This window comes from Zonotrichia leucophrys, chromosome 2 (genome assembly GCF_028769735.1).
Source record: "Zonotrichia leucophrys gambelii isolate GWCS_2022_RI chromosome 2, RI_Zleu_2.0, whole genome shotgun sequence".
Classification (NCBI taxonomy): Eukaryota; Metazoa; Chordata; class Aves; order Passeriformes; family Passerellidae; genus Zonotrichia; species Zonotrichia leucophrys.
In genome coordinates this window covers 79,164,100-79,740,815 of record NC_088171.1, presented here as the reverse complement: position 1 = coordinate 79,740,815, position 576,716 = coordinate 79,164,100, and the positions used below count along the sequence as shown (strand labels likewise).

The window sequence follows — 576,716 nt, the reverse complement described above, 5'->3', positions numbered from 1 at the left end:
AATTTGATAGATCAAATGTTGACATGAATCTGCAGAAATGATGATCTAACCAAAGCCTTTTTAGCAAGTCATGAATTTTCTGCTGGAAATCTAATCTTGGAGGGAAAAAATCTGCATTTTTTTCCCTCTTTCAGGATGTGAGCTGAAAGCATAATGAAGCAAAAATATAAAGAATTGTAGTTACTGATTTCAGCTGTCATTTTTCACCACTTGAAGCTCTGCATTAAGTGAAAAAATATGAAGTAGCCTCTTACAAAACAGAGGAACTGCTATTATTTATCATTATTCATTTGAAATAATTTTAATAGAAATAGTTATAGTCAAGTTCTAGTATGGTAATGTTGTAGCCAGCCTTTTGAATTATGTTGGAGACAAATTTTACCTGTTAGATGCATCTAGGATACCTAGTCATCTTCTGAAACTTAGCTACACCACATTTCCAACTCTTCCCAGGCTTATATAAGCGAAGAACTTTGCATAAATATATTCCAGGAACTGAGGGAATTCTGAGGAGAACATTTACCTCGTTATCCACATCTATCCAAACTTATCATCTTGACTCGAAAAGATCCACATGGTATTCAAGCAGTGACTGTCATGAAATTACACTTTAATGAAACTAATATTAAATTATTTCATTGCAAGCAAGGAAATATGTTTATTTAAACTAACCCTCTGTTGTTGTTTAACCTAGGAGAGCAACTAAGTCCCACAGATTTGCTCATTCACTCCCCAAGCCCAGCATACACTGATTATGTATTCATAAGATTGTCCATGTAATGTCCATGCCTTGTAATATTATAATAACAAGATTCGCAGTTAGTGAAGACTGCCTATCTTTGAGCTGTTATCATGATAGTCTCAAATTACTGTGAAATAATACACAGTGGCAAGGAGAGAAGAGGCTGGGCCGACCATGATTTGTGAATGATGCCTCCTATTCTGAAAATCACTGCTTCAGTTCTTCATTCTTTTCCTTCTTGCAGGGCTGCAAACGAGCATAACAAGGCAGGTTTTTACAAACAGCTCCTTAAAACAGTTGTTGCTAAGGCCAGATTAACAGGGAGAAAAAGTAAGGTAGCATGACTCTTTAGAGACCACCCACTTTCTCTGAAACATACCCTGGAGCTTACTCTAGATCACAGTTCTGCCTGCACTCTCAGGACACATCCATTTGAAATGTTCATACTTTACTGTGGTAGGCCACTGGTCTCAATCATCTTGACAATCAGATACACATAGCTGTAGTGCAAAAACAGGTGAAGACCGTTCCTCACCTACAATAATCTGTTTCTCAAATTTTGATACTTCATGTTCCTTCTTTTTCCGCAACGGTTTTCATTGCCACAAGGAGTTAAATACATATTTTCCAACTTTTCTCAAATCTAAAATTTTGTGTGTTTACAGTTCCTCTCAAGATTTTATACATAAAATGTGTGTTTTGTACAAACTTTTAATGCAATTATAAACTACACATAGATTCTTCTAGTCCCTAATCTCCTCAGTAATGTTAGATTCTGCAAGAAGCTGCATGCAGCTCTTTTGAATCCAGATATAATGCATATCATAGCAGGAACAAGTACCTTTGTTGAGAGAGACTAAATTCTGATGTGTCTTGGGCAGTCCTCCTCTCTTTAACTATTGTCATATGGAAATGCAATACTGTTCAGTCTTTAGGAAACGTTGACATATTTATGTCTTCTTCATCTAACATTAGTTTTATTCCACAAACTTTTATTTCCCTTTCATGAATATTTCATGAATGTTTAATGAAAGGGAAATAATGGAGAAAACTCTGTCAGGTACAGCAAGGCTATACTTGATAGCTGTTCCTTATTGACAATATTGACTGCAAGTAAGTCAGACTTATTTGCCCAGTCAAAAGCTGAATTTTGAAAACCATATGAGCTACAGTATCCTGCAATTGAACTGAGCAAAATGTAATTGGCATGGATCATTTAGCAACAGAGAGTTACAGCACTTCCATTTGCAGAAAGGAAAAGGACTTTGATTCTCAACACAGCAAGGCACCAAAAAAGCTTTACTTACTTAGGGGTCAGGAGGCACAGAAGAACTTGATAGTTCAAATGATATTTTTTTATCCCTACTTCCACTAGCCAATTCATCTAGAAGATGCTTTTCTTCCCCATCTTCAACAGTGGAAAGAAAACACATTGCTCTCAGAACAAAACCTGCATCCAGAAAGCTTGAATATATAAGAGAGATCAGGAGAAGAGGGTTAGTAATTAACATGAGTATGCTGATCGTTCATGGCATGAGAATCTACTAGTAAACACAAAATGACAGAAGCTATTGGCACAAGTCATTTTTTACCAGTTTAAATGAGAAAATCTGGAATCTCCACTGTCTTGTATCGCTGACAGTGCAAGAAAATGGACTAATTACCTTTCCTTAGAAAGAAAATAATAATTGCAAAAGCTTGTGGAGCTCATTAAATGCTAGTTGATCCCCAGGCAGCCTTGACTAGTTTACAAAACTTTTGAATTCCTTGAATGTGCCTACAGTAAGGAAGAAAAAGCAAACATACTGCATAGATAAAGTAAAATATATTTTTCCTCTCAGTGATTGTTGGGGGTGGAGGAGAGGGGTTTTTGGTTTGTTTGTTGTTTTGGTTTATTTTTCCTATGCCTGCATTTGTGAGGGCAGATAATGTTTAACACCACTGCTAATGACCAGTGCAAATGAAAAGTGCTATCTGTTAATGATATTGTAACAGGCTGTTACAGCTGCGGTATTAGTGAGTTCTCCTTACTTTTGAAGGCATTTGATAGCTCCCTTGTGTGTTACCATCACTCTGAATCTTTGGAGACATTTGTGCCTCAGACCATATATCCAGATTTTTTAAGGCACTTTCTGGGCCTTAGAGGTTTCCTCTCCCCTTTGAGGCTTCTGGTGTGTTAAAGACAAATGGAAGTTTGGGAAAAGGGTCGCAGTCAGAGTCTGAGCCCAAGCCCACAGCCTCATTTGAATTTGATCACAGACCTGGTCCCTGACCAGGTCTGACTTTGGGTCTTTCAAGGCTCTGGAGTTCCTCCCCTTGTCAGCTAGTCCACTTTGGGTATGCTAGAGGTACCACTACACAGACAGCAAGGTCACACAGAAGAGAGTTAGGAACAGAGTTCAATAACACAGGACAGACTACAGTGGTCATGAACAGAGCTCACGCTAACATATATGGCAACCAGCAAGCAAGTTAAAATGGGACTGTGCACTTTCGTCTTCCTTATTTCCATGTTCCCATGCTTGTTCCTCCTGCAACCCACCTTGATCTCTCCCATTCCCTGCCTTTTTTCCCACCCCTAACATCATAGAATAACATTGCCCCTATAAGTTCCCACTATAAATTTCATATAATCCCACAAGCCTTCTCAAATATCTCAGGTATAAACTTCCCTCACTTATTCACAAAACATTAATTTACAAGACTTTGAGTTGCTTCCTTGGTTGTGTTCCCTCAATCCCTCATCTGAGATATGCTCCTTGATCTCCCTTATCTCCTGTGTCTGTGTATCTAGGTGGGGTTTATTAGTCCTTCTGTTTGTGGTCTTTTTTGTTATTTTGACTATCTATTAATCATATATGTCCATAAACCAGATATTCTTACATTCCAAATATCTACATATTCCTTGTATTCTGCATATCCATAAGTTTCTTAGTGTCACCTGAAAAATGTGCTTAACAACACCAAGGAGGCTTTGGTAACGTCTCTCACTCTAGTGACATCTCAGGTTTGACACATTATCTTTAAATACCTATTCTAGGTTTGTTGTCAGATGCCATGAAGTTTTCCCAGGCCTTTGTGAACTCAAAGTCTGTGATTTGATATGGCACACTGACTTACAATGCAATAGCATTCTTTTTTGCAGCTATCTTCTGCACTAGAACAGTTTTGTACAAGGATGTGAAACAAGACATGGAGGTAATACAGAGCAATAAGGTTTGCCTTAAGCAAGTGGAAGTAACTAGTATACATGCCAAAACAGAGGGAAGTAGGAATATCAAGATGTCATAAGGTTGAATGCTACAGAAAGCCACAAATTAGGTTTAATTAAAACAGGCTCAGAACAATGCAGTGTGTTACAGGGCTGTACTGTTATCACTGCCATCAGAGGCTCTCTGCAGGCCTGTAACCAGTCTTGTGTTTTACTGTCTCTGCACCACTTAGTGTAGAGATTGTTGCCTTAGAATTTCACTGATCAGAAATAACCTGACTCAGAACACTCTATCTTTCATATAAGAAATGTGACTAACCCAATCTTGGGTCCAGTCTGCAAACAGGTAAAGGAGAGCTTTTAGCAACTAAACATGAAATCTATGATCCTAATCCCATACCCAGAAATCTCTGATTGCCGTAGTATAACCTTACCCATCTTCTATTTCCTCAGCTGAGCCCACTAACCAAAATGACTGTGTACTCCTTTGCTGTCTACAGTTTCTCAGCTATTGGTTTCAGTCTCATGCTACTCAGTGCAGTATTTCAACCTCAGAAGGAGAAAAGTTGCTTCAGCATTTTAATGTCTTTCATTCCCAATGCATTCCTAGCTCAACAAAAATACCCCGTGACCGTCAGTATTTCAGTCCTGAGAATCCTGCAGCACTCCAAAAGGTTATTGTTACAGATCATACCTTGCTGCATTACACATCAGACAGCAAGGCAGCTTGCATCTAAACAAAGTCAGAAGCCACAAATATCCATCAACACCAAACGCAATATTGGCACCCAAACAGAGGACTCATTTTCAGGTAACACTGAGTCCAAATTTTGTCTGAACATTAGCTAAAGGGGATTTAGAATCTGGATTTGTCAATGCCTTTTTGAGAGGATAGTGCTGGATAAAGTGTTGAAAAGATGGGCTAATCTGAAGGTGCCTTTAACCCTCTGTGGTCCAGCTACAATTATGGATGTATATATAATGTATTTCACAAAGGGCAGTGTATAAATTGAGTGCTGGCTATCTCCAGGTTATGCCAATTTATTCCTAATCAGATGCATGTTTTGCTATGTCCATTTCAAGGGCACACTCATCAGCATGCATGATTAACTTAATGATTCCGTGGAGCACTGTAGTCCATCAGATTAATTGGAAGCACATTCATATTCTAGAGTGCATTCCCTCACTATAGAAATATTATTCAGAACATTTAAGAAAAAAGGACACTGCTGTATCCATCAAACACCTTGATTCAAAAACTCAAAGAGGATCAAACACCACACACTTTGACCTTGAATATCAGGGGATGGAAGAGATTTATTATATCATAAAAATTCTGTCATGGAACTGTAAAACACTGAAAAAAGCTATGCTATCAAAAAAATCCTTTGTTTTGGAAATCACCACAACATGATCACAAACTGGGAATACTTATGCTAAAAAGTATATTGACAGCTATCAGAAGGGAGTATCAGCTATCAGCAGGAGTGGGTTGCTAAGTAAAGAGAGGTGACCTGGCATCAGAGTGTGACAGCAAGCCTAAAAGGAGAGTACCCTCACTGGCATAGGAACAGGAAAATGGTATTGGTACCACATGGTACCCACAAAAGCTGAGCAGAGTGAACCTGAGGATGGTGATGAAGCTGAGCTGAAGGCCAGTGATCTCCAGAGAAGCCCATGGTGATGAGGCAAGTCTAAGGCCTGCCAGGAAACCAAGGCGCAGCAGGACCAAGGCCAGACAAAGGCACAGCTGAAGCATTGCTCAGACAGATCCAGTGGGGAGAGCCTGAGTGTAAAAGCATCACACAAGTGAAAGGGGCACAGAGCTTTGGAAACCTCTTGCTCAGACTTGTAGCTAACTCAAGGCCAGATGGCACATCAATTTTTTTTCTGTAGATCTGGCAGTCACTGTCCTGACAGGTACAGTCAAGAGTGACATAGTGCTGTTATTTTCCCAGTTGTCTCACTTTCAAGCTAAACAGACTATGAAAATAGTCTACAAACTATAGTACATTACCCATTTAAAATATTTTTTTCTTTTATAAACTGCTTTTGCTATAAGGCAGAAGTGACAACAATCACTCTGGTCTTTCTTAAAAAATCCTAGGCTATCTGCTGAGAAACAGGTGCTGTAGATTCGGCAGGACACTATTTCCTAGTCATTCCAGTGACTGTTCACCTAAGAAAAACAAGAAACATAACAACTCTGAGGGCTTCAGTTGATTCAAATGTTCTATTCAACACTTCAAGACACTAGAAAGCAAGACCAGCAGCTATGGTTTCTCAATTGCTCCGCAGACCACTGCTACTAGTAGTCGATATTAGCATGTAATTAACATGAAACCAAATAATTTTTATTACAGTAGAAATCTCTCCCTTAAGCTCATACATACCACAAGATAGCAAGATGATGACAAAACACTTTGATTCTTTTGTTATGCCACTTGAATCAATATTGTCCCTTGAGTAGGGTTTCTGCCAAACTAAGCTCCTCACAAGCAGTTGTTTCCACTGCCTTTTTATTACCTACACAGTATAAACTGTCCAGAGCGGTCCACTCATAATCTATTCACTCATACTGCTTGCAGCTCTTTGACCTTTTCATATCCACTACTCAGGCTGTTATGCTTAAAAAATTTGACATCATTGTACTGCAGCCTTAGATTTCCCCCAGCATTCATCTGGCAGTTAGTGATTTTCATTAATTCAGAGTTACACAGCTGAAACCAACTATCAAGGATTTGATTTAATTCAAACTTTAGAGTCTGAATAGACTCTATTTTTTTTTCCCTGGGTTTAAATTTGCACTACAGTAGAAACCCCAATGCCATGTAAGCTTTATAAGCACTACCAAAGATGAAATTAAATAGGATGTAAATATTGTCTCTAAATGTATCTAGAAATGAAGCTACTCCATCAAACAACAAACAAAGAAGCAAAACCAGCCAAGAAATTATTTAATATAGAACATTTCATACTGCTAACCCTCAGAGCACTCGGGTACCAGAAAAAACTTGCAGGGGTAGAGGTAACACAAAAATACTCCATAGCTTTTGAGAAGAGCATAAAATGATTTATTTAAACAAACATATTAAACCTGATGACTGCATAATAAATACTGGACTTAACTGACAGGTGAAACTTTTGAGTCTTGTCTGACTAAAATATCACATAACACTCTTCCCAATTTCTGACAATTATGCTGGAGGATTGAGTCATAAGAAAATTCCAGGCAAGAAGTGAGGGGGCTTGTCCTCTAAATATTTCATCTAAGTGGATAATGTTGACCCTTCCTCTTGCATGCATTACAATACTTCTAATAGCCTCATTTTAAAATTTCTATAGTTTTAAAGAAATGGCTGAAAGTTGTAACTCAATGCGAAAGCAACTGTGATTTACCCTTGACTCTAATACTATCAAAACACACATCACCACAGCACTTTTGGCTTTAAAGTATGACAGCAGCTCTGAAAAAAAGAAAATTTCAGGCCAGTTTCCTAACCCAGGCTGTATGTAATAAACTTCCTCCAAATCACCAGTTGCTCAAAGGAGATAACAAATGTGTATGTTCCAGTCTATTTCCATAAATATATACATTCTTGCAAAACGTATATGAACTTTTCCACTTAGATGTATCTCCATTCTTCCACTGAACTTTCTGTTTCTTCTGGCAAGAATAGATGATGAAGTTCACAAATGATGCTCCTAGACAATGCAGTATTTTCCCCCATAGCTGTGCAGATTGCATGGTATTTTATTAAATCTTCAAAATATTTAGTATCTGCGTGCATCTGTTAACAGTTTTAAACACTATCAATTTTTCAAAATATTTACACTACAAATATTGGAAATTGAAGAAGCAGAAGAGAAAAAAGTAAGGACAGTTTGACATTTCCCACAAAAGCTAGAAAAATTTGTAATAACATAAAGCTAAAACGAAATTAAAAGTTATTATTAAGGTATTGGACCACAACTTCAAAATTTTCATTTTTGATCCTATTTCTCACCAACTGAGATGATAGAAACCAAAACCATGGAGACATTATGAAGGGACAACAAATCAATCAAAGCCTACATATTTAAAAACAAAAGAATTTTAAAATCAGAACCTAAGTAGAGTTGGAGCAAAACCTAAGACTCTGGAATTTTAATTAGGGATTGGAAGGTGGAGAGGGTCCTTGGTCACATTCCAGACATTCGTGTCAAGCTCTTCTGAAGCAGCACTACACCTGCTAGACAAGTTCACCACCACTTAGCTGGCACGGGGCTTAGGGGAGCAATAGACTCTTGGAACTTCATTATGTTGTCCACGGTGAAATGCTGACATCAGACAGCCATATGCTGCCATAAAAAGCTTGAGAGCCAACAAGTGCTGAACAAAGCTTTGGGGACACGAAGTTATATTGCAGCACGCCTGTCCCAGGATTCTGAGACATCGTGCACCTGCAATATTGGAAAACAGTACAGGATGGAATAATTACATCATTGAGCAAAGCAGGCAATGCCAGACGGCCATAAAGGAGCATTTCCTCTCCTTCCCCATACCTCTTCTTCTCTCTCTCCCCTTGGGAAAATTTACCATTATCTTTTGCATAAAACTCCAACTGTTCTATGCAATATACAGCCACAAAACAAGTTCCTTCTCTCATCAGAATATATGGGCTTCAGATGGTATCTAAAGAGAAGATGAAAATTCCGTTTCTAACTGAAGTATCTGCATTTACTGGAGCAGAACCAGCCACAGGGCAAAGTTTGCAACCAATCCACAAGAAAGCCACATTTATAGAGAGCCCAGCTGGTCTCTATTAGCGGCATTGCCTCTATCTAGCCCTACTTTAATCACAGGGGTTCACAAAAGTTGCTATTAAAAACAAATTGTTAACATTTGACACAAATTATGATGCTTATTGTTTCAGACCATTTCCCAGAAGACATCAGACAAAGCCACATTTCTAATTTTCCTTTTAAATTGCAATGTCATATCAGTCAACACAGCAAGCAATTAAGTCTAATATTTGATCAAAGAAAACACAGACTTGCTACCTTTACCTTGGTTATTGAAAGAAAATTTAAAGTAAACATTTAAGTAAACAAACACACGTCTAAATTATTTTAAGAAAAAGGAGCAAGAGACAAAGTCTGTGATTTGTGGTTCATTAGAAGCTGATATTTGAGGGGCATTTTTATGGCTTCTATTTTCTTTGGAGTAGCACATAGCATTTTTGCTTGAGTAATTATTGTTTGCAAGAAGTAAACTAGATATCTGGCAAAATAGGGAAACAGGAATAAATGCTGAAATTTTTCAACAAAACAAAAATCTAGCATTTTATGTGAAGATTTTGCAAGTCTTTTTGTATCTTAGAAAGAAAAGAAAATATGTTTATGTCTCTCTATTGAGGTTCTAGAAAGTTCTTTTTCTGAGCTGGCTATCCAAGAAGCATTGGCTAAAACCGGCATGTGTTCACATATATAATCTGTGCAGACATCGAGGTCTGGACAACTGCCTATAGTTTTTCTTGTTATGATGCTCCTAGAATCATCATGTTTAGGAATAGGACTGTGAAAGTCCAAGGATCCAGTTCCATACCTAAACTCCTTAAACACTGATTACTTCCTAGATGTATAAGGATCTTTGCCTTTTAATTTAGAGTTTAACACATGGCAAAACTTATACAAATATAGAAGATATTCACTGCTCTGAGAGCAGAGACAGCAAAGCTGATGCAGATCATAGAATTATTTAGGTTGGAAGGAACTTCTAATATCATCAAGTCCAACCACAAACCTAATATTGCCAAGTATAACACTCAAGTAGGACTCTCATTTATCTACACATCTTTTACAACACACCCAGGGACGGTGATTCAAGCACTTCCCTGGACAGTCCCTTCCAAATACGTTATAAAAGGACCATTTGTAGAGCAGCAAACAGAATAATAGGTGCTCTAATGTCAGCAGTATAATACATGGCAATTTATGTCTATGAAAATGGCAGAGGAGTTCATCACAATCTCTAAGCCTGTACATCCTGTTTCCACGTCATCAACTTCCCCTCTATGATAGGCTTCAATGTGGGATCATCAGATAATTACATTCCCTCTCTATGCTATCATTGAATCTATTATTCTTTTCTGGCAATAAGTAGGAATAGGTTTCTTTTTAGTCTCCAAATATGGTTTATTAAAATTCTCAATTTTCCACAGTATTATTCTGGAGTTTCATGTGTTGGGGGTTTTTTTCTGCCAGGATATTAGCCTCATCAGTTTGAATTCCTAAAAGTGAGGTGGACAAGATACAGTACCACTGCTAAAAGGATATCTTTAAATTTTAAAACTCAAGTTAGCTAGAGAAGAAAATGAAAAAAAAAATGCTGCTACTCTTCTGCTTAGTATTCTGATTAACTTCAGGAGATGTAAATTCTTACATTTGATTGTTGAGGAAAGGTCTTCATGTATTAACCCAGATAACTCAGGTGATTGATCCACATTAAATTAACAACTTATGAGTACAGCAATAGCAAAACATGGAGAAAAAAAAAAACCAACAGAATTTGTGGATTAATCAAAGGAAATTTATGCTGAAAGTTACTGTCATCAAAAAAGGTCAGCAGAAAGGCTCTACGTGGAGGTGTTGTCTCACAGGACAATTAAACCAAACTAGCAGGCAGCTGCTGTGTAAAGTGGTAGTCCTGTCCCCTCACCGTCCCACACTCCCACCAGGAGATCACTCCATTTTCCTCATACTTGCATAGGTATGAAGTTGATTGTATGGCAAGAAAATCCTGGGATCTAAATTATGAAAAACTGATCTTAAGAGAAAAAAACAACAAAAAAACCTCAAGCAAAATGAAAAATAAAATCTGAAAGACAATCTCTTTACAAATAATGGTTGCATTCTACATATAGCCTTTGTAACTTCTGGAAGGATTGTTCCAGGTTGTCACATGATTTTTCAATGGGCTCAGGAATACAGACAGATCCTAGCTGACTGGAAGCAAATGCCCCAGTTTTCAAGAGAAGCAAGAAAGCTGACCCTGGAAAATACAAGCCTGTGTCAGTCTCACTTCAGTGCTTGGTAAGACTGGGGTGAAGATTATTCTGGGAATCATTGAAAAACATCTGAAGGTAAACACAATAATTGGTCACAATGCAAAGTTTGCCAACAATGCAAATTTGGGCAGAGCTGTTGACTCCCTTGCAGGCAGTGAAGCCCTGCAGAGAGACCTCCATAAATTAGAGAGATAGGTAATCACCAACCATATGAAGTTTAGAAAAGCGCCAGATTCTGTACCTGGAATGGGGCAACCCTGGGTATATGGACAACAGAACAAGAAGCTGGAGAGCAGCACCGCAGAGGGACCTGGGCAATCCTGGTCAATGTCAGGTTGAACATGAGCCAGCAGTGCCCTGGCAGTCAGGAGGGCCAGCCCTGTCCTGGGGTGCATCAGGCACAGCATCACAGCCAGGCAAGGGAGGGGATTGTCCTGCTCTGCTCTGCACTGGGGCAGCCTCAGGTCGACTGCTGCAGGCAGTTTTGGGTGCTGCAATATAAAAATTACATTAAGCTCTTAGAAAGCAGCCGAAGGAAGGCAGCAAAGATGATGAAGGACCTTGAGGGGAAGCAGCATGAGGAGTGCCTGAGGGCACATGGTCTGTTCAGCCTAGAGAACAGGAGGCTGAAGGGAGACATCATTACATTTGCAACTTCCTCTTGAGGTGGCATAAGGAGGGGCAGGCACTGGTGTCTTCTCTGTGGTGACACGACCTAAGCGAGCAGCATGAAGCTGTGTTATGGCAAATTTAAGATGAGCACTAAGAAAAAACAGTCTTCTCCCAGAGGATGGTTGGGCACTAGAACAGGCTCACCAGGGAAGTGGTCACAGCACCAAGCCTGACGGAGTTCAAGAAGAATTTGTACAATGCTCTTAGGGACCTGGTGTGACTCTTGGGGATGACCTGTGCAGGGCCACAAGTTGATTTCAAAAATCCTTATGAGTCTCTTCCAATCCAAGATATTCTATGACTCTAAAAGAGATTTTCAGCCTGGTGACAGAAGCTGAAGCATTGCTTCAGCAGAGCGATGACACGCATTGCTCTGACTGATGCTGATGTTCAAGATCCAGGACAAAATGCTATTAATTTATTAAAAAAAACCCAAGAATAAATATTTTTATTGTTTTCAGGAAAGATCTGGCACAAAGGTTTTCAGAAATCAAGTTTTATGCCATAAGCTGCTTTTATTAGATGGTGGATGAGTTCACTGAAAAGATTTGGAATTACAATGAGAAACATTTTAACTCATAACCTTTTCTTGACATTCTGTTTGCTCTTAATCACCTATACTTCATTTAATATCAGCACTATGCTTTCTTAAATATCATCCTGCATATTCTGTGGGGGAAGGGGGAAAGAGAATGTACATTCTGAAGTGAACTCAAACAGACACACTGGCATTTGCACAGAATGTCAGATGTTGGGAGAAATCAAACACTACATTTCTTCTCTAGCTGTCAGTCTGGTATTGGTACTGTTTCTGCTGCAAAGATTTTTCTAGGAAGCCTACAATTCAAAAGGAAGGGAAAGGGTGAAACCATCTTAAAATATGCAAAGACTGTGATAATCAGATATTGGTTAGTCTAAATGGTCTTGCCTCTGATTTTACCATGGCATTAAAAGTCACAGGGTGACATTGGCTGTCACAAGCATGATTCTGCTGGTGCAGAGTGCTGGGTAACTGAGAAATCGGCTGTTGCTTAGCCCACATCCCTGCACAATAGCTGCTGATGGAGATTCTCTTGCAGGAGATGTTTATCTTCGTGTTTGTTGTACCTGAGCATTAGTCAGATTGTCAAAACAATTGGCTATATCTAAGCTGCAGTAATAGAAGAGGGTTCTGTTCCGCCACTGAGACAGAATAGTAAATGAGCAAAAGAAGAGAAACATGGAACTGGCTCGCAAGATTACCACAGCACACATAGCCTGTCAGACACGGGATGATTTGCCTTATTAGGTATTCATTAAAGTATGTGGGGGGACTTGGTGGAAGGAAACAGTTGGACAGACAATCTGCACACACCATCTGAAAAAAATGCCACCTAAATCCTCAGTAGAATAGAGAATTTGGAATAAAATATTGTTGTTTATACATAATTTCTTGTATTGGTGATCCCAAGGCCTGACAGTCCACATCCATTTATACATCTACAGAATGAAAGGTGATGTAGTACTTTTGTATGCTATAAAGATTTGCTACAAATTAAATCAGTGGATGATAATGGAGCAGTCAAAAGAATATTGCTATTTTATCTCTTTTAGTATTTAATTGCAGGAGTATATACAGAAAATGCCTCATATTTGAAGCTGCCAATTAAATTGCTCTAAACTCAAGTAGTTAAAGGATTTATTTTATTCTTCTTTCAATAATTTGGTGGTTAAAAAATTGCTCTCTAGTAGCGCTTTTAAGGCAGTATTTATGGATATATTAGTTCAAGTTAGTATAATATCTTAACTGCTACTGACACAGATGACCAGAGGCAAGGAAGCAAACTTCTTTCTATTCATCCAATATTGAAATTTGAATATTCAATATTGATATTTAACTACCTTTCACAAGGAACAACCGTTCTTCCCTGAGGCCTCCAGCAGCTTTGCCTCAGTTCTATACCAGACATCCCTGCTCTAGTTCTCAATTCCTCAAGGAATTACAGCTTAAATGAGCTGAAAAGCTTAAAAGAAAACTTCAGATATGTATCACCATTTCTCTTGCAGACCCCTACAGCTATTATTCCGTATGGTTGCTTGTTCCATAATCAGACATGCATGCACTAAAATTACTGTTAAAACAGTTTTCAGTGCCTCAGCAAATTTTTGGTATAAAGTTTGCTGTTCAATTCCATAAATAGCTAGTTGACCAGATACAAAGGACTTGCATTTCCTGTGCAATAGCCTAAAGGATTCATTCTAATAAACAAACACTCACACACACCCCAAAATCTTTATCTATCTACACAAACCTAATATTCAGTAATTTAACTATAAGACTTGGAAGAGTTGCAGAAAGTGATATTCTGCTATAAGAATGTTTAATTGTATCTTGAAAACAATTAAGATGCCATCTGTCTCCTACAGAAATGGCTTCTTTATTGTTTCCTCTATTTTTCCCAACATCTAAGATGGTGGAGAAAGGGAGCAGAGGCTGGAATGGCTTTTTTGATTAATTTTATACCAGCATGTCTTAGGGCATGCCCTGATCTATTGAGTTCCTTCCTTTTATGATTTCAGCTTTGCTCTTGCAAATCATTCCCACACTTTCCACCAGTAGAACAGTAACCTTTAGCTTTTTTAGAGTAATGCTGTAGAGAATCAAAGTACAGGCAGCAGTCAAACACTGCGCTGACATTTAGGAAGCCGATGATGCCACTGGGGAGCAAAGTTCCTCACAGCAAGAGTAATGCTGCTGAAGTATCTCTGGAAAGCTACCTTCCAGCCACTTTAAACTAAATGGATAATCCTGCCCAAGGGCATGGTTGCCTGGGCTGTGGTTACAGCAAATCTGTGTTAAGCTATTACCACCCTGGATATCTCTCCACAGCACTGGGGGTGGCTGCTCCATCATATCTCGTTCACCATTCACTTGACAGAGGGCTCTGCTGTAGTTTGGTTTTACTTCCTATCGGTTTATTTCAGAGAAATGAAGCTGAGAACTGGTAGACAAAGGTTAAAGATAGGAAAATCAAAAATATTGAAAGGATATTGTCTCCAGTGTAGTGCAGAGAAAAACAGGAGGACGTGGGAAAGAACAGAAATTACTTTAACTATGTCAGTCTTAGAATAATCCATGTAAGCAAAGAACTAAATCTCATCTGTGAAATTGTACTTAATATTCCTCACACTTCAGGGATACTACTGTGCAGTACACGATCCCTTATATTTTCCTAAAATAAATTAATTTTAAATTTCGGTGTTTTCACGATATATGGAGATATAAACATTATAATCTTATTGACTATGGTTCATGTCTGAGCTATTAAAGAACTACAGCTATATTACCGAAAAAATTTCCTGTGAAAATACACCTTTCTTCTGCCAATGGAAGGAACATTCCAGTCTCCACATCACAAGCTGTATCTTTATGTGTCAATGGCTTTTACAACAGTAAAAAACGAAGTCCTTAGTGAGAATACCAAGATTAAACATTTAGTTACCTCTTGCCACTAGAAATTTTAAAATAGTATGGCACAAGACAGAAGGAAACAAAAAAAAACCCCAAGGCTCTACTCATGTCGAAATATCTGCAAAGGGCATCTACCCAGTCCTCTGATATTAACTTGCCACCTTTGGTATTCCATCACTTTGGAATATTAGGACACTTTGCCTAGTTTTCTTATTCACTCTAAGGAGATAGACAAAGGTTTACATGTTCAAACTGCCTTGGGAACCACTAGAATAAAATTTGATTTAAGATTACCAGTCTACCATTTAGTCCTCAGAAATTAAAGAGCTCTTGTCAAAATCTGTTCATTCAAAAGCTTGGTAGTTATGAAGCAGTCTTGCAATATTTATATTACTGCAAGGCTGTTAGTCAAGTAGAAAAAAAAGAGTTAAAAACAGGTCTGGGAGAATAATAAATCATTGCTTGTCAGTAGAGGAACAAAAATTGAGAATGACTATGCATTGAAGAAATACCTTTTCATTACATTCAAGTTTCTGCATGTATGTACATGTGAAGGAAACCCAGGATGATTTGCAACTGCTTTTACAAATCAGTTGTAGATTCTTTTCTTCTCTTTTCTTCTCTTTTCTCTTCTCTTCTCTTTTGCAACTTTGGTAGAAGGTGACAAAAGAGCAAACAGTGTATAAGGAGATTCATCTAACAAGCAGATGTATGTGAATTGACTTCAAAGATAGAAGTTAACAGAAACTTCTCCCTGGCAAAACCTTTTTTGACATCAAATATACCAAATTAAGTTATTTCCAGTCAGATACATGCACAAAGCTTTTGAGTTCTGCAGATTACTAGAATTGTTAGAAACTAGGTACCTTTCTGAGAAAAAAAGTCTTTTCAGGTGAGCCTTCCTGGATACACAGAATATGATTATCCACATGCACTATACTTTTCTGGTGTTTCTATGAAATTCTTGGGAAATTAAAATCTCAAATGGGACAAGTATCTTTTTACTATTGGTACATTAGACAGTCCTTTCGTACCATTTGCAGGCTTACCTTAAAACTTTCACTCACAAAAACAGTCTTCTACCTACTCATGCAAAATCACCTTCCTAAAAGTCACAAAAGCCACCAACTGCGTCCAACTAAAAAACCAGAAAATCTTCACCTAACCTCTAAAAAACACTCTTTTGTAAAAATTATAGTGTTAGTTTAAGAGATAAATAATCCTATTAGAATACATATTAAAAGTTACCTTTTAGCATCATAAAAGGAGCATCCACAGACACAAACATTGAGTTTTCTAGAGTCAGCAAATGCCTCTTGCTCTAACTTCATGTAGGCTTTTTCATGTTAGTGCATGGAAATAGCGCAGCTCTTCCTCTGCAAAGTTCTTCAAAAACTGTCTACATCATCATCATCACAATGATCATCATCTAGTTCTCCTAATTGCCATCCACAGCCTCATCAATGCTTCACTGAGTAAGTGCACACTTATCCCTCCAAATTAAGAGGATCAGAGTATTGTCTCTAGCTTTTTTGCCTGCCATCTTGCCTTGACTCTTTCCTGTCTTGTGAAAGAAGGCTCACACATCGCAAGTGGATGAATCATTCATGATGTTGAAGTTTCTATTCACTGTTTCCCATCTAGAGTCACCAAAGCCAAAGCAATACATATGCATGGCCTATATAGGGCATGGTTTTTCAAGGACAATGAGTTCCTAAACCTCTTCATGAAAGAGATTCAAGATTCAATAGTAAGTCCAATTATATCATATTAAAAACATACACAAAGAAAAGGAAAATGAAAATCACTAAACTCGTTCCAAGATATTCTGATCATTTTTGTAAAAAGTAAGGAAAGGAGTATGCCTGCATAAGATATGACAGCTATGTTGTGAAACATGAAAAGTGGCATTCAGCCTTCCCTACATGTTGATAGATTATAAAGCAGCATTTCACATCAAAATGGTTAATTTCAGTGACCTTTCCACATTTAGAAAGAAAGATGAAAAAGCCTACATGAATTACACTTGTGGGCAACTGACAAAGCCAAGGTTTTCATTTTATGAAACTTCAGTAGCTTTCTTAACATGCAATCCCCTCAGTAAGGACATGAAATTCAGGACATTTGCTGCCATTTCAGGAATCAAATGACAGCAGCTGTAGAGAGAATATCTGTTTCTGTACTTTATTAAGGTCCAAATCTAAAGCTGACACAGTGCAGTAAGCTCTTGACAGGAGATGAAATTGCAAGGCTGTACCAGCCAAGGAGCCATGTCTGTTTGCTTCATTTTTCCAGGGATGACTGCTGTCATGAGTTGATCATTTTGTTCTCCTATCAAACTGAGTGGCAGTGGAATGCCTGGTTTCACTTGTGGAAGATTTTCACACTGGGAACACCAGCAAGCCAAGGCAAGAAAATATTAGCTGATGCAAAGATTACAAAGAAGTTTGGAGAAAAAAAAATGGTTTTTATCACAGTTATACTTTTAATAGCTACCTCATATCAGGCAGAAAGAAAATTCCAGGTTTTTGCTGTATTGTACTATGTAACAAGACAAGTTTGTTACTTAAACACAACATTGGAAAAAAACTTAATAAAACCCAAAGTGATGATGTGTCCCACTCCTTCACTTAGAAATAAACACATTTGTGCATCTCAGTCCTGAAATGATCATAGCAATTACCAAGAGAAGTGTAAATACGCTGTTGATAGCCGAACTATCAACAAAGCAAGGAAAAAACTAAGACTGAAAAACAGTTTGTCAGAAACACAGGTACTCACACACACATACAGATGTAAATATGCACAGTGTAAACTTTGCTCTGACTACTGTAAAAGCTTCTGTATCATTAATGGATGACACAGAGTACAACAAGTACTATGAATGAGAGATGTGGCACCAGTAGTAAATTAACAGGTCATACACTCTACATTAGAAAGAGCTTTTCCCATACAAATTTCAGCAATAATTGTAACTGAACTCAACAAGTCCATAGATTCCCCTAGTTCAGGCTCAGCTGCTATGACTAAGCTCCCCAGGAAAGACAATCATGTCTGTAAAAGCAAGGTGCAACCAATATGTAGTAGAAATTCAGAAGTCATCCAGGAAAGAAAAAGAGATATCTCCTACTGCTCAAAAGAAAAGTATCAATAGTAAGAGAACAAAAAGAAGTACATAACTGTTTCTCTTTCCCTGACATAAAATGATGACTTTTATGAACATATCCTTAGTGAACTTCTATGTGAAACTTTTTTCTAAACTTTTGTTTGAAACTGCAATCAAAAAATCTTTCTCCACTCTGATATACAATTCTTTAGAAAATCTGGCAGGAACAATGCCAAAGTTAATTTGCATGTCATGGTTCCCATAGTACAAATATCTCCCCTGTTTTTTTTTTAATTTGCCATTGCCAGCAAAGCAAGCATTAGCATCAGTGCAAAAGCCTGTTTTAAAATAATAGCTAGCCCGCCCTTCCTTCCTTCCTTCCTTCCTTCCTTCCTTCCTTCCTTCCTTCCTTCCTTCCTTCCTTCCTTCCTTCCTTCCTTCCTTCCTCCCTCCCTCCCTCCCTCCCTCCCTCCCTTTTATTTTTACTCAGAAAGGAAGATTTTAGTCATTTAAATCTGACCTCTGCTGCTCCCCTCTCAAGTTAACATGGACCAGCTGCCATCTGCCTGCTTATTGTGATAAAGCCAAAGATGTTTTTAAAAATGCAGAATACTGTAACTGTGGAAATATATGGAAAAAGTAGAACAACACTTGACATTTACTTTCTCTCCATGGGTCCATTCTACTGATCAGACAAGTAATTATTCCAACGAAATTACTGGAAATGAGCATAAAGCTGTTTTACTAGCCATTCAAACCCCCTGTGACTGCTAACATGTTTAATTAGGTCATTTCAACCACAGATGAAAAATCCAGTCATTTTGTTGAGATTGTATATAGCTCAAAAGTGCTTGTATCCTGCATGTTCTGTGTGTTATGTCACTGGAAGGAATGTAACCAGCATCACCATTAGGCTTCTGAAGTGAGGCATTTTCAGAAACACTTCAACATGAGGAGGAATAAAAAAGGTCAAAATGGTTAATAAACATGATTAAAAAAAAAAAAAAAGGAAGGAGGTAGATGAAATGTTCAAAGATATAATGTGCAGATTATTTATGTAAAACTTTATTAAAGCTATAATCACTGACTAAACTCAGTTTTAAAATATTCCAATAATTCTATCATGTGTGCTGAGTGTACCAGTTGCTCTGGGATGTCCATTCATGTTATGTGATCTGCAATTAATGGGTTCTACAGATGTTTTAGATTTCCTAGCTATTTTTTTGCACATCATTCCCCCCCTATACCGTCACCCATGCAACTGGAACTTTGCAGTTCCACAATAGTTCTCTGCCTAACTACACATACAAATACTAAATATGTGACTTTTCTCCTACCATTCAAGGCATTTAATAGTCACTCCCACAGCACTCCTCTGCATTTTCCAACGTCATAGCTTTCCTTTTTTTGTGGACAGTAGTAGCAGTTTCACATTTGAGAGCTGCAGATAACAAAAGAGGAGAGGTGCTGTATTGTTAAAATAACAGAAAAAAGGTTCTAACTTTGAGATAACCCATCTTTTATCATAACTTGTCTTTAATGGGGTTATATATTGTTTTTAGATAAGTACATAGTCTGAACAAGATATAATATATGAGCATATGTGGGAAGCACTCAAATTCCCTCACTAAGCAAGCATATTCCAAACCACACAAAGCTGCTATGGAAGAAAATCAAGGTACTACAGTACATTTTTCTGAAGAGACTGATTTCAGCAACATGCAAGAAACCCTTACAGTAACAGTAGTTCTGGGGTTAGGGTGGGAATGGAAGCCTAGGAAACATCTTCACCATTCAGGAAGGTCTGTTTATGATGCAAGAAATTGCAGCCATACCTTAAACCCAGTCCCAAACCCATGAAGGATATCTGTAGTTTTGGGTACATCAATATAAGAAGGATATCAAAATATTAGTGTGTGTCCAGGGCAGCAGAGACAAGGTGGTCTCAAGGACAAGACTTATGAGAAGTGTCTGAGGTCTCTTGGCTTGCTCAGCCTAGAGAAAAGAAGGCTGACAGTGTCCTCATACAGTGACACTGTACTCACTTTCCTCTGTAGGTCTGTGTGAACGCTAGCTAATGCCCAGTTGGACAGGAGAGAAGTACAGGGAGAGTTTAGAGTACCATCAAAGTGCTTTCAAAAGTTGGATCAGGGCTCTGAGGGATTTGAGGGTCTATGACATTCTATGACAATGTTGCTAAAATTTGGAAATGCATATTGCAGCCAAGCAGCTTCATCTTGCATACCACTGCCAGTGAAAAAAATCTTCATCTACCCAAAACAGCTGCATAACAATATCATTCCTTACAGGATATCAACTTGCAGCTTGAAAAAGCTTCTGAAATGTGGTTAGGAGCAGAAGTCAGAGACAGACTGAGCTGGGTATATGCTCCAGGAGTCGTCCTGAGGCATATATTAACATGTAGAAAATCAATGCTTAAATACTTGGGCAAATATGTAGGAAAACATCCTCTGTTTCTAAATGTATGGGGTTTTTACAGTCACTTTAAAATATGTGTATGTTTCATTTCATCTAATCCTTTCAATTGTATTCAAAAATACGAATAACGAATACTTTTTCCAAAACTTCCGAATGTTGATTGAGGAATACATTAGAAACTGGCATTAAATATTAAGTATGGAGTATAGATTTGTCAATTAAACAATTTTTAACAGTAATCTTGATCTTTAGTCTTAAGTTTTATGAGAAGTAAATCAACTTCCTAAGTGTAGTGTTGTAGAGTGAAAATTTTAGGTCTCTAAAATCTGTTTTGAACAAAACAGCTCATTTATAATGGCGTAAGGCTCTGTTGCCACATAGTAAAGTTTATGTTAGTGGAAAAAAGAGACAAGAGCAGATGGATGAATTTCTATGTCTTGTGTATTAGGCATGAGTTATGTATGAGACAGCTGAAGTAAACATTTTGATGGATTTTCCTTTTGTACTATTACAGTGTCTTGTCACTTTTGCTATCAATATAAGTCCACTATAAAAAAAGTGAAGGCAGCCTCACAGATGTTTTTGCATCTCTACAACTTGTGACAACCCCCTGCTTTCAGGCTGAGTTGAAGAGACATTATTTAACATTAATGCATCTTTATTGCACTACATTTATAAAGTAAACCAAGTGGTGCTTAATAAAACAAAGTAGCTGAAGCTGAGGACTGGGAACCCACATATATGCATTAAGGGGACACACTCTAGACTAACTCTAGTCTGGTCTGCAGTCCAAATTGGACTGCATCTTCTGTTTCAGCCCCATGAGAAAGAAATGCTGCTCCCCAGTAAAGCACAGAAACTACTCCAAGGCACAGAAAGTGGGGCCAATCAAAAGATTTGTTTCAACTGCACACTTGTGAACTCATCTGAAATGATAAAGTAAACACGATCTACCTTTGAAATTCTTCATTTAATGTCAATGTCCTGCTAAGATATTTTTCTCTATGATGTGGACATCAAGCCCGTTTTCCATTTAAATGTTAACATTTCCTGTCCTGTCCTAAATTAGCTTCAAGTTGTCGTTTAGATGGGATTCATTTTACCTGCTTTTAGTGAGTGAGATTAATTTCCTAATATCAGTCATCCAGACTCCACTGACTGCTAGAGAGAAACATACCTCAAGATGGAGATTAATTTTAGGATGGAATGGATCACTCCCAAAGTGCTGCTTTCTCCACAGGATAGAGTGGGAGCCTCAGCCTGAAAATTTCTAATTTATAAGGGTAGGTCATGATGAAAACATTTTCCTAATAAGTCATCAGAGCCAGTTGTGAAATCTTTCCTTATTATAATAGTTTAACATTAACTTGCAAGGTAATTTTTGTTATTTTCTTAAATTAATTTGAATTATTTATTAATTAGAGTCATTAATTCATAGAATAGCACAAGTTGGAAGGAAGGCATACAGAATCATTGGTACAACTCCCCGCTCCTTGCAGGACCACCTAACAATAAGCAATATGATCAAAAACATCAGCCAGACACTCACTGAATTCTGGCAACTTCAGTGCCATGACCACTTCCCTGGCAAGCCTGTTCAGTGACCAACCACCCTTTCAGTGAAGAAATTTTTCTTAATCTCCAGTTTGAACTTTCCCTGACACAACTTGGTTTCATTTCTTTGTGTCCTAATGCTTGTCACCAGAGAGCAGAGATCAGCTCTTCCCCCTCCACTGCTCCCTTTGAGAAAGTCACAGAACACAGAATTAGGATTAAATGAGAACATAGGACCAACGGTTCAAGCACAAGAGCTGTCACACAAGTTTATCAAGCAGCAAGCTGTTCAAACACGACCAGACCTATTTAGCCCTTGCCCCTTTTTCTTCCATGCCTGTTTATCCCAAAACACCTGGATCCCTCATCTTCCAACCCTTTGCTCTTTCCTCTAAGCCTCCCATAATAGACTACACACACCAAAATCCCCTTCCATAAAATCCCCAAATTTATGAATGACCCATAGAAAATTAGTTTTTTCCTTTATGTCCCCTAGCAAATTCTATTTGTCCCTAAGCTGTCAGGTTATATGGTTCTCTAAGGAGAGCATTTCTGTCCTTAGGTAGTCCTGGGGGATTTCATACGTCTTGCTCTCTTTGGCTGGATGAAGGAGGAGCCAACTGAGCATTTTTTATTCCCTCTAGTAATGGATATAATTTCTGTGCCTTTGATACTTCCCACGTGTTGGTGTCTAATTTGCTTAGCAAATGGTCAAATAATTGTAAATATCCTACTGCCTCTAAACTGCACAGCTTTTTCCACACAATCACCAACTTTAAACACAATTATGTAAACCTTGCAACTGGTGGTCCCGCTTGCTGCAGACTGAGATGCAGCTCTTCATTCTTCATCTGCTGTTGTTACAGTGGGTGCAAATTACTCAAAAGCTTTTTTTTCCTTTTCTAGGCTCCTTAATTCTGATGATCAGATATTAAGCAGCAAAAATCCCCACACCAATCCATATGACTCCGCTAGCATAGGCTCCTCACCTCTGGCATACCTGACACACCACAGCACTTGAAGTTTGGGAGGAGCTTGCGAAGGCTGCCAGTGCTGGCTGCAGCATTTCAGAATCAGAACATTAAGTCCCATCAAACTTCAAGAGGTCTTCTGAGTACGACCTTTCTGGTTTGACTGACCATGACTATTTATTTAAGATTAGAAATAAAATTTGTTCAACAGAAGTTAATCTTGGCCTTTTTATTTTTAGTATTTTGAAGGTTTTTTATAAAACGAGATCATACAAGTGAAATACCAACAACCAATTCACTGTCCTACCCAGCATCTTCCTCTTACACTCTGTCTTTAATTTCTAATTTACTTTATCGATTGAGATAATTATTTCATTTCTGAGGAGTCTGACTCATTGACAGAACATATATCACCAAATCTACACAACTTTATGGTTTATGATCAGCTGAGGGACTTTATTTAACTTATTCCAAGGTTGAAAAGACGTTGTGAGAAGGTCTTTTACATTTATTTTCATTAACACCTCCTGGAATAAATTACTACTATATCTATTTAGTGCATACAGGGATTCTGGCTTGAAAATAGTTTTTCAAAATGAAACTGCAGAAGCAAATTAACTACTTATTTTATTTCATGGTGGATTTTTAAAAATTATTGCTATAAAAATGAGATTAAGTGCTATAAATTAGGGTTTCAGTATTTAACATCTCAACAAAAAAATAACCATGGTTAGAATTAAATATAAAACTTATGATTCATTCAAGTAAAATCCCGTGTAATCACTTAATACAGCATTGTACAGACCTTCAGAAAAAAATTTTAAAATACAATAGCATCTTAATAATTTTAAATTCATAAAATTTCCCAGTGTTGCGGGGGGTAGGGGAGGGAGAGAAAGCAAAAGAAAAAACTAAAGCTCTGAAAGACACTAATGTCAGGGTCTAGTTTTGTATTGAGATCTGTGTTTTAAATACAGGTAGCTCAAAACTTTTTTTCCAAACAAACCAGCCACCACCTGTTGTTCACAGTTATTTTGCCTATAAAATACCAACAGTTTAAATGGCCATTCTGCATGGGAATAGTACTTGAGTTGACATATACAGCTACACTTCTCAAAAACCATTTTTTGAATTTGCATGTAATAAGGAATTAAAAATTAATCTTTGTACTTACTCTTTTCAAATGTTTTTTTTAGGTGGTTCTTTTTCTTGTACATCTGTAGCAGTTTTCCTCACCAAAAATAAAATGTGTGTATATAATAAAGAGAGAGACCTTGCTTTCCAGTATAGATTTCACTAATGCTGTTGAAGACACTTGAAAATTTGTAGGAAATTTTTTATTCCCTAAAATAAAAAATAGAAACAGTACCCCAGTTTAAAAATGAACATTCAAAATAATATTCTATACAACATTTAAGTAATCAGCCAATTGAACGTTTTTATCATACTTGTTTCAATGTTTTATCTACTACAATGTTTTAGATATGAAAAGGAAAAAACTTCTGAGATGTGATTTGGGAAAATGCCAATCAGACTATTCTGACTGCAGTGACATGTACTCAGATTCTCATGGTATTCAATCTTTTACCAAGGTAACTTGCCTCTCTCTCAAAAACAATGTAAAAATTACTGATAATTTTAAAATGTGCATGCAACCAGACTGTTTAGCACAGGGTTATGCTTCAAACACCAAGCAGACATACATAGTTTAATCTAGGGTCTGCCAATTATTTTATGATAATGACAATGAAAATGCCCCAAGAGTTCGAAACCTCCACCAGGAAATTGGTGATACAGCAGGAAGTTGCAAAAATGCTCACATAGGACAGTTCAGATACAATATTTGACCAGCTTTCAAGATGCCCAGGAATGGGAGAAGCAGAGAAGGCAGCTCTATGTTGGAAGACAGGCTACAGTCAAGAGGGCATTTTGGAACAAGCTGTCTCTGCTGCCATTATTGCACAGAACTCTTAAACTGCAGTCATGGATTTGCACATGTGAAGATTCCAATGCAGCAAGGTACATTTAAGCTTTTACAGCCAGCTAACAGCTGGTGCAGCTGAGAGGTGTGAGTCATTTCTCAGCTCTACAAACACAGGCTATAACATGGAAAAAATTCACCCAGCTTAGCTTCTGCAAAGAGCTCCCAGATAAGCTGGGTAGTAGAACAAAAACTGAGTAAATGACATATGTGTGGGCTTCCAGCAGGCCAGTTTAAAATAAAGTGGATGATACCACCTGAGGATGGTCAGGCCAAGAAGCTAAGTACAAGCTGCTTCTGTAAATCCTCTGAAAAACCATTATAACTTCCCCAGAAGCATAATTTCAAAGTGCTGTTGTTCCTGCAACCAGCCATGGGCAAGAGGTCATTTTACACACCATGTTGCCACTTTGGTGAATGAACCAGCCTTAAGGCAAGTCCTCCTACACAAAACATTAAAAATTCATGAAAGTATTAAATATGGGATCAGACCAGCAGTAACAGAATCCAGAAAAGCTTTAATTCATTCATTCATTTATTCCTTCATTCATTTCAGTCTACCTAGTTCCCCAGGAACTGTCCTATGTGTGGTTGTATAATACACATTGTTTTGAGATTTTTCTAATTTCCCTATAAATATCTTTGGCTTTGATTTTTAAATTCTGTTCTGCTTCTTTCAACATCACAGCTAAATTTGAAGGGATTAATAAATAAAAGGAACATATAACATTTTCAGCTTTGATTTTAGTTTTTCCTATAAATATCCAGTGGGAAAGAAATCACTTAGTAAATCTCTCTTTGTTTTCATGTTAGTATATTATTATTTGCAATTTTACTCAGAAATCACTAATAATAGGTCACACCTATTATGTCTTATTATTTGAGCCACAGTTTCATTCAAATATTTCCCCCTTCTCATGCTCCCACACAATCAGCAGCCCATCACAACTTGCACTTTTTTTTAATCCTGCGCAAACTGTGCAGCTAAAATTCACAGTAGTAACCTACATCTAATTACTAATTTTTCATGGCTAGGATTTGACTAAAACAAACACAAATCCTAAACTCAGTGAGCTCTGTAATACATATCTCAAAAGAGCTATTACTTTGTGAGAATATCTGTGAGAATAGGCCTAACACTGGAGCCATGGGTACCATATACTTCTAGGGCAGTGAACAGCCTCATGTCAGGCTGAGAAACACAGGAATAACAATTATGTAACTATACTAATTACAGTCATTCAAACTGCACTGCCAACACTTTCAAAAGTAATGGACAAAATAGCTGCTGCAAAACATCTTCCCTCTAGTTAGTGCACCTTCCTTTTTACAAACTTTCTTGTAGACTGATTCCTTAACATTATTTCAGTTGGTATTTGGATGGCATTTCACATTTTTGGCAGATACAAGACTTAAGTTCATTTATTAGAACATGTTTCTGACTTGAATTTTATCCAATAATACTGTTATTCATCTAAGATTCTTGGATGTAACAGTCATCTATAATTCATTAAGTCCTCGCTACTTCACTGTCTGTAACTGCTGCAGCAGTAAAACGTACACATTGAGTATAGCACACATAACCCAAAACTAAAATGGAAGAAAAATTCAAGACACATAAAAAAGAAAATTTTCTTAGAAAGAGAAAGGAAGAATGTATTCTGCACTGCTATTTATTAAAGATCTGCCAAATCTATAGCAAACTAACAATTATTTTTTTTGTAGGTGGGACTGGGACAGTTAAACATAGGCAAAAGACTAAAATACTTCCCCTGCTTCCTAGGTTCCTAGCAGTTATACTTTTGCTGAGTGATGGGCTCAAAACCATTTTTATGTGCAAAATAAGGAATGTCAAGAATGATCACCAATTATAATGCAGGGTGAACTTACATCAAAACAAGGGGGAACTGGAGGGTCACCTTTGTTTTGGATATTTGACTGTTACAATGAGTCACCACTTTCTATAAACTGCCTTTCCTGAGATAATGAGTAGAGAGCAGTGTCCTCCTAGTGTGACCAATCTGATGTGTGCAGGGCAAAGTGTGTATATGGCTCAGCCCAGCATAAAATATACAACTGAACATCTAACAAAACAGTCTTTGAAAACAACAAAGTTTGTGCAGACTTCAACCTATATACTTCTTACCTGTGACTGGAGATATCCAGCATCAGGTCACAGAGATTGAGAATAGTAGTCACATTCTTATCATCATTAAATTATTTATTGTTATTGCTATATTATGGTGTGCATTGAAAGCACAAGAGATCTTCACTGCACCAAGGGCAGGACTGTGAATCTCATCATTTTCCCAGGAGATGAATTCTGTGCTGTTTTCCAATTTTCTAGTAATAGCTCTCATATTAGAGAAGATGCAAAATAAAATCACAAAGGTGTTTTATTCTCTAAAACATAAAATAAAAAAAAGTAATTCCCTTAAGTTGGGGGGCAAAATACAGAGGACAGACTTTGAACCTGGTTAACATAAGAGATTTGATAACAGGATGCCTTGGCAAAAGCAAACAGAACTTTGAAAATTAGACCTAGATTGCAAGAAGATTAAATCAAACTGGTTTACTGGAAAAAGAAATTCCCATTAAACTCTGCAAGCAAGATATGTTGTTATATGCATAAGTTTGTGTATGTGATTTTAACCTAATCATTGTAGTACACATTACTAGTCCCCTTGAAATAGTATATAAGCATTTGTATCCCACAATAAAATCGGATTCTGATCACTGAGTCAGTCTCTCCATCTCTCTCCATCACCGAAACCTTAATTTAAAAAACTGGACATGTAATTGTCAAGAAAGAACGCACATCATTAGCCACTTTGGGATTCGTTTCTAAAGTTTTTTTCTGTGTTTCATTTAGCAGATGAGAGGGATTCTGTGTTTTTTAGATCTGAAGTCTCATTCATCAGAAAGCATACATCCCTCTGGAATTACTTCCCAAACTGTAACATCTAACTTAAAGAATCTTCCCTGGAAATTTACGTAATGTGTGTATATCCTTCCACATTTCCTGTAAACCAGAGCCCCCTTGATCAATGTGAGCAGGGTATTGACTCATGAGTCCCCTGCTAGGGTAACACCACCTGACAAAATACTGGTGACATAAAGAAACATTTTTGAAGTGCTGACTGCCTCAGTAACTGGTCTCTATTATGAGTTAGCTTGTCAGGGCACTTATGGGGCAGATATATTCCTTCTGGATAATCTGGTGAGAAAAGGAGACATTAATCACCTCTGAGTTTATGAGTCTCAATACATACATTTTTCATGTCAGAAAACTGTAGAAATACTTACACAAACACATCAGTGCAATGAAACTCAGCTAACTGCTGGTTTCATTGAGACCAGATATAATGGGAAGCAAGTGATTTATGGGGTGACTGAGTGATGGACTGAGAGCTGCTCAGGACTCCCCAACTCATTAAGGAGACATTTCTTTGGGAAACTGAGCAGGCTGAAGAGAAAGCTGCCTAGAAGTCAGGACTGGATCACTGTGTGTTTAGGTTCAAAGAGAAGCAGAGAGCATTGGCAGGACCCTCCTGCTCCCCTGACAGCACAAGGGAGCAAGCAGCATGGCATGAAAAGTGACAAACAAGCAGACTGGCCAGTATCTCCCGAGAGCTGAGAAAAAAATCAATAAGTTCCCATCAAAACATTTCCTCAGAATCAGAAAGTGTTTTTCTTATGGAAGGTTTTCAGTGGTTCTTCCTGCAGGGCCAGGTCATTAAATTTGTCATATGTTCCCTCACTGTTTTCACAAAAAAAAAAAAAAAAAAAAAAAAATACAAAAAGCCTTTATTGTAGTTATTCCCTTTTCTCCTTCTGTTTTTACCATCCCTTCCTGGATCTTGAAATTGAGCACCACTCTGTATAAAATGATTCATAAATATTAATCGGAGGAAATACATGGGGAACAAGAGCACAGTTAATGACTGCTTAGAGAGGGATCTATTTTATGGGAAATTAAATTATTTCCTTACATTATTATTATAAGTTGTTAAAATTAAAATTAATTTTCATAAGTATTGTAGCAATAATAAAACAACGTCAAAATGTGTTGTCTTTGCAGTTTTTTAATACAGCATGAAAACTTATACCAGGAAAAATGGTCTCTTCAACACCAAGGTGTGGTTTTGTGCTATGAGAACCAAAATTTTGACATACATACTCATGAAAATGCAATGCTTTCCAACAGTCAGGAAAATGCCAAGAGTATATTTGGCAGGGACTACCACACATTTCCATTAAAAACCCATTAAGTAGTGGACTCATACCCCTTTCTATGCAGTCAATCAGAAGAAAAGGTTTACCAATATTCTGGAAAAGAAAAACAGTATCAAAAAGCCTATAGAACAAAGCAGAGGAAGAAAGACAATATTCTATTTTCATTTACTTTATTAATAGTGCTATTTTATAAATCTTCAGTAGCAAAGGAAAAGAGCTAAACCACAAGAAATTGTTTACTCATTAAACACTATTGTCACTCAAATTCTGATCCATCAAGCCAGGTCATAGCTACATTTAGCAAGTACTCACTCTCCTCATCCTTCGAAAAATGCTTCAGTCCTTTAAGAGGAGTCATCTTTTTTTGTTACTGTACGTAGAGGATTATGCTCATTTTGCCACACACAAAATCCTGTTTGCATTGGGAAATCAGTTTGCAGAGAATACAAGTTATGATGCACAGTGAGAGAAGAAAGAGAATGGCACATCAGACAGAGTCATCCTGAACGAGGTCTGTTTCTACAGTTTGTCTCAGTAGTGAATGAAGATCAGCTTAGGAAACTTCTTTTTATACATGGCATGATATTAATTTCTAGACCAGAAAGTAAGAAGTATTTCTGGTAGAAATATCCACCCAAGATTTACACTGTCATTGTTTGCTAACAGAAAATACCATAAGACAGGGAAGGGTGAAGAAGATGTGATATTAGGCTACATGGCAGAAAGTAAAAAAAAAACCAAAAAACAAACAAACAAACAAACAAAAAAAACAGCAGAGGCAAAGAGAAAGAAAGAAATGCATGGATGAGTTTAAAGAAAAAAATAACAGAAGGACAACTGGCAGCTTGTTATGCTACTGTAAACAGACAACTCTCAAGCATTCAAGCTGAAAATCCAGTTGCTCTGCAACAGCACATGCTATCTGTGCTTATAGTTTGCATTTCCACTGAGATCAGACTCCATTTTTTCTTTCCTAAACTACATTTTCAAATCTTAAATATGATTCCAATGTCTTACATTGTTTTCCAAAGAGAAGAGAGGGTACTAACAGAAACGTTCACACTTACATAGCTGGTTTTTGTTTGTTAGTTTTCCAAATTTAATAACTAAAAATTATCTTCCAACAATTTCAGCATTACAAAGTCATCATCCTTTTTCATCTGTTAAAATTTGATACATGGTTAGAGTAAAATTGCAGTCAGTTCAAATCAGGTTATCTCAACTCAAATCAGTTAATTCAAGTTCACAGGCTGCTAATCTGACCTGAGAATAGGATGATGGAATTGGGATGACTTTGAGATAGGACATTTTTTAATGGTTTCTTCTGACTACAGAAGTTCTATATATTTGAAAATATAACAGCTTGGACCTAGCATGCAAGGACTATATGCATATATTTTGCATACAGTACTTCTTATTATTCATAGAAGAAATTGGAATTATGCAGACAAAAATTAGGAATAATTAGTCCTCAATGTAAATGTGCCTGTGTCAGCAGCTACAAAGCTGCTGTTCATATTACCTTACCTTCCATGACTTTTATGACCCCAAACATATTTAGGATTTTTAGTATTTAGCTTAATTCAAACTGACTTCCAAAACTATCCACTCCAGGTCTATGTCAAAATCCTACTGTTCCCAGACAATGCTGATGTTGACCTTTAAAACATACATTGGAAGCGAAAAACTCTGAGATGGAAGCGTAATTTTTCCATCTTATTCCTACAGACATAATAGAAAAAAATTCACTACCAACATCATTTTATGATGGCAGTTCCAGTTCTGCCACTTCTGGAATATTTAATACCTACTCACCTAATTAATCCAGCAGGTTAAGGGAATAAATAAACACATGGGGGACAAAAGCCTATTTGCACCAGATATCTTTCTGTGTAAAAGCTAACCTACACAAAAGGTAAGAACACAAACTTCATTCAGCATTCTGAACATAAAAACCACTAATTTAATTTTCTTAGGATTTTGAAATTTGAGAAAAATACAGTTCTATCTTATAGAAGCGATAATGATTTTAATGTAGGTTGGTTTTTTTCCTGTATTGAATGTGTGAAGCATTGAAACTATCGGGTTACTTAGGCCATCTTAATCTAGAAGAATTTCAGGAAGGGACCTCTTGGTTCCAATTTCATTCTGCCAAGTCTACTAGAGCTGAATTCTTTGTCCATAATGTGAACAGTAGGATTGTTATCTAAGCTGGACATATTCTCCTTATTATTGACAATATGCCAGAAGATATAGAATTGAATGGGGAAAAAAAATAAATAAAACAAAACAAAATAAAACTTTACTGAAGAAATCACCTCAAGCAGAAATGCTCCTGTAATAATTTTAGGTTTAGCTTTAGAATCACTCTGAACCAGTAAAATTTTTGAGCTCTCTCTCCATGCATCTTTGAATTGCACCACTACAAAAACTTTCTATTTCAGTATCTCCATAGTTACTTTTCACTCAAATGCAGCAATGCAAGACAGAAAAAAAATTACTAAAAAATGCACATTTACTGTGATCACAATTCATTGATACTGCAACAAGGCAATGCCATACTCTATTTTCCTTTTTTCAGTCCATGACCTTGCAATGCAGTTTTCATAAAGAATGAAGAGTCTTTGCATTACAAAGGGCATTTTCACTATCAACATTTACCTGTCTGACTCAACAGTAAAACATCATTCAACATCCCACTGAAATCAGTTTTATAATACCCATATATAAATGTAGCTTTTCCACAGAATATTCTGCAGTGCTAAGAACAACTAATAACTTCTCATACTTTTAAAGAAGTTTAAAACCTTTGTAATCAGAGAGCAGATAGAACCATTCTTTTGCATCTTATTTACTTAAAGCAATATTTTGATATAAAGCCCTACATGAAAGCCCCTTTATTCATATGATCAAATCAAAACCAAGATATTCAGGACTGACTCTTCTAATAATGGCAAACACTGCAACATCTGCTATTGAAGCAGCAGAAAATAACAGACCAGAAGTTGGAGTTCTCAGAAACATGACCAGTTTCTCAATAATTTTACACTTATTGCCAATTGCAGTTCTGAAGGAAAAGATTGGTGTGATAGTTAATGGTTTTAGCCTTTAAGTGGTGATTTAACATTGGGGCACACTTGTCCTGCTGAAAGCCTGCAGAAGCTTATCTGGCATTAATTTGAAAGGCAAATGGTCTTGCAGTTACTGAATGGTAAAGAAAATCCACAAAGGCAGTGCTACACTATAGCTGAGGGACAGAACACAATATTAGAAACACATTGTTTCTAATGTTCCATTAAAGTTTATGGCAAATTTTGTTCATTGTCCTTTGCACTCTCATTTTCTCTGGAAAAAACATTTTCCTTTCCAAAGTTCATACCCAGGAATTAAGAATTAATAAGACTCAAAATCCTGTTGAGTTTCAGGTTGGGGAAACTTTGAATTAATGGGGGAACATCTCACTCTGGTAACAAACTCAGACTGCATCCAGTAAAACATGATTTGAGAAGACTAATTAGTTAACTAATCTAAAATAAATAAGACTTGTTTGCCAAATAATAGAAGCCATAGGAAGTTCTGTCTCAAGAGGCCTCAATGGCATAGACCAGTGTACAGTCATTTTCTTACTGCAAGGAGGTAGTCTACTCTAAAATATTGACTATTTACTTAAAAAAAAAACCCAAACAACAAAAATATCACTCTAGCCTCAGTCAAAGACACTAAAGAAAAAGCCTGAGGAGATTCATTATTGAGTACGGTAGTCACTGGCATCTATGTTTCCAGCAGCAGGGTGCATATAAGGGATATATTTCATTTTAGTAGAGGAGGTGCTGAGACAAACCAACAGCTGGTCTGTGCAATTCCTCTCCAAATAAAAGTGTGTATTTTGGTTAGGAACTAGGTGCACTCAAGTCCTGTGAACTTGAAATCTTCCATTTTGCTTTTTTTTTTACTAACTCAGTATTCCCAAAGGCATTTCCCCATCTTTTTTCTTTCAAGCTCTCATCACTCTTCTCCTGTGTAGAATACATGAAGCAGTTCAAGAAAACTTCCACGATGATTGAAAACAGAATGGCAAATACATGCCTACAAATTGAAGAAAGCTATGACAGACTTTAAGCTGCTAACGTATCATGTTTTTTACAGAATGGGACTTGAAATAAATGTTCCATTTAGTAAGGAGCTTCACTTATCTCAAATAACTGTATCATGATCACTTTGAAAGTGAGAAAGGGGATGGAGGAAAAGCAACACAATTGATTTGGGAAGATCACTTTCAATAAAGACCAGCAAATTTATTGGTGAACTATACTTTTTGGTTTTGAGAGTGTTGTAGGGAGACACTATTGAGAAGTGAAAATGAAATTCTGAAAATGAGTCTTTTAAAGATGGATAAATATAAAATTGGACTTTGGGTTTTTTACTTCAAACAAGCCAGATATTCAGGGAGTTAGTCAAGTTGAAATTCAGAAAATTAAGTCTCTTATCTGGACACACAGACTGCAACTCAGGGCACAAAAGTAGGGAGTGACGTGGACTCCACTACTCAGCAGTCAAAGTACTGAATATTGCTCAGTATCAACCATTAGGTGCATGAAGATTTTCTTTCCCACTATTACTTAGATAAAAAAATATAAATGTCCTGTCCCTTCATCAGCACAAGCCACAAGAGCAGGTTTATAATTTTGATATCAACAAACCTATTTTTTTCTTCTCTAAAGTCACCTTGTTAATTCCCTTAAAATATGAGCTAAAATATGCAATGTTTCATTCATCTGTGACTCACTGCAGGATTCTTCATAGCCAGCACAGAGCCAGTCTAATGGCACAGATCTGACTCTGTTTGTCAGCAGCTTCTGCACGGCATCCCAGCTGCTGCTCTCAGCTCCTGGGTGAGCCTCTTCACCCATTCAATAGTCACATAACATAAAGCTTTAAATATGTATTAAGATATTTCTCACACTACAGAACTCCTCCACAAACTGTGTCAGTTTCTCAAATGTCTTAAAGACATCAGTCCAACATTATAGTAAGATGCACTTATTTAATAGTCCTCCAGGATCAGTGACTTGAGCACATTGCAAACTCAGAAGCCACTGTACCAAAGAATTCTTTGAGCTAATTATTTATATGTTCTGTCAGTTAAAAAAAATATAGGAAAGAATCAGCTTTATTATGCTCTAGCCATTAATCTCATAATAATGCTTCATCTACGTATGGGGTTTTTTTTTCAAATACATCCGTTTACTGGCTACTGGGTTCCAAATTCAAATGAACAAATGGCAGATCCAGATCACATGGTAAGTTTTTAATTCATTCATTTCCAGATGCAGGTCTACTGATTCACTCACACAAGATCTTCCTCTGTGCTAACAGAGCAGCATTACAGTTATGCCAGCTCATGCAATACACACTGCCCACCTCAACAAGTTCGTGAAGAATAACTAATTTTGGCTTTTTACTTCTTTTCCCACCAAATACAAGGAAACATAAAACATGACAAACACCATATACGACTCCACTTCATCCAGACTCTGAACTGCTGTATTTTGCTTTGAATCTCATTTTATAATACTTTATTGTAACATTTTGGACTTACTTTACCAACAATTTCACCTATTTTGTCATTGATTAATTAGATCTTCTCGGTGTCCTTGGAATTTTATACAAGAGACTAAAATAACTTGAACTCCATTTGGCATCCAGGCTGTTAAAACCCTTCAGTTTTCACTCTTTTAATATATATGACATCATTTTTTATATTAATTTTACAAGCATGGAATACATGCCACATTTTTGCAATGCCTATAGCAATTACCTTCAGTTCAGTAATTGTTTCTCTTACTGAGCTACATGAACATTATTCAAACTGAAGTGTTCCAAATCCTAGGTCTTGTCATTAATTCACATGATGACTATTTTCCTTCCCCCAGCACCTGTTGGTTTTAAACCCTACGTAAGTTTTGATTCACATTTAAAGAGAATTAATGTTAATGTGGGACTTTTAAAAATTATATTCTTTTCCTTAAGCTATTTACTTAATTTATGTTGTTATTGATGGTACATTCTGTTGAGAAATAATTCAGAGACAAAAAATCTGATGGATCTTCTATGCTGTCTGGATTTTGCTGGTCATTTTGAGCCTCTGCACATCAAAATCTTCCAGATAGCTTCCTACAAGCTGCCTTTGTAGATAAAATGCCCATGTTTGGATTTTTTTTTTAAATTATCAAACGTAGGAAATAAAAATTAGTGATAATAGGCCTTCACAGAAGATGAAAAAGCAAATGTTTCTGTATTTCATAGCCCAGGAGGAAATAATGTGAAAATGATTGCTGCTGCTGTGAAGAAAATTAGCTAGAAATAGTCTGCATGCAGACCATGTACCAGCACAGGACAGGTGCTTTTGCTGTATTGAATGTGGAGAACTGTATTGATTCACAAGTGGTGCAGAAGAAAGCCAGTGGGTCAGAGAAGCTGCCTCCACAGAGAACAAGCACAAATTTAGTACTATGCCACTATCCATATGCATTTTAGAGATAAGATTTTGAAAATTAATTCATTGACTAATTAAAACAAAAAAAAATGTGTCTGATACTTTTGTCTGGAAATTGGACTTTCTCACTCTCTGAAATCTAACTTTGTGATCCTGAATGAAAAAACAGGATATTAGGATGAGTACATTAAAGAAATGTTAAATGCTAGTCAGAGTACATGAATTTAGGAATGGCACCAAGATGTGATTATTATAAAAAAACTTCTGAATTCTCTCACATAAATGACAGTTCCCTAGATCTAAATAGTCCCCATTAATGTGGCAAGATTCAATAACCCCCATCCTGCTTCTGTGCCACTAAGTAGTCAGGAAAAACATACAATGTTTGCAGGAGAAAAAACACAGTTTCTGCTGCAAGAGCTTTTTGTTGAGAATTACTTCTTTAGATATGCAGGCCATACCTAACTGTACTCTACTGGAGGCTGATTTATAAGTGCAGCACAGACAAGTAGCCAGAAGGATCAAAATATATATTAAATACTTCCTAGATTTGTCACATATCTTCTAAAATCATACATACTTGGAAGCAGAATGTACAACCTATTTTTGTAAATATTATTTAAGAAATCAATGATAACATTTAGTAGACATATATTACTATTTCTCTATCATAGTCTGGTCCCAAGTGCCACAACATGAAATTTAGACAGCTTTGGAAAGGAAGCTATTGTAAACATACACAGACTGAGAATGTAGTTTCCCTGGCAACCAAAAGATCTGAGAACTCATTCTTTCAGGTTGCAATTCTGATTATGAGCTTCCACATCTGCTTGCATAGAAATGAGACACCTGGGATTACATTTCTAGAGTGATGAGTGAGAAATTAGAAAACAATAGACATTACATAGCTAATTTTGTGCAGTGATGAAAATTAGTCTTCTGTTGTTCATTGTCATGGACCACCCAGAATATCTGAGGACACCAATATTCATACCCTGACTGAGCATCCAGCCTTTTCCCAGCTTGCCGTGACAGGAGCAACACCTGTAAGGAAATCAGTGCAGATGCTCTCTTGCTTTGTGCTAACATGGGTTAATGGACTATTTTGTTAAAGAGATTATAAGCAATCCTTTCTGTTAAAGCAATATATAAGCCAGAGAAAAGAGGAAATATTGCACATTAGATGGTGATCAGGAAAGAGCAGACACTTCTGTAGGCTATTTCCAAGAAAAACAGGTGCAAAAAAAATTCATTTCCTGTAAAATTTTGTTTTACTCTCGATATGAACAAAGCTACAACTCAGCCAGCTTAGATGGAGGGAATTACTGCAGCAGGATGATTTTATTCTCTAATGTCTTCTCTGCAAATACTCAGTTTTTACTATGTGCAAATGACTTCTTATGGATGCTGTCACACCAGCAGGGTTATTTTGTTCAGCCAACATCTACAGGGAAACTACCTCAGCTAGGCGGTGACTAGTGTGTCTGAAAAGTGAATTTTCAGGACTTATATTCAACATAATTGACTCACTCAGACAATCCCCCGTTAGATCAGCTGAAGTTATTGGATCTGTTATCATAATATCATAATTATTGGATTTGATATCATAATTCTCATAATAACTTTTAAAAACAAAATTATTTTTGAAGGGGTTGTGGGTTGGTTGGTTGCTTCTAAGATAATTTCATTTTCTTTCATGAGGCAAAATGAGTGGAAAAATTATTTCAGTATTACTCCTTTCTCTACTAAATGTGTTCTGTTTCTCTCTGAACACCTTTTTGTTGTAGATTTCTAATGTTGAGAAATGTGCAGTAAGTTTTTGAATATATAACCAGGATTATCCAAAGAAACTTTCTTGTGAACAGTAGTATTCCTAGAAACCATCAAGGTTTGCTTTTTCATTTCTTTGGCCTCTTTTAGTCCAATTTATAGCATTTTACTGAGTTTTTGAAAAATTAGGCTAAAAATATTTATGATACCACATGTGAAATTTCAGCAGCAAGTTTTCTAACATACAGAACCTTCAATGCACCCTACCAAAATAAAAAGATGACCACCCAAAAATCCACATAGATTTATAGCATGATTTAACATTACGTTGAATTTTACTCAATAGCATACCCTACAAGGTTTTACCTACTTTAATGCTCAGACTGACTGAAAATTTCAGACTTTTCAGAGTAAGAAATGCATTCAAACTTTAACCATCAGTAAATCACCACTTACCACTCTGCTTGATGGTACACATTGAAATTGAATGCTGAGCTTCTTTCCATGCAGCAAGTGGAGTCTTGTGCACAAAGCCCAAAGTTAATCTACCTGAAGGGTCTTATCAAATAGTTTTTCTTTCTGTGGCTATAAATACAAATTAAGGACTTACAATGAGTAATTCAACTTTCCATTATACAGACTACACATCAGTGGTAATAGAACCAAATAAAAAAGTAATTTTTTTTTTACAACAGAATAAATATTCTGAAAATTTGAGTGTTTCACATTATGCACCAAACTTTGCCGTGCATTCTCAAGATTTGAACCTCCAGAATTTGTTTCATAGAGCAGTGTAACTCATATCAATGTGGGAGGAAAATCCAAAATTTCTAGGCAAGCCTGACCCAAAAACATTGCAGCCTCTCACACTGAGCCCTCTTATCTGCATGCCACTTACATAACACTTCATAAGCTATGAAAACACAAATTCAATCGACAGTAAAAATTTAACACCTCTGGTTTTTATTTCCCATCTTTTAAAAATCCAGTTCTTAACTATACTGCCAAACGTGTAGGCAAACTTGAAAGGAGAAAAAAATAGATTCTTAATAGGAATCCCCTTAAGGAACAGGATGACTGTTATGTTGTCTTAACACATTAAGCAATTTAAAAGGAAGAAAATAGTTCACAGTCCTCATTTCAGCTGGGAAAAAAGTAATTTTCTTCCTAGCAACTGGTACAGTGCTGTGTTTCGGATGTAGTATGATCATGATGTTGATAACAAACTGATGTTTCAGCTGGTGCTGAGCAGTGCTTAGCCTAAGGACTTTTCTGTTTCCCATTCTCTGCCAACCAGAAGGTTCAAAAGAAGATGAGAGGGAGCACGGCCAGGACAACTGACCTGAACTGGCCAAAGGGATGTTCCACACCACAGTACATAAACTGGGAAGGCTCAATCACTGCTCAGGGAAAGGCTGGGTATTGCTCAGTAGGTGCTGAGCAGTGATTTTGTGCATCAGGCATCTCTCTGGAGTTTTATTACTCTCTATTTTTGTTATATCTTTTTTCATTACATTACTGTTGTTGTTGTGGTTACTGCTGCTGTTATTGTTATTATTAGATATAATTTTTATATATATAATATATTGGTGGCAGTAATTGTGACCATGCAACTGCACAGCACATGTTTGCTAGCCAGGTTTAAATCACAAAAAGTTCAATCAGCTCGGGCTGAGTATATTAATAACTCAAATATTATGTATAAATTTAGTACTTCTAAAAAGAGGCACTCTTGTAAGAGCAAAAAGATTTTTAAAGATTGCTCTTCAATGAGCAAACCTTTGAAAGTTTCAAATAAAACCAGGGACATCTAACACTGAATATACTAATGCATATGTTTTTTATTATATTTATATATTATTAGATATTTATACTATATAAAATTATGCTGTTACATTTATTTCTATATTAATGTAATGTAATGTAATATTTTATCATATATATAAATATATCAATGTATACATTGCAAAGAACTGCTCAGAGCTTAATTTGATTCTATTAAAGCTGAGAGAAAATGGGTTTTTTATCAGCAGGAAAAAGCAAGAGGAGTACCAGTAAGGGAACATGTAAGATTCTTGGCACATTAGACAGATGGGCACACATATTGCCTGGGGAACATTGAAGTCTAAACTGAAGTTTGGGAAAACTGCAAGGTACTATAAAATGAATGAGTGTTAGGATGGCAAGAAATACCCTCCAGGTGCTCCCTTGCCAGCACTGGGGAAATCATCCCACCCCCTCCAACCTTGGAAGTCATACACGAGTGTGGTTGGAAAAAAAACAGATGTATTATCCAGCTTCAGAATGCATCTATCAGATATAGGACTTTCAAGCTATAGTACTTTTCATCTCAGCTCTCAAATAATTTCATTGCCTCACCCCCATCCCTTCCCAAATAAAAAACACACCTATTCCTCCTTTTTCCAGTGGCACAAGTTTGGTTGATTTTCTAGCATGATCTGCTATTTAATATATGAATTGAATGTGCTGGATATAAATAATACCCTATGAATTTCTGTCCTGGACATTAATTCTGCTTAGATAATTGCTCCGCACCGCCCACTTTTTGTTGTCTACAGTATCCTGACATTTTCATGTCACCATCTTGTTAGTGATGCCCAGGTGAAGGTGGGTCATCTGCACAAACATGAGTCTGCCTTTTTATTCTGCAGCAACCTGAAACTCCTCATGTTGTTACCTTGTTAGTTGTGCCACAGGTCAGGGTGAGCCATCTGCATGCAAAGCCTAATCCATAACTCAAACAAATTCCTGGATTTTAGAAGCAAGTAAAGTCAAGCTTTGTATGTGTCCCCTGAAAATTGGGACTTTCGGGTTAGCAATGGATGAATTATTAGTGACAAATGCATACTTTTTAATGACTTTTCTGATAATTAGTAGCCTTATGCAGGCAATATCAAAAGATTCAACACCTCAGTGTAGTCATTCCTGCAATTGTTTGTTTTTCCAGCAGATTTGTCTTTTGGTCCTACAAAAAGCTGCTATCCACTTTCCTGCTTAAATACAACTGCCTTTAGTTATACCAAGTGCAAAGATCCATCTAATGCAAAGATCTGTTCACATCATGCTGAGTATGGAACATACCAAATAAGCAATGCTTTTTTGCAGCCTTTGCACTTAAATTTAGAGGTAGTTTCTAATGTTTTGGTTAATGAAATCTGCTTGCTTTAGAATTTCTTCAACACATTTCATTGAACTGCTAATAATATTTTTTACTACAAGCTAAGAAAGTCTTCTTATTATTTAAAGAGAGATTTTAACTACGGTTTTAGTTTTCATAGCTGCTTTTTAATCACAATTTTAATCATCTATCCTCACTCTCTACCTACATGTGGACACAAACCTCAACCTGAAGTTAGAATTAACACATTGAAAAAATTTGGTAACAAACAACCAAAATAAAACCAAAATGGACATGACAGGAGGTATCAGTCAACTGCTGTTTTCATTGGGCAAGAAGAGGAAGAATTATCTGCATACATATAACATACCTGTCAAATCCTATGCAAGCTGTCATAACAGCTCCTACTGTTGCAGAAACTGAATAGGTGAATTTCTTCTTTTGAAGTGTATCTTTAGTTCTTTCAATATATATTTTCCTTAAGTTTCAAGGTCTGAGACATTGGATAACACGAAGTCCTCAACTTTGGCAAATCAGTCTAATTTTTCATATTCAGGAAGACTGAAGGTGAAGCAAGTGAAGTCCGCCAAAGAGATGTCAAAGAACTTTGGTGTTACAGACATTTAATTAAATCATGAAGTTCTTAAATTCTCAAAGGGACAGTATCGGATGTCTTAATCACCAAAAATACCAAATCTAGAATATTCATATTACTGTATAAAATTTTTCAAAACATACATGCATAGAAGGGGGAAAATAATCTGCTTACTTATTCATGTCAGAAAAGTGCAGCTCAGGCTGCCAAGTGACTCTTCTAATGGGCTTTTTTTGTAGTTGGATATTTTTGCACATTTTTATTAGACGCCTTCCCCTCTACCTTCACTTGCCATCATAGTCCAATTTTCTCTGATCAGGTTCTTTTAGATACTTAGATATTTTTACATACACCCCTAGGATTAGGTTGGTCACACATCATGCACATATTTTTGCTACCTATGTGTACCTTGAGAGACATTTTTAATTTTGCTAATGTGATAACATGAATTATAAAAACATTTGCTTTGTTTTAGTGTACTGTAACATTGTTTATCTGATGTTAGAAGGTTGTAGATTGCTAGCAGCAGGGAAACTGCCTTTTATCTTTGCTCTAGCTGCTGTGCTCTGAATTGGGTTTAAATTTCTGTAAAAGGAGAAGATGGTAACTTGCTTGAGATGGCTGAGTGCAGGTAATTGCAAGGTGCTTTGAGAGAACAGATTGAGGAAGCAGGGAGAGAAGAAAGGACAGATGGTGTTATCCCAAGTAAGGAAGGTTACAGAGCACTAGCAGAGGTTTAAATACTTTACATAGACTTGCTTGTTCAGTTGCTGTAACTTTCCCTCCATAGTATTTTAGTGTACAAGAACCTAAACATTTCGTTCCAGTTTACATAAAAATGATTCCAAAGATGCTAGAGTGACTGAGTAGGCAACTCTTTCTTCATTTTTCCAATATAATGGTGTAAGATCTACAAGTTAACAGCATGCCAAGTCCTTGAGAAAGTGCTAGATTAATTCAGGAAATTTCTATCAAAGTTGATGAGTAGCTAAAAGGAAGCCTACAACATCATTCTGGGCACTCAGACAATCACCCATGGTGTCTCTAGAGTTTTGTCCTGTGCCTATCTTTCAAAGTTTTTATCTTTGAGCTCCACATGGAAAGCTTCTCAAGGCTTTTCATTTTGGAAGATCCATCATGCTGGATGGAGTTTTGCTTTATAGCATCATAAAAAGGCATGGAGGCATGACTGGCAACTACCAACTTCTATAAATTGTTGGGGTCTTCTAGTCCAAAATAGCATTCCTTACGGTTCAGTGAAGACCCGTAACTAGGGCAAGCATTTCTGAGCTAGTAAACCTCATCACATCATTCACAAAAATACAGCCTCTGACATTGCATTCAACTTTGCATTTCATACTTTGTATGAAATCTAATATTCGTATTGTTTTGCACATATTCTTATTCTGCCACCACAGAGGAGAGTCATGTTAATTTACCTGCTCTGTTGATCGCAATTTCCCAAACCTTATAAAAACAAACCAGCTTTGAGTACACATTTTAAATGCTGAATATAATTAATAGAATATTTCAAAAGAACCTACATACTCCATCCTTTAAAGCCTGAAATGTCATCTTTTTTTAAGCACACAGATGTTAAATTTAAAAATTGTTCCAATATGACTAGATTTTACTGTCTGGCCAAATTGTTGCTGTCAAGGTTATTAATCAAGGTAGAAAGAACTGCACTGTACAATTACACAAGGGTCAGTAGAGGTGAATTCTTTTTCTCTGTCATTATTTTTGCTTCAAATACTGCAAATGACAACACACAGTGCGTATCACTGTCTAATTAAGTGATTTTAGGGTCTCAGTAGCATCCCATCTCTAGGGAAGGGAATTAGATGACCAACTGATTTATTTTGTGGTTCATCACTGTGCACACTGATTTCAGTGCATCCTTATGAAAAAAAAAATGCAAAATCCAAAGATAATGAAACAGTGTGTTTTTTCATTGAAATAAACAGAAGACATTTTTCATGGAACAGTGGGCTGTAACTGCCATGTGATGTGAGAGGGAAGGGACTACAAGCTTCAATCCGGCTGCACACAACCTTGAAAAAAAGGCAGGAACTATATTAGAAAGCCAAGAGTATGCCTTTCTCTTAGCATTTTAATAAACCTCCATCTGCACCATAGCTTCCACAGTCGCAGAGATCATTTCAAAGGGACAAGAACACCACCCACACTGGCAGAAGCAAAACATAACACAACATCTGGAATCTTAAATCCCTCTCAGGTACCTAGTTTGAGGCAGACCAATGGTCATCCTCCCCAAAGAGAGAGGCAATAAAACTAGAAGGAAAAATTAAAATATGCATTGAAACAAAAACAGGGGGAAAAAATGAAAAAAAAAAACAAACCAGCTTTATTTTGCTGCTTTTGCAATAAAAACTGTGAATTCCTGCATGCTAATGCTCTAAAACATGCTTCAGTAATGAAAAATAACTTAAAAGAACCAACACGAAGATAATGAGAAACCAAAAGCAAGAAGTTAATGGAGTGATTCAAAGAACCTTGTTGTATCTAAACTTCTTTGAAGTTTACTTAAGAAAATGGTATCTGGTCCCCTATTGATACCCAAGTGATCTTCTCAAAATTAAAAGTCACAAAAAAACATCTTTTCCTTCTTTTCCTTTGTGAAACACTAAACCTGCCCATTTACTGATTCTAATATAAACACACATATTTCAGTTTTCATCTCCTAGACTAGATAAAAGCAGTATAAAGAACTTTAAGAAATTAAGCACAGACCATTTTCCAAACTAAGGGATCTATTTGCATAGATACCCATATGTCTATATCAGTTGGCAAAATTTTTTGTTGTAAAGATATTAATGCCTGCATTTCATTCATAGTACACCAAAATGTTTTACTTATTAACCTCTATTTCACTCAGAATTATTTCAATGATAACATGGTACAAAAGTCTAGTACAGAAATAAAATCATGTCTTCCATAAATATTTTATAAATAGGCATATTACATATATACATCTACCCCAGAGCTAAATAATTTACCATGTTAACAAACCTCTGTAGGAAGAAAGGGCTTTCATTTAGCAAAAAGATGAGTGGGACCATAAAATCTGATACTTTAATTCATGACAAATAAACAAGACCTTCTCTCCCATGTCACTTCTATGAGTATTTGCTGATTAATTCCTTCCAGCAAAAGAATTTCAAAGAGTTTTTTGTACTAATTTGATTTTTTAGTGTCACTGATATAGCAAGCAAACCCAAAATCTGAATACTCAACTGAATTGGAGGAATGAGTAAATGAATACATGAGTACTCTACACAACAAAGCTGTTCAAACATTTATTCATTTGTCTTATTCATAGTCTCTCTGTCTTAAACTATGAACCGAAGTTTTTGTCAGCCCAGATAATGACGTAGCTTTACCTCTGTATGAATGCCAGTAATTTTTATTTAAATTTAATTTTTCCTGACAGGATCTTCATCACATTAAGAGCTATTTTATGGTTCTATAAATATTTTATGTGTTTTACAGCAATATTTCCTAGTGGCTGATTTCCTACGTGCTCTCCACTTTTTCACAAAGCTTTTAAGTACATAGTATGTGTAGGTAACTTACAGTTTATTTGTTTCCTCTCGTTGGTAGCTAGTTTAGTGGCAGTATTACACTAAATGACAGAGTAGGACATATTGATGTCAAATTATTAGACTGGAAACAAGCCTGAAGATGCCTAGAGAGGATCTGCAGCACTAAATCTGGATAATTGCTCTTTTGAGAAGAGTTGTTTGACAGCCCTTTGACAGAATGGTTTCTGAAAACAGCTCTAAGTTATTAAGCAGAACAAACACTAGCCAACCCTCCATGGGATAGGGCTCTTTGTTTGCTGCTTTCCTCTGCTCTGCAGACATGGCAAAAGAAGCTACATGTCATGCATGGTATGCAGAAAAGATCTACTTGATACAAATTTTGTATATCTGCACAAGTCAGGAGTTTATCTTGGCACAAGCACTGTTAACTTTTACACATAATAAAAATTTGTAGGAAAGAGACAGAATGGACTCTGACCAGTTTTACACATACTAACAAATATCAGTTTTACAGAAAGCTAGATTTAAATTCAAAAGGCTCAGAGATCAGAATTAAGCAGAACTCTCCCTATAGCAAGTACATCCTTAACTTTCCTGATGGATCTGGATTTATTTTAATTTTGCTTCAGTTCTCTAGAAAATAGGTTGGAACTAAAGAAAAGGTCTACTGATTTTGAATATATTTTTGAGGGGTTTTTTGGGCTTTTTAGAGTTTAAACTTTTTTTTTTTTTTTTTAAAAAAAGGTAGTGAAAGGTTGATTCACATAAAAGCTTAATAGCACACGGTCAATAAAACACGCACATGATTCACACTGGTTTCTCCCACTGCCAAAACCCACTGAAATCTTCATTTTCTCCCTCTAAGGAAACTCTTCATCTCATTTTACCTATTGATATAATTCAATTTCCTATGAGTGTCTAATCAATAAGTAACTGGATTTCCAAATCTCCTGCTTCCCTACATGGTCCCCTAGCCATGAAACTAGATCATACTCATTTTTACTGCTCAGATATAAGCACTTTATTACATGAGGCAGAAATCTAATGACACAGGTTGAGAGAATTCCATTGCACAACCAATGGATCCAAAGTCCTAGCAGCACTATGATTTTTTTCATATCACATGACACTGTGGTCAGTGTGGTTGTTGATGTCCAGTCACGTCATCTCTTGCAATAGTGATGAATGACCATATAACACAGTACAGCCACAGTTGTCATGGAACATGCTTAATAGGACATGTTCTAAGACACATTTCAAACACACATGGCTGTCTCCAGTCATTAAGGCCTACCAAGCAGCCTGCCTCAATGGTAATTAAAGAACTTGAAGGAATAAAACACTTGCTTTCTCTGCTTTAAATATGTACATAAATATGCAAAATTCCTAGCTAAAGTCAATCAGAACACAGGAGTAATATACTAAATTCAAAAATTCTCTTTGTAGGTTTCATTTCCTCCTATGTTGAAGGAAGCTCAACCCATAATTTTCTGAAGGTTTCAACAGATTTAAGTCAATCATGAAAAAAAAGCAAAATAAACCACAGTATTCATGAAACACTATTCCTTTTGCAAATCTGTATTTTCATCTCTTTTTCTCATATGATTAACCACCTTGGATACTGCATAACTGAATGGAATTAACATCATGAAGAACCATAATGAAAAAAAAAATCAAGGCAAGTTATTCTGAAGAAAAAAGTATTTGCATTACTGAAATTTTGAAGAAATATATTATCCCTATTCCCTACCTCTCACCACCTCCACCTCTAAACAGAAAAAAAACCAAAAACATGACTTGAAAAAAAAGAATATTTTATTTCCACCAAAGTAGCTAATTCTAGTTATTTCTGTTTAGTGACAAGAATGGATTTAAAGTGGAAATAATGGTTCTGAAGAAAACTAGATTTTTCCTTTCTGGAAATGACTGTTAAATGGAGCTATTTGGCCATCACTATTTAATGTATTTTTTTCTGCATTCTGCCCATACCCATTCTGAAATGAGGTTAAGATATGAGTGAATTATCTCTGTGAATGCAAAAATAAGGTTTCCGAAGCTGAGAATGATGTCATAGGAATCATTAGCTGAATTGTAGAAGCTACCAGGGCTTGAAGAAAACCGAAAATTACAATAAAGTATGAAATTCATGGGAAAATCATAACGCATTTCATAACTGTGTTTTACAGCAGAAAGTAATTAGAAATCGCTGTTGGACAGCAAGCATACAATAGTTGCAATGTGCATCTCATATTACTTTCCACATGCAAAAAGATACCTAAAGGCCTTCCAAAGATCTCTTCTATATCCTCCAGTGGCTGGACACACAAAAGCAGTGATTACAGCTCAGAAAGGCTTCTAAAATGCAATCTGAAACCTGCTTATGATTGATTGTCATTAATATTACATTGAGTGCTTGCCATACATTTTAATATGGTATTGATGGAAGTAGCCTGAAATGATCAATACCATAGCTCGCTCGTAGTCATAGGTGTTATGATTGATACAAATAGTAAAGCAGTTGTCTTTTTCAGCAAATAGTCTTTCCAAGCAATCTAGGAACAAAGAGTACTTACTTTCACATGCTCTGCATAAAAGAGTAAGAAAGTGAATATCAAGTTCAAAAGGTGTCACTCCATTATTCTGCTGACAGACCACAAGGAGATTCATTGGAAAACTTTGATAGAGAGAAAATAGCATAGAGGCAATGAAATATAGCAGAAATATAGTTTATTTGAACAAGCAGAGGCCTCATTCTACTCTGAAGAACTGTCCTAAGAAACTATTGAAGTCCAGCTATACTCTTATCTCAGTAAACTCTATTGTTGGGAAGCCGGGCAAACTGAACGCTGTACATTGAGCAGCAGCAGTACAGGTCAATATGAGAATTTTTACATTGCCCTGGGATCTAACATCATCACCCAGCTCTCCACCTTTTTTCCCTCATGCATTGAAACTTCCCTAAAACAGTCTGCAGGATATTTTGTTTTCTCTTTTTTTCTCCTTTTTTTCCATTGGACATGTAGGGTAAAATCATCTCTATTTAGATGGAATGATTTTGTATTTTATCTCAGATTTTAGTATTTCATTCTCTGCATCAAACTTTCAGTTAAAAATAAACATATACTACCTTTTAAATGTTTACTTTTTACTTTTTTTCATGATATGTTGAGGAGCTTCTGCCAAAATTATGGCGTGTTTCAGATTTAATGTGACCTAAAACTGACAGGGTAGAAGGAGAGAAAAAAGGTAAAAAGGGAAGGAATTTCACTGATTTCAGCTGAGGAACTATGTTCTACTAATAACAACCCTGGTTTTGAACAAGTCTTAAAAAATATAAGTGATGTAGCAGACCTCAAATCATAACTACAACCAACGTTTCCAGACTTCTTCATTTGTTGAATCAACAGCACATTAACAGAGACAGCTTTGCCCAGCAATACTGTGGGCAGAATCATCACTATCATAAAATTTTAAAATATTTTTTGTCATTGGTTGTATCAGTAGTAATGGAAATAATATTCCCATAATCATAAACATATCATTTCAAAGGCACCTTTAGTCCATTCTACTGTTCAGTTAATCCATCAGCAATTCAAGTCAACTGGTGCTTTGTCTATCAAAGTCTTGAAAAGTTCTAGAATAAAGATACTACTACCTGTTCCACTGCAGCACTAGTCTACTGTGTAAATGTTTTCTCCTGATGCCCAACATGAGCCTCCCAAGGTGCAGCCTGAGAGTGGTGTCTCTTGATTATTGTTTGCCTCTGAAGAGGAGAGTTGATGTCCACCACCTTTGTCACACTTTCAAGCAGCTGCAGGCCACGTTTGTAGACTCCTCTTCAGTACAATAAACAAGCCCACTTTCCTCAATATCTCCTCGTGGGATATTTGTGCCCCAAATTGCAGTAGCAGTCCTCCAATGGACCCTCTCCAGCTACTCAACACTGTGCTCCAAGCAGGGAGCCACATCTGGACATAGCAGTCCCTGTGTGCCTTCATCAGTGTCAAGCAGAGAGTAACTTCCTTCAAAAGCACTAGCCAAGCTCACCCTAAGGAGCTGGAGTGCATGGTTTGCCTTTTTTAGGATGAGAATACCCCGCTGACTCATATTCAGCTGGACACCTACAAGAGCGTCCAGTTAATTTCCAACATTTTCAGCCTCTAATGTCATCAGCCTCTAATGCATGGATTATTCTACTGCAGGTACAGACTTTTGCCTTTGTTTTGTGCTGAAATTAATATGTTTCTGTTTTTCCAAGCCTCAAGTTTCCCAAGTTCTGTCTTGATTGAAGTTTTGGAGTTTATGTCAGTCATTTCACCCCATTTGCTGTCATCAACAGATCTGATAAAAGGGCAGTCTGCGTCATGGCACAGGCCAGTGATACAGATATTCAATTACCTGGGCCTCAGTATTGACCTCCAGAGCACTCTGCTTCTCACCAGGAACCAAATAGATGTTCAACCAATGATGGTCACATTTTATATGTAAAGATCCAGCCAATGCTCAGTCCACTTAATTATCCTTATTTCCACTACGTACTTCATGATCTTCCAAGTGAAAATACTGCGGCAGATGGCATAAGAAATTTAACTGAAATTAAGGTATATTGCATGCACCACTCTTTCAGCTTCCTCATTTCAATGCAGAAAGTAATTACGTCAAGCATGATTTAGCCTTCATAAGTCCATGTTGGCTATTCTTTACTATCTGTTTGCCCAGACATCCAAAATTTAGACAGATATTAAGAGGATGCAAAATTACTTCATGCAGAAACTTACTAAAACTTGGACAAATTTGCCACTCATTGCCAAAGAATGGACAAATCCAGACAGGTTCTGAACATTGAGAAGAGATAATTAAACCATGAAATGTGTAATGGACTTGTGGGATGTGACTATTAATACCAGATTGTTAAAATGTATATCACCTGAGAGAATACTTTAATGCTAATTAAGTTTTATAGCATGCCATAATTCTAATGACTCATAGCTCAGTTACAAGAAAGAAGAGCATTTGCTAACACAGGCACTTACTCATGCTAACTCCATCACTCATCTTGGAACCAGAACCATTTACTGCTAGCATTAATTATAAGCTCAAGTGATTCTTTTCAACAAAACTCTCTTTTAAAACCAAGTTTCACGCATACAGCTATATGAAAGGATATTTTTTTAAAACTAATTAGCTCTCAGTCTCAGTTCAAGTTGCGTCATATGATTGCATTCATATTCTTCTCCATGAAAGTCTATTTTCATCTTAAACTAGGTGGTCTACCTGGTAAGGCTACCATTTATCCTACAGCAGCGAAGATAATGAGCAACAATTAGAAGGCAGGTGTTCAATACAGCTTTACTAAGCTTCCTGACTATGAAGACAAACTTGCTTGCTTACGCAGCTCCATAGACCATTCCAGAAATTTTTCTCTGATTTCACAGTGAAGCATTTCACCTGATTTGACCTGAAGCATCTTCATTTTTTGCAGTACTCCATAAGTGAGACTCCATATGACACATAAGAATAGTAGCTAAATTATTGGTAAAATAACTCATAACTGCAGTTATGAGGGAGATTGCCTTGTTCTATGGTATAATCCTGGCTGAAGAGGAGTTAATGTCCTGTTAAGTGATAGAATTGGGCAAAATTTGGGGTGATCACTTTTGAATAAGAATGACAGCTTTCAAAACCAGAACTTGAAGCAAAGTGAAAAAGAATAGGAACAAAGGACTGTAGTGCAGGAAAATCACATTGATATAAAACTGGTGCCTGCCTTTTCTACAAGAAAACAAAACTAATGAAATAAAATATCTATTTTTCTCATTACAGAATAAAGAGAATCACCACACTGAGGAGATGTGGAAGAGAACAATCATGCATCAAATCTTTAGCACAGTTAGAATCCCCAGATCTTCAGGGATAAGCAATATGAGTTCAAGTGACTATAAGGCAAGGCTAATCAGGTCAAAACACACCTAACAGTAGAAACACAGCAGAACAGCAGCACACTGACAGAAGGAGATTTTGTAACGTTATTCAGTAACGTTATGAAGGTTCCTTGGTTTTGCTGATATTTTTCATGAATAATTTTAAGAATTACAGATTTTTTTTCTTGGTTAGCAAAGGAGAGAAGTCATGAGAAAATTTTTGACAAAAGAAATTCCTAGCACTAAAAGAAAACTTTGCAAAATAGATGCTGGGAGTTCGGGGAAGCAGGAAAATAGTGTCATTCAGAAGAATTTGTACATTTTACCTCTTAAAACGTATTGAAATATATCACTGCATAACCTTTAGCTTCCAGATTTACACTCATTTAAGAAGAAAGTTCTACTTGTCAAAATGGGATAGTTTGGGGTGGAGGTTTTTTTAAGAAATCAAGAATTCATTTTTCTAATCACCATATCTAAGTATTTAAACATATAGTTTCACTGAGCTAATCTTTGGCATTCCAGTCATAGTGATGCTACAAGACATTCCTGTGGACAAAACAGCAGAGAAAGAAAATAAAGACGTGTAGGAGGAACAGAGGGATGAAGAATGAGAAATAAACCTCAAGTACGATGTGATAAAAAAGTTTTGAGGAAAAAAATTGGAAAAGATTTGGAAAAGACCTTTCAAATATTTGTGTTCTTTCTAAAGACAAGGAAGTAAATAAAAGTCTAAGTGAAAGAGTAGATGGGGAACAGGAAAATTTCATTGTTTGTTGGTAAAAAGTCTCCAGTAAAGAGCTGTATGCTGCAGTTCCTTCTGAAGAGAAACACATGAAAATATGTACATTCCATCATCTAACTAAAGTAGTGATCAGTCAATAATAAAACACCTTTTATCAATTACTAGTCTGACAAGAGTTAGACATTTAAATTTACATTTGTTACCTTTAGCAGTAGCTTCAAATTACACTGGAAAATCAGAAAGATAACAGATAAATTACCATTAAAAATTAAATTGTCATGATAACAATGTTTACAAAGGTCTTGTGCATTCATTTGGAAAAAATACTTTCCAGTCTCAGGTTAAGGATTTTCTAGACTTTAAATTTCATGACAAGAATGAATGACATAAGAATCTGGGTGGTTTTATCCTCTATTCTTATACTGGGCCATCATGAAGAAACATTACTGCTTAAGCTACCAAAATCCACAGGCCTACTTCTCTTTAGAGACTGCAGTCATCAGGTAAACCAGCACAAGACATTTCTATTATTCAATGATTAGAACTTCTTTTTGTTGTACATGTAGGTTCTTTGTTCTCATTTCTACTTTTCTTCATTTCTACAAGACATTTTTTTCCTAGAAGTTAAAAAACCCCAATTCTTAAAGCTCATATAACAGGAACTTTTGAAAAGTGGTTTAGGTTTTTTTAACACTGAACTGTCTAATTTTTAAGCATAACCCTTTCATAAATGACACTTTAAAGACGGTTTTCCCTTATACAACAAACATGTTTGAAACCTACACAGAACACTATACTTTTCCTTCAATGAAAAAAATCTACATATGAAGAATATGAATGCCTCAGTTCTTGCATAATCTTCCATACTGCTTACTATTAGTAAGTCTCCAGCTGAAGCACCATGTTCAGCTCTGTTCATTGTACCAAAAAGACAGCATGTAAGAAAAAATTCAGAATTTTTAAACTATCAGAAAAAGCCAAAAATTATGTAATATCTTCTTTATTAAATAAGACAAAGGACAGTCAAGATTAGAAGTTAGTTCTTCGGATTTTGCTTAAAATATATATATGCATATATACTCACACACACTAACAACTCTAAAGCATATGAAACACTGAAAAATGTTCAAATGTTTCTGCGTATCAGATAGTAATGTCTCCAACTGCTACAGCTTTTTACATAGTAGATAAATTCTTCCATGAGTATTGAGGTAGCTGATGTATCTTTAACATCCTACTGGATAGGAGTTTTTAGTATTCCATATTTTGTTTTGTTAGCTGCGTGAAAGAACAAGAATCTTTCAATTGATCTCTCAGTTCCCCTCAGCAATTATTTTGTGACGTCAAAACCATCTAAATAGAAAAATAAATAATTTTTAAAAACTAATTTAAAACCCCACACAATCATTTTATTTGGATATTTAAAAAGTTCAGTTCTCCTAAGGTGACCAATTTAAAGTGTTAGGACACAGTAGAAAGATTGTCATCAAAATCATCAAATGATCCCTCATTTTTGACAAAACAACTAACATTCTAAGCACTCCTATTTCAGTCCCCTGTAATTCCAGGTGAGCAGATCAAAGAATCACCATCACAAACTAATCAAACACCACCATAGGATTTAATATTACACCTATAGTTCAATTCATTTATCTTATTAAAAATCTATAAGCTTTCACACTTGGTAATGTGCACCATAAGAGCTCAAACTTTATTTTTATATTTTTCAGTTCCATTCCTTCAGTACTTCATAAAATCTACTTCCTTTTCTATGAAATTCTAATTTATTAATTTAGTCTCTTTTTCTTCCAAGAGAGTAAATTGTTCCCAAAATCATAAACAAATTTTAATTTCAGTCTCATCACAACCAGTTATCTCCATTGGAATGAATTCAGTGATCATTTTAAGGCCAAAGCTGGAAAACATGATTTTCAAGTGGCAATTTGGAAGTTTCAAAGCCACCTGTGAGACTCTTTGATTTTATAATATTCATGTCTGAATGGTGAAAGACAACTCTAAAATTTAATTGTACATAGATGACTATATTTTTATGCAATGGATGAATTTCATACATGCCACATGGTTTTTCTGTGTTCTGTATTTAAAAAAAAATAATAAAAGGAAGCATTATTAGGTAGATGCATCTCATTTAAAGAGCTTCACAATATCATTATGGTCAGTTGAGGTAACTCCAGTTATTGTGCTGATAACAGTGAATAAACCCTTTTGAGGGAGCTGCAAGGAACACAGCATTTGGGAAGGTGACTAATAGACAAAATTAAATCTGAAGAATTTGTTTTCAAATATATTTACTAAATTCTACATACACTGCAAAAAAAACATTAAATAATTAGAAAACAATTTTGGCAGCCCAAGTTCATAGTAAGAAAAAATTGGTTACAGCTTAAGATTAATTCCAAAATGGCATATAAATAGCTTCTTGATTGCAAGGCCATTTGACTGGTGGAGCAGATGATTCCATTTATTCTCATTCTAAACTTCTGATCCAGTCTGCAGTCATCTTAATAGGACAATACACTCCTATACATTTTTTAATACTAGATTATTTCAAGTGACCCATCACCATTTTGAATGAAATAATACTCAAAGTAATTCTAACTTGTATATATTATTATAAAACCTTTCCAAATAAAAAGTCTTATGGTTCATCACAGAAAATGCAGGAATTGATAATTGTTTGCTTTTCTATATTTCTATCAGACACATAACAATCACGAAACCCAGTATATTGAATATATTAAAAGAGTGACTCTTCATCCTCTGTGTTTGTTATTTTTCACACTAAATGAAGGAGATTGATTGCATTCACTTCCTGTCCACTTTGTTCTGATAGAAGCAAACAATTTTGAGGCAGAAAAGCTGACTTTCACAACAAGTATTTCAGCTAGGATGAAACATTTCTATTTTCATACAACATGAAACATTTACTTGCCATTCTTTTTTAATTTTAAATCTATGACTGGATAATTAGCTTGATTAGAATATTTTATTTCATGTCTTTCAGAGTAATTTCCTTGTTAAAGTTTAGATAAGTCTTAGTCTGAAGAGACCAATATTATCTCTTACTTTGCTATTCACCCATTTACAATTTTAGTGATTTTACTTTACTTTAAAGAAGCCATAAACTGGAAAACAAAGTAAATAAAGCAACTGTCTTGCAATCTCTACATTGCACCAAAATAGCTACAAAACTTGATTTCAAAGCATCTCTGTCTCCATCCCTTCCTTTATCAGGAGAGTATCATTCACTTATTTCCATTAAATCTATTAATTCGTGCTTCTACTACAAGGTATTTACTACTCTGTATAGTGGTGTTTACATCATTCCATTGATTTCCATTAGCTTCAAGAAAGTAGAATTGTGCTGACCTTTATATGTTCAATATTTTTATTTTTAAAATGAAACCTACCGTTTCAGTGAAGGCTTCCTACTTCCACCAAAAAAAAATAAAGGAGTGAAGAAAGAAACTGAAGGAAGTTACACCAGCAGAAACAACAGATTCATAATAAACTGAAGGGGGTATTTCACAGCCTTATTCAATGTAAGAGGTGCTGGCCTGGCCTGCTTACTGAGGGAGGAGAAGTTTCTGTTATTTATCCTGGCTTCAGCAAGGCATGCAGAACTGTCTCTTATAAAGTGCTCACTGAAAAAACTATGAATATTAATTGCATTAGCGAATGGTGAGATGGTTGGAGACTGGCTGGACTGCCAGGCCCAGAAGGTGATGACCATTGGCACAAATTCCAGCTGGAGACCAGTCACTAGCTCTGTGCCTCAGGAGTCCTTAACGGGGCCAGCACGGTTTCACCTCCTCATTGGTGACCCACGAGAAGAGAAGGGAAGAAAGCGCACCAGCAGCACCTTTGCCGATGACACAGGACTGGCAGAAGTTGGCAGCATATCCAATGGTCTTGTAACCATTTAGGGGACGTCAACAGGTTAGAGAAAAGAACCCCTTGAAGTTCAACAGAGGGAAATGATGCCCCACTCCTGGATGCTTCCAGTGCAACTGCAGCCTTGGCACCTGCACGTGGTACAATGGCAAATGAGCTGCTTGACAGCTGCTACTTCTTTCTCAAAGACCTTGGAAAACAGCTTTCCAAGGAGTAACTTGCCACTCAAGACATGGCATCCCTAGGGACTCACTACAACATGGAATAGACTAAGTTTACAATAGAATATTCTCAAAATCAATCTGATTTATTGTGAAATAAGTGATTGCCTGTCATCTCAGAATATGTGTCATAGACTTATGTAATAAGATTTTCTAATTCATAGCACTGCATTGTGAGTGCTTAATTTTTAAGTGGTGCATTACATTTCCTCATGGTAGATTAGACTTCCAAGACATTTTGATCTTGGAATAAAGCTTACTCATTTTTATTCATATGCCTTTGTTAATTGAACACACACACCTTCCCAGATACTTCTATTTAAAATCTGCATAGAGTGTAGTCCACTTCAAACACCTACAATAAATTTGTGTTATTTTAATTTTTGCTTTCCTCCCTCAGCAGATAGTAAAATTCAAATAACCAAAAATATTTTTCAAAATTTATCTAAATGCTATACAGTTTTCCCCTAATATATAAAATAAATATGTTTCACATATTTGTGGTGTTAAGAAAAGCATCTGTAATACTTTAAAGGGTAAGCATCAACTCTTATTTGCTGTCTAATTTTAAATTCAATATAAATGTGTAGTCAAATATTTACACATAATTGAAGAGGAATTGCTTCAATGTAGTAGTAAAAACCATTCACGAAGATACTATATCTTCCTAAAGAAGATTAGAAACATGCATACAGAAATATTTTGAAATACTAACAATGTTTAATTATATTCATGTTGCAGTGCAGCTGAGTCTTTTATCACCTCTCACTTGGATGGCCTCTCACTTGAGGGCATCATACTTATTTTATTAGCATAAAAAAAGTCCACAGAAAAGCTGTTATGGAAACTCAAACCTTCAAATGGATGACTAGTAAGTCATATTCAGTATATTTTATTTTGGTGTTCAAATTCACTATTATTTGAGTCTGACACAAGCAATATGGTTTATTATTACTACTTTATGTAAGACACAAAGAGTTACATTTATTTATTGTCTTATATGTACTAATATGTTCATATCCACATATGCACAAAGAAGATTAAGCAACAAATTTTCCCAGGTTTTCTAGAAAACCAATTGGACTGTACCATCATATTTTGGGAAAATATATATTTAAGTACCCTAGTGCCAAGGGTACATTTTATCACCCTCAGATTGTTTCAAAACCATGCAAAATAATAATGTAACAACTTTTTGCAGAGGAAAATCATAAATTGAAATATGTAATTACAAAAAATATTGTCTAGAATTGAATGAGGCTCAAAAGAAGTAATCCTTTTTCTGGCACTTTAGTATGCAAATTTGGAATTGAAATCAATTGCAATTTTTTAGACTTGGCATTTTGGAAAATTCTGATGAGGAATTTTTTTTTTTCACCACTTTCATTTAAAAGGTTGGATTCAACCTTTTAAAAGAAAATGCCTAGGTACATTTTTACTGTTGTCCACACCAAAAACTAAACAAAACAAAAAGTACCCCTACAGTGCCTTCCTGGACTTTATATTGTGCAGCAAGAAATGCAGCAATCAAGTTTAATGTAAGTAGAATTACTGAAGTCGCAAATATAATGTGCAAAATCTCATAACTTTTGATGGGTATCATAAAGCCTTGTACATACTCACCTTCTGTCTCACTACATATGCTTAGAAATAGTTAAGTCTATCATGGTGTCCTAACTGTAAAAGAGTGACATAAATATAATCCACTATTGCAGTAGTCCCAAATAAGTCAATTTATAACTGCCATTACTTCCAGTAATTGTCCTGGCCTTGATTATTTTATGAGTCCATAAAGCACGTCAACTCTAGCTCTAAATGAAAATAAAAATTTTAGGTACTATAAATCAGCTTTTGTTGTCTGGAATGAGGGGAAGGGATCCCAGAAAAGCAAACTTTTGAGAAAAGTCTCTTCAAGAGGAATATAGATCAGATTAGACAGCAGGCTGCTTCACTTCCTCTCTAATAACATAACCCACCTGCTAAACAGACCTGGTTTTTCTCCCAGTCATTAATACTCCAGAATAAAATCTCAGGAGTAGATGTCAAGATCTTGGGACTCTTTCCAAGGTAGATGAAGAAGACACAGAGGAAAACTATGGTTCTCTTCAAGGCAGAAATCAGGATAACAGTTCTATATTGATTGGTACCAGTTATTGAGGTAGATATTTACCATATAGCATTAAAAATAAACTCTCAAGTAAGCAAAAACAGACAGAAATAATCTAGTAGTGAGTGGTGATACTTTCCTTGAAAGTCATTCCAAGCTGGTTCTCCAGTTAAAGAATGCTAAACATTCCAGAGACAGTGCATATGTACAAGTTACATGGAAAAACAAAATTTAAAAAAAAAAATCATTTCTAGAAATCTAATAGTCTTTAAGTGCTACTGTCCTTAATTGATTTCAAGATCAAAGAGATGAGTTCGTGAATGGAAAGACACAACTGTAAAACTAAACATGCATTTGAGTCAATCACCTAGGCCCATGACAAAAAAAAATTTTGTAAGTGCTAGCTCCAGAATAGAGATCATCACGACTCATTGAAAGGTACTTCTTGGGAAAGTGAAGGTTCTGTCTTGTGAAGACAGCATAGCAGTACAAGATTTTAAGTGCTAGCAGATCTACAAGATCAAAAAAACCGGAGACAAATCCAACAGTGTCAGATTCAACAGTGAAAATTTGCAATCTATAGAAAATGTGAAAAACCTTTTCTCAAAAGAAAGTCAAGGAAAGACTGCATAGTCAATCACACCACAGATTCATAAATTTTAATTCGTTTTGAACATCAAATTCTCGCAGGTAGTATAGGTTTTGAGAATGAGATCTCATGGCCTGAATAAAGAAAAAAGAATTTGCATTACCTACTCTCAATTTTCAAAAAGATGCTTTTCTGCTAGGAGAAAAAAGTGCTTTAGATTTTCTGAAAAGATACAGGTTCAATAAGAACATAACATTAATATTCAAATTCAGAACCAGGCAATGATAAACTGGTGATTTTTTTTTTTTAAGTATTGGAATACTAATAGAGTATTAACCAGGAGTAAGCAATAGTATTTCATTTACAGTCTTATTTCTATCATCATTTTACTGAGCAGGGAACATGTCATCCAATCCAAGGAAAATTTACATATGTCCCCTGAAAGGAGAATTTTCCTGGTCAGGAAGAGCTTTATCAAGTCTTCACCAGCTCCAAGCAAAGAGAAAGTGCTGAATGTTTGAAATAATTGGTAGAAGCAAATAAAGCAAACAGCTACAGTCAGGTACAAGTACTAAACAGTGAAAAACGTATGTGAACTCAGCCAAAAATAGTGCTACGATTCTTATGTGGTGAATTTTTGCAAGTCTTTCTACTTCTTTTTTTTTTTTTACTAAGTTTTTGGTTAAATTATACCTTAAGAAAAACATGTCTGCAAATACACCAATTCACATAATAATATGTTAAAACCAAAGTAAATATAAATGTTTGAAAAAAGTAAGAAATTTTAACACAGTCACTTAGCAGGCCATCAAAATCAATTGATAAATGCAAAGAGGCAAAAAGCATGTACCACATAATAAAATAATTTCTTGTTTCAAATATATTTCCAATATGGCTCTGACATATCATGTATATCCTGACCAATACTCTCCCAACTAAGTTAAGATTTTATTGTCATAGTGCCAACCAAGGTACAAAGTTGCTTGTCTTCTTTTCTCCCCAAAATTGAATGGTGTAGTGGAACATGAAGTCCAAGGACATTTAATGCATTTAAAGCCTTGATTTCTATTAGACGTTCTATAAATGTCTAATAGAAGTTCAATTTAAAACATGATGTGTAGGACACAAGAGGAGGAAGCAAGAATCAAATCAAATCTGTTGAAGGCTTTTATTCTTTTGGAAATGTAGGATAAATTTTAAAACGACAGAAATTAAATAGTCAAGAAATGTCAGATGTATACAATGAGAAAGCAAATCTTTTTCTAGTGTACATTATTCATAGCAGAGAGTCCCCTTCAAATATCTGTTTTCAGTTATTAAAAAAAAAGGAAACATGTAAGTTAAATGTGAATTGGTATACAAATTTCAAGTATACAGTAAGGACAATTTAGGCTATTACCCATGCTGAAAACCCTGTACCTCATTGGAAGAGATGGCAAGGTGGAGAAAAGCAGCATGGAATATATTCTGCTAGGAATGCTGTCTGACCTGTTGTGTTGTGAGGAAAGGGCTTCATTTAGCCTACAGAGAGCAGCCTTAAATGTTACCATATATTATTTACTTTATGGCAACTGTGATCAAATTCCAGAAAAAATACACCTTTCTGATTGCCATCATATTAGCTAAGGATTGTGAAGTGCAAAAATATTTAAGAAATGAAAATCTGTCCCATTCTTTATTACGCTAGACTATACACTGCTACTTTCCCTCCCTTCACTCACATTTAAACATCCCACCCCCAAAACATGTGGCATTTTAATTTAAAGTTTGCACAGCATCTGTTTTGCTATTCAAGCAAAGAGCAGGATCCACTCCCATTCGCTCCCACTGAGTCTATAATTTCAATATCTTTTCTAGGCCAGAAAATTCACAAAATCTCTGGCAATAGGACCATAATTGTTGACCTATGTGAATTTTTGTTCTGCACTTGTTACAGCATATCTAATTTACTTTCAGAAGAATGATTGCGCATTTAGTTTTGACACAAAATTACTCAATAGTAAAGTTTTTGAGGCATCTTATATTCCATTTCCTTTCTTATGAAGATGCCAAAATAATGTGTATAATTAGTTAGCTGGAAAGCAAAGTTAAATTTATGGAAAGTGAACCGCTAATGTGATTTTGTAGTGTAAATATCATACACTGTTTAGTTGCACTCACAGAGTTAATCAACACAGTCAAGCTCCCTGTTTCTTAATATAGCAGCTTTTTACAATGTCTACAAGAGTGAGTAGCAATCAAGGCTTTGTTTTTTTGTGTATTTATTTATTTAGTTAGTTATACCTTCCTCCTACCATTCTCCACGACAGAGGAAAAACTTTTTTAAAAAAAGACATTATTTCACACTGGGTTATTTCAGTAGAATAAATAATGTTATTTCTTTTCACTCTATATAACTTGTAGGAGTGGTAGAAATCTACCCAAAAACATTAATGCCTTTACTATTCTCTGTGAACTGATAAAGACCTAGTTTCTTAAAATAAAAAAATAATGATTTGACAGATCTTCAAAATTTAGAAGACAACAGTTACGTTCATTGTCAAAACATTTTTACTGATAGGCCTAAAAACTATGATAGTCCAAAGCAGTAAAAACAAGATAAGACTAACTCCCTGAAAAATGCACTTAATTGCACACAGTTTAAGAAAAAACACTACTGTGTCTTTTTTATGCAAATGGTATTTATGTAGGCTTTTATTTTATTATTTTCATTTTTAAACAGAACAAAATACTCTGGAGACACAGAAAATTATTTTTCCTTGCTTACTCTTATGTTTTAATTCAAGAAAAATACACCAGTGCCATTAAACTAATTTCAATTAGATTACTCAAGCTTTTGACATGGGAACTGAGTGGCATTCTGACTTTTGTATTCTTTTACTAAGAATTTACCTCCCCATTTTTCAATATTCGTCACCTTAAACATGAAATATACTCCAAATGTTACTTGCAGGCAAATATTCTTCTCAAAAACTAGAAGCACGTTTTAGAAATTTGAGGTTTGGTTTTGTTTTTACTTTCATAGCTGAAAAAAATGAAGTGCATTCTGGCCTATTGAACTTACATCATGTATTATATTTACACAGTTAATAATTTTTACAATCCCTTTTCATTTCTTGAAAATGTCAAATTCTAGTAAGAACAGTGATGTCATTCCAGACTAGATATAAAGAAGTCGTCATTTATTTTGATGGTGGTGAGGTACTGGAAAATGTAGCCTAGAGAACTGATGTATGTCCTATCCCTGAAAAGATTTAAGGTCATGTTGGATGAGGCTCTGAACAACCTGATCCAGTTGAAGATGTCCATGCTCCTTTCAGCCGGGTTGGACTAGAGGAGCTTTGTGGGTACTTTCCAAAGTAAAATAATCTATGATTCTACGCTTTCTTCTGAGAAATGCTTATATAAAGATCTCATGTACATGTAGACTTCTTGCTCATTCAAAACTTATTCTGTAGTCATAAAAACAAATGAATCAATATTCTCAATATATAGCTGCATGATTTTTGACTTGAGGATGAACAGTGCAGGTCATGTCTATCCTATACCTGTTTATCAATTTACTATACATTATTGTTTGTTGAAATATGCTTCTACTTTCTCTGGGAATATAATACAAAAGTTTTTTTACATTACATTACAGTACATTAACACATTACTACTGCAACAGTATAAATATCAGTCCAGATCATTTGGAAGCAATTTAATTTTGTGCACATTTACAACAGGTGAAATTTATGACACAGGTGTACATTTGTGTCTCATCTCTTGGAGAACATGTTTAACAGGTATGTATTTACCCTTACAGTTTTTTATTGAACCTGGCTGATTTCAGAATATCCTCACTTGACACATGCTACATCACTCCTTGGAACACAGGTGAAATTTAAATTTTAAAAAATCCATTGTAGATAAATCTGTCATATGGGAAAAAGGAAATTTCACTCCAAGATTTCCCCAGATAGGGTGAGAGAGTGAACTGGAATAATCCATTGCTTTCCAATCCTGCCTGAATTCACTTACTCCATAGTACCAGGCAGAAAACTTCCCATCCTTATCTAGTGCAAAAGAAAACTAACAGAACTCTCAAGAATCATGAGATTCAGTGGCATGCTTCCAAGGCCAAGCCTCATGTGCCTCTTTTTGCTGTTTCATTTAATTTTTCAGGCAGTCATGGTACTGTCTAGTTGGAATTTTTACCTTTTCAGACATTTCTCCATTTCAGAAACTTCTTTCTTTTGCTGCTTTCTCTTATTTTCATACATCCTTTGTCTTCTCAACATTTTCTTTCCTCATTCTTCCTTCTCTGGAGCACCAAGCCCTGTCCCTGAGCACTGCAACAAGCTCTTGTACATCAGACTGAGCTCAGCTGGAGGACCCTGTTCTGCACCTAGGTAAATTATGTAGTAGACAACACCATGAAAGGACTACTCACATCTTGCTCTGAAAACCTTGAAAGACTCTTCACATTAAGGAAAATGAAATCCAGCACTGGCCCAAACACCATAGCGAGATTTCTTCAGACTTGTTCAGGCCTTTTCTCATTCCTTAGCTTCCCTATTCTTCTTGAGTAGCTATCCAACCATCACCACCAGAGAAAGACCTGTGTCTGCAGCTATCTAGGGAAAGGGGTCATCTTCTTAATCTTTGTCCTAGACAAGTCTCTGGACCCCTCCTACAAGATTTTACAGTAAAACCCTTTCTGCTGCAGCACATAGCTGGAGATTAATGTGTGGATGCTGCAGAGCACATGCCGGCACTCAACAGACCTTGAGCAAGCCCCTCTACACATACATTTTTGCACTTTCTTTCCTGGGTCTGCCCCTGAAGGCAGATCATTGCCACAGATAAAGTGAGGGACAAGCACTACTGGGAAATCTTCCTCTTTTCCAACTGTAAGCCCTCATCCAGATTTCCTTGAAGAAGTTGTTTTTCACAGTAAGTATTGTAAATATTTTAAGAGTGTTTCTAAGTCAGCACCCAATGCATTCCAGGGGTTCACATGCCACCTCCTGCTGATGGCAGAATGGAACCCTGTAGTATCACTTCTCTGGCCCAAGCACTGAGGGTGACCTTATCTTGTAAGACAGGTAGAAAGAAAACAGCTTTTGCCCACATTGTGCTGCATCTCGTGAGTTCCCTTTTAAACCACTGATATATGGACAGCTTGCAGACAGCACTGTGAACTAACACCAACCCACTGTAACACTCAGTGGGATATAAGCAGTTAGGCAGTAATTGTTCCCTGCTCAGTGATTCACCTCATAATCAAAAAGAAATGTACACAGTAGGTATATCCAAGAACATTATAGTTGCCACCAATGTAGTGAACAGCCTTGAAAAGCATCTGCATTTAAGTCCTGAAAGAGTTATTAATTTGTCAGCAGGCAGCACATGTGACAGAGTGAGATATGTCTGTGCTGAGTTACAACTTCTATTTGCATTCTGCTGAATACCAGCCTGACCTTGTCTAAAGAATCTGCTCTACTGCATTGCGGTCACTGCGCCTGGAAATTCATTGAAGGAGCATTGCTAGGAGGCTTCTGGGACTGTCAGCTTCACGACTGGCCCACCTCCAAGAAACATTCTTTTTTTTATGATCAGGAGAAGTCATAGGGGAAAAAGAGAAATTACAATTAGCTGTGCTGCTGTTTCTTAGACTCAGCTTGAAATATCAAGAGGACATCATATCTAAAAACACAGCTCCTCTGCAACAGAGACAACCATTGCAACAAGTGAAAAAATACATGAAGGAATGAGGATAGGGGAACCAGCTCAAAGCCCCAATCAGCAGGGAGTCATGCTAAAGGACGATCTCCCACAAGATTTTAATAGTTTTCAAGTGTACACATGAACATTCAAGTTCCGACAGAACTCTCAATGAATAGGAGACTTATTTCTAAGATTTAAATTACATCAAGTTTTTCACACATTCCCAAAATAGATTGCACCAGACATTCAAGCTACCAACAACCTGAGTAAAACAGCCTTATAGAATGCAAAGCAGATTAGTTCAAGGTTGGTTTCAACATCCAGAGGCAGATATCAGCCCCAAAAAGTGCAAAATTTGGGTGTGTGCTAGAGGGTCCCAAAGCTATCAACAGTGACTGCACATTACTGAAATGGTGAAAAAAAGCTGACAGGCTGCATAAATAGAAATATGAAAGGTGGAAAATATGTATGACATCAAGAGCCTGAAGCATCCAGCTATGCACTCTCTGATGTATCAAGGGAGGAGAAGGAAAAACTGAGGGGATATGATAGGGTTGACAACCTGAGCTTTTGCAACAGTGGATTGGATGGAATTGTAGGGCTGGCTCTCTCAATAGGTGGGGCTGAGCTATGAAACTTAAATGAGTAGTGGTGGAAATGCAGGTCTGGGAGGCCTTGTCACAGAATATCAGGAACTCAGAGGCATAAACATGCATGTCTTAGAAACTGCATTTCAGCTTATCACACAATCTCTGAGATTCTAAAATGTTTTTCACCAGCTTTAATCTTCATGTCTAACATCATTTCACTCTAATCAACATTGTCTTTCATAATTCCCCAGTTACTATACTCTGTGATGTCTGATTGCAGGCTCACTTAGGTCAGTAGTTCTGCATCTCACTAATACACCTTTGTTATTTCGGCCTATGGGAAATCTATTTAGTTCTCCATTATAGCACTGAATCTGGAACCAAACAAAATACACATCTGGCTGACTGCTCAACCTCTTCATTGAGCAGATAATGTTCATACACAACAAGGTTTTTGACCTAGGCAAATTTATCTTGCATGCAGAATAAGGTTCATGGAAACTATCCATAACCAAAACAAAATAATCACTTTATAAAATCATAAGGGCTTTGTTTTTCACTTCATATGCAGAACAGAGTAAAGACAAAAGGAAAGTCATATTAATATCTATGTTAATTGGTCAAGCTATAATTGACAAATAAGAACTTCATGAGCTGTAGAAATCTCTGATATATTTCCTCAACCAAGATTCTGAGAAGTTCTAAAGAATGGCTGAATTATTGTGATGAGAAATATCACACAAATATACATCTCTTTTTTTGTCATAATACATACTGTTCTAATGATTCACACATTACATTGTACAATACCAGTGTAGATACCCAGTCCAAAAAAAAGTAAGAGTAGATGTCAGGGTGAGTCTATTTCACATTGATGCTAGAATTGATCTGCTTCATCTAATACATTATTTTAGCGTATAATCAGATGAGAGCACGTGAAAAACTTCAGTGTTTTGAAAAAGTATTGTTACTACCTTGCCATGGTTTGAGAGCTTATAGCAGCAATGTAAAGCAAAATTTGTCTTCTTTTAAAAGCACTGGTTACACAGAGAAATTGCTATATTTTAGTTCAAGGACTTAAGACATTTTATTCTCCACTGCACTAGTTACCATTTGTACAAGCAGAGAGCTGCAGAGATGTTAATCAGAACTTTAAGGATTAATATAATTCTACTTCTGCATGCTGCTGGCATTTCGGTGGGTGTCTTCTCTTTTGAATAACAAGATTGCTTTTGCCACATTTCAAAGAACTGCAAATTCCTATACCTAAATCACCCCAGTTTTTCACGTAATAACTTGGAGAAAGAATTTGTTAGAAAGTACACTTTACATCCTGAGCCTAAGAGACTGGATTCTGAGGCTTTATCTGTCTCTGCTTTCTACATTTACAGGCATAAATAGGCACCTGTGTTAATTCTTTTTCCACCTTGTCTTAAAATTGCCATAAGAAAGTATTTTTGGGCACTGCACTCTGAAGTCTTTTCAACTCTGTTAATTTAGTGAGTCCCAGAATCAGGAGCAGAGTTAGCTCCAGTACCTGGCATCATTTTTGTTCTCCATTTGTCCCAGAAGGTCAATGAATTCTGATTTGATAATATTCTTTTCTGTTTGTATTATCAATTAACTCACATATCAATACAGTCTGTTCAAGTACTTTTGAAGTATGAAAGTTAACTTCCCAGCTTCTGTGGAAGCCAAATACAACCTTCCCACATCTTTTGCTTCCAGTTTTGGAAAAAAAGATCCAAAAAAAAAGCACAAGATTCTGTCAGTGTCATTTGAAAGAATTTCATTTCTCCTTGCATGTGTGTGATTTCAGGTATGTTAAATAATTTGCTTTTACACCATCATGCTTTACCTGCATGTGCTAAGTTTCAGTGCTTATAAAAAAAAAAAAAATTCAAAGGGAACAAGTTGTCCCAAAAAATGTGGGAGGGTGGAGAGAAAAATACAAGTGTTTCATGAAGCATCTGAAATACTTGTGACATTTGATGTTTCTGCCATATCACAGCTGTTCCTATATAGGGTAATGTACAATTTTTCTGGAGGAGGATTGTCAAGGCTGACTGAATTAACCTAGAAGCATTGTTCCCTTAGGTTATAAATTTCTGTAAATCTAAAGCATGAAGCTGTTTGAAAGAAAGAGGAAAATCCCAGAACTGTAAGCTGTGTTGGTATCCAGGGAGTCTGCTCTTTGATACTATCCTTGAACAAATCAGACTGACAGAAATAGAATGGAGACAGAATTGTCTGAAGAACTGGACGCAGAGAAACCTAATGAAGTTCAACAGGAGAGTGCAGGGTCCTGTACCTGGGGAGGAACGACCCCAAGTACCAGCCCAGGCTGATGCCTGACCCATGGGAGAGCAGCTCTGTGGAGAAGGATCTGGGGATCCTGGGGGATGACAAGCTGTCTGTGAGCTGGCCGTGCCCTTGTGGCCAATGATATCTTGGGAAGAGCGTGGCCAGCACATGGAGGGAGGTGATCCTGACGCTCTTCTCAGCCCTGGTGAAGCCACATTGGGCTGGGTCCGGTTCTGGGCTCCTAGGGCAGCACAAGAAAGTCAAGGAGCAACTGGAGAAGGGGCAGTCCAGCAGAACCCACAAAGATGAGTTGGGGTCTGGAGCATTTCTCATGTGAGGAAAGATGCAGTGAGCTGGGCCAGTTTAGTGTGAAGAAGACTGAGAGAATATCCCATTAATACATATGAATACCCCAAAAGCTGGTGCCAAGAGAATGTTTCCAGACTCTTTTTGGTGATGCCCAGGTACATGATAAGGAATAACGGCCGTAAATTAAAATACAAGAAGTTCCATCTCAACATGAGGAAGAACTTCTTTACATTAAGGGTGGCAAAACACTGGAAAAGGCTGCCCAAGGAGGTCATGGAGTCTTCCTCTCTGGATACATTTAAAATCCCCCTGCACACACTCCTGTGTTACCTGCCCTAGGTGGCCTTGCCTTCACAGGGGGGTTGGGAAAGATGATCCCCAGAAATCCCTTCCAACCATAGCAATTCTCTGATTCTGTGAAATACAGGCTAGAACTACAGAGATTCATTAGAGTCTTGACAGTTAAATCATACACTTTGCATTAATAATGTCCAGGTATCAATGCACATTAACACTACTCTTATGATTCACAGTCTTAAATGGAGACCAAACCAAGGCAAAAATGAAAGGGGACTCTCCAAAAATCAGAGAAGCACTTAAAAAAAAAAACTCTATCCAAAATAACTTTATAATCACCTAAGCTAAGAGGATGCTGAAGCAAGAATAGTCCTTTTCTGATACCTTCCCAGTTTTTCTGTAACTTCATGATACATTCAGGAGCAGCCCTGGAGAATATGACATCCCTGGAGTAATTTTGCCCTTTTCAAGCTAAATACGGATGGATCTATTCCATTTCTCTTAATGCACATAGAGATTTTTAACCTGATTATTAGAAGGTTTACTGAGTAAGTTGCATGAGAAGTAACCTCTGGGGGACTACAGTAACCTAATAAAGTTTTTAGCTGGTCATTTGGTTGTGGTTTGGGGGAGTGAAGGGGGCTGTGAAAAAATGCTGCTCTACAAAATGTTTATGTCTATCAGAGACTAAAGGAAATCTGCTGTTCTGATAAGACATATAACCTCTGGCAAATCTTATAACCTGCTCCTTTCTCATTTATTCCCCACTACACAGTGTTACTCTTTGCCACCTATCTTTTCTGATCAAGAGAACAAGGCAAAATGACAAATCACAAGTTCACACTCACCTCCTCTCCTCATATCACCATAGAATTTTCCAGTTTGTGTATCAGAACAGCTGAATAGACCTCTCTGTGGAGAATTCCATATTGAATTGTTTGTTGAGGTTTATTTTCATGTTTCTTCTTCTTTATGTATCAGCTGGTAGCACCTATTTAGAGAAGTTTTAGTATTGCAAAAATTAGCATATTGCGGTTCACCATAATGCTACTTTTAAGCATGCCAGAAGTGAAGCTGGCATTAAATAACTAAAGCCAGGTTTTACATGCAGATGTAAAAACCTGAAAATTGGTATTTGGCTAAGGATTTTAATAAGGATTGTCCTTCAGAGACAGTAAATTTTGTCTTTGATCAGCTCCCTGGGCATAAACTCTCATTCCAAATGTGTTCATTACACTTCAAAAAATGGATTAGCTTAATTCACAAAGAAAGGATATGACTAAAAAGGATCCTGCAACAAGGTAGACAGACAACAAAATGAATCAAAAACTGAAGAGGGAGAAAAAGGGACCAGAATTGACTGGGATCCAAAAGCAAGTTAAAAATAGATCAGAGAGGTTTTCCTGCAGAAATGGCAAGAGACAGGTGGAAAAAAAATAAATGTAAAGTGAATAAGAAACATTATCACTTCAGCAAAGAGGATAACCTCTGTGATTTCCTAGAAAAGTGACTTGATTTAGACAAAGGATTCACCCATGTGACATGAGTGTGATAATGACAGAACTTGTTTTGTAACAAAAGCCCTATTTCCTCAGCTGTGGGAATAGTGCAGTCATCCTGACAGAGAGGTACATGTGAGGAATAAACAAACGTTTTATAGTAAGCAGTGCAGTCAGTATTTGGCTGTTCTGAATTTTGCTATCAAGCCTTTAATCAAGTTTTCCAAGGTGACTGGCAGCTGATCTGGGTGCTTGTTAAAGAGCATAGTCTGCAGAAGGGCATTTGGGGAGTAGTTTCAGTGTGAAGTGTCACAGAACACCAAACACTTTCCCAAATCAGACTCCAGACCCTTCTGCTGAGTATTCCAAGAAACTGCAATAATTTTAATTTAGTGTTCTAATAAATCAGGAAGGGTAAAAACTAGAGATCACCTCACAAAATGAGGTGCTTCAAATATGTTTGTTAATATTTATGAAGCAATTGTGACTATTAGAGTTAGTGCCAAATAAAAGCCAATCAAAATTTCAGTCTTTAAAGCAAAATTTGTAAATATTACACTGTAAAAAAACATTAAAATAGGCAGGAAAATCCTCTATACAAATTATCCAATACACTGTAACTGTCTACAAAGTCAAGCAGGAGAAACTAACAGCAAATATTCAATGATTTTTTTCAGCACATTTAGGCTTCAGGAGTGTATTCCAGATACACAGATCATCAATTAAAAGAGATTTCTAATCTCACTCTGATCTACACAAACTTGTTCAGAAAGTTCATTCAGTTACATCATTCTGCAAGAAAAAAAATTATTTTTCATTTCTCCTGTCCTCTTGACTAATATAATTTCTTATTCTTTGCTTTTCTTCGCTAGAAATTTAATTTAACTCCCTTTCTATTTTCAACAGTCACAAATGCATATTTAGAGTACAATTATCCCAAAAGCTCACGTGTTGTGGCACTTAAAAAACAAACAAAAAAAACCCCAACAAGAGCAAAAACTCCACACCCAAAACCATAATTATTTGTCATTTAAAAGTCTGAAACAGCTACAAAACACAAAGAGTAAAAGCCAGTTGTCATTCTTGTTCCACAAACATAAATGATCAAGAGTTTGTAGCTGTAGGACTACCCATTATAGTCACTCAGATAATTTTTTCAACCTAGTAATGATCATTACAATATCATTTCTCAGAGGCAACAAGAATTAAGGCACACCATCAGCAGAGTTCACTTCTGCTGACTTTACATGGCCATTTGTAATTAGAGAATAATGCCATAACTCCTAGGCATCACTCAGCCACCACATTTCTGCTCCACTGTAAGACTCTTAGCCTCTAGAGTATTTAGCAACCTTAGGACAAAGAGTGCAAAAGGCAGCAACTGAATGAAAAGTATGTGTGTTATTAACAAAGGATGCTGACTCTTTTGTCCAATGTTAATTTTTAGAGTTCTGCATACAATTGTACAGTGAAGTACAATTAATGGTACAGTTCAGTCATACATTGGTTACGTCCATAACAATTTTTTTCACCAAGAACTATACACAAAAATTCACTCTAAACCAGTAACTTCTATCCCTGACCTGGCTGGGATAGAGTTAATTTTCTTCCCAGTAGCCAGTACAGTGCTGTGATTTAAATTTGATATGAAAATAGTGTTGATAACACACCGATGTTTCAGTTGTTGCTGAGCAGTGCTCACCCTAAGTCAAGGATTTTCAGGTTTTCATGCTCTGCCAGTCAGCAGGTGCACCAGATGCCAGGAGGGAACATGGCCAGGACAGCTGACCAAAAGTGGTCAAAGGGAGATTCCACACTATAGATCATTCCCAGTATATAAACTGGGATGTTGGCCAAGAGGGATTCATCACTTCTTACGGACATGCTGGGCATCAATCAGTGGGTGGTGAGCAATGGTTTTGTGCATCATTCATCTTTTTTGGGGTTTTAGTACCTCCTCTTTTTGTTATCTCCTTTTTCATTGCAATTACATCACTGCTGTTGCTGTTGTTAGTAGTAGTATTTATTTTATAGCAATTATTAAACTGTTTTTATCTCAACCCAGGGGTGTTATCTGGTTCTGATTTGATTCTGCTACACATAAAACTCTCCAGGGGGCAGGGGAGTGAGCCAATATCCGTATGGTACCTAGTTGCTGGCTAAGGGTAAATCATGACACTCTAGCTGTTTATCAGAACCTTAGAGGAAGATAATTTCTTTATCTTTCTCATTTAAGAGGAGAACCACTTTCTTCATCAGCTAGTGATTAGATTGCTTAAACTTTTGACAGATGCTGCACAAACACTAAAAATTGGTTTAGCACATTTCTAAATTCATGAAATGAAAATGCAAGTTTAATATTTAACATTTGAAGCAGAAATCTGATCAGGGCAGAGATAAGTAAATGCCCATGGAAAAGTTTACAAGTTTTGTGAAAGCATAATCCATGTATTAAACTTCCCTTTTCAAAAGAAATAAACATCTCAGGAAAGCATAGTATATACTTGCGTGATAAACTTTGATTTTTAAAAATGTCACATCTAAAAATTGTGTTTAAATCACGTAGAAGCTGTTACAAACAGCTTCCTACAGCTTCCTTATCGTAACTTGAACATGCCAATTGCTGGGATCCTATTACCCATGATACATGAAGGATCCACAAAACAGTTCAAAAAGAGACATAAAAATATCCATAAATTGTTAGGACTGCCAAATCAATACTGGGTTGCCTACATATCATCTAGTCTAGCCTGATGCTCACTGGTGGCCACCATGGACACACACCCACACCCAACGTGTATGCCCTTTTCTGTCCCTTCTACTGCACAGACCCATGGGCTCTGCAACCCATGAAGAACTCACATCAGCACATGTTCCTTTTCACATGGGAAAAAGGTGTCAGAGAAGGAGCAGAAGAGAAACCTCTACGCACTGAATGTGACCCCAGCACTGCCTCACTGAAGAGGCAGATTGTGACCTGTGGCAGAAACAAGGGACTTTTGTCATTTAAAATTCTCTACTAATATTTTGGATTAAATTTATGGAACTTGCCATCTATAGGTTATTCAATTTTTGTCATAAAACCCTGAGTCAGCAATACAGGAACAAAGCCCGGCTTCCAGGCCTTGGAGGCCAAATGGGCATCACTGAAGTACCCACATCATTGAAAAGGAAGTTTCTAAAATAAATTCTTAGTTAAAAATAGTTTATTAAATTGATAATTTCCCTTTTCTAATTATAAACTGACTATTCATTAACTCTTTGATGTGACACAGAAACAAAGAATTGAATAAGCAAATTAAAACACTGGGTTACACAAAAACATCCCTTTGTTCTTCACTGCAGCAGGTATTTACCCAGAGGGTTTGTTCCAGCAAAGCCATAACAAATAGTTGCAAACACATGCATCTTAAGTAAAGAAGATTATGGGTTTTGTACATTGCATTATACAGACATATTTACAGATTAGAACCATTTTTAATTTTTCTGAATTTATAGAATCAGTATTTTTAAGCCTGTAGAAAATATTTTTTCACATACACTAGGACTGGACTGTGCATTTGTTGAACTTTGAAATACTGAAACTTACAAGATAGTAATCTATTATTTTTTCATATAATTCTATTCAAGAGTAACGCCAAAGTTAGACTCATTATTCAAAAAAGCCTCCTCTTGTATTCAAGCAATCATAAAATGTTGTTATTAAGTATTTGTGGAGAACCATAAAGCTCTTGGTTCAGGGAGTCTTGCCTTCTTTTTGAGCAGGCAAATTAGTTTCTTTTTTCCTTTATCTGCTATGTCTGTATATTGAAGAGAATTTTAATAAAATCCTGTTGCTCTGTTGGAAGTTAAAAGAGCTCTGTGTGGATGTACACAACACCTGGACATCTTGCAACTGAATGCCTAGAATGTGATCTTATGCAATGTAAAAGTAAAACAACATTTCTACACTGTAAAACCAAGTGAGACAATTAGCAGATTGTAAAGATTTTCCATACTTTTTATCTCAGGAGACCCAGTCTCTAATGATCACTAATAAGCCCCTTTCAATGCCAATGCTTGTAAAAATTCTTCTTCATAATTTATTTTTTTACAAAACAATTACTTTTTTACAAAACAATTCCCCACACACACCCCACAGTTTGAAATGTAATTGAAGACAACATCCCTAGCAATCTCATTTACAAAGTGCTTAAAGAATCATCTGAGATCAAATAATGTTATGAATAGAATTGAGGCAGCAGCAATTCAGCTTTCTTCCATGCTGGAGAAAGCCATTTCACAGCCAGAAAAATAAGTTTCCCATATACCTTCTGTTTCAAAGTGAGGTTAGTATATGAGGGGGAAAATTTTTTTTTAAAAAGGAAAAGAGAATGACTTCTTCAAAGAATGGTTCCAACAAAGAATGACCACAAATTTTAAAAATGATCCTGAAGTTTTAAAATCAAACCAGTTTCAATAGCTGTAATGTCTTTAATCTTTTTCTATGAAATGACATTAACTTACAATTCTGGATGCTCAAGAAAAAGATAACAAATTCACCTGGAATGCACTTCCGCACCCATAACAGAGGCATCATCCATAGATGTATCAATTATAAGAAGATATTACTATAAGCATGTCACAATTTCTCATAATTTTTAATTTCAAACTACTGTTAGCCATTGCAATTCATTTTATCAATCCATCTTTTAACTTTTTTCAAAATACATCACACATCAGATGCAAAGCTATCGCCATACAATTATTTGAAACACAAATATTTGAAAAAAAAAAAGAAAAGGCATATGAGCTGTTACATTTATGACATAGGGAAGCAACAATATTTTTTTTTACTTCATCAGTAACATAGCAATAAACAAAACTGACCAGAGACACAAATGTAGGACCAGCACTAAACACATTTTTGCATGGAAATGTGAATGTGTTTCCTTCAGTCTTTTTAACAGAACCTGCATCTTGAGGTTGTCATAGCACTGTGGAAAACACCTCCAACTCTGACACAGTATTTGATCATTGGGTAAAGAATGAAGGTATTCAGGAAGTAAATCTTTCAAAGGTACCTGGTATCTCCCTGGCTCACAGACATGTCCAGAAAAAACTTCTAAGTGATGCGTTATTGGTGGACACAGAATTGCAAAGCAGTCTTAAGGTTAACATGTATTTTCTTTGCTGGGCACCCCTGACAAGGGAAGGAATGATGCATCTGACTCCATCTTCTCAGAAGGCCAATTTATTACTTTATTATATTATATTAAAGAATACTATAGTATACCTTACTGTACTAAAGAATACAGAAAAAGATACTTATTGAATGCTAAAAAGATAATAATGAAAACTCATGACTCTTTCCAGAGACCCAGCAAAGCTTGGCCCCAATTGGCCGATGAGTCAAAACAACTCACAGCAGAATCCAATCAGGAAATCACCTGTGGGTAAACAATCTCCAAACACATTCCAGACAAGCACAACACAGGAGAAGCAAATGAGGTAAGAATTGTTTCCCTTTCCTCTGAGGCCTCCCAGCTTCCTAGGAGAAAACTCCCGGGTGAAGGAATTTTTTTCAGAGAATGTGAACGCCACAAACATGATAATTCTTAGAAAAGGACAGTAATTTCTCCTCTAGGAAGCCTCAGGCTACTCTTTCAGCCCCCTAAATCCTGCACTTTTAGAATGAAATCAGCTGTGGAAAGCTATCCGTGTCATATTTCCTAAGAATATTGGCTTCATCATGAGAGGGATTCGCACCTGAATGTTCTTTGTCTAAAATTTTATTTGTTTGCAACTATAATTATGGAGAGAAAAATTGAAAGGTCAAAACGGCTATAGCTAGGGAAGTTATTTCCAGTCAGCTCCTCATAACAGACTGGGTAACTTTTCCTAACAAGCATGCCGTTAGGTTTATCTCATTGATTTAATAATTTATAAGTAGGTACTTGGTCATTTACTGTGTCACAGGTGAAGAAAAAATGTGCTGCAGACAGTGAAACTAAAGCCAGTAGCAATATCCACCATCTTCAGTATGACAGAAATGCCCTAACCATGTGTTTGCTCTTTGATCTCTGATGTATAATCAGTGATCTCCTCTTTGGTGATAAAGACTGATTAATCTGTGGAAAGTCTCCCTCCCACACCCACAAAAATTGAAGTCTACATCTCAGGTAAAATAAAGCATTTAAGGAAGCATTTGGGAATATTTTAGAGATGCCAGTTGGTGAGTTTGAGCTATATAGTTAATATTTTTACATAGATTACAGATGAAATATAATGCAGAAACTCATGTTTTGGTCACAACTGAAATATGGTATTACAAAGAGAGGTGTCAGCCTTCAGTTGCTTGCAGTTTTGGCAAAGTTGCACATCCTGAAGAACTTTAAAAACACTCACTCCAAAATTTGTCTGTATCAGATAAATTTTAGGTTACCTGGCCCTCTCTGCAGTGCATTGCTGAAGCCGAAATAACAAATACAAATCTTCCATAGGAAACAGAAAGTGCTAAACCTCTGTGAAAAGTTCAGCGGAATTGAATACAGAAGGAATATCCATGAATCTGAAGGTGATGGGATGAGGGAAAATGGGATTGCCATTGTGACTTAAACCAACTCTAAATTACTGGGACAAAAAATTAGGTAAGAGGGGAGACATAACTTACCAGGGCCTCCTGAGTCACAGCCTCCTCTTCAATCTCAGCTCTTTGCTTGTGCCAACAACCTTTAGTGAAACCTAACAGTTGTCCCACTCTGTGGGAACTTTAATAGTGCTTACATCTATTAAAACATTTCTGAAGATATTTTAGCTGTGAATGAGGGAAAAAAAAGAGTGAGAAGAAAAAACACTTCTTGGTTCTTCTGATTCTTTACCCAGTATAGTATACTGTGTGATGATATCATCAGACTCGAAAATTTGAGTGGCTCTTAGACAAAGATCCTGTATATTTGTCAAAAATATGTTCTGCCATTCTATATCATGAGACAGTGATAGATGAAAACTCACTGTGATTTTTTTAATTACACTGTCCTTTCTACAAATCTTTGCAAAGTTCAAACAAAAAGACCTTTTATTCTTTTTTAAATTTACACTTTAGAATCATGCAATTATAACTCCATGATTCAAGCTGGCAAGACTAATAAAAATTTCAAGGAGTTATTACCATACCACTACCTTCACCCTGACTGTTTAGTTTTTCTCTTTTCTCTGTTTTGTTCTTCTTCCAGCATTTTAATCTCAGAAGCTGCATTTTGCTGTTACCACGGAAAATAAAACTTTTCAGCACCTTATTTACTTACCCACTCCTTTTATTAGTTTAAGTCTAACTAACTGTGCCCTTAACCTCACATATCTTTAAGAGTAGAATCTACTTTGAGAATGTGGCTATTTTAGTTCATTTTGTTGACCACCTCCTTTGCATCAACGGAAGGTGAAGATGAGAATTTGTTGTTAGAGTTCAAATTTTTGAAGTTGACTCACTGAAGATAAAGCTAGCATAAATCATTGCCTAAGTGATAGAGTCTGTATAGATCTTTTTCAGCTGTATAAGCTTAAGGACTGACTGAGAATCAACACTTAAAAGCTGGTAATTATACAGAGTTTTACAACAGTAGCACCTGAAGATGCTCATCATATCACAAAATAGAGTGTACTCTTCCATTCATATACCTAACAGCCTTTCTGCAAAATGTAGCCTTATCCTTCTTTCTTTATGCAACAGTACATTCTGGATTTCAGAAACAACAGAATAGCATTTGGAGTTTGCTTCTGCTTTTAATAACCTGAGAAAGATTCTTCTGTAATTCATTGTCTTGGTTAAATATTGCAATGATTAAAAAATTACTATGAAAAGTATGCCCATGGAGATTAGGATATTCTATTGCAATATTTTTAAGCTAAACTTTGAATTTTCCTTACCAGGTAAAACTGCATTTCTAAAGTGCAGCTGACAAGATTAGCATACTATCTCTACATCTTGTTTATAGCATGAAAGTTGACTACCCACAGAGATAAATAGTACCTTTCATCTCTATCGCTACAAAAACTTGAATGTCTGGTAAAGATATTTTTAAAATTATTTGCTTTCAGAGATTGGCATTTCAATTCTTGAAAATAAAGGTTGGGGATTTGACTAAAAATCAAAGGAATGAATTTCAGTTGTCAAGATTTTTTGAGGTAGGAGCTTGTAATTTGTTTTTCCAAGTTAATAAAAATAAATTATTATTTATAAAGACTTGGCCATGCTGCAAATAGCATATGCTAGAAGATTTACAATGGCTTCGTAATTAATGCATATCCTTATGTTACACAGGGAATATGAGAAACTCCTTCATATGTGTTTACCCTGAAGACCAAAATTTGTTTAATGCACTTCATGGCACAATATGCTATTCTCAATATCTTATACCAGAACCAATGAGAACAGAAATTTCTAAATCTGCATCACTGAGTACTACATACACCTCCCTTCTTCCCAAGATTTCTGGTAAGTGAAAAGCTCTTTGTGAAAGTTCTGTGCCACATCAGTCCAGAGAACACTATGACATAGAACTTTGATGTGTTCTTCAAATTGTATATGTGCAGTCATGTATATGAATTTAAGCATGCAGTGTTTGAGACACACAAACTGGACTACAAAATGCCAAAGCATTACTGAATGTATAATTTTGACTATCAATTGTGAAGATTGATTTGTATGCCTCCCCATTTTTTCTCCTTGGTGCCCATTCTTCATTTTAAATGTGAACAAAAGGTACCAAAGCTTTTTTTTTTCACTGAAGCAAAGATACCTCTCTTTGAACCACTGAGAAAGAAAACAACAAGTGCTATGAGTCAGTCTAAAGTCTACCTCTTTGACACTTGGAAAAAAAATAAAGAGGGCTTAGAAGCAGTTCACACATCTCCAGGGCCTGTTTCAAGCTTTTCTGACTTTAACACCAAGGTCAGCATCGCATTTTTCATTCCACAAATCCTATTCCTAACTTGAATGAACACTGAATGCTTTTGTATGCTGCAGTATTACCATGATTTATCCACCACAGACTTTTTTCTCACTTATCTGGACTCAACCTGGCAACATAATTAAGCACTGTCTTCACAAATCTCCATACATACACAAGGCTTTTTGTCCCTAGGGCTTGTGGTGAGTGTCCATGAAGGCATTGAGGCTGTTGACAGCCAAGGTCTGATGATTTAGTCAGGTTTGAGACTGAGGATGTACAGCAGAGCTCCAGCTGATGCAGTCTTGCCTGCTGCCATTCTGGTTTTGCTGATCAGTTTGGAGTCTGTTCTGCTAGAGATTTCTTTAGCACAGTATCATATGATCAATACATTCTGAATGGCAAAGGCGTGTAGAAATTATACAGTTTCAAATTATGGCATGACCAGGGGTAAAGGTAATTTATATTGTGTTTATTTTTCACAGGGATTAGAGTCTGAAACCTGCAGATTTTGAATTTACCCTAAAGTGGCTAAAGCTAGCTTGCTGTACTGTATGAGATTCAGGAGCAACTTGTTATTTGGGTTAATAGAAAACATGAAGAAAGGAGATAATGTTAAGTTTATACACATAAGAAAAGAAGTTTTGAAAATTAGTAAAATTATCCACCTATAAAAAATTTTGGTTTGATAGTTTTGCTAGAATATTCCTTTTTCATTATTAAGGCAGATTGTGATATGAAAAAAATGTTTAAATTCTTTGTGGGATAAGTATAAATAAGGTCATAATGCTGCTCCTGAAGGGAAATATCAAAGCCACATAAATAGTGATTTGAAACTCCCAAGACTTGAGTCAAAACTGAAATAAATTCAGACTCAATATTGTGTTGAGTCTGTTTTCCAGAAATCAGCTTGTTGCAAGTATGACATAATGCAAATAAATCTACAAGCAAATTAAAAAATCCAAACATTAATTTGAAGGGTGGAGAGCTACTAGTAGATTTATTTTACATTATTATCAAAACATCCACTCTCCCTTTTATAATTCGATTTCTAAAACTAAAAAGACATTGCTGTCATAGTCACAGAATCACAGAATGGGTCAGGTTGGAAGGGACCACAGTGGTCATCTGGTCCAACCTCTCTGCTTAAGCAGGGTCATCCTAGAGGATGCACAGGATTGAGTCCAGGTAGTTCTTCAATATCTCCAGTGAGGGAGACTCCACAACATCTCTGGACAATCTGCTCCAGTGCACAGTCACCTGCACAGTAAAGTTCTTCCTCTTGCTCAGGTGGAACTTCCTGTGAATCACTTTCTGCTCACTGTCTTTTCTTATCTTTCAGCACCACTGAGAAGAGCCCGGCTCCATCCTCTTGATATCATCCCTTGAAATACTTACATGACTCTCACTCATCTTTTTTTGAGTCTGAACAGGCAAAACCTTCCCAGCTTGCCTTCTTAAAAGGGATGCTCCCGTTCCTTGACTGTTTTTGTCATCTTCTGGTGAATATTCAACCTTTACATGGCTAGAAACAGGAACTAGCAGGGGAAAGCAGAGGGACAAATTCTGCCTCAAAACTTCTAAGCCCTGAGAGTGGATGATCAATAATGACCTAACAACACCAGCTGATACTAAATCACTCTTCATTCATTAGAATAATATACTCACTTTTGTGACCATCAAGAAAATACAACATACGTGGATTTTCACTGGGTGTTCATTAGGAGAGAAAAGTGATATTACAAAAAAATGAGTTGCACAATTTCCAGATGTCCTTTTTTTTCTCTGTGTTATTTATACACTATTTTCTTATTTGCCATCCTGGCCAACCTACTAATTTAGTGTCATCAGTGATTTCTTTTAAGTACAAATTCTCTCACTAATGCTAGACACACATCTTTTCATTCCTTGAAGAATTTAATGTCCCACTTCAAATTTATGCTTCCAACCCAACAGCATTGTTTAGTTATGACCAGAAATGCAGTAACTTATTTTACATTAAATGAAGGTCCTGTACAGCCAAGTAGGAAAAAATGGAGGATCAGGTGAAGGAAATAAAGGAAAAACCCTTGGATAGCCAGCAGCTGCTAATTATAAAGAGCAGTAACATATACAGTAATAAATGTGCATACATTGCTTACCCAAGTAACATGGATGCCAGGAAAGAAAAAGTTGCTGGAACCTTCATAGCCAGCAGGATATTGGCCAAGCACCTTTTAAAGTACAAGCCCAGCACATTCATTTATAGCAAGTTTGACACTACACTGTTTGAATAGGCTCTTATGTCATAGATAAATATTCCATGTTTGTAATATGAGGTACCCTATAAAGAGAGACTTATTTCCTCTTTCAGTGAAAAATGGGTAAGTAAAGCCTATTATTCACCACCTAAATGGCCACCAGCCAGTGACTAACAGCTAGCCTATTTGATCATGAAGTTGTAGCTTACTGATATGAAGTCATATTTCATGGCAGCTCTTGACTGAGAAAGAGAAAGAAAATGCAGGGCTCACAGGAGGGCTTTTGACAGTTGCTGCCATGAAATGTTTTCATTTGTCACTATGACAGTGAACAACACTGAAAGAGAGGGCACGAGGACAAAGCTGTCTTCAGCCAACTTTCATTGAGCCTTGACACACAGACACAAACACACTTGGGGTTACTTAAATTTTCCTGATTTTGCTCAATAACCTTATTAACCATATGTATTTTAGGAAAAATTTACAACTGCATGTTACTGATGCTGCAGTCATGAATAAAAACAATTGATGCAGTCCAAATGTCATTAAAAACTGTCTAAATTTAAAGCATTGGGATCTTTAGAGACAACTTTTATTATGACTCCTGGCTTGTTTCCCATGATCAGCAGTTTTCCACAATTTTTCCCTTACCATGATTAACATCATCATTCTTATACATCTCAAAAGCTTCTGCTTTGCTTATTATTTTTTACTAAAAAAGAAGTTAATTTTGCATTTCTACAGAACCATCTTTGCCATTCAAGTTCAACTATGCTTGCTTTCTGACACCTGAAGTGATTTCTAACACAATTTATTGTCCAGATAACATTTAAATCAATGAAATAATCAAGAAAGCAGTAACCTTAACCAGATATAAAAATTCCATGAACTTCAACATGAAAAAAGCAGACCTATTATCTCTTAAACATCATTAGCATCATGCCAAGATGAGCACAATATTTAAAAGTTGTCTTACCTGTTCCTTCCACTACACTTTGCTTTATACAAAACATAAAGCTAATATAACCCTAACATTTCAGTAATATTTTCTACTCAAAAAATCAGTTAAGGTAGCAATACTCAAGTTTTAATTCAGCTAAAAAAATAAAACAATTGATAAGCAATCCTTGTGCTGTAAAATTGCAAAGAATTTCTTTTATTTCCATAAGGACAAAAGCCAGTGTCTGATGTAATTTTTTCAGCCTTATTTCTAAAATATCTTTTATGTTCATCAACCTACTTCTAAAAGCAAGCCCTTGCCTATCTCCATATTTTTTGTTATTCTTTTTAAACACTTTCCACCAACAGGATATGATCCTGTTCTAAAAATGATGATCGTATCTTATAAACATTCATTGCCATATTACTAGTCTTAAAAGCTAGAAACAACCTTATTTGTTTTCCTGAAAACTTTCAAAAATGCAATTTATAAGCCTGTTAACAGAGGCCTAGGAGAGTAAAAGAAGTCCTATACAGAGTCACAAAGAAAATCAATTGAGGTGTTCATAATCTCATGAAAGGGAAAGGAATGACTAATGAGCAGATCTGAAACGTGTAATTAGAGCTTTGTTTACAGAGATTGGGGGAATTTCAGTTCTAAGACCTTAAATTAAAAGGAAATTGTCACTAACCTTTGTAATTGTAAAGCTACATGAACATCTGAGGCAATTAACTATGCCCAAATAAGCCTAGGATTAATATTTGCCCTAATCTACAATATACACTGCAGACATGGAAGACAAAAGATCAAACTGAAAAGCAGACTGCATAAGAGACGCAATTTGGACGAATCGGAGCTTCTTTCAAATAGGATTTTCTTTGGTACAGGCGTATTATTTTGATCTTGTGCATTACAGCAGGTGTTACAAAAACTGGGTAACAGAAGAGCAGGGCTGTGAAGGCTGTCCAAGCTGGTAGCTGGGCTTGGGCACAGCCAGACAGTGACAAACAGAGCTTAAAGACCAGAAGCAAGATGAGCACAACTGACCAGCTCTCTTGGTACAAGTGATACCTGGGTAAAACATTGGTCCAGTCAGAGGACATGGAACATAACAGACAAATTTTAAGTCAGTGCTTGCCTTGCAGATGAGCCACAGAGAAGAATTTTAGATATACTCTGGAAGCAGAATACTCACCAGATTCTTTATCTTCCTGCTAAATGTATTGGGAAAAAAAAGGGGGGGAAAGTAGATGCCAATCAAGTTATTTGATTTTCCTTTTAGAGGTGGAGAGGAGGGAAATTATCTCACTATGTTCCAGCTTTCCCAGGCTGCTGAGTAGGAGTGCAAAACAGTGTTTATTAATAGAGACCTCCAAAATCTGTACCTATCCTTTGTTGCTCCCAGTTAAGTCTTGAAGAAAGGTAATGCAAAGAAATACCCATGATTATAATGTTCCTGACCCTAGAGTTCTTTCTTACATGAAGGACTCCATAAGCAGGAAATTAACATTTACCAGAGGAAAAATACTGTAGAATTTAAAGGTACTGAGTAGAAGTGATCTTAGGGTACAACTTCCACTGTTATCCTGCACATCAGCAGTTCCAGGAGACTTAGTCATAGTCCCAGCATCAAAGCTAGAAAATTGAAAGGTAATGCAATCTCTCATAGGATTGAGTATTTTCCTTAATAAAGAAGATACCTAAAAATGTGTGAGATCTCAAAATGTTCCATTAATAATATGTTGTTTATAGAGTCTCCTAAGCTCACCCAGCAGAATTGAAGTCTCACTCCCTGACCATTCTGCTTTGAAAGAAGTGAAGGAGCTCAATACCCTTTCCAAGAAGTTGATCCACAAAAGGGTCAATATAAAAGGGCCTAAAGCGTGGCATGGCACTTGCCTAAATAACTTTCAGATTGTCATCATTACTCTGCCAATGAAAAATGTGGTCATCACCATCTCTCCATACACTTTCACTTCATGCTCCTATTTCCTCAAATGATTTTACTGTCTGCTTCCTGAGCCTGTCTCTCCCATGCTTTCATCAAAAACTCTTTTGCTCTGCACTCCTCATTTCCTTGGCTCATTCACCGTATTAGAGTAGCTTTCCATTCCAAATGGGTAGAATATGGGGAATAATTTCTCCATTTCAATAAACACTTCAGAGGAAGCCATTTCAGGATAGCAAATTGCTCCCAGGAGCACAGACCACTTCTCCTTCAAATAAAATCTGGTTTAGTAAAGGGGCTGGAATTATCTTTAATAACTTTATTTAGAAGCTGATATAGAGGGGGAAAATGAAAAAAAACCTATGCAATCAAATAAATACATCTCTACCTTGATTTTCATTTATCTTGCCTCCATAAAGAAACTGGGCTTGGTGCCAGAAATGGCTTTTCTTCACATTCAGGAAAATCTCTCTTGATACACAGTCTCAGAGGAATATAATATGGATTCAGTCTTCCTCATCCTAGTTACTCATAACCTGCAGGCATTTTCCTTTCAATAGTGTCAAAAACCCAACAATGCTAATAAAAGGTGTAAATTCTTGGTACAAAGCGATGTGAAGTCTAAAACATGTGTACACAAAACCAGCCCACAACACTATAGCCTAAGTTATCATTCATTACCCTGGGTCTGTGATGAGCCAATATCTGCATGTGATTATGGTGGTGTCCTTAGTTATTGTTATTTGAACAAAAGCATACTTTGAGATGTCTCATTCTCAGATTAAATGCAGGCCAGTCTCAAAAGAGGATTGGGACCTGCCTTACTGAATTCTACATGTTGGGGAAAAAAGTGAAAATTCAAAATCAAAGGGCTTGACCCTGCTAAAGGTACTAAACAACCCTTGAAATCTACTGAACAGATGATGTCCTGATGCAGAAGCTGCACTCCTAGTGAGCAGCTTGAACTTCCTAGTCAAGGGTACATCTGTGCTAGCAAAGGCTTACCCTATACCTCCCAGCGCCAAGGCACTGCAGGGTCTGTGGGTGCCTGGGATCTGGAATGCCAGGGACTCCCCAGGCTGGGTCATGACAGGGTCTGGAAGCCATGATTATAAACCCACTGGGATATCTTAAATGTTGATAATTCATTGATGCCCTTCCAGTTTCTCAGAAAGAGAAACTTGGTCAAAGCTGAATGAAAAAATTTGTAAGGTAGCAAGCAAAGTTTTGCTCCTCAGAGCCACTGAAAATGCTTAAAATGTTCCACCAATAAGCATGATTTCAAAGCAGATTCCAGATCTCCTGTCATGAAAAAGCTGGATATCTGGATCACAGGGCCAGTTCATGCTATCTTGGCACAGAACTCTATACTTGGATACTGCGAATGGCAGCTTCTGTTTGAGGCCAAGCAAGGGTCAAGTTTGTTGCTGTTAACACACCATAAGTCAAACTTCTTGAACTTAATCATTGGAAATTTAAGCAACAGTCATTATCTGTTGTCATCATATTGCAAAAGTCCCATACCTTCTCAGTGATTTCTCATGCGCTGCTCCTCACAGCACTGACTCCTTCACAGCACAACCAATAAACTCCATCTCTCTTCATAGCACAACCCACAAACTCCATCTCTCTCCTCACTCTACTAACCCACTCTTTTGTAGCACTCATCTTCTTATTGGACCCAGCTGTGGCCTGTTAAGGGCAGGCCTGTTCCTAACCTTTGGTGATTGGTACAGCTGCAACTCCTCAGAGGCGAGACTGCCTTCTGCACTATCTTTATTTTCTTACCTTCTATCCCTCCACAAATTATCCATATCTGCTGGCTTCAGTTTATACTCTTGCTTTGTTTGCCATTTTAAACATTTGCCTCATTATTGGTATCATTATCAGTGGTGGTAAAAAAATTCAAGCAAGTCCTTCATCCTCAGAAACTACCTACATTTGGTGTAAGCAATGGTCATTCAGATAACATCAAATTGGAACTTCTTCACTAGATTTAGCTCTCTAACATAATATTTATCCAGTCAACATACTCTTTGTGTTGGATACATTTTCTAAGATGCCCATATCTGCATATGAATAAAAACAACATTTTCACAAAAGAGAGTAAGACTTAGGAGCTAACACAACTGCAAGAAATACTGCAAAGCACAGACATTTTCTCTTACCTATTTATTGCTAGCTACATAATTTTAAAATATTTATTACTCTCTATTTCTTTTCTGTTTAACTCTAATATTTTGGGGTTTATTTTAAAATACATATACTTCATTTTTAGTGTTACATGAGATGTACAAGAGTCAGTGTAATTTTTAAAAAGGTCTAGCTAAACATATACTCTGAGAGAATGAAAGCATTTTGCTTAAGCCTCAGCTAAAGCTACTTTTCTTCTGTAACAGTGTGTAGAAGCCATACAAGAGGATAATCTCCAGAACATTCAAAAGTGTGCCACCCTTAATACTGACAGAAGTACTTTTAGCTTCTACAGTACAGCCAAATGACAGAGGCAGATTTTTTTTAACTTCTGATTGAAAGATAGGCTATTTAAAGCAGCTTGGATGTTCTGGGTGTGTGAACATGCACCTGTGCTATGAGCAGAAATGTTAAATCAGGACCTTAATGCTTATAAAGGGATTTCACCCACTTAGATTAGCTTGTTGAACTAGATATATGTAAGCTCAGAGGTTAATGAATCTTGAAATGGAGCTCCACATGACTCAGCAGACAATACTGTGCCTGTTAAAGCCGTGTAAGCAATTTCTTCAATACATAGCAAGCTTTTCCTTTTTAGTGTGTTTTATTACTGCTGAATGAAAATACTCATTCTTCATTGTTGTTCCTCTTCCCAAACTTAGCTGACTGTGTCTCTTTCCATCCGAAGAAATGGTTCAGCTCTCAGAACCATATGAATCTCCATACTTTTTCTCTAAATCTGCATAGCCTAAATCATCAGAAATTCAGTCCCCTGCCCTTCTCCTGGGATAACAACAGGAGCCAATGGTGACACTCAAGCACATATAAACCACATATATATACATATATAGAATATATAAATGCTCCTTTTTGATGCAGTAAACTTGCAAAATACACTTACTTCTCTTTTTCAGAATCTCTATCATGCAACTATGTCTGTCTTAAAAATAAATATGAACCATTTGGTTTTACCCCATTTGGTTTCTTCGTAATATACTGATGTTGAAAAGAAAAAAGATCAAATCTTCCGTAATAAAAGTAAATTCCAGTCAGTTCTGATGAAATCAAAGCATCAATATGTGAGGAAGAGCATTAGGCTACTGAAGAGTAAAGTCAACTCGCAGGGACTATTTCCTCACACTCTGCCTTGATTTAAAGTGCACAAAATTTTTCAGTCTTTCACTCACCCTTCGCCTGCTTTCTTCTGCATCAGTAAATGTAAGCAATATTAAGCCTTTTTAATTTTTGCTGTGGTTTAAGTAAAGGTTTTCCTGTGATTAGTCTACAAGAAAATTGCATGTTTTCACCCATCTTGTACTAAAAAAGGAATTTGTTGTAACTATTTCCAATTTTTTAATACAACCACTTGCTTAGCCTCTCACATACATGGCACCTAGTCAACAACTGCATTTGATACTCAACCACAGCAATAATCACCAGCTTTTTTAAATCCCTATCTCTCTCCTGTTTTAGTAATTAGTGACGTTCATGATAACTTATGCACTGGTTATAAAAAGTATGTAATGCACATTAGAAAGAGCAATGTAATTATACCAAACCTTCTTGTGGCAAGTGAGGCCATCACTACAAATAAGCATCAGTATCAATGTTCAGTGGCACAAACACCAAGAGGCATTATGTCAGCAGCATCTGATTTTCGTTACTGCATGCACCATTACTCACTTAGCTTGTTGCACTTGCATCGAAGCCTCTAAATTTGCAAACTTGCCTATTCCACTGTGCATTCATTGCCTTTTGCTGTCACTTCAGCCTTGTTTGGTAAGCCCCAGCACTAGATAATTGATTACTCTCTTCACTATCTCTTTGTGCAAAGAGTTATACTAAATCGAAACTGTCACCTTTAAATTATTGTGCAGCCTTCACACTTAGGTATTAGTATGTTAAAGTGCTATCTCCAATCTATACTACAAAGTTTATTGTTTTAATTAAAATGCTCCCCATGCTCTCCAAAGGAGCTGATCCTTGCTTTCCCCTCGCTGGTCTTTTTATGAGTCATAAAATTTTCTAATTATCCCATATGATTTTTGGAATTAATTCACCTAATTTGACTTACTCAGTGCTACAGTGACTTCATGTATGTACAGGTGTACAGATGGTTCTATTTCATCAGTGAAACATTGCCATGGTCTAACCCCAGGCAGCAGCAAAGCCCCAGGCAGCTGCCACTGGCCCACTCCCCCACCGGCAGGATCAGGAAGGGAATTGAAAGGGTAAAAGATAGAAAAGCTAGGAGCTGAGATAAAGATAGATTAATGGGAAAAGCAAACCAAGGAATTAATTCACTAATTCCTATGACCAGACTGGTATTCAGCCATCTCCAGGAAAGCAGAGGTGCATCAAATTTAATGGTGACTTGGGAAAACTAATGCCATCACTCCAAAATGATATCATATATTCATGCATGTCTCCTCCCATGCACCTCCAACCCCTCACCAGCAGGGTAGTATGGAAAGCATAAAAGGCTTTGGGTCTGTGCAAGCCCTACTCAGCAATAACAAAAACTTCTCTATTACCATCACTGTGCTCAGCAGAAATACAAAGCATAGCTTGACATTAGCTACTCCAAAGAAAATTGACTTTACCCCAGCCCAAATCAGTAGAAATTTTATTTAGTGGAATATGCCCTTATTTACTTTTCTAGATGGGACAGCAACAGAATTTGTCACCAGCACGTGCTAACATTACAGTGCCCATGATTTTTCACCTTGCCTTTTGTTTGTTGCTGAGATTTGACTCTTCCTGGAACTTGCTCGCTGAACAGGTTAAGTGAGGAAAATAATATTGTGTCTGAAATCTGAAATACACAAGCATTTTTAAAAATAAAATTTAAAAATTTATTATTCCATTCTTCTTTGTGTTTATTTACAGCACTAGTGTAAATCCTGGAAATTTGTGAAGCCTCAAAAAGGAGGCTGCTGTTACTGTTCAAATCTGAACTCTTTCCACAGCAGTGGAAAGAAACTACTGTCTTTTACAAGTGCTTCAAGATATTTTTTCTCCCTTAAGAGCACTTAACAGTGCTGGGAAAGGGTTCCAGTCCCCAAGAACAATGAAAGTGAATTTTAGCTGAGAGATTCAAAGCTGGAAGAGCCGTCAGTCAGAGCACTGAAAAATTTACAGTAGAAAAGATAATATCTCCAAAAATTAGAGCAAAAGGAATTTTTCCCCTATATGTACTATCCTGCTCAAGCTGAAGTCTTCTTGAGGAATAGGGCTGCTTGTTTCCTTCATGCTGGTTTTTCCTCCCAGCTGACCACTGATACCTTGGCTGTAGCCATAAGCAGTTCCAGACTGTCCTATGTCTTTTCATCACTGAACTTGGTTACCTCCCTTCTTAAGGTATCTGCTATCTTGGCAGGCCTGTATATTTCTAAATTATACCATTGTTTCAGACATAAATGTCTCATTCTACTTTCATTGTTACTATCTCAATTACTTTAAGTGTAATTTTTGTTATTTTTTTATCTGTTGTGTTTCTGTTTTGTAATAAATGTCCAAAAGATATTGCCAAAAGATTACTGTCAAGATGGGAAACCTTGTGAAGTGCTTGTATCATGTATGTGGTCAATGGCGTATGGAGACAGGAATAAGTGCCTATACTGGAGAAGCTTTTAAATCCAGCCTTACTGGAGTATCAATCCAATGCTCAACCTCTTCCTTTCTTTCCCCAAGCCTACAGCTGTGAAACTTTTGACTGGGTGAACTAAACCATCCTGCTTATTATGACTCTATAAGGAATTGCTTTTTTTTGTGCAACATGCAATCATCACAACACACTCCAATTAAACCCTTTCTAGATATTATCAGCATCACAGTTCTGATTAAAACCTTGTGCTTTGAAACACTCTACTGTTTCAGCCAATATTTATTTACTAAATCAGAAAGAGAAGCCCTCAACTGAGATGAATTACTTATTTACAAATAGTCTAAACAATGCACCAGTAGGATCCAAACTTGTTATTACCTAATCAATCTGCAAATACTCAGTGATGAATTAATACAGCAACTTCATGTTTTTCAAGGACAAGTGGAAATGAAAAAGAATCAGCATCAGCCTGAAATTTATCAGTTTAGCGAATTTTGTCAAATTGCTTTCATATTCATCACATTTTAATCTTCTCTACTATTGTTAAAATATATCTTTTTCAAGCACAGTTAAGTTTAGCATTTTTTGATAATGGAAATATTTTCCAAAGAAAAGGATAATAATTAATTCCCTCCACAGAAAACATTGCTTGAACGGATTTATGAAGCATTGTATCTGTGTTAACTAAATGATAGGACATTTTTCTCCAGATAAGTAAGCACTTTGTTTGAATAAAGGAAAAAACTTATATTATGGAAGTAGTACACAAACTATTCTAACTTTGAGCTTGACATTCTGGTGTATTCCCCTTGAGGATAATTTCTTCTGAATGACTACTTCTGCATATTTGAATTTAGTTAAAAAGAAGTCAAAGGTTCTTAAACTTCAGATAATATTTCTTAAAGTCTGCTTTATTTGTTCCTTTCTTCTATGCTCTCAATAGTCACTCACTGCAAGAGGAATTTGGGTAAGAAACAGCCCTAAACACTGAAATCTTTGACTTCAGTCTCTGCAGGTTCTTTGCTTGCATAGTACTCCATCTTGCTTTAAAAACTTCTATGCCTCCCACTTTTCTCTCATGGCACAAAATACTTCTGCTGTGATGAAACAAGGCTGTTACTAACATCCCAATAATTGGGATTAATCTTGCCATTTCTCACTACTTTCCATTCCAGAGCCTCAAATATGTCTGATTTGAAATCTGTCAGACTGCTTATGTTTCCTCTTGACCACTCACAGTGGGCATTTTCTTGGTTCATTCAATGTAGATCATTCTGCTTGATTAGAATCTGGAATGATCCTTCCTGTAGCACATCTCGATATATGCAGCAAAGAACATTTAGAGTTTGTATCCAAATCTTTTCCCCTCTACTTCCATTGCTATAATTAATGTGTCAATGTGTATTAATAGGGTGCCTCCTCTCTACCTTTCTTCCTAGTTTGAAGGAGCTCAAACAATGGAGAAAATTGTATATGTTATATATATATATGTGTGTATATATATATATATATATAAAGACAAATACAAACATCTTCTTTTCCAAATAAGCAGTGGTGTACCACTTAACCTGGTAAAACTGTAGCCACCATGACTTTGCTCTCTAGTCTAAGTATATTGCATGGTGGCTCAGATGTTGGATTATACACCATCCCAATCATGCTTCTACTGCAGAGACATAGGTATGCCATCTTCAGAGTTCCCTTGTCTGCCTGTATTTCATATTAATGCTTTATTAGTTCACATAGGCTTTGGAAGGATAACGACAGTAACCAAGATACTTGTGGTGCAGAAAGAAGCAGCTTTTAATACGTAACATGCTAATTTATAAATTCTGGCACAGACCTAGGGAAGTAACATTTACTTCCTAAAATATTGATTCTTTTCCTGGGGCCAAACTATTTATGCATGCACGTGACATAACATTATCCAAAACTTAGGGATAGCAACAGCTAAGGCTGAAAGAGTGCTATTTCCAGGCTCTTGTCCTCACACATTATGCCACAACCTGATTATGTCATTTTATATTCTTTTGGCACAGGTTCTGTGCATCTGTCAGCAGAGGATTAGGGCTTGGAAGTCAACAGCACACTGTCAAGGAGGCTGACAAAATGGAGTGACAGAGTATTGCATTCTCTTGCTGCTGCGTAGATTGAACACAGAAGATGTACAACACCCTTTTTCCAGACAGCTCATCAGAAGATGGAGGACATGTTCAATGTCTGGTGATCAACAAAGGAATTTCTTGAAGGTGTTAAACATATAGTCCACTGAAGGAGGAATGGAAGCTCTAGAAATTTAAATAGATTGAATAAATAGTGACACAATAAATTTTCTTCACTCTAGTGTTAGATTTGTCTGCAGGCCAGACACAAAGTTTTTAGCTAATATTAAAATGTCATAATCTAAGAAATGTTACCCTCAGTAAGTCACAAACCACCAAAAAGGAGTGTAACTTTTAGCAAAGGCTATAATGTGTAGAGAGATTAAATATTGCAGTTCACCATAAGGTAAATCCCTGTGTACAGATTTTGTCAAAGCAAGCTTAGTTTTAAACTTACAATCATATCCATATTTTGCTTTATACCCATATTTTGCTTTATGCAGTCAGAGGCTACCTGAAAAACAACAAAAATTTACCTCAGATTTACATTGCTTTGCATGACTTCCCATGGCCAGATTCTTTACCTTTTATAATGAAATAAACCAGAAAGAAACCTGGCAAAAGAAATCTCAATCCTGCAACTCATATTTTAAGGTACTTATGAAAACTGTATTGGTAAGAATTATTTTCATTATCAATATTAAAAAAAGAGTCTCTATTATTCTTGAGTTGGCCAGTAAGTTTATATAAATTTTCAATCTATATTTTCAGTGAAAACTTCTCTCTTGGATTTGTTAGATAAAATACATTCAAGTAGAATAGAAGCTGACCTTATTTTTTTTTCCTCACCCTTGTTCATTGCATATATTATCTATAAATATTCATTGCATTGTTTTTCATCAATACAGAAATATCTAAAGAATGAGTGAATTTCTAAACTGTTGAAAACAAACCTCTAGACTGATGAAAAATATAGTTGTTATGGCTTTACAGAATGTAAGAACAGTTCAGGACAACTCCATAATACTTTCACCAGCCCCTTCAGAAAATAAGGAAAAGTAGTCTACTACCTGTCAAAGCTGTTATGATATGTCATGGCAATGTAATTAGCATTTGTGTCTACCAGTGACTCATTAGGGTAACCAGAGGCAATTTCATTTCCATGTCACAAAAGCCGACTGGGATTCCAAGTAACATAGATCCAGACATACTTGATCTCTGTTGATGTTTCAGGAAGTTTCCCAATGTTTCAATTCCTGCTACCATGTTCAAGACAGTGGGACATCTCCCAAGAGAGGAACATATTTGTCTCCAGAGGTTTCAAATGGCTCCACAAATTGTTAACAAAATAAAACAGAAAAGAACATTATTCCCTCTCTGTAAGGATATACAGAAGAGTGATAGCTGAAAGCCTTTGCATGAAACATCAACACTATAAACCTATAGCCCTCTGGCTATTAGTGCAACCATCACGCTTTCTCCATCTTCCAGATGGCTAGAGATGGGAAGAATGCAAGGGAGGGATGTATTTCTTAGCTGCAAAGTAATATTACAGCTAGGATAAGTGGATAGGGAACAAACAGATATTTTCCTTAACATTCATTGCTGAAGTTTTAGAAAGTTAAAAATTGCCATATAATCCCTAGTCCTTGCTAAACAAGTCTACATCACCTACAATGGAACAGAAATGCTAATATTCCTTAAGTACTCTGGATGGGAAAAAAAATATACTAAATATCACCTAGTGTGCTTTAAGAAAGAATTCATGCTTTTTTCACACTATTACATTTCCAAAAAATAGACTTGTCTATGGGGAAAAATCCACCAGCTGTACTATTCAAATATCCTAAAAGAATTGGAGAGGCAGGGAGGAATGCTGAAACACTGATAGTTTCACTATATAATGTTAAGGTGCAGCATTGGAACATTAGTTTTCCCCACACACTTCATTCCTTGTGACATTTTAAGGCATAAGGAATATAATGTACACACAACGTCAATTTTCTTTAAGACTAACTGCATACCTCTCGCCTTCAAATTGCCCAAAGGCTTCATAAAGAAAAGTTTTCAGGAACATCAGACAATGTGCTTCTAACTCTTCAGGCACAGCTGTCTGTTAAGCCTTCCTAATGTAAATAAACAAAAATTTTATGTTACCTGAGACTGTGCAGCTTCAGAAGCAGATTCACATTATGTACCTTTTGCCCTATCTCTTGCTTTCTATTTCAGTGAGACAGGTTAAAAAAGAGAACATCCATAAACTTGCAGCATCAGTTGAAATTAAAACTTCATTTGCTTGCAGCCTTGGCACACAGGTCTCTTTCTAGTCATTAGGAATAGGTGCATCTTAGCTCAGATAAGAGGATGTACTAGTCACAGGTTTACCCAAAAACTGAATTAATTGCACAGCTTCCCTCCTTGCTGTCATTTCTTAGCCATAACCCTACTTCAGCCACAGTTTTCTTGTCAAAATATGCCTTCAACTTGTTTCCATTACAAAGATCTTCACAAGACAATTTATTTGTCTAGTTCTCACCCTGAGCAGAGACCAAAACTATATTATTATTTAAGTATTTTTAGGTTTAAATTTGTACTGGCTTAATTTTCAGCTACTATAATTTTAGCTCTGTAAAACCTAGGTAAGGGCAGACTCAAGTGATATTTATTTTGAGAAACATTTGCTACCAAACATTGTCCCTGCCAACATTTTAGGAGTTCTTCGTGTTTCTTAAGGTCAAAGATGAAGTTGAACTGATAGTATGACTGTACTGAATCTTCCACTCACAGCAGGTCCTTTACTTTTCTGTCTCTCAATTCCAAGGCCAAAATTGCACTGATCCAAATGAATCAACTCATTACCTAATTTTAATCTTTCTTTGTCAAGCAGCTTTTTATCATTCATCAGCTTACCATGAGATATCATCAGTGATGTCTTTAATGATATTCGCAATGAAAGGATACCTCACCAAAAAGACGAAATGTCTGTGAAAGTGAAATTTGGTGCTAATTTTCTTTCCCTTAAAAGCTGCTTCTAATGATGACTCAGTGCCAGGTTCTTTCCCCAATTTCTCCTTCTATTTTCCATTCAAAAGAGGAATTTTAATGAAGACAAGACTTTCTACCAGTGTTCAGGTGATCTCAGAAATTTGTTTGCATTAGGTGAACATGAATTATCCATACTTCACAGAGGAGAAGCAGGAGTAGTATCCCATCAGCAGGCAAGGACACAGTGAGTATGAAATAACATGTAGCTAGTGAAGTCAAGCATTATGATGCCTAATGACATTTTGGGGGAAAATAGAGTAAAAAACCCCATGTTCAGTACAAAATCAGGAACAGTGATACTGCCAGCAAAATGTATTACTAAAGTAAACTCTACCAAAGACAGTATCATGAACCAGGCTCGTGAAGGCTGGCTATCCTAGCCATGAGAGAGACATTGTGCAAAGCAAATAACCTTTATGTCATCAAGGGCAGCATGTGAGTCTCCATTTAATTACCCTCGTTCTGAATAAAGATACATCAATCTGCCATTTTCACTCTTAACAGGACACTGCTGTTTCCAAAAGGTAACATAACAAGTAACAATAGGAGGCTTTTGCTGGCCTAACTGAAGCTTTTGTATTGTCAGTTCAGAATTCCTTTCATGGCTTGTGAATTTCTATTCTTTTCAAGTATTTTCTGAAGCCCACTTCATCAAAGAATGATTGAGCCTAGACAGTGGTTTCAGATTTTCTGACTAATGCTGAGGTGCCTTCATGGTTAGTGTATATATTTCTTTTCCCAGTGTGTCCAATTATTCCTGTTATAATATATGGTGAGGGTCTCACTTCAAAAAGAATTTCAGTTAAGCTGTGTCATCACAGATTTTTCTGACTTTCTAAACAATTATCTGCCATCTCTTGGTTTATGGGAGCTAGGAACACTGTGTGTTAACTGGGTCTGTAAAACTACAGCACATCTTTAAAACTGCTTTTGGCAACACATTTTTTAACATGCATCATAACAAGCTTGTCCATATTATAGTTTATTCCAAGCATAGAACTCATTTGAGAAAAACTATCAAAATATTGAAGCTATGTAGCAAATAATACGTCTCAAAATTCTAAAGGTCACATTGTAGATTTTTAATGAGCTTCTAAGCCTAAAGCAAATGGCATATAACAAACAGTGGATATGGAGTACTCACAGTTTAATAAGGAACCTCAGATGCCCATGGTCTTGGTACTATGTGGCCACTGTATTGCCAGAAGTTCATTATACATTTGGCACAGGATTGCACACTGGCAAGGCTGGCAGTGAGCATTTGTTTCAACTCCTTTGCTGATACTCCTCAGCCCTGTTATTCTAAGTTGGTCATGCACAGTCATTTATATTGTAAAACTTTGGTTCTCTGCAAACAGCTGAGTTTTGGTCCTGCTGTACAATTAAAACAGTCTGGGCTACAAACACTCTTCTCGGACATGCTTTCAAAGCTGTTTCCTTTATGTCTTCTCTTCAGAGAAGGGGATCTCTAGTAACTCAGAAGCAAATCTGTGTATCCAGAAGCCTTCATTAACATGAACGCTGGAAGTGTGAATTTTTTATGCTGGCAGGAAATTCTTGGCATCCGTGAGGTTTCATTGGGCTGAAACTGTGCCGGTGCAGGGGTCGGAATTCAGCCACAATGGCACTTTGTGGTGCAAATCAACTCCTCTCACCTCTGAGCTGCTTCATCCCCATACTACATTCTGTCTTGGTGGCATTAAGAATTTTCTGGAAGCATTTTCTCCATCAACAAGATATTTGAGATGACAAAATGCAGTTTCGTGTTGAAGCACATTCTAAACTACAAGGCTGTGGGATCTGATTGACTAGGAAATTCTGCAGCCTGTGAATAAGAAAAACCAAGAAGCACAATTTCACTGTTTTGTTAGTTTATAAATTACATTCAACATTCCTCAGAAAAATAAAAGGCAACACATGTGGCCAAAATGCAGTAGTCAAATATAACACAGAAAGTGGGACAAGAAGACATAACATGCCAGTTTTCGCTGGCGTTGCATTCTTCATTTCAATTTCTCTCACATCTTTGAAAAACAGCCCATTAACTGTTAAAATTTTCATTACTCAAAACACTTCCCAAAAGCTTGCTGTCAGGCATCTGCATGCCTTTTAGGTGAAAGTGCATCCATCTGAGTGCACCCGTGAGAACACAGACTGAAAGGCAGTTCTTTTCATCAAGTTTAGTGAGCTACAGCAGGAAGCTACTTAACCTGTCTGACTGTATAATATCGATTAAAATAATTAAAGGATCACTGCTCCATTGCACTAGAGACTTTAGATTGATATGCACAAGCGCACACTTAGCAGCAAGGTTCAGGATACCACCATATCAAATATTGTTTAGATTTACTTCCATTCATTTTTTCATTGGCCTTTTTTTGCCAGTATAAAGGTTGCTACCTGATCACAATTAACCATGGCTTGTTTAGCTAATTACTCGTGATTATGCCATTGCTAGGGAAATTTAAATATTATAGGGATTTTTCTGTCTCAGAAATTTCTTTCTAAAACACCTCCTCTAATCAAGCAGCAATTATGTTGCTCCCCACTAAAACCATGAGCATGTTGACCCAGCTAGTCATGTTCTGGCAAACACAAAGAGAAAAAATACATAGCAACAGTGACTATTCCATAGAAACAACAGGAACAAAATGAAATCCACAGAAACATTTCAAATGCCAGCATTTGGTCATTTCACTGCCATGGGTTTTATTACTTCAGCAAAAGATATTCTAGAAGAAAAAGAAAAATAAAAACAAGAAACAGTTCAGTTCTGACTGAAAGAATAAATATATTGTTTGTATAAAAATGTTTAAAACTATTACTTTTTTTAGAAAGCTTAACACTACAGAGCTTAACACTGATAACAGATTGGGAAACTGGCCAGGGATGGGTTTTCTGAAAGAAATAAAGAGGCACAGAGCTCATTACTGGCTCCCAGTTGAGAGTACAGAACAGCAGCAAATACTTCAGGGTAATTAACTGCCTAGAAATTATCTTCAGGGAATTCCACAGTAATGCCAACATATGGGGGAATACACTTATAAATGCTAAGTTTCACTTCCACTCTTCTTCCAATAAATTCATATCAAGATACAGGACTCACGGGAGCAAAGTCATGCCGTGCAAAAGCACCCTACAGTTGCAAAAGGCTACTCTTTTTTCTAGGCTTCTGTGCTGATTTTGTTACCTCATTTCTTCCCCTACCTCATGGGTTAGTTGTCTTTCCAGTTTTCAAGCCTTAAACTTTCATGTTCCCCAATCAGCTTGTATCTCTTCCTTCTTCCTCTATAATTACATGCTTTTAACCATAACCTGGCATTTCCTTATGTTGTCCCCAACCTCTTCCATATGCTAATCTTAGCTTTACTCCCCAATCCCCAAGGAGTCACAAGAAACTATTTATATTGTGGATAAAGAGTCTCCAGTCAGCATAATGGAAAAGTCAAAGGAAACCTGAAGACTAAATTATCTGCAAATGCTAACAATAGCCCTGACAACCCTGCACAACATTTGTAAACCACAACTATATTTCAACAGTAAAAATTTGGCCAAGATATCCCCAATTGCAAAAGTTGTAATCTGCACAAAGTATCAAATAAATTTCACTATCAGCTATGACTTATGTTGCCCTTATAAGTGGAACCAGCTGGAAAGAAACGTGTTTAATTACTATATTGCTTTCTCAGTCAATGTAATTCCAAGATCTTCTATCAAGCTTAACACTTGCTGAGTAGCTTGCAGACACTCAAATAGACACTTTCTCTTAAACATTCCTCTTGTCTTGTGTGGTCCACTGTATTCAATTTCTGTACTCCCTTACAACGTGCTATCATCTTATGCAGTGCTTCTTAAGGAGCCCATACATCTTCTTTTAATAAAATACAAATTTCCTGCTGTTATTTGTAGTATTTAGCGTATAATATTCAGCATTTTATGGCTGAATAAAGCTCCTAGCTTGTGTCCATTCCAGATATAATCATTTTAAGTACTGCACTAGCTGCATTACATTTCTTAATTCTGCTTTTAATTTTCATTAAAAATAGTAAAAGAATAATTCTGTCTTGCAAGTTTTCTATAGTCAAAGTGCCAGTGTCTATAAAATTCCTATCTGTCAGTACAGTAGCATTATATGCCTCTCAAAGATAAGCTGAAGCTAAGCTGTAGTATACTGATTTGAAAACCATGTATTTTTTTATTTATTCAAGTACATATCGCTTGATTAGAGACTACCCAAGATAGAGGCTGGACTTGTTTTCATGTATCCCCAGAAAATACAAGATGCAAGCTTCCATACAGTCTCATTGTAAAAATTATTCTTTTTCAAGCATGAAAACTGAAATTCAAGCATCAAAACAACATCAAAATTAAGTACTTTCATTTTTATAAACACTTCAGCATGTGCCCATAAGAACACATTCAAGAGAGGTTATATCAAGGGGGTTGTCCCTTTTTCTTTTTACACAGCAGTCATAAAACCATTCAGAATTTCTCTGTTTCTGTTATATATTTTTTGTCACTCTCTTGCATTACAAGAGTGTGACAAAAAATATAGTAACAGAGAAATTCTGAATGATTTTATCACTAAAGAGAGGGAAATGACAGAAACATAGAACCCTGACACTTTGGTTTAAAACATTCATTCTCAAAGGAATATTAAGTTTGCCAATGATACTAAGCTCAGAGCAGTTATTGACTTCCTCAAAGGCAGAGAGGCCCCACAGAGAAACCCAAACAAATTAGAGATGGGCAAGCAGCAGATGTATGAAGGGCAGCAAGGGAAAATGCTGGGTTCTGCACCTGAAACAGGGCAACCCTGGGTGTGTGCACAGACTGGGAATGAGATGCTGGAGAGCAGTGCTGTGGAAAGGAACCTGGGGGTTCTGGTCAGTGACAAGTTGAACACAAATCAGCAGTGCCCTGGCAGCCAGGAGAGCCAGCTCTGTCCTGGGGCATCAGGCACAGCATCACAGCCAGGCAAGGGAGGGGATTGTCCTGCTCTGCTCTGAGCTGGGGCAGCCTCACCTCGAGTGCCGGGGGCATTTCTGGGTGCCACAGTATAAAAAAGACTTCAAGCTCTTAGAGAGCAACAGAGATGGTGAAGAGCATTGAGGAGAAGCTGCATAAGGGGCAGCTGAGGTCACTTGAGCAGTTCAGGCTGGAGAAGAGGAGACTGCAGGAAGACCTCAGTCAGGAGGAGAGGAGGGGCAGGCACTGATCCCTTCTCTGCGGTGACCAGTGACAGGACCTGAGGGAATAGCCTGAAGTTGTGTCAGGAGAGATTTAGGCTGGATGTTAGGAAAAGCTTCTTCATCCAGAGGGTGGTTGGGCACTGAAGTGGGCTCCCTAAGGAAATGTTCACAGCTTCAAGCAGGACAGAGCTCAAGAAGTGTTTGGACAATTCTCTTAAGACATGGTGTGGCTCTTGAGATGTTCTGTGGGCCAGGGGTTGGACTTCAACGACCCTTGTAGAACTCTTCCAACTCAGGATACTAAACAAAATGCAAATAACATGCATAATATGCAAAATAACAACCCAAAGGTTTTTTAAAACCAATAGTTTTAAAATAAAACCTTTTAAGCCAGTGTCTTCAGTGCAAACAAGTTTTGATTTTTTTCTCTCCAGAAAGTTCTCCTGTACTCAAATGTATGTATGATTTTTCTGACTTCTTTTGTTTTGTTTTCATTTTTGGCTGAGGAGAGTGTCTATAAAAATTATGTCAATAACTTTTATTATGCCAATGAAGCAATATGCAATGTTAAGACACTTCTGCACTAATGATCTAGTTTATTTTTTACAAAACTTTTCATTCTTTTTTATTCAGGACCCTTACAAAATATTGCAAAAAATAGGAGTCATGAGCCATTGCTCTTAAATTCCCTCAATAAATGGTTTTATTACCAGAGGTATATCTGGAACTCAAATCCCAAGATTTTATTCTACTATTGAATTTTTCCATTATGACTAGCTATAGCACCAAAATCAATTTGAAGAGCTCAGGAAGCCAGAATATGCAGCATTTAAGACATATTTTTGCATACAAAATTACAGGTGAACCAGTTAAAGAAATCAAGGTTATTTAAAACAAGTCAAAACTTTACGACTTGATTGCAGTTTGTTTATCTGCTTTGAGATTTTTCCTTCTTTCTTTCAAAACCTACCTGCTACAAAGTTACACTCATGAAACCATTACAGGGTACCTATGAGAGCACAAAATCTCTGAAAGATGAGGGAAAGCTTGTCACCTAAAAAAAGAAACAAAAACAGAGCACATTTTTTATAGGATGTCCCTCTGCTCATCATATTCCTGAATCTAGACGGACTGCTTCACAGAATGCATGTGGCAATGAACTGAACCTGCCTGTCCCCAGAATATTCCCTAGCTTGGTATGCCCAATCTCAGTGGCAGCTCTTCTCTCGCTTGGGACCTCCTGCACCTTCTCTATAATTAATGACATTAACTCTGACACCACAGAGTTTCTATATGTGGCCAGTCAAATAGACTTCACAGAGCTACCATGATACACCTGCAAGCTGTTAGGTGTTTTTTTTCCATTTGCCAGCAAAACCGATTTCAGACTTCTACAACAAGCCCTAGAACATTTCTTACAATATTAGAAAGTATCTCATATGGTGTTCCATATGAGCATTTGGTGTTTCAAAGCTAGCTCTGGAAAGAGAAAACAATTGCACTGTCAGTGCCATTATTCAGGGCACTTGCATCAATGCTGAATTTAAAATAACCCCTTTGTTATAAAATAACCAGTGTTAGCATGATTTGAAATCTAACTAATACAGCCAAACCCTACTATAGACTGCAAGAAGCATTGTACTACATATACACGGCTTGAAACATTTATGAACAAGACTGTTAGTGATGTCTATCCCTAGCACAACTCATTAAAATCTCATGGAGAATAATTTGAAGGATCCTGATAGTATTTATTGTATTGATTTACATACTGTGCAGGATCCACTCAGAATGTAACAGGCAACAAGAAGCTACTTGATCTTACTCATTAAGTTTAAAGCAGGGAGGGGCCATATACTGATGCCCAATCTGAGAAAAAAAATTAACTTTATCAAAAGCTAGCGTAGCATGAAAATATACCTCTTCTTAGCACAAGCTTCTAAAAAAGCAAGTAAGGATGGTTATGGTGCCTTTCAGGATACTTAAATAAGATTCTTTAAAAACATACAGGTGGAAGATTATTTAATATTGTTATTGTTATTATTATTACTACTATTATTCCTGTATTGTTATGCACATAATTTTATAAGAATTGTGACAGCTTTTTCACATACACTTATTCATTCACAGTTTAAGATACAGAAGATCCCTCTCTTGCTCTGTTGACAGTGATGCTCACAGCATTTTTTACATTCTGAAAAATTACATTCGCTAATTTTTATACTATGTCAGTGGTTTTTAGCACGGATATTATTTTTGTTTAAAGAAATAATAAGCCTTTTTTTCTCAAGTTAAGAAAATAAAAAAATGTTTAAATCATTATAGAAACAAATAGAAAACTCATACTGCTTCTTTACAAATTACCATCGAAATAATTTTGAGGTCTTGGGTTTCTTTTGTCTCTGGACAAATGTTCGAGCTATGGCAAAGACAAAAGACACTTGTTCTCTGTCCTGTGTACCTTAGTTCACTAACAAAAGTCTATGTGATCCATAGCTAAGATCCACAGGGCTCTTCCCCCAACACAGAAGTTAAATGCTGCAGTTTAAAGATAGTGCTTGTTGAGCACTATCTTTAAAGCCGTAAATTAAAGGAAACATATAAAGGTAAGAATAATTATGTTCAGTGTTTTACTTCTTTAGAGGATGCGTCCTCATGAAAATTTTCAGTAGCTAAATATTTCACACATTTAATACTGCATAGCCTTATATTTGGCCTACTCATTTTTATTGAAAGTCTTGCTTGAGCCTCAGAGGTCATGATTTCTTGCCTTGTAGCATCGCTCATTTCTAACTCAACAAATTTCATCAGACACAGAGGATGAACTTTTCAGCCTCCTCAATAAGCCAATACCTATGCTTTCCTGCTTAGAGGCTGAATCAGATCCATAAATAAATACAGAATAAGCATCACTTTCCACAGACAGTTGCCTAAGTCACTTAACAATTGTTTCCACGTGGATACCAAGCATTCATTGTGAAAAATAAAGAAAAAAAGCTATTCAAGGGAGCATCACACACCAAGGATTTTAGAAACTTATATTTCATATCTGTATAAATGTGTATATATTGAATTTTATAAAATAATGCACCCTGTGTGTGGATTCTGTCAGTTACATTTTATTGCATATCATGTAGTAGAAGCTGCTTGTTCCCCAGGAGCAAACTATGGGTAGTGTTAGAGAAGTTCCAGGTAGAGCTAATTTTTGATTATAAAAAGGCTTTTCTGAGCTGTTTGGTTCCCCACTGTTTGAGAGGCAAGGCAAACCTTTGCAAACCACTGTTAAGAGTAAGCCAAAATGTTTAAAAGGCAGTGGGAAAGGAAAACAAGATTCTGAGAAGCTGATCTATCAGCTAGGGTTTGTCAAAAAATAAAATAAACATCCACTGTTGAGCCCAGCATTAGCCAGAATGAAGTGTGCCAGTGGAAGATGACATCTGAATGGCTGGCAAGCATAACTCCCTTGAGTGTGAAAGCAGATGTTATCTTCTGTGTCAGACCTAGCTGAAAGCCAGAGAAAATGCATAAATTTTTATCAATTAGTAGAATAAAGAATAAAAATAATAATTTTAAAAGGCAGAATTTCTGCATGCCTTCAGAATAAACAACAGAACAGGGTAGCACACAGGAAATGGAAGAGAAAGATATTAATGAGAGTCTGCAGACTGCATGTCTGAGCAGATTGGGTATTTTGAAAAGTTCACTGAGCGATCATTTTTCTAGCTTACAGTCTTTCTCTTTTACTGCCTGAAAATGCAGCACGTAGTCACTGTTCCCCAGATACACAATGAGACTTTGTACATATGAAGAGCAGCTTGACAATGAAATAAAAACAGAGCTGATGGCATAGGAAGCACAATAACACTGGTTTTCTAGGTAAGGTTAACGTGAACCAAAACAACCACCTAATATGCTTTAAGATATCTGCTACATGCATGAACTTTTAACTGTTACCTGCAAGTTCCTTTATTAATTCTCAGGGGAAAAAAAGGCTTCTTTTTCTGGACTACTCTGCTGACACCTAGTGAGCCTCGGTGACAACAGCTTCAGAAAAAGAGAGGTGGTATCAGAGCAGCTGTTCTTTTCATTCCACTCGCAGTAAAATGTTTTATATGGCCATGTCTGTGATTCAGCAGAATGCTGAATCATATATCAACTCAGAGAACACTGTAATACTAATGAGAGGAAAATGTAGAAAGATAGTAAGGAGGAGAAAGGGAAAAGAAGCATAAAGAAAATAAGTGATAGGTGAAGTCCTTCCCTAACAGAATTAACACCTTTAACAAGGGTGAATAAAATTAGCCTCTAGTTGTGACTTTCATCTTTTGCATTCTGTGTTTCACATAATTTACTGGGATATCTCAGTGTCTGTAACTTCAAGTTAATGACTACTTTGTTGTTTGGTTTTAATATAAAACATAAACTACAAGCAACTTGTTATTATTGTCTTAAAGTTAATTGCAGTATAATCCTACCATTACAATAGCATAAACATGTCATTTTATCCTTGGATTTGTTTGGGAGAGTAGCAATTTCACATGAGATTCTCAGCATCATTAAAGTGGCTTAATATTGCCTGGGAAACAGGCATCAGTTAGATGAGATGGCATTTTTTGATGTCAAGGAATTCTGCAACTTACAATGAACACAAAAGCAATTTAAAAATAAAAATCTGACTTCCTCTTTTCAAAAGAAATTGAAAAAATGAATGTAAGTCCTGGCCTCTGATAACAAAGATTAATAAGATCACATTTTACTTCCCTGAAAAATGGCTACAAGAGGTCACAGTCATTACTCCTGCATAAAAAATGTGGGAACACATACTACCACCAACTGTCATTATGTTAGTCTCTTGAGACCTGTTGGTCAGGAATTTTTAGGTTTCCCTAAGAGAATTTCCTATCTGTCTTTCTGAAATTGTTTATCTATTTAAGACCTTACAAAATGCACAGGTACTTGGATGCTTACAAACACCTAAACAGAGAGATTTAGGCTTCTCCAATCTTGCAGTGCAACAAATTTAGGGTAACTAGACTTCACTTCAGCAAAATAAAAGCCACTAAAACAAACACTGTGTGGTTCTTTGCATCATAAACACAACCAAGAAACTAAAGATTGCATAAGCTGAAAATGACCACAAAACAAGAGAGAATATAGAATTCTTTTTGTGAAAGAAATTAGTTAGTGCCTGCTTGAGGTTGTTTTTCTTACAATGTGGCTCATGACAGCAACTGGGCTTCTCCTCTCAGACACTGCTCAGGCTCTTCACTGTGGTACCAAAAGTTACTGCAGCTTTCCTTCCTCTTCAACCTGTTTTCTTGGCTTACACCGTTCAGCCAGTCAGAACTTGATCCTGCATTTAAATGGGAAGATCCATCACTTTTTTCTTTCTCCACAGCATAATAATCAAAATTAATATTTCCAGATAGACCAGAGGATATCTCACTTGAGAAGATATCCTGGGAAATGCTCTGGGATTATAATTTTAACTCACATTCTAAGTGCTGAATCTCTTGAGACTAAAAGCTGATTATGTCCAAAATACTTATATGTCTATAATTTTTTATTTTATGCATGTAAGATTGCAAGTTATCAGGGGAAGATAAAATTTTTCAGATGAAACATCAGGCTTTTATATATTTTTGCCTTGCAACTTTATTAGAAGTAGTGTAAGTAAGCATTCAGACACAGACCTTAATCAAAACCTCAGTCTTTAAACAGTTTTCTGATAACAGCAATTAACTGTCTATAAGTGTAACAGACATTTTATTATATAAATACAGGTAAGTGTGATTAACTGAACTTTTCAATATATAGGTCAGAGACTGCCACTTGATATATTTTAATTCTAAGAGAAATTTTAGACTCAAAGTACTACACAACTTAAAAACTTTTAAGTGTTTTTTTCTGCTGCTAAAGTTCAAATAAATTCTGTCATCAAAAAGTAAATTAAAATTTTCACCTTGTAAAAAGAAAATTTTTATTACTAAAAGCATGCTTTTACCCTATACTCATTTATTATTTTTCATAACTTATTTGATTTGGCCTCTGATGCTAAAGATTATTGTTTTTAGTTAATAAAAAAGTGAATAACTTACTAGGTCTTTTACAATTACCTGTAGTAATTGTAATTGATACATCCAAAATTATTACTTCTACAATTATCATTTACAACAATAATTACGGAGTTTAAATAATAATCAAGGAAATAAATATTCCCACTAGGAAAAAAAAAAGTGAGAAGAAAAATCAGACAAATCATTTTAAAAAATCAGACAAGATCATTTTACCCAACAAGTTCAGGAGCACAGCTGCTTTTCTTTCTAAAGCATTCACCACTTAGCCTTAACCTTGTTTAGATGAATGACAGAAACTTCTTTGTTGTCTTTTCAATTGTCTTGATCCCTCCTCAGATCTCTCTTATCTCCACTTAATGCAGGGAACAATTTCTTCTTGAGAAAAAGCAGGAAGGGTATTTATCGTCTGTCTCATTGCCATAGCTTGGCTCGTGAATTCATCAGGTACAAGATACAGTAGCTGCAACAAAGCCCTGAGCTGCTAAAAGTAAAGACATTTGTAGTGTTTTGATGGTTTTTAACTGTCAGAGCCTTTTACAAATACCAAAAAATATAATCCTTGGAACATACCTGATTTCCATATATCCAATGCACTGATACAAGAAAAAAGGAAAGAACCTGATGCGACTTCATTTGCTGACAGCATCCAAATTCCAGACAGGTCCAATTCCTGAACACAAACTGTCAAGTACTGCTGCTTTCAGTAGTCATAGGCAATGTAAAACTAACACACAATCAAGCCGTTAGGACAATTTTGAATGGTAACAGAATTCTCAAAGCTTTGGTACAGTAATCGGAACCACAGTGTACTCCTGAAATTTTCCTATTTAGTGTGAGAAAAACACAATATACATTATACACATCTAACTTCCCACACCTGCATAACATATTGCAAGTCTCAGGATCTGTCTTGTAGTTCAATACCCAGGCTGCATTACAAACAAATTTCATATCAAATTTAATTTTATATCAAAGGAAGTAATTTAAAAAATTACCAGTCTTCATTGCAAGGCAGCCAACCAACAGCACATTAACCAGACTAAAGAGGCAGGCACACCACCTCTTTATAGACACTTTATACATACAAAAACCACACTTTTTTAAAATTCACTTGAATAAATGCTCCTGGTAAAAGCACAAGAGTACAAAACTGGGAATAAGGAAACCAGTTGTCCTATTGTACTTATAATACCTGATCCTATAACATATGCAGTGTTAAGAACCAGACATATGCCAACTCATGTGAAAGAAATCTGCCATAATATCGACAGCAATACAGGGTATACTCCAATTAAAGGTCACTAGTATAATAAAGAGACTGGTGTGTCCCTCCCACAAGGTAAGCCTGAGAAACTAGGTAAGCCTGGAGAAGAGAATGCTCAAGGGGAATCTTATTAAAACATCCAAGTACATGAAGGGATGATGTAAAGAGCACAAAGCCAAGTTCTTTTCAGTGGCACCCAGTGATAGGACAAGAAGCAAAGAGTACAAACTGAAACACAGGTGGTACTGCATGAAGATCAGGAAACACTTATTTTCACTGTGAGGGTGGCTGAGCACTGGCAGAGGTTGTCCAGAGCAGCTGTGGAGTTTCCACCCTTTGAGAAATTAAAAATCCACCTGGACAAAATTCTAGGCAGCCTGCTCTAGGAGACCCTACTTGAGCAGGGGATTGGACAAGATGATGTCCAGAGCTCCCTGCCAACCTCAACAATTCTGTGATACCACAACATCCCTTACAAGTAAGAAACCAACAGAGCATTTTCCTTAAAAATATTTTAATAAGTAGACTATTCAGTGAAATATTGAAGTGATTCTGATCCATCCCAGCTTTCATACATGGTTCTGCCACTTCTCTTTTGCCCCAGGTTTTTCCTTCTTTTCAAAGTCAAGGACTTATTTGACACACTGCAAAAGAATTTCCTATTCATAAAGTAATATTCTGAGATCTCTATAGAAAACTTTGTTCACCAAACACATGGGTTGGATATTTACAGAGCCTGGCTTCCTATCTGACCAATTTAGTAAAATGGAGACCGGAAACTACTGCTCATCCAGTGAATACAGCTAGCTCCAGTAGCATTATTATTGCCTCTTTAAAATGATAAAGCAAGAAGAGGTTCACTGAAATCTGCCTAAAAACAAAGCCTAACTCAGTATTAAATTTCTCACTTAGTATGTTGGGCTCAAGTAGAACTTTTATTGTGCTGACATGACACAGTCTAACACTAATGCAAATGGACGAAATTGTTGTGATCCAAAGATCACCAATCAGCATGTCTCTTCATAAGGATTTAACTACCATTATGTTCTGACATATCTCCTTCCATTGTGAAATGTCTTCTGTTTTGCATAGATCATGTGTTTCTTAATTGGTTTCTCCTTTTATCCAAGTAACAAACTCATTTTTTGTCAAACGTAACTGAACTGAAACAGCTTACTTTGAAAGAATAAAGAATGGCTTTATTTGAGAACTAAGGATTACTATGTAGAAGTTGGAGACCAAAATGCAAAAAGGAAATAATACTACAAGCATTTTTGAGCTTTACTAGACCACAATGCAGTGTCAAGGAAAAGGCAAAGCAACTTATTTCATGTGTAAAATTAAGTAAACATTTTGTCTTGGAAGGCAACATCACTTGAGCTTTGTCTGCAATGATTATTATTTTGTCTCATCTGCAAATATTACAAAAAGTATTTTAAATGTAACAATACAGATTTAGGCAAGGAATAAAATCATAGAATGGCTTGGTTGGAAGGGACCTTTAAAGGTCATTTAGTCCAACCTCTCTGCAGTCTTAAACAAGATGAAGTTGCCCAGAGCCCTATCCAATCTGGCCTTGAATGTTCACAGGGATGATGCATCTACCACCTATCTGAGCAACCTGCTTTAGTGTTTGACCACTTTTGTTATAACAAAATTTCTTCCTTGTATCTAGTCTGTCTACTCTCTCCTAGTTTAAAACCATTATCCCTTGTCTTACCACAAGTCCTACTAATGTTTTTCCCCATCATTCTTACAAGCCCATTTTAAGTACTGAAAGTTAACACAAAGAAATTGATTTGTGAAATGATGGCCTGCAGACGGGACTTTTATTGAGCATATCTAACTTCACAAAGCATTTCTAAGTGTGCACATGCTCTTGTCACAATCTTCTACAGTGCTTATGAGCTTCATAATCAGTTAGCATTTCCTTTCCTAGTATATATTAATCAGATTAGAAAATATACTGAAAGGTAAGATGAACCACTTACAGTGCTTGTCCCAAACTAAGTTACTATTATTTTGCTGGAATTGCAGTTCATGCAGAGAAAGAGAGAAAACAACTTCAGCTTAAAGAGAGGAAAACATAACGTGATATTTAATATAGTAAGTTAAATAGGTCAGTTAAGAAGAGATTCCAGGTTACATTTTTCTGCAAAAATTACACCTTTTAAACTCAAGAAATGGAAGGTTGTGGGGGAGACACATTGCAGGAGAAGCTATATATATTGGCTGCCATTCTTGTGGCAGTTTAACAGGGAAACTGAAAACTTTGTTATTTGCAGGCAACTCATGTAAAAACAGTGTCTTAACAAGTTACTCTGCCTTCTGTTCAATCATGCTAACCTCTTTTCACAGACAGTTCACAGCGTTTCCTAACTCTTCTTTTTCAGTGTGTAGATTTTCTTGTTCTAAGATAACACCTTTGGAGAAAAAAATCATGTTTTTACATCAGCAAACATCTGTTGTTTTTCTTACCAAAATAGGATAGCTCGTACCCTCTGACAACAAAAGCTAAAATAACTTCTTCAGTTCTCCAAGCGATTGCAATGCAAATAATAACTCTATTAAAAAGCTAAAGGCCAGTATCCATTTTAAATAACATCTCTATCTAAATAATATTTTAACTATGCCTTTCTTCCCTCTTTTTTTCTGCCAACTTTTCCAGTGTTGATTCAATAGCTCTTTGTTTTGGATATTTGTTTAAAAGATTGAATGTGCAAGTAAATACCAAGAAATTTCTAATTTTACATGTAGACTTCAAGGGCAAAGTGAGATTGGTAACATATTTGTTTTTTAGATTTAAAAGATCCAATTTTAATTACATTTTCCTACATTAAGATAGAGACTCATAATATATGATCACTTACACTGGATGTTTTAATTTTATTATAAGAACAAAAGCTATGGAGTAGTATAGCCCTTGGAAAAGCTGCATAGTGCAAATTAAATGCCAGAAGCTCCAGTAAATGGGAGTATCTTGGGATCCACAAACAAATGAAGAACACCTGCAATGTTGGTTTTCTAAGTGTTCTTTGTGTTCCAAAAGCCTTTAGATATTTGTATACACCCATAATGTCTGTGTAATGTGAATGTGAAAGCTAAAAATTACAATGTGGTAATATAAATACTAGTCAAGCTTTATTTCAAAATTCATTAGGAAACCACTTAGTACATCCAGCTCTGTGTAATTAAAACAGGATAACTGTCCAAGCAAGGAATGAAGAAAAGAAATCCATATAATAAAGAAACACTGAATTTTCTCCAATACTGATTTAATTATGAAAAGATATTAATGAAGGATATTTCAGAAAAAGACACAGTTTCTTTTAAATCCAATTTTTACACCTATACCACAGCAAAGTACTTCTGATTAAAAAAAATCCTTTTCAGTGATGATAACCACACTTACTGCTAGTTTGAAATTGCATTGCCTACTGTGTTTGAAACTTGAATTTTGTTTTTTCCTTAAAACCTCAAAAGTGCAACAAATCAACAACTGTGAGAAAAGTGACTTAGGAGCTAAGAGGAATGAGTGTAGACATAAAGCTTAAAGAAAAAACCTTTTCTGAAGAGAAGCTCATGTAGTATTACTATATCCTACACAGCATGGTACATATTTGAAAGATTAGGTTGCATATTTTAAATACTCTAAAATTTATTAGGGATTTCAAAGCACTATGATGAAATTCTATCTGTACCTGGTTCAGAATATTATTTTACTAATAATTTCCAAGAGAAAATTGCATAATGTTTGTTTATAAATATTCTCCAAAATAAACGTATTTATCATGCCCAATATGAGAAAATGCATATAGAGAATACCTTCTGTAATCCTGAACTCCTCCAGACCCTTGAATTTATAGTGCTGCATGCTTAATAGCAGCATAATTAAAGTCTGTGAATGGTATTTCTTGACTAATCCAGTCAGTATCCATTCAGAGCTAAAGAGTCCTAGATACCCAATTCTACAATACACAAGGTTTGGCTATTTTATTGATATTCCTTTCCACTGAAAAATTTCATTACCCATTTCTACTATGAAGATGAACAAGAAACAGCTAATTTTCCCCCTGTTTAAGGCATATGTCAGGGCACAGCAAAGGCAGGCTGCTTGGACTGGACAGTGGAGCTGCAAGCCAAGAGCCACAGCAGGGTGGGCAGGGCAAAGCTCTCTCCGACAAGGACACAGTCCCACGGCACCTGAACAAAAAAGAGAGCAACCAGGGCCAGCTAATGTATCAATGACTGCCAGATGGGGCTGTAATAACAGGGCAGATCTGAGGTCAAGCCAGAAAGATGGGTCAGCAAGGCAGGGCTGAAGAGATGATGATAATCAGACGGTGCCACATAGATCAAGGCAAGGTTATAGTAAACAAGGCAGGTGTGATTCAAGCTGCACCAAGTGTTGTCCCAGCCCAAGCAGCAAAACCTCTGGGAGAGCACTGTATGAACTCTGGCCCTTGACATAATACTACACTTCAATTGCTCATTGAACTTCCCCCTGCCTCATTTTTCCATCCCTGATGGTGGCTTTGCAGACACCTAAAGAGATGATGCCAAAACTGCTACTAAAAGAAGGCTAAAACAACAGAAATAACAGTGATGGCCAATATCAATTGTTTCACTGACCTAACAGCCTTTGGAATAACTAGGATCACCAATGTAGGAACTACTCTTTGCCTTGCTATTCTCACAGAAAATCACACTCCGAAAAAATGCGCACAGTCCCCTCACTGAATTACTGTTGAGTTTGATGTATCCACTGTATCTACAGCAATGACAGTACAAAAACCGCCCATTTGAAAAGTGGTATTTGAAGTGCATGTGGCTTGTAAATTCTTAGTATGAATGACTTGCTGTGGTGGTTTGACCAGGAAGAAGTGGGAATTCTGGGAAGCTGTGGTCAAACCAATGAATGTTCTGAGTTTGAGACTGGCACCTGGTGTAGCCAGTGGGGTTTGGACACACCTCCGAGAATACACAGGGGTTAAAAAGGGGGGCTCTGGCCCTGGGAGGTTCTCTTGGGTCAGATCACCCTCCCCTGTCCAGCCGCTGCTGCTGGGCGGGGGAGGGGCAGCCACGTGGTAGGCCCTGGGCCTGGACAGAGATGGGAGGTGAGGAGGCCCTCGAGGATGGAAGGGTGGAAGATCCCAGGGAGTCAGCCCTCGGGCAGCCATCCCCCCCCCCAGGAGGGAGAGAGAGAGCCGGCGACACCGAATGTGATAGCAGCCGGCCCAGGAGGAGAAGTGGGGGAAGAGTGCCTGGCCGGAGCGGCAGCGTGTGGGAGTGCCGCAGCTCCGGGACAGAGACTGAAAGTTTTAACCCCTTTCTTTCATGATTGGGGCCTTGCAAAAATGCTAATCCTCCTCGAAGCTGAATAAGAAGGGAGATAAGAGATGAGATGAGACAAGGACCTGGCCCGAAGAACGTGGAGATGATTGAATGGGGAGAGATGATTTGGAGTGGCCTTTTGGCTGGACTTTTCTTGTGGCCATGGACTCAGTTGTTCCTGTGACACAGAGACTGCACTTAGGGGGAAGCAGTGGCTCAGAACCAGGAGGGTTCATCGTGAGGACCCCCCGGCCCCAGGGGGTTGGAAAAATATGGGGGGGACAGATGTCCCAAAGCAGAGACTGTGCCTTTTTGGAGTGAGACAAGGCATCCTTGAAAGACAACCCTAAAAGCAGCTCTGGCCATGCACGGTGGTGAGAGCACTGGGCATGGAAGGAAGATGTCACAAGCGGCAAAAGGACTTTTTTTCCGGGCGGTGCCGAAGTGACAGGGAAGCACACGAGGTTTCAGTGTGTTTCCAGGGGAAGCCTATGGAACAAGAAGGACTCCTTTCCTCTTCATGAACTGAAGTTTGAGTATACTAAAGTGTGGTGCCAAGGCTGGGCAGTTGGGTGTTTTGGGAGAATGTATCGGATTGGAAAAGTCAGGTAGTGGGGAGGAGGAAAGTGTTTTTTTTGTAAGGTTTTCAATTTTTTTCTTTTCCTTATAGTTTTTCCCTATTTTCCTGTAGTTTAGGTAATAAAGTGTTCTTTATGTTTAAGCTAAAGCCTGTTTTGCTTATTCCTGGTCACATCTCACAGCAGACACCAGGGTGAGGGCATTTTCATGGGGGGTACTGGCTCTGTGCCAGGCTCAAACCATGACACTTGCACAAAGAAGAAATATGTTCATCTTCTGCAGAGAAGAAGGTCTTGGTGAAAGATACAAGTCCAACGCAAGTTAGAACTCCAGAGAGTATCCGGAAATCTCCTGGAAATTGGAACATGGTGCTTCGAGGTTCAATGAAGAATACTTCAACCCTTCTAACCTTATTTATTGTCTTGTCCAAATTAAAAGTATTTCCTGTAAAAGATTTTCACATATTCCATTCATATAATTGTGAGTTATTTAAAAGAAAAAAATACTAATTCTGACAGGGAAGGACTGCTGCAATCAGAATTTGTTTGACAGAATCAATGTTCTACCTAAGCTTTACAAGTGATTTGACTGTGGAAATGAATGTTGAAGTCTCCTGTATTGATTTGACATAAAATTGAAAACAGGTTTTCCATTGTAGCCTTTATGAATGACAGATGCAGCAGGAATAATGATTCTCTCTGCTTCCTCTTCTGAACAAGCAAACTTTGGTAATGGTTAGCGGGCCACTAAGATACAGGACCTCCTGAACTCAGTAACAAAAAAAAATTGGTTTTTTGATGATTAAATAAGTGTGCTTGAAGTGTAAGGCCCATAATGTCCAATTAAATGGACCTGCTAATATTTCTCTTTGAAGATTAATTCCTCCATTAAAGGTTTTCTATGTAAGACACCAATAAAGCTGCAGCACATAAGCAAAAAAAAAAAGGGAAAAATTTAAAAAAAAAGGAAGAAGGAAAAAGAAGGGGAAGGGGAAAGCCCCATCTACTAATAACACTGATGACAAAAGACTCAATTCTGGTATAGTAGCACACAAAAAGTATCCATTCATTTTTTTGTATTGCTTCTGATCCATTATATATTTATAAGTCCTGAGCCAGATGGTAGGAAATTTTGGCAGCTGTCAGATGCTTGTTTTCCTATGCAACACAATGAATTTGTTGTCCAAGTAGTGAAAAAAGCGTGATATTTTTCCAACCTTACCTTCTTTATTTATACAGCAAGCAAACAATCAACTAGGAAATAAATCTTGGAACATAATCTCGAGGAATTTTAACTAATATTAGTGAGCAATAGGGCTTAGTTTCCATAGATACACAAACAAAAAAAAAAAAAAAAAGCTTTGCATTTAGCTTCTTGAAGGTAAGTTCTGATACAAGAATATTTACTACCAAAAAGTAACAATGTTCAAATCAATTAATCTTTATTCAAGGTAAAATTAAGCAGAGAGGAGGAGTGCTTATGCACACATAAGTGATAGGAGCACTACATATTTGTCATGATTTTTCAAAGACACCAAAGTTAACGCCACTCTAAGATGTAGCATTTATAAGCATATTGTATAGGTTTATTGGGAACGATTTTATAAAAACACCATAATAGAGTCTATGATTTAGAAATATTATTTTTAGAAGTGTTTCATTGTGTATCAAACTACACAACAATGTTTGCATTTAAAATCAGAAAAGAACTCCTGGAAACCTTTTTTTTTTTTTAGCATTACTTGACATCACAGAGAAGTGCTACTCCACGCAGTACCCAGTGCTCTGGAGGCTGTCGGGTTTTAAGATCCATAGCAGCAATGTAATTAAGGTCTGTTCGACTGCTCTTTTTGTAGACTGGACATGAATACAGACGTGGATCCTTTGCACCTGAAAAGACAGAAGAGACATAAAGAGCAATTAAACTAAGTTGAAAAAATGGGGCCCTAAGGGATTGACCTTAAGGCAAATGGAAAACTGAATCCAAGTTCAATAGTACTCTGTTTTCTATTTGCTATTGCCAGTTGAAGGACATACATGGTTTGAAATCTTTGGGTTTAACATGAGCACCTAGGAACTGATGAGAACCAATATATGTGAATGGACACTAGAGTAATTAGTGCTCTTATTGGTTCAATCTGCCCACCAAACATTACTTCTTATCAATGTATTATGCCAAAATAAAATTTCCCTACTTTTGACTTGGTAACTTACAAACTTAGTTTGAAACATATTTCATATTTGAGAGTACCAGTCATCAACTACTTCACTGCAGAATTAGAACAGTAGTCAAGTCATTCTCAGTACTTCAGTATTCATTATTTAGTATCTTGGCCGCTGATCATGTCTTTTATAAAACATTAGCTATGCAAAATAGCAGGTTAGCAAGATTTGCTTTTAGGGATGGAATGCTTTTCAACAAAGTTTTCCAATTTTATGTTCTTCAGTGGATTATTCTGTTCTGTTTTATATCCCTATTCAACAGCATGTCCTATTCTATATGCAAAAACTCATTACATTAAGACAAATTACATATTTTCCCAGCACTGTCCTTAAGCCTCATAAGTTTTCTTTTCATTCCTTTACAGCCTCAAAGACAAAACATCTCCCACAACCTCACTCCACCTCTTGTTTGCTTCCATGAGCTCAAAATCAGACTTGTCTGGGAAGAAAAGTTTTTATAAATATACACATTATATATGTGTGTGTACATATGTATTTATATATATATATAAACATATTCTCTATAAACACAATATAAACCTGTATATGTATATATGTATATGCATGTGTGTGTATATAATCCATGAGTATCTTGTATGTTGTATATACACACATACATATATTTTATATATATACAAAAATTACATTCAGTTTTGGTACAAGTGAAAGATTATTTAGATTTTTGTTATGGAGGCTACACAGATCATGTATAAGAAAAATGGCATTTTAGGTCTGGGACACATATTGTCAATATGTACATACCGCTTACCTGTTATAAAGTTCTTAACACCATTAAGACCACATGTAGAGACCTATCTAAATCTTAGGAAAAGTGCCTACTATCAATTATGAAGCTAGCCTGAAACATATTTTCAATGGAAGTCTAGGAAGTTTTCCACCTTGGAAGAGATTTGCTATGTGTACAATGATTAGTAACAGCCTCATGAAATCCCTGCAAGCCCAAAAGATTCCAATGCAGTTAAATAAAATGTTACCTTGAATCCAATGGAAATAACATCCTTTACAATACTGTTACTTACTGTTATTCTCTGCATATATCCTTATAACTGGCATCAGCTCGAAAAGCACCTTGGGCTTAGATTCTGTCAGTCTCATGTTTCTTCTGTCCCAACCAGCTCCTTCTAAATACAGCCCATACACGTAGACACCTTCTGAAGGAGGGCTTGTGATATCATCCTTCATCCATTTAGTGACTTCATTGCACAGCACTACACTGTCAAGAGCCCATCCTTTGTTAGCTCTCGTTATTTCCTGCCCAAACCAGACAAAAGTTAGGTGGTTATATTTTCACATGACCTCAGAACCCTTTTTCCCAGCAGTTATTAGAAATAAATTTTTATAGTCTAACATATCGTCTTCAGTCCAAAAAAAAACCCCACCAATCCTTTACAATATCCATGTTCACAGAAGTCTGACTTTTCTCTAAGGGAATGATGGCATCACACTGCAAGAAAGCTTTCAGTACTTTCGCCACTATATTTGATTTTAATTTCTTTCTATTATATAAAGTATCTAAAAACCATACCAAGTAACACAACCACTGAATGCTAATGGTAGCCAGCTCTTGTGAACACAAAAATTTCACATATTTGATGAGATGGAAAACATTACCTGCATGTGATAAGTGAAACATATTTTCTGGGGTTACCTTCCTTTTTCTGCACCTCTACTCTTCAGTAACTGTATTCTTAATGAGTAAAAACCCACTCAGCCATAAAGCTATGTAAAGAGACTGCAAAAAAACCTGTTAGTTGATGCACTGGACAACACTCAACTCTCAGTTGCCCAGTTCTTTACTATGCCACGCAAATAAGTTGTGGCAAACCCAAGTTTTATCCTGGTCTTCCAATGGCTTCAAAAATCTTTCTTTGAAATAACTGGAATGAATGCTTGCCCTGTACTGCAGTTATATGGATGATGTAAAAGAACTCAAGATTTATAGCTCAGTGATCATTGTGGATCTTTCTCACATCAAATCCCAGAAACTCACTTTGGTATTTACTTGGCCTATTAGGTTGTTACATATCCACAGTTCCTTTTTACAGAACCAGAAATTTCTGTAGTTTCCAACTGTTTTGGGTCCTGCTAGCAAACCTTTTCCATGAGCTTGGATGCAAAAGACAGTCCCAGTTTAGGACTGTTCACACAAAAGAAATATTTTGTTACATAATTCCAAGGCTATATGCCTGAAATTTTAGATCACACTACCCAGACCTCAGAGTAGGAGGGAATATTTTTCCTACATCAAAAATCTTCATTCTCTTCTCCAAAAGTTTGGGCTTTTATTGTCCTATTGTATTTTCACCTGAGTATTCTTTTTTAATTTTTCACATTCTAGATGCTTACTGTCTCCAGTATGTCCCTTTATGCTGATCAACGCAGGCATTTATTGTTTCCTTTTAAAGTAAAAAAGTTGCTGAGCAGCCAACATACATATATTAGCAAACACATCAAATCATACTTCTATGCATTAATAAAGGAAAGTCTTTCCCACTTCCTGGAGAAAGACTTAATCAGCTCCTGAACAGCAGCAGTGAAACGTAAGACTAATTCTGAATAGCTTTCCAGCCCAGTCTCCAGTCAGGTAAGTACTAAACACAGAACAAAAGAGTGGTGGGAAAGGCAAATTCATGGGCTCAATGGCCATTATCAGAGATATTGCAAAGGAAACATGAGACTTAATATTTTTCTAGTCTACCTTAATAATGTTGTGAGGTAGCCTCTACTTATTTGGGCCTTGGTCAATACCGGACACATAATTTAACACATTAGTGGTTGTTATACTAACCAAGTATGTGTGAAGGGAGAGCAGTTCACTCAGGAGATGTTACACAGTCACACATCTTTCCATGTGTATAAACTCATCCTTCATCAGACAATACATTTTATTTTTAAAAGTGTGTGAAAAAATAAGCAGAATAAGACTTCAAACACAATTTACCTGTCTCACTGCAGTTAAAAATCCTTGAGGATTAAAAAACCCTGTCATCCAGAAACAGTTGGGTCGACTTTCAAAAATCCACTTGCAAAACTGGTGGTTTCTTTCTAGAAGCTCAGTAAACCAGAAACCAAGTGTACTGGAAGGCCAAGATGCCTAAAAACAGTAAACATGTTTTAAAATAGCATACTGCTGTCAAGAAAAGCTACATCCTCCCATGGTAATAAACATTATATTATTAGCAAAGCATATGTGAAGATCATCTATCATATCTTAACTTTAACCTGATGTTTAAACTTTGCATCCCACTGAAACCTGAAGGAAATTCTTTCTCTGTTTAAATTCATGTCTACTATTCCATTTACATGTTTAATGCTCTCTGTGGAATTGTCCATTTTATGACATTTTTGCAAGGTTAAACAGCTGTATAAGCTAAAAAGAAAAATTGCATACATGTCTTTATAATTCCAAGGTCAATATATCAAGACAACATGATTTCTGTAAGACTGTTCTGCATTTTTATTCTTCTGTATAAAACCTAAGGAAAGCTGAACTTGGACTATGGGGAGATATAGCTTTGTTGTGAAGCATCTGTTTACATCTAGGTTTTCTACCATGAAAACACTTTGTCACTACAAACAAAACAAGCAAACAAAAAAAAAAATACCCACACTTTTTTCTTTAAAAAAAAAAAAAATTATTTCCATCAGTTGCTGTTAACAGGTCTAATTATCCCTGAAAACAATTTCTCTTCTATGGGGAGAGGCTGAGAGCTGGGATTGTCTAGCTTGGAGAAGAGAAAGCTTAAAGGAGGCTTAAATATAAAAAAAAAATATATAAATTTATATCTCTTATATATAAATTTATATCTTAAATATAAAAAAAATATATATATAAATTAAATATCTCATGTGGAGGAGAGAAGATGGAGCCTGATCCTTTTCAGCAATTGGAGAGAAGGCAACGGGAACAAGACGAAATGTCAGAAATTCTGTTCAACTTAAGGAGTTTTCTATTTGTTTGGCTGGTGGTTGATTCATTGGTTGGTTTTTACTGTGAAGGTGATCAAAGAGTGGAATGGGTTGCACCTCTCTGATTCTGGAGGCTCCTGGGAAACCTGATTTAACTGAGCCTGCTTTAGAAAGTGTGATTAAACTACACTGTCTCCACAGGTCCTTTCCAGCATCTACTATTCTGTAATTATGTGGCAATTGCTCCAAGTCAAAGTGCACTGATTTTGACCAAGATGAACAGGCCACCTCTATTTAACCCAGAAAAGGATGTCCAATAATTATATATGTCCAATGAATAACACCATCTTAGTCATTAATGTGGGTGCTAATTTTAAAAATCCATCATCACATTTTAAATTTCTCTCCTCTCTCTGGGTTTTCATACTGCCAATATGTAAAAATGGCACATAGCTGCATCCTTCACATTCATTTCAATTTTCATAAATGAAAGAAGGTTTGTTTTGAGTATGTTTAATTTAGCACAAAATCTATTCCAGCAGTTGCACAGCTCTGGATAACACTTCTGAAACACAGTTTGAAAAAAATGTTTACTCTAAGTCTGGCAGTTTTATCTAGTCTTCAGAAATAGCTTTTTTATTTCTTTCCAGAACAAGTGATATACACCTACCTTTTTCCAGCTAGCAGGAATCCTTCCATCATACATGCAGTCTAAAGCATCCCTCAGATTTTCACTCATAACTATTGTCCCATCAATGGCAAGTTTTAGATCAGTCAGAGTGCTTCTCACTAAAGAAATAACTCTCTGCATTTGTTCAATCTCCTGTCGCAAAAATATGTGCATAGGTTGAAAAGGTCCCATGTTCTTTAGTTTTTCTTTTACCTGGTGGTAGAAAACCAAAAATCCTTCAATAGAAGTGAAAAAAACAAAATTGGATTTATGTCAATGTTAGGCCCCAGTGTAATCTTTGAGACATAACATAATTTATTTATGAGCTTAAATGGTCAGTTTGGCGCCTCTCTTGAATTGTCTGTGAGAGAGAAACACAGGATTTGTTCCAAGAGAAATCTGTGATGTTAAGATCGGCTATGTTTTCAGTCCAAGTCATGATTTAGTCTTTGAGCTAATGCCACTGAAAGAGCTTGTAGGATGTTTACCTCAGTTCAAAGAATTCAGCTTTAGTTCCAACAAGCAGTTCTGAGGTTCTTATTGAAAAAACCAATCAAGAGTATTTGCCCCAGCTACTTTGCTTCAACACAGCAGCAATGCCTGGGAACTACCACGATACCAGGCAGTCTTGTATTCTAACCAAACTCACTGATACATTTTTAATCAAAAGTGTTAAAATAACAAATAAACAGCTGCATGAACATAACTAGAAATTTTACAGTGTCAACAACCTTAGTTATAAGCTAATGATCCTACCTCCCCCATTGTGCAAATGACAACTTAAGCATTAACAGGTTTAATATTTCTGAAAAAGTTCTTACAAAAGCACTTCAGCACACATGTAATGACTTCATTATAAACATTAATAGCTTGGCCAAACTTCTTTAAAATACAAAATATTGCCTGTATGAATTGATTCAAACATGCTTTTAGAAAAGTTTCTGGGGTTTTGGGCTTGTTGGTTTGGTTTTTTTAAATTCGTAAAAGGCAAGATGGAGCAAATGTTTTTGCCAGAATTTCATTAACTCACTTCAAATGGTACATAATCAGCAGGAAGTTTTTCCAGCATATCATCAGCCAGTCTGGCTACAACTGCCTCTCGAGTTTCACCTCCTCCACCAGAGCTATCTTTAGGCTGAATACTGAGGATGGTGTCCAATACATCTCTGGAAACTTTACTTTGGTAGGTGATATCCGCATTGGGGTGCAAACCAAACACCTCTGGTGTGTCATAAGCAGGAAGGCTCTACATAGTAAAATATAAGAAGAGTACAACTGGAGAATTAGAAGCAAATAATTTAAAAATAAATCCCCCCCAAAAAATCCCCAAAAAAAAAAAAAAACCATAAAACTCAACACATAACAAAACCAAATAAAAAACAGGAAAAAAAACCAACAGGAAGAAAAAAACCTTGATTACTGTTAAGTAACAAGCTAGATTTCTTCAAATAGTCTTATGCCAAATAACTTGCTGCGGTCTACTGGTCATGCCCCAGTCCAAATCACACCAAACAAATTGTGTTTTAACAACGATGTGCTATTTTAATAAAAAAATTTTTACTCTCATATATCTAGACCTTTCATTTCAAAGAGGTTGTACCCAATGTCTGGACTCCATTCTTTGCTCTCTTGAATAACTTTGTGCCTTTAGGTACATCCCACAAGCAAAACACATGAAAAAGAAAATGTATATTACTGTCATGAAGATAACAATAATTAGCTGTCATTAATAGATGTGCAAACTACTAGAAATCAGTTTAAAAATCTGTGAATGAAAGACAAAATACAGGTACTCAGAAAAAAGACAAAAATTATAGGGAATTAGGAACTTATGAGAAACAAGTGATTAGCTTTCATTTACCAACCTGTATGTACTGAAGGTATTGATCCACCATAGTACATTTGGGTATGCCGTATCCTTTGTAGAAGCTGAATTCCTGACTGAATGTGTTTTCACTGAACCAAATCTTTACAAATGTGTTCATGAGTCTTTTGTCAAAGTCATCTGTCACACGACCACCATACTGGATCTCACCTATCATGTAACAAACAGTACTCCAAGAGATCCCCTAAAACCAAGCAGAAAGCACTGACTTCAGCCAATCCCCTTCTTATTTACTTAGATCTGCCTTAGAAAAAACAGCTGATGTACCATGTCTGTCCCACTTGAAAGAAAGTTACTTTCCAACTATTCTTTTTCATTCTTTTCTTGCATTCCCAGAACACCTGCAAGGATTTCTCAAAATAGAATTTACCAACAAATTCAAGAGCATCTTGAAGATAGCAAGAAGCTTACATATATATTTGAATTCTCCTTTCACTTAAAATGCCAAATGCAACTTGCTCTGCCACAGACCTCTCTTTATGACGACTGACTATAAGACAGTGACAAACATAGGAGACATTCTTGTATAATCATTTAAAACAACTTTTGATTTCTTCGTGCTGCAAAGTTAGGTGGGGGGGCAAAGCTTATTTTTACTCAAAATAGATTTAAACAAAAGAGTATTTGAAATATCCCTTTTTAACTAATTGACTTAATTAGAATTGAAAAGAAGGTCTATACTGCTAAGGTTTATATTTCTGAGATGGATGGAAAAGTGTTTTTTTTTTAATGTTGAGGTTAATACAGAAATTAAACATGCACTGGATTACAAGTCTAAGTCTGCTGCTGCAGAGACAGATATACTTGAAATATTGAATATTTGTGGTAAAACAATAAGTTAAAATCAGTCCTGTCATTCAGTTATTAGGAAGCATTTACATACATTCCAATACTAGAAAGATCCATCATCTTAATCCACCTTTCTCACAAAATCATTAATTACCTTCTTGGTATCCATGCGATTCAAGTGGTTTTGAACAAACTGCACTGTAGCATTGAAATCAGCTTGATTAAACTCATAGGGAATATTCCAACCCAGAGAGCCAAACTTGCGTCTTTCCTGAACGGTGGAGTGCAGAAAAGCTACAGCATACAACAGTGGTTTCCATTGCACCATTTTACTGGCATCTAATAAATCCTGGCTGACACCTATTGATTGCAAATGGGCTTTATGAGAATCACTGTAATTGTCTTTTTCAAAATTACTTAAAACCAGGGCTAAAATATCCCTCTAGAGGTATTCACTTGCCTCTCTGCCTTTCCCAAGGGTAAATTATTGTCCCACAAAGTGTTCTGTGCTGGAGACAGTTTAAAGCATGTTATTATATTGTTCAAATTAAAAGAGTAAACTTCAGGGGTAAAAAAACCACAATTTACTAATAGTTGAATTCACATCAAGTTGCTTTCTGCACAGAATCCTTTATGTAGCGTAAACAGCAATTGATAGCCAACCATATCATTTTTCTGCCAAAAGACAGAATATTAAAAATTCAAACACTTTGAACTGACATACTAGAAGCCAACCTGAGAAAAGAAAAGGCATTCCCTGTTTTGTTATCCAATTAATTCTGACAAAAGAATGTCAGCAAATCATCTTCTTAATTTTCAAAACAAAAACTAAGATGTGCCCTGGTATCATTGTGAACAGTTCCTCATATTAGTTTACATTTACTACCAGTTTAACATGACTACACAATAGTATCACAGTCCAAAATTTAATTTTAAATCATTACCCTTCTAGCACTCACCACTGTATGTTCTCTTTAGTCCAGCTCTGAGCCCTTGTGGTGGTTCATTGGTAAACTTAATCGACATTTGAAGAAGGGTGATGGGGAATTGTTTGTGAATGTCAGTTGTCATCCACAGTCTAAAGCTTTCATGAACAGTCTCTGTCTCTATTACAGTGTCCATTAACTCATCCAGAAAGTCAAGCCCAAGGTGGCAGTTTTGCAGAAGTGCCCAACCTCCCTAGTTTCAAACAACAAAATTTTAAATGTTATCAAAGTTGTTCAAAAACTGAAATCACTCCTTGAAGGGAGCTAAGCTGTGGGCTGTTTCTTCTGAAGATGGTGTTATCTTATTTGGTTTTTTCACCTGAACAAGTGGTTTCTACTTGTCTCATCTGGTCTTTTCAAATAGTTTCTACCCTTTCTATTTCAATACATTTAAAACATAACTTGTCATGACTACAGTGCTGATAGAAAATGATAAATTTTGACTTACATAAGGGAGCTCAGGAGTAGCTCCATAGAGCAACCTGCTAAACCTTGTTCCTCACAAGTGTCCCAGACTTGGAAAATAACCAAATAAGCATACATAACTAATCTACTACTATCAATCAATAGATGCCAAACATTCTTATATTAATTACCTTAGTTCTTTTATAGGCATCTCATATACCTCTTCACTAAGAGGGCTTGTGAGACAGTGAGGGAATGTAACTGCATTTCTCTTAACTAAACAAAAGGTGCTCCTTTCCCCTGTTTTTAAATGGGTTTCTTCTCATTTGATTGGTCAATTAGTTCCTTATGTGAAGTTGTCAAACAAGAATCTGAAGCAGAACTAAAACAGGTTATAAAAAGAAGCTCATAGCACAGGAGAGTGAGATCAGTATTTTTACATCAGCAGGCATAGCAGTAGTATCACCTGATGCACAAAGCATGCCAAATTGGAACATCTCAAGTTTCTTAGACAAATAGTTTTGTTCTTTAATTCCTCTTCCTGCAAAATGCCTGTGCTACCAGACTGTCCCTCACAAGTCCAAATTCAGACTACAGTAATATGAAATAACTTGCTATACTACCTTGTTTTTCTCAAGTTTATGTAACTATCAATAGCATATTTGGAATTAATTTTCTTCATTTAACAAAATACATCCATATTACTCAAAATAAAAAATTGAAAATGTAATCTGAAATGCCTACAGAAGAATATTTACTGGTAATATACTCAAAAAAACCCAAAAAAATCCATTCAGCTATGTCCATCAGTCTGCAATCAACTATAAAACTCCATTTTATATGAAAAGCACTCCATTTTCAATGAAAATTATCTGCACAGTATCAAGAAGCTTGTTATAGCAAATCGAAAAAGTGTGAAAATACAGTTCTCTTGCTTAGGACTCTCATACAAATAAATTTAGGGATTTGCATCAGCATTCACTACCCACCAAGTAACATTATCCCATGGCAGGATTTTTATTTCTAAGTGTTTAATATAGAGAGGAAAATGTTCATATTTTTGTTGCTTACATGAGCCATTGTTTGCTGTAGAAGTTTACGAGCGTGGATTCCTTGCCCCTGGCCCATGGAAACACAACACGTTTCTGTCTTCAGTCTTTTTCCCAAAGCAATTATTGAGTCCGTAGGATCAGAGCCCATGGAAAGAAAGCATATGAGGGGAGTACGTGGATCTGACTCTTCCCATGTTTTCTCCAAGTCCAAGATGACTCCCTCTGCATATTTCTCCCCCATAGTGTCAGTGATATATTTTCTTGCCTGTATTAAAAAGGGTAAATTTAACTTGTGACCTAACCATTTTACAATGCTTTCTTCCCAGTGTAAATGCTACCAAAACTTCAACTGAATACCAAAGGCTGCTAAAAATTTATATCAAAAATACAAATATGCAACAAGTTTATTTTTACTTTAGTCAGCACATCATACTGTTTTTGAAGCTGTTATTTCTTACAGCCTTACACAGCCAGTTAATTTTTTTAATAACATTATATTACATATATCTGCATGTATTTTTATATACCATAACTATAATTAGAGTATAATAAAAATAATAACTTCTCTAAAACTTTAGAAAAATTTTAATGATTTAAGGATAGCTCCATAAGATAGTGTAACTCTTAGCATCAAAATCTAGAAAAATAGGAGAAAAGGACCAAAGATGGGCTCCAAAGCACTTAGGCCTTTCTCACCTCCATAGTTAAATAAGGAATGAATTAACAGTAGTAATGATTAAAATAACTATCACTAAGTAGATTATCCAAAGGAACAGGTGAAAACCATCTCTTATCCCTTCTTTATTTATCTTTTAAAATTCTATATTATTATTCTTTTTCACAAAGAAATAGAAAAGGCTCTTTCAAACAGGTTGAGATCATCTTTTTTGTACTTTCCCCCCACACATCTCTTGTCTTGGATAAATCTTCCCCTTAATACCTCTGGGTTACCTCTCAGAGACAAAAGACATTCAGCATTGAACATTTGATAAACTATCAGTTTTCATAAAACCATCAAAAGATGAAAGTATACCTTGCCCCAATAACAGCAGAGAGGAACTAATCTTTTGTGATCTGTTTCAGACACATAGCATACATCATAGAGATATTCTTTATACAGTACTGCTGAACATATTGACTGCAGTACACCAATTACTGATGAGATTTTCCCTGAATCCAATCACAATGTCTAAAGATATGTATCAATAAAATTAATACCACACTTCCAGTTTCAGTAAATCATCATTAATTGCTCTGAATTGCCAATAATTTTATAATTTTTTGGTCTTTTGTACTGGAGAAAAACATAAAAGTTAAAAATAGGCTTCTAGAAGATTCTTTTTCTTTAGAAAGGTCTATTTAATAAACTTCAGTTCTGTAATTTTTAATAGATGTCTTTAAATTGAGAGCTTTGAGCAGACTTTAATAAAGATTTTTCTAAAGTGGTTCTAATTCTTCCATGCAAGAAATATTTTCTTAATTAAATCGTTGTCAATTTTTCCTCAACCAGTCAAGTTCATTAAAATATTTGATTTCAGTCTAACATGGGAACACTTCTAAAATTCTAGTGAGTAAGCAAGGACAGCCAAAAGTATCTTCTGAACTAATAAAGAAGATCTGGATAAACACATTTATCCAACAGAAATCACCACAGTGATATCCACCATAGTGAATAATATTTGCTCAATATATTGGAATAATTTTGTTTTCACTGCCCTTGTAACAAATACATAAATGGTCTGAAAAGAATTTCAGAAAATACAACATAAAGGTCCATTGCAAAAAGGTGTTTAGCATTATATAAGACAGTACTAACCTGCAATCTGAAAACTATTATTCTAATGATATCTGAATAGACCATCTAGGCTATATAAATATACCTGAGCTATGGTCCTGTCAGGACACCAAGACCTGATAAGAAGAAGATGTCTGAAGGAGTCCAGAGATTGACCATAGCCACTAGGCACCAATTCCTCTTCGGGATTCTTACTATCAAACCAGAGTTTCCACTGTTTCTCTTCTCTGGAAATCTGCAATTATACAATCAAAGCAGCAAATATCACTAAACAGACAAGTCATATTTGCACTGCCACTAGGTCGCAAATTTTTATGAGAGTCAGAGACATGAAATCCGCACCCAAGCATTTGTCTAGAGATATTCTTCCACAAGTTTAATAAGGCTATTGAAAATGACAGGATAAAATATCAGATTATAAGTATGCTATTGTAGAACGCAGCACCCTGGAGTATTCATATTCTGAAAACAGGAGCTACTAATCAGTATGTTATAGTCTGATATAACAGCATGGCTATGTCAGAATATGGATAGCTAGGCACAGACACAGCTTTGAGAACAGCAAGTACACAATTGCTCTCCACATGAGAGAGCATGTGGAGCACGTACCTTCTCCCTAACGTTTACTCCATGTAACCGGAGAAATACTGGAAGAATCATCATAAAATATAGTGTAAGAAAGCACAACATGGCTGCAAGATAATGCAATAACTAGAATAAAAATAAAGTTCTAATGTATTAATTGGGTAATGGCAAGTTGAATCCCAATCCAAAAATATTATAATTTTATAAAGTGTGAACACTCTACACTCTTCTTATTTTCCTGGGAGTGGTTGAGTTTTTATATCAACATAGGTTGCTAAGCAGTCAGGGCCATAACTGTGGCATTTGCTGCCACTTTTGTTTCTCTTCCATAAAATAAATCAGTTTTCACCATATGGCTTGATAGCTACAAGACAATTACTCGTTAAATAAGAGATAAACTTTCAAAAGCTCTTACGTACTTGATCAAGAATATCTGAAAACTCTTCAAGCTTACTGAGCTCCACCAAGTTCAACCAAGTCATATCCAGAATCCATTTAGCCGGCTTAGGAGGACAAGCTTTAAGGTCTAGGGAAGCACCACCTGCAAGAAATTGAAATTAGTTATTAGTACTGTTGGAGAGACAAAGGAAAATAAAATAAGAGGGAAAAAACAAATACAATAATCCAGTTTTTAAATCATGATGTTACAGAGGTTTTCTACCTTATAAAATCATGCCATATTTGATTAAGCCAAGTTTGCAATTTGATTAGTTAATATTTTTTTTTAATATTATGTACCTTAAACAGAAGTATTGACCAACTTCTATTTTGAGGCTTTACTGGTTTTTTGTGCAATGTTCCTGTAAATAAAGGCTTTATGGGAAAAAATATTCTGAAGATTCAACATGGAAAAATTCACACATATAATCCATAAATAAATGCTGCCTGTAAACTAAGTGTCTTGAAAAGCTAATACAAAATTGATCCAAACTTTTAAGTGAACTCAGTGCTTGTATGCAGTTAAGACCAAAGCCATGACCTTGTTACATGCAGCTGAGATTACTATGTTTTTTTAAAATGTTAACATCATTTTCTGCTCCTATTTGCTGTAGTTACTCTGTTTAGTACAATGATGGTTTTTCTAAGTTAAACACATACCTGATGATATTTGAGCAGCAGACCACAATATTCCTTTCAAATTCTCATTATTACAAAGATATATTCATCAATATTCAGTGTGCTGCTATAAATTAGAACAGCCATACAATGTTGTCTGTCACCAGATCAGAATGATAAACACGTATTCTTACAATTGAGTGGTTTCTTATGTGCAAAAAGAAAGGAGCATGCTGGCTAGGAGATACATATACATAAATTTTCTATAATAATAATGTGCTCTTATCATTCATAGTTCCCACCTTTAATAAGTGTCAGAAATTCTTCATGCTTCACTCTTTTTCTTTGTATATCAATCTTCAAAGTAAGCAGTAATGTGAAAAGAAATTTGTGCTCCTCATAGAGTCCTCGGGCAGTATATTTGAATACTTCATATGTCATATGTTCAATAATATTGGTAACCCTCTTGCTGGTTATAGGGCTCTTGGTAGACCTGTTAGAAGAAAGGTCTGCAGTTGAAAGTTGATTTTCTTAGGCTTTACAAAAGGGAATACTATGCAAAAGAAAAAGGTCATGGTTCAGTATTTTCAAAACATGAAAAATAATAGATCACAAACAGAATATCAGACAGCAAACTGGCAACAACTTACAGATTGAAGGAAGTGCAACAACAAAAAAATCCATTCTTATCAAGTCTTTTTGCCCAGTTTAAAATCAATGCAGTATAATGTTTTTTAATTATCTAATAAATTTTGAAGGACTGTAAGTACATTAGAAGGGTCTTTGCCTTGCTAACTGACAAAGTTTTACGTGTATTTAAGTTGACAATTCCTGGTCAAGACTGTAAGAAGCAAGAGTTTTCTTTCTGATATTAGTTTACAATAAAACTTTACTGTACTACAGGCACCTCCAGGACTGGGTAAATACAAATTATACTTACTGTTAGATAAATTACCTGGCTAGGGAGCGGTCAAAAAGCGCCAAAAACTGTCGAAGCGATGTCTGATACATGACATTGACCATGCTCATCTCAGTGATAAGGAAGTACAAGATGCTACCTCGAGTTGCAACTGAAGAGTGGGAAAGAAAAATTTGTTCAAAGCAGAAATGCAGAGCAGAACTCTTTAATTCTCCAAAACATGTACACTGATTTTAACACTAACGATAACTGAACATCTTTGAGTTTCTCTATTCTTTTCTGCCAGAAAAATAATAAAATCATTCATTTTATCCTCATGTATACATCAGGGGAAAAAAAAATCTTTTCTGTAATTAATGTAAACTATGTAAAGTCCAATTTTCAAATACAAGCATATTGAGATCATCAGCAGAACACATAAAAATTATGACTGTTTAAAATACTGTTTAAGTATCCAAACAAATTTCTTTTTACAGACTTTTACAAGAGTCTCATAAAATTCAAATGAACTATATTGATTTAACTTACCCAGCACTGATTTAACTTCTTTTCAGTAGTCATTCAGTTTTAAATGCAAAGGTTTTTACAAAATCTGCAATGTTTCTGGTACACTAACTGTACCATCTTACAAATTTCGTAGAATGCAGGCAATTACAGAGAACTACTTTTCCCCCTGTTTTTTCACATTATTACCTGTCAGTTAAAAGACTCATGAAATTTGTTGACTATAATAACCAAAGGATAAATGATGAAATATTCATCAGAACAGATATAGAGAGTACTTAATGTTATATAAGCTCTGTCAACATGTTGAACTCAAACACATACTTACCTAAACACCCTAAGGACTGATATGCTTGTTTATAGAGCAATGGGAAGTCTACAAAGAGAACAATTCACTCAATTTTGTAAATTCCACATGAGGCATAGCATTGACTATTTTCTCCATTATAGCTCAATAGGACATCTCCTGGATACATTTTACTTACAGGAAAACACAGATCTCTCCCACCAATTTTGCTCTTCCTGATCTCATCCCACAATTTCTCTTACTCTAAGTATTGATGTTTTAAATTTATGGTCTAGCTATTTGTCTTCTCTGACTAACTTCACTCACCAGGTCTGTACTCTTCGCGGGCTGAATTGATCTGTACTTCAGTTTCAGCAGAAGTTTGCAGTTTCTGTGTTACTTCTTCAGCAGTCTTCTTAGTGTTACTCAATACAATTAGTAGAGTCTCATCATCTGCCAGAGAACTCTTAGTGCTTGTAAGTCGAAATAAAAGGTTATCTTCTAGGTCTTTAATCCTCCTTTTGTTCAAAGTCACGTCTTCAATAAGATCAGTTCTTTCTTTCTCTAATTCCTATTGGATTTTATGGTAATATTTGGGAAACAGAAGAGCAATAAAAAAAAATTGTCTTAAAAATACTGATCCTACTAAAACAGTGTAGGTCAAGACTAACTGAATTAATTTGAGGAAAGAATTCTAGTGGTATTTCTAACACAAGATATATTGCCAGAATCTAAACCTGCTACATAAGTAGGCATTAACAAATAATTTCTACAAATATTATGGAAGATGTTTGTATAATGTCCTAAAACAACAACAAGTTCACAATTGTTTGTCTTCTGTTTCAGAAAGGAAAAATGCAAACACAATTCCAGACATAGGATTTTATTCCCCTTCATGTAATCTTATCCTCATTTATGCCTTGCTTTACAATTGCCATATTGAAAACTTAGTCTGAATAGCCATGCTTAGTCATGAAATCAAGCATCAGATATTTCAAGAAGTGCCAATACTCCTCCATCAAACAGGGATAATTTCTGCCTCACACTAAAATGCTTCATTGATTAAGAAACTATGAGTTACTTCACTAGAATTATTTATTTTAGACATTTAGTAATATAATCTGGATGGTTTATGTACCTAGATTCTTTTCCAGTGCCCAAATATAGAAGATAGATAACTGTTAATCAAGAGTTTTACGTTAAAAAAACAGCTACTTCAAATCTCCAGAAAAATATTTTTCAGCTGTAACAGTCCTTTCAGTTCATTCTTAAAATAAATCTTTAAAAACAATATAAATTAGTCTCTCAGAGATAAAAATCCTTTACTGCAATATAACTAAATGTTTCAGTACAGTAAAGTAAAAAAAAAAAATAAAATAGACAAGAGAGAGAATGGGTTTAAGAGTTTTTTCTAAGATAAGGTTAGTATGAATCTTACAAATTAACAGTAAGTGAGCCAGTTGGTAGAAATATTTGTCTAGATAAGTATGGATAAATATCTTCCTAGATAAATACTTCACAAAGTTTACAAAGATCTGAATAATTTTAACAATGTCTCTCCAAACTTGGAAGTTCCATGTTCACTCTGTCATTGCCAAGTCCATTTCCATGTTGCTCACTGGCTGCTAATATTCCAGAGAAATAGGGACAACACTAAGAAATACACAACCTCTCATATAGCACTAGAGACATAATGGACCTGAACCCTTATCAAGGCTTCAGGAAAGGTTTTACTTCCCCATTTGAGTAGCCTTCACTTACACAGCTTTGAAAAACATTTACAACTTTTGAAAAATTTTTTTTTTCCACATTCTAAATTTCTGGTCTTCTCAACCTACATTCTCCTCCTACATTCCTAATTCAACCAATTATTTGTTTTAAAGAATGCCCTTTGACCTTAAAAAGGAAATTAAGAAGAATCATCTTATTATTATCAGATTTAGAGTTTTTTCTTGGTATATTGAAACATCATTATCATCATCAGGTAGAAAATATTTAGTGGGACAATTATTTTAGAATAATGCAAATACAACATAACTTATTTAAAAGATTCTGATAAAAACTGATGAAAATATGCAAGAAAACTACAGTTATCTGCATTTCAATCAACTGCTGCTTTGTGGAACTGAAGAAAAACAGGTAACAGTTTCATGAATCATTTTTTCATGCAAGTTTGATGAAGCAGAAACTTTTTCTTAAGGAACAGCATTGAAAGAAAGTTATCATCCAATTAAATGTAATAATTAACATACTGCACCAAATTAAATTTCATGTTTTGCTGAGCTCAGTTAGAAAATTTAAACGTAGTTTAGACTTCAATGCTTCATAAAAACAGAAAGCAATTCTCCTCACAAGAAGAGCCTGAGAAATAAGTTGGAAACAGAGTTACCAAGCTAAAATGAAGTAACCCTAGATGAAAACCTTAATGAAAAAAAAATTGTCTATTAAGCTCTTAAAATGCTTTTTGCAGATCAGAAAGTGTAAACAGTTGAAAGCTTTCTTCATATCTTCAAAAATTTCTAGTCATAGCACTAAGGATGCAGAAAAAATAAGCCAAGTTACCACATACATAAATTCAAGGAACTTGCACCAGAGGCCATTTCAAATCCAGTTTTATGGAGTTCCTTTCACAAGCAGATGACACTTTACCAACTGTACCAAAGAATGCTATTTCTTGTTAATATTCATAAAATATGAAAGCTGCTACATAGCTTATATCATCCTGTCACAAAGTGATTCACAAGTAAAGGAATTTACATCAACTATTCCTTACAAAAGTTGAGCTTTTTTCCAGCAAAAGTCTTGATAAATGAATGCAAAAGTTCAAAAAGCCATAAAGAATTATTGCATATTATAACTCCACTACTAATCTGACTTACCTATGACACTAAATAAACAAGGTTTTTTTGTCAAATTACAGAACAGTCAATTTATCAAAATAATGATATCATTAAAATATCATAAGTTATACTACCTTCAGACATATATCAAATCTTTCAAATCCTATTATTCCAAGAAATATAGTAGAAACAAATTTACACAGATATACCATCTGCCCTTGACCTTATGCTTCACTTGTATCTTGCAATTGGTTTAACATACTGGTGGAAAATAAGAAATCAGTATCAGTATTCCTATTAATAAACAGTTAATTCTGTGAGATATATGTGAAAAATATTCTTTTAATAGGCATAGCAGACAACAGAGAGACATTGCAGAAACTTTAAATACCATGCTGTAAACACTCCCATTTCTTACTGGAGGTCTAAACCTCATTCATTCTAAGACCAGAACCATAAAAGACATGGTAGAATGGGAAGAAGGATAGAAATGTGCATTAAAATCTTGAAGAACTCTGATTTCAAATAAATACTCTCTTCCCTTTCTGGGACAGAAATTCTGCACATACATTGTAACACTGGATATCACCAAGCAATCATACCGCTCAAACCATTTGGCAAACTGTCTCACAGTAAAATGATTCCACCACTCTCCTACCAAAGGCTGCAGAAGGTAGTAAGAATCCAGACACATGTGAGAAACCCCCAAATTCCCAAAGATGCATCATTAGACATCATAGGAAAGTGTTTGGATGGTGTGATGTATTCAAATTGACTCCTCAGGAAACCTTGAACCACAACGTGTATAAACAGAGGCTAAGAACACTGCGACATAGTAAATATATTCTGTTCCCCTGCCTGTCAAGTGGTCCACTTGTCATTTATCTTGAGGAAATATTCTCAGGTGGTTTCAAACAAAACAGTACTGAGTGTAACACTCTGAGAAGCTGGTAGAGAAAGCACACTATGTCCATTTATTAGACATTCCCACTTAGTGACAAAGAGCCCATTGAATAGTAGAATAATTTTAATTTGGAAGGCAACTACAGAAATTACCTAATTCAACCCCTGCTCAGACCTAAACAGCTTGGTTGCTCCGGGCAATGTCCAGGTGAAGCTTGAACCCTTCCAAGAACAGAAATTCCACAAAATCCCTGATTAATCTGCTCCTGGGTTTGACTCCTCTCGGTGTAATTATTTTTTCCCTAATATCTAATCAGAATTCTTCATGTTCCAACCTGAGTGTTACTTCTCCATCTCCTTCTTGATTCCTCTGAGAAAAGTCAAGCTCCTCCCTTTTCTGTGTCCTCCAAGCAAGCATACAGCAACAGCAATGACTGGAGGAATTTGATAAACTGTCTCCTGGAGGAATGTACTGTATTTCAAGGCCCAAGAAGTGAATTTTGGCATAAGGCTTTGTGAATATACACATCACAGCGTGTTTTAGATAGACAGTGATAATTTCATTACAGAGTGGGTTGACAAGCTGTCAATGGTTGAAGAGAAGCTGATGGTGCAATGAAGCTGTCTGACAGAAAACAGACCTTAACAGATTGAGTGTGATTTCTCTCATGAGATCCATGCACTGTTTGGGAATGAAATGCAACTACTCAATGTGAACAAGACAACTGAGTCTATTAACAAGAAAAATCTTACGCTGGCGGGGCAGAGGGAGGTGTTGGATGGATGGGAGAACCTCAACAGATGCCACAATAAGGAAACAAAGATATTTCTGTCATTCCTCTCTTGTGAAGATAAACTGGAACTATTGCCAAAATCTCAGTAAATACACCAATAAATACACAGTCATAGGTGCATAGTGTTTCTTATGACATGAACATTGCCTGACCTTATAGCTACAGGGATTAGCTGGTCCATAGTTAAAAAGGTACCAATTAGCCTTCCTCCAGAACTGCAGGTTGATTGGGACTGGCATCTTGAATCTGGACTTCCTCAACTAATATATCTGCAATGTCAAAAGGTATGTCTGTAGGTAGCCCATTTTCCCTTGGAGCAAGGAAGTAACTAAGTCTGAATTCTTTGCATTAGGTTATGTTGCCATGAGCTCCAGGGTTTGTAGACAGAACATCAGTTTTGATTTCAAGTCCTCTTGCCTTTCACAGGCCATTCTCATGAGGTTATAACTCATTGAGGCAGGAAAAATAAGGTTAATACAGTACAGTTGCAACAATAAAGAGACAGAGAAACTTCCACATGAATGAGTCAATTGCTTCTGTGCCACTTTTTAAACCATTACAAATAGGTTATATTAAGAATAATCACAATAGAGAGAGCCAGAAAGTTACCTAGCAATATGGGAATAGAGAGTAATAAATTAAAGTAAAACATTCTACAGGTAATATAAGAAATACAGATAGGAAAAGATATACAATAAATTTTTTTACCTGCTTCTCTGTGAGAATGACTCTGCCTAAGAGTTGATTTTCAAGACCTTTCATGGTTACAGTAAAGTCAATGATGGAGGTTTGAGCACTAATTTCAGGAGAGTAACATGGATTTGACAGTTTTGTAGTAATGTAAAGTCTGAAGCCACTCATAACATCCACTTCCTTATCACCAACTTTGACCTCAAGAAAAATTTTAAAAACAAGTCTTGAAATATTAAGAGACAATACACACTTTTTCAGACACTACATATAGGAAAAAATGTTACATTTTTCTGCTTAAAGGCATAAAAATCCAGTTTTAAATCATACATCTGATGCAAACAATTTGTTGAGACCAGTCACCTTAAATGGCCCATTCAAAACTTATTTCAACTTCTAAAAATTGTCATAAGCAAAGGAATATGGAACTCTATGGATTAAATATATAAACCATTTGTGAACTTAAAACCTACCTTATTTTTTCTTTCATTAGCATTAATCAAGTTTAAATTAGTTTAATTTTTTACAGTCCTATATTTATTAGGAGTTATTTTGCTAAGGAGAGGTTGGGGGGAGAGGAAGGGAGGAAAGGGGAGTTTCCATATGTTTGCACACTTGTTCTATTTTTACCTTGTTGGCTGAACCTGTTTTGATGATGTTTCTTTCCAAAACATTGTCAAGTGCTGGGTCTAGCTCTTCTCCAACATCTTCTACTAAGAGAGGTCTTCCCAAAGAAAGGCTGTCTTCTAAGTGGTTTCTAAAATACTTGTGATTCAAAGAAGTGATCTGAAAACAGAAATGCAATACCTTATGCCCTTTTACCAATTTTTTTCTTAGTTTGATATTTATAAATTATTTCATTTTCTTTAAAGTACCGGCAAAAGCAATGAAACTGTGAGTAGACTAGTATGAATACAATGATTGTGAGCTCAAGGAAAGGTAAAATCAGCATACCCTGTTGCCAGAGCTCATGGAATGCAAAGTTCTATTTTTCAGCTGCCAAGGTAGAAGCAAAGCAGGCTAAGCGCTTCCAATTTTGATATCCTATGAGTGCAACTACTCAAGAATTTCACAGGAAAAATTCACAGGAACCTTTTAGCACCTTCAATTTATCTTGGATAACATCTCCAAGTCAAACTGCAGCAGGGTCAATTCCAAGATAAGTATTTTTCTGTGGTATTTTTCACCCTTGAAAATTAGAGGTTTATATGGAACAGGACCTTAATAAGCCTTTGCTTTAAATAGTCCCCGTTATAACTGGGATTTTCAACATGTTCAAAGAGCACAGTCATCTTAGACTTGAATAAAGCTGTAAACAAACTAATAACCATTTTTATCATAACTAAGAAACCATTTAAGGTTTCCACACCTAGAGAACAATCAGCATGAAAGTGGTAGTTATATTCACAGAGCCACTCTTTTATCACACCTCAAACTACTTGTATGGATTTCAGGGATTTTTTTTTAAGCTGGTTTATTGGTGTAATCATAATTGCAGGAATTCCTCACATTTTCTTGTTTGAATTGAATTTGTGTATCTTGCCTCAGACTATACTTTGTAGCACTACATCTTCCCTGTATATTTGCAGAGCACTTAGCAGCTGACATCCATACTAAGACAACAAAAATTAACAATAATTTCTGACTAAAAGATGAAAAAATGTCTTGCTGTGATTTTTCATAAGCACTTACATGAAATTGTATTAATCAACTAGTCGGTGGGTTTTTTTCCTAACACTTACATTACTCTGAAAACATGTTTATTACCAGGCATTGCCCATCCAGCCTATTTTCCAAAGTTTATGTTCTATTAAAATTAATTAATTAAACAAATTGAGTCACTGGCACTAAAGAATACACTTCCACCTCTAGTCAAATCTCAAATCCACTAGAATATATCTGAGATATTCTTTATATTCAAACCAGAATTTTTGTATAAATGTAATTTCCTAAGCATTAGGCAAATCAATGAATTGTAATGCTTGTATGCTAAGAGTTTTTAGGGATTATGAAAGCACAAGCATTTCTATTACCTGAAGGTCATTTCTTCCTTCCTTATTTTTAATCCAAATTTTACCCTGTGTTTGTGGATCAATTAATAAAGGATAACGAGATGCTTTAGTGACAATGATTCCATTCTGTATGGATAAGTCGTCGTTTGGCAATCCTTGCAGGTTCCATTCACTGATAGTTGGAGCATCAGTCAGCATTTCTATGAGGTTCAAGTTGTTCCGGAAAGGAATTTTTCGGCTTTTCATTTCTTTTTGCCAGTCATTTAACAGCAGACTGCGGAACTCTTGGTTAAAAGGACCAGAATAGGACAGAAAAGCTGTAGCCAAGAGTACATCACCTAAAAGAGAAAAAGGAGGGAGGAAAAAAAAAAACCACAAAACAAAGCATTAAAACTTTGCCCATTCTATTAATGAACAAGCTGTTTCCTTCACTAGTTGCTACATGTGGTAACTGAAGAACACACTTTGAACCATAAAGAAGGCAAAAAAATCTTTTTTCCAAGGCTCACTGCATGGCATGACAATGGTACATTTCAGTAGAGGCCACATTTACTTTGTTCTTACTATGCAATTGTAAGAATCAAGAGATCAGCATCTGGCAGCTTGTTTAGGTCAACTCAACATACATGTAACACTACTCCAAACACCAGATCCTGTACAAGCAGGACATGGCAGAGAGGACTTAGTAATGAACTTTTAGTTCCATCATTTCCTTGTGCATTCATAAGAGCAGGCTTAAACAACTGGGGGGGGGGGTGTGCTGGGGGGGTGTGGGGTGGAACTCCTTATAAGCACTAATTCAATTAAATTACTGTAAATCAATTACAGTGATGAGTACTGGTAATAAAAAGTGTCAGAGACATCATTATGGAGGTATTAAGTGTGACAACTTTTAATCTTCTGTTCAGTTTCAAAATTTTCCCCCTAAATTTCATGACACCATAGTTTGAGGGAGTTTTGTACCTCTGAAATAAGAAAGCAAAATTTAAACTGGAGAAGATATCATACTTTTATACAGAGCCCTAGTATTTTTGGACACTTTCAAGTTATCTATAAAAACAATTGGATAAATCTGTGGGGATTTAATCTGTGGGGAAGGTATCCTGGATTTTTAATAAGTTAATACACATGTATATATTATAGCAGCAAATAAAACACAACTTAGTCGCTATAATACAACCCATACAACCAGGCTGCTTTTTGCAGCCTTTCAAGGTAAAAAGCAGAGAAGAAAGTTCAGCCCACAGTAAATGATGAGATAAATTTCATTTATTGATCTAACTAATGAACCAATTATTTATTACAAAGTACTTTAGTTTACAAGTGCAAATTTAAAAAATAATAATGACCTTCTAACAAGCAAATTCTTATGAACATTAGTAACTGCAGTTAAAAATATTGATTTCTACATATAAATGTCAGTGCCTGAGTATCAGTCTTCCTCACCTCAATATATATTCTCAGTCATACACCTTTTATTGGCGCTTGCTAACACATTACTCTCTTTGGACTGTTACGTACAAATATCAGTCAAGTTAAAATTGTAGTGTCACTACATTCTCAGCGTCCATTATCTTTTCTTTTTAAATATGAACTTTAGCCTTATATTTATTTTTCATCTAACAGGGCTTTAGCAAGGAAATTAAAACAATTACCTTCGCTTTTGAAACAGGGATCTAAGATACAAAGGAAAAGTTTGACGTTTCAAATGTTTTCAGTTTCACTAAACCTAATTCAAACAACTCGATTCCAAATTTAAAGGTTTGGATAAAAACTTACCAACCAATCTCTTGGTTTGCATGGCAAATTCTTTACTCTGTTCTGTCCACCTCTCTTTTTCACCTGCTAAACCACTTATAAGACTTGAGGCAGTTTGCATTTTATGTCGGCAACGCTCAGCATCTTCCAACAAAGTCTAGAGAAAACCATGCACCAAAAGAAATTGCTTACAGTCATATATCTGATAGGTCAGAAAAAATCTCTACACCTCATTAAACCAGTAGATAAACAACAGGTTAGAAATATATTCTTAAACATCTCTATCACCATGCAGAGGAGGGAAAGTGAAATGGAAAAAACATATCAGGACTAACTATCAACATCTCCTAGAAACATGATTCGATATTTCTTTTTAATATTTCTGTTCTTAACTTTTATTTTGGTGCAGTTGTTGACTAGTATGTAAAATTCTTGATACTTATTCATTCTGAGGAATTCTACTCAAATACAGTATGCACATATAGCATATGTGGAACTTGAAGTTACAGCAGTAGGCACTGAATAAAGAATACAAATAAAATAGTTTTTGATGGGGTGGAAGGGAAGAGGGGAGAGGATCAGAGGCAAAGGAGAGACGTAGAAAGCAAAGAGGCAGTATTCAAATACTATCTATCTTTCAACTGCTGTCCATCAACAAGGAATAATAGTGAAATTGACCGAACACATTAAGTGTTCCTTAAAGCAAGAGTAGAAACTTCTTTTCTGTGAAGAGCAGTGCACCTGTTTTTCTCTCATTGCATTTTCATACTCTGCCTGCACAATATCTAATTCTTCTTGCTTGGCTCCCAGTTCTTCTTGAGCTTTCTGCAGATCCAGCATAGCACTGGTTAGGCGTTTCTCCTGAATTGCTAAGTTAGCCTACAGAAAATAAAAACATAGAAGTGTATTCATACACAGAGAATTTCAAAGTATTTGCTATAATATATTTCAGAAAGCTTTCTGAAATACAGTATACATAATATAACGTACTACATTTCCAAATCAAACAAGTAGAGATTTCATAATGCAGCAAAACCTTTTATTTGAATTTTACAAAAACTAAATTCTTATTTCAGGTAGCTGCACTTTAACAGTTGCCTTAATGTCAATTAGAAAAAAAATATTAAAAATAATTCTGGGAATGCCAGTCATTCTTCATGTCATACAAAAGTTAGCCTGACATGGCTTGCAGAAGAGAATGATGTCTCTAGAAGTGTACTTGATTTGTCCAAGCAATATGCTAGGCTGAAATACAAATCTTGCTCTCTTCTCAGTCATTCCCATTATAATACAAGCTATTCTCTGTTAAACATGCTGGACCATGTTCTTCCTGACTTTCATTCTATCTACTTAGGCCTGGTTTTTTTTCTCTACATAACACTGACGAAGAGTATCTGTACAATCTTCTTATGAACTGAGATCTGGAGCATTAAAAGAATCAAATCTCAAGGCTTTTTTCTACTTAATTCTAAATTAATGTAGAGCAATTGCAGTAGTGTATTTAACTAGATGACAGATGCTTTAATCCATCCAGTAGGGGTCCAGAGGCATAAAATCATACCATCTCTTTCATAATTTTGAGAACTCAAATGTAAAAGTGGAAACATTTGAAATATATTTTATTGTAGAAGTACAGTGTAATAAATTTCAAGAGAAGGAACCACCAGTTAAAATAAGGCAGATGAAGTTTCCCACAAATTAAATTCTCAAGTGAAAACAGGTGAGGATGAGAAGGAGCAGAAGATGTCTTTGACTGACAAACATACATACCTTCAAAGGTAATACTTCTTTGTTGATGGAAAAAAATACCGCCATAGCTTTCGTCCATGAGCAAAGGCCAGCAACATTCCCACATACTCTCTTAGCTGTCTCAATGTTGTAGTCCACCATTTCAAAATAAGGGCTCAAAAGTTCTACCACTTCTTCGTTAATTGTGTCTTTCTGAAATTGCTGAAAAAAAATTTTTGAAAGTGCAAGTTACAAAACACATGCAATAAGTGTAAATGATATTTACATGTATTTCAGAACACATAGAACACCAGAAAGATCACAAGTGTTACTTATAAACAGCTTGTATGAAATTATTTGTCACATGTATCTTTGAGACTTTTACAGTCAGTCCACTGTTATAAATACTTACAAAATGGAAAAAAGTTTGCTTTAATTTATGATCTTTGCTATCTCACACTCACTACTCCTGTTAGACAGCTAATCATTGTTTCAAAATGTCACTGGTCCTGCTAAAAATTTCATATTGCTTAATACAAAATAAGTTTTAACAATCTTCAAAAAGAAAATGAAGAGCTAAACTCTACTTCAAAAACATACATTCTGCAAGACAGTCCTTTCAAAGGTAAAGCCATCTATCTTACCCTTAAATTACCTTGTCTAATTACTGGAATGTATTTAATTTTTAAAGAATTTATTTTTACTCTTTTCTTGAAAAAGCATATTTTTCCTTTTTCCTCCAGAAAAGCTCTCAATTTTCACCCTCAAATTTATTTACAATGTATACTGAAACCCAATCCCAGACAAACTTGAAAAAGACCTGTTCCCTGAAGCACAAATGGGTTTAATTAAGCACAAGCAAAATTAAATGTTGAAGTCCTATAGAAAATTAAAAACCTTTACAAGTAGATGCAATGTGAATACTACATAAACAGCATCCATGCCACTACCAACCACATAAAGCAGGTCAAGCCTCCTACTAGACCAGTGACAAATTAAGTAAACTCAAAATGCAGAAATCAGGAATGATAACACTCAGTGGGGCAGGAATATATACCATTCATTCCGATAATGTTTTGGTTTTTGATGGAGAGGCATAGCGTATGATGTGGATTATCCTACATTTCATGGACTGTCTGATGGGGCAGAGAGTGTGATGCAAAACCCTTGGAGGTCTGTCTATCCTTCAGGACTTTTCATACTTTTCTGTTTCTTGAGATGTGAGCTCCCTTCTAGCATCTAACAGGTATATTTCAGATTCCACTAGTACTGCTCACAGCAAAATGTCTTGAGGCACATCCTGACTATAAAGTCAGCTGAGTAAAGATAAATATTATGCAAGATCAGGATAGATAAATCATAATATTATTATTTTAAGTTATGGAAAGGGATTTGTTTACCAGTTAGTTAGTCTTTCCATTGCCCTAGACAAATTCTGTGAACCATAAAAATCTCACATTTTAAAAAGTCCTGGTTGTGTTCATCCTAATAACCATCTATGCTTTTCCAAACCAGAGCGCAAGGTAAAATGTTGAAAATTAATGAAAAGTTAAATACCAGAAGAAAAGATGTTTGTTATCAGGTTTAATGAAACAGATAAGTAATGGCTATCCAAACCAAATGCTTCAAGCTTTGAGTCATTTGTCACCTAAAACAATTTCATTGCCTTACTTAGGAAAAATTATAGGTGATCTATAACATGAATTTGCAAAGAGGATTAAAGTTTATTTCATTCTGACATATTTATTCTTAAGCCCTTAACATTTCAGTTCTATTGTGTGATTTCCCTCCCCACATTTGCCCTCCTATGAACAGCAGAGAAAACATTGTCCCTTATTTTCTTACATTATAAAAATAAAATAAATGAAAAAGAAAAAGGTTGCACAAGCACCTGTAGGCTCTGTAAGAAGTTCCCTGTTGTCATCAGCTTCAGTGATTCTTGCCACGACGGAACAGTGCAGCATTTTTCCTGATCGATTTTGACGTGGTTGACTCTGCGCTGGAAGAGCAGCAGCACGCAGTCCATGATGCGCATGATCAGGTGAGGCGGCCGGCCCAGCGTGCGCACCGTGGCAATGTCTGCAGGTTTTATTGTCTAGGAATTGAAAACAAAGGGCAAAGCAATTACTGCTACTGTTTAGTTCATGAAACATGGAACATAAGCTCACCAACACTATTAATCAATGGGAGAAAAAAAAATATATACATATATGTTATTCTTATCTCTAAAAAGCATGAAGCTAGAAGAACCCTCTCATGAGATTTTTACTACCATCTCCTAGGAAACCTCAGCACAGCACCTCCACAGCAGCACCTTAAAACTCAAAACTACCATGAACTGTTTTGACAATAAAAAAGAGCAAACCAGAAATATCTTGAAATTTTATTTGTTTTTTAAATGCAAACATATTGACCAGAAACTGTGTTTTGAAAGGAAATACTTTCTGTTGACATCTAGCAAATGAAGGTAAATTAAGGAAACTCTTATATGCATATGTTTGTACCTTCTAATACATCTTACCAGGAATATTCCTGGTGTAGAAGCAGGCCTGCAAGAAAAATATATTATAATAAGGTATGAAAACCTAGACTTTAATGAGTGAGGCTAAATAAGCCTTACTACCCTAACACTGTAACTCATAACTCTACATCATGAATCAGAAAAGACTTATCAGAAGAGTCTGCTGAAGAGGTCTCCTTAGAGAAGAATTGATTTGAGCAACAGCGTTTACTGCGCCCCATAGAAAGCAACAAAACCACTGAACAATGGTGAAAGCGGATGGGCAGATCTGCTCCTACAACACACACAACTCTGAGCAGAAGCTTTGCTTCTTTAGAGGCAGTCTAACTAGTCCAAGTACACAACAGCCCAAACAGTAAGCAACAGATTACTGAGTAATCTGAGTACTCAAACAGAGTACTGTGAGTGTCATGATCTTGCTTCTAGCCTAGCACACACCTCACTGGGAATTCATAAAGGCATATTTTAATTACTTGTGTCTATACTTCAATAAAGGGACTTCAAAGCACTGCAGACCACCCAGGCTGCCTTCCCTCTGCCAGCCCTTTGCTTCCCTTCAATATTTTGCTGCTTGTTGGGTTCAGTGTGCATCAAATAATTCACCAGAGATTTTCCTGATATCTGTGTGAAAACTTTACCCAGTGTTTCTTAGTGACTGTTAGGAAATTCAGCTCAGCCTTATTTTTTGCTAACATACAAATTGTGCCAAAAATTTTTAAATTTAAATTTTATTTATTTACTTGTTTATAGTTATGCATTTAATGTGCTATTTTTATTACAGGGCAAAATGCAACAAAGTTTTTCTGAACTCTGACAATTCTTATTCAAACTATTCTCACTATATGTTTAGAAATGCTTATAAGACGTTGTGTATCTACCTTTCTCTTAATGTAGCATTTATCATACTTAAAATATATTAAAAATTGAGTAAAATAGCTAATCACTTTTTTTTCCCATCTGGATAATGACCTTTCTATTTACCAAATATTTTAATAGGCATTTATGGACTCTGCAAGCAGAATTCTACTATAGGAATCCCTAGCTCAAATTTGCAAATCTGTAATGATTATAAGATTCTGTTTTTATGATAGTTTGCCTTTCCTCTTTAGACATAGGCAAAGCAATTTATTATAGAAAATTCCAGAAATTCAATTTTTTCCAATTGAGAAGTTTTACAATAATGCCAGCATCACTTTTTCTTGAAATCAGGTTTTCATTTATTAGCACCCTACATTTCAAGAAGAGCAGTATTGTTCTGGTTCAGCCACTTTAGTCAAAAGCAGAAAGTAACCTTTAATAAGATACAGGTGCAGACACATGATACAGGTGCCATCTTTATACTGCAGATGCTGACTAATTAACATTGCTTATTTTTTCACCTGTCAGAATGTTTGCCTACTACCAGGTTTGCTGGTTTGTTGTTGCTAGCTCTTTAACCTTTTTCCTGTGGCTATATATCAGTGTCTTATAATACAAACCTTCTCCCATACTTCACTCTTCCCAGCTGCCAGGTCATCAACCCTCATTTAGACTTTTGCACTCTGTCCTTTAAGCATCATGGCAGTCAGAAGCTGTTAAACATCTCTCAATCAAAGTGAAGTCTTACATTCAGAAGATCCATAAAAATTCTTCTACACTAGATTTTAAAGCTAATCATGCCATTCCTTCAAATAAGTCTTTAACCATCACAACTGCTGGCAGCCTCTCAAATGGAAAGGTGTAATTTCCAGCAAATCTACAAAAACCCTTTGAGGTTTGTCTAACCTTCAGGATTTTTCTTCATACTTTTCTGTTTCTTGAGATGTGAGCTCCCTTCTAGCATCTAACAGGTATATTTCAGATTCCACTAGTACTGCTCACAGCAAAATTTCTTGAGGCACATCCTCCTATAAAGTCAGCTGAGCAGACAAAGATAAATATATTCAAATTACAGTTTTAAAGAAAGTTAGAACTTGCCCTTTTTCTGAAAACTGACTATTTTGGAGTGGTACTCATGTGAAAAAAGAAAAACAAAATGGAACCTAAAAAGCCTCAAAATACATGTATTTATTTTCTGTCTAGTGAAGAGTTATGTAATGCGCCTGCAATTTGGTGTTTCAAAGACATCCACCTTCTTAGTGGTAATGTTGTACATGGTCCAAGGACTAACCTGTAAGGCTGCCTCTGCCTCTTCCAGAGCAGGCTTGGCAGCCTCCAACTTCTCTTCAGCAATGGCTTTGTCAACTGTGATACTGTCTACAATAGCTTGAGCTTTGTCTTTCACTTTCTGAACATCACCTTTCACATTCTCAGCAGCTTGTGCTTTTACGGTAACTTCCTTCAATACCTAGAATGTGAGAAAACCCACATGCCCGAAGTTAAAAGAGGGTTTTTTTTTGCAAAATCATATCTGGTCAATTCCAGAAAACTCAAATACCATCATTTTCTCCAACATCCTTTCTGTCCAACATTTACCTTAATTTAATTAATTTTTTAAAAATAGAAGGAATAAAAGGAGAAAAAAAAATCAAACAGCAATACACTTTGAAGGCTGTACATACCATGTCAGCTTTTTCATTTGCAATTTGAAGTTCCTTTTCTTTTACCTCCAGTTCTCTGCTTAGAGCAGCCACTGACTCAGAGGCCTCTTTCAATTTTTCCAGACCAGTATTTACTCTGAAGTTAAAAAGCAAAATAAAAAGCTTCTCATTCACTATGTAATTCACTCTACTTTCCATCAATCAGAATGAACAATTGCAAGAGATATTTTACACCAAAAAAAAAAAAAAAAACTTGGACAAGAACTTTTATTTCTGATATCTTCAGAATCAATAAAGTGAACAATAAAGTACATCAATAAAGTTTTTGGCTTGAAATTTTACCCACTTCTGATCAAACAGTATGCCTTTATCATTGCATAAAATCCTACATGTTGGTTCTGTAAATGTCATTGCCCCTCTTGAGCCAATAATCAAAGAACTAAGTTCTGTACAGCAGAAAGCATTTTCTGATCACCGAAATTCTGAAAATTATAACCAATCAATATTTCTTGTTTGAAGTGGAAACTGAAAACAAACAAAGACCAAGCAAAAGAGAGAAAAGGAAAAATAGTATTGTGATAAGACTTCTCTGATTCAGCATTAAAATTCTCCTTCAACAGTGCTTTTTTTCTATCAAAAACTCTTCACTTGGGACTTTTCAGACAAGTTTAAAAGGCCTCTACACAGACTGCTATTGCAAAGGCTATCCAGTACTTGGACAGCTGAACAAATACAGCAGAACAGACAAAGTGTAACCCCCAACAGATTCAGACAGTGCAACTAAGTTTAAGTGGAAGAAATTGGACTTCATGAACTAACTTGGTAAATCTGAAGGCAGAAAACAGGGCAATACCCTTCTGTTCTACAAGCCTTCACCCTAACACAACTACAGGTTTCAAACTCAATTTGACTTTGAAGACAAATAACGTTTCAATGCCAAATCAACAAGTTTAAGCCTTTCTTTAAGGTTTCCAGCTCTTATTAACAATCTTTCAAAACTGAGAAGGCAGTTTTTCTTAAGGGTGATACCAACTGATACACTAATTGCTAATTTTACATTATAGTTGGGTGCTCCTGACATGAAGATATATCTGCAAATAGATATCACTAGCTTAATAAAGCATCTGAAAATAGGAAAAAGTATATCAAAACCACCTTAATAATGTACAAGTAAAAAGTTCAGGAGTCTAAGTGAGGCTCTGTGTTCACAAAACCACTTAGGATATTCCTTACATGTTCATAACAGGAGGTTACAAGGGTTCAACAAGGAAACAAAAGTTGCCAACTGGCAAATTAAATGCTATTATCAGTACATTATGAAATTACATGTAGATGTCTTCTTTTGCTCTTTGAAAACACGTGGGTATAATTTATATTCACCTCATATTCCTTCTACTTCTATTTGTCAAGTACCACTACACTCCCCGCCCCCCAAATTTATCTTATAGGACAAGAGCATCTATAATATTTGAATAAGTTACACCTTCACATAATTTTAGGAATTAAAAATACCTTTTTTGCTGTGTGAGGAGACGAGCCATGCATGAAATGAAGTATATCAGACTATACCTACCTGGGGAAGAAAACCAAGGAAAACAGAAGTAACCTGAGTTTACCTGTTTGATAATATTTGCACTTCAGCATGCTTTTCTTTGTATGTGGTTTTGTATCCCTGAATAAAGGTCAGGTAGGATTTAGGAGTCACATGTGTAGAACGTCTGTATCTTTGAAAGTAATCAGAACACTTTTCTGCCACTCCATCCTGGAATGAGCCCATACACTGCACAATTTCCCTCTTTGTATCAGCACTGCAGTCCATATCAAATGAGGACAGGAAGTGTTCAGACACTTAGGAAAGAAAGAAAGCCTAAATTTAAGTAAATATTTATAAAAGCATCTTAGCTAATAAACAAGTCACTACAAAACAAGTCAGCATGTAGTATCTTGGCTTTCACCCAGCTTCTGAAAACCCAGTCTTCTTTACTCTTCACCATCAGATTCTGAATATTATTCCACACGTGTCAATAAAAAGTATAGCTAAGGATCTGTCATTATTCATCTCCAAAATGTGCAACTGCTTTTTCACTCTGGACCTAGCTGCTACCTACCAGGGACTGGGTAATCACCACCTTCTACTCTATGCTCTATCACAGACACATTCACAAATAATCTCTTTAGTAGCATCTTTGCGTTCTTTACAAATACTTTTAAGACATCTTCACGGGGAATTTTTCTTTAAACTGTGTTCAAAACCATTCTTCTGTTAGAAATATTTTGACAGCTTAATAAAACAGGCATTTAAGAAGAGAATACCTACATCAAATCTTAGAATCAATTAAGTTTCTTCTGGTAAAATTCAACACAATTAAAACAGCTACATGACCACTGATCAGAAAATTATGTGTCTGCAAAGATAAAACCTACCCATACCTGCCACCAGCGCATCCTTAGGCCATCGGCTGAACCAATCTATAGTGCATCCAGAAATGAGAGCAGGGAACTTCAGGGCCCTATTTCGGAATTTTTCACCTACTGGTGAAAAGCAAAGAACTACGTGAAGGTTCTGACGGACTCTGGCCATGAAATAGTCATACAGAGCTTCACTGGTTGGAGGTTTTCGTGGATACTCCTTTTTGAAGAAGGGAATGAGATCACCAATGATCTCATCTACCTCATCACGTGCAAATAAGTTTGAGACCTTTGGGAAAAGGAAGATTTTTCATGCTTTTTGAGATGATCCAAAATAGAGGATACAGCAAAAGGTTCTTTTAATACACACCACTGTAGGAAGGGACATACATCTCAGACACTGAAATTATTAGCACCCCCCAACTCCTTTCTTTAAACAAGAAGTTTTAATGAAGTGATTCCATCAAATAGACTGAAATCGAACTTGCTGTAAATTTTAAACCCCACCCTCCAATAGCTTTCATTCCTTCTCTTTAACTTCTAATAACTAGTAGCAATTACTCTGAAACATAACCCTAAAATAATAAATAAGTAAATAAAATCAATAAAATCCATCCATTCTGGACATGAATTTACCATACCAAAACTAACTGTACACTAATAGTTAATTTAACAGACAACTTTTAAAAACATCAGTAATGGTTCTCAAGTCCAAATTTTATTTTTGTAAAGCTGTTCTCATATCCCTTGAGATCACTTCGCTCAGTCTAATCTAGGATTTTGTAGATTTTGGAGACTGCATTCATTTTTAATAATACTTTAATGACAAAAAGCACTTGAGTTCTAGTTTTTGGAAGTGTACTCTTTGACTTAAAACAAAATATTCAAATAAACTCTTCAATTATGAACTTTAAAAAGCAGAAAATTGATCTTCTTACCTCTCCTGATGACAACACATTGTTCAAGTATTCCAAGAAGGACTCATCTTTGATCTCATTGTCTGTAAAAAGAAAACAGGTGCCTTTGCCTTGCAGTCCTGCTGTTCTGTATAAGAGTTTCAGATCTTCCATCAAGTTTAAAGTGTTGTATGATCTATAAAAAAAAAAAATGTTAGTTGAACAAATACAGATACTCATCTCTTTTTAAAAAAGTCTTCTCACCAAAAGGGTAAAAAAACCTAAGCAAATTTAAGTCAGAAACAATGTCTTGGAACTTGAGGCATAAAGGTGCTTATTTCAGATAGGTCCTCTGATGAGACCCATACTCAGGGACATTCCCACATGTGACCCTACAATTTCTTCTGGAGCCAACACATCTGCAAAAGATTTAAAATAATTTCACTTTGCTAAAATTACATTTGAGTACCAAAATTGACCTGTCCTACAGACAGTTGGGATAGTATTCATTCTGAGGCATTCACAGGGGGATTTATAATTTTTTTTCATCTTTATTTCAAAAGAAACCACACTGGGTTGAACAATGTGAAGTAAGGGAATGATGTACTTGGAAAAGGTTGTCAAAATACTGACAGATACCCAAGATCTACCAAATTAGAGGGCAGGGATAAAGATTCGTCCTCCTCAGATGACAGTATTTCAAATATTACGAGATTAATTCATAAAAGCCTTTTGGATTGATAACCACCTAAAAATGTTTTCGGTACCATTTAATGTACTGTGTAAAGATGCAAAGATAACTTGAAACCGCCAATACTCTTTCTCTTTCTGTGAAGGAAACAAAATAATTTCCTACTCCAAAGATAGCAAAAATTCACAATTATTTTAGAAAATCACTTAGATCTAGTAAGTTTCAAAGGATAGTCATGTCCTTCTACTCTATGTGATGGTGATCAGAGAATGTGAGCCTGTTTTATTTATAGGAAGACTTAAAACACGAAGTACTTATTTAGTTAAATTTCAGGTAATGCTCACCTTGTTAACGTTATCTGGAATGTGTCATAGCCAGCTATGAAGGATGCCAGTCTCGTCAAGCTCTGCTTTCCTGAGCCACCAACTCCAACTAAGAGAGCATTTCCACGAGGAGTGCGAATCAAGCGGGAAATCTGTGTAATATACCAGTCATTCATTGGTACAATGTGCAAGAGTCACACATGCAAAATTCTATGCTACCACATTACTAAAGTTATATTAGAAATGAAGAACAAATTAAAACTTTAAGGTTTAATTAAAAGAGTCTATATTACTATTAATATATTCTGTGGATATTTGTACTTCGCAGTGTTTAGTGTTGACCTGTCAGATAGTATAGCAACCATTTGATTCCACCACTGTGTAGGTTCAGTTATCAGTAGAATTACGTCTCCCGCAAAGTGCAAGTAAATCTCAGCTGTGATTTCTTAGTGATGTGCTATCACAGCATGTGGGATTATCAAAATTGGGAAGGAAATAATTTCCCCAGTACCATGACCTCTGGATAACTTTGGTAAGACTCATCTCATTGTGACCTGAAGGACAGGCTGTTCCAGGCATGTTAAATTCAGGACAAAGAGTCTTCAGCATTCTCTGCAGCAGGTAATAATACTGCCTTTATAATGAAACTTGTTACAATTCTCATTTACTTGACTGTAAAAATGCACAGTATCAAGTATGAATATTTGATCGCAGTGAAACATCTCCCAATTAGATCAACATTTCTTTCCCACTTCATTATTTATATTTTAAATCAAAAAAGGCAGTAGCTTCCTGCTGCTCCACATTTCCCTTCAATTCAGGACTGTGCAATGTAAACAAACAAAGCCTTTAAAATTCAGAGCAAAAAAAATTTCAGCAGTAACCGTGAACTGCATACAGAACTTGTCTTACAGCCCATAGCCAAAAAACAATGCCATGAAACATGGCAGTCCATCAGTTGCAAGAGAACAGATCCTCACTGTACCCAGAAGAGCCTACATTAATATCCAGAGCAGCACAGAGCCAATTCCCTCTCAAAGACACAATAATACCATCCAGCTGGTTAGCAGCTTGTCTTCTCCATACAAGCAATGATGCACGGGATTGACTTCTGTTCTCTTTATTATCTTGAACAGTTCTTTGATGACTCCAGAATTCCATCGTGTCAGTAAACAACCTGGGAGACTTATTTACTTGCCTTTTCTCTGAGTTACCTCCTTCTAAGCTATTAAAGATAGTCATGCCAATTTCCTCTAATTTTAAACCTATTAATTTTACATATTAAAGGTAACGTATTTATTATTTTCCATTGGTTAATGTTTCACAAGAAAGATAAAATCAAGTATGAAGGCTTACTCTAAGCTTTATTATTTAACCAGAGAAAGAAAATTTAATTTGCACAACATCTTTGCAATACCACTAATCATTTCAATAATGGCTATTAGATCTGTTTCAGGCAGAGGCACACAAGCTGTTAATTGGAAATTTTGCTCTCTATTTAAGATATCCCTCAGCTTTAACTCATTCAAGCCATATTATGTCAGCTATGATTAGGCATTACCTCAACAGTGCCTATCTCGCTTTCTCTTAGAAGCTTTCTCAGGTCTACACAGTTGTTCATGTTTCCAAGAATTTAAAATCATATATACACTTTTTATCCAAGCAAAGCATTTTGCATAAAGCATAAAATTATAATTTTATCCAAGAAAATACTAATAAAATATTTCAGGTATTTACCATCTGGCTACCCAAAATATTTCTGATGACAGTTGGCTGTTCAGTGAAAAAAAAAATGTATTGCATCCTAAACTTATATAGTTTTTTCCTAGAAATAAATAAGAAACTTATTGGTAAGTGTGATGATTATTTACAATTGTCCTAAAGAAATCCAGAGCAAAACATCATTAATTTTGCCCATAAACCTTAGAAAGAAAGAGACTAATTTTGCAAAATAACGAGAATTAATGCAAAAATTTTGAAAACCCCAGATGCAATGTGTTTGTCAACTATAATTAAATTGTTTTGATATTTAATACTGTATTTGGGGGGGATGATGCAATTACATATATAGTTCTTAATAATCTAAAAAATACCGAAAACCTCAGTATTCTACTTAGACAATAGGGGTTCTAGTGTTAAAGGAAAAAAAAAAAAAAAGCTCTCCTTTGTATGAGTCTATTCTGTGTGAACAATCATATCAAGCTGTGCTGTGCTGAAAGTTATGGTCAGCTCCAATCCATATTCAAAAGAACTTTAAAAGTAGTGAGCATACTGTGGATCTACAAAAGAATTTTGGACTACATTAATTCCTACTCTGCTGTGCGTACTCCTTCAGAAGCAACCAATTATGTCTTAACCTGAATTTCATTTGACTCATTCGAAAGACAGGAAGGGCTCCCAGAAGAATAAAGGAGGAAGGTTGAAATAAAATCAGAATAGCTAGCACCATGATCCCACCAAACATAAAAGATAGGTATAATAGTTCCATCTGGTGCATTTTCTAAAAAGTTTTTAATAGGTTTTAATACCTAGTCACAGTGTGACGGATCAAATATTTGATAGCAATAAATTAGCTGCAGCAGTTTCAGAAGTAATTTACCTTGATTCATGCATACCTCTATTCAAAGGAGATGTGGGCAACTGAACAACAACAAATGGCAATCCAGCAAGACTGTACCTTGACTAAATGAACCATGGCATCCTCAAAGAAAACCACGTCCATTCCAGTACCACGAACATTCTCATTGTATGCTTGCAAAAACTTATTTAAACGATCCCGTAGCTGATTAAATGAGGAGATTGGTTCATAGATTTTGGGAATATCTAAATTAGCTTCCTCTGGTTTCTCATCTAGAACAAAAAGCAAGTAATAAAACCTTAGCAGTTTAAATAATTTACAAAGGTTCAATGAGGGGACAAGTAAGTGAAGATAACTAGAAGTTTCACCACCCAGAAACAGGTTTATTATACATAATATTATATATTAGATGTACATATGAGAGTGCTGAGTACACCCTGCCTGCAAGAAATGGTAATTTCAGCAAAGTAATTTTTAAAGACAAAATGAGAAAAAAAAACCTAAATAGCTGTCTTTATCTGAAACTTGAATGATGAAAAATGATACTTGTTTAGGTGCTTGGAAAAAAAGTAGCACCAGAGAATGAAGGTAAATAAATACTGCAGTTTAAAATTGCAAATAATCTTTTCTGTAAAAGACAAACAGTCTAAATTGATTAAATAATTGCTCTAGAAAAAACATACCCTTGAAACTAATAACTGCCACAACAAAAAATATATTCACCATGAATTAGCATACATTTGTTTCCTTAGGTGATATAAAAGGCACAAGTCAATTCTCAAAGAAAGGAGGTAACAGTGCCACTGCCTCATTTTTCCATTCATAACCTTAATCATGCTGAAAGGTGACATGCTTTCATTCATAAGAATTCTTACAGCAAATAAAATTACAGAAAAGTTGAGATCATCAGGGACCTCTGAAGGTCATCTGGTCCAACCCCTTGCCCCAGATGGGCCACCTAGAGCTGGTTCTCCAAGACCATGCTCAGGTGGCTTCTGAATACCTCCAAAGACAGACTCCACAACATCTCTGGACAACCTGCACCAGACTGCCACAGTGGAGAAAAAGAAAAAAAAAAAAAGAAAACAAAAGGGATTACTGATGTTCAAGTTCTTCAATAGATTTTATCCAGTATATCTGTGTCTTTTTTGTATTGGGGACCCCAGACTCAGATACAGCACTCCAGGTGTAGCCTTACTAGTGCTGAAAAAGGAAAAGGAAAACCTCCCTTGGCCTTCTGGCTATATTTCTTCTAATGCAGCTCAGGGTGTCGCTAGTTTTTTTGTTCCTACAAGGGTACACTGCTGGGTCATGTTCAGGCTGGTATCGACCAGCACCTCCAGGTCCATTTCTGCAAAGCTGACTTGCAGGTGGGCGACCACCAGTGTATACTGGTGCATGGGACCTTTGCTCCCCAGGTCCAGGACTTTGCACTTCCCTTTGCAGAACCTTATGGAGTTCCAGTTAAGCTGTCTGGGAGGCAGCACAACCTCTGGCATATCAACTACTCCTCCTCGCTTTGCAGTATCTGGGAGCTGGCTTGACGGGACACTGCCCCATCACCCAGACCACTAATGATAGTGTTGAGGATGGCTGGCCCCTGTGCTGACCCTTGGGATACATCATTAGTTACTGGTCTCTGATTAGACTTGGAGCCACTGAACACCAACCACTTTCTGGGCTTGACCACTCAGCAATTTTTAATCCATCTCACTTCTCATCCAGACCATATTTCATTTAAAAATATCAGACAAATCTCATTGAAACAGTGCCAGCAGACAGACATCAGGGGGCTTTTGGTTGGTCATTTGTATTTCCTCAAAAATAATACTGGTACAGTACATTTTGCTCTTATTTACATACATTTAGCTCAATTACTTTCAGGATTTTGTGATCTATATATGCCACAGGATGTATTTTTCTAGTTATTCTAAATCATTCAGTTTTGCTAAGCCTCTTCTAACTTGCAGAAGAAATATATAGTTCAGAACATTATCTTTAATTGGTATAATTAAAATCAATGAAATAAATCATCCAGTAAAATAAGCATTTCCCTAAAGTTTAGCAAAGCACTAGAAGCCAGTGGGAAGGTAAGGGACAAAAAGGTGGGGAAAAGAACTTCAACCCCCAAGTAAACTCAACTGTATTTAGAATACTGTCTGTAACTTTTTCTTCTTTCAAATTTTTCTCCATTTCCTTTCTATTCACCTTTCTAATGCTCATGCAATTTCAAAGGAAAAAACAACAGAAAAACAATAACAAAATTAAAATCCCAAAATACATATTTTAAAACATATTTTAAGAAAATTACATTTTACCACAGAACCTACTCTATCAAAATACACAAATTATTAATTCTTTTTCAGCTGTCCTTTATATTGCATTTTTTGTTTGCTTGAAGTCACCTTAATTTCAGAACTTTTATCTCTATATTGCTTCTGCATAGGAACACTCCTCCAGATTGAATCTAATTAAATTAATTGACTTCTTATTTTAACCTGTAAAAGAACTGGTTAAACTAAAGGAGTATTCCAGGTGGAAATCGATTTCTTACAAGTTGAATAAGACATTTAAACAAATTAAACCTGATAAGAAACTAATATAAATACATCAAGAACTTAACCTGCAGTGATACTTTTACAGTTTTGAAAAATTTAAAATAATTATATCATCTTAACTCTGTTTCTACAGTTTTATTGTTAATGTCCAAGGACAGTATAATGAAGTACAAAACCTAGGAAAGGGAAAACTTTTCCATTATTTAGAGAGGCAGCCAGCAAAACATATTATTTTTATGTCTTGCTCAGTCTCAAGATTCATAATCAAAAGTACTAACTAACAATCTCAAAACCAACTGATAAAAACACCTTTGAATAGGTAGAGGGTCTCGAGATCACTAGCACCACAAACAATTCCTTGGAGCTAAGATGTAAAAGTTGACCAAGATCTAAGTCATCCTGTACTTCTGTCAGGGACAAACATATTGTTTGCTTTTACAACCCAGAGACAAAAAGATTATCTGGTACCAGTAAACATATTACTGATCTCAGCATAGGGCTCTTTGAAGTCAATGTCAGATCTAATTTTTTATATATTTAAGAGCTTAGAAATCAAGGTCCTGCTTGTACACTTCCACCACAATGGGAAATACTAAATGCCATTATAGGAACAAATAAAAAAAAATGACGCTTGTTATTCTTTTCATTTAAAGCCAAAGAAAGGGGGTTCTCAAGGCCCAGGACTTAGGTCCTGAAATCTATTGAGGGCAAAATATAGCCTTTCTATATGAGAGTCTCCCGCTTTGTATTTAGATGAAGCTCCATACTAAAGGGCAGGTTACAGGACAGGTACAATTAATCTGTCACCAAAAAAGGCAATTTTTGTCCTATCCTTTATTCTCCTTTTGTCACTGCCTTCTGTCTACCTCAATTGTTCAAGGGAAGGTTCAAATAGCATTGGCCATTCATGCCAGTCTCCCATTGCTCCACTCTCCATCATTGCAGTGATACCAACACAGAAAACTGAATCATCTAACGACCTTCCCTAAACCCAAACAAATGTTTTCTGTTCTTTTGCAACAATTGATAAATATTCCCAGGTAATTTAGTGAGGTCAGCGACACCACATTTTTGTTTGAAAGACATAAAGGTATTGCTATAAGTCATACAGGTTTTTAAAGAGGTTTAACTAGCATTCAGGAAAATTTGAATTAATAGTCATTTGTTACATTTAATAGTTACTTCCTAAAGAGTATTGGATTAGCCCAGAGACAGTCTTTTTTAATCAGATTTCTGGGGCATGTTACCTACATTGCAATCCTTTATCTACTACTGCAACCCCACCATTTCAGGTCATTCATAACAAATTTCCTTGATCCTTTTGGAATAAAAAGACTCCTGCTCACTATTTGGCAGTTCGGTCTTTCTGCCACACCAATTTAAATGAAAGCAAGGTTCTCCTATACAGACACTGGATATCAATACAGACTTAGAAATCCTATTAAGATAAAAATTTGCCACAGCTGGTGACATAGATTACCTTCAAAGCCACTGGACGAAACAGACACTTTTGATGCATAAATTTAGCATGAATTTTTACAACATATTTTTCATAGTACCTAATATTATCATATCCCCTTGCCTAATTTTATAATTTCCATGATTATTAAAGTAAATCTTTACCAGTTCTTGCAGGTGCATCCCTTAAGAAGTCAACAAAGAATGCATCTGTTTCATGATTCAGCAAAGCTTTCAGATCTTCAAACTCCTCCTCAATGAGTTTTGCCACAGCTCTATGAAACCAATCAACATCTTCTGAGGTTGTGAAACGATCAGCAATAACACACTTGCACTCATGCTTCCACAATTTTATCAGCACCTACATGCAAAAAGGAAAAAAAGTAAAATAATAGAAAGGTGGCATTTCACAGAATCACAGAAGAAGAGTGGGCCAGTTTGGAAGGGACCACAGTGGGTCATCCTCCCTCCTCAAGCAGGATCATCCTACAGCACATGGCACAGAATTGCATCCAGATGGTTCTTAAATCTCTCCAGTGAAGGAGACTCCACAACTGCTCTGGGCAACCTGTTCCAGGGCTCCATCATCCTCCCATTAAAGAAGTTCTTCCTCATGTTCAGGATGAATTTCCTGTGAATCAGTTTCTGCCTGTTGCCCCATTCCTTGGCACCATCAAGCAGAGCCTCGCTCTGTCCTGACGCTCTCCCTTCAGATATTGGCAGATATTGATGAGGTCTCCCCTCAGTCTTCTCATTTTGAGGCTGAACAGGCCCAGGTCCCTCAGTCTCTCCTCTTAAAAGAGGTGCTTCAGGCCCTTAACTGTATCTGCCAGACACACTCCAGGAGCTCTATGTCTCTCTTGTACTGAGGAACTAATTTGGCTTGCAACAAAATGATACCAACTTTAAAGGTTTGCCTTCATTTCTTAACTTAAAAATAACATTAACATTAGAAAATAAATAGTTCTTCAGAAGAGGTACCTTGATCTTCTTATTCTGCCCAATAGGAATTTAAGATTATATTCAGTTAACTATGGAAGAAGTTTTAATCTAGTGTTCCAAAGTAAGGCGTACGAAGATTTTATTTCCTCAGCCCTAAAACCACATCCATACCAGTTAACATGTTTATGTATTGATAAACCACTTTTCTAACTGGTCATTAAGTAGAAGATGGGTGAAAATATAAGCATCATGGCAATAATTTCATGGCAAACACAGATAGCGGTCCCAGTGCTACAGCCAAAGCAGTTGGAGAATAACAACAAAGAAAAATGTTTAAGTGTTTATATTATCCCTTCTCCACATTCAATATACCTTTAAAGTCCTTCCATTTGGTCACAGGATGAAGAAGGAGAACCTGTCAGGCTGTTAATATCAGCAGCACTCATTTTAATCCTATGCTATTACCATACAATAGTAGAAAAAATTCCAGGTACTCCTTGAAGACCTTTGGTTCAGCCTACAGAACTCTGTACAATTGACGCATCAAGTCTCAGAATTAATATATAAATTTATATAATAGTATTTTGACCAATTGGTTTTTACACTTCAAAAGACATTAATAGTGTATACACATATATATATAATCTAAGTGTTCCATGTTTTTGCTGCAGAAACTAAAATCCATTCTGAAGTTTAAATTTAGATGCAGTAGAATTCAGGAGCTTATTGAACAGGGACACACATTGCAAATGAACCGATTATTTAACAAATTTTACATGTTTTCCATAAGCATTGCTTTTCCAGCACTACATGTTTCACAGCTCTAAATTACTTTTCCTTAAAAAAATTAGAAGAGAAATAATATTTTACTGGAAGAAAGATGGATTATGGAAAAAGAAAACATTACTAATACTTCTTACTATTTCTTCCTTTTAAACCATAAGCCAGAAACAAATTGTTAGATTAGACAGAAATTAGGCAGTAACTGAAAGTCTCAAGACAGTAATGGAGAGGAGAAACTATTCAATTTTTTAATCAATACTTGAGCATTTTCATAGGGTTAAAGTAAGTTCAATGCCTCTCACTTATTTTCTCACTTTTAAATAAACTAACATTTGTTAGTAATAGGAAAAGCAGATAGAAGCAAACTGTTGTGGCAAAAGAAGTGGGGATTGTCATCATTTTGAAACAAAGCTGTCATTTCAGTTGGTACTATAAAAGCTGGACTAAAACACCTTTGCCTCAAAAAATCCACTAAGGTGCATTTTTTTAAAGCAAATTCAAAATCCAAGATAGACTCTCATCCCCTTTCCTACACTAATTATATCCAGGTCACTGATGTGCTGCACTTACCTGTGGCTCATTGATCACTTCCGATGTAGTGTTCAGCATTCCTTGCCAAATCCTCGAGAGGTCTCGAAGGTTGAAGACATAATGAAACTTGGCTGGTGTGGGCAACATCTTTAGCTTGGTAATCTGCCACAGTCTGCGTGTCAATGGAACCAATTTGGCTACTGTTTTCTTCACATTGTGTGAAAATCCCCGCTCACTACAGTAGTGTCCTTCTCCAATTACACCTGTGGAAAGAAAGGTTGCCAAATCAAAGGCATGTTAGCACAACACTAGGAGCAATGATTGTCTGAATCTTCTGTTTCGCTTCTTTTTCCAATCCTAAAAACCTTTTCAAATTTGTTAAAATGGCTTTCCGGTGTATATTTAAATTTTGATTCAGCCATTCTTAACACCATTCTGCCACCGGCTCAATGGCTATTTAACTTTTAATTAACAGCATATTAAAATGTTTTTTCCTCATAAATCAGTTTCCACTGGCCTTGAATAACTAATCTCCTGCTAAAATCAGTATGATCCCATTCTTTGAGAAAGTCTAGCCTTTAGTCACTTATTCTTAGCAGCAGTGGCACCTGAGCAACTGTCCAGCATTGTCACTAAAACAATACCTTCTTGTCATTCTTATTAAATCTGAGAATACCAAGAATTTCAGAGACATGACTGGATCTGAACAATTTACAGATTGATGATGTTGCAGGTGGGAAGTGATTACTGAAGAAAAATGCGCTGGTAAATCAGGGAAAAATTAGGCCTCAATTTTAACAATAATGTGCACAAATAGAATGATATGGGAAAAACAACTACTATTTTAAAAAATGAGATGACTACAAAGCTGATTTCCCTTTACCAAAAATTTTGTCAATGGAAGAATTGGAAGGCAGAGTACAGTTGAACACTGAAAATTGTCTCTTCAGCCTCTGTGGAATATCATTGCGACCTCCCCCAGGGTGGATCATGGCAGCCAAAAACTGAATGTCCACGATGCTGGTAAATTCCCCAGGTTTTTCCAGGTTATACAGTCCTTTCTGTTCCATCAGTTGCCTAACTATCTCATTAGTCACCTGTAAAATAACCAGGTTTTATATAAGACAATATTATACCTACAACTGAATGGAATACAGAATGTAAATGTTGCATTATTTACATGTATTATACATGAATTTAAATGTTTGAAATACCTAACAAAGACTATAATACTCTCCCTTATCTCTCTGTTTATTTGCTTTGGGGTAAAAATGCACAGCAAGGAATAAGAACATTTAGTAAAATCTAAGGATAAAAATCATGGAAGTACAGAGGTATCCTCATTTAGAACTAATCATTCACATGACAATTTACTCTCACTTGAATGCGACATGATTTCCATTGCTGTTGGAAACACTTCTGCCTTTTAAAACAAAATTTCCAGTTTCCTAATTAAGCCCAAACTAATGTATCTTTGCATCTTTTTTCTCAAACAAGCCCAAACTAATGCATCATGCTGCAAATGATACAAAATATTTGTAATAAGTTTCACATGTAACAATCACAAGCATGTTTTTCAAGTTGAAATAAAAGAACTACTGCCTACTACAAAAACATGCAAGACCTTTTTCTTTAGCCATAAAGGGATACCCTACATTTCTGTTTGACAAGCTGAGAAAACCCCACAGAGAATACATCCTATACCTATACTCCTATAGAAATTCTAACATTAATTTCCAAAGCAATGTACTTCAGAACAACTTTGTCAATATAAATAAAGATTACTTCCATTTTGTCTGAAGCAGAGAAGACACTTCTTACCTCTCAGGTTTCACAGTATTTTCATTATTGCCCACAATGTCAATTTGCTATCACAATTTGTGTACCAAAGACTTCCTTTTTTTAATTATAAAATGAGTGTTGTTAAAAAACATTATTAAAATTATACAGGCATGTTCTAAGGAGCACTCAAACTGCTTCTTGCTGTTAGCATATTTATTTTCAATTAATTCCTGACAAATTAATGTAGATGGGTTCTTTTAAAAGACTGTTTAAAATTAAAGTACTACATATCAATTTTACCCTATTCTGAATGACTGAGAAGCCAATTTTACAGTGTAGCATAAAAACAAAGAAAACCTTTTGTCTTCTTTTTTCTTCTTTCACAAACTGACCTGATCTCCCCATTCATTGATTACGGGCATGTTCACATCATCAATGAAGACTGTCATCTTTTTGCCTGCAGGTGGACCATAAGTTGGGCCCATGCGCTTATCCACATAGCTTTCTATTGTACGCTGTTAAAAAGCAATTAGCAGCACAGTCACAAAGAGCACTTCATTCCATACATGATTCAATCACTTAAACATGTTGATGTCCCTGTTACATAGAATTTTACTAAGTGATGTTCAGACAAGGCATTTGCTGGAGGTAATTGCACTAGTTCAACTAGAATGGCTAAAATCTCAAGTTATACAGCACCAGGCTGGTGTCTACAGTAGAAACCATGCCTAACACTTGCATAAATCTGAATAGGTTTCAAACTTTTATTTTATTCATTTATTAGCAAAATTTATGACTTCTAGCAATAAAGATTAAATTGAAGACATAATTCTGGAACACCTTTCCAGCAGGTATCAAGGTACTTCATAAAAGCATACATCAATAATTAAATTCACATATATAAATACACTTGATGAGATAATTATGCCTAATGGTAGACTTGCCTTTACTGTTCTTCTCATCATCTTTCCATTTCTCTGTTCTTCTTAAGTTCCAGTTTTTATTTACTCTATCCTAAGTGAAAGTTCACTTAACCATACATAATTATTCTTCAGTATAAAACTAAATATCTGCATTCTTACACCATGCCTAGCTCCAATTTTGTACAAGTGGCATCAGGTAGACCAAGGTTATAATAAGCTAGAGTAATTTTAAAGCACAGATCACAACAGAATGTTTTGATCTAGATTGTTAACGGAGAATTGGCTTAGTCTTGCACATCTATTTCAGATACCCTGATGATCAGAATCTCACCTATCACCAATTAAATCTTCTTTTCTTTTATAAAAATATGTTACTCTTTGTTTATAGCCCAATAAATAGAGGAAAAAATCCTAAGGAAATTAAGACCAAAATTACATGTTTGTATATTACATAAAATGTTAGTAGTTTCTACTATACTATACAGGCAGATGATAGGTGATTCATTAAGCTTATAGACAGCACTTACAGTCCAGACAGTGCTTTGGCCTGGCATACCAAACTGCATTAAAAATATTCCCCAAATATATTGCCAGGAGATTAAAGACACTTGAAATAATTCAAATTAGATTGGTAGAAATTTGGACAGGCAGTACAGTTCAGGATTTAAGCATTCTAATTGTATGTAGAGCAGCTGCCCTGCATGTGTTACTTTTTTAATGAGTTATTGTAATGACTGAAACTTAAATTGCAGACAGCACACTTTTAATGACAGATTGTTGTGGGTAGCACTTCTTTTACCCATGGTGTTTAGTGAAATCTAACAGCTCTTCCCAGTTAGTGAGAACAGATATATTTGACACAAAAACATAATAAGAAAAAGACAATAATAGGCATGTTATTGTAGAAGTCCAAGAACAGCTTAATAGCTACTGAAAAAGTTTAAAGGAACAATTTTTTTACAGAAGTCTTAAATCATGCTTTAGAACACTTGGACTATTTGAACAGGTGCTTTTTTATTGTTCAGAACCACTTTCAGAAGAATCCTCCTGGCAAATTATCAGAATATTCTCTGAATCCAACTATCTTGTATGAGAAGATTAATCACTACTATACCTGAAAAATTAATGGGGTTGTTGCAGATGAAAAATTCAAGCTCTTAGTTATGTGCCTTTCAGGGTTATATTTTGACATAAAACCTTTGATTATAACAGTCTTTGCAGTTCCTTGCTCACCAATTAGCAGGACAGCCTAGACAAAGACAATATCGAAATAAGATGAAACACAAGAGCTGGGAGTCTTGGCAAAGGCTCAACAGTCCCATTTAGCTTTTAAACAGAAAAGAAACTAGAAAAGTTATGTAAAGTGAACTTTTCACAGGAGACATGTAGAAGTAAAATAGTTAATGTCTCATAGATTTTTGCAGGCCTGACAAGTTAAAAATATTTGCAGTTAATGGTCATGTCATCCAGCACAATCACACTAACAAGGAGAGGAGTTAATTATTTGAAAAAGGGTTTAATCATCTAGAGACTCAGTATCTGTAAAATTTCAATTGCTTATGTGGCACAGTTCTAGTGAAGAATAGCCTAAAGCTACATAAATTCTGTAACTGTCCCATGCTGGCAGAGTTCAATCAGCAGGGTCAGATATGAGCCTCCTGACCTATGTGCTTCTCTCTCTCCCATCAGTACATGAAAATATTGGTTCCATTCTGACTGATCTTGGCTGTAATTACAGTTACTTCCACTGCAGAATGAAGGGGCGAGGGGAAGACAAAGTCTGGAAACAATGACTGTTCAAGAGTTCAAGCATATTTGCATGAAAGTAGTTTCTGGAAACACCCTCTCATATCTAAAAAAAAAGAAAGAAAAAAAACTTCTTCCTTTTCAATGACATACTTCACTGCTAATCCAAAACTTTTGTCATGTGTTCTGTTAGCAGTACTTTGATATGAACTATAGAAAAAGTACCTTGCCCTGTTTTGCTATGGTTTCAATCAAGAAATCCATTCTCACATTGTCAACATTAGGCACAAGAATTGAGTCATACTCTGGGGTGCCACTACTGGGATATACATACTCTTCAACACGTGTATTCCAGTGCATCCATGTACCTAATAAGAAAGAAATTAAGTAAATGTTTTAGAAATACTAGGCATCATCACTTCTTTTTCTTTTCCATTCAGTTCACTGATCTGTCTAGGCTTCCGTCTCACATACAGCAATCCCTCTGTGTATTCAGACTAAAATTTATAGAATCATTTAATCATAGAATCCCTTAAGTTGTATCTAAGAGGCTTACTCCTCCTTCCTACATAAATTTTGACAACGACCAGGATTATATGTTCACTTGAAAATTCATCACCACAAAGTCCATGCAGCTTTTGTATCAATTATATCCACATTCTGACTTTTCACTGGAAGAAGAGAAAAAGCTAAACACAATTCCACCAGTAAAGTATAGCCATAAAATGAAACTTGCTAAGGGACCCAAAAGAAGGCAAGCTATAAAATTCTTCTGAATGAATTCTCTTTAAAAAAAGCACAATTATAAAATAACTTTTAAATTTTACCCCATATCACCCTGCTGAGTTACTAACCATCAGATGCCACATAATAATCAAACACTGTGTCTTCACTGCCTTCTGGGATACAAGGAAGATCAAGCTTTACTGTCGCATGTTTTCGAAGCCAGTATTCCATTTTGCATCTGTCTTCCAGCTCTAGCAGGGCTCCTACACTCCACATGAGAGAGAAGATGTACAGCCTTTCCAAATATTTTGGAGTCAGTTCCCCACCTTGTTCCTGAAGGATTGAGTTAGGTTTTAATTTTCAACAGCCTGAGACTCTACTTGATAATAACTAGTAACATAAGGTTAGAAGTCTTCAGTCATATATAAATTTAGAGATGCCTTCAATGATCAGAATCAATATAAATGATATAAAATGATGACAAATCACCCAAAAATATAAAAAGGAAATCTGACAATGCATGTTCCATGTGCTTAATGTAAACCAGCGCTTAACATCAAATTCAAATGTGAGATGGTGAAAGAGGTCACATCCCAGCTATTACTTTCTAAATAAATATAAAGCATTCCTTACTAACCTGCATCTCCTTTGACATTCCAAGTCATCAAAGAATCCCTCTCTACAAAACTTTGTTACTTGAAATTATCTACAATATGTTAAGTATACATAAAAACATTCACACTACCTACCTTAGGTGGGATAAGGCCCTGCAGCATATTAATGCTCTGCATAATGACAAAGGCTTCCAACATCTCAGTCTTGCAATGCAGAGACTGAACGCTGAAGCGGTACAAGTCTGGGAATGATGAAGAATACAGATGACGTAGAATTTCCGCCTCTTGGAAGGGGCATTTTTTCAAAAATCCCTGTTGCAAAGTATAAATTTAGTTCCTAATGCAAGTCTCATTGAACTCAAGTACAGTAATTCAAAAGGTTCAGGAAGCATGGAATGTTGATTTCTTGGGGGCAGAATGAGAGAAGAGGGAGGCAGAGGGCAGAAGTTAAGTTTCCCTGATCATTGGGCAGGGTTTAATTAACAGAAGGTCACATTTTACCCAAGTATGTCTAATTCCTACTGGATGTTAAAGATGAAGGGAACTGAAAAGAAAAAACTGTGCTCAACAGCACAAAAATTATTTCCAAATATTTTTTAATCACAACAGTTGTGAAAGGTATCTAAAAACTCTGAAAAGAAACCCAACAATATGTACTGAATACAAATTTTATTTATTCTACACATTATTTCTAATGGGGATAGAGGATAACCTGAAAGATCTGACAGGTGTACAAAAAAATTAGGCTATCAGAGGGGAGGTGTGCTGGTGTGTGTAGTGTTCTTATTGTGTATCTCGGTATCTGTAATGATGGATAAACAAAACCTAAGTAAACTACCCATTTCTTAAGATCATAGAAGAGGATTTGTTCTTTGATGCCTTTAATTCAAAGTAGTAACATGATTCTTGGAGTTGCCTATAAGTTTTCTCTCACCTGCAGGGTAAAATATTTTTCATTTGCATCCCATAAATTTATTTCTTACATAAAACACAACCACCAGCAGAAACACTTGCAGATTCTTCCCCAAAACTCAAAACAAAATTTGGAACAAATTGAAATGAAATAAATTTCCTTTAAATGTGGATGGTTTTCTGTTGTGGGAGTAGTTATAGCTGGAACAGGGTTCTCAGTGAGCTCCTGGACTCTCCATCTCAGAATTCAACAGGACAGACTTCACCAACCTCCTCTAGGTTGACTTGACTAATGTACTCAATATTATCTCTAGAGGTCCTTTCCAAACTCAACTATATTGTTCTTCTATTATTCTTTCTACTACTTTCATAATTGAAATTCTACTTTTACTTCGCAAAGTAAATAAACTTCGAGACTGATTACAAATAAGGATATATATGAAAACCTTTCTAGAAACGGGTAGGTGGAAAACAAAGTGATAAAAATGAAAAGGCAGAAGGACTTAAAATAAATATCCAAAATTTGCTGATTGTTCAAAAAATATCAGGGGTTAGTAGAAAAGCTGATAAAACACTTTTGCTTTGGAGAAGTTTCATGAGTAATGGATCATACGTTTGATCTCTTAGCAGCAACTGCTTAAGAAGCACATCACATGAGATTAGCAACATGAACAGCACATTGCATGACAACAGCAACATGAACTTGAGAACTATTTCACTAGACTTGGAAGTTGCATATGTCATAACAATGCATCCAAGCAGGCAGCTATATTTATTTGTTTGCAAATGGTAAGGATTGAAAACAAAAATGTATACAACTTCCTGAGTTGCCCATATTTGTTTGTCTTTAATCATGTTTCAAAGTTCCTCTGAAATATCAACGAATACTACATTTCATTCAGAATCTGAGAATTAGCCTGACTTGTTGGAATAAGAAGTGTATTGCATTACAAAAGAGATTTAAAGGGAAACATATTGAAAAAGCCATCAAGATATTTTATTTATGATGCAACACCAAAGAAATGCTAGTGGATAAAATAACAATAGGCTGTAATTTTATAGCAAATTTTATAATGAGGAAAGAAAGGGAAGTTGGAAAGGTTACTTTACTGTTTTGTTTATGTAATCCAAATTCTAAAAAAAAAAAAGTTTATTTTCTTTAGTCTGTTTCTATCACAAAGATATACTAAAACTATAAGGTTATGGATTAAGGAAAACTAGTTTCATAGAACTCTTCAACACAGCTAAATTTAGCCTGCATCTCACTTTAAAATGAGGAGGTAAATCATGAGTGACAATGCAAAATAAAATTCTTTTCTCTGCAGATGAATCTTTAACACAATTTTAACATCCAAGAAATGGCTGTCTGCAAACTAGGCAACATAAGGAGGCTGAGCTCTGAGAACCTAACACCAGTAGGCTCTATACAGTGTTGTAAGAACAGAAAGGAACAGCACAAGTGGAATCTCAGGGAAGCCACTGTCCTAGATGGATAATTTACACTTACACTTTCCTGAGTATCCATATTAGTTTTAAAAAAATTTGAAAATAAAACTCAGCAGTAACATACATAAGGCACTTGTGTTGACTGCATGTATTTGCACTGGTAAAACTGAAGTTTTACCAGCCAATTTTTTAGGAAACTTGTTAAACCCTTTTTTCATAACAAGACTACAAATATTTTGGACTTGGAAAAGGAACTCATCAAACAAATTAGTGACAATTCCCAAGTGTTGCAGAGACCTGTGACTGAACAGAAAATTCCATGTGATTTAATACCATTTTAAATGGAAAAAGCTTCAGACACGACCAGAAAAATATAGTATCAGCGCTCTGCAGCAACTCTTAGTTCTTCACAAGCAGCAAACCTCCAGGTTTGCAACAAGTCAACAGGACACGTGTGTTTCCAAGACAGGAAGGAATACCTGACAACAATCCCATTCCTTTTCTTCCTAATGGTTAAGGCCAAATAGGATTCTGGCGCCTTTCCTAGAGGGTCTTGATGCTCCTCACCTCTTTTCAGGGCATTATGCCTGACCTGCCATCTCACATCCACAGGTGGAAAAGAAACCTTGCCAGAAATCACAAGTTTACAGCTTTCCTCACCTTGGTAATTTCTGCTTACCAAAACACATCCCCTGGCTTCACTTTTCCTGGAGGAGCTCCATTGCCTCCAGTCCCAAAGAGAGGCACCAGGCACTGCCTGGCACTCAGCATACTGTCTCTTTTGGACTACAGCATACTATCTCTTTTGAGTTCTTTCTGGGCTGAAACCTATAATTTGGTAAGGACACTGGTTCTAGGCAGTGCCACAAGCCATTTTTCCTCTGTTGCCAGACAATTCAGGGACTTACGGACAAGGAATCTGGTTATAAACAGCAAGATATATAAAACTTACAAGCATAAGAACTTTAAGGGTTAAAAAATAACAAATCTGAGAATAATATAGAGTAATCACTACAAAAGGCTGATATCCAAAAGCTAATGTGAGGCCAGCTGTATTTTCATAGGATTAAGCTGTATTTTCATAGGACTAGTTAAGCAACACAAACTAGGTGAGGATTAGTTGCATTTTCTGCTGGTATCCTATTTGATTTAGAAAATGAAATGACTGAATGAGACTGTGAGACATTCATCTTAAGAAATATTTTTAAAAACTTGTTCATGTGATACATACTAGAATAGAGGGCAGTGAAATTTAGTCTGTTAGCTCATAGTAACTTATAAATATTTGTTTTTTTAAGTCTGAAAAACAGGGAAACAAATACACTACAAACTCCTGGATGATGTTCCAATTTTATAAACAGAAAAGATTTCCACATAATTAAAGTCCATATAAAAATGAATTTTAAAGCCCATATAAAGGAATTCAATTTGGGATTATAGTGAAATATACCAGGTATTACTTGGGTTTCAGGGGAAAGTAATTAAGTAATTATCTGTATGATCACAGAAATCAGTATCTTAGCCATGCAGGAGAAAGCTTTCATTTTTGATATTCAGGAGACAACCACGTTTATCAAAGCAAAATAATGCTAACCAAGCATTCTCAACAAGATGGCCTAGACAAGGAAAAATGCAGAGAAAAAAAAAATTTATTTTAATTTCTTTTTTAAAGTGCTAATCTTGAGTAGTGTACTTCACTGAAATTTTTTAAGTTAATATAGGCCTTAAGAGAAGAAAATTAGAAACTAACTTTTTTTTAACTGCTATTGTCTCTATCGTTTTCTTCACAGAAAACTAGAATTAAACACTGAAAGCTTTGCTTAAGTATATTACTATGGAACATTAGGTAGATTCTTGGGAACTCCCATGTTTCATCTTTACCAAGATTCTTGCTACATGAAAAAAAATTGTCTACTCAAATCTCAGAATTTGTCATCCACTATATTGTCACAAGCATTCTGTCAAGACTAGGATTTATTTTTACTGGGTTTTGGAAGATGAAAGATGACATATGGAAGAAAAAAAAAAAAGACTTTATAAATCACTTTGATATATTTCAATATGTTATATGCTGGATTTTGACTTTAAAACACACCTGAAACATGTTCTGTTTTTCTGAATTATTCATTCCATGCCAGAGAGAGAGAAACTACTGCATAGTTCTACAGATACTTTGCTTCTAGTAATGTTAACATACAACCAAGTAACAGCATCGATTTAAAAATTACATGTTTTGATGCTGCATTGACTTTATTTCTGGTTCTAAATCCCAACTGCAATAAATTTAAAGAAATATCAAGAGAATTTCTATTTTCTTGAGGATTTCAAGTTCCCTGAATCAACTTCACTCTTTTCTCCTCCTTGGTCTGAAGCTATACTAAGGGCTACCAGGTAGTTTTAAAAACCAAGTTATCCTTCAATTGTATAAAATAACTCTAATTACAAATTTGTCCCAAAGTAAAATTACCATATTCTTAAAAGTGTAATATGTTAACTATGTTCCTTTAAAAAATTATTAATTCTTGTACAAACTACCAGAAACATTGCTATTTTAAGTACTGACCTAGGAGTTTATACAGAGGAAAAGGGATTTCATAGCAAAAGGCACAAAAAATGATTCTACAGTAATTAGAGTGAAGTGTTGAAGAAGTACCCAGTAAAACTTTCAATGCATATACAGACACTAAGCTGTTCTACCTCAAGGATAGGACTCCAGGTGAGAACTGATGAGCTCATGAACACCATGCCATTTCTTGAAACTGTTGCTGGGGAAGCATTATCAATATTATGAGGCTCAAAGACTATTTTGCAATTTGGTGCCATGGGTATCCGATCACCGTTTGCCAGCGTTAGAGTTCTGTTGTCATCCAGGACAGAATTAAGGTTCTCAATCCAAATAGCATCAACTGGACCATCAAGAACTATCCAGATGTGATCACCTATAATGCAACATAACAGACAAAAGCACCAATGGATGAATGGCTAGCTTCTTTCAAAGACCAGTTTCTTATTTCTGCAAACAAATTTTTAACTAATTCTGAATTCATGCACACAGCAACAATCTCAGCTTTTAATACAATTATCATTTCCATCACTCAATTTCAGTTGGGTACTTCATTTTGTCACCTATTCTTAATAATTATCCATTCTTCAGTATATAAAGTGCCATCAGCATAAGTCATGAGTTTTAATACTCTGAAAGAGTTTTATGGATCCAGTCTTCAAGACAGTAATAAATTAGGTTTATTTCAAGTTACATGAAATGACATAAAGAAGATAACAACTACAGATATATTTAAACACTGCTCATTTGTTTTCAATGAGTTTTATAAATGTACAGAAAATATATGAAAGGAACACTTGAAAAATCACTCTTTCAAATAGCATGCACACTGTCATAAGTAAAAGAGGTCCATTAAGGGAAGATTCTTGCCATTTGTTCTGATCCTAAACTTGATCCAGCTTTCTTTTAAGTTTTTCCACTGCTTTCCATTTTCTAATAGAAAGGTATTTTAAAGCCTGCTTCTGTTTCCTAGGAGGGTCTGAGTCTGTTTTGCTTGCCTCACTTGGGTACAGAGCAACAGATCGTGGCTGGAAAGAGATCCCACCTTGGCTCCTGGCTGCCCACCCCTTAGGGAGGAGGCAGCCCCACTGTGCCTTTCTAGACAGCTCCTTAGCCAGAGATGATCCTTCTGCCTTCAGAGTCAGTGTTTATTTTGAAGGCCTAGATGGCTTGGAGCTTTGCTAGCGTTGAACCAAGGAGATATGAAACAGATTATAAACTTTTTATATGAGGGTTTTTATAGCTACAGTTCAGGCATCTCAAGCATGAGATAGTCTGGAGTCTGACTCATAAAGAGATATTACAGAACTCTTACAGAGTAAATCTGAGGAAGTCATATGAGTGTGCTAATATATATTTCATCTTGAAGGAAAAGATAAAAAAATCAATAGTTAATGCCACCTTACATTCTCAAGGGTGTTACATTTCTAGATTTGAAACAAGCCTACCAAAATTAAATTGAAAAGTATTTTCTATTTTAAAAGTATCTGTATTTCTCAAGACTAAGAATTTTTTATATTAAATAGTGCAACAAGTGTTAGGATTTTCTTTTACTTTTTCTTCTAAGGCATAACGAAAAGATCAATTACTAATTTTCAGACAAAAAAAAGGAAGCAATAATCAAGAAAGAATCTAGTAGCATCAAACCCTCAAGGACACTCATTTAGTTAGAATAAGAGCCTAAGAATATATGTCAGCATAATTTTAGGCAGAAATTGGCTGCCTAAAAAGAATTATCTAGTGCCATTTGAGATGGACTAGGATATGTGAAGGACTAGCTGTTATGACACAACTGGTTCCTTCTAACATGGCAGCTAGAGAACAAGTAGAAATCCTGACAGCATCAAAATTTTTATAGGATACCACTAATGGGGCAACTGACTTTTACCTTCCATCTTCCTTCCCTCTGAGGGCCTAATATACAAAAAAAAGAATTCAGTAAATGCACTGAAGTAGCATTTGTTACACTACACCGTTTGAACACAAAGCATTTAGAATAGAGACTGTAAAAGGGACAGAAGTTCTTCCAGCAATTTTCTAATGCTTCCATGTAAGAAAAAAAAAATCTGTTACTGTGCTTTATAAAGTTCTCCCAAAGATTTTTCTTTTCTGAGGATTTTTTCTTGTTTTATTTTGAATGAAAGCCTTTTTAATTATACCTGTATTAGGTCTGGCTGAGCTGGACTTCCTCTCCCCATATCAGCCCTAAACAGTGCTGTGCTCTGCATTGGTGGCTGGAAAGGTGCTGATAACACACCAGTGTTTGGATACTGCTGAGCAGCGCTGGCACAGCATCAGCTCTGTCTCTCAATATTCCCCACATCAAGGGGCTGGGCTTGAGTAAGATCCTGGGAGGGGACACAATCAGGCCAGCTGACCCAAAATATCCAAAGGGATATTCCATGCCATATGACATCTGCTCAGATATAAAAGCTAAGGAAAGGAAGAGGGGGGGGCATCTGTTGTTTACAGTGTTTGCTTTCTGGAGCAACCTCTCTGTGTGCTGAAGCCCTGCTGCCTGAGAAGTGGCTGAACATCGCTTGCTGATGGGAAGTTGAGAATAATCCTTTTTTTCTCTCTTTCGTTATGCTTATGCAAATTTTTGCTTTTACTTTAGTAAACTGTCTTATCTCAACTATGAGTTGTTTTCTGTTTATTTTCTCTCCCCTGCTCAGCTGGGCAAAGGAGATGTAGTGCAACTTGGTGGACCATCTGGAGTCCAGACAAGGTCAACCCACGACAATACCTTTCTTTGCTTTTAAAGTTTTTCTCCAGAGGGCTGAAAAAATTCCATCTGTCCAATCATTTGTTGCCACATCAAGGCGTCCAAACATTTGTGGAGCAGTTATAGCTTTAGGATTCATTCTCATTTCACGATGAGGCTGTCCACAATCTATGAAGGCAGACCACCAGTTAGTTTTCACATTTCTTTTCAGAGGTAAGAGAACTTTGACAAACTCAAACTCATTACACCCAAGTATATGCTTTAATATGCATTCATAATTATAAGAACATCTATATTTATTTGAAAAACTTCTCTTGCTATACAAAATTCATTAATTGGAGACATCAGAAAAAGTAAAATGAAGTTCTGAAACTTTTGAATATTCAATTCACATTTCATAGCTTCATTGGGAACAGAAAAGCAGCAAGATGAAATTTATTCAAGGTTTAATTTAATATTTTGAAGGCTTACCAAACAATAGTGCTTTAAAACATTTGGTTTGGATGCACATTTTTAAAACCCAATGAATAAATACCAGATGGATGATTGATTATTCTGCCCTTCTGTGCACTTGCCTACATCTTAGAACAGATACAACATACAATATTGGCATATTCTTGTGAATTCTCTTACAGAGACAAATGCTAACTAGCCATACTACAACCACATAACCTTTATTTTTTATCTTGTTAGCAAGAGCTTAAAAACTACAATGCTGGACATCTTTAAAAAACCCAATATTAAAGCATAACCAGGAGCCAGTAGTAAGATGTTGAAAGGAAGAGCTGAAAAAATTACTTATTTTGAAATAACTTCATTATTATCAGATTTCACTAACATGTAAGATAAAAGCCTGCCAGATCATGCATTTTAACGTTTCATGAGGTTGTGTGAGAAGATCAGCTTTGAAAAAAGTACTGAGGTGACTATCTTGGTAGCAGTTCACATCTCAGTGCTAGAAAAAAAAGATAGGAAAACTGTGCAATGCAACTTTGTTCCTTCTGGTTTCTTTTCCCCTAAATGGAACAATCCTTTCCATTGCAACGTAGAGCTTCCAGTGTTTCTTAAACACAGCATATTACTGCATGTATGAGACTTGCTGAACTATTTTTGAACTATTTTTTACAGAAATTATTCACTTCTGAAAAATCATATAAGCAACTTGTGAAATGGGGTAACACAACGTTACCTCAAAAGAGATGTTTTTCTTCCCAAGCTATGACCTTTAATTTTAATAAGATCAAGCAGACATTCTTCAACTAATATATTTGTTTAGAAGTACAGAAGAAAAAAAAAAAAAAAACAAAAAACCAGTCTTCAAGCCTCCAGCCAGGACACAAAATTAACACCCTTGAAGACTTGAAGACTTTTTTCCCCTGTCTAAACCAGGAATTTATGGTTATAAAACCAGTTAATTTATATTGCAAAGTCCCTGTCTTATGCACTGAGTTCAAAACGACATAAATAGCTCTGATTAGCAAAAGGTTCCAGCATTACCTCAGCAAAACCCAGGAGATGCTTTAATCTGAGCTGCCTGCCTAAACTGAATTCCTCTTTCTAATACATCTAGAATAAGAACTTCTCATAAAAGTATGATAACATGGACAAAAGGACATGAAGCATATAGTTTTTTAATGTCAGATATTTTTAAGCTGCTTGAATAATTAGTATCTCAACATACAAACTCATTCTTCCAGTAATATATTCTCATAGAGAAGCAATTGAGACTTTCTGAAAAGAAACAACGGGGCTTAAAGTTCACAGTGTAACAGTTCAGTAACAGTTTACAATATAAGGACTAGCATTACCTGTCATTGCTTTCATTAAGGTGTGGATGCAGGTAGTTTTTCCTGCACCACTAGGTCCTAGTGTCATCAATCCATGCCTTACTCTCTGGGTTTCAAAAAGCTGGATAACTTTCATTTTCCAAGGAGGATGACAAACAAGGCCAGATTCCTCCACCTAAAAGAGAGTGACAGAAAACCAAATTACTATTATTTTAGGGCAAAAATATATTTTGATGCCTTTAGATATAGACAGACAGACAGATAGATAGATATATATTGATATATCATCAACAGATTTATTATACTCTTGTTAAAGGCTTTGTGTGTATTAAAAAAAACTGTTGGAAAAAGGAGATATATTTGGTATTCAAATATGTATTCAGAAAAATAAGGTCAACCAGCCTCTATGTATATTATAATCTATTAGATATACCTATTATATATATATATACACACATTACATTCTTAAGTTGGCCCTACTGAAGTATTACAAACACCTAATGGGAAATTAAATAAAAGCGATCACTTCATGACAATTATACCAGAGCACCACAAATCATGAGAAACATCACCTGTTTGTCAATGGCTGCTTCAAGTTCAGGATAGCCTGCTTTATCAAGCTGGATATCTGGAAACAGATCTTCAATTAAACTCAGAAATAAGGGTTCATCTTCGTCAATCTAATGAAAATCAGGGAAAACAAAAATCCACAAAGACTAAAACCAGTTCCATTTATTTTATCAGCTTTAGAAAGAACAACCCCTAAGTCCTGAAGACCTAAAAAAATGCTTGAGAACCTAAAGAACAATCTATATAATCCTCTAGGTGCTAAACATTAGAAGGACACAGCACAAAGAGATCATGTGATGCTTCCATTTGTCAAAATGAATCACTAACATGCAGACTGAATTTCTTATAGTAGATTTTAGCAATAACATTTAGAAAATTTATTTGGTGTAAAAAAAAGAGTATGTATCACAGCAACAGAAGAGGGGTTTTAGCTATTTAGACAGGTGAAATGGTACTCATTACTATGAATGAAAGATTCTTTCAAAAGAGTGACTAAATACTTAAGCACAAGTTTCTTAAGAAGTTAATGCATAGACATCTACTTACTTCTAACAGTAGCAGGAAAAATAAGTAAAAAAATTGTGAACAATTCAAGGTTAAGCCCGAGTAGAAAGTCAAGCAACAGAAAGCTCACTCCCTCCCCAGTCCCACATAGGTACTAACAGAAATTTATCTCCCTCCCAGCTAAAATGTTCCACTCAGAGAATGAAACCTTTCCAAGCTAGCTTCAGTGTAAAGGTCACATACAATCTTCTAGAGATCACGTAGTTCCAAAGTGCAGTTTAAATTATTTATCAGGTCCTCAGAACTTACCAGTTTAGACAGGTTCATATCTCTCAGAACACGCATGACGATGGTGGATTCAGTATCTGTGGGATTTGCTCTTTTTGCTGCTCCCAGCGTACGCAGCACAGACAATATATTCCGCAAGCCAAAATCATAATGCACCTAGAAGATATATGAAGTTTGGGAAGATTTTCCCCAAGTTAATAGGGATGAAACAGGTTTTATTTACTATTTAAGACATGGATGAATATGTAGGAGAAGTGGTACACGCGTTTCAAATGCCTCCAAACACCCTCCAACTATTTTTTGCCTGTATGACAACGAGCAAATTCACTTTCCAAATCGGCTACCATCTATTAAAATCTAAGATGTGACAGAAAAAAAATTTAATCATAAGTCATTTAATCAAGACAGAGTTCTCAAGGACTATTGAGAAATACTTTATCAGTATTATTTTGAATTCTCTGTGGCCCTTGGAAGCTGACAAATATCTGTACCAGCACATGCAGCACAACCCAAATGCCTCTCAACCCACTCTGTAAGATTAACAAAGGCTATAATTAATCTTTTATTTGCCTCAGCCATCACCATGCACTAAAGCTAAATCTTAATAATAAGTGGCAATCTGCATGAAAACCCCATTCTTGCACCAACAACCTGCGGCAGGAGTTAATCTCCCAGGACAGCAGAAGGCTGCATTACTAAACTGCAAGTGTCTCTTAGCTTACTTAGTGAGCATGAACATTTCCTTATTCTTCACACAAATATTTTGTGATTTCACAGATAGTTTTTCCCTAAAATAATCAGGTTGCATCATATGAGTGTAATCACCTGCTTTGACAGCTGTTCTTCACACAGCTTGTACAGGGTAAAGAATTTCCTTGCCAACACAACATTATCAATGAAACCACAACTGGCCAATTTAACACGAATTATGATCTGACGATCAGGAACCATCATAGCCACTGAACGGAAATTGATCTTCAAGTTTTCAGGAAGTTCTTGCCGCCCAGCATATCCTGGATTCTGAAGAGGAAAAATAGGTGTTGAAGTTGAATGTACCTTGCACAAACAGAAGAATCAGCAAACAATATCCCATCTTGGTAGTAAAAATAATTCATTTGCTTTAAGTCAAATGTCAAAATTAATTGCCATGCAGACTTACCACCATATCTCTACAGAATTTTTGCCTCTTTTATACCCATGAGACATGAAAAATAATTCCACCTAAGCATTTCAAATCTGAGTTTGTCTTATAGGTCTTATTTTTTCTGGCTACTCCTACCTATATCTTTATGGCAATTTTTCTGTAATTGTAGCAAAAAAGCATACTTTGGGAGCCAGAATTTCGCATGTAGAAGCAATCTGAAATTGAGATAACTTGTATTTATGCCTGCAAATAAAATGCCCACATTTTTTAGTTGCATGTGCTTGATGCTATTGAAACAAGACCCTGTAAACTGTTTTTGTAGCAATGCTCAATGTTCCCAAACTATCAGTGAGTTAGTTCTAAGAACTGAATGATGTAAGAGTTAGCAAGCACCAAGTTAGACTTGATTATTGTACAGTCCTCACTGGTGTATTAGAACTTACTGAATACTTACCATTGTAAGAAAGATGCCAAATTCTGGGTTCATTTCTACATTGTCTCCATCAGTAAAAACAAACCTTTTTTTACGTTTCTTCTTACATGTCAACACGATTGCTATTTGCTGGGCAGCTACTGATAGCACTGGTAAATCAATACGATTGAATTCATCAAAGCAACCCCAGGAGCCAGACTGAGCCAGACCTTCAAAGAGAAAAGCAATTAAGCATATAACCATGATGTTTTTAAACCTTTTTTTGGTGCAATTCACAATCCAAAAATTATGTTACTCTATCTTGGGGTGGGGGGCGGGGGAGGGAAGGGACGTAAGTGTTTATTTTTGAGGGTTGGGAAAAGAACAAAGAGAAGAATTTTAATTCCTTTTCAAGTAAGAAATACAAACTCACAAAGTCCTTAAGATTTTATAGCATATTACGTTCTTTGATTTTTTTCTTATATCTTAAATGTTTTCCTGTCCCTCTTTACCCCCTAAAGAAAAATTCCTCCAGTAATTCTATGAAAATGTGACAGGTTGTCAACAGCTTACTGGACATATTAAAATGAACAAAACAGTTGCATCAAGAAGCTGGAGGTCAGTCTATTCCAGATCTGTATTTTTGCTTGGATTTTGTGGGAAAACCAAAACAAAATCATAGATACAGTCACTTGCAGCAATACAATAATCAAGAACTTCCATTTGGTCTCTAATTTGACATCTGCCATGACTAACAGGTATAAACTTCAGATGCTTAAAAAATGTCATCTGCACCTAACTTCAGTGAGCTCTGCCAATTGTTTTTAGGATATCTACAATGACCCATGCATTTCCTTCTACTGATAGAAACTTCAATATTTGAATGAGACAAAACACTGAAATCAAAACTCAGCACATCTGACCAATTCAGCAATCAATTTCATAGCATTTTGTCTTCACAGCAGCAGTTCTCCTTGTGACTTTAAGTCATTTTAAGTGACCTTATCTATCCTTTCATAAATTGTGTCATGTTTTCATAGCATTTCTATTTACTGAAGACAGTGTTCCAACTGTATTTTATACACAAAAAGATATTAATTACTTGCATTTATTAAAAGGCTGAAATCATCTGCCTGTTATGTTTCAACCTTGTTTCATGGAGATGTCCTCTTATCCTTTGAAACTCTCATGTAGTTCCTAAAATATCTCAGAATATAAAGAACTGACTTATAAAGGACTTATGAGGATCAAAAAATAGAACTGCTGACTCCTTAAAGGTGTATCTAAAATTTAAACCATACATAAAAATCATTTTATAATTACTATTTAGACACTAACAGGCTTGAGACCCAAATGACTTCCTTGGAGAGCTTGCTCCAGTGCTTGACAACACTCTCAGTGAATACCTACCTTGAATTTCACCCATTCAGCTTCAAGCCATTCCCCTATCAGACACCAGAGAGATCAGCACCTCCGTCTCCACTCACCCTCATGAGGAAGTTATAAACAGCACAGAGGGTACCCCTCAGTCTCTCAAAGCAAAACAAACATAGTATACTTAGCTGTTCCTCTTAAGTCATGTCCTCTAGCTCTTTCACCATCTTTTTTGCTGTCATTTGGATATATTCCAGTATTTTTATATGTTGTATTGTTGACTCCAGAACTGCAGAGTACTCGAGATGAGGCCACTCCAAAGCTGAGTACAGTGGATCACTTTCTCTGCCCAGTTAGTTATACTGTGCTTTGTGCATCCCAGAAAACAACTAACTGTTTGGCCAACAGCTTACCTTTAGTCCACATCTTACCTTTGAAGATCCTCCCAAGTCCTCGGAAGTCCATCTGGTCTGAACAGTTGAAGACCACTACATATTTTCCAAGGCACCGTCCCATATCTTTCACGGTTTCAGTTTTCCCAGTTCCTGCAGGTCCCACAGGTGCTCCACCCATGTTCATGCCCAATGCTTGAGCCAAAGTGATGTAACATCTAAAAGGCAACAATCAATCAAGGTGCAGCAGAGGGATTTCTGTATAATACTAGAGGAACTTGCGCAAGGTCTGATTTAAAGAAGTAAAGGGAAGTGTTGAAATGATATTCCACTAATTACAATTTAGATCAATAAGGACTCAGTTTCTGGTGCAGGGAATATTAAGGTTCATTTCATCACACATAAAGTGAAAGAGCAGATAATCCTCAATTATTAGTAACCTAAAAGATCACAAGAATGGAAGAAAGCAGATGCAGAGATGCTGCTTAATCTTAGTTTTAATAGCTTGGATACTAAGTTATTTTGTCTTTGAAAATAGCTTTGAAACACATTATACTGTGGAGTACAATAATGAAAGATATCTAACCTTTCCTTTCTTGTCCATCTTTGAAATTTGATCACACAGTGCATCCCATTTTCATAAATGAAACATCTATGCATAATGCAGCAAAACAACAGCTAATAATTATATATCAAGACTAGCTTTAGAAATTTTTTGTATGGAATAGTTAAAAAAAACCCACAACCAACTAAATAATGGCTTGATTTTGCCAATGATAGGTTATAAAGCATTCTTTGTGCTATTTGAGTTAGACAGGTAGATCTCTCTGTTAATAGGATTGGAATTCTTTCAACATCCTTTTTGATCAAAGATCTCCAAACTACTGCAGCTGAATAAAAATTGCTTTTCCTGTCTGTTTTTTCTTAGCTCTTTTCATTAGCTTGTCTGTAAACACCTACTTTTGTCCTGTATCTCGACATATTTTATCTGTTGGATATATCAGATCCTCAGGTATGTTGGCTTCATGTACATAAGAATGAAGGTCACTTACATTATGTGATCTTCAGGACATTTATGGGGACCATTGCAAGTATGTGGGAGAAAATAAGTCGGACATTATTCACATTAAAAGGCACAGAAACAAAAATTATTTAAGCATTCCATACGAAAGTACTGACTTTGACAAGTCTGTGAAGGATAAACTCTGCAGAGATCAATGTGCATCCAACAGGAATGACAAAATTGCTCTTGTAAAAGCTGAGGTTTGGCAGCAAAGAATAAAGGAATAAAATTTTTCACCTGTCTGTAAGAGGTGTTATGACAAGCCTGTCAGTACAGCCCAAGAATTCATTCTGGTATGTGAAGCTCACATCAGTGATCTTAATCACCATTTTATCAGAGTCTTCATTAAAATAAAATCTACATTGTTTCAGCCACTCAAAGTCCGTAGGGCTCTTGATATGCATGCAGCACTAAGAGAGGGAAGACAAGGCTGTGGCATTCATGGTTAACATTTACTTTCACATTTATATTATGTCATCTAAGTAGCAGATTCAAAGGCAGCACTGCAAATATAGTAAAATATAGTGGATAGTGGAGAACATATCTGGATTTTTACCACAAAAATTGTAATGCATTATTGTTCAATCACATACTTAGGCAGAGGAACTTCAGACTTCAGACGAGTGTGTCAAAAGTCTAAATACAAATTAGCAGTCCATAAGCCTCAACTTCAGTTTAACTTTAAAATTGCCATTCCTTTTAGTCCTCTCTACCTCTTTACTTTTACATGAGTCAGAAGTACATAATGTGATTTCATGAACTGCTATGAGAATTGTATGAAACCACTTGCACATTGGGAAAAAAGATATTTCATGGCAGTGTCATGGTGCTGATTCTATCTAAGGAATGCAACAGAACTGAGAATAAGTCACAGTTGCTCTATTGAATATTAAAACAGGATTTAAAAAATCATTTAGTTTGTATCTAAAAACTACACTTTACATAAAATGATTATACTAGAAACAAATGATTCTACAATTAAAAGATAAATGCCTGCCTATTAATAAGGGACCAAAACTAAATAATTCTTTTCTTGGACAGCTTAATTTCAGAATCAGCTCCAGGACTTCCCATAAGTAAAAGGGCATGCTAGCTTTAAGTCTGATCAAACTAAATGCATTGTCCTTATTTTAGCATCCTGTGTCAGCATGAGAAGGTGTAAAGTGAATTTAAAAATTCCTAAGTAATAATTATGTATGCTATTGAAACTAGAACAGAGAGAATACCAGCTTCCACCTTTTTCCTGTACTATAGCTCTTTATTCATTTTATTGACTTGTAGAAATTCATTATGCAGTCCAGAAAAAGGAAAATTGTTTGCAACAAATGTATGAGGAAAAAGAAGTCCCTAACTGATCATGCCACAGAGGCACTATTAACTTTAGTGGACCAACATGAAACATAAAATTCTGCTACTGCTTGGGGAGAGGAAAACCCACTGAATTACTTAAAAGTAATTAAGACTTGGTTGAAGCAGCATCTGCACTTTCATAATATTCCAGGACACATAATCGTTAGAGTAATGAAATTAAATGTTTATCTTATGAGGCAGGAGTGCATAGGTATCATAGTATTTTCTTATCATTTCACATTGTATTATGTGGAAAACTCCTTGTAATTAATTTTTAATTTTTAATTTTTTAATACTTACAAGACCATCAAAAATGTCCCTCTGATGCACATGAACAGTGATTAACGTCTCGTATTTAACTCGCTCAAATGGACTGAGGTCTTTTGTTGTCATATCTATCAACATGTTCAGAAGATCCAGGAAAAACTGGTTTGTCTTACGCATAACTTTTTTATCCTGCTTGGCAAGAGTCAAAGCTTCTTCTGAGTCTCTTGTCCAAATCATTTGGATCCCCAATAACCCAACCTTAAGAAACACAGAAGTATATGCTTCATAATCTTTTCTCTTTCACCTAAAATTTTCATTCACAGACACAGGAAAACTAAAGAAATTTTTCTCTTATTTTATGTATAAAATTACTTTCCATGGATTCATATAGAGGTCATGTTTTTTGTGTCCAGCTGCATTCATAAATGCATAGTTAAGCCTGTACCTCAGTCTTGTAGATACTGCCTACAGTGCCTTGCTTATACAACTGCCCATATAATTTACAGTATATATAAAAATACTATAGGTAACAAATATACTTTATATAAATAATAACTAGCCAGTGAATAATTACTGCTTCAATTTGAAATATTTTTAGAGTAATTCACAAAGTCTTTATTCCATTCCAATGTTCCTGATCACAAGGGAAGCTTCTACTAAAAAATAATTTTCCCTCAACAACACCCTCAGTTTCAAATCTTCAGCAATACATAGCATTGTCCTGAATATATGAACAAACATACAGTTTTATTACTTTTCCTCCAGCAGTCAAGTATTAAGCTTGTAAAAAATAGTGTTAACTTCATTATGTTAATTTATTGCATTCAGCTTCCTTTTTAATCAGGAGCTTTAGGGTAAGTGATCTTTTGGGTTCAGCTCTGTGAAACTGAAACTTAAAAGACTGAGATGATTCAAATAAAATTAAACACTAGTTTTGTATTTAACAACCTTGAATGCAAAGACAAGAAGAAAACCTGATAAATACCTGGGAATAATTCTTCATTCATTTAGCAATGATATTACCTGGGCTGGGTAAGTAGAAAGAAATTCAGTAATCTCGAAACTTGTCTCCTGGATGTCCATAGCTGCCTGGCGAATAACTTGGTGTAGTGATAGCTGGGATTCCTTCAACAGAGAGCTGAGCCAAACTTCCACATTACCTTCAGCCATTACAGGTCTAGTCAGCTCTACAGTCTCACCCTCTCGTGAACTAATTGACAGTATACGATCATATATCTAGTAAAAGAAAAAATATCTTGTGTTTATAGATACATAATTTATCTTTACAATAATTAGTATTTTCCTGCCATCACTCCATTACATTGATTTAAGTAACTAATGGATTATATCAACTTGTTCAATGAAATGTAAAGACTATTAAATCATTATTTTGCTATGAAGAAAGGCTTTAAACAAAACACTGTCATGAACAAGGAGACAAAACCTAATATATTGACAATTTCCGAATCTCACTTAAGTTTCAGAGACAATCCTGTGCCATGTGCTCTAGGATGACCCTGCTTGAGCAGGGAGGCTGGACCAGACTACAAACTGTGGTCCTTTCCAACCTGCCCCATTTTGTGATTCTGTAACAACATTCACTTTCCAGTCACAATAAAGAAAGCCTTCCCCCATTATTGGTGAGTTAACCGCCAAACAATATTTGCTGCCTTAGAAACAAAAATAATGTAAACAGAAAAGTTAAGCAACGTGGAAAATCAAAGGAATTTCAAAAGCATGAGGAGATAATTAGTTTCTAATAAAATGCATATATAATGAGAAAATGTTGCTATCTGTTCTTGTAAAAGGTATAGGAAATGTGTTCTTCAAACACTGTGTGTGAAGGTACAGTAAGGGCAGGTCAGAAACAGGAGAGACAGTACATACTCTCTTTTTCTTACAATGAAAACATGAATAGAAAAATACAAATACAGGCAATGTAAAGATACAAATAAGCTTGTAAAGACTCAAAAGCTTATGTGAGAGGAAGCCACAGAATAAAAGTTCAGTACATGGGTGGATTTTTCTGAAATTTAAGCAATGGTGCAAATTTTTGCTATTCTACGTGATATTTTACCACATCATAAATGAGGAAACAAATCCTTAATTAAGAAAGCCTACTCAGCATCAAATAGTTAGTGAATAAAGTAAAACAGTGGAATGCCTTATGCAATCAAGTAGCTCTCTAATTTAGCAAGTATGAGACAGTGTTAATGAGAAGGAATGTAACAATGAGAAGTGTGCAGTACATACCCTTTCATGGAACCTGACAGTTTTAATGTTGTCAAACACATTCAGCAGATGTGCCTGTATATTGTGAGAGTTGGATGCCTGGCCAAGAATTTCTAAGAGAGCAGGATCTGACACGAAGAAAAATCGTGGAAATAGCAGGCGCTTTTTCTCCAGGTACCTGCATTTTTTAAAAATTGGTAGAGAAGCCGGGAGGGGGTAGATGGTAAATGATTTGGGTTGATTTCTACATCCTTTCCTTTTTAAAAGTGGTATTTCTCACAATTTATTATACAAATTTAGCTGTAGCAATAACAATTTTTATCCATCATACATTCATGCTAAGCATCTGCTTTAAAGCTACTCTCTTATTATCAGAAATCATTTAATGCAAAACTTTTATTAGTTGCTATAATCTAAACACCAGTAAAAAGAAAAGAAACTAAACTGAAATAAAATATTTTACATTAACTCTTTTACTTGCTATTTACATCTCTCAAGCTGAATGTGTCCCAGATCTGTGAAAGGTTTGAATGGGACACACAAATCTAGACTGCCTTCTGGATTGAAACTAGACTGAAATCAGCTTTGGTTCCAACAGAGATAGACAGTGAGTGACACCTTAGCCACAAATGAAATACTTATCCATGAGTTGGTTTCTTTGGAGGTGTTATATTATCCTGCTAACTTGTCCGCTCAGTTCAACTGCATTCACAGTAGAATAAGAACATGATCTTTCAAAGTTCATGGGACAGTACTTGAGCAATTGCTCTTTCCCCAGTTTACACAATGCACAACCATCTGGCCAAGAACATGGTCTCATAGTAATCTTACCCTGTGAGCGATTTCTGACAGATTTCAAGCTGCTCCAGTAAATGTGGCAATAATTGTCCCATTATTTCATCTCCAACACAGCACTGAACAACATTGGGTGTTTCATGAGCTCGGGTCATGATCCTTACCCAGGATTTATCAATGTTAGAGAAACGCTTTGCTTCCTGTTGAAACATGACAGTGAATGTGGAATGGAAAAAATGGAGGAGGGAAGAGAGAAGAGGGAAAAGGCACCTTGTTCCAGAACCAGCACTCAGTAATCTCAACAGCAATCTTCTGACTAGTAATCACATGTCTTCTAGAAATATTTCAGCTTAGACACAATTCTTTCAGCTTACACAATAGAGCTTATTTTATACTTGGCTGTCAAGCCTGCTATGTACTTTCTCTTACATTTCTAGAGAAAAAGACAGAAAACTCATTATACTTGAATTGGAGCTTCAAAGCCGAAGATTTTTTTTCTAAAACTAAAGTTAATTTTTAATTTGAAAAACCATGCAGGAAAGTTTAAGATAAGGATTCCTAAGTACTACTATGCTAGTGGTAGGTACTACTACAGAAGGCTACTACTAGGCACAATGTATTTAAACAATCTAGAAATCAAAAGATCAAACAGATCACATGATTTTTTATTCTTTCTCACACCATGTCTTCCATTGGCACTGCTCACCTAATTTCCTAGCGAGATCAGTTTTGTTAAATACCAAAAGAAATTAAATTTAATGTTACTGCATCAATGACATCACAGTACAGTTTTATTCTTAAAATGTTGATAAGAAAACTGAAAAAAGGCATGTCTAGAAACCTTTGGAAGCTGCCTTGCTATATCACCACCAATAAAAACAGCTTCTAAATAAATCCACAAGTTCTGCACAGTCAGCCAGTTCTCAATTATATCCGTTGTGCTGGAAAGATAGTGCACCCATTTCTGAATCTGTGTCTTGAATGGTGTATTGTATCTACAATTAAAAAAAAAAAAAAAAAACAGAAAAGAGGCATTTCTTTATTTCAAGAAAAAAACCAAGAATCTTGAAAGGCAGCATATAAGTCACAGGATGAGGACTAGTTTTTATGCTTAAAATTTTTCAATTGAAAGTATAAAAACTTAATTCAGCTAGTTGGCAGCTCTAAATCCAATCAGCTCCAACTTGCTGCTGTGTACACAAGGTGCATAGCACAGCTCTGACCCAACAGGAGTAGGGTGGGAGCAAGACTACAATTTCATGCTAAGGTAAAGGGACTACTCAAGATCCTGAAAGCTGTAAACTCAGAGTTCCTGAACTCTTCTAAACTCCTGCTTTTGAGCATCTACCTGATGATCACGTTCTGTGTTCCTTATTTATCAGTGTCTTTTGGCATGTGAAACCAGACCAATTGAAGCTCACTCCAACTGGGATTCTCAGCACCTTTGGCATGTGGCAATGACCTGTCACAGGGGCAGAGTAGCAGTGCCTGTCACACCCATAGTATGCCTGCCATAGCCAGGCAGTGTTCCCTCTTGTGTCTCCACTTTCTTGCATCAATGAAAACTTTTCAGCTGTTCATTCAGGAAATCCAAGCTGCAGCTACATGTTTTCAAAAGAATTTATTGGGAAAGTAAACTAGATACAATAAGAACTAGCCCATGAACAGTTCAAGGAAAAGCAAGCTCTTAGGTTTTATCCAGATGTTTATTTACCTTCATTTCTGTGATAGATTTGTTCACTAAAACAAAGACTTTTACTAATACTTTTATCTCTCCCCCCATTCCCTCCCCCCTTTCCTGTTACCTGTTACTCATGAGAGAACCAAGAATCATCAAGCTGTCCTCCAGGGTAGCAATTGTTTCTGATGTGCTGTCACCTCTTAAAAGGAGCTCCCCACGAGTTTTAAAGGTTGCAAAGTTAAACATCTTGTTATCCCATTCAGCTATCACTTGTTTTAACTTCTGCTCAATGTCTCTCTCCTTCACAGCACAAGTGCAGATATCCTTTTAAATAAACAGGATATCAAAACAAAATATTAATCCCTCAAGTCCCTGGTATATGAATCTAGCTCTTATTTCCTTTAACACTAGGAAACATTAGGCTCATGAGCAACTATTTAGTGGAAAGATCTACAGATATACAAACACCATAGCTAATAATCTGCATACAACATCCCAGTTTAATCAACCCTGAGGGGGGAATAAAATAATAATATAGTGATTATTTTTCATCATTTTAATGCCACAATGCAAGGTACCCTCACAAATGGCATGACTTATAAAAAAAGAAGTTGACACCATGATATATTTGTGTCATAATTTTATACAAAAACCTGAAGTGATTATCCATCTCACATTATTATCTCTGTTCTTTCTACAAAAATGTTTTGATTTCCTTCTTGCTTCTGATACTCCTATACTATACAAGCAAATTGTTGGTTTTATGTTTCCATATTTCTTCCTTCACAATACCTCTATTTCCTCTTTATATCTTAATAGTGGAGCTTCCATTATATTCCTCAGTTTGAATGTTTCACTCTCCACATCAAATCTGTGTTCAGTGAGATCCATAATCTGCTTCCAGTGCCGAGGCATCATTGCTTTACTTGACATGTGCTCAAGCAATGGGCAACATTCACTGAAGTCCTCTATGGTCTTCTTTAGGTCAAGGAAAGGCTGCCATTCCTTTACAGCACGAGGGAGTTTACGGCACCTACTCGGAGATAAAGCAAGCCTTTTCAGAAAGTTTCAAATACTTGGTCTTTAAAGCCACAGTAGTTGGTTTTAACAGGAGAACACATACCTTCCAAATTAAGGTTACCTTTAATTTGGAGTTTCTGCATGTGCTTCTCCATGTGACAAAATCCGTTTCCAGTCTATTTCAATAACTGATAGCTAGATAGGCAGCTACAGCCTCCCGTTAAGGAGTGTAGGTGCATAATTTTAATAACTGCGCAGGTGATCTTCTAAACCAGTTGAAATGTTCTACATCTTGATTTCATCTTTTGGTGAGTCTGATGTATGCACTGCTCTGAGCTCTAGAAAAACCCTGTTCCCCAGGGTTAAATTCTTTAAATTTTTTTATTCCTGGTTTGATGAAAAGTTCAGCTTCCATGTGTATGCACTATAACCCATTTTGTAGAAAAACTATTCAGCGATTCACTAACTTGCCATTGACATCTAGCATAAATCTATCTCTCATGAACAACAATACTACAAAAAAAAGGTGAAACTTTCCTTCATACAAAATAAATAACAATTTCAACATCTATTTCAAGCTTATTAAAAAAGGTAGCCAAGAATCTGTCTAAGGAATAATAATGCTCAGCACTTAGAATATAAATTTTCCTTGATTTTATGACACTGGTAATGGATATATTTTTCAATTTAAATTCACATTTTTCATGCCTCACTAAATAAATACATGCTCATATATGATTATTGGTGCTAACCAATTATAATCATATTCAAGAAGTACTTTAGGCAACTTTAACACAGCAGCAGTTTCTCACCTGTTCTGAAATTCCATAAGTTCACTGTTAATTTTTTCAATGTCTAATTCCAACCAAAGAATATCATAGTAGCCACTGATGGTGTCAATGACACTGTTATATAGATTATAGAGTTTCTGCAGCAGATTCAATTGCTTCTTTATTTCAAGCAGTTGAGGACACTGAGTAACTGGCAAACCAAAAAGATCCTCTCCACCTGCACAAGTAATATATTTCCGAAAGAGATTATCACATTGATTCTAAGAAAGAAAAAGAAAAAAGTTAAATAAAATAACTAAATAATAATAAATTATTAAAAAGTTAATAAAAATTACTAAATATTCAAGATGTGAAATGATTATTAGAGCTGAATTAGAAAATGAAATAAAATAAGAAAATAAAATCTAGGAAATAATAGAAAGATGTAGAGAGATAGTAACAGCTTACACTGTCAACAGCTTTGTCAACAATTTTCTTGAGAAAAGCAACTTTTATTTAGCTTGGAGGCACATCTTTAGAAGCTGACAGGAAAACCATTTACTTCATGTGGCACAGTGACAGAACAATAAATGCTAAGATTGCACTTGAAAGAGGTGAAGCATGACACACAAAGAAATAAAAAGATGGATACAGCAAATTCTACCTCTCCAAGTATTCTGTGCAAATCTTATTGACTGTTGAAGGAAGAATTACTACCATTACAGCAGCAAAGAAAAATATAATTTAATTGTCAATTGCAATATAACTCAGGGAACATAGTAGGAAGTTAAATGAATAGCAGTATGGGAAATGGAGAAGCATTAAAAGTTGTTATTGCACGAATAGATATTAATAACGATACAAAGACAGACTTCAACCACAAAAAAATAAACACAGTAATGAACACAAGAATAGCCTATAGCCAAATACACTAAACCTGTGGGAAGGCTCTCATCAGAATATTGTATCTAGCAATCACTCCTCATTATCTGTACAGCCTTTATGTTGATTCCTAAAAAATTTTAGATTTTAACAGTATTCCTTGCAAATGCATAGAAAAATTCCAACATAGCTTGCACTGAGACAAAACAGACTTTGCCAAATGAGTAACCTTATCTATCAATGAAAGTTCATTCAACTACTGAGATTCCTTTTCAGAGCCTTTATGTGTTAGCTCACTTGCAGTGTTAGGTAATGTCCTAAAATTAACAGCACCTGGAATATAGTAAGCCTGTCATTGGCTTCCTGAGGTGTTAAACCAACCACCATTGGCCCATCCTAAAAGGAAAAAAAAAAAAAGACATCAATTTAGAGGATGAGAATAACCACAACTTATTTCTAATCAGCACTTTCTAAATGCTAACCTCAAACACTTTTGCAGCCTCCAGATCCCTTCCCCAGATTAGATATCAACTGAACCAAGGGATGACAGTTAACCTTCTAAAACAAACACTTTTTAAAAAAAGATTTTTAAAAATCAAATAAGGTAATTAATTGTATTTTTAATGCAGAAATTTTTCATTACACTGCAAAAGCTAGGAAATCATAGCTCATTTTTTGAGTAAAAGTCAACATTACTTAAATGATGACACAAGATTAGTTCACCTTCACTCATTCTAATGAAAAAGAATGTGAGAGCTTAAGTCACTTGTACATATATCAGAAAGAAAGAAGAGTTTTCTGATGCTAACATAGCTAATCATTAATCCTAGTCTTCACATTTGTTCATAATAACTAGATGCTTTTCAAAAACCTAAAATATCTCAATTCTTAATTTTTGGGAACTGATTACCAGCATTACTTACATCAGTCATATACAAAACATTAATCAAACCTGCCCTGAACTGAAACCCAAACACCATCTTAACAAGAATAAACCTACTCAACAGTAGAGGCTCATCCTACTATTTAGTCAAATCCAAAAACCTTTCCATGTTCCCATCGCTCTGAAAAAATTTCTCCAATACAATAAAATAAACACTTGCCTGATCATAATCTGAGTAGAACTGTGCACAGTCTTCAGTAAAAATCTTCACAGCATTAATAAGCTCTCCTCTGAAGTTTGGCTGCAAAGCAATGAGCTCATCCTGCACTTCATTTGCACGGATTAGCAGTTTTTCCCAAGTGTAGCGCAACGTGTCCACCTTCTCTGTCTCTTCCTTGGCAACAAGAAGATCATATTTGCTCAACATAGCATAGGATTCCTGCCAGAAATTTGGATCAAGATACATAAAATATCAACTTCACTTAACTTTGTAAACATATGGAAAACATGTATTGAAAATGCTAAAATTTAAAATTTTTAAGAATGAAGAATGATTGGTTAGAAAAAGAAATTCTGTTCTTCTTGCATAGCCATTATCAAAATTGGGCAAACCAATACCAAACTGGAAGAAACATCTGCATTTTTTTCTCAGAGCATTGATTTCAGCTTGCACCACCAACATATGAACATTCTACATAGTGAAAACCCTTGGTGAATTTTCTCTAAAACACAACTGACATTCCATAAATTAGCACAGGGTAGGGTAGCAATAAACCTGTGGCAGTTTCATTTGAAAATTTTTGTATAAAGTGAAATTATTTCCATTCATGCTTTCCAGTTTGATCAAATTGTAGCCAAATTTCAAAAATGGAAATGTAACTATCTGTCTACAATGCTGTGTGGAAAATATGCCAACTTCCCTTGCAAAACTGAAGCATCACTTCCTGTGCTTCAGAACCCAAGGCTCCTGTCTGCAGAATTGGAAGCTTATGGGCAATCAGGATCATGAACATGTCAGGAATCATGAACATGTCTTAGGAAAAAAAATTCTACTGAAAAATCAAAGGTGCATTTTGCCATATTATAGCATTCTTAAATAAACACTCTGGTCAGAAATGCAGAGAAAGAATTACCATCTGTTTTTAAGGCTGCCATTTGTCAGATGTTTTCAGTAAATGCATTCTATTCTATCACATTAACTTTTTTTTATGAAGTCAGCTGTTTTTGTTTATTTTAACTTATACAACTGATAAAAGCAATCAATCTCGGGTACTCTGCTTATCATTAGCTTTTTACTCTTCTTAAGGCTTAGCTAAAAAAAAAAAAAATTAGGAATCTCATTCCTTTCTATACACAGATTTCTTCCACAAAGTAAGAAAAGATTTCTTGCATTAAATACCTGTATTCTCATCTTCCTCTAACCCACATCATTCAATTTCTACACTATTCACTAAACCACATCTCACCTCAGCAAGTTTACATTTGCCCAAATCCGAATTTCACATAAAAAGGTTTACAGGAACACAAGCAGCTTGTCACTCAATATTCAACACATATTAAATCATACATTTTCAAAGTTCATTGTTAACCCAGAAAGTAACAGCTCTCTTGAAAGAGTACCCATACATGCAACATTTCCACTAGCTACCTCAATGGGGCCAATTTGAGAGTCAATAGAGATCTGTAGTTCTCTGATCTCTTTTAAAGCTGACATGGCTATTCTGATATCATCCAGGTCTGTGATGCTGCGACTTAACTTCTTGCCAGTTTCCTCTATAAAGGTCAAAATTCCTTCCATCTGTGTTCTGTACTTCTTATTGCAACGACACCCCAGCAAAGTCATCCAGGCTTTGGTTTCTGATCTCAGTGCTAGCTTCAGATCAGCTAAAAATATTGAACAATTAATAGATATTAGATATTGCAAATATTTGTTAAGATACACTTTCAGTCTTTTTAATTACATTTTTTCTCTTCAGTGCCAGTTCTGGTTTTTCAATCTAACCCTACACATGAGATGATGAAATCACATGGACATCTTCATGTGGTTTATAAAATTGCTTGCAATTCATTATTGCTTTCCTCCTAATCTTCTCAGAATTTATCATCTTTTCTACTGGAAAGATCATTTAAAAACATTGAACAATTAATATATATTAGATGTCATAGATTTTTTCCAGGATGTACCTACTGGAAAGATGAGGCTGGTCTCCATACTCGTCATCTTGCTCATTTACCATTATACAAACTTTTGTCCTATACATCATTAATGAATTGATTAATACTCTCATCAAAGCCTAAAATCTTTTCAAAAATTAATCTCTAAAAAAAATAACTTTGGGAGGAAATTAGGAATCTAATTACGAAAGCTGAAGAAAAAAAGTTTCATCATAGCACTGGTGAAATTGTTAGATAGCAGGGGATTCAGCTGTCTCACTGCATGCAGCTAAGGAGAAAAGTAACATAAACTTATCATCTTACTCCCATGAAATATGTACCCCTGGGAATCAGTGACACAAGGATGGGCAAACATCTGCCATCTACTATCCACCCCATAAGTGAGCAGATGTATCCAGGTGAGGTAATAAACTCCAGCTGAGCCTCACAGATATTCTTGTGTTAGTGTTTCGTTTGCAGCATTTACAGCCAAAACAGCAAACAGCCCTTCTCTCTCCCTTCCTCCTTCCCATTTTAATCTACTTCACCCATCCAATACTGTCACATCTCTCCTTCCTACTGGAGTCAGAAAGTACACGTCTCTGGAGAAAATCTGAACTCTACCAGTGTACAGGGCAATAGCTCCCACGCAGATGTATTCAGGCTCAGAACTGATTTTCAGGTCCAGGTCTTGGAAATGCAGAATTTCAGATTCAAACTCATAGAGTGATGGGTTTCCCTCCATTAATTTATTAATGGTTTCCTCCTTGTCCCTCTGCCATATATGGTGGTAACAACTAAAATTCTCCAAAGCTGTAAGCACTTCCTGAAAGACATTTAAAAGTTCAAAGGAAGATTCTCAGCATCATGTATATAACATGCATATAATTTCTTAGCAGCTGCTCATTGGAGTACACTACAAACTCCATAGTGGAGCAGGCTGAATCATCTCACTAAACAAATGGTTGCTGATAAATTTGTGCTAAAGCAAGTTCCATTACTGATCACACAGATGTGATGTTGTTCATCACATCAAATTTGTCAGATTAGTTTAAACATTTGCCAATTAAGTGAATCTTCAGTCAATAAAATCATTGGAATCAGTAGGAAGTAAAGTTTAAAACTAGGATACAGTACACTTGTCCTTCCCTGCCATTTCTTAAGCTAGAAACTCAAACCTGAGCTCCAGGGCCCAGCATAACAAGAAAAATTCATTCTGAAATAATGAAGCTATGAGACAATTTTTTTAACATTAATTTTTACACTCAATTCAGGTCTCTTTGATTTGAATATCATTAAATGAGTGTGAAAGAGAATTATTCTTTTGGTTCTCAGGAGTTCATAAAAATGTGAGAAAGTTAAACCATCCCTGCATCTAATTAAACAAGTAAATGAGAGATGAGTGCTACGAAAAATAATCCACACCATGACTTATGATAAATATAGTACATGCAGGCATTTAAAGCCGACTACATGATAAAAGTTTACGGTATTACAAAATACAAAATACCAAAATACCATGATAACTATCCACCATTATCAACTATTCGGCACCAGTCTGGTAGCTATGTTTTAGTAGCACTGAAGTTACAAAGTTAAAGATTTTCACATAGCAAGACTCTTAAAAGATTGGACCAGCCCCAGAAGAAACTGATGCAAAGCTCTCTAAAGAAATACAATTTACTAAAGAGTGCATAGAATAAGAACAAGGCAAAGAAATTATGCATATCCTTTAAAATATATCCTAACCTACACTAGCAAACTCTACACAGCACTTTACAAATGCCAATCTGACAGCTAATTTTCCTCTAAAAACCTTCATACCCTCTTTGTAAAGTGGTCAGAAATCATGCTGGCTTCATTAGCTACACATAACACAACTACACTTAGAGTTTTTTATGATGTTTTAATTTATGCAATATTAAAAACCTCATCTCTTGGAACAGAGCACACTTAATCCATGTTACACTTTTAAAGCATATTTGCAAATTTTCAGCCACATGTTTTCTATCCACCATCCTAAACTTTTTCATTATTACATTTCATTACAGCTTTAAATGCCTACCCTTATTACCCAAGGATAATAAAACTAACACATTAATATCCCTTGAATAGTGATATTAAATTAACATCTCAACTGTCTTACCCCTTTTGTAGAATTGATGGCACTGCTGAGTAAAGACACTAATTTAATAATTTCTTTGTTCTCTGAAACATGCTTGAAGTAGTTCTGGCTTTCTGCAGTATCAGATGAACTGAGTGATGCTGCATCTGATCCACTATCTATAAAAGAAGATTCAAATATAGATGCAGGCTTAGGACAGACATACTGGTTAGGAGAAGTGAATTCCTACAGACAAAACCGAATTACATATTTTTTCAACGAGCATGCATTTTAAAGTTGAGTGTTCTTAAAGGCAACTTGAAATCAAAGAGGCCAACACAAATTCATAAACATCTCAGTTTTAGTAAAATTGTTCCATCTAGGTACCCTGTGAAATTTGGAACAAGTTCCACACCAATCTTTCAAACAGAATCTTTCCTCTTCTCTTTTCCCTCAAGGTTTATGCTCTATGCTTCATCTAAGTGATTCATCTATATATCAGCATTTGCTTACTTTGCTTACTTACAGCACTAAGCATTTGTATTTTCTGAAATACCCCGCAACTGACAATTTGAAATACAAATTAACTCTGAGAAGATGACCATAATCAGTCCACAAAAAAGGAATAAAGGTTTAAAAAGTCCATCACTTAGCAAATATCCACAAGTTTGACTTTATCATCATTTTTTATTTCATCTCTTGCAAGCCAAATTCTTAGTTTTGAAAGACTAATTCAACCTCTTAACCAGTTCTAGTATTACTGTCCTACTTTTTAGGTGCATAAGAGAGAGCTAACATAAAAGGACTCAAATGTATTTTCTAAGTATCTCAGGTACAATGTAGAGCAATTAACTCTCCTTCATTTTAAACCGTTTCAGAGAAGAAAAACCCAATGAAAGATACAATCTTGAATTTCCTTGAACTAATGACTTCATCAACCTAATGTCTGGTCACAGAACAGAATAATGAAAATCCTTTTAGAAATTCTACTTTATTCAATCTTTTACACAATCCTCTTTACACCAATATTGCAATTTACATAGGCATTGTTATTCAATACCAGGTATTGTGAAAGTTCTTCTTAAAGGGTAAGCACAAGTTCTAAGATGCCATTTGAACACGCCAAATTACAACCACACTGGCAAATCATGAAAGATTATTTTGTAGCAAAATGACTGTAATTGAAACCAATATAAATGCTATGACCAAAGCATTAAAACTCTTCAAGAAGCCCAAAAAATCCCCTTACTCAAATCCACAGAAGGACAAGTGACAAACCTGCCTTCTAATGAGAAAGAGATTTCTTCTCCGAGGCAATTTTACATCTATGAGGTTGTTTAAATTCTATCAAGTCTACTGTTTTTGATGTATTTTGTAATTAATATCTTCCAATAGATTCTGTATAAATCACAATTACCTAACATTCAAATTTAGTGATTTCAGAGTTTATCATTACCATGGATGCTCTTCTTTCCAGTCTCTTTCATTCCATCATCAGAATTGCCGTCTCTGTTCCCACACTGCAACAGAATAACTTTTCTCTCTAACACTTTCTCCTGGAAAGAAAATAAAGCTTATTTTTTTATTTGCAGCAGTTTTGCACCACTAGTTCTAAGTAAGGCTGTTAAAGACACCAACCTTGGATATTCTCTCCTTACTCCAATGTTGAACTCCTTTCATTACTTTCACAATACTATCTACAGCTTTATTAAGTGTCTGCTGTACCTCATCCAAAGAGGGTGTCATGATGATATTAGGGATAGATAGGTTAATATTAGTCCTAATTATAGGATAAGTACCTTTTTTCTTCTTAGACATACTGTGATTTTCTAAATAAAAGACAAAAACAGGAGACAAAAACAAAAAGCTGTTCATATTTTTTCCAAGACATCAAACTAGATATTGTTTTGATATAAACCAATAAATATATCCCTTAATGTAGAGTATTGAGTGTAATTTCTGAAGGGAAAAAGAATTCCTGAGTAATTTATAAGATGTACTGCAAAACTGCACAGCAGCATAAGTGAAAAGTAAGTGCAAAGCTATTCTTCTCCATGAAGCTCCTCTTCAACTTGCTCTGTAAAGCTAAATTCTGTTTAGCACACAATTTTGTTATCCGGCTGGTACTCCCAGTAAGCATATTAAATTGGGCACAGAACCTCCTTAGAATCTCATACTATTGTATGCCTTATAAACTATAGAGACCAAAGTCAAGTGCCCTTATTTTCATTTCTTAAAGGCATGCGACAATAAAAAACTTCAAAAGTGTTCCATCACTATGCATGGAAATATCTGAAGGCAATTAGTAAGAGAAAAAAGACCTCTCTATTGTTTTTTATACAGTTTTATGTAAAAAGTAAGGTCAAACAGATCTTGTCAAGTTATCAAGGCCTTAATTTGTCAAGTTAATAATTGATAACTTTTAAGTGATAACTTAGCAAGCTATCAAGGTCTTGTAGAAACTTATCTATCAAGTCTAGTTCCAAATATAATATTGACTTCAGAACAGTACGGTGACTCCTAAGAGAAACAGCACTGTAATGACACTTTCTTACTGTCACAAGAAAAAAAAAAAACCTTTGGAAATACTCAATGTTACCAACTGTAACTTAACAAGACAGCTTAATCAAAATTCCTTTGTTTTCCCCTCTTTTACACTTGCAAGTCTTATTTATACAGTTATGGGGTATTACAGTTATATTTTTCTTTATATAGCCTAAAGAGCAATGCACTGCAATGAGGCCACCTAAGAAGTTGATGGAGGAAGATGCATGAATGCGCTTGCGGATGCTCTCCAGAGTGTGTCGAATGACTTTCAAAAGGGCATCAATGTTACGATCATTGAAGTATGAAAGCAGTTCATTGGCTTCTTCCTCTAACTTTTCTAACTCCATTCTCTTCCTCTTTGCTGTAGGAGACAGGCCCTCACTGGAATTTTGTGAGGAAGTCAAGCTTTTTGATCTTCTTTCCTCTTCTGTTGCTAAAACATCATAAATGCAGTTAGTTAAATGCATGTAAGGGACTTGAAAATACCATGCAACACCTCCACAGGTGTCTGAAATAATTTTAAGAAAGGGCAAAATTACTCATTTTCAATCTGCACCCCAGTGTGACAGGCCTATTTCTATCTGCCTTATTCAGTACAAACTGGTAGAATTATAATCACAATTTAGATATTATTTCTTATTCTCTTTCTCTAGGAAGTCCAGCAATTAATCAAGGCTACTAAGTAGTTCTATGGCATAAACCTTTCAATGTCCAAGTTAGATAAATAATACTGACCTAGTCTGTAGATGACAAATGATTGCTAGATTATTCATTATCCAGGAAAATTCAAAGAAAAGTCTTTAGACATTAGATACTATTCAGTACTTCAGTCACCTAAGTTACAATTTCCCCAACAAAAATTATCAGCATGAAAAACAAACAAACACCAAGGAATACAATACATCATTCTTACCTGTATTTTTGTCCTCTTTTTCACCACTGGGTACAATTGACTTCTCACCTTCTTTACTGACGTGCTCCTCAGTGTCAAGCAACATGTTTATCAGATCATTAGCAGCAGCTTCCACCAGTGAGCTTTTTAAGTGTAAAGTTTGAGAACCTTTTATACAGAGCTCCTGTTATCAAACCAAAACAATATGTACTTATTGTCACAATCCTCATGTCAATTTCACAGTCACAGCAGCCTTTATTAATACAAATGTCAAGGCCTAAGATTTGTGAAAAACCAGATCTATATAGAACATTAATTATAAATTGGTTTGTTCCAAAACACAAGATCAACGATAGATCAACAAGGCATTGTAAATGTCTTTCAATATTGTTTTGCCTTCTTTCTCAAATCACATGACTCATTAGTTGATATCATGAATCAATATTTATAATGCCTAGTTTCACTAAAAGGCTCCCAAAAGCAATAGCTTATTAATTTTCTTAACTTTCCAATGTAGGAGATTTAACACTTCTTTTAATCATTGCCAGTTTACATTATTTGGCTGTGCCATAATGAGTATTAGCCAATCATATTTCCCATTTACAGCTAAAAAGAAGATAAAAGCTACACAAAATGTATTTATTATTAAAACAAACACTAAAATTATCAGCTAGAGAGAGAAGAAATCAAAGAATGAGATTAAATAAAATTGAGAATTTAATTACAGTACTGTGCATGTATTTTCTCCCATACTTATAATAAAATCAATCAAGTATGCTTCAGCTAACTATAATTTTTATCGGCAATGGCCTTTTCATATTTTGTTTATTTGGTCTCTTATATTTCACTCATCTTAAACAAACATGACCACCCTTGTTTAATTAAAAATCAATAATGGGAAATATTCAGACATTTCCAAATTTTAGGATAATCTTTGGGCTTCCTAATGGTTCTGTTGAGTTGAGAGAGAAGGCAGATATTACTTGTAATATCCCAGCAACACTAAACAAAGTACTCTGGGATTTTTCTTCTGGGTAATTATTTTTGCTTCAGCAATTACTTTAGAAACTTAAAAACACCTGTTAGGTGACAAAAGTTATTTCTAGTTATTTTTAATTTCTAAAAATTACAGTAAGCTTACAAACTGTTACTATTTTCATTGTACCCACAACTGGGGTTCTTATACCACTTACTCTGCTAACTCAACTCAATTGACCATTGTAATTTCTGTGTGTGTAATTGCTATGTAGCAGTTCAAGTTTTCAAGTTACCATAGTGTTCAGAGAAGATTTTGTGCTCGCTCTCACATATTTTTACCTTACTGAATATACATTTTAATACCTGCCCAGTCAGGAAGGCAGCAGCAGGAAAAACAACTATGTGTTGTGAGGCTCACAAACTGCTACTAATTATTTAAAGTTTTACTCTGCATTTAACAACAAGGTGAGTTGTTACAAAGGCCAAAGAGTTAAAAACACTAAAATAATCAAAACTTTGATTTGTAATACTTATTACTACAAGAGAAAAGGAATAGGGTTTATGTACTTGATTTACTACAGTCTTTCTCAAACAACCAAATTTTATTTCAGAAGAAAACACATTAGACATTACAAACTAAAACACGATACCTTACTACTGCCTCACAAAATTCTTTTGACATAATAATGACCTTAATCAGCTTTCTAACCAACAATTTATATGTTTATAGTTAATTACCCTCAACATAATAGTATTTTGATGGGGTGAAGGAAGGGTGTTTTCCCAGAACACCCTCACCCAGGTACTCCTGCGTATATTTTCCACATACCATTACCCACTCAGGAGAGTTTGAGATACTCATTTCACAATCCTTTCCATAGTATTTACTCTCCTCAGGCAATTGCTGGAGAATTCCCTTATTTAAACAGGAATAATGACCAAAAAAAAAAAAAAGCTACTATGATAGAGGTAAAATTTTTGAGTGATATGAAGGCATAAAAGAAATATCATATACTATCTGGCTTGACATTAAAAATAGAATAGAACATCTCAGCTCAGATCTATTTGCATTTGGTACTTTTGTTCATTTTTAAGATCCCAAGCAAGTGGGGATTTCCACTGTATCCCATTTCCATTGTATCCCATGTATGCTTCATTAATTCTGCATTCAGAGGTTTTCTATCTCATAAAAAAGAAAAATATCTAAACTCAAAATCATCAATCTCTTCTTCATGAAACTTTTATCTACTAACCTTAGTCTTTTGAAGGAATTCCTCACAGCTCTGTGGTTCATCTTCTGGCAATATACAGAGTGGCACTCTATTCATTTCTCGAAGGACAGCATCAATACGAAATTCAACCAAGTTATTCACTTGATCAAGCAATAACTCCAGCCCAGCTTTTGAAGAAAACAGAACATTCAAGACAAGCTTAAAAGTTTGAATTAATAGCCTTTGCAGAGTCGCTCAGTGTTGCTTTACCTCAACAAACAAGAGTGCCAAACAATCCAGAGTGTTATTTTACCTTGACAAACTATCATATTCAACTGTATATGAATTCTGCATCTTAACCAATTTACTCCACACATCTAAACTTTTATGGCAAGCTTCACCACAAGAACCATAATTAACTTTTTGCATAACAGATACTTACCTAGCATATGCTATCTACATGCTAAAAGATAACTATAATAATGTATAAATATAAGCTATTACACAAATATATATAGCATAGCTTTTTACATAAAATACAGTATATATTATAAATGTATATAAGATTAACTTAAAGTATATATATTTCAAACATGAAGACATTAACATTTAATTGAGTGCCAACAATGTTTCATCTTCTCCTATAGCTTGAACAAGTTGCAACTTAGAGAATCTACTGCAAACAGTAACTTTCAGCAAATAAAATCTCTATGCTTCAAACAAATGTTAGAGGCCAAATAGCTAACAATAGTTAACAGAAAACAATCATTAGAATTTTAAAAGTTTAATAGCAATCTGCTCTCAATGCTGAAGCTGAAATAGCAGCAAGGTGCTTGGTCCAAACTCAAATTACTTTTATTATTCAAAATTAAATTAAGCATAATGTCAGGCTAGCATCCAAATTGCACTTTAATCTGCCATTTCAAATGAAGAAAATTTCCACTATAACTACTTATGCAATTTCAAGAAGCAAAATTTGTTTGCTGTATTAATTAGGCTGAAGAAAAAGGAATTTGCTATCTTCAGAAAAAATCCACATCTCAGTAAAACCTTGTGATAATATTTTGAAAACACTACAAGCTCATCTGTTTTCTAAAGCTGTTGTCCAAGATGCGTGTGCACTAGTTTTAAAGAGATTGATGTTTAAAAAAAAATTAATATGAAATGCTATTGAGCAATGACAGTGCCAACTGAGTCAGGGTTTTATTCCTTGAGAAGTTGTTTTGTACATTACAGAAACAAATAGCAGGACTAGGAAAAGTCTGAAACCTAGGAGCTCTTTTAAAAAGTAGATATCACTCTTTAAATTTTAAATTGAGTAGATATCACTCAAAAATATTTGATGAACATACAAGACAAAAAGAAGGTGGTGTTATAAAATAAATGTTTCATGAAATACAGGACAGGTAAAAATTCTGATATCTTTTATATATAAACCAATTAAGTGCAAATCATGTAGAGAACTGTAATCTCATAATATAACTTGCATATGTATAGGACAAATAACCAGAAGTTAATGGAAGGAGACAAGTAACCTACCTAGCTTAGAAAAAACTGTATTAATGTATTTCTCAATATTCAAGGATGTCCAGCTCAATAACATTAGACCTGGCTGGATAGCATCATCTACAATTACTAATCGAGGAGCCATCAGTTGTTCAAAAGGGTGTTGTATTTTCAGTTTAATTCTTTTGTATTCTGCCAACATCACCTGAAATAAATAATGAAAATATTAGTTAATATACATTGATTTGAACCTCTTCATGTACACACATTTATTACTTAAACTAAGAAAACTTATCTATATGCACATTTCTGAAATTCTTAAGAAGTTATAATTAATTGCTTGGGAAAGGTTTTCATTATTTTTGGCATAAGTTCACAATTTATTGCTCTTTATGTCTCTACATATATTTGTTGCTCTGTGTGAAGCACTACTTCACACAGAAACCAATCTTTGATTGCACTGGTGCTGCGATGGAGTTAATTTCTTTCTCAACGACTCACATGATGACATGGTTTAGATTTGTGACCACAGCTGTGTTATTAACACACTGATATTTTGGGTATTGCTAAACAGTGCTCATACAGCCCTGAGTCCTTTTCTGCTTCTCACACTACTCTGCTGGTGATGGGGGACACACAAGACACTGGGAAAGAATGTGGCCAGGACCCCATTGATTAATGGGATCCCATGTCTATGACATCATGCTTGAAAATGAAAGCTGGGAGAAGAAGGAGGGAGGGGGACACTCAGAGCTATGGTGTTTGTCTTCCTAAGCAGCTGTGATACTGCCTAGTTTTAATAGATTAATTCCTTATTTTCTTCCCTTGTGCATGCACCTCTTGCCTTTCCTATTAAATTGTCTTTATCTCTACTCACATGTTTTATATTTTAACCTTCAGATTCTCTCCCTCATTCCAAGGAGGGGAGTAAGGGAGCAGCTGTGTGACATTTGGTTGCCTACTGGGTTTAAAGCACATAACAGAAAAATCTTGCAAATTTCAGTTGGTAAATGAGCGTTACAGAAGACAAAAAGCCCAAGGAAGACTTTCTAGGTGAACTTTCCAGCAATTCTAATAAGATCAGCCTTACCAAAACTATATTATACTATTTTCTTTCTAATACCTCTTTAACCCACTGATTTGGTTTCACATGTTTGGCAATAACATTACAACTTAAAGTGATACAGTCTTGATTACTTTGGGTTGTTTGTTTTTTTTTTTAAGTAGTCCTTTGAGTACTATAAAATCATTTGACTACTATAAACTTATAAAGCTATAGGTTTCTGGACATCTATTTTTGAATTCCCATCTTGAGTCACTGAGAATCTTGTCTGTTCATAGGCAGATGAAGGACTTAAAAGACAGAGAAATGGAAGTTTCACTTCTTTTTAAACTGTTCCACAGACATCTGTGTAAAACAGCAGTGCTAGAAAAACACAAAAAAGGCTGCTGCTTGCTGCATGCTTTACACTTTTAAAAAGTGAACCACTTGTTCCTCCCTCTCAGGTATTCTCTCAAAACAAATGTTGACCAATGTTGACTTCATTATCGGATAAGAGATAAATTGCTTATCATTTAGAAAGCAAGCAACAGCACAAGGCATTTTGTAAGCTTCCTTTCCTCCCCATTCTCATCTCTGCCCCAGATTCTGCAGAGCTTCCCCAAACCCAAGTATCTGAGAAGTAACTTCACAGAAAACATGAAGCCAAGAACATTTTTAGGTGCCTCAAGACAATCATACAAATAAGAAAATAGATTTGCAGATGTTTTCTTAGTGCATAATTGTCGATCTTCATTCATCCTCTTCCATATGTATAGAAGCCAGGCATCTTAATGTACAGCACACATACATAAAATAACTAATGTAAACCCACGTGCAAATTGTTGGCAATCTTCCTGTACCAGCCTCTCTGCTGCTGAATAACACTTGCAAATGGTGGAATTTCAAGGCACATGCGAGCCATGCAGTCTGTTTCTCTGATTAAAGTTAATATTTGAGGGTCAAAATTCACAAATAATTCTCCTGTTTCTGGAGCTTTTACCAAGAGAGTTGCTTGAAGTCCTCTTTTAGTAAATTCAATCTGCAGGAAATAAAGTCATCATTCAGACAAGCCACTACAACAAAATACTTCGGTTCGCATATAAATATCACTTTTGCAGATTCTAAAATCAGGCACTGCTGATAAAGATTGATACATTATATCCATTGATACATCGATTGATATATTAATCCAAAACCAAAATTTATTAACACAATGTCTGTGGACTCAAATGCTTAATAATCTGCTATTTATCTAAAAGATATTCTTATGTTGAGTCTTGGATGTTATAAGCTGCATTCCACAGTACAAAATCAAATCAGAGCCATGGATTTTCTTGCTTCATCCATCTTAAATCTTAAACCTCATCTCCTTAGAACTTACTGCATATTCTGCAATAAGGCTGCACATAACTTCCCCAATGAATTAAAGTATTCTTGAATAACTTCTTCACATATCATTTGAATCAACCTATCCCCATTTCTCCTTTCACTTGTTTTCCAATAGCTAATAGATATACCAACCATAATGGTACTGATAATTATAACCAACACCAGGGCAAATCTTTTAAAATACTAAAATTAATGCTTATTATAGATTTTTTTTTCATTCTTAAAAGCAAAGTATAATCACACAATTGATTTAACTGCTTTATTTAAATATTAGAAGACCATTTGTTCTCTATATGACTACAAAGGACAGCATTCCTTAGATCACCACACACTGAAAATTTGGCTGACACCAAAAAGCAATCCTGCCTTAGGCAGGCAAATTTTTCCTACATTAAAAAATTTGCTGCTGTTCTTATTTTCCAGTTGTCCTTGGTTGATGTAACTTTACTGTTCTTTATTCACTCCTCAAATTTCATGTATCACATTACATTGAGATGGGGCTTATTTCTATGCCATAGTTTCAGAACCCATTGATATCTTTCAGTGCACTTTTTTCTTTTTTTATGAAACACAGAAAATTTGCATGACCTTTCAATGTCTAAAATATAGTGGAGTATACTGCTTGCTTCAGCAATATTATGTACTATCAAGACATTTTACACAGCATTTTTCAAGAAATAATCTAATCAATTTTTGTGAATGAAGATGTCATGCTTTATCCACTATCATCAGTCTTCCAAGAAAAAAAAAAGCTCAATGGCACTAAAGAGAAGCTGATTTTTTTTCTGTAAAGTTCAACTGCAAATCTTACTGTACTCATTTTTGAGCTTCATACTCATTATTCCCACTCTCAAGTCTTCTTCTGCTGTTTATAATTTTCTTCTCAAGCAGTTTTCATTGTTAAGGTAACAGAAAATGGCAATGGAAATAAGGGGTAGATTGAAGGCAGAAATTTTACACTGCCAAATAATTACAGTAACTTTAACAATTCCAGGTAATTTATTATTTTAATATGTCCACGTAGAACATCATTTGCTATAGAAAAAAAAACCAAAACCAAAACAAACAAAAAAAATTTTAAAAAATAAAAAACCACCTTGGACTAACATGATGTTAACCATCCATTAACAAGTAGAAAAAATAGGGGCAAAAATGTTCAGAAATCTCAGAGAGTGACACTAAACTTAACATTTATATTGTACAGAGGAATAAAAAGTAGCAGGAGCTGGAGTCCTATCTGTGTTGGATTTGTATTCCCCACAGGACACCGGCCCCTCTCGCGTTTTTCTTTTGTTCAGGAGTAGAGCAGGAGCTCCACCTTGTGTTCTGTGGCGCTCACGTCCACACCCGTGTGCACTCTTGCCTGAAAGAAGAGACTACAGAGCAGTAGTCACAATTTTTTTTTGCCGTACCTGGTAGACTAGTGCATGTATGTTAATGTGAATACACTTTTCATGTCTTTTCAATTCATGTGTGTACGTTCCAAACAGGAAATTTTGTTCAAATCCACCTCTCTTTGTTCCCACCTAATGAGTATAAAGTGGGAGCAGGCTCAGGAACTTTATATAGCTGCCAAGTGTGATTTGACTGCTAGAGGAGAAAACAGACAGGTAACAACAGATTAGAACAGATTAGAATCAGAACTCAGATGATTTGGACCTCATAAAGGAAGGCACTACTTCAGGGGAGATGCCTGGGATGTTATGGTTATTTCAGAAAAGATGAAAGGCAAATGTACTTGACTGCTCCATCAAGGCACAGTACATGTCAGAAAATCTGATCACTAGATCATCTAACAAATGATGTAGCCCCACAAGAATCATACATTCTCATCAGTCTTTATAGATGAGACAAGGCAGTGAAAACTATCATCAGTATACTCTGAATGACTCCAGCTCAGTGCTGGAATCAAAGAGAAACTGAGTCCAAGATAGAAACACTAAACAAATGCAGAAGGTTTCCTGAAGCACTACAATTCATTCCATAAAATATGAGGGATATGCACCAGCTCTCTGTGAAGAGCACATGAAAACATATGAACTCCCTATGCTAGCAGAATAAGCATTAAAGATCTTTCCAAGTACAATAACAGTTTTCATTACTGCCTGGAAGCAGGACCAACTATGTGCAGGATAACAGTGCCAATTTAGGATATGATGTTCCTGTGCCATAATGTATAATGAAAAAACAATTGAGGTACTACTGTTCATGTTCCTTGATTCCCAGCCTGCACTCAATTCCAGATTAATCATCAATAATATATATTCCCACTAAGTCTCAATACAGCATATTTTATGCACTCTAATATTGCAGTAATTTCTCCTGGTTTACTATGCCAAATTGACACAAAAAATTCCCACTTACAGTATCAGACAATCAAGTCTGGTGACTCTTTCAACTACATTTCACACCACATGTCAAAGGCAAGCATGAAATGGAAGGATGGGGGAAACCTTATATATTCAGACTGGAGAAAAGGCAGCTGGTACCTCTTGTCCCAGATCAGGTCTAAGACTACGTTTGAGAAGACTGATGTTTATCAGCACCACAGATTTCCACAGTGTACAAAAGCTGGGCCTCAGTTCCAAAAACAACAAATGCATTGACAGGTGTCACACAGCTTTCAAAACCACAGTCTGGAGATTCTTATCCTTTTTTTTCAGCTTTGCAAGGCTGAGGCCAATTTTTCTATAAGATGCTCTATTACAAGGCAACAAAGAAATTGGAGGTGAAAAATATGCCAAAACAATAGTAGAAACTTGCAGAGATTTTAAGGCCTTAAAGTGGCCCCTGCAGAAGCCACCTGATAATATAAAGGTAGTCAGAGGTTCTATGTACAAAATCCAAGAGAGTAAAATGAGTCAAAGGAGATTTAGAATTTAAGGTGAACCATGCTCTATGAAGAATATTCAGGCTACAAAGTGTTCTGCCTGTAGGGCCCCAAACAACTCATTCAACGAGACATGTAAAAAGGGTGTATAGTTGTTCATGTACCCAGAGTTACATACCTGGGAGAAACACTGACCAGGTACACTCAAGAGATCAAAACAGCATAAAAGACCTTATTGGCAACTTTAGAAAATCACAGAATATGTGGCAAAAGGTTTAATACCATATTCAGTCAACATAAAACATTTCTCAAAGCATTAACTTGGCCCATCCAACTTCGTAAACTCTAAGCTTTTTTCAAAGATTTTAAGTTACTCCAAAAATTCCAGGAAGAGGGAATTAGAACAAGAAAGATGAAGACTGAAAATATATAGAACACTACACATATAGCCATCAGTTCCTGGGTTCCAGCAGTGTTCAGATAGAAATTCCAAGAGAAGGTAGAGTCAAGACATCAGATAGCCTCAAATTCAGCTTGAAATACCCTTCGGCCTTCCTAGGCCCTTCCCCTGGGTGGGGCTTCCAGTCATTTGGCCGCTCAGGAGCTGGGTTAGGGGCTCCAGAGGTGGGTGTGGATCAGTGCCTCTGGTGTGCCAGGGATTGCAGCCTGGGATACAGGCTCTAGAGGTAAAGCACACTGCCTCACCATGGCAAGGCCTCACCTGCCCCTTCCCCCACACACACGTATCCCAAAATTGTCAGTAGGAAATGAAATTACTTTGTACTGGTTTTGATTGGGTTAATTTTCTCTGTTGGCATTTAATTTCCTTCATAGCAGCTTATGTGGTGTCATCAGATTTGTTATCAAAACAAAGCTGAGAACACACGGGTGGTTCAGTTGAGCAGTGCTGGCACAGCATCAAGGCCTTCTCTTGTTCTCACTCTGTCCACACAGCGAATAGGTTGGGGGTTGGGAGTGGGGATGAAGGGTGCAAAAGAGGCTGTGAGGGGACAAAACCAGGCAGATGTCATGAAATAACAAAAGGATGTTACAAAATAAGCAAAGGGATATTCCTTGCCATATAACATCATGCTCAGCAGTAGAAATGGGAAGGCAGGTGGTTGAAGGGGTTAGCCACCCTCTGCTCTGGAATTGGTTAGACATTGTTTGACTGGAAAATGGTGAGAAATTGCCTCTGCAGCCCTTTTTTTCCCCGTTCTTTCTCCATTTCTCCTTCACTAACTAAACAACTTACCTTGATCCACAAGTTTTCTTGCTTTTGCTTTCCCTCTCCTCTTCCCTGTCTCACTGGAGGAGCATGGGGGGGAAGTGAATGAGTATTCATGTGGTGCTTAGCTGCCTATTAGGTTTAACCTACAATTGGCTCAAAGCTCACTTGTGCACTGAGTATGCTATTATCTGTTCAGACTGGATGTTTTTTACATGTATATTTACAGAGTGTACACATGGATTATCACTCAAAATTCATTTTATCCAGGGCAGAGGAAACCTCTGTTTCTGCTTTCACTTTTGGCCAACCAGCTGACAAAACTCCTCTCCCCAGACATGATGATCTTGCACCAGTCAGAAGAATGTGGCAGAGACAGAGGGCCACCTAAGCCAACCGCTGGACTTGCATTGTATGGGTTTCTTCTAACTTCTTAGTTAAAATGAAAGATCTTTCAGTTGTTCCTAAAATCAGCTACAGGTACTAGAGGCCCTATTTTTTTTAACAGGAACACTTTCTAGTTAAATAACTTTTCTTATTCCATCCCTCACTTGAGAGTCATCATAAATCAGATTAAGCATACCTCACTACTGCTACTAACCAGGGATAACACCTTTTTTTTTTTTTTTCTTAAAGGAATACCTTAATCAAAATCAGCTGGCTTACCTGCTGAAGCCATTCCCTATGGTAGATGACCTCAAATTTCATAAGAACTTTTGCTACTTTGTTGTAATTGCGGATTATGCTCTTGCCATCTGGTGTTTGTAGAACTGCTGGATGTCTCTGGAAAGTCTCCATGGGCTCCTTGATCCTATGGAACAGGTGACGTGCCCACAAGATCTTGCCAGCTACTGGAGGCAGATTACGAGCCAGTGGAGGGTCCTTCTTGTGCCTAGTGTAGATCTTACAGATGGTTTCTATGTCGTGGCCATAGTTTTGAAATATTTTCTGATACTTTTCATCAATGCCAAGATTTGGGATTTGCAATCTGCTTAGAAAAATAATGAAAAAAACTCCTTCAACACTTCTGAAATACTCCGAATGCATTGTTGGAAAACAGTTGTTCCAGATTCCCTTGCATGCTTTAGAAAAGAACTACTTTGGCAGCAGAGTTTTCAGCTTGAACAAATGCTGTCACAATCTGAATCCAAGCAACAAAGATTTAGACTAGATGATAAAAGTTTCCAAGTAAGCCTACACATTTTCTGTTTTGTCACTGTTTTCAAACACTGGGCTGAAATTATGTGCAGCAAACTGTAACCAATTCACCGCTAGCTGTCTATTCTATTAAACAGATTATAATACAAAAACTGACAGAATAAAGAGTGAGGCTGTTTTGCAACAATGTTAATTTATAAAGACAAATTTCACTGTTTCTTAATAAAAGCATTTTGCACTCTTCTAATTGCATTGTGGTAACAAATTTAATGCCATTGTTCGGGCACAAAGCTAAGGCAAATATGCTAACAGACAAAGTTTTCCTGTACTTAAACTAATTTTGAAAGACGAAATTCAAAGTCCACTTATATTTTGCAGTTTCTGATACAAAAAATATGGCTTTTATCCATTCAAGCTACTAAGACAACTCTTAACAGGGTTGAACAGCTGAGAGTAAAGAGGTTGATTTTGGTTTTGTTTGTATTTAAGAAAATGCCTCCTGCTTTTCTCTCCCTCCCCCCTGCCCTTTCCACCATCCTCAATGTTTTATTTCCATTGCCTGGCAGAGTTTCAGCAATCTAAAGAGGACATATTACCTTTCAAATTTCTGCAATGTACTCAGTGCCCTTTCAGTGTTCAGAATACTTTCAAAGGTGATGTCCATGAACTTCCTTAATTGATCCTGAACAAGAGCAAATAATTCTACATCAGATAAGTCCCTAAAACATACATCAAATATGCCAAGTATTATTTGACAGGGTTTAACACAGGGTTTAGAATATAATTTGTTTATGTGAAACTAATCTCAATAAGTATTATTTTTCCCTTTATTTCTTTCCACAATAATTAAACAAAACACAGCCAACTTGCAAGGCATTTTCTTTCCAAGTTCCCTCTGAGGCTCTGCAACCAGCAAAAGCTTCTGTACCCTCCAATGTTTCACCATGTTGAGAGGCCTCAAAGAATGCTTGCTTACCTCTCTGGCAACCAAAGCAAGACAAGCATTTTTTTTTTTTTCTTCTGCATATACCCTTTCATTTCCCCAGCTTGTGATTTCAGAACTATTGGAAAGTTAATTATCTGACTTATTTGTACTACGCTCCTATTCACTCAATGAAATCACCCATTTTTGTTATTCTTGCTGGCATACAGTAATGAAAAATCCTTTTGTTGGAGGCCCTCAATGACCCATTCCATTAAACTAGTCTGAAAGATAGTAAATGGAAGCTTCAAAGTGGAAACATATTGGAATAACTTTTCAATTTCAGAATACAAACTTTGACATTTGCATATTTTTTGTGGTAACTCAGAGCAGATAATAAGGATTCCTCAATCAATTAAATTATTTTCTATCATTGTATCATAAAACCTACATGAAGATCATTTATGTCTCTGCAAAACTCTTCATAGTCTTGGTCAAAATCAGTCTTCCGCTGATCCAAGAAATCACAATGCTTATTCTTCATGTTGTCAACAATGCTCTAAACAATTTCACAGAAAAAGAAAATTATTACCAAAAAATGTCTCATGAAAAAGACTTACCACACCAAACATTTAGCACAACAGACTGTGCACGTTCACATTTTACCTTTGCTAATAGCTCCCTGTATTACCTGAGCAATATAAGCAAACCCCTTAAAAGAAATATTTGCAGGAATCAAGTTGGTGTAATATCTACTCAAATTTCATTTGTATTATTTATTTCTGCTTTAAGTCAATTATAACTGACAGAAAATTCAGACCTGCTTTCCATCAAATACATTTTTTACTCATTAAACATTCTGTCATGCCGAAGTACATTTCTATAAAAAACTTAAAGTTCAACAGAGAAAAATATTTTCACATAATTATTTTCCATGTCCTTTAAAAATATGATTCCATATATAAATAGATTATTAAAAAAGGACAGTGAGATGCAGCACATCACCAGCCCACAACTTTATATTCCTGGCTTCTGTTACACAGCTGCTGTCTACACACATGTAAGTATATCTTAATCAGCACCTCCCTTGAGGTGTACACACAAATAAAGGATTTCTTATGATAAACTACTGTTCAACATCCTAGTAGTTTTTACCACAGTATAACTATGAAACTCAGCATATTTCCAGCTCAGCTGACTCGCATCATTTTGTGGTAAGTTAACTGAAATTCAGTTTCAGTGCATTGCTGTGCATAAAAATTCCATCTTTTCCTTGAACAACAAGCAAATCCTAGATAGGGACTAAGTGTTAAAGCATAAGAACAGCAAAATACTTAACTCCTGTTGTAAAAAAAATTTTAGACATATAATCAGTCACATACTAACTATAGCTATGGTCCACGTCAAATACTTCAGTACCTCAGTTTTGTCACTTTAAAAAGGAGTGTGATCACTTTCCTGCCCTTTATACAACCTAGGCAGAACCTTCCACATAACATTTTTTACCTAAGCATTCTTTATCCTGACACAATTGACTTGATCTGGGTCTCACAAAAAGTTCTTGTTTAAGGACTTGGGTGCTACAACGGGTAATGAGGTGCATCCTTATAAAATTTGCATCATGGCATGGGCTGATGGTCACAGGCAGCTTTTCAGACACAAATGCCCCAAACAAATTGGATTCCTGTGTTCCAGCCTACCAAAAGACTACCTTCATTGGCATGACCTGAAAATTCTCAGCAACCTGTGCTGCTGAAAAGCCTGGTGGTACAGCTTTGGAAAGCAGCTCTTGGAAACAAAATTTAGAGCTGTCCACACCTGTCCTGCCCACATGGAAGAGTCTTGGACTAAGCTATCCTTACAGCTGTGCCCTGGCCAATTCTCAGAAGACTGTAGAACAGAACAAAGCAGAAAACTGGTTACTGTGAAGGATGTATTCAAGGAATCAAAACCCCAGACTACAGAGGGAGTAAATCAAACCAGGAAGGACCACGGAATGGCCACGTTTTACACTACACTTATTTCACTAAAGCAAACTGATTGACTCCTGAGCATAACAAAAAGGCAAAGAACAGAGTAAAACAAACTAGAATTACATATTTACCTGTACAGCCACTGAATCATATGTGATCTCAAAAACCTGTCTATAAAGTCCACACATTGAAACCTTCTCATTTATTTCAGTATTTACAGGCACCATAATTATGATACTGCACTAATAAAGTTACACAAAAAACTAAGCTAACTCAGGCTCTGTAAGAGCAGGAAAGACTCCATTTGGTAGAAAAGAAAGCTATCTGAGAAAGAAGGAAGGAAAAGAATGCAACTTAGCATATTTATATTCTTAAAAGGTCTCCTTGTTGCTCAAGTCACACTTCTAAAAAAAAAAAAGGAGAAAGAAAACTGCATAGTAATACTATTGAACAAAGGGGCACTCACAGCTAGCCCAAAATTTGTAGAGATGGAAATGTAGAACATCTCACTTTTTCTCGTGATCATAGCACAAAACCATGCTCCCATTACTCCTGTTACAAAGTCACTCCACTTTGTTGCTTTTTTCCAATCAGCTTTGATTTTAGCATACTTCTTTCACATGTCCACTGGCACCTTCTCTTTCATCTTGTCTGCTCATTTCCCCGGTAATCACATATTTATATTGCTATTACCCAGTAATTTTAGCACAATTAAAGAGTTAATTTTTCTCTCAATAAACACTTCCCTATTTTTCATAATTTTCTCATAAAGGTTCAGGTTAGACTGACACAATATACAAAATCTAATGTGTACCTGATATTTTGTGATCATTCCTTCCAGTCCCTCTATCTTAGATTCCTGTAGAACTGAGTAGGTTCTCACAGTATTGAAAACATCTATTATCTTTACCAGACGACGATGAAAGGCTTCAAATTTTCCAAATATATACATCTCACTAAAATCAAATTGTCTTTCAGCTGGATTTTGTTCCAAATTCTCTTTTATCTTGTGGAAGTAATTTTGATACTCCTTAAAACAAGGAATTTTAAAGAATGTCAAGCATATAACAAAAGGCACTATCATTAGCTAGAACAAAATTTACACAGGTGTTATCCTAATCTGATTGCAAGTAGGAGTTTAATCAATAAACAATCATGAAAACTACAAAGAGAGTAACAGAATTTGCCTCTGAAAACTAACCCATCAATGCCATTACAGGATTACACACTTCATCAAATGACCAAACTGCACATGTATGTATTTGTATACATCCTTAGCTAGCATGAAATTCTGTTCCCTCCATTTCATAGTAGGGTTTGATGTGTTTACCTAATCACCAAGATGGCAACCCAGTTTCTAGAGATTGAAAATGTTTACATGTTGAGCAGTTTTACTGAGTAATCAAGGTTCAAAAATCCCTCTCAAGAAAAAATTACGTCCTGAAGTTTTAATGCTGCTCCATAGCAGCATCCACTTTTCATTCTGAATTCGTAACAAGGCACAAACCTTACTCCAAACTTCCTAAATTATTCCCAAAGTCAAAGTACATAGTCAACAGATTTGCTTGAAATGGTTTCTTTCAATAGCGGCTCTCTTTATAATAAAATGTTAATTCTTTTTATCACATTTATATATGAATATCCTCACTTGGAGATATCAATACAAAGGGTCTAGATTTTGCTATGTTATTCCTGATTCAAATTTTATGTTTTAATCTATTGAATTTCTGAAAGTTTCTGGAACTAACAAGACTCAAATGAATACCTAATTTTTCTACATATTTTCATGCAGCAACTGGACAATATAATAGAAAAATATGAGTTTTGTGCTCATCGCTGATGGTAAGATATCATACAAATTTACACTAATTTATGCTAGAATTAGGCAAAATTTGTTGCTTCAGAAGGTGAAGCTCTAGTCCTGCCAGCACATACTGGGAATGAACAAAAAATAATGCAGAAAGCCTATATGAAGCTCCCAATATGTACAGGGGTACCATAAAAGAGAGAAAGGCTCTTGTTTACAGTAACACATGGACAGAAAGCCAAGAAGCAAAAGGCAAAAATTGAAATGGGTGAGGTTCTGACTGGATACAAGGAAAGAATCTTTCATCCCAAGGACAGTCAAACAGTGAAAAAGGATGCCCAAAAAGGCTGTGCAATCTCTCCATCCTTGGAGAACTTCAAGACACGACTGGATAAAGGATTGGGAAACCAAGTTTGATCTCATACTGCCCCTGCTTCGGCTTTGAGCAGAAGGTTGAACTAGATACCTGCTGAGGACCCTTCCAAGCCAAGCTATCCTATAATACTATGCTTTAGGAGAAAAAAAGTAGAAAAAAAAATGAAATTAAAAAATTATTACAGAAGTGTATTAAAAAAAAAAAAGGGCTATCTTTCTAACAAGTCTAGGTCAACTGAACAGCTGGATTTGTCTCAGTTCACTAAATTGCCCTTTTTAAATGTATAGCTTGTCCACATATCTTTGGAATATATTCAGTTCAGTAACTCTCCTTGTTTTAATTTTTATTTCATAACTCTCCACATCAAGTGAAAGGACACTACATAGAGAAACACAGGCGTGAAAATCCAAGTAATTCTCTTATAAGCATAGTTAAGATAGACTAAGCATCAAAATTCTGTTTCCAGAAGATCAACAGACAACAGACCAAATTCCTTGTTAGCTCTAGCATAAGCATTCTAGCTCCAGTGGATATTTTTCAGTTAACTCATTTTTCTTCACTATGACAGTGCTTTCTCACATAAAATTTTCCTATTCCTGCCCTCCTAAATATCACCTTATAGTCTGTTTTCTATATGTTCTTCCCACCTACCTGTTTAAGTCTAATAGCTGCTTGTAGCTTTTCCACAACTCTCTCCTGTGGCTGATCCCAGATGGTGGCTGTGCCGTCGTTTGCTATGTAGGATTTACACGCTGTGATCATCTGATTGGTCACCTAAAAGCAGTTTTAACTTTGTGAAAAAAGCAGCATTCCAAGACAAAGCAGGTCTAGCCATTCTCTCTCTCCCATTCCTCTGAGTTTGCTGACCTAAAGCCTGACAAAGAGCAATACCAAATACAAGCCACATCCATAGACTGTCTTCCTTGCAACACCCAGCCTCCAGAAAGTGACATAAAAATGTTATTGGTTAACTGTGCTCCTCCTAAACCTACACATCTTGTACCAACCTTGAGATAGCATTGAAAGCTATAAAGTCATAAGTTTTTGTCTGGTCTGAAAGCCAAGGTAAAATCAAGAGCCCATGAGAGTATAAATGGTAAAGAATAGGTTGCCCTTTCTATCAATTTTCTTCTTTTTGCAAACATGTGAAGGTTTAAGGGCAATATGAATTTAACATGCTTGGTTCTACAAAAAAATCTCATTGATAACAGGCAAAAATTGTAACAAAAAATTCCTAAACTAAATTGTCCTAAATTTAGGACCAAAAGGTCCTAAATTTGAAGTAGCACATCACTATTTCCAATTCTTTATTTGTTAAAAAAGCGGCATTAAAGTGACTGAAGTGCTGTCTCCAGAATTGCTTGGTTCCTTTGTGTTTTCTCTTGTACTCAAGCAACAACACAGAAAAAAATTTGGGAATATTTCTTTTCCTGCTGAGCACCAACCTTCACAAACAGTGAGGAGATCTTTTCAGAAGTGTTGTAATACTGAGAGATACTCTGAATCATTTTAATTGCATTTATGAGTCCTGGAATAGCATCCAGCATGGACACCTGGAAAGAAACACACAGTTTGAACTCTGCTCAGTACCTCTATTACCTCACATTATCATAACCCATATTTAGTGAATGCTGGAGAATTATGAATTATGGTCTTTTTAATGGTTCTGTCCCTGTCTACCTGGGCCTCTCCTGCAGAGCTCCCTGTCCTACATCATTCCCCAAGTTCTACAGTTTAATTTTGGGGAAAAAATTTCACTGGAGTCTCAGCTGGAAAAATTCAGATCAGCAAGTGAGATTTGGTAGAAGTAAAGCCCTCTGCAAAAGAACTTTTTTCACAAAAATATATGTTTATATGCTCAGTTGCTAAACCTGATGTAAGCTTGCATGTAAAGAATGGGAATGAAAAAAAATAATGCAGAAAGCCTATGTGAAGCTCCCAATATGAACAGGGATATTATAAAAGAGAAACAGGCTCTTCTTTACAGTAACACATGGACACCAAGCTTTTTTCTGTTTTTATGGGCTTCATAACCCAATAACCTTTCAATAGAGAAACTCAAATAGCAGATTGCAAACACTGAAAGAACACACTGTTCTAATATCACCCAGTAAACAGAAACAAACATGGTTGCCCAGAGCACTCTTTGGAAACAATTTGCTTTTGGAAGAAGTTTCAGAGGAGAGAGAGGAAGTCAGGACAGGTCCAAGTTTTGAGTCTTCATGGCTACCAGTCATATTTCTTTGACTAGCAAGACACATACACAGCCAGTTTCAAAACCAGTTTTAATAAAAGCAATTATTTGCCACCTATTTTAGCAGATAATGAGACAGGGAGACTCCTCCAGTCCTGTACTTTAGGGTGGCTGGTTTTGTTTATTGCATGTTATGCTTGCATGATCCTACACATTCTCATTATATAGTATGAGAAGGTGATTTATAATTTTGTCTTAATATTCACATAATCCTATTTATCTTTTCCCAACCCAAGAAGCTGAAAATTGCCCTATAAATGTTAGTCTAATCATTGCTTGACCACCAAAGCAAATACAAAAGATCAAACTTTGTCTTTAGCATAGCATTAGGTTTACTTTTCTTTTTTTTAATTTTAAGGAATTCACTTTCTCCCATAGCACAGAATCCATAGAATATCTATTCATCACAGCTAAAGCTTTGCAGATACTATGGTGTGAAAATACTTTATTTTGTAGCCAGAAATTCCCATTAATCCACTTTTACTGCAACTCCGCAAAATCTCAAACTGGAGTTGCATTTGTAAAATTTTTTGTTTCATTTCCAAACCCATCCTACAGAATATATTCATGTTGCTTGTCTCAGTACATGTATGTTGAGAATTTAAAAGTTCTGCTTACAGGATCACTATTGTATAATGGTTCATAATATTTTTCCAGAGAATACAGATACTTCACATTATCTTTAGCTTCATTTGCTGCGTCTGTGATGCGAATATCCAGTGCTCGCCACTTCTAAGAACAGAAAGTTGAAAAAAAGGAATAAAAGTGCGCATTTCGGAAAAAAATGTTTTGAGATAATTTTGGTTTGTCATTAGCTTCTAAACACATTTGAAAGCACAGATCTTTCACTTCAGAGTTATACTTGTTCACCCAAGATGGGGTCCTTGTCTTGTTTCAGTAGCTTGTCTGTGATCAGACAGTTGGTTTACACCATTCAGCTAAATAGTCAGTGGTAGTGTGCAGTCAAGTTGCTCTAAAATATATGAGTTATGGATGTGTAATTATGGTTATGGATTTGTTCCACATCTCATTTTGATGAGACAACATTTTTTTTTATTTACTTATTTTCTGTTGGTGATGGGACTTTAAATTTGTTATGTCAATGTAAGAAGTTATGATTCCACAAACAATTTTGGCAGGCACTGTGACAACATAAAAATGAGGCTTAAAAAATGGGGATTTTTTTTTTGTCATTAAATATCCATTCATTAATCCAATATTCTGATTTAATAATCAACTTTTAAATATTAAATTATTTATTTCTCTTGAGCCATGTGGATGAAGTACATTATCAGCCTTTAGACTGAGGGGATTCCCAGTCTTTTTCAATAAATTGAACTAGATTTAAACTTTTTCTACTCAGGCTAAGGAATAGAGAAGGAAAACAAAAGCCAGAAATGTTTAAATGTTTTCCCCACCAGCATTGTTACATACATTATCAAAATGAGCTAGGATATAAAGAGCATTTCTAGTATTTATATCAATCATAATTTAAAATAAAAACCTTCAGCAGTTTGGATTTAGCAGCAGTGAGTACTCCAAGCACTGCCTTCACATCTGGGCTCTTCAGCTGCTCCATAAGGTAGTGGAATTTTGACAATTTCTTTTTCCAATAATCAAGCTCTGCTCGTGGTCCAAGGTCATCTGCTTCTTTTCTCAACTGGTCATTTTCTGCAAGAACCTTTTATCATAAAGTAATGTGAGTGATGCTCAAATTTTTTATCTGCAGAGGTAGCATGGATTGATTCTTCTTTTAACAAGTGGTATTAACCTTGCCTGATAAATTACTTAACTTGGCCTCCACCTCATATAAGAAACTTGATTTTGCTTAGTCCTTTCATTTCCAACTTAAAGAAATTCTGTTCCCAGAGCACTGTTACAGACAGTTACATTTTCTGCAAATCACCTGCAAAGTGTGTTTCAAAGTACAAATGTGACCACTGAGAACAGTGCTCACTCAATTACTGTATTCTTTTTGTTTTCATTAAATCCACTGGGAACTACTAACTGTTTTGTGGTTTATTAACAGGTAATTATCAAAGACAGGGGACTAAGCTTCCCAAACTGTGTATCCTATATTAACAAGCAGATGGAAAAAGCTCTTGGTGATATTTCCATTGAGAAGTAAAAGCACAAAAAATATACCAATAGTACTTTAAAATAGAGATTGAACTAATCCAAATTTATAGAAAGGCAGCTGTAACACCAACAGGATTAAATTCATCTGTCAAGATGCAGAGGTTACATTTCACATTTGTCCCATGTATCACCTGTTCAATTTGTTTGGTCCATTCTCTCATGCAGACTTCTATTTTTTCAAGAGCCTCCATGCTGTCAGCAACCATCAAGTAATCTGAAGGTCCTCTTAGAGTTTTAAGGTCATATGTTTCACATTTCTTCAGGCTGACCTAAAATAGAAGTTTTAAAAAAATTAAATGCTGAATGTTCATGACAAATAATCTAGGAACTTTAAAGACTAACTCATTGCCCTCCTTGGGGTATCTCACTTGTTATTCCCTGCTCAGTCTAAATTAAACTGGCTTGAGCTGAAAGTGGAAAATTCTAGAATCCAGAATCTGAAGAATTCACCAACCAGGCAGCTGTGCTCTCATGCCCTTTCCTTCACAAAAGCTGAGTAAAAACCAACAACATTTTGTCATACATTAATCATTCAACATTTAAGAGTGACCACAGCCACTGGGGAGTCAAGAAGTTAATAGCTCTAAAGAACTGACCCCAGAATAAACAAGAACAGAAGCACCTACAGAACTATTAAAACTACAGATTGAAGTATAATGAGTTAGGATGACAATAAACAGAAGTGTTGGGTTTTTCTCCAATTTAACAAAAGCAAATTTTATGAGTAATCTAAAACAGCAGCTAATTCAAAAGGTCCAGAGCCAGAGACATTCTACAGCTAGCTCACTTTCTATTTCCCACACGAACATACTACCTTTTCCAACAGACTTTGCTGAGTTCCTGATAGGACACTAACAAATCCTTCTAGGGCACGAAGGAAGTCCTGCTTAATATTGGGAACTTGCTGAGGTTCAATCCAGCCATGGTCCATAGTCTGTAAGGCTGGAATGAATATTTCTGATACCAACTTCTCAACACTTTTTAATAAGCCATCTCGACCTATATCCATCATATTAAAATTTACTTCCTGTAAAAGAGACACAATACAAGGGGTCTTTCACCAGTAAAAACTTATATACAATTTACATATACACTTTCAAAAGGAAAATAATTTTTGTTTTTCAAATTAATTTGCTAGACTTTTTTGAAATTTAACACCTCAGTATTTAGGTACTGACTAATTTCTCTGTCATTACAGATTGTCTTAAATTTTCTTCCTCAGTATCCTTTTTTCATATCAATGATATACATCAAGTTGCTGCCACAAGATAATATCTTTATTTCCATCCCCCTCCCTTTTTGTCCTGGTTCATTTAACCCATCTGTGTGTCCTTTTACTCATTCCTCCATGTCAAGAGCTGTCAAATTGCCATTTTCTGAGAGCAAATACCCCATCATAAAAACAAATTTTGAACAAGATTATGTACAGAGATGAGCAGTCACTGACTTACTTGATAGATATTCTCAGTTGTGACTGGTTTAGAAACACTAGATCTAATGAAGAAAATGCATACACCAGTTAAAGCAACATCTTTTCCCTCTGTCACAAATACTTTCAGTTTCTTCTTCTTGGTCAAATGAGAGTTCATTCCTATTCCTGGAAAGCCAAAGTACTCTACAGATTCAAACAAATAAACAATTAAGACCCATTGATCATTTATTCAAAGAAAAGTTTTCTACACAAACACTTCAGTCATTATTTGTCCCTCACTGAGTCCCAGTCTCCTGGAGGCATCTCACAGAACTATCCACAGAAAGTATACAGCATTCAGAGTCTTCATGGCACAGTAAGAAATATTTCATCTGGTTTTGCCATTCTTGCATCAAAAGCCTTTCATTTCTATTCATTTATTTGTTTTTTCTATTCCTTCTAAATAATGTTTCAGACTCAAGGTCCTTTTATAGGCTCTATCATGCAGCTGTAGACAATGCTCTCTTGCTTGAAAAAGAAAAATTAGAAATCAGAAAATGCAGTGATGTATTTTACCTTAGAGGAGCTATTATCAACTGTCCTTCCATAAAAATATGTAAACACAAGGGAAAAAAAAATAAATAGGATGCTTCTGAAAACAAGGAGACAGAGGCCACAGCAGATTCTGTGGGGCAAAAGCAAACAAAAACCAATAATAGAGCTACAAGGGAGTTCCTTGTCCTTTCTTCTTCCCCCAACATGAATATACTGCTTCCATGTCCAGGCTGCTGGCAACACTTGTAAAGGGTCACTAAGAAGAAGCACTGTCTTTTGGGGGTAAAATGTTTCTCTCATGTTTTTGGTCACAATACCTCACCCTACCTTGTTACTAGCTTTTCAGCATTACCTTAGAGTAAAATTGCATGCATACACATCTCAGTGAGACACTACTACAATAAGAAGATGAAAAAGTAAGTTGTTGATACCAGCAGTTAAAGGACAACACCTAAAAAGTGATAGATCCCTCTGCACGTTTTTTTTCTTTGAGGCACATGACCATCAGCACCAGGGATCCCTATTTTGGACCAGGTGGCCCCCAGAAGTTCCCTCCCCATCCTTCTGTTCACATCATCTTTCTCTCTCCCTTTTCCACTGCAGCTCTGAAGAAGTCTCATTTTCATATTCCTCAGAACTACAACAAGGACTCTGTCCCAGCAAAAGACCTGACTCTGTAAATGTTATTAATTTGATGTATTGCATGCTAATAAACTTTTGCTATCTTTATACTGCAGTAATGGTCCAGTTTTGCAAGGTTCTTGGTAGTGAAGGTGCCACAGAGGTGCTTCTGTGTGAAGCTGCTGGAAGCTTCCAGCATGTCAGCCAGAGCCAATCCCTGATGGAGATGCTGCTGGCCAAGGCTGGGCCAATTAGAGATGGTGATAATGCCTCTGCCATAACATATTTGAGATGAAAAGCAAAACAAAGTTTGGGGTGCAGTTTTATATCCAGCCAGAGAAAAGGAGGAAGTGAGAACATGGGGAGGTGCCAGTGCTGGAGTGGGTGGATGCCTGGAGGAGGCTGGGATCCAGTGAGAGGCCAGGTAGACAGAGGGACCCTGCTTCCAGGCTGGAGCAGCCTGGCCTTGGAGGACTGCATCCTATGGAAGAGTGATCCATGCTGCAGCAGTTCTGAGAGGACTGTGTGCCCTTGGGAGGACTCACATTGCAGCAGTTTTGGGAGGGCTGCTGCTCATGAGATTGGAACCTCGTTGGAGAAGTTCACTGAGAACTGTCTCCCATGGGAGGGACCCCACAGTCTCACAGGGGAAGGACTCCTCTCCCTGAGATGTGAAAGAAAACCTCAGGTGTTGAACTGTCCAAAACCCCCATGCCATTGTCTCCCTGCACTGCCAGTGGGAAGGAGGGAGGGGTTGAGAGAAAAAAAATGTATTTTAAGGGCTTATTTTACTTCTCATTAGCCTGCTCTGATTTAGTTGGTAATAAATTCACTTTGTACCTTTAAGTCAAGCATATTTTGCCCTTGGAGTGTTTTCTCCCACTCCTTATCTCAATTCATGAAACCTTCAATAAATTCTCTCTCCTCTGTCCAGCTGTAGCAGGGGAAGGTGAGTGAGCAGCTTTGGTGTGTGCCTGGCACCCAGCCAGGGTTAAAGTGCCACAAGTAATTACAGAGGCAAGACCAGCAAAAGTCATCAGAGTTTTCCCACAATCTGTGGAGGTGAAGTAGGTAGTATAACCTGCAGTCTCTTTAGAAAATATGTACTCTTACTGAAAAAGGTGCTAGAGGTTTTTAAAATTCACATGAATAGTGATCTTCAAAACACTGCAAGAAATCAAACTTTTAAATGACACCTTAGGTCTCTGAAGTAGATCTTCCTGAACTCGGAGATACAACTCCTGCTCTGCAGAAACACAGAATTCCTTGTACACTCCCTTCATGGGATCATTTTCTGCCCTAACACAAATGTTGGTTGATTCATCAGGGTCAGAAAACCAGTTTGGGTATGATGTGGCCATAGTAAGTGCCCTTGCCAAGAGAGTGCATGTAATGCCACAAAAAATCACTTAGATTTACCAGTTAGTGGATACCATCACAATTGAGATTTTTGCTTTGACAGCCTGTGAACCACAGCCCTAAACAATCAACACAGATAATTCTTTTACAAACTCTGCTCCACCAACAAAGGGAAAATGTACAGCAGAAGTTTTACTGTCTGACAGTATTACAAGTGACTGCATTTACAGCTGTGGGCAAAGTCAGTTTCCAGCCCACTCACTTAATCCCCACTGTCTTCTCTATCACTACATTTTTTTTCTTAATTTTTTTTCCCTCCTGTGCATGCTGTTCTAGGGACATTTTCTTATTCACCCAATGCATGCCTTGCTGTGAATTCATTTGGGTTTTGCTTATGTGTTTTTTTCTACTGCTTTCCATATTGCCTATATTTAGCACCAAATCCCAAAAGGTTACCAAAATCCCACCATACTGTAGTGTGATCTGATTGGTTTTGTTGGTGGGTATGGGCAACACCCATTAGATTCCTAGGCTTTGACCCTTGCCTCACACTCTCTTTGTCATACTTTCACCACTTCATCTCAGGCATGTTAAAACTTGCTCCTCAGATTTCTAAATTAGTGGTTGCGTTTGTGTTTTCATTGCACTGTATTTCTATGTGCATTGAAACTTTTTTTATTAAAGTTGCTTATATCATATTAAATAGTCTTTTCATCCCTTTTAGATACATACAGATATACTGAAGAAAATGGACACAAACATATATACTGAAAATGCATGAAATATAAATAGATATTTGTACGTTCATCTAGGTATATGTTTACCTATGTATAAACACATTTATACAGCTAAGCATAGATATGTTTACAGGGCTGTTCATGTACATCCAGGGTAACCAAGTGGTGTGAGCTCCCACCAGCCAGTCACAGTCTCTGAGAGGTCACAGAGCACCTGAATGGTCCCAACAGCATCAGCACTGGAGGCTCTGGGAGAGGAGCCATGGGCAAAAGGAGGATGTCCTTGTCACCGGGATCCTGAGCTACATGCAGGGTGAGGGAGAAGGAGGTTTCCCCCAGAAGTGTGGAATATGGGGGCACTCAGTAATGGAATACATGCAGGAAGGATTTTTGGGGTAACATCTTTCTACCCATAATGTGGGTCTCATGAAGGCATTTATCATGTAACAGGACTACCTAGATGGATGGTCATGTGCCAAGAAATGTGGATGGCTTCTAGGGCCAGCAGGTGGCATGACTGAAGAGGAGAGGAATGGCATCTGTCACTTCTCACCTTGTGTCAAAGTCACCTTTTAATTATCAAAAACAAATTGCCACAGGCAAGAGCTGCTGAGCTCACAAGGAAGTACTTTGCTGCTCCATAGTAGCAACGTGCAGAAGTGCACTAATAAGCTTCAGTAATTTCATCAATCGTAATTTCATGAGCAGGGATCAGTGCCTTGGTATGACCAAACCTGTCTTGCTTTAAATCCTAGTTTATAAGAACTTGACTATTTTCTTTTTCCTTGCTCTTTTGCTCAGCACAACTGTAACACGTTGCAGGAGAATCTAAGTTGCTTTACCTGTATCCATTACTTCCACATCTTGGTAGAAGAACATCAGATGACGCAGACCTCCAGGGGCCAGGAACCTGTTCATGCGCTCTATCTGTGTGAAATCATGTTTAGATCATAATGTGTCATTGATTTGTTTCATATCACAGCAACAGAGGAAGCCTTTGCCTATTTACATATTTATAAGCATCAAGAAAATTTAACAGCTCTTCATCAATTCAAGGCTGCCATCAAGCATCACTGAAGCATGTATTGGTAGTGCAGTCCACAAATCTCGTGTGTAGGCCATACAGGCTGAGGAAGAAACTGAGTTGCTTTATGCTAATATGCTGATCCATGTCTCAGCACTTGAAAGTCTGGCCTCATCCACTAATCTGCATCACTCTTCTGTGTAGTCCCTAACTACATGGCTATCTTTAGCAGAAAAGGCTCCTTCAAGTTCATCTTCAGAAACATTAGGTGGTACCATTTGTGCTTTCTAGTGTAGAAAAAAGGCTAGAAGATCACCAGAAGCTGGAAGAAAGCCACAATTATCCCTCTTCCATTAATAACAAGCCTCAGTTACATCAAGATAATGAGCTGCTATTCCGGAAAATCTTGGCTGAGCCCTCCAAGATGAGGACAAAACAGCTATTACACTTCTCTCTTTCCAAGTGTAGAAACTGCCAATATTTTCCTCATCTGACAGCTATTCTCAGGCACTACAGTTTGCCAGGAAACCCATTTAGAGATAGAATGCACAAAGGCTGAAACTAATTCCGGTTTTTTATGTGCATGACAATGTTCTGCACTGCTCATTTGCTATATCATGAACTCATAGAAATGTTGGAAGAGACTTCTGGGAGGTCTTGAGGCCAGCTTCCTGTGTCACCAACAACAGCTCCAATCATCTAGAGCATTTCCTAGGCTGAGTCTCAAAAACCCCAAGGACAGGAATTCCACAACTGACTTGAAGTAACCTATTCCCATGCTGCATTACCCTCCTGGTGAAGAAGGGTCTCTCGGTGGGCATTTTGCAAGATGTGGCTTTATCTTTGAAGTTTTCATCTGCTCCCACTGAGAATAGTTCAGCTCTGTCATCTTTGCAAACACTCTTCAAGGAGCTGCAGGCTACTATTTGACTGCCACTCAACCTCTTCCTCTCCCTTATCTCATACTTCACATGTCCTGTGTCCCTCTCTTTCTTACTGGTCTTCCACTGGCCTTTCTTCAGTTTCTCAACAATATTAGCACTGAAATGGAATGCCTAAATTGAAGGCATGCAGATGGAAAGAGAATACAAGAGAAAACAAATCATAAAAAACCCAAACCACAGCCATGTTTACTTTAGCATCAGGAAGTAAAATATCTACTTCCATCTACCTGGCTTGTTTAAAAAGTGATATTTTTCAGTGTCTCAATATATGAATTTGTATTAGCCCTCATGCAGTCACAGTCAGATGACATAAGCCATTCTATTTTGTCAAGTGGCTTCTACCTATTTTAATTTGCTGATCTAGATTGTAATACAGTCTCACAAATGCTGGCAGCCTTATGGAAATGACAACATGCAACCTGCTGTGGCCAGGACTCTTGAACTTCCCTGTGCTGTGTACTCAAGGACTGGGAGACTTCACACTGCGGTTTTACCATGAAATACAATCACAAGTTTTAGCATGTTAACTATAACCACTGGAAAGGAGAGATTCTAATAAATTTAAAAATCAATATTGTTACAATAGGTCCTGGAATTAAGGACATTTTTGTTCAAATTAATTAAAAATTGAAAAAAAAAAAAGCTTCTTCAAGGAGAAGACTTGAGAGACCTCAGGTGTGAAGTCTGAAAACTATCTCACCAAGAATTTAATGGTAATATTAGTTCCAAAATATACTATGAGCTTCACTTTCAAATTCATCAGATTACCTGGTTTCCATCAAGAATAGCATCTTCTACTTCTGCTTTGTCCAGATTGACACAAGAGGCAACAATATCCAGTAAGTAATCATGTCTGCCATCCAGACGAGCACGTTTAGCCTCCCTCTCATCCTTGAGATTTTGCTGTTATTAAATACAAAGTGGACAATAAAAAACTCACAATCTAATTTCAAGACAAAAATAAAGAAAGCTTTAAAATTTCTTTTTAAAAGTAAAGGCTATTACATTCAATCCACACTGGTGATTTATGTTTCTACGGCACTCAAGTGAAAATTTTAGAAGCAGCCTTTGTTACAATATTACAGTTTGTTTCTGGTGTTCCATTTTCAGATTTACCACAACATTTCTATCATAAATAATGTTGTACAGAAAGCTAATTTGTTCACAGGCTTTGTAGGAAAAAAGCATTTTATAATGTACAGCTCGATTATTCTGCATGTTACCTTCAGCACCCTAAGTCCTTTGTCTCAGCTTTTCAGTCTAGTCACGTATGATCAAGTCAAGACAGGATTCTGACTGATCTTTGTTATTCGTGGAAGATATTGTAAGCGCTCTCTAATAAAGACAGATGCTGCTGAAGGAAGCTAGGGTTTTATACATTATCTCTTTAATATAATGAGAAGTAAAACAAACCACAAGCCTCAAGGTACACAAGTGTTTACAAATGTGCTTAACTATAGCTATTATACCATTCTTCAAGCAGTAAGCCTACTCTTCTAATTAAATTGAAATCCCATATGTAACACACCTCATTACATTATAGACAAAATAGCCTTCTGGAATAGTTACTGGTATTATTGTGCTTGTGGGTTACAAGATTCAATATAATTTCATTTTCAAAAGAAATTTAGAATGATGTTTCATTGGAAGTAAATTCAATCCTTATTTCCCTGGTGATTAGGAGAAAACTAGTAACTTTATAAAGTATGTATAAGTGATTTATCCACAAGCTTTTGCAGAGCCAAAAGGACCTGCTTAATATACTTTATACCTTTATGTAAATATCTTTCCTACTTTCTGAAGGAATTTTCAAATACCTGGTAAACTGGTAACTACTACCATGCCTTCATAAATGCTGAATGCATTTGAAATGTTTTTCCATATAAAAAGCAAACATACAAATCCTATTCTTTACACAGATATGTCTGAAGAACACAGTAGCAGACTAATTCATACATGTACTTTGCGCTATTTTATCCCTGTCATGTCCTAACATAGTCTTCAGTTCTCTGAAAGTGAATTCCTAAATGCTTTTAAACATGAGCAGAAATTTTCCTCCTCTTTAGACATGCAAAAAGCAAACACTTTGTCTGAATCAGCTCCATTCACACTAGATGATAACAACAAAATACTCAAAACTACTGTTCCAGTAACTTGAACACAACTGATAGGGCATCTTTAAAAAATAATAATAATACAAACCAATACTCTACCAATTAGTTTCTATTTAATACAGAAAGAAGCCTTTTGTTCTACCTAAACTACAGAGAGACTACTTTTGTACTATGCTTGTGTTTCCAATATAGAACTCTGGATATATTACTATACAAGATACCTTATACTGAGTTTTAAGCCACCAGCTCCACATATACAGATGCTCTTGACATGTTCATAGCTTCCATTTCTTCTACAAGTTGCTATTTGTATAGGTTGAAATCATGAGCACCTTCTTCTCAAACTGAGCAATCATGTCCCAATGTCTGTTTAAAACTTTTTTTAATTGCTGTGTCTCAAGTCCTATAACAAATGTACAAGCTATAGTGCATAGCTGTTCATACAGCACTGGGGAATATTTGCTGTCTAAGTCCAGCAACAAGAATTTTCATTAAGATATCACTAAACTTTAAGTGCAATTAACTTAAATTACTTAATGAACCATACCTAGAGAAACAGGAAATTATTAGCTAAATGATAAAGCTATCGTTTTATGAAGATAAACACTTTGATTTGTATTTATCATGTCACTACTGGAAGGCATTTGTTTTGATATGTAGGATATTTCTATTACTAATGCAAGTTCCACACATTTTTTTCCTGAGAGTTGCTACAATGCAATGCAAGAACACTCAACACAATTCAAGCTGTCATGCCTCTATATTTTGATGAGTTATCATTTCTACAAACTTGCTTCCCAAATGAAGTGTTGCTTAATCACAAACTTGCACATTCATTGTTGAAGTCATTAGAAGAGACTTCTGCCTCACTTTTAGGATTAGATTGTACACAGAAAAGTAGAGAAAACCTAACTTCAGTGCTTTCAATAGAAAATCACTAATTTATGTATTTAAAACACTAAGAGGCCATGCTGGAAACTATCCCCCAGTCTATCTTCTGAGCTTCCATTTGCATTCCACTAAAATAATGAATTTTTAAGATATTCTTTACTTAGGATTAGGAATCTCAGAGAACTAATTAGAAGAAAATGCTGAGCTTTCTACCTTTCATTCTTCCCTTTCCCCTTTAGCTACCCTCACATCTCACTTCAAATCAGCATTGTGGTCATGGCCCAAGAGTTTTTGTAGTTTTAAATCCTGCAGTATTCACTACAGAAGTACATAGGCCTAAACAGAATCTCTACCAAAAAATATTACCCAAGAATAGGCAACTCTATGTAATTCAGAATTTCATAGAACACTGAAAGACTAAGATTTGAAGATGGAAGAATGCTGAAACACACAGAGGATCATTTACATAGGTAAAAGAGAAATTGCTGTTATATGCAGTAACACTGACATGCAAATCCTGAAAAGTATCAGCAGCAACTCTGATCAGGGCCATACAGCACGACCCATGATGTAGGAGAATGCACTATTTACAAGAGATAAACACTGTCTCACTTAGATATCTGGAAATATTGTCCAAGTTTTTTATGGTACAGCTTCATCTCAGTTTTTCATGTAAAGAACAACACAGGTAAAACCGCCAAGTTTAGTTTTGGGTTTCTTTTACCACTTCTGGTTATGAAAGTAAGAAAGGTTATATAATACAGTCCCATAACAGATGAAGGTCTAAAGCTAAACTCATTAACTGAAAAGTCCTTTTCTGATGATTAGTCCAGTTACACATCTTTCCCTGAAGCAAGAAAAGGGAGAGATTCCTAAATGTATCTTTTATATACCTAAACCCATAAACCTCTCACCATCAGTCTGAAGAAATAATTTGAGATTAAATTAAAATTTTCAAAAAGTCTCATAGCTGCTAAAAAACTATGTATATTTAAGCAGCAGGTACTAAAAGAGCACAAGTCAGAGATTCAAGGGGTTAATTTTTTGAAACAAGAGGCTTAGAAACCAGCTATTGACTATTGCCAGCTTCTCCATTACAGACTGTAGCTGCTGATGCAGACACCCTGAAAAGAGTTAGCAAGAATGTTGTTTAGTATGCAAGTCATATGCACACAAGATAAAACTTGTTCTGAACACACTTTATCCAGCAAATAATGCATTTTGTTGTCAGAATACTGTGCATCACTGAATTTAGACATGCTGAAATCAAAGTCTTGTTGATGAGCAAGACTTTACAGGGAAGTTCAATAGTGAAAGATTCAAAGAGTAACAATGTTTTATTGTTAATTGACTGGCTTATCCAAAATTTATTTAACCCACGTGGAATTCCTTTGTCTCTCCTTTAACTTGCTAAGATGTTTTATGTTACATAAATCTTGCTCAAGAATTTCCCTTGAAAAGTAAACTGCACTCCATTTCACATATTTTCAAGCACCCTGAGTTTTCAATCTTCAAGTTTGAATAGTTTTATTTCCTCTTTCCAAAAAAATACAAACCCTAAAGAACTAGGGCAGTTCCCTTATCTAACTCTTAAATCTCAAAAATCAGAGCTTTGCACATTGCATTTACTCAGGAACAGTTTGCTTAAATAACCAGCTTTTAAAATTAGTCTAAGTATCTTAATGACTTCTATAGTCTGTTGTGGTTCCTCAATGCTAAGTATTTCCTTCAAAACTCTATTCCCATCTTAGACATATGGGGAAAGTGAAGTTACATTTCTATTTTCTTCATGGCAGAGTCAACCCGTGTTTTGTTGCCACATCTAACATCAAATTCTTTAGTGTACTGATATAGCATTTGTGAAATTATACCATTACCAGACCATTGCAACAATCTGGGCAAGATACAAGCACCACTAGCCAAATGCATAAACACCTCCCAGTGCAAATTTGCCTTTCAAAACAAATAGTGCAACTATCATCACCCACTTACACCTATTTTAAAACATTTTTTTTCTAAGCCTTCCCCCCTCAATACATACCTTTATTCAAATTATGTAATTATTAGTCTAAGCCTAGTTCAAAATTCAGTTTTCCTTACCTTTATCACTCTGCCAATGCTTCGTCTCCAAAGTTGCTTTCTTCCAGTCCTAAACATTGTACTATTCAGTATAAGCATCAAACACTGTTTTTCAGGAACAATCCCTAATCCATGGAGAAAGCTTTTGCATTCATCATTTTGTACTCCCCCAACGTTTTGTTTGCACTTCTTTCCTTTCAGTAGGAATGCCAAAATAAATCTGGAAAATTCAGTAAGGACATAAAAAAACCCAGCACCTATTAACCTTATCTCTGTATTTAAAATTCAGTTCTAGTGTGCACACAAATTGCTAGAAAATTAAATTGCACTACCACAGAAACAAGAGGTCTCTAGCCACCAGAATTTACTGCCTACAGATTAGGCCTTGAAAGTTACTCCTACCAACCACAGTGTTGTTAAGGTGATAGTGTTTACATGCAAACACTGCTGGATACAATTCATCATACTCAAGGGCACCATAAGTATTTGCAAAGTCAATTTTATAACTGCTTCTCTGATTTGTGTTTGGCCTTCTGAAGCAATCCCTGTGTCAACAGGCATCTTTGTTTCCTTGTCACAGGTGACTGTTTAAATACACAGCAACAGTCAAGCAACTTTCAAATATCTTTTACCTACAGACTTGTAAATTACAGAGTTTTCTATTCATGCTTTTATAGAAGTACATTCAGTTACATTTATTTTTCAGCTGTAAAATGGTTGCTTAATACAGAAATTTTTCTTCAGCAAGAAATGTTAGGTTTTTTCCTTCCTAAAAGAGCTTTAATTTTTTTCCACTTCAGTGACTGAACATAATCCAATGTCCTCTTCAAAATGCCAAGAAAAACAATCTAATTATCCAGTATTAGTAACAAGAAAACAGACATTTTACAGCTATTTCTGGCTTAAAATGTCCCTAAATATTTCTGCTTCCACTCATATCAATGTGAGTAATGTCTAAAAGCACTTGACAACCTTAGCATTGACAAAAATCACATGAGTAAAAACCATTTTGCCTGCATTATCTACATTTTCCCACCTACTGTAGTCAAATCCAGTTGTGCATACATGTCTGAAAGACTGAAAAACTGCATTTAGGGTAAAAGTAAACATCCATAGATTTCTCTGAACCCTTTGCAGGGTTATCATTTAAAATTAAACATGCTATTAAATATTACATATAAAGTTAATTCCCATGGATATATTCAAACCACTGAGGAATTAATTATTTACATTCTGTTGGAAGGAGTCCAGAGGAGAGCCACTAAGGTGATCACAGGACTGGAGCAGCTCTCTTGTGAAGAGAGGGCCAGAGCTGTTCTGCCTGGACAAGAGCAGGCACTGGGGAGACCTTCCAGCACCTACCATTTCCTAACAGGGGCCTGAAAGAAGGCTGGAGGGACTTTTCACAATGGCATGGTAGTGATAGGACAAGAGGGAATGGCCTTAAACTGCAGGACAGCAGGCTCTTCACTGTGAGGGTGGTAAAGAACCAGAACAGGTTGCCCAGGGAAGCTGTGGATGCCCCAGTCCTGGATGTGTTCAAGGCTGGCTGAAAGGGGCTCTGAACAATCCGGCCTATGGAAGGCGTCCCTGCCCATGGCAGAGGGGCTGGAACCAGTTGATCTTTGTTGTTCCTTCCAACCAAAACCATTCTCTGATTCTATACTTATTTGCATGATATATGTGATTTCTAAAGTAAAAGCTCAGCCCAATAGGCTCAACTCCACCCTGCAGCAATAAATGTTCTTTTAAAAAAATGAGAAAAAAATCCCTTACTTAAGTCTCTTGAAAAACCAGCTAAAAATCATAGATCTTTTTCCTAAAATGCTATTATATCATGGCAAATAACTTACAGAATCACAAAATTATAAGAATTTTTTTAAATCTCCAAAAGTTATCTAGACAGTATTTTGCTCAGAGCAGGTCCCATTAGAGTGGGTTGTTCAGAGATGTTTGCAGATTTAATATCTCTAAGGGTGGAAATTCTGCAGCCTCTGGGGCTGTATAACTGTGCCCAACATAACTTGACCATCCAGCATAAAGACTGTTCCCCTCGAGCTGAAATCTGCCACGTTCCAGTTTGTGTAGATTGGCTCTTATTACCACAAACCTTAACAAAGCATTAATCAAGGGTTCAGCTCTGTTGTCTCTCTACCCTCTCATTAGACAATTAAAGGCTGCAAGATCATCTCCCCTTAGCCTTTTCTTCCTGCGGCTAAACGAGCAGAGCTCTCTCAGTACCCACCACTTCTGCTTCCCAGTTTCCCACACAGCCATCCATCTCACCACAGAGGCAATCTGGCTGATCATGAATAATGTGACACTTGTAAATCTACAATGGCTGCTCCCAATCAGTTTCTTGGTGCTTCGTGTGCCGTGAAACGCTTCCAGAACAGTTTGCCCCACAGTCTTACCAGGAGCAGATGATTGGTGCATCATTCCCAGGATCCTCCCTTTTTTCCTCTTCATAGACAAGGGGATACAGTCGTAAGCTGCATTAGGGGAGGTTTAGGTTGGACATTAGGAAGAATTTCTTCACAGAAAGGGTGACTGGACATTGGGAGGGACTGCCCAGGGAGGTGATGGAGGCACTGTCCCTGGAGGTGTTTAGTGGGGGTGGCACTCAGTGCCATGATCTAGTTGACACAGTGGTGTTCAGTCAGAGGTTGGACTTGATGATCTCAAAGGTCTTTTCCAATCCAATTGATTCTGTGACAGGTGTAACATTTATCTTTTTCTAGTTATCAGGAACCTCCCCAGATCATCACAGCCTTGTGAAGAGAGATGGGCCTCAAAATGACATTGGTTTCCTCTCTCAGGACCTTCAGGTGTATATTATCTGCCCCCATGGATGGACTTCTAACTTCTATACAACCAATTGGCTGAAGAGCTCCCTAACACTCCCTGTGGTACCTTTGGTTACCACAGATAAACTTTCATTTTTGTTCACTATGCAAGGAGGCTTGAAGGTCTAAAAGAGCCAAAGGGCAAAGCCAGCTCATGAAAACTTATTTTAAAATTCACTGAAAACTTCAGCCTTCCCATGTTCTTTGCTCCTTAGTTTCCTGTTCCCCTGAGCAGTCAGCCTACATTTTCTTGCGCTGTCAGTGTACTTAAAGACAATATTGTCATTTCCCTTTGACCTCCTCAAAAGTTTGAACTCCAGCTGAGCTTCTTAACTGTATCTCTGTGAACTCAGGCATTGTGCCCATATCCTTCCTGGGTGGCCCTGATTCTATTTCATCCCTAGCTTCTAAGGAAGCTTGCATGTTTGCATTCATACCCTCTGTGTTCATCCGTGCTGGCCTCCTACAAGGTCTCCTCTTCCTTCTGCACATTGAATGGCCTGTCTGTGTGTTCCAATGATTTTACACTTGCCGGTCACAAAGCTTTCTTCAGCCCTGTTTCCTACTAGGGAAGCCCTTCATGGCTTCCCACCAAGAAGATTCTCTCAAGAAGTCAAAATTCTAAAGTTCTAAAGTCTAAGGTTCTTTCAGTGTTTTAAGCTTCACAATCTCATGATCCCTGCAGTTAAATCTTCTCTCAACTTGCCCATCTTCAATTAGTTTTCTAGTTTGTGAATGGCAAGCCTAACAGAGCATCTCTGTCAGCTCATTTATCATTTGAAAAAAGAAACAGTCTTCAAACTCTAGAAATCTCAGTCATTTAAGTAACTTGGAATGTGACATTTTTAGAATTAAAATGGCTGTCAATCATGACAAGGATTAATCTAACCCATGAAGGGAACCCATATATGTGTTGATATCAAATAATCACAAATCATTACCTTACACAGGAACTCTCCTTGCAGCTGTAATATATCCTCAGAACCCTTGGGGCAGCCTGCATTTACAGTACTAGATTATACACTGATACTGGTTAGAGTCATTCAAAGATCATTGATGTTTATGGAATTTAACTTCCTGTGATCTTCCATCTCATTAAGTTAAAAAAAAGAAAATGGAAAATAATGAAGTGGTTGAGACAGTGCTTAACTGCCATCATCAGGTCACTGCTGTCCTCGGGTCAAAAGTCAGACTTGCAGCAGAGCCACTTTAATTAATGCAACCAACCCAGACAGCCAAGAAGAAATCTTTTGGTCAACAATTACATGCCAGACTCTTATAACCTCTACCTCTTCTTTGGCTTATAAGCCACAAAAACAAATAATGCCCAGCCTTAAATATAGTTTAGCTGATTTTGGCTTAAACTGCTATAAAAATACTGCTTTAGGAATTTGTTTTACATCCATTTTACATCCACTAGAGCATTAGATTGGATAGTGTATACTGGCTATGTAAACAGATCAAATAATCTAGGTGGGTTTTTTTCAGCCTTTTGACCAGAACAGTTCTTGCTGAGGCAGAGCTCCTTGTTCTATCCCAGTACCAGATTTGACTTACAGAAACATTTTCATAACTCGGTGGGGGGAAAAAGTTTTTTTGTAGATGTTAACCAACTTTAAAAAAAACTCCTCTTTTACCTTTATTTTACTGGTGATACACCATCAGATCTGTAATTCGCACTTTCTCTCCAGATGCTTCAGGAGTGCAAGATCCATTTTTAATAATTTAATTTATACATTAATGAGGATCTTGTATTATAAGTGATAATTCTAAGAATAATTTTAGTCTGTCATACATCTCTGGCTAGCCTTGGCTTTGCTCCGCACCCAACAAGCATTAAGTCAGATTTGGGGTGAATTACTGATGTGCAGATGAGTAAAAAACTATGAAGCACACAATCAACTGTGCTAGAGAAACACTTTTCAAACTAAAATAATGAGTTGTTGTACTATTTTTGGAATTATGAAAGTTCATTTCACAACATCAAGAGACTTTGTTTGTGTTCCAGTATCAAAATTAGTAAAAGGAGTAACATCAGGCTGGAGACCAGTCACTAGTGGGGTCCTTCAGGTCTCCATCTCCACAGTGGGATGGGAAGAGGAGTGGCAGACACTGCTCTCTCCTCTGTGGTGGCAAGTGACAGGACCCAAGGGAATGGCCTGAAGCTGAGTAAGAGGAAAATTAGGTTGGATATCAGGAAAAGGTTTTTCACCCAGAGGGTGACTAAACACTGCAACAGGCTCCCCAGGGCACTGGTCACAGCACCAGCCTGACAGAGTTCAAGAAACATTTGGACAATGTTCTCAGGCACGTGGTGTGACTCCTGAGGTGTTCTGAGTAGGCACAGGAGCTGGATTCAATTATCCTGATGGATCCCTTCCAACTCAGTGTATTCTATCATTCTATTTTTTTTGTTGTTGTTTTTGTTTTGTTTTGTTTTGTTAGCGTTACATTGCACAGCTTTGGCAACGAGGGCTCTTTACTGTGGGCAATTAGGAGTAGTAGATTGTAGTTAGCTACCATCTAGTGGCTGAAAGCTGAAAGTGTCCATGGCTTTCATGGTTTTTTCACAAAATAGTCTATATAAAATTTGGCAATTGACATATTCTTTACAGAGATGATCACTGACAAGTCACAGACGAAAATATACACTCAGTGTAACTGCAGAAACTTTAAGAAAAGGATATTTGACTCTGCTGCATTCTCTTGATACAGCTACAATGCAAATAACCAGAGCTAAAGGTAGACATTACCTTGAGCTGCTTTCAAAATCAAATAACACTACGGTTTTAATACCTTGAAGGCAAGGATTTTCAACTACTTTGCTGAGAAAAATTAGAACTTCAACATATTTAGTAATTTCTTGCACTACTAGGCACATGGATCGCTTTTCAATCTAAAAAATGCTTTTTGTCTTAAAATGTCTAACAAGTGTACAATTTGTCGGCCACCTAATGTCTTCAGCTCAAAGACATTTTTTTTAAAAAAAGAAAAAAAAAGAGAAAAAGAAAAGCTATCATAGCTGAAAACTACACTTCTTACTTGCTTGATGAGGTAACAGATATGGCTAAGACTTTAACCAGGTTACATTGCTATTCAATAAGGATTTTATGTGAAAGATAGTCCTGCTTAAAGAGCCAGCCTGCCATGTAGGAAGTCCAAGTCTAATTCCCTCTTCTGCTTTAGGCAAAACATTTGTTCTTCGGGCTATGCTCGCCTATTTGATCACCAATAAAAACATAAAATTTAAAGATAAAACACTTAATTATATAGTTGACAAATAATTAGCCTTCTGTTTACCAGGACAAACAGGAGGTGGGGATCTTACCAAATGAAGAGACATTATTGCAAGGACAGAAAATTGCCATTCAGGTAACCATGGAAGTGATACATTTTCCAATTTTTTAAGGAACTACAAAACCTCACACTTCAAACATACACACACTCTTTGCTATTTCAAATTACGTGGACATTGTGCCCATCAACTTAGCCAGCACAAGGATCAAGGGCAAAAATACCTAACCTCAGGATTTTCAAGCATCCCTAGCACCGCTCAGATATTCCAATATCCCTAGAAAGGCAGACTAAAGAGAATGATAAATTCTCTGCATGTAACTGAAGTCCAGGAAAGAAACAAGGCCCAGATTCACCGGAAGATGAGAACACTCCTGAAATTAAAGGAATGGTTTTGGAAGAAACAATTTAGATAACCTTTGTGGGTTTTACTATTAAATATTAGCGAGGAGGTTTTAAACCTAGCCTGAGGAAATGTTATCAGGCCCTAAAGATCATCTGTTCTCAAAATTCATATCCACTTGTGTGAAGTACAGGGAGCTAATTATGTGATAAAGCAGGGGGTTCCACCTGTCACACTGCAAGCCATAGCAAAAGGCTGGGCAGTAAAAGGTTATCATATTGAACAAGGTGGGAGAAAACAGAAAACTAAAACAAGTACATAACTGCCTTTGCTTAAGCAGGAAAAGTCCTAGAAACAAAGTTGGGGGATCTGAGATACTATTTTTGAACGAAGAAATGGCTGTAACAATCACACTAGAAACCACCAGAATAGCATAAGGAGGGTATCCACTGGTACTTTGTGCCATACATCAAGGTATTTACTACATAGGAAATGTAGGAAAATGCACACTGGTTTAAAAGAGTTCAGTGTTCATACAAGTTGGAGAGTCAACCAGAGAGCCCAACAGCATAAAGTTTCAGTCACAAACAAGATAGACACTGCATATGATATTCCTGTCTGCCTAATTAGCCTGGAAGTATTGACTGTGACATGCTGACAGTGACAAGGGGGGCCCATGGCAGGGAACAGAATCAGTAAGTAACTTCAGCTGCATTCATATACACCTGGGAAACACCATTTTAGATTGCAATGCTGATACTAATTTTTTTAGACATCAATAATAGAAGGTTCATAATTCAAAAACACATGAGGCCTCAGTGCCTAAAAAGGCACAATATCAGGTTCAAAATATTAGAGTTCAAATAAAACACCAAATGTAACAGCCTCACAGCTCTGGAGGCCCAGAGAACCTGGCTGGTGACAAGAGGGCTTGTGGTGATGCGTCCCCACACTCCACCCAGGCTACACAACAACCTGAGCGGTGCTAATACAGCATGAGAAAGAACAAGACTTTGCTGGAGAAGGAAGGCCTGGCCAGTGATGGAGCAGCACTTTTCCCTGGGAAGGAGCCACAACACACTACAGCACAAGTGCAGGAATGGGTGGCAGGAAGTGGGCATAAACTATAACACGGGATTGAGACACCAGCGACCCCCAAACCCCTCCAATGCCTTTCCAGAAAGGCCTGCACATGATAGCTAACTTACATAGAAAGAGAGAAACCTGTCCATAAAAAAGGTACTTTCCCACGCTTGGGCAGAGTCCCCCAGGACCCTGGATGTCTCACTGGCAGACTGACACAGCTAGATCAATTCTTATCTGCTGGATTGATGCTAGAACCAGAAGTGATGATCATTTTCTCTCTTTTTCTCTGTTGCTTTCTCTCCTTAATTCATGTCCCGCTCTTGAATTTCTCTTGCTTTTCCTCTTTATTTTCCTTTACCTTCTCATTTTTTTCTTTAATGAATCTCTCCCTCTTTAAATTTGTCCCTTCTGCCACACTCTTTCATCCAAACCCCTGTTGGGTTTTAATATAGTAGGTCAGAAAATTACACACCAAATTCCATCCAAGTGTGTAATGCACCAATAAAATTTTCTAATTGTTTGCAGACGCTCTTACATTTTTTGGTTCCTGTTGACCAAAGAGCATTTGTAAATCTTAGGTGCTTCCTTCCCCTTAAGGGTGGGTCATCACAACAGCACTAGTAAAAGCTTTAGAAAAACCAATGCATCTTCAAACTGGGGAGCCACTAAAAGTAAGAAGATACAAATAACCAGTCAAAACAATTAGTCAAAACAATTAAATCTTTGCAGAAAACATGCAAACTATTTAAGAACACCATACTGAAAACGGAGTGCAATTGCACAGCTTCTACCATGGAAAAATTTGAGAAAAAGCATAAGCCAGTCAGCATAGCTAAAAAGTAGAGCAAAAGCCAGCAGGTATCCTCCAAAAAGCTGGAACAACAAAGACATGGAAAAAATCCAGATAAATTAAAACCTGACAGCTTAGACAAAGATGCAATAAGGCAAGATGAAGCAGACTGAATAATAGCTGATAAGAAATACAAAGTGGTGATAATGAGGTCCCTGCCATGGTTCACCACAATAACAGGAAATTTCCCACAATGTCTTCAAAAAAACATGGCATTGCAAGATTTGGGAGTGCTGGTGGGTGAGAGGCTGGACATGACCCAGCAGTGTGCTCTTGCAGCCCAGAAAGCCAAATGTGTCCTGGGCTGCATCCAAAGCAGTGTGGGCAGCAGGGGAGGGAGGGAATTCTGCCCCCCTGTTCTTCTCTGGTGAGATCCCACCTGCAGTGCTGCACCCAGCCCAGGAAAGTCATGGACCCATTGGAGTGAGTCCAGAGGAGAGCCAGCAAGATTATTAGAGGGATGGAGCACCTGTCCTAAGGTGAAAGGCTGAGAAAATTGTGTTTGGTCAGCCTGGAAGAGAAAATACTTTGAGGTGACTTAATTGTGGCCTTCCAGCACCTGAAGGGAGTTCACAAGACAAAGAGGGACTTTTTATAAGAGCACGTAGTGAGAGAACAAGGGGAAATCAAGTCATACTGAAAGAGGTTAGATGTATATCAGATATTAGGAAGAAAATCTTTGCTGTGAGGAATGTGAGATAACAGAACAGATTGCCCAGAGAGGCCGTGGGTTCCCCATCCCTGGAGGTGTTCAAGTCCAGGCTGGATAGGGCTTTGAGCGACCTAGTCTACTGGATGGTGTCCCTGCCCATGGCAGGGGGGGTGGAACTACATGGTGCTTAAGATCCCTTCTAAGTCAAATCATTCTATGATTCTATAAGAAAGCCATAGAAGAGTACTAAATTTGTGTATATTTTTGCTGCAGAATTCAGCATTTTCTTCACAGAAACCTCCCATTAAAGAGGCAATATATTGGGGCCAGGTAGGAGTTTATAAGCTAAAAGGAAAAAAAAAAAAACTTGTTGTTTTTTTCTAAATGAATGAAAGTAATGCCTCAGATGGCTAGATGCCCAGAAATTGCAAAGGAACTCAGACAAAAGAGTAAAACTTCTTAATGTGACATGTACTCTGCATCAGTATCAGAGGACTGGGCTCTGGCTAATAAAATAAATGCACACCTTCAGGGGATAGCTGAATGAGAAACACCTGATGAGGAAGCCTTGGTATGTAAAGTCACAGGCATTATATTAAATCATATAATTAAGAAGCAGCTCAAATTATTTAATTTCCAAAGGAAAACCCAAAAATATTTTTGTGAAAGAGAGGAACACTCCTCATGAACTGCTGAGGTTCACTAAAGAGGTTAATAAGCATTAGTGTAAAGAAGATTGAGCTAAATTACATGGATTTGCAAATAAAGCTTTCAAAAAGATCAATTGTCAAGTGCTTTTAGGAAAAGCATAAGGGAAATGACCTTCAAAGATAGAGACTTGATTAAATGCTGGAATGGAGAGGATAGGAAAAAAATTAATAGTTAGATCTTACAGGAACAGTTTTAAGGTATGAGTGGAGCACTCCAGGTATCTGCGCATCAGGTGAAAAAAGGAAAAACTACAAGAGTGACATCTGCAGACAAAAGTATGTTATTCAAAGTAATAAGGACGAGCACAATGAATTACAGAAACTTCCAAGACTGAGCAACTATGATGTGTTAGAATGGGAAATGAAAATTCAGTGTAAGCAAATGGGAAAATAACAAATCTAAACCAAAATTCACATCAAAGTTATGGTCTCTGAACTGATCATTACTACCATGAAGCCTATTTCTACCTTTGTGAGCAACTGGCTAGCATACAGAAATTAGTAATCATCCTAATTTAAGAGGTCATGATCACTACTAGTTAAAATTTCCCTTTTTCATTAAGCCTGAGACAAATGCACACTCTAAAAAAATACAAAAGATTACTGGAGACAATTTTTTAACAACATTTCCATTTTAGCCATATTAGATGATGAAATAGAAATTCATGCAACTTCTATTACTATAAAGGCCAAAAAACTTATTTGTACTTTTTCTAGATCAGCATGGGAGGCTGGGCAAACTCATTATTTATGTCATTTATCACTTTTTAAGGTAGTAAATACTTTTACAGATGTTAACTACTTTCTACAAGATGTTTTGTTATCCTTTTAAGTGAAGGTAGTGATGTTAGCAGTTGTTTGTATTACTGTTTCACTGCCCTTTATTTATTTTAGTTGGAAGGGGATTCAGCAGCCCAAGCCTTAAAGACACATGCCTGATTTTTTTTTTTTTCTGCTATGCATACCACATGAGTAAGTCAATAAACTAAAAGCTTGGTTGTACCTGAGATGTTTCTGGGTAGCTTAGCCCTAAGAAAAAAATTCCATTTGGATAATTTGTTTTCCATGGAATAGCCCCCCAAAAAAAATTGTCAATTAAAAGCTCACATTTTTTCCTGGTTAGATATCAGACAAGCCCTTTGATTCAGGCCCTGCAAGTTGTTCAATGTCCCAAAACTATCCTAATCTTAGTTGCCAGCACCAAAAGAACATCTGGATCCACAGAGAAGCAACTAAACAGATACGAAATCTCTTTTTTCCCCCTTTTAGTAATATTAAGATTAGAAGGGGTCTATTGCTGTGCTGAATTGAAGCTTTTTCACCCCACTAATTTACAGTTTTTTCGAGTTGTTCAGACACAGCTGAACTAAACTGCTGTGCAGCTTTTTAAATCTCCATTCACAGGTGCCCTGAGCTCACAGGAGTAACTCCTCTGACCTGCAGGTCATTAGAAAAGCACTTCCTATGCTCCAGAGACAGAAGCCAGCTCTGCAGCTGAGACATGATGTACTCATACTAAGTGATAGAATCATTTTGGGTGAAAAAAACTCTAAGGTACAGTCCAATCATAAAAGTTTCACCCTATAGCGAACAGGATGTAACTTGTGCACTACATATCTACGACATTAAATATTTCAATAAAAAGGTATTTCCATTGTACTTACTGTTATACACAACATATTCATTAAAACAGTTCAGTAGCTATGCTGGCCTTGCTGGTTTGGTTTTTGGTTTTTTTTTCCTCAGTCACTTAGAAGTTATTTAAACCTCCAGCTGTCCTTTGGAAAACTCCTACCAGTCTTAGTTTCAGGTGTGCCAACCAGACCATCTTTGAAAAGAGCTAGATGCATTAAGTAAAAATAGAAGTTGCATGGCACTTCTTCCACAGTAACTCAGGAAGAGATATTTGTCCAGCTGTGTTACTTGCTCATACAAGAAATCTTCAGTTAGAAAACATTGAAAGTAAAATGTCTTTTGTTTTCTCTCCCTCCTCTAATTTACTAATATATGCACAACTAAAGGAAATTAAATTCTTCCACATACAGATTTCAAAATGTAGAAAATTATGGGGGAAGTGTTTTATTTTGTAAGGTTATGACATTTTAAATTAATATTTACTTCCAAGTGGTCTTTAAGAATGCCTTACTCATTTTTCAGTCCATCGGGCTTATTTACCACCAAATAAGATTCCATTTAATGAATTTCTACTTACTCGTTTCCTTAAAATTTAAGTTTGATAAAAATTTAATTAAACAGAGCTGCAGCACTCAAGTACATTTAATTCGTGATACCCAATTCTTTGACTAATAACAAAAAACACCCACTTGGCAATTTTTAATAGTAGCATGAAAAACATACTGCTTGCCAACCAGCCAATGTAGTGGTGTTGGCTTTCATACCAGTTCTTTTTCTCTGGAGAAATAAAAAGGTAGTGAGCAAAGCCACAGATTTCTATTTCTTTTCCACGCTAATTTTTTTTCTCCTCTGTGATAAATAGGTATGATTTGTGCTGATAAAAAATTGAAAAAGTAATCAATATTGATACAGTAATTAATATTTGAGAATAATAAAACAGTTAATAGTTAAAAGTTGTAATGCCAAAGAAGAGAGGGAAAGGAGGGGCTCCACCCACCCCCCCTTCCCAGCAGATGTTCTCAAGGACCACAGGAAAGAAGCTGAAGATACAGTTGCTAAAAATGACCAAGAACCTGGTTGGGTCCAAGAAAATTGCTAATTATAAGGGACTTATTGCTTTGATATGTAGATGCAGTGATACGTTAGTCTTGGCTTACATTGTACTGGCTTGGTGCGCATGTGTAACCCAAAGGTGAATTAAAGGACAACGAAGAAGACTACAGGGCCTTCATCAGTGACGACTCCCAAAGACTTGTGCGACCACCAAACTGAGTGGTGGCGCATGCGTGGTAAAGGTGGTAATGAGGGCGGAGACAGAAAAGTGACGAACCGAAAACAGGAGGAGATGGCATTGACAGATGGCATATAAGGGGTGACTTTTACTTGGCAAGCTTGTACGTGAAGTGGCAAGGGTCAAGAACCCTGCCCTCCGTACCCCGCAGTTGTTTTTGCTTATGCGCTATTATTTGAACCAAATTATCCCTTATTTATATATTTTCTAAACTATTTAATTAAAATTGTTGCTACCTTAAATATTGTTTGGCTTTTTTTGATGGGATAATTGGGCAAACATAACATCCTCTCTTCTTAGACTTTCATTCTTTCTCAAACCAGTCATCCTCTAACAAGGCACTTCCCTATGCTCTAAGCATTTAGAGACTTTTTTTTTTTTTTGATTAATTAATCTAAGATTTCAATTACTACCTTTAATGGACCTCTGGAAGCTCTCCCCTAATAAACCATTGTATCAAGACTTCTCTTTCACTTAGTACTTCCAGTGCCTTTGTCCCCAACCATGATCCCATGACTGCAATGTAGCAAGCTGGGGCAGGGTGAAGGTAATATCCAAACCCCTTTATTCACATTTTTCTTAAGATTTAAGATTTTTTGTAATTGAATACTGTTGTGCTCTTGAGAAAAGAAAGTAAGATTTCAAAAGGTTTTCCCCAAAGTTACTGCATTGTCTGCATGTGGCTAAACCAACACTCTTGAAAAGTGTGCTTCTCAGCTTTTAGCAGGAATTCCCTCTTCACTACAGTTAAACAATTGTCCAGAGGCCTGTTCATATCACCTGGGAGGGATATAAAACAACCTCACCACAGGTGAAGGTTAAGCTCACTGTTTTGTTGAGACTGTTACAGTCCCTTCGTCTATTTCAGCAGATTTAAACTTCAGCTTTTAACTTCCAACAAATCTGAAAACATCCTATGGCATGATACTTTCAGGTGCTTTCACCTCAATAACACCAAAGGCTTATAGTTCTGTAGTCTTGCACCCAAGCTGTTTTCCAGAACCTCTGTGGGTAGGTTTTTTTTCCCTTTGCTGTTCTGGTGCTAATACTCTTGGGTTGTTATTCCTTATGGCCTGCACCTGCAAACCCCTAAAGTGCTGTTGCCATGGTTCATAGGAAGTCATTCCCTCCAGCAAAAGGATCACCCTTCCTCACTTCCTCCTTTCATTGCTTTTTGTCTTTGAAGATTTTAGTTTACATTAGAAAAGCCAAACATAATGCATAACAGAGTAGAAAATAGTCATAGAGATGCTTGATAACAATTACTGGATAACGTGGGTGCAAAGAGATTTAAAAACCAGTAAGCAGCATTTACATTTGATTGTCATACTCCAATAAGAAGAAATAACAGGGAGTTTGGACAAGTCCCAAGGAAAAGACAGTGCCTAATATCACTCCTAATCCTTGTTGCTGCCACATGCTGCAGACAGGCACATAGACAGACCAGTCTAAGAGGGCGCTCAGCAGGCACCCATCCCCTGGCCACACTGGGGGAGAGCACTCTCACTCTCTCCCCCACCATTCTGCTGGTTTTTACATCTCCCTCAAAAAATAAATCTTCCATCTTTCCAGCCAATGAATGCCATCAGATAAAAATCCTGCTAATAAATCCTCACGGAAAGATCTTCTTACTTATACATCCTTTGTGTACACACAACATTTCATAGGAAACCAAGAGTAAAAGAAATTATTTAATGCAAAGGAGTTTTGTACTTCTTGGCCCGATTTATATTAATAAACAGTTCACCACATACAATAAGCATTCTTCTTGAAGAGGTCAAAAACTGTCAAAAGAGAAAACAATTCAGAGCAGGAAGAAGGGAAGTTTTAATTCCTTATTAAACTAAAGATCATTAGAAACAGATTTGAGAAATCTCAATTTCCACATTTTTGCACCTTAAAACATGCCAAATCAAGTTCATGAGAGGCAGAATGCATGCTATTTTCTTCATGCTAGATATTTTAAATGCTTTTGGCCTATAGATTTTTAGGAATAAAATGGTAAAGCAGGAGAAAATACAGACTCAAACTTCTGGCACCTGATCACACATCCAAGTTATGATCTCATAATCCCTTAGCAGCTGGACCTTGAATACTCCACCCTCTATTATCTGCTAAACAAAGCACTTTTCCATAGTAAAAATCTGATTTTTCTTTAAATTTTTAGTGTTCATGGAACACTATGTGTTCCATGCTGTGGGAAAACCTGGTATATTTTCTTTTGAAAATATGACAAATATTTCATTTTTCTTATGAAAATATGTGACAAAGGCTTGAGTCACATATTTCAGTCAAAAAATCCCAGCTGCTTCTTCATTCTAATAATAGAAATGAAGTCATTTAAGTTAGTCTACAATTTGCAATTTAGACCATTCTTCAACCTGCTATAACAACAATTACATTCATAGGTGCTAGTCACAACAACAATATGGGAATCACAAATGGAATAGGAAAATATGATTTGGTGCACAGATTAGAAGACACGGTTCCAAAATCTGCAGCAAGAAGGATTTGTTGCTCCAAGAATCTGAAGTTTCTAATACTTTTCATACTACATACTAATATTTATCCTTTTTTGTCATAATACTTTAGCGGTGCCTTCAGCTTTTCCAGGAGCTCTGAATGCTTCCACCATCCTCACAGAGGGCACCTCCTTTGTGTTCCCTCAGCCAAGCAGGAAAGACACCTGATTTGAGTACAAATAGAATAGATACCTGAGGGCAAACTGTACTCCAAATAGTAAATTAAGAGGGTTGAGATTTTTTGTCCTGCAATAGTCTCCAAAAAGTCTTCTGTAACTCAGCCTGCCTTTCCTTAATCTTAGACAATATAAGCAATGTCAAGTGCCTCTCTCTGCACTTAGCCTTTTTGTTCACTTTTAATCCAGTTCCCCTAATATCCTGTGTGCTGGGTTTGGATGAGGTAAATTTCTCCCTAGTAACTGGTACAGGGCCATGATTTGGAATTCTGCAGGAAGCAGTGTGTCGCAGTCATCTTTTTATTAAAAATCTTTCCTTAAGATCTTTTCCTCCTGAGAAGCTGAGAGGCCTCAGGGACAGAATGTAAGCAATGGTTATCTGCTGCTGTGGAATGCAACAGGTGCATCTGTGATTGGTCTCGTCTGCTTGTTTGTAATTAATGGCTAATCAGAGCTGGCTCAGAGAGTCTGAGGCAGCTGCCTTTGTTGTAATTCTTTTCTATTCTTAGCTTAGCTAGCCTTCTGAGATGAAACCTTTCCTTCTATTCTTTAGTATAGTTTTAATGTAATATATATCATAAAATAATAAATAAGCCTTCTGAAACATGGAGTCAGATTTACATCTCTTCCTTCATCCTAAGACCCCTGGGACCACCTTCACAGCAGTGCTGATAATTCAGGGACGTTTCAGTCACTGCTGAGCAGTGCTTAGCCAGCACCAAGGCTTCCTTACCCCACCAAGAAAAGGCTCAGGGAGCACAAGAAGTTGTGAGGGCGCACAGCCTCAACATCTGACTAAAGGGATATTCCAGACTACAAAGCATCATCCTGAGTTTGTAAATCAGGGGGAGAAGGAGAAAGGGGGGACATTCAGAGAAATGGTGTTTGCCTTCCCAAATCCCATTGCATGAGATGGAGCCTGCAGGAAGTGGTGAATGCACTCCTTAACCTGCTTTGCTTGTATGCAGGACTTTATTTTCCTTATTAAACTGCTTTTGTCTCAATCCATCTCACTTTCAGTCTAACACTCTTCCCCCATCCCAGTGCAAGGAGAGATGTAAGTGAACTGTTGTATGGGCCTTATTTGCCAGCTGGGTTAAACCATGACACCCTGCAATCTCCTGGGTACCACAGGAACACAGCAACACGGGAGGCACGCTGTTATTTCCCTGAACTATGGGTGTTCTGTCCCTGTTGTGCAGTTAAACTGGACCAGCTGCAGCCTTTCATCATGAGCAGTTCCACTACACACAGGCAGAAGGTGTTCATTGCTATCTCTTTCACCGTGGTTCAACCCCAGGTCCCCACCCAAACACTCCCTTCAGGTATGTCCAACATCTACCCACAAACCTAAAAGCAAAACCAGCTATTTGCCAATAACCAAGCATGTCTCTTTACATAACTTCAGCAACAGAGGAAGTATAGATTGCAAATTTCCACATTACAAAAACAAATGCCAAAACCTATTGAATTGCACTGAAGTGGCAATAATGCAAAGTTATACAGTTATCCTGTGTCATGGACATATGTTATGAAAAATCCTTTTGCTAGGATTTTTTCTCCTGAGAAGCTGAGAGGCCTCAGAAACAAAATGTAAACAATGATTATCTGCTGCTGTGGAATGCAACAGGTGCATCTGTGATTAGTCTCATGTGGTTGTTTTATTATGCATCCAGTCACGTCTTGGACTTGTAGTCACAATTTTATTATCATTCCATTCCTTTCTATGGCTTGCTAGCCTTCTGATTAAATCCTTTCATCTATTCTTTCAGTATAGTTTTAATATATCATTTTTTTTTAATGTAAGATAAATAATAAAATAATAAATCAGCCTTCTGAAACAGGGAGTCAAGATTCTCATCTCTTCCCTCATCCTGGGACCTCTGTGAACACCACCACAATCCTGGGCTATACATGAGCAGCCTATGCCTTCCAACCATGTCAGAGAGGAATTACCTCCTTGGTGCTAAATCAAACCTTTCTGGAAAAAGCATGACTGCCAGTGCCTGCCTAACACACGCTCACAGTAAAAAGCTGCAATTGTTGCTGAGCAACCAGAGCTGTGCTATGGCTCCCCAGCTCACCATCTCTCCTGCACATTCAGAGTGGAGGGGGCTGGACACAAGGCTCTGTAGCTGCTGGTTGTTAAATTTCTTTCTACTTCTGTGGCACAAAATTGTTATTTGTAATGAAGCGTCATCATTCTGTTGTGTTTGGAGTGCAACACATTATCTGATCTGGGTTAAGTGACAAAGGTCTTTATTATTTGTAAATCTTCTGAATATTAATTGTAATGGTGAAATACTCCTTCAATACCAGTCACAGTTCCTTGGAAATGTTCCTTGTGTCTATCAAGCAGTTTGAAATATTATTTGGCTACTGACAACTGAAACAAGTAAGGACCTGTGGCATTCTTTTAACCAGTCACAGCCTGATTGTGCCTGAAAAAAATCCTTCTTTCCCATTTAAACATATGATGTCACATTTTATCCAAATATATTTGGCAAAGGGAATCCATATCGATTTATTGCTCATTCACCCCTGTATTCCAAACAAAGCAACATCACTGGGCTTCTGTTTTCTTTTCGTTAGAAAGGCTGCTAGACAGTTCATTAGCTCTACACATAGTTCTCATGCTACTGCATCAATTCCTCTCTCCATTGCTGCATGTTCTCTAATTTCTGGTAGTATCCTACTGGTGTTGAAAACAAAAGACAGCTGTTTTTCCATCTTCCAGCAGGTCAGCCATCAGCCTTTGCTAAGCTTATTTCAGCCACCTTACAGTACAGTAACATCCTGTTTCATGCAATTTGCTACATGCTGTGACATTCAGAATCAGTATTCAGCGGTTTCTCCCAACAGCAAGCAAGTGGATACTTCTAAATCTTGTTAAATATGGCAAATCATTGCTTAAAAAATTACAGACCCAAAAGTCAGAAAATTTATCTCTTCACTGGACATTGAAGAAGCACTTCCATCTTTTCATCCACTTTTTCTTTTCAATTCCCACACCTTAATCATCTCTGCTTGCAATTTTGCATGCATCCTCAGAAAAATACTCATCATGTAGCATCCAGCTCCTGTTCATTCTGATGTATGCTGCTGAGTGCAGGATTTTTCTTAGCAAAGACCTGCAGGGTTATAACTGCTGCACTGTGTGTACATTAATTCAGCCACCTATAACAACCTACCCTTGGCAGAAGCTGAAATCATGGCCTCTTCCATATATTGTTTCAGAAAAGAAACACTAATAAAACTGAAGAATTGTTTTCCATCAGGGCAATACCAAAATCATGGCATATAGAATAAGGCTGAAGTTGAATCTTTTACTGGCAAGGAAAGCATTTTATTTCTTTTCTCTTAAAGTTATTGCCAAACAGCTGTCACACTCCTAAACCTTTTCACATATTTTCACTGACAAATCAAATGTTTTTCCCTGTTTACACTTCTGGTATTGAACAATTATTATTGTCCTAATTTTGTTTCCCTGGGAAACTGCCAATACCTGAGAGATGTTTGTTACATACTTCCCATTATTCTTTTAAAATATTGGAATTGGATTATTCTTTTAAAAATCCAGTATATATCCACTGAGGAGGCAGTGGAAAGGGGATCTGCCTTTCCACATGGGCTACTGCACCTGAACATACCAAGACTTAAAGCAGAATTTAAAGGGTTAACAATTATAATGATCTGTTTATTAAAACTCCTATTGAGGCAAGTTATCCAAGAGTAACAGAGCTACTTTATTGTCCTTAGTGGTTGAACTGTGAATTGCTCAAGTGTAGAGCAAGTTCTCTTTTATCTCTGTCTTCCTCCAATCCCTGCAAAACATAGGCTGATAAAATGTAGGAGGACATTTGGACACTTTTGGTTATTGAAAAGGTACATCATCAAGCCACATTCTATAAAAGAAAAAATACAAAAAAAACCAAGACACAGATTACTTCCTAATATAGATTGCATTCCCAAGTTGCACAAAAGTAAGTTTCTAGAACATGAAGGTATAAAATGATAAATGTAACCAAACCATCAATTTTTTGAAAAAGTTTATATTCATCATCTCATCTCCACAAAAGCTAAAGGAAAAAGTAGGAGTCAAATTCTCACCTGAATAATACTATGATTAAAATTCAAATGAATGTTAATAAGAAAGAGTGGCTTCATTTTTACCACTAGTTTCACATATTAAATACCTAATTAATTACATTTTAATTAACCTCTTGTAAACCAAATAATATTTTGAATGAAAATTTCATGTACTCTAGATTTTATTAACACAGCATTGAACTGAGTCTCTTTGCTTGAAATTTTTAAGTTTTGGCAGGGCAGCCCTCCTGCTAAACAAGTTATTCCTGTAAGAGATAAGCACAACTACTTTTAAGTATGCAATCGTACAGAAATAGCAGCTCAAATGCATCTGGTAACTGTTGCAAAATTTAATAATGAGGGGCACTTGCATTGCTTTAGTATTATGGGAATCTATATGGAATCCCAACTATCCCTAGCATCTATGAACCACACACCCCCTCCAGGAAAGGCAATCAAGTTAGCTCCCGTCAATAGTGAATGACCGTACTGGAAACTTCTCTGCTTGTACATACATCGAGGACTCAGCCAAAACAAAGGGAAAAACAAATAGCTTACAAGAAACAGTTTTATTAACTGTGTTAATCCTTGAAATAATGTTGAAGCCTGTTTCGACTCAACAAAGCTAGTAATAAACTAACTATCAGAGTGGAGCTGAAAGGACCAGACTTCCAATGTGATGCAGGAAACGGGAATTTGCACGATTCCTCTCCTTTACCGGAGGACTTAAGAACACCCTATGAAACTGGTACTCGTGAAAACACACCGCTTCACTGCTTTCATGCGTGAAGTCTTGACACAAGACAAATAATTACCATTAGAAACACCTGCCTCCATCAAGACGCAGCAACGCTTAGTTTGTGTATGAGCAGAAAAAGTTTGAATTTCAGCACAGATGAAAATACCTCCGAGGAGCCGAACTACGCCTGCCTATCTCCAGTTCTGAGCGCACCCCCCAGCAGGGCAGAGGGAGAAGCGGCGACGGCCGTCCCTCACAGCGCGGGTCCGCGCCCTCTCCTCGCACACCTTGGGAACAAAAGGTACCGACACAGCCGCTCCATAGAGATCCCTTTCCCACCCTTTGTGGTTCGCCTGCCCCGGGGCTCCCGGCGGCGGCCGCGCTCCCTCCCTCCCTGTCTCGGTGCTCTCAGTTCCCGCCCCCCGGGCGCCCCCGCCGTGCCCGCACCTGCAGCGAGTCCGCTCCGCGCTCCTCCGGCTGTGCCCGGGGCCCCGGGCGGGCAGCAGCGGCCACGGCCGGGCCCCGCGGCTGCCCCGCCGCCGCCTCCATCGCCCGCCCTGGTTGCCGTGGCGAGGGCTCCCGCCGCCCGGGGGGCGCTTTCCGAACCTCCCCTGCCCGCCCGAGGTCAGTGCGCTCCCCATGGAAACGGGCTGCGGTGCCTGGGAGATGCCGCGCACGGCCCGACCGACGCCAGAGCCCGCAGCGGGACCGACGCAGCGAACCCCCGGCGAAAACACCCTCCGACTGCCCAGGGTGTCCCCCCTTGATACCGCCATAAAAGCTGAAAACTTGTACCAGGTACAGCGTTAATACTTCAGACACAGTGAGATGATCTTACCTTTAACATCTCGTTCTCAGGAGCTCCCAAACGTTCGCGTTTGTGCAGCCCTCGCACCTGGCACGTCTGAGGGAGGCAGGAGAATTCAAAGAGTTCCAAATGCCTCTGTTTTACCTGCTCGGCAAAAGAGCAACGAAATTTAATACAGCTGGGTGCTACAGGTGCACATCTTTCTGCTAATTGGATAAGGCAGCGAGGGTTGCCCTCTTAAATGACCAGAGAAACTCCTGGCTATCAGGTTTCCTGCACTCCTCGCTCCCAGAAGGTAGCAGTGAAAATAAAGAGCTTGCTGACGCCCCGTTAGACACGCTGATCATTGATGCATAAATCAGATTCCAAAGATGTTCATAAATGAATCCATCCCCAAGAAAATCTCTTCCTCCTCAGCTTCTGCCAAAAGATAAGATACAAATCAGGGTGGTAATTGCACTACAGGCCATGGTTACAATGCATCACGGAAGCACTGAGAGCTGTCCAAGATTAAATATGCATGAAGGACAGACTAAACATGCACAACCTGACACTGAGGCATGAGCAGCTTTTGTTCACCCACAACCTATGGCAACCCATCCTTGGGAATGTGAAAACTAAATACTAGGAGTAAAACACAGATAATTCAGGAGCAGAAAAACAAATTCTTTACAAAATAGTGTAAGAAACCCAATGCCCAGACTTGAGGCAGTATTTCACCTTGGAATGTGTTTCTCTTCTGTCCTTTAGATGCAATTTGAACTCTGGATGAGTGAGTCTCCCACTCATTTCTTATGGAAACATACATAGTGCTGCAAAAAACCTGCAGAAACCCCAGGTCTCAGCCCAGGAATTCCTCATCATCCCCTAACAGGATTTTCCACCTATTCTTTAAACTCCCTGGAAGGCAAAGCATATACAAACCTCAGAAGGGGCATGGTCCAGTTCTCATTTGCCCATTTCATTATTTTTTTACTAGTAACAATTATTACTTCAAACTACACTTTTTTCTCATCTATCCTTCAGAGACTAGGCAGAAAATGTGACTTTTATAATAACAGTTTAATCTGTTTGTTGTGGATTAACTCTGGTAGACAGCTAAAGCCCACACAGACTCTTGCTCTCTACCTCCCAATGGGAAATGTTTTCTTGGTCAATTTTTTCTCTCCTAGAAATAAGATCATTGTTTCAGATAAAATCTATTTATTTCATCATTCCCTTGGGATTCATAGGTTCTGTTCTTTATGATTTTCCAGTTTTTCAGTACTGTTGCCAAAATTTGGCACACAAAACCGGACATAAAACTCTTTCAGTAGCCTTAGAAGTCACAGAGCAGAAAAGGAAATTTTCTACTAATGGTTCTAACAGAATTTTTTTTAATTTTCCACTGTTTAAACACCCTCAAGATAATTCTATTTTCCATATACTTTTGTGGGATTTCCTGTGTTTCAGTTTATATCCAACCTGTCACGCTGGTTAAGCACAACTTCCTCTTCTTAAATCCATGCTGAAACATGACAAAGATGCAAAATTTTCAAACTTTCAAAACTGATAGTCATGCCCATGAGGTAACCCTCTCTCAGCAATGCAATCTGTGCATATTTTTGATGTGTATAGAGGGTTATATAGGTATGTCCAAACATAGAAAGCCTCAGTTTGCATCACACCTGAGTCACTACAGTCACCTTGCTCCCTCAATCCTCTCACGTCACTTTTGACTTAATCACATCAGTTATTTATTTGACACTACTCACCTCAGTCACTCCCCCAAGCCTGCCTGTCACGCCATCAGCTCCTCTCAGCTCATTTTATCAGCCACTTCACTCCTGACAACTCCCAGGTTACTCAGCTCCTTCTGGTGGACCTGCTGGGCAATCACCTGCTGGCCCCAGCATCTCCCTCAGCTCCAGGAATGGCAAAGTGTATGACAGAACAGTTGTCCAAAGGGATTTGTACAAAAGCTTCTTTTGAATTTCAGATTGTTAGAAAAACATTGATACTTAAAAAACAGAAAGACATTTTACTGAAATAGTCACAAATATGAGTTTCTGTAACTGCAGCTTAAAGTACATTTTTACAGGTGATTGCTATATGATGGTTTAAGCATAGAAGTGTTTTCTGTTTGCAACTTAAGTCACAGCAAAAACAACATTCCTGATTCCAGTTGTTGCTTGACTAATTCAGCATGGAATGAAAGAATTATTCATATGTCATGCTCTTATTTGTGTGTCTAAATAAATTTAGGAGAATGCTTTTGGGAATACTTCCAGAGTTTGAAATTCTGGTTCCCAAAGTGGTGACAAGACATTTTCGGAGAGAAAAGAGCAAGCTTACGTGAAAACTTTGCACAATATTTTCCCAGGCTCTGACCATCTATAGTTTAGGCAATTTTTAGAGCCTGTTATCATGGTGCCACCATGACACATCAGCCAGGGCAGCAGGGGCCCTGTGGGTGGGTGGGTGGGTGGGTGAGAGCAGCTCCTGGCTGCCAGACCCCATCCTGCTGCTCCAGCCAGAGCTTGGCAGCCAAGGAGCACTGAGGCAGCCCTGGCACTGGGCACCTTTCTGGGGACAGGGATGGGCCAAGACCAGGTTTTGTCTGCTTGGGAAATCTCAGTGGAAGCCCTTTCAGATCCTTCTCTAGCCTCCCACTAACCCCATGCAAAGTTCTTGAATCCACAGCATTGTTCAGCAAAGGGATCCACAGGTTTTCTGCCCGTTGCATGAAGACTATCTTTCAACTCTTTGTTTTGAACGTGCTCTATCATTCCCTATTTGCATTTGAAAAACATGGTGAACATTCTATCTCTATCCATTTTCTCCATGCCACTCTTATTTTTGTAGTATCCTGACATATCTTGCCCTGCAGGAACACTTCTTCCCCAGCCAGTTGAGCCATCCTGCTTATGGAAACCATTCCAGTCCTTTGGCCACCCTGCTGCCCTACTCTTCCTTTCTCCAGCTCTTGCATATCCTTTTTGAGATGGAAGAACTGCAACTGCACAGGATATTCAAGGTGTGGGCAAACAATTTATGCAGGGGTGTAATTACATTTTCTTTTTGCTCTCTATTTCCTTCCTGAAAATTTGTAATGTGTTCTTTGTTTTGCTTACTGCCACTGATTACTAAGTGGAGGGTTTTGTGTACTTCTTTATCATAACTGCAGGGTCAGTGATAATGTTTGAGAACTAGTTTAGTTTTAAATATTATTACAAACTGTTGTTGGAGAGCAGATAAGACTCCTGACATGATAACAAAAAGTACAGTAACAATATTGCCTCATTTGGCAGTACTGAAATGCATTCAGCTTCCCCTTAGCAATGCCACCAGCAGTAATAATTGTTCATCCAGCACAGATAAAACCTGCAACACCTACCATGAAATTGTAAAGCATTGAGGACAAATTTTGAGCAGCACCAAATAGAAAAAAATATATAAATCACAGTGAGACAAAAGAAATTCATTATTGTACACATCCAAACCCAAATTTTCATATTTTTATGGCTTAGCCTGTGATGTACTTCATTCAAAGGTTGGATTCAGTGATCTCAGTGCTATTTTTCAACCTAATAAATTCTGTGATTCCATTATATCCAAATCACTGTCAAGGTTTTAAAAAAATCATGAATTTCAAATCTGATTCTGGTTTGTTCTAACACCCTTTCACTCAAATCCAGTGCAGTAAAAATAAACAGTCCACTTTGGTCACTTCTATCTGACCTAAAAGTTTCTATGAACCCTCCAAACATTATAGTATATCTAGGTAATCCCAGTTTTCACATTTTTGCATAAAACAGCCACTAGAGGGGGAAATAATCCCAAACACTTGAGTACTTCTATCTGGCAGAAATCGTACATTTGAATCTATTTTCTATCACCATGATTGCAACATCGATTTTTTTTTTTTTACAGTACAAGTATGCAGCTACAATAAATCATGTTGAATTATTTGTTAGGATATTATTTTTTCTTAGGCCCAGCAGATGAATCAGAAGTACCTTGCCAGAGCTAAGGCCTTTCCTTAGAAGGCTCTGTCCATTTATTTAGTAATTAACAGATAATTTTAAAATTACAATTTCTCGATCAGGGTAATTTAATTTTGGGACTCTAGGGTTCAGCAATTTTCCTTTAAGAAACCTTAAATTCACAGTAACTTCAGCAATCTTCGACTCACTAATTCTAGCAGATCACAAAACTCTGGCATGTTGTGCTCAAACACAAGTACCCTTACTGAGACAGTAAGAATATATGTTACGTATTCAAGCAGCTAGGTTATGACACTTTCAGCAAATATCAGTTTATAAACCAAACAGAAAAATCAATCTGTACTATCCATTGTGAGCATAAAAAAATCCCAGTGATTTGTTAAGGTCATTGTGACAGTCCTGACTGCTCCACCTCCCCTCAGATCAATGTCTCCACAGCTGTTAGGAGCCCATGGAGTCGAGGTTAGGAAGACTTAAACTGTGTTGTATCACAAAGCAATCAAGACCTATGGTTCTCCATAGGAGAGGAGCACAGTAATTATCCACACCTATGATGTAATAAACATTGTTAAACCTTGTCACACACAATACAGCTATGATAAAATCTTCATCTGTGGCAGCCACAGTGGCCCTTGATGGTGGGGGGAATTGCTTTGTATTTTATTGTGACTTGTTAGCAAATTTGTGAGGCTGATGTGGGACAGTGTGTTATTATAGTTCTGAAAAAGTAATCTGTCAAGCAAAACCAAGGAAGATGTGTCCCAGCACAGGCCTGTACATCCATGTAGCAGCTCCAGGAATTCCTGATCTCACTTGCTTCTCCCATCAGTCACAGAGGGGAAGCAGAGGGGCAGGCCTGCAGAGATTCATTACCCACCACAACAGCAATCATAACCAATGTGAAGAAATAAAAGAATGTTTAATTTCTTTTAGCATCCCACACGAGTGGTCAGGCAAAACCACAAACTGAGCTGTAATTGGTTTTCTGTGACTTTTGCCTGGGTGATGTAAGCAGCTGAAACTACTCTATGTTCTACCTGGTTATAAACCAGTATTTTACAGAAGGCTTAATGTTATTAAATAATACATACATATAGATATAAATGTGCATTATAAGAAGATATTCCCTCAGGTGTGCATTTATTTCTCAGAAGAGAAAAAAATTAATATTGAGAAAAATTATACACCAAAACAGGAGGTCTAAACAGTAATAAAAAAGAAATGCTATAATTGTGATATAGATCAAAAGGTCAAGAATTGGCAACTGGAAATAGAAGGTGTAATGGTCAACCACAGAAATAGGAATTTTTCCATGAATAAAGTTTGTCTCACAGGGAGATAAGTAACTCATGGAACCTACTTTCGAAAAGAGAAACTAAGCTGCTGTTGCAGTTATCAATCTGACCTCTTTTTGAAAAGAAACAAATGAAAACTTTATCCAGTTTCCTGAAGGCAGGAGATCAAGTGTCTGGTTTTCCCATGCCCTTTGGTGGTGGTGTGGGCTATGCTGAGTAAATGTGATGTCGTAGGAGTGCAAAGCATTCATAAAAATTTAGAGAGGCAGCAGTGCTGTGAGAACACATCCTCCTGTCCCTCCTCACGGGTTCTCTGCTAAGAAAGTACAAACAGCTGAGGAGAGGAGAGGCAGCAGAGCAATGGGAACACCAGAGGTGGACTGATCCAGAATTGTCTATGCTGAGAAAGATGAGAGGAAACCCTGAAATTAAACAGTATTGCTCATGAGGGGTGGAGATCCTTTTAATGGGGAAAACTGGTAGCTAGAATAAGGTTATATTATATAAAAGTGTTTGCATGCAATTGCTTTCCAGCTGCTAAAGGAAACCTTTAAAAAAATGAAACATATCAAATTTCAACAGAGAAAAACTAGTATTTATGCATTTACATAGCTGTGACCATGCAAAGAAAACCCTAAAACATCATTAAAATCCTGATCAGTTCTTTTTTGCTAAGGAAGGTCATATGAGAACAAAGAGGACAAAGTACCGATTAGAGAGAAACTCAAGAAGCCCCCAGGAAGTTAGACTTTAAATTGAGATAATTCACAGAGAGTAACAGAAAAGAGTTCATCTTCGATAAATCAGACTTTTTAAAAAATATAGCTGAGCAACTGTGCTCCTTTTCTGCCTGGTCCTATGGAGGCCTTTTGCCTTACAAACCCTTTAAAAAGCTTGCTAAAGATCTCTTTACAAAGTAGGTGATTAAATATTGTAAGGACATATTAATTGCACAGATAAAGGACTAGGTTGGAGAGCAAAGGCAGAGAGCACGAGTGTAGAATAAGAATTTGGGCTAGAGAAACATGAAGAGCTGTGTGCCACAGAGACCAGTAATGGCTGGGAGTGACTTCATTCCTTATATGCCGATCTCTGGCCAGGGGAGGAAATGCGGCTGCAAGGGAGCAGAGGCTGCTCATGACACATAACTGGGCAGAGGTTCAGCACATGGGAAAAGAGGCATAAACATCAGAAGGTCCTGGACAGACCAAGAGGGACAGGATATGAGTTAGCATGCTTGAATTGGGAGAAATGCTGTTATTAGAGACCAGCCAAATGAAAATGCTATAGCACTGCCCTGACACTGCTGCTCACTGACTTTACTGACCAAGCACAGTGAGAGAGGAGAACTACTGGTGCTGAAGCAGGAAGCTTACAAGTGCTTAGCACTAGACAGAACTCAAGGCAGATATAACCATCTTCAGCAGCACTTCCAACTTTTTGAGCAATATTACAGATGTAAGCCTGATTTTTTTTTTCAGTAGCAAAGGCCAGACTGAAGGAGAACATTATGTAGGAGTAAGTGGATGCTTTGCAATAATATTTATTTTTCATATCTAATACATTACACAGTTGAGGCCACACCAAAACTGAACAAGATGTTAAACTAAACTTATTATTAAGGATGCTACACTCAGGCTGAAGACTGTATAGCTTTGGCTATTTAACACAAATTTTATTTAGCAATTTAACTTCACTACCTAACAACTGTATGTAGAACATGTGCCACAGACTTTTGAAGGGCCGTTGTTTGCCACAGAGACATCTTTGTTCATATTTTTAGATCTTTCAAATATTTGTTTACACATTTCCTGGGAGGACATACCTTCTGTAACACAGCTTGTGCATCAGCCCACTCCCGATTTATTTTAGTATCCCCCAGCTGATGTGGGACAGATGGGTGAGGGCTGGGAGCAGAGGAATGCTGCCCTGCCTCTGATGGCCCTGGGAGGTATGCAGTTCACCTCCCCCAGACAGCTTCCAAGAGCCTTTGGGAAAGGGGCTAGTATGACTTGGTCACCACAAACATTAAAAATCTACAAAAGGCTCAAGAGGAATCAGCTTTCTGTCTTGCACTGCAGCATAGAGGTTACCAAGATGCTGTTGCTGAAGATTCCTGTCCCAGAGAGATTCTGTAATATTGAGGGAACCAGGACACTAAACTACAAAGTGTTGTTTGCAATCAAACTTTTCCTATAGTTCCCAACTTCACTCATCTAGCTATGAAATTGGAATTCAATTCTTGTCTCAGCAGACTGGGAATTACAGTTTGGATTAACATATTTTGGATTAGCACATGGTAAAATTAATAGAGTCTAATCTGCACCAGTGGCTGCAATGTCTTTTGCGTGCAACGCAAGTCAGTTTGTACTATGCTTCTTTTTTCTGACCACGATGACAAAATCCCTTCTGCTAAGAAATGCTCTCTAAACCTCCTGATTCAGAAGCCACATCCTCAGGCTTGGTCCCTCAGGAGGCTGCAGCCACCATCAGAGAGTGCCAGCCACAGTGACCATGATGTGCAGATGGCACTGGCTGGACATCCAGGGTCCATCAAAGTCACACCATCACTCCTCAGCTGGACAGGGGAGGAAAACAACAACCAAAGGCTTGTTGGTCAAGATAAGGACAGGGAGAAATCACTCACAAGTTACCATCACAGACAAAATGGACTCGACTGGAGGGAATTAGTTTGTTAGCAGTAAAATAAAAAAATAAAACCAAATTAAAACCAAATTCCCTCCTTCTTCCCAGGCTTTACTTTGCTCCTCATTTCTTTGCCTCCTTTTATTGGCACAAGGGGTCAGGGAATAGGGCTGAGGTCATTCATCACACATTGTCTCTGCTGCTCCTTTCTCCTCAGGGCTAGGAGTCCTCACACTCCTGCACTGCTCCAGAATGAGTCCCTGGCACAGGAGACAGTCCTCCACAAACTTCTCCAATGTGCTTTCTTTCCATGGGCTGCAGTTCCTGAGGAACAGCGCCAGCACAGAGTCTGCTCCACAGGGTACAGTCCTTCAGGAATAGGCTGCTCCAGTATGGGTCCCCCAGAGGGTCACAAGTCCTGTCAGCAAACCACCTCCAGTGTGGGCTCCTTTCTCCAGGGGCCCACAGGTCCCTGGAGAAAGCTCCAGCATGGGCTCACACCCTCCCTTGGGCACCCACTTGCTCTAGTGTGGGGTCCTCCATGGGCTGCAGGTTGGTCACTGCTCCCCCATGGACCTCCATGGGCTGCAGGAGCACAGCTGCCTCACAAAATACAAGTGTTCCAAGGTGCCTGGAACACCTCTTCCCCTCCTTCTGCACTGACCTGGGTGTCTGCAGGACTGTTCCTCTCACATATTCTCACTTCTCTCTCCACTTGCTGCAGCACAGGAATTTTTCTCCCTTTTCTGGTATATTATCCCAGAGGTACTTCCACCATCACTGGTGTGCTCAGCCTTGGCCAGTGGCAGGTCCATCCTGGCATAGGCTCTGTAGGACATGGGGAAAGTCTGTGGCAACTTCTCAAGGAAGCCACCCCTGGGCAGCAAGCAAAAGAGACACTTCTGAAAGCTTCACTCCATACAGATCATTTAAATGTAGACCACTAATTCCCTCAGTGTAACAGACTCAACACAAAGGGAAGAGTCTCCAACCCCACACTTCTCTTGGAGAAATGCAGCTAATCTCAAAGATGAAGTTATGGGTTTAGAATACAATGTTTTAATGTAGAATTTTTTTTGTGAAACATTGTTTGCAAACTTGTTTTATATTCAGTGATTCATGCACTGTATTATGCTTACCAGCAAATTTTTCACCTATAATGAGTATAACATATCACTGTCTTTTTGAACAGATGGATGGGATAACCCTCTAGGGAAGAACCCTAATATCAATGCAGGCAGCTGTTAGTTTGCAGGATGCACATCATGCCTGCCTCTGTTGCAGGTATGGTAATTGGCATAAACCCAGGCTACCATCAGTCCAGGTCCTCTGGGAGTGTCTCATAATTCTGAACTTTCTCACCCATCAATAAATCTGTTTAGGACTTGGACAAACTCCTGGTTGACACCTTCCCTGTGTCTGATGTACCTTCTGGAAAGCCAGCAATTTCCCCTGCTACCGTGGCTTTGTCCCACAACAAATTACTCAAGTTTCTTGCTGTCTTCTCCTTTGGTACAAAGCTTTGGGGCTCAAACAGGAACCCCTTCTGGCTGGTTGTGCAGTTCTGCTGTCATTATAGTGTAAGAGTTCTATTGCCATTACATTGCAAGGGTTATATATTGCTAGTGTTTCGTACCTCCTTGATGTTTCTTGTAGGCAGCTCCTCCAGGCACCAACTCTTCCTCATCCTCACAGCAGCCAACAGACTCCAGTTCTCCTCAACCAACCGATCCACTCTTTTATAACACTCTTCTGATTGGCTACAGCTGTGGCCTGTTAACATCAGGCCTGCTCCTAATCTTTAGTAATTGGCCCAGCTGCAACTCTTTAGGGGGCAAGATTACTTTCTATACCACCTTCATTTACACATACTGTATCCTCCTACACAGTTCCATGTGTTGTTCTGTCTCCTTCAGGACCATGCAGGGAGTGGAAAATCCCCATTTTCCCCTCACAGCTTCTCCCTTTAGTGAGTGTGTAGAGACAGAAGTGGAATGACCTGGGGACAGGAGACTGTGAAGTCCAGCAGAAAGTAAAAGCTGATGAGCTAATGACAGCAGATTCTCTGCCACATGTCTAATGGGAAAGGATATTTCTAGAAAATGTTTTTGTGAGAAACAGGAGGAAATCATTTGGAAGGAAATAAAACACTCAAAACCAGAAACAAGAATGGAGAAGGAAAGATTTCCTTCCTCACATCTTTCATGCTTTCCACTGAGAAGAAAACATCATAGATGCTCCATACCACCAAATTGTAAACCCACTGGAAATCAAGCGCTGGCTGATAAGTGATTATCATACTCATAAGACCCTTTTTCCTAAAATAAGAACATAAAAAGACTGCCTCAAAAGCCAAAATTGTGTACAAATCTCTTTACAGTTTGTATTTCTACGAGAATTTATACCAGAAAGCTGGGTAAGTGTGAAACCCTACTGTTAATTGTACATTTCACTAGCCTCTAGCACTCAGAATTGATGATACAAAGTACATAACCATAACAAAACAAAGCTTACATGAATATGTGATTCTGTCTGCTATTTTGTCTGTTTCTGTTAATTTGTTCCTTCAATTTGTCTTATAGTTGCTACTATTGACATCACTTCTGTTTTTCTACTTGAATAATTTGTTATTCCCTAGACTAAGACAGCTTTGAAAATAAAAATTGAGTCTTGGTGAGTTTAATATTAATTCCTTATTATTAACCAACTAAGATCTTCTTTATATGTCTAGAATAAAAATGCATATTAATAATGCCAGCATACCTTTAGGAAATTGCTATCATCATAATAAAACACTCCACTAAGTATAACAATGTATTTCAGGGTAGTATCAGGGGAAAAAGTGTAGATATTTGATTATATTAACATTTAATATAAAATGTTTAGAGGCCATAATTTATTGTATAAATGTTCTTGAATATTAATGAAGCATTGAAGGTTTGACAAACAACTCACATGAAACACTTATGCAGAACTGAAATCCATGAGCAATTCCTTTTCATAATTCTATTTGATTTTCCAGGAGTAGATGTGTGAAACTATTCACTGAACAGCAATATCTCAGACTGAGGGCAACACAGGCTTTGAATACAAAACCACTTAGGGTTAGCCCATATGAAAAAATAATCCATAGTATATTTATAAAGCTGACAATTTTAACTGTATTGACCATACAGTTAAAAATCTGATTCCATTGTTTGGGACTGACAGAAATATAGGGTAAACCAGAAGCCTGTCTTGAAGCCTGACATCTGGCATATGGCTGTGTCTTGGTCTGACCAGAAGCATTGTCCTAGAAATCCCATCACTATGTGAAGCTCCACCCTGTGATCTCAAGTGTTCTGAGAATATGTAACATGCAAGATAAGGAAAGCAGGTCAGTGACTAATAACGTTATTTTGACTGAGTTGATGCAAGTTATACTATGCTAATATTTTTGTCTCTCAGCAGCAGAAGGATAAAGCAGCCCATAATTTGCTAGGTTTCTGTTAAGCTTTCGTTATTGTTCTTGGCTGGGACAGGAAACAAAAACTAGTAAGTTATGGTCTCAAATTGTGCAAGCAATTGCATTCTTTGAAAACCATTATCTGCATGAAATCTCTTATGGCAGGAAATCACAAACAGAAAGAAATTCTTTCACAATGAGAGAGAAGTCCAGACTACTTTAAATACTTGTTTTAAAGTACAAAAGTTGCCACAAAAATTGATTCACTAATCACTTTGATTCCAGATACCTGTCTTGACAGTAGACTGATTCCTTTAGAAAGAGCCTAAGGATATGAGGTAAGGAAAAAGAGAATTGTCTGAAATGCTAACAATTAATTTTGTTATCAGACCATCTGTAATTTGTCACAACTGATCACTGAAGAGAAATACAGAGAACACAGAACAGGTGATCATACATGCATTTCAAGTTCATACTTTAAAACAGTGTTGTGGTATAATGAGAAATAATGCCTGGCCATTCATAACAGCATTTATGATGGAGCAGAAGCACCTGAGAGGAGTGATACAGGAAGGAAATCACTGGCAGCTTACATGCTGAGCCAAACCATTTAGAACCTGTCCACACTAACTGGCAGGATGATAAAAAGTCACATCGTTTTCCCCTTTTGCTTTTCCTTACAGTATTCACATGTCATCACACCAGTTCTGGAAGCTGCTGGAATCCCTCAATAACTCCTCATTTTATAACAGGATTGTATGTTAGATGTCTGTAGCATACTTAGCTCAGTGAATTAACTGAAAGGCGACAAAAACACCAAAAAAAAAAGCGAAGTAACAGTTGGTGTCTCTAGATGAGCCCTCCTCAAAATACAGCCTTTTTAGCTCTATTCAAAATGAGTAGAAAAGATTGAAGAGAGAGGAGAGGTGAAGAGCTCAGACTGCTGCAGATAGTCAGAGGCTGGCTGACCTTCTTGAGCTCCAGTTGGATATCCCAAGCAACTCCACATTCCTGAAGAAAAGAAACTTTGTGATTTTCAGGACTGGGTGGCATCCTCATCTGCCATGCTGCAGAGACAGCTGCTCAAATGATACTTTTAAAATAATAACAACAGATATTAAGAATGCCACACATAGAAATAGGTTATATATCAGCTCTCTAACATTTTCTCCAAAGCTGAAACAGTCCTTGCTGTATCAAAGAAACCTGCATCTTTTAGCCTTTTTTCTTTAATTTGACTCTCTAAAGATGATAAAATGAGGAAGGCATCTCAGTTTGCATTTTTCCCTGATATGCTGCTTTTACATAGCAACAACCTCCCTTCCTGACTGTAATAATCTCACCCTACCCTTTCTAACCCTGTCTGCTAGTACCAGCTATTACCTTTTTTATAGTACTGCACATTACTAGTAATCATAAACTGCAAGTTTGACACTTAATCATGACTTCTTTGATTCATTTCTGTCAATGTCATGATTTAGATCACCCTTTTTACCAGCACAAGGGTTGTCTCAATGTCTAAAGCAACAGATATTTTGCCAGACGTATTTCTTATCCAATTATCAAGCTATGATAAAAATGAGAAAACAGTGATTTTCTCTGCCACCTTTCCTCTTTTCTGCTGACTTTGAGGAGCCTTCATGCCTATTGCACTGCATAGGAATTCTTCTTAATAATTTATTTTGTGAAAATTCAAAGTGTGTCAACAATTTGTAGGGAAGGTGACAAAGCTAATTCTGGAGGAATGCATTCGATCTACTTGGCCAGACTCTGCCAGCAAGAAATGCCTCTTTCACACCTGTGTTAATGATAGTTCTGACATGTGTGTTCTGCCCTCATATATCAGCAGAAGCTCACTTTATCATGGATGTAATTAACCTAGCCTTGCCTGTGGCAAAGAACACAGCAGGTATGTCAATCTCTGCCTGACTGAGCTGGCTAGTGTTGTCTTTTCATGATGCTGCTGGACTTGGGAGTGCACACTCAGAAAATATTGTATTTTCGGGTCATGCTTCTGGGCTTTCTTGAAGACAATGGCCTCTGAATTGACACCAAGGCAGTGCAGATGACAGCACTTAAAGGCTAGGAGTATTAGCCTTTAAGTACGGTCTTTCTGAACAGATAAGTTATGAATTAAATTTCTTGTCTCATGCAAGCTTTCAGGAACATATTGAATTAGAAGTTTGTACTCATTTTACATTTAGAACCATTTTGCATAAACACAAAATTACCTTGCTGTTTGAGAGGTAAGGCAGTAAATAAAGTACTGAACTTCATGATACACAGATATGCCTGTTATTAGATTGTCTTCAACAAGTGGTGCCCACAGTCTGTGTCTATACTGTTCTCCTTACTCACTCCCAAGGACCACACCAGTGTAGACATGGAAATGTGAAACATAAAGACTATCATTCATTCAGTCAGTCATTCTTTCATCCGTCCATCCATCCATCCATCCATCCATGCAGTGCAGTGTATTGCTCCAGACATCTGGCACAGCCCAGGAACTCAATAGGGAAGAAAAGTCAGTGGTTACAGAGTGGGAGCTGGCACCATTACCAAGGAGGACAAAACTCCCAAAACAAATACTATCACTACAAAGGCTTAAAAAAAATATCACATTCAGCCCAGTAGCAAATACATCTGATTGTCATCCATGTTGGTACTCAGTTGATATGGGAAAACTTTAAAACAATCATTTTACTTAAATAAAAAAGTTTTAATAATTAAGGGCTTAAATTTATTCAGGGCTCAAAATACAGACATTTCTCTTAAAGAGAAGAGTGAGAGGTTTTCAGAAAGACATAAGTCAGTTCTCTGGCTCTGTCTTTTGAAGGGCTGCAGAGAAATGCAGATTTTTAATAGGAACAACTCTGTACTGAGATGCTCACACATCAGTGAGGACACACAGGTATAAAGACACTTCTTATCCCATCTTTTCTGTACCTTAGCAAGGCTAAAGTGGTTATTTAATTTGCATATTTAGAAAATTATTACATCCTTCTACAACTACAAATATTTCATTTATATACAAGAAGACCGTTATTTTAACATCCAGAGAAAAACTCCTATGGGACAGCAGACTGTGGAATATTGCTAGCAGGGATAAGCACAACTTAGAAATCTTGCTTATTTCTTTTAGCTGTTAAATTAGATGGACAAATAGCACATAACATATGCCATGTAATATAACTGAAGAAAATAAAACTGGACAAAGTGCTATACATTTGATTCATATTTTTATTTCAGAAAGGTTTCCTTGGCCAAAGGATAATATGAAAATATAATAAAAATTTAAGTACAGCAGTGCTCATTTATTTAAACTGGCAGGTCATAATTATAGGTCATAATTAATTAGTTTAATATATTTATCATCCAGAGAATCATGTATCAAATATTATGACCACATACTTTTATATGCTATACAGCAAATATCACTCTTATTCTCTGCTGGCAAAAAATGAAACAATATAAAACTACAACTGAGATAGACAATAGATAGATAGATAGATAGATAGATAGATAGATAGATAGATAGATAGATAGATAGATAGATATTTACATAAATACATACATAGTATTTGAGATCTATCAAACAACAGGTGCTTTCTAAAAGAGGCGCACACAACTTCCTTTGTAAAGATATGGTTGGTTGTAGATCATGCATTTGAGAAAAAGAAAGAGGAAGCTATGTAATTCTGATGGTTCATGCAGGGATTACGCCAATAAATATAGAGCTGGGCCAATTTGCAATCTCTTTTTTCTGGGTTAAGAAAGACCCAGTTGATCACGCAACCAGTAAGGGCTTCACTAATTCCTAACTCTTGGGGAGTAAAGGAATGCTCCAGAGGCCCTGCATGGTTAGGAGGGCAGGATGAGGACATTTTGGCATCAGCTCAGCTGAGGATGAACATTTTTGCCCCAGACCTGTAGCAAATGGATTGACTGCACAGCAAATCCATTGCTTAGTATGAAGATGGAGTTGAGAACTTTTGTATGGCAGCTGTTGCAGCCTGGGCCTTGCAAAACCCCTAGATTCTCTAGATCACTTGAGGTGAGAGTATAAGTGGTAACCCAGAGGTGTAAACTGGACTCCAGAGATTACCTAGGTTTTGGCTATGTGTTGAATTTGTGATCAAATTTGCAACCTGCCAAATGAACACCATACTAAGTGTTACTGTCATCCTTTGGCTATAGGTAGAGTTGATGTTGTTGAATGCAGTATCTACTGAAGTTTTATGCTGAATGCTTCCTCTTCCCTGTTTTCTTAATTGTCTGCGTTCATTTCCTTTGGATTGCTAGCCCTCTCATGGTATGAATCAGCAAAACACTCAAACACCAGCCCTGACTGAATTTGCAGAGATTTAACATTTGTTTGATGTCAGCCCCATCAGAACAGTTCAGTCCAACAGCAAACTCTGAGCAGAAGCCCACTGATGATGTCAAAGAGTACTCAATGCCCCTGTGGTGTGAAACACAGAATTTTATATTTCCACTTTCTGCCACACTAGACCCACAAATAACTTCATTTGGCAGTGTTTTTATAACAAAGAACCGTGCCAGTCTTTTACTAGAACCAGAACTTGTAATGGTCTGGCCTCAGAGCTAAATGTGTCTTTTCAAATGTACTTAATTCAAAAAGTTTGTTCATGAATTAAAAAAGTCTGTCTCTTTGGTACTGCATTCCAATACAGATTGTAAGCAAATAGACAAATTAAAGTGAATTGGAGCTTTCAATCCCTTCTCCTGTGTAGCTATCCCTGGTGAATTTAACTGAATCCATGAATAAACCTCTTCTTTTAAATGAATGTTGGAAAAGAGAAAAATTTTAAAATACTACCAGCTACCAATTGCCATTCTTCTCTATTCAGAAGCAGCCCCTAATGAACCCTCAAGGTATAAATGGACCTCTATGTGTTTCCAAAAGGACTCTTTAAAACAATAAGGAATTCACACAATACTATGAGGTCTAACCATGAATACAAAGAAAGATATATGGGATGCATTTTCATTCATTCTGTTGCTCTTTTACGTTTTCCAACATTTATTAGTGCTTGGGGAACTGTGTACATCCATTATATGTGGTGGTGTACAGACCCTTTACCTACTCAGGCTGTAGCAAAGGGAATCTAGAGTAATAATGAATAATAAAAAAATTGACCATGTGCCAGAGACACACTGTGTTTTGGGGTTGTAGGTGTTGTGGCAGATCTTCAGTTATGACACCCAGATAATTGCTGATGACAAACTGTACATTCTGAAGCTGCTGCCCTCCCACAACGGGACCTTTGTTTGGCTCAGTGGATGTGTGCAAGACCTCCTGCTGTTCTGCCGCCAGCACACTGCCATCACTGAGCCCACATTTCCAGCAAACACTAACCCACCCTCCCACAGAGCAACAAGTCAGAGGACCTCACACTGAGAGTGCACAGAGAGCAGCTGTGCACAAAACTCTGAAGAGAAAGTTTGCTGGAGCCTCACAGACTTGAACAAGACAGCGTGAATTTGCCTGTGTGCTCCTGAAGTGATGCTCCAGAAGCAATTCCACAGCAGTAAATGCCACCTCCCTGCAGGCATTGCTGCACTGCCTGACTGCACTCAGGAGACTGAGCCTGTTTCGTCAAACTCTCACTTCCATATGGAAGTCTTATCCACAGCAGTACCAGAAATAACCAACAAAAGCGTGGGGCTAAAGGAGAGGCTCTTGCTAAAAAAAACACTGTTCTGGATGTCTCTCAAGTGCATATTTGCAACTGGTTTGATTTTTAGAAGGTGGGAGTGTGTGTCTGTTTTCATCCAGGGGACTGACTGCAGGGCATTCTGCTTTTTGCAAAACAAGACACACACACATATATGTGTGTGTATATGTATGTCTCTACACAGACATACATACATAGGAGTCTAATTTTATGCTTCCAGGTGCAAATATTTTGGCTCATGTCTTTTGTATCCACATATCCCATGACATGTATCTACATAACACACATAGGCTAAATAAACATATGGTGCTGCTGATAGCCCAAAGGTGTTATTTCCCATATAACAGGCATTATTTGCCACTCCATATAGAATGCCTGCCCTAAACCCAGTGTTTGCTTTGTGTCTGTGCTGCAGGGAATCTATCTCACAGGGCTGAGGGTGGGCAGCATGCCATCCTGACAGATGGGTCTGAGGGCCAGGAGACCATGTATGTGCATCCAGTGTGGGTGAGACTGAGGAGAGCCTTTGCCAGGGAGATTTAAACAGCTTTCTGCTGTTTCAGCTACCAACTGCAAGGAGAAGGGTGTAGGCTTACATTACACGAGGTCTATGCGAGTGCAGAGACTGGAGAGGGAGCATCACATCTGTAAAGAAAATCCCTTCAAATAGCTACAAATCAAAGACATCCACTGAGAAAAAGTGAGGTGCTGTTATGGAATCCACACCCCTCTAGCTCCCCTTGGGAAGACCAAGCACAACTCGTCACAACAAGTTAATTTGTCTGAACATGCCAGCAAGGGTGCCGAAACCTGTTGCACAGGCTTTCTTCCTGTCCCAGAGGCACATAATATTTGGTAAAGCAAAGGCATAGCTTTCAAGTAACAAGATACTGCTCTTCCATGTGGTATAAAAATCTGCTCAATAAAGGAACAAGTCCTTTTGGTACAAACAATGTGAATTTAGTTTGTATCTTTAAAAAAAACCCAGTGTTAAATGCCCTGTGAACATGTTGGCAATTGCACAAGTAGAAGTTAAAATACTTTTTTCAAAAATGATCCCCTTATAGAATTTGCATCCTCAGGTCAGGTCTGTGTGTTTCTACAGACCTGAAGAGAAACACTATACAAGTTCAATTATTCAGTGCTCTGAAAACTTGAAGCACAATCAGTGTCATTTTCTTCCCAGTCATGGATTTTATTCATACCCATATCCAGAAAAATCTACATAAAAATAAAGTCTGCCATCTAAAATCAATTAAGTGGTACTTCAGCTCTTGTCTTGAACTACTTTTCAATTAAAATTTAGGTAATGATCGAAGATTTCATGCAGTATATGGAGTGACAAGTGAAATAAGCTTATGGAAAAAACATACTTCAGTATAACACACACCTTTTAAAAAATATTTTATCTGTTTAGCAAACCAGGTGGACAGTACATAGCAAAAATTGCATACAGAAAAAAAAGGAGGGAAAGCATAGCCATATTAAGATGAGTAAGATATATGAGGAATTCCTATACACAAGCTTAAGTGCCCGGTAGGGCAAGGCAAGTAGGAATCACCAAAAAAATTGGCATAAAATGCTGGCAGTTTTAAAAATATCCACTGGGCTTTCTTTTAAATTAAAAAGTCAGATTCTAGTCCTTACAGACATTAAAGGCAAATTTGTTATCATGTTTCCTAGGATGGGTGTTTTCCTCTACCCCCAGTGATCACCTTAGATGATACTTTCAAAGAAGAACCTTCTCACAATGAGTGGATCAGCAATGAAAGTCTTCTGGCCCCCTCCTTCTCCCACTAGAAGAACTCATGCTTTTAGGACTGATGTGCTACATCTTAATTACTTAGTAATAGTAATAATTTTAAAAATAACAAAAGAAAGTTAAATTCTAAGCCAGCTGCAGCCACCGTGTTGAAAATGGCAATTTATTACACTGGCAGCATGGGAAACCAAGGAGCAGTAAGTCAGCTTCCTTCCTGCTCCAGACTTTCCAGTAGCTTTTATTGTGTTTTGTTTATTGAATTAACCCTTGAGAACAGTGAAAAGAGGGGTGTTTTTGGAATGCACTCAGTATTAAAGAACTCAACCACAATGCAAACACATCGCAGCAACAAATTTGGGCTTGTGCTTAGCCTGAAGGTGTAAGAAAAGGGCAAAGGTGATGTGGAGAACCTTCATGCCTCCCTGTTTGGTGTATTGATGTAGCCACGAACACAAGCTACCCTGTGCCTCAAGGGCTGCTCTGGCATCTGTGGACAGCTGAGATGTTTACACATATTTTGCATTGTTGCTTCCTGCATTGCGAAGTATGGAGCTACTATGGGAGTACTCCAGACCCACTTACTCCTTGTAGAGCAAATTCTGTCAGAAGAGAGTTGATCCTTGTGGATGTATTCTGCAGCTTCATCAGGGCGCAGCAGTCACATGTGTGTGTGTGTACATATCACCTATTTCTAAGGACCTTTTAAAATCTAAATGTCCTTCATAACTTTTTGATACCCAAAAAACATAGTTATTTTAGTTGTCAGAGTTTCTGAAGACTCTAAGTTCAGGAACACACTGTATTATTATCCAGATGATATCGATACATTAATATCCTGCCTTCTGCCATCTCAGATATTTTTCATTTGGTCTTTGGAGCCATTTTATAATAAACTCAATTCATCAAATAAAAAAGTGATCCTCTCCATGTACCCTTCCAAATTCTTAGCATTCTTTTAAAGGAAGGAAAAGCACAATCTAAAAAGTGTTGCATTTTAAAGAATATTAAGTGTACTGCTTTATGGTAATTAGAGAACCTGCTGTCTATTATAGACATTGTAGGTAAGTAAAAGTTATTTGAAACGTTAATGTTTAGCTACATATTATCACTCAAATTATAAATCAATGGTTACTTTGGGAGAAGGAAATGAGATGGGATTCATGCAAATTGCTTTTCTCTTGAACATGTTCTAGCGATTACAAAGCACATATGTTAAGAACAAGCCAGTGGTGTAATTCTTTGATGTTTAATTTAGGCTTTCATATGTAATTCCTAGAATACATTGCATTATTCAATAAATTCTACTTTAAGGTACTGCTTTTTATAATGGAATTTTAAAAAGGAAAAAAACTCAGATTTTTTAAAAATTTAATTTTTGTGTGAGTCCATTACACTCTTTCTATCAAGAAGAACCTCATTACTAAAGTGCATTCTTGGACTTTCACAGGCCTCAAGCTACTCTGATTTAAAGGATAGGCAACTTGGCAACATATGAAATAAAAAGTTACAAAAATTACCTGGTGGATAAAAATCATTTGTAAGCTGCAGAGGGGTCTACAACATTGTCTTTGGCATTCTTTCTTGCTCCTCCTAAAGAGGCAACCTTGCAGTTCCTTGATGCTGTTCTCCAGAATCTTTGTTTTAATTCTTGTTTTTATCTGTAGGCAAATAAGCCCTTTCTTATGGCAAGTGATTTTAATAGGCTGCATATTCAACAAGTGATGCTTTCTGAATTGCAGTGGAAGCCTCCAAAACGTAACCAGAATTAGACCTTGGTCATGGGTGTGTCAGCACCTTTCCTCTCTCCTGTCCCAGGGATGTGCATGGGGGAACACTGCAAATCAGATTAGAACAGCTGTGAATATTGGTTTTTGTTTTCAGAAACGAAGTAGACTTCATCTCCTGAACTGCTTCTAACAGATTAAAAAATAATAATTTTTTAAAGGAAATCTTTCATACATTTGCAAATCTGGATTTTTTTTTTAAATCTTTCTCACTGTGCTGCCTGAAAACAAAGTTGAACAAAATACCAGAATATAAGAGAAAAAAAGTGTCAAAAACTGGGAACTGAGTGATGTTATATTGTAGTATAACATGAAATGCACACAGTTACTATTCTTATTTACCTTAGTTTATAAATTAAGTTATTTACCTTATAAATTAAGGTAAATACGAATAGTAACTGTGTGCATTTCATGTTTAAATGAGTTTCAAAAAACCTAATTTATTTTCTGGACAAAACCAGGTTCTTCATTACATTCAAAACACAACTTTATTCTTCTTTGCCCAGCAGTAACAGATTTATCTTTTGGGGGGGGGGGATATTCTGTTCTATAAAAGAAAGAGAGGAAGAAAAAATTAGAATAAAAGTGAAAATTATAATTTAGAGAAGAATTTTTAAAAACAGATGTATTTATTTTCATGTTTTGTTTTGTAAATATCCCATATGTTCATATTAATAAAAGGCAAACTCATTAATTGAGCTTGTTCATAATTTTTATTCTGCTACTCATTTAATCATCTCCAGTTGCCATTTCCTGAAAAGACATTGCATGTCAATTAAGAATAGTAGTAATTTCTGATGGAGTGGAATAATTTGTAACAGGAGCAAAATTTAAAATACCATACTAAAACTATCAAAATTCATAAGGTACCAGATGTTCATCAATAGGCTCTCTGTGTAGAAAAGCAGAACCTTACTATAAAATCAGAAAGTATGTAAATAATCCTGAAATAGTGAAAAATTTAATAAAGATATCTCATCAGCAGACTGATAAGAGTGGGAGTAATGTTATGCAAATTAAGCTCACAGTTCTTCTACATCAAAGGAACTATCAAAGCCAAATGAGAGAGGAAGGAACCACTACCATCTGCAATTCAGATCACCACTTCTGGTCCCATCATTAAACTTAAGAGACATTGGGAGCATCATACTATTAATTCTTAATGTTATTACCTATTCTGGCTCTCATGCTAGAAGTTACTCAGAGCTTCTTCAGACTAGGGTCTACTTTTTAAAATGGCAGGACTATCCCTTTCTGGGACTGCAAAGGAGAAATGCTGCTGGCAGCTCACTTTTCTTTCTCCTTTTCTCTTGCCAGGTAAGAACAGATTGTTCTTATACTCTCTTTTAAGTTCATGTCGAAGCACAGCAGCACCTATGCAGCCACATCCTCTGCCATGAGTTCCAGCTGCCCAGAAGTGCTGCCACATAGCAGAGCCTTCCTGCAAACCATAAACTTGTAGAAAACAAGAGCTTAGTCCACATCATGGAGTTAAAGAGTCCTATACCTCGTAAAACACCTGAAGAAGATCAGCTGCAGAAAGCTGGGAACCTAGCTGGGAAATTAACACTTGATCAAGTCCATTTAATTAAGATGCTTGTAGAGTTTGACAGTGGCTTCCAAGTTTTGCCCCCCCACATTTTATTTCCATATGGGCAATGCTATGCTTCACAAGAACTGTGGAAAGGACACAGGTTTTAGTTCTGGAAGGATCTCTCATGTAGGCTGTCTAGGTAGCTGTGTTGAGAAAGCAGTTCTTTGCTACAAGAGGAATAAGGATCTGTTTGTCAGAGTGTTTCCATTTCAAAATGAGACTCTCTCAGCTTTTCCCTGTTGCCATTAATTGCTTAGTGATATTGCACCTGCTTGAGACTAATGTAAGGAAGCCCTTATTCTGAATCCTTATGTTAATAGTGGCTCTCCTGTGGCCATGAAAGAAAGTATTGATTTATGTGTTCTGCAGCAAGGTCTCAATGGTGTCAATAAAAAGATAACTAAAAGTGCAAGATCCATCTCTGGTATCTTCAACTATCTAGTCGAAATTGCCTCTGCCTGAAATTTTTATGTGGCCATTTGATCTATACCTTATCAGATGTCATCTACCTCTATAATGATTCAGATATCATTAATTAAAAGCTAAGCAACGAGCATATTCTGACAGCTGCTAACTCAGCAATGTTCAAATATTGATAGTAATCAGTGAACAAGGCTAACTCTTATATAGTGCTCTTGTGAACTACAGAAGAGGAAGCATATGAAGATCCTGTCATATATATTGGTACTTAGAATATTTCTGGACCTCTTTAGACATCCTTTGTAAACTGTCCTCGAATATGGCAGCTTACTAGAGAAAGACAAAAATGTCCATGCAGTCACTATGATGGCTCCTAACCCATTGTCCCCTCAGTGCCTCAAGAGCAGACAACCCCCAGACCCGTCTTCAGCCTCTCTTCTCTGTAGATGACAAGAGTCATTCAAGATTAGTGGCTTTCAGATTCTTCAGGATCACAAATAATCAAAAGGTAATCTGGGAAAAAACCAAGTTGAATAATAAAAAATCTGAATATACTATGCCTGGATTCTCAGGCAATCAGATGAAAAAATGGGATAAAAATTGGAGTTTTAAAGTGACATATGAATTTTAAACTAATTTAATTTGGTTGTAACTATAATATCTCCATAACTTTGTCCATGGATTAAAAAAGAACAAAACAAGACAAACCAAAATATGATCCTTCACTTTACAAAGGTCCAGGAGCCATGGGCTAGAGGACATGGATCAACCCACACAGAAGGATTTCTGGCTGTGAAGTTTATATGTAGCTTGGAAGGTTTCTTCCTTCCTAGGATTTAGACAGAGGGTCTGGCAGGACATGGACAGTTGATGGAAAACAGCTCCCCCCCAATTACTCAACAGTTAAGAAAAAAACCAAATAAACAGGAAAGCTCACTGTGAAACTGATCTAGAAGAGCATTAAAATTGGAGAGTGCACCCAAGTGTACACTATCTGAATTTACCTATAGCCACAGTTTGATGTTTCAAAGTTTCATTTTGATCTCCTGTAAAGGTATAAATGATTCTCATAAGCTATCTCAGTACTTAAATACTTTGCTGTTGTTGTTGTTGTTGGAGACAAATACACCCACAAATGTCTACTGAAATATTTATTTATTTGACATTAATGAAAATACATTCAGTCATATAGTGGTTCTAAGGTATGGCTAGCTTTCTAGAGTTAGCTGATCCATAAAATTCTATAACAGAGAAAGGTTCTGTCTCTGTTGAAGTATTTGACTGTTTCTACAGGAATAGTTATATCACTGTATATTTTATAGTGATATTGTTAAATCAATATACAGCCATTAAAATGTCATTCATCTTTCCATAGCCATGATTGTTCTAGATTAAAAGAAGTCCTTTTACTGTAGTTAAAAGTCACTACAAAGCAATGTAGTATAAAGCGAAGAAAATTTTCTACGAAAGGAATCATGCTGATATAAAAATTACTGTATAAATGGACATGTTAGCACATGCAGTACTATTTTCCATGCAAAAAAAACTCTCAGATAAATTCCTTTAAAGGAGCGAAGAAGCACATCACAGAGTAAAGGGCAATTAGAACAGATAGGAGGAAGAGAAGAGAAAGAGCAAGAGGAGTTATTGTTCTACTTCTGTTGCATTCTGATTTGAAGGAGGAAAGGCTACTAAGATCACTGCCATGTACTCAACTTCTTTGCAATTTGGAATGAAAGTGAAGTGAACTGTAAATATTCATAAGCTACTTAGGCTAATGCGTGTGCAGGGAGGTCTAAACACTTTAATGATGCATTTCATTCTGTAAGATTACAGGCCTGGAAGGTACCTTCAGAGGTCATCCAACTTAGGACACACTCCCAAGGAACTAAAATCTGTATTATTGCTTATGCATACTTGTTCAACCTTTTTCAAAACTTTTTATGCTTATATAAGTACAGATTTGCATCCATATTTCTAATTAAATTAGTTATTTTTATTGTTTTATTTATTTATATGGTTTCTTATTTTGTTAGTATTACCATTTCAGAACTGAAAACAAAATTCACCAAAACCTGAACATATAAAAACTTAAAACTTAGTTCTTCACTAAGCTGAATGTAATAAATCCCCATTTTTGTGCAACTGTAAGATAAGGATATTATAAACTGGCAATAAGTGTATTTCTGTTACATGAACCTTTTAGATGGATTGACCACAAATCACAGTTTAATACTGTAGAAATGCATGTAAAAATTTGAGACCATTTAGTATACAGAGAATGATAACTGGAACTATGGTCAAAGTTTATTGTGGTAAATGGCATGGGGAGAGTAAGAAGGATTCATACCTCTACAATTTTCTCTAAGGCAAAAAGGGAGAAATAACCTTCTTAATTAAAAGCAATATGTTCAAACCAATCACAAGAAAGAATGTATGGACTATATAATATTTTTTAGCCATGATTTTCTAAATATGTTGGAGAAACTCAAGGTCTCATGAGAAGAAAATCTTTTTAAGCCAACTACTGTTGCTAGCAGAAAACAACTTCATCTGCTTTGAGGAATGTGTGTGTCTGAAACCTTGCCTGGCTTTTCCAGTTGTACCAGCTCATCTGATCAAAGATACCACCTTTTCCTACTTAGTTTTTCAATTAACTTTTATCACATGCAGACACAATAGTCACAATGCATATACCTATATTAAAGGATAGCAATATTTGTGGTTTAGGATATATGGAAGCAGTATGATGCCAGAATGAAACTTCCAATAAAGGTAAAACTATCTTTTTGTTTCTGTGTAGCATTTGGTCTCTCCTGCACTCTGAAACAAGATGGGACTACACTTCAGGTCAGCATTTTCTTTTTAAGGCACATGTCTTGTGTTTGACAAACAGAAAACAAACCTTCCATTGTAAATATACTGCTCACAATTTCACATGAAGGTCATCAGTCATGGACAAAGCACAGACAATTTTGTCATTTATAACATTCATTCTATAGAAAACATGGTTATCAGTTGATTGCATATTCATCCCAGCACTGCAAGCTACACTTTCTCCCTACTTGTTTTCCCATCCACTTCATAAATTGTCTCAGTACACGTGCTATGAAAAGCCTTCCAACAGCTTTCCGAGGCAGTCCTGCATCTTTGCTGATGGCCCTTAGTTTTAGCTGCCAACAAAGTCTTCTACTGGCAACATCTTTGTGAGCAGTTTTGTTATGTCTATTCATAGTGCTCTGACTGGCCTTGTTCACAAAGCCTCAGTTTTAATAAAAGCCAAATTTCCTTCTTTGGGACATTTGCAATACTCATTTTTATCACACGATAGTTTATTATGTGGTCTAATATAATGTAAAAAGCTTATGATAAGTAAAGATATTAGTCTCCAATGCACTGAAATATTAATATTCTGAGATACATGAAAATATTAATATTGAGGATATAACTATTTTCTGAACATCATTTAGAAACAAAAAACTGCTCATGAATCAATGCAAAAAAATAACATTTCTAAATGTACTACAATGAACAGATATGCCTCATGGATGGATGACAAAGGAGTCAATTCATTTAATCATATATGAAAAGAGAGAAAACTAGATTTTAGTCCTGCCAAAGCAATCACAGTTGGAGAGAACTGATGGCTCAAAGCTAGTACTGAAAAACTGATATAAAAGGAACAAAGGCTTTGCTCTTATTTTACTAAAAATCTAAGGAATGAGCTTTTTAAAAAATCCCTGTATACAAATCTTCATTAACAGAGATAGGAAATTATTTTGAATGCTTCATTCCCATTCTTCATATCATAATTAGGGGAAGCCCATAAAAAAGCTCAGCAGATATTTTGATGCGTTGCTATAAGTATTTCCATCTTTATATGTAACATATAACTTCAAAAACAGAATAGTTCTCTAATAGCACTTACTTTTATGAAATACAGGACAAGATATCACAGTGAAAAATGCATGGTTAAGCACAGAAATTGACAGATGAGAGAAATTATAATCCATGTAACAGATGTTAGTATAGAGTGAGATGAGTTGACATATATTTTTTTCACCTCAAAAGGATAAAGCCACATTCTTACTTCCTTGCATGCTATGAAATATGACAAAAGTTAAGCCATTGACTTATAAATAAAGGAATTAATGAGTAAACTGCACTGTAATTTTATCATAAAAGTTCATCTGGGTTCTAGTTAGTCCCCAAGTGACACTTGCTGGTCAAAGTATGATCACAGTAGATCTTCCTGTAAAGGTCTTGCAGTCCTAGATCCTTACAGCCTAACATTATCTTCATTCATAAGAAAGAATTTATTTTTATGGCATGATAGATTTGTCAGATCTGTGCACTATCTTTTGATATTCATCCTACCGAAAAGGGCAGTTTACTCAGAAATTATTCGTTCTCTGTGAACTGAAACTTTAATAAAATTAATTCCACCTACAAGACAGCTGACTGGATTGGCTTCTCTCTTGTAACATAACAATAGTTTTTATACCACATTGCTGTTAGGCCTAATATTTAATTATTACAGAAGCTAGATGTCAGTCCTGGCAAACAGCGGTAGAAATAGACCATAATTCAAAGTAATCAAATTCCGACAACAGACACAAATGGAATACAAGAAAAGTGACTAAATGCAGTATGTATTTCAGCAAGTTCAAAAAGAATGATTTTTTTTCCTAACAAAATGTAAGGGCAGGTTGGGATAGCAGTGGTATTCATTCATGGCTCAGCACAGCCACCAGAGTTTATTATGAATGTTCAAAATGAGCAGAGAGAGGTTGAAGCAACATGTAGCTGAAATAGACTCAGGCAAAGGAAAGATGCTTTTGTAAATGCATGTTTGTCATGCAATCTCCACAATGTGATGAAGATATTGAAACTTCATATTTGGCTAGAGAACAAAATTTGGTCCTAATCTTCACTGTATGCTGCAAAGACAAGGCATCACATGAGCGGGGTACTGCTGTAGTTCATATGGAAGTCCCTTCTGTAAAACCCTTGCAGCCATTACAAACCAAATCCTTCTTAAAAGTTGTGCAAATTTCCAGATCTATTGGGCAACAGTTTAGGTCTAGGAGAACACCTGAGACAATAGAATTGATAAGTGTCATGCAAGAAATACTTCTGTTAGGTGAAAGCAGTAAATAGGAAAGACAATTAGGCACATAATTAGAAAAGCAAAATTTCAAGTCAGCATTTCCTGATACCTAATATGTAATCTTTCACTAAGAAGTATTGATGATTTAAACTTTAAACATTTGTTTAGCAAGTTATCTCAATTGGGTTTCCATGGCATCCCACATGCTTCTTATCCGACTGCACTATTGCTATAGATTTACCTTTAAAAAGTCATTGCCCACCTTTGACTGACATGAATGAGACCATTGGTGTAACTTCAAGTCTATACACTAATAACAGTGGCAGCAGGAATGACTGGATGTAGTTTTTTACTTGGAAAAGTATTTTTGGGGTATTAATTGGAACAAAAGGGGCAGAATCATTTTAGAAAAATGCAAAAATAGCTTGTGTCCTACAGTTATGCTAAGATCCAGAAGTTTGTAGGCATTTCCTGGGAGTCCTGCCAACTGAATACAGCTCCTATCTCACATTATCTGCTCCTCCTCTGTGAGGATTGAGAGGTAGGGATACAACATAAGCCATGCTGAGCACGTGATCTGTAAACTTGCTTCATGTACAAACTGAACAACCCTTTATCCCAGAATGAAAGCGTGCACAGATGATGTGTTCAGCCTTGTGTACAAGTATTGGCAAAGGGGCTACAAACTAGAAAGGCTTGGAAGCTGAAGTCCTTCTGCATTTCTGTCTTTAGAAACAGCAGCTGAGACCCTGGAGGGAATGTGGAACACCAAGTGACTCCGTGAGTCCTGAATGGTTTCCCAATGGCTGAACATCTGAGGAAGCAGCTGGCTCCAGCTGGGGTTAACATGCCAATAACAGTATGTGCAGGATACCTTGCAGGGTCAATATCAAAAACCTACCACTGTTATGCCCAAAGCTTCCACTCCAAGTAGTCTATTCAATTAAATAATTCGACTGCCTGTGAAATCAGCTGCTAAATAGAAAAGAGGAGAAAGCAAGCACATGGAGTGAAATGCAGGCAACGGTTGCTTTTTGCTCAATTAGCTTACCAGTATGATGGGAATAAGTAGGATGAAGGCAAATAAAAGAGGTCTTGTCTTACAATTGAAAAATTGAAGAGTATAGAAAAAAATAAAACCAGTTTATTTACTGCCCCATATCCATAGAGCAAGGCTGCAGCTGCTGCTCTTTTGCCGCTGAAAGCCAAAAGAGGCTTCCCAGGCGTGGCAAGGAATTTAACTTCCTGATTATGAGCAAAGGAAACACTAGGAAACTTTGTTCCACATTGTTCAGTTCTTTCCCATCGCAGCAACTCCTGGAATAAGGCAAGGCTGGCAATTCATGATTGTGCACTATCACAAAATTCATTCTAAGACTGAGAAATGTCAGGAATAACACCCACTGCTACTGTCTAGCTAATAGCATAATTGACTAGGATGGCAATGTTGGTCAATCGGTGCTAAGGAGTGACAAATGCCCACCTAGGATATGACCTCCCTAAGCAGAGCTTCTGACTCCATGATCAGAATAAATCATGTATAATGTCTAGAGACCCCAGGCAGTAGTGAAATATCTGCAGGAAGGATATGATAAAAAGACCAAACAGGAGACACCACCTTGACAAAACCAAGGTACAGGAGAAATCATTATAAATGTTTATACCTAGAGATAAATAAACATGTTTGTAAAATGTGGCTTTGATAACTGAGATCACCTCTTACAGCAGGAGGTGGTGATGGGGGAACAATGCCATGGGCTCCAAATTCCTTGGGAATTTGGAAAGCCTTTTTCTGAGCAAATCTGTTCTTTCCAAGTGAAAAAAAATCCAGGGGATCCATTTGAGAACTCAAGAAGTTTAGATCCACTGCAGCAGAACAGACTTTACTAGTACCCTGGCTGAAAATTCTGTATCTTTTGGAAGGGTCTCTTTAGTGAGCTCTCACATGAATCTGGAAAACTCAAGATTCAATTGGAAACAACACCTGGTTAAAAAACTTACACTCCTCTTTCAAAGCAAAAAGTCAGCATGGATTGAACATAGTCTTAGGTAATCATCAACCTATGAAGACTTAAGTCATATAAAAACAACAAACTTATGAATTGCATGGATTGCTATAAAGCTAGCTCCCTGGCACTGGATGCAAAAGTATTGTAAATATTTTTTTAAACTGTCATTTTTAAATGACTCAAACTAAAATTCAGTTCTATGTATTAAAAGAAACTATGCATTTCTGCATTTCTAAGCAATTACTCAAATTTCTTCAATCCCTGTTACAAGATATTGATTGACAGAAGTGATACAGACATAGGCATCCAAGATGCCTTCCAAACTGTGCAACTCTAAACCAGCATACAGATGAAATTATATGCATAAAAGTACTCAAGCAGTGGAACTGATTTAAATGCCCTCTTCTGGGAGATAAGTCTTCAAACAGGGTGCTATTTGTTTTAAGCTTCACTTTTGATTGACTTTTCACTTTGTTTAGGCTCATAAATTAAAGTATTCTAATTTACATATGGCTCTTTGTGCTGCCTTATGCCAATTCTTGAACACTATTTTGACATATAATTGTAGGCAAGCCAGTACAATTAACAGATGATTACTGTTAAGGCAGAAGGGTAATTGTCAACTGGACTTAAAACTGATTTGATACTGAGTGAAGAGTTTTCTCATAAATCAAAGGGTTGGTAAAAACAAGCAACATAATGTAAGGCTGTCTGCTGATCTATTGGCAATCACTGGTGTAATAGCTTAGTTTAATTGGTGACCTATTTTTCTGAATTTCCATCATGATGACACAAGACAGTGGTCTTTGTTTGAAGATACATATGGTACATTTGTTCTGTACATATTTTCTTTCCTGTGGATATGCTATTGCTTTTTTGGCATGAAGGGCAGAGACTGTTCTGGCACAAGCTGTCTGTATATCATGATCAAATAAGGTACCACTAATGCCTTCAATGCATAAAATGTCCTCAAGCTTGAATACTCTCCAGTAGTAATTACACACATACATATTGTTGATAGCATAAGCGTGATAGGGGCCCACCTTGCTGTTGGCAACCTTTGATTCTATTGCATCCCCTGAACAGGAGCAAGAAACAGGCAGATCCATGGAGAATGCCAGGCATGATATAGAAGCTTTCTTTTGAGGCTTAACATCGTTTGTACACAGAGGGATTTGGCCATATGATACATTCAGAACAATGGGAATAATGGGACATGGCACAAGCCACTGAGTAGGTTGTACCATTCAGGTGCTTAGCTGAAAGAGCTGAAACCAGGGAAGCAAGAATCTGGAAGGCCAGGAAGGAAATATGTACAACATTAAGCTTTTTACACTTTCTGTAGTATAAGCAAAAACTTTGTCACAGCTTTTGCTTTAAATCTAGTCATGCTGTCTCCATTTTTTCAGTTGATCTGGATTGTTGGAGCCCAATTTAGCTTAAACTGAAAAAGACTTCAAACTGGATTAACACGTGTATAGTAGAGGTGGCCTTTGAGTCCTAGTAAATTATCGGTATTGTACTTGAATATCTGTATATAGGCCTTGTCCCGGTAGGTCTCAGTTGTTCTTGCTGAGCTGCAGCTGCAATGTCCTTCATTGGGATGCAGCTGTGGCTAGTGAAGATAACTGGGATAAAAGGGGGTGGGTTGGCCAGTCAGGGAGAGCTTGGAAGGAGCCCTCATTAAGGAGGAATAATGTGCAGAAGGAGGAGTCTGTGCTGTGAAGATCTGCAGTCATAAGAAAACACTGAGAGAAGGTATGGCACTCTAGAAATCTGGAAACAACAATATGGGACTCTAGAAATATGAAATATAACACACATGAGACAGTAAAAGGTGAAATTCAGCAATGAAAAGAAAATGCTGAATTTTTCTCTTGAGTTTTTTCCTGAAGTGCTCTTAAAGCTTAAGAAAGAGGGAGAAGATGTATTCAACAAGTCATCAGTTACAATGAAGTCAACTGTTATCACCAGTCTCCTTACCCAGGGAAAATAAAATCACATCTCTCTTCTTTATTTATCTGGAACCAACCTTATCAAAATCTAGTCTTCAAAAATTCAGGCATGACAAAGTAAAATGATCAAGAATATGTAATCTGATCTGTTGTGGAGTGAGGGGCACACTGCAGAATGTCTAAAGGAAAGTCATGCCACTTGGTGAATAACTGATTGAAAACAAGAGGAATTAATCACCCATACAGGTTTTAGCATGCATTGTCCCACTGTTATGATTTCTGGATTTGTTCCTTCCAGGATGAGATCTTGTAATGCATGTGCACCTTGCTTTCAGTCAGGCACATTAAGTTCAATTCTTTCAGAAAGCCTCTGAAGCACGGCACTCATTTCTGCCTGGAAAATTTTGGATGAAAAGGAAAGTATTCTTTGAAAGTCCAGTACTATTGACAATGTTAATGATAGTGATAGAAAATCTGCAATTGTGTTGTGCATGTGTGTGTGCATTTACATGTTTGCATACTTCCTGGTGGAGAGAACAAGCGTGTCTGAAAACCTGGGTAGAAGAGGCAATGGGATGACCTTTCTGAGATTCAGTTGAGTGGTTCAGCCACCATCAATTGCACAATGATGTGGAATTATGTGTGTCTAAGCCTACGCGTTAAAACCAACACTTCCTTAGGGTGAAGGTAGTGAACAGATGGTGTATAGACCACCAATAGTCTATAAAACATCAGGCGTCTGGTATAATTTCTACATGTCAGTGTCTTTGACATTGACAAGTCAGTACATGCCACATAGCAGAACTGGGAGCTGGATTTTTATAGAGATAGCACATCATTGAAATGGTGAGAATTTTAAAAAACTGTTTGGTTATAAATAAAATCAGGATGGTTAGTATTTTTGGTTAGCGATATGCAAAAACACACATCTTGGTCTGTAGGCTATTAAAAGCCTGCTCAATTCTTTGCTAAGATTTGACAGTCATGACCACATAAGTAGTAAAACTTTATTTGTGGTTACCATCGAATACTGTCCCTTTACATTGTTTTGACTTAGATGTACTAAGCCTCTCCTTACAGGTGCTCAGAGTGTTTGTGAAATGTTGTCCTGGGGAGGACTGGCAGTGCTGCTTTAAGATTATAAGGACATGTAAGAATCACAGAATGGTTTGGGTTGAAAGGGACCCTAAAGTTCCAATCCCCTCCCATGGGCAGGGACACCTTCCATTGGACCATGTTGCTCAGAGCTCCACCAAGCTGACCCTAAACACTTCCAGGGATGGGGTATCAATAACTTCCATGGGCAGCCTGTTTCAGTGTCTCACCATGATTACAGTAATGAATTCCTTCCTCATATCTAATCTAAATCTATTCTTGTTGAAGTTTGAAACCATTCCCCTTTCTCCTGTCACTCTATGCTCCTGTAAAAAGCTTCTCTCCATCTTTTTGTGGGCTTCTTTCAGCTATTGGAAGGCCCCATTTAGGTTATGTGAAGCCTTTTCTTTTCCAGGCTGAACAAACACAACTCTCTCAGTGTTTTCTCATAGGAGAGGTGCTTCATCCCTCTAATAATCTTCATCTCCCTCCTCTGGACTCATTCCAACAGGCCATGTCCTTCTTGTGCTGGGACCTCAGATCTGGGTGCAGCACTGCAGGTGGGGTCAGAGCAGAGCAGAAGGGCAGAATCCCCTCCCTTACCCTGCTGCCCACGCTGCTTTGGATGCAGCCCAGGACACAGTTGGATTTCTGGGCTGTGAGTGCCCATGGCTGGGTCATGTCCAGTCTCTCCAGCACCCTTAAGTCCTTCTGGACAGGGCTGCTCTTGATCTGTTCATCCCTCAGCTTGTGTTGATACTGACCAGCAGCACCTTGCACTTGGTCTTGCTAAAACTCATGAGATTACCATGGGCTCACTTCTCAAACTTGTATGTGTCAGGTTGTACCAAGGAAAGTATGGGGAAAATATTTTCAATTAGACTGACAATACTTTACACAGGTGATAGGTACATCATCTGCTAAAAAAAAAAAAAGTTTTGCAAAAAAATAGAAAAAACTATGAATGAATATAGGTGGCCATAGAATCTTAGTATGTATTGTATAGGTGGCCTTTGAGCCATAGTAAAGTATATGTATTGTATAAGTGGCCTTGCCCTAATCCTAGTTGTTCTAAGTGGGCTGCAGCTGTGATGTCCTTAATTGGGCAGCAGCTGTGGCTAATGAAGATAACTGGGATAAAAGGGGGTGGGTTGGCCGGTCAGGGAGAGCCTTGGAGGAGCCCTGATGAAGAAGCAGGAACAACACTGCTGTGAAGAGCTGTGTGTGAGAAAACCACGTAGAAGGTATGGGACTCTAGAAACATGATAATAACAATAAGATAACAACAGATATCCAAAAGCTGCCAGAACTCATACAATGAAATGAGAACTTCATTTTATAGGATAAGGAAGTAGAACACAACCTTAATACTGTTCAAGAAAACTTTTTAAAAGCACTTGGATGCTTCTGTGGAAAAGAGAGCAATAATAATGATAATGGTTGGAAAATGCCTCAATGTCTGTCTGCAGATAGAAGAGATACACCATGAGCTCTGAGAACAATTTGAAATTGACAAATGTTGCTATAACGCAAACGCCATTTAGATCAGAAACCAGATAGCAACTCCAAGGTGGTGCACATTAATAACTCTTGATTGCTTTCCTTAACTGCTGCAAACTTGAAAGAAGCTTTATCATCTTAAAAGCACAGTAGCACCTGATATGGCCTTCTCTATTACTTACTGTGATTATAACTTGTCCCCCAAAATCCTGCTACAGAAAAATAAGGGTTGCAAGAAACAGTTCTTAGAGGCTGGCTGGGCTGAAGTCCATGTGCATTTTCCCTTACAGTGTTTTCCATGTGAAGCCTTGTCCCCACACTACCCCCTGTGTTCTGTGTTTTTGTTTACAAAATGAATAGTGAAGCTTGTAAAACAGCTACAAGAAGAGAACTCCATTGTAAAAATCTAGTTGCTGGCTGGGTTTTGTAGTTGTGCATTTTTGATTTTTTCCATAATTGAAGTCTCTTTTTCTAAGTAAGACAACTCTGATTGACGGCCCCAGGTCAAAACCATGTTCTGTCTCCTAGTTTGTCCAAACTAGTGAGTTTCTAGTTTATTTCTCAAAAGCTGGTAAACATCAGTGATTTTTAAATCAAGCTTGCCCTGCTTTCATTAACATCTTACAGAAATGGGGAAATCTTTGTTGCTTTCTTGATCAAGTGGGCAGCAAATACTGCAGGAAAAGAACTCAAGAAATATCAAGTCTGCAAATTCCTTTAGGGATGAAACATGAAGTGACATGTGACACTTCCCAGCCTGGACACACAAGGCTAGGCTCTGGGCAAGCTTCTTCCCTCACAAGACACCTCTTTGACAGGAATAAAGTTTTTATGTTTGGCATTCTGATTTTGGAATGACCATTCAACCACAGTTAAGACACAACACAAGTAAAAATAAAGGGCATTCAAATGAAACAACACTACTCTTTGGGCATTTATTTTATTGGGGTATAAATATTTTTTAACAATATACTTACATAAAATTAAATGCTTTATATGTATATATAAAATACAGAAATTAAGCACAGAACTTGAACATCATTAACATTTAAAACTTCTATACGTAATCTATAACTTGATAACTAATTAACTTGAATCTGTGCCTTAACACTATGGGTACTTTACAGGTCACATTTACAGCTAAAGTATGTTTTACACCACAAATATTTTTTCCATTTCTGCATTTTCCATTGCAATTGGCACAAAAACTGAGATAAACAATGTAGGAGTTGAGGAGAATATGGCTACTCCCTAGTGACAGATTTTCAAATTTGCACTAATATCCAATGTGGGACATTCTCCATATAGACCATTCATATCTGGTTTGTTTTTGTTTGAAGCCTAAAATGACCAAGAAGAACCAGACTCAGAAACTTAATTTCCTAATGTCAAAATATTAAATCTGGTATTTGATACTTGATGTGCATAACTGTGAATTAAATCCTTGTTTTATTAGAGTGTTAAGTAACTTTGTCATAATGTCATTTTCCTGTATTTACCTCTTTGTTTTAACTTACCCTTCAACATTACCCTGAACATTAGCATGAACCCTGTGTATTACTATAATCTCATGAATCATGCAAAGGATATGAGCATTTTGGCTCCTGAAGGATTTTCTGTAAGGGCCACCTTCGTTGCTGATTACAACTTCTCAACCACACTTGCACAGTGATGAAAGGCTCCTGTACTTGGGGACATGGCTCAGGGCATCCATGTCCCAAGAAAAAAGCAAACCTAGCATCTCTTGCAATTCAGCAGATGGAGGGGACAAAGGAAGGGACAAACTTGAGTCATATATCCTTCAAAAGTGTTCAAATTAACCTTGCCTTTTTAGTGCCCGCTCAGAATTTGTACAGTGTGCTGGAGGAGCAACTAATTGGAAATGGAAAGTCAGAGTCTTCAACAACTGATGAAAAGCCTTCTAAAGCTTTTTCCAGAGTTGAACAGCATGTTGAAGTCTTTTTTCAATTTGGAAAACAAGTAATCTCAAGCACTTCTTGCTCTCTAGTCACTGAAAGTTGGAATGATGGATTCCTATTCTTTACTTTACTCATTATATTAATGCTTTCCATGCACTTACCCAATTTTCTCATATTCTTATGCAGGTTGTTTTTTGTTTTTTTTTTTTTTTCTGGGCAGATATACAATAACCTATTCCCACCCCTAGGTCAACTCACTGCTTGCTGGGGAACAGCAGCATTTGTTCCATTCATACTTTTTGCTAAGTGGATGGTGTCAGTTAGAAAGAAATTAATGTTGAAACCATTTCTGCCACTGGGATGCTAATTTGGAACTCTTTCCTGTGCCTGCTGTCTGAAAGAAAAACATTTAAAAAAATCTTTTCAGTCAAACAAATCTCTTCTCTCTAAGAGAAATTAGGGCAGGCATGGTTGCACAAAAGCTTTTCATCAAGCTATACAACTTCAGATAAATACAAACCTTGGAAACCTTGCAGATGACTTCCTCATCATCTGACTGATAAACTAACAGAACCTGTCAGGATTCCCATAGGACTCAAGGGAAAGACATGAAGCTATGCCAAGGGAGGTTTAGGTTGGGCATTAGGAAAAGGCTCTTCTCCCAGAGGCTGGTTGGGAACTGGAACTTCCCCAGGGAAGTGTTCATAACCCACAGCCTGCTGGAGTTGAAGAAGTGTTTGGACAATGCTCTCAGGCACATGTGGGATTCTCGGGGTGGTCCTGTGCAGGATCATAGGATGATCCTTGTGACTCACTTCCAACTCAGGATATTCTATAATTCTACAAACCACACTTCTCTTGAACTTACCTTAACACTTTCAAAGGCTCAGGAATTTAATTCTTGAAGCTGTACTTCTGCATTTCAAGTGTGCTAACGATTTACCATTTACTACAAGCATTTGAGATCTGTTACTCAAATTCATCAATCTGTGCAACCTCTGATTCCTGCTGACACCCTCTCCTCAACCTGACCTGGACACAAGCTTATACTGCCTTAACACGAGGAGCAGGACAGTGGTGGGGCACATCACAACCTCCCCATCCTGAGCTGCTTGCTTATTTGATATTAATTGAACCAGTCCACAACATTAAATCTTTTGAAGCGTCCCCGTGACAACAGAAGAAAAACTATCCACAATACAGACAGCAACGTAAGGGGTGCCCTTTAAAGGCACCTTTTTAAAGAAATGTGGCACCCCTGTCCCCTGTGCCCTCCAGAGGTAAGCCGGGCTCCTTCCGACCTTGGGCAGGGGTCTCTCCCGAGCGCGGTCCCCCGGGCAGCGGCAGGCAGGAGCACGGGGTACGCGTTGCTTCCCACGCTCCCGCCGCTCACGGACTGGATTTGCTCAGGGTTTTGGTTTTTCTTTTCGGACCTCCACTCCGACCTCCGCGCACCGGCGAGCTGGCAGTAGGGCGAAGGCCAGCCGGAAGCGCCTAAAAAAATCCCCAACCAAACAAACAGAAATCCCAAACCCGAACAGCAAACCCGCAGCTCCCGGCGGGCGGCCCCGCCTCTGGGAAGCCCCGGCCCAGGCACGGGGCGCGGGCCCGGAGGGAGCGCTGACGCGCTGCGCCGCCCGGCCCCGCCCCATCCCGACCGGTGCCGGACGCAGCCGGAGACTCCCGAGCTCCCCCCACTCCCGGCTCCACCGCCCTTGTTCCTCGGGCGGGGACTCGCTTCCTTTCCCGACTCCCCCTTCCCACCCTCCTCCCCTCCTCCTCCTCCCAGTCAAGATGGAGGACGGTGCTTGCTGCGGCCACTGACACCGCGGTGGCTAGGGCAGCTGCTACTCCTCCAGATCACTCCTCGCTCCTTCTTAAAAAAAAAAAAAATAGAGAAAAGGGGAAAAAAAAAAAGGTTGGAAACGTTCCTTTTTTTCTCCGCCCACTAGCTGCTCACTGCGCGGACCGCTGGCCCTTCCCATGCCGTCGTCGTCGTCGTCGCCCTCCTCCTTCTCCTCCTCCTCCTCCCGCGATTGTCTGCGCTCCGGCTGCCGCCCGCCCGCCCGCCCGGACTCCCTGCATGCACACGCCGCCTCCTAGGTGGCTGCGGGGGGTGGGCGCTCCCGGAGCTGCCATTCCGCACATACCTTCATGTCCCTGCGCTCGCTGCGGCCGCCCGCCGCCGCCCCGCATCGCTCGCCCGCTCCGGCTGCCGCCCTGACGGCCGCTCCCGCCCGGAGGTGAAGCCGGGATCCGCGGAGGGGGCGGCGGGGTCGGCGGCAGGTCTCGCCCGGTGGAGTCACCGCCGCCGGCACACGCAGCAGCAGCAGCAGCCATGAGCAGCGCCGCTACCGCCACCTCCGCCGCCACCACGGCCGGCAGCGGCGCGGGGGAAGGGGCCGAGGAGGCGGCCAAGGACTCGGCGGACATCGCGGCGTTCTTCCGATCCGGTGAGTGCGCTCCTGTCCTGGGGGAACGGGGAAGAAGGGCCGGCGGCGAGACCGCGGCTGGAGGCAGAGGCGAAAGGTGGCCCTGGGGAGGCGACGTCTTCCCCCTGGAGCCGGGAAAGGAGGAGAGGGCAACCGGCTTTGTCAGGTGGCCTCGGGGAAGGCTCGCCCGCCTCTCGCCGCCGGGGCCGCCTCGGCACTGCCCGTCTGTTCCTCGGGGAGGCGGCAGGGAAGAGAACCGAGCCGCCCCGTCCTGTGCCGGGGACAGCGGGGCTTAGGCACCGCAACTCGCGGGCGGGACGCCACCCTCGCCGGCAGAACCGAGGCGTGAAAACGGGGGCGGCGGCGGCGCGGCCCGGCCGGGAGGGTGCGGGGCTGCTGCCGCCCCGGGGCGGTGTCGCCGGTGACAGGTGCGATTCTGCCTCCCGTGCCGGCCTGGCAGCAGGCGCGTCACCGGGGCCGGCGGCACCACCCAGCGCCAGGTGGACCCGAGCCCCCCGAAAATGTCCCGGCGGGGGTCGCGGGGCGGGAGGAGCCGCTCGGATCTGGGAAGCCCAGGGTGTGGGAGGGGTGGGAAGGGTGAGCGGGGCCGCAGGGCTGCGGGGAGCCGGTTGCTCCGGCCGGGCCCCCCGGGGAGGCCGGCGAGCCGGCAAGGATGACACCGCTATAAAAGGCAGCGCTCCTCCGGTGCTGTGCTGCTGGGTGGCGGCACAGGGCAGGGATGGTAGAAGCGGCGTGGAAAGTGGATGTTCTAAGGAGAACCGAAAGAGGCAGACAAAAAGCGAAGCCCATGTTAAGGGGGTGTCGCTGCCTCGGCTGAGGCGGGGAAGCAGCGGCTCTCGGGCGCTGCCGGGCTGGGAAGCCGGGCTCGGCGCGGAGGATCGGCAGGGGAAGGGGGGGGAGCCTGTTGACAGGCTGCCGGGATGAAAAAAAATGGAGGCTGCCTTCTCCCTCGGTGTTTACTCTCGGCACGCAACCGGGCGGGGAGGACGGCTGCGCCCGCCGCCGAGACACTATGCCCCGGGGGATAGCGGCGGGGAGGGCAGCGCTACCCGGGCCGCACGGACCGCCGGCGGCGGGGACCGAGCCCTGCCGGCAGCCTGGGCGGCGGCGGGGACGGAGCCTCCCCCGGTGCCGGCTGCCCTCCCCCGGGCGGCGGCGGCTCCTCCCCTCCGTCCGCTCCGCCGGCGGCTCCGCGCCCCCCGGGGCACCCCCCGGCCATCGCTCCGGGCGGAGCGGCCCGGCCGGGCCGGGCTGGGCTGGGCACTTGCTCCTTTTGGATGCCTAAAAAGGAGCGGCGAGCAAGGGAAATGCAGACTCACCGCAGGAAAGATGAGGGGGTTGGCCGATTTCGTGTGTAAAAAATAATGATGGCAGTAGTAATAATAGTAGTAAAAGCTGTGTTCACTGGATTTTTAAGCAAAGTCCGCGAGGGAAGTGGGAAACGGCGTAATCAGTGCTACTTGCGGTCGGTGGTGCTGCTCAGTGTGCTTGGTTTCATGAGGATGAAGAAGGAGGTGTGATTTGTGGCAGGCATCCTTGAAGCAGGGCTGGGAGCAGCGTTTGCTTGGATAGAGGGTCCGAACAGGGGGCTGTGTCCCCTCTGGAGGACTTGATGCTCCCGGGGCAACCTGCTTCACAGGAGAGCCACTGAGTGTGAAACTCCTTGTCAGAATGCTGGCCTTGGTGGGTTTTATCATGGAAAAAGGACTGACTTTTATCGTTCCCAGGAAAAAAATCCCAATTAAAGCAAAATGGCAAATTATAACAGTAGGCTTATACACAGTAGTCCGCCTAGTGTATTTCCAAATGGGTGCTTGTGTAGTAGTCTTGCAGTTTTGGAAGATCCTGCCAGCTGTATTAATAATCAACTTCCACATTTATGTGTGGGTTGAGGGATGCTACAGCTGGTAAGCTCGTAAGTGGTGCAGTGATGACTTCTGATGCTGATAACTTGGGATAACAGGGAAGTTGCACTGAGCTCAGTCTTGCAGCATCTGAAAATCTTAAAGCAATAGAAGGACATACTTAACAAAAAACTCTTAGAGCAGATTTAACAGCTGGCATTCTCATTTCCATATTTACATGTGAAGGTTATCTGGTTCAGCCTGGGCTCTAACATACACTGGAAAATGTTCTGGCATCTCCTGTGGGTGTTTGGCATTGAGAAGAGCTCTTTGAATTCCGCCTCTGTGCATGATCCACTCTTCTATGAGGAGAGGGTCTATTAAGAGATCTCCGGTGCTTCCCTTTGTTTGAACAACAGGCACTTTTTTTTCAGTGGAGCACAAAGGCACAGAGATCAATGAACAAGGAAAAAACTTTCTTTGGTGCACTTAGGAGCAGACAAAATATTTTTCTCTTTACAGAATTTACAATGACAAATGCTTCCTCTTTCCTGTCACTTGCAGAGAATATTAGCAAAGCTCTAGCTGTTACTTAAAAAGAAAATGAGTAAAACTGTTGCAGTGTTTTCCAGGAGGAAAAAAAAATAACCCCAACAACAAAAAGCCTGCCTAAACAATCAGTTCTAATCTTGGGTTGGTTAAATTGGTCAGTTGGGCTGCCAAGTGGGGTTATTGGCTTTCCTCCTGTCCTTTTGTAAGACTAAGATTGAAGTAGAATTAAAGTAGCCTGAAGAATGGAGTTTCATTATTTGGAAGATTTTGTTAGGATATTGAACAGCAGCTAGGTTCACATCACTTGAAATGTGCGCATTTCCAGTTTTCACTTTGGTTATGTAAATGTAAACTCACTCTTGAGTTGTTGGGGAAATAAAGTTGCAGTTGAAATGTGAGGAAAGCAGCTGAGCTGGAAGTGAGGTGGTGGTAGTAGGAGCATATAAAGACTGTGTGTCTTGGATGTAAATGAGGAATCCTTTTATTGGAAGAAATTGAAGCAGCTTACTTTCTGTTACATATTTGGTATCTAAATCTCATTATTTGGAGTTGAAAAGGAAAGAGTACCTTGTTAGGCCTGTCACCTTTGTGGCAGGATTAATAGTAAAAGAAGCAGAGTTGAAGGCCAGGCATAGTGATTACATTTTGAAGGAGAAAACACAGTGGTTGTAGGAGGTGCCTTTCTGTCCTATATATAAGTTAGAGATTAGAAATGACTGTGTAAACTGACAGAAGGATATGGTTTGAACTATAAATGTTTAGACAATTATCCCTTTTTTGAATTAAAAAAGTGCACTGTTGTGACTTGAAAGAACTGGTAAACTATCTTGGAATTATGAAAAAAACCTGTTACCATACAAAACCCCAGTAGCACATAGTCTAAGTGGCTGTGTAGAGTGGTGTTAGTACATGTGTTAAGTATACAAAATCTATTTTTTATGAAAAGTTATTAAGATAAAACTTTTCAAAATATGTTCTAAGTTCATCCTAAAATTCTGTGTGTCTGAAAGGTCTGAAAACAGCTGACATGAGCAAAGTTGAATTTGAGGGAGTGCCATTAAGTCATGGCTTACAGGGCAGTAACCATACAGAGGTTTTGTTTGGTTGTTGTTGGTTTAATCTTCATCTTTGCAGCTGTGAGTCCTCAATACTTTGGTAAGGGGACTCAAATCTTCAGGATGCAAGAAAGAGGGCTGTCTGTTAAATTTAAATCTTGTTATTGTAAGAGTGCTTTTACAAACTAAGGTATTTTTGCTAGTTGAAGTTCGTGAATTTGGTTTTTAGGCATAAAGAGCAAAACATTTTTCATCCAAGTAAAAGACAAATGTTGATGTTGGTCAAACTTTTAGTAATTAAATTTACCCTTCTGTATGATGGACATGAATACAAAAGGTTGCAGAGAAAAAGGCTTGTAAGCACTTCAGTCAATCCTTGGCTAGACAGTGTAGGGAGTGCCTTTATAAATTAGTCTGATAAGTCTTCATGAAAAAAACCCCAGACAACTGACTGATAACTCTTCACAGTTATGAGATGAAAGTGGATGCAGTTATTTCCTGCATGATACATTTTTTATGAGTGGCCTCTACAAACTGCAGTAACTTCATTCATATATGGACAGATAATACAGTTTTCAAAGCCGTTGAGGAGATTAGTGTTGTCACCACCTGTTTATGTGAACACTTGCCACATGCCTGGAAGGAACACAGTTTGCATACTGAGCAATGGAAGGGGTTGGGGAAACAGAAGTGTTTGAAAAACAAAGAAAAAACAAGGAGCTCCAAAAGTCTTGTCATTAAGGTGAATAACTGTTCAGGCTTTGTCAGGTCAAATCTGAACATAATTGTTAATTGTACTTCATCCCTTGAAACGGGAAAAGAAAAAAGTGGAGGATTCTCCATCTAAAACCTAATCTGCACAGGTAGCAGCAGTCCTCTCTCAGGAGAAGGAGTAAGTCTGAGATGAATGTGGGTCTGGAGGAAGTGGTTGTTCCAAGTAGAGAGTTCAGTGTGCCATCTCTCAAGGTGAAGTTAGAGAACAGGCTGGTAGCCAGAAGGGCTTTAAATAGCACCTAGTTCTAATGTTATACACTTAGTATATCCTGCTTGTGCATGTGTTTCTTAATGTAAGCTTAATAATAAGAGAATTTAAAACTTTGGTTTAAGGTATGTGTGTTTAGGTACCAAAATGAACGTGTGAGTATTTTAGGAAAACAGAATGCTGAGATTTGTTGTGGTTGTGGACATTTGAAGACTTCTGCAAGCACTAGTAACTTGAGACTTCGATCAGTCTGGGTTTGGCTAAGTCTGCCTATAGCAACCTATGCTGATAGCTGCTTGTGTAGTTGAGACCTTAGAAGAAGTATTAATGAGTGTCATGAAAATAGAATTAATTTTCTTATTTTTCTTTTAAAGAGTGATCTTGTTGTTTGCTTAGTTTTCATGAAAATCACGAAATACTGTAAAGATAAATTCCAGCATTTAGGAATTTGTTGTTTCAAATTTACAAGGAGGACTTACGTTTTGTTTCTTTCTTGTTATATTGCTTTATATACTGTTGCCTTGCTTGCTTTATATTGTGTCCTGTGTGATAGTGACTGGCACATAGTAGACAGCATTAAAGATGCTATCATAGTAGGGAAAGGAGGGAGCGTTGGAAAGGTTACATGGTAAAGAAAAGGCAAGCATGTTATTAGAAAGAGCAGTTTTTTCAAGAATACTACTAATAAAAACACTATCATTTAGATCATGGGCAAACTAGCTTTAAAGGTAGGCATCAAATGTGAAAAACAAGCCAAGTTTCTGTCTGAAAACCATGAAGCAGAGCACACCATCTGTAAAGTTAGGGTAGGTGAATCTTCTTAGGAAGGCACTATATCCTGGTGATGTGTAGTAGCTAACTTACAGAGAAGGTAGTCAGAGTTGTTGTTGCTTACTTGGCATTCCAGTTGGAGCTGCAACATAGTTGTTATGAGTGTCCAACAGAAATAATCTAATAGTGAAAGCCAAAAGTGGAGTTTTGCCAGGTAGCACTGGTGGTAGCTCACATGACAGCTCCCTGCTGTTCTCTGCAAGTACTGGTTCTTGGCCCCGTGGCTGTCAGGAGCTGAGGTGCATTTTAAGAATTGGTGGGCATGCAGAGGATGTAAAGTATGAACCAAGTTGTCCATTCTTTCATGTGACTTTGTGTGATGACAGCATTTGTATTAAATAAATAAACACAACAAAAATTCACAGCGCTGTGTAAACTTTTCAAGAATCTGTTACTTTTGTGCTTTGAGTTGCATTAGCAAATGAGAAGGTTGCAGCAGTATTGCTGTCATTAGTGCTGGTTGACCTGAGCTGAAGAAGCGGGCTCTTTTGTGGAGTTTTGATCCAATTCCAGAAGTGTCCTTTTTAGTAAGATGCTTGAAGCAGAGTGGTGTGTGTGTAAATGATATTTTGAAAAATACCATAGAAAAATGCCACAACTTGATGAGCATATGCAGAGCAAAAATAACTGCAGAAACAATGAAGTTACAATGGAGAAGTTAGGCTGGGAAATAGCATTGTTGAAGTGACATTCCCTGGAACAATGAAGATGAGGATAGAGAGCTTCAGTGTGAAATGCAGCAGCTGTTGTGCAATTTGGCCTAGTGTGAAACAGCCAAGCTTCTCTGCGGATAGACATGGATAGATCAAGTTAGAGGTTAGGTTGTGTTTGAAACAGCTGGAGGCAGAAGTCATGAATATTTCTAAGAGAGGACAGAGGACAATTCTGGTAACATCTTTGATAGCTGCCAGTTGATAAACTAAATGCACATTTGGAGTGGAAGGTGAATGGGAGTTAGAGAAAAGCCAGGTGCATTCTTGGAAGGAGTACATTCGAGCTAGCATCAAGTGCTGATGTGCCCAGAAAGGAGCTGACAGAAGTAGCAAGAGGCTTGGTGGAGCTGAGGCTCTCATCAGTTGCAGAGCTCGGTCACTGTGTAGAAGATGGGTAGTAATATTTCCCCCAGTTAAATGTGTCCCACAGCAACCTGACAGAAACAGGTGTGAATTTCAACCTATAATATCACATGATTTCCAAAAGCTTTTGCATGTAAAATCACTATCTAGGTAAATAAAATCTAGAGAAAGACTGGAAAGACTTTCCTTACCCAAATATACAGAGAAAATATTAATGTTCCTCTACTCCTCTTCAATTGAAAATAAAAACTAAAATTCTGGTGTCACAGAATGCTTAGTTGCAGACTGCTCGGTCAATTTAATAGGGTGAAACTGCGTAGTGATTTTTGGTCTGCATCTTGAAGAAGGAGATAAAATTACTGAAATAGCTGTTCATGGTCAGCAAAAGTGTTAAAATAGTAAAGACTCATTGAAATTTTGGAAATGCAGTGGTGGTCGAAGGAAAGTGGGTAATAATTTTAAAGAGAACAGGGGAAAGAATTTTTTTCTGCGTGATATTGGTAATAACCAAATTAAAAAAAAAAAAAAAGAGGTAAAAAACCCCATGAAAGTCACAGCAGGCTATTTTAATGTAATGACTAAGATGGTTACATTTATTTGTTGTTTTCATGAAGAAATTTGCCTGATTTGGAGAAGGATCTTTGTTTAACTTAACATTTTTCTTGGTGCGGTAAAATCAAAAAGTAGACTACTGGTGAAGTAATACTGATGATCTGCAAAGCTGAGTCATATTCCTTCAGGAAGGATACTGCTGTTTTGAGAAAACAGATCACTTACCCAGTAGTGAGGAGGAGGAATTGAAATGACAGGGAGCAACTCAAGTGCTTTTAGCAGTAGACACTACAGTACATTAAAGCATCTGATTTTCAGCCTCTAGAGTAGGTTGTTGTATGGATACACAAAGAGGAGGGTCATAAATGGGTTGTGTCCACAAAGTTTCACAAAACAGTCTGAGTGACAAGACTGTGCTTTAAAGATACAAAGCTCGTTCCAGTGGTTTCTCTGCCAAATAGCTGCTCTAAGTCATCTGAAATAGCCTAATTGTGCATTTGTTTAAAAAATAGGGTTGTTTTTCAAGGCTGTTGAGTGGAGTCTTCTGAAATCATTTAGTCAAATTTGTTTAATCTCCTCTGCTACTGCCTTGCCTAAGTGGCAGTAGCGCTGTTTAAAATACACAACTACAAATATGTAACAGGTTTTCCTACTGAACAGTGCTTAACTATGTCTTTTGCTGCTATTTCTGAATATAGTGTTTTGTAATCTGGACCTTACTGAAGAACTGAAATAAGCATTGGTGTTTTATAATTATGGTGGGAAGAGAAAGCAATCTTTATGGGGAGATGAGAATTTTTTTTTTCCTCTCAGGGCCCAAGATGTTGGGGAAGCAAGATGGCAAGTATAGGGACAAAAGTGTGGACTTGCAGCACTCAAAATGTGTCAGGGGTTTGCTTTATGTTTTATACTATAGGTGTAGTACAGTGTGCTTGGATAATTCCCACAAATCTGTGCAAGAGTCAGGATGTTATTGGCGTGTGTAATAGTCTGACACGAGTCTGAGTTTCAGGAAGGTTTGTTTCGCTAGTGTGCATGAGGATACATGTGTGCATGTATATACTGTCAAACTAAATAGTCCACTGGGCTTCAAAAACTTGACTTTGCATGGCAAATCTCTTTGTTAAAAAGTTGGAGAAAGTATTCTGGGCAGCAGGCACTGAACAGGGTTATTGTGAGTAATCCCAATGTGTTCTAGTCATCTGTGAAACTACCCGGAGCTTAATTACTCATGTTTTCTTGTAGTCTTAGTGCGTGTATGAGCAGTAATAGTTATTCCTGAGGTGTCTGCAGACTGTGTAAACAACCAGTAGTGATTTTTGTGGTTAGATTTGTACATGACTGCTTAGCAATTAGAGTCTGAGGATCCAGGGTTACATTGAAGTGAGATTTTCTAAGTGCTAAAAATGAACAGGAAAATATACTACAGAAAGATAGGGCTCACAGGGACCTGTAAGGTAAATACCTACTTATTTTTGTCTAGTCTGTACCTCACTTATTGCATAAAAGAATAATTCAAAATCCCAAACTTTTAGGCTTTATACACTATTTCTGCATTTTTGTGGGTAATTTTGTGGAAACCTTCAGCCTTATGACATACTTTATCAAGGCATTTGGTCAAAGGCTATTCACTAGGGCTTATGATGGTCACATAGCTGGTTAATATTTTTGAGGGCACCAAACAATGAAAAATGTTATTGGTGAAATTTAATGAAAGCTGAAGTGTTGGAAGTCTTGGGAATTGCTTGTTTTCAGAGCCCAAACAGATGTTAAATATTGGGAAGAAATCAGGTAACATTTCTGAAAGCGTGTCCTAGATAATAAAGGGACATCCCAAGAAGTGAATTAGACTAAATGGAGTGTTTAATACCAATATTTCTTGGCTAACTCTCTGTGCTACATGGTGGACTTCACCGTATCCATTGTGTAGTCTTGGCTGTACAGTGTTGGTTGGATATAATTTTCTACTGGCCTTAAGGTAGTGAGTTCTTCAATTTCCAAGTGTTTATCATGCCACTGACTTCTGGGCATGTTGGGTTAAGCAGCACTGAGTACAAAGATGATACCATTTTCTGAGATCATAAAAATACTCCACCCTCTTCTAAAAACTTTAGGCCAAGGTCAAAGTGTCTTTGCTCTTTGTAATTCTCCTACTCCTTGAATTCCAGATATATGCAGCTGAAAGCACAGGAAAAAAAAAAGTAGAAAGCTGTTAGCAAATCAAGGTGAATTGAAATATAAATTGCCTGGAATTGTCCTGTTCTGCACAGAAGTTGATAGCACATAGTGCGTTGAATATCAGGCTTAGGGAGATGCCAAACTCCATCTTTAGAGTCCGCTGTTGTCTTTTACTATAGAATAATAAAATAGGTTATGATTTCACTGCTAAAGAAACTAAATAGCCATTGTTGTTGTTTATTTTTTAATAACGTGTTAGTCTCAAAGCTTTTTTGCCTGTCTTTATTATTTGATTTATTAGTGTTAGTCAGCGACTTCATTTTGGTTGATACTGTGCATAGGGCTGGTCCTAAATGATTGGAAATGGAACAGCTACAGCAGTAGCTTATGGTCTTTACACATCTTAGTCACATTTCCTGTGCTTGAAGTACTTGTTTTCTGCACTTAAAGATAGTTGTGAGGCTTGAATTTGCCATAGTTTGCAAAGTTCAAAGAAGAAATCAATGCTATGCATTGCTTAATTCACAGGGATCACGTGAGCCAGGCTTCTGTAAGGACAACAGAGGCAAGCCACACTAAAATTTATTAGAAGAGTCGCACCTTTTCAGATGGAAAGATGATTATGACTTATCTGATGGCTTGTTGGTTGACTGTCCTGGTTTAGGAACGGTGTTCCCTCACTCCACTTACTCACTCCTGCTCTGTATTCCCTATTGCGGGATGGAGGGGAGAATTGGAGGCACAAAAGGTAAAGATTATGGGTCAAGATAAGAGCAATTTACTGGGAACAGTAATGAGATAAGAAAACAGACAGTAATTATACGAATGACAGCATGTTCAAGAAAAGAAATGTTATTGCACACCCCTTGTGGAACGTTGTCCTTGTGGACATTCTGTGCCCGCTCCCTCTGCCGCACTGCCCTGACACGGAAGTGAGCCCTTCCTTTTGTTCCCAGAAAATTACATGAGGTGATACTCCAGGTCCTCGCCATGCCCCCTCCAGGCCAGAACCAGGACATTGGCTTGTAATGCTTTACATTAAATGAAAAAATAAATAAAACCTATGATACTAGTTTCTCCACAGATAGTGCAAGGCTGTCTTTGGAAGAAAAACAAGGAATTGTACTTGACTGAATTTCTTGCCTTGGCAGCTGAGCACAAAGTTAAAAAACTGAATTTCATTTCTGTCCCCATTTTGGGAAAATTCTACTGTTTGTCTGGTGAATTACCAAGGAAGGAGAGTCAAGTCAAGCCTGCTTATAGAAGGTGATAAAATACAATTTATCCTGTTGTGGTCCTTGTAAAGTTTAGCCATGACATGCTTTAACCCATCAGTGCAGAAGGAGCAAGGTCTTTTCTAGTACAGTGTGGGGATTGGAGTCAAATTTGCCTATGCTTAACTCAGAGCAAGGGTGTAATTCTGCCAGCAATAACCACTCGGCGTGTGTGTGTTAGCTTTTTTTTAAAGCTTGGAATCAGATGCATCCTACCCTAGCCAAAGGGAAACATTTTAGAAGCTCTGACGCATTTACACAGATGAAGGAAGGAAATGTCCAAAAGAGTCAAAAGCTAAAAATAGATCAGTTTACTGAGTTGAACTCTGGGTGGGAATTGATGAACTAAATATAAATCTAAATTTGAACCTTTGTGACTTACATAACTGAGTGGTGTAACCCCTTTCGAATATTGCTGCTTTTTCTTGCATTCAGCTTTATAGTAGACAGCTTCAGAGGAAAACTTGTGTCAAGCTGTGTGAGTTTGCTTTGCAGTGCTTTTAATAGACAGCACTGAGAAGTCTGATTCTCTATTGACCATTATTGTTACAGCATAGTTTAACTCTCTGGAAAAGTGGATTATGGGTTGTGTTGGGTTTTTTTTGTTTTGAAGAACTTCTCGGTGGAAATGGTATCTCCTGACTACTGAAGAGAAGTTTTAAACCAGTAGCAATTAGAACCAGTGTCTGTGAGGGGGTGTAATTTTTTTCCCAACTTCCTCAAGAAGCAGTAAATTTGCCTGTCGTATCTGTACATAGAAAGGAATGATAACCTGAACATTTAAGAATGGATGTTTGGCTGTCTAAAAGGGTTTGCTCTCTGCCTTGACACAAATCAAAGTTAGAAGCTATCAGCTTTCCCTTGAGATAAAGTTAGCTTGTTTGAGTGTGTAAAATTTTTGTAATGGGAAAAAATATAGGAAAAACTGTTAATATGTGAGTGTTGTAGACTACTGTTGTTAGATGACTGTGGTAGTGCCGTGAAAATGGAGATAAGCAAATTTTCCTTCAAGTAACAGTATACATTTTTTGTATAACTGATAGCAACCAACGCAACACTGCTAACTAAAAACTGGCCTTTTCCAGTGTGTTGAAGCAGGGACAGTGCAGTTGAATCCCTGTGGTTTAGCATTTGCCAACTGGTAGTGAAGACCAGTTCTTTCATAATGTTACACCTAATTCTAAAGCTTTGCACTGGAGAGGTGAAATATGTGTATTAATTTGTTGGCTTTGTCAGAAAAAAAAGTTACCATTTACAAATATAGTAAATGTAATAGAATATTAGGGGTAAAAATGGTAGCATTGATTAGATTAAGTTCAAGCAGTAAGTCTCCACCCATCACTCCCACAAGAACTGAGGGTTAGTTTTTTTACTCAGTAACTTTCCTTTTTTAACTATATGATTTGCTGTAGAATATTTGCTTGGCAGATGTATAAATAGTTGTGCTCTTATTTGCTTTAGGTTTTTGTTTGGTTTTCCAGTGGAGCCTGGGAATGTTTGTTTTTGCAAGGTTGTTTTGAAAAAATTTGGAGTCTTTGCTCACTAAAAATAGTATTAGTTCCAAGCAGCAGTTTATCTGTTAAAGCAATGGGCGGTTGGTAGCAAAAGGATCTGACTACCTACTGTCATGGTTAATGCCAACATGGCAATTTAAACTTTGTATTTATGGAAGATCTTGCTATATAGCAAAGTATGAGAACTGTTTAAAATCTCATATTTTATAGAATATGCTTTTGGAATGGATTTGTCCATGTTGCTGTCTTCACTGTGTTAACCCACTTTGGGAAGTTAAAGCTGTGAAACCCTTCTGCAAGAGCACTTGGTTAACTTGGGTGCCTGTGCAACCTGTGGTGTTTCTGCTTGTAGGCAAGTTCATGAGCAGGATGTGACTTGCAGTTCATGTCCATTGAGGCAACCTGAGTGGCTTCAAAGAGCAAGAAGGTGCTGCTCTCCATAATGCTGTTATATGTCCTCTAGGCAGTGAAAAGAAGTGGCAGAGCCCTGTGCTTGAGTGTGGTAAGCAGGGATGGCTATACCTTGGTACTTAGGTGGAACACTTAAATTGCAATCTGTAAATTGTCTGGGCTGCCAGAGCTCAATTCTGTCTGTGCGTATTCTGGAAGCTTTGTTACGGGTTGAAACAGCAGCAAATGACAGCAGGGATTTTTGTGATATTGAGCAGCCAAAATAGTATCTTAAGCTTTAATTTATTTTTTTGTGAAATGTTTTTACTACTTGAGGTAGGAATCTCACTCTTTGTTAATACTTTGGGGTCTGGCTCCTGTTCCGACTTGAGAGGTGGGATGCAAAATCTTCAGATTTCAGATCTGCTGGTTTAATGGGACTTGTTTAACTACAGGAAAGATGAATGTTAGAGGAGGGATAGGCATCTTTTTCCAGACTGGCTTTTCACTGTCTTAATTGTTGTCCCAGCTTCCGTGATCCCTTCTTTTGTTCCTTTTCTTCAATAAATAAGACAGAGGTCCAGCAGACAATAAGCTCAATCACGAGGCATCAGTGTTCATCTCTGCAGGAGTTCCATTACGTGCTCATGGATAAGTAGGGGGTTCTGTGGAAAAGCCCTGCAGAGTTTGAGAAATACAGCATGTGTGCTGTGCTGACAAATAAGGATTGCACGGGCAGCCTTAATGCTGCATTACCTAGTTTTTGAATCCTCTTTGTGGCAATTTCAATCACACCTGGTCCTATCTCATTGTTGGGATGAGTCATTGTTTAGAGTTTATGTAAAGTTTTCATTTAATGCCTTAGTGGATGATAGTAGATGGCATTGGTTTTATCGGGGCGCAGTGGTTACTATGTTACATCAGAGGTATTTGGGGAGTAGAAATGCATTAACTCGCTGTGTAATATTAAAGAAGGCGGATGTGTAAGCTGCTTTGTTAGATAGATATATTGAGGACAAATTAGATACTCTACTACTTCTTTTTTTAACTTTTCCTTTTTTTAACAGACCCAAATACACTCTAGTATTCAATTTCTTAGGAGTTGTTGATTTTTGATTTGATCATCATGTTAATTCTGCGATGGTAATAAAAGTTAAATGAAGCAAAGTGTAAAAATTATCAAATACCAAGGAGGAAAGAGGAACCAAATGATATATTTTCCACTCACAAGCAATAGATAATTAAGATTGAAAAGAAAATATATGTTCTCAGGTGAGGAAAGCTTACCACAGCATAATAGGTTACGATTTACATGCAGAACACCCATGGAGGAATACGTGACATTGAAGGACGTAATTGGAAGTTCAAACGATAAGTGACCTAAATTTTTGCACTCTTTATTTTGCCATTTATGTGGTCTAAAATTACTGCTTTAATAAGAAGCTTTCTGAACTGAACTGTTGTGTAACCTCCAAGAAAAGACCCAAAAGGAGATAAAGGGGTGCCTGTTCACATGATATGAGAGAGTTGTAATGTTGCTGTGTACAAGCTGCATTCCTCCTGTTTTATGGAATAGAAATTGACTGAATATATGAAATAACTGTTTCCATGTCAAGCTAAATATCATAATGGAATGAAATGTATTCCTTATTGAAAGGTGACTAGTAGAGAGCTAATTATCAGAAACAAAATAACCCTGTATCTCCCTAGTGGAGTTGAAAGTCAAAGGTGACAAACATCTGAAAATGTTGGAGTTATGTTTGAAATGTCGATATTTATTGGTTTACAAGTCCTGCATTAGGGGTTGGTTAGCTCTTGAATAGCACACAGTGTAAGGGCAGTATTACCAGCCACATTTAAACCAAGAATGAATTAAGTATATATAAGTGGTGCATTTCTCATCCAGGCATCAATTTCTTTTGCAGAAAATTTGAGAATAAAGCCAGGATTCAAGTCAATATCTGTTTATGTTGCACTGTTGTTATTGGGGAAAGGGAGGGAGAAGTGAGTAAGATAGTTGCTTGTTCTGGAGACAGTGAAGCAGTCTCTAACCAGTGAGGTGGGACATCTCTGTGAATTGCTGAGCTTTTTGTAGTTGAAGTACAGTTCTGGAGAATAAGCTCTGCTGTCCTTGTCTTGGTTCTGCCCAAATATATTAAAGTTTGGCACTGGTACAAGATGTAATCTTTGAGAAAGCAGCAATAACTGGCTAGAGGCAAGAAGGAGTATATCAGAGACAAAGAAGTATGAAAGAGAGAATCAAGGAAGAAAGTAACTGACAAAATTAAGGGTGAGGGTCACTTTGCTTACAGAAATACTGGAAATCACCACACTACATACCTACTGCAAAAAAATGCTGTTTCTGTTGTGGTTAAGGTCTTATACTGAAACAGAACTAACAGTTTTATTAATGCACACAGGCAGATTAATAGATGCATGGGGGCCTGAATTTTCACAGGCCATTTGACAGAAAATGTACAGTTTCCCTGAAGCAACCACCAGTTTCAAGGCCAAAAGGAGGCCTTTCATGTTTTAAAGCACAGCACAAGAGAGGCAATCCTAGGCAGAAGAATGGAAGGGAGATAATGGATATATGATGCAGAAGACTTGGGATTGGAAATGCAGTGAGGTCACCAAGAGAACTGACCCTTGAAAGAAGTGTAAAGGTGGGTTGTATTTTTATGTACCACGCTGCTCAGATGTTTGCTTTACAGGGATAATGTGCTCAAATCAGAAAGACAAGCTGTTAATTGTCCCTGCCCTAGATAGGTCTGTTTTTTTATTCCCTGAAGAGAAGAGCAAGAAAGCAGAAAGGAACTTTGATAGAATTCCTTAATTTTGTAATGCAAAATTTCTTTCTTTCTGATCACAGAACTCAAGAAAAAGTCACTGTTAACTATTTTGACCTTAAAATTACCTTTTTCTTACACTCTTCCTCAAATTGCTGCCACTCTCAGTTAAAATGTATTACTTGTGTTTCTGTGGAAAGAACAGCTTAGTTGTGCGAGGTGGGCACTGACAGTCTTAGCTCCACAAGGACCCCAGCAAATAAACATGTTTGTGGTTGGTCCCCTTGCTGTAGCCTCTGATCTGCCAGGTTTGCTGCAGAAGATATGTGTGCAAGGCCATACTGATCTCAGGAGATTTGTTGAACTTTATCTCTAGGTAATCGTCTTGTTGTGTCCGGATAAGATTACTAATCACACTTTTTAATTAAAGAAATGTCACAGCTGTAGGAAAATAAAGCTATTTGGAAATGGTGGTTATTTTGCTGACAGTTTTCTCTGCTTAAGGAGGCTCAATCAAAACTTCCTGCGCTGGCAAATGTATGCTATCGAATGAAAATGAATTGTGACTTATTTCAGGCTGACTTCTTCCCAGGTACTTTTTCTTCTTTGTGGTCAAAAGTGGTTCTTAATGAATTAGTTAGAGATGTGAAGCATAAATTTTGTATTAAACCTTTAAAGAGGCAGCCAAATCACCTAAATTTTGATTGTTCCCTCCTACTAAAGTATGTTGAAGGAAAAGCTGACATTATTAATGTAAAGATAGGTTTCCAAAAAGGGCAGTTCATATAGCTGAAAAACTGAAGCAAAGTTAAGAAAGAGCTAACTTGAGTTTACTCCCTGGGCTAACAGTAATTTCCAAGTTAACATATTCTGAAATGTTGCTTTGACAGCAATATTGGATTTAATTCTGCATTATGCATTTACAATTATCATTCCCTGTGTTATTTAAAATGCTGCCTTGAGTTTGGCATAGAAAGTGAGTATGGTTGAGTGTTTTTTTCAAATGACAACTACTTCTGTAGTTTCTAGTGTGCAGTTTATCTAGTGTTAACAGCATTCAGGTGTCTGAAATTAGGAATATATATTGCTGTAAGAAATAAGCAAACCACAACCTATATGCTTCACTCATTGCCTTTAATTTAAGCATGGTGTTACTACTGGGTGCTTTGCTTTTGTGGTTGGTTTGGTTAAAGTTCTGAGTGCAATGGAAGTATTTTGGCCCACGTTCTAGAGTTAAAATAAAAATTAGTACTGTGACATTTCAAGCTGGTGGAAATGTCACCAAATATTATTCAAACGTATGAAACTGGTAACTGGCTCATAGCTTGAAAATGGTTCTGAATTAACGGGATAAGTTTATAAAGATAGCTGTGTAGTAATGGGGTAGTTTTGTATTTTCCTTTAAAATTGGTCTTGCTAAAGAGAGGCTTTATGATGGCATCTGATAAAGGTAGGAGTGGAAAAAAATGGTGAGTGGAGTGGAGTGACAAGTAAAAAGAGGCTTGTGTTTATGTGATAGAACAGCCATACTGATTGGGCAGAAGGAGCTGAAGAATGAGGTTAGTAATTCGTTGCAGATAAGCCAAGTTCTAAACAGGATCCAAGAAGTCCTTAAGAGTAGGCTCTTAGAGTTGGACAGAAAACGTGGAAATAAATACTCTTGCACGCTTGCTGTTCCCAGTGCTTCCCCTGTCAGCATGTTCTGTTCTGAGTTGTAGCTGTTTCTAAGGCTAGAAATGGTTAGTTAAGTTGTACAGAGGCTTGTTGTCTTATAATGTTACACTTTCTCTGTCTCTGGATATCTGTAGTTATTTTCCTGTTCACTGACTTTTTAGAGCTGGGTGTGAAAGTTTTTCCTGAAGTAGCAGCTGTATGATGGAGTTTGCTGTGCTCAGAACAGGGAACTTGTGGTCTGACTGACTCCTGTGTGATGAAGAGAGTTAAATGTAGGCTACACAGCTTGAATTCCTCAGAAAGAGGTCGTACCTGCGTTCTTTAAAACATTTTTAGTTACTACGTATCTTCCTTACCCTCTAGCTTTCAGAGACATACCTGAATATAGACTCAATTAAATTCCTGTCCTTTAATGAAGTCCTTTGCTTAATGCGTAGCTGATATGCTTGGAACATCGGGGCATCGGTCAGGATCCAAAATTAATTGCCTCTTGGGGATGGATAGTGCCAAGTGGGCACCTGAAAGAACAGTGTCTCTTTCAAAAGCCTTCTGAAATGGTCAGCTTTGAAAATGAGGCACATCTTCATTATGTTAAGGAATATATTTGGGTCTTGAATCCTGCTTAACATTTTCATTTTGTAACAACAAGGGCAAATAAATATTTTGTCTATGGAAGATGGCACAAGTTGAAAGAGGAGAACCATAACTTCCTTACTTCCTGCCTTTTAGAAGTCACTCTACCCTCCACCAGCCTCCAAATGTAGGAGGAAAAAGCCCAAACCTGGCATAAAGGGAAGAGGGCATCTCGTTCCCAAACCAGTCACTAATGCGTCAGTCTGCAGTAAAACAATATTGTTTTAACGTGGCTAAGGCCCTGTTCTTTCCTTTGTATTGAATTCCTTCCTGTTTAAGAACATTGTCTTTAAAGTACACGTATATCAGCTTGAATGGTAGGAACTTTGTGCTTATTGCTCCAGTATCTGTATTAATTAATTGCTGCAGCTGTTTCAAGTAGAAAAAAAAAAGGAGTTACAAGGCTTTGGCTGTGGGACAGCAAGTGTGTTTGTTAGCAGAGCTGCTAAGACATGCTAGCTGCATGTGGAGGTGAAAGAAGGCAGAAGTGGGGAGGAGCTGAAACTCGGCTCTGTATGCTCAGCAGGAGAGAAGATCCAGCAACTGGGTAAAACCATGGCTAGATGACATGGATCCAAACATACAGCTGTCATTTAAATATCCCAGAGTCTCAAAGAAGTAACTGATGGGTGTTAAGTAACCTGATGCACCTTTCATAGTCCCTCACATTGTATCAATTAATAGAGAAGATTAAGCTCTATTTGCTCAGTTAAAGGAAACATGTAATTTTCAGTACTGCTTGAGCTAATATCCATTTATTTCTGTGACTTGAACTTCAAAACCAAAAATGGAGGTAGCTATTTTGTACATTCTTTCTGACTAATTCCTGTGACTTGTATTGGACTGGTTGTGGGCAAGCAGAGAAGGGAGAACGCTGTGTTTTTTTCAATAATTGTGTAATTAAATTCATTGATGGTAGGCCAAGAATACTGATCACAAGGGTTGGTGCTGAATCAGAAGGAATACTTTAAATGGCGCTCTGTTGAACAGAGACATAATTGCCCTCTCTTTCCCCTTCTTGGCTTATTGGATGGCTGAATTGCTCATTTCATACATGACTTTGAGTGTGACTGGAGCTGTGAATCAGTGTTTGTTGGAGTTTTGCATCTGGCTTATGGTCTGACTTCCCTTTTATGAGCTGGAGAGGCTGCCTCTGTTATTACTGTGTAGTGAAAATCCTCTTAAACTCTCCTTCTCGTGAGTGGGTGAAAATGTTTGCCAAACACATGAATCAATAATTGCTTATTTGCCTCAGTGCTCCTTTTCAAAAGCTTCACTGTCCTTTTCTCTGTTTGCACAGATAATCGATGTCTGTCCCCACATGATAATTAACAGGGATAGATAACTCAGGGGCCTTTCCTTTACAAAGTCATCCTACAACTGTGCCTCTCTGAAACCTCTTATTCCATTTTTGACCTTTTGTCAAGGCTTTCATTGAAATAGCAATAGCTTATATGCAGTGAGAATGACTTGATGATTATTTTAGTTAAAGGTGTTTGCTAGTTTACCATGCTGCTGAAATGCCTGGAGCTCTGTGTGGAACAAAAAGAATAAGTAAACTGTCTGAAGGCTATTAAAAATGACATATACACTTGTCTCAGTGTGAAGAAGAACACTGCATGTAGCTTGACCTGGTAAGCTTTCATAGACTGGAGACTGGCTTTTTAGTGGCCTTGTCTAATATGTCCATTTTGTTCTGCAGCTACTGACTGAAATTGAAAATTAAAATGAGGGAAAAATAACCTTCATGATTACAGTTTTCCCTTGGGAACTATTTCAATTGTGGCTTTCTCAAGAGAGAGATTGTGGCTTCCTTTCTATTTCGGTGGCATGAAAATTCAGATTTGTGTAGCCTGTTTCTAAAGTTGAGAATATTCTAGATGCCAGTTTCAGAAGATACAAACAACTTCCAGGTGCCTGCAATTTGAGGAAGTCTCTAGCTGATTCAGATTGCCATCTTGACGTGACCTTTGTCAAAAATAAGCACAGTTAAGTACTACATGCACAAACTGTCTATGCAGTAGAGTAAGGAAAAGACAAACCCATTTGTTTTAATGGATGAGATTTGTTTGCTGTTTTAGATTTGCATTCTGTAGTGGGAAGGCAAGCTTTTAAAACTGTCTGCTTTACTTTGTTTGCTGTTCAGGTCAGTGGCTTCTTAGTCCACTGGAGTACTGCAAGATAGACTTGAGCTGTTCCCACTGTTCCAAATCAGTTGGGCTCCCTGTCACTGGGTGACTTGTTTTGTTCCAGTGCTTGGATTTGTCATCCAGTGAAAAACTACTCTTGATGCCTTAGTTTATGTCACTGAAAATCTGCTTTTTGGTACCACAATTAGCTGGATGATGGGACAAAGCTTTAAATTGTGTTGCTCCATAGCTTGACATAGATGCTATGCCTGTACCTGCCTAAACCTTAAAGTCAGTTCAGATTGTTTATATTTCAGTGATATGATCTAATGGTAACAAAGTTTCTTCAGAAGACAAAAAGTAGGAGGAAAAGAGGACTCCATCCCTCATTCTGGGGCCTGAAACTATGCAGAATCTGTTTGGTTATCTAGAGCCTCTTAATGGTTGTTCCCATTAGCAATTTAGTTCAGATCAAAGTGTTCTTTTGGAGTACATCTCTTGATTGTCCCATTTCACAGTTCTTTGTTCGATGTGAAGCATCTCAGCACACAAATAGAATTCCTTTCAAATGAAATTGAAAGGCATTACATACACCAGTTACAAATAAATATTAAGTCCACAGAACCAGACAACAGCCAGTCAAAAGTAAAACTTCCTGTAAAGCTTCATTCAAAATACATATTTTGGCCATTGAAGTTTCTGCAGCAGGATTTTGCTGTATTGACCCTCTTCTGTTGCAATGTGCATGAAGCTCAAGTGTAGACTTAAGCACAGAGGGTCAGCAGCTAGGTCCTGAAACTCAGCAAATGCTCTAATGAGGTAACAAAGACCCTACAGTGACAGTTTGTTTACTGTGTGAAGTGAATGATCACTCTAAAAAAGTGGATTGTGTTTCAGAAACCTTTCTCAGCATCCAAATAGTGCTGGGACTACAAGGACTTGGAGAGCTGAAGGAAGGGAGGAGATGCCTGCTTTAGTTACAGGAGTGAGATGAGGGGCTGGTGTTGCATGTGGCACGGCAGCTGTTGCATTTGTTTTCTCCTGTGGCAAGGCACTTAGATTACCTGTCAGCACCACTCTAATGCAGGTCACATTTTTGCCTGGGACCTATGTGTCAACTTTTGAAGAATTCTGTGTGTCTAAAGAGCACAAGTTCATCACTAATGCTCTAGAGAAAAACACATATTTGAGGTTCCTCTTTACCAAATGCAACTGGATGGACAATGTTTTCTTCCTCCACCCATTCATTCCTAGAAAAAACATGGTTGAGGTGTGAATGGGATGATAACCATACATGTCCCACTTCTGTGTTGGAAACTACAAGTTCTTTTGATGTAGAGCTGCCTAGAGCCAAGAAACAGCCTTTGCTGTGGGAAGAGGACAGGCAGAAAACAGGCATGTGAACTGACTCTGATACAGATAGGCTGGAGAAATCCATCTGTGCAAAAGCTGCTCCAAAGTTATTTATTCAGAAGGGAATTCAGAAACAAAATCGTCAATAATTGAGCACTGGTCATATATCTTAAAAACTTTGAAATGTTGTTGTAGAATTCATCATTAGTTGAAGTATTTTGCAACAGATTGGAGAAGTGTAACTTCCAGTGGATAATGTTATCCTTTCACTGTCCCTCTTCTGATGAGATAAATTGTTAACTCCCAATTCTTAGATAAATTTTTGAGTACTACTAATTGGTCTACTGTAAGACTCATCAGTGTAAGGCTTAGAGCTCAAGTAGCCTTCTTATGATAGCTAGAGTTTACTTATTTGACCATCTCCCAAGATGTTCATCTCTGTAGTAAGAGTCATCTGGAAGAGTGTTTACTGAGGTTCCAACTGCTTGATTGAACCATCATTGCAACTGGGTCCAAATGTTAATGTTTTATGGGTTTGAGAGGTTTTGCTTTGGTGGAGGTGTTAGCACTTGCTTTTGTCTTCTCTATCAGTGGCACCTGGAGCAGAAATATGTCAGGATAACTCCAGGAGAGAATGTTGGAAACGGAATGTAATACGAAATTGTAGGCAACACTGATCAGTTTTGATTTAAAATGCTGCTGTGGAGCTCTTGTTCTTAATGAAGATGTGCTGAAGGGCTTAATGAAGGTCACTGCTAGCAGTAAGGATTTGTTGAGATCCTGTCTCTTTAAGGGCTGCTGCCAACTTAAAGAAAACCTTCCAAGCCCTCAATTCTTTTGTTCTTTTGGCTGCTGAGCGTGTTTGCATTGCCCAGGAGCAGGGACAGGAGACTAAGGCAAAAATTTGGCTTTCCAAAGACCTACTGTGAGAGAGTTCATTAGCTTTTGCAGACTTGTCTGGAGAGATGGTGAGCTCTGGCAGATGAGCAAGACAATTTATTTTTAAATCTGTCATGAGTTGTAAGTTGATATTATCACACAAAAATAGAAAAACTCCATTAAAAAGAGTTTATCTACTATCTAAGGCTTGAATTGATGACTTTAAACAAGTCTTACAGTCCCTCTAAACTCTAGGTGTAGGCTTCATGTGTAGTTCTGGTGTAGGAAGACTTAACACTGAATTTGACAAGTTATCAAAGTCTTTGGTACTGTCAGTAAGGTTGCCCATCTACTCAGAATTAAATATCTGCTTGACAATACATTTGCATCTTTCAAATTTGTGTGGAATGCATCTCTTGCTGCCTTAATGGTGTTCAGTGCCTTAATGGTGACATCCTTTTGCTAGAGGATGGTGTAAACCTTGGTCCTCTAGTGACTCTTCAGGTGCTTGTACATTGATGCATCAACAACCAGCAGCCATCTGCTTCCTACTGGACTTTAAGTCTAACCTGCCAGCTCTAAGGAGATCTGGTTATACAGCTTCATTTTTGAGAGAGAGGATAAAGTAATGATGAGGCTTAGTGGGTATTTGAGAAATACTCGTATTAGTAAATTAGTTTGATTTTTATATAAGTACCACTAAATAGCATTTGTGAAAAGAATCTTTATTATGTATAAGATGACAGTATTATCAATGATTTGGTGGAATATAAACTAAGTGGCATACATTTGTCATCCCAGAGTCCAAGATGTTAAGGAACAAAGGAAGGTAGCAAATCTTGTTTTAGGAGGGGTTTCAATTTTACTTTGCTTTCCTTAGCTGCATTTATAGGTTGACTGCTGCTTTCATAAATCTGTTTGTAGAATTCAACCTGGCCTTCATGTATGTTGTCTGACAGCAATTTGAGATGACAGAAAAACCCAGGCACATCTTTGCCTCTTCTCTTCCCAGGGAGAGGAAAAGGTTGTGACTGACAGTCAGTCTGTGACCTCTTGAGGCAAGTGACTTGTATGGGCAAACATGCCTGGATCTCCTTCAGAAGAGAACTTTCTCAGCCAGTCTGTTACTGCACCTCTTTGTTTAGAGAAGGTTAAATAGTATTTCTAAGGTGTCCTTCCAAGTGAAAGAATTCTGTGGCTTAAAAAGGGTACCTCAGCCTGCAGTGTATTCTGTCTTCTTTGTATGGCTCCATACACTACTGTATGGCAGTGCCCTGAACTTTGGTGCATTTTTCTCTCCTCTAATGGATACTTGTAAGGAGTTGTAGTCATTTGCATGACTCTGATAATAGACCACTTGTAAAATCAAAATTGTCAGGCGTGATTGAAAACACTCCCTGCAGAGTCAGAATTGCTATATTTGGAGCTGTTGTGGGGTAATTTTCCTCTCCCCTAGTACAGCCTCTTTCCCACACTACCACTCCATTTTGCAGTCAGTACTATGGGGGCAGTGTCCCTTGGTGATAGAGCTACTGAATTCTACAGACATGTATGTCAATGTCAAGCAGGAGATCTCAGAAGAGGTATTGCTGGAATATACAGAGCTCCTATGGGAATGTTGACTTAGGCTCAATTCTGCTTCTACCAGGTGTAGGTCCAGTTAGAGATTTTCAAGTATTCAGTGTTGTCCCTTTCAAAAGTAGCCCTTATCCCCAGTAGCATATTTGACTAGCAAGTTCACATGTGTAAAAGAACACACATTGCTTTCATTGCTTTTGTCTAAGTTATGAGCACTCAAATGAGAGGGGCATTTGTTCCTCTAACTAGAATACTGTAGTACTGTTTCCCAGGTAATAGCAAAATTACTAAAGCAATCTTTTGGTCAGCTTTCATTTTAGATGATAAACTGTGGACGTGAGTTATCACAGAATACCAGTTATTTCATGGTATGGTGTCTGGCTGGTGTTCTGACAGTGCTGCTAACTGTGAAACTTGTTATTAGCACCTGAAATTCCTGTCTGGAAACCTCTTTGAAATGTCTTCAGGTACAGAAACATGAAGAGCTGTTGTCCCTCCAGGCCAAACCAAATGTTTATCTGTCCCACTATCTTACCTCTACCAGTGACCAAACCAAATCCCCAGGAAACACTCCACAAGGATGGGATAAACATCAGTGAAGCTTCTCCACTCTCTTGCCTTGGCATGTAACTGGGTCTTCCATAGCTAAATGATATTTCTGTAATTTCTGTGACCTGTGGAGTTCTACTTTTCTACCAACTTGTTCAGCATCCCATTGGGCTTGTAAATGCTTTTATATCTGGAAAATCCAGTGGTACACTGTTGAATCACTTTAATCATCTCTTTGTGTAGTTTTGAGCCTGCTACTTTAGTTTTCTTTGAGAGAAATGAAAACTCTTGTGTTGAAAGAGTTTGCATTCAAAAAGTTAGCCCTGACCAAGCCACTCATGATTTTGTAAACCTTTGTCACGTTCGTACAATTTTCTTTGCTAAAGAGTCTTACTCTGGTTAGCCACTTGTCATGCAGATGGATTAAAATCATCCCTCTCATCATCTCCTTGGCCCTTGTCTGGACTTGCTGTAACTGGTCATGTCCTTCCTGTGCTGGGGTCTCAGAGCTAAAGGCAGCATTCCAGATGGGGTCTCAGCAGAGCAGAGGAGAAGAATTCCCTCCATCCCTCCCCTGCTGCCCGCGCTGCTTTGGCTGCAGCCCAGGACACGTTTGGCTCTCTGGGCTGTGAATGCCCATGGCTGGGTCATGTCCAGCCTCTCCAGCACCCTAAAGTCCTTCTGGGCAGGGCTGCTCTGGATCTGTTTATCCTCCAGCCTGGGTTGGTACCAGGGTTTACCCTGACCCAGATGCAGCACCTTGCACTTGGTCTTGTTAAACATCATGAGATTGCCATAGGACTACTTCTTGAGTTTGTCCAGGTCCCTCTAGATCCCATCTCATCTTTGCAGTGAGTCAACTGCACCACTCAGCTTGGTGTCATCTGGAAATTTACTGAGGTTGCACTCACTCTCTTTGATTAATTTTATTTATCCCTGTTGCCCTTTGTTGAACTTTCTTAAGTTCTTTTACCTTCTATTCGAGAAGGTGGAATTAGATTATGTTGAAAAATTAAGCATGTTGCAACTTTACACAGTTGTCTAATGTTTTGAGTGTCATTCTCTCTTACTGTGCAATTAATTCTGTGCATTTAATATTTTTCTTTAATGTCCTTTTCTTCCTATGTGGATGCTTTTGTGTTTGTCTTTATTGAGCATATCCTTGAAGATAGGGTTACCAAAATACTTAGTTGGCTTATAAATCATGCTGATGCCACTACCATATCAGAGCCAATGCAGTTTAGGAATCAGATGCAGAGTTAAATAACATCCCCTTGTAAGGAAAGTTTAGTATTGACAGGCCAGTTGTCATGAAAGTAGTGAGGGTGTTCATGACCTTGAATTGCCCGGTAACGGGCAATGAGCCTCAGGTCTAGGACTGTCTTGAAATTAGGCTTTAAATCTTTAAATGTAAGATGGCTTACTTCTAGTCTCTACAAATTCTCTCATTAAGTTCAGTTCTAAATTATTGACCTTCAGAAACTTTTGGGAGTTGCGTATGAGATTTTATTTGCAGAGGGGTAGTGTGGGTCCTCATCCCTTTTGCATAACAGCTCTAACATAGATTGATTGCCTTGTTTAGCATGCCTTTTATGGGGTGCAAGATATTGCATCTGTTGGTGGAGTCAATTAACAAGATGATGATGGTGTTAGTGATTGTAGAAATATAAGGCTGAAGGAAAATAGAAAATCTTACATACAAATCTTGTAACGGCTGAAGGAAAATAGAAAGTCTTACATACAAAGACAGCTGTTGTGGTTTAATTTGGTATTGACCAATGCTGTCATAATTTTCTCTTTGTATTTGAGTGAGCCCCTGTGCCTGGTGACACGTGCATGTGACAGTGTGATTAATATTGACATTCAAATAGGTCTTGGAAGTGGATGTTGTATTTAAGCTCTGATACCAGTACACAGTGTTGAAATTGTTGTGGATGGCCTGAGCTTCCAGAAAGATGTACTGTGAAATCTGGGTATACTCATGGTATTGCAGGTCATTTGATTGCTGAGATTGAATGGAGCTTTTGTGAGTACTGGCTGGCATTTATGCATGTAAATATGTGGACATATTTGAGGAATGATTATGTGTGGAAGAAAGCAGTAGTTTGGTCCAGTCCATTTCAATTTGGAAGATTTTTCCATTCTATTTAACTTTTTTCCATTGACATAACTCCTTGCAAGGAGTTTGAATGCCAGACCTTTTTGGTGAAACACATGAAACCAGTATCCATGAATGGTTAGGAATGTGCTTCATGCACGTGGGATGGTGCAGAGGGGAGCAGCACACAGAGGCTTGGGGCTGTGCTGGCCATTCTTTGGTACCAAGAGCCAGTTCTGAGAGAGCTTACCATTTGTTTTGTTCTAAGAACCAAATTCCACTTGTAGATAATGCTTTATACTGCAGAGGTGTGAAAATGGAGTTCTTTCCAAGGGATAATAAAATGAGACAATCCTATAATCACATTAGAGCTTATGCTGTGTGTATTATTTGTCTTAGCCAAATAAAGCTTTCTCTGCAACAGTGGAATGAACTGGTTATTATTTGAGGAACTTGGTATTTCGAACAATAAATAATGATAAATATACATTATCACTATTTCATAATTTTATAATTCTTGTAGTAGTTTATGATAGTGTAATTGTACTGATATCAGTAAATATATAAATTGTCAATTTAAGATAAATTGTACTCTAAATGCCCATAAAATACTAGTTATAAGAGAGAAGCAAAGGCACCTATAATCTTCTAGACTTTTCCAATTACTACAGCCTCTAGGCAGTGCAGCCTATATTCAGTTTAGTCCTTCAAAGTTATTTGTGCTGCCTAATGATGACTTAAAATACCAACGAATTGAGTTTTAATAATCTTTATAGTAGTGTTCTTACATAGAGGAGAAACCAAGAAATCTCTTGAAAGTTCACATCCAAATCCAAGTTTTTTTATCCATACCACCTGCATTTGGTGGTGAAATGACAGTGCTTAATTAGCTGCAGATACTTAAAATTCGAAGCTGAGTTTTCAGTCTCTTTTTTTAATCAGATATGTCACTAGCTTTAGAAAATGCTGCATCTTTAACTGTGCAATACAAAGCCGGTAAGTTCCTTGTAAACTGGGAGAATTTAAATTGGATTGTGGATTTATGTTGGGAGGGAGAGTGGTCTTTTTCCACAGTAAACTAAGTGTGCAGGTTATATGGAATTCCAGCATTGTAATATTGTAAAATAATTCGGAATGCATGTGTGAAACTACTATACTCTTTCATACTTTTATCCTGAATGTAGGATAATGTGACTTGTGTTTTATGATGAAGATGCAAATAACTAGCTGTTTCTATTTTTAAATACTCGTTCACAAAGAACTTAAAAAAATTCCATTATTATCCTTAATCATACTGTGGGCCTCATAAAATAAGCTTAATACCAGTTCTGTTTGCAGAAGAGTATTTTTAGATTGAGTGTGAATGCACATAATTACAGAAAGGGAAATGCCATCTCTTTTCTTCTGTGCATGTTAGGAAAGCTACTGGTTCTGTAAATGAGAGTTGTCGAGACATAGGTTAGTTTAGCACTTACCAGGCTTGTGGCTTAATGTGCCTGAGGCTGCTTTTCTTAGGAACTATTTGGTGCTGATACCAGTTGGATTTCCATGTTCCTCCAAGTAATAAATCCTAGAAAAACTTCTGTATACCCGTGCTGAAATGTGAATCTACCCAAAGAGATTTTAACTTTGATTAAAAAGCACTTAAATCCTGAATTTAAAATAGACTGGTGTCGTTAGCTGCACAGTTACAATGGATTGTATTTATTATAAATACTGTTGTATTTATTCATTGGTTGTGTGTGTTGTTCTTAAATATTTACTTCAAACTTATATCTGTAACAGAGATGGATTTAGCAAAGGTAAACAGTGTTATTTTATTTCAAATCCCCTTTGCTGAAGTTGTTACAGGAAGGGGTTTAGATAATTAGATATGCCAAATAGCTCAAAATAGTGCAGGAAATGTCCAGTTAGAATCAATGGTAACAGGCATTCTTTCTAAGTGCCTTAAAACAGAGTTGTTCCCAGAGCTTCCAGAGTGAAGGTGCTTTTTGAAGCAGTACAGGAATTGTTCATACAAGTCATACATAAAGGTTGGTTTGTTTGGAGGAGCCACACACCACCCTCAGCCCCCAGTTTCCAGTACTGAGGGAGGGTGGTGGGTGTGTGTTTTCGTGATTTTATTTTTTAAATTATTCAGAAACAAGTATGTAGCTTCTCAGAGAAGGTTGAATAAAAACTTGGTATATGTGGAGTTCAACATAAACAGTTATTTTGGATGTTATTTCAGTATCAAAACTGCTGATTAAATCTTTATTCTCACAGCACACTGACATCCTCTCAGTCAGGCTTTAGCTGTTATTTGAACTTCTTAGTTGCCCCTAACTGCACTTCGTGAAAATTTAAGCAGCTTTGTTTAAATTAAATATTAAAGTTTAAATACCAAATGAAGTTAGTCATTAGTTGACATGCTTGAGTCTTCTCCAGAGGCAATAGGCAGCGTTGTAATAATGAATTTGTTAGTTCTAATTGGTAAGAAGTAGTCAAGTAACTAAAAGGCTGTTATTGATCAAGTTCTATGTATATAGACCCATTTGAATGCTATTTAATTAGAATAATGTCTATACTGTTTATAAAGCACAGTCTATTACTGGGAAGTGTCTTAAGTGTGGGTCTGCCATGTGTCATGACAGACACTTCTCTGTGGCTTGGAGGAAAGATCATCACTTTTGAATTGCTCAGTCAGGGGAGAATGGGAACGCAGCAGGGGTCTCAGAACAAGTCCAGAGGTTGGATGGTTTAGTGGACTAAATGCTCAGTTTGTAAATGTTCTCAGCCTTAGAATTGGGATTTGAAGGAACCAATGCATATTGAAAATGTAGATCCTCAAAGAGAAGAGGAGCAAAACCCACTAGCATGAAGATGCACAACTGTGGAGTTGGATGTCCTGCTTAGTTATGTAAAACGAATTTTAGCATATTCCATGGGCATACCAAAAGCTTGTAAAAGTTATGATTAGATAAGAATGTATCTTTATTTTTACTAACAAGTAAAGGCCTGAACATTCTCTGAATCAAGAAGTAGTGTTATTTTTATGATCTGTTACTAGGTGTTCCATGTCACAGGCTGAGACCCCTGAATTTGCTCTATGGATTTTAATTTTGCTTTAATCATATAAAATAAAGCCAAGCACTAATATTATTTAATAATTTTTATATTAGTTTACCTCTTCTGACACAAGTTCATGGCAGTATTTTCACATTAAACAAACCAAAATGAATAAACAGAAACAAAGCTGTGTTGTGTGTCTTGAAGTTATTAACTTACCTTTTTCATGTTCCCAGATGCGAAAAAATTAGGACATCCTAAGTGTTTGTCCTTGATCTCACTGCCTGGGATGTTAGCAGTGGATGTAACCTTTGACTGCAGTAATAGCACAGTGGCTTAGTGCAGTGTGTCTGGTAATAGCACTGCTGTAGCCAACACACAAATAACACTGCTGAGTGGATAAGATCTCATTTAATGGAAGTGACTTAATCCCCCAAGTTTGCCCTAGGGTTTGGATTTGTAGCAAAAATGTTGGTTTCTTAGAGCTGTTGAAGTTGGAACAAGAACCGCTCTCACTAAAGACTCAAACCTTAAAGAAAAGGTTGTTTGTAATGAAGTTTTTAAAGCATTTGATAACTTCAGTGTTTAAAATGTTACAAACAATTTCTGTTGCTTTTCAGATAATTTTATCTTTATGTGCAACAATAAAATTATTGTCCTAAACATGAAGATCCAAAGCAGAAATTACTTAGAAGTACATGAGAGAAATTGCATCCTGGTCCAAAAAAGAAATTTACTTTCTAATTATTTCCTCTTGTTGGCTTAGCTAAAATGTGTGTTCTACTAAGAAGCATGTGTATATATTTAACATAAATAAAAGCAAACTGTCCATAACTAAGAACTTTAGTAAATTGAGTATAAATAAGTGTGAGTTTCAATTATTTCTCCAAATACTCAGTTTTAAGACAGACTGCAGGAAGAAATGAAAATTATTTAAACATCCACCTAGATGTTTTGGATTGCTGAGTTAATTAATCTTCTGTGATTCCATATGTATTGGGAAAAACATTAAACCTCAGCAACTGGTATTTAACCACTGTGTGATTTGACAGACAAGTAGTTAGCAGGTAAAAATTAGTGTTCACTGTTGTTAGAGGGTTTGTTGTTCTTTTGGGGCACTTGAAGGTTGAGGCCAAACCCAGGATACACTTAGAAGACACTGCAGAAGATACCTTTCTCTTTAAACAGTAAGTACTTTTAAAACAAATTGAGGGTTATTTACTGTACCAGGAATGCCTGTTTGTGATGTTCCATGGTAAATGACTTAGTTCAATTAAAATTAAAAATTCTATTCAGGAATCAAAATACTTACTGAAAATAAGTAATTCCTTTAAAGCACTGAATGAGGTTTCTTTACATTGCTGAAAATTCTGCAGATTTTTAATGTCTTACCTGTATTTTTCACTGACAGACTTAAATGTTCACAATACTGACATTCTGCTGGGTAAAGTTTTAAAACTTGTTTGCAAGTGCTTGAATATTACAGCTCTGAAAAAAATAAGAAGTGTGCAGAATTTTTATAAAATCTAGTCCATACTTTCATAGGAGATGAGTACAATGTTAGATTCTGAAGTGACTTTTGTTCTGTTTTGGGATGTTGTGGGTTTTTTTGTTTGGTGTTGTTTTATTGGGGGTTTTTTGTTAGGTTTTTTTTGGGGGGTGTGGGTGGTTTGGGTTTTTTTTTTTGTTTGTTTGTTTCTTATATATAGATTCACATACATGTGAATTGAGATCAGTGCAGCCACAATATTGAAATAACATGTAACTGAAAGTGAGGGTGATGATTACTATTTAAGGAAGAATTCTAGCATGTTAAATGTCAATTTGAACAGCTCCAGATGACATGGGGAAGAAGAGCCAAACTTGTGTGTGAGAGCTTTTGGTCAATCTTTGAGCAAAGAATAAGAAACATATTAGAAGGATTTTTGTTAGCAATTAGTACATGAGATTTTATAAGTAAAATGAGGGCATTTTTATGAGTACTTAAAAAAAACCCAACTTTTCTCAAACTGAACCATTTGGACTTCGTGGTACTAGAGTGAGGAATGCCTGTCATTGACTTGTCAAACATTGGCAGCTTTTTGGGTGGCTGTTGGAAGGATAAGGAAATAAGTACAAATTTGTAGCAGTCCTTGGTGGTTCATAGCCAGAGAAAAATAACGATGTACTAAAAAAAAAAAAAAAAGCGTTACTGCGTTACTGCAGTTAATTAATAATATCTTTGCATTGCTCAGTCCTGGCCTGTGATCACAGCATTAGCTGTGAAATAAAAGGACTGGGAATCTCAGAGTTGCTAGGCTGCTCAAGTTGAGCTGAGTCAGTCACCTGCTATTTTATGGGCTATAGAAAGTGGGTGATGAGGTGCTTCAAAGAGAGTAGTTACTAGTGCTTGTAGGGATATTTTGGTAGCTCCTTTTTCTGCATAGTAACTGTGGTCAGATAAAATGACACGCTGAAAAGCTGTAGGCAATGGTACACTATTTCCAAGCATGCAAGCTCTTTTCCATCCAATATCACCTGGGGAGAGTACACATCTATGTCCAGGCATTCCTTGCCAAGGTGCTGATCTTTGTCTTGTGCTAGTAAAGCAAGAGAATGGGATCCATGCTTGGTAGTGGTTTTCTTGGTTTGTTTTTTATGTTCTGTTTTTAAGTCCAGTAATTTCTGTGAGACATAGAAGCTGCTCAGTTTGTTCAGAAAGTTATAGGCCAGATGTTGTTGAACTAGCAAAGACATGGGTAAGGGAAAAATGGGTAGAGGAAGAGGATTAAATTCTGCAAGAGAAATTTGGACATGCAAATGAATGCATTCCTTGCTGCTCACTGGTATTAAGTATACTGCCTTATATTGCCTGGAAAATGTGCAGTTTTGTGGCAGTGTGAATATGAAAATATTGATGAGGTTGACTCAGTTCAAATCACCTGTCTTACTTCCTTAGGATTTAAAATCTAATTTTGTGATTGTAGTAGTACACAGAGTACAGACTGTGGAGAGTAATATACACACGCAGGTGACCTGCTGGTTGCTCAGACACTTGAGGAAGAGCTTTGTGTTAATGTTACTGTTATGAGATACTCTCCATGTGAAGGCTTGACCAATGCTGTGGAGAAGAGAGGTGTTTTGACTGGAGCATTGGAGAGATAGCTGTACATTCTTAGGAGTTTAAGGAGAAATGGAATCTTGCAGGCTTTTGTTTCTGAAAACTCGATTAAAATTTTAACTGACTTAAACTAATGATGAGTTCTTATTGTTTAATAAGCTGTTCCTTGTCTCTTTGGTTAAATATAAAATAAAGGAGGGAAATTTAAGCACAAATAATTGTTGGTTTGGCGCACGGAATAATCAAAGTGTAGATCTGATAAGAGGATGTTAGAACAATTTTTTAAACAATTTGTTAATCAAAAAGCAAAAGCCATAATTTAGCTTGGTGGGTGCAACTTAATTTAAGCCTCGTGCTTTCTTCCTCATCTTATACAGAAACTCATAATGCTTGGACAAAACACATGAGGTTGCTTCGTATAAATGGAGTGAATTTTGCTAAGGATGCTTTTTGGAATGGTTTTGAATATTAATAACACAGAGTTTTTAGTATCTTGATTCGAACATAAACTCATTCAGGCTGAACATGGTAGTTGCTTTTGGAATTGTTACCAAGTACCCACTGGAGCCACAGACGCACTGGGAACACAGGGCTTGTGAGGTGAGGATACAAATGATCCAAGTTGTCATTGGAGATACAAACATAATTTGACTGTTAGTATGTAGGTATTAAGATAAGCAGTGGAAAGGAAGTAGCAAGATTTTTGGAACCAGGAAAAAAAGTAGGAGATTGTTGGTAAGGAGCTATATTTTTATTTGTAGCCAAATAGCTACCATTTTGGTTTAAAAATTATGAGTCCTGCAGTCTTCTGCCCACCTCTGAATTCTGTTGCTTTTGATTGTGTCAGCAGAAGATTGAAGATTATTGCTGGGAGCTACTAGACCTCTCTGGAGTCGTAAACTTGCTCATAGTTCAAATCTGCTTTTGAAATAATGAAAGTTGCTGGTATAGGTGGTAATCTGCACTCCAGAGCAGTCAGTAGTATTATCAAGGCACTTATGAATGCTTTCCAAGGGGATTTGGTATGACTGGGAGAGTTCTTTTCTTGTGGAGTGTTGTTAAGCATGTGCAGATTGCAGTATGGCCCAAGCTGCTGGGAGTAGTGATGGTACATCCAGGTTCTGTCTGGAAGCACACTGGAGCTGACGATTCTGAGTGCTGTAGTCATAGCTAGTGGCCTCTTAGGAAGGGAGGAGAAATGTTTGGATTGTGTTGTGAAATACACAGTCAGCTCATTGCTTTACTATGTTACATGGTCAAATGCCTGCAGAATCAAATATCTGGTATCAAATTAATCAAAACTGGTATCAGGTAGCCAGTTTTGATTAATGATATTCAGTATATGCTAACCTTGATTTTTTTTTTTTCACCTACATCTTCCCATTGTAGTAGTCCAGTCATGAAACAGAAGTATATGCCAGAGTAACCCTCTAGAAGGGCTTGGCAGGGGATGAAGTAACCCTTATAAAATTAAGATTTGGGCGGGAGTGGTATGGTGCTTACACAATGCAGTGGCTATTTTACATCTAGCAGAATTTTATTTGTTCTTGTTTATAAAACTTCTCAGCAACCGCAGACTTGGGGCTACTGTGGCACTTTGAAACTCATGGAGATCTCAGCAGAGGTGAGGCTGAGCCTGTACTAATTAGCATGGTTTGTTTCCAGGCATGTGGTGTCCTCACACAAGGTACTTGGTCTGAGACCTCAGGGCTCCCAGCAAAGCTGGGTTTTGAATGGAACCTGCTGGGGTCTGTAAGCTGTCATCAGATAGGCATTGCATAACTTAAAAAGGCTGATATTTCTGGATCTAAGCTGACCCTTGAATAACTGAGCACATCTCTGTGATAATGTGTTTATTTCATCCATTCTTCACCAGAACTTGATCCTGCTGGTTCAGAGCTGGTTCTCTTACCTGTGACACAATTGACCTGCAATCCCCAGTAACTCATACACAGTGATGTGGATTACTGCTATTTAGAAACTGATGGTTGGCACAAAAAGTGTTTAGTGCAAGAATGAGTAAGACAGCTGTCTTCCTTTTTCTTTAAGATTGTTTGCTGTTATCAAAACCTGTGAAGGACTTCTAGAAGGATATTGAAGAGAACTCTGACCAAGGGACAAGCTGGGAAGCATTTGTAGGTAGAAATTGCATGTAGTTCAGAAGACAAAAACCAGAAAATGCTCAGTGACTTAGTCTGTGGAAGGAAATTTAAATTTCAATCTTATATCTTAAAATTGCTGTGATTTATAATGTGAAGATACAGTGCAAATCAGAAGTGACTTGGAAAAAATACTAAATTTGAGTGGCTGAGTAGAGTTGAGGCATATGGCTTGTTGTGTAAGTATTGTCTCAATGAACTTTAGTTTTGTGTTTGGTGACAGTATGTAGAGATACATTAGGTCTGAGTTACTGGCAAACAGCATGTTAGAACTGAGTAAAATATTTTCTACAATCCAAGAGAAGGCAATATTCAGCAGCAGCAGGTTTACTGAATTTTGTTGATAATGGAAACCAAAGTTTGGTGTTGGGGGCAGGGAGGAAGCTATGCATTTCTTAGCTACAATAGAGTCCTCCATCTGAGATCCTTATGTCAGCAGCGGGCACAGTCCAGACACAGCTGCTGGTGTTCTGGCTGCAGATAGCATCTCCTGCCTCCTAATGCATGGCATCCTTAAACCTGGAAACCAACCGAGCACTTGAACAGCTAAAGGGGAGTATTTGGAGTAAAAAATGCAGCTGGGCTGTTATCTCTTTAGAAACTACTGCACTACCAGTGCGTGGGGAGCAGTTTGCAGTGGCCCAGTGACAATTAGTCAGTCAGCTTTTCTAGTCTTGCAGTTGAAATTTTAACAGAGCAGAAAGACTGCAAGCAAATGGGTAAAATGGTTTAAATTTTTAACATCTATTCTTTTAAAAGGGTGGCAGATCCTTGGAAGAGGAAAAAGGGTTTCATCTCTTAGTTGTAAAGGTGTATAAGAGGCAGGTGCATTGTCTTCTTGTTGTAGATGGTTTGGCTAATTGGAGGTGCTTTAGATTGACTAGCAGCCTTCCTTGTTCAAGTGGAGCTAAAGATTTGGCAGTGTGATTGAGAGAACTTTTTCTATTTTGGGACTTTGAGGAGCCTTCCCCTCTTAAAAGACTTGATTACAGAAGACAACTGTAAAAAGTATTTAGCCATGTATCAGTTCTTCATTGCTAGGATAAGGTGACTTTATATTACCCTTTTAGCTGTTTGGAGCATACAACAGAGTGATTTGCTTGGTTTACTTGCTGAGTACCCTTAGAACAGACTCCTCAAGGCATGCTTCCTCAAATAAGCCACCTCAGTTTGTCATTTCAATGCATTACTGTTCATATTGCTGTTCTTACAGGGCAACTTGCAGGGTTTTAGCTGAAGATGTTTGTAGGAGTGCTTCCTCCTTACCCCGTGCTGTTTGGATTTGTTTTAAACTTTCTGTTCTTGGTGTTCTCATTGAATTGGGACAGTGATTTTTACTATGACAGGTTAGGTGATTTTGGGTTGGGTCTCTTTTTTTTTCTTCTTCTTTTTTTTTCTTTTTTTTGTGTGTTGTACAGGGCAGGACGCTGAAATTCTTACAAAGAAAGGTTTTGTTTAAATAGATACACTTGCAAGGACAAAATGTGAGTCATTGAATTGTAGTATAGAGTTGTCTCATTCCTTGTAGAATGATGAAACAGCAGCAGAAATAAGCACAAGATAAGTTTTATATTTCTCATAAATGAAACCCCAAACAAACAACCATTGTCACTTGAATTTCTGGCTTTACATTATGTTCCTAGAATACACAACTGAAATGGAAATTTGTGAATTAAATTAAGACCAGAACTATAATTTATTGTAATGGAAGGGAAATCTGAATATGTTATACAAAGAGTATTTTTAGAATTGATTGATTCTAAAAAGCTGATAGCTTTTTCTACATTGATTATTTTAGTCTGAAGAAGAAATTAGTGCTTTATTAGTAGAACAAGCCTGGTATGCAACTCATATTGTTGCACTTAAAAGTATTTTTTACTGTTGCACCAAGATATTTCTTTTCCTCCAGTGGGGAAGTCTTCTCACAGACCTACTATAAGGTGTGTAAGGAATTTTAGTTTTGATGTAAATAAGAAGATATTCTGAAATGTTTCTACTCAGCCCTTCTGAAATAAGAAATTGTACATGTGAAGCAGAAGAATGTAAATCTGAGGTCAAGTATTATCTTGCACAGTAACTTGTAAATACAAGAAAACAGGAGAATTATCGTAGTGCCTGTCAAATAGTGAAAATACTAGTTTGTGAGCCTAAGGCTAGCTTAAAATACATGGCAGAAACAAACCACAATCAGAAATACCCCAAATGATCACCACTTTACAACCTAGCTCTCTCTGGCATCACACAAGGTTTTGCTGAGCAGCAAGAGTTCTGTCAGGGCCTGGGTCAACACTTGCCATCTGCAAGTGGGGATACACAGTGAAGGGGATACACAGAAACTGAAGGTGTTGGGGTGAGAGGCTCTCACCCCAACACCTTCAGTTTCTGTGTATCCCCTTCATGCTTGACCTCTTCTGCCTCTCCTCAGGTATTTCACCTGCCCTGCCCCACATATCCTCTGCTTCCATTGCACTTTCTTCTCTTGCCTGGAAGGAGGATGGATGGACCTGCAGCCCTTGCCCTGGCTGCTGCAGATTGTCTTCTGGTGCTGCCCAGGTCACAGAGGGGAGCCATCATCCAGTGCTGCATTCTTCTCCCTTCCCTTCTTCCTGGCTCTCTCTCCATCCCGAGGGGGACAGCTTCTGCTGTGCCTCTGCTCTCAGTGTGGCAAAACATTCAGCGCTGCGTGGCCACATTGTGGCACAGGGGATGTTATGTGGGTAAAAGGACTGTAAGGATCTGCTAATGGCAAACTGGTGTGAGGGCTCTGAGGCACTCCAGGCTATGGCCTTGTGATGTGCAGCCTTGGTGTAATTCTGGAAGGAAACAGGGAAAGCATGCGGCCCTAGATTTTGTGCCTTTTCTGCTCTTTCCATAGGTCTTGAAAGATTCTTCATTACGCTTCGTTGTTTTAAGTTTCTTACAATGCATTGAAAACTTACTCTCAAATGTTCCCGATACTTCCTGGTATTAATTGTGATGTTCTAAAGTTGTATGCTGCTCAGCTCTTGGGTGGGCTGCCTTTAGATAGTGTTTCTGTGATCAGTTTCCCTAGCTTCTGGCCATCTACTCTTATCTTTCATAGCACTTTTTTCAGTCTTGCAGGAATAAAAAGAATCTTTGCACTTTTTCATTGTTACTTGAGGACTAAATGGCTTAAATAAAAATTATAAAGGTTTCTGCTGATTAGTAATTATTATATCTTTTTACCACCAATACATAGTTCCAAAGATTAAGCTATAACTATCATAAGTTGAATATTTGCAGTCATTTGCTAGGGAGAGCTGTAAGTGAATTTTAAGCATTGTTTTTGGATTATTGTTAAGCATCCTAGCTGAAGTCATCTGGAGGGAAAAGCATTCCAAAAGCCTTCTTTTGTGACACTGGCAGGAAAGCTGCTGGAAGGATTTGGTTAGCATCGGAGACAAGAGTGTAGCCCCAACTAAACCAGCTCTCCTAATTTAGGGTAGCAAGAAGTCTTAAAGCTGATTTGGCACTCAGCAGAAAGAGCCTGCTGAGAAAGAGGATAAAAAGGATCTTCACCTTAGGCTGTAATTCAGTTTGCAATTCAGAAACAGTGCCAGATTGAGCTTCCTGGCCACTCATGCTGGTTCCTATGCATGCTGGATTTGAACAAACTGAGTCAGTATAAGACCTTCCCCCCACACCCCCATCTTTTCTGCAGATTACTCTTTAGCTGGATCAGTTCCCTGCTGCTTTTCAGCATGCAGCTGCACAAATGCTTGTTGGCACAACAGTGGGAGCAGTGTAGGGGCAGGAATGAGCTGCTGGGAACATGGGCCCTTTGGGTCAGCTTAGGGATCCATCAGCCACGTCTGCATCTTCACTCTGTTTAAGCAGAGGAAAAGCCTCATGGTGAGGCTCATGTGAAAGCTTGGCTTCCAGGTCTAGAGGGCTATGTGAGCAGCCAAAGATTTTACCTTGCACAGGCTTCTAAGACATCCATGTATTTCAGTTGAATCTCATTTTAGGTGGAGATGGCTGGACATCTGAAAACGCCAGCCATTACTGTGACTGGATAATAGCTGAGACGCCCTCTGTCAGCATTGCTACAGCCCTTGAATAAAACTATCTGTGGTATGCAGAAGGTATTTCTGATTCAGTCTTGACTGACTGCTGCAAAACCTCTACAGATGCTCTCAGTTTCTCTGCAGATAGAAGAACTGAAGATTGAAAGCACCCAAACTAAGCCAATGTTCTTTCTGCTTATGAAGTGAAAACAGAATTGTTTAATTGTGTGGAGAGCTTAGCTTGTCTGAGCATTGAAGGGAGTAGAAACTGTGGGACTGGAGCACCGTTGAGTAGGACAAATTTCTTCTTGCTGGAAAAGTCCTTGTGAGCCATGCTTGTTAGGGTGAGATCCTTCAGAATAAGTTCAGCTAAGCACGCAATCCATTACTCAATCAAATGATGCATTTAGATAAGATTCCTTGATAATTGATGTCTCTAATGACTTTAACAGTGACAACTGGCTTTAATTTGTTTCTGCACTGTTGGTGTCCAAGTATGTTCCCATTTTGTTCTTTCAACAGTGGTAGGGCTTTTATTAGGGGTTTTACTCTTTCTCTGTTAGCATATTCTTTCTTTTTTCAGTAACTAATGAGTGGAGATACTTAAAGGGATGAAGCAACATCAAAACACATGGGTTTGCCAGTGGGCTGAATATGGTGAAAGTAACATGAAGGGACAAGACTGAGACATGACTAGGGCATCTGACAGTTCAGTATCATCAAGTGGAGTGGAAGTAATATGTAACATGCAGTTGGCAGGAACATGGCTGGTCAGGTGCCCAGTGAAGAGGCATCTTGCAAAAAAATGTTTCCAAAAAGTCACTCGTGATGTTCAAAATGGCATGTTTTGTTGATGACTGGATTGTTGCACCTCTTTAGCTGGTGCTTAGGAGCTCCTTGAGAGCCAGTAGTTGTGACACTTCTACTTGCTCTGCTCTTAAAGGGCATTAACTTTCTGGAAATAGATTTTAGAAGGAATGTTCCATGTAAATTTTAAGTGGACTCTTGAACGGTATCCCTACAGTGATGCAAGATGTATTTTAAGAGACTGACTCACTTTTGAAATTCTGCCAACATTCTGCAAAGAAGAAGATCTGAGTAATATTATGAGTTAGAAAATATGTCTACAGGGACAGGTAATAGCAGAGAATTTTTTTCCCTATACAGTGTATCTCCAATAAGTTGGGTGTTGTCTGAGGCTGAGGCTCCATTTCTTCTTAAAGAAGAAAACCAAATTTTTTTTCTAGGAAGTTGTTTTTTGGTGGTTTTTTTTTCCAAAGAGATTTCAGTGTTTTTTTGAAATTAGGTTGTTATTCAAAAAGTGTGAAAAAGTAAGAAAAACATTTCTCTTTTACATGAGAAACCCCTCTTGTAAATGCAGTCTAAGCAGATTATAGAGTTCATCTATCAGATGAAAACTGATATGGAAGCTACTCAAGCCAGTGAAACACAAAAGTAAAGTGATGTCAGTTTAGCTTAATTTGAAATTTAGCTCAAATTTTGTATTTCTGCCAGGCTAAAGTGGAAGTGGAAAACAGTTATGTTTTTCATGTTTTGTATTAAAGGAGAAGCATAACTAAATAACTACCACTGCCAGCTGCTACCAGCATAAATACTGCTGTGTGCAGTTTTGGATGTGCATCCTGTCCAAGTACTGGCCGCCTTCTTTTTCCTGTGCTCTGGGCCGATGCAGTTTGTAGCTCCCATGTTGCTGAATGCTATGGGAGAGAAATACACGAGGTTTTTGGCTCTATGACCTGCCCAGTGTATGGTTCATAGACAGTTCTTTTGGCTGTGAAGCCTTATTTTCAATTCAGAATTAGAAAAGGAGAAGACTTTGGTGCTGTGACCCAGAACTGTACCCTAGTTCTTATTAATAAAAAGGAGAGCTGGGACAGCCTTATTCCCTCTGATAAGATATTTTCATGTCTTCCTCATTTCATTTTATGCTGAAACCAGTTTAAACATCACTTTAAAGGACTAAGCTTTTTTGGGTTGTATATCAAAGAAAAATTGTTAATAGCTTTTTATAATAATCACACTGGTTAGACAGAAGATGATTCCTGCTGATAATTAGATATTTATTACTCAAGACAATGGAAATTGGGCTGTGCGTAGAGGTGAGGAGGGGGTCTAAGAAGTATTTCTTGTTTTCCCTACCCATTTGTTATACCTCCATTCATGGCCTCTTTAAGTTCCTCAAAATGAGAATAGTCTTCATGGAATTATTGACATTTTGGCTTTGAACTTCTTGAACTCTTATGCAGTGGTATGGAAAACTGAAAAATCATAGTGTGTGTCAAGATTTGCTCCATGTACACAGAATGTGTGGGTAGGGAGGGAAGACAAAAAGTTGAACTGATATGTGGCTTGTGGTGTTTAGATTCTGCACCAAGATACGCCAGGTTAGCAATTTCAGGTGTTCTTTATCGGGTGGCATATGTGTATCAGCTGCCTAAATGAAATTTTCCAGAATTCTGGTTGTGTTTGGAAGCTTATGTTAACATTAGGTTTGAGCCTGTTACTGTGAAGGGAACTCTGATTCTGTTAAGAGTAACTCAACTTTCTTTAACACATTACATGATCTAGGAGCGCTGTGAGAACTTGGTGAAAGCCACAGGAACCAATGTTGGGAGTGCTTTAAATTGTCTGGCAGTAGTAGAAATTTGTCTCTTCAGAGACAAATAGTAGAAATGTCTCTCTAGGCAGTTGTAGAAACCTAGAAGGGTATCTAGTGTGTATTAGTACAAATCAACATCAGCAGCCAGGTAGCTGTGGAGCCCCCCAAGGATTGTTGAGAAAGAACAGGGTGTGGTTGGAGAAGGGGGCCGCATGGAGGTAGGGCAGCACTTTCCCAGGACAAATGTCCTTGTTCTAGCTTCAGGAGATAAGCACAGCACACAGTACAGTACAGGCACAGGAATGAGGTTGAGAAGGGGACATGGACTGTCAGGAGGGATCAAGACTACCCAAGACCATCCCCAAACCCCTTCAACCCATTTCCAGAAAGATCTAGAGGAATATACTGTGATGATAACTAATTTGTGTAGAAATCTCCAGGGTGGGGAAAACCTTAGTATAAAAAGAGTCAAATCTGTGCACGTGTGCTCCTCAGGACCCTAGTCATCCTGGCTAGATTTGCACTGAAGCCAGGACTGGTGATCTCTTTTTTTCTTTTTCTTCCTTCTTTTCTCTGTCCCTCCTTCCTCCCTCTAATTCATCTTTCTTCCCTTTTACCCAGTCTCTTTATTCAATATCTACTGCCATGAGCCTATGTGGGAAATCAGGGACTTACATGCCAATTTCCATGACAAGTGTGTAATTGCTAATAAAACTTGTAAAGTTTTTGGGGCCCTTCTGACTTTTCCTTCCTTTCAACCACAAATATCTATGAATCTTAGATGCTCCCATCCCCTTAAGGGTGCAGTGTCACAGTGGGTTGACAATTAATAAGGAAGGCTTCAGAGGAAACCAGATCTTAATTGTTTGGGTGCTTCCTTGGTCACTTCAGTGCCTGTGTACAGTTTGTAGGGCAGGCCTTGTTTTACTTGTTCCAGCCTAGCTGTAGCAGATTGAATCTCTGTATGTCTAGATAGTTGAGTTTGGCAAACTCTTGTTTGACTGTATCATGAGTGGAACAATAAAAAGAAGTTCTTATGATCTTTTAAGTCTAAACAAAAATGTTTTAAACTGAAATAGGATGAACTAAACAGCAGCTATTATACAGTTGCTGTATAAGCTAAAGCCATAGATGATGCTTACAGTTCAGAATGTATTCAAGTGTGAAAGACATATCAAACCTTAACAGGGGAAAGGACTGAAGTCTCTGGTAGGGCTTCACTGTGTCCAGTGGGTTTGTATTTGCAAGATTCACCTTAAGCTTGCTGCTGGTCTTGCTGGCTGATGGGTGCATATGTGACAAAGCTGCTGTTGAGATGTTGGAACTCTCTGGAATAGTCAGTAGAATTGTCAAGTAGATAAGTGGCCAGTTCTGGAAAAATCAAGTCCTTTCCTATGCTTTTTGGCTTATGTTTTAGACAACTTTTGAATAAAGAGAAGATAAATAAATATCCAAACCCCAACTCTTTCCCTGGCAGAAGTCTGGGTGGTTTATATTTATTTATTTTTAATTTTACTGTTTTTAACTGGAGTTCTCTGAACTATCTCTCTGCTGTGTTTCTGGGCTCTAAGGTCTCTCACACAAACAGAAAATGTATGCACCCTCTTCCTCTATGCTGTATGTGTGCTGTTAATGGTAAACAGCATTCTTAGTGGAGTTTAAATAGAATAGTTTAGAAGGAGGTTTGTAAAGCAATACTGTTTATCAATTGAGTTTATTAATGTATAAGAAGGAATGATAGATACAGGCAAGAGGTGCAAAATCTTAAGTTTATAAGTGTGCTTTCCACCTGTTCATAATATGTAAGTTCAGTCTTAATGGATTTAGGTTTCAAACAGGTTTTAATGTGTCCTGTGACCAGGCACCTTTTCATTTTTGCAAACATCATTGAATTTTGTGTGAAATCCATTGTCTTAGAAGGAATTGTTGGCTATTTAATTCAGCTGGGAGTTTGTGTAGGTTATCTAATTGTTATCTTGATGACTTACAGCAGTCTGGAAAGGTGCATTCTGGCTATAGGTAAATAAAAATGCAGATTCACTATTGCATTCATTTTACAAATCTTCCAGACTTTATAAATTAATATTCCTGTAGGTCTAGCATAGTATGATTAATTTTTTTTTCTCAGTGGAATTTCAGAAGCTTTTCAGTTGCAATACAATGGTTGGTAAGCCAAGGAAGAAAAATTGCTTATAATTAAAATAGAAACTATTGGGGGTGGATTATATTTGGTTGCAGGTAGATGTTTGGTTTCTCCTTGTGTCCTGTTTCTCATGTGAACCATTTGAAATGGAGTTTGTTTTTACCCAGATGTGTCTTTGTGTAAGAATTTGCCATGTTGAAATAGCTTTACGGATTTCTTTTGATCAGGTCTGAGCCTCTCACTTCACTGGTGAAAGCTGGGATATGGAGTTGATATCTCTCTTCCAGGAGTTAAAATATTTTTTTCAAACCTCTGTTTGCCTTAAGCAGTCTTGGATTCCACAAAGTGTGGGTATGGGCTAAAAAAACCCCAGTTTATTAATTGATAAATGGGTGTTAAGAACAAAATCAACCAGTCCAATCAGTGGCAATTATTTTGGAGAACTGTGAAGTCCTTTTTTAAATGGATAACCTTTTCCATTGATGCAGTGGCATGAGTTGGGTGCTCTAACATATCAGAAAAAAATGAAAGCATCTTTCAGCTCTTGTCAGTCTGATTGCATTGCTGTTAGCCTGTCTAAAAAGATTTGTTCTCCTTAGGCTTGCTTACAGTACATGCATAATTTAATAAAATGGTGCAACTGGCACAGCTGAGAGCTGAGCTGCACAAAGAGGCTGAACTGACCTCTTGGCTCTTGATGTACCTGACACCACCAGAACTGCATTTACATTACAGGCTGTACTTGGTGCTTAATTGGTGAGTGTGGAATGAGTCTGTGTAGTTGTCAAATCAACCCCGTTCTGGATGACTTTAAAAGTCCCTTAAAGTAGATAGTTCAGAGAAGGGTGTGTGCTTGGAAATTAGGGATCCTTTTGTAAACATTAGAAAATTATTCCAAGAGTACATGAAAGTTCAGTATTTCGCTGCCATAAAAACATAGGAAAATATTATAGATTCTTTTTCTCTGCTTAAATCTCACCTCCCCTCCCCCCAAAAGCCAAACAGATAAACAAAAACCCAAAACAAAATCAGATCTTTACTCAGTGAATATTACGTCTTGAACATGAGCTAATGTATGATAAGGAGGAGGATACCAAACGAATTTTGTCTTAGAATTTTTTTTTTTATTTGGCCTGAGATTTGGTTAATTGTAGTGGAACATTTCTAGATATGTTTGCAGAGAATTTTACATGTTTGAGACATTTTCTTTGGAAAACTGGAAAAGAGTTATGTAGAACTTTTCAAGTCTATGCAGAATTGTTAAGCATTAGTGGTACATACTGATCAGGCACGCTGAGCCGAATGTTAGATTGTATGTTGTGGTTGGCATTTCACACTCCAAAATTAGTCTTTCAAAGTTCATTTTAAGTGTTCTACATGGTGCGTTTTTCAAGGCTTTAAAGAACTTGGTTAATGGAGTTTTTACCTCTAGTCATAGATTCATTTTCTCTGAGTAGGAGTTTCACACAGAAATTTATGTTTAACGTCATCTCTGTTGCAAAGCATACCTTTTGCCAAGTGGGGGTTTTTTGGATGCAGGGTGGGGAAGAGGAGAAGCAATAAATTGTTATTGTACTACACCTCTGTTCCTACCACAGGTAACCAACTTTAAGACATTCCTATTTGTTTATCTCCTCATCTGTTTAAAACAAACAAACAAATCTTTGCTAATTTCCCTGAAACAAATCCAGAGACAATCTGTCATTGCAATTTGATCTGAAATTACAATAAAAATAGTTCAAACATTAAACAAAGGAAACTTTAAAGGCAGAGAGATCATTGAGAGATTTGACTGCAGTATTACAAAAAGTGGTGCCGTTATCACTTGGCATTTTTTAATTCTACCGCATTACTTTAAAGCATGTTCTGATGGCTGGTGTTAATTTTCAATGTTTAATATATGCCACCTCAGTGGGATAGAAATGAAATGGCTATTTCAGTCCAATTAAAATATTTGTGATGGCTAAATAATGTGTGTGTTTACAGAATCATATAATATCTAAATGCAATTAACCAAAGCTTAAGCTTCAGGGTGCTAGAAACATTTAATGTGAGAAACAAAGTCAGCATTTATAGCATTCTTAGAGTTGACAAACCAGTTTCAGAAAATGAGTTATTATCAACACATTTTTAACTCAGGTCTGATATTGCTGTTTGAAAAGATTTTAGATGAACAGAAATCATATTTCCAGTTATATAACTTCTGCAGAGAGATGCATTTCAATGACAGATGAAATTGATTTTTTAAAAAATAAATCAAATAAATGTTTGTGACTGACTTGGTGGACTGACCTTCTTAATGTGAATCATTGTCATTTTAATGGAAAGGAAATGAAATGAGATTAGTTGCAAGTGGATAAAGAGAAAAGCTAGATAGTGGAAAACTTCTATTTCTGCTGAAATAGAAGTTTTCAAGTATACAGAAGTTGGAGGTGCTTAACCAGATAGTTAATCATTAAACAAAGATACTATTTTTTACAGGCAGGATTGTTGTGGAGAGCTGACCTGGCAGTTAGCTGTCAGTTCTCAAGGAATGCAACTAAACTTCATAGTCCCCCATCACATGAGCATTATAGGTGAGGGTAGTGTAATCTGTTGGCTTGTCATTACACTTCTGTAGACTTGAAATGGGTCAGTTTGTCAGATCAGGTAAGCAGAATGCAGGTACTGGTGACTACCTCTGTTTAACTGGCAGTTTATGGTGTAAAAACCCCTCCAACAGAGCCACTGGAGTAAGGGAGATGAGATCCCTTCATTTGCTTTGGGCCGCAGCCTACAGTTACTGCATTGTAGGGATTGCCCCATGAAGGAAAAAAGCTTCCTTTAAAAAACTATACTGAGAATTTTTACACTGAGATGATCTCTTGAGAGGATAAAAATTTGAGTAGTGAAAGGAAACATTACATTAAAACATAATGTGAAACATGACATTTCTGTAGTGTTCAGAACTGTAGTAGTATTACTTAACTGACTTCCAGAGATTGATATAAGTAATATTTCATGGGTGGTGCTTTGAAGGGTTTTACCACCTAAAGTCTGCTACCATGTATTCTCTGTGATAATCAAGCCTGCCAGATATAAATTAGTTTGGGTATTTGCTCACCTGCAGTATGGAAGGATTTTCCCAGCACTGAATTGCAGTATTTGGAAGTTTCTCTCCTGTACTGGCAAACCACTTGAATCAAGTGCAGCTAAACCTATAACAATCATAATAGCTAAAAATGCTATAATAAACAGAAGCATTTGTGAAATTATGTTTTCTGTAATACCTGTACTGATTAGTGCCATGTGATTAATTAGGAATTGCAGTATCACAACTGATCCCTCTTGGGCTACTATTGCTGTTTTACATGTAGGAGTAGTAAAAGTCACTGTGGTCAGAACCAAAACAAATACTGAGTTCAACACCTGACTTCAGTTGTCTTTATTTAAAGAAGAAGGTAGTTTCATCTATTTGCAAAAATCCCTTTTAGAAGCTGTTTTACTTTGCTTCCAGTCAGGGAAGATAGATGTGTTCCTGGAAAGATGATTTATTGTGGGCTGTAGTTTGCAAGCATAGCACTTTTCATCTAACCATCCATTATGCTTATTGTATTTCTCAGCCTCCTAAGTAGAATGCCTTATTTGTCTGAAAATTCACTACAATTTCCCTAACAGGCTATGACTGTATCTGTTGGATTTTTGGCATGTTATACTGAAATATGTAAAAAGGACACAAACAACATTTCATACGTGCACCTCCTGGATTGGCCAGTTTTCTTGGATAGAATGTTTAAAATTACAGAGAGCTGCCATTCTCTCTGTTGACCTTTGGCAGAAAATTACTAAAGGGAAGTGGATGCAAGTGGCTGAACTGTTGGGTTTCCATTGACAGGAGTAAATAACCCCAGAGTAGTTTTTAATGTTTCACTACTACCTTACAGTTTTGAACTAGATGACTTAGCTCAAAATGTAGTTGTTGAAAGCATTGCTATGATTTAATGGTCAATAAAAGAATTTTTAGATCTTCTTTATATGTTTACAATGCTAGTGTTTCCTCTCTCACTTTTTTCCAGAGATCGATTTATAGGCGTGTGATACTGTTGGCATTTAACTATGCCAGTCTATTGCCAGTATTGCCAATTTATCTATCTACACATGTTTAACAACTTGCTGCAATCACCTGGATTTCTGACAGGAAGGTTAATAGTGTGATAAATACATGGGGTTTTCTGGGATGATTCACCATTTCCTCTAATTGTTCCCTGTTTTAAGCATAAGCTTGTTTCTGGATGAGCAAATAAGAATGTAACAATGAGAAATACATTTAGGAAATGTATTTCTAGGTGCTCAATGTAACTTTAGAAAGCTGGTCTGTAGACTTGGACTGTTGGAACAGGTTGTGGAAACTGAGCAGCAACAAATATCTCCATGCACAATGAAATGGTCATGTTGTACTTTCCTTTCCACGTCCAAGATAAAATAGACTTTAGGAGCAAGCAGTTCAAGGGGAAAGCTCTTGAGACAGCGAATTAGGGGATGTCCAAGAAAGTTTAAGAGTTTATCTGCAGAAAAAATGCCTGGTAGCAATGCAAAGGAAAGCAAATGTCCAGCTAGACTTGAAGTAAGAGGTGGTCATTGAGGGCCACAAGTAGTGCTGCTGCAATATTAACAAAAGGAGACTAAAGAAGGAAAAAAAACCTGCTGCTGAGTGGAATGGGTGATATAATTTCCACTGATGCAGAGGTTGAGTTCCTCAAAGCCTTCTTTTCCACCACCAAGATCTACTAGCTGTTTGTACCTACAAAGAGGATACAGGGAGGAGAGGATCAACCAGTAGTGGTTTGTTACAGTTGGGGACTGGGTGGTTGATAGCAGCTCTCTCTAGAAATTGCTGGCTGTCCTGTTGGGCAGTAGGCTGAAGATGAGCCAGCAGTGTGCTCTAGCAGTCAGGAGGGGTACCAGTGTCCTGGGCTGTTGTCCAGAGGAACTTAGCTAGTAGATTGAGACTATCAGTTTTCACGTGGTATTCACTATCTGGAATATTGTGTTAAATCCAGCTGGTGAGCCACCAACATTGTTGGATTGAACACATTGCCATGTGAGGAGAGGCTGAAGGCCAATCTGGAAACCAGGCAGTTTCAGGGGTACCTAATCATAACTTTCTAACCAAGAAAGAGGGAACTGAGAAATCAGGTTCTTTATACATGTGGTGGGAGGAAGAAAAAACCTCCATGAGCTGAAACATGGCAAGTTTTCACTACAAGGGTAATTGAGCTCTGGAAGAAGTCACCCATGGAGGCTGTGGAATATGGCCCTGTGGGATTTCCAAGACTCAACTGCATTAAACCCTGAGCAACCCAGTCTGACCTCAGAGCTGATCCTGCTTTGAGCAGGAGACTGAGCTGTGAGCCTCTGAAGGTTCCTTCCAGTCTGAGCCATTCTGTGTTTAGATCCATGTCATGCAGAGCCAGTAGGAGCTGCTTTGGCTTTCAGGGTCCTAAAATATTCTGGGTACCCTTGTTACCTGAGAATTTTTGGACAATTTGTTTAAAATGACAAGCTTCCTTTCACTTAAAGGGGGAATTTGAAGGAATTTGGGTATTCACTGACATTCAGTGTTTTTAAGCAAGAATGTACTGAGAATTAAACTCAAATAAGATAAAAAAAAAAAAAAAAGATTTGCAGAATGAGAATTGTTTCCATGACTAGTAAAAAGTGTACCTGTTACCCCCAAATCCAATTCTCTCTTACCTGCTCATGTAAACTAAAAATAATGATTAATAAATTTTATTTGGAAAAATGGAGTAAATTCTAACTTGATGATTTAATACTGCAATGATGCTTCAAGAAAAAGTAGAAAACTAGCATGGGGATGAGACTCTGTGAAGGGATACAGAAAATGAGGACAGTGGTCAGTTTATAGCTTCACCAGGTGTGCTGCTGCTTTCGCTGGGTATGCAGGCTGTTACAACAGGATGTGGGTTTGTGCCTTGGGGGCTTGTCTGTGTGTGCTGGGGGGTGAGTGAGTGGCTACTGGTGGTCTCTCAGGTTCCAGGCAGACACAGCTGGGCTCCTTCCTCCCAGTCCCCGCGGTGGGAGCACCCAGGCTGTGCCAGGCAGTTGCTGGGTAGGAGTGAATAGCTGGAGGCCTGGCCCAAATGTGCCTGCCACTGCAAATGAAAGAGTTTGCTATGTGATCCGTGTTTAGCTTGGAGTTAGGTAGGGTGTATTAGACTCTCTTTCCAATTCTTTGGGGCAAAATAGTTTCTTTGATAGGTTTGCCCACATGATGTTGGCAAGGCCAGCTGTAGTACTACACAGATACTTACTGGCCTCTCACAGTGAGCTGCATTCATGATTAGCATTAAACCCTGGCACCCTGTTCTAAGTTGAATTGCTTGCATAGTTGGCATAGTCTTACTGAAGTAATTGCTGATGTATGGAGCAGTGTTTCATGGTAAAACACTCTTTCAAGTGCCTGAGTCACGTTAGAGGCATGTTGTCTGGAAACTGCTGAAAGAGATTCCTTGTTGGTTTTCTTTGTACTCTCATTTCCTGAAGAAGAATGAGGGGTTTATTAATTTTCTTTTTGTGTAGACTGATATGGAATTGTGGTGGCCCTCAGTAGGACAGGCTGTGTCCTAGGTTAGCTGGGAAAGGTATTAGTGCTGTGGATTGACACGCTGACTGTGACACAGATCAAATGCTTTCCCCTTTGTGTAGCTGACTGCCAGTGACACACTTTCTGATCTGTGCATCAGGAGGCATTCTGCTACATGATGAGCACAGGAAAATAATAGAAGGAGATTCTGTCTTGATTTGCTTAAAAAAGGCTTTTCTTAGATCAATTTTCTTTTTTATGAGCTAATATGCTGTTAACTGTTTTAACAAAATCATGCTGCTTTGTTTGAAAGTCCTGGAAACCAAAGGCAGGGTTTGCAAAGTATTGGCAAATGTATGCAGGAATTATCTGGCTTGTTCCTAATTTTGCTGTATAAGTTGTTAAACAAGTCTGAGGAAGACCAGTGCTGACAGGAGGCTGGAGTGTTTGTCTGCCAAAATACTTATGTACAGTACAGCAGCAGTATTCCACAGAACAGGGTGAGAGAAAGGACTGTTTTAATTTGAGGTCATCATCTTAAATGTCTTTGAGTTCTATAAGAACTGAAGTGGCAGTGCCTAATTTAAAGCAAATCAGCATATTGCTTTTTTCCGTAGTGTAAACTGGGTAACTTAGGTAATGCAGAGGCCAAATCAGAATTCTGCTTTTTCTGAAGCATTAGGACAGCAGCCTGTGAATAGGGCTTAAAATGTAGCCTGATAAGTTGTGGCACTTCACAAGAGCTGTCCTGGAGTAGGGAAGTGGAGTAGAGGAGTTGAGTCAGTTTGCCTGAAATGCTTCAGTTATGGCCCGGATTTCTTGTGCTAGCACGCGTGTTGCTCTTGGGAAATGACTGAAATTTTTACATTGTTTTTCGTGTTTTGTCCTTGTCAACTCACCCAAATGAGCCAGTTTCTTTTGTCTGAGTGCCATAATCCCTCATTCTCCTACATGGCATTAAGAAGTTTAAATCCATAGGTTATATTATTCAGGTATGTTGAATTTTGATTAGAGATGTTGAAGGAATAAAACATTATCTTTAAGGTGAAGTCAGACAGCATATTTTGTTCTTCACTGTACTTTATCTTATGTTTTATCATCTGGTGCTGTAGGCACGAGCTGTTACTCACTCTACTAATGCTTAGTTTGTTCTTAATTAAATTGTTGATGGAGAGTGTTATCTAAATCTTAGGTATGTCTTATGTTGAAATGATGAATTTATCAGCCAGTTAATAATTGTGCAGGTTATTGGTTTATAACTTAGAGTAGTAACTAGACTGAATACTGGGGTGTTGGTAGGGGTTTTTTAGTTTTCCTTTGGAAAGGAATTTTTTGTCTTTTACAGATCATGGTAAACGTAAAACATTTAATTTCAGTTTTTATTTTCTAAGGCAGTGTGTATGTTGACCTTAGATCATGGCAGTATCTTTTTCAGGAGGATAAGCATTTCAAAAACGGGGGTAAGAATGTTCAGGGATAATTGAAGGAATCTATTTCAAGTAAATAAAGCAGAGATGAAATGATTAAGGAAATAATTTTAGATGTAGTTATATACTTACTCAGGATCTCCTTGCTAGAAAGTTCTCGTGTACTCTGAGGTATTTGGAGTAACAAATCTAGATCATATAATGCATAAAAACAAATAAGAAGATTGAATTTACAGTTGATCCAAGTATACAAAAACCTTCAGATCCTTTAGTTGACAGCTGTAAATGTGGCAGTAGTAAGTGAGAATTGTTAGTGGACATCCGGCTAGTGTACAGATTCTGCAGCTGAAATACTGGGCTTGTGTGTGATGAGTGGGTTGACTGTTGAGTTTGAATTACATGGCTTGTTTTGCTGTTAGTGGTGGGTGGCTCAAGTCAAGACACTCAGGTGGTGAACTCTGGAATTCAGTTTTATTGGAGTGTCATTGCCTAAAGAAAAGCATTAGAAAGCTCAGTTTATTAAACTGAAATTTTAGATAAGGAGCAAGGAAATGTATAGCAATAATAATAATATTTTTCTTGCCATAGATAAATACACAAAAGATTAACAGCTGTTTTTTACAAGAGCGATCCTTTCTATTACTGAGTTTTGCTGTTACAAGATTTCTAGCACGTCTCCGGGCTTGTATGCAGCCAGGAAGGAGACTGTGTTTTTAAACTGTCCTCTCATCTGGGAACAGTTGCATCTGGGTATTACATAGGATTAAATAGCAATCATTGTCAAAGCCTATTTGGTAGTAAATCCAGGCAGAGCAACTGTTAAGCAAACTGACAGTCAAGCAAAGGGTACAGGCAGAAGATACTCATTGACAAAGATGACTTGGATTTGGAACGTGTACTGTACCTTTTTTCATCTGACTGCTCAAAGAAGATGGAAAAATGTTTTGACTTGGAAGTAGAAACCTAGCATTTATGGAAACTGCATCAAATTTACTGGGTTCTTGAACTCAAATCTGAGTGTTTTGAAATAGGGATTCAATTTTCCTGATAAGGCATAAGGATTTAAATTGCTGCTGTTCCCAAGCACTGTTTAGTTTATCCAATTTGTTGGCCGCAGAGGTATGGAGTCTCTGGGGGTATGAACAATGTGTTCTTATAAATGGGATGCAAAACAAAAAACTGGTGTACTGATACTTCTGAATGGTAAGTCACTTGAGTATTTCTTGAACTTTGTGTTGTACTGGCATATTATTGTGTAATACTCAAAATGGAATTGAATGTGTAGCTATAATGTGTAAAATCATCTCTAGTTCTTAGTTAATGACCTTGTAAGATGGAGAAACAGAAAACATAGCTATGGTGGGTGAATCTTGACAGTGCTTGACAATGTGTCAAAGCAATTCTGTATTCTTTTACTCTCCAAATAGATGTGGGTAACACTTCATGTTTTAGTATGATGTAAGTGATAATGGCAGCTATGGTATTAGGTGTCAATCAAAATAGTGTGCTTGTAATATTAGTCATGCACTGAAGGGAGCATAAATGCAGATACTGAACTCATTATGAAGAAGGAATGCCTGTGGTGTGTTCAGGGCGAATACCACTTCCAAGTAAAGGAAGAAGACTCTAGAGATAAAGGATGTACACAGATAAGCAAATAGGTGCCTGTGTCAAAATAGCATTGCTCACCTGACAACTATTTGCTTAAAGACGATCTTTGAGCCAGTTGTTTTCTTGCTCTAATGCAATTCTTCTAGAGAGTGAAGAATTCAGAGGATGGCATTGTAGCTGGCTGGTGTTATGCAGTAATTCTGGCCTTCGTAATTCGATCCGTGGCTTTCCGACAAGTGCTCCTGTCTGCTGTAGGTTAATATTATTGTAATGCAGGGTTTCCACGATGCTTCCCTTAAAAAGAAATAAGCATATCTTCTTGGAAACAAAGAGTGCCACTGAAGATGTTTCTCATCTGAAGACTCTATCTGGCATGTGACATAGAGTTAACTTTACAAGTAACACATTAGGCATGCCACAGTTTGTTAAAGTCCAAACTCAATTGAACTACTAATGTGTGGTACCCCTGAATAGAAATATATGGGTGCAGTTGATTTATGTAAGTAATTTCCTGTGTGTTTATTGGACTGGAATTTCAGAACTGGTTTAGCTCAATGATCAGTTACTAGAACCAGCTCTTCACTAATACATTGCTGTCCTACTGTACTTTATCAGTGTGCAGAGATACCAGGCGTGTGTTGAATAAATAAACCATATTTTCTCTTGGTTTTTTTTTTTGTCAGTTTAAGCATAAGAGACTTTTTTTTTAAAGTCCATATTATATTTATCTTTTGCTGTGTGATAAGGCATATGTGTTAATTCTAGGCAGTCACTTTGTTGATATCCCTGTGCCTTCCTGCTAGAGGTGCACATATCCATGTGGGTGGAGTGCCCTGATGTTGACCAGTAACTGTCATCTGTCCCTTAAGGAAGACAAAGATGAGTAATTCAGCCTAGATTTTTTAAACAATATAATATGTCAAGTGAGTTACAGATATTTGACTTAACACGGTAATAGGAGACTACTGATACGGTACTGATTAATCAAACTAAGAATCCCAAACCTGCTTTTGGTAATTACTGTAAAACTCTGGCTTAAGCTGGCACTGCCACCAAAAGGGAATGTTTGCTGTATTATGCTTGTGACAGTGCAGTGCATGAAAATTGATGGAGCCCATTCCTTGGCTTTTGGTGTGCATACATTTGCCCCCACAAGCCCAGAAAAAATAAAATATTTTAGTTTTATAGTGGACTTCTGAGTTTGCTTTTAATGGTTAAGTCTTAATGCTAATAATTAACTATCTCCTTTTTAGAAAACTACAAGTAACGTTCCTCTAAATCCTTGTCCACTAGCTGCTAATATTTGCTTCCTGCCTGCCCTATCTGTATCATAGTGCATTAATGTGTTTGCTGGAGGTTATTATAGTGTCTGGTATAATGAAACCTTCAATTCAGTTGTAATCCATCTAATAAACTACCAGGTAGCCACACTGGGCTGAACTGGTGAAATTGAAGCACACTAGAAAGTTTTACTTCCTACCTAGTGGCTCTGTAGCAATTCTTTCTTGCTATAACTCTAATCTAAGAGCGATTCAGTTATTTGGATATAGCAAAGTAAATATTCAGTGTAGATAAGGGGCTATTGTTCAGAACCATAAGCCATTTCAAACACTTCAAGAGCATCAAAAACCAGGAAACCACTATAAACTTGACTGTCACATGTAATTGGAAGCCTGTATGAGAAATCAAATTTTTAAATACCAATTTAATGTGGAATAGTATGATCTAAATTGGAAAGATAAAAAAAAAATCTGATAAGGTCAGGGAGCTTATATCCATAGAAAGTCATTGAGCCAAAAGCCTGACGGATGACGCTTAAAAAAATCTGGATGCAAGAACAGACATTTGAAAAGTGATTGTAATGGCAGTCAATTACCCAAAGAGGTCAAAAGCAGGCCTTCTGTAAGGATGGGATTATCTCACATCTGCCAGCAACCCTCACATTTGGTAGGCAACTTAAGCTTCTGTTATTGGCCCTGTTTCAGAACTCTTCTGGACTCATTCAAGGTATTTTCTCATAAATCCAAATAAACTTCAGCTTTGTTGATTTTTGAATCCTAAGTGAACTTCCTTTACAAAACAAAGCTCTCAAGAAGGCAAGCAGAGGTGCTGGATTATGGTGCTGTAACTTAGGTTGTTAATGCTATCATGCATATCATTATTTCAAGCATGAATGACAGAGTAAGTCCTGTGAGTTCAAAGTTTTGCTTCTTACGAGTCTCAAGTACTTCTGCAGTGCTTTCCACAGATGTGGAGATGACAGTACCACTTAAGGTCTGCTTTGAAACCAGGGCATTTTTGTTGCTGCTGATAGTATTAGTGTTCTGACTAACATATCCTGCTAGCTTGCTTGCTGCTCCTTCTTTCAAGGGTTAGAAGCCACGGAGTTTGTGCTTGATGCTCAGTTACTTAATTCAGAACTCAGCTGACACTGGAAATGTAGTGATTCAAGCTAATTGCGATAAATTTGAATACAACTGAGTTCTGTGTGGTAATGGACTAAGTCTTGTTTCTGGTTCTTGTAAGAATGGAAGTACACCAAATCAGAGCATCTGCTGGAGGAAGGGGTCTCCAGACATCTTGTACTGCTGTACATATACTTCAGGTTCTGTTCAGTAACTTCTGGACTAGTCCTCCTGATACATGTGAGTGGATAGTAGATAAAATGCTCCATCTGCTTTTACTACCGTTACAGTCAGGTACTGCCAATGAACTGACCAGCATGAGCAAGGCTGATGTGGTGGTAGTGAGGATAAAGTGTATCAGGAGAACGGCATGTAGAAAGGACTTGGGAAGAAACGTTTTTGAATATCAAATGTATTATGTGATGCTGGTTGTGTACTTGTGCTGAGTTAGGGAAGCATAAAAAGGAGGCTGTTAGATGTATCAGCTATGAAAGCCTTTGGGGAAGTTGCAATCCAGGTCTTGCAGTTTAACTGTGCTCTGGTACACTTCCCCCTGTGTTGAGTCCTGAATATATTCATTATCCATCTATACCAAAATGGCTTGTGCTGAAAAATGATGTGATGCTACTTCCTATTCAAGCTTACAATAGCTGCCAGGGAAAAAAAGACTCAGTAAACCTCTGACATGAGTTAATATCACAGAATTTTTCTTTTAAATAATAGTAGATATGAGAGTTGGCAATTTGAACTGCATGTCAGGGTACTGGAGCTCAAAAGCAAGTAAGAATGACTTGTATACAACAAAAGTGGCTCTGTACCAAAAGCACTTTAGTAAAGAATGCTTCTTATTTAATAATGTGCAAAAAAAATTTTTTTTGCCAAACTAAACAATATAGCAACTGTTGCTGTACTGATGCCATAAACTTGTGTTTTGATGGGATGAGGAGGGTTGAGTATGTAAATAATAAAGATGAATACAGCTTTAGAGAAATTCAGCTAATTCCCCTTTTGTTACTGTTCTGCTCTAGAAGGTAATATTTCTAATTAAGCTTGCTAGGTCACTTAGAAGTACACCTATGGACTGCTAATTGGTTTTAGAGTTTAAAATCTTCAGAGACAACTTTGTGAATCTATAATGATGTCAGGAACTGAAGACATGAAGGCAGAGGTATTGTTAAAATCTTACCTAGAGCTTTTAAAACACACTGTAGACTTCTGAAGTAATGGATTCATACACATGCCAAAGTACTTTGCTGCTTTTTAATGCAATTAAAATGTTAGCTCCTATTGTTGTCTCAAAGAGCTTTTCCAGGAAATCATATGCATTTAGAATTTTTTGTAGAGTGAGTCAGTGTAGTAGAAGACGAACAAACCCATTTTAATTGAGCTTAAATTAGGCCAGTTTTGTGAACTTAATTAAAATACTGTAACTTCCAGTGGTTGAATCATTGTCATTATTCTGATTTGCAGATGGTATCACATGGTATCTATAGGATACTGTATAATGCCTGGTAAGTCTCAGCATGTTCTTTAAAGGCATGGATCAGAGGAGCTTGAACATGCCCCTGTGAGGAATGCCCTCTCTTGAAATAAAATAATACGGAAAACATTTGCTAGTGTTGATATTTAGCAGGTAGCTTATGGAGGTGAATGGCTGGATAGTTTGGGCATATAGCATCTTTGTGTTACCCATGCTCTAGAAGACTGAAAGATAAAGCTGATGGATGAATACTTCTTGTCTGTGCTAGCAGAAAATAAACTATATTTGTTACTTCAATGGGAGCAACCAGATCAGTGTCCATAGTTATGGTGTTAAAAATTTGAGCATGCAGTAGTGAATGCTCACAACTCTTAGGCTGCATTTGTTGTGCTGGCAAGTAGCAGGAAGTAGTAAATTGCACTCAAGTTTAAATAGCTTTTTACTAGTTTGGTCTATAAATTGGGCAATATTTCATACATGATCTTTTTTTAAGTTGAATGAGAATCTGATTAGTGTGCTTGGGAGTACAATGCAGTGCCCCTACTTTCAAATAACTGTTGTTCCCAAAGAAATAGTAATATAATTCATTGTAGGAAACATTACTGCAATAGACTCCAATTGTTTGACAATGCCTGTGAATATTAAAGCTGTAGAAACAGTTATCTGAATGTCTTTGGAGCATTATATGTGCAGATTTCTGTCCTAAATAACACAGGGAGCTGCTTGCTTTGTCTTGTCTGTCTTGGTATTGCATATGCTACATATCCTTAATAAAAATGAGATTGAAGCTTATTTACTCATTCCATGAGGACAGGTGAGCTGCTGAGAAATACTGGATTTGGGTGCTGAGTTTGGGACTGTGCTTCTGACCAGAGTCGTGAAAGTGCATTTATAGTAACATGTAGCTGTTTGCAGAAATGGAACAAAGTGAAGGCAAGATGCTAATCTTTTCATTGCAGTAACGTGGGCGCTGAGTAAGTTGGAGTTCACGAAGAAAACCCAGCCTTGATTTAGGTTAAATTTGTGTACTTCGGTAGCTGTGTTAAATGTAGCTCTAATGAGATTCGGGCTGCTTGCCTTTGTCATCTGAAGGAGATAATCTGCTAGAACAAATTTGATAAATGAAGAATGAAATCTCCCTTTCTTAGTCGTGACAATCTGCAAAATCCTTTCTGTTTATTCTTGTCTGGAATCCGTTCATAAAGCTGAACGTGCTAAGGGTCTTTTTCTTTCTAATGAAATTTCCCAAAGGGATCAGGAGGGGAGGATTTTCGGCAGTGCAGGCAGAGGAAGGCTGACGTGACTCCAAATCGCTTCTTTTCGTGCCTCCGTGCGGTTCGGGGGATGGCTGCGGGGATGGCTGCAGCTCTGGCAGCTCCCCCGAGCTGCGCGGTGGCTCAGCCCTGCACAAAGGCAGGGGTGATGTAATGCGTGCTGTAATGCGCTGCCGGCTGCGGTGCCGGGGAGCCGCTGCTGCCGCCGCCCGCCCCCGCTGCTGCTGCCGCTGCCCCGCGTCCTGCCGGCGCGGCCAGCGCTTCCTCGCCCGCTCTGCCTCCTATTGTCTTCAGCGCAGCTTTCTTTTCCCCTTTATTATTTATTTTTAATTAATTAGCGCGGCACGTGTGGTGAGAACACACACCTGCTCCGAGTAATTCAGGCTAGAATTTCTAACGTAATCCTTGAGCAAACGAGACGTGTGTTGGACATCCCTTTTGGCGTTCCGTGCTAATCTTGCTCTCCCTTAAAGGCAGGGAGGGAGGGAGACAGGTTGCTCTTAGCAACCGCTCACGTACTGAAAGTGAAATACCCAAGCTTTAATTCCCCTGCGGACTCCTCATTGCTACTCTCTTTTTTTTTTACAAATTGGTTGCTTCTAACGAGTAGCATATGTTAATCAGTGTTTTAAGTAAAATCAGCTCAGTAAAGAGACAGAATAGGGAGATGCTCTGATGTAAAAGTTTATTTGCCCCCTTCTAAATGCTTCTAACAGCCACACATCTATCTGAAGTTTAAGGGTGGCATAAAACAAGCTGGGGACAATGCTTTTACGCTGTCGTTTGGCTGAATAGGAACTTGACTGGTTTTGCAATGCAGGATGAAGAAAAGCATCCCCCCCCCCCCCCCCCCTTACTCACATAGATCTCATGTATGTGCATTGTAATGTGTTAGAGAAGCTGGGATTCATCCTACATTTCCTGTGTCTCAAGGCATTTGGAGCTCAAGCTACTTACAGCTGCAAACTAATAAAATGGGAATTTGAAGGAGTGAAAGCTCTGCACAAATCAGATTATTTGGCATACATCTTGTTGCAAATGGCTAGTTTTTCCACAGAAGGAATATGAAATATCCTGCAAAGAAACAAGGGGAGGAAGGAGGAATATTCAACAAAAATGGTCGTTTAAGTACTAATGTCTCAAAATATGAATTTAACTGAGTATAATTTTTGCATATGTATTTCCATAAGGTGATGAAAATGTTGTAAAAGTGTGTGCATATTTAAAAAGAAAAAAGGGTGGAGAACAGGAAAAATACCATAACCAATAAATGCCTATTCTTGGGATCTATGAATGATAGAAAGCCCAAAAGGAGTACTTTATGGTATAAAAAGGTATTTTTACTGAAGAATATGCAATCTGTTTATGGGTATTTTGATTGATTTCAGGGCTGATGGAAATAGTTCTTCCTATTGTTGCTCAGGATGAAACAATACAGGATGATTTTCAAGCTGTATTAAGTTGCTTATTTTTACTGCCCTTGCTGTAGTCTTCATCAATTTCACTGTGGAAAGAGATTTCTCCAGATGGTGGTTTGGAACAAGAGCCAAAGGACATGATCTAAAGTGTTATGTTCCAGCTGTTGCTGCACAGAATTTAGAAGCTACTGCCTTCCACTTCATCTGTGTTTTGAACAGCAGAATAAGTAAGATTGCTTATAGATCTTGTTGTTTTAAACAACTGTGTGTTAAACCTGGTTTTTGTGGGAGGCTGGTACCCTCCTGATAGCCCTGAGAGTGTAGCATGACCCCTAAGCCATGAGTGTCTGTAGCAGCAGTGAACAGGGTCAGTGTCTGACTGCAGTGAGAGCTGTGGGCTACTGATGGACACCCTGACAAAAAGGTTTGCTACCTCAGCAGGGCAGTGAATTGAAGTATCTCAGCACTTAGAGATGGATGAGCAGTTCCCACCAAAACAAATGAACTTCCAACAATGTCGGCAGGGCAGCAAGAACAAATTGAACATGGCTAAGGGACAGAAAAATTTAGGAACACAGCTCTTCTCATTTAAAAGGGGAAAACCGGTCAGATTTTGATTGTCACATCTTAAGTTGCAGTTGGAAAATGGACGCTTGTACTTCTGTGTTGCATGTTTCATAGGATCAAAGGGTAATTCAGGTTGGAAAGGACCTTGCTACATGGATAACTCTAAGCTTGTTGCGCACTTAAAAGGAAATCACAGATTTTTAGAATGATTTAGCATTTGGAATTTTCCTTAACTTAGATTCTTAAGACAGCCTTTCAACAGGTTTTGCAGCATACACCTGAGGTGGCTAATTTCCTGGTAATTGCTCCTAACTGAGGAATAGCTGAGTATGCCAGTTTCCAAGAAAAGCAAGGTTATTCAGTCTGTGAAGTTGATCTTGTCTGAATATTTGCTGTCAACTACACTAGCAGTCTTCTCTTGGCCTACATCTCTCTACATGACATTGTGCTTCTCCCATAATTTGCGGAGATGGGAGGTGTGTCCTCCTGTCAGGACAAAGCAGAGAGCTGTTGAAAATGGTAAGAGAGAACCTCTTAACACTTAGCAAATATGCCAAAACCTGAAAGTGACTTAGAGCTAGTAACCTTCTAATGAATCTCATTTTCTTCTTTCAAGGCAATTTCTCAGCTGTCTGCTTCTGTGAGGTCCTGGTTGCCACTGCATACCGGCTCAATACAGATGTGGTGCAGTTCCCCACAGCACGTATAGAGAGTGCATAAAATGTGAAACAAAATGGGAATAGGAGGGACATTTCTGTCAGCTGTTGTGATTCAAGTCAGAGTTTGAAGGTATAATGTTTTTTGATGAGTGGATCTTGAGCCTGATCAAGAGCTGGAGGGAGTCAAAGGTGTACTCCTGTAGTTGCTTTGAATTCAGTACTAGGATATTAACATGAAATTATTACATTGAATACTTTGTCTAAGCTCTTGACTAAGGCTGCTGGCACAATTCTGAGATCATGCTGCTTCCATGGTATGCCCCTAAACTGTATCCTTGTTGAAGTCCCCCAGTGATTTTAGAATCTGGACTGAGAAAAATGCATGAATAAATGATGAATGACAAGGTTACTAATGTTGCCCAGTGATCTGTATGCCATGAAAAAACCTGCTAATAATTCCTTGTTAGCCCTAGGAAGAAAGATCTGCAGTTTTAAAGATGCCATAGCAGGTGTACCTAAAAGTTAGTGTTCCTGAGATGATTTTTAAACTGGTCATCTGCAAGCTCATGGAGCTTGAGAAAAGATAGGAAAATTGCAGTGTTTGCCATAATTTTCCTGAATTCTCTTGCTTTGTTGCAATGTGAAAGATGGTGTGAGATTTCTGAGCAGCACTGCATGTAGGCAATGTCTATAATGGGAAGCGGTAACAGTGCAGTTGGTGAATTGACAGCTCTGATTTTCCATGAATCCTTTACTTGCATCCAGAAGTTAAGCCTACCATAAAACTGAAATTGGCACTTTGAATACTTGAGTTAAAATCAAAGAAAGCTATCAGTAATCACATAAGTGAAGTAACTTTAGTTACCTTTTGCTTGCCTTTGCCACTCCTTTGGGGTAAATTCTCACTGATGGGTTTTTGCCATTTGCTGCTTATGAAAGTTCAGATTTCTTTATCACCCTTGTCTTAGCAGTCTGATTTCATTTATAAATCCAAGGACTTTGGGAGTTCAGCAATAATTTTTTTCTAAAGGTGATGAAAAAAAAAAGAATCTAATGGTTCTGCTGACTTAATTATTATGGTTTTTCTGTGGTAACTTCAGAATAAGAATATAAAAGTTTTCATAATGGCTGCTTGTGAATCTTCTCATATCTTGTTTAAAATTATTTCTCACTGATTAACACCTTATTTAGTAATCTACTCACTGATTGAGTTTTAAAGCCTCTCCATATTAAAATGGAGAATAGGAACCTGCTCTGTGCTTTCTTTCTGGACACTTGTAAAATGTGGGACATAGTGTGTAAGTTATTTGCAGCTGAGGTTTATCACACACAGTTAACTTATAAACAAAGTTGAATAAACCTGTAGGATTCTGATATTTAAGATCATCTTTAAAATCTTCTGGGATGTCATCATCTTGTGATATGGAGAATGAATAAGAGCAAATAATGAAACCCTAATCAGTCTGTAATGCACTAATATAATTACGTTTGAGCTTCTCTATGCCTCTTTTTTTCCCCTCCTCTTCTTGCTTGATTAACTAAGAAGCAATTGGTCTTGAAATGTAGGATAGTTGTACAAATAAAGGGAGAATAGCTCAGATTTCAGTGTCATGTCATTGATGTAAGTCATGCTGTGAAATAGAAAAAATGCTAAAGACATCAACGTCTTGGATTCTTTTTGCTTAAATGTTTATTAGCTGCAGTTTAGAGGTTTTGTGTTCCAAGATAAGGCTTAACACAAAGGGACTGACCAGTGGATGCAAGGAGTTGTGGAGAACGGTGTGCAGTTATGGCTGCCTTGCCTGGATGAAGGGTGCTGCTGCTTTGGTTGGGAAACCGTGTCCTTCCTACACATGGAAGTTGTTCTATCTCTTGGCTTTTAACAGATGTTTCTTTTCACTTAAGACTAACCTAGATCAGTCCAGTTGTTTCCTAGTAATAGGTAATTAGCAGTTCTGAGTGCGGTTTCTATGTGGGTTTTCTTTTTTCCTTCCTGTAGATCTTAGCATAGCATGTGGATTTTTGAGCAAAAGCCTATTGGATTAGGTCCATTGAAGTGAATAGAGTACTCTGTTGGAAAATAACTCACTGAAAGATGTTTCTTCGATTCAGCATGGGATTTCTGTCAAAGAAGAGGTGGGGATTGAAGTTGGGTGCTAGAGTTAGCAGCCTGGCAGATGAGGCACTTGCTTTCTGCTGATGACACAACAGGGAGTCATCCTGAAGTCCAAAGAGAGCCTAAAGCATCAAAGGAATCTAGGCTGAGTCTGGCTTTTTTAGTTTGTGCCTGTTCAAAGGTATTGTTCTTATTTGCCAGGTGAAAAACAGTTGTGTCATTAGGGGTGTGAGTTTTTAGGGTGAGAGATGCCCTTTTGGCATTTGTGTTTTTCTTCAGCCATGTTTCAGAAAAATTTCAAGTCAGTTGTGTGTGACAGCAATGGAAGAATGCATGGTCAACATTTTAGCTAAGAGATGCTACTCTTAGACTCAATTTCTGAGTCTTTTTGTTGTCCTGATTTCTGTTCCCATATTTTATGTTGCCATAACTGAATGATACACATGACTGAAGCTACCTCTGAAGTAAATACTTCAGTGTTCTTGGGGAAGCAGTGCTTCTTGGGGAAGCTTTTTTCAACCTTGGTTTGTATCACAGTTCTGTAATCAAGCTGTTAACTTAAAAGATGTGTATGAGGTAATTTATCTGCTCCCCTGAATTGTGTGGCTGACTAGTTACTGATCTTTCAGTGCAAGACGATTAGCACAGTTACCTCGTTTCCTTCAGCCTCGGCATTAGGCTAATCCTGCATTTGTCTGGGTTGTGTGAATTGCCACACTGAGTACCTATTTCCTGTTACTCCTCTAAAGGTGACTTTCTTCATGTATTTCAAGGCCTCTGGGAAGTTTCAGCAAGCTGGGTATCTGGGGAGCAGCTGAGTTCCCGGACTGCTGTGATTTCTGGGCACAAGGGGCCATGTTACACAGGGTTACTGTCTGTCCTCCAGGACAGACGGACGGGCTGCTCTGCAGCCAGGTTGTCACCGTGGGATTTGGGAACGCTTGCAGTCCAAATGAGGAGGGGCTGTCCTGGCCGTTCATAAGGGGCTCTCTGAAACCTCACAGGGTGATATCTCTATCCCAAAATGTTGTCTTTTCATGGATCTTTTAACTTGGATAAAATTGTATGTTGCAGCAAAATATCTTAGCTTCATACAGCATGAGAAAAAAGGTTAATATAGACAAGTCTGCTGAATCTGGCTAATTGATGCTGTCTTCAGGCTCTGAAGTTGTGAGAGCAAAGAGAAAATGGTGTGCTTGTGGGGTAGACTTATTAATTTTCCAATGTATAAAATGTTTAGGTGACTGTTTCTTGATTCCATGTTGTAAAGATCTTTAGTTGTGTGATACAGCATTTAAATAGCTGGTTTTTGATAAGGTTCTGTTTAGTAGGAAACTGTATATGATAACTCAAGGGATTGTGTAATTGTGTAATTCTTCATGAGGACTGGGGGGAACCTCCTATATTGAAATGGACTACATCATTGTGTGTTACTTATTCTTCTGAATATACAGAAGTTAATTATTAATTAGCATAATTTGAGCTTCTTCCCTCTTTGCTGGTAGTTAGGCAATAGCATGTGGAGGGTGTAGGTTACAACAGAAGGGCACTACTCCCTATTAAAAATGCAAAATGAGTATTCCTTTAATAGGTATTGCAAATATGAAGGGCGGTTTTCCACTTGAAGACTGAAACAGTATTTAAATGATGTAGGACTTAATATTGACAGCAACACTTTTTAAATCAGAGTGCCTTATTTTGGGCGGAAGAGCATAAATACGTGCCATAGGGGCATGGTGTGCTTCCAAAGGAGAAGCGTGTGCCGTGGGAGCGATACCTGCCGCGGTGGGGTCGGGGACGGCCGTGGTGGGGGCTGGGGATGGGGGCATGGCCGTGGGGGTCGGGGATGGCGCGGTGGGGATGGGGGCATGGCCGCGTTAGGGGTCGGGGCATGGCCGTGGGGGTCGGGGGTGGCCGCGGTGGCCGCCGGTGCGTGGCGGGGCGGGAGCTGCGGGCACTGCGGCGGCACCGCGGCGGCGGGAGCTGCAGCCGGCGGCCCGGCAGGGATGACATCACCCCCCGGAACATGTGATGCAGCCGGCTGGCGCGGAGGATGCTGAGCTGTGGAGGGAGAGATTGGTGCAGATATTTATGGCATTTCATTTGAGTGTGGTAAATGCCTTTTAATTTTTTTTTTAATTAAATCCTTAAATCCTCACATCCACGAATGTTTTGTGGAGAAGAGGCTTTCAGAAGGGGGAGGGAGGACCCACCCCAAGCCCTTAAGACCTGCTTATATTGCTGGTTTTTGTTTTTATTTTTTGCTTCGTTGGAGATAAAACCGATACTTTCCTGCCGTATTCACCCTCTTTGCTCCCCAGCATTCTTTCATCTGTTGTAATCCCTACAGTCTTTTCAGTTAAGCTTTAACACGGCAGAACTGGAATAAAAATAGACTGTTTAGAGCAGCAGGAATATGATAATCCAAGGCAGTCAGCCTTAAGGATATGCAGATGCAGAACATGAGCCAAGCACTAACGTATTTGCTAGGGTGTTTACCTTGAGCGGCCCCTTAATAGTCAGAGAAATGTTAGCTAAATGTTTCTCGCTTCTTACATGCCACAGGCAAAGTAAAACGTGCAGCTACCGCGCATCATCATCCGAGGTGAAGGAGTTTAAGGGCTTAGAAATCTGAGCAAGCAATTGCGGTAACATCGGTGTCTTGGGTAATTTTGAGCTAAGAGAGACAGCAAAGTACGGCACTAGTTTCTGCATGCTTTTTAGGTGAGGAGAAAGTGTTTTCTACCTCCGAATTTACTGTAAAGAAAAAGAATTGCCATGGTTGATATGAAAGCTGAGCATGCTAAATTGGCATTAAGCTTATGGTGAGTAGCTCAAAGCACATAAAAAAACATTAACTCTGGAAGTGTGCCTATATGCCTTAGCAGTCAACTGAAGCCCAAATATTTCAAGGTGGAAAAGAGTATTTGCTGTCTTTTTAGGTGATTTATTTAAGCTCAGGCTTTTTCTTAAAGCTATTTAGAGTTTTAGTCCATAACAAACAGAAATGTAGTAGGAACAAAACTGTAGGCAGTTTCAGTAAAAGGCTGATGGCCATAGCCAGTTCTCTGGAGGAGTAATAATGCATGAGGTTCCTTTTGCTGTGTCTTAGAATCTTGAGAGCCTAGGTGCAAACATGAAAGCAAACCCTGCTCTGCTTTGCCAGTCTGGAGTTGCTGTGTAATTGCAAAATACTGTCCATCATGTAGAAACCCTCCATGCTACGTGGTTACCCAAGGAACCAGTTTTCCTGGTTTGGCCTTTCTGAGAAAGTGTACTGAATTTTGGGATTGTTTTTGGTCTGTGGTGTCCATGGAAAAAACTAAGAACTAGCCAGGGAACTTCCATCTGGCTGGAAGTTGTTTTGTTTTGTTTTCTTTTGTTTGCATTCTGTGAGTGCTGAGACAATGCTCTGTTGAACACTTCAGTTATGGTGAAATTGAGGGACCTGTTGCTGACATTTGTCTGAACATATGTTTTAAAAATCCCCAGTCATGGATAGGCCATAGTCTTCCACAGGAATCCCTTGAGCTGTTCACAGTCCTTTCCTTTACAAAATTTTGTGCCATCTCGTAAACCTCTTGCTGTAATTCTGAGCTTTTAAATTCTCTAGGCTTTTGTCACCAGTAGGCTTTATGTGTTCTCAGGACTGCCATCACATGTTCCTGCCGTTCTTTGTGTAAAGCAGATGCACAGATGATGACATGCAAACACCTGACCATCTATGTCCCTTGGGTGTTGTGCTTGGGTCTGTTTCAAAGGGTTCTAGTGCCCACAGCTAGATACTCTAGTGGTACAGAAGTCTCAGTACTGCTCTCTGGAGTAGAAAACCTCTGATGTAATTTACATATGAGGTGCCCAAAAGTATAGGTCTTATATTACTTGATGACACTGGTTTGATAACTTCAAGTTTTAATTTAGAAATGCACAGCTTTTTCATTTAAGCTAAGAACCTGAGACCAAAGGATATGAAGCATTTGCATTTTTTTGAGGAGGACGAGTCTTAATAGCACTTTTGTGCTTCAGTAGTTATAGAGAAGCAATGAGCTTCCCACTTACCCCAGCAGAGGTACTTTCTTTGGATATAGGATTATTTTAAACAACACATGAATCCAAACAGACCAGGAAGGGTTGTACAGAGAAGTTAGGTGAAGATGTGTCACCCAGTTCTTCTTGTAAGACGAACAAAATCAGCCTAAATATGAGCAATTCTGTATTGTATAGATGCAATAAAGAGGAAAAAAATGCTTCCTTAATCTTCCTTGTCAAAGAAGGAAGAACTTCAGAATTTGGCCACAGAGTTAGAGTAGTGGAAATAGGAAGCAGAGAGGGCGGGACAAGCTGGTGATGTGCTGCTTTGCAACATTGACTGTAATCACTCACCTTGGGCACTGTATCATACTCCATGTGTGTACAGAACTCGTATGTTAAAATGTCCTCTCAGTTGCAAAATGCTGCTCCTGTCAGGCAACAGAAAAAAAATCTGCTTGCAGAAGTGATTTAAGAAACATTGCATGTAAATAGTGTTGGGGATTTTTGATGGGTCTTTTTGTGTTTTTTGAGTGGGTTGGGGTTTTTTGATGGGGTTTTTTATTTGGGTGTTTTTGTTTGTTTGTCTTTGTTGTTGTGGGATTTTGGGTAGGGTTTTTGGTTTGGGATTTGGGTTTTTTTAATGGTAATTGTTTTAAGCATACCTATTTCTTATATTCTTATAACTTGATACTCTTCATCCCTGCTGGGAAAAAAAAAGCAAAAAAGAAAGTGGGATTTGCAATGCGTAAAAACCACGGGATCCATATGATAGTTTTTATTAACTGATGAAAAAGGCTAATTCTGGAATCTTGTTTCTACTGAAGCTTGCTAACAGGCCATGCTATTTCTGTTAAGCTGGTCAAAATGAAGACTTGTTCATTAATATATCTTTAAAGTTTAGTTTATTTGTTGACAGACTTTTATTGTAAGCTTGTCTGAATTCCTGTAATCATAACATTCAGAATGTATTCAAAATTTTTCAGTACATTTATTAAATGTAGAAGTTGGGCTTGTCTGAATTTTTGACTAATCATCTTTTCTTTTTTCAGGGTTTCGCAAAAATGATGAAATGAAGGCTATGGAAGTATTGCCAATTTTAAAGGAAAAAGTTGCATACCTTTCAGGTACAGTTATTTTCTCTTGTAGAATGTCCAGCTATGTTAGTAGCATGTAAAATGGTATTTTAAATACTTTAAATATCATTACAAAATTCATGGAACGCTATGGCAGCACTGATTCATGTTGAATATTCTAAGCATAACATAAGCATTTTGAAAGGCATAATAAAGGAGGTATTTGTTTTCTTGAATGTGGAACATTGCTAGTTTTTGTCCTGGTCATGTTAAGTCCTGCATTCCCCCTAGCCACTCATCATTATTTACAACAACTTAGAACCTGCTGTACCAATGTCATATTCCTTTTCTTACTTCTGGTTCTTCTGATGGGGAATTTTACAGACATGCCTTTGTTATTGACCCATCTGCAGCATATTCTGGAGAAATATCTGTTGCAGAAGTGAATTACAGTTGCCTGTCTTTGGAAGCACACTTGGTATTTTCTTTGTGAACTGACTTAGCATGGAATTTTAGGAAATTCCAGCATGCACATTGCGTTGGTTGTTTACTGAACAAGAAATAGCAGGAGAATTGAAAAGTGGGATTTATATGAGTTAGTATCATAACATAGTCTATAACTTTATAAGTAACTTTACTTGGTGGAATGATGGGCTGAGGTGCTTCTTTTTGTAAACTGCATTTTGGTGTGACTTTCTGTTGGGATTAAACGCCATCATTCTCTCAGCCATAATCTTAGTGTCAAATGATTTAGAGAGAGTCTCATATTTGCAAGTGGTTTTTTGGATAATTTTTCAAGAACGACAAAAGTAAAGCTTTTGTCTTAAATATTGAAACACATAAAATTATTCCTGCGGTTGTACTCTTTAAGAGATTTACTGTGCATGGATGCTGATGCCTGCAAGTGCAGCATATAGTACATATTACTTTATCCTGTCCACTCTGCCAAGTAAAGTAGAGGTACAAAGCAAAAAGGTGTGTGGGTGAAGGGTTTTGTTTGTTTGTTTTCTTCTTTTTTGTCTTTCTTTCTTAAGAGTTCCTGGCAATTGTAATGAGCAAGACCAGTTTTCCTGGTAGCATAGTAACTTGGGAATTGTAGTGCTGGTGAAGACTTGTTTAAAACTCTTGTTTTTAGTAGGAAAGAAGATGAGAAAAGGGTGTTAAGCAGAATTTTTCAATCCCTCATTACTTTCTGGACCTTGTCTTATGTCATTGAACAAAAATGAAGTCAGTTTTCACTTCAAAACCTCTGAATTTTTAAGTTGTCTCGTACTTAGTTTAGACCTCTTAAAAGGGATCTGAAAAATGATGGGTTTTTCTAATGTTAATTTGTAAGCAGATGGCATTCTGAAAGGCATTAATTCAGTGAAAGTGAAATGGGCCAAATGAAACATGAAGATAAATTTAAGAAGAGATGATAAATTGTGAACCAGAATATAGGAGGTGTTGGCAGAAATAAATGGTTGCCAACTTGCCTGTGTGAAGGTAGCAACTCCTAATGGAAGAATGGAGCAAACAGCTGTGGCAACAAGACTGGCTAGAACTGGTCTGCCAGAATCCATAGTTTGACATTTCCATTGTAAGTGAAACTCAGATGGAATGAGATACATTAGTAGTGCAAATGAGTTAAGAAACCCTGAAGTACAACAACCTGCAACAATACTCTTCAGTGTGTTCTCCCCCTTCCCCCAAAAAAGTGCCGCCACCACTAGGACCTAACCACTGTGCAGCTGGAACTGTCAAGCTTTATACCTGGGAACACAAAGATATTTGTTCATTTGGTTTCATTCATTGGTTTACTGAGCAGATTTTCACCTAACAGAGAAGTAAACTGCTTGAGTTGTGGATGTCTTACCGCCTGAAACAGTTACATCTCTAGGTTTGTCTATTAAGTCCAAATAGTCTTGGATGCATTTTTTTGTGTTAAGTTTAAACTGAAACTTGTCAAAGTACAAATACTCTAATTCATATCTCTACACATACCTTAGCAAGGAGAGCATTTTCTTATAAGCAAGGTGAAGTTATCTTGGTTTCATGTAAGGACATAGCCCTTGGTAACTTGTCTTGCCATAAAAGCCAACTGTTTAGCTTTTTTTACTGGAGTACTTTATAACTAGGTGAAAAGACATTTCTTAAAAAAGCTGCACTACTCAGCCTGTTGGGTTTTAGTGCCATTTGGAGGCCATTGAGAATACTGCTGTTAGTGATGTGCACTAGACAGAAATGATGCATGTTGGGTGACTCACATGAGTTATCGGATAGATGTTTGTGATACACTTTGGCATAGACAGAACATCTCAATAGTGGGGTGGGGCAGTATATCAAAGGAAATGGATTAAAATGGAAGTGTTACTGATGAAAGCAGTAGTAGTGTAGTATGTTTTTGTTAAACATTAATAGGAGGTTGAGTTGGATAAAAACTATTGCAAGACAGGAAATTCCCACTGATGCCTCATGCATTGCTGCTTTTAACTTTCCCGTTTGTGTATGACACAGGAGCATCAGGAACAAAGGAAATGAGAGTTAGTTATTGTAAGAGGCCTAAGAAAGCTGTCATTAGAGCTGATGAAAAAACCCCAAGTCTTAGGGACTTTTTAAAATATTATTATTTGCAATTTTGCCACCTGTTTTAAGACTGGATACACAAGTTTCTTTTCATCTAAAATCAAGGCTGTATTAATTTATTACTCATCTAGGCCTGGAGACAAAGTTTGTCTCTGATGTACAAAAGTTTCAGGATATGATTTATCAGAAATTTAACCACCATTTTAAGAAATGGTCTTCTTCTGTGACATACATGGAGCTGGAGCCAACTGAAGTGGCATCCAGAATGACATAAAAGTGCTGTATTGAAAAACTGCATGATACAGGAGTTGCAGTGTGGGAAAGGCCTGGAGGACTGGTCTGAGGTGGCTGCATGTAACAAAGCATTTGCTTAAAAAGCTCAGAGAGTGTTAAAGACACTTCAGCTTACACTTTCACCTGCTATCTGCTGCTTTTCAAAGAATACCCACCCTAAGCAATTGAGTTACTTTTTCTGGGGGGCTGGAGTCAGTAGCACTTACCAGTTGAAACTGGTAGATCTAAAGGTAATGGTCTGTGGTGCAATGAGGAGAGAGAGCATTAAGGGCTGTAGTAGACTATCAACTACTCTTGGTGGTGTTGGAGCCCAGTGATGGCTCTGGAGCTCATCAGGGGCCTTGGCTGTTGGGTTCTGTCTTGTCATTTATTATTCCTTTCTCTTACAGCTGCTGTCTTGGTTTTTTTCCCTTCTTTTGCTATTTAAAAATCCTCAAAGCTCGCTGCTTGGCAAGTGAGTCAGGCTAGTCAAGACTTGCCTTTCTCCATTAGAATGAAACAATTCCGTTTTTCATCTTATGTCTCACTTAAGAAGGTCATGGAAGATAAAGATATTAATTTCCTTTTAAATTTTGGTTTCTGGCATTTTAGCTTGATGGAGATTCAAAGATGCTTTTGCCTCTTTTGAGTTTCATTTAGTGTCTGACAGGGAGCATGTCCAGTGTAGACAATCTCCAGAGACTTTGACAGCCAGGCTCAGTGTCTTTGGCAAACACATGCTAACTGTGTTGGAGAGGAATAGTGATGAATTTTTGAGTAACTGGTATCACTTATTGTTTTTATATTTATTTTTATCCTCTCTCGGTCTTTCTTTCTAAGTGATTTTTGAAAAACTGCGTTTAGCAACATGGAATTACAATGAGAAGCTGATTTGAAACGAGAAATTCTGGGCTGAAGATAGTGTTTTTCTGCGTTTCCATGGGACAGGAGAAAACAGTCCACACATCTGTGGTTGAAAACATACATGTGAAATTTAGCTTGCAAGAATCTGTCTGTGCTATTGTAGATGTGTTGATAAAGACATTCTACTGGGCTTGAATTTGGTGTTTAGCAATAATAACATTTTGTTGTCACTAGCAAGGGGTTGGATATAAAATTATATTTTACTATTTGACTGCAGCAAGTCTGTGTATTTTTATGGCTGAGATGAATGCATTTAAGTGGAACCATTTACGTCAGATTTTTTGCCTTATATATTAAGTGGATTCAGAATTTCCTGTGTTGCTAACAAAATTAAAAACTATAAACTGACAATTGGGAATCTGAAAATCAGAACAGGATAAAAATACAAATGAAATGCTTATAGTTTCCATCCACTCAATCTACATATTGAGTGTGAAGTATTATACACATAAATTCTCCTAGTAATTAATTTAATTATTGAATTAGAAGATCATTTAAGATGGCAAAGACATTTAAAAGGTCTCAAAGGTCTTTGATTCCGGCCCTTTACCTGGCACTGCCAACTCCTCCACTAACCCTGTCCCCAAGTGCTGCATCTACACGGCTTTTAAATGCTGCCAGGGGTCACAACTCAACCACTTTCCCAGGCAGTCAGTTGTCTAATGCTTGGACAGCTCTTTTGGTGAAGAAATTTTTCCTGATATTTAAACAATTCCTGGTACAACTTGAAGTCGTTTCCTCTCACCTTGTCACTTGTTACCTTGTAGAGGAGACCAATGCTCACCCCACTGCTGCATCCTTTCAGGGAATTGCAGAGAGCAATAAGGTGTCCCCTGAGCTTCCTTTTCTCCAGGCTGAACAATCCGAGCTCCCTCAGAGGCTCCTCATAAGCCTTCTTTTCCAAACCCTTCACCAGCTCTGCTTCCCTTCCATGGACACACTCCAGCACCTCAATGTCCTCCTTGTACTAACTGGGCCACCAGTGAACACAGGATTTGAGGTGTGCCCTCACCAATGCCAAATAAAGGGGGACAATCACTGCCCTGCTCCTGCTGGCCACACCATTGCTGATACAGCCCAGGGTGCCATTGGCCTTCTTGGCCACCTGGGCACACTTCTGGATGCTGTTCAGGTGATGTCAGTCAGCACCTCCAGGTCCTTTTCCACTAGGCAGATTCCAAACTCTGTTTCCCAAGCCTGTATCCCTGCTTTGGGTTGTTGTGACCCAAGTGCAGGTCCCAGCACTTGGCTTTGTTCAACCTCATACTACTGAGCTTGACCCATCAATCCACTCATGCCCAACCTGGCATCACCTGCAAACTTCCCCTTTATTGTTACCTAAACAGTCTTGTCACTGTCATTAAGCTCTAGACAGTCATAACACTCCTAATGTTCAGGGCCACCTTGCCAACTCTCCTTCCTTGCCTGTCTCTTCTGAAGGGTTTACAGCCATCCATTGCGGTACCCCAGTTGTGCAAATCATCCTATCATCTTTCCATCATGACAGCTATGGCACAGTTTTCCTGCTGCCTAAAGGCTTCCAGCTCCTCTTCTTTACTGCCCAAGCCCTGTTCATTGGTGTAGATGAACTTCAGTTGGGCTATAAATTCTGTCACCTTTTTCAGGGCAGAAGCCCTACTTCCTACATGACCATTCTCAGGTGCTTCCATGCTTTCTGACACAACAGTATCTCTTACATTTTGGCTGCTGCATGGATCTTTGTTCCTACCTCCTGTGAGATGGCAGACTGAAAGACCTTGCTAGTTCACCATTCCTCAGACACTAGTGTTCTGCCTCCATGCTGATCTCTAGTGAGCATGGCTTTATCAAGTCTAGTCTAAAGCTCTTTCAGTGAGCCCTGATAGTTCCTGTGCAAAAATCCTTTTCCTTGTTTGAGGTGGGTGTACCTTGTCTGTCACCAGCAGGCTCAATATCATGAAACCAACCCAGGATCAGAAAACCCAAAAATGTCCCAGTGACACCAGGCTCAGAGCCAGGTATTGTTCTGATAGTTCTTCCCATTTCTTCCCTTATCATTCCCTGCAACAAGAAGCACAGAGAAAGCACTCCTGCTCCTCCAACCAGTCATCCCAAGGCTTTCAGGGAGAGACTTCAATCACATCTCTCTTGATTGTCCTTGGGCTTCTCATTGCAATTTCTTGCTTTTTCCCTGAAGTATGGGGTTAATAATAATAATAATGGGTTTTCCCAAGGGCCATACCAGGGTAGGAAGCTTTCTCATCACATCTTTAACCTTGGGTGCAGGGAGGCAGCAGGCTTCCTGAAAGAAGTTGGCACACTGGGCCTTTTTTCCCTTCAGAAGGGAGTCTCCCATGACAATGATCCATGTGTCTTCAGCCTACTCACCTCCTCCCTGAGCTCTGTCACTGTGCAGAGGAGCTCCTCTACCTGGGCACACCTCCCACAGCTGTGCTCTCTGCTGCCATATCATCTACATACTTGCCTACAAAGTAGCATAATTCTGTATTTAAATTAAATCCTTACAACTGCTGAGTCAAAAGTTAAATACATAACAGAGTGCCATTGCTGGAGATGTCACACTACCAGTTAAACTTGAGGGTGACTGTAATGTCTAAGTGTAATGCTCTGGTTATTCTTAGTTTCAGTTTTTTTGGCATTTGCTTTCTCACTGTAGGAATTGTGGCAATATGCTGATCAATACTCCCAAAATTCCATCTTAAGTTGGTCTCAAAATGACAATGTCGGCATTTAAGTTGAAATCACTTTTTTAAAAGTAGATACCGAGTACTAGTTCTGCAAAAAATAATTTTGTTATGCTGTGGGGTCTTCTAACATTTTTAATTTTTTAGGTGGCAGAGATAAGCGTGGAGGTCCCATTCTAACATTTCCAGCTCGCAGTAATCACGACAGAATACGGCAAGAAGACCTTAGAAGACTAATTTCATATCTAGCCTGTATTCCTAGGTAAGCAATCACCTGTTAACCTCTAAGGCTGTATAACAAAATAAATGGATTATGCTGCAGTACTCCCATAAGCTAGCAGACTGAGTTAATAACATGAGCAAATCAATACCAAGTTTTGTCATTTGCTATTTTCAAATGGCTTTCTGGAAGAGAAATAATTACTCTGCCTTGTAAAAGGAAGGCAGCTGGCAGAAGGGCTGGTGTGCTTTAGCTAAAAGTAGTTTGTGTCTCGGAAATGGCACTGCCACGCCACGTTGGTGTCGCTGTGCTGAAGACTGCAAATACAACTCAAAGGCTTTCAGTACATCAATAATTACAAGCATGCAGGTCATCCTTCACCATATGCCTTGTGTGGAGTGCAGGCAGCACAGGACTCTGAACTGTTATTTGTGTTAGATAAGTCATAGTGTCCTGATATAGCACAGAAATAATGAGGAGAAAGGTATGAGAAATTGCTTGTAAAGGTCTCAGATAAACCTGTGGAGTTGCCTGTGAAAGTACTTATATCATTGCTTTATCAGCAATTCAGCCTATGAATTGAGCTGTTTAAATAAATTGGCAGAAATCAAATCCAGTGCTATTGTGTGTGTGCATATATACACTCCCATATATATACATATATATATATATGTAGTTGTATATATATGAGATACTTCAAGCAAAAGTTACGTATTTTGTATGTATCTAAAAAAAAGTTCCTTCATACAGAGCTTCACTTTCTGTAGTATCAAGTTGGGAACAAAAATGATCCTAAGACTCTGAATTTAGGTCCATCTTGAAACCTTTCAGCATTTGTTTTGGGCTGGAGCAGTGCTGACTGTGCTTGATTCTGTTTGTCTATGACCACAAGCAGCAGTTTTTATTAAAATTGAAAAAAATTCCTTGGACAACATCCCTGAGTGCAGTATTGTCCATGTTTGTGTAATGTGCTAATTTACTGAGAGTCTGTGCACTTGGTATAATCAAATAGCAGTTTTTGAATGAGAAAGGTGATTCCATAAAAGTAACTTCAAGGCATCTGTCTGAGAGATTACATGGCCTCCTTTTTGAAAAGTTAACTGGGAGACTCGGGGGACTCAGAGAAAGGAGAACAGGAAGAAGGCTTGATATTTTTACTCTCAGATTTGAATGGTAAGATGTATTCTAGCCATCTAGAGCTTCAAGTTTCTAGATAAGTTAATAGAGAAATATGTATTAAAATGTGCCCAAGAATTTTTTTATAGATAATCAGGGTAAGAAACAGTCTTCCTCTGGCAAAAGTTGTATGTTAATTAGCTTAGATCAATAGACCTAAAATTAAAAGAAAGTTAGTACATGTTTTCTACTCTTTAAGCATGGCAAACTTTTGAGAATAAAGGGAGCTTTATCAAAAGTAAACTTGTTTTCATACAAGTCATGTTTCAGAGACTGATTATGCAACTCTAGCTAATTAGAAGTCCCAACTGGTACAAATATCCCTGAACTTTTGGGTTGTCTGTTATTTGCTGCAGTACTGTTACTTGATGTAGCTGAAGAATCACAGGTATCAGTTGTTTGGCAAGAGATCTAAAAACTTAAGTTGGCTCAATCTCACAATTTTACTCATTTTACAATTTATCTGATTTAAAAATGTGGCTGAACTTATGTCATCACCACAGAGTGGTGGACAGATATTTTAGTGTAGTTCATGCTTACCAACACATGACCTTGACTCCCTAGAACAAATCTTGTGATCCTTGGCCAAAAGACATTGAGCTTCTGTGAGGTGATGTGGCTCCATGATGGAGCACACAGCCACACTGTCACACGATGAGGGACCACTTTGGACACCCCAGAAGATACATGCCTTGTGAATTAGTAGCAAGCACTCCCTGTGCAATCCTCAATTTGGTAGGATAGGGATGGGCTGAGCAGCACTCCTGCTGCCATTTGGCCTTTCAGTGAGGGGTCTATCTTTAAGACAGTAGTTATTTTTTTTCCTTGAATTCTGTGATGATTTTAGAAAACATTTTCACCATGGTCAGAAAATTGTACGTTGTAGCCTACATGCATGCCAAGCTAGTTACTGCTAATGTATTTTGCTTCTGCCATTGCCATTTTTGGCATTCCTATGGGCAGGTGGGAGAGCCAGCATTTATCATGATAAACTCATTTTTTGAAATGTTGTGGGATGTTTATTCTCTCTTCTTTTCCATAGCTTTAAGCTTTTCAAAGTTTAAAAAACCTTCCCCTTCTGAGGAGCCCATGTTATCATCACTTTTTCCAGATCTCCTATAGCAGTCATAATCCATCTTTCTGCACTGTGGCAAATAAGACTGAGTAAAATATGCCAGTGAAGCTTCCCTGCCTCTTGGACACTCCAAAAACCTCACCACATGAACTCTGGAATGGCATTTGAATTAGTCACATCCCTGAACGTGACTCATACTCAAACAATGGACATTTGGTCCTTTTTTGATAGTCTGTTGGGTATGATGCATTGGTTTTGAAATGTTTTCCTTCCTATGGTCCTACTACAAGGTCACGTAGCAAATTCTGCTGGAAGAAAATCAGAGTTTGGTGGTGGTGGTGATTGCCACTTTTGGTCAGTAGCAAGAACTAAATGTACGGAAGATATTGATGAAAAGAAATTAAATTTTCCATTCTCAGAGGGAGTGCTGGAGAATTTGAGTGTAAGGTCTGTCAACTTTTGGACAGCAAAATTGAGCTCAAATTTTGTAGAAAGAGATTGATGTGGTTTTCTTCCCAACCATAAAATACTGTGTTGTCCTTTAAATATTCACAAATCAATCTTGTTGCAAAAGAAATTGTCAATAAATGGGTGTCTTTCCTCTACAGACTCTTAACAACTCTCAGATAAAATGGTTCAAAATCTGAGACAGTTTGCAAAAGTTGTCAAGTGGTAGGTAAGAACAATTTGCCATCTTCTGTCTTTTTAGAGGATCCCCTCAATCATTAGAAAGACATGAATATTATCATCAGTCAAATAAGTGGATGTGTGTTCTGAAGAGTAAAGTTAAAATGTAGTAGATATTGCTGCTTTAGGAAACAGTAGGTTTACTGTGTAAGGTGAAGGAGAAACAAGACTGGACGATGAATCATCATGAATATAAACAGTGAAAATGAAAGTGAAGATAATGGAAGAATATCAAATCAACAACAGATATAAAGCTCTCCCCACAAGGAGTTTGGCATGGGAGTGAAAGAAATGTCTTGAGAGGTTTGTGAGATCTGCTGTATATGGTCAGTCAGCTAGTCAGCAGTGAGGCCCCGAGGAGACCACATTCATTAGACAGCGTGATGCAGTTGAGTGTTGTGTTGGAAATTGGAACACTTGCTTGATAACCTTTCCTTCTGTTTTCTGCAGTGAGGAAGTGTGTAAACGAGGATTCACCGTCATTGTAGATATGCGTGGGTCAAAGTGGGACTCCATAAAGCCTCTGCTGAAGATTTTACAGGAATCCTTTCCATGTTGTATTCATGTTGCACTGATAATCAAGCCAGACAATTTCTGGCAGAAACAGAGGACTAACTTTGGCAGCTCGAAGTTTGAGTTTGAGGTAATTTCCCCTATGGTATACAAATTTATATTTATTTTGTGGTTTTAAATGTTCTCACTAATGATCAGACCTTGAAAACTCTCAGGTAAATTATATTCTGGCTGGAAGGAGAGGAACTTTACACCAGTGCTAGAAGAAATGTGGTTTTCTTCATGTACTTAGGCTAGGTAATTGTGTATGTTGTTGTTTATATTCTTTTTGTAAGCTCAAGAAAGATTGAATTAGGTTTTCCTCCCTTAATGGTAAAAACTTAGTTTTTGTCTCTTAGTTATCTTAGTTTGCATTATGGTATTATTGCTATCTCCAGAATCCAGAGGACATCAGCTGAATGAACCTTGCTCTTATCCTCCTGCGGCTTTGCAATACACAAAGTCAAAACTTAAAACAGTAATTGAAAGAATGGTTGCTGTTTTGTTCTTAAATGTAGTGAGGTGAGAAAAAATTGTGGGAAAATACTTGCAAGACCTCCTGTCTTCTGCTGATCAGAATTGATACTTGAAGTGTTTGAGAAAAGTTGTCGTGTGGACTTCATGAGCAAAATTATCAACTCTTACAAAAAGAAAAGCAAAAACTTGAAAGGAAATTTGAAATTCATTTCAGTAACAGAATTTTTTTCTTTCCATTTTTATTTTTTTAGACAAATATGGTGTCTCTGGAAGGCCTTACCAAAGTAGTTGATCCTTCTCAGCTAACCCCGGAATTTGATGGCTGTTTGGAGTACAACCATGAGGAGTGGATAGAAATCAGAGTTGCCTTTGAGGACTACATTAGCAATGCAACCCATATGCTGTCCAGACTGGAGGAACTGCAAGATATATTGTCAAAAAAGGAAATGCCTCAGGACCTGGAAGGTGCTCGCACCATGATAGAGGAGCATTCACAATTAAAAAAGAAGGTCATTAAGGCCCCTATCGAGGACCTTGATGTAGAAGGACAAAAGCTGCTCCAGAGGATACAGAGCAGTGATAGCTTTCCCAAAAAGAACTCTGGGTCAGGGAATGCAGACTTACAGAACCTTTTACCCAAAGTGTCCACCATGCTGGACAGGCTGCACTCAACACGGCAGCATCTGCATCAGATGTGGCATGTGCGGAAATTGAAATTGGACCAATGCTTTCAGCTCAGGCTGTTTGAGCAGGATGCTGAAAAGGTAAGGATTGGGCAAAGAGACTATAAATGGCCAGCACTTGGCAGACTTGAAAGAAGTACCCAGGGTAACTGAAAATAGTAATTTTTGTCTTTGAAGTTAATCACTAGCCTTTTAATGAGAAGTAAGGGACTTCTTGATTTGAGGGGCACTCAGGGGCTTCTGGAGTAAGGGGCATGGCATAGTACTTCTAAGCTGTAAGGAAGCTCTTACCAAAGAAAATTGTACCTGCTAATGACTTCAAAGTGCTTATTTTGTTAAACATTTTTTCCAGACAGATGCTTTTGTATGCATCAAGTCAAGAAGAGTGCTGTATACTTTATAAATACAGATGACTACAGACTACATTGGTCTTCTTTTGAGTGATCTTTGGGAAGTGAGTGACAGGCAGTCAACAAAGCCTGAAGAGGCTGACATGGGGAACTGCTTCATTGATGCAGGGTTTGAAGTCCCAGGCTAAAAACTGATGTATCTCTTCTGACAGTGCATATGTCATTAACAGGGAACTGAGTGATTTCAGAATGTTTCAGGCCAACCAGTCCCTTCAGATGAGAAAGCCCTTGATTGTCATGGAATTTGAAGAGGAAGTATGGCAGGCAGATCACTTTTAGATGAGCTCAAATTAGATCTATTTTCATGTAGAATGGTTTTGCAATCTCTTATTATTGACTTGTTACCATGGAACAAATAGCTTTAAGGAAGGGTGGGGATTTTTTCTCTGGGAGTAGTAGTAACTAGACTATGCAGTCAAGTGGTAAGTATGTTTTTTCTCAGAGCTTAAAGCACTCAGATTTCTTGAAGTATTTTACATAAGATTGCCTGAACTGCATGAGATCAACAGTCCATTTTAAACCAGTGTTCTGCTCTCCAGCAGCTGTCACTAGCAGATGCATGGGGAAGAGTAAAAGCAGAACAAACATGTAGAAACTTAACTTCTTGCTTCTTTATTTGTATTCTTCACCCATACTTTCCCTTACCCTCATAATTTCAACTCAGGGACTTTCTTTACACTACTGTAATGTTTTCCGCTGTGTTTAAAAATAAAAAATTTTTTAAAAGTACCATTTAAAGCAAATGTTTTCAGGATAGTATAACTGAAAATAGTAGGGACATGTAGAGAGTTGGAAAAAAGATGAAATTATTATCTATTTCTAAAATTATTTAGAAAATAATGCAAGCTGTTGCTCTGGTGTTGCTCTTTCAGACCCAAATGCATTTTATCAACCTTGCAGCCACTTCATTACAGCATTAATTTTTCTGCATTATAGCATATCTTTCAGTACCATGTGAGCACCATCAAAATACATTTTGTTAATTTTCTCCTATTTTATCAAATTGATTACATAACTTGGGCTTTAACCAACTTCTTGTGAAATACTTGAGCCTGTAGGATTGACCTCTGTCCTGCCATGTGGTTGCATAAGCTCATATCAGTGTTTTCTATGTTTCTGATTCCAGGAATGAGTCTATAGAAAATGAATGCATCTTTCTTTCAAAAGGGAAATATTAGGCACCTCAAAGTGAGGTTGACAGCAGCTATTGTACCTGGGACAGTTTTTCTCTCATTAGCCATTAAAAAAGATTAAAAAGAAGGTTTGTGTAGTATCACAACTCACTTTTGGATTTAGACCCTTGCCTTAATCTACTTGCAGACTGTATTTTTACTGCTTGTGTCAGATTAGATTTCACAGCTCATGATGTTTTTATCAGTGTGTGCCTGTATTTTACTGAAATGTGGGAAAGGATGGGATCTTTGTTGGAAAGAAAAAGGATATTGCATGGGGAGAAATAAACATTTTCCTTATGGAGGACTTGTTCAATTCAGTGTAAGAATTTTGGACTGGTTCAGAAGAAGAGAAGGCAAAAAAAGTGACAAGGTGTGAGGGAATCTGATTGAAATTGCCCCTTTATTCATCTGAAGGCAGCAAATTCAAGTGACCTAGAGGAGGATGGTCACAAGCAGTACCAGTGTCTGTTTTGAATAATGTTCTAACTCATTTTCACTGAGTTCTAAGTAAGAAGCTTCAACTTTTAGAAGTATGTGATCAACTGTCTCAGTTACTAAACTTCAAAAGTTTGGTTTACAGTTCTTACCATATTGTGGTCTGCTTCTAATTTGGTTTGTCATGGACTTGGGAAAAAAACTGGACTTGGTAATATTGTTCTGTTGGCCAGCATAGGAAAGATCTTTAAATGGATACTTCCTGCTTATTGCTGCTGTTTTTTCCTGGACAATCTATTTCAGCTTATCCAGAGAGCAGGTGGTGTGTCTCTTTTGCTGAGATATAGCAAAGATTTCAAGACCATTGTGAGCAGGGGGGGTGTTAAACAGCTCTTTGCTGCGTTGATTGGTCTTTGAAAATTTTGTCTTCCAGTGCCACTGTTAACATACCTGTGTGCCTTTATTGATGGCCATTGTCATATAAGGTCCCTCCAAAACTTTTTTTTTTTAATATTAAAATATTCCTTTTTTTTCTTTTTAAAAACAAGCATATTTAAAGATTTTTCTTAAATTTCTCTGGAGGAAGGTAACTCTGTGCTCACATACACTTTTAATAATTAATCTAGAAATAGAATATTTGTTTTCAAATCTGCTGTAAACTTATGAACTAAAAATATTAAACTAGCTGCTGAAGTACTTGATCAGCATGAAAGAATTTATATTTAATTTCCATGAGTTGCCATTTTCATTCTAAACTGCTAAGCTGCTGATGTCAATAAGTGCTGACGCTAGAGAATGTATAAGCTTGGCAACTCAGGGCTGTGCTCCAAGTCTGTTTGTTTACTATGACTTCTTTGTAACAATGAAATTTGTGATTATGGCATTACAGTAGCTTGTTGAGATAAACACCTGTAGTAATGATAACAGTAAAAGCCTCAGCTGTTTGATCCAAAAAGACAGGTTTCAGCAATGATTGAGTTAAAATAGACAGGAACTTAAAATGGAAAGAGCATCAGGGTTAATTTTCATGGCCTAGACTCTATTCTGTGTTCATAAGTATCTTACATTACTTGTCCATGATTTCTGCCATAACAAATTATTGAACTTTCTTCTTCCCTTAATATTTTTGTGTAGATGTTTGACTGGATCACACACAACAAAGGTCTGTTCCTGAACAGCTACACAGAGATTGGAACCAGTCACCCCCACGCGATGGAACTTCAGACACAGCACAATCACTTTGCCATGAACTGCATGGTAAGAACAGGCCTCCTTGCACAGATGTGCTGGCTGTTTGTTCTCTGTTAAGGTAGAATTTGTAAGTGCATAAACACAGATAGTCCCTTCTTTACAAGTCATGGAAATTTGGTTTGGAGCAGTGAGGTTATACAGCACAATGGAGGAAAATAAAAGGTGGTCAGGTACAGAGGAGCTGTGATAAAGCAACAAACATTTCTTTTGACAAATGGCAGTGTTCAACATGACCTCAGCACCTCTCAAATATAAGTGTTCAAGCTTCTAGAATCTGGGATGTGTCTTTGAGTACTACCTTGGGTCTTGTACAGAATTTCAGAGAATCATGTGTAATACATATTTTAGCTCTCCGTTCTGAAAGAAGTAGCTCTCAGGATGTTCTGAAGAGATTTCAACTCAGGCAAAAAGTTCTCAGAAGTAACTGAGCCTGGTGTAATAATTCTTCATGGTTTCAAGAAGATATGTCTCATTTTCGGCACAGCAGAATGGAGCCAAGACAATTTTTTTGCTCAAATATGATCAGTAGACTATTCAAAAATGGATTTTAACCGGCAATGAGTGAAAGCTACTTCCTTTCAGTTTCATGAATGCTGTTTGAACATGGGAACAAAATTCTGAAGTACATTTTAGATCCTTAACACATTGTAGGTGTTTAAATAACCTTGGGAGTCTGGGCCTAAGTCCAGTTCCTGTATGTTAGATCAATGAAGGAAGAACACTACCAGTCTTGTTACAAATTAACATTCTTGGCAGTCCAAGGATGGAAATTGAATTAAAGTATGGTTGAAATAATGAACTCTTGCAAGAAGATTTTTCTGTAGAACAGGAAAGTGGCAAGATAAACTTACCTAGGTTATGTGTCTTCAAGAAGTATTGGAAGGACTAGTAAGGTAGCTCTTGTGTATTGTGTAGCTGGAGGTAAGAATAGGAGACACTATTAGAACAGACACTATTTCTTCTTTTGCAACTCAGGTCTGTTTTCAAAAGTTTAAAAGAATTAAAATCAATATGAACTTTCTGAAAAGAGTAAAGCAAATGCTGGTGAACTTGGCAATTAAGTTATGTAACGTCATATATGGTTTTGACCATTAGGTTTGGTTCACAGCATGGGGAATTGCTGCCTTATGGAGCACCTTGTTGTTGTTCTTCACTGCTCTGCATATGAAGTAGAGCAGAAAGAAACAAAGGATGACAGTAGGTGTCATTGACATGAGATGACTTTTGTAACTTACTAATTTTGAGTGGCCTTCCACACAATTCCTGAGGTTGCATTCTAAAGGTTAAATTCTTCTGTAAGCCTGTGCTCATATTAGTCACTGTTGTAGTCTTTTCTTCAAACTGGGTGACTTTATTATTTTTCCTTCTTTTAGACTGTTCAGATGCTATCAACAGTAGGAAGCACTTGAGCGATGCAGCATAATCCTTCCTGCTCTGTGTTTGCTATTAGTCTTTTCCTGTTAATCCCTCCTTTGCCTTTGGTTGTCAAATGCATTAATTACAGGGTATTTTTTCTCAGCCTGAAAAATGTTTTCTTAAAATTTACAAGGAGCAGCTTAAATTTGGGGTAAATTAAGCTATCTGAACATTTGAAGGGGTAAAAACAAGCTGCATTTTTTTCTGTAGCATAGCCCCCCCCAGCAGGAGTTCTCTGCCATGGAATAAGAAAATGTAAATTCAGTGTGATTGGTCCCTGGTTTTGATTTAAGCAGCACTCAGATTATCTGGGTTTTATTTGGTTAAATGGCAAAAGCCTTTCATATAGATTAAGGGCAAAGATTAAACTGAATGTGACATAAAAAATGACGTGAACTGATTGAATTTTGGCAGGCCTTATTTTTCATTAGCTTTCAGCTGTAAAAATGTGGGGCAGTCTTAACTCCTGCAACCACGTTCAGCTTCTCCCTGGCCACTCACCACTTACGCTCTGTGCTTCACAAGTTGCTGTTTGTTCACTCTCCCTGTCAGTGTAACTCAGTAATCAAAGTGGATTTAAGGTGTCTTGTGTGAGTACTCTAACACCAGAAGTGAAATTTAACTTTTAACCTCTCTGCAACAGTGTGAAGTGATTTACTGGGATGGAATAGAGGGAGGGAGAAAGACAACTATGTATAAGGTTTATTTATTGCAGGAGATTTGTAAGTCTTTCCATTGTGTCCCTAATTGGACCTTAATAGATCTTGCTTTCTAGTCAATTTTCTTAGGCTCACTTGAGGTAGGGAAGAACTGTTTGAAGGATAAATGCTCCCCAAGCAACTAAATGCAACTGCTTGTACTTGCTCATAGTTTAACTCTGATAATTGATGTTGCAGCTGCTTTTCCCAACACGTTGTTGTTGCAGGGCACATGCTCCCCTCCACAGCAGGTGCTACCCTCTGTCAGTAGTTGGGTCTCTCATGTCCCCTTCCTCCCCAAGCAGTAGTTTGTTTCCAAGAGGTGGAGGGCAACTTCTGCAGCTGCTTATGCCAAACTTGGCTGAGAAAGAGTGACGACCTTTGGGTGAGATGCCAAAATTTTGATCTGGTCTTCCAGTCTGAAGCAAGCCACCTGGATGTAAACCATTGTGAAAGCTACTTAGTTTCTGTCATGAGCAAGAGTTAGTTACATCAAGGACAAAGAGGATTTTCTGAATTTTTTTTTTTAAAATTATTGTAATGGCTTTGTGCCATTTTTAGAATGTTGGTTTTCAGTTAAAACACAAAATAGTTGGAAGTGTAAACCAAATGCTATAAAACAAAAAGGCAAAGAATACATCCGGGGAGGAGATTTAACTTTACTTTCACCAGTTTCATTAGCAAATGTTATATCTAGGAATCTTACGTATTTCATGTGGTTGCACTTTTCAAGGTAGCAGGAATAAGTTCATGCAAATCTTAAGCTAATACACAGACTGGTTCTCACTGCAATAAATCTGTCCCAGAGAAAATCTGGATAGGTGTAGTGCTGTGCGTTAAAGAGGGACATATATATGGTTGCCATGGATTAACACAGAGGTAGATATGGCTAAAGGAGCTAATGACTGAAGGATAATTCCCATGTAGGAAGGATAGATATGTGACTTCCTATTACTGAATTTGAGAAGCTGTGCACTGATAAAAGTCAAGGCTGTCCCTTTATAGGGCAAGTAGATCCCGTGTTCCGTAACTGTAACAAAAACCAAAGTTTCAGGGATTCTGCTCTCTGAAAATGAGGATGGATTTTCAGTACAATTTTAAAGGTCTGCTTTCAGCAACAGTGAATTGCTGTTGTCAAGTCCTGAGATTTATTTGAGTTAAGCAATACTCAGTTTCAGCTTGACGTTCCTATTTGGGTGACTAAACCAATGCTTCACTTCTCAAAACAAGTTTTTAGTACCTTTTAAGGGAGAAACTTTCAAATACGGCATCATAAGAGTGGAAAGTACAAAAATTATGTATTGAGTTTTTAAACGGCAAGACTAAAGTACCCATGATTATATGATTAGTCTGTCTTGCATGGAAGAGTGGAAAAGACTGATTATGTGTCTGTCCACTCTTTTTCCTGGCATTTTCTCTACATCTGCTAAGAAACAAGAAAGACAAGAAGTCATGTGAAATATGGGTAAGGAGGAGGATGTTGTCTGCTTGAACATTTTCTGCTCTTTTTGCTAGATCAGATGGCCTTGCTTTCATTACAGTTTAACTGTGTCTCTCCTTGCACTGAGGAGGGTTAAAATGCTTGAAGAGTGATGCAGGCTAAATGAAACTTTGTTTGGAGAAAGCTGACACATGCTACTATTAAAGGATGTGCTATGACTGCTTCTTGTCTCAGCATTGATAGGATATGAGAAGAAGTTACATTTATTAACTATAATCCAAAAACTCCTATCTGAATTGTAGGCGTATTGCTAAGTTGATTAATGTTCTCAGAACAGGCTGTTTGCATACACTAAAACATTTTATCAAGGTAGTAATCAAATTCTGAATGCTATCCAAAAAGAGAGTGTCAGAGATGAGCACTGGTGAGAGCTTTGGGATGTTAAAGTAAAAGTATGAGCACAACAATTGAATATCCCTAGATTTGCAGAGTTAAAAAGATGTCTTGCTCAAATCCAGCCACAGGGACTGGTACAAATGAAAACATGAAGAAAGTCAGGTGAGGTAAACTCACCTTAGCTTAGAGGTAGTGTAATTTTTTCCTCCTCCTTTGTACAGCTGACATATTTCACCCCTGAGATTCTTTTTACTTTAAATATGTGGTTTTATTTAACCATACAGATTTGTGTCTTGAGATAGACTAGAGCACCATGTGAATTCTAGACTGCCCTTGGTTCTCAGGATTTGGGCAAATGAGAGCAAGACCACAGGTGTACATCTCTAAGAGAATCTTTATGGTGCCTGAACAGTTAATGCTTAGACACAATGTCTGGATGCCACCAGCCTGAGAATAGACTGAAAAGGTAAAATGAGTTCAGGCTATTTTCAGCTTCTGAGGAGCTCTCCAAAGTCAGCAAGACTAAAGAGAACAGGCTAACTGTGCAATCTTTAAGAGGGAAGAAGCAAGTAAACAGATTTTAAAAAGCAGTCAGTTACTGAGGTGTTAATACAGCAACAAGTACATTCATGTTAATGAATCACAAACTAAGGGAACAGACAGTGGTGTTACTGAAAAGAAGAAAATCTTATTTCACTCTTGGAACTTATTAGGGTGGCTGAACTTCAGATTTGTAAAGGAAATGCTCTGATTCAGTTGGTCCTACTAGAAAGCTAGGTCCAGTTTAGAGCCCCATACTTAGTGCTGTAATGGGAAACATATACATGGATGTGGTGTGGCTGTAGGGAGAGTTGAAGGCATGGGCATTTACTATGATTAAGTAAAGGTGAGTGAAAAGTAAAGAAGAGAGGAAAGTAATGCTGGTGTTGGACTATGTAGTCTTGCAATAAGATTCCTCAGGTCCACTGTGAAAAAGTAGGAAAGAAATTGGGTATTTGAAGAAAATTGGAGTGAAATTATATTGTATGTGTTCCAGTGCTGATAGCAGTGTTTAAATGGTTACCTGTGAATATTTAAAGGATCCTTGTAGTTGAAGAACACATTAAACACTTTCCTTAATTGCAGCTTGGATGTTGCCAAGTTTATATTTTTTCAAGGGAATAGATCAGGTTTTACCTTAGTTGTCCCACATCCCTCATTGTTGAAATTTGTATTCCCAAACTGACAGTTTTCCTCTTGCTTCAAAAATGATACTAGAAGAAATGTTGGAAAACATGTAAATCATTAAAACAGGTGTTAATTCATACATTAATACTACACCATGTTTTGGTGGTCATTTATTTGTGTGTGAGGTGGCAGATGATTTGAAAATGCCATTGCTAAATTGATGGTATTACAGTAAAATAGTTCAAGCTCGCTACAGTCTATATAGAGGTGCCAGTTATGATGCTTATGGACCATGTCAGTGAGTTTGATGGCATTTAAAACTGAATGCATTATAGCCTCTGTGTCAGAAAACTGCTGTTGGAAATCTTGGAGCTTAACAAACATTTTCTAAACGGATCTGGGAAAATCAGGAAATAAAATGGAACCTTCAGGTCACCTGCCAGCTTTATTTTGTGTGAGCGTGGCATAAGTTCAGTTAGCTGATAGGCTGTCACCTTTATTTTTCCTGTGTTTGCCTTTCAGGCATGTGCCAAAGAATAACACAGCACAGTTAGGCAACTGATCTGTATTGCTTTGCTGAGCAATGCCTTTTTTTATTTGTATACTCTCTTAAGAGGGGAAATCTGCAATGAGGAACTTTCCAGGTATCATAAGGTGTCCTTTCCACTTCTGGCTAAAGAGCATTTTAGAGAAGACAATCATGCTAAGTACACTTGTATCCTAACTAAACACTTTATAATGCAGTGACTTAAATTGTTACCTTTTAAGTCTTGTTACAATAATTGTGTGTATCACAATTAACGAAATGCAATATCGCATTGCCCTTCACCTTTGAGACAGTTGATACACATGTAGAAGCTGCAGGTGGTGTAAATGAGGCCACTAAAGAAGACCATATCAGTTACTGCATCCTAGCTGTTGCTTCCTTAACTAAAACCAGGTTGTAAATGCATACAATAAATAAGATACCATTCTCTGGTAAATGAGCAACAGCTCACTTGTAACAGTGTTTCTTATCTCTCAAGCAGTGTGCAAAATATGCAATTGTCTTATAATAATGACGCTGGAATTGCCTGTCCTTGTAGGAAATGGAACAAAACTTTTTGACCTTCAAGGGTCAATTAAAGACAGTCTGATTGTAGTGAGTTGCTGTTAGAGATTGTTTTCCTCCTGAACTAAATCTATTTCATTTGGGTCATTTCATTCTAAAATACTGACACTTAAAACTTTGGTAGATATATCATGTAGTGAGGTAAAAGGTTTAGATTATTGTAAGTTGTTTTTTGGGTTTTTTTGTTTGTTTGTTTTGAGGCAAGGAATGTGGTGTACATAGCTTGGAAAGCATTCAACTGTCAGCATTTTAATTCATATTCATACTGCTATAGGCTGTATTCGTCCAGACGTGTGAAGCCTGATTGCCATGGGAAAATGAATGCATGTTAACCACAGCTCAGATTCAATTTGTTTTTCTTCATGTTTATAGTGCTGTGTTCATTTTTAACTGCTGTTTCAGAATTTCCAAAATTGCTTTATTATGTTACAGAAAGAGTTCAAATGGCAGTCTACTATAGCCTTTATTCTTTTCTCTTTTGGCACTTGTTTCTTCTCACAACTGTAAAGACCATCTAAGGGCTTTCTGTATTCATTTAGCAGTCTTGCATTTATGCTACATACACTTTTAATAGGCCTAAATGCTCTCCAGTCTTTTAAAATTTATTGGAAATAGCAGATTTGTAGTCTGTACAGTTGTTTGGCTGTGCTTAAAAAGTAGAACATAGATGTGTGGGATAATGTAAAAAAGTAAGAGGTAGTATTGTGCAGAAAGGAAAGACAATCAACTGTTGTGCTAGTTTACTGAGCAGAGCAGCCTGAGCTGTAGGCTGTGTCAGGTGTGCTCCTGCTTGCATACATGCATACAGTTTGCAATCAGTAGGGACCTGTCCTAATTGCCACTCAGAGGGGTCTGGGCAGTGAAGCCCGGAGGAGCTGTAACACTTGCTCCAGCCAGTCAGTGTCAAGCTCTGGGCAATGGCTGGATGCCAGCAGGTCATGGTTCTACCTGACTTGCTCAATGTCTGGTGGTTGGACTAGGTAATCTCCAACCTCAACAATCCTGTGATTCTAGCAACTTCATTCTAGATGCATGGGAGTCTGCCCAATTTGAAGAAAGCGTCAACTCCGTGTTACACGCATGTAGCTCTGAAAGAGTTACTCAGAAAGTTTTTGGTGGCAAAAACTTTCAATCTTGTTTTACTTCACAGGAATCAGAAACTCTTGATTGAAAATTAGATTGCCTAAGAGCCGTCAATGACTTATGCCAGTATGCTAGAGAATACTTCTGACCTTGGTCTTTGTCTAATTTTGAATGCTAGTTCTAAGGCAGTATAGCAGCAAGCAAATAAAATGTAAAACTGTTAAACTTCTTGTAGCTCAGAATTCTTTATTTTGTTTCTTTAAAAGTTACTTTCAAAGTTGATGTAAAGGTTCACAGATGTTGCACACTTGCGTATTGTGGATGGATCAAGAACTTAGCAATGATACTTCAATTTTCCTATATTGGGTGTGTCTGACTATCTTGTTGACTTGAATGTTTGTAAACATTTTTATTCAGATTGTTGTAAAATATGGTTATTTCTTCCTCTTTATTGTAATAATGTGTCTTCATGTAATATAAATTGGCTTAAGCTGATTGTTAACATGAGTGTTAGACTGATTATTTAAAGTCATAATTCTCACTTGTCAATTATGGATAGGCCGCTACATTATACACCTAGATGCCAAAGTTTGGTATGCATAAGCTTGCCAAATAAAACCAGATTACTGATCAGTACTGTAATAAAGTAGAACTTCTTAGGAATATGCTTCTGTATTTAATTAGTCTGCTGACTTGCACTAATTTTCCCCTTCTTCTCCACAGAATGTGTATGTAAACATAAGCCGCATCATGTCAGTAGCAAGCCGCCTGATCGAGTCTGGGCATTACGCTTCCCAGCAAATCAAACAGATTGCCAGTCAGCTGGAACAGGAATGGAAGGCATTTGCTGCAGCCTTGGAAGAACGTAGCACGTTACTGGACATGTCCTCCATCTTCCATCAAAAAGCTGAACAGGTTAGTAAATGGGGAGGGCATCAACAAAAGTTTATGTCCTGGAATGGAGAGTTGTGCACTTTGCTTTTGCTTTGGACAAAAGTGCAAAAAGTGATTGAAAAGATTGACAAGCCAGAATATTTATTTCTACCAATTTCAATACTCAAACAAAACTTTGTTCTCCTCACTTTAGCCCATTGGCTTTAAATTTTCCAGGGCTGTGCCTACATCAGTGCAAGATAAAACAAACAAATTAGCTATATGAATAAAAATGAAGTGGACTGAAATGCTTAAGTAATATATATGGCTTTTAAGTATCTATATAATGCCTTTTCTACATCTAGAAGCTGTCACTTCTTCTACTGTCCTCACCACTCAACTCTCATCAGTCCTTGAGTGTCAAGATTTAACTCATGATAATTGCTTCTAGAAAGCATAAGTTGAAGTGGCCTGAAAGTTGAGAAGTTAATTAACTGCCTTCTGAATCTGAAATTGTGGTGGGAGATGTTTACTTAGTATTCCATAGGAGATTCCTCCTATGCTAAAAAAACATTTTAGCTTTAGGCCTATACCAATTATTTTAATTAAGTCATTAACCATGTGTAACTGCCAGAGAAGAGGTATATGTAAGGGAAATAGGAATAAATATCCCCAAGTTAATAATCTTAATGGCAAAAGCATGTTTTGCCCTCAGGGGAGTTCAGTTCTGAAGGAGTTGCTGTGTGTGTGCAGTTGAGTCACCTGCTGATCTTGTAGTGTGTCTGCTCTGGGCATCCCTGGTGTGTTCGGAGAGCAGAGGCTCTTGGATGGGTATGGCTGATGTACTGTATGTAGATACTTTTCTTTCATTTTGCCTTGCTAAATTATATCCAAGGAAAGGTCTCATGTCCAATATAACTTTAACTTGGAATGAATGGAGGAAGCATTTGGGCATTGGAAACTTCAGAAACAGAGAGAGGTGATACAGTTGATACTAAGATATTTTTTCCCTGATTTCTGCTACATGGATATTTAAATTGATAAATATCTAGACATTAGAAATGGGAGTGTATTAAGATGCTGTGTTAGTGGTGGCATTGGCTTAATGTCCTTAAACAGACTATATTATAATAAAATGATGTCACTGCAACAGGTCCTTTCAGCTGGTTTTACAGAAATGCTATATAAAAATGAGATTAAAGAATTGTCTTCTGATAGAAAAGTTGGCAGTCAGCTTGCAGCTTTTGATAGACACAGTTCAGTACCTTGTCAATGTTGATGCTTTTCTAATTACTTGGGTCATTTGGGTTTCCATTTAAGCCTTTGAGCTATATTTGTAGGAGAGAGATGAATGAAATTTGAACAGGTAGGTATACCTTGACTCAAATGTGGTCATTTTTCATAACAAAAATAATAAATTATGCTTATCAGAAGTCAAGGAATTAAGTTTTTTGTGTGATTGTGTGCTGGGCAACTATAGCAAGGGTCAGTGTTACCTTCTTTACTACTAAATATAAGTGTAAACAGAAGGAAAGATAAAAATGAGAGAAAATAGTGCAGCATCTGCTGGGATTAATGTACTTTTAATTGCTCCTCCTTGCAGTTTTCATTGTATGATGAGCTGCGATGGATTGCCCTAGTTGATTTATAAGATACCTGCCTGTGATATATTGGCTGTTTCATTAACACTGGAGAGCAAGTTCAAGGATAGAGGGTTTGGAATGTGAGGAATGACCCCTTTAGAGACTGGTGATGCTTGACCTACATAAAAAGATTAAAATGTAGGCAGCCCAAGAAAAAAACACCCTTCTTGAATGCATGTGTTCTCTTGCAAGTGACAGGTAAGGGTCACTGCCTTCTGTCAGGCACAGTGAAGCTATCAGGGCCTGCTCACTGGTGCACATGGAGCTTCTGTTAATGTTCAGTGCTTAACCTTAGGGATTTTTCAAACTGGCCCTTAGTGAGAATTAAAGAAGTATTTTAGAGCTATGTACTCTACCACCCTTCTGCCCAGCTGTCAAACAATAGAAGAGTACCAGAAGTGATCTATTAATTAGTTTTTCCTCAAAAGACTACTTGTGCTCCAAGAATTAAGATATGTATGATGAAATAAAAGGCTTGGTCTCATAACTTTTGAGTCTCAAACTCAAATAGAGGAAATTTACTTAACAGAGCTCACATGTGCTTGGCTGTACTAGGGTCAACACATGAAAACTCCTGTAAAAGCAGATTGTTTTTCCTCTTTCCCTTCCTAGCATAACACGGGTATAAAATTCATGCCCCCTAGCAGCGAAAAAGTAAGTTGTCAGAACTTCTGGTTTGCATATAGCTGTGGTGGCAGTTTCTTGTTTATCAAGACAGCTTAGCTTCAGAGATAAGTTAAATTGTCTGCAGAAGAGATTTCTGTTGTAGTATCCTCAATTTCCCCTGAAAGGCTTGACTCAAGCAACTATGCTGATATAGCTGTGTGCTCAAAGTTCAATGCTAGTCCTAAGAGACCTCCACTTAAGTTGTAAATCCCTTACATGCTTGCTGCTGTAGTAGCTTGCCAAATGGATTTAGTGCTTCTCTGCACGTAGAAGTTAGTTCTTTGGGGACTGAGGTGTGAATTCGCTGTGCCCTGACACTGCTTTGCTTCCTTGATAACCTCTCCCCAGCAAAAGATGGAGTGTTTCAGTGAATGGTTCACCAGTAATTCATTGTTTGCATGTGCAAAGTAACATGGTTTTCTCTGAAGATTAAAAAGAGGTGAGGTGATAAACCTCATGATACCATGAGTGTCTGCACAGGGAGCCGATGGGTAAAAACCAAGGGTCTGGACTTGAAAGCTGTAGCATGTTTTACTTCCTTGTGTAAACAAGACCTTAGTTGGCTTTTGTGTTTTTGAAGTGCTAGGTGCAGGATGAAGTAAACTTCTTAGCTGCAAAGTCAAGAAAAGGAGCAAGAGTAAACTTGAAGCATCAATATTGCCAACAGTTAAATTGGTTCTGAAGACTGTCAACATCCATCTAAGCCTGCCTGTCTCCTAACAGCTCAATGAGTTTCAGATACCTAAAAACACAATTTTCAGATACCTAAAAGCACAAGTATAGTCAGACTTGAATATTTCTTTCTATTCTGATATACATTTCTGGTTCTTTCAGAGAGAAATACTGTAAAGACTTTTTGCTTAAAAGAAGTCTTTTCAGTGTGTGTCATGCAGAGGAATGTACTTTTGTATGTTACCATCATGTGTGTACTTAATGGTAGAACCCGACATCAAAGCCGAATGTCTCTTTGTTGCAGTACATGAGCAATGTGGACTCATGGTGTAAAGCCTGTGGTGAGGTGGAGCTTCCCTCAGAGCTGCAAGATTTAGAAGATGCTATCCATCATCATCAAGGGATATATGAGCACATTACTTTGGCTTACTCTGAGGTCAGTGTTTTGTTTGTTTCCGTAGATAAAATTGTGTCGTGTTAAGTTTGGGTCATGATACAGTAGCACTTGTTGCAGTAGGAGCTAGTTGGAAACCTAAGTGCTGAACTTCTTTTTAAATTTTATATACTGGATTTTGCTATTGTTGTTCAAAAGTGAAGTGTTAAAATCCTCTCTGTAACCCTGGGAAAGAAATTAAAAGGATAGATTTAACCATGTGTGGTACAAACAACCCTTGGGGCGCTAAAGTACTAAATATGTTTTAATTTGCATTTTCATGTTACTGCCTTCTAATAGCAGTGGAATACTATTGTTTAGGCATTTACTTGAAGGGAAGTTAGCTGGGCATTCTTTGGGAAGGTATTCTGTTGGCGTGGATTTCTCTAAGTGTATTTTGAAAATCCATCTCTGAAATTGCCTCACCAAAAAACCTTGACTACCAAAGGATGTTACTTGAGAAGCCAGAAGGTAATGCACTTAGTCTCATCAACCTCACAGACACTTAATTGAGCTAAGGATGCCTGTGTAGTCAGCATTTGTAAGATTAGCATATCCTGTGCTGATACTCTAATCTTGGACTCAGCACACACTATTGTCACTATTTCTAGTAGTTGTATTTACAACTTAGGATAAAATATAAGATAAAATAAATGCTTATTCTGAAGGTGATCTATAAAATGATGACTCAACTATCCATTTGCTTTCTTTCAAATTTGGAGTTTTCTGTTGTGCATTACTTAGCGGAAATCAAAGTGGTATTCACTATTATTAGCTAACAGGTATTTTCTGCATATCCTATTTTACTTGTCTTTCCTCCTTCTGTCAGGGTTGTTCTCGTTGGGTAAAACTGTTTTTGCTTTTCAATTGGACTGATGTTGTTCTGGATTAAATACAGGAGTTCTGTACTGAAATTCCGTGTTTGGTTAAATCATGGTAAAAATGATCAGTGGACACAGGATAGCTTAGGCCACAGCTTGCACCTGTCTTTAAAAGGAAGTTATGTGGGTTTGAATTAATGGTTGTGATTTATACATTACATTAAAGTTAAAACTACTTTCTGATGAACCAACTTTATTATAGGATACTGAATCCTAAGTCAGGTCACATTTCATTTAGCAGTAAGGGAGGGTAAGACTTGTGCTGATCATCTGTCCTATTTTTAGTGTATCAAAACTGGGTTTTTTGAATACCTGCCAACTTAGGGCCTGCATAAACTTTGTGACCTTGAGTTAGATGGCCAGGGTCCATGAATTCTTGTTCTTTTGTGTAAAATACACATTGATATCCCTATTTTTGCTCTATGCCACACTGCTGTGTCAACTGATCTAATGATATACTACCACACCTGATAATATTGCAGTTTTACCTACATGTAACTCTTTTAACTCATTCTTGAAAGCATGTTTTGTAGTAACGTTTCTTGACTTCATTATAAGCTTTGGTCATTGGGAGGGACAGAGACATAGCATGATTGTAAGAGATTTATGTGGAGAGGCAGTCTGGGATGAATGCTTCATGAGAGTCCAGCAAGGAGGAGGAAGGCTAGATTTCTCAAGAATAGTGATTATGAAGGGCTGAGGTTTAATTTTTTCTAGCTGGTTCTGTTTGGTTTGAGTTGGTTTTGTGTGGGTTCTTTGTTTTTTTGTCAGGGATGTGACTGGACGAGCCTGCTGTTAAGTGTAAATAAGTACTGTTTAGGATTAGCATGTTAAATAATGTTTGCTTGCTGGTGATGCATAAAGAAAATAAATTAGATTGGTAGATTATAGGATTGCTTTGCGATGTACCCTGAAAATTTATTTAGGATTTCAAAGCTGTAGCTTTTGACTTTAGGCTAGCTAGATATTTTAACAAAATCTTCACTGGTGCTGCTCAAAGGAAAAAAAGAGCACTAAGTGCCTTTCTTCTGATTTCTGGTCATTACTTTCCCCCATCTGGTAAAAAACCAGTTTTGTCTTTAGCAACCAGAATTGGTGCAGAAGTAATAACTGTATATGTATGTACAACTTGTGTTCCTCCTCTGGGCAGGAGATTTAATTTCGCACTTTTCAAACGTGCGTTCCTTTTTCAAGATTGATGGAGGCATCTTTCTGTGTCAGGATATTACAGCACTATTGCTTATCATTATTAGATGTATGACTTCATTTCTGTTACCGTACGGAGCTCCTTTCATTTTGTGATGAATGAACAGTGGGGGAAGAGAGAGCAACACTATGGGAATCACAACACTGTCACTCATTTTAGATTGCAATGTCTTGACAACACGGCTTGGTTGTAAGGTAGAAGACAGTAATTTTAAGAAAGTAAATGCTTTTAAGACTAGACAGTCTGATTTTACTGAGGGTAATTACTGTATATTACTAGTAAAGCAACTTACTAGCTTACAGGATGAGACAACTGGTATGCCTGAAAGTCCAACAGATGTGCCTTAAATGAAGTTATATATATAAATAAAGTTATACATCTCACTGAAATCTTAAGGCAGTCATGCATTAGGAAGGAAGAAAATTTTAGTGTATTAACTCCAGAAGAAAATCTGTGCAGTCATTTGTTTTGTAAAGCTAATAAACTAATAAGATCAAGGGGCTGTCACAGTAACTTTTTTTCACCTAGATTTTATGGACTCTGAATGGATAATTGAAATCCATTATCTTGAAATACTTGAAGAGCTTACTAGATAATTCTTCTGGATACAGAAAAGAAAAAAGATATCATTGTAACTATGCTATGGACTATGCATTTTTTCTGCTGACCTGACTTTACTGGAGCTAATTTCAGAAGTGAGCATCATTCTCTGTGTTGATACTCATTTCTAAAATTAAAGAGCTTGAACTGAAACTGAGAAATAAACTCCCTTGTAGCCTAATTATCAGAAAAGAATTTTCATTTGGATCTGTTTGACTACTGAATAACAAATGTAACATGTGCCTAGACTTAGTGGAAATAGTTGAAAAGAGCTACTGGAGGAAGGCCTTGGCAAATTTGGTGTTTCTGACATGGTGTGGATTTGATGGATTCAGGCTATTCTTTATACTTGTGTCTTGTGGTTTCAGATGATTTTTGTTCCTACTTGCTAAATGAGCTGTTAGAAAAGTTCTTTGCAGGTAACTGAATGATACTGAATTGTAACAGCTCTCTGAGCTTCATGCTAAAAGTGACGGACAGGGTAAACACCAATGAAAAGTGGTTTTAATACTAAATGTTGATAGTGACCAGATAGATTAGAGAGGATTTTTGCTTTTTAATTAGCATGCAAGGTAAATCTGAATATTTCTGCTGTGATATAAATCAGAGAAGACAACAGTTTGAAATGACAAATGTTTCCTGTCAGTATCAGTAGTTAAACACATTTTGGAAAACAGTATCTTTCTATGCTACCAATGAAGGTTTTGGGTTTCATACTGACACCTGGTGTAGCCAGTGGGGTTTGGACACACCTCCGAGAATACACAGGGGTTAAAAGCAGGGCACTGCCCTGGCACTTCCTCTTTGGACATCGTCGGGCGAGGAGTTCAGACCTCTCTCCCTCGCCCGGCCCGCTGCTGCTGGGCGGGGGAGGGGCCGGCCATGCGGTAGGCCCGGGGCCTGGACAGAAATGGGGTTGAGGGGGCTTCGGGGGGGGCTTTGAGGATGGAAGGGTGGAGGGTCCCAGAGAGTCAGCCCTCGGGCAGCCAGCCCCCCTCTCCCCGTATACTCAAATTGAAAACCTTACAAAAACCACTTTTCCTCCTCCCCACTCCCTAACTTTCCCAATCCAATACATTCTCTTAAAAATACCAACTGCCCAGCCCGGCACGACACTTTAGTATACTCAAACTGCAGTTCATGAAGAGGAAAAGGAGTCCTTCTTGTTCCATAGGCTTCTGGAAAACACACTGAAATCCCGGATGCTTCCTTGTCACTTCGGCACCGCCCGGAAAGTCCATTTGCCGCTTGTGACATGTTCCTTCCATGCTCAGTGCTCTCACCACCGAGACATGGCCAGAGCTGCTTTTAGGGTGGTCTTTCAAGGATGCCTTGTCTCACTCCAAAAAGGCACAGTCTCTGCTTTTGGGACAACTGTCCCCCCCATATATTTCCAACCCCCTGGGGCCGGGGGGTCCTCACAAATGAACCCTCCTGGTTTTGAGGCACTGCCTCCCCCTAAATGCAGTCTGTGTCACAGGAACAACTGAGTCCATGGCTACAAGAAAAAGTCCAGCCAAAAGGCCACTCCAAATCATCTCTCCCCATCCAATCATCTCCACAATCTCCGAGCCAAGTCATCTCATCTCATCTCTCATCTCCCTTCTTATTCAGCTTCGAGGAGGATTAGCATTCTTGCAAGGCCCCAATCATGCAAGAAAGGGTTAAAAGTTTTCAGTCTCTGTCTGTCGGTCCCGGAACGGCTCCCACGCATGCTGCCCACACGCTGCCGCTGCGGCCGGGCAGTCTTCCTCCCCCTTCTCGCTGGCTGCTCTCCTGGGGGGGGGGGAGGGGGGGAGAGGGGGGCTGGCTGCCCGAGGGCTGACTCTCTGGGACCCTCCACCCTTCCATCCTCAAAGCCCCCCCCGAAGCCCCCTCAACCCCATTTCTGTCCAGGCCCCGGGCCTACCGCGTGGCCGGCCCCTCCCCCGCCCAGCAGCAGCGGGCCGGGCGAGGGAGAGAGGTCTGAACTCCTCGCCCGACGATGTCCAAAGAGGAAGTGCCAGGGCAGTGCCCTGCTTTTAACCCCTGTGTATTCTCGGAGGTGTGTCCAAACCCCACTGGCTACACCAGGTGTCAGTATGAAACCCAAAACCTTCATTGGTTTGACCACAGCTTCCCAGAATTCCCACTCCTTCCGGGTCAAACCATGACACATGGAAAGGGTTTAAGTGATTTAATCAGAATTAAGTTTGCCATAACAGCAGTTTTCCTTGGCTTACCAGTAACAGTAATAATTTAGAAGTTGTAAATCGTGTCAGATTGAATAATGTACTAAGTTTTATATCTGTTGGTTTAAATGTATTTTTCAAATATTAACCTATGGAAAGTAAACTTCCTGTTCACCTTTACATCAAATGAAGAGAGATATTGTTTTGGAAGGATAATTCTGGACAAATGCTTAATTTTAGGTGTTTTGTTGACTAGGGAAAGAGATGAATATTTATTCAAAGTTAGATTCAACTAGTTTTTTTAAAAAAGCTCACAACAACAACAAAAAACTCAAACCAAACAAAAAATCCCCAAACTGAAGGAAAGTCATTCTTAAAGTAATGAAGAAATGGAAAGACAGGCTGTTATTTAGAAGAGTGATACTTAAAATTATTTTAAAGAGAAGGAGAATATATTTTTCCTATAGCAGCTGCATGTAGGTAATAATTTCTGCAATAAAACAAGTCTTCATCATTGCTCTCTGAGTTCTTGAAGACATTTAGAACTGAGAGAAGGGGTGAGGTACCAAGTAGTAGCCCAACAAGCTTTTGGCAAGACATGTAATTCTTCATCCTTTCTGGTGGTCAGGTGAGCCAAGATGGGAAGTCACTCCTTGATAAACTTCAGAGACCTTTGACTCCTGGGAGCTCTGATTCCCTCACCGCATCTGCCAACTACTCCAAAGCAGTTCATCACGTCCTGGATGTCATCCATGAAGTCTTGCATCACCAGCGCCAACTGGAAAACATCTGGCAGCATCGAAAGGTCCGCTTGCACCAGCGGCTTCAGCTCTGCGTTTTTCAGCAGGATGTTCAACAGGTAGGTTTTGTTTCACTTGCCTGAATGCCTTTGTATTCTGTCAGCCTGATTGCACTGGCAGGTGAGTTTTGAATGCTAATTCCCATGGGTTTTTTTGTACAACAAGTGAACAGTTGTATGGGATTGACTGCATGATACCAAGTTCTGTGTGTTACCAGAACTTGGCTACTGGCTATTATGGATAAAAATTATAGTTGAAAGTTAGTTCTACTTCATATTGTTCTGATTTTAAATTAATTTATTTACTTTAAGTCATATATGATGAAAAAGATTTTTAATATAGGCAGCTGTTCTGAGTTTGTGCTGGAAGCTGCATTCACATTCTAGGTAAAATTCTGGACTTGAAGTGTTAAAAAGGCTTCTTGTTATAACGTGCAAAAAATTAACAGTTTTATTCTGTAAAATTTTGGTTTTAAATCCTCTGTGATACTTAATTGACTTAATAATGTTTCTTTAAAACCTGAGAGTAGTTATTCTAAAAATTACAAAAATTATAATTTTAAAAAATTTAAATAATGAAATTATTATTTTATTATTTAAATTATAATTAAATTATATATAAATTGTATAATTTATTATATAAATAATATAATTTATAAAAATTACAGATGAGATTACTTTCTGATAATAACACTGTTCTTGAATTAATTGTTATTACCTGCTATTTTTTATTATTATGACAATATCTGTAAAAGTTAGTAGTTACATGCAGGCCTTAGTATCTCTGACACACCTTTGTGTTTGAAAGTAAAACAATATAAAATTCCTTGCTTGATGGATTTTTAATAAGCATAAAACATTGGCTTTGAACTTCAATTAATAGAGACATGAGTAATTTATCCTTTAAGAGCTCATCTTCATAAAGAAATAAAGATGGTTTGCTGATCATGGTATTTCATTTCAGTGTGATAATATCCACAAATCACAACTTCTGAATGGAGATTTTTAGATAGATAGCCATAGTTCTGGTTAAAGTAATCTTTTATCATCAGAATTAGTTGCACTTTAGGCTAAATTTCTTGTACTTTTCTGTTTCAAGAAGATACTGGGTGTGAGCAGTTGGGAGTGAAATAACTGATTTTCATCATTTACAGTAGTTGAAAAAGGTAATTTAGGCAGATGGTGGGAAGACTGAGCAATCCTGATAACTGAACTTTCTGTGACATCTGGTGACTATCTCTTCATATAATTAAAGAAAATGACTTAAATAATTAGCAGTAAATTTTACAAAATCTTCAAAACTTTATTACTTTTTTTTTAATCTAAAAAGAAGCATACATTGGAAGACAGACTGTTACCCAGATTGTCAACTCTGAGATGTGACAAAGGATGTAGAAAGGCATGAAAAGTATTAGCTGACAAAAAAAGTAAAAGAAAACAGAGGGATTGTTATGAATGGTCAGCAAGGGCACAGAGAGCAGAAGATTCCATTCCATTCCATTAAGCCATTGTCTAAATCCTTGAGGCTCTCCATGAAGATTGCAACATAAGTAGTGGCTAGTAAGGAGTGTCCAGTGCTGGTACTTGCATGAATAGTCAGTGAAGGGCCAACTCAAGAATATGCTGTGATTCTGTGATGAGCCCACAAATTAATCATATCTTAAATTGATAAGGCTTCATAAGGAATCTTCAGAAACTGGAATTAACACAGTAGTTTGATTCTCAGAGGAAAATGTAAGTCCTCTCAGCAGTCTGGTGCCAACAAGTATGGATTGCATGGTAAAACTTCCTCCTCTAGTTTGAATTGAGTTCAAGTAGGACCTACTTAGGCAATCTAGGCCAAGGGGTCTCCTGAGGTAATTTGCCAGGTGCATAAATCAAGTTTCAGGCCTGTAAGCCAGGCTTTAGGCAATTTATTTCCTGAGGGAAGGTGTTCATTAAATGCTGCGGAGTCTTATTGTACTGCTCCTACTCTTTACTTTTAATATCTTGGGAGTCCTAAAATGCTTGTAGGAAATTTTCGTTTTCTGCTCCATCCTAAATCATGGCTGTTGGTGTGGAGGAGTTAGTCTCAGACTGCTTTGTTCTTTGAAGATGGCAAATAACCCATCATTAGACTCAAGTCATTGTGCAGTCACCACCAGGTTCTTCAGCAAGATGCTGGATTTTCCTTCTCTGTATTGGACTCATCAGCCTTTGGAACTGTTGCATTTAAGATGAAGTAGTTGCAGATTTGAAAAAAATCAAAGTGGACAGCTTTACATATTTTTATAACTTCCAGTATCAGGAATGTGCTATCCAAATCATGGATGTGGATTGTGAGTACACCAGAAGTTGTCAGTGTGAACCAGTTGACTCGAGAATGTTAATCCACACTGACTTATTATTCAGCACATGCTTTACCTACTGGTTGGTGAAATTTCTTTCATCCTGTTTATGCTTGTGGTTTCTTTGTATGCTTTGCAAGACAGACATTGAATTAAGGTAGCAAGAGGTCCTCTTGATAGTTTAAAGCTGCAGCCTTGTGCCTAATGCACATCTTTATCAACCCCATGAAATTTCAAGCTAGATGTGTACAGAGATGCAGCCCTTGCTGTCTTCCTAAGCCCTTCCCTTAGTAAGCAGTAATTACCACTGTGAGAGATTGAGCTGTCCTTTGGTTTATCTCTGTAATGACTGTAAATTGCTGAAATGCTGCATGTGCAAGTATAGCTCCTTATGTTGCTTTAACTTAACTTTACAGATATTGGGTATTTTTGGCACTGCATTATGAATCACAGTGTGAATTTTGGTCACTGTTCCCTTTCATAATACAGCTTTTCATAGTGGGATTTCAGCGCAGGTCAATCTGTAGGACAATGACCATTCAACATCCATACCAGACAGATTACTCTAATAGCCACAGCAGATGTCTTAGAGATTGTAGCTCCCTCAGCTTTGAAAATTTACCTGGGGGGAAAAAAGTGATCTCGAATAAAAACATTATTTTTTCTTGCAAAAAAAAGGCAAAACAACTTTATCAGATCATCCTAATTTATCTGAGCAACGTTAGTTTTTCATTTGAATACTCATTAACAACATTCAATGCATGACGTTACTCTGGTTTGAGGTATTATTTTAATTTATATCTGAGACAGTTCTGGAATGGTTTATGTAGAGCTCCAAAGCAACTTTCTTTCTAAAATACTTGAGTTTTTGTTAGCTCATTCTCTCTTTGTTCAAATGTTAAACAAATTCAAGATTGATTGAGAAGATAACATGAAAACATCTTTTAACTATTGTCAGTAAAGTTAAATGTGGTGGGGTTTTTTTCATTTGAGAATAAGCTAAGTGTGGCCCTCTTCCACTGTTTATAGTTAGTTTGCACATAATGGCAAGCAACCAAGAGCATTGTAAGTGTATCTATAACTGTCCTTAGGCATGAGTCTGTGATTTCCTCCTCCTCCCTCTGCTGGATTAATGAAGTAACTCAGTTCATGGAAGTGTTAAGTGAGTGACAGAGTGGAGTTGGAGGAGGGAATTGGCCGTGTTGAGCTGGTACTTCACTTTATGTTACTTCCACCTTAGAAAGCTCATTGGGTTTTTTCTTCTGTCTTGCACGTTCTTGTATACTGGAAAGCTGTTTCTAGTGGAGCTTTCCAAATCAACAGAAACATTGTGGTGGTATCTTGAGTACACCAAAAATCATCTGCTGATCTACTACTGAGTAAGAAAAGTAGTGCATGAAATAATGAAAACAGTAGATGAGAAGTGAATAACAGAAAATCTGACATTTGAAATGTGAAAACGTATGACAGTCTTAAACTGAATGGAATTTAAGTTTGAGTTTAGGTAGCAGAAACATGCTGGGAGATCTAGTTCCCAGTTAGTTTGTATATTAACATCTAAAAAATTGGGTTTTTATTTTAATTAAAAATAAAAAAGTCTGGCCACTGGCACTCAGCCCTTCTTCATGCTAGTAAAAGTATGATTTTATGTTTAAGAGTTAATAAGCTTACAAGTAGATAATAGTCAGCCTTTCACCTAAGGAACAGAGCTGTATGATTCTGATATGAAGCAATAAAGCAGACTTGGAACAGCAATATGGTCTGCTTTTCTAGGCCATGGAAGGTCAAAATTGTGCATAAAGATGATGCTTCTGGTAGAGTGATACTGGCTGACACTTGTATGATCGGAGTTTTGGTGCCTGAAAAACTCTGCTGATAGCTTGCAAGCCAGAAATTAGTAAAACATGCTGGTAGGAAGTGTTTTGAGAGTTTTGTTTTTTTTTCTTTTGGGGGAAGGTGGGACAGGAATTACTTATTTTTGTTGTTATTGTTTGGGAGGGGGGGGTGTTTTGATTTGATTTGGCTTGGGGTTTTTCCCCCCCAAAAATACATTTATTTGATCATAGTGAGTGTCTTCTCTGTCCCTTCTGGATAAATGTGCTGCTTCCTGATTATCTGCCTGCCTCAAGACAGGTTACAGTGACTGATTTCAGCCTTCAGTAATGAAGGGTGGGCCATGAATGCTTGCTACTTGCTAGCAACAACATGATTTCACTGTGTGATTCCCATGTGGCTTTTGAAGGCGGTTCCAGTGTAAAATGGGACTTTTTTTGAGAGAGTATTTCCACATTTTAACTGTCTGAAGATCAGAAATGCAGATATTTCCATCTTCCCCTTCTGAATGCTATGTCAGCAGCAAGTAAGTGGAGATCAGAATAGTGAATGTATGCAAAGTAGGTAAAGGGGTGGGGGGTGAGGAATGGATAATAATGTGGGAAAGACTGGTGCAAATAAGCACAATGAATCTGCAAAAGATCAGGTTTACTTCTACAAGCAGCATATACCACATATTTTGCAGCCATGAGCAATGATTTTTTTTTAATGAAGCTGTCTTTCCATAGTAGTTTCTTCTGTCATATATTCTTTTGGGAGTTAGAAATGTAAGCATTTTTCTAGATTCTGGGCATAAGGATGGTTTTGCTGAGACTGAAGTAGAACTTAATTGCATCATTAAAGCAACTTGCTGCAGTGGAGGATGATAGTATTCACCCTTTGACTGAAAAGTGTTGAGCCTCTTAGACTTCTATGGATTACTAAGTACCAGACTGAATTCCATTTGCTTTCAGTATTGGTAGAAGAGTCCTTAGTGTTTCAGTGTGATTATTTCTTAACTCTTACACATTTTCTTCGCCTTCCTGGGAGAAGTAAGTTGCTAAAAGGCTAATATCAGTGCCAGTAATGGTATTGTACTTTGATTGAAGTGGTATGCAAAGCACTTACTGATGAGAAGAGCCTAACTTGACTCTGCCTCTACATGCTGTAAAATTCCCAAGAGTGCTTCCTCAGTTTTTTTAAGAATCAAGGTGTGAAGACTGAACACTAATGAGATGTGTATTCATACTGATTTCACTTCGAGGCAGTAATGTTTTTCTAGTTGAGTGGTTTATGTCATGATCTGTGTACTGGATTTCTATGACAATTTCTTCCCTTGAGAAGTTATTCAGCATTATTCGAAGTAAAAATCATTCTCCCTGGGCTGCTTTCTGCATTTCATCCCATGCTTTCTGGGACTGATTTTACTGTTGATTTCATTTGTTAGCTTGTAACAGTTAGTAGTCTCCAGAGTCCAGTATAATTATTTCATCCAAACATATCTCTTTTCAGCTCTTTTTATAACGGGACAAGTAGTCTCCTGAAACTAGTCAAAAGTATTGGTAATAATAACTGAGGCTGTGTTTAGCTCCTCACTCTCCTTTTTCTAATCAATATTTTACCTTGAAAGAAGAAAATGAAAACTTGTGTTGACCTAAAACACAATAATATTCTTTTGGCAATACAAAACAAGTATTGCAGAAGTTAAGTATGGAGTTTTAATGAAGTGTTGGTGATTTGAAGTGGCAGTATTTTGGGGTATTAGGGAATCGTTTGTTGTTTTGAAGATGTCCAGTAGGAGAGAGCTTGCAAACAGAAAAATACTTGCATGGTCAAGATAAATGAGAAAACCATGTTTTCATTCTTTTTCTAAAGAAAGCATGGATGTTTTTCATGGGAATGGTGTGTGGGATTATGTGTGTATTGAATGTGATCGAGAGTGGTGTTGCAGGAATGGCTCTCAAATCTGTGTGGAAGGAAAAAAAAGTCTCTCTTTATTTAAACTCAGTTATACTTTCAGTAAAAGAAAACTGGGTAAAAACGTCACCCAACTTTAAAAATCAGAGTAAAGGACACTAGTAGGTAAGAGACACAGTACAGGCTTTTGGAAGTTATTTTCAAAACCAACTAAAATATTCCTGCTTTAAAGAAACAAGAACGTTGAAGGTGAATGCTAGGTAAGGTATTCTGCACCACTACGTAAGTGCTGTGTAGATATGGTTAGCTGACTTCAGATAATTGCTTATATGCTCTTGTTTTTAATTCTAAATGTCGTTCTTGAACCTTTTGAGTATCTTCCAAGAAATTGAATACCATGTGCATACTGAACTAATGGATTAAGTTATGGCTAGGAAGTAGTAGTTTGAAGAGAGGTTAGATGTTTTTGTTCATTCACTCATCAGAAATTTGGTATGTGTGCTGGAATCTTTTGTGTTAACTGACAGAAACTAATTACATGTACAGTTTTTACTGTTTATAAAACTGTCAGCCCAGTCATTCTACCCAGTGGTAGAAGCATAAAGGTCTTTAAAATGTCTTTTGTTCACCACTTTTTCAGCTATAAAATTTACAATAAACAATTATGTCTGATATTTTGAGGTGATAGATGCTTCTTGAGAGCTGGAGCATATTCCTTCATATGCTCTGAATACAGACATTTATCTCATAATGATTTCTGCTAATTTTTCTTGTGTTAATTGAAGTTAGTTACTACTGAATCTTACTTCTTGACTTAATGATATGTAGAAGGTGAAGTGAGTTCTCATCTAAAGTAGAACTTCACTGTGTTATTCACCAGCAATATGCAAGCTTCATTAATGTTAACCTTGCAGAAAAATGTCAGCTGAAGGTGTAAACAGATTAGAGAGACCCTCACAAGGGGTCTTGCCACTTGGATCAGATTACTGTCAAATTGATGAATGTGGAGAAATGGGGTTGTCCTTTGTAGGCTTCAAAGTACAGATATAATCTTGAATCGTACTATTTTGCTAGTTTGAGCTAATTACTGCCTTGAGAAAAGTTAAATGAGATGTAATTAATGTCCTTCAGTGGCAACATTGTGTTTTAATCCAGCAGTTCAGTTCTTTTTAAGCAGTGCCTTTACAGCTTCTCAAATGCTTGAATAATTGTCTTTTTGTTGTAACATTTAATACAGCAACTCAGGATTTCTGTGTGCCTCTCTTCTGTACCACAGGTGTTGGATTGGATTGAAAACCATGGAGAAGCTTTTCTTAGCAAACACACTGGAGTGGGAAAATCCCTGCATCGGGCCAGAGCTTTGCAGAAACGCCATGAGGACTTCGAGGAGGTTGCGCAGGTAAAAGCAATCACATGAAGGACTGTACACTTGTCATGGAAATAAATGAAAAATTCCTGCTTTTGCACTTAAGGGCTGTGCAGAGGGAACCCCACTACAAAACATTCCATTCCAGGAAGGGACTGTTTTGTTTCTGTTGCAAGTTTTTATTGCATTTCTCCTTTATGCTCTAGCTTTGAGATGAAAAAGACAAGCTTCCATAGTCCTAGAGGGTGTGAGCCTTCAAGTAAAATAGAACTGCTTTGGCATCATCACTATTATTATTATTTAATTTTTTTTTTCAAAGCATTCCTTCAAATATTGATATAAAGAAGAATGAAAGTTCTCCTTTTAAAAGTAGCTTAGTTCCATGGGATTCCAGGATTTTAACTTTCATGCAGCCTGTAAGAGAGGATGGAGATGAATTGAAAGTCTTGCTTTCTGACTTTAAGTTTGAGGAGCTCCCACACTCTCACTGCAGTCTCATGGAGAGGAAGGGGGTCTCCTAAGAAACCAGGTGAGCCAGCAAACTGGCCAACCTGGTTTAAGTTTTTTTTCTTTCAATACAATTGAGTTTGTAAATGTCCTCCTTTTCTGAATAACCCTAAGTTTTGCCTTAAGTTATGATACAACTTCAGAACACAACTTTATGTGAAAAAAAATCAAAACAAATAGAGATACAAAGGAATGCAGGGAAGTTAACAAGGAGCTAGTGTAGCTGTTAGCCTCTAAAAGGGGGGTTGTGAGGTGAAGAACAACCTTGTGATGGAAGCTGAAGGCTGGAATCCTCCCCATTAGTAACATGCACTGTCTGTCCAGTCTTAATGACTGGTAAGAGAAAACATTATTTCCAAGATTAATGAAGAAAAATCTCCAAAGGTGAGGTTGATATAGGGGTGCTTCAGTCAAACAGAAGACAACATTATTAGATAATTGTGGCATTGTATGCAGGAGCGTGGCTGTGACACTTGCTATGGGGGATGCATCAGAAGTGTTGTTTACAGTTTGCCTGTCTAGTGGAAGATTAAACTGTTGATAAAATTTTATTGTAAATACAGTCTTGGAGCACTTCACTGGCTGAGGACTTGAATGGGCATCAGAAAACTTCCTCAATATTGATTTCCTATAAAATTTTCAAAAAGAATAGGTTTTGTTACTTTTGTATATATACATGCTGGATTTTCTATATGCATGTCTATTACTTAATTTTTAGTAAAAAGTTATATTTTCCATGTGGAAATACTTATTTTTCTGGGTCAGACAAGCAGGAGTCTATTTCTGTAAGATACTTAACAAAGCCTGAATGATCTCATACTTAATACTGTATTATTTGGGAAAAGAAAAAGAAAATGTTTGAGTAGCCAAAAGTGGACGAAGTGCATAGAAATGTTACTTGGATGTTAAAAAAAGCATCTTGTTAATTTGCATTAGACTTTAAAGCAGAAAATTTTAAAGCAAATGTTTACTAAAAACTTCCCCAAACTGAATGTTACTGGAGTTTGAAATTATCTCTTCAGGGAAAGGGTGTAAGTTCTATTTATGGAGATACTGAAAACGTAGATTGGTCAAAGAACTTAAATATACTACAGGGGACTATCTTCCACTGACAGAAGGATGGACAAAATGATCTAATAAGTATTTTTTTCATCTCTAACTCTTGAATCTGTAGTGAGTTACTGCCAAGAGAGGCACACCCTCTGAGTTGTTCCTCTTACTTGCTGTAAAACTGAATATAAGCAGCCCAAAAGGCATTCCTGTTGTTGCTGTTACAAGGAAGATCATGTTCATGTATAAAGCAGCACTCTGCACTCCTTTTTAAAGCATCAGTAACTTTTGGCTGACTTATTTTCTGCCTACATTTCTGGTCGGTCCAGGTCTTTGTTGTGTTTTTTATTTTGGGCTTTTTTGTTATTGTTGTTGCTCTTTCTGTTGTGATTTTGGTTTTGTTTGTTTTTAATAGCACTCTGGGCATTATTAGGGGTTTTCAGTCAGTTCCAGCCAGAAGCTGAGAGTAATGTTAAATGAAGTGTCACTGGCATGGCAATGTTCTGGCAATTCCAGGGAGCCAGCAGTTATGTTGACATGTTTCTGGTCAAAGGCTAACTCCTGATTTTGAGGGGAGTGAAAATTATTTTTTCTTTTTTCTTCCTTTCTGCTTTTTCCCACATTCTTTTTTTTATGTGAATGAGGTGCCATTTCCTCAACAGTGTTCAAAGAGATGTTAAAATAAGCTGTGTGTCAAATAAAATAGATGCTCCAGTCAATGGGCTGTAGTCTCACAAATTATTCACTTCTAAATTCATGTGAAATGAAGGTTTGTTCCTCTTTATTTAACACTTTTTATTACCACTACAAAAGCTAGGTAGTCAAAACTCAGCTAATAATCCTCCTTAAATTCCGATTCCAAATTAATTCTACACATTCATACTTTAACTTGCACCCACTGTTGTAAAATCATGTTTTTCTTTTCATGTGAAGCCTGTCCAGTTCAACTTATACTTTCCCATCTTTTTCTTTCTTTTTTGACTCTCTCTCCATGTTCACCTTTGTGTCCATAAGACCATTCAGTTAAAGTGTCAAGTGTCCAAATTTTGACATAATTGAGTCACTTATTGGCATGAATTTTCAGCTTACAGGCACTGGATACAGGTCAATATTGCAGTTGTACTTCTCCATGCATTTTTGTCTGAAATTCTAAATCAGCTTTTTTTGTTTCAAATGTCATCTCTGTCCACTTTTTGACAGTAGTCAATGCTCAAAAACCACAAAAGGTGTATGGCAACAATTAATTAGTGGGTTTTCCACAGGTAAGTCTTCTTGGTGCAAGAGATGCACAAGAAAGCTCATTGCAGACCTTGTCTGAATACACCATTCATTTCCCTACCAACACCTGTTTCCGTCTCCTTTAAGGTTATAAAAATGGGTTATGAATTTGGACTGGTTCTGAACTTTAACCATAAATGGTTGCAATACATCAAATTAAAGGTCCATGTCTTAAACTCGCTTGTGGCTATCACCAGATGGATAAAGAAAAGGGACTGTATGCTTAAAAAGTTACCTTTACCCTCCCAGCCTGTTTGATGTTGGAACTGAAGGATGCATCTGAACCAGTCACTGATGGACTTTTCTTTCCTTAATTGGGCTACTTTTTCAACCCCTTTATGATCTTGGAATGTATTCCACACCCTGTGGCAATGAGTTATGCAATTTAATTGCTCCTTAGATGAAAAGTACTTTGCTTTTTCATTTTAAGTGTATTGTCTGATGCTTAAATGTGATAGTGTCCACTGTACTTAATGAGTCATCTATCTTATTTTCTGTACCTTTAATGATTTGTACACCTCTGCTGGTCTCCAGCCATCTATGTGTCCCTCTTCCCTTTCCAGAGCACAGTAAACTCCAGGTTGTTTGAAGTGCAGTCCATATCTCCAATTATTTCTGTGTTTATTGTTAGTAGTAGTCATTTCTGCACTAGTGTTTGAAATTTAATCTTTGGGTTTTCTTTGATGTGTCACTTCATATGCTTTCTAAAAATATGGTGCTTGTTCTTTGAGAATAATATTGAGAAAACATTATTTAACAGAAAGATGGAAAAAATTATGGAATTTGTAGCTGGGGAAGGTGGTAAATTCCATTATGGAGACTTTTTCATAATTTTGGAGAAGAATGCCTATTTAAAGACTTGCACAGAAGGATGGGGACTACAGGTCATCTTGAAGTTCTTACAGGGCTCCTTCTCCCCTGGGATCTGAGGAGAGTGTGCTAGTGAGGAGATCCTTAGGAAGTTTGTCAACCTGAAGGCTCCTTTCCTTTCCTTCAATTTAGGAAATTGGCATAAGCACCATTAAGGAAGAACTCTTGCTCTCTTTGCCTAACTTTCAACTGGAGGCTGCCCCTTGGGACAAGTATTTTCAAAATTTTTGCATGACTGCTTTTTTCCCTCTGAGCATTGTTTAGAAGTGAGCAGAGAGCTGGGAGAGGCAGTAGGTAGTACTGAACACCTAGCTGATGTGATTTCTATCCAAAGAGCAGTTTATATTACACTCCAGCTCTGCTTGGAAGTGAAATTTGAGCAACAAGGCATGTGCCTGCTGCTAGGTTTGAGAATTGCAGCCCCTTTTGAAGCAGAATCCAGGCTGTGATCTTTTCTAAATACAGGCAGCTCACCATCCCCTTTACAGAAAGAGAAGTCAGATGTGCCTGGGCCTGTGTAATGCGGAAGATACTCCTGGAATTCGTAAACAATGCTTCACATGTGAGATAAAGTTTTCATTAAAATGGGAAACTTCTGTTTCAGCCATCTGCAGCTGGGTGTGGTGCTCTGGGCTGGTGAAGTAGTTGTTGTTTGAGGAGTGCCTTGACTCTCTGTGCCTTGCCCCCTGGACACAGTGAGCTGCAGCCATGGAAGGCAGAACTCCAGGCACTTCTCAGAGTGTGTTCAGGGCCAGCCTGGCCTGAGACAGTGGAGTAGCCTGCTCCCCACTGAATAGCATAAGCTCATGTTTGTCTCTGCAGGCATTCCCAGGGAAACCAGGAAGGAGTTCTCTATCTCTCCGTGCAACTAAAAAGCTGGGAGTTAAGGAAGGGCTGAGAGTTACATAGTCTAAGTCAAGTAACAGCATGGTTTCAATTCCTTGCATAAATAGATCATAATAAATTTAGGGGGAGCTCTCCCCAAATATGTGAAAGCTTCACTGAGTCATGTAATCTGTCCTGGGCTTGTCTGATAATTTACCTTGATACCCTGGGGGAGAGCTCCTATTTCCTGCCCTTTAGTTCAGTTTTAGGGCTGGACTTGGATTTAATTTTTGTGGATACTATAATGTTAATTAGAGGTGTGATACTATATTTATGGCAAAGAAAAGCACATTTGCATAGGCTTAATTTATCTTAGCAAGGATTGTTTTTACCTGATGTAATTGAGGTTGGGAGAACATGGAAGGGCAGAAAGGAGAAGGAAAGGGTGTAGTTTATATTGTCAAGAATGCTTTCTTCTTTTTTTAGTCTGTAGTGCAAACCTATCAGAAGACCTAATGGTGTGACATGAGCAAAGCTTCTTTAGTCCAGACTTGGCTTCAGTTATTTTTTTCAGTGGTTAACATCCTTTTAACCTTGCTTGATGAGAGTTTTGAGAACCATTCTAAAGCATGAAAACCCAAGATTAAGCTCAAAAAGAGCACCCAAAGCATAACAAAAGTTTGGACTCGGTCCTGTTCCAAATTAACAAGAAAGATACTGAGGCAGGCTGCAAATGCAGAGCTTTAAGAGTTGTTAAACACCTGTCTCTTCTGTGCACCGTGGGACTCCTAGGACATCAGAGACCAGACTTCTGTTGTTTTCTGCTTGGTCTCAAGTCTCTTACAGGCCTTCTGATCTGCATTTGTTAATTCTAGGATGTATGGGGACACTATTCCACTAGGACACTTGCCCATAGCTCATTTCTAAATCTTCCTATGCGGCTGCTTTTTCACAAATGATGATACACACTTGATGCATGTATTTTGGATGCCTGACTTCTTTAAGGATGGAGAGAAATGTTCTCTCTCTGTGCTTGGTCACTTTCCACCTTCCTGCTGGATGTGTGGGCTTGATGTTAAGTGTCTCTACCAGCAGTTAGAATTTCTTCAGCTCTAGTAGTATACATTTGAAAAGTCTTCTGTCCTTGACTGTAGTGATTTTTCCAGTATTGAAGTAGGCCAGTTGGCATGTAGTGGATTAGGCATTTCAGCTGATCTTTATTCTAGATCTGTATATCAAATACTAATTCCAAGTTTTGTGTCAAGGAGACATTTGAATAGACATAAATAAGGAGCTAAGGAATTTATTCACAGTTAAGTAGAAAATTATATAGAAATGTAACAAAATCTTTAGTAAGATTATATTGTGCTGCCTTTAAGAAAAGAAGAAAGACAAGTACACTCCCAGGGTCTTTTTGTAATTTTGTTTTTATTAGTGGAGTGGCTTTAAAAGGCACTGACTGACTTTTCTTTCGTTTAATCCTGTGAAACCAACTTATTTCTCCCCAGAACACATATACGAATGCAGATAAGCTCCTAGAAGCAGCAGAGCAGCTTGCTCAGACAGGGGAGTGTGACCCAGAGGAAATTTATCAAGCTGCCCATCAGCTCGAAGACCGGATACAGGATTTCGTCAGGCGTGTGGAGCAGCGCAAGATCCTGCTGGACATGTCTGTGTCCTTTCACACTCACGTTAAAGAGGTAAAACTTCCACTAATTGTGATGGTAACTTCAAGGTCCTAAACCCAGTATTATCCAGTGTTGCTGTCATTGTTAGAACCTTCCCATAGGACACCATGAGAACCTCTGTTGTATGATGAGTTTTGGCTTGTAATTCACTGTGGATTGTGGGCTGGGGTAGCATGTGGTTCTGCTTAAGGATTTTTAAAATTTTATTTTATTTTGATTTTTTACTTTCAGAAGCAGCTTTTACCTCCTTTGTTGCACAAGTACACATGCTTGTTCAGTCACAGCGGAGGGAGAAGGGTTGTATCAGGGAACTGGTACAGCTAAAAGTCAGAATTGTGGAGGGAGATGCTGTGCTCTTTTAATTTTTTTACCCGCCAGCTCTCCTGCTGGACTTACTTGACCCATGGTTGGAGAGACATGATTCAGGAGACCAAAATGTGTGGCATAAGTGCAAGGCTACTGAAGGCAACCTTGTTGCCCCAAGAGACTTTGTTTACTTCTGTGTTTTGCACATCACACTTTTATCTGGTATATTGACAGTTCTTTGCAACAACCTAAAGATCTTGATAATGACAAGATCATTAGGTCATGATAATGACAATGGTTTGCCTCATGTTTGCAATTATTAGTCTTCTTCCCAGGTCACCAGGAAGAAGAAGATTCTGCCACACTAATTTTCAGTACGATTAGCTTTTTTGCTCCAATTCAAAACACAGAAAGTGAGTTTATAAGCTCATGGGAGAAGGTGGAACAGGCTACAGCAAGAATAAGGACTTCAGCAGGGTGTTTTGGTTTTTGACAATCTTGGTTTCTGTTTTAAGCTCACGTTAAATCTCCTCACTGCTCAAACTCAGTGAAAATATGAAAAGCTTCTGGATCACAGCATGTTCCAGTGTGCCTTCCTTCCTCACACTGTACATTGTGAAATGGTCTGTTCAGTGGCAAAGTATAGTATTCAAAGTAGCTTCTTCAGCAAAACCTCCTAGAGGATAAGAGTGGGAGTTTTTTGTAAGTGAAACATCTGCTTTGCACTTGAAACAAAAGCACAAGGCAGTTGGTCTTTGAAGGAGGTCAGGACTGAATTACTTTTTAGCTTTAGACATGAGTACATAGCTCCCCCATCAGTTTTCTGCTAAATGGTTCCTTGCCAATGCTCTCACAGGACCCTGCTTGTTCAAACAAAATATAAATGCTGTTTCTTAAACTGTTCTTAGGGGGCAGCTTTTTTGTTTCACTTTCTAAAGCAAATAGTACTGGTCCTTATCTGTTATGAAGAACAGGAGCAGTCAGCTGCTGAAATGTGTTCTTTTTTTTTCATATATATCTCTTCATTACCTGTTTCTCTTAGCATTACAAACAACAGCTGGAATGGTATTTAAATAAAATACAGTTGGTTGTAGTGGTGAAAGACCAAGAGTGTAAAAGGATTTGCTTTCAAAAATGAAAAAAACCCTGAAAGGCAGACTGATATGTGAGTCACTGTTGAATAATTCTGGAAGGCTGATCCAGATGTGTTGGCACATTGCCACTGCTCCCCTAGATAATAATGTTTTATTGAAAAGAAAAAAATAGATATTCTGTATTTTGATTTATTTCTTTGGGAAAAAGGCTATTATTTTGAGTCTGTAAGCACACACAGCTGTTGCTATGAAAGCCTCTTTGCAGTCCAGACTTTGGGGGAAAAGTACTATAGTGGTTGATGTTGATTTTTTTTTTGTTTTGTGATATGAATGACCTTTCTACCTAGCAATGCAAAGAAAAATTTTAATACTCCCTATTTGTGAAGGATGTATTTTTATGTTTGCAGTCTACTTAAAAATACAGATGAGGGAGTGAGGCGGGGGGTTCATATTTGGTAGAGTAGCCCTTGGTTCAGGTGCAAAGAAACAGCAAGCTCAAAGCTCTCCTGTGCTTTCTGTATTCTGATCTATTTTCAAGAGCGTGTTGTTTGTTATCAAACATGCGTATGGAGTGCTGAGAAGGCATCACAAAGCAGATGGAAGATAAAAATGCCCTAACCTGAAAGCCATCCGTGCTTATTGGCAGGAGAATTGTGTTCCTCATCCTGCAGGAAGTGGGAAGTCGCTGAATAAATTAGTGCATACCTGTAAGCAGCATAACCTTTCTGCTTTATTGGGAAGGAATTAATGTGCACTTTTAGCTAGTGAAGAGAGGAGTTCTAGCAGTAGGATAATAGGTTAGTTGTTGAACCAGAAGGAGGTGCCTTAGTTGTTAAATAAAAACATACCTTAAAAAGAGCACCAAAAAGCCCAACCACCAACAAGTCAACCCCCAAAACACAAAAAAACCCAAACAATGCAAAACACCACCAATACATTTTGCCCTTGAAGTATTGAGGACAAATTCTGTCTCTGGGATTTTTTTTTAATTTTTTAAATTTTTTTTTATTTTTCTGGTAAAAGCACAAAACATGAAGAGTTAAATTCCTGTTTGTGTGTAACAGTTTGGAGTGAGTTGCAGAGCTTAGAAAAGCTATTTGTCTGAGTTGTTTGGTGTTTGAGACTTTGGAATCTGGCTGTAGTATCCTTCCAATCCCTTGATTTCTTTGAAATGGGCTGTTTCAGTATGTTTTATTCTTTTCCCCAGAAATACTTCACGTTCAGTGAATGCTTTTCATTTGGCTGAGAGTATTCCATTACCACTTCTCCCCTGTAGATTTACATAACCTTTATACCCGATGCAGAATTTGCCTGCAGTTTTTCTCCGCTTCTCTAGGAAGCAGCAGCCCTTCAGTGACTGCCCAGTCTCCCACTCTGTTCATGCTGACTAAATCAGCACAGTTTCTGCTTTCAACAGTGTGCTTGCCACAAAAAGCTCTTCCTGAAAGTAACAGACTTTTGCTGTACGTATGCACAGAGCAGCTGTGTGCTGTGTGTGCAGCAGCCTGTTGTGATGGAAAATGCAGTCTGTCTTTAGCCTTTCCAGAAGTTTTGTACTGAGGTAATTACAAGCTGGTAGAGCTCCCTGTGGCTTACAAATATCAAAAACCCAGTATATAAGTTTTCAGACTCCTCACAGACTAACTTCAACAGACAACATTTTTCACTAGGGAGAAAAAGGAGCTATTGAGAAATGACAGAAGTACAGCGTTATGTAATGGTATCACTCATTTTGCTTAGTGGTGATCTAAGAAAATCAGTTGCTTGCTGTTTGTAAATTGTGGTCACATGCTGCTATGTTATTACTAGTTTTAAAATTGTAAGGTTGTGAATATTGATCTTTGGCTCCCATGCATACAGTGAGAAGTTTCAATCTATAAGCCAGACTCTTCAGGGAAGCGATGTGCTGAAGTTAAGCTGTGCACCAACAAGCTTTAAAAGTGTTTGGGATCATAAATATCCCTGTCAGGATCTTTGCATTGGAAGTACTGTGTCTTGACAGATTCCTGGCCTGAGGATGGGTAAGATGCAACTGAACATCTGAAACAGAGCATTGCAAGACAGTGGAACCCTTGTGGCTTTTGTGCCTTTGGGCATTTTATAGGATGGCAAGGGATGGTGTGAGAAAAAAATTGCAGAGGTAAAAGAGAACTTAAAGATAGCAGTAACAAATATGCAGTTATCATAAAAGGTTGTGTGCAGAACACAGGAGAGGGAGTCTCAGTAGTCTCTGCTGTGAAGTGTGGCACAGACTAGAGATGAACAGCATTTTGGTGTGAGTTCAAATTCTTCCATACACAGATGTACACATGTGCACACACACTCTCTCCAAAATGGCTCCCTCAGCATCTGTGAGTGGGAAGACTGAAATCCTGTCCAAGCCAGGTGTTTGTTGTGGTGCCAAAGTAGAGCAACAGATATTTTTCTAGCTGGAGTCAAGTGTGGGAATGCAGATCAGGCTGACTGTATGTGGAAGAGAATGATCTCTTAAGAGCCTGTTGGTTTTTTGCATATAACCTTTTGTGTGTATTCTGACAAGTTGATTGTAAAATAGCTCAGAGCGCTTTTTATGTAAACACAGTATGCTTAATGGTGTTGCTAGAAGACATGAGTCTACTTTTTTCATTCTTACTCAAACTAAACTTTGCTCCAGAATAGACTGAGGTTGAAACAAGGAGAAGGGAAGTGGAATTGGCTAGGTTTTCAGATACAAAGCCATCATTACCAAAGTAATGAAACAGTGGTCTATGCAAGCTTTGGAAGGAAGGTGGAATCTTTTTGAGTGTGCCAGTGCAAGGAACGGCAGAGGAGGTCTGGCTCTGGCCACAGTGCTGCCCCTTCATTCATATCTACCTATGAGGCATGTGCCTTTGATTCAGAAAAGCTTGTTGATAACAGTCTGACATTGTGTCACAACTCACTGCTGGAAATACACTTTGCTCTGCATTGCCCATTATGGGAGGGTGTCCATAGCACAGCCTTGCATTAATTTTGTCTTGAGGCAGACACTGAGATGACAGCCCTGCTCCTTTGGTTGCATGCCCCTCCTGGGTATTTGATCTTTCTGTGCTGGTGGTCTACAGGTTAAATGTCACCAAAAAGGCTGCTTTCTCCTCTGCAGGCTGTTTCCAGCAGCAGAGCATCTCTTGGATGCCCCCATCTAAGTGTAAAGGCTTTATCTGTTTGGCTCATACACCTCTAATACTTCTACTGTGTCATTATAGCACAGCAGTGATCAATGTAACAGGTCTGGTAAAAGATATGAAGTGCATTCTGGTCAGTATTTTGATATGCTGCTCATCTTGTGAGAGTTGTGGAGGACACTTTTAAATCAGAAATGAGAAACACTCTCAGTGGCTGCACACTCAAATGTCTAGTGGCTTACTGCTGGTAGGACTAGAATTCAGTTTGCCAGCACAGCTTTTCTTCTCTTGAGTATTTTAGGACTGGTAGCTTCTTTGCTTGGAAAAAGGATGAAATGTAAGTCTCAGTGTTACTGAAATAGCACAGAGTGCTTGACAAAAGTGAGGCAGAAGTAGGCCTTTATGCTCTATTAAGCTATGTATAGACATTTTTCCCTTGTTCAGTTAAGAAATAGGGCAAATGTTAACAGGGTAGTAGTAGTTGATGTAATTTTATGAACATGTGGGAAACTTGGCTTTGCTGCAAGGATGAATTTATTTGGAATCAGAAATTAATTCCTTTATAACCATAGGATAGATAGGGGTATTTAAAGATAATTATATCTAATGAAATAAAATGCAGGCATTTAATATCTTAAATGCCACTGAAAGGCCCTGGAAGACAAACCCTGTGGTGTTTAACATCTTAAGGTTTTTGTTTTTAAAAATATTTATTTTTTGTGCACTGCATATCCTCAAAGCCGAAGCTTTCAGGCAGGCATACACACACCAGCCCCTTCCTATGCCCAGACATACTTGTTAGGGAGCACCACTGCAACATTTGGCCCTGTTCAAATAATAGGTCCTTCAACAGCTGTGCCTGTGGTAATGCACATACTGCAACACTCTGCTGAGGTATGGAGGCAGAAAGAGGAATTTGCAGTTTTTACATGCAGAAACCATGTGCCTTGCTTTGCCTGAGCCTGCTGAAAAGGCAGACTGCGTGTCCAAAAACCAGTATTATAAAAATGAAAAAATAACTTGTGAAAGAGTGTGATGGATATTTTACCCTAATAACTAACTCTGTGCTCTTGGGTGAAGTATTTACTCAAAAACAGTTGTTCTCTGTTTATATTCAGCAAATTAACTGCAGTCTTTCAGGAGATTGCAGAGATAGGACTTAAATGGAGAGAGGCCCATGATGGAAACACTTGAAACTTCCAGGATGTTGCAGACAATTGAAATAATACCATCTCAGTGACTAATGGCATGCTCCCAAGAACTTAGGAAAGAGGTACTACAGGATGCAGGCTCACTCAAGCAGATGTTTCTTAGTCTGTGCTATATTTAGATCAAGAAAAAAAATCTGCTGAGTGAAACATTTGCCTGTCAGGGATTCAGAATTTTATTTCCCTCTCTAATTTTAATTCTGATAAGACACAAAGAGCAGATGAAAAGAGTAGAACCTCCTGTGACTGGATTGAGTTTTGTATGCAGTTTTTCTCACCGTGTGTTAGAGCTGTCTTGCCGCTGGATAAAGTTCTTACTGAGATCAGAGGATTTGATGGTTTGTTTAGGGAACTTCATGCTACTTCTCTTACAAAGAATAGAAAAAACATGACTGGAAGTTGCTCAAAAGTTCACACCGAGAGAAAGTTAAGAGTTTTTAAAGATGAGTTTGTGGTTTTTTCCCCACTGGATTTTTGTTGCCAAGGTCTCTTTTATGGAATAATGTGTTACTGCAGAAAGTCATTGCCCTGTAAAATCTGTAATTCTGCACTGCTGAACATGTATGGGTAAGCTCTAGTCTCTGTTCACCCCCTGCTGTAAACTGTTTGCTTTCTTTTTGCTTTGCTGTGCAACCTTGTACAGTCTTCAACCTTAATTTTGTATTTGAAAACAAGGTAATTTATGTAATTTCCAGGGTTCATTCTGGTTTGAAAGCTGCCAAGAAGCCAGCTGGCTACTGCCACCCATTAAGAATTAAGCTTCTCTCAGTACACTGCATGAATTTCTATTCAGCTTTAGTAACCTGACAGTTTTATTCATCTGTGGTGGCTTTATCATAACTTTTGTTTATAAACACGTAGATTATTTTGAGGGGAAGATTTTTGTCAGAAACTTACTTGGTGCATAAATGAAAAACATTTATTTGGCAATGTATTAGAGTAACTTCTGCTGTGGAAGTGTCACAGAGCTGTTTAGTCACTTCAATGGCTTAACTTGTTCCACTTTCAACAGCGTATGAATCACAGCTAGGCAAGTAATGCATACCAATTACTCTCCTTCTCTTTCTGCACTTTTCATAAAATGTTTTTGCTTCCCAAGCGGTGCACAATTCAGCTCGTGGGCTAGGCAAACACAGCTCATTTTTGAGCCCTTTGGTACCTTGGGGGCCAGATACACGTTTACAGTGATGCCATGCTGACCAGGCGCTAAGCCAGTCAGCGTCACACTTGGTTGTGCTGGTGCCCATGTCCTTCTGCTCGAGTCAGGTGGTGTTGCCTTGAGCTGCCTGTGCAGAAGGAAAGGTCTGCATGTCCTCTGTTGGCTTGGTCTCCAGCATCCAGGGTGAGCTCTGAGGGAATTATTCACATGCACAGTACCTTGCCTGTCCAGCACTTGTAGGTTTTGTTGCTTCTGCCAGATCTCCATCCAGTTATAGAAGTGGCTGAAGTGTATGTGAAGAAAAAGAAATGAAGAGGTGGGGTGTGTTCCTTGTAGAGGTCTGACACAGCTCAGCTGCAGAAGGCGTTGTTAAAAATTGAAGTGGCTCTCAGACCTGTCTTGAGCTGCAGTACAGGTACTTCTAAGGGACCCAGGGGCAAACTTGATACAGTCTGAGAAACTCAAAATTATTTAATCCAAGTTTCTCTGTAGTAAATATCTATGTAAATTTGGCCTTTTGTAGGCAGCACAGTAAACATGGAGTGTATGTAAACATGTAGAGCCAGCAATGTCTTCCAGCCAGCACCAAGCACATCGCAGATAACAGCAAAGTGTTGCTCTCAAACGTCTGTATCTGCACATTTGCAAGCTGTACTGTGCATACAGCTCATTTGGAAGGTCTCTGACTCAATTCCCTATGTTTATGTCTCAGGCATAAACTTCACAATCTAAGAGAGGAATAAATGCATGTCCTCTGGGCACTGAGTGAAATTTTCAGGCTGTATTTTTCGGCTTCTTGCTCTTAAGTTTCATTCATTTCCCAGTTAAAGTTGCATTCCGAAGTACACATTTGGAAAAAAAAATTTGGATGCTGCATTGGGTTATGCTGGAATGAATGTTGACGAGTGCTTCTGACCCACTTGTAAAGTTCTATTGATTTATTGTCCTTTTAATAAGAAAGACTGCTGTGCTGTGGTGTTTACAACTGTGGAGTTGCATTCAGGTTTGTGACAAGCATTATCTTTGAAGCATATGAGTAGTCAGAATAACTATGTATGAACGCGCAGAGCTGGTTTGGGGAGGAGGGGGTGGTAGATTCATAGAAAAGAGTCTGGTTAAATCTCTTTAGTTCATCCTAGTTGTGAAAACTTAGCCTATAGCTTGGTTTACTCATAACCTGCAAGAGGCATCTAAAGCTATGAGGTGCCAAACCTGGCATTTGATTTTAAAACAAAGTTTCAAAGGAGCTAGTTAATCAAGACCTGGAACCGTTCACTGAGTTTCCTATTTTAATGTATTAGTTAGGAAACCTTTATGATCAAAACATACATAAACAAACAGCAGCATGAAGTGGCTATTTCTCTAGAAAATGTTTAGCAAAGAAATAAAGAAAGCATTCAAGTTTCTCTCTTTTGAGTTTAAGCCAGTTTTGATTGCTTAGTTGTGTATTTTAACAATGTTAACCTTTTAATTAGGTTCAAATGTCTCTAAAATTTTCAAAGGCAGAGATTAAAATGTTGTCAGAAGATAACACTTAATATCTTAATACCTTAATACTTTTGATCAGATCAGAGTTATTCTTTTGGGATAAAAAACAAACTCTTGTTCTTGGAATAGCAGCATTTGGGATGGGTGGGTAAAATAGACAGGAGGGACTGGGTTTGAATGCTTCCTGTAAGAGCAGCTGTTCCAGTCTGATGTTGTTGCTGCTCATGGGAGTGTTGCAGGACGCAGCCGTGCTCCTGCTGCTTTCTTTCAGTTCCACAATAGATGGCTAATGGTTTGCTGATGAGTGACTTTCACAAAGAGCCTAGGATGCAACAGTTTCCATCATAGTATTGTGGAAAAGAACACTGTAGGGTTCTTCACGTGACCAGCAGTGATACCTGTCCAGCAAATACCTAGGGATTTTTGTGTAAACTGTGGTGCACGGGCATTTTTGAGCAGGAATATGTGCACATATGGGAAGCAGGGAGAAAGAATGTAGAATTAACTGGTAGAGTTGCTTATGATGATTTTTGTTGTAATACTGTGAAACTGAATCCGGGAGGGCAAACACCATCATGATGGAACAATAACTTCTCACATCTGATTTGTGTCTGTATTTTGTTTTCTGAAATGCCCTTTCTTTTTTCTTTTTCTGAAGGCCACTGAAAAGTGTTATGTTGTCTGTGTGCAGTGTCAGCCTGGCAGTGCAAATTTGATGGTGGCTACAATACATCTCCCTTCCTTCCTTCCTTCCTTCCTCCCTTCTCTCGGAGAGTGTTACCATAGCATTTCTCTCCCAGGGACTCTCGCGCAGAGCTGCAGATGGGATTCTGACTATGAACTCTGTGCTGCTCAGTCGGATACGCTCAGTTCTGTAGAAGCAAAATGGGGAAGAAAGGGTGACTTAGCAACACGGATAAAGCTTTCCTGGTATTTCCAAGAAGCGAAAACCTTTTTTGAAACAAAAGCTTGTCTTCATTAATATGAGGATGGGATTTTTCTATGAAGAAAAACAAATCCTCTTTCTTCCTGCCACCTCAGTCTGTTTTCTCTTGTCCACGGAGATGGATTCAGAATAGTTGACTGCCTGATCCTCGGGCTTACGTTTCTTGCCTTTTTCCCTTTCCTTTAGCTGTGGACGTGGCTTGAAGAGCTGCAGAAAGAACTGCTTGATGATGTCTATGCTGAGTCTGTGGAGGCTGTCCAAGACCTGATTAAACGTTTTGGTCAACAGCAACAGACCACTCTGCAGGTTACAGTCAATGTCATAAAAGAAGGTGAAGATCTCATCCAGCAACTAAGGTAAAACATATTTTTATTTAAATCTCTCCTGGTATTTATCTGATGTTCTGTGAGATTCTTTCTATTTTGAGGGTAGAGATGATGAGTACAAGATATGACCTATAAATAAAACTTGTAAATATTAGGACTACAGGGATCTCTCATGCTGTACTGAAGGTCTCTAAACTCCTGTTTACAGGAAGCTCAGCTTATAAACACTGCTGCCACAAGAAGGAGATTTTGTTGACATAAGCTACCTTTTTGATAGAAGCAGTTATGTATTTTTGTAGTCTGACATGCAGGGCTCCACTGCATTTTGAGTTCTGAGCAGCAGCCTTTTTATAAAGAGACACTTGAATTTGTTTTGCATACTGACAAGTAACTTCATTGTAGTGAAAGCCAAGTTTGTGGTCCATTTCATTCCAAAATGATCTGAATAAATAAATTTGATTCCCAGCTGCTCTGGTACATGTCTCCTTTCCTACAGGAGATTAACAAATCTGAATTTGCAGTTTCATACTCAGGTAAACGATTAAGTAATTTTTTTAAGGAACTAATTTTGATTTTCTTTCCTTGCCAGGAAGATTCAGGAAAGTAAATAGTTATCATATGCTACTTCCTTTCCACAGTGGCAGCATTGTCTCTGGTTTTAAATTTTATCCTTCCTGTAAATAGAATGTCTTTATGTGTTTAATTGGGCAAAAAAAATGAAGATAATTAATTTCCTAATGGTTTTTTTGAGTACTAGAACATAGTTTGACTTTTTATTTACAAAGATGTACCGACGTAACTTTCCACAATATGGTTTGCAACCACTTCATCTGAAGCAGGCTTATATCTTGTGATCATATATATAGTGTCAAAATTATATGGGATTTTTTTTTCCAATAATGCTCTTTTTTCTTTCCCCTCCCCTCTCTCTGCTTTGAATAGGGATTCTGCCATTTCTAGTAACAAGACCCCCCATAACAGCTCGATCAACCACATAGAGACAGTCCTGCAGCAGCTGGATGAGGCCCAGTCTCAGATGGAGGAGCTTTTCCAAGAACGCAAGATCAAACTGGAGCTGTTTCTGCAGCTCCGCATATTTGAAAGAGATGCAATAGATGTGAGTGTTTGCTCTCAGACTTCAGTGCACACATTTCTCCTCTTGTCTAGGAATGTTTATGCTGACATTATGTAGTTGCATTGGCATGTGGATCAAATGGCTGATAGACTTAATTCTTACCTGAACTGAGGCTTTTGTCCTGTGTGTGAAAGTGTCAGAAGAGCTCAGTGCTCAGCAGAGCTGAGCTTTTTGATTGGCTCTTGGTGCATCTTTAAACAAATGTTAGGTAAAATCAGTTACTTCATCTGCTAAGTTTAGCTTGAATATCAAACTACCTTGATATAACTAGTATGCCTGCAGTTAACATGAGTAGGACTTGCAAGATGGTTTTGTACAAACCCTCTAAGCTGATGCTTTGTAGCAACAGCCCTCTTCTCTTCCTTTACCAAATCAGCAGTTTTCAGTTGGCAGCTGCAAGTGGTATTTGAAATTCTATCTTAATTACTGAGAATGTTCTATGGGCTGTCATTTTTAAAAATAAAATTCTTTTCCACCTCCAAAAATAATTCAATAGAAGTTGTAGTTCTTAACCTCTGCAAAACTTCAAGAAATTTTGAGCCTGTCCAAACTTTAAAGAGGAGTTACAGCTTATCAGTTGAAAAGTTTCTGTTTTGTGTGCAGGAGCATGTACACAAACAGACATGAAACTCCACAGGGAACTTAGGTTAGCAGAGTTGCTGACCTAAAAAAAACCCATGAACTTCAGCTAAATTCATATGACTTCATAAAATTACTAGTGCTGTACACAGTGACTGAAACAAGTGTGTGCCTTATAAGGTTCAGAGTTATTCATTGGTAAATGATCTTGTTTGAGTGTATAACGACTTACCTCAAAAATTGTGAAAACCAGGAGTTAAATGATAAGTTTGTCCCTTTGCTTGTGTGTAGTAAAAGCTGCCACTGTTGGTTATGAATGTCAAGGTAAAAGAGGCAGTCAGCAGAAAGCTTCTCAGATTTCTAGTGATAGCACCCTGGGTTTTTAGTGTTTTGATTTTGGTGTTTCTTCCCCTTCTGAAAATCAGGATTTGATGTCATGGCTGAAGTCTGGTTTAGCTAAGCACACTGTTAGGGGCAGTGCAGAAATAGACAGACACAGTTCCTTGATCCTTACCCACAGAGGAAGTGAGTGTGTGCTCCACAGTAATAACAACTCTGCTGTAGAGGAAGATTAAGAAGGAGTATTTTTTCAATTTTTCAATTCAACTCTCTGGTCTGCAGAGAGTTTTCTACTTTGACTATGTGAAAGTAGCTTTTCTTCTTTGATCATGTGAGACTAGCTATCTCACATATGCTTACAATCCTTGCAGGAGTGATCAACAGTGCTTGATGTCTGTGAGATATTCTCAGAACACTTTTTTTGAAGGAATGGCAGCTGTGTGGGGCAGTGCATACCAAGAAAATTAATGGAAGAATTAGAATAAAGGTTTGAGTGAAGTTCATATTAAGTTGATTGCTCTCTGTTGTAGGTTACGTAAGCCAGGATTCTACAACAGCAAAAGGCTGGTTGCAGGAGCACTGCTTTGTAGATATGTTCTAGTTTTCAGTTCAGGACAGCATCTATATAGGTTGGAACACTTCTGGTACTGCTACTTGGTGATGCCCATAGGATTTTGCATCAGAAAGCTGCAAACCCTAACTTCATAGAAGCATAGAATAGAATATACTGATTTGGAAGGGACCCACACAGGTCATCAAGTCCAACTCCTGACCCTGCAGAGGACACCCCAAGAGTCACACCATGTGCCTGGAAGTGTTGCCCAAACACTTCTTGAACTCTGTCAGGCTGCTGCTGTGACCACTTCCCTGGAGAGCCTGTTCCAGTGCCCAGCCACCCTCTGGGTGAAGGACCTTTTCCTGATATCCTACATAAACCTTCTTTAGCTCTGCTTCATGTTGTTTCCTTGAGTCCTGTCACTGGTCACGAGAGTGAAGATGTTGGGACCTGCCCTTCCACTTCCCCTCATGAAGATGTTGAAGACTGCCATGAGGTCTCCCCTCAGTCTCCTCTTCTCCAGGCTGAACAGACCAAGTGACCTCAACTGCTTCTCATACAGCTTCCCCTCCAAACCCATCACCATCTTTGTAGCCCTCCTCAGGGGGGCTACGCAAAGCAAAGCACCAGTTAGCTTGTCTGTATGGCTTGGAAATAGAAATCATGCCTGTTTTTGATTGATGAAGAGTCCTTCAAGGAAGAAAATTGCCCTGGCTGCACAGTGACTTCAGCAAAATGTTGATTGTTTTGCTGTCTCTGTACCATGTCCTCTCTGCTTCCTCAGCAGAACATGCTTCTCTTTTCCCTCTCCCTGAAGGCAGACGTCTGTTCGGAAACTTCCAGGAAGCAAATGTGGGGACTAGTTCCAGGTCAGTTGTTTGAAAGCAGAAGCTTAGCTGAAGTAACTTGATAATGAGGAGGAGCTAGATGTCAGCTAGGAATTTGCAGACCTTGTTTTGACCTTCTCCTTCCTCCAGGATTTTGTGTGACTGGTCCAGTCAATTAAGACTTGGCTGTAGGGGCAGTTAATTCAGGGGAGCATCCTGTGAGGACAGCTTTTCTCAAAGGCAAGTAGTGTTTCTAGCTTCTCTTACTGCTGCAGAATTACACAGGCTAAAATGGGACAAAGGGCTCCCCTAGCACTGCAGGGTTATAGCCACACAGCTGTTCTTCTGGGGACAGTGGTGATATTTGCAGGTAGGGTTAATTCCCTTCTTCTCCTTACTTTTCACTTATAATTTACTGATAAAATACTTTGTTTCTTTGCTGGTAAAATACTTCATTTCTTTTGTCCTACAACTTTTCAGATACTTATGCTCTTCTGAAATGGGTATAACTGCAGTACTGCCTCTGTTTTGCCCCTTGCTCTTGGCATATAAAATCGACCTTCTCTATCCTCAGCATGATTTTTAGTGCCATTGTTGGTGAGCTATTTGAAGGACTCCTTTGTAAATGCCTGTATTAACTAAAGGCAAGAATGAGCAAAATAATGTAGGTGAAGATTCCCTTGCTAGTGTGATTAGAAGCATGAGGAAGGTGTGTGTGAACCCAGTGGGATGGTAGCACTGCTGGCATGTACACATTCTGAAATGTGTTTGTCTCATCTGTGTCTGAGCATTTTTGCCTGTCTGTAACTTACATGCCAGGGCTCTACACAGAGCATACCTTACACTTTTCAGCTCACAGCTTTATCTCAACTCTATTTTTGGACCATACTTACAAGATGCCTGTTAAATCACACTGCTGAAAAGATGAGGATGTAAAATGCTGGGGTATCGCAGAGACCTAACTCCTCTCCCCTTCCCATTTTCCCTTATTTTTTTTTTCTCCTAAGCACACTATTTACTGGGTCTTGATGAGCACTCAGTTGGTACCATGAATGACTTCTGAGAAGAGACTGTGGTTCTTTATTTCTTTCCCACTCAGTGTGAAAGCATCCCTTCCATATTATACCCTGCTTTGTTTCCTGTCAGTGTTTCCTTTATATTTCATAGAATGTAGGTAGTGATGTCAGGCAGCTCAGAATCTGCACCAGGAACTTCTTAAACACATGCTATGGTAAATTGTTAGTCTGTGTTTATGCTGGATTGTGCATTTCCTGATAGCAGTATGAATTTGTGGTTCAGTTACTTTAGAATTCTATTAGTCATTTGTTCTGTTTGTTTAATGCTGATTGCCTTGACAAAACTTGACAAGCAAAATGGGATCCTGCTTGCTTTGAAGGTGTTGTATGTAAAGCAAAACTTTAGAGGAAGCACTGAAGAGTTGGCAGAGAGGGCTTAGTGAGTGCTATTTCTGTATTAACTCTGCCTTCAGATTTGCACCGTGGGTGCAATGGCTGAAATAGACCACCTTGCATCACCTCATTACTGCTGATAAAACATGAGGATTACTGCCCTTGTTAGGAAACCTCTCTGTGATGGTCATTGACTATTTAGCTTTTGAATCAGTGTGGAAACATGCTGGCATTATTTATTTGAATCGTGGGCATCCTGATCTTTTGAAGGGGAAAGGATATTGGTCTTGTTCAGTGTTTCAAACTGCTTTAAACAGTATGTGTGCCATGATCCTAAGCATGGGGTTGGTTGTATGAAATAGCATGGGAAAAGCTGTAACTCTTACTGGTTGTTTGTGGCTGTTCTTTGGAGGCATTTCAGTGAAACCTCTTGGCTAAGGTAACACACAGTTTTGACCCCTTGAAACTAGTTGTTTTTCCTATCAAGTAAAGGGAATCTTAGGAGCTAGTGGCTACAATCTCTTTCATGATTATAACAATACTGACATAGCCACAGCAGTGCCATATTGTGAGCTTGCTGTGTTTTTTACTTTATTTCCAGTAAAATACACATTTATTTACTTAAATTCCCAGTAAAAGAGATAAAGTTTATCATCTGTTCTGAAGGGAGATATACTGGCTTTCCTTTTAAAACAATGTTATAAATGTGCCATGTTGAATCTTAATCCTTTGTGGGATGGTGTTAAGAAAGATGGTGTTTTAATAGTGGAGTTTTGCAACCTTTTTTAATGCTCAGATTTCTGTTTGACGGAGTCCAACTACAGATATTTCTTCAGGGTAACTTTTAAATGTTGTTTTAACTGATCTGGATGAAAATAAGATGGTAAATCTGTTTTCTTAGAACATTCCTAGTGCAGTGGATGAAGAATCAAACATTAGGTGACCTCCACTGCTTTTAATAATAAATGAACACAGAGTTTCAGAGAGAAGCTGGGAAGAGCAGAGCTGAGATGCACAGGAGCAGAAAAGAGAGGTAGCTGAAAGTAAGCAATTTCTCTGGCTGGACTGTCAGGAAAACCTGAAGTTTCTTTAAAATTTCAGATCAATTAAAAGAAAGTGAAGAGCAGAGAAGGGTGATGAGACATGTTGGGCATGGGCCAAGTAAAAAGGAAATGAAGGGAACTTGTTAAGGATTTTGTGTGACGGGAAGCCTGTTTTTGTGTGTTTAGAGGGAAAGCCACTCACAATGCTTAGAGACTCTGTGATGTTTAGAGCACATAGAAGATAAAAGGAGCTTTAAGCAATAGCTGAAAGCCTTGTCCTGTCTATCTTACTGAATATTTTAGTCATCAGCTTTTCTGTTTTCAGTGTTACCCCTGGCACTTGAGTTTCTGCGTGTTTTCACTTCAGCAGAGGTAGCTAAGCAGGTTTAGGGATTGCAAATAGCTACCTTAATTATTTGGTATCTCCCATTATGACATGATGTAAAACTCAAATACTTAGTGATTCAAGTGGAATTTTTTTGCAGAACACATTTAAAACAGGAAGTAACTCACTGGTGCCAGAATTTTAATATTAATTGCTTGATGTGTCCATTTTTTTATGGCATTATGTGAATGGAATGGAAAAAAACCTTCATGAGAGATTGTAGCAAACTACAGAAACTTTATACAAATGATTTAACTTTTCTAATCTCCCCAGTTCTGCTTTTTTTATTTTGTTCTAGAAGGCCAATTTTACTGGAATTTCTCTTGTCATTTAACTGTTTCTCTAACTTTGGAGCTAGTACAGCCACTTGAAAAGGGGTAGGGGCATCTTTCTTTTGCTGACAACAAATGACTTTGGTTAAATATTTTTGCACTTAGATACTTGATTGCTAATGTCCATTAAGTCAGGTCCTCTTTTTGTTGTGTCTTGCTGCATAAATAGGTACTTTCTTCTCATTTAGCACCATTCACATAAGTTTACCCTACTCCTGAAATTGTAAAACACTGGAACTAAGCCATACTTCTTTTTTGATACCTATAATTTTGCTTTCCCAATGAACTGCAGTAGTTGATGCTAAAATTGTGCTGAAAATTTTGGAAAAAAATTGATTATTGGCTTGAGGGATTAATGTGTTAGACTTTTCAGAAGTAATTGATGCATCAAATCTGCACAAACTCAGCCCACTTTGATAATGAGGATTGCAAGCACTACATTTTAGCCTTAAAACCAGTTTTGTACCCTAATTAAAAGGAATATTTTATATTTCAGATAGGCTTTGCAGTATGATTCGGAAAATACACTTGTGTGGACAGACAAGGAGAATTTACTGTTGTGATCTGTGTGTTAAAAAAACCCAAAATTTTTTTAGCTACACTTCTTAGGACATCCTGCAGTGAAGAATAAAATCCAGAATTAAAATGTGAAAACTGAACTGTAGCTGAAGAATATCAGATTCTGATATTTAGTTCTGACGTTGCAGTAATGTTGTAATAAAGCGCGCTTTTTGGTTTTGCTGGATTCACTGAGTACCCAGCCTTTTGTGGTGCTTCTCAGTTGCCTGGCAGAGCTCAAAGGTGCATGTGGCCTGATGCTTCCTGCCCACAGAAAGGTAGAGCTGGCTTTCTTGGAAAAAGGTTCAAGATTGGCATAATTGGAAGATCAGCTGGCTGTTGATGTGTGAATTATTACTTGATGCATTCTGAAGAATTAAAACGGTGTTCCAGATCCACATTTTCCTGTAAAAGGGGAGATAAAAACTTGTTAACTTTATCTGTTTCACAAGTAAAGCGTTGATGGAGTACCTTTAATAAGGCAGAGGCACGTACCCATACTGTTGCATGCACAGGTTGAAGAGCTGTAGTAGTTCTCATAGAGATTCTTTTGGATTGTTTGCCAAAATCTCAAATCTATGCTAAGATAGCCTGTGTCTGAACTATGTCTGATTTGATCATCGATGTCAATCAACAGTGAACATCCTGAGTTCCCTACCTCAATCATCACTGCAACATTGGAAATAAACTGTTTTCTGTTGTGTAATGGATAATTGAACATGGTCTCCTTCCTTTTTCCCCCAGATTATTTCAGACCTTGAGTCTTGGAATGATGAGCTCTCTCAGCAGATGAATGACTTTGACACTGAAGATCTTACAATAGCAGAACAGAGGCTCCAGCATCATGCAGACAAAGCCCTGACCATGAATAACTTGACCTTTGATGTCATCCACCAAGGGCAGGATCTGCTGCAGTATGTCAATGAAGTGCAGGCATCTGGTAAGATGGCTCCTTTGTGCTATTCCAGGCTTTCTAAGAATCATCCAGTTGTCTCTCCACGGGATGTGTGAAAATAACAGGGATGCTGGTTAACTGTAAACTGGGGACATGTGGACTCCTTTATGCTCAGATCATTCAGTGGTGCTCATAAGAACATACTGGCACATAAATGTCATCAGAGTTGGTAGCACTTGAAGGTGTTTAGGTTTTAGAGAAAGGGATTTCACTCAGGATGTCTGTAAAATTAGAGTAAATAAGGGAATGTTAGTTTTATAGGTAGTCAGATCAATGCAATCAAGCAAAGATGGTCAGCTTTCAAGTAATGTCTTCCTTTTACCTTATGCCCCTTCATTTGATATTTTTCACTGTATATGATTGCACAGGATAAGTATGAGACTTTAAAAACACACCCCCATGTTGCAGTTCATAAGAGTGCAAACCCCTATACTCATGTAAGTAAATCCTCCAAGAATGAGGCTGAACTTGGAGAAGGAACTAGGAAATGAGGTGTAGAAGCTTTGTGAGTGATTCCTGTCCGACCATCCCTGCTGCAGGTGTGGAGCTGCTGTGCGACAGGGACGTGGACATGGCCACGCGCGTGCAGGACCTGCTGGAGTTCCTGCACGAGAAGCAGCAGGAGCTGGATGTGGCGGCCGAGCAGCACCGCAAGCACCTGGAGCAGTGCGTGCAGCTGCGGCACCTGCAGGCTGAGGTCAAACAGGTACGGCCACCCCGGCAACTGTGCCCTCCTGGAGAGCTCTGCTCCCAAAAACACGCGTGGGAAACACCTCCTGCTGCATCAAGTCTTTCGTTGGGAGCAGGAGAGGACTTTGGTCACTTCAGCTTCTCTTAAGTGAATTTTTTTAACTTGCATCATCACTCGATCTTGCTGTGTGGATCTAGAGCAGAAGTCCTATGGGATTAGCTGAGAGAGCTAGGGATGTTTAGCTTGGAATAAAGGAATCTCAGCGGGGACCTTATCACTCCTGCAACTACCTGATAGGAGGGTGTATCAAAGTAGGAGTTGGATTCTTTACGCAGGTAATAGGATAGGACAAGAAGGTAAGTCCTCAAGTTGTGCCAGAGGAGGTTCAGATTAGATATTAGGAAAAATTTCCCCACTTAAAGGGGTTTTTAAGCACTGGAACAGGATTGGAGGCACCATTCCTGAAGATATTTAAAAGACATGTAGATGAGACACTGAGACACATGCTTGAGTGATGGACTTGGCAGTGCTAGGTTAACAGACTTGATGGTCATAGAGGTTTTTTCCAACCCAAGTTATTCTGATATTCTGTAGATACAAGTCAAGTATTTGAAGTATAGGGTGATTTGAGCTAAAGTTAAACCCATGCTCTTACCATCTGTATGGTGATGAACAACAATGCTCAGTCAAAGGCCCGGCACACTGACTTCTGGGTCTGTTGTTTGAAACATCTACAAATAGTGATAAAATAATATAGAAGAAAAACAGCTTTGCTTCTCCTGGCAATAAATTAGCAAGTTTTGAGGTCTTCATCTGATATATGCGTAACCCTTGGATGATTTGAGACGTGGGCAAAGCCACAGAAGTAGGTGAGAGTTTAAAAAAGAAACAAGACAATAAGAAAGGTAAGAGTTCTTTATCTTGCTCACACTTGGCAGCATCACAGAAGTTTGCTGTAGTCTCTTGTGTTACTGTGGCCCATAATGAGACTGAATGACAACTCCCAAATTGCAAAGTAATATGAAAGGGGTCCCGCTAGGACTAGGAAAAGTGAATAGAAGGTTCCCAAAGTGTTTTCAGGCAGTGGTTGGTTGCTCTGCAGTAGCAGATGTGAAGTTTCTGTGTGGTCTTGAATTAAAAGAATGCAAAAAACTGATAGTTGTCTGTTGTCAGTGGAATATAGACATCAGTCAAATACTTGATGTTCTATTTCAAGGCTTTGCATACTCTACTGAACTGTGCTGTATCTGCCTTAGCACTTACTCGTCTTGGTAAGTGCAGATTGGAAATTCCTCCTTCCACGTGAGTAATGGTTGAGATAAAGTTGTTGCAGATCAGGATAGTTTCTGTACTCAGTTGTATTTTATCTTGAAGATGAAGGGGAAGAGTGCACATCTGCAAAGGAAGGAAAAATTAAAAGAAATAATGCCATCTGAGGCACTCTCATCCTTTTATGGTATGTCAGTGTGTTTGGGTGGGATGGGTTAGTAAGAAAAATAATTTGTTAATTTCCATTATACTAAAGTAGTATTCAGTAAAAGAACAGAATATAGCTGTTTGGTAATATTTCCAACTAATATAAATAACTAAATCATTATTTATATTGCATGCTCTCACAATAAAGTGAGTGCTATGGTCCACTAGCTTTGTTTGTATGCAAGTTAAAGTTACAAAAAACACATGTGTTTAAACCTGTGTTTGAAATAAATGTTCTGTATTTTGGCAGAAATGGGAAGATGATGAACATCATGGATTTTAGAGGAATACCTCTCTAAAAAGAAATTTCTAACTTTTTTGAACCACTGCTAGCCCTGACTGAAACTGAAGCTAAAATTTAGATTCTTAAGAAAGTACTGGAAAAGTTTATCTTAAAATAAAGGTATAGGTAGTACATTAACATAGCCAGCTGTCTTTTGTAGGTAGACTGGGATTTGGAAGAAAAAAGCATATTCTATTTTGTATTTCTAGAGCACACCTCTATCAAGTGAGATTTTATGTTGAATTAAATGTCATAATATGTGTGAACTTTCAGACAATCATACATGAACATGTAGCTGACAGAAGGTTCGTGTATTACTTTTCCAGATTTTACTGTACAGATTAACCTGCAGTACTTGCCCAGCCTGAGGCCTGAAAATTGAATGGAGCTCAAGCTGAATGTTAACACATTGTCTCATAGGATTTCTTTTGAGCCCTTTGGAATGCTTTGAGGATAATAACTCTTAGTTTTGAGATTACATTTGCCTTTTCAATAAACCACCTCTGATTTATTTTTATGTTTATTACACATGATTAAGGAAGCATGATCTTCTCCTGTCTCTTCTGCACTAGGAAAAACTATATAGATCAGCAGGTCACAGTAGGTGCTTTACCTGAGAGTAAAATGAAGTGGTAAACCTCCTCTTCAGTCTGTTTTATTTATGTTTTGTTGCCTGAAGCAGTGAACACATGATTTTCCCATTCAGTTACTGTGATTTTCTCTTAGATTTATTGTTGATGAACTGGGTGTAAGCATGTTTGTTATGTAGATGGGATACTGTCTCCATAGCAAGAATACTAAGTATATCCATTTCAATTCTTCCTGCCAAAGCAACATTACTGCTCTTGTGTTTTCACACACACGCATGCACACGCACACACACACACACACATACATTTATATAAAATACATAAAAATATGTAGCTTGTCATGTGAAGAGGTTAGGCTGGAACACTGCAGGAATTTAGACAAATACTTGCAAAGATTCTCTTCCATACTAGGTAGTAAAACCTTATGCTTAATGAATTTTTATCAAATAAGCACAGACAGTACACGAAAATATTCAGTATTGCTTCTTCCTTAACTCTTGTACCAGTTCTGTTTTATGGCATTGAAGTTTTGTATATCAAGCCTTGGGACTAGAGGGAAGCAGAAGAGCCAGAAGACAAACAGAGGTTTAAAGAAAACCTGCAAAGAATTTGCTTGTCAACTTGATGTGTAATAGGTGCAGAAAGGGCGAAAGCAGATAGCAAATTACAGTGTAGATAAACCATGGAAGACAGGGGGAGGAGAATGATGACTGAAATAAAAGAGACAGCTGTATGTGGGGAAAGCAACATGGAAAGGAAAATGTGATCACTTTTCTACAGGGCAGGGACATATGAGTAGGTGGAGGCAGAGTAATATTTATGAGAATGTCTGTCTCATGCAGAACTCCAGCTGCATGTTTGCCAGACAAACCTCCTTTATTAATCACCTAACATACAGCTGTTGGATTACTTACTGCTACAATCACTCCCACCTACTCACTGTGTAGAGTGAATGCTTTGCTGTGCTTAAGGTCAAAATCCCTACCAAGCTTCAAACCCGATCCAGTTGGTTTCAGTATGCTCATTAAGCCTTTTCAGTGCAATGTTTTCTGCTGTTCTGATTATGGTGTATGTTCTTAGAGATATAGCTGTGTGTTCATATATGTACAGTGGTGTAGAGATACTTCAGCCCTCAGGAGTACCTTAAGCTGCTTTGTGTTTTCACTGGCAAATCTTTTAGCTTGGTGCTTGAGCTCTGACTATCCCAAAATACTGCTCAGGAAGGGTATCCTGGCACTCCATGTAGTGCCATATGGATATGAAAACATAGCTAAGACAGCAGACTGAAGCAGGTTGTCTTGTGATCATGTTTAGTTACAGTCAAAAATATGTCCATGAAACTAGTCCTAAATCAAGCATTTATCTGCAGATCTACCTATCTGACCTTTTCAAGTGCCCCAAGTGACCCAGATTCTGTCTCTTTTCCACACCTTTGCTGATGCTTTCCTGATGCTTTTCTAGCCTGTTGAAGGCTGTGAGGGGAAAGATGGGGGTTGTGATCCACTCAGACAGGGAGGTGGTGGGAACATGAACATGCCAGCAAACCCTGATGGCAGCACCCCTGGAAGGAGAACAGGCTCTCTATTTCCTAATGCTTACATTTTCCCTTGAGTCAGAGCAGAAGGAAGGGGAGAGTACTGCTGGCAAATTTCCTCCTGTGAGTTTCACCAGCCTGTGTACTTGCACCCTGACCTGCACCAAGCAGGAGGACAAGTCTTTGTGTTTGAAATGGCATGTTCTGTTCTAGCTGTTGCTGCTGTAAATAATGGGATGCCAAGTCAAGAGGAACTTTCAATTGGTGCTGCTTAAGCATTCTCCTTCATTAAAACTCTCTGAAGAGGGCTACATGTATAAGAACCCTAAAAAGGTGTGTTTTGTTACACCATACCTGGAAGAATTACTTTTTAAGGTAGAGAAAAAACCTAGAATAATTTTCTTAAGACAAAATAAAAATAAAAAAGGAATTAAAAAAAAAAAAAAAATCAACTGCTTCTGTGTTCTTGCAGACAATTTATTTGTGCATGTATAGTTTCTATCTGCAGTCTGTTGGACCCATCTGCTTCCCTCAGAAGCTGCTGTTTTTCGTGCTTCTGAGGCTTACCCAGGCCTTCTCTCTGAGTGTTAAAAATCTGCTGGTGTCTTATCAATTTAGGAACTCCCAGTTTCTTTCGTAGTCGCTTTTGTGTGCCCCCAGACTGTGATCTGCAGGTGTCACCTTTGCAGTAGGAGAGGTTGTTCCAAAGCTGGAGCCATCTTCCCCTTGCTTGCAAGGCTGCACCTGACCCAGTGCTTTCTCCCCAGAAGAGCAGAATGTGCACCCAGTTACACATCTGGCATGTCCTCCCTTCTACATTGTAGACTTGCTCTTTTCTACAGACTTGCAGAATTTATATAGGAGAATTCAAATACATGCTATCAGGGTGGAAAAAAACCTGTTAGCTATTCATTGTGCAGAAATGGCAAAACCTGCATTAATAATACAACAATGCCACAATCTGGATATCCACATGTAAGTCAGAGGGTGAGGTTGTGGTGCAGATTTGAGGGAATGGATGTTGTGTCAGGATGGTTAGACCTCACTTGCTTCAAGCTGTCAGACACATTAGAGTATACTTTGGATGTAGACCCACATGTGCCTTTCAGGTTGTGAGGAACTGTGTTTTAATAGGTCATTTTCTTGGGTTCTGCCCATGTTCCCAGTCTGCAAGTGCAGTCATACCATCCTGAAAACTTAGTGCATTAATGCTATAATTGGTAGTGTCATGTGTGGATCACTAGATGAGAATATTTAGTGTTAAGAACTAACTAATTTGGTAATTAGTACATTTATTAGCACTGGTCGAAGGTCTAAATCAATTAGTAGGAAAAAGTTAGAAAAACTGGGGAAGTTCAAATTAACAGGGCCTAAAGAAATTCACTCTGGAATACTAAGAAAGCTGCCATTGTTTCCAAACATCAGGAGATTGGATGAGATTCTGGAGGCCTGAAACTCAACATCTACTTCTCAAAAGTGGAAAAGGACTAGCTGAGGGAGGATTATAGGTCAGCTAGTTTAACACAGTTCCCAGGAAAAATATTGAAACAAGTAGATCATTGAACTTGAACAGGTTCAAAAGGAGAAAAGGCTAACACAGGTCAATTAATAATAGCTTTACATTGATAAACCCCCCCCCCCCTTTTTTATCTGACAAGGCAACAGCTCTTCTGGGAGGGATGGAAAAGTAGTATCAAAGCTTTTAAAATAGTGCAGCTCAGTCTGTCTGGCCCATACTTACTATGAGAATGTCATATGAGACTAAATTACCAGGAGTGATAGCTAGCTGAAAAAACATACTCAGTAACAAAAGTTATTAAGAGACTCAGTGGATTGGAAAACAGATTTAAAAATGAGAGATAAAAAGGTATTTGTCTGTGTTTGGATACTACTGGTTCATGTTCTCAGTCAGAAAACTTACGTATTAGCAACTATGCTATTAAATTTGAAGTTAAAAGCAGGAGCAGCTGGAAAAGGGGTTTGAGTTCATCAGAAGATGCTGGATTACAGTTCAGAATTATCTTGATGGGAGAATGGGAGAACTGTGCTTTAAGAAGGATATGAGTTTGAATAGTGAAAAATACAGAGCATGATGTACTGGAAAGAATAATCAGCTGAATAAATAAAGGGGTAATTACTGGCTGGGCAGCAGTTCCATAGAACAGTTGTACAGATGACAGTGAATAACCTGAATTATGTCCTATTTTACTCACTATTTGAAAAATTATGACCAAGTCATGGTTATCAACTGAAGAGAGCTCATAAAAGAGCAGTGTTCTAGAAAAATAAGGTGACTGACTTCACATGGGAGAGATTGAAGAGACTGTGGTCAACAAGATAAGAGGAGTCTAAAGGAGGGAATCAGATAATGTTCCTGATACAGAGAGGTGAGGGAAAAACAAAGCTGATGCAAACAGGGAGAAAATGTCTTTTTCCTTCTTGGTTTTTTTTTGGGTGAGGTCTAAAAAGTTGCATGTTCCTGCTGTTGATAAGGAACATGTAAGGTGCATTCCTGAGGCTTCTGCCCAGCCATGGATTCTTCTGGTTTCACTGGACACATCAAAGAAGGCACATTCTGAAAAATTAAAATCTTCAAGCAATTAGAAGGGCACCTAATGATCACATTTTTCTCAACATTACTGTTCAAAATTATATGCATACTTTTTACTAAGCTATAGATCCTCAATTTGCATTGCTGACACTGGCATTCAGGCAACTAGTACTTGTAACTTGTTCCAGCTTTTCAGGTGACAGAGGCAGTATTCAGAAGCACAGCCTTCTTCAGAGTATGAACTAAAGCCACTAGCATGTAGTAGTTGACTGCAAGCTGTGAGTTGATAGATTAGTGAAATTGTACTGAATATCACTCACTGTGCTTACTCAATATAAAATTCACTGTAGTATGTAATTAACAAATTATTTAGTTATCAATTCTAGTGCTGATGTGACCCTAAATGTTTTTGCCCCTACAGTGGTGCTTTTTTGCTAGTTGGCAGTGGAATTGCATATTTCATGGTCTTCTCTTTTGTTACAGGTTTTGGGCTGGATTCGAAATGGAGAGTCAATGTTAAATGCTGGGCTCATCACTGCTAGCTCTTTGCAGGAGGCAGAGCAGTTACAGAGGGAGCATGAGCAGTTTCAACATGCAATAGAGGTAAAAGCACCATTTCAGTGACCATGGCCTTGTATTTACAGTTCTCTGTGAATAGTGCTCTTGTATTTACAGTTCTCTTGGATTTGTGCTACAGTATTTGCAGTTTAGGAAAAGCTGTTGAATTCATGGCAAAGAGACAAAAACACTTACTGAGAAGCTGATATTTGTTCTTATTTATTTTGAAGCTGCAGTTCCAGGTGAACATCTTCTCAGTGCCTTTTTGCATCTTTATAAAGTGGTAGCTGTTCACAGCAATTTTGCTGAAAATAGTGTTTTCATTTGTTTTTCCTTTCCTAGAACATAGATTGTAATTCTAAATGTAAAAAAAAAAAAAAAAGAAAAATGGACCAGGAAGCTGCAGTTTTGTGTATTCTGAGGTCATCCTTTAATATTTCCATTTTTGTTTGAGAGTAGGTTTCAGTGAAACTTCTATGTGGTGGTGTGTCTATCCCCCTGCCATGGCTTCAAGCTAAACTTCTCTGATTGGTCATATTGCTGCAAAAAAATAGGCAGGGTTCTTAAGATTGATTGAAGTGCAGTATTACTTGCTTACATGCCCTACTGAGTAACTTAGTGATAATACTAGCAATGTTATGATTGCTTGGGTAGGCTATTTTCAGAAGTACTCTGCCTTGCAGTAGCTCTTTAATGTTGTTTTCCTGTTTGATAGAACTTTATGCTTCCCCTCTCTTGATTTTTTTTTTTAATTAAAGTTTGCACTATATGCCCCCTCATTTTGAGGAGCTTTGGTAACTCTGAAATATAAAAATTATGAGACCTCTAGGTGTTTGTCAGTTTAAGAATAAATTATCAGGAAGCTTAAAAATCTGTGTTTCCTAGGACATTCTTTACTCAGATATAATAATACTTCGTAGTATTATTATACCCCTTAATACTTTTATATTATTTGGTTTTAGGCATGTATTTCTCTGCCCAGAGAAAAACAGTTTAAAAAATTTGCTTACAGTCAATAGACAGTTGTCTTTTTTATTGATCTGCATGCCTGCACCTTTCTTTGCTCACTACTGATGTGCAAAAGACTGAAGTTAAAGCTGTAAAGATTGCCAGAATAAGATAGATTTCTTATCTATCATCTTTTTTCTCACTGTGGAGGGAAAGAAAATCAAACTGAAATTCATAATTACAACATCATGTAATGCAGCATAGATACATCACATGTAGCTTAATGCCGGATAGTTACTATTTGTTAAGAACTGCTATTTAGTGTTGATTTGATGATAAATCTCTGCAGGATTTATTTCCTCTGTATTTGCATAGAGAAGTCACACAGTAACTAGTGTCAGACAGTCATTTTTAGTTGATGGGTGTTGGTGCATGTATAGAAGTGTCATTGACACAGTGGAATTGTGAGCCTCTGAGGTTCTCAAGTAAATGAACTGAAGTGCTCCACTGAACTCGTGACTTCTCACCTCTTGTCAGAAAACACATCAAAGTGCCCTGCAGGTTCAGCAGAAGGCAGAGGCAATGCTGCAGGCTAATCACTACGACATGGACATGATCCGCGAGTGCGCAGAGAAGGTCGCTTCCCACTGGCAGCAGCTGATGCTGAAGATGGAGGATCGTCTCAAGCTTGTGAATGCCTCTGTTGCCTTCTATAAAACTTCTGAACAGGTACAGAAATGCAAAAGGTTTGCCTTGGTTAATTCCTCAGTGTGGCATCAAACAGCATTACTTGAAAAAATGGTTGATGAGGTTTGGTTATATTTACTCATTTGTTGGCTAGTTCTGGTTTTTGTGTGGGAGTCAGAGAAAAATCAGTTTCATCTACTTGTCCAAAGAAAAGTTTGGGGGGGAGATCGGCCTGGCTGCCTCCTCTGCAGCCATAACTTAAGCCTATCCAGAACTATGCAGTCACAGAGGCAGAGAACGATGAACAATTTTAGGGACAGCCTCTGAGCACTTCCACATAAGCAGGCCAGTGCTTGTAAACCTACAGCCAAAGTTTGTTGCCTTAAGTCCCAGTCAAAACGTGTCAGAGGCTAGGGGGTACATATAAGGGGTAGATGAGTTTTCTTTCTTTGAGGCCTGAATTTTGCTTTTGATTTTTTTGCCTTACTGAATTGGACTTCTTTTTCCTGAAAGGTGTGCAGTGTGCTGGAAAGCCTGGAGCAAGAATATAAGCGAGAAGAAGATTGGTGTGGGGGAGCAGACAAACTGGGCCCCAACTCTGAAACAGATCACGTTACTCCCATGATAAGCAAACACCTGGAGCAGAAGGAAGCGTTTCTGAAGGTAAGGTTGGGGATTTTTTGCGGTCTCCTGTGTCTTGGGAAGCATGCAGGCAAACAGCTCTTACAGTGCTGACATGGCTGTGGAAAGCAACAGTGCCCATCCCAAACTACAGGTATGTCCCCAGCTGCAAAGATGTGGGAAGTGGTGTGTTAACTGCTTCTGACAGTGATTAAGAGAATAGTGCCAAGTGCATACAATTGTAGCCAGTTTATTAAAATACATTTCCTGTTGAACTTGAGTAGATGTCAGATCTCCCAGTGTGACTGAAGAGGAATTGGAAGTCACTGCTTTGAGCAACTGTCACCCTAGAGAATGCTTAAAGGCTGCTGCTTTGAAAGAGGAGTGAAAGTCACACAGTGCCATTGCTGCCTGTGCATCAGAGCAGCTCTCAGATGTTCTGAGACAACAGAGGAATACGGAAGGAGGAAACGGGTGGACAGGCATCTGGGATTGTTGGGTTTTGTGTAACAGTCTTCAGATAAATGAAAGATTTTTGTCCCAACTAATGTCCTAGTGAAGGAGATTATTGATCATACTGAATTAAATGTGCAGCATGTGCTTGCAGAGCAGTACAGCTAACTTTGTGATCAAATACATTTTCCAGCATCACCATGAAAGACTACTAAGAGAATAAAACTTTTTTGTTAGAGACCTTCTTGTTCTCATTATGCAGATTACAACACTCCAAAACATATTAACAGAACTCAAAGTATACAACCTAATAGATCCTTCTGCAGCTGGCATGAATTACTAATCTTTGTTTTAAAATGGTATGAGAAATTACTTAGTATCTTTGTTAGTGTATCAAACCATTCTACCTTCATCTAACCTTTTACAGTAGCATTCTATAATTTGCATGTTAAAAATGAAGCAGACAACCCATATGTATTATTTGATATTTGTTAAGGTGAAGATGACAACTGAGCTGAGTGCTTGCAATATAGTGGCAAGGACTGAAAGCTCTCAAGGCTTTGCCTTCATATTTTAAGAGCAGATATTATTATTTTAGCACTTTTGGTTTCACTTCAGCCAAACACTCACTTTTTGTTTAAAGTACTGATGGATGTTTTGGAATATGCAGGTAGTTACACAACCATGGGCACTGTTTACACAGTAAGCAGCTCCAGGTGGCACATGGCACATTCAGTAAGCAAACTTCTCTGTGAACTCTGAGTCATGCTGAAAGCCCTAGAGCAGATAATTGCTTTTCAGGTTCTTCAGAAAAGATAAATAGCATTTTATTAATTTATTTTATTTATTTTATTTGTATTTGTTCATCTGCTTTGTTTTTTCTCTGCCAGGTAAGTTGTAACTGCTATTTGGCAGAGTATCGGTTCTAATAGTTGGCTTGGCTTGGCTTACTTGTAGAAGAGATTTAATGTGCAATGTTTTCCAAAACTGAAGAGGGTAACAAAAAAGAGAGTTAGGAAGATCTTTAATTTCTTCTGCATGTTTATTTGTGCATCTTCAAATAAACTTGTACCTCTGACTCTCTAGGCCTGCACACTGGCTCGGAGGAATGCTGATGTCTTCCTGAAATACCTGCACAGGAACAGTGTCAACATGCCAGGGATGGTGACACACATCAAAGCACCTGAACAGCAAGTGAAAAGTAAGGGGCTTCTTGTTCTCTTTCTTCTCACAAGAATGTGATCATCATGTGCTGTGGTGTGTGTGGGGACAGAGTAGTGAAGCCTGCCCAAGTGGAAGGATTTCTGCCAGGCTTAACAGGACCAAATTGCTTGCACACTTTGAAGGTGCTGACAGTCTTCAAAGTCTCTCATACTCTAATGAAGTTGCTTGGAATATTTTATCTGCTACTTACACCTAATCTTCTTTCTATTTGAAACTCAAATGTGTTGCTTTTATTGAGACAATGAGGTAGTAAACTTCCACATGATAATGTTTGGTCTGAAGCCAAATGAGAGCTGATCAGTGTAAGCTTATTCACTGTGTTGGTGTCAGGCATTCTGCAAGTTCCCTGGGAGTGCCAGAGTGATAAGAGGTTTTTACTTGTATGATGCCCTTGAGCTCTTCAGATAGTTTGAATCAATGTTGAGGAACTTCATGAAGTATGGGGTAACTTACATCATGTTTTAACTGCATGTGTGGACAGGCAGTAGCTGAGGTGAAGCTGGAAAAAGCTACTGCGTGAGGCTTGGCTTTTGCTAAGATTAATAATACATAGTACAGCTTTAGGGGGTAATAAGCACTCCAGGGAATGGAGAGAGAGAGACCTGTAGGGCTTTGAGGTACAAAAGTGCAAAAATTAATAGGATATGCATAACTGCTGGGTGTGGTACAGAACAGAGATCAGTGAGATTCAGAAGTAAATATTGCATTTTAATAATTTAATTGCCAGTCATATTCTGCTCTATGCATTTTGAAACTGTGACTGAACACTCTGGCCACACTACAGTCTCAAAACCATAGAAGTCTAATTTTTAATTAAATGCTGTTTGCACCTACCCAAAGGGGAGTTATGCATGTGATGTAGCCAGACTCAAGAGGAGCATGGCAGTAAGTCCAGAGAAAAAGTTGAAGCAAGAAAAATTCTGAATGGGAGAAAGTGTTACAGCAAGATGGATTAGAGCAGGTAGCCCAGAGAGGTAGGAGGATCTGTACCCCTAAGAATTTTAAAAACTTAGTTGAACAAGCCCCTGGAAATCTTTAAAGTTAGTGGTGCTTTGAAGAGGAGATTAAAACAGATGGCCTGCAGAGGTCACTTCCACACCAATGTACTTGATGACTTTATTGGAAAAGGACATGTTCACTTTAAATACAAGGGGTAAACAGCTCGTTGTTTTTCCTCTGTCCCCAACATTTCTAGAACTGTACAAGACAAAATCTCAACACAAATGCCAGCAGTATCAATAACTGAAGCTGACATTTGTCACTTAGTTCTTCTTTCAGTAAGAGACAAAGAAAACAGAGCAGAGGAAAGCAGGAAGTTGTAGCTACCACACTTACTGAATATTAGACAACTTTTTTTAAATTCAGTTTTGAAATCTGTATAGGAACAGTCATTCTGAGAAATGTAAATGTGCTTATATGAGGAAAGAATAGAAAGATTTCTATTAATGTCCTTAAGAGTAATAATTACATATCAGAACCATAGTGTTATGCATGTTCTGCATACATTTAAAATTCTGGATGAGTGATACATGTTTAGAAAGCAACAAAAAACCAACAAAAATCCAAGTAGAAAAAAATAAGCTGTTCCCTCTATAAACCATGTAATTTATGCTTCTGAGAATTAAACATGAGTTAAGATAGAGCTAGTGGGGACTCCTTCCTGTTAGGTCTCAATGGTATAGTGGTAGCTGACCAAATGATAAAAATGTTCACTCCTGTTCAAATATGCGTGTCAAGAAAAAAAGAGATCTCCTTTCACCTCTTTTCTAAATTGAGGAAAAAAAATGGAGTGCTTATTTTAGTGAAAGAGAGGTTACATATGTTCTAATAGAGCATTACAACTCAAATGTATGCTTGACACTGGCAGACTGCAATCAGTATATAGTTTATAAATTAATGCCTTAAAAACTTGAGTAAGCTTTGAGTTCCTGCAGAACTGCTGAACATTTTTCAAAAACCTCATTCAGTGGCATACTTAATCCTTATTCCTAGATGCAGAATAAGTTATCTGGAAAACTGATGTCTTAATCTAGGCAAAGTTTACCTAAGCATATGCTTCATGGGGAACAGGAATTGCAGTGGCACTGAACTCTGAGGGATGTCCTTTTGTCCCTGCATGCCAGTGTAAATAGTTTCTGTGATATGCACTTAAGGATACCCAATCATTGTCTCACTTAGGAAGGAACTGTGGCCTAAAACTGTGCTGTGGCAGGTGGATTGAGTTGGGGACAATTCCTGTAAGCCCAGAGATGAGAGCATCTTCATCTTTGCTTCTGCTGCTAAGGTTGTGTGCATCTGTGTTACCTGTCTGCTGTACAGGCTGCGACTGAGCGTGGTTCAGGAGCTTATCCAATGGTGCTTATATTTTTAGATAGGTTGATAGAAGGATGCATAGAGACACCTGAGAGCTCTTTGAGCCTGGAGAAGCAGCTGAAACTTTAGGGAACAATACTAACAAATGTTGGAATCAAAGTAAATAACAGCAACAGGGACTATGGTTCAGGTGGCTTGAGATACAGAGAGGCTTTTCCAAACCTAGCATTAAATATTGATGTTTTTTAACTTCCTTAGAGTAGTTTATAGAATATTTTTTCTTCTATTTGCCAGTCCAAGAAATTAATGGCACTAACACTAACAGTGCCCAGCCAAATATCTCTCACTGCCTTGCCATCTGTATCGTGTCCTCACAGAACAAATGCTGTTCCAATTTGCTAAATTCACCTCACTTGCTCTTTGTCAGAACTACTTTGCTTGCGTCACTGTCAAGATGTCTCTTTTTATATGGTGTGTCCAGTTGGGTGTGTTGCATTGTACAATGATAATTGTGTCCCGCCCACTCCACCTCCCTGCCTCCTGAAATCTGGCATATACTCTGAGCAAGTGTTTTGGAGGTGACATAAGGCAGAAATTAAACTGAGAAAGCAGGGGAGGCTCACAGCAGATCAGCTCATAGCTTGGCATATGAGGGGAGCCTGACCAGCAAAAAATAAAAACCTTGGCCACAGTGACCACATTCCGACCAAAAGCAAATTCTGGGTGATCTCAGCACCCTGTGGCAAGTGGGAATATGGTGCTTGTAAGCAGAAGGATGTTGGCAGTGATGCAGACACGTTTCATAATCCTCAGGGAGGCTGTGACAAGTGGTTGTGTTTGATCCCAGATCTCTGATGAGGTAGACAAAGATGCATTTCCCCTCAGGCTTCCTGTTATTTGAGCTTCTCTTGTCAAACTGTTTCTTGGAGTTCTTAGCTTTTGGGATGCAAAGCATGGTGGACTTGCACAGTGGGAGAGCAGAATGCAGGGACCATAAGACGCCTAGCGCCCAATAGCCTTCACTTGTAATTATGGATCATGGAAAATAGTCAGCTCTGGGTATAAGTAGAAAAGCAAGTAGTGTTGGTGTAAAAAGACTTTTTTATGGTCTCTTCTGCTTCTGCTGGACCTCTCATTTGTCTCTGTGCAATTGCAGCAGAATCACCTGGTGGAGAGGTTGAGTGTCCCCATTCCCCTGTGCTCAGCTTGCCCTCCCAGGTTTGCAGTAGCTACAGAGTCAGGTAGGGCTGCTGCTCTGGAAGCAGCAGTGGGTAAAGTGAGCTTCACAGGAAACTGCTAGAATTTCTTTTTTTTTGATGGAAAAACCATAAGCATTAAAGAAGCAGAATTCAGATAAGGTCTTCTGCATATTGTAAGCCCAAGGTCTTTGCTAAGAAGAATTTAAAAGGTTGGACATGTGGGATTTGGATGTGAGTTTTCTGATACTCAGGAATAACAAACTGTGGAGTTAATTATTTGATTACCTGGAAGTTGTGTCAAGGTTCAGTGAACATTCGTATTTAACAAGTCAGCTTACTTATGCTGCGTTTGATCTTGTGGTGACCTGAGGTTGTACATTTGTTCATCTGTATTTAATCATTAAAATACTTTATAGAAGACTAATATATTAAAAATTCCTTTTTTTTTACTTCAATATAATATGTTAAGCATGTTGTGATTACTTTTGCATGCTTATTCTTTCTGAAGAAACCCCATCAAGTGCATCTTTATCAGCCTACATTTTCAAACCTGCTATAAGCAGTGGCAGTACCCTTGTGAAAAATATTTAAGAAGAAAAAAACATGTCAGTAGTAAGTTTTAATTGCATCTGTAGTTTCTTTAACCAGTAGTTCTGTAAGTAATGAAAAAGGAACACTCCGTGTTTCATTAGTATCAGGGAAAAAAGCAAAACAAAGACTAACAGAGCAGGTGTATAATAAATTCTACAATGCAAAGTACTTTATTCTCCTGATTTTAGTGTGATATTTTAAATTTGATTGTCATAAGCCCTGTTTTCATTTCTTCAGATATCTTGAATGAACTCTTCCAGAGGGAGAACCGTGTGCTGCATTATTGGACCATGCGTAAAAGGCGTCTTGATCAATGCCAGCAGTATGTGGTGTTTGAAAGAAGTGCCAAACAGGTGAGGGTTTTATATAAAAATCCTCTTTGGTATGATCAGGGGTTCACTGTCCTCTCACAGTAACAAATTTGTCATTCACTTCAATATTTCAAATGGTTGAAACATCACAAGGATTGAAGTAGCAAGTTGAATTCTTTGCCTCCCCTTTAATACAGAACAATTAAATCTGGTGAGGCAGTGTGTCTGTAACTGTTGTAACTTAAAGGTGATGTTTTGCTTCTGCCAGCTTTGTCTGGTACTGGCAAATCTAATTTCTGCAAGCCTGTGTTTGACAAATTGTTATGCTTGTTAACTTTAACACACACACCTAATTTGTCTGGGGAAATTACAGGCAGCAGCATTTTTCTCAGATGTTGGAGAAAAAATATCTAATTAAGTTGATTGGCAGTTCTAGAAATCTGACAAGTTGGATAACTCATTAAACAATAATAACTGAATTACTGTGATTTTTCAGTTCTTTGTATTTGGTTTCATGGTTTCCTGCATGATAGATACACCTCTTGGTATTTTGTTGAATTTATCAGTCTGAAAAGGACTATTAAGTAACTACCTCACATGCAAAAAAAAATTTCCTTCACTAATCAAAACAATGCCTTAAAAATAAGTAGGGGGTTCAAGGCAGAAGTGGTAAGTGATGGTTTTTTAGTTGTTGGGGTTTTTTTTAACTGATTATAAGACAAAGAAAGGAAGCTATCTGTTCCTGTTCTGCAGAAAATGACACAATGACCATAGTGTAAAATATAGTCAGATCCTCTTAAAAGGGCTCAAAAATCTAATCTTCTATTTCTTTCTGACAGCTAATTTAGACAAAAGTTTAAATACTGTTGGTCTGGTTTGCTCTCTTGAATGAATTTTCAAGTCTACTTTTCATGCTTTCACAAAGAAGTTAATGCAAGATGCATCTTGGAGTGAATTTGAAGTCTGATACTTCTTTAAAATAACACCACCATCTCTTCCCTACCCCCCTGCCCTCGCCTCCCCGCCCTACTTTTGAATAACCTTAATTTAAACCTCTGACAAGCACATGATCTACTTGTTTTTGTATAGAGATTACTAACCAACAGTCAAACACTGGAGATAAAGATCTGTCAGCATTTTCATTGTAAATCCCATTTTTCAGCAATCACCAGTTCAGTCATCAAAAAGCAAAGCGAACCAAACCATATATGGGACTCTACAGTGATTAGCCAAAAAAAATGGAAGTGTTGCTGTCTTCATTTAGATGTCTTTCTGGAATTTGGAAGAACCTGTTCCTTGTGCTTTCAGAACTTGATGCCCTTGTGATGGAAAAGATACCACACCAGTTTGCAAGAACAGGGTTAGATTCTCAAATCCTTTCAGAGTTAAGGGCTTACCTGATCCCTAAACTGATTCCTCCAGTTCTTGTAGTGATGCCTCAGGTGAAGTAGAAACTGATCTAAAGTATAGGAATTTAGATCGTGTCGAACTTTATGTCATATTGTGCCTCTAAAGAGGTGCCAGCAAGTTACAAAGAGACAACATCATTTTATTCTCATGGCGGGGGGATTGGAACTACATGATTTTTAAAACCATCAAAACCATTCTGTGATTTGGGGAAGGGCAGCTTTTTGTTTATCATTCATTCTAGCACTGTGTTATAAACCCACTAAAAAAAGGCAGAGATGTATTAAATGTTGTTGGTAATATGGTAGCCGTGCTGTGCCTGTCCATATCAGTCTTCACTTGCAAAGATTGACATTGGAATGACAACATGTGTCATAGAGGTGGTTGGTTGCAATGTTGCTTTTTTGACAGAAGTCCAACAGATGTTCCATCAGCAACTTTTAAAACTATAGCCCCTCTTATCAGGCTTGCACCTGCATCAGTATGTGACTAAGAAAATGGCATCTGGCATTCACATTTGGTGTTGAATTTTGAAGGCTTTCTACTCATTTCAGATTCTGCACCAAGAAGGAAAAACATTTGAAGTGGAAGTAAGGGAATCAACGTTGTTTCATCACAGTTTTGATGAGCTTAAATCATTGGTGAAATTATAATACAGACAGTGCCTTTTCTGATTCATTGTAAGGCTATGTGTGTGAAACATACATATCTACTGTCCACCAGGATAAATCTTTTCCTGTTCTTGGTAGTGTGGATAGATAATGCTCATAATTTCAGGTTATCCTTTCAGGGAAAGAGTGAACACCCACCAGCATTCTACTACTTTTTCTTTTGGGTTATTAAATTTTTGCCTTCTGTTCTGTGTATTTACTGAAGATACAGAAGCTACACATGCATTTAGTGATAAGGTGGTTCTAAGCAAGCTGTGTAAAACTCTTTGAACATCTGCTATTGGCTTTTTCAGAGACGAGAAGTTTCTAAGCTCCCATCCCTCTGCCTGCTGCTGTAGGAAGCCTGTATTGAGAGCTGCAGAACAGTTGTCAGTTAGATTTTCACTGTTATGCAGCAGTTGGAGACAGCTCTTGCTTTTTTCAGGAGCCAGAGATTCCTCACGACCACTGAGTTATGCTTAAAAGGGCAGCAGGTAATGTGGGTAAATCATAGATAATTACAAAGATGATAATTTTTCATAATAGTGAGCAAATGAAGTGTCAGATGTGGAAGGCAAACAATCTTAGTTTGCAGTTCTTTGTTCTTGGTTTTTTTTCTGCTTATACATACATAAATTGCTTTAACTGAGGCATCTCACTGTTCCTTCTCTGCTGCAGGTTTTATTTCCAGGAGCACAGACCACACTTTGTGAGGCTGGAATACATGCCAGCAAAAGCGATAGTTAAATCTTACATGCTTGTAAAGCTTAGCCTGTACACTTGGTGGTCTTATGCACATTTTTACATGTTGGAACTCATATATTTCTGAGCATGGCTGTCCCATGTGGCACCAAAAAAGTGATTTTTTTTTCTTTTTCCTCAGCTGAGGAAAGTATACTATCAAAACTATGAACATAATTAGTTAAAACTTTTTAATAGTGAACTGCTCTAGTCCTGCAGTAGTGGACTTCCCTGAAGTGTTTGGATTCATACATAATTTTTAATTCTTTAAGCATTGCTTCATAGTCTTTGTGAATTATTTCAGAGTTATGAACTATTTGGTATTGTAGAGGTATTAGATGATTGCCACAAGTGACAAGGAGTAAAATTCACCTGTGGCCAAACTATGTGTGTGAAATACTGATTACAGATGGTTTTTGTTGGCAAAAATATATTGTCTTTTCTCTCACTTTTCTTCATTAATGCTTTATTTAGGCTCTGGAATGGATTCATGACAATGGAGAGTTTTATTTATCCACACATACTTCCACTGGTTCCAGTATCCAGCACACTCAAGAGTTGTTAAAAGAACATGAAGAGTTTCAGATCACAGCAAAGGTAAAATAATTTTTTTTAATTATCACAAAATACTTAGAGTTGGAAGGAGCCCCTGGAGGCAATTAGTCCAATCACCCTGCCATGATAGAGTCCCCAAGAGCAGGTTACACAGGAATGTGTCCAGGTGGGTTTTGAATGTCTTCCCAGAGGGAGAGACTCCATGACATCCCTGGGCAGTCTGTTCTGTGCCCTGCCACCCTCAGCGCAAAGAAATTCTTCCTCATGTTGAGATGGAACTTCTTGTGTTCTAGTTCATGGCTGTTAGTTCTTGTCCTGTCACTGGGCATCACTGAAGAGTCTGGTATCATCCTCCTGATAGATATGTTTGAGATATTTTATATTTTGGTGAGATTCCCCTCTCACTCTGCTCCAGACTGAACTGGCCCAGCTCCCTCAGTCTATCCTCGTTAGAGAGGTGCTCCAGACCACAAACCATCTTTGTGTTGCTCTGCTGGACCCTCTCCATTAGCTCCTTGTCTTTCCTGAACTGTGGAAACCAGAACTGAACACAATACTCCAGATGTGGCCTCATTGGGGTCAAGAAGAGTGTCAGGATCACCTCCCTCGACCTGTGGCTGCACTTTTCCTGATGCACCCCAGGATACTGTTGGCCCTCCTGGCCACCAGGGCTCTGCAGGCTCATGCTCATCCACCAAGGCTCCCAGCTCCTTCTCCACAGAGCTGTTACCTAGTAGATCAGCCAACAACCTCTGCTAGTACTGGGGCTATTTTCCCCAGGTTGCAGGACCCTGCCTTAGCCCTTGTTGAACTTCAGTAGATTCCTCTGCCCAGCTCCCCAGCCTGTCGAGCTCCCACTGAGGCAGCACAGCTGGTTCCCCGAGTTTCATATCATCAGCAAACTTGCTGAGGGTGCATCATGTTCCTTCTCCAGCTTGTTGATAACCAAGTTGAGTAGAAGTTGAATTATGTAAGATTTGAAACAAAATAAAGCAACTGAATTCCCCTTGCCCATCAAAAAATCCCCCAAGGATGTGTCCATCAAGATCTGTTTACTTGCAGTGGTTTCTGTCTGTATTTCTGCTGAGAATAGAATAAAACAGAAGATAAGGAGCAGATACTCATTGTTACTGGAGCTCCATGAGCCCCATATGCTGTTGATGTCTCATGACAAAATCACAGTGAAGTAGCTTAACAATGTTTTCAATACCTACAAACGTTTCAGGGCCTTTAATTTCCACTTTCATATCTTCATGATTGTGGATTGCTGAATGTTCATTGAGGATATAAAATACAACAAGCTGTATTATTATTCTAATTATTAATTAGAAGATATTAGAAAAGTTAAAGCTTTATTTGTTAGGTAACTAATTTTATTAAAGTATTCTGTGCTTCTCCTGTAAACCTTTTTGAGTCAGGCAGCAGAATGGTATTCTGCATCTCTGGAGGCCTTTACAGGCCTGAGACTGTAAAGTTGTCACTCCTGAGGCTTTCCAGTTTTCCCATGTGAAAGACAGACAACCATTGCATGACTGAACTACCTGAGTTTGTAGCCTTGTCTTGTCTCTGTTTTATGTTACCTCCTGTTCAAACTGTCACCCGTTTCTCCCTCTGGCTCTCCAACCTTCATAGAGAAATAATCAAGCCCAGGAAAATAAGCGAGTGTTCATTTGTCTGAATGATCACCTCAGAAGAGACTTGGAGATGGAGATGGTCAAGGGACATGTGGGAAGGGAGAAAAGAAAATCCAGAAAGAGCAGAGATCACTTTTGATGTTCAAACCTGGATTTTCTTCTGTTTGATCTTTGCTTCAGACTTTGATTTCCTGGATCCCTTCCAGTATGCAGAGCACCACTACTCCTCCTTATTCCCTCTTTCAGCCTGCAGATGACATTGGTGCCCCTTTTGAAAGGATGTTGTTTGTGTCACTCCCTTGGCACCTGCTGGGAGGATATGTTAGCCCTTGCTAATTCCATACTGACAAGAAATGCTTGGATGAGGGACCATTAGGGAATGAAAAGAATTAAGAGAGGACAAACTTGATTTTTTCAATAATGTACGAGTCAAGTTTTTATTGACTGTTTTGCTTAACTCCCTGCTAGCAAGGGCCCTGACTCCACTCATGACAGAGAGGTGGATGTGTAAACTCATCCATTGTGGATGATTTATGATTTACACGAAAGAAAGTGCATAATTTTAGGCAGTTTGTCATTTGGGAAAAGCATTTAGAGATTTGGTGATGACTACTTGTTTCTCTTAGTTTCTCTCAAACAGTTCTGTGCCAACAAAGCATAATATAGAAAAGATTTAAAGAATTCAGTCTTCATCCATTAAAGAGTAAAGCACATAACGAGATTTACTTCCATCTCAGCATTTCTGTGGGGTCTAAAGGAGGTAGATTCTTGGGACTGTGGGTCAGGTCTAATATCAGTGTTTCAGTGGTAATAAAAAAAGTACCCTCTTTGGCATGAAAATGCCTTTGTATTGATGCAAGAGTACTCATGCTGAAAGGCTTGCCTAGCAGAATTTAATCTCTGGGTTAGATATGAAGCATATATTTCAAAGAAAAATAAACAATCTGCTTCTAGTCATGTAATAATAAAGCCTAAGAAAACCTACATAAATCTTGTGCTATTTTTAATAAGTAAAAGGTATCTGTTTAAAGGAGTTCTGGGAAGAGAGAGGAAGAAGGTAGCTTCTTCAATTCCTTCTCTAATTGCACTTAGTAGCAGTTAAGCACAGTGACCCCCTGCATGACATGTAGAGCTTGTAACTGTTCGATATTTTCCTGTTTTCATAGCAAACCAAAGAGAGGGTGAAGTTGTTGATACAGCTGGCTGATGGCTTTTGTGAAAAAGGGCATGCTCATGCAACAGAGATTAAAAAATGTGTCACAGCAGTGGATAAGAGGTACAGAGACTTTTCCCTGCGCATGGAGAAATACAGGACCTCTTTAGAGAAAGCTCTGGGTATTTCCTCAGATTCCAATAAATCGGTAAGAGAAATTTGAGTGTGATGACAGACAAACAAGCTTTACTTGCATTTGATTTAGCTACTTTTTTCTCCTGTCTCCTTCCTTAATCAATTCTTCCTTTCTTTAATAAAGAGCAAAAGCTTGCAGCTGGATATAATCCCAGCCAGTGTCCCTGGGTCAGAGGTGAAACTGCGCGATGCTGCTCATGAGCTTAACGAAGAAAAACGAAAGTCTGCCCGCAGGAAAGAGTAATACATTTATTTATTTTTAATCAATGAGAATGCATAAATCAATCCTGATATGAAACAACTGTCATGGCTTGTCTGGCAGCTTAGAAATTATATAAATGGTAAAAAGAGAGTGATAGTACTCAGTATCTCTTATTGCCGTTTAGTCACATGCTTGTTCTAGTAGATAATTCTAACATAACAGAATCTTAAACTTTCAAAACTGTTAGACTTCTTTTAATATGCTTTTTTCCTTTTTAGAAATAATGCAAAATAAATGTGTAAGGGGAGGAAGCAAGACAAAAGTTAAATGACTGTAGCAGTGCAAAGTGTTAGAGAAAAAATTGCATCTCCTTCCCCATTTCATTTTGTCCTGGTTAGTAATGGAGGGATGTTACCTCATAGGTTTTCTTCCTCTGTAGTCTCTCTTCGCATTTCACTTCTCAGATTTTTCTTGCTGCAGTGGAAAAGCAAAAGCTGATGAGGAGAACGATGGGTTCTGGTTATTATGTGTTCACAGTGGTCTAACCCACTGAGATTTGATTATTCTTTCTGTTGTCACCTAAGGTTCATTATGGCTGAGCTAATTCAGACAGAAAAGGCTTACGTAAGAGACCTCCGGGAATGCATGGATGTGAGTTTTCTTTTTTTCACTAATCTTTGAAGGCAGGATTCAATCCGCTGCTCTGTGTTTTTTTTCTGGTTTTAACAGCTGAGCATGATTGGTTTGGAATCATAGGATCAACTTAAGTATTCTTACTGCCATTAGGAAGAAACTTAGAATTACATCTGATAACAGCCATTTCAGAATTCACCCTATATGTTTTGCCTTTGTTAGTATGAATTTCAGTATTTGTTCCTTTCCCAATTCATAATCATGTGGGGAGTTTTTGTTTTAGAGAGAGGAGGGAAAAAGGAGGGGTTTACTTTATTTGCTTTGCTAGCAATAGGGGAGAGCTTGTGCTAATTCTCTTATTATCTGTATCACATGTTCTGCAACTAGCTGACTTTTTGAATAGAAATTCAGCGAGATTCCATGGAAAAGTGCCCAGTAATTGTTCTGCTGAAGCAACTAATGTTCAGTGGTAGCTGTTGCACAAAGCATGAACTTCTAGACTGCAGACATGACCTTGATAAGGAATATCCTGAAGCATTAGAGTTTGTCAAGAACACTATGCATTTTAAATTATGAAGTCTCGGGACTGTGTTAAATTGTCAGTTTTAGAACTTGTATTTCACTGTCAAAATCACAAGGTATATTTGACACAACAGGCACTGTCACAACTGGAGATGATGCTGCTGTATGATCTTTGCCTAGTTTCTAGTTTAATGCATACTTGCAGATACCTGGCTGTGTCTGTTGGGAGTTTATCATCGCTTTTCACACTTTTTTTTTTTTTCTGGGCAGACATATCTATGGGAAATGACAAGTGGAGTTGAGGAGATCCCACCTGGTATTGTAAACAAAGAACACATTATCTTTGGAAACATGCAGGAAATTTATGAGTTCCACAATAAGTGAGTGACTTATCTTCCATTTCCATACTACTGTTAAATCCAAATGATGACCTGAGGGATTTCCTAGTGAAAATACTGTGTATTTCAATAATAAATGCTTTCCCATTAAAAACTTGAAAGATTTTCCTCTTGCATTGCTACTTTAGCTGTATCTTTTTGCAGAGAGGTAGGTACACCATTAGAAATTATATTTTTCAGCCTCAGGCATCTTTCAGCATATAAGAGAATTTTGGATACACCAGAATTTTGTTGTAGGTTTATCAGTTGTTCTAAAGATATGAAAACCATTGAACTCAATAAAATACAAACATAGCACAAACATTAGGGCTCTGTCATTGTTTCACAACCCTCATTCCCAATATCCAAGTGCAGCTGTTAGTGGGAAAGAGTAGGGCTCCCAGCTCTTTTTGGCTCTTAGCTTCTGTGGAGATCCTCCAGCATCATTACATTTACTGGAGTACAGAGCATAAAAGAGACTTGTCCACTCCATTTCTTCTGAATGGAGTGGTTCTTAGGGGGAATCTGTGTACAGAAGTCTTGCTCTGAATCTTCCTTCTTTGTTATTTCCTGGTTATGTACACATTTGTATTGGGTTATGATTCTTCTTAGTAATAAAATGCACCTAGTATATTCCAGACCCCAATTTTACAGTTCTTTGTATGCTTTGTGTTAACTTGAGAACTTGAGTATCCAAAAAGCAGTGTTTGGGGTTTTTTTAAATTGAGATGAAGGTTTTTCTTGAAACTGAAAACAGTAGGAAACCTTCTTGATAGAGAACAACAGCAATTACTAAATTTTTATGTATTCTTATGTATTAACTGCATGTCCACTGGTGCAATTTCTGATCTTCTCATCAGAATTTTTATTGAATTATATTTTATATTAGTACTTTTATTACACATTTTTATCTATTTGTTATCTTTATTTCCTTAGCTCATACATTTGGTATTACAGAAAATTTTCTAATAGCCTTTATCCACAGACAATAGATCCAAGCAATTTGCTGTAATGAACATGTTTCCTAGGCCTTGTACTACTTGTTTCTTTTCTACCCACAGTATATTTCTCAAGGAGTTGGAAAAATATGAACAGTTACCAGAAGATGTTGGACATTGCTTTGTTACTTGGGTAATGAAGTCACACTTACGTTTAGAAGGGGGGATAGGATGCATGACATGATGAATTCTTGCTCTCAGATCCTTTTTTGATTTGTAAAAGTACCTCTTCCTGCAAATTTAAGTAAAATGTGTGTGTCTTTAACTGAGAAAACAATAATTAGGTCACTCCTGTCAGATGCCAGTCCTTAGCTGCTTTTGAAGTGTATGCAAGTGGCCTAAACCTGTGTATAGATTTGGTTTGTCTTAACTCTAAATAACCTATTTTTATATACATTGCTGCTGTTTACAGTCTTACTTGCCTGACGTGTATTTTTACACTGCTAGTTTGAGTGGAAATGTAATTCTGTACAGCTCAGTTTCCTGATAGGGAAGATAAGCTCTCTGATAATGGCGTAAAAACTTTGAGAGAGGAATGATGCTCTCTGATAACCTTTGTAAATTTGCATTTTGTTCTGCAGGCAGACAAATTCCAGATGTACGTTACCTACTGTAAAAATAAGCCAGATTCCACTCAGCTGATATTAGAACATGCAGGAGCATACTTTGATGTAAGTACATAATCTTAAAACCTAAAACACCTTGGCTCTTTGACTCATATTTGTGGTTCTGCTGATTTGTTAAGAAATGCAAGTTTCCTGTTAATAACACTGCAATTTATTAAGCTGTCAGCTCAAGAAAATCAGTTCTGTATCTCACATGGTTACATTGCTCAGTTGGTGTTACAGAGCTGTCAAATCAGATGTGAAAAGCCGCTGTCAAATACCAGAGTGGTTCAGAACTGGAAGCAGGTTCTGGCAACAACAACCGAGACATGAATCTTCAGCTCACACAGGCACATCCTGCAAATCTTAGCATTTTGATGTGCTTAGTTTGCATTGTATGTAATCAAGATAGAAATGTTGGTTGAGTTTTGGAACGCTTTTAAATTGTAATTGCATGTAGTGGTAATTCAGTTCACTGCTGTTATTCAGAAGGGCTGAACCTCCTTATTCTGTCCCACGGTTCCATGGCCTACACGTGCAATATTCTGCATAGAAAAGCAACAAAAATGTAGGTGTGTTAGAAGTTTAATGGAGGAATTTTGGCCACGGTGACTGAGCTTTAGTTGCACATGTATTAATAGATTATTCAATTGGAGTTCAGTCTTTTTCCATTTTTTTTTTCCCTACTAGCTGTATGATGGCACCACAATTTTTTTATGATGACACCACAATTTTTTTTAGAATTGTTTGTACAAGTAGAGGGAAGTAGAGGAAATCCCTGAAGCCCTTGAGGTTAATCTCAAAAGTCTAATCACTGAGGAAATGAGGTTTCTAAACATTGTAAGGCAAAACCTTTCTGTTAAGCCTCTGTTAAGTTTTCAGTGTTTGAAGAAGAGCAGGTGAGTTACACAGAATCAGGTTGATCTGACCAAAAAAATTCCAAGAAAAATTTAGGAAATACCATTTTAAAAAATAACACAGGGCTGTAATAAAATTACTAGAAATAAATTCTTGCCATCACCTCCTCTGATCTATCTGTTTTACCACTAGATCCAGAGCTCTTCATCCCCTAGTTCACCTAAAGTATATTAGGAGTGTGAAGACTTAATTCTGTGCACAGAGAACTTGAGCACTTCCACTGATGACACCACTGGTCCATGTGAAAATACCGTGTGTATCCCATTTGGGGAATTTCTGATACTGTAACCATGGTTTGATGGCACATAGCTGTGGGGCATAACTCGCTGTTAGAAATTGCTTGGTTGAAGTAGATCCAATGCTATGATAAATGGCAGACCCTATCAGTGGAGTTCAGCCCTAGTCCGTACCTGAAATCTGTAATCATCCCAGTTAGCTCTCCGATAATTCTGGTTTCCACCTTTAGCTTCGTGGATGTTGTTTCTTTTTCTATTTGTAAGTGGCTGGTTTATTTTAAAGTGCTTGGTAGCCTCAGAAACTGTTACTCGGTGCTCCCTCTGGTGGGGGATGAGGCCATCTGTGGCTGTTGGCACTGAAATAGCAGGAGATGCTGAGAAACCTCTACCTCAGCCTTCCTGGCACTCCTGCCCCTTCCCAGCAACACTGGAATGTGAGGGTTTTTCCTCTCCTGCAAGTAGCAAAAGAAATACAGATCCTAATGTTTTTTAAAAAAGGTGTTGCCACACATTTTGTGTCTCTAATTGTTGCTCTTTGTATTTAGGTTTGTTGAAATGTTTCACAGGTGCTCTTGGAGGTAATCATCTTCTGTTTGTACCAAGTGAGCAGGCAGATGCACAGCATTACACATATTCATTGTGCTTGGAATATCTGATTATCCTGGTTTTTTGGTTTTTTTTTCCTGCTAAAATAGAATTTGTAGTTAATGTATATTATTTCATAATCCCTCAAAACAGTTTATATCTGAGTATTGGTGCTTACAGTCCTCAAATGTTTGTTTTTTCCATGTAGGAGATACAGCAACGACATGGACTGGCCAACTCTATCTCCTCTTACCTTATCAAGCCTGTCCAAAGGATAACAAAATACCAGCTTCTTTTAAAGGTCAGTATTAATTCAGAGCTCTTCCTCTGATTCTGCTGGTCATAAGAAGGCAAAGCTCTTGCTAAAATCAGGAGGTTGTTCTACTCTACTCTCTAAGACTCCGGCATCCTGGGCAGCCACAAATGCTGCTGCAAAATTTCAACTGAAAATGAAAGAATGCATAAACAAGCAGCTTTTTGTCCAGATTTCTGTAAACCAAAAAAAAATATTCATGAATACTGATGTTTACTTAGAAAATATAATTTGCATTTGCAGGGTAAAAAAGTAATTCATGGCTGTAGGACTGTATAACCATTTTTGTATTGTTTTCTACACCAGATTTTGGTAAGACATTAGCTATGCTGATGATATTAAATACTGTAAAGTAGATATTTATATATAAATCTGCAATACAGATATCTATGAGGCATTTAAATATCTGTGTGTATTGGTAAATATTTACACATAGTGACTGTACCTGTAGACCTGTTGCACAAAGAGTTTTTATTTGTAATATTGCCTGGAAATGTCCAGTAAATAGCAGCTAAAAATAGAGCCTAAAACTTGAATGATAAATGAAACATTTTACAGTTCTGGAAGTTTCACTTGTTTTTCCAAATGATGTTGAAGCTGCTCCTCTTCTGTGCCTTTGAGAGATACTAAAGTTACTCTCACTGTTCTGTGCAGTTGTCATGCAAAATTTAGGTGGAATCATGTAGTGTTTTGCTGTGATAGTGGTATTGGCAGTTGAATAAAAATACTGTAATGATCATAATATTAGAAATCACATGGCTTTTTCTTTAAAAAGAGGGAAAGGAATTTAACCTGAGGGAATGAAAATTAAGTGGGCTTTTTGAATAACAGAAGTAACATAATATGCCCTTTTGGTTATGTAACCTACATTTTATCTTGATACTGTTCAAATGCTTGAAAGCTGCCAGGAAATTTGAATACCAGCTGAGACACTGTTACATTAAATCTGTGGGATGTTGAATGGCCAGAGAACTGTATGCCCTAAATTCTGCTACAACACTTCAGCATGTTCAATTCTCTAACTTCTGTCCATTAGTTAATGCTAGTTTGTATTGAAAAGTTTTGCCTGTAGGTTGTTTTTAACTGTATGAACACAGAATAGTCATTCATGGAATACTTAGAATAAAACAATGTAATCTTTATCAGGAGTTGTACAGAGCAGGTGTTTGGTGCAGTGGAGCAATGACTGACATGGGAGGTGGGAAGGCTCCTTTTGTGCTGCCCTGCTTTCCCCCATCTTCATGACTTGGCAGCTGCATTGTTCTGGGCCTTGATGTAGCACAGCATCTGATAACTGTGTCAAGAAGTTCAAAAATATTTTATGGGTCAAAAATGAATTTTGGTTTGTTAGAACTACTCTTTGGTTGTCTGTCGTATTAGTATAAAAACAAATTATAGAGTCGTTTTGTCTGTTTGGTTTTTGCAGGAGCTGCTCACGTGCTGTGAAGAAGGTAAAGGTGAGATTAAGGATGGCCTGGAGGTGATGCTTAGTGTGCCAAAGCGAGCCAATGATGCCATGCACCTCAGCATGCTGGAAGGTAGGATTCAAGCTGCCTTTCCAATTCATTGTGTGCTGCAGATGAACTTTGTTTTGTGAACATGTTCTTTTCTCAGGGTTTGTATTTTTCATACCATTTTGGCAGGGCTATATGAGATGAAAATTTATTTAGGAAAGTTTATTTAGGAAAATAAGTCAGCTGCTAGAGTTTTAGTAATTCTTGAAGTGTTCTTTCACCTTGATCTATAGTTGTGGCACTGCAGATCTGAAAAACCTGTAGGCTAATGAGGTAGTCCACTACTCACCCAAAATGCAATAGGTGACTGGTCAGATAGGCTGGCTTTGGCTGCATTCTCCAACCTAAGCTTCTTTGTATGAGGCTCATAAGTGTATTATCGTTGATTTTGCTGATTTATGTATGAAATAATTGTCTCCAAGAAGTTTGCCTTTTCCACATCTGTTTGCTGCCTGTTCCATAACAGACTTCTGGTTGAAATCTATCTTCTGGCAGTAAAATGTCAGCATAAGCCAATTTAGCCCTAGCCTAAGCCAGCATAATCATGTTCATGGCAGACAGTGGAGGTTGGATGTAATGCATCTATGTGCTTAGAACAACTTCATGCCAAAATCTGTTTTGCAATTGGCACGTTATCATTTATAATGGTGCAATCATACATTTAGTAATAAAAGTGTTTTTCTTGGGTGTTTAAATTTTTGGAGAAAAAAAAGCAGGGCCCTCTTACCCTATAGTTGCTGAATAAATACTTCTAAATGCTTCTAATCAATATGCCTTTTCTTCTCCTCTGCCTTCTGGGAGTAGTGTGAAGCTTGTTGTGGAATTTTCAGTGTTGTGCTAGATACTGTAAAATTTGCCTTGGTTTGACATGTGATCCTTGATTTTATAAATGCTCCAAATCACCTCTATTCCTTGATTTTAAACAGTAAGGATGTCAGTCAGTTTACAGGAACACTTCCAAATGCTTGTTCAGGAGGTGGTCTTAGTATAAAGGCTGACCAGCTTTGTTAATCATCTTTTGACACTGGGAATGTGACTCTGGAGAATATCCTAATCTTTTACATAAGTTGGTTTTACAACAAATCGTGCGTGCATTGTTGAGTCATCCCACGTTGGACAAATATAGTGAGTGAGCACATTTCCTCTTTATGTCTCCGGAGGATTTTGAATGAACATCCTGGCGGAACTTGCCTCTGATCCTCTCCATACTCTTGCCCTGTTCAGAGTATGAGAACTGGCAAGCAGTATCTATTTAAAATACATTTTGATACCACTCAGAAGAGTATGGTTGACAGTCCTCCAGCTCTAAAGCTGTGTATTAAACTGGGTGAATATGTTACCATTATAATGGAAGTAAAATTGTTGGTATTCTCAATCTTCATCTTTTTTTCATTATGTCTCAATACAAATGATCCAGCTGGTAATTACTGTAACGTGGATCAATTCTGGCATGACCAATGGTAGGCTGATTGTATGCCAACAGCTCCAAGCTGCCATGTTTCTCCATCCCCAGTTGGAACACATTTCTGTGCTCATTGCCCACATGGTAGAGAAGGTATACCTCCAGAAAAGGTGGCATTTGGGAGCTTGCTACTCTCAGAAGAACCTGATGTTGCTCTGTGTCTTTGCAAGTTGCTTACTTTGTACAGTGGCAGAAAGCTCATAAGAGAAATCATTTTCATCACAGAAGAGGTTACCAGAAGCTGACAAATGACAGATTTGTCATTTGTTGGTAAAATACTGCCAGAAGAGTTGATAAAGTTCTTAACAGTTGGATGTCTAAATTTAGAAGTGCATTTGAGCTACAGTTACATTTAGTATATTGCAGTGTGAAAATCAAGTCTTGTTCTCAGTATTGTTTTCTTGGAATCTCATCTTTTGGAAGTTTTGTCAGGGAGAAGAAAATCATATAGTTTAATGAACAGAAGCTGTGCTTCTTATGGTACTTATATTACCACGTTTTCATGGTGAGTCTTTCCTTTCGCTCTGTTTTTAGGCTTTGATGAAAATATAGAATCTCAGGGAGAGCTCATCCTTCAAGAATCCTTCCAAGTGTGGGACCCAAAAACTCTGATTCGAAAGGGAAGAGAGAGGCACCTTTTCCTTTTTGAGATGTCCTTGGTTTTCAGTAAAGAAGTGAAGGACTCAAGTGGAAGGAGCAAGTACATTTACAAGAGCAAACTTTTTGTAAGTATGGAAGAACAACTGATCATATTTACAAAACTGTCCAGATTAGGCTTTAACTAAGCTCAGGTGATTGAAGTGTGTCTGAAAAACTTGAACAACTGTAACAGAGCACTGCAAGAAAGCCTTGGAATGTATAGACTGAACCTTTAAAGTTTGGTGCTTTGTCTTGTTCTTGAGGAGAAAGGATAGGCTCAAAGCAGCTACTGAGGGGTACGTGTCAGCCTTGGTGTGTCAGGTCAAATGAAAATCAACATTGGGCTAGACTGGTTTTGTCTTAATTGTGTGCTGATTGCAGATTCTTTAACACTTATTTGTATAAAGCAGAAGTATGGAAGGAGTTGATGAGTTGCCTTCAACTTTCTTGTTTGCTATTGCTGTTAAGGATTCGTTTTAGTGGATATTCTACACCTACTGATTGGGGAAGGGAAGAACTTTGTTTTGGAAAAGTTCATTCCAGAATGTTTGCTGAGACCAGTAGTCTTACAATAAAATTCTGCATATAGAATTATAGTACTTATGCTCTACTGAAAGTATGTAAAGGTGGAAATGTTTTCTTCCCATCTAAGGAAAAAAAAAAAACCCTAAAAAGAAAAAATCAACCCCAAAACCTCCACTCTTGCTTTCCTTATCTCTAGAATGCATACTTTACACAATGTGACTCTGGAATTCACATCCTTACCTTCCTATCTTGTTGGATGACTTGAGTGAGAGCAGTATTCACACTCCATAAATTTAGGTAGCCAAGTGGCAAGACAGTCTCCCATGGCTTGCTCTGCACCTATCAAAGGCAAGATTAGCTTTTATATAGCTAAAATAGTTCAGAGCAAGTACTTAAAATTACTTCCCTTCTCAGAACTACACTCTAGAAAACATTATTCTTGTATTGATCCTATTGGGATATATAACTTAGTCTAGATGATATAAATACTGAGTCTTTTCCCTGTGCTTCTGTTCCTTTTCTTTCATTCATTCCCACTTCCCACTTCTGTGTCTAAACTGGTAAAACAGGTTGGTGAAAAAAAACCCCTCTTTTTTTCCGTATCTTTGGTTGCATATTCTGTCATTTCATTTCCAACATTTGCTTTCCTTCCTGATACTAAATAGCTAGCAGGTAACACTGCTGCAGCTGTTTGTTGATCACACCTTTCTTTGCTGCTCTTAAAAACTCAAAATTAAAAAAAGAAATGCTGGTGTATTGGAGAATATTAATAGCTGCCAAGGGATTATATGGGAGAGGTGACAAAACTGAAAAATCAGTCCTGTTAAATTGTCATGTCAGTTCCTCCAACAGGAATTTAATAGTAGCCTTAGGTCTTAGAGAAGCTGATGGAAATCTTGAAGACTCTCATTGTACCTCAATTTTTAAAATATAAGGATTCTTTTTGTTGTCATATTCTATCTGGCAAGATATCCTGTAGTGCATCTTTATAATATAGCAGCTCTTATAGTTTGATCTTTAGAAAAGGCATGTGTTGAAAGCATGCATTGATTTGAGTTAAAGATCCTTCTTGTATGCTATCCTGTGACTTCTGGAAGGTGGCTTTTTGAGGTGCTTCTCTTTGCTTTGTGCATAATGAACGTCACGGTTTCCCCAGCACAGGATACTCAATGGCATGATATAGAGATATAGATATCCATAGTAGATATCCATAGATGTATGTATATATATATATATATATATATATATATATATATGTATGTATGTATGTGTGTGTATATATATATATATATATATATATATATATATGCATGTGTATATACAGATATATGTATGTGTGTATGTATGTACGTATATAAAAATACATATAGGCAGAAGGTGTTAATGAACTCCTTTGGCAAGAGATTAAGTGTCCAGGAGCAAATGCCTACGGAGGGCTGTGGGAAAAAAGGCAAGCAGGCGTTACTTGGACAGAACACTCTCCCAGTCACCAGGAACAGGCTGTTTGGGAGCTTCCTCACCTCAGTGTGGTTTCCATGCATCCAGTAACCCACAATGGTTTCTGTTCTGTGAGCCTGTCCTGGAGAGCCACATGCAGACTTAGCATCCTTTGCAGAGAGCTGTGTTGCTCAACTGCCTGTTGGGCAAAGACAGTTGTGTGTGGAAGGGTTGATGTTGGGATGGGATTATTTTAGAAGACAAAAAAAACTAAAAAGCTTTCACCCACCAACACCAAAGAAAGAGCCAAGTTGGCATTGAAATGAGACAAGAAAAAAAGTACTTTTACTCAGGTATTGAGTATCCAGCATCTCATGTGTTGAGGTCTGTGCTAATGATGATGTGTATGAGGGGAAAAATACAGCTTCTAATCATGTGAGAATACTTAGCAGCTGTTGGAGAGTGAGGGTTCATTTAGTTTGAGCTCTATTTCTTAGTTTGTAATTTTTTTTGGAATAGAGCCTGTATGAATTGTTTAAAGTGGAAGCCAATTCATATGAGTGAGATGTTCCAGTTAGAAAGTGAAAACATTTTGGATGATAATTAGCCATTAAGGTCTGACATTAGAACATTCCCAAAGACTGATTGTTCATGTAGTTGTCTCACAAAATTCTCCAGGGAAACTGCATTTCTGAATTATTTCATCTGTTTCAGAGGGAAGGAAACACTAGGAAAGGCTCATTTGATAAAAAAGAATCCAGCATTTTAGAAGATAGCAAGAGAATTCTTAAGTATATCTTATCTGAGAGGGAGCATAAAAATTAGTAAATAGTGAGTGTTCTCCAATGGAAATGAACAGGGAGAGGAGCCAAAACTTATTTTTTGCCAAGCATCATCTTTAGAATTATAAGGGTTTTCCTGTCAAGTCCAAAAACTAAAATCAGTAATTCATTTTTGGGATTGTAAGTGTTATTGTTTATTGTCACTTTATAGAAAAGATTGTTAAACTTGCAGTTCTTACTTTTTTGAAGAGACCTCACACTGCCACCAGAATAAAGGATTCTCTCTAGCCTTATGAGTTAGCCTTAAGCTTCTGAAAATCTCTTTAAATAGTAGTGCTCAATTTTGTAGATTATTAGCATGCCTTTGTTGGCTTCTGAGGAAAAATTCTGTGTGGTCCTAACAATTTTTTCTTAATTCCAGACTTCTGAATTGGGTGTCACAGAACATGTAGAAGGAGACCCCTGCAAGTTTGCTCTGTGGGTTGGAAGGACACCAACTTCAGACAACAAAATTGTTCTCAAGGTAATTTTAGCAGATGTGCTTTTAGTCTATAGCAAGTCTTGTGGTTGTTGTTATTTGTTGGGAAAGTAAGGAATGATTTCCTGCCTTGGGAGGGACAGCTGCTGACAAACAATTTTCTTTGGGATTGCAGCAGTGGTGGTGTGTATATATCTAACTCATGTGGCCTGAGAGCAGAGGGGAATCTTTGCAGCCTGCTGAAGCATTAGACAAACCTGCTTTCACAAATCATGGTGGGGAGAGGTTTGATCCTATGGGCTTCCATAAGCTTGAAGACTTCAGCAATCAGCTGACAGGGAGCTGGTGTCACTAAGAAATGATTGCATCAGTGTTACCTTCCACACTCAAGTCATCGCTGCTTGTTGGCCATGCTGTTTTTCATGACATATTTTTATGCAGAAAACAAACACTGCAAAAGATTTTTATGTCTTTCCGTGGGCTGCAAGTTTTTCTGAAGCTACTTGCTTTGGATAAAAGTGCATGTAATTCCTAGAAGTTTTTTGTCTGAGCAAGTTACAGGTGTCAGCAGGGCTCTTTGCCTAGCTAGAAGAATGGCTAAATCAATATTTTCTGTGATTATGGTATGTAACCTGGGATTCCTTCTCAACTGAAGAACCTGTTTTGTAAATACCATAAGCAGCTAATAGGTAATCTTTCATGTTTTGAGGAGCTCTTTTGAGCTGAAACAAAGTTCATATTCCCATTTATAGATTAATGTACCTACTATTAAACTTGTTTGTGATTTCACATATATGCATAGCAAATACTCAATGATGTCACTTAAAAATGGCCTCTCCAATTCACATGTCACACTCTTCCTTGTGAATTACAGGCTAACAAAAGCTTACATTAGCTTTCTGGCAGCAGTGAAGGAATGCAAGGAAATTAAGTGTAACATTAATGCATACTAGATTTTCTTTCAGTTTTTAATGTTCCCATAATTTCAGAGACAATGCTTTGCAGCTTGAAATGATCCTCCCAGGGCAGAACAGAATAAAAGCTTGTAATTATGGATTCTTTACATAAGATCACTTTAAGGTGTTTCTGTTCCATGCTTTACTTAGTGCATATGATATTTACAAAACTTTTATGATATATCAAGCTCTTCCACAATTTTGTGGACTTTGTTTGTTCGGTTTTGAAGGCTGGAAACAAGCACTTCCTTACCTCATTGGTATTAGAGGTAAATTCCATGAAAAACTAAATAAATGATTCTTTTAAAAGGTCATGTTTAGCTTCTTTTCCTAAATGTTTTTGTTTGTAAAAGAAAACAAAATTCTTTTTCCTACCTGTCCATCTGTTCCTGCAATTTTCTTCATCCCTTTAGAATTCCTGGTTATTATATATTTATAATAGATTAAGTATTTATAATATATTTGAAGCCAGTTATTTCAGGAGACAGCAATTAAGAGAAGTAGTATATAATTAAGGAAAGTATATATAATAATTTCTTTAGCTCTGAAATAATATTTATATTTATTAGCATTTCAGGTGCAGGGTTAAATAGGGCTAAGCAATCAGATTACAAGTTGGGCAGGATATCAAGTAATTTCTGGAGTATTTAAAATAATAGATATGTTGCAGGCAGTAATTAGAATACAATCCCTAAATTAGCTTTCTGCCTCAGGATATGTATCAAAAAATGGGAAGAGTAATACATGAAATGTGTTGCAGTAAAAGTTAACTTCTTTGCCAGTAATAGTAGGTTATTATTCTTCCAAGTTGGAATTGACCTAAAATGTAGGATGAGTTTAAATTATCAGTATTCAAGGTGTTATTACTGGAATTCATCTCATTCACATGAGATGCATACAGGGCTTTAGTCATCAAGTTAAAAAAGAAAACTCTGAATTAAGGTTAAAATGTTTTTAAAATACCAATATTAATAATGTTGAGAGGTGTAAAGTAATGTGGGGGATTCAAAACAAGACAGCTAGAATTTCCTTTTCTCTGTTCAGGTTTTTCAGAAATTTTTCACAAAGTCATTCTTTATGCGTTCCTCTTTGTGTTTATTAGCTGTGACTGTATGTGTGGATCTACTCAGCCATAATGGTCCTTTGTGGGGGTTTTGTTTCTTTTGCATATCAAAGGCATCCAGTATAGAGAATAAACAGGACTGGATCAAACACATCCGGGAAGTGATACAAGAAAGGACTATTCATCTGAAAGGAGCATTGAAAGAGCCCATCCACATTCCCAAAACTGCACCAACAACAAAACAGAAAGGAAGAAGGTAAGTAGTATTTCAAATAATCAGAGATCTCTAAGTGTACAACAGTGCTCTTTCCTCTGTACTGTTGAATTTTGAATGCTTTTAAGTGAATTGGACAAAAGCAAGAGTCATTTTGTCCACTTTTATCTTATCATTAATTTACAGTTTCCTGCAGTGCTGAATTTGTTGAGATTTCTGCTCTGAACAGTCCCTGGCTTGTATAAATGAGCCATTACAGAAGGGGATTTGGAACAGGATAGCTGTACATTTTAGATTTTTGCAATTCTGCATTTGTTACTCAGGTCCTTCGTTTTTCTTTTATGAAGCTTGAAATGTGTCACCAACTGTCCTCCTCACTAGCTTTGGCTAAGTGACTGGGCAAGTGTGTTTCCATATTTCTGGCTCACTGGTCGTTGCCTTAATTCCACAGGATGTATACCTTGCAAATTAATCTCTTCTCTTACAGCAGAGAAGTAAGAGAGTATTAAGTACTGAGTATTTGATTCTTGCATCACTGAATTTGGTGTCTGCTGCCACACTGGGAGTCTCTCACTTCCTTAACTAGCATGTTACAAACACAGTGGCACTCTTGTAATGAGACCTGAATTCTTTGCAGGGATGGCGAGGACCTGGACAGTCAGGGAGATGGCAGCAGCCAGCCTGATACTATTTCAATTGCCTCACGAACCTCCCAGAACACGCTAGACAGTGATAAGGTAAGTTTCCTGGACATTGCTCTGTGCTGAGAGCAGATGGTTTGTCCCTTAGTGTGAATTAGCACCCAAGATCAGTCCTTAGTACCTTCAGAGAAGAGGCATGGATATCCTCAGTCTCTTAAAAATAGCTGTCGGCACTAGAGAAAATACCTTGATGCCAGGATCATGAAGAGATTATTTGTTCCAATTTGAAACCATTTTGGTCCCCTCTGTTCTGCAGTTTTCTCAAAGGTTTGACCCATTTTAAAATGAAAGTTTTATTTTCCATAAAATTTGATAGCAATGCACAGAATTTTTCTTGATGTTAATCTCAGCCTTCCTGAAAGCATACCATCTGCTTTTCATGTTGGCTTGAGGCTGGTGATCACCACAGATTTACTGTTGTAAAGGAAAAGTACTCTCCAGTGTTTATGGGGTAGGGAGTAGGTTTTCACTTTCTGCATGAAAGCTGATGGAATTGTCCAGAAGTAACCCTCCAAACTGTCATTTTGTACTAGTGCTGGTGTTTCTTGTCCTCCATCTCTGCCTGTAGATTCTGGCTGGGCTGTACCATAAGGATACACAGCCAGAGTTTCCCCTGGGTGGAAGCAAGATGAGTGTCAAAAGAATAAAAAAGTTTCCAAAATGTGTGTGTTACTTGGAATTGAAACAAGTTTTTTTGGCAAGTAAGAAGTGTTAGGACCCTGGAGGGAGGTAGAGATGGATAATAAAAGTTTATCAAACAGAAGAATGAATTAAAACACTGACGATGCCTACCAAACTACTTTAAAGCTTGGCTAGGGATTTCTAGTCAGTTACCTCCTTGGGTAAAATTGTTCTGATGAGCCATTCAAACTATGCAGATAAATAACCAGTATTCTTCAGGGTAGCTAAATTAATAGGTTCTCAGAATAATACTTACACCACTTCCATCATCACCTAAACTCAGTGAGTTTTCTCTATTTTCACATGTTGCTCAAACTCTATAGTTTGATTTTTCCATATAGAGACAGGAGGAGGAAAATATTAGGTGCTTAGGTTGCTCTTGTATTTGTCAAGAACAGCCTATGTTTTGACTCTGTGCATTTGTACTGAGGTTGGTCTGTAGTTTTGGTAGTGGCTTCTTCTAAAGATACCTGTGAGAAGAGCAGTTGGTTAGAGGAAGAACTTTTTTGATGACTTTTGTTTTGCTCTTATTCTTAGCATTCTTGCTTAACTATTTAGGGGTTTAAAAACATTAAGTTTTGAATGCTAGCAAACAGTTCTTCAGGGAAGAGTTTAGGTAACCTGTGACCCTCAGAGCAAGACATGCTCTCTGTGATTTCCCTGGTTGTTGGCTGAGACACCAGGCTGTGTTCACACAGGTTGGAGGTGATGCAGTCCATCCCTGCCATGCAGAGCCAACACCCTCCTGCTTGTGATGTTCACTAGGATGCATAGCATCGTCTCCTGATGCCCCTGACAGGAATATTTCATGCATAGTGTGAGAATTGCTGAGAAAGGTGACCAAGCGGAATGCCCTCAGGATTGTTTTCCAGACTGACATGAGGAGGAGTCTTACCAACAACCTGTTCAACAGGAGTTAAAAGTTAAAAGGAAGAGGAATGGAAGGAAGGAAAAATGGAGAACACTTTTTCAGTATTTTCCTGACATGTTTTAGGTGTGATTAGTGACTGTAGTGTTGTATTTAAAGTATTTTTGAGATCTTGCATTTGTGCGTAAAATTTTTGTTAGCTTTTTCTTTGCCAAGAAAAGCAAGCTGATGACTCCCTGGCAGTTACTTGGGCTGTGTTGTATGTCCAAGGAAGGAATTTACTATGGTGCACTACTAAAAAGTGTGTGAATTAGCAGTGTAGCTTTGTTTGATGTTTCTATTGTATGCTTTGGTTTGCTAAATACATTGAGAAAATCTTGAATCTGTTTAAAAATACAAAATAAAAAGTATTAATGAACAGTAACAAGAAAGTGGCCAGTGAAATCTGCAGGGTGTCATAACACCATTGCTGAGTCTGAGGTAATCTCTCACATTGGATGTTGAAAATTCATTAGCTGCAGTCCACTTGGGATTTAAAATCTACTCTGCCCTCTTAGCCTAGAAGCTTGAAGTGTGTGTGAATGTCTTACAGAAATGGAGTAAAACAGCTGTACAGATTTGAAGTGCCGCTGATGTGGTTAGCCAAAGGAAGCAGTGGAACTGCTTGGTCATATTTGGAGCAGGTAGCTAACTGAGATGGGATTCCAAACCAAGAAACATTAAAAATATCAAGCAATTAAAACCAGTAATAATTAAGTAGTAGGAATGTTTAGTGCTATATTACTTACTAAGCTCTTGCTGAACGGTTTTCTGTTGATGTGTATCCGTTATTGAGGTTGAGAGAAGACAAAAAATATTAAACATGTTATATTAATCAACAGCCAAGTAAAACCATTCTTTACTTCCTCCAATTATATGTTCAGACAGTTCATGCTTTTAAAATAAATGTTTTGATTAGAAGTGCTAAACTGTGATACAGGGAGTATATTAAGAATGAAATCCTTTATCCAAATGTCAATATTCTTTCTCACCTCCTCAGAGATATACTTTGAAAGAGCTGAAAATCCTTAACCATGATAATAAGTGGTTGAATATTGTCCAGATGAACTTCTTTCATTGCATCCTGTTTTCTGACATAATTGTAATTGCCATAACAACAAAGAATAACTTTATGATTAGGGTTTTTCTTCTCCACCCTTGCTTTTTAGGCTAGCATTTTAACTTTTGATTGTTGGCTCCACTGTTGCAATGCTGCTTTTCAGTAATGACTGGGATGATGCAATAGACCATATGTTTATAAAGCTGACATTGACATCCTTCCCAGCCTCATGTCATCTGAAAACAGTGTTGGAAGGCAGAATTAGAATTCAGAATAATGTTGGCAATGGGAAAAATTAACTGGCAAAGTTCTGTGCAATTTAGTAGGAACACATTTGAGCTTATATGAATAGGTAGAAATAGTTAACTAATGAAAACTGAGAATTTGAAACAGTTTTTGAGAGGATGATTGAGAAGCTACAGAGGCTCACAAGATGTTTACTATTTAGCTGTGTGATGCATCTGGGAGGGCAAGGAAAGCAACAGTATATTGGCTTGTAGAAATGGTATGTTGAGGACACTAAGTCCTCATTCTTTACTCAGAACTCATAAGGCGTACATTGGATACTGTAACAATTGAGTTACAGTTTTGAGTACAAAATTTTGGAAAATCAATGGTCCATTGGAAGAATTCTGAGGGAAAGAGGAAAAAGGTTGATTAGAATCTCCTAAACCTAACTTACAGGGCAAGGTAAAAAATTGGGGCCAACAAGTCTAAAGGGAAAAAAACAGCAGGAGGAAGAACTTTAGATCTTCAACTGGGGAAAAAGGCTACTGAACAGAGTTACTAAACAGTCTTTTACCTGTATTTTAAGTGGATGGGATGAAATTGAATGACTTATTTTTAAAAAAGATTGCAATGATAATTTTTATGGGTATGAAAATATGAAAATGTGAAAACCTAGAACACAGCAATTCTGAAGGCTGGGGAATCTCCATAACTGGAGTTCAGTGAGAACAGTTTGGGTAAATGTTAAGGATTCACACAGATGTGGTCGATCATGCTCTAGAGGATGGGAATGAAGTGGACTAGGTCATTTAAGATCCCTTTCTGGCTTTTTTTTATTATCATGGGGTGTATCTTCATATTGCAAGACATGCTAAATATTTACATCAATAGCACTGGCCCATCCTGAAGCATTGGAAGCTATAATGGCATCCAGCATGAAATACAGAATTTTTGAGAGAGGGATTGCTAGTCCATCAAAGCATCTCAGTTTTCTGCATGAGTGCTCTCTCACTGTACCCTTCTCAGTAAATATTTTGCCCTTCACCTTTCACAGCATTCCTTCCATTCACATTCTGTAGATGTGTAGCCAGTATTTTAGGTGGCTAACGGATAAAAGAGATTCTTGGACCATTCATTTGGCTGTTCATCAGCCTCATCTCATTTTTAACACTGTCTTTTGAACTTGATCCAGTGCATAGGAAATTAAATAGGGAGGCTGAGGAAACAGTGGAGGTCTGATAGGTTTTTTTCATACTTTATTCAGTGATCTGGTAGAAACATGAAATAATCCAAACTAATATCTGAGAACATGAGAGACTTTCAGAAGAAGAACTGTCATAGATTGCTATCCTAAATAGTAGGAAACATGCTAGCTGCTGTGGGTGGTCAGTAGAGCAATATTTTATTTTTAAGAAATTGTCTTTTGTGCCCAGCTGGTAACACTTTGTATTACTGTCTATGTGAAGTTGTATTTCATTTTCATGCTTCTTTAAGCTTGTGTGTAGTTCTTTGAAAGACAGAAAAAGGACTGAAGCAGCAGGAGACTACCAAGTATTTAGTTCTGCCAGCTGAGTCTCCAGAAGAGAAAAGGCTCCAATCAGTAGAAAAAAATGTCAATAAAAAAAGCAGACATGGCTTTGAGCACACACCTCTTTTCAGAGTTGGAAACCAAGTCTGGACAGCTACCTGGTCAAAGCAAATTGCTCTTTATTTGAGGCAGAACTTTTGTGCTGTCCCATTTATTTTCTGCCAGAGTGCACTTGTTTCCATTTTAAACAGGGATTAAAGATTTTCTTGTTTGAAATAATTGAGAAATCTTGTTAGCTTCTCTTTGCTTTCCTTTCTTCTTAATGTAAAATTACCATGGAAAATTAAATTTCATTTGCAGTCCTGAGAGGATGTTGTATGGCCTGATGTAAAGGCACTTGAATATCTGGTCAGCCATGGTGCTTGCAGGTAGTGGTGGCAGATGGACTTAGTGTGATGTCCCTGACTTCACCAAACCTGTGCTAAGAATGTACTCAGTCAGTGTTCACGTGTTTGTGTCGTTGCGTTTTTTCTTTCTCTCTACCAGCGACAGTGACTGAAAGGTCCCAGAGAGGTGAACATAGATGGTTAACATTAATTTCAGCAACTGCAAGGCACCATGTCCCATGATAAGCTGTTTAATTAAACCTTGTGCCTTTTTGTAATCTGCAGTTCTGCTTCTGTCTGGCTTTTGTGTCTCATCTCGTCTCTGTCTCTTCAGTTTCCATGTTTCAGACATAGCATCATTTATTTTTATCATGCATGATTAATTCAGTTTACATGAAAGCTTTCTTGAAACGAATGGATAAAGTATATAAAGCCTTTGTTCAGCCTAAATTTGGATTTTGATGGTTTGCAACTCTTTTCCCTTCAGTGCAAGTGAGTCTCCCAGTTTGTGCTGTGCCTCTCACTCTTCCCTGCAGCTAGCCTGGAGAGCCTTGCCAAAGCTGTCCAACAACAGCTGTTGAGCAACGCTCTTAATCACAGACACTCCCTGCTGTCCAACTGCATTTCATCAGTGTGAAAGATGAAACTGCTTTCACAAAGTGTGCTGTGGAGAGAAACTGAGCAATGAAACAAAGAGGAAAGAAGTGTTTCCTAACCACTACTGTAGTAGGCAGAAAGAAGGGAAGTTAACCCAAAGGAAGGGAAAATTGGTAAATGCTTTTTTTGCCCAGCTCTCCAAAGTACCATATGTGTGTGCTGGGTACAGAAATCGTTTTTGGTGTCTTAGCAGTAGTGGAAAAGCTCTGCACTAAGTTGCATGTAACAGCATAGGTGCATGTTTGTGGATAGTGTGGACCTAACAACCCTGAACAAGAAATGTCTTACATGCTATACTGAAGTGTGAATGAGTATTGAATTTCAGTGGAACACTGGCCAGCTAGGATATCTGATCATGACATTATCTGAGAAACTAGGAATTTTGTGTACTTTGGCCATCTGACATGACCACTGACAACCTTCATTTGCTTTTTCATTTAGCTTAATATTGTATAAAATACTTAGAAAACATAAATCTGAGATCCTACTTTTTTTGTTTTATTAGGGGAAAGAAAAGAAAGAACAACTATATTACCAAAATATGTGGTCATTGCACCAGTCACAAAAAATACACCTTAATCTCTATTTGTAAGAAGTGAAGGATCAGGAAAGCAAACAGAGCACCAAAGATATGCTCCTGGAGGTATTTAGGAGGAAATATAAGGACAAGATGCCATTTCTGGAAAGTTTCAGCTTGTTACTGTGCTTGCACTGGATGGGATATGGACTCCTGAGATAAATGTGGTCTGCCCTGTACACCTTGTGAAGTCATACTTCATCAGCTTTTTTGTTAGTCCCCATCAGGCATACAGATGGTTTCAATTGTTTCTGAGTTGGTCTGACAAAGGCTGTAACATAAATCAATACCAGAAAAAAAGGGAAAGCTCTTTACTTTTTCCCCTTTGCATAGCTTTGCATGGACTGAAAAAGGGAATGTAAGGGAACAGGAAACATGTTTTAATGAGGGAGGAGGTTACATGTTTTGAAGGTGTGCCCCCCCTGTAATTTGTGTATTGGGGCTGTCCGAAGAGACAGGGTAGAAGCAATTTTTAGCCTGTATCTAAACAGGTACAACCTGATTTATCTTCCTTATACACTAGATGTATGAGGGTTTTCTGCCCTTCTTGGCCCCAGCATTCCCTCAAGAAAACTTCTGCTCCTCTGTAAGCTCACACAAGCAATGGTAGCTAGTGAGATTAGCAGGCAGATACCATGGGAAAGCTCTGGAGTTACTGCAGCCCATCTACTAGGAGTTATGTTCTGTCATTTGTTGCAGACTTGAGGAAGAGAAGGCTGGAATTGTCCTTTGATTCTTACTGGGATTTTGCTGCTTTTGTCATTTGCTCTGAAATTCTTGCTTGAGAACAAATAGCATTTTCCTAGAAAAGTTTGTCCAGTACTGTTTCCATTCCAGGCTTGTAACGAAAGCTAATAAATAAGAAACAATGCAGTCTCTTATCTCCTATTTCTGAAGCTCGTGGGATGTAGCTGGCAGCCATGAAACAGTCAAAAGCAACGTGGCAGGATCTGTTCAGTGTGTTGGTGTGGCACTTGCTTCTAGATGTGATGCAGCTGGAATTCTCACAGGGTATTGGTCCTCCTTTATCAGTGTAGAGCATTGCAAGGTTACCTCAGTGAGCCAAAGGAGTTTACTGGCTTGATTCAAAATTACTGAATTCACAGAAGTTGAATACCAGCTGAGATCCGGTATGAGTGTTGCACTGAAGCAGCCAGAGCTATAGAAATACTCACACATGAAAAACTGAAGTAGCCTGGAATGCTGTTGCAGTAAGGAAGAAGGAATTCTAGGACTGCTTGCTTAAGTTGGATGGGTACTTTGGCACTGTGCAATCTTGGGAACTTTGCAAAGTTCTGATAATAATTTTCATTTCACATCAAAGCAGATGTAACAATCAAAGAGAGGAAACTAAAGCTTAGGCAAAGTTATTCTAATGAAGTGTTTTCAAGAGGGGGAGGAAAACCCTAAGCTTGCATGATTTTAATTCAAGTTTGTGCAGTTTTATTTGGGGAAACCAACAAAAATGTGGAAGTTGTAAGCCTGTGTGAATTTTCTGTTAAACAGTTAAGTATTTGGGAATGTTTTGTGAAGAACTTTACGCTGACTTTTACAATTGTGTATGATGTGTCCTGGACTATTTTGTGACCTGTGTGTGTAAACTGTGAGTAGGGTGGGAATAAGGCAGTAAACTCATTTGAAAAAACTAGCTCTTTCTCTCTTAAATTTGAAAGATAACAAAGCTCATGGATGACTGTATTTAGTAGTATCTGACCCTTTTTTTTTGCTAATTATCACCCATAAAATATATTCAGAAGCGACAGCTACTTCAGCTTTTGGGATGCGGAGCAGTCTAGCAAGAAAAGCTGCTTAAATCCTCCGCCCAGCACTGTCACAACCAGTGTGCTTTGAACAATAGGCAGAGACAAGCAGAGTTAGAAATCTGTTCTAAAACGCCAGAACTGCCTGATTTTGAAACACTCTCTTCTTGATGTGGAAAGTCCCAGAAGCCTGCTATCTCATCCAAAATACAAATCCTGCCAGGAGTCCCGAATAGGTACTGGTGCGTGACGGAGGGTTTGATAACGAGCGCTCATGCGGCTTCTCCTTGTTCTCTCCCCTGGCAGCTGTCTGGTGGGTGCGAGCTGACGGTGGTGATCCACGACTTCACCGCCTGCAACAGCAACGAGCTGACCATCCGCCGCGGGCAGACCGTGGAGGTCCTGGAGAGGCCCCATGACAAGCCCGACTGGTGCTTGGTGCGCACCACGGATCGCTCCCCGGCCGCGGAAGGCCTGGTGCCCTGCGGCTCCCTGTGCATCGCCCACTCTCGCAGCAGCATGGAGATGGAGGGCATTTTTAACCACAAAGGTAAGGAGTGATGGGCACAAAGCCTAGGCATCAGCAGCGTGGTGTGACGGTGTTCGCAGGGGTCTTAGGATGAGGGAGGAGATGAGGATCTGACTCCATGTTTCAGAAGGCTTGATTTATTATTTTATTACATATATTATATTAAAACTATACTAAAAGAAAAGAAGAAAGGAATTCATCAGGAGGCTAGCTAAGATTAGAAAAAGAAAGAATGATAACAAAGGCTTGTGGCTCGAACTCCCTGTCCAAGCCAGCTGACTGTGATCGGCCATTAATTAGAAACAACCACATGAGACCAATCACAGATGCACCTGTTGCATTCCACAGCAGCAGATAACCATTGTTTACATTTTCTTCCTGAGGCCTCAGCTTCTCAGGAGAAGAAATCCCAAGGAAAGATTTTTTCAGAAAATATCACGGCTATAGCGTGGGGTTTGGGTCATGGACAGTGCTGTGCATGTGGCAGCTTTGGTGTTCTGCACTGCCTTCTTTTCAGCAGCCACTCTGTCTTTTCCAAGAACAAGCAGTTGGCAGTTCTCAGCATGAAGGGAAAACGTGGCTGAAGATAGGGAAGAGGTTTAAGCAAATTATATGTTGGTGAAGAGTTATATATCATATTAGATCAAGCTGCGGTGATAGGAAAATCTGTACCTGAGAAGTGCTGAAAGTGGGGAGGGAAGAAAATCTCTCTCTGGCATGGATTATCAGTGTTTCCTGAAAAACCTTGCAGTAAGAAGTCATGCAGGTTCAGCAATGGAAAAGGTAAATACACTTCTCCATATGCCCTGGCACACGAATTGTTTGTTTGGACTTCTGTGTTTTACTTAACTGAGCTTTCCGGAGTAGCACTGGTACAATTTTTCCCAGAGCATCTCTGAAATCTTACTGTGGTTTTTTTTCAGATGCATGAAAGAATATTCCCTGAAGGGTGCAAGAAAAATCTGATGCATTTTGAAAGGTTTTGGGGTTTTAGTGTGCTCTAATCTTTTGCCTCTGTAAACTATCAAGGCTCAAAAAGTAGATTATTATTAGAGAAAATGCTTGTTTGCCTCATTTGCAGCTACTTGAGTTTGCAGGCTGTGAACAGGAAGAAAAAAAGTGAACTTATAAAAAAAGAGGAGGCGAAAAAACCAGAAAAATAGTTCATTAGAAGACATTTCATCACATGCTATGGGAAAGATGCATTTCAAAGTAATGCATTCATTATTGCAGGTAATAAGGTTAGCAGACAAGTGATGTTGGGGAAAACTTGTCTTCCACATAAATGTAACCACAATTTTTTGAATTATTCAGTCCATTCCAGCTATTACATTTTTTCCCCCATTTTTTAAGACATTGTATAAATATACTGGACTAAAACAGAGGTGAGTCTGTGTTTCTTACATTAGGGGCTGGCACAGCAGGAGCTTCCTGAATGCAGGGTGATTGGGGGCTGGGGGGAGTTTGAAGGATTGTGCTGTGTAGTTGTAATAGTCTTTTGTCATTTTGTGTCCTACAGTAATTTGGATAGGGAAAGCTTGCAGATGTTCTGATGATACAATTGGAAAATATAGTTGAGTAACACTAAAACTTTTTTCTTCTTGGACTAGAGAGTGAAATCTGGATTTTTTTTTTTAACAACACTTACAAGAACTGATAAATTAAATTTCCTTTGGAGCTTAGGGACTTCACCTTTGAATGCAGAGAATTTTATTAGGAGAGGCAGATTGTACTGGACTATATGTACATAATATGAAATACCTGTCAGAATCCCAAGGGACAGACAGAGCTGGTTTTGTGTTTGAGAAGTTACAAAAGTAACTTCTTTAATCAAATCAGTGGACATGACCTGTATTCCTTTTTTTTCTTCAGAGTTTGTTTAGGGAAAATGGGGCAGAGCGTTTCAGAGATACTTTACTTTGTTTAACATGGTGCTTTGAAGTAAAGAGCATTAATTAATTATATTAATCACGGACACTGAAGAAGAAGAGAAAGCCCTAGCTAGAATGAGCATAATTTGCAGGGTTGAATGCAGCCTCAGAAGTGCCTTCTGTCCCTGCCACAGGCTTCCTGCGGGATGTTATGGTATGCCATCCTAATCCCAACTGATAAGAAGCAGCTGCTAATTGTTTATTCCCACATTGCTGCGTGTCAGGCTTTAGGAGATGGATGTTTCATTTGTAAAGCTTCCCCTGCGTGTGACTGAAGGGAGTGTGAACTGCCTTGAACATGCAAGCTGTTACATAATGTTAAGTAGTCTGAAGGGGGAAAAAGGGGTAGACAAGGCACTTGAAACCACTGGATTTGTTTCACTTTGGTCCCTACTTAATATTTCTATTGCTTGAAAGAGATTGATAGTCTTCATTTCACTGAAGGATTATAAAAATTAAGCAAAACCAGTGGAATGCTTTGATTTTGTTTTTCCCCCCATAGTGAAAAGTACCTCAGACAATCCCACAAACCAATTATTCATTCTCAAGTGCTGCATTTGATTAAATAAAGCATCAGGGAATATGCTAATCAGAAGAATGGAAAAACAATTAGATGATCTTCTCAGAATTGTTCATTGTGGCTATTGATTGAGGTATGAATTCCTAAAAAACACTACTAATCCTCTAACAAAGAACAAGTCAGTGACTTAGATAATTTTAAGTTAGTCCATGTTCTTGGCTGGATAATTTTTCATGTCCTCCCTAGATTTCTAGTACTTTATTAAGTACCTTCAGTCTTTACAACAGAGATTGTCTTTTCCTTTTTTGACAATATTTCAGTAAAACTTTTAGAGTTTTTGAGAGATTCAACAAATTAGGATTTTTTTGGTCTGAAAATACATGTCCTGTGTGAGGCTCACGGTGTCAGCATCAAGCCTGAGTAATTCTGTACAGTTCATGGACTGTGAGTCTGGAATTTTTACATGTCTGACATGACAAGCTCTTGGGAGAGGCTGAGGGAAGGAGAGGGTTTATGTATTGCAGGGGAAAGGAGGAGATGATCACCATCAGAAGTGGTGGGGTTGGCTACTTGGGTGTAGAGTGTTTAGCTTATACAGATGGCATGCTGAAGAGTTTTGTACTCCTTCAGTGTCTATGGACCCTACAGTTTTGATCTTCTCAACAGTGTTTATCAGTAGCACCACTTGGCAACAAAATAGGAAAAAAAAAAAGAAAAAGAAAGCTGCAGCATATCAGAGGTGAAATGAGCTTCAAAGTTTAGAAATGGCAAACTTCTTGTAATTGACAGCTGGTTCTTATGGTGTGTCAAACCACATTTCATCCCCGAGTACAGAAATGTTGGGTGATACTGAATACCTTAAATAATCCCAAATTATTATCCAAAGTAGGAAAACATGCATGATTATTAAAGAAGCAAATATGTTCATTGAAGCCTATTTCTAACAGTTGATTTGGCCATTCCTTGTCTGTCCACACATTATCTGTCAACCATGAAAGGTAATGTTGTTTTATTCTCAGCCTCAAAAATGACCCTCATCAATTGTCTACAAGTGTAGATATTGCTTCTCCTCTAAGAATGTGTTGTCTAATCATTTTGAAGTCATTGAAGTCATCTAATCATTTAATGAGTGGATTAAAAAATACATTTATAATATCTTCCACCTCTAAAATTCTACGGTAGTTAAGGTAATAAACACTTTGTTAAGAATATGAGGAAAGCATTGCCCAGAAAAGATATTCACTGCCTGAATAGTAACTTAGGGGGAGAGTTGATTGTGAGTTCCTGACCTCTTACTTGCTCTGCTGGACATCAAATCTATTTTTGCAAGTTATTTGGGTCATTCAGTCAATTTGATGTGCAGGTCACATATGAATACATTTTAAAAAAACAACTAAATCCCTTTTATAATAGGGAGAAAAGAGAAACAAGGGACTAGTGAAGAGGCTGCATAACAGTTGGTGCACTCTACAAAAATAAATCACTAGCTCTAGAAGAACATGTTTTTCACAAGTAATGCATAAGGCAACATTTTTTTTGTAATGATTTCCCACATGTTTTTGGGTGTGGGGGAGAAAGATCATTCCTGTTGTTTTATTTGGTGCTTCTCTTTTTTTTAACATGGGTTTCTTTTCCTTCCAGGGTACATCCTATTTAATGAGTGCAGTCCTCTTTCTTTTCTCTTCAGGGCATTTACATTGCCACAGAGCTTTGGGTAAAGGGCAGGGGACAGGATTCAGTGTAATGAAAATGAACATGCAAACTCAGGAAATATGGCAGCTATTTAAAATTGTTTGTGAATTCTTGCCTGTTTAGATCACAAGTTTACTGTCTTTTCCAAATCTGTGACTACTTCTGAAGAATTTGTGATAGTGCATCATACCCATTCTGTAGTAGCTACTATTTGGAGAAATACAAAGGCTGCAACAAGCCATTGATTATGAGGCTTACATTAATGTCTCCTTTAAGTTACAAGATTTTGGGGGGACCATGTCTAGTTACCAATTCACATTACTGTCTGTTTGTTTCAAAACTTGACCACACAGAAGTCTTTTGTTTGCCTGAAGGTACAGTGTTTGCCTGTTTTACACCATCACATAATCCAGGAATCTGTATAGGTTGGTTCAAATCTGAGAGGTAGATGATGTCTCAGTAACACGGTGCCAAACCACACACAGCTCATGTACTGAATACTGCCTTTTGATTTTGCTCTGAGGATGCCATCCTGACTGCAGCCATAAACACAGAAATGAGGTCTCTCTCAAATAATCTTAAAATAATAAGGCAGATCAAATGCCTTTGCAGGACAAAGATTGACGAATTTGTTCAAATTACTGTGGAGTAAGCCATTTTCTATATCTGCAAGATGGGAAGGACTGATGTAGGGCAGGTGTCAGAGTTCTTCTTGAATTGCTCTAGGGACCCTCTGTTCAAGAATTAAGGAAGACAGAAATTGTGTGGGTGACCTAGAGATATTTCCCAAGAAGAAAGAGAGATTTTATAACTGAGGCCACTGAATGGGCTTAAATAATTTTGAATTTGTTACATTAAGTAAGTTTGCTGTCACACAGCTGCATCCTATTCAGAATGCCAGTTCTCCATGAAAGGAGAAGTAACAGAGTAAAGGTAAAAGTCTCATGTGTGATTGAGATCTTTGAAAACTATGCTTGAGAAAGGGAGTGTTTCATGTTGAGTCTAAATACTGTTCAATACAGGAAGAGGAAGCTCTGTGTATCAGGAGGAGAATTTGATCCAGCAAAATGAGTATCCAGTTTGAATAACTGAAGAAGGACTCCTGGTTTGTAGGGGAAGAAAAGAAGGATGACTTGGGCAGCAGCAATTGTTTGCTTAGGAGCAGAGGGAGGCTGTGGAAGGGGAGGATTTGCTGTTTTGAGACTGCAAGCAAGTGAAGCATAGGCCATGTGCAAGGAAAAAGGATCCCCACCCGTGGCTCAGAGCCAGAGCTCTGCCTGTGAGACTGCCTGACAGCGTTTGCAGCTGCAGGAAATGAGTTACAGCCCAGGCCAGAGGGGAAAGTAACTCCCAACAATGAGCTGCTGGGGGACGTGCTCTGCTCTGCTGCCTGGGGGCCAGGTGGCAGAAGGTGGGGACTGGAGTTTCCAGGGCACCAAAGCAAGGGGGATCTGCTGCTCCTGCTACACAGACGGGTGTGATTGCATGCAGAAAGTGATATAGAGAAATATGTTGGAGTTGTACAAGACACCAAACCTTAATCTAAAAATTCTGTTGCTTGATGAATCAATTACTTCCTCATAAAACTTCCAAGAAACAGGCTGCCCATGCAGATAGCCAGCTGATAGAAAGCCTTTCAAGGAGCCCATAAGAGGCAAAGCTGAGCAGTCGGTCTAATTTGACAGTCCACATGTTTTGATTAAGAAAAAAATTGTAAAGGCTGTGCTGCAGTGTCAGTTCAGCTTATTTATCAGCCAGACTTGAGCTTGAGCAGAGATGCATGCATTTTATGCATTTTAATAGCTGAAGTTCAACTTCACAATTACCATTTGTTTTGAAAGTGTAATAAATCATAAATTTTCATTTAGTCACAAATATTTTTCTCAAAAGCACTGCTAGTCTAGTAGTGACAGGGATGGTTTGAATTTAGGTTGTACGTGTGTGATTTTTCAAACATGTTCTCATGCCTTAGTCCAGGTAAATAAAGCAGCTGAAGTATAAAGTAAAACAAGAATTCTCTGTCCTGACTTTCCCACCTTGTGGTTTTAGTTGAGTTTGTAGTTAAAAACATCATCTGAGCATAAGTAAACTTAAGTAAAATGTCATCAATTGACTGTGATCCATTAGAGTTTTATAGCCAAACTATGTCAGATAGAGTTAATAACCAAATTCCAACTAAGCCTTGATAAATAGTAAAGTCTCTATTAATTGCTTCCTTGGCATTGTGCAGTCTTAAACTAGACAAGGAGGTTTGGTGAATCTCACAATTTGAATTTCTACTTCAGTTCTCTCTGTCAAGTTCACATGTACTCTGAAACATCATAGGATTGATTTCTGCATAAACCTGCCTCTAACTCCTGCATTATTCTTTTATCATAATGCAGCCCAGGAAGACTTCTGAGATATTTCCCATGCTGACTCTATGTATGAGCATAAGTACGTGGTTAATTTGTCTCCAGAGTTTTCGTACATCGCTAATGAAAGGATTTTGCCCTGATTGTGAGCTCAGTATTACAGCTGAGGAAAAGAAATTTTTATAATACTGACTTGAATCTACTTTTGGTCCCAGAGAGCTGCCAAATATATTTCTCTTATATATTGTAGTTGGAAAGGAAGTCGGTGCATAAAAAGTATCTGCTTAGAACAGATGTATTTGCACAGCTGATCTTTGGGGGGTAGAGGGTGGATATAAACCAGCAATTCTGATGGCTTTAGGTTTCCCAGGAGAGTTGTTACTTTGCTTGCAATTAGCCTTCCTTTGACAGCAGTTTCTTTTTCTAACCAAGGTTAGAATATCGTAAAAACTCAAATCATATCCTGCAAATGTTGTTTTTATCTTGCAATTGAAGAAAACCATCCTGAAGTGTTGTTTGCTTTCTTAACTTGTCCCTCTTCAGTTCTAACAAACTTTGAAAAAAAATTTCTGAAGTGTTGAGAATTACTTTGTTAGGGTGTCTTTGTTACCCATATTTTGCTTGCTGCTTCTTTTTCCTTAAGGAGCAGGCTAGAGCTTGTGCACCTTTTGGGACATCCTCACATTACATTACATCACATCATCTGTCATCATCAGTGCCTGCAGGTGGAACCAGCAGGATTTAGGGTTCCACTGACTTCCTCCAATTCTGTTTTTTTGAGGAGGCTGCTGAATGTGTTTCATTGACTTCATTTCACTTTTCCTGCAAATAGTAAAATAGCATGCTAAACTAGAAATGTTGCATCACTTTTAATATAACTATCAGACACTTTTTTACAGAGGCCCTTGACATCTCTTAAATTGATGGCATTATTATGCAATGTTTCACTTCTATTTTGAGTGCATATTCACTGACATTGGTATAATTACAATTCAGGACCTGCTTGTGTTTTCTTCTAGTTTTGAGTTGAATCCAAATAGTAATATGTTTTCTTCTAACTGAAACAACTAGTGAACATAAATTCATTATTGTCCAACAAGGAAGGAAAAAAGCAATGGAATTCTTAGAGCAAACTGTGTAAAAGAGGCTGTTGTGATAAGTTAATAAAAGCATGTAATGATTCCAGGAAAACATATTGATAATGCTTTTCAGAAATCTGCAGTCTGCATTTTCTAGGATGCATATATAATATTTAACCCCTATAGCAACAGAGGGCATTTGCATAACTGACATGCAGGCATAAATAGTAAAGGATCATCTTAGGTAAACTTGATATCAAATTATCCTTGATAACCAAAATCTAGTAATTTTTCCCTGTGGTTGTAAGCCAGCTGTGGCCAACCTCTGTCTGTTAACCATTTACAGTGCAGCAGAAATAGTCTCCGTTACAAGAGGAGCTTTAAAGTGTGTTAGGATTTCAAGAGCAGACTGGACAACACCCAGGTATGCTGGTCTGATCTCATAACTGAACCATCCTTTGGAGCAGAAGTTCGGACTGCGTGGGGTTTTGAGGCCACTTGGAACTTGAGTTACCCTGTGATCCTATGCTAAAAGTTAGAATTGCTAGCAGAGACTTGGTATGTCTTAAGTAATTCCTGGAGTCTTGGACTCCTCTTAGTGCCTTTGGGGCTATCAGAAATGCTGAAGATTTTTGCCCTCAAATATGTTTATTCCATGTAAGAAATGGCAAGGAATCAAAGAAAGTATTTCTCCTTGTTAAAAACTCCAGTCGTGCTTGTTGCACCATGCTGGGTGTGGTCATAACCTAGTTCGGTGTGTGTTCATTCTTTAGTATAAGCTTCAAAGTCTCAGTGGTAGGGAGAGGCTTTAAACATTGGGTCCAGGGAAATCTAGCTGCATGGAAGAACCTACAGATATGCTGGAGGTAGGAAAGCTGCTAGGGTTTAAGATCATCAAGCCTGCCTGTTAAGCCAGCACTGCCAAGTGCACCACCAACCACGTCCCTTGGAGGAAGAATCACCTCCCCATTGCTGAGTTGAACCCTGGTCTCCAGCAGGACAGGTGGGCACTGATTGACTAGGTTGAGGTATTCTTTAGGTGGTATTAAACAGGAAGAACTTGGCTGGTGAAAACCACCAAATTGCTAACATATACCTTAAAATTTTTATATCATTAGCCAGTCTATTTTAGAGAATTTGTCAAAGCCTGACTTAGTTCTTGGCTGGTTCTAGTGCATTTTGTGCTGACTTCTCTCATTGTCTCAGGAGCAACAAAATGCATGTATTTTAAATGCTGGCTGATATGGTAGAACAGGCTTAGGTGTGTTTATCCTTTCATCCTAAAGATGTGGCAGGACTACGTATAGTCATGCCAGAGTCAGTCTGGAAAGCAGGGGCTCAGAGTTCTGTTTACAGGCTCAGAGTAACATCTAAAGAGCTGATGTTTACAGCAGGTGGTACCCTGGAGCTGTGGGATGTGTTCTCTTTGTGTCCTGGGTGCTTGCTTGAATAAAAGCCCAGGCAAGGGGATCCAGTGCTCATTCACATCACCATGTGAAGTTACAGTCTTCAGAACTGGAGTAAATTAAAAGTAGCAGCACTTGACTGGCTTTTACTGTTTGTGGAATAACAAAGCTTTACTCTGTTATTGTTAACATTATTAGCAATCTAAAACTTCTACCACAATGGCATGCTTTATTCAAGAGGAACTGACTAGAAAAAGAGAATGTGGAAAAATTTTGTGTCAATTAAAACAATTTTCTGGCAGCTGAATTTTAGTTGCTGTCCTAAAGAAGCATTGTTGTCTTAACTGAGTGACTTAGTAGTAGTAACTTACTACTTAGTAGCTTAGTGAAATATCAAAAGTACAGATTTAGAGTGGCTATTTCATAACTGCATTTACACAGTTCTGCTAAGGGGTGGTGATGTAATTTGTAGGAAGTTTGCACTTTTCAATTTTGTCAATGGTGTGATTACATTAATTTCTTTGGTTCAGAGCTAATTTTCTTTCACATGGGTGTAGAACACAATCTGTGTAACCCAAACAGAAATGTCTTACCTTTTCCAGGACTGAATTATGCTGCATTTATAATTCAGAGTAGATATAAAAAACTTGTTAATTACAACACAGAAACTCTCACATTTGTGGAATAGTTTGACACTATGCAATTTCAAGTGTTTCTCTGTTTTATCATCTGAAAGACAAAGTATAATAAGTCCCATTTTTTTTGCTCTTCCTATCTTTTGTGCCTATGGTAAAGCTAGCCTCTGAATGTACTTAAACATACTTAGTAACAAATCTGTGGTTATGATTTACAAAAATAGAGCGTCTGAAATCCAGGCTTAGAGTGAGAGAGAAAATGCATATCTCTGGTTTTGCTCTCCTGTTAGCTGCAGTGCAGAGGAATTGAGGAGGCTGCTTAATTTTGCTCAAGTATCTTTCAATATAATAAAGGAAGCTGTGAAAGTATTCAAGGCTTTTTTTGTGTTAAATGCTTCTCTTTGACATCCACTCAGGTGCTTTCAGAGCCTGTGTGCTTTCCTGCTTTCTGCAGCAGCAGTGTTGGGTTGTGGCTGTGCTCCTTCTGCCGCACCCAGGAGGACCGTGTGGTATAAACTGATCTCGGACAGGGACGGGTGGTGAGCAGCACTGAGCAGAGGCACAAGGAGGAGACACAGCAGTGAAGTAAACCTTTGTAGCTAACCAAATAGCATTTTTACAATTTGAACTTAGAAGTAGAATAAGAAAAATGTTTTGGTAGTACCAAGCAGCAGAAAGAAGTAATTTGTCCCTATGCATTTACATGGAACTTCAGCATCAGAACTTTTTATGAGGAGTACGTGTCCCATTTTAAAAGCTTTGCTTTTCTTGTTTTGGGTTTTTAATGACCTGGTTTGATCTGGTAGAACTCCTTTCATTCTCCTTTCAAGTGACTTAAAAGAAATTAATTTTAAGTCAAGAGCAATTCAATATTCTGAGCATTCTGATGAATATAGTCTTTTGTCTTTGACTGCATGCATTTTTAGTTAAGATAATTACCTAAGAAATTTATGCTAAAAAGAATCCAAACCCACTGTATGTGCAGCTAAAACTGGTTTGGAAAATTAAACCTTGTTTTGACCAGATTTCTTTTTCACACCAAGCGGCTGTTTCCCCTTGTGGAAATAAAGAAAAAGATGAATGGTGAAGGATGACTTGTATAATAAAATTAATACAAAATACTGAGTGTTTCTTCAGTATGTCTCATTAGGACAGCAAATATTTCTTGCTTGGAACACTTTTTGTATTTTCTCCAAAGTACAGACGACACATGGCCTATTCCTTCTCCCCCTCCCACCCCTTGCTAAGTACTGAATATATGTGAAACAAAATTCCTTACACTCATCCAAAAGATTTTGTTTAAATTATCTAAAGCTGGTTTGTTGTGGTTTTACTGACAGTGGCTGGGATTTTTCAAGCTGGTTTGGCATGCTGCAGTGGTGACTGTGTTAAGGAGTCAGAATTTTCCCAAAGCTTTTCCAGATAAACAGAAGACCAGGGACACTGAACATCTAACCATTTATGTGAAAGGCTTCTTCACTCTTGCAAGTGGTATATAGGCTCGAATCCCTTGGCTACAGCACAGAACAGAGTTAAAAATTCAAGTAAATGATAGCCAAATGATTAAGATGGGTAGAGAATTTACTGTGTCATGTGCTTTTTGATATTCCTTCTTACTGTAGGCATGAGCAGCAGCTAGGGCATGTTCTGCAGAGCTGGAGACAGGAAGAACTTGTTTAGATCCTAGCCTGGATGACTGAATAGTTGGAGACATGATTCATTTCCCCAATATTTTTAATTAAAGCCTGAGCACTTCAGTGTCCTGCTATCAGCTGCTCTTAACAAATGCTTTACCCAAGATGTAGAATGGAAGGCTGTAAATCACCCAGATAAAAGTATCTCTTCACCCTCAATCAGAAAATACTTTTCTCAGGTTTGTCAGCTGGTGGGATAGCTGGTGTGTTTAGTTGGAGATGGCTATTGGTTCCAAGTTTTTTTGTTTCTTTTGGGGGTTTTTTTGGGTTTCTTTTTGGTTTGTTTAGGATTTTTTTGTTGTTGAAAAATACCAGTATTTTGAAGGGAGCTCTTGGAAATCTCAAATTAAGAATGTTCACACAATTCATTGCACAATACAGTTTCTGACTGATTGAGTTTAAAGTGTCTCTGGCAGCTGGCAGCAGGGGTAGTAAAGAACAGGAAACAACACTCTGAATGTTAAGTCCAAAGAGCTGTTGTGGTAATGATTCCGCTCCTTGCAGAGTGGCAGTGTTATTTATCTGAGGAGCAGCGAGGCTATTTTTTGGAAACAGGATGATCTTTGTGTGTAGGGCTAAAGAAACCAGATCCTAGTGGCGCAGCTGTACCCCAAGCAGTTAAACTGTGCACACATTGTACACTGAGGAAAAGGCAAAGTCAGGCTCCTTTCGGAATTTTCATGGTAGTGTGGGAGCTCACCTTTGAAGTTGCAACCTCGGATTTATTTATTGATGTGGTTTTGCTGTCTACAATTTCTTGATTGTGTTAGAGTATTCTGGTGTGGGGTAGTACCTAAGCTGCCAAAGATAGGATTTGTATGGAAAGTCAGCCTGATTTATTTTTTTAAATGCAAAATGCATATTCTAAATAAAATTCCTATTGATTTGTGCAATGTTATTTAGTTCAAGAATTTTAATAGTTATGGATTTATGTCTCACTTTGGCTCTTAGGTCTGGGTGGTCTTTGGTCTAGCACAGTTTTAGAAATCTGAATCTTTTCTCTCCCATATGCAGAAACATGACTCAAAATTGTAAGAACTGTGCAATACTAAATCGTGAAAGTATTTGTCTCATAGATCACTTCAAAAATTGTTTTGAAGTTGGGACATTTAGATCCTGGCGGAACTGAATAAAGAATTCACTTCTATTAATTTCAGTTATCTACAATAAGTTTCTCCCCTCCTAAGATGAACAAGAATTTTTTAAGTAACTTTGTAGTACTGTTCCAAAATCTCTTAATTACTTTTCAAAATGGAATGTTAGGAATATGAGGGGCAAGATTCTGGAGAGGACAGATTTAGATTTGCTTAAAAATTATATTGTAGCTGTGTTTTCTCATGCTGTAATCTTTCAGACGCAGACACCTCCCCTCCCTGCCAAGATAGATATTAAGGAAGAAAGGTTGGCTCTTTAGCTTCTTGCTCTGAGGCAACTCAGAATAGGTATTTAAATTTGGAATTTTTGTGTTTTATTAGCTTCCCTGTCTTGTTCTGCTTGTTTTCACTAAGATGGTGCAAAATACAATGTGGCCTTACAAAGATTAAGTTGGAATGCTGTTTATCTGTGTTTTAATATAATTCTGTTATATATTTCTGTTGCCATGCAAATATCTTAGGAGTATGAGAAATGCAGTCAGCTTAACTCCAGTTGTCCTGTTAAATGAAAGAAGGGGATGAATGTTTCCATTCTTACATGCAAGGCTATTAATAGAAGCCTCACACAAGGTAGCATTTCCATGAGAAAGTTAATACAGTGGCAAATGGTGGGTGCAGACGCCGCAGTTCAGAGCTGGTACCTGGGAGAAGCTGAAGCTGTAATGAGCTAATTTGTTGGCTGTCAATGGCAGAGACTGGTGAGCTGTTACATCTGTGCTGGGGTGAGCTGGCACAATGTTAATACCTTAAAATGGTTTTGGGGGGGCTGACATTGTCCATCAGTGATCCCTGAGATTAATTGCAGAAAGTTGATCCCTGTTCCTTCATGTGGTAATAGATACAGGCATCTGATGCTTCATTTGCGTCTATCATAAAAAGTATGTGCTACCTGATCTACTTGGGATGTGCACTGAGTGCTTTGCTAGCTGGGCTTTTTCCTGTTTAGTTTCTTTGTTTAATCACTGGGATGTAGTCTTTCTTACAAAATGCTGTCCTAAAAATGAGTGGGCTTTTCTGGCCAGGAAATTTAAAATCTTCAATAGACAGCATATTCACCTGGACATTTATTTTGTCCCAGTTCTGAGTAACTGAGAAAGATCTTAAATTGCTAAGGGCCTACTTTTCTTTCAAAAATGAAGATAACTATTGATTTCTTTTTCAGAATATTATATAAAGTGTATAACCAAGAAAACTTAATTTCAGATTTACGCATGAAACATTGTGAAAATGAAAAGTTACTTTTACTTGAAAAAAAAAAAAGAGCCACAACTATTCCAGCTTTTGTCATCTGGCACAGATCAATATATGAGCTTTTTTCATTAGTAATTCCATCACAGTTTGTTTTCCTGATGGCCTGTGGTCTCAAATACTGAGCAGCAGATGAAGCAGGGGCAGCTCACTGCTGCTGTGCAACACCCCATGCATTCCAATCTCTTGTGCACTCAGCCTGTGCTCTGTACCCAGCTGGGTTTTTTCCTAAAGATGTTTTCCATGTAGACATATTCTGCCTGCAGAATTCAGATTACCTGACTGGTTTGTTGTTACCAAGGATGGGTTCCTACAAAAAACTGCTGATGCAAGGGATTGCAGGAAGAGCAGTCTAGCAGACAGGGGTAGCTAATGCAGGATATGGCACTGGAATACAGAAAACCGGATGGAGCTAAAAGACAAAGAGAGCTTTGTGGTAGAGCCTGAAGTAAGCCATGGAAAGACATTAATAGGCTGCCTGTTTGGGCATAAAATTACATGTATTGATACAGGTCCCTGTCTCAGAAACTGAGATTTCTGATACTTCTTGAGGTGTTTTAAGTGTGATCTGAGGTGACAGTGGTACTGCATAATGGTCCCTGCCTTTTAAATTAAGAAATATTGGGTTTGTGATATAGAAGCCACCTGCCTTTTGCTTACATTCAGAAGAATTTACAAGCCTGGGTTCTCCCCCTTGGATCATAAGGAAGTTGTAGCTATTGTTTCAGTATATATATTTGAGATGTTTTTCAACCAAATTCTTACCTAATGTGCCCAGTGACTCTGCACCACATTCATGTGGGATTTGTTGTCTCCACTCCAGTGTTGCTGTGAAGCAATTGCTTCAGCAATTGTTGTTTTACAAAACTAGGTCATCCAAGACAAATGTGTATCCATGATACTTTCTTCTTAACCATGTAACCTGTGAAATATGACTCTGAGATAATCCATGTGGTCATTCTCTCTCCTTCACCACCTTGATTTGCTTGTCAGATTTTTCACTAAGAAGGGGTCAAAGCAAAACCTAAAAATAACAGTGTTTGCTTTCAGTAGGAACGGAAGAACTTCTTGCAATAGCAAGCTGCAAATGATGTGGTTCCCAGAGCATTTATAATATCTTCCTGCATATATTATCAGTTTTATAAGGGCAGTATTCATGCAGTTAAAAAGCAAAATAAAACCAATCTAAAAACAGTTTTATGTATAAATTTCACTGTCTTTTGGTCAGAAGTTTTCTTACATATGGAAATCACTACTTCAAAGCTGTATTGATAACCTATCTAACCAGATGTTGGTTAACGGTTTGAGACTTTTACCGCAACAGGAATGGTTGGATATTCTTGAGAATGCTCAATGTGCATGAGAATGGTTGCAGAGAATAGAAATTGATTTTTTAATTTATTTCATTTTTTCTTACTCAAGTAGTAACTAGAGTGATTTTCAGATATTCTACAGTTTCACGATGACTGAGCTAGCCTTAGTGGAAGTCTCACTGTAGGTGGTAAACCAAAAAGATCACTTACCCTGGAGAAAGAGAGGTTTTTTTTCCTCTGCCTTGCCTGCCCCCCTCACAACACCCCCACCCTTAGGAATTCAGTGTCATTTGAAAGTTGCTTTGGGTCAAAAGAAAATTGATCAAGAATGAGAATTGATGGTTTCAGTGCAGGAGGCTATGAAGGAAAAACTGATTCAGAATTTAGATTAGCTGTTCTTAAAAAGCGAAAGATTATTCTCAGGTGCAGGGTGACCACAACTCTTCAACACTGCAGACAGGATAAGGTGTGTGTACCCAACTTGTGTTACATGCTAATGTAAGCTTGCTTTGACTCTGGGACCCTACAGACTCTCAGTTCCACATAAAATTCCTATTTATCCTTGTATTACATGCATTTGTTTGTGCTAGTGTCATTGGCAACCCCTTCACTGCTTTATTGTCCTCTTACCCTCTCTACGTGTTTGTGTACTGCATAGTATTGTTTGTTCAATCTCATTTTTGGGCTTTTTTTTCCATGATCATATAGTATTAGGAATAATTTCCTTTCTGTTTTTACAAAATTTTAATTCTTGCTTTGGCTGTTTATCTAGTGCATGTAGCTTTATGTAGCTACTTTGAAATTTGCTAATAATGTGTTCAGGGGAAGAAACCAAACATCTTCTCTAAGTTTGCATAGCAAAAAAAAATTAAAAATGTAATTTAATATTTATAGACAAATGCTTTTGTGGCATGCTAGGTGAAGAATGCATGTACAAAACCCAAAGTACATGCCCTCTCAGTTTACTGAACAGGAAGACAGCTTAATGAACTAGAAATATATCTTGCAGAGTATGAGCTCAGAGGTGAAACAGATCTGCAATGTAGTTTAAAGCAGGGCAAGATCTTAAATTATCAAATGGTATGGATTTTCTAGTATTGTGGGGTTTGGTTGATTGATTGATTATCACAAACAAGGCTAAGGTGAAGGTAAGGACAGAATCTGTTGTTGGTTAAGGAAAATTGGAAATTCCAGGGAAAGAACTGCATGGTTTAGCTGACCGGAAAATGTCCGTCTTTTTTTCTGTTTATGCCTTTAGCTAAAGCGTTAAAAACTAACTGTGCAGTATAAAATAAAAAGAGATGTTAAAGGTTCATTTTGTGCATTCTGGTTACTATAGAGCTTTGTAGGGTACTAGACTGCATCTTTTCTCAAGGCTGAGAGGAAGAATTGCTGGCTTGCCGTATTTTTTAAGATCACCCTGAGCCTCAATTAGGGTAGTTACGGTAGAGTGTAATCTGCTGCATCTGGCTATTCCCACATGTGAATTTAAAGACTGGAATTGTGTTCAGTGAGTCAGAGGAGAGCATCCCTGCTCTGAGGAGAGAGGAGCTGCTCTGACGGCAGGCAGGGGTCTAAACCAGCCTGAGAAGATAAGAGTGACTTCCTCATTCTGATGGCATTGCCTGTAATGTTATCTGGGTGACACTCAGGAGAAGCTGTAACCCATCCCGGGCTGCAGGCGAGTGGGTTCCTTGGAAGCCGTGGGGATCGGAGCAGCTGAGTGCTCACCATGCCGAACAGGATTAAACAGATTGACACTCTGGGATCTCTGCACTCAGTGAATCCTACCTGCTGCGGCAACGGGCAGCCCAGTGGCTGTAAATACTGGATCCTGGATTTAGGTACAAATATGTGCAGTACAGATATGATGGGAAGGGGGAGGCAGGTTGGTTGGCTGCTTGTGGGATGTTTTCAAATCACGGGAGTTTAGTTGGATGCTTTTCTTTTTCCTTCTTCTCTCTCTGCTCTCCCCTCCTTCTGATCTGACCCCAGCCAGAAAAGCAGAGTATTACAGAAAGGACCTATATGGGAAAGGGAGCAGTGTTGGAATTAATCTTCTCTGTAAACTACTGAGATACAGTAAACTCTTTCAGAAAAAGCTTTTAAGAGGCATGTGCTACTTTATGGGTTTTTTTTAATTGATCTAGGGAAATGAGAAATGGTAACTCTTGCTCTGTGGAATGTTATTAATGGTAGTATTTTAAGAGATTAGCAGAAATTTTCTTAGAATGTTGCTGCTAAACCAAAGAAATCATAGATTATACAGTGTGTGTCACTTCTGTTAAACTGTTGTTGAGAAGTAATGCTTTTGGGGAAATAGAGCTTGAAAAGAAAGGGCAGTTGGGAAATAAATCAGTCTGTGAAATTTATTTAGAGGCAGCATTGATTCTGAAATGGAGGTAACATGGAGGTAAGCCATGCTCTTTCAGTCTCGACTGGAGGAACACAGAGGTAAGGGTAAGGATGTTCATGTTAAACTCATTCTTGTTGGGTTTTCTCCCATTCCTCCTTTGTAATTTTTAACAGAAAACAATATTTGTGCTTGGCATTTGCTCTATTGCTACTGAACGAGATTGTATGATACACATTAAAATGCTGGAACTATCTCCAGAACAAAACAGTGCTAACCTTTAGTGTCTGGAGCTGGTGCACCTGTTGGGATGCCTTCTTATGTACCTCTTGCTGTATGTTGTGTGCAGATACTCAAAAAAAGCAGCAAAATGCAAGTTATAATCAGTGTTATTTGATAATATCCAAACTGCAGTTACGGATGGATGAGAGGAGAAGGAGGTTGGTAGAAGGCTTGCAAACATGAAATCAAGGGTGTAATGGGAATTAATCTTATCAGAAACCTCTGAAATAGGGTCAGTGGATGTTTGTACCTCTGAGCAGATCCTCAAAAGGTAACGGGGTGTTGGAGTTCCAGCCAGTGGGAGTGAATGTTAGCAGGCTGTCATCTCTGCTCCAGCAATAGAGCTGTGTTCTCAGAAGGCTGCTCTGTAGCCCCCAAGTGCTGCACAGTCGCTTCCTTAAACAGCAATCATTACAGTTTTTAGGAGTAAGCAAGTACAGGTTTACAGTACTTGTTGCAGGAAGGTGGGAGTGAAAGGAGTCAATTATAAATAGTAGTTGATAGGCAGAATGTTCTGCAGCAAAATATTTTAGAGCAAGTGCTCCCCCAGAGCTGTGACTACCTAGTCTGCTGGAGGTCTGCCCATGGCACGGCCGCAGTCTTCTCCCCTTCACATTGCTTTGCATTCTCCTCTTTGCTGTAGCTCCCCTGCTTCACTTTTAAACTCTTGGTGTTGCAGTGGTTAGTTTACTTCCAAATATTTTTTGCAAAACACGTTTTATAAAATGCTGGGTGTAGTCTGTTCCTATCAGTGAGATGCTTTCCATTATTGCCATAAATTAAGATCATAGACGCATATGAAGTCTTGCTTGGCAAACATGCATGGTTTCACAAACATTCTTCATTGTTCCCTTTCTCTTTCTTAAAAACAGATGTCCATGCACACAGACCATGCTCTAAGGAGGCTCAGTAGTCTTTCATAATAGGGGAACAAAGCTTACTTGCATAACCCAGCATAACTGTAGCTATGCCATCTCTTGAACTGGCACAAATAAAAAATGTATCTGTAGTATCACTGGCCACTGAAAAGTTAAAACTGGTAATGTGGGATTTAGGCTTAATATTCAGAGTGTACTCTAGTGCATTATTTTATTTGTAGAAGATTTCAACATTGCTTAAAGAATTTTTTAAGGAATTACAAAGTTTGGTACATTTTTCATTAAAATGTTAGAAAACATGCCCAATTAATAATTATGTATTCCTGCATAATTAAATGATCTGAGGTTTTGCCCCACTTATGCATCAAGTCTGAATGAAGAAAAACTTGTTCAGATATAGGGAGAAAGAAAATAGGGCTTTGAGTAATGGATTGGCAAGGAACTACTAAAACTAATATGTAAGTATTGTATTTTTGCCTTTATCTGACATCAGTTGGAGAAACCAGTGGTGTTGGTTGGAGGAGACCAATTCTCATGGTAATTCCACCCATTTCTGTAACTTAAAAATGCTTTGCATATGAGACAAGAGAGACAAGATGAATACTAAAGTTGTTTATAGTTATCTAGCTGGAGAGATTGTTTCAATCTGGAACTGAATATTGAAAATAACATATTTTTTCAGTTACCTTATGAGCTGGAAGAAACAATAGCATGTATGTGTTTTAGTCCCTAAGTGGATCGTGAGAGTCTATATTTCACTTGGGAAATTTAAGAGACAAATCTCATGGATAAAATCCAGGGAATAAATGTACAACCCCCCAAGTTATCCTGAAGTTATTAACCATCTGGGAGCTGGGTTTTGAAGGAGGAAAGGTGGTTGTAGGAGTAGAGAAAGAATAGAGAATTAGCTTTGAAGAAATACATTTATTATATGTACAGTACATTGCTTAAAGGAATGTATGTGAGTCAAACTATGTTTCTTTTTTCCTCTTTCATAACATTTTATGATATATCAAGTCTCAGAAATAATTCATCCATAAAACAGGATGCTTTTACTGTAAAGTAATTGTTAGCAAATGGTGTCCAAGAGAGGATAAGAATCTCTGAGGACTGAACTCAGAGGATGCAGTGGGAGAGTCCAGTTATTACTAATGGGTTGGTGTAATTCTTGGCATAGATTCACATATACACTTTGAAAGTCTATTCTTTTAGAATACAGATGGAAGCTGTTAAGTATGTGCTGTGTGTGCCTTTCTATCTCTACCAATAGCATGCAGCAAAATTCCTCCTTAAACTGAGCTCATGTAGCAGCTATAAAGTTACATGTGCAAAGGTGCTGCTTCCCTGACCTCTGTGTCCTTACTCACTTGTTCTTGGCTTTTCCAAATCATTAAGCTGCAGGACTTGCCAGAGTTAGCTGGAGGTGCTGTTTCATGGTTAGTAAGAAATGAGCTCCATGTCAGGTACTGCTAGTTTATTTACCCTGTGCTTGCTCATACGATCCAGCTGCTTCTTGTGCATCGACACCAGCAGGCACACAGACAGCCAGACCTGGAGTAGATCCTGTGGAAAATGCTGCACCATTCCCTCCCACACCCCAAGATCCCCCTTAAAAAAACCACAAACAACAAAAACAATAACAACAGCAGCAAAATGTTATGAGGTACAGGAGTTTATGCAAGAAAAATTCTGATGTCCTTTCATAATTGCCATCCCTGCTTCTGAACCAAATATTCGAGACTCGGGTTTTTTGCTCCGAGTGGGTGGATAAAATCCACAGCTATCCACATTTTTGTCTCAACCACTTCCGACTTTTTTCTCCTTTAATTTGGATATATTGGACTGGACCTTTCAACTGGACTGGACTTAGTCTGTTGAAAACCTTATTTTTGTAGCTCTTAGGTGGGTTACTTGCTTTTTGAAATAAGCCAAGACGGAGCAGCAGTGTGGATTAGAGGTGTGTATGGAGTTAACCGAGGGCAGCCTTCTGCCTCTAATCCTTAAAAATCTGCTCCCTCCACTGCAGCACTTTCCACTCAGACTTTGTATAAGTACTGCATGAAAACAGAGTAATTTTAAATGGTTCTTTTAGCCCCAGCTCATTATCAAACCAGCTACTCAGTTCCGAGTTAACTTTAACTGAGTCTTAACTTTATTATAAAGATATAAAAGGAAAATGTATGCTTTAGGTTTATAATACAATCTTCATGTAATAAGGACTTGTAACTCCATTTTTATATTAAGAAAAAAATGTTTATATATAAGCATTTTTTGATTTTGCTACGATGTCTGTATTCCTGTGTATTGCTAGTGAAGCATAATCAAAATACTTAGTGAAGAATTTCTAGATTTCTCTTCAAAAGTATGATGGAACATCATATGAGCAATCAATAGCAAGAGATTTAGTATTTCCCAGAGAGAGACCAGAAGGAGTATTAATAAAACTTTGGAAAGAAATATATTTGCATCTTTTCATATCAGAAATATATTTGCATCTTTACCTCCTTGTCAGCTGTCTGAGAGAATACTGTATCTAAGCATCTGATGCATAGGGTTTTCTATCATGGTCAAAAATTGTATTGAATTGATGGGCTTAAGCTGAGCAAAGAAGAAATGTTCTGACTTGCAGTTTAACTTAATTTCCCTCTTGCTGTGTTACAGCTCTTTCCAACAAATACTTCAGTGAAGCAGCAGCCATAAGATTGGTGTATCACTTACATAATGAAAGTTTCCTCTAGGTGCTCATTGCAGGACTAGTAATGAGCATTATGCTCATTATCTGCTTTTGAGCAGTGCTACAAGCAGCTGTAACAATCCATTGCATTTCCTCATCTAGGCTTGGGCTGACTCTCCTTTAGGGGAGGTAATGAGAGGAACAGAATTTGGGTGATAAAAGTACATCCATCCTGCTTTGAAAAGACAACATCAGTAACATTAACAATCCTCCCTTGTGAAAGTTGGTTTTCCTCACAGAGAATAGTAAAGTATGCTTGCTAAACCACTTAACTAATTTTTTGTTTCCTTGCATTTGAACGTGGGACTGGACCCCTCCAGTCAATCTTCTTGAGTGAGTGGTTACAAAAAGATGCCAACTTACACATTATGTGGAGTACCTTGCCCTAAGAAGACTTTCATAGAGATCAGCTGTCCAGAGGCACTGCAGGAAATGCTGGGGACTTGATGAAAAGAAGAAATGTTTTTTTCAATAGAAAAATTATTAGAAGCTAATTAAATTTATTAATTTCAACCAGATAAGTTATTTGCCCCTATATTTAGGCTTACAGTTGAGTCTATAACTTTAACAAGCAGTAATTATTGTTTTGTAGAAATTATTACAGATTTCCTTTCCTTCCTCTGCTTTGTGTCTAATTAAAGCAAGTAATAAGAATTCTGGTTTATTGCCTTTTAATTGTCTTTCAAAAGAAGTTTACTTTTTTTTTTTTACCTTTTTTTTCCTTTTGTTTCCTACATCCAAACCAGCTTTGGACAGCTCTCCCATGATCTTATCACATCATTTTCCTGTGGCAACTTAAGTAATGTTAGATGGATGGGAGCTGGGGAATGACGTGAGGAATTGGAATTTAGATGACTTGGTAAACAAGGCAGTTCACAGCATCACCTTCCTCCTGAGACTTTATTGGGAAAATTCAAGGAAACAAAAACAATGGAAAATTTGCATGACAAAATGTAGCTTTTTGTATGTGCATGATAGGGGCTTGATCATGCCAAAAAAAATTCAGCAGCACATATGTTATTCCTGAAGAGACTGTAATCAAGTTAACAAACATGGCCATGATTCTGTTTTCAGTATTCAGTGTTTTATTCCATATGCAGTGTATTTGAATTGCACACTGAGATAAAATGTCACATCTTCCATTAATTTATAGTTTTAAAATACTTTATAATAAACTTTAAAATACTTTATAATAAACTGTCTACTATATATACTACATATTTTTATACGCTTTATAACTATATGTCATTTTAAAATACTCTATATCAAGGAGTTATCTTTCCCCTTTTAACTCAGTCTGTATTCAAAATTGATAGATTTGTTGAGCAGTATCTTCCCCTTTCCTAATCCCTTAAAATGCTTCATCCTGAAAAGGCATCTCTGCAGCAGATAGGGATTATGACTTCCAATAGCTCTCTGCTAGTCAACCTTGACGGTGAGTCTGTTTAAAAAAACCCCTTGTATTTCCAGTGTGACTGACCTTTATTAAAATCACATGTGCTCTCATTGTATTGCTCAGGTTACAGTCCCATCTGAAGAGAAAAAATATAAAACCAGTTCAGTTTCTAATCACTGTCATCTAAGTCTGCTCTTGGTAATGTGGGTATTGAGGTGGGATTGCACGGGGAGGAAGTTGTCTGTCATCACCTACAGTCATCTCATTTCACAGTGGGGAGGCTGAAAGCAGTGGCATGGCCACAAGGGCTCCAGTGTGTGCCCCAAAAAGGTCAACATTTTACGATACAAAGTAATGTTTGTACAGTGAATTTCTATCACTAATGTCAATTAATTGGGAAAGGAGCAAACATCGTTGTATAATGAATCTCTATCACCAATATAATTAATTGGATAAGGAGGAAACATCATTTTTTTATCTATAGGAATTTTAGAGGACCCATTTTTGTCACTATTTTAGCAATTCCCTCTTGGCTCCCAATTCCCTAAATGTCTTTCTCAATGTGTTTTTTGAGGGCTACAACAGTATAACATTTGGAAAGAGAAAATGACCAAAGTTACTGTAATAGCCCCTAAGTTAAACAGTGTGAGTATATTATTATTATTGAGCTTATGGCAGAGTTCCTAACTTGAGATTGATGTGTTTGTACAGCTGTTGCTAAAGCTGTGGCTCCAAACAATTGCTAGTTGTTCTAATGAGCTCTTCTGCTTTGAATCAAGGGGATGGGGGAAAAGAAAAAAAAGACTGTTAAAATTGCTGTTGGATTATTATGTGTATTTAGGTTAATGTGTAACTGCAGTAGGTGAACAGGAAACAAGTATTTTTTTAGTACAAGTAGTCTAATAACTTAGGGGTTTAAAACAAATGAAATTTGAAAAAGACATTATTTCTTTAAGTTCATTTGTTTTTGTAACTTAATACTAATACTGTGTACCTCCTTATAAACTTTATAAACTTTAAAAACTTTATAAACTTTACTAGTACACTTGAAGGTATGCTTAGCAATTGTTAATAGTATCTACCCTTTGTCTTTTAAAGTGTTTTAAAGTGTAATGACTCATCATATATTCTGTCAGTTTTACTAGAGAATTTTTGGAGGTTTTCTCATGTGTTGGAATTTTTTAAGGCATTTCAAGAGAGAATAAAATGCATCTGCTTTCATTTTCTAGATGTCACACATTCGTAAATACATTGCAGAGTACATTATTGTTTGAATTTTTTTTCAAACTTCTGGACAAAAGGAAAAAATACTTTTCGCTCAGCATTTATGCAGATTTTGTGTGGAATTAGTTTTTGCCTTTGTAGTTGTGGGACTTGTTTATATTGACTGCGTGAAGTGGTGGAAGCTAATTTCCTCCCTATCTCTGTGTACATTCTCAATTTCAGTAGTACAGCAGAATTGTGTCTCGCTATTTCCTTTGGAGATCAGACTTGCTAAAACTTGCTTTTGCAATATCTTAGCAGTATACAACCTTTTTCTTGAAGTAGTGGGGGTTGTTTTAAAATCTGTGTAGGATCAATTCCTTCCATTGGGATGCCCTGCATTGCTGAGCTTTTGCACAGGAAAGCATGGCATGTGTTGCTTTAAATAACATCTGAGATCATGATTCTTCCTCATGCAATTTCTGCAGACTTGCTTCTCTCCCTCCCTTCCTCTACAGCTTTCTCTGCTTTCAGCAGAGCTGAGGGTTTGCTGAATGCATCCTTTTCCACCCCCTTTTGGTTGCTCTTCTATTATCTGTATTGATATAGACATTTTTGTTTCATGTCTGTTCATAATCTTCCTCTTCTGGACTGATGCACAAGGCATATCAGATGAGCTGCTCTGCTGCTTCAGAGCTGTATTTCTAGGACTGGAGTTTATTTTTATCCATTTATGAGCAAAAATTTACAGCAAAAATTAGAGTAGCAGATGATAAAACCCCTACAGCTCAGTAACAGATGAGCAGAATTAATTGTGCAGTTGCCCCAATTAAGATCTGAAACTGCTCATCACGAATCTTGTCAGGAGTGGTTCCCATTCGTAGTGTGTGGCATACAGCTCTCTGCCATGAGCAGAGCTGCAGCTTTGCTGCTGGCATCCCTTGGCGTGGCTCCTGGGAGTTGGCTTCCACGTGGCAAGCACGAGGCTGATGGATTGTCGGCAGCCAGCTGAACTCTGTCTATTGTCTTAAGCACCAATGCTGCCTGAGAGTCCCAGGCCCAAAGTTTCTGTTTCCCTTTTTTCCATTCTTTGCCTCAGATGTCATTTCTCTGCGCTGGTGGCTTGTTTCTGTCACAGGCAGGGAGTGCTGTGCCATGGAGCAGTTGGCAGGGAGCGAGTGCTGCCAGCTCCTGCTGCTTCAGTAGCTGCCTTGTGCCCTCCACAGCTCCCTGTGCTGAGATCTTCGGCTCTCCAGCAGCAGAGCAGTGCTGGGGAGCAGCTGTACACAGCTCCTTCAGCTCAGGGTGCTGAGGAGGCAGCAGCCCTTGGAAGTGTCATTCCTCTTCTGGAGTGCATCCATTCTTCTGGAGAGAGGAGTGGTTGGGCCTTGCCTTCATCAGTTCTTCTACTTTGGTCATCCTGTAATAGCTAGATGTATACCTGATACTGGCATCTAGCTCAAATAGCCAGATGCCAGTATCAGGTATACAGCCAGTTTAAAATATTTGTTTCTCTGTTGTAAAGCTCCAAAATACCTGTGTTTTGGAAAGGAGTAATGTAGTAGAGTCTTTGTGAAACTTTGATGAATTTGATCTTACAAGGTACCGTATTTAAAGCAAAACAGGGAAAATACATTGGTACTGTGGGAAAACCTGCTTGCTAATATAGAAAAGCAGTATTTCTCTCATTTTCTTTCACTGTTTACTCTGAAGAACTTTCTCAACTGTTTAATGAAAGAAGGGTGTCACCTTAATTTTCTTACATTACATGGTATGTGTCAGCCCCTATGAGGGAGTCATTAATATGTAACTTACATCTGTCACTGAAAATCTTGCCTATTGTAGGTCTGCAGAGCAAATGATCTTCTGTGCTCCTTCACACTGATGTAAAATGATGTCCTATAAGGGGAGGCACAGGTGAAGTGTGACAGATAAGTAACTGGATGATGGCCTGAGGGAACTTGCTGGAGGTTGTGCACAAAAAGGAGAAACCTTTGCCTCAAAATTAGAAAATATTTCTGTTCATTAGGTCTTACATAAAAGCATGCAAGTGCCTGTGCAGTTAGTGTTCAAGGGAGATGCACACTCCCTTCCATTGGGAGACAATCATATTAAAATAATCAGGCCACTTGCTTTGATCTGTAAAGAGGATGGCTCAGTACACAGGCATAGAGTGAGAACTTGACTGAGAAACACTGCTAAATTACATAAATCTGTCCTTGGCGTGTCTTGCCAGACACATGGATGTAGCTGTCTTTAAATCTGAACAAACAGGTGGCCAAAAGAATAGAGTTGAAATCCAGACACTGCCTATTAAAATATAAGCTGCATAGAGGGAGCTGAGATTTAATCCATTAAAAGCTTGTGGTTTTCACAAACTGTGAAACTAAACTTCAGCAGTCTGTCTTAATACTTCCTACTTGTGACACAAAATGTATTTCTCTCCAGAAACAGGAGAAAATAGCAAGTTACTGCAAAGAATGAAAGGCCCCACAAAGTCCACTCTCCCTGTAGTGCTGCCTTGTGCTTGTAGCAGTATACAAGATTTAGATTTGAGGTTTTATTTCCCTGTAGTCTGAATTCCAGGAAGCACAAACAGAACTACTTTTGTTAACCTGGGAGGGTTTTTTCTGGCACACTATCATGCCTTCTTCCTGTTTAAAAACCCCAGAAAACAACAACACAAGTGTGGGATGCAAAGTTGTCTAGCAGTTCTAAGAGGAGGTTTTGTCCCATCTGAATTTTGAGTGTGTTCAGCTCACAGATAGGAGTTGAATTTGCAGCTCTCTCTGTCTACACTCTGTAATGCATGTGAAACTAGTTAAAAGCTTGAATGGAAAACCTTGGAAAACCCTGGTTTACAAAAACTTGGTTTTAAATTTATGGGGTAAGAAGGCAGGAGAAGTTACTAAGAAAAAATAAGAACACGGCAATAGTATAAGTGTGTTAAACCTTTGAGGCATACGCCACTAATTTTTTAATTCAAATGAAGAGTGTATTCTTTTTGCTTTTACTCAGGGGTTTTTGTGATTCTTTTCTCTAGAGCAGTTGCAAGTATGTCTGTTGAAAGACTTTTCTCAGTATTAGAAAGACCTTTGGAAGTCATTAAGATGACAGTCTTAGGGGCAGTGTTGGGGTTTGTTTTTTTTTAATTGCTTGCTGGGCAGTTTAGTGTCTCATTAAGAGAAGCTGAAGACTATCTAGCCTCAAGCTTAGAATTCCTATTTGATGTCAAGATAATCAGCCTTTGATGACGTGGAAGACATAATTATTGCATCCATGTAAATTAAAGTGCTCTAGACTAGTGCCTGTATCAGTCAAAATCAATATATATAATTTATTAATCAGGGAACATGTGCTAAGGAGTTGAACTCTTTGTCTATTCGCATACTTAAAAGATTACTAACTGGTATTTCAGCATAGCACAGAACAGGAAATAAATGACAAGAAAGGTTTGTTGACCAAAAGTGAAGGCTCTGTTCCACTCCAGACACAAAAATGATTGAGGGATTGTCTTCTATGTATTGAGTACTAGCTTTCTGCATTTTGTGATTTTTTAAAAATTATTTTTTTAAGAAACTAGTTTTATGTAAGTTTCACCTACCTTGCAGGTGAAGTCTGTGCTTCCCAAAGGGCCTGATGGAAATGCCCTATTTGCAAGGCTGATAATGCTTTAGCTGCATTGGCTTTAAATAGTAATTGCTGTTATGAGGGCTTTTTTAAAAGTTGAAATACATCTAATGCTTTTTGATGTACATTCCAGTACTGGTTTGCAAAAAACAGGCAGCAAGGATATTTTTAAGAGGATTCCCAGCAGGAGAGAAGTGGAATTCTCAACCCATACAAAATTATCTGAATGGTCTTGTACATGGAAGATTGGTAACCTCTTATTCAAAAGCAGTTCCCAGGCAGAAACTGCATGTGTACATGACTAAAATAATCCTTGCACTCTTTTTTTCCCATGCCTTCCTCATCTCATCTAATAACAAGTGATCACTGTGTATGCAGGCAGGTTTTTATGAACTTTTGTCATTAGATGCTTGTCAACTCTACTTTGCATATTAAACCTTCAGGTGCATCACTGTAGATTTTTGCTCTCTGTGTTTTTGTACCAACAAACAGCCATCTTCCCCAAACACTCATAATGTACCTGCAGCAGATCTTATTGATCAGCTGGTTGGTTGGTTGAATGAGTTTTTGTTCCCTAAAGTCCATGGTGTATGGCAGATCTGCAGTGGCAGAATGACATGCCAGTCAGGGTTACTAAGTTTGCTTTGCTCCACATTTCAGTCTTTACTCATCACTGTTTCAGAGTCCAGAATCTGTGAAATGTTCTTATTTTTGATTTTGGAACATTTTGTGTTTAGAGGTGCAGAGCATTGAGCAGATTTAGTTTGATTCCATAGGTAAAGGAGCCACGCGTTCTGTAGCCACTTGCAGTAAAACTCAAAAAAATAGCAATATGGAAATAGTTAATATGAAGCAGAGTCTTTCAAGTCATCAACTAGCTTAACATGGCTGATTTATTTTTTAGGGAAAAAAGCAATTTATTAATCACAGATGTGCATGTTTCTAGTGTTAAGAAAGCTGGGACTAGAATGAGAATTCCCATTTCCCTTCCCATTTCAAAAATTTGCCTGTTTGTTGGAGGTAACTTTATCTTCTAGTTTGAGGGGGTCAGAACCCATGCTGCCTGCCCTTTAGCTTCAAAAATATATTTATGGACTCTGAGTGAACCCTCTGACCTCACTACCAGAGCAACATATGTGGTTTTTACTTTCAGGGAAATGGCAGTTAAATGCCTTCTTTTCTTATTGTGGCTATGAATTATAAAACAAAGCCCATCCATTAGGGCTTTACTTTATTGAACTTTATTGAATTGCAAAACTTTCTCTACTTGAGTGATTTTATTAAATTCAATGGTTTCTTGTTGGGTTGGTGTTGCTGTGTGTGATCACTATATGTGTGTTGGGTTTTTCTTCTCTCCAAGATGTCCATCTGCTTCATTTATCTTTTTTTCTAAAAGGGAGTCTGATTCTCACTAGAAACTTTACTGTACTTGAAACACATTTGGGGTTAGCATACCCCCAAATTTATTCCATCTGTTTCGGTTTTAAATTTCATGTTGATCTCAGTTCAATTTTGAATACTCCTTTTTTCCTCTTAGTGTGTCTTAGAGATAAAATATTCTTGAGCAACGCCAGAAAAACAATTTCCTATGTAGTCATAAAGGAAACAAAGCTGATTTAGTGTAAACAATCCCAAGCTTGGTAATCAATCAAACCAAGTCTGTATCCCTAATTATATAGATAGAAGTAGTTTATAGTGATGGGACAGGGAGAAATGAGACACTCCCATGGGGCTCCTCTCACAGCGAAGGTGAAAGGTCTTTCTGTGCTCTTGAAAATGCTTGTACTGGATATTGATATTCCCTAATGCTTCAATCTGATAATGCCTCTACATGAATACATCAACATGGGCACCCAGGTTTTGTACATGACTGTGCTTTAGTATTGTTACTGGGGTCCTGAGGAAACAGATGGGAGTGAGTAAGTGAAAAATCTGGATGCCTGTTGGCTGGGATGGGATGGGAAAATAGATGGTATAGCGTCTCACTGGGAAAACACTGACATGGAATATTTCTAGCAAGTGTTAACTCAGCTATGAAGTTTTAGAGATGTTTTATGCAAATTTAAGGAAGGGCAAAAAGTCATATCTGATCTTTTTAAGAGACCCAGCGGGCTGGTATTCTTTTCAGGTTAACACTGATGATTTTAAATCTCCATTTTTAATGCTCTGTTTAATAAAATTTGATCTTTGGGCTGATGCTTTTATAGCACTGAAGTATTTTTATTTCTTTTAAAAAGAGATATTATCAATGCATACAGGTATCTTAAGGGTGGATTTCAGGAAGATGGGTCCAGGCTCTTTTCAGTGTCCCGTGACAGGGGCAGGGGGCAATGGGCATAAACTGAAACACAGAAAGGTCCATGTGAATGTGACAAAGAGCTTTACTTTGGGGCTGGCAGAGCACTGAAACAGTTTGCTCTGAAAGGTTGTGGAGTCTCGTTCTCAGGAGATACTTAAAACCTGTCTGGATGCAACCCTGTAGACCCTGCAGTGGGCAGGGGTTTTCCTTCTCTGAGAGATTTCAGGCTTTAAAGAGCAAAGTGGAACAGTGCTATCATTTCAGTGTACTACTTACATGATGTCCACTTTTGTGATTCCCTGAAGCCCTAATAATACTTCAGTAAGGATTTCATATTAAGTCATGCAGAAGGGAAGATAAGAAGCAGTTACATGCTGCACGCCAAATGAAAACTAATGTTGTGTGGGAGGATATGGCTGAAGTATGTGCTGCAGAACATGTCTGGTTTACATTGTTTTGTCTCTTAGATCCTCTCTGCTTGAGCACAGTCTACTTTTTTCTCTGTGCTCTTTTCCCTTCTGCTGCCCACAAACTCTTGGCTGACTTGGGTTAAGAGTTAGGAGTGGTACAACAGAAGTACAGTCAGACAAAAATACTTGCCTTCCACAGTTTCAGGGCCTCTGTCCTGCACTGCTTGGTTTTACAAGAAATTCCATAGTTGCTAAGTGTAGCTTGTCAAAAGGATGTGTGAAAATCTGAGGAGGTGGAACACACTTTATAAAAAGAAGGGGTTTATTAACTGGAAGTATGTTACATGCTTAGGAATAGGCACATTTATGTAAAAGTCGATTGTATGCAATCAGTTACGGCACCACCATGCTGCCTTTTTGTTAGAAAGAAATAATTGCAAAGGAAAGAAATGCAACAGATATAAAAATACAAAACAGTACATGGTGGACTTCTGCAAAGGCTTTATTTTTTCTTCTTATGTAAACGAGTGAACGTTCTCTATTTTATTTGCGTGGAAGGAACCTTGTATGAACTGTTATTGAGAGGAAAACTATATACAAATGAAAGAAAAATTTGGCTGAGTAGTTATAACATCTTCAAGCTTGATGTTTTGGAAACAAGGCCTTTAGTTTGTTAGCTTTAAGAAATCTTAGTCTTTAAGAAACTTACCAAATACACCACCACTGTTTTCTCACCTTCTGTAGTCTGCTAGCAGAGTAGCAGAAGGTTATTTATTGAAATACCTATCAGCTGATTTTGCTGTGATTTCTGAAACAAGGCATCTGATAATAATTAAAAATGCATGATGCAGTAAAGGTAAAGATAAGTTTGGTGAAAGAGCAGTCAAACTAAATTCTTACAGAGGTTTTATAGGAGATTGCTTGGATTCCTGTGGAGAGATTGCAGATGGTTGCAAGTTTTGTTTGGAATTTTTTTAATAAGCAGATCAGAGTTTTTTTTAATAAAGTCAAAAATCTCTCATGATGTGGATGCTGATGGCTAGTAGGTTTGCTTTTCTTGCATGTGTGCTGAGAACCCATAAGCAGTAATCCCAGTGCCTTGAGGGATACTCAGATTGAAAGTTGAAAACCATTGTTATAGTTAATTAATTTCTTCCTTATGCTTTCCACTTCAGCAAGAAAATAGTGTAGCAGTTCTTAGCACTGCTCTCCCAAGATTTAGAGACAAAGACATATAGTGTTGCTCTGCATCTGCTTTTTTGCTGATACCCATCACTTAAAGCCTTGAAGCCAGGTTAATGGCACCATATGAATTCTCCTTACCCATGTGCCTGACAGCTACAGCTGTTACTGGAGGATAATTCTGCAGGTGTGACTTGGTTTAAAGAGTTAGCAGCTAGCTTGTTAGACTGAAAGTATGCCTTATAAAGTTTGTTTATCTTCAGCTTTGTGGAAACATGATGAAACTGGTGGTTAACAGCAATTAGTATGTGTGTGCTCATGCAGTATAAGCTGCAAATGTTCTTGGCATCCGAGCTGATGTATCTTAATGGTGCCATGCCATGGGTTTTACTGGAACAGAGAAACATTTTCATAAACAGCATGATAGATCACATTTTGGATTCCTAGGAGAGGGTGTCCTTTGTGAAACAGCTTGAACATGAAGGAAAAAAAAAAAGTCCTATCTTTTTATATCCACATTTTATGTGTCTTTCCCCATCTCCATTCGAAACCATCATTTATGCTTAGTGCTCCTTGGAAATGGAACAGCCTCACATATTTGTGTGTGGATCCAAGCATTTGGATGTTTATGATTAAGTGCATTACTACATCGATGTGACCATATTATTCCAGAAATTTCAAACTATCTCTGGTCAGACTGGCAATACACCTCTTAGGGAAAAACTGCCAGAAGAGGTGACCTGAACATCTGTGTCAAGCTTCAAGAAGGAGCACAAGCACTGCATTAAACTCCCAGCAGTAGAAACATTCAACAAAACATTTTTTATGTCATCCTTATGTAAACTATCTGCCTGTAAAAGCGCATACACAGGGAGGAAAAAACTCACATATTTAATAACCTAGGATAGCCTTGCTAATACATGAGTGGTATACAATATTTATAAGAGTGGTGCTACAAGAATGTTTCCAGGCCTCCACTTCACCCCCCAGAAAAGTGTATTTTTAGGAAAAGAGAGTTGCTGGGGGGAACAGCATTGTGCTGCATGGGGAAGAAAAGAAATCTAGTCTCACACCAGCTAAGCAGTGGGTGTTCATCATAAGTATACAGTCCTGGTCAAGTGACAGGAACCTTGGTGGGAAAGTGTTTTTGACCTCATGCACATTAAACTATGGCTTGAGAGAAGTGTGTCCTTTGTTCCATTACAGAACTTCAAGTGTGTCATGCTGAGAACTACTGCTGATCTTGAGATTTCAGCAAGTGGGCTTTTAAACATTGCTATGTGCCTTTTTAAGAAACAAACAAAATAAAGCCAAAACTCAGAGAGAATTTAAGCAAAAGACAAGGATTTAACTGTCTTCTGGTTTCTTCTTCCCTCTATCCCAAGGGTAGGGGAAATATATAAATAATGGAAGTAATTGGAGCATTTGTAATTAAATTTGGTGTTTGAAAAATGATTTGCTTATCTCATTGTGGCAATTGTTACCCTTCATCTTTGCTCAAAGCAATAAACATTAAAAGATAAAACAAGCATATCTTCCCATAAAGTTACATGACATATGGAAAGTATAATTCACTATCTAATAAGTATCAGCAGTAGGAAGTAGGAATTATAGTTGAGGCAGGAACAACTTAATGAAGCTTGACTGTTCTAAACACATCAGTGGTGCTTATGCGTGGATGGCCATGAACACTGATAGCTGCGGTCTCATTAAAGGCCAGGCTACCTCAAAAAAATTGTCTCATGGATTTGTCCATAAATTCAATTCCATATCCATTATTACATACATCCATTTGCCTTGTTTCTCACTTGCTTCAGCTTTAAAGTGCTCCCCTTGTTCTTTTTTCCAGACTCCCTTTCGGTGTCCAGCAATGACGCCAGTCCTCCCGCTTCCGTAACGTCGCTTCAGCCGCACATGATCGGTGCCCAGAGCTCGCCGGGCCCCAAGCGCCCTGGCAACACCTTGAGGAAGTGGCTCACCAGTCCTGTGAGGCGCCTGAGCAGTGGGAAAGCAGATGGGCACGTCAAAAAACTGGCCCACAAGCATAAGAAAAGCAGAGAGGTGCGGAAGAGCGCCGATGCGGGCTCTCAGAAGGACTCCGACGACAGCGCCGCGACCCCACAGGATGAAACTGTTGAAGAGGTGAGTGCTCGAGGCAGCTGCCCAAGACTTGTGTATATGTTTTCCAGGGAAATAAATGTTGGCAGGTTCAGGTTGTCTCCTCACTTGACTGTCCAGCAGTCAGGAGCAAAGTGTAAGGTGCCCTGTGCTCATCCTGGATCCCTGTACTCTGCACCAGGGACAGTCTGTGCCCCGTGAGTGTTAATGAAGCTCTGTGAAGCACCTGTAATTTAAAAAGAGAAACTGGAGAGTAAAAAGTTGTCCTTTGGCTTTACTCTCTTACGCTAATTAGTACTGACTTTTACATGTGAGTGAAGGTGCTTCAAGGTCTGGGAAAAACGAGATAATTTTGTATTTCCTTTGCTTTTCTTGTTGATGGATCAGGGAGAGTGTAGGGAGAGCTGCTTAACTGCTCAAAGCTCTAACTGCACCTTGCATAAGGGTCAGAGCACAGAAAAATTACTGGCTCTACGATGCAGGCCAGTTAACACTAGTCAAATAATATGCATGGCAGTTTTCGTTGGAGAGAAGGAAATTGTAAACTGTTCCAAATTTTACCACCAAGGATGTCTGCTGAGGGCTTCCCTTCTTCCCACAAACATCTGCCTCTCCTTCCAAGTCTGGGGCTCTTGTATGAACAAAGCTGGCCTCCAGTTAGGTGCAGACAAGAGCCAAATTCTCTGTTACAAACCTATGGTTCAGGCTGAAATGAATGTGATGTTATTGTTCCAAGGGCACAGCTGGGTGCATGTTATTCCCTTTTATTAGATTGACTCTGACTATTGGTTTTGGTTCTTAACCATCCAGAAAAGTGGTCTCAGTTGCCCAATTTTTTATTTATTGCTGCTTTTTTTTAAATTCCTCCCAACATATTTTGCTACACTCTTGGAACACTAGTGAAGATCCACAGTAAATGTAGGGAAAGGGAAGACAGAAGACTTGGCAGCATGATGAAGTGAGAGATGTTGGTTAGGAATGAATACTGGCCTCTGACCTTGAATGTCAGGCTGTAGAAAGAGACCCTCTGTGCTGCAGTTGTAACATTGTTTTGGCAGTATCTGTTATTCTGCAGTTCTGTGAGTGAGGGGAAGAATTTAAGGCCAATGCCTTAAAGTCAGGAAAAAAAGTAACAATCTATGCTGTCTTCCTGCAAAGGCAGATAAATTATTCTCTGAGATCAGTACATTAAACTTTGGGTACTTGAAATCAGACTTCCTTGTGAAGGACAGAAAGGATAATTGATTAAATATTTCATGTTGTAATAGAGGTTTTTTTATGTCCTCCAAAAGTCTTGCTGTGATACAGAGCAGAGCAAGATACATATTTCAGAGAGATACAGACTTCTCTTTGCAGAACTGAACTTGGAAAACAAATATGGCTTTCATAACACTTTCCTGTAGTAAGTTTCAGCTGAATGTCTTTTTCTTAGTATTTGAATTCTTTTGCTTTTACCAGACGTTGAAAACTCTTTGGCATCTGCATTTCCCCCCTCTGTTAAGGAGTGTTTGAAGGAGCATCTTGACTTGTTGGGAGAGGGCTGAAACTACAGAATAGTCTTAAAACGAGCATGTGATAACAAGCTTCATGCTGCTGAGATAACAGAGCTTGAACATCTTGATGTTGTTTACAGAGGGGTCGGAACGAGGGGCTGAGCAGTGGCACTCTCTCCAAGTCATCCTCTTCAGGCATGCAGAGCTGCGGGGAGGAGGAAGGCGAAGAGGGAGCAGATGCTGTGCCACTGCCTCCTCCCATGGCAATCCAGCAGCACAGTCTGCTCCAGCCCGACTCGCAGGATGACAAGGTAGGAGCAGGACTGGGGGAGGCTTCGCATGAGATAACCTCTGCTTGCCCAAATCTTTCTTTTCTTCCAAAGGTCTCAAAAGTGTACGTAATACAGCTTCGTGGTAGACAGAAGTAATCACTTTTGCCCTCTAGACAACTTTAAAAGGGTGTTCTATGATAAGAGCATGAATTAAATCCTTCTCTATTTTAAAAGTACAAGTGTAGAAATGTTTCTGCTAGCACTTTAAATGTGGAAATGAGCTGCTTTGTGTGCTCATAGGATGGTTTACATCACTTTGGCTGATGCCATATTTAGTGATTAGAGTCTAATTGTTTTATAATCATACCTTTTATTTTTCTTAGTTTTTGTTGGGTTTTTTGGGGGGAGCAGGGAGAGGGAAGGTGGGGAGGCCTAAGAGAAAGGAATTACCAAATAAGGGTAATAATTGTCATGGTTTAACCCCAGCAGCAGCTAAGCCCCACACACTGTGGGGCAAATCAGGCGCCGAATCAGGCAAATCCCTTGGGAGACTCAAAGGGAAAGAGTGAAAAAACTCTTGGGTTGTGTCATGGTTTGAGCCTGGCACAGAGCCAGTGCCCCCCATGAAAATGCCCTCACCCTGGTGTCTGCTGTGAGATGTGACCAGGAATAAGCAAAACAGGCTTTAGCTTAAACATAAAGAACACTTTATTACCTAAACTACAGGGAAACAGGGAAAAACCATAAGGAAAAGGAAAAAAATTGAAGACCTTACAAAAACCACTTTCCTCCTCCCCACTACCTGACTTTCCCAATCTGATACATTCTCCCAAAACACCCAACTGCCCAGCCTTGGCACCACACTTTAGTATACTCAAACTTCAGTTCATGAAGAGGAAAGGAGTCCTTCTTGTTCCATAGGCTTCCCCTGGAAACACACTGAAACCTCGTGTGCTTCCCTGTCACTTCGGCACCGCCCGGAAAAAAAGTCCTTTTGCCGCTTGTGACATCTTCCTTCCATGCCCAGTGCTCTCACCACTGCGCATGGCCAGAGCTGCTTTTAGGGTTGTCTTTCAAGGATGCCTTGTCTCACTCCAAAAAGGCACAGTCTCTGCTTTGGGACATCTGTCCCCCCCATATTTTTCCAACCCCCTGGGGCCGGGGGGTCCTCACGATGAACCCTCCTGGTTCTGAGCCACTGCTTCCCCTAAGTGCAGTCTGTGTCACAGGAACAACTGAGTCCATGGCCACAAGAAAAGTCCAGCCAAAAGGCCACTCCAAATCATCTCTCCCCATCCAATCATCTCCACGTTCTTCGGGCCAGGTCCTTGTCTCATCTCATCTCTTATCTCCCTTCTTATTCAGCTTCGAGGAGGATTAGCATTTTTGCAAGGCCCCAATCATGAAAGAAAGGGGTTAAAACTTTCAGTCTGCGGCACTCCCACACACGCTGCCCACACGCTGCCGCTCCGGCCGGGCACTCTTCCCCCCCCCCCCCCCCCCCCCTTCTCCTCCTGGGCCAGCTGCTATCACATTCGGTGTCGCCGGCTCTCTCTCTCTCTCCCTCCTGGGGGGGGGAATGGCTGCCCGAGGGCTGACTCCCTGGGATCTTCCACCCTTCCATCCTCGAAGCCTCCTCACCTCCCATCTCTGTCCAGGCCCAGGGCCTACCACATGGCTGACCCTCCCCCGCCCAGCAGCAGCGACTGGACAGGGGAGGGTGATCTGACCTCTTCGCCGCGACGTCCCAAGAGAGCCTCCCAGGGGCAGACCTCTGCTTTTAACCCCTGTGTATTCTCGGAGGTGTGTCCAAACCCCACTGGCTACACCAGGTGTCAGTATGAAACTCAGAACATCCATTGGTTTGACCACAGCATCCCAGAATTCCCACTCCTTCCTGGTCAAACCACCACAGGTTGAAATAAAGGTAGTTTAATAGGTAAAGCAAAAGTCATGCACACAAGCAAGGCAGAACAAGGAGTTCATTCACCAGTTTCCATAGACAAGGAGGTGTTCAGCCAGCTCCTGGAGAGCAGGGATCCATCTCATGTAGCAGTGACTTGGGAAGATAAACGCCATTGTTCCAAATGTGCCCCCTTTCCTTTTTCTTCCCCCCAGCTTTATATGCTGAGGATGATGCCATGTGGTCTGGAATATCCCTGTGGTCAGTTGGAGTCGGCTGTCCTGACTGTGTCCCCTACCAGCTCTTTTGCCCCCCCATTCTCATTGCTGGTGGGGTGGGGTGAGAAATAAAAAAGGCGTTGGTGCTGTGTGAGCTCTGCTCAGCAATAGCTAAAACAACCCTGAGATATCAGCACTGCTTCCAACACAAATCCAAAACATGGCCCCATACCAGCTACTGTGAAGAAATTTAACTCTGTTCCAGCCAAAACCGACACATAATCCATCTGTTTTTCACAAACAAAGGCAATTAAAATTGATGGTGAAAATTTCGCACCAGTAGTAAAAATTTTGGATGTAGGTAGTAACTGCATGAAGCAAATCTTGATCTGTTTTTCTTTAATGTTATGATGATCATACATTGTGAGAGAGTTTATTTCAATTTTGAACCGAGATCAGATATTTAAGGGACAAGTATCAGGTCTGGAAATAGAGGGGTTTAAAATTGAAATAACTGGGACTTGTGCAGCAAATATACACTTTGTTTTCTTGACATTTTGCTCCTTAAAATTTTTAATTTTGTAAAATTGTAATCTACAGCACTGAATATTGTTAGTGAATTCTGAGATTTCTTGCTGTCTCTTCTCAGTGGTGCCGATGTTATTCATAACTTCAGTGGATCTTATTTATTTTTTCTTTCTTTTTTTTTTCCTTTTAAAAACACTGCCTTTCAGTGGGAATCTTACTCCTTCCTGAAGCTGTTGTTTGTAGGGTCAAAATTCTTATAATGTGCATGTTTTCTTATTTGACAAAGTTTTCTTACTTGTTTTCTTATTTGACAAAGTGTAACATACAAGTTGAAGAGTTAATATATTGGGAAATATTCCTGAAACAAAACGAGCAAAAATAGGCAGCCCTCAAAGCTGAGAGAATATTATCTTGCTAGAACAATCTCAGTTTTAGATTTAGAAATAAGATGAAAATAATGTTGGTGAAAATATGTTTAAGCTCTTGCTGATGAGCTGCCATATTTGCATGTTCCTTCAGTGACAGAAAACAACTGATATACAAATATTATAACAAGTTTTCCACAGAAAAATTAATTTGGTTAGAGACTTCTTTACATAGCAAGAACACTTATGTGAAGGGATATGTTTGTAAGCTAATGTCTGCTTAGTTATGTATTTCTGGTTCAAAGTCAGACCTGTACTACAGTGAAGACTCTTTAAGTACCTTTCCATCTCCAGTTTTATTTTCACTGCTATTGTGGTTTAAACCCAGCCAGCCACCAAGTACCACCCAGCTGTTTGCATACTCCCCTGCCAGTGGGATCAGGGAGAGAATGGGTCAAGTAAAGACAGAAAACATGTGGATTGAGGTTAAGCAAAAGCCATGCACACAAGCAAAATTAAACAAGGAATTAATTCACTGCTTTCCATGGTCAAGCAGGTGTTCAGCTCTCGCCAGGGGAGCAGGCCCCCATCAGGTGTAACAGTGACTTGGGAAGACAAATGCCATCATTCCAAATGTCCCCTCCTTCCTTCCACTTTTTACACTGAGCATGGTGTGACATAGTCTGGAATATCCCTTTGCTCAGTCTGGGTCACCTGTCCTGGTGAGACCCCTTGGCGTCTCCTCCCAAGCAGCCCCAGCTTCCTCACCAGCAGGACAGTACAAAAAAGCAGAAAAGGACTTGGCTCTGTGTGAGCCCTGCTCAGCAATAACAAAAACATCTCCACGTTATCAACACTTTTTTTAGCACAAATCCAAAATGCTGCCCCATACCAACCACTGTGAAGAAAATTAGGTCTACCCCAGCCAAAACCAGCACAACTTGTTAAAAGGTTAACATGCACCCACATCAGTAAATGCATGTTGGGGCAGTTTTTAAAGTAGGTGAAACTACATTTAGAGAAGACTTCAGAGAAGTTAAAACTTGATAAAGTTAAAATTATATCATAATTATTAATATAAAATTATACCAAAAATTATACCATAATTTTTCAAAGCATGTAAATAGGGATTCTTCTGCAATATGTTGTTATTATGCAATATTTACCCTTCATGGTGGGAGGCAAAAGGTCCCCTCATGGGGCGTCCTGGGAGGTTGTGTGCCTCCCTGAAGTCCACACACCACCAACTTCTAGCACCTAAAGTAAATGCTTTGTTGGAACACAGAAGTGAGAAGCCAGAGCAAAGTTTTACCCAGGAGAGGGTAGTTGGCTCTCTTGATAGAGTTACTGATTAATAAAAGGCTTGCAAACAAGTTCCCAGTTGTCTGTCTTCTGGGTGGAGTCCTTCTTCACATTCCTGCCATGCTGGGTGGTTTCTTGGGCTGCTCAGCTACTCCGGATCTCAAGGAATGTCTCCTCCTTTCTGTGACCTCAGAGACTTGGCGTACCTCTCTGCCTCCCGGCCAGCATTTCTTCCTCTCCAGAGCTCCTGCTCAGTGCTGAAAACTCCCTGTTTGCTGGGTTTATCCTTTCCAGCCTGCTGTGGGCTCCTAGCAGCACCTCATACCTGCATGAGCTCAGTTGCTCCCTCCAGCTTTTCCTTCTTTTTTGGGCAAGGGATGTGTTCTGTTCCCAGAGTACATCATCAGGAAAGTCACCAAGGAGTTTTATGTATGCAGCTCCTTCTTTTTCAGATTATATGTGATATAACCATAGGCACTGGAAATCACAGTTCTGAAGTTTTATTTCACATCCCACATACCCCAACAGAGCAATAAAAGAGACCATAACCAGAACCTGATTTCAACACTGACAGTTGTTTTTTAAGAGTAAGCTGAGCTCTGCACCCAAAGTGGAAACCCACAAGCAGGCACAGCTGTGGAAAACCTGGTCAACAGTCAGATGTCAGGAGCATGTAAATTGCCTAAAAGACAGGCCAGCTTGTGGGATTGCTCAGTTTTTGGTGTGCATGCAAACATCATGTGTTAGGCCATGTTGATTTGTCTAACAGCACTAAATAACACAACCATTTTCTCCCCTAAGAGCTCATCTGCACACTATGTGCATTCTTTCATTCAGCAGAATCATTGCGCACATCATGGATTTGAAATTGGTGGCAATTTAAAAGTTGTTTGCATTTAATTTTTGGATAAGCAGTATTAAAAGTTTCAATATCAGCTGTGTTAATATGAAACTAATTATTTTTGCTTTTTGTTTTCTCTTTTTGTAAATTCTGATGCAGCATTATGTTGACTTGTGTTCTGTCTCTGCTTTGGCTCAGTTCCCATATCTTTCCGTTTAAAGTTATCTGTACTTCCTTTGCTTACCCAGCCCCTGTTTTCCTTTCCAAATAAGGCAAATACAAGGCAAACTACCTAAAATCTGTGTATTCTTTTTTTTTGTGCGTGTGTTTACTTATGGGGAGTCTTGCTATGCCCATGCTTGATTTGAGCAGAACCTCTTGTGTTGAGTCATTATTTGTGCTGTTTCTTTGTCTGGTTTGATGGAAACGTTTGCAGGACAGCTTGCCCTGTGCTGCATGATGCTCACTGTGCTGTTCGTAATATGAAGTACAGTTCATATTACACCCTGTTTCCACTTTCCAGTTACTAAATGATAAATGTAATATGCAAACAACTCTGTTTGCAAATTACTGAGGCTGAATTTAATGGCCTTCTCCCAGAATCCTTTACTGTGAACACCTTTTACCTTCAGTTGTATCTATAAACTGGCATTTTATAGCTTATGAGGCCAGAGATCTTCTGTGCTCTACACATACCATTGGGAAAAATGGATGGCACAAGGAATGGTGAGCTCAATTTCCCATCTGAATCTGGGCGATATACTCCAGCTCTTTTAGAAAAGTAAATGCCCCTGAGTTACTGGTGTATATTTTCTTAACATAATAATGCTTCCTCCTTTATTTCAAGTCTTCTTGATTTCTCTTAGTGTTCTTCAGTTGTTGCTTTGTTTAAGCAGCAACAACATAGGTTAACAAACTGTTGTCCATTGGGTCAGCTGAGGCAATTTTCATAGCTATTTGCCAGGAATTATCAGCAATTATATTTCTTCGACTTCTATTGCATGTAGGAACAGGAGTTTTTATCCCAGCATTTAACTTCTGTGGGGTTTACTTGAAACTTCCAACTCCGACTGCTCAGGTTGGAAGGGAGGATCTTAGTGTTACATGACGCTGACAGTACATGTCAGGTACCTTTGTCTGACAGAGAAGCGAAGTCTCTTGGTCATTGAGCAAGAACCGGGCTAACTCTGGGATTCTCCCTCCTTTGTGTCCTTGCACAGACATCTTCTCGATTGCTGGTGCGGCCGACAAGCTCCGAGACGCCCAGTGCTGCAGAACTCGTCAGTGCCATTGAAGAGCTCGTCAAAAGTAAAATGGTGAGACTGACCAGCAGGTGCACAGGTCTAAACAACTTGTGTCTTCAAGTCCCAGCTTGCTATTCAAAAAAAAACCTGCATGTTTTACATTGACTTGTAAAATTTGCTGTCTGTTTCAGAAGTCACTTGGTGGGTTGATGTATGGGGTCATTTTGTACACACTCTCTTTTGTAAAAAAGCATTTGCTGAGTAGGTAAATGGCAATGCAAAGGAGCAAAAAGTAATAAATAAGAGGAAGAGAGGAAATGGTGCAAAATCTACTAGGTATGTCCTGTTTGTCAAAAGAAAATTTCCTATTAGTAGAATTAATGCAAAGACCCAGGGTCTTAGACTAAAAGACCTTCATGAGCAGAATCCCTGAACCTAAATTTATTGCAAATTTTTTGAGGTTAGCAGTAAAGCAGGTAGCCCTAATGACAGAAATATTTATGTTACCTGGTTGTTCTTTAGGCAACATGATACTGAAGAAATGAGTAAGAGAGCAAAGGGATAATTTTGCATGTCAGTGCCTCCATCCTTGCTAACAAATTAAGTAGGAGGAATTTGTGTCAGCTTTTTTTAGTTTTCTATGTTTTACATTTTCCATGTTTCTGAAGATTGTCATTGACACGTTTTAAAGTTTTCATGTTTCTGAAGATTCTCATTATATGCATAATTCCAGGAAGGTCCTTTGTAATCAAAATCCAGCTTGACCCAGTTTGGGAAAAACTTCTCTGGCTAGTCCTATTTGAGATTGAACTGTATAGTCTCAAGAGGTCCCTCTGCAATTCTGGATTTCCTCAAAACATTTAAATACAGCTTTTGCAGCGTAGCCCCTCTTGGGCTCAATAGGAAGTGCCTTTGTGAAAACTGCAAAGAATTGCAGCATGGCAGCCCCATGTGGTTGATATTTTCCAGGTTCATTCTAAATTGAAGCAGCTTTAACTTTCAGACCTAGAAATCTTATTTTCTGTTCTCTCATGTAATTTTCAGAGAAAATTACATTATTACATAAAATAATTACTGTACTCTCTTGGGTTTTAACTTTGCTTTTTACTTCTCTTACACCAGCAGGATGAATACAAAGTAATCTATGGGAAAATTCAACAGTCTTTTGTAAATGGAAAGTTAGGTAGTCCTTACAACACCATGTGTCTTTCAGGCTGCCTAGCAGTGGGTAGAACTTAATGATCCATGCATAAAGTCCTTGCGGGAGATGTTCTCATTGCACAGTTTAGCCAAAGTTCAGCTTCCCCTGGGTTTTGGGCTAGTAGTATCATTATTGATTTTTACTTTTTGTGAGGAAAGAAAATAGGTTATAGCTCAACCCCACCCTGGTGAAGTAAATGTGCCTTGCAATAAGGCTCTGTCACATGCAAGGAAAATGTGATACATAGCTGTAGCTTGATCCAAGATGATGGGCTTGAATTAAAACAATCCAATGAATACTTCATAGAAGATGTTCATATTATTTCCTCCTATGGCTTCTTCATCTTTTATACAAACAGAAGCCTGTGGAGTCTATGCAAGGAGATAGTGTATCTAGAAGAGGATACAGGGACTTTTTTCTTAGGATCTGAACAAGCTCATAAACAACATTGGCAGTGTAGAAGTCATTATTTTCTTCACAGAGATGCTATTTTGGTTTTTTTTAAGATAACCAAAACGTCTGACAGAGAACACCAGTTCTCTTGAGTTAAAAATGTAACATCATAAAAATCTCCTTTAAAGTTGTCCTATTTGTTGTTGAAAGTAACTTGTATATGCCAGAAGTCAAATATGACAAATACAATTTAATCCCTGGCTGTGAGGACACGTTTGTGCCACTCCCACCATAGAAGTATTTGCATCCTGAGCAGGAGAGCCCGACTTTTAGGCATTGCTGCTCAAACCAGTTCAGCTCCTTTATTTTCCTGTGAAGGGAAGACTGTCATCTCAAATGTGCTTCTCAAATATGCTTCAAAGGCTCAGTTGTCATGGAAAGCCATGTTGTTGCCTGGTTTCCTGGAGGCTTGTGACTTGCATTGCCAAGAGACATAAAAGTAATTGATCTCCCATAGATTGCTGTTCAGCAGCTTGCAATGTCTCTTGTGAATAAAGGAGAAATCAGTCATTGTTGCTGACTCTGGAATACCTTCCCAGGCTCTGGAGGACCGTCCAAGTTCCTTGTTGGTAGATCAAGGTGACAGCAGCAGTCCATCCTTCAACCCTTCAGATAACTCCCTTCTATCCTCCTCGTCACCCATAGATGAGATGGAGGAAAGGAAATCCAGCTCCTTAAAAAGACGACAGTAAGACCAATTTTTTTCAATTTTCCTTTTTTTTTTTTTTCAATGCTTACTTTGAGCTGGCAGCAGAAGCTGTTAGTCTGAAAATGAGAGGACTTGGATTATATGTCAAGCATGTGGTCACATTTCTCTGTGACATTCAATCTGTGATTTTTAATTCTAGTCATACCTGTGTTTGACTTCTGCTGCTTGTCACTCTCATTTATTTGGGAAGATGCTGATCTTTAGATGTCCAAATGTGTATTAGGCTTGAAAATAATAGTCATCCCTTCATTCTATTCCAACCCATGCTTAATTTCTTTATGTAGTAGTAAACTGTTACCATGGTAGAATAAAAACATGCCTGGTTTCAAATTATTTAAACTTGTGTGTGGAAATACAACTCCGTACAACTAAGAGTCTCCAGACCAAAGACATAATAGCATTTTATTTTAAACAATAGTTAAATGTTTGATTTTAATGTCATGTTTAAGAAAACATCTGACTTTAGATAAACAGAAGCAAGCCTTGTCCAGTTTCAAAGTCAAAGCAGTGTCTTGCTAAGAACCAATGTACATTAATTCTTCCATTTCAGTTCTGTCTGTCAAACATATATGACTGCAAATGTTGAAAAAGTTGTATGCCATTAATCCTCTTGAAAAATCTGTTTCATTTTTTAATATTTGTTCACCTTTTTCCTTCCACTGTAGCTATGTCTTACAGGAATTAGTGGAGACAGAGAGAGATTACGTGAGAGATCTGGGCTATGTAGTTGAGGTATGATGGTTTTAATTCTCTTGATTTCTTCTTTTTCTTTAAATGTGCTACTAACCAGCTATGCAGCTTGAACCTCACTATGTTTTTCAAAATGATACACAGGAAGAGACTAAAAATGTGAAAGTTTACATTCTGAGTTTTCCCTCTTGTAATCTTTTAATGTATAAAAATGCTACATCACATTTGATTCCTTTTTCTTGTTACTGTGCTCACCTTGTTCTTTTGAGGAGTGTAGTTATTTGTCTTTTTTTTCCCCAATTCCTACTGCTGGCCTAATGTTACCCTCGTAGATAGTGGGTTTATTTAGCACATCTAAATTATAAAAAAAAAACAAAACCAAAAAATGTACCTCAGCATACAGAGCAGCTATCCAAAATTTGAAAGTCCTCCTTCCTCTCCTACCACTAGGATTCTCTTAGACTTCCTAGCTTCCCCTGCTGTAAAATGAGATAACATCGCATATCTCCCCTCAGTCTGCAGCTACCAACAAAATGCATTTGGAAGAGTAGAAAGAATGAACACGACAGTAAATTTTAGCCTAATAAAGTTTAACTCTTAAACTCTGTTTTGGAGGCAGGGAGGGAAAGAAAGATCAGCATTCTGATAGTGTTTTTACAGTATTTAAAGGGTGCATTAGGAGTCTGAATAGATATGTTTTTGTAAATAATAACATAATTTCTGATGAAAATGGTGGACATCAAAACATACACTTGGCAAACCAAAACCAGGCCTGGCTATTTAGGACTAGAACTACCTGGGGGGAGGGGGGGTGGGGGGAAGGAATAGTATTACTTGAATATTACAAGATGCAAAAACACTCCCAGTCTAACTATACGGTAGAATCGCTCAGTGAGACAGCTGTGAAGACACCAAAACTAAGACAGGACTATGGGAAAATGTAAGAGGAAATTTATTGCAGCGAGAATTCTTGCTGAAGGAATTGATTTTTATATTTTTGTCTTTGGTTTGCTCATACTGCAAGCCATAGTCCATGGAGTGCAGTCCCATGGGCAGTTTCCTCCTAAGTGCATGTTGGTGTGGGGTTGGTGTGAGTGGAATAGGAGACACAGAGCAAAGCAGCACAGGAGGCACTTAGTGGCCCTGACATTTCAGGCAGTAAGGAGAAGGGCTGTGGAAGTTTCCTTTGTGCTTCGAGCCTGTTCACGCAGGCTAAATTAGACAGAGTGAATTAATTTTTCTAGCATTGTTGTGTAGACAGCCTCACCTCAATTTGTGATACTTTGTGTCTGTGCTTTATGTTATGCTGTGTTATAGAACAGTTTTCTGGTTTGGCTTTGTGTCCCAAGCAGTTGTTGCCATTGGACATCTTCTGGGAAAAGGGGCATTAGAAGACAACTTGTTTTTATTTTAAGTAGGAATGTTCACAGTGGATTCACTTGGACTGTTGCAGGGTTATATGGCACTTATGAAGGAAGATGGTGTACCTGATGACATGAAAGGCAAAGACAAGATTGTATTTGGAAACATTCACCAGATTTATGACTGGCACAGAGAGTACGTATTGTACCTAAAAAGTGTTAGATTGACTTTAGGAATTATTTCCTCAGATATTCAGATACAAGGTAAATGAAATTGGTTTTGTGCTTTGAGTTGTAGGAAATGTAACTTCAGCTTACAAATGTTGGCGTGGAGATTCGCTTTAAAGAACAATGCATGTGTATATATAGATTTAGATATATATTTATATATATAAAAATACTTCATCTGAGGATCTCTTATATTGACATAACTTTGTATATTACTTTTTCTCTAATGATACAGTCTTAATAATTTGTTAGGTGTGGTTAGCAAGCCAATATTAGCATTGCAAGCATTCAGATTAGGAAAGGGAAAGCTTTCAATCAATATATATGAAATTTAATAATTTCATTAGTAAATGCCAGGTGTTTTTTTCATCTTGTCATGGATTCAGCATGTCCTTTTAAAAAGCTATGTTGAAATATTACACTGTTAACCATTGTCAGTATCCAATGCTGCTGACAGGGGACACCAAAGTGTCTTGCCTTGCAGCAAGACCACTTTGCCTTGCAGTTACCTGTTGCTATAATGTGTGATGTCAGAAAAAAAGTATTTATTCTGTTTATGTTCAGCTTCTTTTTGGGAGAGTTGGAGAAGTGCCTTGAAGATCCAGAAAAGCTGGGATCCCTGTTTGTTAAACATGTAAGTACAAGTGTCTCTTTTGGCAAACTCTATTGCTGCTGCTGGCCAACATGATTGACTATTAAGTACAACACAGTTAAGAAAGTGCTGTACAATGTTCTTCACCTGTAAAAGGTGGAGAGATAGCTTTTAAGAGCTTAAATAAAAGTAGTAAATGTTTTAGTCTTTGTCCCCAGTAACTTCCTGAGGAGAGGCAACATGGATGTGGGCCCCATTTCTCTATTCAGTTACACTTTGGTGCAAGGGAATCATCATTTCATATGACACCTGCCTTCTAATCCCAGGTATCCGTGCAATAGCATGGAATATAAGAAATAAAAATAGGAAAGAGGCTCATTCTTCTCCCAGTCTGAGTGTGTTCTAGTTCTGTATCCTTTCTCCTTATGGGAATTTGTCACTGGCAAAGTGAGAAACCTTTAGGAAGCAGCTCTCTCTGTTTCTGATTGCTGTTTTACTTTCTCCTGGTGTTATTTGTAATTAAATTGTCTTTGAAAGGCACCTTTACCACTCCAGATGGAAAGGCAAGCTGTGATGCTATTACAGCATCCTCTAGCAAAACCCTCTCGGCTAGAGCACAATGATTCAGTTCCTGTTCTTAATCTGTGTCCTATGGCCTTTCCAATCTCTATCTTATGTTTTCATTTCTTTCTTACCATTTATCTTCACCGGTCAGTACTGTCTAGGTCTCTGGGAAGCAAAGCCTCTAACCCCAAACAAATCCTAGCAAAGTGATAGGAAAGATTGTGGAGTAGGTATGTCTGTATTTCTTAACCTGCAATGTCAGTAATCAAGAATAAATCTTAAAGGCAGAAGTTATTTCCTCTCTCTTTTTCTGTTGCTTTGGTGTTAAAAGCGCATGCACAATATGAAGGATCAGAGTAAAAAAAGTGCTTCATCACCTGCATCCCCATCCAAACTCCAGTAGGACAGCCAATATTAAATAAAAGACATGAAAGTTTTCTCCTAACTGTTTTATACATGTAAACAGGAGAAGGTAATTATTCTAATAAATTTCAATAATAATCACATTATTAAAATAGAATAAAAAGTAGTATCTTTCAAGGGCTCCATTACAGAATCACGGACTGGGTTAGGTTGGAATGGATCACTGTGGGGTCATCTTGTCAAACCTTCCATGGCTCTTGGTGAAAGAAAAATAGAACCATTTTCATGCTTAACTGTGTTGTGGGAGCCACTGAGTTATCATCTCTGAACACCTGTCATTCAGGAGGATTTATAGCTGTGGGAATTTTTTTCACTTGTGTTGCCTTTCTAAAATAATAACGATGTTCCCAAATAAATGTGTTTTCAGGTCTGTAATTTCTGCATATGTAACTGCTTCTTTTCCTTTAAGGGGTCTTTTTAAGATCATACATATAAATTGCCATACTTCTTTAAATAATAGTCCATTTTAATCTGTCATGTATTTTTCTTGATAATGGTGTATCATTTTGTGTCTTTGTTCCTCTAGGAGAGAAGGTTGCACATGTACATAGTTTACTGCCAAAACAAACCAAAGTCTGAGCACATTGTCTCAGAATACATTGATACGTTTTTTGAGGTAAGTTCATGTGAGGGGATATGTGAGGTGAAGGATTATCAAATCTGTTAATCAAACCAGAAAAAAAAAAAAAACCAAACGCAGCAGATATTGTTGTTAATGTTTTAAATTGCAATTTCTTGCCATTTCTGTTCTGATTTCTCAAATCTGATACAGACTCCTGGAGATGAAAACTAAAGGTTAAGTATAGGATATTAATTAATCAGTAGAGTCTTATCCTTAATAGCCTTAGCCCAGGTAGTTACCAGTGCATTTTATATAGCAATAAATAGCAATTCTGGATAAGCAGAGATCACTGTTGAAAATAGGCTGTATACAACCTGTGACTGAAAAATTACATTTCACTCTGAAGCCTTGTCAAAAAGAGGTGAAAGATGCTTGCAGAAGGGAATACCTTGGGAGCAACAGTGATTAGGGGAAGGACTCCAGCTTTTGCTAACTGAAGATTATATATTTTTTTTTTACTTTTGCCAATTTCTGATGTGTTAACAATTAATACTGATATATCCTTGTTTTTATATATATATGTATTTATCTCCATATACTGATACATATGCTGTGTTTCTAACTCAACAAAATAAGGGTCTTTCTAACTGAACAAACAAAAATGTTTGTTTTACAACTCTCAGGATCTAAAGCAACGCCTGGGCCACAGACTTCAGCTCACAGACTTGCTAATAAAACCTGTGCAGAGAATTATGAAATACCAGCTGTTACTAAAGGTAAAGGGATGTTGAGATGAATGAGTTGTGTTAATAGATATGTTAACAGATAGGTTTTCTTTCTTAAGAAAATTTTTAATGCTGATGTTTTCCCACTCCTTTTCCTAACAGAGCCCAGATTTGTAAGCAATGCCATATGATTATTTTCTGAGCACATTGGGATAGTTACAAAAATTGCAGTAGATGGCTTGGGCAGAACTTTGTTTTTTCTTTTAATAGTTAAAGACCAAGTGTTTAGGCCATGGAAATGTTTAAAATTTTTACCAGTGTCATAGGAATGGGAGAAGAAACTCTCAACTGTTTTCAGATGTACACGTGACAGAAGTTGCTGGGACACATCACAGCTTTTCCAGCTACACCTGCAGTCAATTTAATATCACATAAGTGTTTACTGAAGAGCAGCCCTGTGCAGCACAGAGGTCATTGCCTTACCGTATGTTTTTGTATGAGTTAAATGCAAATGGTTTCTTTTGCAGTCTGTCATATTCTCATAGAGGCCATCAAATTCAGATTTTCTAAGATTTCTTGTTGATGATTAATGAGAAAAGAAATATTACTTGATTTTTTTTTTCTTTTTCAGGACTTCCTCAAGTATTCTAAAAAAGCTAATCTTGACACAACAGAACTAGAGGTACTTGAGACATTTTCTCTTAGTGATGTGAATTCTTTTAACTCAGAACTTCTTTTGTTTTGGCAGAGTCACTTTCCTTTTCTGATCTTCCTGAGAAAGTGATTATAAGTGTTTACTTCTTGCATTTCTGTTCTAAAGCAACCATATAAAATGAAACAAAATCTTATGCTGCTAAGTCATTTGGAAAATAAAGCTTTGACTTTTTATTTGTCTTGAACAGAAAGCTGTAGAGGTCATGTGTATAGTACCAAAACGGTGTAATGACATGATGAATGTTGGCCGCCTGCAAGGATTTGATGTAAGTTGGCTGGAGTTTTGCTTAGAGATTTTGTCAGGTTCTCTAGAAATTAATCATTAACACTGTGGGGAGAAAAGTGTGCAGTGCTTCTTCACTATCTGGTTAGCTGGTGCAACAAGCAGTAAATGAAAAATCAAGTCTTAGCCCTGCCAAGGACTTTTTTCCTGGGAAACATTACCTGTATCAGTCACATTAGGTAAAGCCCTTCTGCAAAATCAAGAAAGGACCAATCTTACTACAGTTCCTTTATTGGCTAAAGACTTGCAAAACAGTGAAATAATCAGCTATCAGCAGGTGAGCAGACCTGACTTCAGTAGTATAGACAAAGGAGGAGTCACTCAGGTCCTTCATGTACTTGAGGCAACTGTAACCCTCCTTGGTTTGCTAAGTCTAGAAGACATGGAAATTGGCTACTGAAGCAGGATGCATCAGCCAGGCCACAGTCACATGTTTTACTTGCAAAGCTCTTTATATTGTGTGATGCAGACATGAGCTTGAGATCTGCCCCTACTCAGCACCCTGGAAGATTATACAAGTAACTGCTGGAGTTATTCAGAATAGAGAAACGAAAGCCTTAGTGTTCCAAGCCTCAAAATGCAGGATGAATTGAAAAGGGTGGAGTGGATTTTTGGAGTTTGGTCTGGGGTTTTTTTTGTTTTGTTTGGTTTGAGGTTGGTTGGTTGGTTGGTTTTGGGGTTTTTTGTTTTGTTTTGGTGGGTTTTTTTTTGTGTGTGTGTATGTGGTTCTTTTTCTTTTTGACGTTTCGTTTTTTTTGAGAAAGAGCACAAGAATATCTTGTGTATAGGAGGAGAAGTGAATATAGAGTGGTCGATAACAGTTGGAAGATGGGAAGTACACGATGCTATTTGTCATGAACATGTGCTCAAAAAGGTTGATTGGAGAAAGAAAAAAGAACTTCACTAAATGTGTTTTTTCTTGCCTCTGTGTGTAGGGTAAAATTGTAGCCCAGGGTAAGCTCCTGCTCCAGGACACATTCTTGGTTACAGACCAGGATGCAGGACTTCTGCCACGCTGCAAGGAGAGACGGGTCTTCCTGTTTGAGCAGATTGTCATTTTCAGTGAGCTGCTAGATAAAAAGAAAGGTTTCTCCATGCCCGGATTCTTGTTTAAAAACAGTATCAAGGTAACTGTTGTGTGTGAGTCTTTTGTGTCCCCTGCACAAACTCTGCTAAGGTAACAGTTTCTCATTCTGTGGGCAGTCACGAGTGACAGCTGGGTGTGCAACCCTAGAGCAAAATGAAGTGCCAGTCATTTCCTGAAATTACTTCCTACTGAATTTGTTCTCACTCCAGTGTTGGTTAGGTGGAGATCTTTGGATCCCAGTACTCTGATTCCTCCTGCATGAAGGATATCAAAGCAGGTCTTCTGACACAAAGTGCTGGACAAGTATTCACAGAGTTTAGTTTTCAGCTCTGTGCTGTGTGTACACCACATTGCACAGTCATTGCCAGTAGAGAAAATAACTCTTTTTGTATCTTTTATGATACCCAAATATGTAGATAACATTTGTAAGTAGTGTGACCTTCTTAGATATTCCTCAAACAAAGTGTTTCCCCACTTCAAGATTTTCCTGAAAAAAACTGATAATATTAGAAGTTAGCAGCCCTTATGAAGTGTTTTGGGTGGACCCTGCTTCCCCTAATTCACCTTGGTGCTCTGCCTGCCACCTGAACCTGTTCATAGCTCTGGCTGAACAGCCAGGTACAAGGCAGTGCTGTATCTGCAGCTGAAGCCTTTAGTGGGGGCCAGTGGTAGAGAGAGCTCCACAGCAGTCCCAGCATTTTAACTAATCTGAAAGGAAAGTGAGGGATGGAGAACATTCAGCCATGCTGACCTGCTGGAGATTGTTCAGGCACAGCGCGTCAGTAAGCTGTACACTAATTCTTCGTTTACTGGAATTAATTAACTTCATTTCATGGTATAATTTTGCTACAGGAATGAGTGGTTATCATTTGAAGGTCTGACTCTAAACTCTTAAGAAAGAGATTTTAAAGGTATATTTCCCATAAAATACATGTTATTTTCTTTTCATGAAGGTGAGTTGCCTTTCTCTGGAGGAAAATGTGGACAGCGATCCATGTAAATTTGCACTAACATCAAGAACGGGCGATGTCACGGAGACCTTTATTTTGCATTCTGCCAGTCCGGGAGTCCGCCAGTTATGGATCCATGAAATTAACCAAATTTTGGAAAACCAGCGCAACTTTTTAAATGGTAAATTATTTTCTTTTACTGAAAGTTCGTAATTGGATGACTTTTCTCTCATCTCTTTTTTCTTGGCTTTGAAATGTTTTGCAAGTTGCCTTTTTCCTGAGCTAATACAGAACAGTTGGGGGATATGTGCCGCATTTCTGCTTCAGAACAGATGCTTGCATTTATTATAAGAGTGGTAGTCTGAATTTACATGGTGTTCTTTTGGTGAAATTTTCCAAATGTTTTGTAGGAGTGAATCAAGATAGGTGCCATCCGTTGAGAGCTTGTGTACCCCTTTTAAGCAACTGCAAGCCTTTAAAGGCTAAACCCAAGTGGAATTTTAAGCATCTATTCAGAATATGTTTTGCTTCTATTATTTTGGTGGCCATTGTTGTTGCATCTTACTGTGGCAGCAACATTCAGATTCTGCAGGAGAAAAGTAGAAGGTGGTATCCTCCTCTGTGACACTAAAAGGGTTTTGCTCTATTTTTATATCTGTCGGTTTTTGTTCCAACCTAGATTTTTTTAAACAGTTATAATGAGTAACAACAAGCAGAGAATGTGGAGTGACACCTGTTTTTTTCCCAACTTGGCTGCTGGCTGATAGTGTAATCCTAGAGGAAAACATCTTCTTAGTTTCAGATTTGTAATCTTTAATATTGGTAGATGCAGCAGGTCATGAAGGTTAGATACAGAAAAGCGACTTGAGGTCTGTGGCATCTTTCCACTGCTAAGGAAATTTATTTGAACAGCACTCCCCTTTTTGCCAGTAGACATGTCTGTTTTAAACTGTTCCTGTTCCCTCTCCTGCCCCCTTTCCCCTGACCGCCTCCCCCCTCGCCCCCGCTGCAGCCTTGACGTCCCCGATCGAGTACCAGAGGAACCACAGCAGTGGCGGCGGCGGCGGGAGCGGCAGCGCTAACAGCGGCGGCCCCAGCAGCTGTACTGGCATCCCCAGCTCCAGCCGCAGCCGGCCATCCCGGATCCCCCAGCCTGTCAGACACCATTCCCCAGTCCTGGTCTCCTCTGCAGCCTCGGCCCAAGCAGAGGCAGACAAGATGTCAGGTATGTCCATTCACAATCACTCCCTGCCACACTACAACACCTCTTTAGAAACTGGCCTGAGCCAGCCAGACAGGCACCCTCCCAGTGCAGAGCCGGATGGTCCTCAGAGAGAAGCTGAACAGATTCCCAAGATGAAAGTTATTGAAAGTCCCAGGAAGACAGCAGGAAACATTTCTGGCTCAGCTGATGGAGCCCAGAAAGACTCACGTGGAATCTCAGAGGACAGTCGAACAAGAAACAGCATAGGATCACTGACGCTTGGGAAGCCAAGGCCAGGAGCCATCTCTCCAATGAACTCTCCTCTGTCCACGACTTTCCCTTCTCCTTTTGGCAAGGAAACCTTTCCACCCAGCAGCCCCCTGCAGAAGGGCTCCTTTTGGAGCTCCATCCCAGCATCCCCTGCCAGCCGCCCTGGCTCCTTCACTTTCCCTGGGGACAATGACTCCCTCCAGCGGCAGGTCCACCGCCACTCTTCACACAGCAAGGACACAGACCGCATGAGCACATGCTCCTCGACCAGCGAGCAGTCAGTTCACTCCACCCAGAGTAATGGGGTAAGAGCGGAGCACCTCTGTCCTGCGAGCTCTTCTAAAACCTTCCATGCTCCCTTTCTGTGCGTTGCCATCATTCTCCATACTAACTTCTGGCTCTCCGGTGCTGTTCTGCTCTGAAATAATCAACTGTTCCAGTATCTTCTGCACACTAAAACGCCAAGAGTGTCTACTGTGTGTGTGTATACATGCCAGCATGGCTATGTATACAGACACAAAAGCGACTGCTAACATTAGATGCGATTTCTGCCTCTGCTGAAAATATAGATCACTAGGCTGATACCTACTAACTCGCTGTCCTTGCTTTTTTGGTCTCTAATTTGAAGGCACATAATTAACATGCTGAAGCGTGGCAGCCAGAGCACCTTGGGGTATGCATTGTGCCAGCACTTAAATCTGACTTCAGGATTTTGGCGGATTGCCTTGGGGCTTTTTTCCCTTTCACGCACAAATTTGCCACCATTGTCCTGTGGAGTTTTAACTTCGTGGAGACATCTACGTTCCCTGGGCTGCTTGAGTTTTATTTTTTTCTTAATTTATTTTTTCCCCCCTCTCCTTTCAGCCTTAGTTGTAATACATCAATCTCATTTTAAATCCTGTGTTTGATCAAGGAAGCTTCCTGCAATCCACTCAAAATAGGCCAGCAAAGCCTAGCGACAATAATCCTACTTCTACTACAACCAAAACGATTACCCGCTCCACTTGTCTGTTCTCCTTTGTAAGAAGAAATGGTTTCGGTTTTCTGGAGACTCAGCCTCTTAGTGTGCACTTGGTGTGTTTGTGTAGAAATCCAGGCTGTCAACAGAATCTGCGTTATCCCTAATAACATCCACCAGGAAAGCAACACAGCCAGCACTGGGGCATGTGCAAATATAAAGCAAAAATGTTGAGGCATTTGCCATGGAGGCGGTAGGCAGGTTATGGTGCCTTTCTTTTATAACTCACATATGATTTTTTTCTCACTAAGCATTGTGTTCATGAATGTTTGTTTTTCTACTCTCTCACAAATGGTATGCAATACCAGTTTTGCAAATCACCTAACTTGCTGGACCTTTTTAAAATGCATGTGTTTCTTTATAGAACTGTTTAACACACAAAGCTTTCTTGACTTCTTAGTTCTTACACTTACTTTTATAATAGCTTCAGAAGAAAAAAAATTTTGCTTTGCATGTTTTGTGATTTTATCCTGATCTTCCTTCAGCTTTTTTTTTTGATTTAGCTTTGTCTTGTGTTGATCTTCAGTCTAGCAAAATGTGATGTGATGTAATGTAATGCAAAATCTGGGGTAATTTGAGTATTTTGCATTTACTGCATAGTATGTGAATTAAGATGGTGGTACTTGCATAATACTAATTCAGGTTGCTGCATTAAAAAGTAAAAGGAGAAAGATGGGATGGCACTGAGATTTCAAAACATTTGGATTTCGATATTATCTCAGCAAAGACACCATTGCTTGTTTTTATCTCACTCTAAAATGTAATGTTGGAATGCATGCATTCTGCTTCACAGCTCTATGTTTACAGCTCTATAACTCTTTTATTTGGTAATTGAGATGGGCCATAAGTCCTCATTTATAACCTCATTTCTAGACCAATCATCAGTATTCTACACCACATTGAACAAGTTGGAGAAAATGGGTGTGAAGGTTTATTTTAATTTAACTATTTTTGTATGGATATACCCATGCACATATGGCTATGGTAGATTATTTAAGGAAAAATTACTTCTAAGAAGAAAACAGAGTAAGTTTTGCTAGTTGAGGAATATGGGAGGAACTTTTTATATTTTGTTTGTAGATCCTCCTGTAATCCCATAGTTGAGGTCAGTAACGACCAGAAGTACTTTCAGTAAGAAAACATTACTGTGCAAGAATAATTGCTTCCTTGCAAGGCAAAAGGAAAGGCTATCTCTCCGGGGTGAGAATGAATTCTGGTATAAACACATTCTCAGGAACATTTGTCACTTAGTAGTTACCAGACAGTTGTTTATTTAACAGATTTAAGTGTCCTCGTTGAACATAAGAAATATTCAGAGTTTATTATGATCCTACAAGACTTAAATGTCAGAAAGAAGTGTTATGTTATAGAAAGGTCAGTCTTGCAGTTACACAAATTCTGCTGCATCCTAAGAAACAGTATGTTCAGGAATAGTGTGTGAGGCAAGGTTTGAGGCTTAGGTTGATACTGCAACTTTCCTTCATTTTCTCTGGAATTCTTAACAGGAGAAGTCAACACAGCTGCTTTTTTGAATAGAGTTGTTTTTCATCTAGGTAAAAGAGTGTAGCAAGTTGTCATCCTAATCTAAATAATGACTGAAAATGAGATTTAATTTCTTTGGTTCAGCTGTTCTCAGTTTGCCTGAGTCATAGAAAGGACTTACTAATACAAAAGGCCATGCAGGCCATCTTCTAAATAGAGAAAGAAATTAGTTCTCCACTGGAAATACAGAATCTGAAATTAATGTAAATATCCTTTAGTAGAGTTAAAATCCACAATGAGATCTTTCTCACTGAGGTAGGATATGCTTCATCATCTAATATGGCAAAAAAGAAGCTTTGAGTCACTCATTTGAATATAACAGTCCAGCTAGAATAAAATGTACAGTCACTGGCACTCCAAGCATCAGGGTGTTAAAAATGCTATGAAATTAGTAATCTGAGACTGTTCCATTCCAAATGTCTTGGTTTCTCAGCCAGAGTCCTCAGGGAAGCACAGGCACAGAGGGATGGAGTGACTTGTTCAAGGCCTTAAGCAGATTGCAAGAGAACGCAGTGTTCAGGGCTCCCAGTGCACCAGGCTGTCAGCTGAACCCCTCTGTATCTCCTCAATATTTAAGAAATATTTGACAGTTTTGAGAAAAAAAGATAAAAAATGATGCAGTTTTAATCTTGTGTGCCAGGCTTTCCACTGGCTACTAGCACATGAGGGGTACTAATGTGGTTCTGCTCTATAAGCAGTGGGGGTACCCAGGACATGGGTACTCATTTCCTTCTTCAGCTCAGCTTCTACTGAGCCATAGCGAGCCCTCGCTGGCACTGAGTGACCCGAAACAGTCTGAAATAAGAACAGAGACAAAAGACACACACACACACACATTTCATGCCACTTCATTAATAGGCCATTCACCTTGATTTTAACTTGTTTCAAGAAAGAAATAATTACTGAGGGAGTAGGTTGTGTAATCTGATAATAGTTTTCACATTTCTATTTATTAAAGCTTGTATAAGGAATAGATGCAAATGGACAATGTAAGTCTTACTTAAAAAAAAAATAATAATTTCCAGTAGGTTTATTGTCAGGAGTAGGCTTTTTGTTCTTCAGGTAATATGATTTTGAATGTACACTTTCTCAGCCATAATTAGCTTTCCACAAATGCTTGCTGGGGAAATGAACAAAATCATGGACAGTAGTTTAAAGTGTACGATAAACAGGTAACAACACTCAGCTATCTTAGTCACTAATCAATTAGAAGCGATTCTTACAGTTTAGTGGGTCTATTTTGACCGTCAAATTAGTAATTTCTTGTTTCACTAATTTACTTCATCCTCTGCATTTAAAAGAATAAACCTGATCATACAGATGCAACCAGAGATAAATCTTGTAGTTTTGAGAGGTGCTGTCAAAACCCTGTTTTGTTCTTTTGTAGCTTGTCATGTTTTGTGTGCACAAGGGCAGAGTCTGAGATCTGACAGGTAGTGCTAGGAAGACTACGTGTATTTTTCATTGTTGGAGTTTCCAGTGATTATGAGCTAATGACTATGATTTGGAAACTGAACTTAGAAGACCGTGAAAAACTGTCTCACGTGCTTGTACTGTAGTTTTGATGCCTGATGAAGATGCAAGGTTCAGTGTCTGAGCTTGAAAGGAAGACAAGTTGCGATTTATGAATAAACTGACTCCTAGTTAACAGAAATTATATTGAGTAACTGTATTGGGAATAAATTTGTGCAGCAGCACTATATAAAGATGTTCAAATATCAGACTAATGCACAAGATAAACAGACACAGGCTACTGTAAAAGAGAAAACATTGCTCTTTTCTTTGACACAGTGAAAACCAAGTGGATTAGGTAGGTAATGTAGCAGGCCAAGAACAGCCTGTCTTCTTCATGAATTTTAAACTCGATTCTCCTTTTTTTCCCTCCTGCTCTCTCTGCTTCTGATTGGCGCTTGCAGAGTGAAAGTAGCAGCAGTAGCAATATCTCCACCATGCTGGTGACACACGATTACACGGCAGTGAAGGAGGATGAGATAAATGTCTACCAAGGAGAGGTCGTGCAGATTCTAGCCAGCAACCAACAGAACATGTTTTTGGTGTTCAGAGCCGCCACCGATCAGTGCCCCGCAGCCGAGGGCTGGATTCCCGGCTATGTCTTGGGGCATACCAGTGCAATCATCATTGACAACCCTGATGGAACCATCAAGTGAGTGCCTGGCTGTGCGTAGAAGGGGAGGAAGGAATAAAACTTCCAATTTAGAGAAAACTTTGAACGTTTAAGGCCAAAAGTTGATGTGATCGTGGAGAAATAAATGAACAACAAGCAGAACAAGTACTGGAGAGGTCTCTTAGCAACCATCAAAATAAAGCTAGTGAAAAAGATCCCAGAAGCACATATTCTTTAATAAAGAGTTGCAATAGCCTAGTCTTCTGGGAAAAGAATGCCTTATCTAAGAGCAAAAACCATTTATTTTAACTTGTTTATTTAATAGAATGAATTGCCAGTCTAGACACTTTTGTCTAGGAAAACAGGGAATGTTTGTTCAAATAAAACAAGATTTCAGAGTTCCTAGATATCTGCTTTAAGCCACAAGCCTATTGAAAATTACTGTATGCTAGGAACAACTCTTTCATCTCTGCAATGAAAGAAATTGTATCAAAGTTCAGTTTGAATTTTGTGTAAAGCTTTTGTAAGGCTGCATTTGGTATGGGCTTCATACTGTTAGTTGTTCAATTAGATTGACAGTTTGCATTTTCCTATAGAAAGTTTACCATTTGAGCAATGATTTCAAGGAATACTGAACTTCAGACTACATTACTAGCTTGTTCACAGTTTTAGCCAAGGGTGGCATCCCTTATGGAATACTTAATGTATTTCATTTTCCTATACTTTAATTCATAGAAATAACATTTTGACATACTTTCCTAATGCCATGTGAAACTAGATAGTATAGGGCATAACAGGGACTTGAAAAGAATTGATCAGAGTTTCATGTTCTGTGTTCAGGAAGTCAACGTCTTGGCACACAGCACTCCGATTAAGGAAGAAATCTGAGAAAAAAGATAAAGACGGCAAAAGGGAAGGCAAGCTAGAAAATGGTTATCGCAAATCCCGAGAAGGACTTGCCAACAAGGTTTCTGTAAAAGTAAGTCTTCAAAGGTGTCGCTTCCAAAAGAAGTTGGGTTGGGATTTCTTTAAAAGTAGCTTCTGTCAGAACTTCACAGGAAGGAATCAAAGGCATCAGTGGCTTCAGTGGACAGTTTCTGCCAAATCTGAAAACAGGAAGTTAAAACCTTCAAACCTGAAAACATCATACAAAAAAAAAGATACCCCAAAAAGAATAAAGTTGTGCAGAAATGGTAGTATTCAAATGTTTCTTGGATATTGTAGGTACAGCTACCTTTGGTCCATCTCTGTGCTTGGTTTTCTACCATTCTTTAAGTTATTATAAGATTATCAGGACACTAATTCTTTAATTTCTCCTTTCCAGCTTCTCAACCCCAATTACATTTATGATGGTAAGTTGCTTTAATTTTTAAAAGTTTCAGTCAATAAATTTTATTAAAACATTATTTGCTTGATATGAATTATGTCAGGAACTGAGTACTTTCTACAAAAATATATGTGGGCTCTTTTTAGATAAGATAGAATGAAATACATTATATTTGTTTTTTAAGATGCAAGAAACACTTTTTTGTTCACAAGTTCAAAACGACATAAAACTCAAAGACCATATGATATGTTCCATATGGAAGTGGGACCTTGCTGAATTTGCAAAGTAACAAATTTTGGAGTTGGAGCTCTGCTCTATTTTCAGTCTTGCATCCTAGGGAACATTCAGGACCTCTTCAGTGCAGAGGCAGATCAGGACAGAGATTGTTGCCCACTGGGGTCAGAGCCAAACTGGGGTTTTAGTTTAATAGACAGAAACAAAGTCTTTGAGTTTCACCTGTGGAAAAGGGAAAGCACTAAAGTGCTTCAGTGTATGTTTTTTGCAAACTTGGCTGGATATAAAGATAGCCTAGCTGAGCACATCCTTAAACACTTTTCAGTGTAGATGACTTTCCTCACTTACCATAAACTGGCTGTTTGGTTCACCATGGTAAGCTTCAGAGTTATCTGTGGCACAGCAGTAGTGTTGTGTCCAAGTTCATGTAGAGAAAAATTAACTGGCTCTGTAGAGCCCCAGCAAAGGGCCTAACCCTGGATGTGCTCCAAGGGCAGGGGATATGTACACCTTGGGAATCTAAAGTACTGCCTCATCTAATAGAAAACAGTGCAAGGAATAGAAATTAAATGTATTTGCTTCAGCTTACCTAATGCCATTAATTCTCTTTTTCCAGTTCCCCCCGAGTTTATAGTTCCATTGAGTGAGGTAACATGTGAGACAGGAGAGACCATCGTGCTTAGGTGTAAAGTCTGTGGTCGCCCCAAGGCTTCAGTTACTTGGAAAGGTCCTGATCATAATACACTGAGCAATGACGGCCATCACAGCATTTCCTACAGGTAATTTGTGCCATGGTCAACAGGAACTGCTCAAACTGTGACATTTTTAATTTGCACCTCTGGTGTGGGACAGTGTTTGGCTTTGAGGCATGAGGATAGCGTTGCTCTTAGGCAGAAATATATCATCACTGAGATTTTCCAGAAATGTTGTGTAACTTCTGCATATGGCCAGGGTAATAAAATGTTATAATCAGTTGATTTTTAAAAACAAAATAAAATTAATCTGCTCTTTTTCATTTGCTATTGCAGAAACCATTGTGGTCTGTCACACTGACCTGGTCATTGAAACAGACCCATGTGTTGTGACATGCCAGTACTGTGACAGACCCTGCCAGGCCCTTATTTCCATTAGTGACTTTCAGATCACACTACTGTGTTTTGCAAAGAAGCCTATGCTTCCTATTGATGTGACATCACTCTTCATTGCTGAAGCATGGACATTAACACTTTTCTCTGGTTTTAGCTTTGCTATGTTAGAACATAACAGAATAGCTGGTAAATCAAACACCAGGATAAATTTTTCAGGAGAACTTGTTATTTTGGAATAGGAAGCTGCAGATTAAAAAAGAATTATTTTTTTCCGAAAAAGTATCTTTTACATACAGAAAAATGTAGTTTAATGAGTAACTTCAGTGTGAAGGAATGGCATAATTATGAATTATACTCTTAATTCAGAATGAAGGGCTCTTTTGGGAGAAGTTGATGGCATGTTATACTGTTCTTTACTTCCTGCTGCTCCTGCTTTTTCTTTTCATTGGGTTTTTTGTTTGTTTTTAATGGGAAGACAAAGGCAATGTGGCAGCTTTACTACTACTACCAGAGCTGTTTTGAGATGTGTAAGAGTTAAATTTGCTAGATTTAATTCGCTGTTGCTCATTACAGAATTATATCCAGTGAATAATCTTGGCTGTGACTGACAGATTTCTAGAAATAATCCTGAAATGTTCTTTGAGTTGGAGAAGGGTGTCATCTTCCTGTGTTCCTAAAATTTACCTCTTTTTTTCCCCTGAAATTGTGTGGTGAAGACCATTGCAAATAGGTTTTGGATCAGTCAGTAAAATGACTTGTAGCAGCTGAGGTGAACTCAAAGGAAAGTCTGATAAAAGATCTTGAAAATTATGCATTATTGTGAGAAAACAATACAGTGTTAGTATTGGTTTGAGCTAGAGGTGCAAAGTGTAGGGAGGACTTGCCAAGTATTCATATTTTTAAGAGACTTGCAAATTAAGCTATCTGTTGTTCATGTCCATGGCAGATAGTCAATTTACTGCAGAGGAAAATTTAAGCAGACTTTTACAGACAAAGCATCAAACAAAAAAGGGGTGGTTGACCAGTGAGAAAGATTAAGGAAGAGCCTGCAGAGTCTTTCTGCTCTGGTATTACCTAGCTTAATGCTGTCGCTGCCCTGGAGCAGAGAGTAAACTTAAGTCCTTTCTAGTTTCCTTCCATCCTTATTCTCCCAGATTCTGAGATCTCCAGAGTTGGGGTGAAGTGTGCCTTTTAGGTTGAAGGGCAAGCCGGCTCTTACAAGGGCTGAATGCTCTGAAAGCACAAATGACAGATCAGCTGACACCTCCTGGGAGTCACGGATGGAAACGAAGCTTTCAGAAAGAACAGGGATGGATATTTGTCTCAATATGGCTTCTGAAAACTTGAAGTAGGTAAAGGAAGCAGGAAGAAACGGGAAGCACTTGATTTTTCCAACAGTAGAGCCTGAGACATGGTGAGACAGGTGTCAGTCGGGATGTTTTTCTAGTGATCTGTAGGACTTCCCAAGATACTGGATAACCACAAAGTGCTCAGGTTCTGGTGGACGCTTCTGATATGGGTTTTACTGTGTTCATCCAGGGAGGGATAAGAGCTGGAGAATAAGAAGTATAAAGAATATCAGCCTAACTTTGTCTGATTTTCACAGCTTAAGGTCTGTGCAGTTACTGCAAGGTTAACAGCTGCCATTGTGTTTGCAGTGACCTGGGAGAGGCGTCGCTGAAAATCGTAGGCGTCACTGCGGAAGACGATGGTATCTACACGTGCATAGCTGCAAACGACATGGGTTCGGTTTCTTCCTCCGCCAGTCTACGAGTTTTAGGTAGGCCTGGCTCTGCCTTCTTCTAAAGCCTAGGTACAGCCAAAGTGTCTGGTACCCATAGAACAGTAACAAGAAAAGCTCAGCTCCTGGGCACGCCTTTGTTAAAGGAGCATTGATAACGAGCCTTTTTACCTGTCATGTAGCGCCTCTTTCAGGGGGAATAGCTGCAGTTTTAGGCTGTAACAGACTAGAGGTTCATGTACACATTCCACAGTACTGTCAACATGCATTCACTTTGCCAGTACTAGTTCAAACACACTTGATAAATTCAAAATCATATTTATCATCAGCATTCTTAGTTTAGTCTCAGTGAATGCTACGATGCTAACATAATTTCTTAAGTGTACAGATAAGAAAAGAGTAGCATTACTTTGTAATTTATTTTTCTCCTCTGTTTGAAGTGTAAACAATTTTTAGAACATACAACTAGTTCTTGTCTTTGCATCACTGATGCACAGTTGAACTATTTCAGTACCTGAAGCAAGGTGACCTGAATGTTTGTGAGGAATAAAAAGGAAACATGCAAAGATTAAAAAATGCCTGTGTTTTGGGGGCAGACAGCGAAGGGCAAAAAAGATTTTTACTTGATGTGTTTGATGACATAGGGATAAATTTTGGAGGGTGTTCATACATTCACTTATTCTTGTCCTAAGCATTCATAGTTCTCCATTTTAGAAACAGGGAAAATACAGACAGCAGGATCAAAAATTTTCTTACAAGATAGCTCATAACAATTGATGCCATCTGAGTCCTTTAGTCCATTGTGAGGCCCATATATTTTTCCACTGGTGAGAATTAGTTAATAATTTTAGCAGAATGGCTCTGTCTCAAACTGACTTACATAAAAAACCCCAAGACATGAAGTTTCTCAGCTGATACAGGGATTTGTCCCAAACCTCTTCAAAATACAGTCCTTCTTCCCTTTTTTTCAAAGACCTTTGCTGCTTTCTTGGAATTTTAAACCCTCCAAATCTTATCTGAAATTTTTGGGTGCTTCTGTTCAGTGGTGCCACTTTGAGCACTGCCTGTGGGTAGCCACAGTAAGTGCCTTACTGACAACATATTGAGGTGATGATTATTTCGGGCACTTCTTGCTCACTGACCCAAGACAGACAGCAGCTAAGCCCTTTGATCAGTGTGTTGCAATATATGAAAGAAGCTGGAAGGGAAATTTTGGTCTTTATACTAGCATTTCCTGAAAAATAAGAATTGTTCTCTAAGGTAGCTGCTACACAGCCTGGCCACTTGTTTTTACAGTGACAGGTGTATTATGGATTATGAGGTATAATGTAAGATGTCTTTTCACTGTTTCCCTCAGCTTGCTAAGGTTACTCATTCCTGTACAGACAGTTCCCACTGTAACCTGAATTGTTTCCACTATAGATTGGTTCTACTGCATTGGCTGGGCTGCCCTGGTGTATAATCCTGTTTGTCCTGCTGCCACCCTGTGTGTCATACGGGGATTAATAAAATGGGGTGATTCCCCTCATAGCCAAGGGATCTGAGTGTATTAAATCTTGGACATCCTGTCCTTCTCTTTTTTGTTTGTTTGTTTAGGTCCTGGAAGTGATGGGATCATGGTAATCTGGAAAGACAACTTTGATTCCCACTATAATGAAGTGGCTGAGCTTGGCAGGTGCGTTCTGTATGCTGATCTTCAAAGCTGTCTGTGTCAAAATACTGACTTCTCTTTCAAAAATTAAACTCTCCTTGATAAATACTTAATGTACGAGCCTAAAAGGCCAGAATTGTGTTGGGTTTAGTAGAAGTGAGGAAGCAAGACTTTTACCAGCACTAGATGGCACTACAGAAACAGAATGCAAATAGGCTGAAGTGGTATTGTAGATGAAGAGATTTATTTTTTTTAAGCATCCCTTATAGTGACTGACACTGCTTCTGTAGTGAAGTTCTCCTCAACCTCCATATTTAGGGAATAAAAACTAAAGACAGGAGTCTGAAAAGGGGCAAAATAACTCATGTAGAGTATACAGTTTGCCAACTTTATAATGACCTTTGAAAGCTGGTTATTACTCTGACAGGTTGTCTGCAAGTGTGATATGACAGATATCTGTCAAGTTTCTACAGTCACAATTTGTATTAGATGCATGCACTGAAAATTCTCATGCCCAGAACCTTCTCTGTAAGGGTAACTTATTAGAGATTAAAATTAGATCTCTTGGAGTATATCTTTCAAGTAAATGTCCTTATTGCATCTCTTGGTTAAATCTTTCCTTTCATTGTTGTGTTCCAGGGGCAGATTTTCTGTCGTTAAGAAGTGTGACCAGAAGGGAACCAAGCGAGCAGTAGCCACTAAGTTTGTGAATAAGAAGTTGATGAAGCGAGACCAGGTTACCCATGAACTTGGAGTCATGCAGAATCTCCAGCATCCCCAGCTCATTGGCCTTCTCGATACCTTTGAGACCTCCACCAACTACATACTAGTGTTAGAAATGTGTGTGCACTCTAAATTATCTGTCAAATGCAACTTTACAGCTGACTTTCTGGGACATTTATGGTGGTTAATGAATAAGGTGCTCTAAAATTTTGTAGCAGTTTGAAAGTACCTAAGTAAAATACTGCAGTTGTCTAATGCTGTTACTAAAATGTTGAGTTTAATACTCAGAAGGGAGCAAATAGAGATAGTAAATATACATGTGGACGATTATCTTAGTCTGAAGGTTCAACAGTATTTTTGTATCAAATGGCCACAAAAGTGAATTAGGAATGTTGTGATCTGGTAGCTAGATATGATATCTCCTCTTCATATCCCAGTCCTTTGTGTTGTAAGCTCTGCAGGCTACAGTTACTGCTGTAGTCTGTAGCCTCTTGAGGTTTTTTTCAGTTCTGAAGCATGGATTAATCCAAAACACAACCCTTGTAATTCCAACAGGGCTGACCAGGGTCGCCTTCTGGACTATGTCGTGCGATGGGGAAACCTCACAGAAGGGAAGATCAGACTCTACCTGGGAGAGATTCTGGAAGCTGTGCAGTATCTTCATAACTGCAGAATAGCACATTTGGACCTAAAGGTGAGGTGCTAATGGGATTCTGGGCAGTGTGCATCGTTCTGGGTATAACAATCTCCCTCTTCTAGAAAACTTGCATCTGGGAAGAGAGAACTGTGAAATGTTTTGAGAGTCATAAAGGACTCCCAATGGCTTGGGGCTCCATTCCTAAATGCTTTAGGTCACTCAGGCAGCAAAGCAGAAACTCTCAATTCCCTAATCTTTCTCCTTATAGCTCGCTTGCCTGTTGTGGCCCTTTGTGCTGGAAACAATTGCTAACAGGAAATTTTGCTTGGTTATTTATTTATTCATGTATTTATTTAATTTCTGATAAACTTGCACCAGAAATCCATTTCTTTCTCAAGAAGCATTGAGTTTATTGTGAAAGAGACTGCTTTTCTTCTTTTGCTGCAAAAATATTTCTCATCTTTGCATTTTGAGGGCTGTAATACCTAAATGAATGGTGCTTCTTTGGGCCTTTGTTCTTCCCTTTGTGTGTTACTTGAGCCACAAGGGTTTAATGCATTGTAAAAAAAAATTAAACTATGTTTAATGCATAGTTAAAAAAAACTATGTGAGAAGGTCTCAACATAAATATTAATTAAAATCTTACTCCTTACACTTTCTTTTCACCTGTATATGAATAATAATTTTAGTATTGACAAGTCATCTTTGTAGGCAGGGTCTGTTTAGCCAGATGAGGTCATGGTGAGAAAAAGCAAAAAGCCTGAGTCTCTTCCCTCCATGTACTTTGTTTCCAAGCAGAACCAGTTTGGGTCTTCATACCATTAAATTTTTTCTAGTGTGCTATAGAGAGTTCACCAGTACTTTTTCTGGTCTCACATACAGATGAACTAATTAAAAACTAGTTGTAGGTAAGTTGCTCTTACTTTGCAGAGATTACAGCAGCAGTAGCTTTAGAAATAAAACTGTAGAAACAAGTCCACTTTCAGCTCACCAGTAATGGGGCAGTTCTCTTGAAGCCATATGCATCCAACAGGATCTCTGCTGCCATAGTCCCTTAACAGGGTTGTTGCATTACATGAAAGAGTTTCCAAATAAAGCTGGATTCTGTTGAAAGCATCATGCAAATATTTACAGTCTTCCAGTCTTTAAATGCAAGGGTTTTGTTGTCTCCGATGTAAAACAAATGGAACAGTTGCTTTATTCACCCTCTATTCATAATTGTTGTTCCTTAAGCTTAAGTTTTGAAACACAGTTCCTGTGAAGCTTTGCAAAGCTGCTGTCATGAATAACTGAAGTATTAACTGGCAGAGCTATATTTCCTGCAAAAAATGTAGTGCCAGCAGCTACAGCAGCTAAAGCAGATGCATTGCATGTTGCAATAGGCAAGAACCCACCTGCTGGTTGGTCAGGGGAAGCCTTGTTAAGACTGCCTCAGGGTTTTGCAGAGCTGGCCTTCTGCAGTGATCCTTACAGAGTGCAGCCATCTATGTTCTAGGGCTGACCACACCTGCTGGGAAGCAGTTAAGTTGGAGCATTAAATGTGTGTTAGACTGACTTGAAAAAAGATATTTTAACTTTTGCTTTTATGTTTTCTAGCCTGAAAATATTTTGGTGGACCAGAGTTCCACTAAGCCAACAATAAAACTGGCTGACTTTGGAGATGCAGTCCAGCTCAATACCACGTATTATATCCACCAGTTACTTGGAAACCCAGAGTTTGCAGCTCCTGAAATTATTCTTGGAAATCCTGTTTCACTCACTTCAGATGTTTGGAGCATTGGAGTGCTCACTTATGTCCTTCTTAGTGGCGTCTCTCCTTTCCTGGATGAAAGCGTAGAGGAAACTTGCCTGAATATTTGCCGCTTAGACTTTAGTTTCCCAGATGACTACTTCAAAGGAGTTAGCCAGAAGGCCAAAGATTTTGTATGCTTCCTACTTCAGGATGACCCAGCTAAGCGTCCCTCGGCTGCACTGGCCCTCCAGGAGCAATGGCTGCAGCTGGGGAATGGCAAAAGTGCTGAGAGCATTGATATATCCAGACTGACTTCGTTCATTGAGCGGCGAAAACACCAGAATGATGTTCGACCCATCCGTAGCATTAAAAACTTCTTACAGAGCAGGCTCTTGCCAAGAGTTTGACCTTGCTTGAAGTTCTCTCTCATTCTCTTTCACCTGCCAATCAATCAGACTGGAGATGGACTCCTCCTGCCAATCAATCAGACTGGAGATAGACTCCTCCTGCCAATCAGCTGTTGACTTGAATTTTGAGGAAAGCAAACCCCAAGCCAACCAGCTGCTAGTGAATGTTCGTGTGCAAATGCATTCCACAGGGACCCGCGCGGGCCGGCGCGGGGGACTGGAGATGCAGACTTCACGGGGGTGGAGGACAATAGCACTGTACTCTGCAAAAAGCAGTCACAAGCGATACAGCAACAGTATTTTATTCAGGTTTCTGCAAAAAAAAAATAGTTTTTTTAATAAACAAGAGTTGAATTTTGCAAGTGAACTTAGCTACCGTTTTCAAGATTTATTCAAGGAAGAAATGCCTATGTTTAAAGCACTGGTGTTAAACAAAAATCAGATCATGCCTGGAGAAGACTCACCAAAATGGCTGCCCATTGGTACGGCCTCCATTTATAACATCTGGTTTTCACTTGGTCCTAGAGCTTTCCAGTTGCCTCGCCTGTATGTATCTCACGTAGCAGTGCACTGAGATCAGACTCTGCTTTTAAGTGCATCCAACCTCAAAAGATTTTGCATACAAATAGAATGAATCGTTTTGCTCTGATAAAATGTAGGCCTTACTTGTATATAGACTGTTACCTGCCTTCGGTCTGTAATTTTTTTCCCTCTCCTCTCATCCTTTTTTCCCCCCTCCTTCCTAAATGGTGGTATACCACTGTGCGGGTCTTCAGTTTGGGGCAGTGGTCACTGTCCCCCCAGAAAAGAACTTTGGGTTGGTGCCCAGCTTGCTGACCCAATTGTCAAGCAGTATACAGCAGGATGAAATACTGTAAATGCACTCATTTGGGATTTTGTTTTCTTTCATATCATGTGCAATGTTGTGGCTTTAACATTTTATGCAACTATTTATGAGGACCTCTGTTGTAACTGTAATAAATATATAGAAAAAGCACATACTTAGTACGGCGAGCTTTATGGTTTTGTTTGTGTGATTGGGGGTTCTGGGTGGGCATGGGCGGGTGTGTTGTACCACACTGTCATTATTAGTTTAAGATGAGGATTAGCATGGAATTTAGTCAAGACTAGTCAGTTTTAAGGATTGTTAAAAAGAAAAAAAATTGAGAGAGAGAGAAATTAGTATCCCAAATGTCAAACTGGTTAAGAAGTAGAGTGACACTTTTTAAAATTATTATTATTATTATATTTAAAATGCCAAAGTTTGACTTTCCCCAAATCAGTCTCAACACTTCACTACTTTTTAGAATTTTCAAATCTGTTTTTTTACTTCTTTCTGTGAAATGAACAAGTTAATCTTGTGGTCTTTGGTGAAGAATACATTCGGCAAGTAGCAGTCAGATGAGGAGAATTGGACATGTAATGTAATTGTCTTAGTAACTGTTTTTAAGGTTGAAGTAATATTAGTGTGAGATATTTAAAAAGACAGAGATGGTTTTCTGTGCATTGCTGAGTTCATGTGGGTGTGTTGTCATCTATGTTTGTGTGAAATGCCATGTTTAAGGAAACCAAGCTGACATCCCACAAGAGTTAGATATATGGGTGTTAAGCCATAACCTAGCTTGGGTTAGTTTTGAGGTTTTGAGCTTTGTGGCTTCCACTGTATCCTATTTATTCTTTTTTTTTTCTTTTTTTTTTCCTTTTTGTTTTGGTTCTCTGGGTTTTTTTGTAAAGTTGTACAGAAACTTTTTAAAAGAAAACAACTGACTTCGAAACTGGATGTGTATTCGTACCAACCTCATATCATTGTTTGTGTATTATTTTCCTTTATTGTTTTAGTTAAATTTTTTGCTTTATTTTGCATGTATATTTCTTTGTACAGTGATGTTACATGTTTACACAGTATGACATGATGTAAATATTTTATTTTGCCATCAGTTATTTTGAAAAAATTAAACATATTTGACATAATTGTCTGATCTCTTGCTTTAAGAAGTTTGACAGTTTAGGTTTGGCTATATTTTAATTTGGCTCTGTATTTTAAAAAAGTATGTTATTTTATTGCCATAAAAACCATTTTAAATTGCAATGATGTATCTTTCCTTCATGCCTTACAAAATAATATTTGCCTTTGCTTTAAGTGTTGAATGCTTTGTAGTTTCATGAATGCTTTTATATAAAACATGCGTAACTCCCTAACTGTGGAAATGTATTCTGGTCTTTATTAGCTAGTAAATTTTGACCAGTAGAGTGTTCTACCAGATGTTCCCAGTTAGAGACCACAGGATTGTATTTCAGAAGAACAGATTTCCCACAACTTTTAGGCATTTCAGATTCATTATGAAGAAAAGTTACTTTCAAGCATTAAGATTTGGGATTTGCAACTATACTCATAAAGCAGAAAACTTTTTTATTGTGTATATTTATCTTCTTCCCTTTTCTGCTGTCAGTAACTGTTCACAATTCAAAATTAAGTGAAAGGTCAGGGAAGAATACAGAGTGTTTATGTTTGTGGCTGCATTGTATACAGAATTATTTTTTTAATAATTCTGCTCTTTTCCATTATTCCCTGTCAGGTGATAAAACAGTCCCTTTATTACTTACTGGGAGAGACAACTGAGAGAGATGTTTTATGTATGGAAAGACAGGATATTCAGGAAGGGCCTGTTCACAAGGATGAGCCACTGGAAGCTTTTTCCATCACAGGGAAGTGGATGGCTTTGTGGAATGGTTCTTGCCTGAAGATGTACTAAGTTAGGGGTAAGTTACCCAAGTGCTTTACAGACACATAATGCACTTGTGGGTGTTTAAGTAGCAGAGATGGATTCTTTGGCTCACATGCAAACAGGAGTGTGCTCTTTCTGGACTTCTCCACCAGCCCTTTACTTGGGACAGCCAACACATTTCAGCAGAGTGGAGTTTTGCACAAAAACCTGCAGTTTGGTGCAAGAGCTTCCAGCTGCACAAAGCTTGAACGATTATCTTGAGCTTCAGATCTTCTACTTGTTAATCACTTGAAATGCTTTGAAGAGATAATACAAGGTCCTTCTGTTTTGCCAGATTGTGCATTTGAAGCTGCCAATGCCGTGTGGATTTGTTTGGGCGCAGTTGTTGCTGACTGTCCTGCACACCACAAAGCAGCACTGCAGGCTGATAGAGGGGAGACCATAAACATGGGGCAGAGCAGCTGGTGTGAGTGAGGCCCTGATGAGGGAATATTGTAGCGCATAGGGAATGGCAGTCAATGTCACAGCTGAAAGGGGGGAAATAGCCAGGGAGATTGAAGAGAAGACTCTTCAGTGTTTTTTCTTGATAACGTACCCCAATCACTTCTTACTGATAGTTTAGGAGGAGAAGAGGTTGCCAGACTTTAAAGTCAGTGCATGAGATAGTACTTGTAAAGTTGAGTTTGGAGCCCCATTCTTCTTACAGGTAATGAACTCTGATTTACTTAAAGGCCATTGTGCAGCTGCTAAGCATAAAGCCTGACTAGATACTTCCATGATCAGGGAAGCAACATACATTGTCTTCCTAATGGGCAGAGCCCTATCACATACCTGCCTATGCTCCTGTTGTCCTTCTCAGATGGGACTATTTATGTGTTGATGAATAGAAGAAAAAATAATTGATTTCTTCTTACTCCAAATCCAATGGTCAGGCCGGGGTGCAACAGAGATCCTCCAGAATGACAAAGCAAAAGCATCTGGCTTCTTGAAAATATTTCAGTAACCATGCGAACCTGACTGGTAGTAGAAGATGCCTGAAAACGTAATGGGATGTTCTTTGCATGTTACACACTGCATGACAGTGCCAGGAAGCTTTAAAACCCCACCACAAAGGGTGTCAGTGCCTACACCCCATTTTAAAGGGGGCTGGTGAGTAAGAAATTAAGGTTATCAAGGACATCTGACTTGAGGTTAAGCTCCCAAAGATATTAAGAGAAATGAAAACAGGAATATACTGAACTGCCAGCTGTGGGTAGTGAAATCTCAGAGTAGTTGGTATTTGGTGAAGTATTTGTTCAGGCAACCTTTACTGCTACAGCAGTGTATCCATGTGCTAGGGATTGGTGTAGGGAGTGTTACCATGTCAGCTCCAGTCCAGAAAATGAGTTAAACTTTATATACCTTTTCCATGTATGAGTAGAGTCAGCGTGGAGGTGTTACTAATGTCTCTGCTATAGGCATTCAGGTGCATGGGGAGGTAGGAAGAACCAAAGACCAAGCTTCTGTGTTTGTTTAGATGAGCTCCAGGTATTGTGGTGCTTTTGTCAGAACCACTGCTCTATCCCTCAGGCAAACAACTTCTGAGTTTCTTCCTTTCCTAAAATTAAATCTTGATGAAGGTTATATTGGAGAGCAACAGACAGGTTTTCCATCTGTAGAATTTCTGCTTCCAGTATTTTTTGCACATTCGTACCACCTCATGCTGGCAAAAGACAAAAGGCTCTTTCATTGTGCATTATAATGCAGGAGCATGATGATCTCTGTGTTCTCTCTCCCTCCTGGCAAGTAGATGCCCAACCCTGCTTCACATGCCTGGTGGTGCCCTCAGCATTTCCCAGGTAGCTGCACTCAGTGGTCCTCAGTGCCACACCGTAACACTGAGCATCAGCACGGGAATGGCATCTCCCATTTCACTGACCTGCCACAGGGACTAGGAGCCTGAAGTGCAGGAGCAGGAGAATATACTTCTCTCATTATGTTGTCCTCAAAACAGGAATGCTTCTCATCTCCTCTAAGTCACTGCCCTTGGCCCTATCCAGAATTCTGGGGAATGGGTCTGGAGGGGCAGTTTGGGATGTTGAGTGGAGCAGTCTGCTCTCCCCTCAAGTAACGTCAGGAGAGCCAGCACCAGGCCTGCTGATCATTAATTCCCACTTGCCAATCTGTGCCTTCCCTTAAAAGACAAAGCCCTTATCAACCAACCCTAGTATGAGAGGAGAGCACAAGCTTCCAGTTTTCTTCACTGGTTGTAGGTTAAAATGATGAAACAGACTAGAGATACATTTGAGGTTTAATACAGAGATTCTTTGATCTCTGTACTGGAAAGATCCTTTCATCATCTAATTGTCATGAGCAGTAATCCGAATGCTCCTTTTAAAATGAATTTTAATCTTAATATATGCAATTTTCTTGACTGCTGGTGGGACTTTTTGTCTTTGTTGCTCAAGGAAATGTGAAGATGAGGTACTTGAGATTGCATCAGTTGCTGCTGCTGAAGCTTCAGTTTCCATCATTATGCCTGTGGTAATATATTGGTTCTCAAGGTTCACATTTTCTGACGGAAAATATCTTCTATCCAGAGAGGACACATAGCTCTAGAAAGGATGAAATCTTAACACCAGAACAACACTTCAATCTCTGCAGGCTGAATTTTCAGCTCCCAAAAGACATTCTGTCCATTTCCTCCCCAGTGTATCCTCGTCTGTCATACTCAATGGTCTTCCTACAAAATCATGACTTTGTAGCTCATGGAAGAAAAGTCCATTGAGATTTACTTAACACATAATTGTTGCTTTAGAATAGCAGTAAACCACTGGTAGCCACAACTTTGTGTAACAACAGGCTATGAAGTTGAGCTGTATATTGTGCCAAGAACCCACTGGCATCTTCCTTTGATATCTCTGAAGCTTTTAATGGACAGTTCATCCCCCCAAATTTGTGTCCTACCTTTGCTTTTACGTCTGCTACTTATTTTTCATTTGGTCATCTGTTTACCAAGCTGAAGAGTACCAGTCTGTCTGCTCCTCTGGGAAGCTGTTTCTCATCTTAATTGCCCTTTTCTGAACCCTCCCTAGTTCCAAGTTGTGTATTTTCTGTGATGGGAGGAGGCAAACCTCGTACAATATTTATGATACAGGTGCATCTTAACTTACACAGCTGGAAAATGGCATTTTGTTCTCCATTCCTTTTCTAAAAATTCCAAGTGTTTGATTTCTTTTGAGTTGATACTTTGTAGAATAATAAATCATGAGATCATGTTGCCAAGTTGAGCTTCAATGGTTCATTTAGAGTCCATGACCATTTGTTTTAAGTCTTGAATTACCCCTTCAGCACGTCCCCCATGAATAGCTGAGCCACTTTATTTCCTAGACAAAGCTGAGGTATTACAGTTGCCTTGGGGAGCAGTTGTTCTGATGGAACTGAGTATAGAGATCTCTTACATTAAACAAATAGAAGCTGACTACTGCCAGCTTTCTTTTTACTACTCAGATAGCCAGCCTAGCTCCCCTGACTTTTTCCAAGTACTCCTTTTGCAGAACTTTTCTTGCCAGCTCCTGGAGCCATTTTTTCTTGTCCTGAGAGAGGGAAATGTAACCTGCCTTGGACTTGATTAGTCTGAAACTCTGCCCCTTACCCATTAAATGTCAAACATTGATTTTAGTGACACTAGCATCTCAATTCAACAGAAGTATTCATTTGGGTCTCAAGCAGAAGGCTTATTTCTCCAGTGAACTCACACATCAGGAGTATCTACAAGTATTACTTGCAGAAATTTCACATTAAGTTTCCTGAAGACTCTGCTGGCAGTAGTCAGCACCAGGAATTCACTTGGCACACCCTGGACTCAGTCTCTGTGTGGGCTTGCAATCCCAAGGGTTATTCCCAAGGCTGAGGAAGAGCTGGCAGCAGCTGAAAGCTTGCCTTGTACCACTGGGAATCTGTCTAATCACTTTTGGACAATTTACATCACGTATCCTGTCTGTTTTCACATGTCCTGCCTGTGTGTCTATGAAGAGCCTGTGATCCCTTGAGATGGATGGTTCCCCAAGCTCTCAGACTTTCCCTTCAGTGATGCCAAGATCCACTGAGTATTTGCAGAATGATGTCATTTAATTTGCCATCTCTAAAGACTGATGGTGAAAGAGTGCTTCCTTCTTTGGTGATGGAGTGTTCTCCTGGGCCTGGCAGGGTTCTGGACTCATTACTTGCCAGGAAACTCAAATCTGGGAATCTGTGCTAGTCCCAGTTAGTGTAGTTAATGCAGCCATTGGTGTGTTATGATTTTGTTGCTGTTGTTGGGACTTTTAGATGCTAGTGGACAGCCCTGGCTGATTCACACATGGAAAAAAATGTCGTGATATATCATGAAACATTAAGGGGAGCATTTGGGATGGGGCAACCCGAAGGTAACTTGATCACCACCAAAAAGTGCCTGAATGTCAAAATTTCTCATTGCTCATGGAGTTTCATGGAGGCCTAAACTCATTTCTCCCAAGGATCCTTCACAAGGGAAGGCAGGGTGTAATTCTGGTGGTGATTGCTGCCTTTACCCTGGCTGCTGATTGTGAGTGACAGCTCAGAATTGTACATTGCTTTTCAGACCTGCTTGCAAAGAACACGAAGCTTGTTACTGCACTTCGTCTCTCAGCTCAGGTGAGTAATTGCTCTCCCGTCTAAAGTGAGTCTAATTGTTATTTGTGTTTTTGGATTGAGTATTGATTTTTGTAAGGAGACCTGATTTTTCATTTAATATCCAGCCATCCATTTCCTTTTCAAGACCTTTACCTGTTTATTAGTCTATTATTTTTTAAAATGTAGATACGATATTCTCTATGTAATGAAGTCTGGGTATAGTATAAGTAATTTGACATGTGGTACAGTACAAGGTTGCAATGTAGGAGTCAGCATCTCTACTGGAGAAGTCATCTGCTTGTGGTAAGAGGCTCTGTTTTATCTCATCCCACTCTCTGGGGAATTTTTAAGTATGAAAATCCTAGCTGAATTCCTATTACACTCGTAGTCATCATATCGATGAGGCCATCATCTGTATCAGCTTTACCTTTTCTCAAACATTTTTTCTTCCAGGAGCATGAGAGAGATTCCAGTCTATGAACTGTTTCTTCTAATGTTTTCTTCCAAGTAATTTATCGGGGAGTTTTAAGAGCTTATGTTGGGACAGTGCTGTGTATTCTGTCTGCCAAGACTCAAGAAATTACTGTAATTGTTTTCCGTCTAGCACATTTCTGTGGCTGAGGGCTTGCTTCATAACTCCCACAAAATGTTATTATGCTGAAAATCAAGCCTTTCAGGACAGTCTTGATACATGGTGATTGCCAAAACTAAATGATCTGATAGTGTGACCCTGGGGAAGTAGTCTCACTGGTTATCTGGCAGTTCCATGGCTTGCAGGAAGATTGTCAAGGTAGCTCCACAACCTTTGCTGAGAGCATTCTTTGCTGCAGCTCAGGCAACAGCAGTGAAACATGTCCTTGTGCTCGTGATTTGCAAAGTCACCTTTGGGAAGCTGCATTTGCACAAAGGCCCTGCTGTGTTCCTTGGTTTCCATGTCTCACAGGTCTGTTGCTGCTCAGTAGAAGCCTAAGATAACACTCTCAGTTACTCTGTGAATGTGTGTGGTGTTGCCTGGATTCATCACGCAGTGTGGGGCAGGTATGGGAACACCCACAGCAGAAAAGAAACCTGGTCATTCACTCACAGGATTTGAGACATGTTTGCCACCTGTGGCTGTTTCTCCAGCCATCCTCCTTCTGACATCATCATATGTGAGATAAGAAAGGATATAATGGCCACAGTGCCAAAATACTTTGGCACATGTGGATAAGGGTGGCAGCTGCACTGGAGTGGCAGCTTCAAAGACTTAAAAAGTGGAAAAGTGTATGGATTTCTTCCAGATATGTTGACTGCACATATAGTTCTTGGTGGTTCTTTTTTCTGAATTTCAGGGATTGCAAACTAATGTCATGCAAAAAATGCAATTTTTCCTTCCTTTGCTTTCTCTCTAAGCAGATCTATAGCAGTGATGAAGAGAGGCATAGGTGATTATTTATAGGCACAAAAAAATCCTCATTTCTTAGGATCTGTCTCAGAGTTGAATTATGTGGTGTTTCATGGGAAAGAAATTAAAAGCTTTTTCCACAATCTGAGTTAGTTGTGATAACAGCAAGACATGGGAACAGCATGAGCTGCTTCTGCATGATGTCTTGGAGAAGCCAAGGGTGCTACCTCAAATTCACAATGTTTGGCAATCAGAAAGTGCTCAAGAAGGCCAAGACAGATGGATACTGGGGAGAAATAAGTGAAAGACAGCAGGCAAACACAGAAAGGAGGTGAGTGCACCTAGTGTCTTTCCAGGATGACACTAGGAGTAGGAGTAGGCATGGACAACACTGGACGTTACCTGTGCATCTGATCCCTGCCACTGCCTTGGAATCTGGCTAAGGGGAAGAACGGTGCACCTACAGAAATTGTGGCATGGTTGCCTGCACATTGTCTGCTTTTTTATATGGAACTTTGCAGCAAATATCTAATTTACTTACTGTCTTTTTCTCTGCGCTGACACGGTGCTGTTTGCTGCCTCTTTGTACTGGCCGTAAGTTATTTGTCACTCGGTCACCACTGGCTTTAGAGAGTGCACCACTGTCCAGCAGATCAGCCACGAGCAATGCACTGCAGACAACTTCCAACATCTTTGGAGCAGCATGGGAGAAATGCTGGAATGGATGGTAATCCCTGGAGATAGGAAAGAGGAGAACTGACTTGGAAACCTGTTCAGATATGCAAAATAGTAATCAATATTTTTACTCTAAAAAGTATTTCCAGTTATTTCTGATAAGCTAATGGGTCCAGTGGAGGAGAGATAAGAGTTTAGTGAAAATAGATGGTATGCCTTCAAAATATGCTGCAAGTTAAAAGTATTTCCCTAGAAGCATCTGCTGCTTGTCTTGGAAATTACTGTCCCAAAGAGACTGTAGAGATAAAGTTCAGAGAGAGGAAAATATCTTTATTTGGCATTTAATAGAGATACTATAAGTATATTTGAGTAAGAATGTTTTGGGATAGGCAGTACATGGCTGATAAGCCTATGATTCCCATTCATCCTCAGAAGGATTTATGCCTGGGTAAGGATGGCATTTGTTTGTGGAAGCCAACATCTGTTTCTGTTTGCATGCTGTCACTTTCCCAGCCAGCCGTGCGTGGTTAGGTGAGCAGCGCAAGTGCTTGATCAAAGTTGAATCTTCCTCTGTGTTGGCAATGTTTGGTTTGACAAATAATCAAGAAGTGTACTTTTCTCTGTTAGTCAGTTGCAAGGGTTGAGAAGAGTAACATTTTACAAGGGCTAAACTCCATCTGTTGGTTTGAAAAAAAAAATTATATGAGGCAACAGTAATGCTCTTTTCCATTAGTTCAGATGTCAACTGTGTCTGTGCTCAAGTGCTCCGTGCAAGCTCCTCATCTGCTTCACAAATCTATTCCCAAATATAACTTGAGTATTTTTTTTCTAACAATCTCACTTGTCTAGTTTATAATTTCTATCCCACATCAGTCCCGATATTAGCAAGTAACCATTGTGATTAAAAAAAAAAAAAAAAGTATTGAAACTACATGTATATGCTGTGGAGTCTAACAGTGTGGAAGCTGCAGCTAAAGCTGTAAAGTTTTTCAGAGCCTTGGTATTACTGTCCTGTGTAAAGCAGGGTTTATTTTCCATGATTAAATTTGCTTGATGTCAAACATTGACTTTACGCCCAAGTCAGAGAAATACCAGCTTCGACCATCTTCCTTGAGCCTCCCTCTCTGCTGTATTTTAGAGGTGTAAGGGAAAAGCTTTCCCATTGGATAAAAAGGCATTAGATGAAGAATACCTCTCTGTGTAAATATGGAGGTCTTCTACAACAAAGCAGTAAAAGGGAGGACTGTTCTAAATATCAACAACTCTTGTACTTCTCTTTTATGCTGTAGTGCTGTCATGGGGCATCTGCCATCCTGCCTTATTGCAGCTATTTCTTGTCAACAAGGTAGTTTGGGTTTTTCCCCTGTACATTTCTGCATTTCTCCAGCCACTGGAAGTGAAAATGATGTTATTTCATTGAAGAGAAGTGTTACTCTGAAAGATGTTACCTTTATCAGGAGCTGCTGTTCTAATGTTTCTGCAGGAGAACACAATTCCCAGAACTTTGTACCACTCTAGGGAGCTCTGCTCAAGCTGCTCTCCAAAGTTGTCTTGTATTTCTTCAACTGTCCATACTTACAGATTTCCTAAATCCAGCACTACGTGAGGGAAGGTGAAAGGGCTCTTTGCTAATTATGGAACAGTTAAGAATGTCTTTCTGAGCTGCTCTTGGTAGAGAGGGGTGTAGAAATGATTGTGTCGGGGGGAAAAATGAAGAGTTACAAATGGCAAATCATGACAGCTGTGTGGGAATTCCTGCTCTTCTGCTCACTTGTTATCTGCAGTTATGGTGGTGAACATCCAACAGACAGGAGGGGTGCATGGCCCAGAGGAACACATGGAAACACATGCCAGGGACACAGCTTTATGCCCCAAGTATCCTGTCCTAGAAACAAAGAGCTCAAGTGTAAAAGGGTTTTGTTGGGAAGAATCTATGCAGATATATATGAGAGATCAAGCACTTAAGTTATCTATAAAAATTTGTATGTACCAAAGTTGTTGCCTTGCAGTGTTTTGATGCAGACTGCACATCCTGGGCTCCCTTTGAGGAGCAGGAGTTACATCCTAAATCTGTCACTGTGACAGGCACACCTCAGCTCCCCGTTTCCAGCAAGACAGCTGACCCACACCATGGAACTCCTATGTAAAAGTCAAAACTGCTTTAGCTGTTTGTGACAGTGGTGCCTAGCAGAGCAAATCTATCACAGCAGTCAGGCAATGGAGGGAGGGTGATTGCAGAGATCTTTGCTTGGGCTACACTGTCAAGTCCCATCTTTGTTCTGATGAGTAAAATACAAGGTATGGCACCTGTCTAGCATGTACTTGCCATTCCCTCAGCCCCACTTAGGCTGCTTTTTAAAGATGTTTTGATTTATTCCCTAAATAGGGCAAATCTAATGTTACATTTAGGCATGGGGAGGGGAAGGAGGGGGGAAAGCTCTCAGAAGCTATGGGTTCCTGCGTGGAGACCCAGCATGTTCAGTTTGCAAAACCTACTACCATCTGCAGCCTTAACTTTGGCATTTTAGGCTCCTGCTAGTTTGGCTATACAAATGTCTCGGCTCCTCTCATATTGCTCATTTGCAGCTGACATATTGCCACTTAAAAGTAGTGGCTCAGCTCTGGCTGAGCTCCATGGTGGACTTTATAACATCTCTCTGTATTTGTTTATTCAGCACAAACTATTTTACTACTGGGTGCAGCTCTTTATGAAGCCTGTCTCCTGGAGATATTGCCAGAGGAAGGAAGTATAACTATATGGTATTTACCTTACCATGATGCTGCTGTAGTCATACTGTTTGACTCATGCTAATACATTCCTTGTTAGAGTAATACTTGAAGGTCAGTGGAGGAAGGACTGTTCCTACGCTCACTTGGAAAAAAAAAAATGTAGCAAAACATAAAGAATCATCTGATTAGGGGTTTTTCTCTTGTAATACACAATTGATGGCAGAATGGAGCTATTTCAGAGTTACATTAGACCTAATTAAAAAAAAAAAAAACTTAAAAAAAAATCCAGCAACATCATGCTTGTATCACCTGTAGAAAAGTGCTCCAACACCTTCTGGAACAACTTACAGAAGATGGAAAAAAAGGCAGAATACCCTCATCTGATTCAATTTGTGTCCTGAATATGAGGTGCTTTGAGGACATGAGACACCTGTTAGCTGCAAAGACCCCAAGAGCAAGGCTCGGCACTGCCTCAGAACTGAGGATCTATATTTAACAGCAGCGATGGCTGTACATTCTGTTCCTCATTGGTTTCCTGCTGTGCCCCCAACATGTCAGATTCCTTCCCTCACAAAAATGAAAGTTTAGATGGTCTCCTTTTCATTTCTCCTCCAAGGCAATTTGTCACACATTTGTGCTCTCAGTGCTAAAATAAGTTTATTAACATACGTAGACGCCATTTGAGCTTTCGAACAAAACCTGTAACATAAGGATCCAATTATGGGATTGTATAGTTAATGATCCTTTTAAAAGTAAAACTCCCTATAAAAATTTACTGGCAGCTTCGAGAGTCTTCAAACTGTCATCCTGAATTGCCACAGAATGTAGCATTTTTCTGCTTTAATGTAACTCCAGATTGTTCATAGGAGATGATTAAATCTAGAAGTAATTTTGAGGAAATGAAAGCAGAATCCAAGACACACTTCTCCTAATCATAGGAGAAAAACCTCTGCTTTGTTCTCCCAGAACTACTCAAAACCCCCACCTTCCTTGTGTAAATGGATGCCAGAAGCTGAAATGAAGCACCAACTCCTGACTCCCCTCATCTGGATGGATCATGTTTGGATTCCAACATGCCAAGCATGGATCCAACCTCCTGAACTATGCTGTGCTGTCTGCTCAGTGCACACGCATGGGTGGCATCTGGGGTCTCTGCATGCCTGACATGATGAAGGAGCAATTCCTGCAAGACCCTGAGCTGTGCAGAAATCCTATAAGCATGTAGAGGCAAACTTCACTGAGACAAAATTTCTGTGGTGGATGGTGGGTCCAGGGGAATTTGCATGTACATATATATTTGAGAAGAAGCCATATGGAAGCAGCCAGGAAATTCCATTCTTACATTCTCAACACAAGGAGTTTTTAAAAGAAAATATATGTCATTTATTTGCCAGAAAAGTAGAAATCCTAATAGTCACTGTCTAAATAGCAAAATTTCAAAAAGGGTGAGATCCATAAAAAAATTACAGAAAGAGTACATTGAATCCTTTGTCAGGAAGATACTGACATCCCTTGCAAGTAAAATTCTGTCTTTATTGTCCCTGACTGCAGAGGGAGATGAGAGTGCTGCTTGTTATCACAGTGGGGGCTGTATATTCAGCTGAAGAGCCTCCATCACCATGGTATTTTCAGCAGCTCTCAATTTTAATCATCAAGCTTCACTTTACAGATGGAGAAAGCTTTTTAGTTCCCTTCCCCCTTTTTAACAGGTGGTAAAAGGATTTGCTGAAGATACGTAAGATTCTGGCAACTGCAAAAATAGATGTTCATCCTCTGAATTCCCATCCCCTATCCTAATTAAAAGAAATTGATGTCATTCTTCCTTCTGTGTTGTGAAATACATAGTTTTAAGTACAGCCTATATTAGTTTAGCAGCAGGTTGTTTTTCTGAAAAATGAAGAAGTACATCCAATAATTTCAGCTGTCACCATGGATGGGGACAGCTGGGGGATGGGGGAAAGAAAATGGCGGATAGAACCAGGATGTTTATCTTTGAAATTCTGAATAAGCAACCAGCTGCACAAAGTGTCTTTCAGGAAGGAACATCTTCTGTTGCCGTTTCTGTTAATCAAAAAGACATTTATGTCAATAAGCTGCATTATAAAGGGGGACGTGTATGCTCAAGCCCTTTTCTCTCCGTGACTTTTCCATTGTTGTTCCTATGTGCAAAGGCTACTGCTTTGCCTTAGTTTTTACATGATTTTTATGTGTATTTTATTTTCCTGCTTGTTACTAAGTCTCCATCTGAAGAAAGTTTGTTCTTTTCACTGTTGGAATTTGATGTTTTTGGTTGGAGTGACTCCTTCCTCCGAAAAGAACGAGCTCCTTTCTTCCCCTCAGGGACCCTTTTTTGCTGTTCCAGTACAAAACAAGCATCGCTGGTGACTGCTGTGGCTCTTGGGGAGTGGCAGAAAGCAGCTGCTCCTCCTACTTCAGAGGGGAACCCCAGGGAAGGGGGTGCTCACATTTTTAGTCCCAGTGAGTCACTCATAGCACACAAGTCTTAAAATGCTAGCTTTGGTTTGCTGCTATGCACTTTTGGCAGTGAAACATAAATATTTAGTCACTGTTGCAAAGCCAAGGATTGACACTTGACACACACACAAAAAAAAGAGGAAAGTGCCCACGAATAGGCTGTGTGTTGTTTCTTCTGGCAGTACGATCTTTCAGCACGAAGGAGAAACAGCTGAGCCTTTGCATGTTGACTTCTAAATAAAAAGAAATCATAATATGGACTCTTATTCCAAGTAAAAAGTATTTGATTTTAAAAGAATTGTTAAAAAGCAAGATGCATCACAGATTTTGTAATAGGAATTCTTCTTCTCCAGGAAGTTGATTTTCTATGCCCAACCCCAGGCACTAGGAGGCAATTCTGCACTCACAGTGCGTTTCATGCTTCCAAAATCCAGAAAGTAGATTATATTGATGCTGTTCCCCTTAATAGTCTTCAGAAAGAAAAGCCTACCTGTTGAACCACTAAGTAACCAACGAGCACCTGCCTAGGACAGCACTGTCCTGCCCCCACCTATGCAGCTGCAGCAGAAAGTTGTCAGCAACAAGAATATATTGCCAACAATAAGAATAATAACAATTGTTCTGAAAAGAGTGATTTTTCTTCCAAGTAGCAGATGAGATGGTAGGACAACCTGTTACAGCAGAACAAAAGTGACTTCATGCAACTGGAGGTTGGGGATATTTGTAACCTTAATCTGCTTCCATAGAAAGAGAGAAAGCAGGAGCAAAGTGAGAAGTTGGCTCTAGGGCTCAGCAATGGAGATGGAAGTGGCTGCAACTCCAGGGCAAACTCGGGTGGCCATCTTGTGTTTACAACTTTCAGAGAGCTGCGTGATGTTGTGCCGTGTCATGTTTGGGTTTCCCAGCTGCTGCTGCAAACCAAGAGCTCTCCTATCGCTGATGGGCAGGGGAACAACCCCACTGAGCTGTGGTGAAGTCAAGTGCAGAGCTCTTTCGCTGCATCTCACAGGAACACAAGGGAATGCCGCGGGGAGGAGAGGCCGCTGATAACACCCACCGCAGAAGTGTGGGGGTGGACAAAGGAAATTTCCTTGTCAGCTTGTGAATGCGATAAAGAGTGCAAATAGGCAGGCAGGCATGCAAACAAACACCAACTATTTAGTAAAGCACAGCTATTCTTAGTTTGTGGATTCTATCAGCCCAGGTGCCTCCAGCATACCAAACTCATCATCTCTGCTTCAGGTTTGTCTTTCTCTTTTCCCCATAACCTTGCACAGACCTCTTAGCTGTTCCTAATTTAGGAAAAAAGATCCATGGTATATATGGGGAATTCATCTTGTATTTCTTGTAACTTAATGCAATTCCAAAGTTCAGCTGGGACTTTCCTGCAAGGAAGGGGTACAGAACGTCCTGGTTTTTTCCTCTTCTCCCTTCTGGAGCCTTTATTTGCCTGTCACCTAATCCTGTTGGAGCAAAGACATTCTCATTTTCCAAAACTCCCTCAGGTTCTTTGCCACACAGAGTGTTCAGATGTCCCAGCATTTTCACCATGCCCTAAAGATGCTCACTGGGGTATGGAAGAGATTCAGATCTTGGGCAAATATTTATGCCCCAGCACAGCAGGAAAGGGAGGTAACCCAATCTTTTCCTACTTGGATAAAGCCTAAAGAGATATTAAAGAATTATCCAGGTGAACCAGCTATGTTGGGAATTATGGTATATGTGTTAAAGAATGTGGAAACTGTAAGAAGAAATGAAGAGTAGGAAGTGTTAAATATCCAGAACTGTTTATGGCCAGAGCAAATAAAACTACCCAACTAAAATTAAGTAAAAAGTACAATAGAGGAATTTAGGGTGACTAAAGGGAATTCAATGCAGAAAAGAAGGGTAATTTTCACTGTAAAATTGAAACTAAACAGCTTCCCTTTTTTTGCTTTATTAAAAAGCCAACAAAACCAAAAAACCCCCAGAACAACAGCAACAACAAAAAAAAACCAAACAAAAATAAAAACACCAAAAAAAATTGAACCAAATACGCAGTGCTGAGCAAGGAAGGCAAAAGAGGCCATGTGATGTGCAGTGTTTCTGTCTTCTGTCCTACTAATTTTCTTTCCAGATCTTGCCTTGGAGATGCACTGGTCCTGCAGCCAGTCCACAGTTTTTCTACTGTCAGAACTATCTTGTTCTGCTAATGGGAATGGAACACAGACCAAAAAAAAAAAAAATTATGCCTATATACATATAATCAAATAAACATACAAACATGTGTCTCTGTGTGTGTCTGTGTATACACACATTTAAACACTGTTTTTAAGAGTTCACTTGCTGCCTTTGGATGCTTATGGCATGGAGCATGAATAGCATGAGAGCATTCAAATATAGCAAGTGAATATTTTAGGAAAGAAAATTCTTTGTTCTTCTCCACGTTCCTCCACAGTAAATGGTGAAATAAGAAGTGTTAGGAGACCTGAAGTCATGGGGCCCAAGGCTTGGATTGGAGCTGGGGGAGCAGATTGCACCTTCAGCTCCTGAGGTGCCAGCAAACAAAACCAATAATGTAATATAGATAACAGTTATATCCCCAACACCACCTTCTTTTTTTTTTTTTTAATAAACACTCCTGATCTGAGGTGATTATGGAAAATAGCATTTTAGAACTAAATTGACAAAAATACTGCAATAAAAGGGGTAGAAAGGGAAGCTGACATTCTAGTGAAAGGGAAAATGTGAGTCAGTAATTGTACTTTTTTATTTTTTAATGCATGTGAAATGTGAAGCAATTGTTAACAGAGTAGAAATCTCTGGGAGACAATGGCAAGAGGCTTCTCCCTCTGAAACAAGAACTTGTGGGTATTTTCAGACTGGAAGACTAGATTTAATGAGCTTGTAAGCTGCGGTATTGTGATATATCTTCCAAAAGCATAATTAAGAATGAATTAATAGTCTTAGACTGTAAGAAAACATTTTTCTCATTTAACTTAAAACAATAAGTTAGGAGGGAAAAGGAAAGACTGTTTCGAAGGACCCTTTGCTTACTCCAGTTAAAAAGCCCATACCTATGAAGTGATTTAACCACATCTGTGTAAACTGTGCTTTTACATAGCATGGTCCATAACCATAGGAAGGGATGTTTGTGTGGACCACCTGTTTCCTCTTCATGATCCCACTGTTTCTACAGGAGGCACATTGATTGCATGATAAGTAATGTTGAGCTTAGCAATGACACGTGACATTGGAGCTGAAAAGAAGAAGCTGTGACTCTCTGTGGACTGCCACTGAGATAGTGCCATGTATGGGTGCTACACCACAGTCTGAAAAGCACCCTGCAATCTCCATCCCTCCAACAGCTTGGGAGATGCAGGGCGAGATAGCAATGTGACCTTTATAATTAGCTGAGTTATGCTCAATTTTTTTCTTGTGGCTTGGATATGGAGAAGCTTAGACAGCCTGTGTGACTCTGAAGACTTTAGCGGAAATGAAACAGGAAGCCAGATCCTTTCACAGCTTGTTGGTCTGTGAAGACAAGCTGAGTCTGTAGAGACTCCTTTTCTAACCCCAGAAAAAAGCAACCAGGGGAGAGAAATCCAGCTGGGGTGATACTCTGGAGAGGAGATGCAGAGGCAACATGACAGAGGGGCCAGCAAGAACAGAAACCACTTCATTGAACACAAAAACAGAAGCAGAATTAGCTCAGAGAGAAGTGTTGGTAAGTTCATCTTGCTGTGCTATAAATTTTGGCATGTCAACAAACTGGTGATCAGCTAGAGAAAATCCTGTGCTGCTGATTGCAGCTGCATGGTTACTACTTTTACCTGTGTGTTGAACCACCTGACCTTGATAGTAGTAAGAAGTTATGATAAACAAGGAAATGGTTCTTGACTGTTAAAAAAGGGCTTGAAAAACTGAAAAAGGAAGCTGTCACCAGTTTTGCACCTTGGCTTCCTACTTCTACTGGGTTGGATGCTGCTGCCTTTGTCTCAGCACTTGTTTGGAATTGCTTACATTCTTTGTGCCATGATTATAATCTTGCTGCTCACCTGCAGATGAGCACAGCAGTTGCTTTGGCTACTGATCTGTGGGTTTAAACAGACCCAGGCAAAATGTCTTCACACTTGCTTAGCGATGGCCTTCATTATAAGCTTTTGTTTTAATTGCTGTGCACTTCTCACATGGGTACAAGCAGAGGGAGGTAGTCACAGTCATGGCTGCAGCTGGGAAATGCCATGACCTGCAGAAGAACCTGGAGGTTCATGTTGTGGGAAAGGTCATAATACTCCCCTAAAGGAAGAAAATGCCATAAATATCCCTAAGTAGTACAACTTTTCCATCAGCACACAGCCCTGTTTGAGTATCAGAAACATATGCAAAATGCCATGACCAGGAAGTCTGGAGGAAGATAATCCAGTTTAGGCTGCCTCCAGTCTGAGCTCCCTGGAGCTGTCCCCTTGTCCCTGCAGAGCTGCTGCCTACTCAGAGGCAAAGCAGAGAATGCATTATTTCTGAAACCTACTGAATGCATGGGCTGTGTAAGGCCTTCTCTGTCTCCTTACATTGTTCTGTGGGAGCAGGTCCAGAGAAGGACCATGAAGTTGATAAGAGCACTGGAGCACCTCCAGGAAGACAGACTGAGAAAGTTGTGGTTGTTCAGCCTGGAGAAAGGAGATTGTGTGCAGACCTCTTAGCAACCTTCCTGCGCTGAAGGGAGCTTGCAGGGAAGCTGGAGAGGGACTCTTTTTCAGGAGCTACAGTGACAAGGGGTAATGGGTTCAAACTGAAAGTGGGGAAATTTAGGTTAGACATTAGGAAAAAATTCTTTACTGTGAGGGTGGTGAGACGTTGGAACAGGTTGCCCAGCAAGGCTGTGGATGCCCCATCCCTGGCAGGGGGAGTGGGACTAGATGATTTTTCAAGGCCCCTTCCAGCCCTAAACAGTCTATGATTCTCTGAAATATTTTAGAGAAGTTGACATTTTCTGAAGCTTCCTGAACCTTTGTAGCAGCATGTTTCCAATTCTGCAGAGTCTGTGAAAAAAACTGCCTTCCAGTTAGCTGCTATTTCCATTTCTGCTGCTGATCCCAGCTCAGATCTGGATCTTGCTTGCTCTCTCCAGGATTATCCTAACCCACATTCATCTCACAGGAGCAGCACACACAGACCAGCCCAACAGTGCAGGAGGGTTGTGTGTGACCTGGCTCAGTCTTACAGTGGTGTTTGTATCCAGCACCAAGGAAGGAGGCAGGTAGAGGCTGTCCCATCTCACTCGTAAGGAGGAGAGACATTTTCCTGCCAAAGCCTGCAAAGGTCGTAGAAAACTCTTCTTGACTCAGGGAAGAGGTCCAGAAAGAGCTTAAGGAGAAAGAAAGGGCACTATGGACAGTGTTAGTTTAAAAAAGTCTCTCAAGAGGTTTCAGGTAAGTTATCTCTGAATGACTGACTGACTGATTGATTGATTGATTGATTGACTGATTGATTGATTGTCCCAGGGCTTACTCCCATGCACAGAGGCCCAAGGCCATGCTCCAGATTGCAAATGCATGGGGGAGAGAGCAGAGAGCTGTGAAGTGGGAAGGACTCACTGATACAGGGCTTGCTTTGTAGACATTGTACCATACATAAAATCTCTCTCTCCTCTGATGAATCAGCAGCCAGATAAACATTCACTTTCAAGCCTGCCTGCACAGATAAATCACCAATTAAATCCTAAGATCTTAACACAGGTTAAGAGAATGTAGAAAGATGCAAACCTGGATTTAGCTGCAATGCTAAACCATCTTCTGCCACCAACAGTGGCCTGGCCAAGGCAAGAAAAAAGGTGGAAAGAGAAGCTGAAGGATGTGATAACTGCAGACAAGATCTGGAAATAAAATAAATAAATTCCAGCCACCTTCAAGCCTTTGCAGGTGGATGCCATGTGAGCTGTACCCTGGCAGCATGTCTCTCAGCTGCAGCTCCTGAGACACAGCTACACTAAACACAATCTGCAAGCACAGAGAGAAAGCACCAGGTAACTGGTGCTGTGGAGAGGCACAGAGGTGGCACTTAGGAATTTTTTTTCAAATGGATTTTTTGATGGAGCGGCACACAGTGCTACTTACACAACTGACAGCTTTAGGCCTCTTAAGTCAACTGTTTACTTTTGCTATTTTTAGCTGGGTTTTAAGCCTAGATTTTCTTTTACTTGGATAAATGTGTCTATGAATTTATACAAGTGCAACTAAGTGAATGCTTGGCACACCAATATTTAGCAGGTTTTGCCTATTTTGTTCCTTGCCCAGATTAACTGAGATGGAGGGAGAAACAATCTGATATTCATGCCAGGTGATATAAATCTCTTCAGTGTTTCATGAAAAGTCTTGATCTTCAACCACTTTAATATCTTGTGGTATTTTAGGGGAAAAAACCAAACAAACCCAAACAAAATCCAATAACCGAAGACTGTGTAAGTTTGTCTTGGCTCTGTATGGGAGCAAACTGCTTGTAACTCTGTAAAAGACTTAAGTTTTTGTTAGGACCATCACAGTTCCTTTCTGTTTATCCTGCAAAGTTCTTAATGAGATGGAAGAATACTATTCTTTAATGTGTAGCCAGAAAAGAAAGAATACCAGTCTATGCAAATTCTCTACATACTTCAGTGAGAAATGACACATAAAAGTCTATTATAAGGGAAGGTACTTGGCAAAGGGGAATTTCTTTTTGGATGAATGCACACCATTTTGTCAAAGGGTGAGGGAATCAACATTTAATGGCAGGGAAAAAACAAAAAACAACCAATAACTTCAAAGTTATTAAGTTGTGGTTACATTTAATGGCTATATTTCAAACAGATGATGACGGTGTTGGTCTCCATTCAGGGAGCTGGAATCCCTAGAAGTGTTTCAGGCAACCCCATCCCTGGAAGAGTTTCAGAGTCAGGCTGGATGGGGCTTTCAGCAACCTGGTCTAGTGGGAAGCGTCCCTGCCCATGGCAGAGGGTTGGATCTAGATGATCTTTAGGGCCCCTTCCAGGCCAAACCATGGCATGATTCCATGCTGCTACAAAATGTAAAAGAGCGTGGTGTGACACCCGAGCACAGACAGTATCTCACTGCCGGAGGAGCGGCACGGGTTGCTGTGGAAATGCAGAACTCCGCTGGGAGACAGGCCGAGAGACGGTGACAGGGCTTATCCCTCCTTCCCGGCTCCCGGGCACGGCCGGGTGGGATCGGGATCGGGAGCGGGGCGGCCCCGCGGGATCCCCGCCCCGGGCGGTGCCGGCGCTGCCTCTGGAGCCGGGCGGGATCCCGGGGAGGCAGGAGGGGCCGGCGCTGCCTTAGGAGCCGGGCGGGATCCCGGGGAGGCAGGACGAGAGCGGCCGAGCGGGTGAGGCGCGGCGGGGCTGGTGGGCGGGCTCGGAGGGCCCCCGGAGTCGCGGCGAGGGTTTGGCTTTATTTGCCGTTTCTTTATTTTTCCCCCCGCTTTATTTTCCACTTGACTCTTTGGGGGCCGTTTTCCAGGAGTGGCGGTAGCCGGAAAGCTGCTCCTAGGGCTATCCCGGCAGGACAGCCCGGCTGTGCCCCCGCCCGTGTGAGGCCGGGGGCTGCGGGCGTGAGGGGAAATGCCGGGAGCGTGAGGGGCTGAGCTGCCCTGGGAACTGCTGTGTCCTGAGGGCGGAATTAGCGCCAGCATGCGTGGGGATCGGGAGTGTAAAACAGCAGCGTGAGCCGCTTTCAGCCGGGCTTTGGATCTTTGCTTCGGGGGCGGTAATTTTTTTTTTTTTTTGGTTGGTTGGTTTTTTGTTTGCTTTTGTTTTGTTTTTTCTTTTCCTTACTATGTGCAGTGTGAATCTACGTGTTGCAGACTGGCTTGTATTCCCGTCAGAAAGGTGAAGGTTTAGGAAAAAGGGGCTCATAAATGCAGGTGTGTGTGATTCAAGAGGATCCAGGACGGGGCCGGCTGCAGGTGGTTCTCGGTGTCAGGAATCCTGAACAAGATCCAGGTGGCCAGGAAAGCCAAGGGCATCCCGGTCTGTGTCAGCCCCAGTGCGGCCAGCAGGAGCAGGGCAGTGATTGTCCAGCTGTGCTCAGCACTGCTGAGGGCACAGCTCAAATCCAGTTCTGGGTCCTTCTCTACAGCAAAGGCACTGAAGGGCTGGAGCATGTCCAGAGAAGGAAGAGCAGCTGTGGTTGTGAAGGCTCTGCAGCACAGGTTCCATAGGGAGCAGCAGAGGGAACTGGGGTTTTTTAGCCTGGAGAAAAGGAAGGTCAGGGTTGACATTTTTGCTCTCTACAACTACCTAAAGGAGGTAGCCAGGTTAGGGGTCAGTCTGTTCTCTCAAGTAACAAGTCATACCAGGAGAGATTTAGATTAGATATCAGGGAAAATTTCTTTGCTGAAATGGCGTTCAGGCATCAGAACAGGCTGCCCAGGGAAGTGGTTGAGTTACTGTCCCTGGAGATATTTATTAGACATATAGATGTGGCACTTAGGGACACGGTTTAGTGGTGGGCTTGGCAGTGCTGGGTTAACAGTTAGGCTTAATTTTAAAGGCCTTTTTCAGCCTAAATGATCCTGTGATCTCTTATGTCACTGAGAAGTGGTTGTTCAGACTGAGCATACTGTGCCCTATCAACTTGCTTTTCTGCTGTACATTCTGTGGTACATTTCTGCTTTGATGGTTACTCATCCCATTCTCATTTTGCACTGCCTTTCTTACTAAACCAGCTTGTTTTCTCTTTGAAGCAGCTGTACAAATTGCATGCAGCTCATACTTTCATTTTTGCAGTGGAGAAAGAACCAGATTTCCGTGGTATTTAGTGGGTGAGTTGAAGCCAGCACGGTGCTACCTGCTCCATTGCTAATTCGTGCAAGTACCGTTATTCCCACTTCCGTCCTCTGGCCCGCTCCAGTTTCTGCAAGTGGTGAAACAAAGAGACAAAATATGTGAAACAGGAAGTAATGACAGGCTAAGAAAGCTTCTTTGTAGTCACTAAGTGTGCTTCTTTAAGAATTTCATTTCTTTGCTAGTGGACAGATAATTTGATTAGAAACTGAGGGGCCTCTCCTTGTGGTAAGAGAAAAAGATGCCATTTTCCTATTGCTATAAAACACTACCAGGTGAAGGGTGCTGAAATTTATTTTGAAGAGAAGAAAAAGCATGAAAATGCTGGTCAGCATTTAAATATAAGTGTTTTTATAGATAAGTATCTGTATTTGGAAGTTTTTAAATATTAAATTTTTATAATTCTGAGATTTTTTGCCATTTTTGGATATAAGGGTTTTTTGATTTTAACTGTTTGGAATATGTTAAAGTGAAAAAACACCACCACCTGCCTAGGTGGTGTTCATTTCCCATTCAGCATCACGACTTTCTGTCCACCTGTTCCTTAGATACAGTTTCCAGTTGAATCTTCACATCTTATCTACCAAGGATCAGACAACAAACATGAAAGGGTTTTTCCAAAATGTATGCAGTTTTTCTTGAGCTTAATGTTTGAAAATGTTTGATCTTGCATGACTACCCAGGCAAATGAGTTTGAGATTTCAGAAATACTTCTGCTGAACCTCCTGACCCCACACAGCTGAACTGTGGGAGTCACGGTGCCAGACTGTCCTAGGAGAGATGATTATGGTTATAATTTACTTGTTTTAAAAACACAGGGAATAACCAGTGCTCAGGAGTCAAAAGGGAATATAATTACACTGCTTTCATTACACTTGCATAACTAAATTTGGGTGTGATTAGAATGGCATAAGGTTTACCTTAAGGAGCTTCTTAATCTCCTCTTGTTTTAGGCTGTGAAATTATTTTTTTAATTACCTTTGGGCTGCCTAAGGCATATTCTAATGGCATTTGATGGCAGTCTGACTTCTGAAAGAGTTATAGTACTCTTTAAAGTGAAACACTAATCTGAGACTCTTTAAAGTGAAACACTAATCTGAGTTGCTGTCTGACACTGGCCCTGAGTCACTTCAGGATGTGTTTTCTGCTTTGATGGAATTTGGGGAGGCCCAGTGAGCACGGGGCATCCTTTCCTCACTCCTGGGCTGGTGCAGCTGGCCTGGTGCCAGCGTGTAGCAGCAGCAGCAGGGAACTCTGCCCATGTGCTCCACTGCTGGCATTCCCAGCATGGCAGATCCCCATTCCTCAGTGCATGGTTGCAGTGCTCTGGATCAGACAACAATGCTGTACCTTTCAGGAAGACAGAGAAACAGCTGCCTATTAGTGAAAAGGCCAGAGTTTCAAGATAGAAAACAGGAGTTCCACTTCTTCAACTGCAGCAATGGAAAAGCAGTCACTGGCAGTTTTAAGTTTTGTTGCTAGGGATCCTGTATCAGTTCTGAGGTATTAGAGTTTGTTTTGTATATTACAAAATTTGGTTTGATGAAAAGTTACATGAACAATGTAACTAATAACTGGACTATCTGTTGCCTGATAACATGAAAGCATAACAAAAAAAACCCATAAGAGTTGTGTCTCAGCATAAATGAGGACATAAAGGGAATAAGGGGACTACCGTCCACTTCTTGAGAGGGCTCAAGTGAAGGCAAACATTGTCAAATATTTCAAAACTTGTACAGCTTTCTTCATTAATTTTCTGAGAAACTTTGAAGTTAGCATCTTTTGGTTTCTTTTCAGCCTTACACTGCGCTTGTAGCTTCTTCCTATTTTTTCACTGCTCTGCACACTATGCATTTTTGGCATCTTCCAGATCTGAGTGCTTGGGATTTCTCTGTAGCCTATGGGGACATGCTGGAAGCTCCTGACAGAGAGAGCAAGTGTGTGTCCCTGGCTCCAGTCCCCCTGTCACCAGTGAGGACAGATGTCACTGTGTACCTGTGCAGAGGGATGTGTCAAGCAAGGCAGCTTGTACTGCCCACTCTTTTCTTTCAACAGACGTTTTTCTGAGAGAATGCTGCAGGCTGAGCAGAAGAACATGTGTTCTCTTACTTGAGCCATATTCTGTGATGGTGGAGGGTTAAAGGTGTGGTAAGATGTGGCTGTCTATGCTCAGTCTCTGATGCTTTTGCTAGTTCTACTTCAGCAGGACCCCATCTCAGGTGCCTTGTCCATACATAGCATGTTGCTGAGGTTTTCCAGATATTTGAAGTGTTCAGCATTTATGTTTCCAGGGCAGGTTAGTCACGTTGGGTAAATGATGCTATGAAAGTGAGAAATGGGTACCTTAGCATCAAACTGGTGCCTTGATATGATGTTGTGTGTGTGAGGCTTTGAGCATCATCAAGTCTGCCCTTGTGCCTGTGCAGCAAAGCAGCACCAAGGCAAGGTGCTTGGCACTGCCTGAAGGTCAGCTGCCACCAGGAAACCACAGAATGGTTTGGGTTGGAAGGGACCTCGCAGTCCATCTGGTTCCAACCTCCTGCCATGCACAGGGACACTTTTCACTAGACCAGGCTGCTCAGAACTCCATCCAACCTGGCCTTAAACACTTTCAGGGATGGGACATCCACAGCTTCTTTGGGCAGCTTGTCCCAGTGCCTCTCCAGCCTCACAGGGAAGAATCTACCTAATATCTAAGCTAAGCCTGCCCTCTCTCAATCTAAAGCCATCACCCCTTGTTATGTCACTAAATTCCTTCGTAAAAAGTCCGTCTCCATCTTTCCTGTAGGCCCCTTTAGGTACTGGAAGGTGCTATAAGGTCTTCTAGGAGCCTTCCAGGCTGAACAACCTCAGCTCTTTTAGTCTGTTCTCATTAGAGACGTGCTTCATCCCCCTGGTCATCCTCATGGCCTCCTCCGTGGACCTTGCACCATTAGGTCCCCATCCTTCTAATTCCAGGGGTCCCAGAGCTGGATGCAGTACTGCAGGGGGGGTCTCACCACAGCAGAGGGCAGAATCACCTCCCTCGAATGGCCAGCAAGGTTTTAATTGCCAAGTTTGTGCAAAATCAGTCTTTTGCAAACTTAAACACTGGTTTCAAGATCGATCAAGATAGATCAAGATCAGGTCTATCTGTATGAGAAAGAGAAGCCCTACCTGGTTTTCGCAGTTTTGCTCTGAGCACAGCACCATGCTAGGGGTTTGTCTGTGAGCAGCTTGGAGATATGTTTATTGTTCTTCAATTGTGGTTTCATTTTGGGTTATTTCCTGCACATGAATTTCAGCTGTGACCTTCTTGCCAGAGGCCAAGGCCTTAAAAATAGGGGGTTTCATATAAATGAAGAACTTTAGAAATTATACTGCTGGGCTCCATGACAGAAACTCTCCAGGACCCTGTATTTCATTTTTTTCACAGAGTAAGTCATGCTTACTTTGTCTGCCAAGTGCCAGGCCCTCAAAAAGAGCTCAATATGCACTGGGAAACCCCAGGAGTGGGGCAGCTGCCACTGGGCCTCTGCCTGGAGAGAGCAGGAGGAATGCTGCCTGTGATATCCCCAGCCACGTAGTGACTCTGCATCCTTGGAGGGTGGGGTGGTTGGTGCAGGTCTTGTGCTGTCTAGCAAACAAGATTTAAAAATCAGTAGGAGAAAAATTACTGTTATTGCTAAGAAAGACTTCTTTTTCCCCCCTAACCAGGTTTCAGTTATCTAGGCATATCAACATAAAAAAAAAAAAAAATTGCATTTATACTTAGGATGCTCAGGAGGAAAGTATTTCCTTTATTCTGTTATTCCTTCATTCTATTTAATTTATTGTTTGGATTCAGCATGGGAAAAAAAAAAGAAAGAAAAGCATTTTGAGAATTGTGAAGCAACCATGAGTGGCATTAGGGGTGACTCAACATGCAACTCTGCAGCAGGCAGAATAGGAATTCTTAGAGTGGGCTTCTTTCAAATAATAGATTTAGTGCATTTACGTAAGTTCTGTTTGAAGTGTACAGGCATTAAATAGCAGTTCTGAATGGGAACAGATTTTTTTCCACATTAAGAAAAAAACAGTAGCAGATATTTCATAGGCTCCTTCTTTAAAAGGAGGTTATTTTATTTTTTAATTTTTTTTAAATAGGAATAGGAGTTTTAGAAAGATTCATGTTTTTTTAATGGCATGAAATGCTTTTCATGTGTTTCTCATCCAGTATTCTGGACTGTAAATTCTCAGAAGGCTTCTGTCATGATTTTTCTTACTTAAATGGAAGTGGGGCTAAGCAATATTCATCTTGGATGAAGCACCCTGTGCCTTAAAAAGGAAACTGAATTGTACAGGAAATGAAGAACTGAACTTTCCTTTTGTTCTCGTAGGCATTTGTAGAGAGAAAATGGTATGGGCAGGCTAAGGCATGCATTAATATCTTGATTATATAGCTGAAATTGGTTTTGTAATTCTAGTTGGGTATATTTTAGGTGATCACCCAGTAGGTAAGAACACATTATGGTTGTTGCTGCACAGTAGCAATAAGCTGTGTCACAACATTACCACCAGCAGTTCCTGTTGATGATCAGGGAGTCTGAAGAAGGCTACTAGTTCTATATTCTCTATATTTTTCATGAAAAAAAAGACTGAGGGAGCTAAGAGGGCTCTTGGGAAAGCCCTGTGCAGAAGATTTGTGTAAATAAAACCTTTCTTGCAACTCATGGGCCTCAGTGTTACCAAAACTATTCTCTTTTCTAGATAATAGTGTGATTCTACTTGTGGTTTGGGGCTGGCATTCTCATTTGTGTTTTGGTTTTTTTGATTAGAAGGTATCTGATCAGCAGACATGGTTGAACTTGTGATAAGTCATTGACGATTAGAATCTTTGCAAATTATTTTCTTTTCCGTATTATACCAAGGAGAGATCCTCATCTTTCTGTTTGTTAGAGCAGGTGAATGTTGCTTAACAAGTTGACGTTGCTTTATTCTGTAAAGGAAGGGGTTTGTAATGAAATAGTTATTGAATTAAGCAATGCTTCTCACATATTTTGGTGTTTGATCTGTTTTCAGTATTTTTTTGTGTGTGGTGCTGATAATAAACTGGGAAATCAAAGAATTTGTAATCTCTTGGCACCACTTAAAAAGGCATATTTCTCTCTTCTAAACTCTAATGTAATGTAATCTTTTGTAGCCATTGAATTTGTATAATTAATAATTTTTCTGTGTCTCCCTCTTGGTTCATTCAGTTGAGGTCTATGTACATGTGCCTCATGCTTGAGCCTGCTCTATGAGGGTAAGTTTCTTTGTTTTTCCTTAAAAGAGGGACTTAGCCTTTTCTGTAACATACCTGGGTGCTGGTGGTGTAAAATCTGAAAAACAGCAATGTGCAGCAACATGAAGAGAACTGCATGCACGCCTTGAACACAGGCAGGCTTGGGCCTCCCTGCCAAGCTTTGCATGTCTCAGTGGAGGGGTCTCCCTTCCTGGCTCTGCATCCAACAGAGGAGGAGGAAGGAGTGGTTCAGGTGGGGCAGCAGAAGGCCTGGCACAGAGGCATCCCACATTCTGCCTCCCTCTTTCGGTATACCTGCTTTTTGGGAACTGGGAACATCATTTTGTGTGATGGGAGTATGAAACCTGGCCACTTCATGGTGACAAGTGCTATGTCCTGCTTTCAGTACCAAAAAGACCATGAAGAGGAATGTCCCAAAAAGAAATCATTCTGTCATGTTGTAATTTGGGAAGATGCTCTGCTGTCTTTCTGATGGCATCGTAAATGGTATGGAGGAAACCAGTAAAGGGTGATTGCACCATCAGACATGCTGGGGTATTCAGTAATGCATACAGTGCTGCCTGCTAGTTCCCAACTGATCTCTGACATTTTGCATTTCATCAATTATACATAATTAAGGTGGCAGCCTCCAAAAAAATTGTGAGGGAGTCAAATGTGAAGCAAATCCTTTAGAGATTCTTCCTGAGTTACTTGAGAATGAAACAGATGTTTCTTACTTATCTTTTTTTCTGGCCTTTTTTGTTGGTTTTTTCCTTCTGCATGTCTGTCCTGCTGACTTTGCAGGGGGTAAAAGCTTAAGGCTTGGCACTAGCAGGAAGCTGATGTGGCATGAAAAGAAAACATGGTGAACTACTTGCTCTGTAAGATAAACATTGCTGTCAGCTCCTGATCAACTCCAGCACTGTTCAGCCTCTGTTCTTCCAAATTTCTGCATGGCAGAGGAGTCAGGCCTCCCTGTCATGCTGGTGCTCACAGTCAGTCTTCAAGAAGATGGAAGCCCAGCAGCTGGTCACAGCACCAACTGCTCTTGAGCAGTCACTGCCTCCTGAGGAGCAGGATGAATTGTGCCCTTATCCCAGGGAATGGATTTCATGTAAAAATCTGTGGGTTTATTGTACTCCCCCCACTAATGTGTTATTAATTTAATTGCTCGTTGGTTTCTGAAGACTTCTGAAAGGTGCAGGGAGGGGGGTGGCAAGATCTATTTTCAGCTGCTGCCTTCTTTAATTTATGCTCATAATGTATTTTTACCAGCAGCACTTTGTGATTCAACTGCTACTTCTAAATGTCATTTACTTGAATAAAAAATGTAATTAATTTCTAAATGTGACATAAGCACTGAAAGTATTAACTGAATCACAGAGTGCTGTTCGAACAGCAGCTTTCCCATGACAGGAGGGAAAGTTCCTGAAGTCCAGGGTATGCTGCAATACAAGTGTAGCAAAAACACTCAAAATCACTTGTTTGCAGGTTTTTCCATTGTCCATTAGGCTTTCTTCTAGGGAAATACCCATGTTGAATAAAAATGGGTGAGCATTATTTGGTTATCTCGTGTTCTCTAACACTGATTTGTGTTTCTGATGGAAACCAGTAACCCTGTGCTTCCCAGCGCTCCTTGAAGAGCAGTTGCTCAAGCCCCTGTTAGCCATAGGCATTGAAAGAGAGATGGTTGAACTCCAGTAGCCTGAGTTTTTTTCAGGCTTATTACCATGAAAAACTTTTCCAAAAGATTGCTTGATTCAGTTTAAAAACTGATGCGGAGCTGTCATCCTTCTGCCTGTTAAAAGGGATAAGGGAAGAAATTTTGCATTCACGTGTATTTCTTGGGTCTCCATAATGCAAAGTATGTAATTTTAACAGATGGACCAGCTCTTGAATTTTTTTATAGAGCCAGTTTGTTCAAAATCAAATGTGGGAGTGGACCATACAGTCCTTTTACGTAATGAAATTAAAGTCTGCTGCAACTTCCCTTTGATATTGTGTATTTAAACTGGTGTTAATTTCAGTCATCATTTGGTTTGCGTATAGCAGTGTAAATCCAGAATACCCTGGGCTGATACTGATCCATGGGCTGAACATCTGTGAGCCATCAGGTTCCATTCTAGTGGACAGAAGATTCAGTTATTCAGAGTCCATGGAGTTTTTTTCCCAGTGCTGATGCATTTATCTTAAAGAGAGCAAAAAAAAATTGCAGTTGCTTGATTCTGCTGGGATTGTCATTTCTCTAGGTAGAAGTTTGTGTGCTTATTGAGAATGTGCCTACCAGTGGCCCCCAGGAGGAAGTGGGAGTGTGTTTATATGTGCGTGTGAGCTGTAAGTGGGAGTTCCTGGTTTTTCTATGAAGTTTTCCATTTCCAAATCTTATAGCTGATGTTTTGTTGTCTCTTACTTGGCATCAGTAATAAACTGGAGTTTTCTGGAGCTTCAGAACGAGCACACCAACCCCACCTCTGATTACTTAAAATTTATGGACTCCTTTTCATTTACAGCTCTTAAGCTGCCTTTAGTTCACAGGAGAGTCAAGGTCTGGGTCTCACCACCAGATGACTTGCATACAAAATCTTGTAATAAAACTTCTTCAAACAACAGAATATTGGGAAAGGCCAAGTATCAGCACTGCTCTGTGTATATATGCAACAGTGCTCGTAAAAATGAGTGCATCACTGTTTATCTTGTTGCTAAGGTTAGAATTGATACGTAACTCTTTGACGGGATTGTTGTCCACAGTGCATGGGCTTAATTTACTTGGAAAACTTAAGCCCCTCTTAAATTTCCTGCTAAAGCCAGGAGGGGCAGAAGTTCAGCTGACATAAAACTATGTGGAATGAGTAATCCCCTCTGCAGACTCCCTAGGGAAGGATCTTTGCAGCCTTCTCTGTGGATGCCTCTATAAAAAGTTGAGTTCTTTTAAGGTTTTGTACTAAATCAATAAATAAGTTAATAACAGAGCAGCTGTTCATCATGAGCTCTGAGAATTTCCTATATTCAAATTTCTTCCAGAGGACAAATTTCTCACTTAGGGAGCAGATGCTGCTTTTGTCAACTGTTCAGTCTCCAGGCCCTCTTTCACTTGTAGGTCTTCTTATCAGCAATAGACAACCTTCCCTAACCTTGTCTGTAATGCCAGGAGAGCGACAGAATCTTGTCCTTGTTTATGTCTGTGAAGTAAGCGTGTACCCTCTCTGTGATGATCTCCTGAGCTTCCTACCAAATCCCTGGGGAGGATCTTTCTCTGGAATTTTAAATTGACCCTAAATTTACCCAAATTGAGGCAGGAACATTCCTTTAATTCCCCAGGCAGTGATATGATGCTTAGTCAGCTAATATTGCCTTATATGGCCCATTTGTTGACTACAAGTAAGTCCTACGAACCTTTAAAGTCGCGTCTTTAAAGCCATGACTTAGAGACAAAATAATGACAGTACACGTATCTAAATCAGCACATCCTGAAGTAAAAAAGAATAACAGTTTTTTGTTATTTTTGGTTTTTTGTTATTGAGTAGTGTGTTTGATACCAGTCTTCCTGGGACTCCATTGTAACTACATATGTAGCCTTCACTGTGTGCAGGATGCTGTGGAAATGTGAACTATATGCCCCCAAGGCCCTAGAAACTTAAGTAAAATATATTAATCTTTTGCATGTCATATTTTGTATTTCATTTGAAATGATATCATGTTTGGATGATCCTTATTTTTGCAAGAAAACAAACAGAAACAAGTACTTCAAAATAGTGATAAGATTTTTCTTCTCTGTCTTTTGATCCCTATTTTAGGAAGGCATGAGGTGTGGTCCTGGAAAGCAGCCAGCAAGGAATCCCTGTGTCTCATGTGGCAAAAAGTGAAAGTGCAGCTAATGTTAAGCATGTCCTTCCTCACTGCTGTTTTTTGGTATTGCAGAAGGCTCTACAGCTTTTTAGCACAGCTGCTGAAACGGTAGGTTTTTATTATGTAGACTTTATTCTTCCACACTGTTGTTTGTTTCAGTAAATACTGACATTCAACGCCTCCTCTTTGACACCTGTTCCATCATTTGTGTTTCAGGTGGAGCAACTACCTTCAGAGGCAACTCATAAGTAAGCTTTTTGTTGTCACTCCACATTCCTTAATGACCCTCACAGCTTCCCTTCAGATGCACAACAGCAGAACATAACTAATCTGTGAATCAATCTCAATTTAGGGAATCTCAGTGTGCTGCCAGAAGTTGATCTACTTGGTTATAGTGCAAGAGAATGGAAAGGAGAAACAAAGCAGGCCAAACAGATGAGGGAGGTAAGAGTTAAATGTTAATCTCTGCATGAGGACAGGGGAGAACCAGCACCTGGAAAAGGAGTAGCACTCTCAGCACAAACAGCTGCAGCAGCTATCAAGGCCTGCTGCACTGGCTAGTCAAATGAAAAGCAAAAGGGACAGCACAAACATAGGTCTAAATAAAGAATGCAGCAGTGCAGGTCAAAATGTAGATCAGGTTTTAGTCGTGTATATATTCTAAATTCCCTCTTCTAGCACTAGCAACCTTAACAGGAAAAATCATCCCCAGTGCTAAAGCCCAAACCCAAATAATCTGGTTTGGCTTAGGTGCTGTTACCTGGCCAGCCTTTGATTTAAGGTAAAAACTCTTACTCCAGGGAGGAAGGAGCACCACATCCATTTCTCTTCCAGGCTCTGAGGGTCCATGCTTGGCAGCCTTGCCCTCTCCAGCATCATCAGCTGCAGCTGGTGGCAGGCAGGGCAGGAGCTGACATCTAACCTGTGCCAGCCGGGCTGCTGGATGGTGGCCATCCCATGCCTTTGGGCACAGTCCCTCTGCTCCAGCTCTGCACCCAGCCCAGGTGCTTCTGTGGCAGTGCCTTCTCTTCCCCTGCCCAGGGCACTGCTGGCAAGACAGGCACTTCAACTGCACTGGTATTTGACATGTGTTGGCTTTAGGTCATGCTAGCAGAATCCCAAAGCAAATGCATATCAAGAAGGAATTAAAGGGTGAAAAGAAGCTGTTAAGGATAAACAGTAGCATAAAGGCATTGTAGAAAAAAGAAGATAGTTTTCAAAAAGCTGGGATTGGGTTCAGGTGATGAACACAGAAAAAAGATTTGCCACATTAAATGCAGGAATGCAGCAGTATCAAGAGTTCACAGAACACACAAGGGAAAATCTATTTGGAGGAGCAAGTAACAAAAGATAGCAAAACTTCTAATAAATTCGCAATCCCATACTGGGCAAAAAGCCTTTCAAAAAATCTATGAGCCTTGTGGATGGCCAGATCTGAAAAGGAGACTCCTGTACATGGAGCAGTCAGTGGATGTCTGATTGCATCATGTAGAAGTTGCCATGATAAGGAGCACGTTTTAGGATGAGGTCTTGTGAGATCCAGCATATCATGCTTGCTTGTTCCCAAAAGGAACAATCCCATGTTTGTCTTGTCCCTCCCTTTTTCTCTCCTTGTCTTAGCTAAACAGTCCTTCTCCCTCTTTTGTGCTGGCTCCAGTCCTCTTTTGGATGTGGTACACCCAGATGGTGAGCTGATAAAGCAGGTCATCTAGAAAGAGGCTTCTCTGAGGCCCTCAAGCTTGCTGAAGCGGCAGGAAACTCCCTCAGCAGAAAGAGTTTAATAGGCTTACTATCTCAGCTGATACAGTAAGGGTGAGGGGACAGAGTGCAGCTGAGAAGGGGTGGTGGATGGGGTGAGGGAGTAACAAAGATAAACCGAGGATGAGGAATTGAGACCATCCTGCTGCCCCCTTCAGGAAGCAAACTGGAAGTGATGGAGCCTGTGGGACTTGTAGAGTCCTCTCCCTAATTCTCTGCCAGTTTATAGCTCAGAATTGTCTCAACAAGGGCTCAGATGGCAGCCAGTGGTAATGCAGAGTGCACAAATAGACCGAGGGCCGTTCACTTCAGCACAGAGCTGCCAGATCTGCTCTGCCTCAGGTCAGTGTTGCACCATGGATTCAGGACAATGTAAGGAGATGGTTTTTTGCCAGAAGTAGTTTTCTCCATATACTCATTCCTGCCCTTTTGCTGCTGCATCTCACATGTCAGTGCAAATTGTTGGAATGGTTGAGGTTAAATCTATGTTGATCTGCTCTAATTTGGTTGACCATGTGAATGTTTACAGCAGCAGCAGTGCAGAGACTTGAACGAGTTGCTGGGTTTGGAAGGAATGCAGAATCACTCTTAATGGGCAACGCCAGTCTAAGGTGTTTACAAAAACACAGTGTTTATCATTTCTGCATGTATAAATCTTAAAAATATACTCCCTTGTTCCCCTAGCTCCCTCTTATGGGAGGGAGTAGTTTGGAATTGGACTTCAAACAACATGGGGTTTTTTCCAAGGTTTAATATTTTTTATTCCTAATTTTTCTTGGTCTGTTTCTAGGCATATGAAGAATTGTTTAGGAGCTGTCATATCAAATACCTGAGACAAGTCAGGAGGGACAACTACAGTGTAATAAGAGCGGTGCTTTTTCAGATATTCAGCCAAGGCATTCCTTTTCCTTCGTGGATGAAGGAAAGAGATATATTGAAGGTAAAATTCATTTCCTAAATGAACACATTTTAGCTATCCATGCACAGCAGAAGAAGGCTGTGTTCAATGTGAAAAGTGGTGTGCTGGCTGTCAAAATGGAGAATCATTGTCAGAATTCAAGGATAAGTTTTTCAAACCCATTTGAACTGCATTTAATTGAAAATCTGTCCATAATCTAAATATACCAATGTGATCATGAGTCTAAATAATGTAAAAAAAAAAAAAGGTAAAAGTGGATGAATGTTTGAATGTTCCTGCTACCCTGCTAGATGTCACTCCCTTAACACAAGAGGTTATTTGCATCCTCCCCATCCACATCCATGCAATGTTCAGTGGCTCACTTAGGAGCTGCTGTGTTGCTGGAGCAGCAGAGATTGTGCCCTGAACTCCAGGAGCTTTTTCAGGAGACAGTGACAGGGAGGTGGGATCTATAGCTTTTGCCTGTAGAGATGTATGTGTGGACTGGAAGGTGTCTGTAATCCTCAATACCTCACTGAATTTGGAAGTATCCAGCTTTTCCAGAGTGGGGGTTATATATTTTGCTGAAGGCATATTTTCATCTTATTCTTTTTAGCTGGCCCTGTTTTAAAAGTTTCTTAAGGACTTGGCAGTTAAGTGGCTCCTCCTTTGTAGCATTTGAATTGTGAGGTCCATTTACTTTGTTGTTTGAACTGTACAAACAGCTGATAGAACCACATCATAAATTGTATGTAGACAAGTTTATATAACCTTATACTCTGCTTCTTGCTATGGTTATGATTAGCTTGCCTTTTATTTTTTTCCCCAGCTCCCTGAAAAGCTTTTGTATTCTCAAGGCTGTAACTGGATTCAGCAGTACAGTTTTGGGCCAGAAAGATACACTGGTCCCAATGCCTTTGGGAAGCTGCGCAAGTGTATGGAGGCCTTAAAGACAAACGTGAGTATCTGGGAAATGGTTGGGAGGAATAAAAGCCTTGAGAATTGGGTTCAGACAGAGTTAAGGAACTTCTCCTGGTTGCATATTTGTGGGGCAGCCAGCCTCCCTCCCAGGTTCACACTGCTGAGTTGCTGGGAGGGCCATTGCCTCTCCTGCAGGGGAATCCAGGTTTTGGTGATCCACTAGGCCAAGTACTCAGGGGTTCCCTGCAAGTTAGGGAGGCCACCGTCCCCACAGCTAGTCCTTGCCATCAAGCGCCTCCTGAAGTATCTCATCATTTTGATTAAAAGTAAACATGGTGTATGTGATGCTTCTAGATTCCCTCCCAGCTGGAAAGGAGTAAACAAACAATGCATTTTCTCCTAAAACAATTGTATTTTCTTTGCTTCTATCCCCATTAAATGTTTTAATTATCCATTTTTGCTATAATTTCTCTCTGTAAGCTTGCACTTGATTACAAATACCTGTCAGCCTCACTGCCCCCTCTGCTCAGCATTGCCAGATTGCCATCATACCCAACCCAGGACTATAATTCATATTTAATATAATAATTATATTATAATATTCTTATTTAATATAATTAATATTTAAAACATGAGGAGATTTAGTAGCCCCAAAGCCTTCTGAAAGAGAGATAAAGAGTTGACCTGTCAAGACCTTGCACCTTTCTTGAGCTCCTCTGGGGTTTCTGTGCATCTGCAGTGATAGTAGTTGTTAATTAAAAAAAAAAAAACAAAACAGAACCCCAAACAGACGAATTTAAGCTCTAGAAACAAAGCATGAGAAAGAAAAAGAGGGGATTAAAACAGATTATTTGGTCCCTTGCCTGCACCCTTGCTGTGCCAAAGTGACAGCTGCATCTTCTTGAGGTGGGCCTGGTAGTTGTAAGGTGCAGTTATCATTTTGTTCTTGAGTAGTTCTTTGCATTTCCCAGTGTTGGGTTATTTGGCTTTCATTTTTAGCTTGTTGAAGTTCTTTTAGCTGATGGTAGTGCATGAAGCGTTTAATCTGCATTTTTAAGAAAAAAGTTTCAAGTTAAAAGAATGAATAAATCATTACAATTAACAAATTGTTTCAAAGCAACTCTGTGATGCCTTATGCTATTACTGGGGCGTATAGCTCCTAGCTTCTTTTTTTTTTTTTTAGTAAAGATGGTGTTTGGCCAGTGAGATGGATTTCTGCCTGTTTTTACTAACAGGGTTCTTTGCTGCCTTTCCCACCTCCATCATCACAGAATCATTTAGTTTGGAAAAGACCTTTAGGATTGTTAAGTTGAACCATTAACCCAGCACTAAACCGTGTCCACAAGTGCTACATTTATAATTTTAAATATCTCCAGGGACAGTGACTCAACCATTTCCCTGGACTGCCTGTTCCAATGCTTGATAACACTTTTGATGAAGAATTTTCTCCTGGTATCCAATCAAAATCTCCCCTGGCAAAACTTCAGGCCTTTTTCTTTTATTCTATGACATGTTAGCTGGGAGAAAAGACCACCCTCCCACCTGGCTACGCCCTCCTTTTTGGTAGTTGTAGAGTGTGATAAGATTTCCCCTTCAGCCTTGTTTTCTCCAGGCTAAACACCCCCAGCTCCCTCAGCTGCTTCTCATCAGACTTGTGCTCCAGACCCTTCACCAGCTCCACTGCCCTTCTCTGGACACACTCCAGCCCCTCAATGTCCTTCTCATAGAGAGGGACAAGAAGTGAACCCAGGATTTGAGGTGTGGCCTCAGCAGTGCTGAGTGCAGGGGGACAATCCCTGCCCTGCTCCGGCTGGCCACACCATTGCTGGTACAGGCCAGGGTGCCATTGGCCTTCTTGGCCACCTGGGCACTGCTGGCTCATGTTCAGCTGCTGGACCAGCACTCTGCCTTTTCCCCTCTTTTCCTCTGAGCCACTTTGCAGCCACTCTGCCCCCAGCCTGCAGCACAGCCGGGGGTTGTTGTCACCCAGGCAGGGCCCGACACTTGGCCTTGTTGTACCTCAAACCTTTGGCCTTGATCAGACTGGGGGCTGCTGCCTGCAAATGCTGTTGTGCCTGGGCTCTGTCGATTAATAGCTGCTTCACACTTAGACCAGGTTTCTGTTCCTGTTTTGCCACCTTTTGTGTTAAATAGAATTCTTAATAATTTTGCTGATATTCTTTTTCTATGTGCTTTCCAGTGGGCTGAAATAAGTGCTACAAGAGATCATGAAGAAAGAGGAAGCATGTGTAATACACTATTTTCTGATGAAAGCAAGGAATACAAACTTTATGAGGCCATAAAATTCATCATGCTCTATGAAGTTGTCGAAGCCTATGAGCAGATAAAGAGCAGGGGCAAACCTGTACACAACCTTTTTAACCTTCTCTTTGATCGTGACTCTTCGTCTGACCCTCTGAGTTTCATGATGAATCATCTGAACTCCATAGGGGACTCTATTTGCTTAGACCAGGTAAGGATATAGATGAAAAATCACAAAACTTACTCCATCTTTGTAGTGATCAGGTGATTATATTATACATCATCCATGATAGCTGGCCCATTTTTTTTTTCCTTTGAGATGTGGGGAAGTGGACTGAGGATAGCCATTTATCTTCCAGGGGAAAAAAAAAAAACTGCAGTAAGAGTGGACCGAAAATAAATGCTACAGGTTATCAATAAGACCTACTTTAGAACAGTAATAACTTTGATATGTAAAATAGTTTTGGATGATGCTGTTTTGACCAGTTGTTTTGCTTTTCCTATCTGTTCCACTATGCCAAATCCTGTAGCATCACTTTTTTCTTCCCACCCTTTGGTTCACCTGAGATCTAATGCCTATTAAGAGTAGGTAGTAAGAACTCTACTAATCACCTTTATAAGTTAAGCTTTTTGTTTCCTGTTTTATAATTAGTGAGAAGTTCAGTGCTCCACACTGCCACTCTGCAAATGGTTTCACTTTCAGGTGGCTGAAATTATTTTTTACAATCAATTTCAGTTATCAAGTCAATTGTTACGTGATGCAGTCAGATTTAGGAGCAGTTTGATTATAACTGGTCAAAGTTCTGCTCTGTCTGGCTATGCCCAAGGATATGACCTTTTCCCAAACCTTTTTTTTTTCCCCCTGATTAAGCAATCCATTGCAAGAAGTATCAATGAAGATGCTAGTTCTCTAGTTTCATATATGTGAAGTACCAAGAAACTTTTTGCTTGTGCTGTAATGTTTTCCATATGTAGCAAGTGATCACAAGGTGGCAGGCTTCCCATTTTTTCAGGTTGTGTCAGTCTTGGTAACAGCTATTCCTTTCTTGCTCCCCAGTCAGCTGTGTGACTGGTCTTCTTTGTCTGCTGTTTTGAAGCTAAATGACTTGCCTTAACTTGGATTACCTTCAGCTTAGTTTTTGAAGCCTAGAAATGTCTTACAGATTTCTTTCATTTTTAGGTTGAACTGTCTCTTCTTGGATACTTATTTGAAGTAAAGATACGAGTTTACAGACTGCATAGGTTTAATACTGAGGAATTTCAAGTGAAGTATCCAGCTGAATACCGAAGGGAATGGAATGAGATTGCTCTCCTGACTGAGGATGACCACTACTATCACATTCCCCTTTTCAGAACGTGAAGGACCAGTGACTTTCTTTTTTCCTTTGTATAGTATAGTGAATGACCAGTTCCAGTGAATTAGGTTTCTAATCAGCAGCAGTAAAATCTTAAGAATGCTCATTAGTGATCACAAAATGGTTTATGGGTTTATTGTGTAAACATTTTGCTTTCCCATTGCAGCTCAGTTCACCGTCAGTCAGCCATAAAAACCATCAAATATATTGCTATACTATCTGGGGCTAAAAATTATGTTTGAGGGCTGTCAGACAAAAAAAATTGGACTGCCTGATAACGAAGGCAAATGTTATGCTGGGTTTTCCGCTGCTAGCCTAAGGGTTTACTCTGACATCCATGGATGGGTTATACTCAAGTGCCTAAAGCAATGACTGCCTTTCCCTACTCCTATCTGTCTCTAGCTAGGAAGGGTGACTCACAGAGGAGGGAAATCCCGAGGTCCCACAGTTTATATTCCATGCTATTTAACTTGCATTGACTTGGGATGGGAGGATATAAACTGGGGCCTCTGCATGGCTGCTTGAAGTCCACTTGGCTTCCCTTGTTGCCAGAGCACCTCTCTCCAGGGATGGACAGAGCAAGCAGCATCAGGTTGGACTTAACTTGGGAAACGGAGCTGTCTGCACCCAGTGGTGCTCCCTGAAGGGGAAGAACTGCTACACAGGGGGAAGAATCAGCACACAGGAATACTGTGCCAGATGAATGGAAGATCTCCTGTGTAAGTGAGTAAAGTACATTGCTTTCTCCAAGGTAAGAAGGGCAGCGTTAAGGGGTAACACCCAACAGTCACAGCCAGTGGCTGTGTATGGCTTTGGTCAACTTGTAAATCCTTTAAGGGCTGATTTCAACATAACCTGCCAAGATTTCCTTTGCAATTCATCTGAGAAAGCTCTGCATGGAATACAGGTCAAAACACTGCATTTTCAGAAAATATTAATTTTTTTATGCATTATATGAATTCAGCAGTGTTGCATATATGTTTTATCTTCTGATTATGTATTAATCTCCTTGCCTAAGATTGATATATTTAATTTTGACCTCTGTGTTTGAAGAAGTGTGTCCAGGACAAGTAAATGAGATTTACCTTCCTACATGGAACATTTTGCTCAGTTCTGTTTTCTAGAAGAATCAGTGTGTTTTGATTATTTCAAAATAATGGGCCTTAACTTGAAGAAGTATTAGATCTTGCAAAATATTTATGAAAAGCTTACAATGCCACAGGCTAATGGTTATATTGAAGAGGGTGGGATTTATTAAGAAACAAAGCCTCTCCTTTCCTTATCCTAGAGATATAGAGGGACAGGCAGTTTTGTTTTATTAAACCTGCAGGATAAAATGCAAGCCCGTAGCAGAAATGGGAACAGGGCCTGCAGGAGCCAAAGCAGCTGCATGAAGTATCTTCATGGTAATGCTTGGAGTCTGTGGAGTGTGCTCAGTTCCTTTGTGTAAAGAAAAGCTATTTTATCCCTTATGCTCCTTTTATTTGTGTGTATATGTGTGTATATATATATTTATAAGTACAAACACCTGAGTTCTCTATTGTAGCTGTTTTGTTTTCTGAAAGTTTGAGTTCAGTTTTGTTAAATGATTGTAGATTTTAATTAAGGCTTGATAGCTGCAATAACCTCATCTCGTCAAAACCTGCACAGCAAGTACTTTTATTTATTAAAAGAAAGTTTTTTCACTGAATGAAATAATTTTCTTATTTTAGATTTGGTTTTGCTCTGCATGGGGAAAAGTTATAATACTTGAGTGTAGAGTATTATTATCTATTTTGCATCAACAGTAACATTGACAGTTATCAATAAACTTGTCTATATTTTATTCTTGTTTTGGAACAAACAGACATACCATAAATAAGTATGTGTTTTTGTAGTGGGCTTTTTAATGATTTGCATATTATTTGTGTTCAGGAATACAACAGCGTTCCAGCTAAAAGTGATAACTTGTGAAAATGTACATTTCTGTGATCTTGAGCATATTAACAGCAGGGAATTAATAAAAATCTAAAACAGACAGTGGAATTTCCCTCGCCAGTTTGGATGTTTGCATCTGAACCAGGCCGCCTGAGCCAGGGCTCTCTGCCGTGTCAGTGGAAGGCGGGGGCCCATGGACAGCCAGAGGGGGGGGTCTCCAGAAGGGACTGGTTCTCTTCACTGACTGCAGTGGGAGCTGGCAGTGACCAGCATAAATCTCTCTGCCCTAGATATTTAAAGTTAGATGAGATTAATGTTGTCTCAAGAATCCGGAAAGGACATAGAGAAACAGATCTGCTGGCTTATCAGGTGTCAGAGGTGCCAGCCAAATCATGCCAGGAACAGAAATGGGAGGTGAAAATAGAGGAGCTTCAGGTGAGGATAATCACAAGTCTTAGAGATAAATGCAGAGAGGCTTATAAGAAACACTGAGAGAGGTTTGGGGTTGCACTGAGTTTGAACCGTGTGTGTGTATATATATATATATATGCTTGGGGATGTGTGTATGTAAGAAAAATCCATAAAAAAGAAAATTTTCTTCAATAAAGTGCATCTGAAACAAACTGGTACCTCTGTAAGTGACAGATGCTGGAGGATATTTTCCAGTCAGTGGCAGAGACAAATTTTCTGTTCAAATCCAGAAGCACACAGTCATTACAAATATTTTTAAAAGCAGTGTTGTAGGCAGCTAAAATCTGGATGCGTTACTTACTTACTATTTTTAGTTTAGCAAAAAGAAGAAACCTGAATACTGAATACAGAATACTGAAGCCTCAGTGTTGGATTTGGATTTTCCCCCAAACCTGAAAATGTGTGTCAAGAGTTTAACAGAGCAGCTGAAGAAAAGTGTATCT

At 38.2% G+C, this 576,716-nt stretch overlaps 3 protein-coding genes across 8 annotated transcripts; 2 read left to right on the top strand and 1 right to left on the bottom strand.

Annotated features, from left to right (window-relative positions):
• Positions 1 to 113,380: 113,380 nt before the first annotated feature.
• Positions 113,381 to 229,827, bottom strand: DNAH5 (dynein axonemal heavy chain 5). The gene is made up of 79 exons (XM_064705499.1): positions 229,771 to 229,827; positions 225,434 to 225,568; positions 223,540 to 223,624; positions 219,466 to 219,629; positions 218,829 to 219,041; positions 218,146 to 218,283; positions 217,380 to 217,556; positions 216,494 to 216,607; positions 215,067 to 215,174; positions 214,273 to 214,395; positions 212,253 to 212,468; positions 209,917 to 210,024; positions 209,140 to 209,225; positions 208,052 to 208,373; positions 202,771 to 202,977; positions 200,930 to 201,101; positions 199,433 to 199,578; positions 197,223 to 197,385; positions 196,509 to 196,742; positions 195,401 to 195,591; positions 195,219 to 195,318; positions 193,805 to 193,941; positions 192,283 to 192,484; positions 191,153 to 191,388; positions 189,725 to 189,943; positions 188,955 to 189,017; positions 187,782 to 188,020; positions 186,742 to 186,982; positions 186,074 to 186,273; positions 185,110 to 185,263; positions 184,305 to 184,468; positions 183,495 to 183,651; positions 182,265 to 182,477; positions 181,275 to 181,499; positions 179,862 to 180,034; positions 178,601 to 178,779; positions 176,838 to 177,025; positions 176,065 to 176,259; positions 175,261 to 175,395; positions 174,450 to 174,557; positions 173,899 to 174,052; positions 172,112 to 172,258; positions 169,500 to 169,741; positions 164,580 to 164,756; positions 163,959 to 164,163; positions 163,330 to 163,472; positions 162,473 to 162,607; positions 160,828 to 160,950; positions 159,537 to 159,750; positions 158,693 to 158,916; positions 156,563 to 156,758; positions 152,481 to 152,653; positions 149,825 to 149,955; positions 148,832 to 148,985; positions 147,915 to 148,182; positions 147,101 to 147,332; positions 145,506 to 145,620; positions 145,115 to 145,291; positions 142,336 to 142,539; positions 140,487 to 140,666; positions 139,458 to 139,595; positions 138,738 to 138,873; positions 136,980 to 137,296; positions 135,577 to 135,732; positions 134,965 to 135,147; positions 130,047 to 130,290; positions 128,966 to 129,080; positions 128,313 to 128,503; positions 127,374 to 127,495; positions 126,455 to 126,604; positions 124,594 to 124,839; positions 123,091 to 123,310; positions 122,286 to 122,491; positions 121,323 to 121,526; positions 120,488 to 120,703; positions 119,458 to 119,670; positions 117,820 to 117,972; positions 115,898 to 116,129; positions 113,381 to 114,524 (listed from the first exon to the last, which is right to left on the bottom strand). The coding sequence occupies exons 1-79, from the start codon at positions 229,825 to 229,827 to the stop codon at positions 114,373 to 114,375; spliced, it is 13,875 nt and encodes a 4,624-aa protein (XP_064561569.1). The 3' UTR covers positions 113,381 to 114,372.
• A 58,981-nt stretch (positions 229,828 to 288,808) lies between these two features.
• TRIO (trio Rho guanine nucleotide exchange factor) lies at positions 288,809 to 535,160 on the top strand. Of its 2 annotated transcripts, XM_064705497.1 has the most exons (57): positions 288,810 to 289,462; positions 357,112 to 357,186; positions 363,729 to 363,843; positions 367,190 to 367,382; positions 368,020 to 368,532; positions 371,606 to 371,728; positions 379,758 to 379,949; positions 383,193 to 383,324; positions 388,809 to 389,039; positions 396,312 to 396,434; positions 402,440 to 402,631; positions 412,150 to 412,319; positions 413,232 to 413,406; positions 420,197 to 420,392; positions 420,947 to 421,113; positions 428,016 to 428,135; positions 429,576 to 429,767; positions 430,239 to 430,388; positions 431,886 to 432,000; positions 436,364 to 436,479; positions 439,710 to 439,832; positions 442,591 to 442,785; positions 442,897 to 443,012; positions 443,559 to 443,625; positions 444,400 to 444,509; positions 445,568 to 445,637; positions 446,086 to 446,175; positions 448,057 to 448,149; positions 449,588 to 449,699; positions 451,672 to 451,862; positions 454,942 to 455,043; positions 457,131 to 457,273; positions 457,869 to 457,968; positions 466,023 to 466,266; positions 499,488 to 499,780; positions 501,390 to 501,560; positions 507,899 to 507,994; positions 510,116 to 510,264; positions 510,951 to 511,017; positions 512,429 to 512,532; positions 513,129 to 513,198; positions 514,670 to 514,759; positions 515,389 to 515,481; positions 516,062 to 516,112; positions 516,333 to 516,410; positions 517,363 to 517,554; positions 518,468 to 518,645; positions 519,477 to 520,243; positions 524,415 to 524,662; positions 525,464 to 525,602; positions 525,948 to 525,975; positions 526,801 to 526,963; positions 528,931 to 529,052; positions 530,610 to 530,688; positions 531,304 to 531,504; positions 531,943 to 532,081; positions 533,621 to 535,160. In XM_064705497.1, exons 1-57 carry the CDS (start codon positions 289,348 to 289,350, stop codon positions 534,161 to 534,163), a joined length of 9,222 nt encoding a protein of 3,073 aa, XP_064561567.1. In that variant the 5' UTR covers positions 288,810 to 289,347; the 3' UTR covers positions 534,164 to 535,160. The 2 variants fall into 2 exon arrangements, with proteins under 2 accessions (XP_064561568.1, XP_064561567.1); XM_064705498.1 differs by lacking the exons at positions 525,464 to 525,602; positions 525,948 to 525,975; positions 526,801 to 526,963; ... (3 more) ...; positions 531,943 to 532,081; positions 533,621 to 535,160 and having other exon boundaries at positions 288,809 to 289,462; positions 519,477 to 519,689; positions 524,415 to 524,551.
• Positions 535,161 to 552,376: 17,216 nt separating this feature from the next.
• On the top strand, positions 552,377 to 576,429 carry OTULINL (OTU deubiquitinase with linear linkage specificity like). Of its 5 annotated transcripts, XM_064705492.1 has the most exons (9): positions 555,976 to 556,144; positions 562,820 to 562,866; positions 566,640 to 566,799; positions 566,908 to 566,939; positions 567,044 to 567,135; positions 569,240 to 569,389; positions 570,177 to 570,305; positions 572,469 to 572,741; positions 573,711 to 576,429. In XM_064705492.1, exons 3-9 carry the CDS (start codon positions 566,693 to 566,695, stop codon positions 573,888 to 573,890), a joined length of 963 nt encoding a protein of 320 aa, XP_064561562.1. In that variant the 5' UTR covers positions 555,976 to 556,144; positions 562,820 to 562,866; positions 566,640 to 566,692; the 3' UTR covers positions 573,891 to 576,429. The 5 variants fall into 5 exon arrangements, with proteins under 5 accessions (XP_064561561.1, XP_064561566.1, XP_064561564.1 ...); XM_064705491.1 differs by lacking the exons at positions 555,976 to 556,144; positions 562,820 to 562,866 and adding an exon at positions 552,377 to 552,491; XM_064705496.1 differs by lacking the exons at positions 555,976 to 556,144; positions 562,820 to 562,866 and adding an exon at positions 555,915 to 555,936.
• Positions 576,430 to 576,716: the final 287 nt, after the last annotated feature.

Bases quoted from the DNA above. Each gene is read 5' to 3' on its own strand.
- OTULINL (XM_064705491.1), top strand. From the start codon at position 552,398: ATGCAGAGGCAACATGACAGAGGGGCCAGCAAGAACAGAAACCACTTC. The intron at 566,800-566,907 runs GTAGGTTTTTAT...TTTGTGTTTCAG, and splicing joins TTAGCACAGCTGCTGAAACG to GTGGAGCAACTACCTTCAGA. The intron at 572,742-573,710 runs GTAAGGATATAG...TTTCATTTTTAG, and splicing joins ACTCTATTTGCTTAGACCAG to GTTGAACTGTCTCTTCTTGG.
- TRIO (XM_064705497.1), top strand. From the start codon at position 289,348: ATGAGCAGCGCCGCTACCGCCACCTCCGCCGCCACCACGGCCGGCAGC. The intron at 443,013-443,558 runs GTAATACATTTA...TTGTCACCTAAG, and splicing joins AAGTCTGCCCGCAGGAAAGA to GTTCATTATGGCTGAGCTAA. The intron at 516,411-517,362 runs GTAAGTTGGCTG...CTCTGTGTGTAG, and splicing joins GCCGCCTGCAAGGATTTGAT to GGTAAAATTGTAGCCCAGGG.
- DNAH5 (XM_064705499.1), bottom strand. From the start codon at position 229,827: ATGTTTAGGACTGGAAGAAAGCAACTTTGGAGACGAAGCATTGGCAGA. The intron at 164,757-169,499 runs GTAGAACAGCTT...ACTTTGCAACAG, and splicing joins CCTGGAGTCCTATCCTTGAG to GGATTTTTGAAAAAATGCCC. The intron at 162,608-163,329 runs GTACTTTTTCTA...GTCTTTGTCTAG, and splicing joins CCATAGCAAAACAGGGCAAG to GCTGTCCTGCTAATTGGTGA.